This window comes from Coregonus clupeaformis, chromosome 2 (genome assembly GCF_020615455.1).
Source record: "Coregonus clupeaformis isolate EN_2021a chromosome 2, ASM2061545v1, whole genome shotgun sequence".
NCBI lineage: Eukaryota > Metazoa > Chordata > Actinopteri > Salmoniformes > Salmonidae > Coregonus > Coregonus clupeaformis.
In genome coordinates, this window is record NC_059193.1 from 3,846,855 (window position 1) to 4,408,234 (window position 561,380).

The window sequence follows — 561,380 nt, forward strand, 5'->3', positions numbered from 1 at the left end:
TACATGCATAAATCGCATTTGCGGTCACTTTTGAGAATATTGTTTTCCTGCTAATGGAACATTTGCGCTTATAGCCTAGTGCCGTGTGCGCATTGCTGCGCTTATAATGTGAAGAAACAGCCTAATAGTTTATCAGCATTTTAAGCTAAATGTTCTCATCTTTTGCGTCAAGCTCATTGCTTAAAACATGTTTTTTGATGGTAGTGGTTGTATTAATTTGGGATGTATCACATCCCACAATTGACCCAGACTATGTTTGGAATATTTTGTTCGTGCACAGAATAGGTCAACTTTTTTAGCCTACTATGGGGGATAGTAGATTGACATAGGCTAGTGCTTTTGTTGTTCATTAGGCCTATGAAAAGTAAATGAGGACAGTTCTTCCAATATCTTCAATATGCGCCTCGGAATTGGATAAGGACGTGTGCAGTTGCGTCCCCGATGTGTCTGTCTTCACTTGTAGCCTGTGAGAAAGACCCGATCACGTGACAGAGAGCCATGTGAGAGGTACTTCAGCACGCAGCCGGGAGAAGGGAATTATAATTATTATATTCAGCCCAAGAGCACAATGGCCACTGGCCGCAAAAGGCATGGATTTGTTTAGGGGGTATTGCGGCCACACAAAGGGGAAGCAGCCGGGAAATTCCAGGCATTATCAAGTGCTTGTCAAATTGTCAAAAAAAATGTGTACAACCTGCACAAAAAACAAAGCAGAGCTTTGCCTTTCATGCAACATTTTTGAAATCATCATCATTAGAGTCCACCATGCAGCCTTAGAATGTATTAAAAATCTAAACATACAGTGCATTCGGAAGGTATTCAGACCCCTTTACTTTTTCCACTTTGTTAAAAATTGATTAAATTGTTTTTTTTTCCCCCTCATCAATCTACATACAATACCCCATAATGACAAAGCAAAAACAGGTTTTTCGAAACTTTTGCAAATTTATTAAAAATAAAACAACTGAAATATCACATTTACATAAGTATTCAGACCCTTTGCTATGAGACTTGAAATTGAGCTCAGGTGCATCCTGTTTCCATTGATCATCCTTGATCCGAATGCACTGTATAGCCCAACATTTGAATCACAACTTAAGTTACATAAATAACTCTAAATTAAGCACAATCATTGAGAAAATATCCTTTCTACTTTGTTCAGCTATGTTCAATTGTATTCTTCATACTATGAAATAATATAAAATAACTCCACAGAATTCTAAGCAAATCTTGTCTGCTAAATGAACTAGTGTAGCCCACAGCCATATGGTATAGCCAGATCAGGGCCTAACATAAGGACAACTCAGAGTATGCTGTTCTGTTCTTCTGAAATTGTCACGCCCTGGCTCTGGGGACTCTTAAATGTTGAGCCAGGGTGTGGATTTTCATTGTTTAGTTTTCTATGTTTTAGTTCTAGATCGTGTTGATCTATGTTGGCCAGGGTGGTTCCCAATCAGAGACAGCTGTAGCTCGTTGTCTCTGATTGGGGACCATACTTAGGCAGCCTGTTGGCACCAGTTAGTTTGTGGGATCTTGATCCGTAAAGGTTTGGTGTGTGTAACCTCAGGACTTCACGTATCATTGGTTTGTTGTTTTGGTTTTGTTCGTGTGTTAAGTACTAATTAAAGATGTACGCTTATCACGCTGCGCCTTGATCCGTCTCATCTAATAACGATCGTGACAGAAATAGACTACATTTTCTTCATATCATGTTTCTTTAGACCAGTCTAAAATAAATAATGGATTTATTGTGATGTTGTAGGCTATATTAAATGGATTTATTAGACTGCAAATGTAGATGTTCCAAAGGTCTGCATCAGTGGCTTGTAGGCTATGGGTGGAAGCCAGGAGATGCTAAATGTGTTTATGTTAATTAACGGTTAATCACTGGGGCCGAGCTTCCTGCCATCCAGCATCTCTATACCAGGTGGTGTCCGAGGAAGGCCCTAAAAATAGTCAGCCTCCGATGTCATAGACTGTTCTCTATGGAACCAACAGGACCCTGAACAGCTTCTACCTGCAAGCCATAAGACTGTTAAATAGTTAAATAGTTAACCAAATAGCTACCCAGACAATCTGCATTTACCCTTTTTGCACTAACTTTTTGGACTCGTCACATACGCTGCTTCTACTGTTTACCATCTGTCACTTTATTCCTAGTTGTATGTACATATCTAACTAAATTACCTTGTACCCCTGCACATCTACTCGGTACTGGTATATAGCCAAGTTATCGTTACTCATTGTGTATCTATTATTACTTTTATTATTACGCATTTTACTTTTCAATTCTTTCTCTATATTCTTTCTCTTTGCATTGTTGGGAAGGGCCCGTAAGTAAGCTGTTAGTCCACACCTGTTGTTTACAAAGCATGTGACGAATAAGATTTGATTTGACAGTACATCATACAACACATAATTACACCACTACATATCTACAATACAAAATGTATAATAACCACAATATTACAATGTATGTGTGTGTAGAGTGTGTGTTAGCGTGTGTGTGTGTGTATGCGTCTATCTGTGTGTGTCTCTTCACAGTCAGCGTTGTTCCATAAGGTACAGTTTTATCTGTTTTTTAAATCTGATTTTACTGCTTGCTGCTCTGTTCTGGGCCAACTGTAATTTGCCTATGTCCCTGTTTGTGTCACTTGACCATATGACTGGGCAGTAGTCCAGGTGCGATAAAACTAGGGCCTGTAGGAGCAGAGCAGTGCTTTATATGGGACAGACCTTTCCCCATCTTAGCTACTGTTGCATCAATATGCTTTGACCATGAGTTTACAACCCAGGGTTACACCAAGCAGTTTAGTCTCATCAACTTGCTCAATTTCCACATGATTCATTATAAGATTTAGTTCAGGTTTAGGGTTTAGTGAATGATTTGTCCCAAATACAATGCTTTTAGTTTTGAAATATTTACAACTAGCTTATTACTTGCCACCCCATTCTAAAATAGACTGCAGCTCTTTGTTAAGTGTTGCAGTGATTTCACTTGCTGTGGTAGCTGTAGTGTATAATGTTGAGTCATCACATAGACACACAGACTTTACTCTGCCAGGTCATCAGTAAAAAAATAGTACCAGCGCTGTACCAAGCACTTACAGCAAATTGTAATACTGTACCCACAATCATACATACGCTGAACAAAAATATATACGCAACGTGTAAAGTATTGGTTCCATATTTCATGAGATTAAATAAAAGATCCCAGAAATTCCATATGCACAAAAAGGTTCTCCGAGTTTGTTCAAATTTGTTTACATCCCTACTAGTGAGCATTTCTCATTTGCCAAGATAATCCTTCCATCTGAGGTGTGGCATATCAAGAAGCTGATTAAACAGCATGATCATAACACATGTGCACCTTGTGCTGGGGACAATAAAAGGCCACTAAAATATGCAGTTTTGTCACACAACACAATGCCACAGATGTCTCAAGTTGAGGGAGCATGCAAATGGCATGCTGACTGCAGGAATGTCCATCAGAGCTGTTGCCAGAGAATTTAATGTTAATTTCTCTACCATAAGCAGCCTCCAACTTCATTTTAGAAAATTTGGCAGTACGACCAACTGGCCTAAACTCTGCAGACTACGTGTATGGCGTCGTGTGGGCAAGCGGTTTGCTGATGTCAGTGTTGTGAACAGAGTGCCCCATGGTGGCGGTGGGGTTATGGTATGGGCAGGCATAAGCTACGGACAACAAAGACAATTGCATTTTATCAATGGCAATTTGAATGCACAGAGATACCATGATGAGATCCTGAGGCCCATTGTCGTGCTATTTACCTCATGTTTCAGCATGATAATGCACAGCCCCATGTTGCAAGGATCTGTTCACAATTCCTGGAAGCTGAAAATGTCCCAGTTCTTCCATGGCCTGCATTCTCACCAGACATCTCACCAATTCAGCATGTCCAAAAAAATGCCATTGAAGAGGAGTGGGACAACATTCCACAATCAACAGCCTGACCAACTCTATGCGAGGGAGCTGCATGAGGCAAATGGTGGTCACACTGACTGGTTCTGATCCACACCCCTACTTAGTTTTTTTTAAAGGTATCTGTGACCTACAGATGCATATCTGTATTCCCAGTCATGTGATATCCATAGATTAAGGCCTAATGAATTTATTTCAATTGACTGATTTCCTTATATGAACTGTAACTCAGTAAAATCTTTGAAACTGTTGCGTTTATATTTTTGTTCAGTATTTATCAAATGACATGTCTGAAGTTCAAGGCATTAGAAAGATGAAACGCTGAAGTGTTGATAAATAAATTGGTTTACTCCTATTAAAACACATTACTTGGAATGAAAAATGGGACATTGACCCTTTAACTAATCAGCTAACTGAATCAGTGTTGGCATGATGGCCTTGATGTCTCCACACCTGGTAAGCAGATGGTGAACAATTTTGAAAATGTCACGTCTAGTTGTCTACCGTCTTCATCTTCTTCAGATCCAGCGAGTACTTCAAGAGAGCTGAGAGAATGAGGGAGGGCGGCCATGTGTTTGTCTGTCTATCATTGCTGCACAGTCCAGCCCTCCCACAGATGAGACTGAACTCTTGTAGCCACAACAGAGGCCCCATCCACATGTTCTCGCACTCACTACTGGGTCCTCCTCCCACTGACACAACCCTGTAAACTAAACCCTACCACACACGGCAGACAGACAACAGTATGTGTGTGTTCCAACCCATCACTCACCATATCTGCCCCACGCTGACCAGAGAGTGGTAGAGCACCCACAGCATGGCCTGACAGCGCCATCCCCACCAGAGCGATGCCATCCATGTCCATCCAGGAACCACACGATAGAGGGGGTGTAGGCAAAGGCAGACATATCGATTGTAACTACACAGAAGATGGTCTGGGAGCCAGTGCATCATAACTCGCTACATTGCCAGAATTTGTCACACTAACTTACAATAGATGAGCGCAATGGAACTAGAAGCACAACTCGAGTGAGCCAGTAAGTCACGGTTTGCAATGTAACCAATAATCTTCCTCATTTGGGTCGTTCTCTTCGATATTTCTACATATCTTTTTCTCAAAGTGCTTTCAGCACTCTAACTGGGAGTCGCCATGTTGGTTGACGCTTTAAACACTACATGATAGGAGGGCTCGTTCAAGAGCGTTGAGACAGGCAGCGTCGTTGCATTCGGAAAAAATAATACATTCCCAATTGGAAAGGATAGCCTATCGCACATGGCTACTGCTATAGTCCTACCCGTTAAGGGAGAGGATTTTGCAGCACAAATGTACAATAGCTTAGAGACCCCTGCACCGGGGCATCATGCACTCCAAAAATCAAAGGACAAAGTGGATGGCAGGGGTTCCCAGAGGGGGGCTAAGCCCCCTGTGCAAATTATTTCAAACACCTGAAACTGCTTTCTGTAATCTAGAGCCATAATAATTATGCTTTAGTGTCAAATAAATTTATATATTCTTGCATATCTAAATTGTTAATTTTTAGACAATAAATATGCTTCTCTGCAAAAAATCCAGGTGAAAGACAAAGGAATGAGAGTCTTACTCAGTACATTTAGTTATTGCTTGCTTTTCTAGAGTCTACCAACCTTGCCAGCATGTATGCCAGCTAAGATAGTTAGGTTCCCAACCATCTTGTCTATCTGGGCTAGCTAAAGCGAGGTGGCTAGTAGTATTAGAAAAAAAAAAACAAAATTGTTTTTAACACAGGACAAATCTGAAGATGTCAGTCGTATGATTAGTGGGCCTTCTCTTCAATTTCGTAGTTATCACATCGTGCAAAAGTGACAGGTTCATTTGGATCTGGGTTGAGCAGGCAGAGTGAAACATTTTTAATAGGGCATATTGCTCAGGTGTGGCACCTCATTTACATTTAAGTCATTTAGCAGATGCTCTTATCCAGAGCGACTTACAAATTGGTGCATTCAATTTAGGATAGCCAGTGGGACAACCACATCTTGATCACAGTAAGTACACTTCTTCAAACAAGCAGCTGTGAGCAAAGTCAGTGCAATCAGGGACAACGACATCTCGATCACAATAAGTACATTTCTGTAAACAAGTCAGTGCTAGCAGGTGAAATAAGTCTGGTGTTAGTTTAGACAAAAGACAGTGGTAGTAAGGGGGGGAGTAGAAGGATTACTATCATACTATTCCTTAAAGGAGGTAGGGTTTCAAGTGTCTCAGGAAGGTGGTCAGTGACTCCACTGTTCTGGCGTCGTAGGGGAGCTTGTTCCACCATTGGGGTGCCAGAGCAGTGAATAGCTTTGACTGGGCTGAGCGGGAACTGTGCTTCCGTAGAGGTAGGGGAGCTAGCAGGCCAGAGGTGGATGAACGTAGTGCCCTCGTTTGGGTGTAGGGTCAGATCAGAGCCTGAAGGTAAGGAGGTGCCGTTCCCCTCACAGCTCCGTAGACAAACACCATGGTTTTGTAGTAGATGCGATCTTCAACTGGAAGCCAGTGGAGTGTGCGGAGGAGCGGGGTGACGTGAGAGAACTTGGGAAGGTTGAACACCAGACGGGCTGCAGCGTTCTGGATAAGTTGCAGGGGTTTAATGGCACAGGCAGGGAGCCCAGCCAACAGCGAGTTGCAGTAATCCAGACGGGAGATGACAAGTGCCTGGATTAGGACCTGTGTCGCTTTCTGTGTAAGGTAGGGTCGTACTCTGCAAATGTTGTAGAGCATGAACCTGCAGGATCGGGTCACCGCTTTGATGTTAGTGGAGAACGACAGGGTGTTGTCCAGGGTCACGCCAAGGTTCTTTGCACTCTGGGAGGAGGACACAATGTAGTTGTCAACCGTGATCATGGAGCGGGCAGTCCTTCCCCAGGAGGAAGAGCAGCGCCGTCTTGCCGAGGTTCAGCTTGAGGTGGTGATCCGACATCCACACTGATATGTCTGCCAGACATGCAATTCGCCACCTAGTTATCAGAAGGGGGAAAAGAGAAAATGTATTGTGTGTCATCTGCATAGCAATGATAGGAGAGACCATGTGAGGATATGACAGAGCCAAGTGACTTGGTGTATATAGAGAATAGGAGAGGGCCTAGAACTGAGCCCTGGGGGACACCAGTGGTGAGAGCACGTGGTGCAGAGACAGATTCCCACCACGCCAACTGGTAGGACACAATCCAAGAGTGAGCCGCGCCGGAGATGCCCAACTCGGAGAGGGTGGAGAGGAGGATCTGATGGTTCACAGTATCAAAGGCAGCAGATAGGTCTAGAAGGATAAGAGCAGAGGAGAGAGAATTAGCTTTGGCAGTGTGGAGAGCCTCCGTGACACAGAGAAGAGCAGTCTCAGTTGAATGACCAGTCTTGAAACCTGACTGGTTAGGATCAAGAAGGTCATTCTGAGAGAGATAGGAGAGTTGGCATGCTCAAGAGTTGGAGAGAAAAGAAAGGGATACTGGTCTGTAGTTGTTGACATCGGAGGGATCGTGTGTAGGTTTATTTGAGGAGGGGTGCAACTCTCACCCTCTTGAAGACGAAAGGGACATAGCCAGCGGTCAAGGATGAGTTGATGAGCGAGGTGAGGTAAGGGAGAAGGTCTCCGGAAATGGTCTGGAGAAGAGGGGATAGGGTCAAGCGGGCAGGTTGTTGGGCGGCCGGCCGTCACAAGTCGCAAGATTTCATCTGGAGAGAGAGGGGAGAAAGAAGTCAAAGCATAGGGTAGGCCAGTGTGAGCAGGACCAGCGGTGTCATTTGACTTAATGAATGAGGAGCGGATGTCATCAACCTTTTCAAAATGATTGACGAAGTCATCCACAGAGAGGGAGGGGGAGGAGGAGGCGGAGGATTCAGCATGGAGAAGGTGTCAAAGAGCTTCCTAGGGTTAGAGGGAGAGGCTTGTCATTTAGAGTGGTAGAAAGTGGCTTTAGCATCAGAAAAGAGGAAGAAAAAGTAGAGAGGAGGGAGTGAAAAGATGACAGGTCCGCAGGAATGTTCCATTCCAGTTTGCTTTTAGCCAATGCATAGTTTAAAATACCAAATTATACAAACCAAAACGGGCACAGGAAGTTGTGCTGCCCAGGAGGTCATTTTCTTTCAACTATTCATCTTATTACTAACTCCATTTGCACTCACCAAACCACTTGACACATGGTCTCTGCAACCAGGGCTCCACCATGCTTCCCAACTGTATTCACTCCCTGTTGTCCACTGCCTAGAACACAAAAACAGGGGGGTTTAAATACACACATCTGAAATCACATGGTACATCAATTATCCAATAGGAGCTCTTCTTGGGTTAATGAGGCAACTTGTCACACCTGTGACATAGACATGAGTATGGTTACATAAGAAGGTTACTTAAGGCAAAAACAAAAGGAGGGTGTATAACGTGAACGTCTAGTAACCCAAAGGTTGTGTGTTCAAATCTCATCATGGACAACTTAAGCATTTTAGCTAATTAGCAACTTTACAACTACTTACTACATTTTAGCTACTTTGCAACTACTTATCATGTTAGCTAACCTTAACCCTTTTAACCTAAGTCTTAACCTTAACCCTAACCATAAACCTTTAACCTAACTTCTAACCCTAACCTTAACCCCTAACCCCTAGCCTAGCTAACATTATCCACAACAAATTGGAATTCGTAGCATATCATAAGTATTGCAATTTCGTAACATATTGTACGAATTGCAATTCAGAACATATCATATGAATTGCAATTTGTAACATATCATACGAATTGTAATTCGTAAAATATCATACGAAATGGATGATGGACATGAACAAATTCATACATAACATATGACACGTAACAGAATAATATGAAATGCTCTGAGACCAGGTTATGTGATGGTTCTACAGTACCGGTCAAATGTTTTAGGACACCTACTCATTCCAGGGTTTTCTTTATTGTTACTACTTTCTACATTTTAGAATAATAGTGAAGACATCAAAAGTATGAAATAACACATATGGAATCATGTAGTAAGCAAGAAAAGTGTTAAACAAATCAAAATATATGTTATATTTGAGATTCTTCAAACCGCCACCCTTTGCCTTGATGACAGCTTTGCACACGCTTGACATTCTCTCAACCAACTTCACCTGGAATGCTTTTCCAACAGTCTTGAAGGAGTTCCCACATATGCTGAGCACTTGTTGGCTGCTTTTCCTTCACTCTGCGGTCCAACTCATCCCAAACCCTCTCAATTTGGTTGAGGTCAGGGGGATTGTGGAGGCCAGGTCATCTGATGCAGCACTCCATAACTCTCCTTCTTGGTAAAATAGCCCTTACACAGCCTGGAGGTGTGTTGGGTCATTGTCCTGTTGAAAAACAAATGATAGTCCCACTAAGACCAAACCAGATGGGATGGTGTATCACTGCAGTATGCTGTGGTAGCCATGCTGGTTAAGTGTGCTTTGAATTCTAAATAAATCACAGATAGTGTCACCAGCAAAGCACACCCACACCATAACACCTCCTCCTCCATGCTTTACGGTGGGAACCATACATGCGGAGATCATCCGTTTACCCACATCGCATCTCACAAAGACACGGCAGTTGGAACCAAAAATCTCAAATTTGGACTCCAGACCAAAGGAAGGACACATTTCCACCAGTCTAATGTCCATTGCTTGTGTTTCTTGGCCCAAGCAAGTCTCTTCTTCTTATTGGTGTCCTTTAGTAGTGGTTTCTTTGCAGCAAGTCATGAAGGCCTTATTCACACATTCTCCTCTGAACAGTTGATGTTGAGATGTGTCTGTTACTTTAACTCTGTGAAGCATTTATTTGGGATGCAATTTCTGAGGCTGGTAACTCTAATGAACTTATCCTCTGCAGCAGAGGTAGCTCTGGGTCGTCCATTCCTGTGGCGGTCCTCATGAGAGCCAGTTTCATCATAGCGCTTGATGGTTTTTGCGACAGCACTTGAAGAAACGTTCAAAGTTCTTGACATTTTTCATATTGACTGACCTTCATGTCTTAAAGTAATGATGGACTGTCATTTCTCTTTGCTTATTTGAGCTGTTCTTGCCATAATATGGACTTGGTCTTTTACCAAATAGTTTTTTACCCCCCCCCCCCCTAACTTGTCACAACACAACTGATTGGCTCAAACGCATTAAGAAGGAAATAAATTCCACAACTTAACTTTTAAGAAGGCACACCTGTTAATTGAAATGCATTCCAGGTGACTACCTCATGAAGCTGGTTGAGAGAATGCCAAGAGTGTGCAAAGCTGTCATCAAGGCAAAGGGTGGGTATTTGAAGAATCTCAAATATAAAATATATTTTGATTTGTTTAACACTTCTGTGGTTACTACATGATTCCATATGTGTTATTTCATCGTTTTGATGGCTTCACTATTATTCTACAATGTAGAAAATAGTAAAAAATTAAGAAAAACCCTTGAATGAGTAGGTGTTCTAAAACTTTTGACCGGTAGTGTAGAAATGTGTGTGGCAAATGTTCTATGATGAACACAGTCCAATTCATAGCCTAACATCAGAGAAACATTTATTTTGTCTAATTAACAGTTCATTTCTTTCAGCCCTGCAAATAGGCCTAGCCCCATTGGACTAGTCATATTTGGTTTAAAAATCCCTTACAACAGATTGTAAAAAATGTAATGAAAGAAAATGTAAGACACCAAGATAAAATGAATATGAGGTGGTATGAGGTAATTTGGCATGCCATTATGACGCACTCCCCAAAACCTTTAAAAACGTGGGCATGGCCAATTGTCTTCATAAACCAGTCAGACATGGATACCTACTGCATCAACTTGTTTACATCCTTAAGAGTCTATTGATGTACCTGTGCATCAATCTAAGTAACATGATAGAAAATCTGCCTATGTGGCCTTCCGCATCTGCGGTGGAAGGTGGCCGAGCTACAGCAGTGTTTGTCAGACCATGAGACATTCCGAAAATCGGTCTTCCGAACAGTTTAGCCTACAAACTAATATGACCACTCTAAGGAAAGAAGAGACTTATGAACACGAATCAAATAGCTAATTGATCCATGGTATTGCCATCTTAAAACAATTCCATATGTTAACTTAGATTCGGCAGATGATTAAGGACCTGCTGGACTCCCGCGCTAGCACTGCCTCCACTGGCAACCAGGGCACCGGCACAGCCTCAAGGTCCACAGGAAAAAGCTTACTCCAGAGACCCTACTGAAGATTGAGACCCCCGGCGCACGGGCAAACGGCCTGCCGGTGAAGAAACCGGAGATCTAGAGCAGATGACCAGTGGCGATTTTAGCATGTAAATCTTGGTGGGGCAAACAAAACTATATGTTTTTTTATGCATGCCAGCAAACCCACTACACAACACAACACTAAACAATACATTAAGTGCACTATAACGGTGCCCACACAATGTTAGACTTCAGTGCAGCTTTTGACATTATCGATCATAGTCTGCTGCTGGAAAAACGTATGTGTTATGGCTTTACACCCCCTATTATAATGTGTATAAAGAGTTACTTGTCTAACAGAACACAGAGGGTGTTCTTTAATGGAAGCCTCTCAAACATAATCCAGGTAGAATCAGGAATTCCCCAGGGTAGCTGTTTAGGTGTCACACCCTGGCTCTGGGGACTCTATATGTTGAGCCAGGGTGTGTAGATTCATTGTGTGTTTGTTCTATGTGCACAGTGTAGTTTGTATTTCTATGTTGGCCAGAGTGGTTCCCAATCAGAGGCAACGAGTGTCAGCTGTTGCTGGTTGTCTCTGATTGGGAGCCATATTTAGACAGGCTGTGTTCCCACAGGTGTTGTGGGATCTTGTTCCGTTTGGTTTGTTCCGTGTTGGTTGTGTTTAACCTAGGACGTCACGTCATCGTTTATTGTTTTGTCGTATTATCACTAAAGATAATAAAGTATGTTCGCTCATAACGCTGCGCCTTGGTCTACTCCATTCAACGATCGTGACAGAAGATCCCACCATACCAGGACCAAGCAGCGTGTCCAGGAGCAGGCGGCCTGGACTTGGGAGGAAGCGCCGGGAAAGGAGCTGGAGAGGTTGGCGATGGCCCAAGTGGGCCAATTGTGGTCCTGGGAGGACATGCTCGGGGGCAAAGGGCCATGGGCTAAGGTTAAGGCCCTGGCGAGAGAGGAGCAACGGCGTCAACAGTGTCGTCGTCGGACGGACGAGAGGCAACCCCAGAACATTTTTAGGGATGGGCGACTGGGCAGCAGGAGGCTGCCACAGGGCGTATTGGGAGATTAGGAGAGGAGGCCACCGGGTTTGGGGGGCCAGAAGGCAGGTTGGCAGAGCCTGGATGGAGAGCAGAGCCAACTCCCCGTACTCAGGCGTGGCAGCATGAGACTGGGCAGGTTCCGGGGTATGCGGAGCTGCGTACTGTGCCACGAGTGGTCCGGCATAGTCCGGTACGTCCTGTGCGAGCACCCCGCACGTGTCGTGCGAAGGTGGGCATGCAGCCAGGACGGAGTGTGCCGGCTCAGCGCTCGTGGCCTCCAGTGCCTCTCCTCGGTCCCGGATATCCTGTGCCAGTGTCACGTGCTGTTATGCCAGTACGGGTACACAGCCCTGTACGTCCTGTGCTGATGCCTCACACAGAGTGTGTGAAGGTAGGCATTCAGCCAGGACGGGTTGTGGCAGCTCTTCACTCCAGGCCTCCTATCCGTCTCCACAGCCCGGCCCGGCCTGTTCCTGACCTTCGCACCAAGCCTACGGTGCGCGTCGCCAGCCTGGACCGGCCTGTTCCTACCCCTCGCACCAAACCTACGGTGCGCGTCGCCAGCCCGGCCCGGCCGGTTCCAGCCCCTCGCACCAATCCTACGGTGTGCATCGTCAGCCCGGTCCGGCTCGTTGCTGCTCCACGCACCAAGCCAGGGGTGCGCATTGTCAGCCCGGTCCGGCCCGTTGCTGCTCCACGCACCAAGCCAGGGGTGCGCATCGTCAGCCCGGTCCGGCCCCTTCCTGCTCCACGCACCAAGCTAGGGGTGCGCATCGTCAGCCCGGTCCGGCCCGTTGCTGCTCCACGCACCAAGCCAGGGGTGCGCATCGTCAGCCCGGTCCGGCCCGTTCCTGCTCCACGCACCAGCCAGGGGGTGCGAGTCGTCAGCCCGTGCAGGCCCATTCCTGCTCCACGCGCAAGCCAGGGTGCGATCGTCAGCCCGGTACGGCCCGTTCCTGCTCCACGCACCAAGCCAGGGGTGCGCATCGTCAGCCGGTCCGGCCCATTGCTGCTCCACGCACCAAGCCAGGGGTGCGCATCGTCAGCCCGGTCCGGCCCGTTCCTGCTCCACGCGCAAGCCAGGGTGCGCATCGTCAGCCCGGTCCGGCCCGTTCCTGCTCCCACGCACCAAGCTAGGGGGTGCGCATCGTCAGCCCGGTCCGGCCCGTTGCTGCTCCACGCACCAAGCCAGGGGTGCGCATCGTCAGCCCGGTCCGGCCCGATCCTGCTCCACGCACCCAAGCCAGGGGTGCGCGTCGTCAGTCCGGCACAACCCGTGCCTGGGTCACCGGTGCCTGGTCAGGTACCGGTCAGCTGCTCCACACCGGAGCTTAAGCAATCCGCTCATACGATGTCCAGTCCAGCTCCAGCCAGCGGGGCCAGACCGGACCAGGGGCGCTACGGGGGGATTATTGGAGGGTGGTGGGCAAGCCCGGAGCCGGAACCGCCTCCGAGGAGGAATGCCCACCCAGCCCTCCCCTGTTTGGTTTATGTTGAGGCGCGGTCGCAGTCCGCGCTTTTAGGGGGGGGTACTGTCACACCCTGGCTCTGGGGAGTCTATATGTTGAACCAGGGTGTGTAGATTCATTGTGTGTTTGTTCTATGTGCACAGAGTAGTTTGTATTTCTATGTTGGCCAGAGTGGTTCCCAATCAGAGGCAACGAGTGTCAGCTGTTGCTGGTTGTCTCTGATTGGGAGCCATATTTAGACAGGCTGTGTTCCCACAGGTGTTGTGGGATCTTGTTCCGTTTGGTTTGTTCCGTGTTGGTTGTGTTTAACCTAGGACGTCACGTCATCGTTTATTGTTTTGTTCGTATTATCACTAAAGATAATAAAGTATGTTCGCTCATAACGCTGCGCCTTGGTCTACTCCATTCAACGATCGTGACATTAGGCCCATTGCTTTTTTCCATCTTTACCAACGACATGCCACTGGCTTTGAGTAAAGTCAGTGTGTCTATGTATGTGGATGACTCAACACTATACATGTCAGCTACTACAGCAACTGAAATAACTGCAACACTTAACAAAGAGCTGCAGTTAGTTTCGGAATGGGTAGCAAGGAATAAGTTAGTCCTAAATATTTCCTAAACTAAAAGCATTGTATTTGGGACAAATCATTTACTAAACCCTAAACCTCAACTATATCTCGTAATGAATCATGTGGAAATTGAGCAAGTTGAGGTGACTAAACTGCTTGGAGTAGCTAAGATGGGGAGAAGTTTGTCCATAATAGTCCCATGTAGCTCAGTTGGTAGAGCATGGCATTTGCAACGCCAGGGTTGTGGGTTTGATTCCCACGGGTGGCCAGTATGTAAATGTATGCACTCACTAACTGTAAGTCGCTCTGGATAAGAGCGTCTGCTAAATGACAAAAAATGTATACACCTTTTTTTTTTTTTTTTATAAAGCGCTGCTCTGCCTTCTTAACAACACTATCAACAAGGCAGGTCCTACGGGCCCTAGTTTTGTCGCACCTAGACTTCTGTTCAGTAGTGTGGTCAGGTACCACAAAGAGGGACTTGGGAAAATTGCAGTTGGCTCAGAACAGGGCAGCACGGCTGGCCCTTATAAGTACATGGAGAGCTAACATTAATGACATGCATGTCAATCTCTCATGGCTCAAAGTGGAAGAGAGATTGACTTCATCACTACTTGTTTTTGTAAGAGGTGTTGACCAGCTGAATGTAATCGGACACCCATGCATACCCCACAAGACATGCCACCAGAGGTCTCTTCACAGTCCCCAAGTCCAGAACAGACTATGGGAGGTTCACAGTACTACATAGAGCCATGACTACATGGAACTTTATTCCACATCAGGTAACTGATGCAAGCAGTAGAATCAGTTTGAAAAAAACTGTAAAAATACACCTTATGGAACAACGGGGACTGTGAAGAGACACACACAAAGGTACAGACACATGCATACGCACACGTTGTGATATTGTTGTATGGTGGTATTAAACATTTTGTATTGTAGATATGTAGTGGTGTAATAATGTTATGTGATGGACTGTTTTATCTTTTGTTTTATATGTAATGTAAGTGCTTTAATATGTTTGGACCCCAGGAAGAGTTGCTGCTACCTTGGCAGCAGCTAATGGGGATCCCTAATAAATACAAAATACAAATAAAAAGTCCCAACAGCAGTCCCAACACCTTACCACTGCTACACCAGGCTATCAGCAGAGCCTTGTCTAGCAGCGAAACAATTAATTCAGCCTCATTTACTACCTTTTAAAAAAACATAGCTGATATGGCTGACTTGCTTAAACAAGTGTAGTTTCTACTGACAATTGAGATGTACAAACTATGGCATAAGAGGACGACGAGCGGATAAGAGGCAATCCGTAATTTTGATTAAGACATTAATGAGCGAGCTAGGATGGACGCAGTCAATATAACTATTTGTTCAGCACTTTTGAAATGTACAGCAACAGAATTCAGAACATGAGCCGTTCTTACAGTATTCTCCCTGTACACCAAGTCAGAATTGTAGGATAAATAAAGGGGGCACATAAGCAGACAATGAAGGTCTTACAATGTTTAAATGATTACAGTTCTCTAAAACAGGCTACAGGCTACATGTGCACCACCAAGCCAGAACAGTAGGCGAAATTAGGAGGGGAAACGGGACCAAATTATTAGGGTGAGGCGCATGGGCTACCAACAGCTTACTACACAACATACACTTAGTATTACTTTCTTAGCTACAGTAAACATATCTCCCTGGCATATTACATAATTTATACAGCAGCATACAATACATTTTTGGACTCAATTTTTGTGCTATGCTCACTTGAACAGGAAGGTGGTGCGGCGGTCCATCGTGGCCAAATTTTCTCCTCAAACTTTGTGATCAAAGTCTGGCATTCTTTGGATTTATGGTGCTTTCAAGACAACTGGGAACTCTGAAAAAAAACGTTTTATCTATTGTAATTGTAATTTTTTCGTGATATCCAATTGGTAGTTACAGTCTTGTCCCATCGCTGCAACTCCCGTACGGACTCGGGAGAGGCGAAGGTCGACAGCCATGTGTCCTCCGAAACAAGACCCCGCCAAGCCGCACTGCTTCTTGACACACTGCTCACTTAACCGGAAGTCAGCCGCACCATTGTGTTGGAGGAAACACTGTACAGCTGGCGACCGAAGTCAGCGTGCATGCGCCCGGCGGCCACAAGTAGTCGCTAAAGCGCGATGGGACAATGACATCCCGGCCGGCCAAACCCTCCTCTAACCCGGACAACGCTGGGCTAATTGTGCGCTGCCTCATGGGTCTCCCGGTCGCGGTCGGCTGCGACACAGCCCGGGATTGAACCTGGATCTGTAGTAACGCCTCTAGCACTGCGATGCAGTGCCTTAGACCGCTGCACCACTCGGGAAGCCCATCAGGAATTTTTCCCTTCATATGACAAGGATTAAAAAGGATTTGCCAGGAGATTGTCGACTTGATTCATGATGATGACTGCTAGCTTGCTAGCTAAGATTTTGAAAGTATGATGTGGACATGATCAGTCCAATCAAAGCTGCTGTAGATATAACGTGATTTGACTTAATTTTATCTGTGGCCAATGACCTTGAGCCTTCTTGGATGGACACTTCTAATGTAACTCTGTGGCAGCACCCAAGGGGCTTGAATTTTTTAGCTCTACCCTTAGAGGTGATGTAGTGTCCCCATGAGTGATGGTCTCCTTTTTTGCTTTCTTGAGTAAGGAAGCTCCAAAATGCAGGTGTTTCCGCCTAGCTCAGTGCTTTCTGTGGTGGTGGGGCAGCCAGCGGAAAATACGGAGCGTAGGGTTTGGTAATGTTCTCTACTTGCGCCGTGATTGTTTCAGTGTTCTAAGTTTTTATGCGGCTTTATTAACTCAATATATATATGTTTTTTTAAATACATTGTTTGAAAACTGATATGTGACACGTATTAATGCCAAAATAACATGCAAAACAGGCATCCCCTGTTTGTTTGTTTTTTGGGGGGGGGGGGGGGCTAGAAAGGTGGGGCTCAAAACAGGCTCAGCCCCACCTGCCCTGAATGACGGGTCGCCACTGCAGATGAAATACACCTGGACGACCGCTGTCCAGCCCACCTATTGCTGCGGCTGCCCCTGCTACGCTGCTCAGCCAGTATAGCCTACTACTACAACACATGGGTGAGCTACCTATCACCAGTATGGCTATGTGTATTAAGGAGGAGAGGAGAGGAGAGGAGAGGAGAGGAGAGGAGAGGAGAGGAGAGGAGAGGAGAGGAGAGGAGGGAGAGGAGAGGAGAGGAGAGGAGAGGAGAGGAGAAATCTCTGTATTTCTTTTTGATAGCTATGAGGTTGCAGGTCCATAGGGTTCATGCCTTGCACATATGGTTCCACAGTTATTGTACCTGAATATAAAGCTGGAATTCTGACCATGGTAATCCTGTTTAAATGTCTGGATGATATAAGCAATTTTACATCGATTATACAGCAAAACTAATCATTAGAATCTACAGTACCAGTCAAAAGTTTGGACACACCAACTCATTCAAGGCATTTTCTATATTTTATATTTGAGATTCTTCAAATAGCCACCCTTTGCCTTGATGACAGCTTTGCACTCTTTTGGCATTCTCTCAACCAGCTTCACCTGGAATGCTTTTCCAACAGTCTTGAATGAGTTCCCACATATGCTGAACACTTCTTGGCTGCTTTTCCTTCACTCTGCCGTCCGACTCATCCCAAACCTTCTCAAATGGGTTGAGGTCAGGGGATTGTGGAGGCCAGGTCATCTGATGCAGCACTCCATCACTCTCCTTCTTGGTAAAATAGATCTTACACAGCCTGGAGGTGTGTTGGGTCATTGTCCTGTTGAAAAACAAATGATAGTCCCACTAAGCCCAAACCAGATGGGATGGCGTATCACTGCAGAATGCTGTGGTAGTCATGCTGTTTAAGTGTGCCTTGAATTCTAAATAAATCACAGACAGTGTCACCAACTACACATGCAGAGATCATCTGTTCAACCACACCGCGTCTCACAAAGACACAGCGGTTGGAACCAAAAATCTCCAATTTGGACTCCATACCAAAGGACAAATTCCCACCAGTCTAATGTCCATTGCTCGTGTTTCTTGGCCCAAGCAGGTCTCTTCTTATTATTGGTGTCCTTTAGTAGTGGTTTCTTTGCAGCAATTCGACCATGAAGGCCTGATTCACACAGTCCCCTCTGAACAGTTGATGTTGAGATGTGTCTGTGACTTGAACTATGTGAAGCATTTATTTGGGCTGCAATTTCTGAGGCTGGTAACTAATGAACTTATCCTCTGCAGCAGATGTAACTCTGGGTCTTCCATTCCTGTGGCAGTCCTCATGAGAGCCAGTTTCATCATAGCGCTTGATGGTTTTTGCGACTGCACTTGAAGAAACTTTCAAAGTTCTTGAAATGTTCCGTATTGACTGACCTTCATGTCTTAAAGTAATGATGGACTGTCGTTTCTCTTTGCTTATTTGAGCTGTTCTTGCCATAATATGGACTTCGTCTTATACCAAATAGGGCCATCTTCTGTATACCCCCCCTACCTTGTCACAACACAACTGATTGGCTCAAATGCATTAAGAAGGAAAGAAATTCCACAACTTATCTTTTAAGAAGGCACACCTGTTAATTGAAATGCATTCCAGGTGACTACCTCATGAAGCTGGTTGAGAGAATAACAAGAGTGTGCAAAGCTGTCATTAAGGCAAAGGGTGGCTATTTGAAGAATCTCAAATATAACATATATTTTGATTTGTTTAACACTTTTTTGCTTACTACATGATTCCATATGTGTTATTTCATACTTTTGATGTCTTCACTATTATTCTACAATGTAAAAAATAGTAGAAATAAAGAAAGACCCTTGAATGAGTAGGTGTGTCCAAACTTTTGACAGGTAGTGTATATAACACACATTTCAAATCACTGGCTCATATTTCCTACAAATGGGAGGAACCAGTGGAGCTACAGTGTATGTACAAACCAATAAGATATGAGGGGTGGAGTGAGAGGATGAAAAATGTGTCAGTATCAAACTGAGATTTCAGAGTGTGGACATCATAACCAACATGACAAAACTTACAACAGGGTCATAGGTAAGAACTAACATCACGAAGAGCGTTTGGGATTTTACATTTTCATTTTTGGTCACTCAGGGCTCCGTGCGTAAAATGCGCATTTGGTGCAATCAACAGGCAACTAGATAGACCAAAGCCATTTTGCCTGAACATGACTGAGGAGACGAGTAAGTCATTCAACGACCATCCATGTAGTCCAACGGGAACCGTCAGCTCGATGTCGCAGGACGACTCGGATTCAGACGTCCCGTCCTCTCCAACCAGCTCCGATGGACAGGCGCCCAGCGACGGGATAACCCCAAAACTGGACACCAGCGAGGAGGATAAACGGTTTCCCGCGTGCATCCGAGACGCGGTGTCTCAGGTACTGAACGGATACGACTGGTCGCTCGTACCGATGCCTACACGAGGAGAGCGGTCTCTGAAAAACAAACCCCATGTGAAGAGGCCGATGAACGCGTTCATGGTGTGGGCGCAGGCGGCGCGCAAGAAACTAGCTGACCAGTACCCGCATCTCCACAACGCCGAACTCAGCAAGACCTTGGGGAAGCTCTGGCGGTCAGTAGAGATAACCGAATGTATATATTTAATGGGGGATATAACACACATTTGCGTGCCTAATGTGCTGCATAGAACATGGCACAGATGTACTATGGAAATGTTTTTGCACCAAACCCAAAAATCTGCAGTGAAGATTGATGTAGACAATGTTCATTGCTGACAAGTTACAAAACACTTATTATTACTTTATTTTCTAGTATTGTTTCATGAACATTACTGCACAACTTTGCCTTTTCATATTGATTAACCTAATGTTACATGGCATTTTGTTTAGAATGATGATGATAATGTATTCACTGTGACATCCAGCATTGTGCATCTTATAATAGTCCACAACTCAACCCAACCTGTCATCAATTTCCAGCCTGCTCTCTGAAAGCGAGAAGAGGCCATTTATGGAGGAGGCAGAGAGACTGAGGGTGCAACACAAGAAAGATTACCCTGACTACAAATACCAACCTCGGAGAAGGAAGAGCACCAAGCCAGGTCAGAGTGACTCCGACTCCGGGGCTGAGCTGGCCCACCTCCACCCGGGCCAGATGTACAAGGCTGAACCTGGTCTGGTAAGACTGACCTCCCTGGGGGATGGGCATCATCCAGAGCGGACAGGTGAGTGGATTTCCCAGCATATTTGATACATTTGTGCAAGAATGTTAAACAATCCATACTCAATAGCAACACTGAGTTTGTCAGTCACCAGGGCATGGTCTTTTTTTTTTACTGATTGAGATCCTGTATGAACACTTAGCTATCTCTCCTGGGTTCAGGGTTGAGGTGTGCAGGTACGTTCTTTTGTTAGTATGCAGTAGCTAATGTTTAGGCATCTGTCGTGTCTTTTCTGAAGGTCATCCACATGGTCCCCCCACACCCCCCACCACCCCCAAGACAGAGCTGTATCTGGGGGTGAAACATGATGGCCGGCGCCCCCTGGACAGCGGACGGCAGAACATCGACTTCAGCAACGTGGACATCTCTGAGCTTAGCACCGATGTCATCAGCAACATGGAGGCCTTTGACGTCCACGAGTTCGACCAGTACCTGCCAGTCAATGGGCACAGCTCCACTCCTGCGCCTCCGGACCACGGGCACGGGGGGCACGGATCCAACCCCCCCTCTGGCTCCCTCAGCTCCTCCTTCGGCCACTCCCACAGCAATGCCTTGGAGGCGGCGCTCCCCTCTTCCTCCTCGCCTTCTAGTAACAGCGATGGCGTTCACCACAGAACGCAGATCAAAACGGAGCAGTTGAGTCCCAGCCACTACAGCAGCCAGCACTCCCACAGCTCCTCGCCACCCCACCCTGACTACACCCCCATCAGCTCTGGAAGCTGCCCCTCCTCTGCAGCCTCCTCATCTTCATCCTCCTCCTCCCTGCCCAGCCCCCAGTGTGACTATGCAGACCTCCAGAGCCCCAGCTACTACAGTGCCTACTCCAGCTACCCCGCAGGTCTCTATCAGTACCCCTACTTCCACTCCTCTCGCCGCCCCTACAGCAACCCGCTCATCAACAGCGTGGCCATCCCTCCGCTCCACAGCCCCACCACAAACTGGGAGCAGCCAGTCTATACCACACTCTCCAGGCCTTAGATTCGGCACTGACTGCCTATGGTGCCTGACATGGCTTTCACATAGTCTATGGGCTTCTCCTGTTTGTGCTGTGTTAGTGAGGACATGACACAAGGGTCAAGGTTGGACATTATCTAAGACCAAGTGCCTGCTGGTTTTGTCAGAATGGACAGAGAGTCTCTACCCACAATCATGCATGAACCTTCTGTGAGGAAAATGTGGACCACACTTCTGTTTTGACCACATCATGAATTAATACACATCTATATTTACTTTTACTTACTTATGTTCAACCCTTTATCTCAGATTGAATAATTATTATAACGTTCAAATATTATGTTTGTATTTATGTTTTATATTAACATGTTTTATTTTGAATGAACAATCCAGCTAACAAATTCACCAACCTAATAGTAATTCCACTTCTTAGTTACTGTTCATCACTCCAGTGCAGTTCCATTCCTTGTCAGAAAAAGAGCCATAGACTTTCACTCTAGGCAACAGGTGTTCAATTCTGTTTCCTGCAAATCGAGATTACAAGATTTCAGGGTTGAAGGATTTTAGTAAAACGATCTACCATATGCTGTGATTGACTGGACAGCTGGACTGAGGACAGAAACGGCCATACTCACCCTGTAGCATGGACCGCTAAGCCCTGTGCATCTGCTGCACTTGTCAACCTTTGAAGAAGACATATTCATTCCAGCACAGCAGTTCTGTATGGATGAAGGCTGAAATGGCTTGTCTTTCTGAATAGGAAACTCCAAAAAACATGGCGAGACTGCCCAATGGGCAATCCAGGTTTGATTATTTGACTTTTATGCTTGATATGTTGACTGGATTATTTGTGTGCCGGCTCTATGATAACCAGCTAATATATAACTGCTGCTTGTAAATGTTTGATAAACTTAGTGTGTGTGACCACACATTTATGCTGTTTTATGTTTACCTTTACGATTAAATAACAGCATTGCAGAGTGTTTTCACCAACAACGAATTCGGCAGGAGAAGTTCCTCCGCCATCCATTTTCAACAAGGGCACGCAGAGAAATGTGCCTGGGATTGTGGGAAGGTGAGCGGCGAGAACCCTGCTAACGGAGTGGTAGAAAAAGTTAAGCTCTGCTCTACTTTATGCAAATTTCAAGCAGAGTGAAGCGTTGTCAAGAGGAAGCTTCGCCTCTGGTCAAAACTCACTGTACGAACTCATGCAGAGCCGATAAATACGTTGGCCCACACACCTTTTTCTGGTGGTTCTGAATATTTTGGCAAATGACATATAAACTTAACGTTTTTGAGTAGTTGGGCAGTTTCTTGAAGACAAGATGGATGCTTGCCATGCAGTTACTGAGAGTGGGCATACTACCAAGTGTGTGTGTGTGTGTGCATGCATGTGTGAGCATGTGGGTGGGTGTGTGTGCGTGCGTGAGCGTGTACTTGCGTGTGAGCGTGTGACACAGACAAAAAGCAATGAATTTTAATGAGCCATTACTTTGTTGAAAGATCCTTTGTCTCCCTCTATCTGGGGAAAGAGAGGGAAATTAATTGGACCCACAAATAAAAACTGCATCATTACCAAAGGCACCAACAAGCCACAGGGTATGAGAGGAATTAACCACAGGGAAGCTGATCAGAACAGATGGAATGTGGGTGGCTTGTAAGCGGAATACTAATTTTTTTGTAAGAACTCATTTTCATTTATAGCCACCAGTCCACTACCAGCATGCTGTAACTCAGACTGTTCTGCCTATTGTTTGCCAAGACGTTTTAGTAGAAACTCAACTAGAAGAGAGCTAGGGATGAGGATAGAGAATGGAGACAGAGTATTAAGAGTTATTGACAGAATTGATCAGGCTGCATTGCATAAAAACAAGAGTTTGGCTATACAAATTATGCATGAATCACCACCATCACTTGCCGCACTGGATAGTGTTCATCCAGTGAATATGGACACTTTACCTAGACCAACATAGCCATTACACAAACCATTTATTTTGACAGATATACTGTACCTGGCTCATAGGTTGCTATATTTACTCTCAGGCCATGCTAAATGCCCTATGTTTCTGCCCCTGGGTTTCACTACAGATATGATGGCTGATGATTTGGGGTTCCACACACTTTTAATTACTTCCTGAATGGTGAAAATACTGACTGGTGAGTCTGACTGAGTTAGTGTCTACTGGAGTTTGCCTGGTCTGCCGGGGCGCCAACGACAACAAGCTGCCAGACAGAACTAACATTGACTTACCCATGATGCCACAGGGATCTGGAGCCAGGGTGGAGGAAAAGAGGAGTGTGGAGGGAAACATCAGGAGACCTGACTCGCACTGTGATTCGCCACACAAATGGTAATATATACTGTACAGGTGGGAAGGCAGTTCCACATAATTTGGATGGGTAAAAACACACAGAGGCAGTTGAAATTCTGCTAAGACTTTGCATGGGAAAATCTACCCATTTTGGTTACTGTTCTTTCCCCTACAAATCCCAATTGAATCACTGCACACACACCCTCACTTATAATATACACCTTTCAGATAGCAGCTTCATATGTTAATCTAATCCTTTCAAGTCAAGTTCTGTTCATGTTAAGTTCTGTTCAATTAGTCTCCTTAATTATTTTGAAACTTGTTTATAAGGTTACTGATATATTTCTCATTTTCATTACAGCTATTATAAGTTAAAGCAGATAAAAATGTTTCATTCAATTTTAAGCAGAGAAAGGGATCCCTTGTGTGTGTGGGTCTATCCAGGGACCTTTCATTAGATTTGTGCTGTAGCTTCTCCGTAGCCATCCTTTAGGCTTTACCAACACGAAACACCACCTAATTGGGTTAGACTCATCACTAAATTATTACCTCTAACTTGAAACAGACTGGGGCAGCAATGTAATAGATTTACAACAGTCAATTAGACCTAAAACCTCTACTGACGCAAGTGATGAGGTACAAGTTTCTCCCTGCTCTTGCCTATGTGATATTCTCTGTCTCAAAATAACAGGATGCTACTGGCAAGTTGTTCCTGTGCAGTGCAACAATGACAAAAGGGTGAATAACAGTTGTTTGAACTGCAGACCCATTTCTATTGTTCACTCTAAGTAATGGCTTCAATTTTCCACAAATACATAAATAGAAAGACTAAGGAGTTTCCAAGACATTGACGTTCCCACAGATATTGTGCACGTCTCATTTCAACCAAAAATAGTGCCCTCTGACCCTTTGGGGTGTATAAACTATTCTTCAATCCCCCATCGTGTTGGCTGGTTGGACCACTCCAATCCCTATAAAGAGGAGAGCTTTGCCTTGGAGTGGTCTGGAGTGGTCTGTGATGGTTCACAATGCCAGAATTAGAGCGACCGTGAAACCTCACGGTGGTGACTGAGGTCAACCACAGCATGTTGCTTTGGCGCCAGTCCTTGGAAAAGCATCTAGTCCCCATCTCACAGACAGAGGGATGGCCTATCTCTATGCCTGACAAAAAATCTGCCAAGTCACTCAAATGCTATATCCGCTTTATATATTCAGTACATGTACATTTGCAGCATACTATTTCATATGAATAAAATCTAAATGTTTATATAAGAAAACATGCTGTATTACCAATAGATAAAGACAATGTTAATTTACTCAGTCTTGATGGCAGAAGCAGATGTGAACCCTATAGTCAGTGAGATTACAGAAAATTGAGGGAGGGAGAAAAAAGTGTCAGAAAGAGAGAGGGAAAGAAAGAGTGAAGGCAGCATGTGCGAGTGTGTCCCAGCTGTTACTATGACGATTGGGCTGCAGCGCCATGAGCCTGACCCCCTCTGAAGCTCTTAATCCTGACCTCCCAACACACACACACACACACACACACAAACACACACTCACACCCCACCATGAGGAGTATGTGGAACCGAGATGTCAATGTGTTACAATGTACTGGAAGTTCACAGGAAAGGCACGTAGTTCACAGAACAGGCACATACTGTATGTATGGAGACATGATGGGAGCATGTCCTTATAGTTATGCAAACTGTCACGACTTCCGCCAAGGCTGCCTCCCCTCCTTGTTCGGGCAGGTTTCGGCGTTCGTCATCACCGGCTTACTAGCCACTGCCGCTCCATATCTCATCATTCCATTTGTCTTGTCTTGTCAATTACACACACCTGGTTCATATCCCCTCATTAGTCTGTGTATAAGTGTTCCCTCTTCCCTCTTGTCCTTGTGGGTGATTGTTTTATGTGAAGATGAGTGTAGCTCGGTTGAGCTACCCGTACTTTGTATTGCCGGGGTTATTTCTCCCTGTGTGCCTGTATTGTGTTCCAGTGCGCCTGTATTACGCCCTGTGTACTATGGAATAAACTCTGTATTCTGTGATTTACCCTCCTGAGCCTGACTCCTTCAAATCACACTCTCACACAAACAAATAAACAGAGATAATCATATGCCCACGCAGACACACCAATTGACAAGAATCAACGCTCTACCACATCTAATCATTACAATGTTACCATAACTATCTATTACACAATTGAACTGTAATGAACTTTTAATTACACACAGTACCAGGTCTGTGTGCATATGTGTAAGCTGCACAGCCATGATCATGCTCCTTGTGTGGGTGTTTGTGCATACAGTCAGCACACTTCAGCCCATATTGATAATATTGGTCCTCCACACTTCACAACTGCTCAGCCACACTTCCCACCCGCCTCTGAGCGTCCATCCAGCCCAGGCTTAACACTCTCCATGCGTGGAACTCCAACAGCTGTCTGAGCTCTCCAACTGCCACCTCTAGCAACAGCTGTGTGTCTGTCTGTGTCCACTCATCAGTCAGCACAGAGAAGCACACAGCTTTGGAGGATGCCCTATCCATTCTGCACACATGCATACTGCGAGAACACACACACAAACAAACACAGGCACACCAGCACACATTTTGTGAGATGAGATTTTGAACTACTAGAGCATTAGTTTCCAAACCCTGAAATTGAACTGGGGTCAAATTTTATCAAACAAATTAAGAATAGTTTTCTCTTCAAATGGGTATACTGTATAATACAACCTTTTAGTGTCAACTAAGGGCCTTTTACACTATTAAAATGAACTTTCATGTAATTATTATGTGTTGGAACAGCCTGCTGGACCTTAAATTGAGTGAATATGAACACACAGTGTAAAGTGGGGTCCACTGCCTTTTCTAGTGTCAATTTGTGCATTTTTGGGAACCCATGTGCTAGAGAGAGAAGCGATAGAGAAAAGATAACCTTCACAGAGAGAGAGGGAGCCCAGCGGTTGATGAAAACCAATAGCATTATTTAATTATTTATTTGATAATAAGAATCTGAAGTAAAGGAGACAAGGTCAATGGGATTGTTCTCAGCTTGGATCCCTGTCAAGTTTCTTACAGCGGCAGACCAACAGAATGACAATGCACATCATGGGTGATGTATTACAGTGGCCTAGAGCGCCGTCTAGTGTTTTCCAATGATAAACACAAATGGACTTCATCAGTTCAGGGAGATGAAACATATACAGTATGATATTAATATTAAATAAATTACAACCCTGTTGCATGAAGTAAAAAATATTTACATTCACATTTATATTTCAAAATAAATAACAGCCACGAGATGTGCATAACCCTGTCCAGAAGCATAGGTTTAGAACAATCAGAGAAATTGCATAAATCCACTGTCATCAAAACTGTACAATCAATAAATTACAATTACAGTACTGCTCTCAACAAACACAGTGAACATGACTCATTAGTATACAACAAGGGATGAACCACTCACAACACTAAGAGCGGGGGTGCAGTGTGGAAGAGTCTATGTGGAGAGCAGCAGCAGGGGAATTGACATTTCTGTGTTATTTTCTCTCCTCTCAAATCCCCTGACCCCTGACCTCTAACCCCCAGTTTGGGCATCAGGTCAGAAGAGGTGGAGAAGTAAGTCCTTTTATTGTTTTTCTCTCTCCTCTCAGATCTATTTCTTCCATCTCTATCATCTCGTTCCTTCTCTCCAGGTACAGTAGAGCCCCATAGACTTGTGTTATTCTGGGGTCTCTGCAGAGAAATCCTGTCTGTTCTGTTCTTAGTGGGATGTGAGCTGTCCAATAGAGTGACAGCTCTATCTCCAGTCTCAGGGCTTGTGTTTAAAGTGGGCCTCCACTGCATGGTGAAGAGCAGAAAACCAGTTAGTGTTACCACAACATAAAGATACAATCACACAGAGAGGCATATATATACAGTACAGTACATAAACAGGCAATCACTCATTACCCTGCTTTGGACTGCCTCTAAAAACACAACATCAATCTATAATTATAGTGATTAATACCAATGCTGGTGCTAGGGAGTTACCCGGTGTGCAGGTTTTTGTTTTAGCCCTGCAATAAAACATTGGCTTCAACCAAGCAACTGCTTGTGAGACCTTGACTAGTTAAATTGGGGGTTGTACATACCCTGCAAATATTATTGCAAAGATGCAATATCTGCATACATGCATGCTCCTCAAGAGTAGGGCTGTGGCGGTCATGACATTTTGTCAGTCTCACGGTAATTGACCGTTAATTAGCATGAACACGTTTAGCATCTCCTGGCTTCCACGCATTGCCTACAAGCCACTGATGCAGACCTTTGTAACATCTACATTTTAAAAAGTCTAATAAATCCATTTAATATAGCCTACACCATCACAATAAATCCATTATTTATTTTAGACAGGTCTAAAGAAACATGATATGAAGAAAATGTAGTCTATTTCCAGTGGTGTAAAGTAAAAATACTTTAAAGTACTACTTAAGTCGTTTTTTGGGGTATCTGTACTTTACTTTAATATTTATATTTTTGACAACTTTTACTTTTACTTCACTACAATCCTAAAGAAAATAATGTACTTTTTACTCCATACATTTTCCCTGACACCCAAAAGTAACGGTGACTAACCCCAATCCGTACACATTTGCGCAACCGCGGCATTCAAACAAGGCTGCAATGAAAACTAATGGGACTGTAGCGACTGTGTTGGCATCAAAATCTGGGGTGTTAACTACGTTTCTATTCAAGCGTTGATTGATATGGTAATAGCCCATAGTATTGGAGAAAAGTTGAAAAACTGACCCCTGTGACGCTGTACGTTAAATTGTGATGTGTCACGACGTAACGTACGGCACCCATTATGAAACTGATTCTGTGCCTTACAGCCTCTTTCCACCAGGTGTAGCGCTTCTCTCGCAGATTAAAAACAAGAAATGATCAATGGTGAGTGTAATGGTGATCGTAAAGTTAATTACTCTTGAGTTCATCAATAGTTAATTCAATCAATTGTATTTTTTCTTTGCGTAATCACTGCGAGCCAACATGACTCTGAAAGACCGTGACAACCACAGTTTAATTGTGAAGATACATTTAGCGCCGCCCTAAAAACCCTTTTAAAATTCGACACAAACCTTCAAATAGGTATGTAACGAGATAGTGTTTTATTTACATTTTAGAGGTGATAAATTGGACAAATCGGGTGAAGAAAGCAGTTTTCCCACATGACATATCTCCCCCTTTCACTATGACACAGTAGCTTTCGCTTCCCCACCCGCCATTTTTTAAAAGATCCGGCGGAGCTCCATTGCCTTCTTCAATCATGCAGAGACTGGCAGCATGAAGGTCTCGTCATTGATTTTGCTGGAAAGGGGAGAAATTGTGCTTTACAATAGTATTCATATTACAGTTGACCTGGAAGTATTACCCTTTTGGGGCGCTAAAATAAGGTCAAATGTATGGAACAGCGCGATGGACAAAAGTTTGTTAGCTATCGTTACTCGTTACATTTTGAATGCTTAGTAGGACAGAAAATGGTCCAATTCACACACTTATCAAGAGAACATCCCTGGTCATCCCTACTGCCTCTGATCTGGCGGACTCACTAAACACAAATGGTTAGTTTGTAAATGATGTCTGAGTGTTGGAGTGTGCCCCTGGCTATCTGTAAATAAAAAATAACATTTTACTATCTGGTTTGCTTAATATAATGAATTTTCAATTATTCATACTTTTACTTTTACTTTTGATACTTAAGTATATTTTAGCAATTACATTTACTTTTGGTACTTAAGTATATTTCAAACCAAATACTTTTAGACTTTTACTAAGTAGTATTTTACTGGGTGACTTTCATTTTTACTTGAGTCATTTTCTATTAAGGTATATTTACTTTTACTCAAGTATGACAATTGTGTACTTTTTTAAATGTTAGGACTGTCCACATTTAGCCTACTTTTCGTCAGTCAACAAGATGAGTAGGCCTAACGAACTGCAAAAGCACTAGCATATGTCAATCTACTATCCTCCATAGTACAAAAGTTGACCTATTCTATTGGTCAACTTGTCCTTCTGTGCAATAAATAAATATTCAAACATATTCTGGGACAGTTGTGGGATGCGATAGATCCCAAATTAATATGACCACTCGCATCAAAAAACCTTTTAAAAGCAATGAGACTGATCGTTTAGCTATAAGCGCGACTGTTCCAAAATGGAATCAATTAGCAGGAAAACACTGCTCTCGAAAGTGATGGCAAATGAAATTATGTATGTAATGCTTTATTATAAAGGTGCATTTTTATGGTGAAAGTTATCGCCCCCAAACTTGAAACTCACGTACAGCCTATGTATGCCAGTTAGGCTCTACACTGGTTATAAAGCGGATTAATGTGCTTAATTCTAAGAAGTTATTTGGCCACTTTAGTTTAGCTGAGCATCATTCACAAGTGATAATACAACATTCACAAGTGATAGGCTAATATTGCCACCCCATCAGACTATTCTTAATTTAATGTTGTCTTTACATAAAATAAATAATATATGTGTGAAATGAGTTTTGATTTATAATGGACCATTATAACCTGTCTTGGAACAGGGGCACAGGAAAAAAACACATGTCATCTATGCACTTAAATAGCGAATGGAGGACGCCAGCCAGGTAGGCTATGTTCCTGTGTTAAAGCAAATCAATGTGCTTAAAATTAGGAACGTTGATCATTAACATTTTGTAGGCCTAGCCTATAGAAAGCTGATGGGATCCTCCTCTTTTTAATAGAGGCCATCAAAACTCTGTTTTAATGACGCAATTGCATAGCCTATAGAAATGTTGCGCAACATGAGCTCATGGGCACTCATGAGGTGTTTGATTAGATTTTCGATAACATTTGCATTGATGTCAGCGTGATTAGAGGGACAATAGAGTGCTGAGTACCAGGCAGTTAGCAAGTTTGGTAGGCTATTAATGACCATCAGCAGCATCAGAGCATGGAGAAGCCTAATTACTGTGACTAAATGGTCATGTGGCTGCCATCATGACTCGTGACCACCGGTGTGGCAGTAATACGTCACCGTAACAGCCCTACTCAAGAGCACACCTAACGTAGTGCATACTCTTGAGTACACCTGTGTAATTCAGCCTCCTGACTTACCTGCGTACTCCTGTGGTCTCATGGGTCTGTTGATGACCCTCTGGAAGGCAGCGATCCAGTCCTTCTGCTCCGCCTCTGTCTCGCAGGCAAACAGGAACTTCCTGTCTGGTGTTACTATGGTGATGCCATGGTTCCAGTGGTAGCCCTGGGTTGAGGGGGGAAGGCCTGGGAGCACCGTGTAGCTGTTCTCTTTACTGCCAATGAACACCTCTCCCCTTGCATAGGCATCCTGAGAGAGGAGGGGGGAGAGGCGGGGGGAAAGAGAGAGCGAGAGAGATCAGAGAGAGATATCAGAGAATAAAGTATGCGGTATGCAGTATGCCACAGAATAGTAGGGTTCATTCAGAATGGATCAGTTGTTTTAGTGTAGGGTGTGTCTGTCTCCTCACCAGAGGATCTTTGAAGTACATGAGTCTCCTGTCGTCCATGGTGAACCACCTCTTCTTAAAGCCCTCTGTGTGCTTTGGGCCTGTCTTCTCCATGAAGCCCTCCTTCATGAAGCTACGCGTCAGTTTGGGCACCAGCTGAAGGCAAAGACAAGAGAGAAAATAATATATATTGTTCAATTTGGTGTTTAATAATGGTAATACTAATTTCAAAACATGTTGTAGCCTCACCTCCTCATCACTGGCTCCAGGGAAGGCCACCTGAAGGTAATGAAACCTGGCAGCTCTGATAGCGTTGAACCAGTCCACCATTTCCTACCAAAACAAAGACACAAAAGCATCCTAGTCAGAGATAGTCAGATACATGTCTTATTCAGAGTCATCCCTGCATTGAGAAGACAGTAAACCTGCTACAGTATGGAACATTATGAGACATGTATTATATCATGACAAGACAGCTTTACTATTACTGTTCTGTTCAAGCTTGCTATCGTGTCTGTTGACCAGCAGAGGAGGCTGTACACGCTGTGCCTTTCATCCTAACCCACAGAAAAGGGTGACTTGCTACTGAAAGAGATTATCATATGTGTGCTCAGCAGTAAACCCTCAGAAAAAAACTGCCTGCCAGCCAGAAACCCTGTGTGTGACTCTTTAATGAGTCGGACGAGAGGGATTTGCTCCAGACACCCGACAGGGCCCTCATCCCTGTCAGTCTGTAGTCCCCTGTAGCTCAGTTGGTAGAGCATGGCGCTTACAACGCCAGGGTTTTGGGTTCGCTTCGCACGGGGGACCAGTATGAAAAATGTATGCACTCACTAACTGTAAGTCGCTCTGGATAAGAGCGTCTGCTAAATTACTTAAATGTAATTCGCAGTAGAAAGAAAAGGAGATATCGCGGAAGGAGATCGGGGTGCCTAGTAAGGAGTCGGCGACAAGTGGCTAATCTGCCTTTGCCATTGATACTATTGGCCAACTTACAATCGCTTGATAATGAAGTGGACGAACTACAATTATGTATATCCTACCAACGGGACATTAAAAACTGTAATATCTTATGTTTCACCGAGTTGTGGCTGAACAAAGACATGAATAACATACAGCTGGCGGGTTATACACTGTATCGGCAGGATAGAACAGCAGCCTCTGGTAAGACAAGGGGTGGCGGTCTATGTATATTTGTAAACAACAGCTGGTGCACGATATCTAAAGAAGTCTCGAGGTTTTGCTCGCCTGAGGTAGAGTGGTCAGATGAAACAGATGCTAAGCTACAGGACTGTTTTGCTAGCACAGACTGGAATATGTTCTGGGATTGTTTTGATGACACCACATCAGTCACTGGCTTCATCAATAAGTGCATCCATGACGTCGTCCCCACAGTGACTGTACGTACATACCCCAACCAGAAGCCATGGATTACAGGCAAAATCCGCACTGAGCTAAAGGGTAGAGCTGCCGCTTTCAAGGAGCGGGACTCTAACCCGGAAGCTTATAAGAAATCCCGCTATGCCCTCTGACGAACCATCAAACAGGCAAAGCGTCAATACAGGACTAAGATCGAATCGTACTACACCGGCTCCGATGCTCGTCGGATGTGGCAGGGCTTGCAAACTATTACAGACTACAAAGGGAAGCACAGCCGTGAGCTGCCCAGTGACACAAGCCTACCAGACGAGCTAAATTACTTCTATGCTCGCTTCGAGGCAAGTAACACTGAAACAGGCATGACAGCATCAGCTATTCCGGACGACTGTGTGATCACACTCTCCGTAGCCGATGTGAGTAAGACCTTTAAACAGTTCAACATTCACAAGGCCGCAGGGCCAGATGGATTACCAGGACGAGTATGCGCTGACAACTGGCAAGTGTCTTCACTGACATTTTCAACCTCTCCCTGTCTGAGTCTGTAATACCAACATGTTTCAAGCAGACCACCATAGTCCCTGTGCCCAAGAACACTAAGGTAACCTGCCTAAATGACTACCGACCCGTAGCACTCACGTCTGTAGCCATGAAGTGCTTTGAAAGGCTGGTCATGGCTCACATCAACACCATTATCCCAGAAACCCTAGACCCACTCCAATTTGCATACCGCCCCAACAGATCCACAGATGATGAAATCTCTATTGCGCTCCACACTGCCCTTTCACACCTGGACAAAAGGAACACCTATGTGAGAATGCTATTCATTGACTACAGCTCAGCGTTCAACACCATAGTGCCCTCAAAGCTCATCACTAAGCTAAGGACCCTGGGACTAAACACCTCCCCCTGCAACTGCATCCTGGACTTCCTGACGGGCCGCCCCAAGGTGGTAAGGGAAGGTAACAACACGTCCGCCAGGACATTATTCATTCTAATCAGACAGGTTTTTTACATGGATGATACATTGGAGATAATATAAGGCAAGTACTGGAAACAATAGAACACTATGAAAAATCTGGGAAACCAGGCCTGTTATTCATAGCAGGCTTTGAAAAGGCATTTGATAAAGTATGACTGGATTTTATATATAAATGCCTGGAGCATTTACATTTTGGAGAATCTCTTATAAAATGGGTTAAAATCATGTATAGCAGGGTTCTTCAATTCCGGTCCTGGAGGGCCGAAACACTTCTGTTTTTTATTTCTACCTGGTAGTTAATTGCACTCACCTGGTGTCCCAGGTCTGAATTAGCCCCTGATTAGAAGGAGAGGATGAAAAACAGAGGTGTTTCGGCCCTCCAGGACCGGAATTGAAGAACCCTGATGTATAGTAACCCTAGGTGTAAAATAGTAAATAATGTTTTAAAATGTCAAGAGGAGTAAAACAAGGTTGTCCACTATCGGCATATCTATTTATTATGGCCATCAAAATGTTAGCTATTAAAAACAGATCGAACAATAATATCAAGGGATTAGAAATCCAGGGCTTAAAAACAAAGGTGTCATTGTATGCTGATGATTCATGTTTTCTTTTAAATCCACCACTTGAATCCCTCCACATTTTCTAACCTCTCTGGATTACAACCAAATTATGATAAATGTACTATATTACGTATTGGATCACTAAGAAATAAAATTTTTACATTACCATGTAGTTTACCAATAAAATGGTCTGATGGTGATGTGGATATAATTGGAATACATATCCCAAATGAAATAAATTATCTCACTCCAATTCATTTTCATATAAAGTTAGCAAAAATAGATAAGATCTTGCTACAATGGAAAGGTAAATACCTGTCTATTTGTGAAAAAATCACCCTGATTAACTCTTTAGTATTATCCCAGTTTACCTATTTGCTTATGGTCTTGCCTAAGCCTAGCGAACAGCTATTGAAATTATATGAGAAAAAAATATTCCATCTTATTTGGAATGGCAAGCCAGACAAAATTAAACAGGCCTATTTATATAATGAATATGAATTCGGAGGACAGAAATGATTAAATATTAAAGCATTAGATCTATCACTAAAAGCTTCAGTCATACAAAAGTTTTACTTAAATCCGAAATGGTTCTCTAGCAAATTAGTAAGATTGTCTCACCTCATGTTCAAGAATGGCCTTTTTCCCTTTATTCAGATTACAACCTCTCACTTTCAGTTATTTGAAAAGGAAATCATCTCCCAAATATCACTATTTCTAAAACAAGCCATAGAAAGTTTGTTGCAATTTCAATTTCATCCTCCAGAAACTACAGAACAAATAATGCAACAAATATTGTGGTTAAACTCAAATATACTCATTGATAAAAAACATTATAAAAAAATAAAAAAATAAAAAAATAGGTATAATCTTCGTAAATGATATCATAGGTAGGACTGGTGGAGTTATGTCACACATGCAGCTAACAAAAACATATGGAAATGTCTGCTCTACACAAAATTACAACCAAATAATTGCAGCATTACCGCAAAAATGGGAGAGGAAAGTGGAAGGGGGAAAAAGTAAAGAACTTGTCTGTCAGCCCTGCATTAAAGAACATAATTGGTTAAAGAAAATTGTGATTTATAAAAAAGTATACCAGTTTCATTTAAGGACCAAAGGATTGACAGCCATCCCATATAGATTGCAAAATAGTTGGGAAGAGATTTTTGACGTACCGATTCCATGGCATAGTGTTTATGAACTGATACGCAAAACGACGCCGGATTCAAAACTTAGAATTTTTCTATTTAAATTATTATACAAAATTCTTACTACCAATATAATGTTATTTATATGGGGGATACAATCTTCCCAGCTCTGCAGATTTTGCTGCGAAGAGACAGAATCATTAGATCATTTGTTTTGGTACTGTCCATTTGTAGCTTGTTTCTGGTCACAGGTCCAAGAATGGCTAAAGGATTGCAATATTTAGCTGGAGCTAACCCTGCAGATAGCACTACTGGGTGATCTGAAAAGTCATAGTCAATCGATCAATAATATAATAATACTTTTAGGAAAAATGTTTCTTTTCAATTTACAATCTGTAGAAACAATGAGAATAGAAGGGTTCAGAACTTTTGTGAAACATCACAGTACAATATGGATGGTGTTAAGAGATAGATGGGAGGTGTTGAATGGAGCTGAAGGATGGGACTAATAACAACTAACAACAACTAATAACAACATGATAACTAATGTAAAGCATACTGTGTCCATAATAAGTATATAGGTTATAGGTTGAGCACTTTTGTGAAAGAGCACAGTTAGAAAGATATGGTATATAGAAGCAAACCGGATGGACATCATGAAAATGATTGGAGAGGTTGAGTGTAGAGGAAGTTCAGGAGTAAAAACAAACAAAATATAATTATTGTAAGATTGACTGTGTCCATAAAATGTATATAGTATGTATAAGCTGGAAGTAGAGGCCTAAGCGTTGTTGTTCACTAGTTTACTCCAATTAGGGAAGGGGTGGTGGGGTTGGAAAGTAATAAAGGGAAATATATTTAAAAAAATGAAATATATATACAGTGGGGAAAAAAAGTATTTAGTCAGCCACCAATTGTGCAAGTTCTCCCACTTAAAAAGATGAGAGAGGCCTGTAATTTTCATCATATGTACACGTCAACTATGACAGACAAATTGAGGAAAGAAAATCCATAAAATCCCATTGTAGGATTTTTTATGAATTTATTTGCAAATTATGGTGGAAAATAAGTATTTGGTCACCTACAAACAAGCAAGATTTCTGGCTCTCACAGACCTGTAACTTCTTCTTTAAGAGGCTCCTCTGTCCTCCACTCGTTACCTGTATTAATGGCACCTGTTTGAACTTGTTATCAGTATAAATGACACCTGTCCACAACCTCAAACAGTCACACTCCAAACTCCACTATGGCCAAGACCAAAGAGCTGTCAAAGGACACCAGAAACAAAATTGTAGACCTGCACCAGGCTGGGAAGACTGAATCTGCAATAGGTAAGCAGCTTGGTTTGAAGAAATCAACTGTGGGAGCAATTATTAGGAAATGGAAGACATACAAGACCACTGATAATCTCCCTCGATCTGGGGCTCCACGCAAGATCTCACCCCGTGGGGTCAAAATGATCACAAGAATGGTGAGCAAAAATCCCAGAACCACACGGGGGGACCTAGTGAATGACCTGCAGAGAGCTGGGACCAAAGTAACAAAGCTACCATCAGTAACACACTATGCCGCCAGGGACTCAAATCCTGCAGTGCCAGACGTGTCCCCCTGCTTAAGCCAGTCCATGTCCAGGCCTGTCTGAAGTTTGCTAGAGTGCATTTGGATGATCCAGAAGAGGATTGGGAGAATGTCATATGGTCAGATGAAACCAAAATATAACTTTTTGGTAAAAACTCAACTCGTCGTGTTTGGAGGACAAAGAATGCTGAGTTGCATCCAAAGAACACCATACCTACTGTGAAGCATGGGGGTGGAAACATCATGCTTTGGGGCTGTTTTTCTGCAAAGGGACCAGGACGACTGATCCGTGTAAAGGAAAGAATGAATGGGGCCATGTATCGTGAGATTTTGAGTGAAAACCTCCTTCCATCAGCAAGTGCATTGAAGATGAAACGTGGCTGGGTCTTTCAGCATGACAATGATCCCAAACACACCGCCCGGGCAACGAAGGAGTGGCTTCGTAAGAAGCATTTCAAGGTCCTGGAGTGGCCTAGCCAGTCTCCAGATCTCAACCCCATAGAACATTTTTGGAGGGAGTTGAAAGTCCGTGTTGCCCAGCGACAGCCCCAAAACATCACTGCTCTAGAGGAGATCTGCATGGAGGAATGGGCCAAAATACCAGCAACAGTGTGTGAAAACCTTGTGAAGACTTACAGAAAACGTTGTACCTGTGTCATTGCCAACAAAGGGTATATAACAAAACTTTTGTTATTGACCAAATACTTATTTTCCACCATAATTTGCAAATAAATTCATAAAAAATCCTACAATGTGTTTTCTGGATGTTTTTTCTCTCATTTTGTCTGTCATAGTTGACGTGTACCTATGATGAAAATTACAGGCCTCTCTCATCTTTTTAAGTGGGAGAACTTGCACAATTGGTGGCTGACTAAATACTTTTTTTCCCCACTGTATATATGTACAGTATCTCACAAAAGTGAGTACACCCCTCACATTTCTGTAAATATTTGAGTATATCTTTTCATGTGACAACACTGAAGAAATAAAACTTTGCTACAATGTAAAGTAGTGAGTGTACAGCTTGTACAGTATAACAGTGTACATTTGCTGTCTCCTCAAAATAACACAACACACAGCCATTAATGTCTAAACCGCTGGCAACAAAAGTGAGTACCCCCCTAAGTGAAAATGTCCAAATTGGGCCGAAAGTGTCAATATTTTGTGTGGCCACCATCATTTTCCAGCACTGCCTTAACCCTCTTGGGCATGGAGTTCACCAGAGCTTCACAGGTTGCCACTGGAGTCCTCTTCCACTCCTCCATGACGACATCACGGAGCTGGTGGATGTTAGAGACCTTGCACTCCTCCACCTTCCGTTTGAGGATGCCCCACAGATGCTCAATAGGGTTTAGGTCTGGAGACATGCTTGGCTAGTCCATCACCTTTACCCTCAGCTTCTTTAGCAAGGCAGTGGTCGTCTTGGAGGTGTGTTTGGGGTCGTTATCATGTTGGAATACTGCCCTGCGGCCCAGTCTCCGAAGGGAGGGGATCATGCTCTGCTTCAGTATGTCACAGTACATGTTGGCATTCATGGTTCCCTCAATGAACTGTAGCTCCCCAGTGCTGGCAGCACTCATGCAGCCCCAGACCATGACACTCCCACCACCATGCTTGACTGTAGGCAAGACACACTTGTCTTTGTACTCCTCACCTAGTTGCCGCCACACACGCTTGACACCATCTGAACCAAATAGGTTTATCTTGGTCTCATCAGACCACAGGACATGGTTCCAGTAATCCATGTCTTTAGTCTGCTTGTCTTCAGCAAACTGTTTGCGGGCTTTCTTGTGCATCATCTTTAGAAGAGGCTTCCTTCTGGGACGACAGCCATGCAGACCAATTTGATGCAGTGTGCGGCGTATGGTCTGAGCACTGACAGGCTGACCCCCCACCCCTTCAACCTCTGCAGTAATGCTGGCAGCACTCATACGTCTATTTCCCAAAGACAACCTCTGGATATGATGCTGAGCACGTGCACTCAACTTCTTTGGTCGACCATGGCGAGGCCTGTTCTGAGTGGAACCTGTCCTGTTAAACCGTTGTATGGTCTTGGCCACCGTGCTGCAGCTCAGTTTCAGGGTCTTGGCAATCTTCTTATAGCCCAGGCCATCTTTATGTAGAGCAACAATTCTTTTTTTTAGATCCTCAGAGACTTCTTTGCCATGAGGTGCCATGTTGAACTTCCAGTGACCAATATGAGGGAGTGTGAGAGCGATGACACCAAATTTAACACACCTGCTCCACATTCACACCTGAGACCTTGTAACACTAACGAGTCACATGACACCGGGGAGGGAAAATGGCTAATTGCGCCCAATTTGGACATTTTCACTTAGGGGTGTACTCACTTTTGTTGCCAGCGGTTTAGACATTAATGGCTGTGTGTTGAGTTATTTTGAGGGGACAGCAAATGTACACTGTTATACAAGCTGTACACTCACTACTTTACATTGTAGCAAAGTGTCATTTCTTCAATGTTGTCACATGAAAAGATATACTCAAATATTTACAAAAATGTGAGGGGTGTACTCACTTTTGTGAGATACTGTATGTATATGTATTTATATGTATGTATGTGTATATGTAAGTGTATGTATGTATATGTGTATATATATATATTATATATATATATATATATATATGCGAGAGAAAAAAACATATGGGGGATTGGAAGTGATGCAGACAATTATGTTGATGGAAATTACAATCAATATTAAAGCTGATCTACCCCCAAAAAATGAAATAAAATAAAAGATAAAAAAAAAAAAAAATACATCCACCACGCTGATCCTCAACACGGGGGCCCCTCAGGGGTGCATGCTCAGTCCCTTCCTGTACTCCCTGTTCACTCATGACTGCATGGCCAGGCACAACTCCAACATCATCATTAAGTTTGCCGATGACACAGCAGTGGTAGGCCTGATCACCGACAACGATGAGACAGCCTATAGGGAGGAGGTCAGAGACCTGGCCGTGCGGTGCCAGGACAACAACCTCTCCCTCAACGTGATCAAGACAAAGGAGATGATTGTGGATTACAGGAAAAATAAGAGGACCAAGCACACCCCTATTCTCATTGACGGGCTGTAGTGGAGCAGGTTGAGAGCTTCAAGTTCCTTGGTGTCCACATCACCAACAAACTAACATGGTCCAAGCACACCAAGACAGTCGTGAAGAGGGCACGACAAAACCTATTCCCCCTAAGGAGACTGAAAAGACTTGGCAGCTGCACCATCGAGAGCATACTGACTGGTTGCATCACTGCCTGGTATGGCAACTGCTCGGCCTCCGACCGCAAGGCACTACAGAGGGTAGTGTGTACGGCCCAGTACATCACCGGGGCCAAGCTTCCTGCCATCCAAGACCTCTATACCAGGTGGTATAGATTGTCAAAGACTCCAGCCACCCTAGTCATAGACTGTTCTCTCTGCTACCACACGGTAAGTGGTACCGTAGCGCCAAGTCTAGGTCCAAGAGGCTTCTAAACGGCTTCTACCCCCAAGCCATAAGACTCCTGAACATCTAATCAAATGGCTACCCAGACTATTTGCCTTGCCCCCCCTTTTACGCTGTTGCTACTCTCTGTTTATTATCTATGCATAGTCACTTTAATAACTCTACCTACATGTACATAAACTCAGCAAAAAAAGAAACATCCCTTTTTCAGGACCCTGTCTTTCAAAGATAATTCGTAAAAATCCAAATAACTTCACAGATCTTCATTGTAAAGGGTTTAAACACTGTTTTCCATGCTTGTTCAATGAACCATAAACAATTAATGAACATGCACCTGTGGAACGGTCGTTAAGACACCAACAGCATACAGACAGTAGGCAATTAAGGTCACAGTTATGAAAACCTAGGACACTAAAGAGGCCTTCTACTGACTATGAAAAACACCAAAAGAAAGATGCCCAGGGTCCCTGCTCATCTGCGTGAACGTGCCTTAGGCATGTTGCAAGGAGGCATGACGACTGCAGATGTGGCCAGGGCAATAAATTGCAATGTCTGTACTGTGAGTCGCCTAAAACAGCGCTACAGGGAGACAGGACGGACAGCTGATCGTCCTCGCAGTGGCAGAACACGTGTAACAACACCTGCACAGGATTAGTACATCCGAACATCACACCTGCGGGACAGGTACAGGATGGCAACAACAACTGCCCGAGTTACACCAGGAACGCACAATCCCTCCATCAGTGCTCAGACTGTCCGCAATAGGCTGAGAGAAGCTGGACTGAGGGCTTGTAGGCCTGTTGTAAGGCAGGTCCTCACCAGACATCACCGGCAACAACGTCGCCTATGGGCACAAACCCACCGTTGCTGGACAGACAGGACTGGCAAAAAGTGCTCTTCAATGACGGGTTGCGGTTTTGTCTCACCAGGGGTGATGGTTGGATTCGGGTTTATCGTCGAAGGAATGAGCATTACACCGAGGCCAGTACGGGATCAATTTGGAGGTGGAGGGTCCGTCATGGTCTGGGGCGGTGTGTCACAGCATCATCGGACTGAGCTTGTTGTCATTGCAGGCAATCTCAACGCTGTGCGTTACAGGGAAGACATCCTCCTCCCTCATGTGGTACCCTTCCTGCAGGCTCATACTGACATGACCCTCCAGCATGACAATGCCACCAGCCATACTGCTAGTTCTGTGCGTGATTTCCTGCAAGACAGGAATGTCAGTGTTCTGCCATGGCCAGCGAAGAGCCTGGATCACAATCCCATTGAGTATGTCTGGGACCTGTTGGATTGGAGGGTGAGGGCTAGGGCCATTCCCCCCAGAAATGTCTGTGAACTTGCAGGTGCCTTGGTGGAAGAGTGGGGTAACATCTCACAGCAAGAACTGGCAAATCTGGTGCAGTCCATGAGGAGGAGATGCACTGCAGTACTTAATGCAGCTGGTGGCCACACCAGATACTGACTGTTACTTTTGATTTTGATTCCTCCTTTGTTCAGGGACACATTATTCAATTTATGTTAGTCACATGTCTGTGGAACTTGTTCAGTTTATGTCTCAGTTGTTGAATCTTGTTATGTTCATACAAATATTTACACATGTTAAGTTTGCTGAAAATAAACGCAGTTGACAGTGAGAGGAAGTTTCTTTTTTTGCTGAGTTCATTACCTCAATTACCTCGACTAACCGGTGCCCCCGCACATTGACTCGGTACCGGTACCCCCTGTATATAGCTTCGCTATTGTTATTTTTACTGCTGCTCTTTAATGATTTGTTACTTTTATTTCGTATTATTTGATATTGTATTTTTTTGAGTGATTTTATTTGGTATTCTTTCTTAAAACTGCATTGTTGGTTAAGGGCTTGTAAGTAAGCATTTCACTGTAAGGTCTACACCTGTTGTATTCGGCGCATGTGACAAATACAATTTGATTTGATTTGATTTGATTACAACCCCTCCACATTCCTCTAGCCAGCTCCACTGACCAGATTACATGGCAGGATGACGAGTACTGCTGTCACAGTGAAGAACATGTCTACTGCTGAAATAGACATCTAGACAAGTTTATTTCCACTCACTCAGTTATCCAAAACAACCCATATCTATTAGAGACGTACACTCTTAGAAAAAAAGGTGCTATCTAGAACCTAAAAGGGTTCTTCGGCTGTCCCCATAGGAGAACCCTTTGAAGAACCCATTTTGGTTCCATGTAGAACCCTTTTGGTTCCCAGTAGAATCATATTAGGTTCCTTGTAGAATCCTTTCCCCAGAGGGTTTTACATGGAACCCAAAATAGTTCTACCTGGAAGCAAAAAGGGTTCTCCTATGGGGAAAGCCGAATAACCTTTTTGGAACCCCTTTTTCTAAGAGTGTAGAGACTCAAATGGTAGAATCAGATTTAGTTGAACAGACTAAATCAGTGTTCCTTGATATGCGGAACAGCGGCCATATTAGGTGTACCATTGAAATGATGATTCATCATACATCATATCTCTAAGAATTCGGTGCATTTACACATGATACAATAGGAGTTGGCTATACCAGTATAAACAGATCTGGGACCAGGATACAGAGCCACAGAGTCCATTTTGTCACAGTCACCCATAATGCCTCACCTTAGAGTCGTTGTGGTAGACAAAGATGTTCCTGGTGCTGTTGTCTCTCAGGTAGGTGATCTGCAGGCCGTAGGGGTTGCCTATCTTAGCCGGCTGGAACGTGGCATTGAGAGTCTCGATTTTCATCACCGCCTTGGGGTCCCGTGCCTGTGGGAGATACACAAACTGTACGGTACATAAATACAGTATATGTATAAATTGTTACATAGAATAATACATACTGTATGTTTACAGCAAACACAAACAGATAGGTAAGGAGATTAAGTCTGTTGAGGTATTTGTTTTAGTTTCCTTGTGGACACATACAGTCTACATAGCCTGCTATAAAAGTATTCATGATTAACTTGAAAGAGATGATTAACTTGAGATGATTAACTTGAAAGCTAGTAGCATAAGTTAGCTGGAGATTACATTTCTCAGGAACATGCTTGTATTTATGTGTGAGAGCATGTGTATATGTGTAGATGTGAATACGTGTTGACTCCAGCCTTACGTCCTGCTTGTTGAAATACTTGAGCGCCCCCTCTCGTTCTGACAGGATGAATTTCCGGCTGAAGAACTGACCGTTGTCCCGCCCCCGTTTCCATAGAAACCCCTCTCTGTACCCTGGGTAGATAGAAACACACCAGACAAACTGAAATAACTATCTGGTGTAATCAAGAAATACCAAAGCATATGAAGGGAGAGAGAAAGAGAGACAGAAAGAGAGGGATGAAGAGACAGATAGAGGGGCTTTAGGTGAAAGAGAGTACACGAGAGAGGAAGTCAGAGAAAAGATGACAGGAAGACAAAATAACCTCACTGATGGTAAAGTACATCCTTTTACATGTTAAATGACACAACACTCTATTTCTGTCTTCATCAATAAGTCCTTCCAGTCTATTTCTGGACCTCTTACAGACATGAAGTGGATTCATTAAGTGGCAGTGCAGAGCACTGTGTGTAATTCATTACAGGCTACACACTCTCTTCATCTCTCTCTTACTCTCTCAAATTCTCTCTCTCTCTTTCTCCCCTCTACCCCTCAATCTTTCTCTCTTTACTTTACTATTTTCCTTTCTCCTCCCTCCCACAAATCTCTGTTCACTGTATCTATCTATCTATCTATCTATCTATCTATCTATCTATCTATCTATGTCACGATCGTCGTAGAGAGTAGACCAATGCGCAGCGTTAGTTGCAAACATATTATGTATTTAATGAATGCACGAACAAAACAACAAAACGAAAACGTGACGTCCTCGGTATAACACAACCGACACGGCAACAAACCAAAAACGGAACAAGATCCCACAAACACGAATGGAAAACAGACTGTTTAAATATGGTTCCAAATCAGAGACAACCAGCCACAGCTGACACTCGTTGCCTCTGATTGAGAACCACACTGGCCAACATAGAAATAGAACACATAGACCTACAACACAGAACTAGAATACAGTGGGGAAAAAAAGTATTTAGTCAGCCACCAATTGTGCAAGTTCTCCCAATTAAAAACATGAGAGAGGCCTGTAATTTTCATCATAGGTACACGTCAACTATGACAGACAAATTGAGAAAAAAAATCCAGAAAATCACATTGTAGGATTTTTAATGAATTTATTTGCAAATTATGGTGGAAAATAAGTATTTGGTCACCTACAAACAAGCAAATTTCTGGCTCTCACAGACCTGTAACTTCTTCTTTAAGAGGCTCCTGTGTGCTCCACTCGTTACCTGTATTAATGGCACCTGTTTGAACTTGTTATCAGTATAAAAGACACCTGTCCACAACCTCAAACAGTCACACTCCAAACTCCACTATGGCCAAGACCAAAGAGCTGTCAAAGGACACCAGAAACAAAATTGTAGACCTGCACCAGGCTGGGAAGACTGAATCTGCAATAGGTAAGCAGCTTGGTTTGAAGAAATCAACTGTGGGAGCAATTATTAGGAAATGGAAGACATACAAGACCACTGATAATCTCCCTCGATCTGGGGCTCCACGCAAGATCTCACCCCGTGGGGTCAAAATGATCACAAGAACGGTGAGCAAAAATCCCAGAACCACACGGGGGGACCTAGTGAATGACCTGCAGAAAGCTGGGACCAAAGTAACAAAGGCTACCAACAGTAAAACACTACGCCGCCAGGGACTCAAATCCTGCAGTGCAAGACGTGTCCCCCTGCTTAAGCCAGTACATGTCCAGGCCCGTCTGAAGTTTGCTAGAGTGCATTTGGATGATCCAGAAGAGGATTGGGAGAATGTCATATGGTCAGATGAAACCAAAATATAACTTTTTGGTAAAAACTCAACTCGTCATGTTTAGAGGACAAAGAATGCTGAGTTGCATTCAAAGAACACCATACCTACTGTGAAGCATGGGGGTGGAAACATCATGCTTTGGGGCTGTTTTTCTGCAAAGGGACCAGGACGACTGATCCGTGTAAAGGAAAGAATGAATGGGGCCATGTATCGTGAAATTTTGAGTGAAAACCTCCTTCCATCAGCAAGGGCATTGAAGATGAAACGTGGCTGGGTCTTTCAGCATGACAATGATCCCAAACACACCGCCCGGGCAACGAAGGAGTGGCTTTGTAAGAAGCATTTCAAGGTCCTGGAGTGGCCTAGCCAGTCTCCAGATCTCAACCCCATAGAAAATCTTTGGAGGGAGTTGAAAGTCCGTGTTGCCCAGCGACAGCCCCAAAACATCACTGCTCTAGAGGAGATCTGCATGGAGGAATGGGCCAAAATACCAGCAACAGTGTGTGAAAACCTTGTGAAGACTTACAGAAAACGTTTGACCTGTGTCATTGCCAACAAAGGGTATATAACAAAGTATTGAGAAACTTTTGTTATTGACCAAATACTTATTTTCCACCATAATGTGCAAATAAATTCATTAAAAATCCTACAATGTGATTTTCTGGAGAAAAAAAATCTCATTTTGTCTGTCATAGTTGACGTGTACCTATGATGAAAATTACAGGCCTCTCTCATCTTTTTAAGTGGGAGAACTTGCACAATTGGTGGCTGACTAAATACTTTTTTTCCCCACTGTACATAGAATCTACACACCCTGGCTCAACATATAGAGTCCCCAGAGCCAGGGTGTGACAGTACCCCCCCCCAAAGGCGCGGACTGCGACTGCGCCTCAACATAGACAAACCAGGGGAGGGCTGGGTGGGCATTCCTCCTCGGAGGCGGTTCCGGCTCCGGGCTTGACCACCACCCTTCAATACTCCCCCCGTAGCGCCCCTGGTCCGGTCTGGCCCCGCTGGCTGGAGCTGGACTGGACATCGTAGGAGCGGATTGCTTCAGCTCCGGTGTGGAGCAGCTGACCGGTACCTGACCAGGCACCGGTGACCCAGGCACGGGTTGTGCCGAACTGACGATGCACATCCCTGGCTTGGTGCGTGGAGCAGGAACGGGCCGGACCGGACTGACGACACACACCCCTGGCTTGGTGCGTGGAGCAGGAACGGACCGGACCGGACTGACGATGCGCACCCTTGGCTTGGTGCGTGGAGCAGGAACGGGCCGGACCGGGCTGACGATGCGCACCCCTGGTTTGGTGCGTGGAGCAGCAACGGGCCTTACCGGGCTGACGACTCGCACCCCTGGCTTGGTGCGAGTGGCAGGAACAGGCCGGGCCGGGCTGACGACTCGCACCCCTGGCTTGGTGCGAGTGGCAGGAACAGGCCGGGCCGGGCTGGCGACGCGCACCGTAGGCTTGGTGCGAGTGGCAGGAACAGGCCGGGCCGGGCTGGCGACGCGCACCGTAGGCTTGGTGCGAGTGGCAGGAACAGGCCGGGCCGGGCTGGGGACGCGCACCGTAGGCTTGGTGCGAGTGGCAGGAACAGGCCGGGCCGGGCTGGCGACGCGCACCATAGGCTTGGTGCGGGGAGCAGGAACAGGCTGGGCCGGGCTGGGCTGGCGACGCGCACCGTAGGCTTGGTGCGAGTAGCAGGAACAGGCCGGGCCGGGCTGGCGACGCGCACCGTAGGCTTGGTGCGTGGAGCAGGAACAGGCCGGGCCGGGCTGGCGACACGCACCGTAGGCTTGGTGCGAGGGGCAGGAACAGGCCGGGCCGGGCTGTGGACACGGATAGGAGGCCTGGAGTGAAGAGCGGCCACAACCCGTCCTGGCTGAATGCCTACCTTCACACACTCTGTGTGAGGCATCCGCACAGGACGTACAGGGCTGTGTACCCGTACTGGCATAACAGCACGTGACACTGGCGCAGGATATCCGGGACTGAGGAGAGGCACTGGAGACCACGAGCGCTGAGCCGGCACACTCCGTCCTGGCTGCATGCCCACCTTCGCACGACACGTGCGGGGTGCTCGCACAGGACGTACCGGACTATGCCGGACCACTCGTGGCACAGTACGCAGCTCCGCATACCGCGGAACCTGCCCAGTCCCATGCTGCCATGCCTGAGTACGGGGAGTTGGCTCTGCTCTCCATCCAGGCTCCGCCAACCTGCCTTCTGGCCCCCCAAACCCGGTGGCCTCCTCTCCAAATCTCCCCAATCGCCCTGTGGCAGCCTCCTGCTGCCCAGTCGCCCATGCCGTGTGCCCCCTCCCTAAACATTTTTTGCGGTTGCCTCTCGTCCGACCGACGACGACTCTGTTTACGCCGTTGCTCCTCTCTACGTCGCGCCTCTACCGTCTCCCTCCATGGACGGTGATCCATCCCGGCCTGGATTTCCTCCCAGGTCCAGGACCCCTGCCCGTCCAAGATCTGCTCCCACGTCCAGGCTGCCTGCTCCTGGACACGCTGCTTGGTCCTGGTATGGTGGGATCTTCTGTCACGATCGTCGTAGAGAGTAGACCAATGCGCAGCGTTAGTTGCAAACATATTATTTATTTAATGAATGCACGAACAAAACAACAAAACGAAAACATGACGTCCTCGGTATAACACAACCGACACGGCAACAAACCAAAAACGGAACAAGATCCCACAAACACGAATGGAAAACAGACTGTTTAAATATGGTTCCCAATCAGAGACAACCAGCCACAGCTGACACTCGTTGCCTCTGATTGAGAACCACACTGGCCAACATAGAAATAGAACACATAGACCTACAACACAGAACTAGAATACATAGAATCTACACACCCTGGCTCAACATATAGAGTCCCCAGAGCCAGGGTGTGACAATCTATCTATCTATCTATCTATCTATCTATCTATCTATCTATCTATCTATCTATCTATCTATCTCCCCTCCCTGTCTCATACATTTTCACATACAGTGCCTTCGGAAAGTATTCAGACCCCTTAACTTTTTCCACATTTTGTTACGTTACAGCCTTATTCTAAAATGGATTTTTTTTAAACATCCTCAACAATCTACACACAATACCCCATAATGACAAAGCGAAAACATGTTGTTAATTTTTTTTACCCTTTGCTATGAGACTCGAAATTGAGCTCAGGTGCATACTGTTTCCATTGATCATCCTTGAGATGTTTCTACAACTTGATTGGAGTCCACCTGGGGAAAATTCAATTGATTGGACATGATTTGGAAAGGCACACACCTGTCTATATTAAGTCCCACAGTTGACAGTGCATGTCAGAGCAAAAACCAAGGCATGAGGTCGAAGGAATTGTCCGTAGAGCTCCGAGACAGGATTGTGTCGAGGCACAGATCTGGAGAAGGGTACCAAAAAATGTCTAGAGCATTGAAGGTCCCCAAGAACACAATGGCCTCCATCAATCTTAAATGAAAGAAGTTTGGAACCACCAAGACTCTTCTTAGAGCTGGCCGCCCGGCCAAACTGAGCAATCGGGGGAGAAGGTCTTGGTCAGGGAGGTGACAAAGAACCTGATGGTCACTCTGACAGAGCTCTAGATTTCCTCTGTGGAGATGGGAGAACCTTCCAGAAGGACAACCATCTCTGCAGCACTCCACCAATCAGGCCTTTATGGTAGAGTGACCAGACGGAAGCCACTCCTCAGAAAAAGGCACATGACAGCCCGCTTGGAGTTTGCCAAAAGGCACCTAAAGACTCTCAGACCATGAGAAACAAGATTCTCTGGTCTGAAGAAACCAACATTGAACTCTTTGGCCTGAATGCCATGCGTCATGTCTGGAGGAAACCTGACACCATCCCTATGGTGAAGCATGGTGGTGGCAGCATCATGCTGTTGGGATGTTTTTCAGCGGCAGGGACTGGGAGACGAGGCAAAGATGAACGGAGCAAAGTACTGAGAGATCCTTGATGAAAACCTGCTCCAGAGCGCTCAGGACCTCAGACTGGGGCGAAGGTTCACCTTCCAACAGGACAACAACCCTAAGCACACAGCCAAGACATCGCAGGAGTGGCTTCGGGACAAGTCTCTGAATGTCCTTGAGTGGCCGAGCCAGAGCCTGGACTTGAACCCGATCTAACATCTCTGGAGAGACCTGAAAATAGCTGTGCAGCAACGCTCCCCATCCAACCTGACCGAGCTTGAAAGGATCTGCAGAGAAGAATGGGAGAAACTTCCTAAATACAGGTGTGCCAAGCTTGCAGCGTCATACACAAAAATACTTGAGGCTGTAATCGCTGCCAAAGCTGCTTCAACAAAGTACTGAGTAAAGAGTCTGAATACTTATGTAAATGTGATATTTCCGTTTTATTATTTAGCCAAAATTACTAAAAAACAGTTTTTGCTTTGTCATTATGGGGTATTGTGTGTAGATTGATGAGGGGGAAAAAACTATTTAATCAATTTTAGAATAAGTCTGTAACCTAACAAAATATGGAAAAAGTAGAGGGGTCTGAATACTTTCCGAAGGTACTGTTTACTCTATCAATGGATGACATACTACTAATCCCTATTTTCAATCTTCCCATCCAGCACCCCTCAAGTTTCATACCCCCAACGTCTCTCCTTCCTCCTCTGTCCCCTGTTTTCTCCTCCCTCTCATCTCTCCAACCCCTGGTGACAGAGGTTGGCGTCTCTCTTTTTCCCAGTCAGACGTGATTAATTCACCTTGCATTACCTCATCGATCAATAACAACCCCCTCTCCTCCACCTCCTCCCTTTTCTCTGCATACAGAATCAATACCGCCATCGAGCACTGGGGAGGCTAGTTTACCACCACCCTCCCTGCTCTGCAGAAGGATAAAGCTAACAGAACATACAGGGCCCTGAAGAGGGCAGAGAGGCGACATATGTATGGATGAGGGTAGGAACTATGGATCTATTCCTTTTAGCCTTGGGTACAGCTGATGCAAATGTATAGATAATGCAAATATTATGTGATGCAAATAGATATAAACAAATACAAATCTCCTGCCCAATGCAGCCAGACATACAGCTGTGTGTGTGTGTGTGTGTGTGTGTGTGTGTGTGTGTGTGTGTGTGTGTGTGTGTGTGTGTGTGTGTGTGTGTGTGTGTGTGTGTGTGTGTGTGTGTGTGCAATTAAGGTGAAAGGAAAGGAGTATGTGTGTTTTAGATTTTACTATCCTTGTAGAGACCAGAAGTCCTCACAAGGATAGTAAAACAAGTGGGGACATTTCGCCGGTCCACACAAGGAAAAATACTATTTTAGGATCAGGGGTTAGGTTTAGGGTTAGAATTAGAGATAGGGGTAAGGGTTAGCTTTAGTTTTAGGGGTTTGGGGTTAACGGTAGTGTATGTGTATGTATGTACAGTGGGGAGAACAAGTATTTGATACACTGCCGATTTTGCAGGTTTTCCTACTTACAAAGCATGTAGAGGTCTGTAATTTTTATCATAGGTACACTTCAACTGTGAGAGACGGAATGTAAAACAAAAATCCAGAAAATCACATTGTATGATTTTTAAGTTATTAATTTGTATTTTATTGCATGACATACGTATTTGATCACCTACCAACCAGTAAGAATTCCGAATCTCACAGACCTGTTAGTTTTTCTTTAAGAAGCCCTCCTGTTCTCCACTCATTACCTGTATTAACTGCACCTGTTTGAACTTGTTACCTGTATAAAAGACACCTGTCCACACACTCAATCAAACAGACTCCACCCTCTCCACAATGGCCAAGACCAGAGAGCTGTGTAAGGACATCAGGGATAAAATTGTAGACCTGCAGAAGGCTGGGATGGGCTACAGGACATTAGGCAAGCAGCTTGGTGAGAAGGCAACAACTGTTGGCGCAATTATTAGAAAATGGAAGAAGTTCAAGATGACGGTCAATCACCCTCGGTCTGGGGCTCCATGCAAGATCTCACCTCGTGGGGCATCAATGATCATGAGGAAGGTGAGGGATCAGCCCAGAACTACACGGCAGGACCTGGTCAATGACCTGAAGAGAGCTGGGACCACAGTCTCAAAGAAAACCATTAGTAACACACTACGCCGTCATGGATTAAAATCCTGCAGCGCACGCAAGGTCCCCCTGCTCAAGCCAGCGCATGTCCAGGCCCGTCTGAAGTTTGCCAATGACCATCTGGATGATCCAGAGGAGGAATCGGAGAAGGTCATGTGGTCTGATGAGACAAAAATAGAGCTTTTTGGTCTAAACTCCACTCGCCGTGTTTGGAGGAAGAAGAAGGATGAGTACAACCCCAAGAACACCATCCCAACCGTGAAGCATGGAGGTGGAAACATCATTCTTTGGAGATGCTTTTCTGCAAAGGGGACAGGACGACTGCACCGTATTGAGGGGAGGATGGATGGGGCCATGTATCGCGAGATCTTGGCCAACAACCTCCTTCCCTCAGTAAGAGCATTGAAGATGGGTCGTGGCTGGGTCTTCCAGCATGACAACGACCCGAAACACACAGCCAGGGCAACTAAGGAGTGGCTCCGTAAGAAGCATCTCAAGGTCCTGGAGTGGCCTAGCCAGTCTCCAGACCTGAACTCAATAGAAAATCTTTGGAGGGAGCTGAAAGTCCGTATTGCCAAGCGACAGCCCCGAAACCTGAAGGATCTGGAGAAGGTCTGTATGGAGGAGTGGGCCAAAATCCCTGCTGCAGTGTGTGCAAACCTGGTCAAGACCTACAGGAAACTTATGATCTCTGTAATTGCAAACAAAGGTTTCTGTACCAAATATTAAGTTCTGCTTTTCTGATGTATCAAATACTTATGTCATGCAATAAAATGCAAAATTAATTACTTAAAAATCATACAATGTGATTTTCTGGATTCTTGTTTTAGATTCTGTCTCTCACAGTTGAAGTGTACCTATGATAAAAATTACAGACCTCTACATGCTTTGTAAGTAGGAAAACCTGCAAAAGATTTGCGAGAGAAAAAAACATATGGGGGATTGGAAGTGATGCAGACAATTACATTGATGGAAGTTACAATCTATTTGCAATATTAAAGCTGATCTACCCCTTAAAAAAAAAAGATAGTAAAACAAACGTGTGTTTGTGTGTGAGTGTGTGCGTGTGTGTGTGGGACGTGTGTGTGCATGCTTGTGCATGCAGATGCGACACACCTCTGTATTTCACGCAATCTGTCATTGCATTGGTTAGTCCCGTTTGGGATTCATGCTATATTCTGACAATTATCCATTGTATTGCTTAACCAGTAACTGTAGCAGTTATGGTGTATGTTTATTGTGGTGACGTCTGTCTATTTGATTTCCTTTTAGTACCTATAATGATGATCTATCCATGTATCCGGTTTAAGTGCGCATTGGTATGGTTTCGCTCCAATTGGGTGCGCTGGGGTATTGTGGGTATATAAGCCCGTTCTTTACCGTTATCAGGAGGACTGCTATTGTAAATATTCTCCAGCAGTAATTTCACTGGACAGCACTTGTAAATAAAACCTTAATTCTGCACCTTACTTTATTTCTGGTTGTTCTCTGGTGCTTAAACCCTCCTAAGTTAGACTGTCGGATCCCGTGATATCTTAACAGAGTAGCCTAGTAATATTTTGCTGAAACAAAAAACGGCATGTATTTTGTGCGCATACAGTTCAAGCTTACACACTAATGCCAGATAAAAAATGATGAAAGAAAAACCTCAATGTAGCCTATAGATATGAATTGCACAAGAATTCTACATTTGTGGATTTTTATTGCATTGTTTTCTCTTTACCCATCCGCTCTTCTTCCACACACTATTGCATGACCCTAAACCTGCCCACCCTGCGGATATAACCGTAGGGACTGCGGGTTATGAGTCAACCCGCGTATCACTAGTGTGTGTGTGTGCCCAAGGAGGAAGTTGAATCTCATAGTAAACAGATGAGGTCCTCTTTAATCAATGAGAGTCCAGTCTGGCTCCAATAAGAGCGAGTGTGCTTTCATGCAATGAAATAAGAGCATGAGTCATTCACTAACATTAACACTTACAGTGCCTTGCAAAAGTATTCATCCCCTTTGGCATTTTTCCTATTTTGTTGCATTTTTATTTGGATTTCATGTAATGGACATACACAAAATAGTCGAAATTGGTGAAGTTAAATGAAAAAAATAACCCCTTTGCTATGAAGCCCCTAAATAAGATCTGGTGCAACCAATTACCTTCAGAAGTCACATAATTAGTTAAATAAAGTCCACCTGTGTGCAATCTAAGTATCACATGATCTGTCACATGATCTCAGTATATATACACCTGTTCTGAAAGGCCCCAGAGTCTGCAACACCACTAAGCAAGGGGCACCACAACAAACCTGCCAAGAGAGGGTCACCCACCAAAACTCACGGACCAGGCAAGGAGGGCATTAATCAGAGAGGCAACAAAGAGACCAAAGATAACCCTGAAGGAGCTACAAAGCTCCACAGCGGAGATTGAAGTATCTGACCATAGGACCACTTTAAGCCGTACACTCCACAGAGCTGGGCTTTACGGAAGAGTAGACAGAAAAAAGCCATTGCTTAAAGAAAAAAATACGCAAACACGTTTGGTGTTCGCCAAAAGGCATGTGGGAGACTCCCCAAACATATGGAAGAAGGTACTCTGGTCAGATGAGACTAAAATTGAGCTTTTTGGCCATCAAGGAAAACGCTATGTCTGGCGCAAACCCAACACCTCTCATCACCCGAAAACACCATCCCCACAGTGAAGCATGGTGGTGGCAGCATCATGCTGTGGTGATGTTTTTCATCAGCAGGGACTGGGAAACTGGTCAGAATTGAAGGAATGATGTATGGCGCTAAATACAGGGAAATTCTTGAGGGAAACCTGTTTCAGTCTTCCAGAGATTTGAGACTGGGATGGTGGTTCACCTTCCAGCAGGACAATGACCCTAAGCATACAGCTAAAGCAACACTCGAGTGGTTTAAGGGGAAACATTTAAATGTCTTGGAATGGCCTAGTCAAAGCCCAGACCTCAATCCAATTGAGAATCTGTGGTATGACTTAAAGATTGCTGTACACCAGCGGAACCCATCCAACTTGAAGGAGCTGGAGCAGTTTTGCCTTGAAGAATGGGCAAAAATCCCAGTGGCTAGATGTGCCAAGCTTATAGAGACATACCCCAAGAGACTTGCAGCTGTAATTGCTGCAAAAGGTGGATCTACAAAGTTTGACTTTGTTGGGGGGGGGCTCAAGTTTGAGACATACCCCAAGAGACTTGCAGCTGTAATTGCTGCAAAAGGTGGATCTACAAAGTATTGACTTTGTTGGGGGGGGCTCAAGTTTGTTTCACAAAAAAATATATTTTGCATCTTCAAAGTGGTAGGCATGTTGTGTAAATCAAATGATACAAACCCCCCAAAAATCCATTTTAAGTCCAGGTTGTAAGGCAACAAAATAGGAAAAATGCCAAGGGGGGTGAATACTGTCTGTCTCAGCTTAGTAAGAACATAAACAACCACCAAGGAAGATTTCAAGGCCAGACATATTCACTCTGCTTTCATCCTATGTCTCAATCTCATCCTTTCTTGAATTCATAGTTCACAAAAAGCATTTCTGCGGACACTGTTGAGTGCAATGGTTAAAAAAATTATCTGACTTGATGATGCTTGGGAAAGGATTTATTTCGTTTTCAGAGAAGGACTATTTGTTGGTTTGATTTTGCATAGCTCTGCATCCATAGCTTTGCATAGGCAAAGCTTGTGTGTGTGTGTGTGTGTGTGTGTGTGTGTGTGTGTGTGTGTGTGTGTGTGCGGGCAATGAAGGTGAAAGGAAAGGAGTATGTGTGTTTTTGATTTTACTATCCTTGTCAAGACCAGAAGTCATCACAAGGATAGTAAAACAAGGACAATTCTGTGTGGGGGGACATTTTGCTGGTCCCCACAACAAAAAAGGCTATTTTAGGCTCAGGGGTTAGGTTTAGGGTTAGGGTTAGAATTAGGGTTAGGGGTTAGGTTTAGGGTTAGGGTTAGAATTAGGGTTAGGGGTTAGGTTTAGGGTTAGGGTTAGGGTTAGGAGTTAGGGTTAGATTTAATATTTGGGGTTTGGGGTTAAGGTTAGGGTTATGTGTATGTGTGCCAGCTCACCTGCAGAGTACGGCTCCTGTTTCTCGATGAACTCAAACTCGTTCCTCTCGTACCTGGCTCGGATCCACTGCTCCCGCAGCAGCCTGGAGAACAATGAAGCAATGGATGGGTTTCACCTTCTCTCACCTTTCTCTATAGCACAGGTGCCATGCTGTTATGTGAATGGATGATGACCTAACAAGCTGGGAGTTTGGGACACAGGCCACATTTCTACTTATCTCGCTGTGACAGATTCTCCTTTCATCTTCATTGCCCACACACACACACATACATACACACACACACACACACACACACACACACACACACACACACACACACACACACACACACACACACACACACACACACACACACACACACACACACACACACACACACACACACACACACACACACACACACACACACACACACACACACACACACACACACACACACACACTCCTTTACACCTTTAATCCTTTACTCCAGGATAAAGAGATTGATTAGTATGAGTAAACAGATTAATAATAGAAGATCTATTTTTGGTTGTGTGTGTAGAGGCGTGAACATCACCATGACAACAGCCTCTCTCTCCTCGCTCTCTCTCTCTGATAGACCTACATACAGTTTAAAAACATATATTTGAGATGTTCCTATCATTCTTTCATGCCTCTTATAATCATGTCAGTATGGTCAGACAGTATTTAGCAGCTTTTCTGAACCCACAAACATCAGATTAATCAGATTAAAGTAATCCATTCAATTGACACAGAACCAAATCTGCCTCTCAATATTCCCTCTCTCACATGTAATATGCTTATTGGGTCATTATTGGCACCCACAGAGAAGAGTAATGGCACAAACACAAAGACAACACACTGTTTTTCAAGAGGCATAACTCGGTGCTGTCATTGTACTAGTCACACTTCACACTTTTGCTTCATCTCTTTCTCTCTCTGTCTCTCTCTCGCTCGCTCGCTCGCTCTCTCTCTTTTTCTTTCACAGGCAAACGCATGCACATACACACACACTCGCACACACATACACCAACAACCAAACACACAGACACACACACATGCACACACACACACAAACACAAAGGAAGAAGAAGTACTGCAGCGTGTTACATTTCAGTGCTGGTGTGAAACATTAAACGTTTTACAGTAACAGCACTTGACACAGCAGTGATGTCTTTGTATACCACTATCTGTCTACATACTAATCGACCAAACGTTGCTATTACATCATTATAACTCAGTGATGTGGGTGACTTACTTGCAGTCTGTGTGTTTGGGTCTGTAGTAGAATGCTGGAACCTTCTGTTCGTACTTGGCTTTGGCTGCTTCATTACCCATAGCAGCCATTAGCTGAGGACAGATGGAACAATAAAGATTTCTCGGTTTTAATACAAATCAATGAATGCATTGAATGAAACCAATTACGTATATAAACCCTGGATTGCTGATGCTATGTATTGGCCATTGAGAGGCTTTGAAGCCACCGATCGGCCATTTTGGCACTCCCCAGTAGGAGCAGTCTTCCATAAGAATGAATGGAATTCTACAGTATTTCAATTAAATGTTTCAAGGACAAAATTAGATGTATTTAAGTATTTTTTGTTGTAGTGGGGACAGTAATATTAGTAATCTCAAAAAATTATACATTAAGGAAAATGTTTTTATGTATTTTTTTTTAATTTATTTTGCTCACATAGTATAATTTAAAAGTATGCATTAAGGTGTCTGTAATAGAATACATGTGGCAAAAACGAAAGTAGTCATTAATAAATGCATTTCTATAGCTTCCAAAATAATTGGTGGGGGAGTGCCAAGTTGGAGGCACGGTGGCTTCAACACTACGCCCCTCCATCAGTCATATAGCATGTACAGTGAGGGAAAAAAGTATTTGATCCCCTGCTGATTTTGTACGTTTGCCCACTGACAAAGAAATTATCAGTCTATCATTTTAATGGTAGATTTATTTGAACAGTGAGAGACAGAATAACAACAACAAAATTCAGAAAAAAGCATGTAAAAAATGTTAGAAATTGATTTGCATTTTAATGAGGGAAATAAGTATTTGACCCCCTCTCAATCAGAAAGATTTCTGGCTCCCAGGTGTATTTTATACAGGTAACGAGCTGAGATTAGGAGCACACTCTTAAAGGGAGTGCTCCTAATCTCAGTTTGTTACCTGTATAAAAGACACCTGTCCACAGAAGCAATCAATCAATCAGATTCCAAACTCTCCACCATGGCCAAGACCAAAGAGCTCTCCAAGGATGTCAGGGACAAGATTGTAGACCTACACAAGGCTGGAATGGGCTACAAGACCATCGCCAAGCAGCTTGGTGAGAAGGTGACAACAGTTGGTGCGATTATTCGCAAATGGAAGAAACACAAAAGAACTGTCAATCTCCCTCGGCCTGGGGCACCATGCAAGGTCTCACCTCGTGGAGTTGCAATGATCATGAGAACGGTGAGGAATCAGCCCAGAACTACACGGGAGGATGATCTCAAGGCAGCTGGGACCATAGTCACCAAGAAAACAATTGGTAACACACTACAAGGTGAAGAACTGAAATCCTGCAGCGCCCGCAAGGTCCCCCTACTCAAGAAAGCACATATACAGGCCCGTCTGAAGTTTGCCAATGAACATCTGAATGATTCAGAGGAGAACTGGGTGAAAGTGTTGTGGTCAGATGAGACCAAAATCGGGCTCTTTGGCATCAACTCAACTCGCCGTGTTTGGAGGAGGAATGCTGCCTATGACCCCAAGAACACCATCCCCACCGTCAAACATGGAGGTGGAAACATTATGCTTTGGGGGTGTTTTTCTGCTAAGGGGACAGGACAACTTCACCGCATCAAAGGGACGATGGACGGGGCCATGTACCGTCAAATCTTGGGTGAGAACCTCCTTCACTCAGCCAGGGCATTGAAAATGGGTCGTGGATGGGTATTCCAGCATGACAATGACCCAAAACACACGGCCAAGGCAACAAAGGAGTGGCTCAAGAAGAAGCACATTAAGGTCCTGGAGTGGCCTAGCCAGTCTCCAGACCTTAATCCCATAGAAAATCTGTGGAGGGAGCTGAAGGTTCGAGTTGTCAAACGGCAGCCTCGAAACCTTAATGACTTGGAGAAGATCTGCAAAGAGGAGTGGGACAAAATCCCTCCTGAGATGTGTGCAAACCTGGTGGCCAACTGCAAGAAAGGTCTGACCTCTGTGATTGCCAACAAGGGTTTTGCCACCAAGTACTAAGTCATGTTTTGCAGTGGGGTCAAATACTTATTTCCCTCATTGTGACGTCACGAGAGGCTACACAGCTTTCAGCGGGATTGCTCAAGTAGTGCAAGGAGACAAGGTTCAAACAAAACAAGGATTTTATTATAGGTCTTGGGAAATTAACGAAAATATAACAAAATTCTGTTCTCTTGTGGCTCTTTAAGGGTTAACAGTTCAGGGATGTCTCTTCCACATCCAAAATCATAATTCTCACTCGCTCAGATAACTTTTCCCCAGCCTTACTGTAGTCCACGTTGCAGCTAGTGGCCAACCCAGCAAAAAGTCCTTCCAAATGTCTCTCACGTATTTCCACAGGTGCATATATCCAAAGGTGAGTATTTCCCAAAGGTAAGTATCTCCAAATCCTTATATTCCTCATGGAAGTGGACGTGCAGCACTCTTGTCCTCCAGAGAGCCCAGGTTGGAGACTGTGTCTCTTCCCTTCCCAAACCTTCAGCTCATCAGCTCCTCATTTGTTTCAGCTGCGTGGGAAGATTGGCCATAGAGGGGTGGAGTTCCCGACCATACCAGCAGATGGAGCCATAGCTGTCTGGGTTTGCAGCCACCTCAGGGGGATGTAACGTCCCTCCAGGACACAGCCTCTCGTGACATCACACATCCCCCTCCTCGGGACCGACGTCCTCGTCGGGGTAAAGGCAGCGAAGAAGGCATCACGCCGGGAGAGGGCGTCCGCATTGCCGTGGTGCTTGCCAGCCCTGTGGACAACAGAAAAGTTAAACGGTTGCAAGCTCAAAAACCATCTGGTTACTCTACTGTTTGATTCCTTGTTCTTGGCCATCCACTGCAGAGGGGCGTGATCAGATACCACCATGAAACGTCGGCCCAGGAGATAGAACCGAAGGGACTCCAGGGCCCAGACTACAGCCAGACATTCTTTCTCCACCGTTGAATAGTTCTTCTCTCTTGGAAGTAACTTTCTGCTTAGGTAGAGAATGGGATGTTCTTCACCGTCATGTGCCTGGGTGAGGACAGCACCCAGACCCACCTCCGAAGCATCCGCTTGGACAATGAATTCCTTCTTGAAGTCTGGTGCCACCAGGATCGGACTGGAGCAGAGTGCTCGCTTCAGGTTGAGGAAAGCCGCCTCCGCCGCAGGGTTCCACTTCACCATTCGTGAGTGGCGTTTGGTCGTCAGCTCCGTCAACGGTGCAGCTATGGTAGCAAAATCTGCAATAAAGCGTCTATAGTAGCCAGCGAGGCCCAAAAATGACCTTACTTGCTTCTTGGTGATGGGCTGCGGCCAGTCCTGTATGGCCCGCAGTTTGGCTTCCTGTGGTTTGACCAACCCCCCGCCCAATGGTGTACCCCAGGTAGTTTGTCTCACTGAAGGCCAGCTTGCACTTCTTCGGGTTTGCCGTGAGCCCTGCTTCCCTGAGCGAATCCAGCACCGCTTGTACCCGGGGTATGTGGCTGGCCCAATCCGGACTTTGTATAACAACATCATCCAAATAAGCCGCTGCGTGCCTCTTGTGGGGCGCAAGGACTCGATCCATCAGGCGTTGGAACGTGGCAGGTGCCCCGTGGAGACCAAACGGAAGTCGGGTATACTGGTAGAGCCCCTCCCGGGGTGGCAAAGGCTGTCTTCTCCTTAGACGCCGGGGTCAGGGGCACCTGCCAGTAGCCTTTTGTGAGATCAAGAGTGGTTAGGAAACGAGCATGCCCCAAGGAGTCTATTAAATCATCGACACGAGGCATTGGGTATGCATCAAATTCAGACACTTCATTCAACTTTCGATAGTCATTACAAAATCGTACTGAACCGTCTGGCTTGGGAACTAGTACGATGGGACTTGCCCAGGCACTGTGGGACTCTTCGATTACTCCCAACTCCCGCATCTTCCTTACCTCCTTCTGTATAACCACTTTCACGAGCCTCTGGCACGCGGTACGGGCGCTGGTTTACCGTTCGGCCAGGCATGGTGCGGATCTCATGTTGGACCACCTCTGTGTGACCGGGAAGGGAGGAGAAGACATCCTGGTTCTGCTCCACGAGTTCCAGGACCATCTGTCGTTGATGTGGGGACAGATTTGGACCCAGCTGAACCTCTTCTCGCGCCGGTTCCTTGGTCTCTGTGGGGGTAGACAGCTGAACAGCGCCTCTCTGGCGTGCCACTTCTTTAAAAGGTTAACATGATAAATCTGCTCAGTTTTTCTTTTATCTGGTTGCCTCACCTTGTAGTTTACTTCTCCCATGCGTTCAATGACCTCATATGGTCCTTGCCAGGTTGCCAGGAATTTACACTCAACGGTTGGCACCAGGACCAGCACTCTGTCCCCCGGCTTAAACTCCCTGGGTTGAGCAGATCTGTTGTAGGAGGCTTGCTGTTGCCGCTGACTGGCCTCCAGGTGTTCCCGCATCATGGGATAGATGGCCTTCATTCTCTCCCTCATAGCCCCGACATGGTCGATCAGTGTCCGCTGTTGGCATGGCTGCTCCTCCCAGGCCTCCTTGGCGATGTCGAGCAGTCCTCTGGGTCTGTAGGAAAGCAAGAGCTCAAAGGGTGAAAAACCAGTAGAAGACTGAGGTACCTCTCTCACCGCAAATAATATGTAGGGTAACAGCTGATCCCAGTTGCGCCCATCTTCCCCCTACCGCTTTCCGCAGCATGGATTTTAGTGTTTTGTTAAAACGTTCGACTAGGGCCATCTGTCTGGGGGTGGTAGACCGAGGTTCTCAGCTGTTTGATTTTCAGTAAAGCACAGAGTTCTTTCATCACCCTGGACATGAATGGAGTCCCTTGGTCCGTCAATATCTCTTTTGGGATTCCCAGACTAGTTGAGAGACGGAACAGCTCCTTGGCGATTTGTCTGGATGTAGCCTTCCTCAGCGGAATGGCCTCCGGGTACCGGGATGCATAGTCCAGAATGACCAGAATGTATTGATGTCCCCTGGAACTTTTCGGTAAGGGCCCGACTATGTCTAATCCAATCCTCTCAAAAGGAGTTTCGATAATGGGCAAGGGAATGAGCGGGTTTCTATATGTGGGCTTTGGCGCAACCTGCTGACACTCAGGGCAACTACGGCAGTAGTTCTCTATCTCTTTGTGTACTCCTGGCCAAAAGAAACGTTGCATGATTCTTTCCTTAGTCTTCTCTACCCCCAAGTGGGCCCCTAGCGGGTGTGTGTGTGCTAGGTTGAGTACTGTGGCCCGATAGGGCTGTGGCACGAGGAGCTGTTCATGCACTTCATCATTTTTCTTGACTATCTGATATACTAACCCCCGGTTTACTGCGAAATGGGGGTAAGTAGGGTTTGTCTTATCACCTAACACTACACCTTCTAATACCTGCACATTTCTTAAGGCATTTGCAAGAGTAGGATCTTGTAATTGAGCCGTACCATACTGGCCTGTGAGAGGGGAAGCTCTTGGGTGCCTGGGACGTCTTCTTCACTGGAGAACGGAGCACTTTCCTGGGCTGCGTTCTCTTCTCCCGTATCCGGACCAGTCTCGGTGTCGGTCTGGGCACCTGCCATCCCTATCAGAGCCCGGGCGGGAGTGAGTAACTCGGAGGATTGCACCGGAGCCTTCCCAGGATGAGTCTTGCCTCTCCGTTTCCGAGGTACTCGGGTTATCCTCTCCTGAGACTCTCTCCAGAGCGGGTAAAAGGCTGGGCAGTCTCGTCCAATTAGGACAGGAACGGGAGGGAATCAACCACCCCCGCCGTCGTGTGTATGGTTCCCCGTGTGCTGGTCATTGTAAGTTCAGTAATGGGGTATTCTCTGGTGTCCCCATGGACACAGGAAACTGGGAGGACTTTCCCCGGGGTCAGACACGTTGGGCCCACCAAATCCTTACGCACCAGGGTGGCCCGGCTACCAGAATCCAGTAAGGCCTCCACATCATGGTGATTCACAGTTACCGGGCAGGTGGGGGGTCGATCTGGGCCGCCATCTACGACTCCCAAGAGCGAGGCAAAAGCGGTGTGTGGGTGCTGAGCTGGAGGACTCCGCAGTGGGCATAGGTTCATCGGCTGGTTTCCCACACTGCCAGGAGATATGTCCCATCTCCCCACACCGGTAACACTGTCGAGTTTCCCCCCTCCTGGTGTACTCTTCTTGGACCCGTCTGGTTTCTGGCTCCCCCTGGAGCCGGGATAAGTCCTGACGTGGCTGGGTTCGAGACCTTGGGGTCCTTTGGACGGGTTCTTCCCATTTGTGGTGGGGCCGCACTCCTGGGGTCTTTTCGGGAAGCATTCAGCATCTCCGCTGTGGCCTGGTACTTTTCCACAGCTTCCACGGTCAGATCAGCCGTGGTCAAGGCCTGTTGACTGATGAACCGTTTTGCCTCATAAGGCAGGGCGCGTAGGTAACGATCCACCACAACGGCCTCCACCACCGCCGCTGCTGTATTCCTCTGCGGATCCAGCCATTTCCTTGCGATTCGGACAAGTTCATGCATCTGCGCCCGAGGAGGTTGGTCTGGTTGGAAGGTCCAACTGTGAAAGCGCTGGGCCATACCAAACTTTGTGAGTCCATATCTGCTGAGGATCTCAGACTTCAGGGCATCATAGTCAGTAACCTGGTCAGGGCCCAGGTCCCGGACAGCATTCAGCGATTCCCCGGTTAGAAAGGGGGCTAACAGACCAACCCACTGTTGCTTGGGCCAGGCTTCCCTAGTGGCCGTGGCCTCAAATGCATGCAGGTATGCCTCAATGTCATCGGTAGCTCCCATCTTAGATATAAAGTCACTTGCCTTTATTGGGCGGGTATTTTGGACCACCCTCTGTCTCTGCAACTGCAATTCCTCTGCCTTCAGAAGGTTGGCTTTCTTTTGCTCCTCCAAGAGAGCCACGTTTGCTTGCATCTGGGCTTGCTGGCCAGCAACAAGGGCTTTCAATATGTCCTCCATTTCAGTCGGCGGGGAGCCTACGGCCAACTTGGAAAACTGGGTGATCAAACCTTCGGTATCCTCCTCTGACATGCACTATTAACGCTTGAGCGTTCCCGTATTCTCCACCATCTGTGACGTCACGAGAGGCTACACAGCTTTCAGCGGGATTGCTCAAGTAGTGCAAGGAGACAAGGTTCAAACAAAACAAGGATTTTATTATAGGTCTTGGGAAATTAACGAAAATATAACAAAATTCTGTTCTCTTGTGGCTCTTTAAGGGTTAACAGTTCAGGGATGTCTCTTCCACATCCAAAATCATAATTCTCACTCGCTCAGATAACTTTTCCCCAGCCTTACTGTAGTCCACGTTGCAGCTAGTGGCCAACCCAGCAAAAAGTCCTTCCAAATGTCTCTCACGTATTTCCACAGGTGCATATATCCAAAGGTGAGTATTTCCCAAAGGTAAGTATCTCCAAATCCTTATATTCCTCATGGAAGTGGACGTGCAGCACTCTTGTCCTCCAGAGAGCCCAGGTTGGAGACTGTGTCTCTTCCCTTCCCAAACCTTCAGCTCATCAGCTCCTCATTTGTTTCAGCTGCGTGGGAAGATTGGCCATAGAGGGGTGGAGTTCCCGACCATACCAGCAGATGGAGCCATAGCTGTCTGGGTTTGCAGCCACCTCAGGGGGATGTAACGTCCCTCCAGGACACAGCCTCTCGTGACATCACATCATTAAAATGCAAATCAATTTATAATATTTTTAACATGTGTTTTTCTGGATTTTTTTGTTGTTATTCTGTCTCTCACTGTTCAAATAAACCTACCATTAAAATTATAGACTGATCATGTCTTTGTCAGTTGGCAATTGTACAAAATCAGCAGGGGATCAAATACTTTTTTCCCTCACTGTATATACAGAACCAGTCAAAGGTTTGGACACATCTATTCATTCAAGGGTTTTCTACATTGTAGAATAATAGTGAAGACATCAAAACTATGAAATAACACATATGGAATCATGTAGTAACCAAAAAAGTGTTAAACAAATCAAAATATATTAGCCACCCTTTGCCTTGATGACCGCTTTGCACACTCTTGGGGGGGGACTGTGTGAATCAGGCCTTCATGGTCGAATTGCTGCAAAGAAACCACTACTAAAGGACACCAATAATAAGAAGAGACCTGCTTGGGCCAAGAAACACGAGCAATGGGCATTAGACCGGTGGAAATTTGTCCTTTGGTCTGGAGTCCAAATTGGAGATTTTTGGTTCCAACCGCTGTGTCTTTGTGAGACGCGATGTGGATGAACGGATGATCTCCGCATGTGTTTTCCCACCGAAAAGCACGGAGGAGGAGGAGGTGTTATGGTGTGGGTGTGCTTTGCTGGTGACACTGTCTGTGATTTATTTAGAATTCAAGGCACACTTAACCAGCATGGCTACCACAGCATTCTGCAGTGACACGCCATCCCATCTGGTTTGGGCTTAGTGGGACTATCATTTGTTTTTCAACAGGACAATGACCCAACACACCTCCAGGCTGTGTAAGGGCTATTTTACCAAGAAGGAGAGAGATGGAGTGCTGCATCAGATGACCTGGCCTCCACAATCCCCTGACCTCAACCCAATTGAGATGGTTTGGGATGAGTCGGACGGCAGAGTGAAGGAAAAGCAGCCAACAAGTGCTCAGCATACATGGGAACTCCTTCAAGACTGTTGGAAAAGCATTCCAGTTGAAGCTGGTTGAGAGAATGCAAAGAGTGTGAAAAGTTGTCATCAAGGCAAAGGGTGGCTATTTGAAGAATCTCAAATATAAAATACATTTTGATTTGTTTAACACTTTTTTGGTTACTACATGATTCCATATGTGTTATTTCATAGTTTTGATGTCTTCACTATTATTCTACAATGTAAAAAATAGTAAAAATAAAGAAAAACCCTTGAATGAGTAGTTGTGTCCAAACTTTTGACTGGTAGTGTATATACAGCTGTGGAAAAAAATAAGAGACCACTGCAAATATTTCTTAAATCAGCATCTCTACATGTATGACAGCCATTCCATTCCAGTGTCTGTTGAATTCCAACACAGGCACACCTCATTCTACTGAATTAGGTACTGATTAGGTGATCACCTGAACCAAATCTTATTTAACGAGGAAAAGTATAAAAACCACTGCTGTGGTCATCACTATCCTCTTGCAATAGGACCAGCTGGATGGCAGAAACAGTGCTAATAGTACCTCAAAAGTAATATTAATCAAAAAATAACTATTGACCATGCCAAAAGAGTTGAAAAGGAAAGTTTTGAGTGAGGAAAAGAAGGGTTAAATTCTGGCTTTACTGGCAGAGGGATACAGTGAGCGTCAGGTTGCTTCCATCCTTAAAATTTCAAAGACGGCGGTTCATAAGAACAAGGTCAAGCAACAGACATTGGGGACAACAAAGCTACAGACCGGCAGAGGGCGAAAATGACTCTCTACTGACCGGGATGACTGCCAACTAATTCGAATGTCACTCAACAACCGCAGCTGGGGTGAAGTGCACGGCGAGGACGGTTCGAAACAGGCTCCTAGGGGCACGGCTGAAGTCATGCAAAGCTAGAAAGAAGCCCTTCATCAATGAGAAGCAAAGAAGAGCCAGGCTGAGGTTTGCAAAAGACCATAAGGATTGGAGTAAGGTCATCTTCTCTGATGAGTCCAATTTTCAGCTTTGTCCAACACCTGGTTGTCTAATGGTTAGACGGAGACCTGGAGAGGCCTACAAGCCACAGTGTCTCGCACCCACTGTGAAATTTGGTGGAGGATCAGTGATGATCTGGGGGTGCTTCAGCAAGGCTGGGATCGGGCAGATTTGTCTTTGTGAAGGACGCATGAATCAAGCCACGTACAAGGTTGTCCTGGAAGAAAACTTGCTTCCTTTTGCTCTGACATTGTTCCCCAACTCTGAGGATTGGTTTTTCCAGCAGGACAATGCACCATGCCACACAGACAGGTCAATCAAGGTGTGGATGGAGGACCACCAGTTCATGACCCTGTCATGGCCAGCCCAATCTCCAGACCTGAACCCCATTGAAAACTTCTGGAATGTGATCAAGAGGAAGATGGATGGTCACAAGCCATCAAACAAAGCCGAGCTGCTTGAATTTTTGCGCCAGGAGTGGCATAAAGTCACCCAACATCAATGTGAAAGACTGGTGGAGAGCATGCCAAGACGCATGAAAGCTGTGATTGAAAATCAGGGTTATTCCACCAAATATTGATTTCTGAACTCTTCCTAAGTTAAAACATTACTATTGTGTTGTTTAAAAACGAGCATGAACTTATTTTCTTTGCATTATTGTAATTTTCTGCAAATAAATGCTCTAAATGACAATATTTATATTTGGAATTTGGGAGAAATGTTGTCAGTAGTTTATTGAATAAAACAACAAATTTATTTTTACCCAAACACATACCTATAAATAGTAAAACCAGAGAAACTGATAATTTTGCAGTGGTCTCTTACTTTTTTCCAGAGCTGTATATATAAATCATTATTGACAACACCGACAAGGGGCATTTTTTTAAGACTGATACTTAGGGGAAGGAAACTAAGAGTAGTACTAAGTTGCATTCCAAGCATCTTGTTTGCTGTCTTCATGTTTCTCTCAAGGGATTATCAGCAACTCCAATCAACGTGTCTTACTGTAGCTTTACTAGTCTGAGGATCCTCTTTCCCTTCTATCCCCCAGGTGGTGCTATGCCCAGTCAATAACACTCCCTGAAGGCTTTCACTACCCACATCTTATCAGTGTGGTCTCTTGGGGTTAACATTATATTGGATTTAGAAATGATGAACAAGCCCCTGTGGGGATTAGGCTTCCCAGTCTAAAGAAGGCAATGTGTCAGACACTAGTGATGCGCGGGTGGTTGTCTCATAACCCGCAGTCCCGAGGGGTGGGGTTTAAAGTCATGAAATATTGTGTGGATGAAGGGCGGGCGGGCGGGTAAATGGCAGGCGGGTTGAATAAAGAGAAAACAATGCAATACAAATCCATAAATGTATAAATATTGTGCAATTCATATCTATAGGCTACATTGAGTTGTTTTGTTTTTTTCATAATTTTTTAACTGCCATTAGTGCGTAAGCCTAAGCTTTAGGGCCCAATTGGAGCGAAACCATACCAATGCGCACTTAAAGCGGATACATAAATAGACCATCGTTATAGACACTAAAAGGAAATAAAATAGACAGACGTCACCACAATAAACATACACCATAATTGCTACAGTTACTGGTCAACCAATACAATGGATAATTGTCCGAATATGAATTCCAAACGGGACTAACCAACGCAATGACAAATTGCGTGAAATACAGAGCTCTCAAACCAACAGGTATTACAATGAATGAAACTCGTAAAATAAAGCACATTCTTTTATAAACAAATGGAGTAGTCCTTGAGTTTGTGTTACCTGTAATAGCACAGATGAATGGTTTAATGCAACGGCAGTAAAGCAGTTTATAGAAATGAAAAATGTTGTAGGTTACTTGGCGTGCATGGGAATGGAGAACAGTGGTTCGACGTGATGAGAGAGCAGCAGAGAGCTCGCATTGTTATATACTGTTCAATAAGCCTAAATATGCAATTAATGAATTAATTAATGTTGAAGAAAAACGTAATTGTTCAAGAAATTTTCAAGAGAAAAAAGGGAACTGTACAGTGCATTTTCTATATTTGCGGGTTAGGGACGGGTACAGTCCTCAGATTTTCACTTTAACACAAATAGTCAGGTGGTTGCGGACGGGTTATTAGCAATTGCGGGTGGGTGCGGGTGAACAAACAGCTGATCCGCATATCACTATCAGACACACTACTGGAACTTACTGAGGGTCTGTTTTTTGTTCTAACATGAGCAGACTTAATCAGGTTGTGACATGTAATAAATGTACTTGTACCAATGTAATGCAACACAATATAATGTACAGGGTCCCAGTATCTTGCTCTCCTGCTTCCCTTTCTGGCAGGTGTTACTGACCTCGACCTCTGAGGCGTCCCATGTCTCCTGCTGGACAGACTTGACCCTGCTGATGTGGGGGACGCCTCTGTGGAGGAGGGAACAGCCCTGGCACACAAACACACCCAGAGTCACTGACGCCCAGTCTGGCTCTGAGGAGAGAGGGGGGAGGAGGGAGGGGAAGGAGGGGAGGGAGAAGGTGAGGAGGGAGAGAACAGTGGGGATAGAGAGATATGGAGGGAGAGGGGGGAGAGAAGAACCAAAGGGGAGAGATAGCGTCATAAATGCGGCGCAACAGAAGGGATACGAGCTCAAGGTCCAAACTATAAATACTAAAAGTGCTGACAAATACAGTTCTGAAAGGTAATAGGTGCGAAGTAAATGAAGCAAACACAGTATAACTGGATAGAGCTGCGTAGAGAGAGAGGGAGAGAGAGAAAGAGATAGAGAGTGTGTTTGTGTGTGTGTTTGTGTGTGTGTGGACCAAGGACAGCAGAGCTGCAGAATCGTATTTGGGGAAATCATATTTAGGCTTCGCACAGGAAATGAGCTTAGATACTATATTTATTCACTGATCAAAATCCACAGAGAGTATTAGAGCACTGTTCACCAGACCTCCAGGCCATTGCTAGACTCTATCACACACACGCACGCACGTACGCACGCTCCCGCACACACAGTCACACAGCAAATACAAATACAGAGCTATGACAGGCAAACACATGACAGAAAGCACTGTGCTATGGAAGAAATACATTGTATCCGCCACAAACATGAATAGTCCTGCAATTGGCCTTTTTTTGGGACACAGCAAATAACTATTCATGTTTATAAGCATGTGTGTCCTGAAGATATGAGAGATGTTATCTCTCTACTGTACTAACACATGCATTGCACACACACACACTCACCATGCACGCACACACACGCACACACATGCTATAGAGAGAAATTGGCTGACAGAATGACCTTATGCATTGACTATAACGAGAGCATTCATCCAGGAATTGCATTGAGCTTATTGAAAGCTTTTGAACTCTTGACACCGTGAATGTAGCCCAAACAGTTGATACCTCGTATGTGTATACACACATATGCATGCTTTTGTGTGTGTACATAATTTGTGTTTGGACTGAGGGTAAAAACTTTAATATCGTTTTAGCTTGCTTCAGCTCAATGTTTCTACTCAGTCTAATAGGTCCTGAGCCATTGAAACCTCCCATAAAGTGTAGAGGCAGTTTGCACAGCTGGCAGGACCACCGTTTTTGCAGCTAATCTTGCTCTGACACCCAGTTCTAACAAACCACATTCACACACACTGGAAAGCCCCTCCAAACCCAAAGGCACTGCAGTCTTGTGCTCCTCGCACACAAACACACACACTGTTAGAGTGTACAACTCAAGAGAGTCAGATGAGAGCTAAGCGGTAGGGATAGAGTCTATTCTTGCATTTCCATGTACTCTTGGGATGCAGAGAAAGCTCAGATGGAGATACAGCCCCTTTTAAGTGCAGGGGCAAGTACCAAAGAGAGAAACGTGAAATTGGAAGGGGGGAAAAAAAGAAAGAGAGAGAGAGTGAGGTTGGGGGGACATGCTTTGTGTGGACTTTCTCCCCTCTCTCCACTGTATCCTTGAGCTCTGAGTGCCCAGAACATGTAATCAGGGTGTGGCCTCGTGTCCGTAAACAATGACTCCATCTCTATGGAAACAATCCCCATCAGAACTGGCCTCCTTTCTACAGCCTGAGGTGGGGTCACTAGGTGTGTGACTCAAAGAGCGGAGGAAAGCTGGATTCCCCCAGTGTGTGTGTGTGTGTGTGTGTATGTGTGTGTGTGGGTGGGTGGGTGTGGGTGTGTGTGGGTGTGTGTGTGTGGTTGCACATGTTTCTGTGCAAAGCAGAGTCACAGTACAGACAGTAGGGGGAGGGAGGAACACAGGGTGGGGAGTGGGGGGGGTTGTGGACGTGTAGTAAACAAACAAAAAATTGACCAAAAGGGGACATTTTGTTAGTCCCCACAAGGTAAAATGCTATTTATAGGCAGTTTAAGGTTAAGGTTAGAATTAGGTTTAAGGTTAGGAGCTAGGGTTAGGGTTAGGAGCTAAGGTTAGATTTAGATTTAGGGTTAGGGTTAAGGTTAAGTTTCGGGGTTGAGGTTAGGGTTAGGGTTAGGCTTAAGGTTAGGAAAAATAGGATTTTGAATGGGAATGAATTGTGTGTCCCCACAAGGTTAGTTATAAAAGACTGTGTGTGTGTGTGTATGTGTGTGTGTGTGTGTGCGAGTGCGTGTGTGTGTGTCCGCACCCGGGTGTGTGTGTGTGATGGCTTATTCATTCTTATTCTGTGCTCCAATAAATCAGGTAGGTCAGTGACTAGTAAAGCTTAACAGTTTCTCTCTGCCTCAGCATTTAGATGCTGCCCTTCATGGAGGGTACAGACAAATTCCCTTGAGGGAAAAAATCTCAGTAATTCTCTGTGGGCTGTGGCCATTGAAGGGAAGAATCCCGATAAGAGAGTTGAGGTTGTGTGTGGGCCACAGCTTTCCAGCTATACTCCATGCAGCCATAGATAACACTTGCTCCTCTGTAAGCTGATTATGTTATCAGAAATGTTTTAGCTTTCCTAATTACTGATCCTTTCAGGATCCTGCTCATGAATCAGACCCCAAAACAAACATGGCTGCTGTAAGTTTATACTGGATCTACAATACATTCAGAAACACACTGAGGCAGAAGTGGCCCTAACTACATATCTAGAATCCTAATCGTAACTTTAACTACTAGGCTAGGGGATGAAATATCTGTCCTCGCCTTATATCAGTAGGACCACAAAGGGGATTCTGAACATTGGCATAATACTGTATGGCATCATCAATGTGTGGGAGCAAATGGCTATCCCTCAGTGAAATACACTAATTCCTCATTGAACAAAGCACTTGTTTGATCTATGTGGTTGCAAAATATTTCTCTCTCTGATCACACATTGTTACCTGAAAATGAACCCTGTGAGTGAGAAACTGAAATGTTTATCACCACGGCAACACATTAGTCATAAATGAGTGAATGCTACGAGGTGAGACTTACTGTATACACTACCAGTCAATAGTTTGGACACACCCAGTTAATTTGTGGAATTTCTTTCTTTCTTAATGCATTTGAGCCAATCAGCTGTGTTGATAGCCCTATTTGGTAGAATACCAAGTCCATATTATGGCAAGAACAGCTCAAATAAGCAAAGAGAAATGACAGTCCATCATTAGTTTAAGACATGAAGGTCAGTCAATACGGAACATTTCAAGAACTTTGAACGTTTCTTCAAGTGCAGTCGCAAAAACCATCAAGCGCTATGATGAAACTGGCTCTCATGAGGACCGCCACATGAATGGAAGACCCAGAGTTACCTCTGCTGCAGAGGATAAGTTCATTAGAGTTACCAGCCTCAGAAATTGCAGCCCAAATAAATGCTTTTACAGAGTTCAAGTCACAGACACATCTCAACATCAACTGTTCAGAGGGGATTGTGTGAATCAGGCCTTCATGGTCGAATTGCTGCAAAGAAACAACTACTAAAGGACACCAATAAGAAGAAGAGACCTGCATGGGCCAAGAAACACGAGCAATGGACATTAGACCGGTGGAAATTTGTCCACATTTTTGGTTCCAACCACTGTGTCTTTATGAGACGCGGTGTGGGTGAACGGATGATCTCTGCATGTGTATTTCCCACCGAAAAGCATGGAGGAGGAGGTGTTATGGTGTGGGGGTGCTTTGCTGGTGACACTGTCTTGTGATTTATTTAGAATTCAAGGCACACTTAACCAGCATGGCTACCACAGCATTCTGCAGTGATACGCCATCCCATCTGGTTTGGGCTTAGTGGGACTATCATTTGTTTTTCAACAGGACAATGACCCAACACACCTCCAGGCTGTGTAAGGGCTATTTGACCAAGAAGGAGAGTGACGGAGTGCTGCATCAGATGACCTGTCCTCCACAATCCCCTGACCTCAACCCAATTGAGATGGTTTAGGATGAGTCTCAGCATAAGTGGGAACTCCTTCAAGACTGTTGGAAAATCATTCCAGGTGAAGCTGGTTGAGAGAATGTCAAGAGTGTGCAAAGCTGTCATCAAGGCAAAGGGTGGCTATTTGAAGAATCTGAAATATAAAATATATTTTGATTTGTTTAACACTTTTTTGGTTACTATATGATTCCATATGTGTTATTTCATAGTTTTGATGTCTTCACTATTATTCTACAATGTAGAAAATAGTAAAAATAAGGAAAAACCCTGGAATGAGTAGGTGTGTTCAAACATTTGACTCGTACTGTATATACATACAGTGAGGGAAAAAGTATTTGATCCCCTGCTGATTTTGTACGTTTGCCCACTGACAAAGAAATTATCAGTCTATAATTTTAATGGTAGATTTATTTGAAAAGTGAGAGACAGAATAACAACAACAAAATTCAGAAAAAAGCATGTCAAAAATGTTAGAAATTGGGGCTCCATGCAAGATCTCACCTCGTGGAGTTGCAATGATCATGAGAACGGTGAGGAATCAGCCCAGAACTACACGGGAGGATCTTGTCAATGATCTCAAGGCAGCTGGGACCATGGTCACCAAGAAAACAATTGGTAACACACTACGCCGTGAAGGACTGAAATCCTGCAGCGCCTGCAAGGTCCCCCTGCTCAAGAAAGCACATATACAGGCCCGTCAGAAGTTTGCCAATGAACATCTGAATGATTCAGAGGAGAACTGGGTGAAAGTGTTGTGGTCAGATGAGACCAAAATCGAGCTCTTTGGCATCAACTCAACTCGCCGTGTTTGGAGGAGGAGGAATGCTGCCTATGACCCCAAGAACACCATCCACACCGTCAAACATGGAGGTGGAAACATTATGCTTTGGAAACATTATGCTTCACCGCATCAAAGGGACGATGGACGGGGCCACGTACCATCAAATCTTGGTTGAGAACCTCCTTCCCTCAGCCAGGGCATTGAAAATCGGTCGTGGATGGGTATTCCAGCATGACAATGACCCAAAACACACGGCCAAGGCAACAAAGGAGTGGCTCAAGAAGAAGCACACTAAGGTCCTGGAGTGGCCTAGCCAGTCTCCAGACCTTAATCCCATAGAAAATCTGTGGAGGGAGCTGAAGGTTCGAGTTGCCAAACGTCAGCCTCGAAATCTTAATGACTTGGAGAAGATCTGCAAAGAGGAGTGTGACAAAATCCCTCCTGACATGTGTGCAAACCTGGTGGCCAACTACAAGAAACGTCTGACCTCTGTGATTGCCAACAAGGGTTTTGCCACCAAGTACTACGTCATGTTTTGCAGAGGGGTCAAATACTTATTTCCCTCATTAAAATGCAAATCAATTCATAACATTTTTGACATGCGTTTTTATGGATTTTGTTGTTGTTATTCTGTCTCTCACTGTTCAAATAAACCTAGCATTAACATTATAGACTGATCATGTCTTTGTCAGTGGGCAAACATACAAAATCAGCAGGGGATCAAATACTTTTTTCCCTCACTGTAGGCGTTATTTGACATCTGCATCACAAAGTCAAAATGGAGAAATGCAGCACAGACTGCCGGTAGTGAAAGTATGTGTTTATGGTCTCTGTGGTCATTCCTAATGCAACCTATAGACGGGTTGGCATTGCCAACTATAGGTGCCTACTGCCAAGACATCCTGGGTGGGCAGAGCTCCAGCACTGGGCATCAGTCCCATCCTGGAACCTCCCCACTAGCTCACTCTTTTATTACTGTGAGATGAGAAAGGGATGAAAAGGAGAAGGAGAAGAGGGTATGAAGTCCTATAATGCAGAATTGGTGTTGAGGGGCCGGAGAGGCAGGATTCAAATGACCATCCGCAATTTGAAAATGCACCCACAGGAAGTTGTGCATGCAGACAGACAAAGAGTGATTCCTCACGAAACCCAGACAGAACATTTTTCACGAAATGTAATCCATAGAATAGTCCTTTGGAGGAAGGATTGTTGACATATATTTGACATTTGTATCTAAAAGCATAATTGAGAAATAATTGATAAAAGGTGGCATATTTATGATATTTTGGCCTTACCCAGGCCTCCTTTCAGACTGTAAGTGCTACAAAGCAAACATTGGTGCCATATTAAGCTTTACCGCTTGCTCTCTTATGTGAGTATTATTTCGATTTCCCAAACTTGTTTTACATTCATTGATGATTATTGAAAAATATAAACATGAATATTGAAAATATACCATTTCAAATTTGGAAATATACCATTTTATATTTTCAATATATTGTTGAACATAATATACACTTCGGATATACTCTAGGATCTCTGCTACTTTTAGAGTTATGATCCAATACCAAGAGAGTGAACGTGAAAATGGATTCAAAATGTTCTCCCTCTGCGTTGTAGTCGAGCCACTAAACCTTGAGTCCGAGTCACGTCCTAAGTCCCCTGTGCTCGAGTCTGAGTCGAGTCACGAGTCCTTATGGCTTAAGTCTGAGTCGAGTCCGAGTCCAAGTCCGAGACACCAATGGTCAAGTGACAAGTTGAGTCACGAGTCCATCTATTTATTATAGGTCTTATTATGCAATTGTTTCTAGGCCCCACTCCCTCATGAAAAACAAATACGTATTTACTATTCATCACTACCTCACAAGTTCTCCACAGTACATGTTTCACTTCTTACAGTTGACGTCGGAAGTTTACATACACTTAGGTTGGAGTCATTAAAACTTGTTTTTCAATCACTCCACAAATTTCTTGTTAACAAACTATCGTTTTGGCAAGTCGGTTAGGACATCTACTTTGCGCATGACACAAGTAATTTTTCCAACAATTGTTTACAGACAGATTATTTCACTTATAATTCACTTTATCACAATTCCAGTGGGTCAGAAGATTACATACACTAAGTTGACTGTGCCTTTAAACAGCTTGGGAAATTCCAGAAAATTATGTCATTGCTTTAGAAGCTTCTGATAGGCTTATTGACATAATTTGAGTCAATTGGTGGTGTACCTGTGGATGTATTTCAAAGCCTACCTTCAAACTCAGTGCCTCTTTGCTTGACATCATGGGAAAATCAAAGGAAATCAGCCAAGACCTCAGAAGAAAAATAGTCTGGTTCATCCTTGGGAGCAATTTCCAAACGCCTAAAGGTACCATGTTCATCTGTACAAACAATAGTACGCAAGTATAAACACCATGTCACGCTCGTCTAAATAAGCGGACCAAGGCGCAGCGTTGCGAGTGAACATGATGACTTTTAATTAGAAAAGCACGTCAATACAAAAACAAAAGACGAAAGTGAAGTCCAATAGTAACAAAGACTAAACTTGGAACAAAAACCCACAACCCACATGAGAACACAGACAGAATAAATATGGCTCCCAATCAGAGATAACGAGCCGACAGCTGACACTCGTTACCTCCGATTGGGAGTCACACGACACCACAATTAACACACCCAAAACACAACCAACCGAATACACCCTTACAACCAACCCCACAACAAATACCCAACAAAACAAACACACCCTGGTTCATTCACAACGTCCCGGAACCAGAGCGTGACAGTACCCCCCCCTAAAGGTGCGAACCCCGGACGCACCAACATAAAGACTAGGGGAGGGTCTGGGTGGGCGTCTGTCCACGGTGGCGGCTCTGGCCCCGGTCGTGATCCCCACCCCACCACAGTCACAAACTGCTTAATAGGCAGCACCGGACTAAGGGACAGCACCTGACTAAGGGGCAGCACCGGACTAAGTGGCAGCACCGGACTAAGGGGCAGCACCGGGCTAAGGGGCAGCACCTGACTAAGGGGCAGCACCGGACTAAGGGGCAGCACCGGGCTAAGGGACAGTACCTGACTAAGGGGCAGCACCGGACTGAGGGGCAGATCCTGGCTGGCTGGCTCAGGCGGATCCTGGCTGGACGGCTCTGGCGGATCCTGGCTGGCGGAAGGCTCTGGCTGATCCTGTCTGGCAGAAGGCTCTGGCTGATCCTGTCTGGCGGAAGGCTCTGGCTGATCCTGTCTGGCGGAAGGCTCTGGCTGATCCTGTCTGGCGGAAGGCTCTGGCTGATCCTGTCTGGCGGAAGGCTCTGGCTGATCCTGTCTGGCGGAAGGCTCTGGCTGCTCCTGTCTGGCGGAAGGCTCTGGCTGATCCTGTCTGGCGGAAGGCTCTGGCTGCTCCTGTCTGGCGGAGAGCTCTAGCGGCTCCGGTCTGGCGGACGGCTCTGAAGGCTCATGGCAGACGGGCGGCTTTGCAGGCTCAGTACAGACGGGCAGTTCCTGCGGCGCTTGGCAGACGGACAGTTCAGACGGCGTTGGGCAGACGGGCAGTTCAGGCGCCGTTGGGCAGACGGGCAGTTCAGACGGCGTTGGGCAGACGGACAGTTCAGGCCCCGTTGGGCAGACGGCAGACTCTGGCCGTCTGAGGCGCATCGTAGGCCTGGTGCGTGGTGCCGGAACAGGAGGTACCGGGCTGAGGACACGCATCTCAGGGCTAGTGCGGGGAGAAGCAACAGGGCATGCTGGACCCTGGGGACGCACCGTAGGCCTGATGCGTGGTGCCGGAACTGGAGGTACCGGCCTGAGGACACGCATCTCAGGGCTAGTGCGGAAAACAGCAACAGGGCATGCTTGGCCCTGGGGGACGCACCGTAGGCCTGATGCGTGGTGCCGGAACTGGAGGTACCGGGCTGAGGACACGCATCTCAGGGCTAGTGCGGGAAGCAGCAACAGGGCATGCTTGGCCCTGGGGACGCACCGTAGGCCTGATGCGTGGTGCCGGAACTGGAGGTACCGGGCTGAGGACACGCATCGCAGGGCTAGTGCGGGAAGCAGCAACAGGGCATGCTTGGCCCTGGGGACGCACCGTAGGCCTGATGCGTGGTGCCGGAACTGGAGGTACCGGCCTGAGGACACGCATCGCAGGGCTAGTGCGGGAAGCAGCAACAGGACGCACAGGACTCTGGGGACACACAGGAGGCTTGGTGCGTGGTGTAGGCACTGGTGGTACTGGGCTGGAGCGGGGAGGTGGCGCCGGAAATACCGGACCGTGCAGGCGTACTGGCTCCCTTGAGCACTGAGCCTGCCCAACCTTACCTGGTTGTATACTCCCCGTCGCCCGACCAGTACGGGAAGGAGGAATAACCCGCACCGGGCTATGTGGGCGAACCGGGGACACCATGCGTAAGGCAGGTGCCATGTAAGCCGGCCCGAGGAGACGCACTGGTGGCTTGATGCGTAGGACCGGCTTCATGACCTCCGGCTCAATGCTCAACCTAGCCCGGCCGATACGTGGAGCTGGAATGTACCTTACCGGGCTATGCCTGCGTACAGGAGACACCATGCGCTCTACTGCGTAACACGGTGTCTGCCCGTACTCTCGCTCTCCACGGTCAGTCCAGGGAGTAGGCGCAGGTCTCCTACCTGACTTCGCCACACTCCCTTTTAGCCCCCCCCCAAGAAATTTTTGGGTAGTACTCTCGGGCTTCCAGCCTCGCCTCCGTGCTGCCTCCTCATACCACCTCCTCTCTGCTTTAGCTGCCTCCAGCTCTTCACGAGGGCGGTGATATTCCTCCGGTTGTGCCCAAGGACCCTTTCCAGCCCGTATCTCCTCCCATGTCCATGAATCCTTTGGAGGCGTCCATAAATCCTGTGTAGGCAGGTCCTGTTGTCGCTTGTTACGCTGCTTGGTCCTCTTGTGGTGGGTTTTTCTGTCACGATCGCCAATGAAGTATGACCAAAGCGCAGCGTTGGGAGTGAACATGATGATTTTAATCTTGAAACACACGACAAAACAAAACACGATCCGTGAAGTCCTCAGTGACAACTACTGAACAATGAACAAAAACCCACAACCACAAGGTGAACACAGACATTTAAATATGGCTCCCAATCAGAGATAACGAGCCGACAGCTGACACTCGTTACCTCCGATTGGGAGTCACTGACCAAACATAGAACGCGAACACCTAGACACTACCCACAGTACACAACACACGGAAATCTACACACCCTGACTAAACACAAAAAGTCCTAGAACCAGAGTGTGACACACCATGGGACCACGCAGCCGTCATACTGCAAAGGAAGGAGACACATTCTGTCTCCTAGAGATGAACGTACTTTGTGCGAAAAGTGCAAATCAATCCCAGAACAACAGCAAAGGACCTTGTGAAGATGCTGGAGGAAACAAAAGTCTCTATATCCACAGTAAAACCAGTCCTATATCGACATAACCGGAAAGGCCGCTCAGCAAGGAAGAAGCAACTGCACCAAAACCGCCATAAAAAAGCCAGACTACGGTTTGCATCTGCACATGGGGACAAAGATTGTACTTTTTGGAGAAATGTCCTCTGGTCTGATGAAACAAAAATAAGAACTGTTTGGCCATAATGACCATCGTTATGTTTGGAGGAAAAAGGGGAACGCTTGCAAGTCGAAGAACACCATCCCAACCGTGAAGCACGGGGGTGGCAGCATCATGCTGTGGGGGTGCTTTGCTGCTGGAGGGACTGGTGCACTTCACAAAATAGATGGCATCATGAGGAAGGAAAATTATGTGGATATATTGAAGCAACATCTCAAGACATCAGTCAGGAAGTTCAAGCTTGGTCGCAAATGGGTCTTCCAAATGGACAATGACCCCAAGCATACTTCCAAAGTTGTGGCAAAATGGCTTAAGGACAACAAAGTCAAGGTATTGGAGTGGCCATCACAAAGCCCTGACCTCAATCCTATAGAAAATGTGTGGGCAGAACTGAAAAAGTGTGTGTGAGCAAGGAGGCCTACAAACCTGATTCAGTTACACCAGCTCTGTCAGGAGGAATGGGCCAAAATTCACCCAACTTATTGTGGAAGGCTACCCGAAACATTTTACCCAGGTTAAACAATTTAAAGGCAATGCTACCAAATACAAATTGAGTGTATGTAAACTTCTGACCCACTGGGAATGTGATGAAAGAAATAAAAGCTGAAATAAATCATTCTCTCAATTATTATTCTGACATTTCACATTCTTAAAATAAAGTTGTGATCCTAACTGACCTAAGACAGGGAATTTGTACTAGGATTAAATGTCAGGAATTGTGAAAAACTGAGTTTAAATATATTTGGCTAAGGTGTATGTAAACTTCCGACTCCAACTGTATTTACTACATAAATTAATTGTAAGTCAGGGTCTTACTTCCTTTTTTGTAATTTCCCACTGATATTTGTGTAGGTTTTTATTGCAGAGTGAAACCAAATGGGAGCCTTGTCAGAACCTGATTATGGGATGCAGGGGGGAAAGTGGGAGGATAGAGCGAGACAAGAAATGAAAAGACAGCCTACTTTTCTATACTTAAGGGGAGAGAAAGACAAATAGTTAGACTGTTGTTTTACTATTAAACTCAATACTAGTAATTCATTTTTAAACTAGCAGAGATCCCACTCTGGAACTTTGATATGCCCTTAGAGTATGTTATGTTCATCAAAATATAGAAATAGTACATTGTTCATATTCCTGTTTATATTTTTCAAAAATTGATGTAAAAATAATAATATTGAAATCAAAATACTACTCAAATTACAGAGCAAGCGTAACATTTTTGCTTTGCTACAGATGAAACATTACAGAGTCTTAAAGGGTAAGGCCAAAATGCCATAGATATGCCAACTTTGATGAATTATTTCTCAATTATGCTTTTAGATACAAATGTCAAATATACACTGATTGTACAAAACATTAGGAATACCTTCTTAATATTGAGTTGCACCCCCTTTTGCCCTCAGAACAGCGTCATTTCGTTAGGGCATGGACTCTACAAGGTGCCGAAAGCGTTCCACAGGGATGCTGGCCCATGTTGACTCCAATGCTTCCCACAGTTGTGTCAAGTTGGCTGGATGTCCTTGGGTGGTGGACCATTCTTGATACACACAGGAAACTGTTGAGCGTGAAAAACCCAGCAGCGTTGCAGTTCTTGACACACTCAAACCGGTGCGACTGGCACCTACTACCATACCCCATTTAAAGGCACTTCAATATTTTGTCTTGCCCATTCATCCTCTGAATGGCACACATGCACAATCTATGTCTCAATTGTTTCAAGGCGTAACAATCCTTCTTTAACCTCTCTTCCTCCTTCATCTACACTAATTGAAGTGGATTTAACAAGTGGCATCATAGCTTTCACCTGGATTCACGTGGTCAGTCTATGTCATGGAAAGAGCAGGTGTTCCTAATGTTCTGAACACTCAGTGTATGTCAACAATCCTTCCTCCAAAGGACTATTCAATGGAGTACATTTTATGAAAATCCCCAAAATTATGGTATTTTTTTTTCTGGGTTTCGTGAGGAATCACTCCAAACAAGACAGAGAGATACACATTACACACAGCCCAAACACACCCAAACACTAGCACGCACACACACAGAGACACACAGACACACTGAGAAAGACTCTAAATATTGATGAGTCACACAATGACTACTATCCAATACTCCAAACAGAGCAATAACAGGTGACAAACAGGACAGGGATGACTCAACAACACCACGTTTAACCCAGGGGCGTCAGTTGGTTATGTCGGTAGCTAGCTCAAGACCAAACATTTTAAGTAGGCAACATATCGGTGGCTGGCTTTAGGACAATGCGGAGCATCGCTCAGAGAGGATGGGAGGTGGGGGAGCCCTGCTGTTTGGTGACCATTCGAAACCAAAAGCTATTTTATTGCTATTAAAATATAGGTTGTGATAGCTGTATGCCTAATTGATATTTTCATTCATTTGCTCATTAGGCTAATGTCATTTTGCTTTCAGAATGGCGCCTGAGGGGATGGCTGCCGTTTTATGGACTCTTAACCAACCGTGCTATTTTGTGTGTTTTTTCGCATTGTTTGTAACTTATTTTGTACATAATGTTGCTGCTTCCGTCTCTTATAACCGAAAAGAGCTTCTGGACATCAGAACAGCGATTACTCACCTTGTAAGTCGGACGAGAGGGATTTGCTCCAGACACCCGACAGGGCCCTCATCCCCGTCATTCGCAGTAGAAAGAAAATGAGATATCGCGGAAGGAGATCGGGGTGCCTGGTAAGGAGCCGGCGACGAGTGGCTAATCTGCCTTTGCCATCGATACTATTGGCCAACTTACAATCGCTTGATAATAAAGTGGGTGAACTACAAGCACGTATATCCTACCAACAGGATATTAAAAACTGTAATATCTTATGTTTCACAGAGTTATACACTGTATCGGCAGGATAGAACAGCAGCCTCTGGTAAGACAAGGGGTGGCGGTCTATGTATATTTGTAAACAACAGCTGGTGCACGATATCTAAAGAAGTCTCAAGGTTTTGCTCGCCTGAGGTAGAGTATCTCATGATAAGCTGTAGACCACACTATCTACCAAGAGAGTTTTCATCTATATTCTTCGTAGCTGTCTATATACCACCACAAACCGATGCTGGCACTAAGACCGCACTCAATGAACTGTATACGGCTATAAGCAATCAGGAAAACGCTCATCCAGAGGCGGCACTCCAAGTGGCGGGGACTTTAATGCAGGGAAACTTAAATCCGTTTTACCTCATTTCTACCAGCATGTTAAATGTGCAACCAGAGGGAAAAAAACTCTAGAACACCTTTACTCCACACACAGAGACGCGTACAAACACACCCTCGCCCTCCATTTGGCAAATCTGACCATAATTCCATCCTCCTGATTCCTGCATAAAAGCAAAAACTAAAGCAGGAAGCACCAGTGCCTCGGTCAATAAAAAAGTGGTCATATGAAGCAGATGCTAAGCTACAGGACTGTTTTGCTAGCACAGACTGGAATATGTTCCGGGCCTCTTCCGATTGCATCGAGGAGTACACCACATCAGTCACTGGCTTCATCAATAAGTGCATCCATGACGTTGTCCCCACAGTGACTGTACGTACATACCCCTACCAGAAGCCATAGATTACAGGCAACATCCGTAATGAGCTAAATGGTAGAGCTGTCGCTTTCAAGGAGCGGGACTCTAACCCGGAAGCTTAGTAGAAATCCCGCTATGCCCTCTGACGAACCATCAAACAGGCAAAGCGTCAATACAGGACTAAGATCGAATCACACTACACCGGCTCCAACGCTCGTCGGATGTGGCAGGGCTTGCAAACTATTACAGACTACAAAGGGAAGCACAGCCGCGAGCTGCCCAGTGACACGAGCCTACCAGATGAGCTAAATTACTTCTATGCTCATTTCGAGGCAAGTAACACTGAAACATACATGAGAGCATCAGCTGTTCCGGACGACTGTGTGATCACACTCTCCGTAGCCGATGCAAGTAAGACCTTTAAACAGGTCAACATTCACAAGGCCGCAGGGCCAGATGGATTACCAGAATGTGTACTCCGAGCATGCACTGACCAACTGGCAAGTCTCTTCCCTGACATTTTCAACCTCTCCCTGTCTGAGTCTGTAATACCAACATGTTTCAAGCAGACCACCATAGTCCCTGTGCCCAAGAACACTAAGGTAACCTGCCTAAATGACTACCGACCCGTAGCACTTACGTCTGTAGCAATGAAGTGCTTTGAAAGGCTGGTCATGGCTTACATCAACACCATTATCCCAGAAACACTAGACCCACTCCAATTTGCATACCGCCCAAACAGATCCACAGATGATGCAATCTCTATTGCACTCCACACTGCCCTTTCCCACCTGGACAAGAGGAACACCTACGTGAGAATGCTATTCATTGACTACAGCTCAGCATTCAACACCATAGTGCCCTCAAAGCTCAAAGACTAGCTAGTTACTGTCTATTTGAACAGTTTTTGTCAAACTACTTTGTTCCCCCTGACGGTTTATTGATGCTTTTGTGGCAAAGTTGGCAAGACGAATGCCCCTCCTAATTTTACTGCAAATAGGCTATGTTGTTTGTATACAATTTGGCTGATTAAGAGACTTGTGCATATTTACATTAGTGTTTCATTAGCTAGTTAGCTAAGTTACTGACTGACTAAGCTAATTCTTATTCCTGTTTTTGTTCTTTTTGCATTTCAGGTGGAGTGGCATTGCTGACAGGCTAGCATTCTGACAGGCCAGGGCCCATATTTTTTGCCTTCACACTGAGTACAATTACATTGACAAGGGGGAGGTTATCCTAGATCACTATCCCTACGCTGAGACGCTTTGTAAATATGGGCCTTGGAAGAAATCTGTTGCCCAACACCTTGCACAGCAGTCCTTTCACCACAGGCAACACTGTTCTAGGGGTACTGCAGGATTTTGTTTCAACTAGGCACCACACCAGGGGTGCGTTCAGTTCGCTTGAATGTTTTCTACGTTGCGGAACGGTTTGTACTGAAAACCACGTTTTCCCAAAACATTATTATTTATTATTATTCTTGATCAGACTTTGAGATACATTTGCTCCTTGCGGTGGGTGTGCCAGGTGTGGCTTGAATAAATTAGTGAAGTATTGAAAGGGCAGTGGTGCTTTTTGAACCCAGAACCCAACCCATCCCCATTTTTCAACTTTTCGTTCAGAACCGCACCGTTTTCGTTCAATTAAACGTTCTATTACATTTTAATGTACTAAACGCAGCTCTCACCAACTAAGCTACCGTATTTTCCGCACTATAAGGCGCACCGGAGTATAAGCCGCAGCAGCTAAATTGAATGATATTGAATGATGCGTACATATATAAGCCGCACTGGACTATAAGCCGCAGGTGTTTTAATGTTTAATTACCATATGTAAGGGTTCGTGCACAGAGGGGATTGTCGGGAAAGAGACAAACTGTCTCGCTCTCGTAATGTCTGTCTGTCTTGCTCTCGTTCTGTCTCTCGTTCTGTCTCTCGTACCACTCTCGGTTCCACTTTTACTTTTGCGCGCTACCTGTCTCACTCTTTTCCGGCCTCCAGCTTTTCCTGCTGGAGCCCGCCGCTTAAAGGTGGGGGGCGCGGACCGGTCATAGAGCCCATAGAGTTAAAATTGGTGGACTGTAACCTGTAAAATCCATAGATTTAGGAGGTCTTCTAGTGGCCGTTAGCTGTAAAAATCCATAGATTAGCCGCACCGTTATATAAGCCGCAGGGTCGAAAAAAATGGAAAAAAGGCGCAGCGTATAGTCCGAAAATTACGGTAATTGATCAATTCAATGACTGCCTAAATTCAACACACCTGGTCTTCCAGGTCGGTTAAATCAAAAACATGCCCTAGAGGTATTAGTCAATATTTAATATTGTATATGAATTTCCATATATGAATGACACTAACAAAAGGGTTGAATTGTTCAGCAACACGGGCAGTAAATGCAAACATGGCTTTGGTATTTGGTCTTTTATTAGGATCCCCATTAGCTGTTTCAAAAGCAGAAGTTAATCTTCCTGGGGTCCACACAAAACATGAAACATGACATAATACAGAACATTTATAGACAAATGTTCTCTATTATTTTTTAAAGGCACAAGTAGCCTACATATCAATACATACACACAAACTATCTAGGTCAAATAGGGGAGAGGCATTGTGCCGTGAGGTGTTGTTTTATCGTTTTTTTTAAACCAGGTTTGCTGTTGATTTGGAACAGAGTTCCATGCAATAATTGCTATGTATGCTTTCTTGAATTTGTTCTGGATTTGGGGACTGTGAAAAGACCCCTGGTGGCATGTCTGGTGGGGTAAGTGTGTGTCAGAGCTGTGTGTAAGTTGACTATGCAAACAATGTGGGATTTAACACATTGTTTCTTATAAAAAGAAGAAGTCATGCAGTCAGTCTCTCCTCAACTCTTAGCCAAGAGAGACTGGCATGCATAGTATTTATATCAGCCCTCTGATTACAATGAAGAGCAAGACGTGCCACTCTATTCTGGGCCAGCTGCAGCTTAACTAGGTCTTTCCTTGCAGCATTCGACCACATGACTGGACAATAATCAAGATAAGATCAAACTAGAGCCTGCAGACCTTGCTTTTTGGAGTGTGATGTAAAAAAAGCAGAGCATCTCTTTATTACGGACCTTTCCCCATCTTTATAACCATTTAATCTATATGTTTTGACCATGACAGTTTACAATCTAAGGTAACACCAAGTAATTTAGTCTCCTTAACTTGTTCAACAGCCACACCATTCATTACCAGATTCAGCTGAGGTTGAAAGAGATGGGGCAAAAGGAGTGGCTAATAAGTCTTACGGCTGCATATCGGACTGGCTGACTTACTGCAAATTGAGAAATTATGTGACTAAACTCAACAAAAAGAAGAAGAAACTGTATTATGAAGCCAAGATCAATATAAAGAATGATGGAAAAAAACTTTGGAGTACTTTAAATGAAATTATGGGCAGAAAGCCAAATTCAACTCCATCTTTCATCAAATTTGTATTTTATTTAACTAGGCAAGTTAAGAACAAATTCTTATTTACAATGTCGGCCTACCCCGGACGACGCTGGGCCAATTGTGCGCCGCCCTATGGGACTCCCAATCACGGCCGGATTGTGATACAGCCTGGAATCGAACTAGGGTCTGTAGTGACGAAGATGCAGTGCCTTAGACCGCTGCGCCACTCGGGAATCAGATGGCTTATTCTTCACAAAACCATTTGATTATGCCAATTATTTTAATGATTACTTCATTGGCAAAGTGGGCAAACTTAGGCAGGAAATGCCAACAATGAACAGTGAGCCATCATATTCATGCATAAAAAAACAAATAATGAAAGAAAAGCATTGCAATTTTGAATTTTGTAAAGTTGGTGTCGGCGAGGTGGAAAAATTATTGTTATTGATCAATAATGACAAACCTCCTGGCATTGACAACTTAGATGGAAAGCTACTGAGGATGGTAGCTGCCTCTATAGCCACTCCTATCTGTCATATCTTTAATCTGAGCCTAGAGGAAAGTCTTTGTCCTCAGGCCTGGAGGGAAGCCAACATAATTCCGCTATCCAAGAATGGTAAAGCGGCCTTTACTGGTTCTAACAGTAGACCTATAAGCTTGCTGCCAGCTCTTAGCAAACTGTTGGAAAAAATGGTGTTTGACCAAATACAATGCTATTTCTCTGTAAAAAAAAATTAACAACAGACTTTCAACATGATTATAGGGAAGGGCACTCAACATGTACTGCACTGACACAAATGACTGATCATTGGTTGAAAGAAATTGATAATAAGAAGATTGTGGGAGCTGTACAGTTAGATTTCAGTGCAGCCTTTGATATTATTGACCATAGCCTGTTGTTGACAAAACATATGTGTTTTGGCTTTTCAACCTCTGCCATATCGTGGATTCAGAGCTATCTATCTAATAGAACTCAAAGGTTTTTCTTTAATGGAAGCTTCTCTAATGTCAAACATGTAAAGTGCGGTGTACCGCAGGGCAGCTCTCTAGGCCCTCTACTCTTTTCTATTTTTACCAATGATCTGCCACTGGCATTAAACAAAGCGTGTGTGTCCATGTATGCTGATGATTCAAACATATACGCATCAGCAACCACAGCTAATGAAGTCACTGAAACCCTTAACAAAGTGTTGCAGTCTGTAATAAACTGATCCTGAACATCTCTAAAATGAAGAGCATTGTATTTGGTACAAATCATTCCCTACATTCTAGACCTCAGCTGAATCTGATAATAAATGGTGTGGCTGTTGAACAAGTTGAGGAGACTAAATTACTTGGCGTTACCTTAGATTGTAAACCATCATAGTCAAAACATATAGATTAAATGGTTGTAAAGATGGGGAAAGGTCCGTAATTGATATTACGTCTTTTATACAGGGTTAGTTCATGTTTGAAATATTGTGAGCTGCATAAGGATTTGGAGGATGAGGACATTCCATGTATTTATTTCTGTCACTGGTGGGTGCCAGAAGGTATGCGGCCCAAGATAGCTGGGGGGCCACTGGTGCTAATCTTAGAAGGAGTACGTGATGGAATATCCTGACTAGGGTGCAACACGATACCATATAGGGTGATCCTATTCTGGTGAGGAGTGACACTCAATAATGGTTGGCAACTGTTGGATAGAATTAGCTTGCAAACAAGTATATAAGCTAAGAGATTTCCTTTGTTCAGTGAGTTCAGATAGCAAACGGCCCATGAGTGGCGAATTGCTATGTGAACCCGGTACCGCCATATTAAATACTTTGAGTCAACTCTCCATGTACAGTGAGGGAAAAAAGTATTTGATCCCCTGCTGATTTTGTACGTTTGCCCACTGACAAAGAAATGATCAGTCTATAATTTTAATGTTTATATCAAAAATGATATAAATTTATTTGCATTTTAATGAGGGAAATAAGTATTTGACCCCCTCTCAATCAGAAAGATTTCTGGCTCCCAGGTGTCTTTTATACAGGTAACGAGCTGAGATTAGGAGCACACTCTTAAAGGGAGTGCTCCTAATCTCAGCTTGTTACCTGTATAAAAGACACCTGTCCACAGAAGCAATCAATCAATCAGATTCCAAACTCTCCACCATGGCCAAGACCAAAGAGCTCTCCAAGGATGTCAGGGACAAGATTGTAGACCTACACAAGGCTGGAATGGGCTACAAGACCATCGCCAAGCAGCTTTGTGAGAAGGTGACAACATTTGGTGCGATTATTCGCAAATGGAAGAAACACAAAAGAACTGTCAATCTCCCTCGACCTGGGGCTCCATGCAAGATCTCACCTTGTGGAGTTGCAATGATCATGAGAACAGTGAGGAATCAGTCCAGAACTACACGGGAGGATCTTGTCAATGATCTCAAGGCAGCTGGAACCATAGTCACCAAGAAAACAATTGGTAACACACTACAAGGTGAAGGACTGAAATCCTGCAGCGCCCGCAAGGTCCCCCTGCTCAAGAAAGCACATATACAGGGCCGTCTGAAGTTTGCCAATGAACATCTGAATGATTCAGGGGAGAACTGGGTGAAAGTGTTGTGGTCAGATGAGACCAAAATGGAGCTCTTTGGCATCAACTCAACTCGGCGTGTTTGGAGGAGGAGGAATGCTGCCTATGACCCCAAGAACACCATCCCCACCGTCAAACATGGAGGTGGAAACATTATGCTTTGAGGGTGTTTTTCTGCTAAGGGGACAGGACAACTTCACCGCATCAAAGGGACGATGGACGGGGCCACGTACCATCAAATCTTGGGTGAGAACCTCCTTCCTTCAGCCAGGGCATTGAAAATGGGTCGTGGACTGGCCAAGGCAACAAAGGAGTGGCTCAAGAAGAAGCACATTAAGGTCCTGGAGTGGCCCAGCCAGTCTCCAGACCTTATCCCCATACAAAATCTATGGAGGGAGCTGAAGGTTCGAGTTGCCAAACGTCAGCCTCGAAACCTTAATGACTTGGAGAAGATCTGCAAAGAGGAGTGGAACAAAATCCCTCCTGAGATGTGTGCAAACCTGGTGGCCAACTACAAGAAACGTCTGACCTCTGTGATTGCCAACAAGGGTTTTGCCACCATGTACTAAATCATGTTTTGCAGAGGGGTCAAATACTTATTTCCCTCATTAAAATGCAAATCAATTCATAACATGTTTGACATGCGTTTTTCTGTATTTTGTTGTTGTTATTCTGTCTCACTGTTCAAATAAACCTACCATTAAAATTATAGACTGATCATTTCTTTGTCAGTGGGCAAACGTACAAAATCAGCAGGGGATCAAATACTTTTTTCCCTCACTGTAAGTGTTTAAGTATCTTCTTGCATACTGAATGACTTGATGCCAGAGAAACTCCTCATAACAGTAATAAAGAGATGCTCTGCTTTTTTACACCACAATCCAAAAAGAAAGTTCTGCAGGCTCTAGTTTTGTCTAATCTTGATTATTGTCCAGTCATGTGGTCCAGTGCTGCAAGGAGAGACCTAGTTAAGCTGCAGTTGGTCCAAAACAGAGCGGCACGTCTTGCTCTTCATTGTAATGAGAGGGCTGATATAAATACTATACATGCCAGTCTCTCTTGGCTAAGAGTTGAAGAGAGACCGACTGCATCACTTCTTTTTATAAGAAACATTAATATGTTGAAAATCCCAGATTGTTTGCATAGTCAACTTACACACAGCTCTGACACACACACACACACTTACCCCACCAGACATGCCACCAGGGGTCTTTTCATAGTCCCCAAATCCAGAACAAATTCAAGAAAGCGTACAGTATTATATAGAGCCATTATTGCATAGAACTCCGTTCCATCTCATATTGCTCTAATAAACAGCAAACCTGGTTTCAAAAAACAGATAAAGCAACACCTCACGGCACAATGCCTCTCCCCTATTTGACCTAGATAGTCTGTGTGTATGTATTGATATGTAAGCTACGTGTGCCTTTAAAAAAATGTTGATGTAGTTCTGTTCTTGTCTATTAATTTTCTGTATTATTTCATGTTTTGTGTGGACCCCAGGAAGATTTACTGCTGATTTTGCAACAGCTAATAGGGATCCTAATAAAATACCAAATACCAAAACATTGACGGGGCTGTACTGGAGCGGGTCGAGAGTTTCAAGTTCCTTGGTGTCCACATCACCAACAAACTATCATGGTCCAAACACACCAAGACAGTCGTGAAGAGTGCACGACAACACCTTTTCCCCCTCAGGAGACTGAAAATATTTGACATGGGTCCCCAGATCCTCAAAAAGTCCTACAGCTGCACCATCGAGAGCATCCTGACCGGTTGCATCACCGCTTGGTATGGCAACTGCTCGGCATCTGACCGTAAGGCGCTACAGACGGTAGTGCGTACGGCCCAGTACATCATTGGGGCCAAGCTTTCCTGCCATTCAGGACGTATATACTAGGCAGTGTCAGAGGAAAGCCCAAAATATTGTCAAAGACTCCAGTCACCCAAGTCATAGACTGTTCTCTCTGCTACCACATGGCAAGCGGTACCGGAGCGCCAACTCTAGGACCAAAAGGCTCCTTACTAGCTTCTACCCCCAAGCCATAAGACTGCTGAACAATTAATCAAATGGCCACCCGGACTATTTACATTGACCCCCCCAACCCCCCCCCCCTCCATTTGTTTTTACACTGCTGCTACCCACTGTCTATTATCTATGCATAGTCACGTCACCCCTACCTACATGTACAAATTACCTCGACTAACCTGTACCCCCGCACATTGACTCGGTACCGGTACCCCTTGTATATAGCCTCGTTATTGTTATTTTATTGTGGTAGTTTTTATTATTTTTTACTTTACTTTATTTGGTAAATATTTTCTTAACTCTTTCTTGAACTGCATTGTTGGTCAAGGGCTTGTAAGTAAGCATTTCATGGTAAGGTCTACACCTGTTGTATTCGGCGCATGTGACAAATAAAGTTTGAATTTATCTTTTGATTAAGCCTCCTCCATGTATTTCTCACTAGGTCAGGGTTTTTCAGCTTCCATATATCCACTAGTTCTAATGTATCCATGATATTCGTGATCTCCTTAAGCGCTTCAAGGTGATAGTTTATAGTGTGATTTCCTTTACGATCCATTGAGGTACTTAAAACCGTATTATAATCTCCCACCATAATAATAGATTAATTCCTTGCTTGTGAGCTCAATAGACTATTATATATATTTTCGAAGAAGTGTGGATCATCGTTATTTGGCCCATATAGATTAATTAGCCAGATCTGTTTTTGGTCCAATAGCATATTTAAAAGAATCAATCTTCCTTAAGGATCTGTTTGCACAGTTTGCACAGTGGATCAACATTTGCATTAATTAGTATAAATCACCCCTTTTGACTTTCTTTGCCCATGACAAAAATATATTTCTCCCTCCCAGTCCTTTTCCCACCCAACCTCATCTATATTTGTGGAGTGAGTTTCCTGTAAAAATAGATATTATATTCTTTCTCTTTTAGCCAGTTAAAAATGATCTGCTAAGACATTACAATAACTGGCTATACTTATTTCCTCACTTACCATAATGATACCCAAGTTTCAATTATACTTACCACAACCAATGTTTGTAAACTTACCATTAAAAAGCACCATGATGATTAAGTGTCCATATAGCTGTACCATAATATTTGCACTGTTAAGCATACTGTAGCTGCAACTTTGTAAACCTCCAATTGTCCTAATATTCCACCTACTAAAACCTCCCCTCATACAGTGGCTTGCAAAAGTATTCACCACCCTTGGCATTTTTCCTATTTTTTTTACCTTACAACCTGGAATTAAAATGGATTTTTTGGGGGTTTGTATTATTTGATTTACACAACATGCCTACCACCTTGAAGATACAAAATATTTTTTATTGCGAAACAAACAAGAAATAAGACAAAAGAACAGAAAACTTGAGCGTGCATAACTACTACAACTTTGTCCCTGACCTGTTTGGAGAGCTCTTTGGTCTTCATGGTGCCGCTTGCTTGGTGGTGCCCCTTGCTTAGTGGTGTTGCAGACTCTGGGGCCTTTCAGAACAGGTGTATATATACTGAGATCATGTGACAGATCATGTGACACTTAAATAAAGTCCACCAAAATAGGAAAAACGCCAAGGGGGATGAATACTTTTGCAAGGCATTGTATCTAGGACTATTGTCACTAAGACCATCGGACCATCTTCCTGACTCATGACGCATCTTTGCGTCCTAAGGCAAACCCTTGGCCGCAAATTGGCGTAGGCCAGAGGGAAATATGGGCAGTCCCATGATATAACATAATTCAATACTGCCACCCTTCACTAACACATTCAAAGCCCTGTAGGTCTACTGCATATCTATGAGGGTGCTTTTTAAGAGAACTAACCAAATAACATGGAAAATAAATAATAATAACAATAATAGATCATATTAATAGAAATAATAACAGCACAATCTTATAAATGCATGCTCATATTTAGAAAGTCCTAGCAAGGCTATAAGCATGCCAGCCCAGCCTGCTCAGTTCATTGGATCCAATTGTTCAAAACATTTTGAAAAAATGAAGAGAAAACAACCTATATATATCGCAAGACCAGTTCTTTATGTCCATGGCATGCAAGACATATTTCATGTAGTCCTCATTATATCCTGTTCTATTCCGACAAAAAAGGAAGGAAAAAGGAACATAGAATCTAACGGCCGCTAATAACTGCCCGTGAAAATTGCCTAATAGTTATTTCCTCATCTCGCGCACAGCTTCAGGATAGTCCTCGTTGAGGAAGATATACGTTCCTCTCAAGTTCTTGGCTCTTTCCAGAACAGCTACCTTGTCCTTGAACCTCAGGAACTTGACCACTATCGGCCTGGGCCTGTCACCTGGGCCGGTGGTGGGTTTTCTATTCCTGTGGGTGCGCTCCACCTCAATCTTCCTGAGGCCCATCTTCAATTTCTCTGAGATAATTTCCCTCATTTTGTCCTCAGACTCCGTCCAGGTCTCATGTGGAGATTCTGCAATTCCATCCACAACCATGTTGTTCCGCCTTGATTGTCCCTCGAGATTTATCCGTCATTGTTATCATGGATTCACACACAGAACTGATGTCCTCTCTCAATGACTTACAAATTGCTGTCATCTTGTCGTTCTCCTGTTTCAATTCATCGAGCTGACCCTGGGAGAACTGAAAACGGTTCTTCAGGTCCTGGACCTCTCTGTTCAGGTCGTCCATTCTTTTATTAGTTGAATTCTACAGTATTTGGACAAAACACTTGAAGCTATTTTCTTGTTGTTGTAACAACTGCTTGTAGAACTCTTTTTGTTTGTTTAAAAGATCCTTCACGTGTGATAGAGAGAAACTACACTAACGGTCAAAAGTTTTAGAACACCTACTCATTCAAGGGTTTTTCTTTATTTTGATTATTTTCTACATTGTATAATAATAGTGAAGACATCAAAACTATGAAATAACACATATGGAATCATGTAGTAACCAAAAATGTTTTTAACAAATGAAAATATATTTCATATATGAGATTCTTCAAATATCTAGCCTTTGCCTTGATGACAGCTTTGCACACTCTTGGCATTCTCTCAACCAGCTTCACCTGGAATGCTTTTCCAACGGTCTTGAAGGAGTTCCCACATATGCTGAGCACTTGTTGGCTGCTTTTCCTTCACTCTGCGGTCCGACTCATCCCAAACCATCTCAATTTGTTTGAGGTCGGGGGATTGTGGAGGCCAGGTCATCTGATGCAGCACTCCATCACTCTCCTTCTTGGTAAAATAGCCCTTACACAGCCTGGAGGTGTGCTGGGTCATTGTCCTGTTGAAAAACAAATGATGGTCCCACTAAGCCCAAACCAGATGGGATGGCGTATCGCTGCAGAATGCTGTGGTAGCCGTGCTGGTTAAGTGTGCCTTGAATTCTAAATAAATCACTGACAGGGTCACCAGCAAAGCACCCCCACACCATAATACCTCTTCCTCCATGCTTTACAGTGGAAATACACATGCGGAGATCATCCGTTCACCCACACCGCGTCTCACAAAGAGACGGCGGTTGGAACCAAAAATCTCCAATTTGGACTCATCAGACCAAAGGACAAATTTCCACCGGTCTAATGTCCATTGATCGTGTTTCTTGCCCTAAGCAAGTCTCTTCTTCTTATTGGTGTCCTTTAGTAGTGGTTTCTTTGCAGCAATTCGACCATGAAGGCCTGATTCACAGTCTCTGAACAGTTGATGTTGAGATGTGTCTGTTACTTGAACTCTTTGAAGCATATATTTGGGCTGCAATTTCTGAGGCTGGTAACTCAAATGAACTTATCCTCTGCAGCAGAGGTAACTGTGGGTCTTCCATTTCTGTGGCGGTCCTCATAGTTTCATCATAGCGTTTGATGTTTTTTGCGACTGCACTTGAAGAAACTTTCAAAGATCTTGACATTTTCCGTATTGACTGACCTTCATGTCTTAAAGTAATGATGGACTGTCATTTCTCTTTGCTTATTTGAGCTGTTCTTGCCATAATATGGACTTGGTATTTTACCAAATACGGCTATCTTCTGTATTCCCCCCCTACCTTGTCACAACAAAACTGATTGGCTCAAACGCATTAAGAAGGAAAGAAATTCCACAAATTGACTTTTAAGAAGGCACACCTCTTAATTGAAATGCATTCCCAGGTGACTACCTCATGAAGCTGGTTGAGAGAATACCAAGAGTGTGCAAAGCTGTCATCAAGGCATAGGGTGGCTATTTGAAGAATCTCAAATATAAAATATATTAACACTTTTTTGGTTACTACATGATTCCATATGTGTTATTTCAAAGTTTTGATATCATCACTATTATTCTACAATGTAGAAAATAGTCCAAATAAAGAAAAACCCTTGAATGAGTAGGTGTTATAAAACTTTTGACTGGTAGTGTACTGTCCTCAACGGTACTCCCGCCGGCTTTGGTCTTTGTCATGGTAGCTAGCAACGTAGGTTACGCTGTTACTCCTTGCAGTTCCAGACAGGGCAGGTCACAGGGAAGATTGAAAACAACAAACAGCAAGGATCTAGACAGCCACAATCCCGGGACAATCCGCGGTCCCAGCCACAATGGCTAACTTCGTCACGGGCTGCGTTCAAGCCCTCAAGAAAACCCTGCTAGCTTGATAGGCAGCTAGCTAGCAGCTAGGCTAGCTGAATAGCTCCTCAGACCGGGCCTTGGTCGGCAGGATCACTGGACAGAGACTAGCAGTCCCAGCAACTGATGCCAACTGCGTCGTAGGCTCCAAACTAAAAGGTTAGCTAGCTACTGACAAACTTTCCAATACACTTTCAAAACAACAAACCGAGCTCTCCCTCGTTCCGCGTTCATTGTAAAAGTATTGCTTCCGTCCCTCTCCTCGCCCCTACCTGGGCTTGAACCAGGGACCCTCTGCACACATCGACAACAGTCACCCTCGAAGCACCGTTACCTGTCGCTCCACAAAAGCCGCGGCCCTTGCAGAGCAAGGGAAACAACTACTTCAAGGTCTCAGAGCGAGTGACGTCACCGAGTGAAACGCTACTAGTGCGCACCGCTAACTAGCTAGCCATTTCACACCGGTTACATCAACAGGAAGTGACGTACGTGTGCCAGTGAATACTCTCTGGAGGGTTAAACAACAGGTCTGGGACCAGGCTAGAGACAGCGATGGTGATGAGAATAAATGCATTATGTACCTTTCCCTATCAGGCCACTGCATGCTGTGACATGGGCCTGGATGGTGACCAAAAGCCTTACCTGGGAGTACAGCAACAGTCTCTCTCTCTGTCTCACAGCCATTCTGTCAACATCTATTGTATTCTATTGTATTGTATCTATTCAATCTTGTCTGGGATATACAGTATATTTTAGTTGAAACACCTGTGTGATGTCTGATATACATGAATAAAAATGTTTTCACCCTGGACATGAGCCATGCATTCACTTTAGACCTTTTGAATCATATGCTCCAAGTGTTGTCTTTATGTTTAAGTTTCCACTGAAATTTGTAAAAGTTAACGACAAAAATGCTATGAAAAAGTTATTGTTTTGTAATGTAACAAAATGAATGAGTTTATACAAAACTTTATTGCATTTGGTCATCCCCAAAATGTGGCCTTTGAAAGCCTTGATAGTTGTATCCTTCCTCAGGGAACTGTCTGCATATAGCTGACAACAGGGTGGCAGGTTTTTTGATGTGCTGCTCTAGAGTTCCATAGCCCAGCAGACTCACCTGGGGATAGGGGGATGGACACATGTTAGTTTTGATAAAAGTCTGGGAGACTTTTATAGGGAGGCGAGAGCATGAGTTTTGACGTGAGTACAGTAAATCCAATCCAACTAGTGGCTCAGGATAATATGCTATGTCATCACACAGGCAGACTGCCACAGTGAAGGAGGTTTCCATAGTGCGTCACGTATACTATTATGAGTGTAGCTTACTTCTCTGTGCTCTGGCGAGGTCGTTGGTCAGAAGGCCTTGGACCATTCTGTCTCTGTAGGACTTGGAGAGAGATGGATAGAGGTAGTGAGTGCTAGAAAGAGAGAGCCCTCACCCCTGATCTCCCACTGGCCCACGGCCTCCTGCCTAGTATCATGGAATGTAAAGGGAAACAATAATATCATGACTTAGTGCTCAATGTTCCTGCTGGTGGCAAGCCTGGATGCAGAGAAATGTCCTGCCTTGTAGTATGGTTTCATCCATCTCCACCAGGCTCCAAGAAATCAGATGACAAACCTGCAGAGATTAACAAAAGAAAATGGTACCTTTATTTACGATTCATTTATCACTTTGCCCAGGGTCGCAACTTTCACTGGGGACGGGGGGGACATGTCCTCCCCCCACATTCTGAAATTGCATTTTTGTCCCCCACAGTTTTATCATTGGAATGTGATACAAATCGAGGCAACAGTGTGCTGGAGGACCATGCGGATGTCCTCCCACTTCTAAAACCAAAGTTGCGCCCCTGACACATTCATAAATGACAACAATATATCTGATTAAAAGTATGCATGCCATTTTGTGATAACGGCTATGACAAATTACATGGCACACATGTGAATTTATAGCTAGCTAAGATATGATTTATATTTTATGGCACAATGTCTCATCTCACTAACAATTACTAAGGCTAACAGCAAATTCCACTATTGTGGCTAGCTTCACATAGGTGACTTATTCCATCATGACAACCTACTCCTCATTTGACTGTAGTTAGCTAGCTGCTAGCTTATTCATGAAGTATCCACTCTATTGCTTAATAAGTGATCTAGTTAATATGAGCTAGCCAACATGCTTTGCTTCTGACATGACACGATCCTGCTTGCTTTACATCTGACAGATATTTTAGCTACCATAGCTAGATAATAATGGTTTATGATAACTGCCGTTAGTTCATTATCTAGCTAGCTAGCTAAGTGTAAAACTGAGAGTCTGGCGGTAAAACACAGCTAGCTAGCCAACTCGACTTTATCAGTTTTAGCCAAGCTAGCTTGATACTCAGTAACATTAGCTTACCATGCTTTTCTGGCCAACTGGACATTTCCTCTCGCCCATCCCGGTCGATTCCGTTTCGCCTACTCCCGTCTCTTGGTCTACTTCTAGGTTCAAAACTATATGGCTGTAGTCCGTTGCCTTACTGTCCAAAGCAACCCACTCGTAACACATCCACCTGGTGCAGGCAGGCAGTCAATGGCTCAGTGTTCCAAAACTGTTTACCTGTTTCTACGCCAAGCAAGGACAATGTTCCATTTGTTCTTTTTGTGTGTTTTTATGATGCGCGTGCAGCACAGCAGCATATAATATATTTTATTTCCAATTTCCCCCAAAAAAGTGACATATCATATTGATACATAGCTATATGTGCTACACATTATTGTAATGTGAAGCATGGCCTTTAAACTGTCATAATGAACGCAGCCCAGGCAAATACAATAGATCAACGTGCCGTGGTATTGATCAACCAATGGTGTTTTAGATACCACCCATATACATTTGCTTGACACCCCCTCATTGTCATACTGGAGGAAGAAATACAGAAATAAATGAAAAAATAATTTAAATGAATAAAAGGAAAGAAAGAAAGTGGGACTTATTTATCTATTTGTGTTCAATTATTAATCCATGTATTAGTTTTATCTATTTATGTGTGCATTTATTTATTTATTCATTTAATTCTAATTAAGGCAGCTTTGGTCCTCTATAGTAAAGGGGCCTTTGCTCCCTTTAAAAAGGCATGTGTAGAATTTCCTTTCGTATTTCGTGATTTTCGTCATTCTTTGGTGGTTTCCCACTGGGCACAAAAGTCAATTCAACATCTAGTTTTGATTTACATCTGGTTGAGTTGTCAACTAACGTGAATTCAATGTGAAATCAACCCAACATGTCACCCTGTCATTGGATTTAGGCTAAAAGTTGGGTGAAAAAAAATATGAAATTCCATTACATTGATGGCTTTTTGCAAATCACGTCATCACATTGATTTTTTTTTTTTCAAATTATGTAGACACAACGTTGATTCAACCAGTTTTTGCACTGTGGGTTGTTTGTCTTCATGCGTCCTTGTTGATTGTAGACCTAAGTAAGTCCTTCGATGTAGGCCTATGCCTTTTATTTCAATGCATGTGTATGATTTATCTGGCATAGTTTGCATTCGCAGTCAGCTGTTTTATGCACTGGTTACTTTCACCAGTGCATAATGTCGGCATTTGAAGTCGGCCTTGTGACTTGGTAGCGTTTATTATGCATCTATTTCATGTTGCACTGTATGCGCCTTTCCACAAGTAAATTGGTCAATTTATGATGAGGTTGAGCAGTGGCTGGAGGATAATGGCTGGGCTCATTTTTTTGTTATTGTTGCTGTTCTCCAAGTATCATTTTTCAGTTTTGCCATCCCTACATTTAGCTGAAATGACGCCACTGGTTAAACCTGTCTGTCAGAATGAATGTGTGGGTTTGAGTGACAGACAATGGCATACATGATGGAAGGTATTCAGTAGAGTATAGGAATGTTTTATTTTGTATTTCTCAATAGATTTGGCAGTTTTCCCTATAGCCTAGAGCCCTACAAGGTCCATAGTCCAGCAATGCTCCTCAGTAGGCGCCTGCCTCTTAGGCTATAAGGTGTGTCTCAAGATAAATTCATATTATTTCCTATTTCCACACCTATTCGCTTTAAAGTGCACTAGAAATAATGTCATTGAATAAAATAGAGACAGTCATTAGATAGGGACTGCGATTCAACCAAAAATTGTATTTTGACATTCCAGAACAATGTCAAAAGACAATTCTTGGTTGAATCGCAGCTGGGGATAGCACTGACTAACAAGCTGTCACAACGACAATAAAATAAAACAGTATAGGCTATTCCAGGTTTACTGGCAGGTGCATTCTACACTAGGCTATGACACCTCGCGCGTCGCTCACATGCACACGTGAGCACATTCATGTTTAGGAGCCATAAACGATTTGGCGCTCTTCTTTCATCGACCGTTCGTTTCCTACCTGCATTGCCGCAGTCCGCACATACATCGTTTCCAGGTTTGGCCAGGACATCTTGCAAGAGCCGTTTATTCCTCTCCGACTCCGAGGCCATCACGGTTTGATCTCCACCCAATCCGAAAGACTTCCAATACAAAGCACGTTCACTGGGATAAAGCAAAAATACAATTGTGACCTTGTAGGCTACTCGAAATGCGGAAAAAATGATCCTGGTTTTGACCAAAAAAAGCAAATGAATAGCTTATTATAAATCCGCTTGGATGAGATTATTTGAAGGTTTGACAAGTCTCTCTCTCGTAGACTACAGCTCTATTACGAAGTCTTGCTGACTGCATTTTCTCAAGTCTGTCATCCCCTCCTTCTCCCCCAACTCATTCTTCTGCAGTGGCAGTGAGACCTCCAGTGGTATGATAATCATTACTTGTTTTTTACTACCTGTGTAGCCTAATTTTTTCTTACTTTCTAACACTGACAGCGAACATATTTTGAAAGTTTTTGTAAGGACTATTTTATTTTGTACACTTTAGAGAAAATAAACTATGCACTGTCCATACATTTCACTGGCAAAGATTATGTATTTTTAGTTGCCTTTACTTTCGCCTACTGCTGTCCCTTTAAAAGTTAGTAGATTGTCGAAAACATAGATTTAGGTTTTTTTTTATTTTTACCTTTATTTAACTAGGCAAGTCAGTTAAGAACAAATTCTTATTTACAATGACGGCCTACACCGGCCAAACCCGAACGACGCTGGGCCAATTGTGCGCCGCCCTATGGGACTCCCAATCAAGGCCGGTTGTGATACAGCCTGGAATCGAACCAGGGAGTCTGTAGTGACGCCTCAAGCGCTGAGATGCAGTGCCTTAGACCGCTGCGCCACTAGGGAGAATACTAGAAGGTAATTAACCTTCTTATTATGGGATAAAGGTCAGCCATTTTGGTCAGGGAGTTGGTCAACCATGGTTTGCCAGTGCTGTGGTAAGACATTGTGTAAAATAATAATTTTGAAGAATATATCTGCTCATTTGTTTGCTAGCTAGTCAGACAGTTTTAGAGGAATGATTCCATTAATATTTCAAATTAACTGGCAATATGCCAACATTCCATTCAAACAATGTAGTCAATCCACAGCCATACACTGGCTGAAATCAGTTGATGATAGGACTTAGATATGTTGTACATGTGACAAGTACTGATATTGTATCATATAATAATAGCACTCACAGCTTTCCAATGTTTACATATATTTTAGAGGCTATTTATACAGAATATTGGTATAAAACCTGTATAAACTGTATTTATAATTATCTGACATAATTTAAGGTTGTCTCACATGCCTTACTTTATTTTCCTGCATAAATCAAATCAGGATTAGCCTTTACTGCCATTCATTCCAATTAGACTGGTTTGGGGTGCGTTCGTAAATTCACTCTGGCCATCTACTCCGATTTCAGAGCACTCTCGTCAGTGTGCCAGAGTGCAGAATAAATGATGAATTTACAAATGCTCAACACCCGTTGAATATGGTCAGTGTCGGTAAACGTTTGCAAAAAAGTGCGCTCTGAACGCTCCGAGAGCAAAACGCTCTGAATTTACAAACAGACAATCTGACAATGCTCTGAATTTACGAACGCCCAGAGCGCACTCTGGCACTCAAGATTGAATTGACAAACACACCCTTGGATATCTCCCTGACCAATATGGCTGACATTTTCACCCCATTCTGGAACTTTGAGGGTGTATGACGAGCCCCTCTAGTAATTGAATAGGATCTATATGGGCGAAAACGTCATCGATGTTATCTATGGGTTGATTATTCACGTCTAGCGCAGAACGTTTGCCTACGTCACAATTATGCGGCGACTGTGAGTTTGCATGAAATAATCGCGAAGGTCTTATATTTTTATTTTAGATACGTCTCTCACAAAAAGCAATCATGTCGACCGCTATGAACTTTAGCAGTAAGTCTTTTCGGCCCCGTGCTCCAGACAAAGGATCCTTCCCTCTGGATCATTTTGGTAAGAAAAATAAACCACTCCTGGTTGAGTAACTGACTCGTTAGTTCCAGCAATAGCTGTGATGTGCGTAGCTCCACAGTAGCTTCTGTAGTTTCCAGCTGAATAGGAAAGAGATGTTTGACCTCAGATGTATGAGAACTGTGAAATGACAGGCATACTGGAATGAATGACAGTTGAACTGCTTTTACTTTCCCTGTAGTTGTCTAGTGTTTGAAATTCAATGCACCATTGCATCTCTTTGCTGTTTGTCATTGCAGGAGAGTGTAAAGCATTCAAAGAGAAATTCATGAAGTGCTTGAAAGGCAACAGCTATGATAACTCCATGTGTCGACTACAGTCCAAAGACTACCTTGAATGCCGGATGGATAAGTGAGTATTGACTACTGTTCGTTTAGCTACTACTTATTTCCTGACTTATTTCCTGTTGAGAATGAGATGACTAGGTATACACACATCATTGACTAGACATGACTGCTCTGATCACCAATGTGAAACTATTCTCTGTTATTTAAGTCAGCTGATGGCCAAGGAACCTCTGGAGAAGCTAGGGTTCAAAGACCTGATGGACAAACCCAGCCAGGAGAACAAGGAGGCTAAACCCTGAACTTCCCTTCCTACACAGATGGATGCTGTCATGCTTGAGTGATAGTTTCCCTCTTCCTCATCTTGTATATACAATTACAATGTAATATATTGGGGGCAGTGTTTCAAGCTTTGTATATAAATATTTTTGGTAAATGAACCATGCTTTGTTTTGTGTTGGAATTTTGAAAATAAATGATTTGAGGTGGCTTACCGTTCTCACAGAAAGTGGTATGTTTCAAACTTGTGTGCACATGTTACACAAAAGATCTTCCCTCAGTCTAGCTAGCCTGCATGTATGCATTATGAATAAGGAAACATTTTACTACATGCTTTGCTACACTTCATCAAAGTGCCTTACTAACCACTCAATGTACTATGGAATGTTGTATGGTGTGATTAAGTGATGAAAACCAGTCCTAAATTATTCCAAGACTCATGAATTTTATTGTCAATACAAATAAAAATCAGGCAGCACATGTCAAGCTGGCCTCAACAAAAAATATAGTTAATAGTTACATATGAAAACAAAACACTTAATCTATGTACAAAACTATATAAAAGTTCCACAAAAACAAGAATTCTGTAAACACAATGTGTCAACCACAGTTCAGCTCTTTAGGACAAATCACTGGCTTAAGAGAGGGCGGGGGGGTTCATTTCACTCCTCTTGCCTCAGATTGATCCTAGCATCTAACATTATGCTTATAGACCAATAAAAATACACTGGTGAGAGAAAGTCTGTCTCGATACTCATGTTTTTACCTGTAATATCCTGTGAGATCAGTGATCGTAGAGGGAAGGACACAAGGATAGGAAACTGGGTAGGACTTTTGATACAGCCAGACTTTTCCAGTGGAGAAAGGGAAAATGAGGGAGGAGAGGAGCTGTGAGGTCAGGGGTTCCAGGCAGCTCTACCTGGAGGAGTTCGAGCTGGATCGTGAGCGGTGGCGTCTGCGACCGGGGGAGTGCGAGCGAGTTCTGCGGCGAACCGGAGAGCGTCTCCGTGGTGACCGAGATCTTAGAGACACAGAGAGGGGGATGAAAACAAAGGTCAGGAGACTCAGTTACCAGGGGAATGACAAATGGTCTAACCACACCTGAAGGGATGCATGGTCAACTGCTATTAATTCTGTAATCAGGGATGCACAAAAGAGAAAACATTTCAAAAATATATTCATCCAATCTAATTATAGGATACAGATGTTAGACATAAGATTCTGGATTTTCTTACCATAGTAAATCGGGGAAAAAATACATATGTAAATACAGAAATGTACTGTGAAACATGTCATTATTGTGACTGACAGAACTCCACACACACATATTGACATGAACACTGTAGGAGACTGACCTTCTCATGCGGGGTGGGGTGCGTCGCCACATAGGGGGTGGTGGGGGCATCCTGCGAGGGGGGGAGAGCCTGCGAGGGGGCGGGCGTATTACCCTGGGAGCCAGCATGGCAGTTGCTGTGATCTCCTGTCCATCAATCTGACCTGCAGACACCACAGACAAAAAATAAAGTTATGGAGGACACCAGATTGTTTTTGATTATGTTCTAATTGTATGATTCAAGTAAAAACTCTGAGGATAGGTTATGGACAGAGAGTCTAACAGAGTAGTATTACAATGCATTCAAACTAGAGATGCTAACTGCATGTACACCCAGAACCATTGGTCTTCACCAACCTCCATCCATGTGTTTGAGAGCCTTCTCGGCCTCATCGGCCGTCTCAAACTCCACGTAGGCATAGCCTTTCGACAGGTGTGGGAGGAGCCTGTCCACAGGTATGTCAATCATCTTGATCTTGCCATATGTGCCGAAGATCTCCTGGATGTGTTCCTGAAAAGAGCAGAGACTTTAGTCAAAACCCAACCTCATAGAGATATTGCTCCCTACTCCCACAAACCTCCAATGTCTTCAACATACAGTCTGCAGCTTGACACTAAAAATGCATTCAAATAGGCTATATTGAATCCCATTGATGTGCGCAAACACTTTATGCACATACACTTGGAGACCGAGCAGTCATTTTTACTCACCTTGATGACGTTTCTGGTGAGGCGGCCCAGGTACACCTTGGTGGGTCGGGGGCTGGGGCTCCTCCTACGCCTCTCCTTGTCATCCTTTTTCACTGATGACTTGGATCTACAGGACAAATGGAAGAGGTCTTACTCTTTATTCCTCCACTCAAAAAAAAAAGTCACACTTCCAAGCACAACGATTCCTCTCCTTCAGTCTTTGGATTCGTTTTTCGGAGTGATCACCAACCCTGGTCCTGCAGAGTTACGGAGCATGCATGCTTTTTTGTCAGCCCAGCACTAACATACCGAATTCAACTAATGAAGGTCTTGAATGTTAAACCATTAGGTGAATTGAAAGTATTTAGCCTGCACGCACTTTAACTAAGGGCTGGGATTAGAGAGTGGAGACCACTGCTTTACGGGTCACACATACTTGGACCGTGAGCGTTGGCGGTCGTTGTGGCGGCGGCGACTGGGGTTGGGTGACCCTGAGGAGCTGGATGAGCTCAAGGAACGGGAGCTGGAAGACCCGGAGCGGCTGGAGGCAGAGGAGGAACTGGAGCCGCTGGAAGAACTGGAGCCAGAGCTGCTACTGGAGCCGGACCTGAGTGAAGACAGGGAGAGGGGCTTACTTTAGACCTGAGTGAAGACAGGGAGAGGGGCTTACTATAGACCTGAGTGAAGACAGGGAGAGGGGCTTACTTTTTCATTTCTCCAAGATGGCGAAGTAGTGCAGTTGTGTTTTTATCGTCTGTCTGTAAATAGCCTGTAAATACCCTATTTTCGTACATTTTTCGTACATATTTCCCTATCAGACTTTTCATCCTTCTACAAGATATACTTTCCTGCAACCCGCCTCACTCAATGTGGAACGGATTCTATTATTGACTTACCTTTATCTAGAATCTAGAATCTCCAGTTGAAACTAGCTAGCCAGCTAACTAGCTACTTGCTATTTGCTATTAGCCACAGCTAGCGGTGTTTTCACCCAGAACATTGGATTTTTTTCCGCGGGATTAATTTTAATCATTGGACATTGATCACCGGATATTCGGCCAGTCTGCACAGCGCGTTATCGACCCAGAACATATCAGTTTTTCCGGCGGAATCACTGATTCACTGGACCTTTAACTCCGGATTAATCGCTACCAGCTGGCTACAACAAAACGGACGCTGTGGTCTGGCTAATCAACCTGAGCTAGGCCCATCTCCCGGCTATCTACCTCTCTATCAACCGGACGGGACCACATAGTATTGACACGGAGCCCCGCCGATCCTACACGACTGGTCTGCCGGCGAAATCGTCTGATGTGGTTACGGCGTAACCACGAAGATTCCATCCATCTGCTAGCCCTGGCCCGTTAGCACACGCTTACTCACTAAACTGAACTAGCTACTGGACTAGCTACTTGCTATTAGCCACAGCTAGCAGTGTTTCACCCAGAACATTTGATTTTTTTCCGCGGGATTAATTTTAATCACTGGACTTTGATCACCGGATATTCGGCCAGTCAGCACTGCGCGTTATCGACCCAGAACATATCAGTTTTTCCGCCGGAATCACTGGACCTTTAACTCCGGATTCTTCGCTACCAGCTGGCTACAACAAAACGGACGTAGCACACGCTAGCCGTGGCCTCTTACTCACTAGCACTTCACCACCGGACCTTATGATAACTCAGCTATACAGCTGATATCTGCTGGACTGTTCCTTTTTTACGGTACTACATCCTGTTTATGTTTAGCCTCAGCCCAAACATGGTTAGTTTATTGTTGTTTTGGTTATTTCTAATTGTACTATATCACTGTAGACCCCCCAGCCTAGCTAAACCTGCCTTAGTTAGCTCTTTTGTCCCTCCACCCATACACTCAGAGACCGACTCAATTGATGCCTCTAGAGATACTATCTCTTTCAGTGTTACCCAACGCTTAGGTTTACCTCCACTTTACTCATATCCTGCCATATCCTTGTCTGTACATAATGCCCTGAATCTTTTCTATAACACCCGGAAATCTGCCCCCTTTATTCTATGTACCCAACGCACTAGAAGACCAGTTCTTAAAGCCTTTAGCCGTATCCTTATTCTAGTCCTCCTCTGTTCCTCTGGTGATGTAGAGGCTAACCCAGGCCCTGTAGCCCCCAGTATCACTCCTACTCCCCAGGAGCTATCATTTGTTGACTTCTGTAATCGCAAAAGTCTTGGTTTCTTGCACATAAATATCAGAAGTCTACTTCCTAAGTTTGAGTTATTCACTGCGTTAGCACACTCTGCCAACCCTGATGTTCTAGCAGTGTCTGAATCCTGGCTCAGGAAGGCCACCAAAAATTCTGAAATTTCCATCCCCAACTATAACATTTTCCGTCTAGATAGAACTGCCAAAGGGGGTGGAGTTGCAATCTACTGTAGAGATAGCCTGCAGAGCTCTATCATACTATCCAGGTCTGTGCCCAAACAGTTTGAGCTTCTACTTCTAAAAATCCACCTTTCCAGAAATAAGTCTCTCACTGTTGCCGCTTGCTGCAGACCCCCCTCAGCCCCCAGCTGTGCCCTGGACACCATATGTGAATTGATTGCCCCCCATTTATCCTCTGAGTTTGTACTGCTTGGTGACCTAAATTGGGATATGCTTAATACCCCAGCCATCCTACAATCCAAGCTAGATGCCCTCAACCTCACGCAAATTATCAACGAACCTACCAGGTACAGCCCTAAATCCTTAAACATGGGTACCCTCATAGATATCATCCTGACTAACATACCCTCTAAATACACCTCAGCTGTCTTCAACCAGGATCTCAGCGATCACTGCCTTATTGCCTGCGTCCGTAACGGGTCTGCGGTCAAACAACCACCCCTCATCACTGTCAAACGCTCCCTAAAACACTTTAGCGAGGAGGCCTTCCTAATTGACCTGGCCCAGGTATCCTGGATGGATATAGATCTCATTCCGTCAGTAGAGGATGCCTGGTTGTTCCTTAAAAGTAATTTCCTCTCAATCTTAAATAAACATGCCCCATTCAAAAAATACAGAACTAAGAACCGATATAGCCCCTGGTTCTCCTCAGACTTGACTGCCCTTGACCAGCACAAAAACATCCTGTGGCGTACAGCATTAGCATCAAAAAGCCCCCGCGATATGCAACTTTTCAGGGAAGTTAGGAACCAATATACACAAGCAGTCAGGAAAGCAAAGGCTAACTTTTTCAAACAGAAATTTGCATCCTGTAGCACTAACTCCAAAAAGTTTTGGGACACTGTAAAGTCCATGGAGAATAAGAGCACTTCCTCCCAGCTGCCCACTGCACTGAGGCTAGGAAACACTATCTCCAGAATTTCAACAAGCATTTTGCTACAGCTGGCCATGCTTTCCATCTGGCTACCACTAACCCGGCCACCAACTCTGCACCCTCTGCTGCAACTTGCCCATGCCCCCCCCGCTTCTCCTTCACACAAATTCAGACAGCTGATGTTTTGAAAGCGCTGCAAAATCTGGACCCCTACAAATCAGCTGGGCTAGACAATCTGGACCCTTTCTTCCTAAAACTAGCCGCCGAAATTGTCGCAACCCCTATTACTAGTCTGTTCAACCTCTCTTTCATAACGTCTGAGATCCCCAGAGATTGGAAAGCTGCCGCGGTCATCCCCCTCTTCAAAGGGGGTGACACTCTAGATCCAAACTGCTACAGACCTATATCCATCCTGCCCTGCCTTTCGAAAGTATTCGTAAGCCAAGTTAATAAACAGATCATCGACCATTTCGAATACCACCGTACCTTCTCCGCTATGCAATCCGGTTTCCGAGCTGGTCACGGGTGCACTTCAGCCACGCTCAAGGTCCTAAACGATATTATAACCGCGATTGATAATAGACAGTACTGTGCAGCCGTCTTCATCGACCTGGCCAAGGCTTTCGACTCTGTCAACCACCGCATTCTTATTGGCAGACTAAATAGCCTTGGTTTCTCAAATGACTGCCTCGCCTGGTTCACCAACTACTTCTCAGATAGAGTTCAGTGTGTCAAATCGGAGGGCCTGTTGTCTGGACCTATGGCAGTCTCTATGGGGGTGCCACAGGGTTCAATTCTTGGGCCGACACTTTTCTCCGTGTATATCAATGATGTCGCTCTTGCTGCTGGTGACTCTCAGATCCACCTCTACGCAGACGACACCATTTTGTATACATCTGGCCCTTCATTGGACACTGTGTTAACAAACCTCCAAACGAGCTTCAATGCCATACAACAATCCTTCAGTAGCCTTCAACTGCTCTTAAACACTAGTAAAACTAAATGCATGCTTTTCAATCGAACGCTGCTAGCACCCGCCCACCCGACTAGAATCACCACTCTCGACGGGTCTGACCTAGAGTATGTGGACAACTACAAATATCTAGGTGTCTGGTTAGACTGTAAACTCAACTTCCAGACTCACATAAAGAATCTCCAATCCAAAGTTAAATCTAGAATCGGCTTCCTATTTCGCAACAAAGCCTCCTTCACTCATGCTGCCAAACATGCCCTCGTAAAACTGACTATCCTACCGATCCTTGACTTCGGCGATGTCATTTATAAAATAGCCTCCAACACTCTACTCAGCAAATTGGATGTAGTCTATCACAGTGCCATCCGTTTTGTCTCCAAAGCCCCATACACTACCCACCACTGTGACCTGTACGCTCTTGTTGGCTGGTCCTCACTACATGTTCGTCGTCAAACCCACTGGCTCCAGGCCATCTATAAATCACTGCTAGGCAAATCCCCGCCTTATCTTAGCTCATTGGTCACCATAGCAGCACCCACCCGTAGTCTGCGCTCCAGCAGGTATATCTCACTGGTCATTCCCAAAGCCAACACCTCCTTTGGCCGCCATTCCTTCCAGTTCTCTGCTGCCAATGACTGGAACAATTGCAAAAATCTCTGAAGCTGGAGACTCTTATCTCCCTCAATAACTTTAAGCATCAGTTGTCAGAGCACCTTACCGATCACTGCACCTGTACACAGCCCATCTGAAATTAGCCCACCAAACTACCTCATCCCTATATTGTTATTTAATTTGCTCTTTTGCACCCCAGTATCTCTATTTGCACATAATCTCTTGCACATCTAGCATTCCAGTGTTAATACTATTGTAATTATTCTGCACTATAGCCTATTTATTGCCTTACCTCCATAACTTGCTACATTTGCACACACTGTATATATATTTTCTGTTGTATTTCTGACTTTGTTTTTTTTTACCCCATATGTAACTCTGTGTTGTTTTTGTTGCACTACTTTGCTTTGTCTTGGCCAGGTCGCAGTTGTAAATGAGAACCTGTTCTCAACTGGCTTACCTGGTTAAATAAAGGTGAAATAAAAAAATAAAATAAAATAAACTTTAGACCTGAGTGAAGACAGGGAGAGGGGCTTACTATAGACCTGAGTGAAGACAGGGAGAGGGGCTTACTTTAGACCTGAGTGAAGACAGGGAGAGGGGCTTACTATAGACCTGAGTGAAGACAGGGAGAGGGGCTTACTTTAGACCTGAGTGAAGACAGGGAGAGGGGCTTACTTTAGACCTGAGTGAAGACAGGGAGAGGGGCTTACTTTAGACCTGAGTGAAGACAGGGAGAGGGGCTTACTTTAGACCTGAGTGAAGACAGGGAGAGGGGCTTACTTTAGACCTGAGTGAAGACAGGGAGAGGGGCTTACTTTAGACCTGAGTGAAGACAGGGAGAGGGGCTTACTTTAGACCTGAGTGAAGACAGGGAGAGGGGCTTACTGTGGGGACAGATCAGAAAGCAGTGACTGCTGAGATAAGCTGTCTGATTCAGCAGAGATGTGTTGTGGCTGAGAGATGGGAAAGGAGTGGTCACTCAAATTGTGTCTAACCTGCTGCTCCCAGTGGAGCCACGTCCTTTGCATCCCTTCTCCTTCTCCCTGCCCCTGCCAGCTCTTTTCTTGGTGGAACCCGTTTTCTCCTTTACTCGCTCTTTGGCCTTGTCTTCCATATGCTCCTTTCTCCTGACTGGACTTGTCACTAACACTAACCAAGTTTCCATCCAACCTTTTTATGTGAGTGAAGTACATAAAAAACGTCATGACAGGCCTGATGGAAACAGAAGATTTTTCGGTAAACTTTCCAAATGTCGACAAAACAAAATACACTAGACTAGGTGGGCTCTTTTTGTGTTGGTAAAATGAATTATGCGAGAAATGTCAGTGGAAATGCTTTTATGCGCAAATATTGATATAATAACCATAATAACCAAGTCACGCGATGATGTTGTGTTGTCCTCCCACTACGTCTCGTCAGGGAAAGCATGCAGTTTACTAGGCTTCAGATTAAATAAATGCTGATGAACTTCACAGTGTGGTGAAAATGCAAGGTGTTGAGCTTGATGCTCATTTCCAATAAATATCGAGGGTCTTATTCTGGTGACATGATCATCAATGCTTGGCTGCCGTTTGACAAATACAAATTATCTCGCTTTTAACTGGTTGATAAGGTGAAACAGGTGAGTTACAACTGGTGTTGGAGCGAAAACCTACAGGAGGTTAGCTCTCCAGGAACCGGGTTGGAGACCCCTGGCCTACATGATGAGATTATTTGTATTTGTCAACGGCAGCCAAGCATCGATGATCATGTCACCAGAACAAGATCCTCAATATTTATTGGAAAGGAGCATCAAGAACAACTAGAGAAAGTTGGTTATGTAATTTTTACCCCAGAATATTCGTTATTCCAGAGGTGATTCGGACAGGATTCGTTTTTTTCCAAACTACACCCTATAACAATATTTTTGTCCTCAATAAATTGACCTTATGACAGAAGACTGGACGTTTTTATTCTAGGCCTGAAGATATTTCAAGATATGTCCAGGTGATAACAGGCTACACTGATAACTCGAGGTTGGCTCCCAAGTTTTTAAACCAACTTTGGTATAGTGTTGCAATAATATTTGAATTGAGGAAGTGTGATCATAATCATTATTTATGCGATCCGCAGTAGAATAAATCCCAAATGCCCAAGCCTGCAGATGTGACCTAAACAGCACACTTGCCTCTAAAATGACCGGCATGGCAAATTCGGACGGTATTTAAATTACAGATGTGGTTATTTGTGCTCGTGCACATAATAACATAATCCCTATCTCCCCCGCAGAAAAACGAATCCCGTGCGAATAGGGCTATAGTGGGAGGACCACACAACATGTCATCGTCGCGTGACAAGTTTACTTCGATATGATGGTTATAATATCAGTATTTGAGCATAAAAGCGTTTCCACCGACATTTCTCGCATAATTAATTTTACCAACACAAAAAGATCCTATCCTATAATATATATATAATATGCCATTTAGCAGACGCTTTTATCCAAAGCGACTTACAGTCAAGTGTGCATACATTTTTACGTATGGGTGGTCCCGGGGATCGAACCCACTACCCTGGCGTTACAAGCGCCATGCTCTACCAATTGAGCTACAGAGGACCACTATCCTGTCTAGCGTATTTTATTTAGTCGACATTTGGAAAGTTGACCGGCCTATCATTACATTTTTTATTCGACATGTACTTTACTCGCATAAAAAGGTTGGCTGGAAACCTGGTGTGATGAAATATGTTGCAGATATAGTGAAACGTTAGAGAGCTTGCTAGTGAAACGAAGGCATCTCTATTATCCAAATCTATCCTGTTGGCGCGATAACTAAAGGTCGGTCAACCCATAATGCAGGGACACATGACGGGGAAAAACTGCAGACTGAATCGTGTCAACATACTGCACTAGCTAGCTATCTAGCTAATGTACACTAATTTGATGCGTTTATATCGCAAGACGTCTTTTTCATTGCTGACCTGCCCATACAGCTAGCTTTAGCTAGCTACATTCTATTTAGCTAATTCAACGATACATCTGTGAAATATACACTCGAGTCAAACTGAGTTTCCTATAACATACAGTATACATATATAATCGTTAATTAAATGATTAAAGTAGCAACTTCACATCGTTCGTTGTGGTTGCAGAAACAAGTCGCAGAGAGATGACGTTGCAAAGTTGAGGGCATGTGGTATTTCACAAGACGCACAGCTCCCTCTGGTGTCGCTTATTGGAATAGGACATTATTTGGGGAGGTATGGAAATGTCCGTCACATAATTTTATATATTTTTTAACAAAATGTGGGATTAATAGAGATTACAAATGTGTATACTTACAATTGTAGCAACATTCTTTATTCTTTATAAATGTGCGATGTCCTCTTAAAAACAATGGTTTCTTCTATTTCAATTTGATAAAGCTATAAGTAAATGTGTAATGCATAAACTGTAGCTAATACGATGTCTTTCATTTCTGTATACAAGTATGTTTTTTATGGGGGGGGTTCTATCCCCGCAGAGAGAAAGTTTTGACACTTCACATTGGAAGAACCAATGAATTAACAGTTGCTGTTTTCTTACCGGGTAAAATTTGTTGTAACCCAACACGGAAGTGTCGGCTCGCATTCGCAGAAAGCGTTGTTTTGCTTCATCTTCAGCTAAATTTCAGCCAAGAAGACACCTGTTTTACACTCAAACTTCAAAATGTCTTCAGACTTTGAAGCCTACGAACAGGATTTTGGAACCTTGACAGCAGAAATAACAAACAAAATTGGAAGGATTCCCAAATTAGGTGGAGGTAAGCCACTTTAAACTCTATTTACTGGCTTGACTATAGTAGCTAGCTAGCTTTCAAGCTATCATCACATACATAAGGGTTTAGTTATAAATATCTTTGCTATCATGTCAACAAATTAATAATGCAGTTAGCTAGCTTGTTTCAAATGACACGTATTTTACGCAAATTATATTCATCATATTCACTTTGTGTTTTGTGTTAGTGAAATAAGGACGTTACCTATCCAGCTAGCTTGCCAACTATCCTAGTAACTGCCAATCCTAGGAGCAGGACAACCAATGGCCATTGCACCAGGATTCAATCTCCCTTCACCAACATATCTAAACTGTAACATTAAACTACCTTGTACTTATCAGCACAGCATCTGAATGGTCAGGACCTCTGTATGACTCTTTGATAGCTAGCTAGCTAATTAATTAATTGTTTGTTTGTGAAGATGTAGCTTGGCATAGTGGGAATGAATTGTTGAGTGAAGCCACTTATGTGCAGTAGACCTAATCCATCATTTTCTTTTTTCAGTGTTCCACTTCTAAAGTGAGTAATAGGGTATACAGTAGGCCTAAATCTAAGAATCTAGATGAAATTGCCCCTCCCTACACATTGAATTGTGGAATCATATGTAGAATAATGCAATTGGAATCTTAATGTAGCGTAAAAGACACAAACACCCTAATATAAACACTTTCTTGGTCTTATGCAACGTTTCTTCCCACCCAGACCAGAGAGTGATGATTAGAGTTTGGAGTGATGTCTGGGAATTTATAAGCTGCTAAAGAATTCCTCCTCGGTGCAAATTATTTTGGTAGCTACAGTATGTGTGAGAAAGTAGGGAGTCTAGCCTAGTCTAAGCACACAAACAAACACACAGACAAACAAAAAGTGTTGAGAAAATTCAGTGAAGCAAGCAATTGACGTCTGAATTGTAATATGCTCTACTATTAGGTTCATATGCTAGTTCCAAATGCTACACAATGGACTGAATGTTTACTATAAGAGTGATAATTTATTGTCCCATAGCTACCATAAGAAGCAGTTTGTTTCTTCAGAAATGTGTAGCCTAATCTCTTTTGTGCTTTGCCATTCAACAGTCGAACATCAGTTTGATTATGCGGCTACGGCACACCAAAATTAAGCTGCAATAACTGTCCAATTATTGTCGCCCTACCAAGCACTTTACCCAATGGTTTTTGCTGAAATGAGAGGAGAGGATCTTGGGAAATGATTAGCATAAAATCTGTTACAGAGGCAGATTAGTCTACTTGTGGAAAATGTAATGTAAAATGTGATTATTTTAATAATAATTGTATTCAAATAATGAAGATGGTCTCTGGGATGGTCCTAGTGCAAAAGCCTCTTCACCAATGTTTACAGAAACCTTGCACAAAGGTTGGATTCAAATTCAGATAGCTTCCAAGGTACAGGTAGATTTAAAATACAAAAATAAGACCCAGTTCCAAATCAACATTTACATTACACCCCTTGGCCTTTCCTCCACTCATCATTCACCCTCCCCTATATTGTGCATGTTCCTGCAAGCCACTGTCTTTGGTAGTGCTGTCCTGGACTCCGAAATCCAATTCAAGTTTGGGTAAGTGGCTACCAGTGTAGGCTCAAAACCGAGGGCTTGCAAATCATCTGGCGTAGTGAAAAAGTAAGCAACATGCTGGAGCAAGGAACTTAAAAATATTTGTTTAAGCATAGGACATAATGTAGTAATGTACAGCTATGCCTATAGATATAAAGTCGCATACCATAGTTGTAAAGTCTTGAATCTCACATGAAATGTGTGATTGTGCAATTTAATGAATTTAGGCTAGCCTCTATAAAGCTACAGTGGGGAAAAAAAGTATTTAGTCAGCCACCAATTGTGCAAGTTCTCCCACTTAAAAGGATGAGAGAGGCCTGTAATTTTCATCATAGGTACACGTCAACTATGAAAGACAAAATGAGAAAAAATAATCCAGAAAATCACATTGTAGGATTTTTTATGAATTTATTTGCAAATGATGGTGGAAAATAAGTATTTGGTCAATAACAAAAGTTTCTCAATACTTTGTTATATACCCTTTGTTGGCAATGACACAGGTCAAACGTTTTCTGTAAGTCTTCACAAGGTTTTCACACACTGTTGCTGGTATTTTGGCCCATTCCTCCATGCAGATCTCCTCTAGAGCAGTGATGTTTTGGGGCTGTCGCTGGGCAACACGGACTTTCAACTCCCTCCAAAGATTTTCTATGGGGTTGAGATCTGGAGACTGGCTAGGCCACTCCAGGACCTTGAAATGATTCTTACGAAGCCACTCCTTCGTTGCCCGGGCGGTGTGTTTGGGATCATTGTCATGCTGAAAGACCCAGCCACGTTTCATCTTCAATGCCCTTGCTGATGGAAGGAGGTTTTCACTCAAAATCTCACGATACATGGCCCAATTCATTCTTTCCTTTACACGGATCAGTCGTCCTGGTCCCTTTGCAGAAAAACAGCCCCAAAGCATGATGTTTCCACCCCCATGCTTCACAGTAGGTATGGTGTTCTTTGGATGCAACTCAGCATTCTTTGTCCTCCAAACACGACGAGTTGAGTTTTTACCAAAAAGTTATATTTTGGTTTCATCTGACCATATGACATTCTCCCAATCCTCTTCTGGATCATCCAAATGCACTCTAGCAAACTTCAGACGGGCCTGGACATGTACTAGCTTAAGCAGGGGGACACGTCTGGCACTGCAGGATTTGAGTCCCTGGCGGCGTAGTGTGTTACTGATGGTAGGCTTTGTTACTTTGGTCCCAGCTCTCTGCAGGTCATTCACTAGGTCCCCCCGTGTGGTTCTGGGATTTTTGCTCACCGTTCTTGTGATCATTTTGACCCCACAGGGTGAGATCTTGCGTGGAGCCCCAGATCGAGGGAGATTATCAGTGGTCTTGTATGTCTTCCATTTCCTAATAATTGCTCCCACAGTTGATTTCTTCAAACCAAGCTGCTTACCTATTGCAGATTCAGTCTTCCCAGCCTGGTGCAGGTCTACAATTTTGTTTCTGGTGTCCTTTGACAGCTCTTTGGTCTTGGCCATAGTGGAGTTTGGAGTGTGACTGTTTTGAGGTTGTGGACAGGTGTCTTTTATACTGATATCAAGTTCAAATAGGTGCCATTAATACAGGTAACGAGTGGAGGACAGAGGAGCCTCTTAAAGAAGTTGTTACAGGTCTGTGAGAGCCAGAAATCTTGCTTGTTTGTAGGTGACCAAATACTTATTTTCCACCATAATTTGCAAATTAATTCATAAAAAATCCTACAATGTGATTTTCTGGAGAAAAAAAATCTCAATTTGTCTGTCATAGTTGACGTGTACCTATGATGAAAATTACAGGTCTCTCTCATCTTTTTAAGTGGGAGAACTTGCACAATTGGTGGCTGACTAAATACTTTTTTCCCCCACTGTATATGAAGTTGGTCTATTCATACATGTATGCTGTATTCTTTATTTTGAGCACAAATTGATTGTCAATGCTCACTGGAGCTAAACAGATGAAAATGATGTAGGCCTAGCTTAAGTCTCCTTGTGAGTGAATAATTGTCTTACTTCTGTTGCAGATAGCTTATTAGACTATTCTTCAGAGGATGTCTAATTATTCCTAAGGGCCATGTACACCTCGCTAGACTGTTTGTCCTCTGCCAGTGATTGGCACCCCTCCCCACAAGAAAAGCGAGGGTGACTCAAAACTGAGGGAGAGGGGGAATGGGCCTAAGAAGAGGACGTTTGGTATCAATGCTAGGGCTGGCATAATTACCGTATAACCGGGAAACCGATAGTTTGGATGAAGACCGTCGTGAAAATAAAATAACCGTTAAAATGTTTTTCCAAAAAACAGTTGGCTGAAGACAGGACGGCCTGGCATTCGTGCGGTTGAGTCCGTTTCTGCCCTAACATGGACTCTCAAAAACGTGATTCAACTTTGTTGCTCCTTGCTGAAACAAGCAAATGAGTCTTCGGTTGCCTAGGCAACGTTGTCTTGGCTGTGTGCTTAGGGTTGTTGTCCTGTTGGAAGGTGAACCTTTTCCCCAGTCTGAGGTCCTGAGCACTCTGGAGCAGGTTTTCATCAAGGATCTCTCTGTACTTTGCTCCGTTCATCTTTCCCTCGATCCTGACTAGTGTCCCAGTCTCTGCCGCTGAAAAACATCCCCACAGCATGATGCTGCCACCACCATGCTTCACCGTAGGGATGGTGCCAGGTTTCCTCCAGACGTGACGCTTGGCATGCAGGCCATAGAGTTCAATCTTGGTTTCATCAGACCAGATAATCTAGTTTATCATGGTCTGAGAGTCCTTTAGGTGCCTTTTGGCAAACTCCATGCAGGCTGTCATGTGCCTTTTTCTGAGGAGTGGCTTCCGTCTGGCCACTCTACCATAAATTGATTGATTGGTGGAGTGCTGCAGAGAAGGTTGTCCTTCTGGAAGATTCTCCCATCTCCACAGAGGAACTCTAGAGATCTGTCAGAGTGACCATCGGGTTCTTGGTCACCTCCCTGACCAAGGCCCTTCTCCCCCGATTGCTCAGTTTGGCCGGGCGGCCAGCTCTAGGAAGAGTCTTGGTGGTTCCAAACTTCTTCCATTTAAGAATGATGGAGGCCATTGTGTTCTTGTGGACCTTCAATCCTGCAGAAATGTTTTGGTATCCTTCCCCAGATCTATGACTCGACACAATCCTGTCTCGGCGCTCTAGGGACAATTCCTTCGACCTCGTGGCTTGATTTTTGCTCTGACATACACTGTCATCTGTGGGACCTAATATAGACAGGTATGTGCCTTTCCAAATCATGTCCAATTTATTGAATACTTATATAAATAAGGTATTTCCATTTTGTTTAAAAAGAAATTGCAAACATTTCTAAAAATCTGTTTTCGCTTTGTCATTATGGTGTATTGTGTGTAGATTGATGAGTAAAACATTTAATTTAATCAATTTTAGAATAAGGCTGTAATGTAACAAAATGTGGAAAAAGTTAAGGGGTCTGAATACTTTCCGAATGCACTGTAATGTCTCCGCCATCATTTCCTATGACCGAAAAAAGCTTCTGGACATCAGAACAGTGATCACTAACCTCGATTTGGAAGACAATTTCTACTTCAGCGAGTCAGCAGCTCTGGACGTTCTATTTATTCCGGTCCAGACCCTAATCCCAGGACTTGAAAGAGGAAGCGACGGTGCAAGAGAGGCAGACGAGCCGGCATCCTGACGAGACTACGTTGGCGAGCAAACAAACCGCCTGTACCCGCCGTTCTATTGGCGAACATATAGTCACTAAAGAACAAACTGGACGAGCTCCGTTCCAGACTATCCTATCAACGGGACCTGAAGAACTGTTATATTCAATGTTTCGTGGCAGAACAAGGACATGGATAATATACATCTCACTGGTTTTTCCATGCATCGTCAAGACCGTCTCTCTTTGTTAACAACCGCTGGTGCGCGATCTCTAATGTCAAGGAAGTCTTGAGTTTTTGCTTGCCTGAGTTAGAATACCTCATGATAAGCTACAGACTATACTATTTACCAAGAGAGTTTTCATCAAAACAACAGCTTAGAGATTAACAGGTTAACATGGTCCACACACACCAACACAGTCGTGAAGAAGGCACGACAATTCCTCTTACCCCTCAGGAGGCTGAAAAGATTTGGCATGGGCCTTCAGATCCTCAAAAGGTTATACAGCTGCACCATTGAGAGCATCTTGACTGGCTGCATCACCGCTTTGTATGGCAACTGCTTGGCATCCAACCGCAAGGCGCTACAGAGGGTAGTGCGTATGGCCCATTACATCACTGGGGCCGAGTTTGCTGCCATCCAGGACCTCTATACCAGACGGTGTCCGAGGAAGGCCCTAAAAATTGCAAAAGACTCCACCCACCCAAGTCATAGACTATTCTCTCTGTTACCGCACAGCAATCGGTATTGATGCACCAAGTCTGGAACCAACAGGACCCTGAACAGCTTCTACCCTAAAAGCCATAAGACTGCTAAATAGTTAACCGAATAGCTACCTGGACTATCTGCATTGACCCATTTTGCATTAACTCTTATGACTCATTGCACACTGCTGCTACTTTACCACTACCTATATGTACATATCTACCTTAATTAACTCGTACCCCTGCACATCGTCTCGGTACTGGCACCCCAAGTTATCGTTACTCATTGTGTATTTATTCCTTGTTTTATAATTTTCAATTTTTTTCTCTGCATTGTTGGAAAGGGCCTGTAAGTAAGCATTTCACTGTTAGTCTACACCTATTGTTTTCGAAGCATCTGACAAATAAAATTTGCGATCTACTTATTGCTAACTTTTCTGTCTTAGTCCCCATTTTAATTAATTTCACCTTTTAGGAATTCCCTCTAGGCTAACTGAGACCGATAGAGAGGCTCGAGAGCCTAAAATCATGTACCATAACTGTAAATATACCTGTACTGGTCTAATTGTTAAGTGAACACTTTGTTTGCAAACCAAAGGCTGTCTACCTATTCACAGGGCACAGGTTCACCCACTGAACAACGTTTTCCTTTCCTTAGCTCATATTTTCTAGGTCTATTGCTTGTTTATTTTACTATGCAATGGCTCATGGGAATTTACATCTGATTGAATTGTCATGGTTTGAATTGGCTTCTTGGCAGAAACAATGCATCTTTCACAGCGTAATTTCGCCATGTTTCCCACCACCCTATGTGGTGCATGTTAAAATAAGCTCATATGAATATGAACAAAGGCGGAACCCATCATACCCAACAGTAATTGTTCAGTGTCCTCTGCTTCTACCAGAACAGGTTGCACTTGAATTTCAATTCCATTCCTACTCATGAAGACGTTTCTCATTTATTTTTCTCCTCAAGTGCCTGAGTTGTGCCCATTGGCTGACAGCCCTCCATTTCATATGATGACAATAGTTTTGACAAATACCTTTTGTTGCCGTTGTTATGTTGCTGGATGTCACATATGCACAATCACTGATAAAGGCTGTGGCATGCGAAGAAACGTCCTTGACCGTGTCTTGGCCTATCCTTCAGCATTCACGCGAGAATCAAATGGATGATGCGTTTTTGTTTTGCGTCGTTTCCATCTGAAAAACTTGGTATTGAATAAGAATACAATGAATTCAGCTGAGGCTGCCCCTCCTTGCTCAAGCAGGTTTCGGCGTTCGTCGTCACCGGCTTACTAGCCACTACCGCTCCATTTATCATCACTCCATTTGTCTTGGCTTGTCAATCACACACACCTGGTACTCATTCCCTCATTAGTCTGTGTATAAGTGTTCCCTCTGCCCCCTTGTCCTTTGTGAGTGATTGTTCATTGTGAGAGTGAGTAGCTCGGTCGAGCTACTCTTTCCTTGTATGTAGCCAAGGTGGATTTTTCCCTTGTGCTAGTTTCGTTTTGACGCTTGCTGCGCTTTATTCATGTACACTGAATAAACTCTGGATTTCGGTGTTTTAACTCCTGCGCCTGACTCCGTCATTCACACCTCATCACATTCATGGTCGAATTGCTGCAAAGAAACCACTACTAAAGGACACCAATAAGAAGAAGAGACAAGCTTGGGCCAAGAAACACGATCAATGGACATTAGACCGGTGGAAATGTGTCCTTTGTTCTGGAGTCCAAATTGGAGATTTATGGTTCCAACCGCTGTGTCTTTGTGAGACGCGACGTGGGTGAACGGATGATCTCCTCGTGTATTTTCCACCGTAAATCATTGAGGAGGAGATGTTATGGTGTGGGGGTGCTTTGCTGGTGACACTGTCTGTGATTTATTTAGAATTCAAGGCACGCTTAACCAGCATGGCTACCACAGCATTCTGCAGCGATACGCCATCCCATCTGGTTTGGGCTTAGAGGGACTATCATTTGTTTTTCAACAGGACAATGACCCAACACACTTCCAGGCTGTGTAAGGGCTATTTGACCAAGAAGGAGAGTGATGGAGTGCTGCATCAGATGACCTGGCCTCCACATTCCCCCGACCTAAACCAAATTGAGATGGTTTGGGATGAATCAGACCGCAGAGGGAAGGAAAAGCAGCCAACAAGTGCTCAGCATATGTGGGAACTCCTTCAAGACTGTAGGAAAAGCATTCCAGGTGAAGCTGGTTGAGAGAATGCCAAGAGTGTGCAAAGCTGTCATCAAGGCAAAGGGTGGCTATTTGAAGAATCTCAAATATAAAATATATATAGATTTGTTTAACACTTTTTGGTTACTACATGATTCCATATGTGTTATTTCATCATTTTGATGTCTTCACTATCATTCTACAATGTAGAAAATAGTAAAAATAAAGGGACACCCTTGAATGAGTAGGTGTTCTGAAACTTTTGACCGGTAGTGTATATTTCAGGCTCCTTTTGCCAGGGCCTGTGCTGGAGCAGTTTATATCTTTATCTTGTGGAGAATCGCCTCTTGCTGTTTACTTGTGTAGGCTGTGAGGTTGTACATAGGTTTTAAAAATGGATTGGGCAAAACAAATTAGATCTTCACTTGGTTTTCACACTGTTAGTTCCATCACTGATATGCTAGCCTTGTGGATTGCTTTTGAGCTGGGAGTTCTTGGAAGTCTGGGCTCTACATTTCAATTATTGAAAATATGGCCAATTTAGGCCTAGTCTATTTAACAAACTTTGGTCCACAGCAGGCCGGGTCTTCAGAATGATCCTTGACTTCTTAGATGTTGGTTTCAACTCTGGGCCGTCAAAGCATAAGTTTACTTTTGAAAAAGAAAATATGATCTGTCCATAATGGAATGGATAATATTAGGAATATTTAACTGAACTGGTGATGTTGTTGCTACTAGGGATGGGCGCGAGTTCTCGATTCAAGATTTGTATTAGATTGCTGAAAATCAAATACAAGTACTTGAAATTTACAAATACAACTATTGAGCAGGTTAAATGTATAAGCGCTGACCAAATGTGAAACCGTAAGATTTAATGTCAAATGCAGTGAAAATATTTAGTTTTCAGTTTTGTATCAGAACGAGTAATTGGAACACATGCAAGTACTCAACATTATTTTATATAGCCTATACTCGAACACAGACATTATTTCTAATGCCCATCCCTAGTTGCTACACATAACATAATTAGTTCAGCCAGAATTGAGAGATCACACAATAATTTTCAAGGTTCCACATTAAACTCTTGAGTCCAAATTACCTTCAAGTCATGATGTGCAATAGATGCCACCGGGTGAGCATGGAGCAGCATTTTAGTCATTCTTAGTGGGACTAAAAGTTAGAAAAATGTTCAACCTAGTAAAGCTGACATCTCCTTTCCTTTTGAGTTGTCAAGAGGTGTCTCGTTGCTCCTCTATAAAAGCCAACAAAGGCCTTTTACACGTGGATAAACAGGAGACATCTAATGTGGATCGGCGTGTGGAAAGAATGTGTAAATATATCTTCAAATGCATTCTGGTGTGTGTTGTTTTCTCTCCCCCCGTTGCGGGGGTGTTGGGTTGTCATAAAGCACTGCTCCTCTGTCGACTGATCAATATGTTGCTACTGTTTCCCTTTCAGAGGAGAAGACACAGCTGGTTCTAAATGTCGACAAACAGCTTGAAGAAGTCAGAGAGTTGGTACGTCTTTGATCAGTAATTTCCGCTCTTCCCATTTTCTAAATAATGAATTTGGAAAAGGAAACAAGACAATTTCACCGGCGAACGCAGACAATGGCACCTGTGTAATCCTAACGGTGACTTGACACACAAGCACTTCACGTGGCGGATGGCTGCTCAGCGTGATAATGACGTGATCACATTAGAGATAATTTGCTTTTAAGTGACATATCTGTGACACATTTCAAGCAATTATTTGGAGGGAGTCTTCACGTCATGTTTAAAAATGTGAAGGAAGTGAACTAACGTGTAAATTCTAGACGTATTTGTGTTATTATGTCATCTTGATAAGGCTTCTCCAAATCCCCCTCAGAAAGTATTGTCTCCGTGTACCTCTAATGTACTCTATATGACACTGTTGTGCCTCAACATGTCTTTAAAATGAAGGGTCTTCAAATTGATTGTATCTTATTTTCCAAACTGCCTTTCTGTCATAACTTTTTTTAATCATTGATGAATGACACGAAGACGAGCAGTCAACACTGAAACAGATTAAAGTTAACGCTGCTGAAGTAGCTCATGTTAAGAAGTTTTGCTAGCGTTGATTTCAGTTTAATCTTCAGAATCTCTTGATGTTTTTCAAAGACTCTTGTGCTACACCATTTTGGTATAATTTCATTACATCTAGCATGTGTATATATAAATTAATTTCAACACAAACACTTTTCAACACTTTTTCATTTCACTTACAGTGTAGTCACTACATACTAAACAGCTACTTACTCAACAGTATAGTGTGCGATAGGTTGAGTTTAACAACAGTTTTTCATTGTAAATCTGTTTTTACATATTTCTACAATAATTATAGGCTATACAATTATAATTACACAGTTTACACCTACTTTGTTGTAGCCAATTTGGCCAGTATAATGTCAGTTTTAATCATTGAATGGTGAATTAACTGGTTGATTGCTGGATCTAGATGGAGCAGATGGATCTGGAGGTGCGTGAGATCCCCATCCAGAGCAGAGGCATGTACCAGAGCAGACTGAAGAGCTACAAGGGGGAGATGGAGAAGCTGGAGAAAGACTTTGTGAGTACCCCACCATACTGTAACACCTCATTTGTCTCAGTATATAGCTACACACATACTCACGGTATCCATAACGCAAATCCCAACTTCCATTTTTAGTCTTCACTCCACCTGGAGAATAGCGTTAGTGATACACTACATGACCAAAAGTATGTGGACACCTGCTCGTCGAACATCTCATTCCGAAATCATGGGCATTAATATGGAGTTGGTCCCCCCTTTGCTGCTATAACAGCCTCCACTCTTCTGGGAAGGCTTTCCACTAGATTGGGGCAGGTAGCGTTCTCCTGGCATCTGCCAAACCCAGATCCGTCCGTCAGGCTGCCAGATGGTGAAGCGTGATTCATCACTCCAGAGAACGCGTTTCCACTGCTCCAGAGTCCAGTGGCGGCAAGCTTTACACCACTCTAGCCGTCGCTTGTGTGCGGCTGCTCGGCCATGGAAACCCATTTCATGAAGCTCCCGACAAACAGTTCTTGTGCTGACGTTGCTTCCAGAGGCAGTTTGGAACTCGGTAGTGAGTGTTGCAACCGAGGACAGATGATTTTTACGCGGTACGCGCTTCAGCACTCGGCTGTCCCGTTCTGTGAGCTTCTGTGGCCTACCACTTTGCGGCTGAGCCGTTGTTGCTTCTAGACGTTTCCACTTACAGTTGACCGGGACAGCTCTAGCAGGGCAGAAATTTGGCGAACTGACTTGTTGGAAAGGTGGCATCCTATGACTGTGCCATGTTGAAAGTCACTGAGCTCTTCAGTAAGGCCATTCTACTGCCAATGTTTGTCTATGGAGATTGCCTGGCTGTGCACTCAATTTTATACACCTGTCAGCAACGGGTGTGGCTGAAATAGCTAAATCCACTAATTTGAAGGGGTTTTCACATACTTTTGGGGAGAACAAGTATTTGATACACTGCCGATTTTTGCAGGTTTTCCTACTTACAAAGCATGTAGAGGTCTGTTATTTTTAGCATAGGTACACTTCAACTGTGAGAGACGGAATCTAAAACAAGAATCCAGAAAATCACATTGTATGATTTTTAAGTAATTAATTTAGCATTTTATTGCATGACATAAGTATTTGATACATCAGAAAAGCAGAACTTAATATTTGGTACAGAAACCTTTGTTTGCAATTACAGAGATCATACGTTTACTGTAGGTCTTGACCAGGTTTGCACACACTGCAGCAGGGATTTTGGCCCACTCCTCCATACAGACCTTCTCCACATCCTTCAGGTTTCGGGACAGTCGCTGGGCAATACGGACTTTCAGCTCCCTCCAAAGATTTTCTATTGGGTTCAGGTCTGGAGACTGGCTAGGCCACTCCAGGACCTTGAGATGCTTCTTACGGAGCCACTCCTTAGTTGCCCTGGCTGTGTGTTTCGGGACGTTGTCATGCTGGAAGACCCGGCCACGACCCATCTTCAATGCTCTTACTGAGGGAAGGAGGTTGTTGGCCAAGATCTCGCAATACATGGCCCCATCCATCCTCCCCTCAATACGGTGCAGTCGTCCTGTCCCCTTTGCAGAAAAGCATCCCCAAAGAATTATGTTTCCACCTCCATGCTTCACAGTTGGAATGGTGTTCTTGGGGTTGTGCTCATCCTTCTTCTTCCTCCAAAAATTGACCGTCATCTTGAACTTCTTCCATTTTCTAATAATTGCGCCAAAAGTTGTTGCCTTCTCACCAAGCTGCTTGCCTATTGTTCTGTAGCCCATCCCAGCCTTGTGCAGGTCTACAATTGTATCCCTGATGTCCTTACACAGCTCTCTGGTCTTGGCCATTGTGGAGAGGTTGGAGTCTGTTTGATTGAGTGTATGGACAGGTGTCTTTTATACAGGTAACGAGTTCAAACAGGTGCAGTTAATACAGGTAATGAGTGGAGAACAGGAGGGCTTCTTAAATAAAAAACTAACAGGTCTGTGAGAGCCGGAATTCTTACTGGTTGGTAGGTGATCAAATACTTATGTCATGCAATAAAATGCAAATTAATTACTTAAAAATCATACAATGTGATTTTCTGGATTTTTGTTTTAGATTCCATCTCTCACAGTTGAAGTGTACATATGATAAGAATTACAGACCTCTACATGCTTTGTAAGTAGGAAAACCTGCAAAATCGGCAGTGTATCAAATACTTGTTCTCCCCACTGTATAGTGTACCTCTTTTATATTTGTAGCACATCCTCTTATGCATATACTTACACGCACGTACAGTAAGTACTCGTAAAACTTCAATTAATATCCCAGGTTTTTATATGCTTCAATCAATGAACACAACCAGCGTTAATTAGAGAGAGGATTCTATTTAAGCCAGGCGTCTATTTCCTTAATGTACACAGCTAAATATTCTAACGAGCGCAAACAAAATTAAACTAATTGTAAAGACAGGCAATCCAACTCATACATTTTTACAAGGATAGGTAGTTGCTACTGAATGTCACTTTTGGTGAGTTTGGACACTTACAAGCGAAATGTGAATGAGAGACATTGTGCAAATGAACAAAGTTTTGACGCATGCCTGTCTGAAGTAAGAACAGTACTGGCTCCGGAGCAGCATGTGTACACGCTGTGTTTGTGTGGAGTCGCTAGGGCAACGGGCCTGCCAGCTCTGCTCAGAGAATAGGGGGGAGGAGCAGACGGGCCAAAAACGGAGAGGAGAAAAAATAAGCGCAAGAAAATCAAGATAACTCATCCAAAGCGCTTTGACTTCTCAAATACGTCAGAAAGCTATCACTATATAATGCCCTGTCTCCTTATTAATTCAGCCACTTACTTAGCTAACTAGCAAGTTAAACCAAATACACAGCTGGACTCACCAGCTCCCGCTTTCTACCATTGTGCTTTTTACAAACAAACACGTGACTGGCTCAACTGTTCTGGGTAACTACAGTAAGCTTCATAATGTACACTGAACAAAAATATAAACGCAACATGTAAAGTGTAGGTCCCATGTTTCATGAGCTGAAATAAATGATCCCAGAAATGTTCTATATGCACCAAAAGCTTATCTCTCTCAAATGTTGTGCACACATTTGTTTATCACTGTTAGTGAGCATTTCTCCTTTGCCAAGATAATCCATCCACCTGACAGGTGTAGCATATTAAGAAGCTGATTAAACAGCATGATCATGACACAGGTGCACCTGAGGATCTGTACACAATTTCTGGAAACTGAAAATGTCCCAGTTCTTCCATGGCCTGCATACTCACCAGACATGTCACACATTGAGCATGTTTGGGATGCTCTGGATCAACAGCGTGTTCCAGTTCCCGCCAATATCCAGAAACTTTGCACAGCCATTGAAGAGGAGTGGGACAACATGCCAAAGGCCACAATCAACAGCCTGATCTACTCTAGGTGAATGAGATGTCACGCTGCATGAGGCAAATGGTGGTCACACCAGATACTGACTGGTTTACTTATCCTTGCATCTACTTTATCTGTGACCAACAGATGCATATCTGTGTTCCCAGTCATGTGAAATCCATAGATTAGGGCCTAATTTATTTATTTAAATTGACTGATTTCCTTGTAACTCAGTAAAATCTTTGTAATTGTTGCATGTTGTGTTTTATATTGTTGCTCAGTATAAAATTATGTGACCGGTGAAATGAAGAACACAATCTGCTTTATCTCCTAACGTATTGCTCAAGTTGTAGCTACAAATATGACCATTTTATTGAAGAACTTCAAATAAATAGTTTTGACCAAATTGATGGTATTGAAAACCCATCCCGTGGCTTTTTCCAAATACCCCGGTATACGGTATACCGCCCAAGCCTAATTCCCCCCCGGACAAACGTTGAATACTAAAGTGAGACCATGAGATCTTGTTGGTACTTGAGCCGACCATGTCAAACCAAACCGTCTCATCCAAGGCAATGATGTTGCTCTCCTTTACCTTCTTTTGCTCAATCTTTACAGTACTCACTGAAGTTAACTCGTAAACAGTTCATTTAGACCCGTTGTTTATTTGAAACAGGTGTTTATTTGCTGAAATGTGTGGCGATGCCCAGCTATTAAAAGAGGACAGGTTGCTATTTGAGACATTTAATTGAAGTTTTACAGTATGTTTGTTGGTGTGCTTGTGTGTGTACGGTAAGTGAATGCAGGAACTTGCACACTCATTATAAACAGGCAAAGTTGTGAGCATACGTACACCCTCTCACATACGCTCACACTTTCTCAAACAGACACACACTCGTGCACAAACACACACTCGGACTGAAACTGAAGGTCAGTGGCGTGTCCACTGTGGATCATTTTTTAGGGCTGTTTTTGAAATCCCATGTATCATCCGTAGAGAGCAGGCTTGTGTTGATGCTACAGAACATAACCTTGTTTAGTAATTCATAAACCACACCTGACTATCTAGAACCCCCCCATCCTACGCATATCAAACCTTAATGAGATGCCAAGTGTTTTAACTTTAAAGTCACTTGCTCTTAACTCATATTTTTAGGCTCCCTGTTTTACTTTCTAACATTACTCCCATTAGACACAAGCATTGTATTAAGGCGCCCTCTTAGCCCCCTTAATCAAGGTTAAGATCCTCAGGTTTACATTTGGGGATTGTGTTGCTTTGAGTACGGTGCTTCTGAACTCTCTCTCTCTCTCTCTCTCAGCTTCCTTATGGTTTCATTTACCTGTGTAACTTCTGTCTGCATCGTTCCACTTGATACTTGTGAGGATATTTAGCCTTTCATTTTCCAAGAGGTGGATTAAAAGGTAAAACTAAACAGGAGGTGTTTTTGATATCAATTGCTTCATGGTAAAAGCACCTACCAACATGATCCGAAATATTAAACAAACAAGCAAGCTAAACTGAGAAATATCAGGTGCTAGTGATCTGTTGCTCCACTCCTGAAAGTCTGGTAGCTCTCAGATCACAGAGGAGATCTCTAGTCTTTGAGAGTGCTCGCTTTCCTCGCCGTGGGCATTTAATTGGCTGATGATTAATCTTTAGCTTCCTTCTCGACACTTGCCGTGGTTAATTATCTAGCAATTAACACCTGCTGTGTCGAATATTACGGCTTTTGTCTGTGTTACGGTCTTCGGAGCGCATGCTATTAGATGCGAGGAGTCCCTTTTGTCACCTTATAGCCGACATTCTCATACATTAAGAATGAAGGAGAAGAGAGTGGAGAAAGTCTAGGGCAGTGGATTCCAAATGGTTCTTAGTCACATACATTTCTGACAAAAATATAAAGGCCTAGTCACATACCCTTAAGACAAAAATATAAAGGCCTAGTCACATACCCTTAAGACAAAAATATATAGGCCTAGTCACATACCCTTAAGACAAAAATATATAGGTCTAGTCACATACCCTTAAGACAAAAATATATAGGCCTAGTCACATACCCTTAAGACAAAAATATATAGGCCTAGTCACATAGACTTCTGACAAAAAAAGATGTCTGTGCCAGAAACCTGTGTATAATTAACTATACTACACTAAAAGTAAATATTTGTTTGATAGTGGAATCCGATTAAGGGTGGCCTTATACCAAGCGCAACACTGTGTAATTTATGTGCTTTTTAATAATTATGGATAAACTAGATAAAACCAACTTTAGTATTGCTTTTCATCTCGGTTCACTTACGATTGGGGAGCTGTGTCCTCCCCAGCCTGTGTGAAATCCTGTTATGTTGATAGTCTCCTGAGTGGCGCAGTGGTCTAAGGCACTGCATCGCAGTGCTAGCTGTGCCACTAGAGATCCTGGTTCGAATCCAGGCTCTGTCGTAGCCGGCCGTGACCGGGAGACCCATGGGGCGGCGCGCAATTGGCCCAGCGTCGTCCAGGGTAGGGGAGGGAATGGCCGGCAGGGATGTAGCTCAGTTGATAGAGCATGGTGTTTGCAACGCCAGGGTTCGATTCCCACAGGGGGTATGAAAAAAAAATAATGTAAGTCGCTCTGGATAAGAGCGTCTGCTAAATGACGTAAATGTAAAATGTAAATGTTGATAAACAATTTTTTGCTCTAAATGTTGTTTTTTTTAGGGCAAAGGTGATGTGCATTTAAAGCAGGACATCCCACTTTCACTCAGGCTCCATTTCTAGTTCCCGGTAAAGCTGATGAGTTCTCCCAAAGCTGGTGCTTCCACTTCAGATGAGCACAGGACACCCAGCTCTAAAGAGTGCCAGCCTGCGAAAAAGGCCATCATCTCTCTTTTTCATAAAAAACCACAGTCTTTTTTGTGCTTCCCGAGGAAATAAAGGCCTCCTTTCTCCCCCGTTCTGGCTCCCTAGGGTGTCTCCCCCTTAACCCCTTCTATCATCCTCTCATTCACCCGCGGTTTGAAGTGTTCACGCCACCAACTTGCCAGATTGAGCCCCACTATTTTATGACAGACTGGGCCAAGCCTGACCCCAATAACCCGTCCATTTTTCCAGACGGATGCTAAAAAAAGAGTGCACGTTATCAGACCGACATCCCGAAGGTGCTTTTGCGATTTGTTTGCTGGTTGACAGCTTCATTTTGATAATAGAGGGACAAGGGATCTTAAAAGCCAGAGGACCCCTGCAGAGGGGCCTTGCATCAGCCAAAGGGGATGCTGGCGCAACCGAACCCCCCCCCAAATAAAAAAAAACGAGGGGGAAAAAACTGTTTGATAGAGGAGATGCGTTTAAGTCGGGGAAAGCAGAATGCCATGCCTCTTAGCGATGCCTTTGATCAGGCAGAAGAGAGGCCTAATGGAGGCCTAATTTAATGAAACCTATCGGGTAAACAGACCCTCCATCTTCAAAGGTAGCGCCAAAGTTTTTTTCCACCACCGGGAGGCTAGGTCCACAGACATCTGTTGAGTCACTCTAAATGCACTCGACATCTATTTTGGCTGAGTTCAGACTACATGGGCTGTTGGTGACAACTGAGAGATGGTTATAATACATTTATAAACCGTAGATATTTGAGTGTTGAGGATAGTGTTTTCCCTTGAAAAGTGGCTATGATCTAAAATGCCTCAGCGGGTAGCCTATAAGCAGACCAAAAGCTTGACAATGCTTGAGTGCCACATTTTCAATACTTTAGGTTTGTGAATATAATTTGAGAATATAGCTTTTCTACCTTTTGGGATTCCACTGTGCCAAAGTGTCCAACATGAACTTACTAGAGAAGCTGTCTTCCCTCTTTGCTGACACCAGATGGTGATATTGCTCTAGGAATCCAGGCCTCGTTGAGTTATCTGGTAGAGGTGAGATTGATAAGCACACATGCCGATCGGAAGAGTTTCTCCTGGATATATGGAGACCTGCTAAAAGAGCTTCTTATCACTGTGGTTGCCTCTGACCTTGTCTCTTCTGTGAAACTGTGAAACTTGGAGATGGAAGTAGAGAATAGTTTGTTGACTTGCAGGTCCTATACTTAGAAATCCTAAAGACATTGTTTGTGGATGTGTGCCGGTGTATTTCACCCCTTTAATGAAATTGTCAATCCAAACTTTGAAAAATGCTATTTCCTGATCTTGGCCGCAATCATTTTCCTCACTTATTTACTGTTCTTAAAATGTCAGTGCTTTCTATTCCACCTTTTAATTGTACAAAAAAAAGTGTGTATGGTATATTACAGCAGTGAAATGGAAAGATTCTGGTTCAAATGGTAGGTTTAGTAAAAGTCATTCAATCTCTTTGGTTTACAAAATATCCTTTTGTAAAGTTGATCTTGGTTGAACAACCGCTGTTAACAATTGTCAATTATAGAATGAATCACACGTTTTTCTAACTAGAAAATGTAAAATATATTTATTTTAAAGTATGAATACTGATGCATATTTTGCTGGAATTATTAATTAAGCGTCATAATAATATTTCACCTGTTTTGTGAGGAAATTACTTGCTCTCTAATCTTTTGATATTTGTGCTGCTCTGCAGAGTTTGAAGCATCCATAAGTTCAACAGTCCCTTTGCAGTGGATTTTACAGTGAGGAGGCAAGACAACCTAGATCTGTTTTTCTTGCCCAGTTTATGGCACTGGTCGAGCGTGACCAACACCTTTTAGACTGAATGGCTTCAAGTCTCTATCCAGGGAGATAATTAATGCAATTCTGAAGCGTTTACGGAGTCAACCAGCCTTGAAATATTGAACAAAATATGAACCTGATACAGTCAGATGAATAGAATAAAAAGCTTCTGCACTGATCCCATATGTGTAACGTTTTTTTTTCATATTTCATAGTGTCTTAAGTGATTATTAATGACCTTCAAGTGGAAAAATGTATAATTCAATGAAAATGTGTTCTATGTTAGGGCAACTATTGAATTCCGCAGCTTTGCAGTGAGCATCTTGGGCGCTTTAGTATATTCTCTAAAGGGGGAAAATGCCTCCGATCAAATGCAAGACAAAAACTATGGCAACCTGGAAATGATTTGGCCTTGCTTTTAACATGGATGAACAATTTGCAAATGCCTCTCTGTACTGTCCATTGTGTATCAGTTAGCATAGTTCAGATCATCTCGATTGGTGTGTCGACTGAATCAGGTCTGCCTGAAGTTACCCAGGGCTCTACGCTGACATTTTTTACAAGTACATCACTGGGGCCGAACTCCCTGCCATCCAGGACCTCTATACCAGGCGGTGTCAGAGGAAGGCCTTAAAAATGTTCAAAAACTCGAGCCACCCAAGTCATACTGTTCTCTTTGCTACTGCACGACAAGCCAACATGCACCAAGTCTGGAACCAACAGGACCCTGAACAGCTTCTACCCCCAAGCCATAAGACTAAATAGTTAGTCCGAGTAGCAATTGACTATCTGCATTGATCCTTTTTGCACTAACTTTGACTCATCACATGCGCTGCTGCTACTGTTTATTATCTATCCTGTTGCCTAGGCACTTTTCTCCTACCCACAGTGGGCTCCAAAATTACTGGCACCCCTGACTGGCAATGCACAAACAATATTTTAAAAAAATATAAACAATATAATTATAGAGAGAAACTCAAAATACCAGCATGTGAGAAATACTATACTTTAATAATGTTTCAATGGAACCAACCAAAATCATACTATTATTTAATACATAATAAATGTCACCAAAATCAAGGTTTCATCATTATTGGCATTCCTCATTTAGTACTTAGTGCAACCACCTCTGGCAAGGATAACAGCATGGAGTCTTTTCCTGTAATGTTTGACAAGGTTAAGGAACAAATTTGGAGGGATTTTGGACCATTCCTCTATGCAGATCCTTTCAAGATCCTTCATATTCTTGGGTTTGCGCTTATCAACTGCCCTCTTCAACTCAGCCCACAGATTAGATTGGATTGAGGTCCGGCTACTGAGATGGCCATGGCAGAACATTGATTTTGTTGTCACAGAACCATTTCTGTGTGGATCTTGAGGTATGTTTTGGGTCATTGTCTTGTTGGAAATTCCACCTACGGCCAAGCCCCAGCCTTCTGGCAGAGAAAACCAGATTGTCAGTCACAATTGCCTGATACTTGGTGGAATTCATTATGCCATCAATCTTAACCATTGCCCCTGGACCTCTGGAATTAAAACAGCCCAAATCATCACTAACCCACCACCATATTTCACCGTGGGCATGAGGTGCCTCTCCTTGTATGCATCTCTGTTTCGACGCCAAACATGCCGATGCTGTATCTGACCAAAACGTTCAATTTTGGTCTCATCTGACCAGAGCACCTTCTTCCAGTCATAATTTAAATGACGTTTGGTAAACTCCAAGCGCTTGCGTCTGTGTCTTGGGGTCAGAAAGGGCTTTCTTCTGGCAACCCATCCAAAGAGCCTGTGGTTGTAGGGGTGGCATCTGATGGTGCTTTTTGAAACCTGGTGAACCCAAGACGCCACCAATGCCTGCAATTCATCACAGTGATTCTTGGGGATTTTGTTGCTTCTCTCACCATCCTCCTCCCTATCCTGGGGGGCAAAATGCATTTGCGTCCTCTACCCGTGAGGTTTTCAACTGTTCCATATCTTTTTATTTTTTTAATAATTGCCCTGGCAGTGCTCAGTGGTATATTCAATCGTTTGTGGATCTTCTTGTAGCCATTACCAGATTTATGAAGGTCTACGACCATCTGTCTCTTTTGAACTGCCAGTTCTTTTGTTTTCTTCATGGTGTTGGATGAGAAAGGGATATTGTATGCGTGTTACCTCATTTTTATACCCTAGTGAAACAGGAAGTGATGTAATGGCTCAATATAGTTAATTAAGACTTAAACTGAAATAAGTGGAATTTAATTCCTGGTTTAATTTTGGTAGATGTTATTTACAATAATCTTTAAGGATGCCATTAATTGTGAAACCTTGATTTGGAGGACATTGATTTTTAATTAAATCAATAAATTATTTTTGGTGGGTTCCATTGGAACATTAATATAGTACACTATTTCTCACATGTTGGTATTTTCAGATTATCTCTATAATTATATTGTTTGTCTTTTTTTAAGTATTGTTTGTGCATTTCCAGACAGGGGTGCCAGTCATTTTGGAGCCCACTGTATATGTACATACAGTTGAAGTCGGAAGTTTACATACACCTTAGCCAAATACATTTAAACTCAGTTTTTCACAATTCCTGACATTTAATCCAAGTAAAAATTCCCTGTTTTAGGTCAGTTAGGATCACCAATTTATTTTAAGAATGAAATGTCAGAATAACAGTAGAGAGAATGATTTATTTCAGCTTTTATTTCTTTCATCACATTCCCAGTGGGTCAGAAGTTTACATACACTCAATTAGTATTTGGTAGCATTGCCTTTAAATTGTTGAACTTGGGTCAAACGTTTCGGGTAGCCTTCCACAAGCTTCCCACAATAAGTTGGGTGAATTGTAGCCCATTCCTCCTGACAGAGCTGGTGTAACTGACTCAGGTTTGTAGGCCTCCTTGGTTGCACACGCTTTTACAGTTCTGCACACACATTTTCTATAGGATTGAGGTCAGGGCTTTGTGATGGACACTCCAATACCTTGACTTTGTTGTCCTTAAGCCATTTTGCCACAACCTTGGAAGTATGCTTGGGGTCATTGTCCATTTGGAAGACCCATTTGCGACCAAGCTTTAACTTCCTGACTGATGTCTTGAGATGTTGCTTCAATATATCCACATAATTGTCCTTCCTCATGATGCCATCTATTTTGTGAAGTGCACCAGTCCCTCCTGCAGCAAAGCACCCCCACAGCATGATGCTGCTACCCCCGTGCTTCACGGTTGGGATGGTGTTCTTTGGCTTGCAAGCACTCCCTTTTTCCTCCAAACATAACGATGGTCATTATGGCCAAACAGTTCTATTTTTGTTTCATCAGACCAGAGGACATTTCTCCAAAAAGTACGATCTTTGTCCCCATGTGCAGTTGCAAACCGTAGTCTGGCTTTTTTATGGCGGTTTTGGAGCAGTGGCTTCTTCCTTGCTGAGCGGCCTTTCAGGTTATGACGATATAGGACTTGTTTTACTGTGGATATAGATACTTTTGTACCAGTTTCCTCCAGCATCTTCACAAGGTCCTTTGATGTTGTTCTGGGATTGATTTGCACTTTTCGCACCAAAGTATGTTCATCTCTAGGAGAACGCGTCTCCTTCCTGAGCGGTATGACGGCTGCGTGGTCCCATGGTGTTTATACTTGCGTATTATTGTTAGTACAGATGAACGTGGTACCTTCAGGCGTTTGGAAATTGCTCCCAAGGATGAACCAGACTTGTGGAGGTCTACAAAAAATAATTCTGAGGTCTCAGCTGATATCTTTTGATTTTCCCAGGATGTCAAGCAAAGAGCTGAGTTTGAAGGTAGGCCTTGAAATACATCCACGGCCCGGGATAGAACCAGGGTCGCCTCTAGCACTGCGATGAAGTGCCTTAGACCGCTGCACCACTCGGGAGGCCCACCAGTGTAAAATGTTTTATTTGTGAATTTGTCTTCTAATGTAAGTATAAACGTAAAGCTTACTTTCATATAATAATAAAAATGCTTAATGGTAGTATATGGGATATTGTCTTAGTCTGGGGTGGAGAGAATGCAATACATGATCTTGTGTACGGTACAAATCACATTATTTAGTCATTATTGTGGGAGCACCTCCTCTGAGTAGGAATTCGGCTGTTTGATAAGGTTTGAATGCTAAGCAACCAGCATACACGTTGTTTAAATTACAACAGACCAACATACAGTCATGTCCAAAATGATTGGCACCCTCGAGAAAGATGAGCAAAAAATACTATAAATTAAATAATACAAATACAGAGCTAAATTGTATGCGCACATTATTTTTGAAAATTATATTTTATACTAAGACATTTGCTCAGAGAAAAATGATTGGTTTAACAAATAGTACATTTTTTTTTCTCAAAAAAAGGTAGGGGTCAAAATTACTGTCACCCCTTTTTTTTAATACCTTTCAATACCTCACCCTGCAAGGATAATGGCACTGAGCCTTTTCTCAAACGTTTTATGAGATTGGAGAACACATTAGACCGTTCCTCCATACAGAATCTTTCCAGATCCTTGATATCCTTCATATGCGCTTATGGACTGCCCTATTCAATTCAAACCACATGTTTTCAATGGGGTTCATGTCTGGAGACTGAGAATGTTGATTTTGTGGTCAATTAACAATTTATTTGTGAAATGTCAATGTATGCTTGTGGTTGTCTTGCTGGAAGATCCAATGCTGCCGAGTTTCAGCCTCCTGGCAGAGGCAGCTAGGTTTTTGGCAAAAATGTCCTGGTACTGGGTATAGTTCACTTGACCTTAACCATGGCACCAGGACCAGTGGAAGCAAAATAGCCTCAAAAAATTAACGATCCAACACCATATGTTACAATAGGTATGGGGTTATTTTATGCATATGTATAATTGTTTTGACGCAAAACCCACCACTGGTATGTGTAGCCAAAGAGCTCTATTGTCATGTCATCCAACAAATGTAAATGCCTGGTAAACGGCATTGGCACTTGGATTAGAACCGGTGCTATGGTCAGATGACATGAATATATAACTCTTTAGCCAAGCGCACCAGTGGTGGGTTTTGCAACGAAAGAAATATGCAAATGCAAAACAAAAAACAAAACATTTGTTTTATTTGAAAAAAAATGGTGGTTTAGTTGACCCAGGTCAGCCAGTCAGCTGCCTGCCCCTCTCCCAGCCTATAGTTGCTCGATTGATGTTCCGTCAACTTCTGGTGAATCTTTGTTTTAATTTTAAATCTTTGTTTTAATTTTAACTTTCTACCTGTGATGTACTAGACGACTTGCGCAAGATTGATGATTTAAAAAAAATATCCACTGGGGCTGATTTGCTTGATCCTTACTTGCTGCAGCTTTCCACTCTTCTGATTTGCAGAATCTTTAACACACATTTTTTACCTTACAATTATTTCTGGTACTATCCCCAGGGTCTGGAATGCGGCCCATATACTCCCCCTTCACAAAGGTGGAGACCCGTGTGACCAAAATAAATATCGCCCCATTTCCAAATTCTAGAATCCTTGCTAAATACGCAATTTAGATCCTTTTTAACTATGAAATGTATTCTGAATGTACTTCAGTCATGTCAGACCAGGTATTAGCACCATCTCTGCTTCTTCTTTGGTTTTAAATTATGTTCTTAATTATTTGGATAAGAAGAAACACTTCACAGCCCTTGTTTATTGAGCTATCTAAAGCCTTCGACACTGGATCACTCATTACTTATTCAGAGGCTTTCATAAATTGGCCTGGACCAAGCTTGTTGGAAAATTATTTAAAGGACAGAATGCAGTGTGTATTTACTGATGGCGTTAAATCAGGTTTTCGGGACACATCTAAGGGTGTCCCACAGGGATCGATTCTTGGTCCGGTTCTTTTCACTATTTACGTTTTTTTATTTATTCTTTTTTTATTTAACCTTTATTTAACTAGGCAAGTCAGTTAAGAACAAATTCTTATTTACAATGACGGCCTACCCCGGCCAAACCCGGACGACGATGGGCCAATTGTGCGCCGCCCTATGGGACTACCAATCATGGCCGGATTGTGATACAGACTGGAATCGAACCAGGGTCTGTAGTGACGCCTCTAGCACTGGGATGCAGTGCCTTAGAACGCTGCGCCACTCGGGAGTACTTTAGCAATATTGGTTTATCTGTAAAAAATATATATACTTTCACCTGTATGCAGATGACACTGTGGTATATGCTATTGCCCCCACAGCTGACCAAGTTCTGTCAGAGCTTTAATCTGCCTTTATTGCCCTGTAGAAAGGATTTGTTTAACTGAAATTGGTACTTAATGCAGGTAAAAGAAAGTATATGTTATTTTTACATGATTTGGAAAATATATCCGATGATTTATGCATACGTACTTTGGATGGTGCCCTCATTGATCGTGTACCCACTTATAAATATCTGGGCATCTGGAATGACGAAAAGCCCTTGAATGTTTTGGTACACCTACTGGAGAGCTCTTCTTTGTCTACACCCATTCAGCATCGTTCACACCCTCTAAAGCCCCACCCATCTCTTTAAGGATTCACACGTGAGGCTATGTACTAAACAACCAAAGATTTCAAGACTAAAGGCTGGTTTATACTACGGGTGTGTTCGTAAATTTAATCTGGAGTGCCAGAGTTAGCACAGAGCGCGCTCTGGGCATTCGTAAACTCAGAGCGTTGTCAGATTATCTGTTCGTAAATTCAGAGCGTTTCGCTCTCGGAGTGTTCAGAGCGCCCACTGGACGCTCTGGCCGAGGAGTAGGATTAATCAGACTGTTCTGACCTAACAACAGCAGTCAAGCACCCAAGCTAACTGGCTAATGTTGGCTAGCTTGCTAGTTACTTCCAGACACAAATGAGAGAATACCTCACGCTGACCATTTTACTCGCCCAAGCAGAGCTGGTTAGGCTGTTTTTATGTTATCCAGAGCATTGGTGACTGCAACTGCGCTGCTGGCAACAATTTAATTACCCGTTTTTGCCAACGTTTACTGACTCGGCCATATTCAATGGGTGTTGAGCGTTTGTAAATTCGTCAGTTATTCTGCGCTCCGGCACACTCAGACGAGAGTGCTCTGAAATTGGAATAGATAGACAGAGCGAATATACCAGCTACATCTATCGACAGTTGTCGCAGTGACATCATAAACATTCTATTGAAATGGTTACTTGCATAGTGGAGTCTTTTGTTAATACATGTACAGTGGGGGGAAAAAATATTTAGTCAGCCACCAATTGTGCAAGTTCTCCCACTTAAAAAGATGAGAGAGGCCTGTAATTTTCATCAAATTGAGAAGAAAAAAATCCAGAAAATCACATTGTAGGATTTTTAATGAATTTATTTGCAAATGATGGTGGAAAATAAGTATTTGTTCACCTACAAACAAGCAAGATTTCTGGCTCTCACAGACCTGTAACTTCTTCTTTAAGAGGCTCCTCTGTCCTCCACTCATTACCTGTATTAATGGCACCTGTTTGAACTTGTTATCAGTATAAAAGACACCTGTCCACAACCTCAAACAGTCACACTCCAAACTCCACTATGGCCAAGACCAAAGAGCTGTCAAAGAACACCAGAAACAAAATTGTAGACCTGCACCAGGCTGGGAAGACTGAATCTGCATTAGGTAAGCAGCTTGGTTTGAAGAAATCAACTGTGGGAGCAATTATTAGGAAATGGAAGACATACAAGACCACTGATAATCTCCCTCGATCTGGGGCTCCACGCAAGATCTCACCCGTGGGGTCAAAATGATCACAAGAACAGTGAGCAAAAATCCCAGAACCACACAGGGGGACCTAGTGAATGACCTGCAGAGAGCTGGGACCAAAGTAACAAAGCCTACCATCAGTAACACACTACGCCGCCAGGGACTCAAATCCTGCAGTGCCAGACGTGTCCCCCTGCTTAAGCCAGTACATGTCCAGGCCCGTCTGAAGTTTGCTAGAGTGCATTTGGATGATCCAGAAGAGGATTGGGAGAATGTCATATGGTCAGATGAAACCAAAATAGAACTTTTTGGTAAAAACTCAATTTGTCGTGTTTGGAGGACAAAGAATGCTGAGTTGCATCCAAAGAACACCATACCTACTGTGAAGCATGGGGATGGAAACATCATGCTTTGGGGCTGTTTTTCTGCAAAGGGACCAGGACGACTGATCCGTGTAAAGGAAAGAATGAATGGGGCCATGTATCGTGAGATTTTGAGTGAAAACCTCCTTCCATCAGCAAGGGCATTGAAGATGAAACGTGGCTGGGTCTTTCAGCATGACAATGATCCCAAACACACCGCCCGGGCAACGAAGGAGTGGCTTTGTAAGAAGCATTTCAAGGTCCTGGAGTGGCCTAGCCAGTCTCCAGATCTCAACCCCATAGAAAATCGTTGGAGGGAGTTGAAAGTCCGTGTTGCCCAGCGACAGCCCCAAAACATCACTGCTCTAGAGGAGATCTGCATGGAGGAATGGGCCAAAATACCAGCAACAGTGTGTAAAAACCTTGTGAAGACTTACAGAAAACGTTTGACCTGTGTCATTGCCAACAAAGGGTATGTAACAAAGTATTGAGATACTTTTGTTATTGACCAAATACTTATTTTCCACCATAATTTGCAAATAAATTCATTAAAAATCCTACAATGTGATTTTCTGGATTTTCTTTTCTCATTTTGTCTGTCATAGTTGACGTGTACCTATGATGAAAATTACAGGCCTCTCTCATCTTTTTAAGTGGGAGAACTTGCACAATTGGTGGCTGACTAAATACTTTTTTTCCCCACTGTAGGTAGCTAGCTAGCTAAACAATAAACCATAATCCCAACTCCTAACGTTACTACCCTGCATGAATCTGCAGGTAGCTATACAACCAGGTTCAATGTTAGCTAGCTAACATTAGGCTATAATTAGTAATGCAAATGGCTCTGAGATATGAATAATATAACTACACAGATCATACACGTTACATTAGCTAGCGAGCCAGCCAGCTAACGTTAGCTAGCTACCTAACAGTACACTTTAACTTGAAATGAAAACAAATATCTGAAAATGTAGCTAGTTAGACTATCTTACCCTTATACATGGATGGACGCTTCTCCCTCTCTGTCACGGATGCCATGGTTGCCCTTAGTTTGAAGATGTAATCCGGAGACAGGTGTTTTATACAACAGCCTTCTGTGTGTTCTCTTTTCGACTCCGTCTTTATATTTGCAATCAAATGCCAGAATTTTCTCCATCTCCTTAGCTATCATACTTTAATTCCACCGTGCATTCCGCTGATTTCAAAACTCGGTCCTCCAGAAAGTGGAGAGCAACACTTATGCAGTTCTACTACGGGATATCTTTCAAAAAAGCCACGTTAGAAAGGATGACCTACACATACTGACCAGCTCATGTTATAGACAGAAGCGTGCTACATGGCAGACCAGTCTGCACTCATCTCTCGGCATGTTCAGCCCACTCATTATCTCAGCCAATCATGGCTAGTGGGAAGATTGCTGTCTTTTTCTGTGGCTAAACCAACTAGGCTCGAAATGTAACCATTTTATTCGTATTTACAGATGGCATACAAGTTTGTTATTAAGGCACATGAAGGTTCACATGTTCCAGAAGGCATTTCTGCCAAAAAACGCATTTTGACCAAAAATAAGTTTGGAAGGCTCTCCTGTGAAGTAGTGACATACGCCTAATTTCCTGAAACGAGTCACATATAACTCAGTATTTGTATTTTATAGTCTTTTTTGCTCATCTTTATCAAGGGTGCCAATCATTTTGGACCTGACTGTAGCTACTGTAGTAGGTCAAAGATGTGTGCTAGAAGACCTTGGTAGAGCATGGGTGAAGTAGGCCATGGTGCCCATGGGAATTTCCTTTTTCGGCTTCAGACCAACTTCTCACTTAAAACACAATTTTTTAAATTTAATTATATCTATAGCCTGCATAGAACTGGCTCATTCCCTTTTTTCAATATGAAGGATTGAAGAAGAAAAACAAAATGTACCAACTTGTCCATGGTACATTTAATAGTGTATAAATTAGATCTTTGTTCATGGTCAAGTCACGGTCATGGAGACTGTAGAACTTTGGTACTTAGTTCTCCTGAAGTTATCTTGATGGGCTCAGTTAGTAATGTAAGGGAGAAACAGTCACCAAGGGTTTGTAAAGCCACTTTACTGGAAAGTCCTTTCTCAAAATATATCTAGTTTAAGCGTCATCCAGAATTCTTCACTTTGAATCGAAGATGCTTAATAATTAGGGTATTACATATAGGTTTGACGGGATATTGAACGAGCATTGTACTTAGCTGGTCATGGCACAACGTCCTTGTAATCCAGTTTGGAGGTTCTGTGTCATTTGCACCCGATCCTCCATTACAGCGACTGCTACAAACAAAACATGACAGACCAACATTAGTTGGATATTAGACACTATAAATCCCCTTAAATTGGCTCGTCTGCGCTTGTCCTCAATAAAACATTTTAGTCTTCGTTGTGTACCACTAAGGAGTTAATGCAGATTATGATTTATAATCAAAATCAATAGCGCCAAAGTCCAGTCACACATCCAGATTAAAAAGATCAGATTTCTTATGGAAATTGCCCGGATTGAGGGGATTTTTTTCTCTATTTCCTCAGAGCCAGGCGCAGATTTAAGATGTAAACAAATCAATATTTTTCTCTGCTTATGAATTCTGCCTTTCATTTGGAAGCTGTTCTACACAGCAGCTCTTCCCGAGCTTCTTGTGGATTGACTGAGTAAAAAGACTTCTCCTTTTTTAGACACAAAGATGGGGCTTGCAGCCTCTAATGGATCAACCTCTACAGACTCGCTGTTGGGAGAGTGTTTATGGTGTAATGTAATGTAATGTAATGTCATGGTGGTGGTGGAAGGGTGAAGGACTGAGTCACCAGAAAGGGACTCCAACAGTGTTGTGATGGTTCTCTTACCAGGAGACAGAGGAACTGAATCATTAAGTAATTGCAGTACAGTGTTCTCTGGGCTTTGGCTGGGCCACTGGTGGACTTTCACATTCTTGTTCTGAAGCCATACCAGCGTTGCTTTGGCTGTATGCTTGGGGTCATTGTCCTGTTGGAACGTACATTTTCACCCCCAGTCTGTTGTTTGCACTCTGAAGCAGGTTCTCATCAAGTATTTGCCTGTATTTGGCTCCATTCATTGTTCCCTCTATCCTTATCAGTCTCCCAGTCCCTGCCGCTGAAAAGCATCCCCATAGCATGATGCTGCCACCACCATGCTTCATGGTATGGATGGTGTTTGAAAGGTGGTGAACTGCCTAGATTGGTGAAGTGCTTTAGAGACTGTTTTCCTTCTGGCAGGTTCTCCCATCTCAGCCAAGGAACTCTGTAGTTCTGTCAGTGGTTATTGGATTCCTGGTCACCTCCCTGACCAAGGTCCTTCTTGCCCAAGGTCCTTCTTGCCCGGTTATTCCGTTTGGTCAGACGGCCAGCTCTAGGCAGAGTCTGGGTAGTTCCATATTTTTTTCATTTCCCACTGTGCTCTTGGAAACTTTCAACACTCTAGAAATAGTTTTATACCCTTTCCCAAGATATATGCCTCATCACAAATCTCGGAGATCTATGGACAATTCCTTGGACTTCATGGTATAGTCAACTGTGGGACCTTATACAGGTGTGTTTCTTTCTAAATCTTGTCCAAACAATTTAAATTGGCCACAGACTCCAATCAAGTTGTAGTGACATCTCAAGGATGATCAAAGGAAATTGGATGCACCTGAGCTGAATTTGGCGTGTCATAGCAAAGGGGTGCGAATACTTATGTAAATTAGATATTTCTGTATTTCATTTTCAATCAATTTGCTCCAATTTCAAAAAACATGCTTTCAATTTGTCATTATGGGGGTATTGTGTGTAGATTGGGTTAGAGGGAAAAAAAACAATTTAATCCATTTTGAATTCAGGCTGTAACGCAACAAAATGTGGAATACGTCAAGGGTATATGAATACTTTCTGAAGGCACTGTATTACAGATGTAGGATCTTCATTTGATCACCCTGTTGCATTAAAAATATTTAAAAGGGCTTCTGAAGTTTTTAATTTCCACTTTGAAATTTCAGACTTGATTTTCCCTTACGAAAAATTTATCAACCCCTTCAAATATGTCCATTAATTATAATCTACATTATAATTCACATTTCCTGTTGCTGCTAGATTATTTTCCTGCTGTAGCAAACTGGCTCAAATTAAGATCCTACATCTGTATGTGTGTGAATGTGCCTGGTAGTTTATATTATTCAGTGATGCGATCATTTCCTTTCGCTTATCTTGGGGTCCTTTCCAAAGCGGAGAAAGACACCCTCCCACTGACAGTGATCAGTACCGTTAGACATGTGTCTGCCTGGAGTAAGGGCCTCGCAGGTCCTCTCTGTCCTCCGGGCCTATTTGTTTGAGTGACTTGACTGAGAGGGGTCTAAAGATAATAAGGGGGAAACATAAAGACATGGGGATATAATAGCACCCTTCCTCGTCCCCTCATCCACACCCCAATCCTCCCAGTGCTGTCCTCGCCCTTGTTTCAGGGCCCCAAGCCTGTTCCACGCACCAGTGTAAACCAGAAGTGACATGTGACACCAACACGCAAGTGATGCACTGACAAGCGGGCCTAGAATAGGTGACACCGATTTTTTGGGGGGGACTTGCCAGACTGTAAAAAGTCATGAAATTTTAATGAAATGCATTATGAATGCATCTAGTAGGTTTGTGTTTTTTCTCTGGTTTTTTGGGGGGCTTTTGCCTTTAACAAACAAGTCTGGAGAGAGAGTGGGAAAGAGAGGGAGAACTTTGACATCTCCAGTTTTCCCTGACACTCAGTGGGTTTTCCCAGTTAGCGCAATGTGTTTACCCTGGGATGAAATCTGTAAATGGAAACAAAGTTTCCCCCATCAAATTGCATTTCTCTTGCTCTTGCCTAAGTGCTTCTAATGAGGAGCATGCAAAATAAAGAGAAACTGCTTTTGGTCTTTGCGACCGACAATTTTGTCATTTCTCAGCTGGTTTTGAAGCCTGCGGAGAAATCTTGTGGTGGCCTTGATCAAAATTACACTGTAGAGGATGCGTTAAGGATTTGTTCATTTATCCCAGAGGTTGGTCGGCATCAGAGCATCAACTAACACCCACAGTGAAACTAAACACTTTGTTTTATTTGGCTTCTGATGCACTTATTTGTACTTTTTTGTGTTTACATCTTTACACAATTTATTGACATCACATGGTAGGTAAAATTGGAATTGATCACGTGTTGCATTCAAAATGTGATTTAAATCAGAAATCATGGTATCACTTTATTTCACAGTCCTGTTTCAGCTGGTATTTACATGGTAAGAAGTTATTTGAAAATGTATACTTGTTGGTACAATACATTCAACACCCAATACCAAATAGTACAAAGGGGTGTTTGTTTATAATTCCAAAGAAACCAAAATGTGATTATTATGTCATTGTAATTGCTAAGCTAATACCTGGTGAATAGTGGACTGTAAAATAAAGTATAGCCTAATCGGTAAATCACTTCATATCTTGTCAATTGATTTCAGTGGTTTATAGGTTTTAATTCTACTCATAATTAAGCTAGAATGAAATTCTTATTAATGTGAGTAGTTAGCTCTAGGCTTTCAAGATGGTTTCTTATGTGTTCTAATACATGTGGAATAGATGTTGAAGTGAGTATATCCAAATGGAATGACTGCATTGTACACCTACCAACCTGTAGCAGTTACTCAAAACATTAATGATACATTATTGCTTGCACTGTGTTTATAATATGTATATGAATGTGCCCTTAGACTAGCCCTATGCCCTGGTGAACTTAACTGCACATTTACTCTTGGGATGAGTATCTGATGTTGTTGTCTGTGTCCTTTCTATGGCTTGTTGAAATCCATGTGAAAGAGTTGAACAAGACCATCAAACCTCAGTTGGCCATTTCTCATAGTTCGAACAACTTCTCTGAATTCCACCACAAAACCTGTAGACTCCCATCTTGCCGGGTAGTGTGTAGGGAAGTTCACAAGGGCACATGTTGGAATGGCTCTGCTGGAAGGGACCTACGGACCTCATCTGCATTTGAATGCGGTCTGATCAGTGAAATAAGACAGTATACATAGATATATAGCGTTAATGATGTGGCTAAGCCGCTATGCGTGCTGCTGTATTCTTATGGTAATAAGGGAGCCTGGAGGCATTCAGTCCAGACAATGGTCACGTTACTCAGAAGAAAGGCGAGGGACAGAGGAAGTCTTCTGTGCATTTCCATAGACGGACGCAGTTGGGCACGCATGCACACACAAACAATAACAGTCCAACAATATATGGGCCCAGATCTCTTCCTTTGTGTCTAACTTTATACCTTTTTAGGTAACACTCAGAGAATAGACATCAAACAACGATGAATCATAAATTGAGGTCAAAAGAGAACACTCTCCAATTCGTAGAAAGGGTTAAAAGTGAAGGTCTATTTTAAAAAAGAAAAAAAGAAAGACAAATTCAGCCCAAAAAAAAAGTTCTTCTCAGTGGAGGGTTCAGTGAACCATATGTAGGTAGCCACAGGCTAATGGGCCGATTGGTCCCTGGCTCGCCAGGTATCCCGTACCGTGTGCCCCCCTACACAACTCCCACCTCCCCATACGCACACTACTTCCACCCCCCTCCTGCTCCGAAATCCCTCCTCCATTCCCCTCTAATCTCACCTTTTTCTCTGGCGCTGACCCGGGGAGGCCCACTTTATTCCCCACTGCACGCCAGAAGCCAGCGTTGTGATCTGAGCGGGCCCCGCTCTTGTTCCTCTCGCCCGGCTGCCTCCCCGACGGCTCTCCTCTATTGATTTCTGCACTGCTGTCTGTGTGTTTGCACCACCGACGCCCGGGCCCGGCTCTCCTCTCCCTCTTCCCTCATACAACCCAGGATTCATGTACTGGGAGAAGAAGAGAAAGAGAGAGAGAGAAAGAGAGGGGGGGAAAAGAAGCCAGGCTTTTGATTTTTCATTATAACTTCTTCCATATTTTAATATTGGGTTTAATCGGCCCTCATGCCTTAAAGAAATAACCATTGAAAGACGATTCCCCGGCCTTCAAAAAGTATATGTCGTTTCTTCAATCAAAGCGCCTCGAATTTGCTCTTTTGTTTGGAGTTCAGTTGCGATCGTTTTTCCCCTCTCTCGCTCACCCTCTTGCTTTGCTGGTACAGTCGTTAGGCTTATTGACTGATCTCGGCTCTACTTAACAATAGAAACGACTTTGACAGGAAAATCTAGCACACGTATTACAGTGGTGGAAGAATAAAAGACCCCCATCATAACAATATACCGTTAAACAAAGGCTATTCCCTAACATCACATTTTTACAACACAATATGACATATTGTAACATAATATGATATCATGTAATATTATATTATATAAATATTGTATAATGTTGCCTGGTTAAGTACAAATTATTTTCAATTTACATTTACATTTTAGTAATTTAGCAGACGCTCTTATCCAGAGCGACTTACAGTTAGTATTTAATACATTTTTAATACATTTCAACGTTAAAAGTGCAAGTTTGACCCATTTCTTTATATGTTTATTGTATGTACCTAGTATTTATGGACATACACAATATTATTTCCTGCTGAAATGACATGAAGGCCCTTTGAAATGGATTGAGTGCACATTGTAATATGGGACAATTCCTCCACCCTCAGCCCAGTTTAAATGTGTTTATTGTTTTCCTTGATAATTTGAGTTTGTTTGTGTTTTTGTTGTAGCTTTGGTGAGACACATTTAGTATTTTATGGCTGTGAAACACAGTGCCTTGTGTGTGTTAAATCCACAAAAGCACCAACCTGTGAGCTAATGAGAGGCCCCGTGCTGATATCTAAGGCTTGGGTTCCCTACTACTGTTGCAGTCATATTAAGAAAACACACATAGGCCAGTGCACACACACATAGGAACGTGCACACAACTAACGTGCACATGCACACACGTACAGACAATTTCTGAATTTCTCATACGCGCACACACACACCTACATACACATAAGCTTGCAAGGCCCTTTATTCCACATAAACACATACACACAACTACACACTCCCTCTGATGATAGACAAGAGTAGTGGAGTTGATGAAAACAAAACAAAGGCACAGAAAACCCCTCCTGCGACAATCTCAATTGTCGCTGCTTGCCTTTATCTGATAATGTATCAAATGCACAAAAAAGAAGCACTTACTTAATTGAACAACCTCTGCCAATTTGTTTGTCTTAAAAGAGGGGAGGAGACAAAAACAACAATTGTGTGTCTGTGTGTGTGAGAGCTGTTCTTTGTGCTAGTGGAGTGTTAACCCCCTGCCAGGCTGAGATGCATTATTGAAGACGCTGTTGTGATACGTCTGCCCGCTTAAAGATCTCCGCTTCCTTTTAACGCCACGCCACCCTCAGCCACCTCTGCCCCGCTTCTGGGGAACTAGAAAATAACCACTATCACCTGAGAACATATCACAGGGACACAATAATAGGAACTAGGAAGTGATGTCATGTTTCAGTTTTTGTGCGCTTGTGATGTTTGTCTGTTTAGTGGCCATGTTTGACTAAGGTTTTAATAAGATAGTAATGGTATTAATGATAATTGTACAGTCATAATAATTGAGTGTTATTATTGATAAATATTTTTGAGTAAATATTATACTTTTTTATTCTTTGCAACTTCCTCTTCAACAGTATGTGGAGCTGATTAGCAGAAAAGTAAAGGTTAATTGACAATTTGCAGCTGACATCAAGTACTTTTTTGTTGTAAATGGCCAGCCACTCTCCCACTGGTGAGAAAGATGTAATGAAACAAACTTTTGTAAATTCAATGTTGTTAATTACTCTTCACGCCATGCCACCAGCCGTGTGCTCGGGGTGAAAAGATAGTAGAGGAAAAAGCTTCTGCAGAGTAACTTCAGGGCCCCTCATTACACCCTGCCCTTGGGTATTTTTACGCCTTTTATATCCCATCTAATGAACTGTTTCCATTTTTAAGCTTTCCAGGCACCACAATTATTTGCACGCCCTTGTGTCGCTTGTTGTTTGGTATAGAGAGAGGAGGCTAGTTTGGGGCAACCAAAAAAATAACTTGTTTACAATGAAGATCAGTTTATTTGGTTTAAATTATTCTGATTGTTTTAAGAGGAGAACTTTTGAAAACATTTTTAAAGGTGACTAATGTCCATTGGGTCTATAAAGCAAGGGTATTGAAATAATTATTGTCTACTTCAGCCTAATGTTTATTTTTATGTAAGTGAAGTTATGGTTGTAATTTGTTTGTTCAGAATGATTGTTTTACCTTTTATTTAAAAGTAATTATATACATCTACTCATTCATGCAGATATGTAAACAGAAACGGTATAAAAACACATTCATATATTTGTCATAATTGCATGAATATCATTTCCAGCTCTGATATTGTTCTTGATTAGCATATCTTACAGTATGAGTTATTATGCATGCATATATAATTACGTTTGGATGGGTTGAAGAAACTCTTTCTTCTCCCATCGATGTCAACAGAGGTAAGACACGTGTGTGTTTTTGACAGGACACCAAAACCTCCATCTCACATTTGACGAGATGTGTCGAGTTTTAAAGGAAGACGGCCACTTTGCATAAAGTTAAGATGGATCTTTGTACTTTTTTTGTGCTTCCGGGAATAGAAGCAAATTCTCACCCAAGATTAGAAAAAGTGACAAAAGAAAGACCTTTCAAAAGGATAAAAAAAAAATATATATATATTTTCTATGGCAATAAGGTATCTTATGAAAGTGCTCATTCTTTTTAGATTACAAAGCCTTGTCGTCTGGTTTGAAGTTGCTTTAGTCATTTTAATTTTCCCGCTCCATCTTCAACACACAGTAACTAGAATGAGAAACTTTCAACGTTGTCTTTCTGAACAGTTCTTTTGGGGTTTATTTTCTTTTTATTTCAATATCTACTATTTAGACCTTTTTGAGATTTTTGTTATCTTAGTTATTATAGACCCTGATATACCCCAATCAAATATATAGATCTTCCTCAATAACTGATGCTCACTAGTGGGATCTCAAAAGTCACACATGACAAAATATTATCAAATGAAGATAGCCGTTTGAGGTGCACTTATTTGCATAACACCCCAACTGGTAATCAAAGTCTATCAATGGGTGAGGCAGTCAATATTGCACAGCTGCTCTTGTTTTACATCAAATGAAAAGGGAATAATCACTCTAAGGGTTATGTGTTTTTTTCCGGAGGGGGGAATTCAAACCATAAGTAAATGGGTAGGGAGCAGCAGTAGTCTTTGGTTCAGTCGCATTTGCAGTTCTTTTTATTGTCTGTTTTATTTGCGCTGCATTCATTGTGGAAACTGTTGATACTCTTGGCAGTAACAAACAGCTATTTAGAAATACCAAAAAACTGCACAGGGTTTGAAGAAGACGTCAGGCTCTGCATACTCAAATCAAGCCTTCTCCCAGGCTTCTAGTCTCAATTACTGGCAGCCCGTCTTTCCCCTAAGTTACGCTGCAGCTCTTTAAGATGACGCTCCTCTAAAATGAGATATGTGGGTGTTATCCCGGCAAAACATGACTCTACGCTGTCTGCCTATTCCAGATTGATGTTTATTTTCTTTGTACTCACACTGAAAAACATCTGAAATACCCATGCCTTAACTTTGTCATAACCTGTAAATTCGGAAGAAAGACTAATTATACTTCCAGTTAGGAGTAAAATTAATCCTGTCCAAAATCACTTAATGATGTATCTGAATAATTTTGTTTGCAAAAATGGATTGTTCAAAACACATAAGCAGAAAAAAGCATACAGTAGATACTCACAAAAAAGGTATTAACACTTCATATGATGCAAATGTTATCATTTTGATTGTGAAGGCATTCAATTGTATTTGTGCGTATTCTATGGTGGTGCTGTGTTTTTGATTTGGGTCATTGTGAAATTCCCTGCAGTAATTCCTTTGGTGGTTAGCACAGGTCCCCGTGGCTCAGTTGATGCCTGTAAAGTGTATTGTTTGGGTGCTTTTCTTTATCTAATGGTTTTTCACTTGTCGCCCTGGTCAATCAGATTCCCAGACAACTCGGTAATTACTCCTGAAGCTGTGTCCCTCATTGTCACAATAACAACACAAATCACTTCCCTGATGGCTTTCCACTCACTGGTCAAGTTTTTTTTTTAAACACACAAAAAACGGGGTGACACATATATTTATATATTTTTCTCTGCTGTATTTCAATGAATGCTTAGAGATTTGATTCTTATTTCTTCAAAAAATACTGTAGCACTGTTACTACATTTGTTAAACAATGTGATTTTTAGATTTAACTTCTAACTACAAATTCTAAACAGGAAATAGACAAAATAAATGGAAAGATTCTTGTACATGTGGCAAAAGCAGGAGTCTCCAAAGATCTTAGGATAGATGTACCAATATGATATTTTCAGGCCCATATTTCCCAGTGTTTTTGCTCTCCTCACACTGCAGAAATCCTGTCAGGGCAGAAAGAGAAGGAAAGACAAGGAGGCTTAGTAAACAGTTTCTCTTTTTCCGCTGTTGTGTATTTAGTTTGGAGGGCATTTGAAGCGGGCACTTTTTCTGTTGGTGTCTGTAAACAAGCGGTACACAGGGTCTGCTCCTTCAGCATCGGAGGTGGCACACTGAAGAGTGTTTGTCATTTTTTGGACATGGCATTCCCTCTCCCACCCCTTATGAAGGGGAGCGAGAGAGGGAGAGGGATCTCAAATCTGATGGAACGCCAATGGGTGATGAATTATTCCCTGTCTAAGTCCCAGCATCGGCATTATCACAGAGCCTGCCACTGCACTGTGCTGACAGCAGTGACAGCCCCCAGAAAAGATTTAGCGCTGACGAGTGATACTTTCCTAATACATCTCCCGGCCCCTGCCCCTGTGCCAGAGCCCTCCGTAGTTGGTTTTATTCTTCAGATTGTGTTTATTTAAGTGGGAAAGGGGGCATTTCTACAATTTCAGTGGTACTAGATCACCTCGCAAGTGTGCACACACACACAACCGCAGGTGCATGGGCTTTTTTGACAGTCGGGTCCATTAGGGGGCTCTCGTGCTTAAGAAATGCCTGTTATGTTTTTCCAAGACAACTCCACTAAGGCTTATTTCCCCCCCGCTGTTTTCTCTGTCTCCCCTCTTCTGTTCTCTCCTCTTCTGTCTTCTTCATCTTCTTCTCCTTCCTCTTCCTCCTCCCCCTGCAGAAAAGGTCACGTATCGCCTACAGTGATGAGGTGCGGAACGAGCTCCTGGGGGAAGACGCTGGCTCCTCGGAGAGTCAGGTAAGGTGCTAATCAGGCCCCACTGGTCCCCAGTGTGGGTGGCTGGCCCTGGGTGAGAAAGGGTCAGGGCCTCCCGGGGCACCTCCTAGGGCCACCAGGGCCACTGCAGCATTGGCACCAAGTCATGCGGAAGGAACACTGTTTAATGCAAAGCTGCCCAGGGTCTGAATGGGCTCCAGGCCTGGGCCCAGCATCTGGGCAACGCCAGATTGGGGCAACCCCCCCACAGCTGTTCTCCAGCCGTCTGTGTACTTATCCTCCACCAACACACTATCAGACACACACAAACACATAACCAACCACCTCCCCAAAAACGGTGTCTTTCACACTCCTTTAAACACCAGGGGTGGCGAAACACAATGCAGACACTCAGGATAAATAGGATTTCCAGGTTCAATGTTTATAAGCATTACTATCAAAAAGTCGCTGACAGTTTTGATATTTTACTCATTATAGTTTCAAGTGATATTGAAAATCGTAGAATTTTCTATTATAATTCTATGAAATTACAGTTGAAAATATATTCAAATTCATGAAAAGGTGAAATGGTGAATTTTGTAATGAACATTGAAATGTAATTGATGTTTTATTTAAACTGTGATGAAGTTCAATACATTCAATACAATGGATGACAAACAACAGATAAAAAGCAAATTAGCCATATTTCTTCCGTTGTCACAAAATAAGACAATGCAGTAAACATGGGAAATTAACACTGCCTTCAATAACTGTATTGATTCATTCATATTGAATATGAGAAAGGAAAAACAAACATCTTAAATAGTGATCTTAATTGCTCAAAATATGCCACATGTTCTTTAAACTTTGATTGTTTTGAATGATGTCTGAAGTGCTACATCAAAACACCACATCAACAGCTATGCAAACCGTCTTTTTAACACTTGAAGCACTGCCTATCTCTCACCTGCACAGCTGCCACTCACAAACAGACACTCACAACTCTGACCAGCGTCCTTTGACTAATTATATATTATCCTGTCAACTTTGCAATAGTTGCTGTGTGTCTCAGTTACACACAAAGAAACACCCATAAACACAGAGGGATAAATAAGCACATTTGCACATTTAGTCCCTTAGTACTTTGTAAAAGTATAGTGAGATGGTCTGCAGCTGAGCGGAGCTAAATAAAGTTGTCTCGTCTTTTTATTTGATAGCTTCCTTATTACCATTTCAATGATGACCCGTGCACTGCACATCTTGCAAACATATGTATCGCTAGCCGAGATGTGTAATTGATATGCATATTCCCTGCAAATTAGTGAGACACAGAAGTGACTCTGACATTTTATACAGAAGTTGGAAGTGGATTTGCTGCCAGAACTGTCACATTCAAGACGGTGATGGTTTCTATCAAAATCTTGTCAAAGGGAGAAGAAAAAAAGAATATGACCCACATTTCAAATATATATATATATTTCCCTTTCATTGAAAACAATTGATGATGAAACTCATTATTGAAATAATTATTCATAGACCTAAGAATATTTTTCATAGGATAGTAATTTGTTTAAACAATGGAAACACCCTGATGAGCTCATCTAGAAGGACAATTTAAGATGCATGCATTTTAAGATGTTTTTGGTCTGTTATGCTGCTTTGTTTAACAATTATATCATTATTTTAAATCATATCACCTCCCTACTATGATATCTCATATTGAATGTTTCTTGAAATACATTGTAAGATAATGAATTTGTCCAGTATTCAAATAATCAATTTTTTTTGTAGAGAGCTGACATGTCAAGGAATGCTGTTGTAGTTTAATTATAATACAGTTGTCTATGTTTTGTCATTCAGCCATAAAGTCATAATCCTCCATGGTTCGCACAAAACCTTTTCTCGAGTGATTTAATAACCCCCAAGGACAAATGGAACGCAAGGGGAGGCAAATTCTCCACATCTAGTAAGACAAATTTAGTAAACATGTATAAGCAAATGAAAATTGAATACAAAATATAGTAGTTATTCTAAAATAAATGGGGAATTTATAGGTCTAGAACAAACTTATGGCATCTTTAAACCCTTGTATTGCTCAGTAACCATAGACTTGTGGTCTGGTGTATAGCTATTCCTTCAGTAGTTGCTTCAGAATCTTGAATGCTCAAAGCATAACATTTCCACTTTATAAGTTGAGTCAATATCAGAATTGCGATGTTTGTACATTGTAAAACACACACACACACATTCTTCTCTTTACCAGGTGCCATATTTACCTCATTTCCATTTAAAAAACTTCTGGAGATAACACACGACTTGGTCTTGCTGTGAGTGGAGTGCTCAGGAACTTCAGTTTTTTTTTTTTATCGAACGAGACGGGCGCGATAGAGAGGATGGGAAAATATGGGGGAGCTGGGGCAAGTCGGTCAATTTAATTCCTGACGATCTGAAAGAGTTCAGGATCATTTCATATAGCCCTGGCTGAGCGGATCATTACCAGTCACAAATCTGTTCGTTACATGGCAAGGATTTATAGCTAGGTAAATAGGGAGCCGTCATAAGTTCTGAAAATGGTGTGTTGCTCCTGCGATAATGGCTAAAGGACGATTTAATAGAGTTCGGCATTTATTCGTTATCTGTATGCGGACAGAGATTGAAATGGCGCTATCACTCTTTTTTAAATAATGTGGTAGTCTACCGTTGCACATTTTTTCCCTTTCTTTCTCACTCGGCATGCAACTCACACACTCAGACACACACACACACCCTACCACACACGAACACTCTACGGAATAGTTTCGATTTCAGTCACAGCAGAAGGCTTGGCCACAAGAGATTGTGCTGGTTTGAGCCGGCATGGACCAGATTTTACAGGCTACAAAGGAAGCAGATTACCACTTGTATCGAATTCTGTATTGAATAAAAAAAATCTTTGTTTGAAAAATCCGCTGATTATCATAACAGAAAAATTGCAGCAGTGCAATTTTGAATACTGGCTGGCATTACAAAAACACAGGGAAAGGCGCTCATGGAGGCGTAATTATAACATTTACAGTTTTCTGTGTTTAACACTTTATTTATTTCAAGCAAAGCTAGCGTTGTGGGTTACGTTTTAAAAGAATGGTAAAGATAAGTAAAAAAAAAAAAGAAAAAAAAAAAAGAGAGAATGCCAAGCACAAAACCCCTCATATAGTTTTAGCAAATCCTCCACGAAGACTTACAATCGGCCAAGCAGCACAAATAAGATAGAACAAGTTTTGTTGGGTTCTCATTGAATTGGACGACAGGGCTGCAGCGAGTGATCGGCAGCTCTGGCTGGCCTGTTCAAACCCTAAATAGCCATGTCTGTAGTGTAGTTTTAAACTTTGGCCCCCTCAATAATGCATTCAACGCAGGGGGCTGTGACCTTCGAAATAAAGGACAGTTTCCAGTCTGCAAAGTGGCCCTTTTTCTCACCGAAAGAAAAAGGGAAGAAAATCATTTTTGTCGCTGCAGAGTTCTCCAAGGCCAGTGGCTCACTAAAATGCAACTCTCAGCAGACAAACATTAAGCAGTTTTACTTTTGCATATTTTCTTCAACTCCTTTTCTTTCATTTTATCACGCATCTGAGATACTATATGGCTTGATAGCGGGGCTGTAATACATTTATTCTCAGACTCTTTGGACATTTTCTTCAGATTTGCCCTTCCATAGTGTTTTCCTTTTTTATACTCTGTTTACAGAATTACAATAATTAATGATTATATATTTGTTATTGGAAATAATTTCCTAATTCAATTGGGGAAGGCTGAATAAAGTACATAAAAGTATTTAAACATCAATCAGACATTTTACTTTGAATTAGGGTGGTAAGAACTGTGATGTTTTGTATATTTAAAATAAATTGACTTTTTTTAAGGATAGTTGTCTACAACTGTATATAGCCATATATTATCTAATATATATATATATATATTATTGAATAGTGACAATAATGCCGATGGAGCCACTCCAGATATGGCTGATATGTTTATTTTCTCTCACTCTGAAATCCTAATAGACATCCGTCAAGAGTAGAATGTAACATTACAGTTACACCGACATAATAGTGCTTATATTGCTCATACATTTTTGCCGACTGGGTCGCTGCGTCTTTGTTAACTCTTCGGTGTGAACACCTTTCAGAAAACGCTTAAGCGTGGAGGAGCCTAGCCTGTCATTCCTGACGACTGTGGCCACGGCAACCAATAGTTTAACATCAATCCCACGACCAAGCCTCTTCTTTCTTCTCGTCAATCACGTTTATAATTTATGATCCAAGTCCTCCTGCCTCTTTTCTAATAGCAAATTATTTCACACTAAGAAAATTCAAAATGACCACCACATACAAAGTGCGATTAGAGGAGAGTAATGGTGGCCCTGAGCCTCCCTTCAGATCTGCTAACCTTTCATCTCGCCCAAGAAATGGAGATAAAAAAAATTCACCTGCAACGGATGACGAATGAAGAAATCTGTCTTTCCCCTCCTCTACTAAATGATGTTGTGTTCTCCATGTCCTTCCCCACATAAAGAGCAGGTTGTGGCAGAAGCATCCTTTTAATAGTGATTAAGCTTGATTAAGCTCAAATTGAATTGTTGCTCTCCTCCAATGTCTGTCTCTCTATTAAAGATAAGGTAACAACAGTAGGACATGGGAATATTTTATATTTACTCTACTTGAATTTGACACTCTCTTTCATCATGCTAAGATTCATTTTTCATGACTCCCAGGTGTCCTAATAATAAGCACTACCGTTATGTATTTATGTATATGTATACACACAGGCGCCCTCACACGGGTATCCAACATAATCCACACAGCAGGCATCTGTATTGCGATACATAAGGTACATGAAATATTGACAGTATGTCACCAATGATGGACACATTGGCAACAATGGAATGGCTCTACATTTCACAATCTAGAATAAAAAAAGGCATATGTGTATCTTTTTTGCTATTTTGCACAGGGACATATATAAAATAGATATTCCCTCTTTTAAGCTTCTATGCATACTGTACACAAACTGTATTTTCCTACTGTACAGAGTGGGATCTGTTTTTTTTCTCCCTTTTTGACATATCAAGTGTTGTGATGTGACTTCCTTGATGATGCTAGTCGAGCAATCCATTCCCTCTCTTTGTCTAATGTGACAGCGAGAGAACTTGATCTTTGTTTGTTCAAAAAAGTCTGCATGAGTCTCGTGTTTAGCTTCGTTTAATGTGTTTGTCTGTGATTTCTAAATGCTAAACATGCAAACAGATAAATCGTCAAGGTTAATTCGGTACCCAGCCGCATGACTGATCTGCTTCCTGCCATGTCTTTCCTTTTTATCTTTCTCTCACTCCCTCTCTCTATTTCTCTCCCTCTCTCTTTGCTTTCACGTGGCAGTTGATAAAGTTACGTGAAGAGGTAAGTGCCTCTCTGGCTTTCCTGTTTTTAAATTCCTTTCCCCTTTCTGTGCCCTCATCTCTGCAGCCAAAAGGCAAAGGCTATTTGTGAGGTTCTTTTGAGCTTATACGGGGATGAATTCAATGAAAGCCATTTTCTTTAATAATCTGAAAGATATTATTTCTGATAGCACACTCTTTTCAAAACAAACATGGGGGAAAAGGCTGGGATAAAGGACACTCCAGGACAGTGTTGCAGGGGGAAACCCTGGGAAAAACCACCCACTATTTTATCAGAAAACGATCAACATCTTTGTGCTCAGCAATCATGGCTGCTCAATATCATGCCTAATTAGTGGATTCCGTATTTTGCCCTTGTTACTTTCATCTAGAACTAACTGTAAGTCTTGTGTAGTAGTAATGCCATTGTTGTTGTAGTTTGTATTTGTGGTCCTCTGTAGCTCAGCTGGTAGAGCACGGCGCTTGTAACGCCAAGGTAGTGGGTTCGATCCCCGGGACCACCCATACACAAAAATGTATGCACGCATGATTGTAAGTCGCTTTGGATAAAAGCGTCTGCTAAATGGCATATTATTATTATTATTATTATTATTATTATTATTATTATTATTATTATTATTATTATTATTATTATAGCAATAAAGGAGGTGTCGTGGTCAGTGATCAGAAGGGGTGAATGTTATGCGGTCCGGTACGCTGTACCGGTAAAACCCTAGCCTATCACAATTAATACAACATGCCCAAAAAACTATAGGCTATTACACCATTTGTTTATCATTACTGCATGTCAGCCGCATGAAAGATTAGAGAATTGACGGGAAACTGGGTGGTATACACTCCAAATTATGTTGTGGTTTGAGGAGAACGCTTACATTTTGTCAATGCAGAGATGAGTGGCCGAGACCGAGGTGTGCGTGGACAACAGTGGATGCATCAATTCAAGTGTAGGCCAAATGACAATCGCAGAATTTCATTACACTATATGTAGGTGTTTTGTAACTGATGTCTCTTTCATTCATCAAATTGCGGGTGCACAGTGCACTGTTGGGGTTTGGATGCTGAAATTATTTTGTGAGTGAACAAATGTGCGCGGGTAGCCTACAGGAGCGCCTTTGTTAAGGGATTGTTTGACAATCAGTGAAAACATCATGACTGGTTGTGTTTATACCACATTAAAAGGCAAAGGCAGCATGTCCATAAGGCTAGGGGAAGCTTTCCCTAGAGTAAATTGAATTAAATTGCCAAAATTATATAACCTAATTAGCTTACTCCTGTCTATAAATAAATAAAACTCATTCAAAATAGGCTACTACACCAGAAAGCATGATTTGGCCAAAGAGGATCATTAGCTTCTTAAAAAACTAAAGCTGTGGATTGTTTTAAATCGTATAGCCTACAGTCGGAAGGGCCCGCAATTTGAGCAGCGCGCTCTGCAAATACCAAATAAATAGTTGTTAAGTTGTGACTGTCAGTAAAAAGCAGAGAGATCCAGCCAGGCATATCGCAACATTTTAAAATACAATCGCGGGAAAACTGTTTGGAAAGGAAATAGCTATTGCTGTAAAGAGATGACAATGAAAAGACTCTGTCTTTAAGTTCTGTCTTTAAGTTCAATCTGTCTTTAAGTTATCAAAATGTTTAACTTAATTGAGCGAACAGTAGTATAATTAAGATATTAGTTAGATACCTTCTATAGGATATTTCAATGTAATCAATGAATACATTCTGGATTGGTGCTTTTTTCTGGCTTATTTGATCACTTCATCAAAGGAAAGAGATGTTCATATAACAGTACTGCATCTAATGAGACTTTGACGATGAGACGATGATGAAACAGCCTACAGGGAGGAGGTCAAAGACCTGGCAGTGTGGTGCCAGGACAACAACCTCTCCCTCAACGTCAGCAAGACAAAGGAGATGATCGTGGACTACAGGAAATGCAGGGCCGACCACGCCCCCATCCACATCGACAGGGCTGTAGTGGAGCAGGCCGACAGCTTCAAGTTCCTCGGTGTCCACCTCACTAAGGAATTATCATGGTCCACACACAGCAACACAGTTATGAAGAGGGCACGACAATGCTGCTTCCCCCTCAGGAGGCTGAAAAGATTTGGCATCTTTAAAAAGTTCTACAGCTGCTCCATTGAGAGCATCTTGACTGGCTGCGTCACCACTTGGTATGGCAACCGCTTGGCATCCGACTGCAAGGCGCTACAGAGGGTAGTGCGTACAGCCCAGTACATCACTGGGGGCGAGCTCCCTGCCATCCAGGACCTCTATACCAGGCGGTGTCAGAGGAAAGCTCTAAAAATGTTCAAAGACTCCAGCCACCCAAGTCATAGACTGTTCTATCTGCTACCGCACGGCAAGCGGTACCGATGCGCCAAGTCTGGAACCAACACGACCCTGAACAGCTTCTACCCCCAGCCATAAGACTGCTAAATAGTTAGTCCGGGTAGTTATGGGTTAACTATTTAACTATCTTCATTTACCCTTTTTGCACTCTCTTTTGACTCATAACATACGCTGCTGTTACTGTTTATTATCTATCCTGTTGCCTAGTCACTTTATCCCTACCTATATGTACATGTCTACCTCAATTACCTCATACCCCATGCACATCGACTAGTTACTGGTACCCTGTGTATATAGCCAAGTTATCATGCTCTTAAGGAAATCATGAATGTCATGGATACATTAGGACTAGTCGATATATGGAGGCTTAAATATCCTGACCTAGTGAGATATACATGGCGGAGACTCAATCAAGCTAGTCGTCTTGACTTCTTTCTTATGTCATTCTCGTTGGCACCAAAAGTTTTTAAAAGTGTTGATAGGGCACAGAATGCGGTCGGACCACCATATAATTGGCATATACAATACTCTTACTGAATTTCCACGTGGTCGAGGATATTGGAAATTTAATCAAAGCCTATTGGATGATAACTTGTTTTTAACTAGGACAGAGGAATTTATAACAGAATTTTTCCGACATAACATAGGTACAGCAAATCCCCTTATTGTATGGGACACTTTTAAATGTACCTTTTAGAGGCCATGCAATTCAGTACTCATCTCGAAAACAAAAGCAATTTAGGTCAAAAGAGTCCATACTAACAAAGGAAATAGAAGGTCTAACAGAACAGATAGGTAGCAATAAAAGCTGTAGCATAAAGGCTCATAATAAATTAGAGGAAAAACAAAAAGAAATGGAGAAACTTATTCAAGAAAGATCAAGTGTAATATATTCCTGTACCACCTTCCCAAGTTCTCTCACGTCACCCCCCTCCTCCGCACACTCCACTGGCTTCCAGTTGAAGCTCGCATCCGCTACAAGACCATGGTGCTTGCCTATGGAGCAGTGAGGGGAACGGCACCTCTGTACCTTCAGGCTCTGATCAGTCCCTACACCCAAACGAGGGCATTGCGCTCATCCACCTCTGGCCTGCTGGCTCCCCTTCCTCTGCGGAAGCATAGTTCCCGCTCAGCCCAGTCAAAACTGTTCGCTGCTCTGGCACCCCAATGGTGGAACAAGCTCCCTCACGACGCCAGGACAGCGGAGTCACTCACCACCTTCCGGAGACATTTGAAACCCCACCTCTTTAAGGAATACCTGGGATAGGATAAAGGAATCCTTCTACCCCCCAATTGTAAAGTGGTTATCCCACTGGCTATAGGGTGAACGCACCAATTTGTGAGTCGCTCTGGCTAAGAGCGTCTGCTAAATGACGTTAATGTGCCCTTGAGCAAGGCACTTAACCCTAATTGCTCCTGTAAGTCGCTCTGGATAAGAGCGTCTGCTAAATGACTAAAATGTAAATGTAAATGTAAATATATTATAAAAAAATAAAGCAAACTGGATGGAATATGGGGAAAAATGCACCATTTTTTATTTATTTTTTCATCTTCAACATAGAAATGCTACCAAAAATAATTTACTATAACTGGTCACCCATGATTCACCAAATTATATTTTGAAGGAGGAAGCAAAGTACTTTAAGGATCTGTTTTCGTTTCAGTCTTCTACATCTCCTCTAACTGAAGCTAATTGTAGGGATTTTTTTTCTTCTATTGATAATGTAAAATTAGCAGTCATACAGAAAGACTCATGTGAAGGTGAAATTACAGAGGAGGAACTTCTGGATGCAATTAAAGACTTTAAGTCTGGGAAAACTCCAGGGCTGGATGGCATACCAGTTGAGGTATACCAAACCTTTTTTGATATACTCAGAGGACCGTTATTAGCATGTTTTAACCACTCCTATCTAAATGGAAGATTATCAGACATTCAAGAAGGTCTGATTTCATTATTACTGAAACAGGATACAAGTGGGAAATATAAAGATCCAGTCCATAAAAAAAATTGGAGGCCCCTTACACTTTAGTGTTGTGATGCAAAAAAAATTGCAAAATGTATAGCGCATAGAATTAAAAAGGTATTGTCGAACATTATTCAATTTAATCAGACAGGTTTTTTACATGGAAGATACATTGGAGATAATATAAGGCAAGTACTGGAAACAATAGAACACTATGAAAAATCTGGGAAACCAGGCGTGCTATTCATAGCGGACTTTGAAAAGGCATTTGATAACGTACGACTGGAGTTTATATATAAATGCCTGGAGCATTTCAATTTTGGAGAATCTCTTATAAAATGGGAAGTAACCCTAGGTGTAAAATAGTCAATAATGGCTATTTCTCCAAAAGTTTTAAACTGTCAAGAGGAGTAAAACAAGGTTGTCCACTATCGGCATAGCTATTTATTATGGCCATCGAAATGTTAGCTATTAAAATCAGATGCAACAATAATATCAAGGGATTAGAAATCCAGGGCTTGAAACAAAGGTGTCATTGTACGCTGATGATTCATGTTTTCTTTTAAATCCACAACTTTAATCCCTCCACATTTTCTAACCTCTCTGGATTACAACCAAAGTATGATAAATGTACTATATTATTTATTGGATCACTAAAAAATACAATTTCTACATTACCATGTAGTTTACCAATAAAATGGTCTGATGGTGATGTGGATATACTCGGAATACATATCCCAAATGAAAATGATCTCACTCCAATAAATGTTAATAGAAAGTTAGCAAAAATAGATAAGATCTTGCTACCATGGAAAGGTAAATAACTGTCTATTTGTGGAAAAATCACCCTGATTAACTCTTTTAGTATTATCCCAGTTTACCTATTTGCTTATGGTCTTGCCAATGCCTAGCAAACAGTTTTTAAAATTATATGAGAAAAAAATATTCAATTTTATTTGGAACCGCAAGCCAGACAAAATTAAACAGGCCTATTTATATAATTAATATGAATTCGGAGGACGGAAATTATTATCTATTAAAGCATTAGACCTACAGTGGGGAAAAAAGTATTTAGTCAGCCACCAATTGTGCAAGTTCTCCCACTTAAAAAGATGAGAGAGGCCTGTAATTTTCATCATAGGTACACGTCAACTATGACAGACAAAATGAGAATCTTTTTTCCAGAAAATCACATTGTAGGATTTTTTATGAATTTATTTGCAAATTATGGTGGAGAATAAGTATTTGGTCAATAACAAAAGTTTCTCAATACTTTGTCATATACCCTTTGTTGGCAATGACACAGGTCAAACGTTTTCTGTAAGTCTTCACAAGGTTTTCACACACTGTTGCTGGTATTTTGGCCCATTCCTCCATTCAGATCTCCTCTAGAGCAGTGATGTTTTGGGGCTGTCGCTGGGCAACATGGACTTTCAACTCCCTCCAAAGATGTTCTATGGGGTTGAGATCTGGAGACTGGCTAGGCCACTCCAGGACCTTGAAATGCTTCTTACGAAGCCACTCCTTCGTTGCCCGGGCGGTGTGTTTGGGATCATTGTCATGCTGAAAGACCCAGCCACGTTTCATCTTCAATGTCCTTGCTGATGTAAGGAGGTTTTCACTCAAAATCTCACGATACATGGCCTCATTCATTCTTTCCTTTACACGGATCAGTCGTCCTGGTCCCTTTGCAGAAAAACAGCCCCAAAGCATGATGTTTCCTCCCCCATGCTTCACAGTAGGTATGGTGTTCTTTGGATGCAACTCAGCATTTTTTGTCCTCCAAACACGACGAGTTTAGTTTTTACCAAAAAGTTCTATTTTGGTTTCATCTGACCATATGACATTCTCCCAATCCTCTTCTGGATCATCCAAATGCACTCTAGCAAACTTCAGACGGGCCTGGACATGTACTGGCTTAAGCAGGGGGACACGTCTGACACTGCAGGATTTGAGTCCCTGGCGGCGTAGTGTGTTACTGATGGTAGGCTTTGTTACTTTGGTCCCAGCTCTCTGCAGGTTATTCACTAGGTCCCCCCGTGCTCACCGTTCTTGTGATCATTTTGACCCCACGGGGTGAGATCTTGCGTGGAGCCCCAGATCAAGGGAGATTATCAGTGGTCTTGTATGTCTTCCATTTCCTAATAATTGCTCCCACAGTTGATTTCTTCAAACCAAGCTGCTTACCTATTGCAGATTCAGTCTTCCCAGCCCGGTGCAGGTCTACAATTTTGTTTCTGGTGTCTTTTGACAGCTCTTTGGTCTTGCCATAGGGGAGTTTGGAGTGTGACTGTTTGAGGTTGTGGACAGGTGTCTTTTATACTGATAACAAGTTCAAACAGGTGCCATTAATACAGGTAACGAGTGGAGGACAGAGGAGCCTCTTAAAGAAGAAGTTACAGGTCTGTGAGAGCCAGAAATCTTGCTTGTTTGTAGGTGACCAAATACTTATTTTCCACCATAATTTGCAAATAAATTCATTAAAAATCCTACAATGTGAATTTCTGGGGAAAAAATGCTCAATTTGTCTGTCATAGTTGACGTGTACCTATGATGAAAATTACAGGCCTCTCTCATCTTTTTAAGTGGGAGAACTTGCACAATTGGTGGCTGACTAAATACTTTTTTTCCCCCACTGTATCACTAAAAGCTTCAGTCATACAAAAGTTATACTTAAATCCAAACTGGTTCTCTAGCAAATTAGTAAGATTGTCTCACCCCATGTTCAAGAATGGCCTTTTGCCCTTTATTCAGATTACAACCACTCACTTTCAGTTATTAGAAAAGTAAATAATCTCCCAAATATCACTATTTCTAAAACAAGCCATAGAAAGTTGGTTGCAATTTCAGTTTAATCCTCCAGAAACGACAGAACAAATAATATAATATATATACTAAAATATACTAATTGATAAAAATCATTATTCTTTATTAAAAAAAGGTATAATCTTCTTAAATTATATCATAGGTAGGACTGGTGGAGTTATGTCGCACATGCAGCTAACAAAAACATATGGAAATGTCTGCTCTACCCAAAATTACAACCAAATAATTGCAGCATTACCGCAAAAATGGAAGAGGAAAGTGGAAGGGGGGAAAAAGTAAGGAACTTGTCTGTCGGCCCTGCATTAAAGAACATCATTGGTAAAGAATATTGTGATAAATAAAAAAAGTATACCAGTTTCATTTAAGGACCAAAGGATTGACAGCCGTCCCGTATAGATTGCAAAATAATTGGGAAGAGATTTTTGACGTACCAATTCCATGACATAGTGTTTATGAACTGATACGCAAAACGACGGCGGATTCAAAACTTAGAATTTTTCCATTTAAATTATTATACAAAATTCTTGCTACCAATAGAATGTTATTTATATGGGGGATACAATCTTCCCAGCTCTGCAGATTTTGCTGCGAGGAGACAGAATCATTAGATCATTTGTTTTGGTACTGTCCATTTGTAGCTTGTTTTTGGTCACAGGTCCAGGAATGGCTGAAGGATTGCAATATTTACCTGGAGCTAACCCTGCAGATAGCACTACTGGGTGATCTGAAAAGTCATAGTCAATCGATCAATAATATAATGTTTTTTGCACAAAAAAATATTTTCAATTTACAATCTGTAGAAACAATGAGAATAGAAGGGTTCAGAACTTTTGTGAAACATCACAATACAGTTGAAAAATATATGGCAAATAGAAATCCAATATGGATGGTGTTAAGAGATAGATGGGAGGTGTTGAATGGAGCTGAAGGATGGGACTAATAACAACAAGATAACTAATGTAAAGCATACTGTGTCCATAATAAGTATATATGTTACAGGTTGAGAGCTTTTGTGAAAGAGCACAGTTAGAAAGATATGGCATATAGAAGCAAACCGGATGGACATCATGAAAATGATTGGAGAGGTTGAGGGTGGAGGAAGTTCAGAAGTAAAAACAAACAAAATAGAATTATTGTAAAATTGACTGTGTCCATAAAATGTATATAGTATGTATGAGCTGGAAGTAGAAGCCTAAGCGTTGTTGTTCACTAGTTTACTCCAAAGTAATAAAGGGAAATATATTTTTTTAAAGGAAATGTGTGTGTATGTATGTATGTACACTACCGTTCAAAAGTTTGGGGTCACTTAGAAATGTCCTTGTTTTCGAAAGAAAAACTATTTTTTTGTCCATTTAAAATAACATCAAATTGATCAGAAATACAGTGTAGACATTGTTAATGTTGTAAATGGCTATTGTAGCTGGAAACAGCTGATTTAAAAAAATTAATAATGGAATATCTACATAGGCGTACAGAGGCCCATTATCAGCAACCATCAGTCCTGTGTTCCAATGGCACGTTGTTTGTTAATCCAAGTTTATCATTTTAAAAGGCTAATTGATCATTAGAAAACCCTTTTGCAATTATGTTAGCACAGCTGAAAACTGTTGTGCTGATTTAAAGAAGCAATAAAACTGGCCTTCTTGAGACTAGTTGAGTATCTGGAGCATCAGCAATTGTGGGTTCGATTACAGTCTCAAAATGGCCAGAAACAAATAACTTTCTTCTGAAACTCGTCGTTCTATTCTTGTTCTGAGAAATTAAGGCTATTCCATGCGAGAAATTGCCAAGAAACTGAAGATCTCATACAACGCTGTGTACTACTCCCTTCACAGAACAGCACAAACTGGCTCTAACCAGAATAGAAAGAGGAGTGGGAGGCCCCGGTGCACAGCTGAGCAAGAGGACAAATACATTAGAGTGTCTTGTTTGAGAAACAGACGCCTCACAGGTCCTCAACTGGCAGCTTCATTAAATAGTACCTGCAAAACACCAGTCTCAACGTCAACAGTGAAGAGGCGACTCCGGGATGCTGACCTTCTAGGCAGAGTTGCAACGAAAAAGCCATATCTCAGACTGGCCAATAAAAAGAAATGATTAAGATGGGCAAAAGAACACAGATGCTGGACAGAGGAAGATTGTAAAAGAAAAAGTGTTATGGACAGACAAATCAAAGTTTGAGGTGTTCGGATCACAAAGAAGAACATTTGGTGGAGGCAATGTGATGGTCTGGGGGTGCTTTGGTGGTGGTAAAGTGGGAGATTTGTACAGGGTAAAAGGGATCTTGAAGAAGGAAGGATATCACTCCATTTTGCAACGCCATGCCATACCCTGTGGACGGCGCTTGATTGGAGCCAATTTCCTCCTACAACAGGACAATGATCCAAAGCACAGCTCCAAACTATGCAAGAAGTATTTAGGGAAGAAGCAGTCAGCTGGTATTCTGTCTATAATGGAGTGGCCAGCACAGTCACCGGATCTCAGCACTATTGAGCTGTTGTGGGAGCAGCTTGACCGTATGGTACGTAACTGCCCATCAAGCCAATCCAAGTACGTAAGTGCCCATCAAGCCAATCCAACTTGTGGGAGGTGCTTCAGGAAGCATGGGGTGAAATCTCTTCAGATAACCTCAACAAATTGACAACTAGAATGCCAAAGGTCTGCGAGGTTGTAATTGCTGCAAATGGAGGATTCTTTGACGAAAGCAAAGTTTGAAGGACACAATTATTATTTCAATTAAAAATCATTATTTCTAACCTTGTCAATGACTACATTTCCTATTCATTTTGCTATATTTCCAATTCAAACTCATTTCATGTATGTTTTCATGGAAAACAAGGACATTTCTAAGTGACCCCAAACTTTTGAACAGTAGTGTATATTTGCGGGGGAAAAAAACATATGTGGGATTGGAAGTGATGCAGACAATTACATTGATGGAAGTTACAATCTATAAAAAATTTAATAAAAAGTTATCGTTACTCATTGTGTATTTATTCCTCCTGTTATTATTTTTCAATGTTTCTCTCTGTATTGGTGGGAAGTTCCCATAAGTAAGCATTTCACTGTTAGTCTACACCTGTTGTTTTACAAAGCATGTGACAAATACAATTTGGTTTGGTTTGATTTTTGGAAATGTCTTTGAAAGCTCTGAATAATCTTGCCTCAGAGTTTACTATTCTCCAACTTTTGTGTTTATGGTTTTGTGTAACATGTGGCCTGTGGAAGCTTTGTCACTGTAATGTGATCATAGAGAGGATCACCTATCTGCTATCCTCGCTCAACAATCTATCACCATCAGCAGGACCCCTTGATGCAACCCCCACCATTGGTACGCCACCATCCTTTACGTTTCTTATAGGATACCGTTGAATAGGCAGTGCTTGGTTTTATATTATGAGACTGACAATAGAGGGGCTTGAATTGTCCCTTCTGGTTTGAACCCACATAAACACTGGCTGGGCGTGAGCATGGTTGGTGGCCATGGGCTGCTTGAGAGCTGGTGAAAGACCACATGGGCTGACATGAGATGCAATACATAACTTTATTTGGAGTTTGGTACGCTCAAACATTGGATTCACCATTTATATTCAAACAGACCGCAAACGGCGGTTGTTTCTTCTGATGTACGTTTATTAGCGATATACACTGAGTGTATAAAACATTAGGAACACCTTCCTAATATTGAGTTGCACCCCCTTTTGCCCTCAGAACAGCCTCAATTCGGTGGGGCATGGACTCTACAAGGTGTCGAAAGCGTTCCATAGGGATGCTGGCCCATGTTGGCACCAATGCTTTCCACAGTTGTGTCAAGTTGGCTGGATGTCCATTTGGGTGGTGGACCATTCTTGATACACACGTGAAACTGTTGAGCGTGAAAAACCCAGCAGAGTTACAGTTCTTGACACACTCAAACCCGTGCCCCTGGCACCTACTACCATACCCCGTTCAAAGACACAAATATTTTGTCTTGCCCATTCACCGTCTGAATGGCACACATACTGTACACAATCCATGTCTCAATTGTCTCAAGGCTTACAAATCCTTTAACCTGTTTCCTCCCCTTCATCTATACTGATTAAAGTGGATTCTAACAGGTGACATCAATAAGGGATCATCGCTTTCACCAGGATTCACCTGGTCAGTCTGTCATGAAAAGAGTAGGTGTTCTTAATGTATTGTACACTCAGTGTAGGTCTGTATGAACCTGCTAGAGTAAAATCCTCATCACTCATTCTGTTAACTGACCAGATTCCTCTTTTCAATTGTCATTCCGAAACAATAACATGACACATTCCTAATTGTCAACAGGAATATCTATTGCTATCCATTGTTACTTTGAGGTGATTAGATAAACAAAAATATACATTTTAAAGATGAATTGGCCATGCTAAAGCAAAATCTTTTGGAGTATCGCTTTAGGCAACATGATATTTGCATTTCATCTGTCACATCAAATTTATTCGTCACATGCTTCGTAGACTAACAGTGAAATGCTTACTTACTGGACGTTCCCAACAATGCAGAGAGAAAGACAATTTTGAAATAATAGAAAATTAAAAACACATAATAATAAATACACAATGAGTAACGATAACTTGGCTATATACACGGGTTACCAGTACCGAGTCGATGTAAGGTAATTGAGGTAGATATGTACATATAACTAGGAATAAAGTGACTAGGCAACAGGATAGATAATAAACAGTAGCAGCAGTGTATGTGAAGTCAAATGAAGTTAGTGCAAAAAGGGTCTATGCAGATAGTCCGGGTAGCTATTTGGTTAACTATTGAACTAACTATTTAGAAGTCTTATGGATTGGGGGTAAAAGCTCTTCAGGGTCCTGTTGGTTCCAGACTTGGCGCATCGGTACTGCTTGCCATGCGGTTACAGAGAACACTATGACTTGGGTGGCTGGAGTCTTTGACAATCCTTAGGGGCCTTCCTCTGACTCCACCTGGTATAGAGGTCCTGGATGGCAAGGAACTCTGCCCCAGTGATTTACTGGGCCATACGCACTACCAAGCAGTTGCCAAACCAGTTGCCAAACCAAGCGGTGATGCAGCCAGTCAAGATGCTCTCAGTGGTGCAGCTGTATAACCTTTTGAGGATCTGATGGCCCATGCCAAATCTTTTCAGCCTCCTGAAGGAGAAGAGGTATTGTCATGCCCTCTTCACGACTGTGTTGGTGTGTGTGGACCTTAATAGGTCCTTAGTGATATGGACACCGAGGAACCTGAAGCTCTCAACCTGCTCCACTACAGCCCTGTCAATGTGAATTGGGGCGTGCTCTGACCTCCGTTTCCTGTAGTCCACGATCAGCTCCTTTGTCTTGCTATCGTTGAGGGAGAGGTTGTTTTCTGAGCTTGTGTGTGTTTGTAAGGGCATCTGTGAATGTGTATATGCAGGTTTCTTAGCATTTGTGAATGTTTTTGTTGTATTTCCTGGAGCTGAGTAAAACTATTTATATCAAAGCCTCCATTCTCGTCCATTCATAATTTAGAACCCTCACTACTGTTCTCTCCAGACTTATTTTAATTTGCTTTTGTTTCCCCTTCCCTCCACCTTGACAGAGTGCATTTCCCCTTTGCCCCGGGTCAGGAGGCACCTTTCGTTACCTCACCTGTTCTTCCCCTTTGGAACGGAACGCACTGCTATTTAATTTGGTTTGATTCGCGCCCTCTTCACCATCTCAACCCTTCTGTCTACTCCTTTTCCCTCCCATTCTTCCTGCATTAGAATCAAAGGCTGGCACAGCTTATACACACTTAAGCCCCCTTTTAAAAACTATACTTTTTCCTCAGCTGGAAAACATGTTTAAATATTTAGCACCCATATTCACAGCTGTTTGACACTTGTAATTCCTCATCTTACAAGTCCCAAACAAACCGCAGAGAAGATCACACAGTCAGTCTGAATCACAGCTGTCATCAGTATTCACTTCGACTCTGCCCCCTTATTGAAATAATAAGGAATCATCTGAACTTTGGAAAATGGTGATAGTAACCGCTGGTGTTTGATATTTAAAAAAGGCAGCAGAAAACGGAAGGAATAAATTATTTTGAGCTTCAGCTGCATTGTTCTTGGGCTGTGTGTTAATAACTTAGAACTGAAGTGCGGTTCTCCACGGAAGAAAAAAAATCCCCAAAACTAAATCCAATTGTCAGTTAAAAAGGCATAGGGGGAAATGGGGAAGGGGCGCGCACCAATGCACTCGCAGACGCATAATATTTATCATGTATTGTTTTTAAATCATTTGATGTTTAGCTGCATGAGAAGAAGAACAATTATTTAGATAACAGGCCATTATCATTTCTCTAGGAGATACAGGATATGGTAGGTATTTATTATAGGTCAATGTGTATGCGTCTGTGTATATGCATCTCTGTGTGTGTCTGCGCGTATGAGTGCACGTGTTTGTGTGTTTATTCTTATGATGTTTTGGTGACTCGGCTCCTCTGTCAAAGCCACAGGGGTCAAGGCTTGATATTGCCTGTTGGAGCTCACCAGGAGTGGCCAGCAACTTGGCACTTTATTTAAATGTAGGCAGGGAAGATGCTGACACTGACTGGGAGGCTTAGGGAAATGGACCATCACATTTCTGAAGGATGAAATTCTGCCCTTATTCCATCCTCTTGTCCCATTGCATAAATAGAGAGATGGTTGTACAGGTAAGTTGTGTTTTTTAAGGTTGTTGTCGAATTAAGGTATTAGGTTATGAATTTGGGACCTGTTTAGTACTTATACCTACAAATGCGTTTGGTACCTGTTTCGTGTACGAGGACCACTTTAGTTTGCGGCATAGTACGCTATCTATACAAAAGTATGTGGACACCTCTTCAAATTTGTGGATTTGGCTATTTCAGCCACACCCGTTGCTGACAGGTGTATAACATCGAGCACACAGCTATGCAATCTCCATAGACAAACATTGGCATAAGAATGGCCTTACTGAAAAGCTCAGTGACTTTCAACGTGGCACCGTCATAGGATGCCACCTTTCCAACAAGTCAGTTCGTCAAATTTCTGCCCTGCTAGAGCTGCTCCGGTCAACTGCAAGTGCTGTTATTGTGAAGTGGAAAGGTCTAGGAGCAACAACGGCTCAGCCGCGAAGTGGTACGCCACACAATCTCACAGAATGGGACCACCGAGTGCTGAAACGCGTTGTGCGTAAAAATCGTCTGTCCTCGGTTGCAACACTCAATACCGAGTTCCAAACTGCCTCTGGAAGCAATGTCAGCACAAGAGCTGTTCGTCAGGAGATTCATGAAATGGGTTTCCATGGCTGAGCAGCCGCACACAAGCCTAAGATCACCATGTGCAATGCCAAGCGTCGGCTGGAGTGGTGTAAATCTCACCGCCACTACCTGCCCCAATGCATAGTGCCAACTGTAAAGTTTGGTGGAGGAATAATGGTCTGGGGCTGTTTTTCATGTTTCAGGGTAGAACCCTTAGTTCCAGTGAAGGGAAATCTTAACACTACAGCATACAATGACATTCTAGACGATTCTGTGCTTCCAACTTTGTGGCAGCAGTTTGGGGAAGGCCCTTTCCTGTTTCAGCATGACATTGCCCCCGTGCACAAAGCGAGGTCCATACAGAAATGGTTTGTTGGGATCGGTGTGGAAGAACTTGACTGGCCTGCACAGAGCCTTGACCTCAACCTCATCGAACACCTTTGGGATGAATTGGAATGCAGAGCCAGGCCTAATCGCCTAACATCAGTGCCTGACCTCACTAATGCTCTTGTGGCTAAATGGAAGCATGTCCCCGCAGCAATGTTCCAACATCTAGTGCAGGGGTCTCCAACCCTGTTCCCGGAGAGCTACCCTCTTGTAGGATTTTGCTCCAACCCCAGTTGTAACTAACCTGGTTCAGCTTATCAACCAGCTAATTATTAGAATCAGGTGTGCTAGATTAGGGTTGGAGTGAAAACCTACAGGACGGTAGCTCTCCAGGAACAGGGTTGGAGATCCGTGATCTAGTGGAAAGCCTTCCCTTAAGAGTGGAGGCTGTTATAGCAGCGAAGGTGGGACCCACGCCATATTAAATTCCATGATTTTGGAATGAGCTGTTCGACTAGCACGTATCCACATACTTTTGGTCATGTAGTGTATGTTAAGATGTCATCTTTGCATTTTTAGGAATAGCTGAAACGTCCTGAGGTTCATTTTATTCTATTTATGTATGTTTTACATTCTCGTGTTTTCTTTTGGTGTCGTCTCGATTATTTCCTGTTGGTTGGTTATATCTCTGGCTGAAGTCGTTATAAGACCGGTGATGCGGTGTTGTTACTGGATCTGTGCCGGCTGGACTGCACTCTCACCTTTTCCTTCAGGTTCCGTCAGCGTCAAACCTGGCTGGGCGCATTATTCTAATGATCCCCCCCACAACTGCTACCACCAGCACATCCCCGAATAACCCCCCACCGAAAAGTAGACAGAACAAGGGAGAGAGAGAGAGGGAGAGAGAAATTCAGGGAAAGCTTTGAAGTGGCTTTTCACCGCAGCGAGTCTGCTGGCCGTCTCCCCGAGACGTGTCACCTTTGCCGAGAGGGAATAGGAAAATCACGTTTCGAATGGTAATGATAACATACTAATCACTTGAGCTCTTTGAAGAACGGGGGAGTGTGCTACTCTGTCAGTATCCCCGGCTGCCTTGTGCTCCGAGGCACACAGCCATGGTCTAGGTGTATTAGCTTAAGCGTTGCATGTCAATGCGTCCCCTCCATCTCCGCTGATCCATAGGGGCTCATTAAGCCGAGCTGACTCCCTTCTCTCTCCCCAAACGGCGCACATAGGTACACTACCACCACCACCATCACACTGCACACCCAGCCACCCACCACCCGCCAACCTCCTCCTCTCTCTCTCTCCCTCCCTCCCTTCCTCCTTCTCACCACCTCATTCTCTCACACCAACGCCCCTCCGCCCCTCCCTCCCTTGAACTATTAAAAGTATTTCTGCAATTTTAAATGACATCTGTCAACCAGCGAGGAGAAGACGGGTAGAAAAAAGAAATTCTGAGGCATTTTTTTAATTTTTTAAATCTGTTCCCATCCCTCTGATTGTCAAAGTTTGAAAAGTGGGATGTCATTTTATTTGATCTATTTTATGTCCTTGGAGTGATTAGCTGGTACATATTTTGACAGCTTCACTAGAACTAGAGATTCCAGTGCTCCTCTCCCTCCCTTTCAAAATGGGTGTAAACCCCTTTCAGAGAGAGTTACCATTCATCTGAGTGGTGGATCTATGGTACATCTATGGTAGTCTTGTTGGGCTTGCATAACATAACTGATGTTAAAGGGGTTCAAAACGTCACACATGTAGGTTCAGTAAAGACATGACTACTGAAAGACTGGAGAATCCCAAGGCAAATTACCTATATGTAGTCCTAGATGTAATTGAGTTCAGGTTATCATGAAAGATGGTACAACCCTTGACTGTGACTTTTCCGCATAACTATCTGAATGGCATTGTTAGGACCATTTATGATGTAATAATTCAATGACATTGAATTTGGCATTGTGCCAATGATGATTAGCAAATGAACGCAAGACCGTTTTCTTTTTATTAAAGCAGCTGATTTTACAAACATATTTCTTGCTTTGCAAAACACAACAGTGGTTAAATATGTTTTTGTGAATGTGACAACATTTGTGACTCGGATTGATTACATTTGTGACCTGCATTTTACGTATTTGTGACTTTCATTACATTTGTAAGTTGCCCCACATATTTGTGAGTTGCGTTTTACGGTCAGTTTGTGCAGATTAATGATACGGCATCCAGATTTGGACATCCTCAGTTAAAAAATATATAATAATCCTTGCTTTCTTTCCTAATTTCCTTGCTCCCTTTCCTTCCCTAGCACCCTTTCTTCGCCTCCTTTCCTAGTTCCCTTTCCTCCTTTTTTAGCCTCTTTCCTTTCCCCCTTTCCTTCCTTTCCTCCCCTCCTTAGCTTTCCTAGCTCCCCTTCCTTGTTTCCTTTCCTAGCACCATTTCCTTTCCTCTTTTCCTACCTCCCTTTCCTAGAAAAGGAGGAAAGGAAGCTATGAAAGGTGGAAAATAAATGGGGCTAGGAAAGGAAACAAGGAAAGGAAATGGTGGGGAAGCTAGGAAATGATAGGATGAGAGGGAGAGGAGCCGAAGGGAGGAAAGGAAGAAAAGGGAGAAAGGAAAGAGGCTAGAAAAGTAGGAAAATGAACTAGGAAAGAAGGAGAGGAAAGGAAGCTAGGGAAGGAAAGTGAGCAAGGAAATTAGGAAAGGATTCTAAGATGGGAGGAAAGGAAAGAGAGTTAGGAAATGATAGAATGAAAAGAAAGCTAGGAACACGAAGAAGGAGAGGAAAGGAAGGACATGTATCAAGTAAAGGAAACTAGGAAAGATAGGAAAGGAAGCTAGGATACCAAATATATTCATTTCTAAAAGTAAGTAAATCACAAATATACTCAACAAAAATATACATGCATCAATTTCAAAGATTTTACTGAGTTACAGTTCATATATGGAAATCCGTCAATTGAAATAAATAAATTAGGCCCTAATCTATGAATTTCACATGACTGGGAATACAGTCATACCTTAAAAAAAAAAAGGTAGAGGCGTGGATCAGAAAACCAGTCAGTATCTGGTGTGACCACCATTTGCCTCATGCAGCGTGACACATCTCCTTCGCATAGAGTTGATCAGGCTGTTGATTGTGGCCTGTCGAATGTTGTCCCACTCATCTTCAATGGCTGTGCGAAGTTGCTGGATATTGGTGGGAACTGGAACACGCTGTCGTACACATCGATCCAGAGCATTCCAAACATACTCAATGGGTGAAATGTCTGGTGAGTATGCAGGCCATGGAAGAACTGGGACATTTTCAGCTTCCAGAAATTGTGTACAGATCCTTGCAACATGGGGCCGTGCATTATCATGCTGAAACATGAGGTGATGGTGGTGGATGAATGGCACAACAATGAGCCTCAGGATCTAATCACGATCTCTCTGTGCATTCAAATTTCCATCGATTTAAAATGCAATTGTGTTCATTGTCCGTAGTTTATGCCTGCCTGCCCATACCATAACCCCATCGCCACCATGGGGCACTGTGTTCACAACATTGACATCAGCAAACCACTCGCCCACACGACGCCGTACACGTGGTCTGCGGTTGTGAGGCCGGTTAGACGTACTGCCAAATTCTCTAAAACAACGATGGAGACAAAAACAGTGACCATAATGACCATCGTTATGTTTGGAGGACAAAGAGGGACGGCTTGCAAGCCAAAGAACACCATCCCAACCGTGAAACACGGGGGTGGCAGCATCATGCTGTGGGGGTGCTTTACTGCAGGAGGGAGGGACTGGTGCACTTCACAAAATAGATTGCATCATGAGGAAGGAAAATTATGTGGATATATTGAAGCAACATCTCAAGACATCAGTCAGGAAGTTAAAGCTTGGCCGCAAATGGGTCTTCCAAATGGACAATGACCCCAAGCATACTTCCAAAGTTGTGGCAAAATGGCTTAAGGACAACAAAGTCAAGGTATTGGAGTGGCCATCACAAAGCCCTGACCTCAATCCTATAGAAAATGTGTGGGCAGAACTGAAAAAGCATGTGCAAGCAAGGAGGCCTACAAACCTGACTCAGTTACACCAGTATGAAAAATGTATGCTCTCAATAACTGTAAGTTGCTCTGGATAAGAGCGTCTGCTAAATGACTAAAATGTAATGTAAATGTAAAGGCAATGCTACCTAATTGAGTGTATGTAAACCTCTGACCCACTGGGAATGTGATGAAATGAATAAAAGCTGAAATAAATCATTCTCTCTACTATTATTCTGACATTTCACATTCTTAAAATAAAGTGGTGCTCCTAACTGACCTAAGACAGGGAATTTTTACTTGTATGTAAACTTCCGACTTCAACTGTATTTTGATTTGTTTATCACTTTTTGGGTTACTAAGTTATTCCATATGTGTTATTTCATAGTTTTGATGTCTTCACTATTATTCTACAATGTAGAAAATAGTAAAAATAAAGAAAAACCCTTGAATGAGAAGGTGTGTCCAAACTTTTGACTGGTACTGTACATAAAATGCAGGTCATAAATGTAATCCGTTGCCTCCCAAGTGACGCAGCGGTCTAAGGCACTGCATCGTAGTGCTTGAGGCGTCACTACAGACCAAGGTTCGATCCCAGGTTGTGTCACAACCGGCCGTGACCTGGAGTCCCATATGGCGGCGCACAATTGGCCCAGTGTCGTCCGGGTTAGGGGAGGGTATGGCCGGGGGGGGGCTCTAGCGACTCCTTGTGGCAGGCTGGACGCCTGCAAGCTGACGACGGTCGTCAGTTGAACAGTGTTTCCTCCGACACATTGGTGTTGCTGGCTTCCGGGTTATGCGGGCGGGTGTTATGCGGGTCATGTTTCGGAGGACGCATGACTCGACCTTCATCTCTCCCGAGCCCATTGGGGAGTTGCAGCGATGAGACAAGATAGTAATTGGATATCACGAAATTGTGGACCACTGTTTTTTTTTCAGAGCAAGAAACATGTTTCTAAAATGTGCTGTTAATACGAATAATTTATTTGCGAATCATCATTTGTTTTTGTTAATGATGACTCATATGCTTTTGGATCATGACATATGTTTGTGAAACTACACGGGCATATTTACAGACTGTGATTTTTATTTAAAAGTTGCATTCTGTATTTGCAAAATATATATTAAATGTTTTGAGAGAAATCTATCCCCATAATTCAGGTCCAAAAAGTCACTTTACAACCACTTCTAACAGGGGCAAATACAGTACCAGTCAAAAGTTTGGACACATCTACTCATTCAAGGGTTTTTCTTTATTTTCTTATTTTTCTATATCCGTAGCTTAGTGGTTAAGAGTGTTGTGCCAGTAACCGAAAGGTCGCTGGTTCTAATCCCCGAGCCGACTAGGTGAAAAATCTGTCGACGTGCCCTTGAGCAAGGCCCTTGAGCAAGGCACTTAACCCTAAATCGCTCTGGATAAGAGCGTCTGCTAAATGACTAAAATGTAATATTATGGCAAGAACAGCTCAAATAACCAAAGAGAAACGACGGTCCATCATTACTTTAAGACATGATGGTCAGTCAATACGGAACATTTCAAGAAATGTAAAGTTTCTTCAAGTGCAGTCGCAAAAACCATCAAGTGCTATGATGAAGCTGGCTCTCATGAGGACCGCCACAGGAAAGGAAGACCCAGAGTCACCTCTGCTGCAGAGGATAAGTTCATTAGAGTTACCAGCCTCAGAAATTGCAGCCCAAATAAATGCTTCACAGAGTTCAAGTAACAGACACATCTCAACGCAGTCTCCTTTTCAGAGGAGACTGCTTGAATCAGGCCTTCATGGTCGAATTGCTGCAAAGAAACCACTACTAAAGGACACCAATAGGAAGAAGAGACTTGCTTGGGCCAAGAAACACGAGCAATGGACATGAGACCGGTGGAAATCTGTCCTTTGGTATGATGAGTCCAAATTGGAGATTTCTGGTTCCAACCGCCGTGTCTTTGTGAGACGTAGAGTAGTTGAACGGATGATCTCTGCATGTGTGGTTCCCACCATGAAGCATGGAGGAGGTGGTGTGATGGTGTGGGGGTGCTTTGCTGGTGACAGTCTATGATTTATTTAGAATTCAAGGCTAACTTAACCAGCATTGCTACCACAGCATTCTGCAGCGATACGCCATCCCATCTGGTTTGTGCTTACTGGGACTATCATTTGTTTTTCAACAGGAAAATGACCCAAAACACACCTCCAGGCTGTGTAAGGGCTATTTTGCCAAGAAGGAGAGTAATGGAGTGCTGCATCAGATGACCTGACCTCAACCACAATCACCCGACCTCAACCCAATTGAGATTGTTTGGGATGAGTCGGACCGCAGAGTGAAGGAATAGCAGCCAACAAGTGCTCAGCATATATGGGAACTCCTTCAAGACTATTGTAAAAGCATTCCTCATGAAGCTGGTTGAGAGAATGCCAAGAGTGTGCAAAGCTGTCATCAAGGCAAAGGGTGGCTACTTTGAAGAATCAAAAATATATTTGGATTTGTTTAACACTTTTTTGGTTACTACTTGATTTGATATGTGTTATTTCATAGTTTTGATGCCTTCACTATTATTCTACAATGTATAAAATAGTACAAATAAAGAAAAACCCTTGAATGAGTAGGTGTGTCCAAACTTTTGACTGGTAATGTATGTATGGAAAGTTTTGTTTAAATCAAAGGTGTGCGGTGAAAAAAGTGATTGAAATCAAATGGAACAACCTGTCTTAAAGAAAATAATGGCTTGCTATAGATGTTGGCTATGGCATTCACTGATATTGTTGATGCCAAATGTAAAATTCCATTACAACTCCTACTAGTATGTAGATACACAAAACACCTCTCTTTGAAAAATGATCAAATCGCTCACTTGCTTATTTACGAAACACAAAGTACCTTGATACCCCTTTAGAACTACTGTATATCGTTTCAATGGGCAGCCTTGTCAGTTGTTGATAGCTATGAATAAGTCAACATACAATGCACTCTGTGTACAAGGCTTGATATGATGTTGTGAGATGTATTCTGTAACTGGAACTCATGGTTGTAAGGGTTACTGTTAGTCAATACAAGGATAATCTAGGATAGTAAGTGGCCAGTACTAACTGGTCAGCACCGGTATAGGTCTGCTGAACACGTACTGATTGCACATGCCGTGTAAGATTACCTTTATTCCATGATTATCAATGTATCTCAGTGTCCATTTGTTTATGATGTAAATGTCACTGATCCTTGTTTATATGATTGCATGGTACATGTCGCTGGTGTGTATTTTGCTTTATGTTTATTCAGCCTTCAGTAATTATGTTAGGCTAATGTTACGGTTCAGTACTCACTTTTTACGTAATACACTTCCAAATTCATTGGCATGATATGGTCCTATGGTCACCTCTGAGGTGCTCTACTTGGTCTGTCATCATCCATTTGCCACACCAGTAGAACCTTCTAGAAAGCAAATACATTAGGAGAGTAAATGCGTTTTATTTCCACTTTAATTAGGGGTTTCTCCTTAATTCCAGAGCCATCGCGTTGACAGGTTATTTTATTTTACTTGAAAGCTGCAAATGATAATTTATTACATCTCAATTAGCTCTTCCTCCCTCCCTCAACTTTGTCCTCCACGCTAAATGTGAAGTAATGAGTTGCAGTAGACTCTGAACAAGACGAGGAGGGGAAATCTCAATTAAGAAAGAGAATAACCTTCTGGTGATTCTCATTTTAATATTAAATAAGAATAGATACTTTATTGTACTTTTAGTTGTTTTTTTGTGTGTTTTTTTTGCAGTAACAACTGTGCCATATGCCCCCAGCTCAACATGCATGTTACCGATATTTCACCGGCTACACATGGTTGTTAATGACGAAATTGGAACTGGCCAGTGTTATTGCTGTTGTGGTGGTCTGTGTATGGTGACAGTGTTGAGATGTTTCTCTGAAACACTTCCCAGCCCTCTCAATCATTATTTTTCTGTCTCGTTTTTCTCCAATTTGTTTTAGAGAGCACATCTGTTGGACAACACAGAGAAGCTGGAAAGGTCATCTCGGAGGCTGGAAGCTGGCTACCAGATAGCAGTGGAAACCGGTATGCATTCTGTTTGGATGGTGGGGGGTGGGTGAGTGAGCGACAGCAAATTGTCTCGCTCGTACGTGAGGTGGATAGAGAGAAAAAAATAAATACAAAAACTCCTTGACGACTGGTGACATTTTCAGGAGCACATCAAAGGCAAGCAAGGGAGAGAGAGGTATACGGGCGACAGGGCAGGCGCCGCCGCTCCTTGTTCGGCTCCCGGAAAAACACACGCTCTTCTTCTCCCATGCATCTGCGTGGCTGTGTGTGTGAGGTGTTTTTTTATAGCGCCAAAAAGACAGGGGTCTACTGAAATAAACAACATCAGCGTTTTCCTCCACTAGTTCTTAATTTAGAGAACCAAACAAAGCACAATAAACATCACTAAATAAATCGCCCATCTAGAACAGAAAATCATGTGTTTTCCTCATTATCAAGGTTAGTTTTTATCTTTAAATATAGAGAAATTAGCTCATTTGAATTTGAATTAGAGTAAGCCAGTTATCTTTGTTTTTTTCTCCTCCTGACTGTCACAACATTATTGAGTCACAGTGTATTCCTTAGAGAGATATCAAAGCTCATTCTTGAAGTATCAACTGGCTTTCTCTGGCTTCCGCTGTAGTTTTGAAAAAGTTTGTTAATTTACACTATAATGGAGGGGTGGCGCGCTTGTACGACATCGACAGATTTAATAATTTAAGTAGAGAAAGGGGTGCACAGACCACTGCCTTTTGATGTTCAGTAAGTAGAACTCACAAATTCATAAATACAATCTGCATTCTCTGCTTAAAAATGTTGTTTCATATGATTCTCTGATGATCTCCGAGACTTATATTATTCCTGTTTTCACCGTGTCAAACTCTGTGGCAGCCCGTATTTTGATTCCATTCATGTATTTCAGTTGAATGGCTCTTTTTTTATGTTTTGTCACGTTGGTTGGTGTTAAAGAAATGGTCCGTATTCTAACCGTGTTCTGTACCTCCTGGGCCCAGTACTTTCCACAGTAAGGGCTACTCATGCGCCCTCTGAACCCTCATCGCCAGTGGTCGTCTGATCTGCTCTGTGTGTGCGGCTAACTGAGAACAATGGTTGTTTATCCTGGGGTCTGGTCCCACACACACTGCTCACTGCTCAGGTCTACACCAGCAGTGGGTTGCTTGGGGTTTGGTGGGGTGTGAGCCTTTGTCACCTCGTGTTTAATCTGTGACCCCCCTTCACCCTCCTGTCGGCCCCGGCCCTCCGCTCAGATGCACAACCTGAAACAACAAATGCTCAGGGAGAACCAACGCTGCGAGACAACAACTAGGTACCAACAGCCGAGTCACGTTGGGAACACTGTCAGACCACAGACAACAAACAATCTTAGAACTCCAATGTGTTGAGACCCCAGACATACAAGAAATACAGTGCCTTCAGAAAGTATTTACACCCCTTGACTTTTTCAAAATGTTGCTGTGTTACTGCTTGAATTAAACATTTATTAAATTGACATTTTGTGTCACTGGTCTATACACAATACCCCATAATGTCAAAGTGGAATTATGTTTTTAGAAATTAATTTAAAAAATGAAAAGCTGAAATGTCTTGAGTCAATAAGTATTCAACCCCTTTCTTATGGCAAACCTAAATAAGTTCAGGAGCAAAAATGTGCTTAACAAGTTACATAATAAGTTGCATGATTTTTGAAGGACTACCTCATCTCCGTACCCCACACATACAATTATCTGTAAGGTCCCTCAGTCAAGCAGTGAATTTCAAACACAGATTGAACCACAAAGACCAGGGAGGTTTTCCAATGCCTCGCAAAGAAGGGTAGATCGGTAAAAATGCATCCTGTTTGCAACAAAGCACTGAAGTAAAACTGCAAAAAATGTGGCAAAGAAATTAACTTTAAGTCCTGAATAAAAAGCGTTATGCTTGGGGCAAATACAACACAATACATTACTGAGTACCACTATTCATATTTTCAAGCATGGTGGTGGGTGCATCATGTTATGGGTATGCTTGTCATCAGCAAGGACTAAGGAGTTCTTTAGGATAAAAAGTAACTGAATAGAGCAAAGCACAGGCAAAATCCTAGAGGAAATCCTGGTTCAGTCTGCTTTCCAACAGACACTGGCAGACAAATTCACCTTTCAGCAAGACAATAATCTAAAACACCAAGGCCAAATATACAATGGAGTTGTTTACCAAGATGACTTTGAATGTTCCTGAGTGGCCTAGTTACAGTTTTGACTTAAATCGGCTTGTGTAGCGATGATCAATAACCAACTTGACAGAGCTTGAAGAATTTCTTAAAGAATAACGTGCAAATATTGTACAATCCACGTGTGCAAAGCTCTTAGGGACTTACCCAGAAAGACTCACAGATGTAATCGCTGCCAAAGGTGATTCTAACATGTATTGACTCAGGGATGTGAATGCTTATGTAAATGACATATTTCTGTATTTAATTTTCAATACATTTGCTAAAATTCCTAAACCTTATTTTGACTTTGTCATTATGGGGTATTGTGTGTCAATTTAATGAATTTTAAATTCAGGCTGTAACACAACAAAATGTTGAATAAGTCAAGGGGTATGAATACTTTCTGAAGGCAGTGTATATGCACTGAGAACACAAACATTGACTAGTGGTCATTCATCCCAGGTGGTTTGTGAATTGAAGTGGCCAACTGACCACTTTTGTCAAGTTTGCCTGCATCCAGTAGCGTTTTGAACTAATGCATACTGCATATTTACATCGGACAATCACACCACCACAACACATGAAATTCAGTGGAGAAATTCAGATTTTTAATATTTTTGGTTCGTAGTAATTTTGTTTTATGTTTTTCATTGTATTTCAGTGTTGACAAGATTCACTGAAGATTTTTAAAGATGTTATTTTGTGCAAGCGCCCAATTCACTTGTTTGGCCTAGCAAATGCCCCATTCAGTTCTCGCTGTCAAACTAAAAGAGATAATGATACAAGTATTTTATTCATCATTCTGGAGCATAAACATTTCTACATTTTAAGATTGCTTAAAATGGATAAAGGATATGCTTTGAAATGTTGAATGTCGGGGTGTATATTGTCTAAAAAGGGTTAAAGAATAATCATTTGTGCATTGTGTTTGTCCAATTGAAGACTTACTCTGGTAGTAAATACACTTTGTTACAAGAAACATTAACTCTTCTTAAGCGGCTAATAAAAGTGTCCTTAGTGAAGAACAGTTAGTGTAGCTATTTCACAATAATTCAATGTTGCCCTCCAAATCCACACAATATATAATTATGTACTGTAATTGACCAATGGGGAGAACATTTCTATTTAAAGACAGTTTCTCTTTTCTTTGAAAGTGAGAGATCCTGAACAAAGGCAGAAAAAAAGATGGAGCTCCAACTGCTGCTTTCCCCCTTTACTTTGGCATCGATAACATTCCACTTAATGACCACAAATCAAAAAAGCCAGGGTACCATAAGGTCACTTTATAAAAAAAGATGTCCTCTCAGTTCTTTGAAATGGTGAGTCTTCACAGAATATCATTTTAGATCATTTATTTTAGCAGTGTTTTCTATTACTCGCTCTCCAGTGTATTTTGGGAAGCGCAGGCTTGCCAAGAGCACTGAAAGCCCTTTGAGGGATATTGAAAAGGCTCTGTGGACATGCCGAGCTATTTACCACACACACCCTTAAGAACCAGCCTCTGTTTGTCTCATAAATAAAGTATAGGACTTCATTAGTGGAGGGCACAGACTTAAAAGGCGTGCATATGAACATGCAGACGGAGGGCTATCCTGTTAAAGAAAGCCCTAAGTACAGGAGGAGGGCATGTAGTTAGCCAATTTAAACGCATTTGAATCAAGGGTGTCTACAAGCCCAAAATGTGAGGAGGCTAGACTGACTCCAAATCAAAGAGGTCAGATTCTGAGGCACAATTTGACTTTTTGAAGATGTGAGAGGGGTCTGATTGGACATGTTTAGAGATAGATGGCATGTCAGATGATTTTTAGATGTACTGACAAGCTCTCTCCCCTTGATTAGAATCAATTGGGGTAGAGTTAGTTTTGTAACACAATACTGGCTTCCTTTGAAGTGCAAACACTTACAGTATATCTAAACACTAGACACACATGCATACTCAATAGATTATTGACCTAAAATAATAATTTTTGAGAAAATAAAGAGAAATACCCTCACACTGTTTAAACTTAAGATGCTTCAGGGAGTACATTTTTTATAGCGTGTACGTTTGTTAGATGGCACACTTCTTTTGTTTTTAAGTAATATTTTCCCATCTATGATTTGACAGGCATATTATTGTACATGTATTGGATATTAAGGAGCCCTTTTTGGACTTTCATCAGAAAAAACAGAGGCCTCTAATCTTGGCTCCACCAAAATGTCAACCCCCTTTTCCCCTTTTAAAGCTCAGCAGTCGAAACAAAGCAAAGCAACTGAAACAAACAACAAAGTGGCCAAAACAAATAAAAGAGAAACTCAAGGGGCCAGCGATGAGGCCGAGATCGCTCCTCGGTTCGCGGCCCTGGTGTCGGGGCCCTGATCGATGGGGGAAAATGAAAACAGCTCATTAGGGATTGATTTCAGCCCTGTTTAGATAAGCAGAGAGGGTCAGGGCCCGGCCCCTGGTGGCCCCTCGGCAGCCCAAAGTTCACTCTGTGCCAGGTAGAGAGCAGCACCGCAGGCCATCAACTTTATTAGCACTGAGATAAGCTGATTAGACCTTGTCAATCAAAGGTGCCAATGACTCAATCGACATCCCCAGCCTTTCTTTTTCTTCCTTTCTCTTCCTCTCTCTCTCTCCCTCCCACTCTCCCTCAATCTCCCTCGCTTTTTATGATAAATCATTGAAGCGACCAACAAAGCAGTAGGCAGACATCGTGGGCTAAGCTAAGCAGCCCTGCAGTTGTCACCAAGGCAGACGTGCAAGGACCCTGTGATGATGTGACGACTATATTAAAGATTAGATCAATTTGTTTTAGAGCAGTTTGATTTCCAACTGCAGCGGTATTAAAAGCATGGGGAAGAGAGGGAGGGAGAGAGCGTTGATCGTCGTCATCGAACATGACTCCAGCAGCAGAGCACAGGGTGTCGGGACACAGATAACTAAATAGATAAATGATGTGATGGAGAAATAAATAAATATGTTTTGTAAACATAAAAATGTCCTCAGCTCCCGTTTGAAGCAGAGCATGGCTTTGAGCCTTGCTGTGAGTCCATGGGTGCTGGAGTGGCCCAGTAACATGGCTCACGCTTGTCCCCGGCTTGCACTATCTCCCCCCTCCATCTTAGTCCTTTCTTTCTCTGTTTCTCTTCTCACTCTTCATTTCTCCCCGTTCTGTCTTAAGATCAGACTTTATCATTCTTTTGGTGTTTAGCTACCAAAGTGATGCTTGTGCTTCAAATCCTTTTGGCTAAACACTTAGCAAATGACATAACAAGCTATATTTAGCAATACCCAGAAATATTTTTAGGACTGTGTTTTAACATAGAATGTTCTTTTCTTGTTCTCTTCTTATGAGACGAAGCACATTTATAACCCATGTTGACAGGGTTTGTGCTATTTGGTACAGAAGACAAAATCTTACAAAAAAATCTGAAACGATATCTGTCAATGCCATTTAGCATCATTATATAATATCCAGCTACATTGGGTCTTGGGCAAAGAGAAAAGGCAAGGTGAAAAAGGGTAATATTCTGGTAACTGGCCAAAATAGAGGTTTCATTTTTATCTTGATTTCAGAAACAAAAGTATAATTTAAGTTATTTATCAGATAATCTAGTTAGTCACAAAATAGTATACTTAAGTAAAAAATGCTCTATTCTCATAATGTTGATAACAGTGAAAATTTAAGTTATGAATCTGTTGATCTGTTGATTTCAGTTTGAATAGCTTACATTGTGGTGTTGTTTATATGGTTCTCTTTGTCTCTAGCTTTAAACTGTGTGTCATTGTTTGAAGGAAATGTAGTTTATTAGAATTCCCATTAGCTATTGTACATGCAGCAGCTACTATTCCTGTGGTCCACATAAAACATACAAATACATGACAGAGTACAGAACAGTTATAGACAAGAACAACAAAATATATTATTACATAATAATACAAATACAAAGTAATACATTGTCAAGACACCAAGATAAACTATTTACACACTATTCATATATGCATATTCATATATTTCTATATTTATATACATTACATTTATATTACATCTTTATAAAGAGGAGAGGCGCTGTAATACAATGTTTTTTATCTGTTTTTTCTTTTAAAGCTAAATTAACATTAAAGCCAATCACGTTGTAGGGTGGGGTAGTTTTTGTATTTACTAAATGTATTAAGAGCAAATATTTAGGTATCACATCCAAATAATAGATATATGTTTATCCAAGAAGTAGTTAATTGATTAATACAATGTATTTAGATCATTTGCACATACATTGTGCCGTCTATGTCGAGATATACCCATTGTAGATCCCTTTCTTAGGAATGTTGTCTCTATCTCCACTTCTGCTTTAGTTTATTCATTCTGTGGCACAACGTCATTTTAATATTTCAGTATGTTCTTATTCATTTGTCTTTTATAAGGACAGTTTGCTAAAGTGGATTTCCTCGAGGTATAGCATATTAAATAACGTCGTTTTTTGTAGTCTGATAAAATCTGAATGCTGTGGTGTGTTTCAAAAAGAATAGGAAGTTATTTGATAATTGTTTGATTCATGGCGCTGAGAGCTGAGACTTAAATATTTCACAGCTCGAGTTTGCAGTTATGCAGAAAGGAGGCCTTTTATTAAATATATTTTAGGGGGAAATGTATTTGTCTTTTGTCTCAAGGAAAGAATTCAATTCTAAGAAATATAGACGAATATAGCCCGAAGCTGTATTTCCGACATATATAATGGCCTTAACATATAGCCTAACATTTTGCTTTCAGTAAATCTACCCACGGGTGAGCTGTTTATCGGTAAACCCCCCCCGGTGGATGAAAGGCCTCGTAATAATGATTTTTTTCTCTCCTAATCGGGCCTTGTCAGCGAGGCGTCTTATCGTGGCGAGGAAAATGACACCGATCCTATCGAAGAGCCCGAGTCCGAGTCGGAGGCGTGTGTCCCCCCACCCCCCTCCCCCCCAATCATGGCCGGCCGCGGCCTCGCCATATCTAGCGCTGCCACAAACGGCGAGCGCCGCTTTTTTCATGTGGACTTCAAAAACGACGCGAGTCATTAAAATTGCACCCGCATTTGGCTGCGGGTGTCAGCCGCTCCAGAGCGAAAATGCGATGTGGGAAGAGGAGACTCGCTAAATGTGCTAATTCCTTCCTCACATGTTTACGGCTTAATTTTAATCGGTTTGAGGGAGGAGGAGGAGGGGGGAAAACTTTGGGTGGGGAGGGGCAATGAGAGCCTCACATTGCAATAAATCGCCATTATCTTTGACACCCTAGGACTCAGCTGTTCCAAGGATTTAGGGGTCCACTGGCAACAGTGTATATTGTGGCACACAAAAAGTGTTTACGCTTGAACTGTGGTAGCTAAGGTGCAATCGCTGGTTTCAGCCTGCACAGACAAAGGCCCGACTCGACACAATGGCCAGCCAGCATACGGACCCCTCAATGCAAGAGCTCAACCAACAGACTTGAGTGTATGTCGCTCTGGATAAGAGCGTCTGCTAAATGACTAAAATGTAAAATGTATGTGAGGTTCATCTGTGTGTTTGCTTGTCTGTCTGTCTGTGGGTCCGCAGGTGTTTTTTCGCAAGAATCTGACTTGCGATGTTAGCTCAAGTTAAGTGGACTCATTGAGGCGGCCATATCAGAATGAAGCTAGTGAGATGTTTGTGAGAAATGAAAGTGACCAGTTGTCATAGATAGCCTATCCAGAATTCATGAGTGAACAGAATACTTCCTGCTCCAGTTAGTTCCATTATTACTGCTAGCATAGCATTCTGTTAGCAGCCCATTTAGTCTGCACAGTGGATCCTAACAAGGATCATCGATGTTACGAGAAAGCGGTGGATCTACAGTAATTAGACTTTTAGTAGAATGATAAGCTTCAACAAAGAGCATGCTTTCTATCGACATAACTAGAGTCTTAAAGTAATGATTAGCCTATAAAGCTTAGACTGGAAGGAAAGACCTCTGAGCATTTTCTTCTTCTTAGTGCAGCATTGCACTAAGAAGAAGAATGTAGCTCAGTTGGTAGAGCATGGCGTTTGCAACGCTAGGGTTGTGGGTTCGATTCCCACGGGGGACCAGTATGAAAAAAATAAAAATATATAATGTATGCACTCACTAACTGTAAGTCGCTCTGGATAAGAGCGTCTGCTAAATGACTAAAATGTAAATGTAAATGTAATTGCAATAAGGAAGGTTAACCCCTTCAAGTACAGAAGGCAACATTACCAAAAGAAGGATAAAACCCATGGAAGGTCAACAAATCATCCATTGGATTCATGTAAACAGCAATATCATTCATTATTACATTGATATAAATGATACATAAATCCACTTAAACAAAACAAATATTTGATTTTTTAAAAACATTAAGTGCTCATATTACATTTTACAATGAATAATTGTTAGTAAACATGTTGATTTATAGTAATAACTGTTTATAATGTAGCCTTATCTCAAATTATCAAAAACGCACCTTTAAAAGGTATACATTTTATTTCAAACCACAAAGCAGCTTATTTTCTGTTATTTTGAGGTTACAACCACTATAAAGATACCTCCCTGGACGCACAGCAGAAAGTGCAGCACTGACCTCTGAGTGACACAGAGAGAGAGTAAGAGAGAGCGCTTGGAAAACGGATGAGCGGGATTGCGTTAAAATGAACTGTTTCAGAAGGAAATGGGAGACAAAAGCGAGGACTCTGGGCCCCCATGGGCGCTTTAAAGAGCTGCTACATCTGAGGCACTGAAATATAAAAAAAAAAGAGAAGAGGAAAAAAGTGAAATTAAGTATAGGAGAGGCGGAGAGGGAGAAGTGTGCCACCTCGTCAATACTAGTCCTCTGATGACGATACATTGATGACAGACAGTAAATTGATGCCAGTGAAAAAAGTGGGAAATATGTTTTTTTGTTATAACTACGCATGGGGAGTAAGAGATTGGGTAAGGACAGAGAGATGCAATGCGATCAGCATATTCACACGTGTCATTGTTATTTTATGTATTGATTAATTCAATATACACCAATTGGTCCTCTGTAGCTCAGCTGGTAGAGCACGGCGCTTGTAACGCCAAGGTAGTGGGTTCGATCCCCGGGACCACCCATACACACAAAATGTATGCACGCATGACTGTAAGTCGCTTTGGATAAAAGCGTCTGCTAAATGGCATATTATTATTATTATTATTATTATTATTATTATATTATTATCTTGCCCTCCTATATCTTTACTCCTGTGGGTCAGTGGAGAGCATCTTCTATATTATGGAACCAACAAGCTTTGCTTTAATGTAGTAGGTTTGATGTGTGTTTATTGTATGTGAAGGCTAGTGTAGTATGTGGTCAACAAACCCCCAGTCTCGGTGGCTGGGTGTAAGAACAGAGGTCAGGGCTAAACGCTGTTATTAGCCACTTTCCATCTATACCCACACACACCCACACACATACACACACACACCCACACACATACAAATACTTTAAACACATTAACCCTCAGAAACACATGATTAGGCATCGCCGTCTGTCCCCTCTGTTTGCTCTCCTCCTGGTTGCCCTGAGGAGCGGGTCCCCACGCTTCCCCCCTCGGCCCCTCAAAAGAGCTTCCTCCTCGGCCACCCGATGCCCATGGACAGGGCGCCCCGCGCGTTTAGAACGCCCGGGGAAGATGAAACGGCCCAGCCCGGGATGTCAGCTGGTTGCCCCATCTGCCAATCAGTGGGACAGCAAGGCTTTTGTCGGGGGGGTTGGGGTATGGAGACAAGTAGGGTGGGATGGGAGATGGAGGGTGGGTTGACGTTTAAGTGCAAACAGCCACCACAACCGTGTGTTTAGCTGAGATAGGGATAGTAAGATGGGAGCATAGTGCTGGAAACTAGACATACAATATGTTGTTGTTTTGTTTTTGTTGCGACACTGCCATATTCTTGTCATGGAAATGGATTATATTGTCAATATGGCTGTTCGTTTCTGGCTCATATATACTGAATGAAGAACAGAATGTCACCTGCTATAGTTGTGATAAGCACACCAACAAACGTTTTCCAGTTTGGATACTCAGTTCTTTGTCATGTGAATTTGAATGACAATACAGTACAGTTTTTGAGGGACGTAGATGTGTGAAAAAGATTGTCCTACAGAATAGAGTAACTTAATTGGTCTCAATCAAAATATGACATTCCTTTTTTATGTAAATCACAGTTGGCACTCGTCTGATATGAATTTTAAGTTGCAGAACTTCAGTCTGTCCTTTCCTTCCTCCCGTTAAAGAACATAACCTTGGCACTACAAACAGTTTGACTCCCATAGTAATGAACCTGCCTCGTGTGTGTGTGAGTGGATGGATGTGTGAGTGGATGGATGGCTGGTTCTGCACGGGATAATTTTTACATGTGCATTCTGCTGTACGGCAGATAGGCCGCGCCCTTGAGCCACCATAGGAGGTACTGTAAGCCCGGGTTATGGGTTGTTCTCCATCTGCAGAAGGTGACAACGGGGCCTCTACACACACAGGCGTGCAGTATTAAAGTATTTGGACCTAAAATAGTTCCTGAAAATAGTTTTGTTTTTGTTGTCATGCCTTCTGAGAAAATCTGTTTGTTTGTGTGTTTTCTGTTTGCCCTCAGTTAAATTCCATGATTGTTCCAGTGTGTTAGCAGGCTCGTCTTGTAATAATTTTTGTCAAATCAGGATGTCACATAGAAAGAGTGAACAATGAAGTCTTTACTCACATTTCTCAGTCCCGCTATACAACATAAGCCATGTGAACTGTATTCAAACTCCTTCACCTGTTAGGAGAGCTCTGGTTAGCTCTATGTAAAGACTGAAATATCCTAACATAAGCCCCTGATTTCCAAGAACTGTAGAAATTCAGTTTTATATAGCCTAACATTAAGAAATGTAATGTACAGTATAATGGCAGTTGAGCAAGTATTGTTTACAAGTTAGATGTAATACAGCGTTGTTAGGTGTAATACAGCGTTGAGATTTATTTCTCTTCACTTTATATCACCGAGAACGGTTGTAGCATTTCTCAAGTTTTTATTTTATTAACACATCAAACAATATCAGAATATAATGTTGCCCTTAATGCATGAAAGTGTTTTTTTGGGGGGCATTTATGCAACACAATTAAATAATACAAATAAAAGACAATGCCAGTGAATGTTAAGTTAATCAGGTGATACTAAATATTTCAAGACCATTTTCCCTGACCTCTCCCCTCATTAATAGCTTTGGGGAAAACATGTTCGCTTAATTTGAAAACAATATTGAAAGGCTCTACTCGGTAGGAGCGGGTTGACTTGGATTGTTGTCCTTGTGCTTTGTCAGATATTTTCATGGAACTCATTTTAATACAGCCCTTAACCTTTGTCTTTTCAGTCAGACATCCCAGACATCTATCTATCCCAAAACCTGTTGTCATTGTGCAGGGCTAGATTAGACTCTTTTTCTGTTTGGGATCATAGCATTGAACTAATTAATAAAATGTGTTCAATGTTTTTTAACCACAAGACTCTCAGAAGCTGTTGAGGAAGGTCAGTTGATTCAATAGTACAGCTAACAAAGTTGAAACTTCCTGTATAGGATATTCACCCTCTAGTGATTAACATTATATAGGCATCTTTCAATCATTGGTCATCATAGACATTCAGTCATACACAGGATTTATCACATTGACATTGAATACATATTTCTAAGTTTTTTAAGTAAGATTTGGTGTAATTTTTATCAGCTTGCTATATAGACTAATGACTGAAAGAAAGGTGGCATGCTCAATGTAACAGCTTACTTAATGCATACAATAATCGTTAGTGTTTCTGAATTCAGACAAATGGACTTAATGCAAATGTGGTTGATGAGATGGGGGATGTGTGTGTGTTTTTCTTTAGAATAATTATATTCCAGGGTCCCTTCTTTCATGCGGTGGTAAGCTCTTTTGCTGAACACACACACGCATACACACACACACACACACACACACACACAAAGGGACAGGTGATGATGATGATGATGATGATGATTAAGATCTTACACAAATGAAGATGCTGTGTTTTGAACGTATGTCTGCTCTGCAGTCCCAGTGACAGGTTCACCCTCCTCTCCAGGGGACGCCTTCACTTGGAATTTACACAGTGGCACTGAAATGGAGGAGACAACAATGGCTTCACCAACATAACTGTCTATATTGTTAAAGGTAACTTAACATGCTTAGATATAGGAACTTGGTCTGTGATGTGAATTCATTTGAGCGCTTTCAGAATTTCTTCAGTATATTTTTCTGGAGGGGTTCATTCTCCTGGTGATATTGTCGTGATTTTATTCCTTCTCAATTATATGTCATTTTCTACCCAATTTTCTAGAAGAAGAAGAAGAAAATTAACGTTACTCGTCGTTTCATGGTTAGGAATGACATCATTTACTTTGATGGTATCAATTTGACTTATCAGGCGTCCTCTAACTTTGCCAATGGATATTCAATAGGAGTTTAAAAGACCTCAGTAGGTAAGGGCTCTCATCAAGGACATGTTTATATAAACATGACTTATATAAAGACTATAAACATGTGCTCGTTTAGCCTGAACCATAGAAATCTGCTGAGACCCAAATGCTCACATTTACTTGATCAGTAGGGAGGCCTTGTGTGTATGTATCCACATCGGGAAATGGCAACACTGCAGCCTCTACATCTCCCATCTGCAATGGACAGCTTGTTTTAAACTGATTTTAAATGTCAGCGTAAAACACAGCTCAAATGAGCCTGTGCAACCTGTTGGAAGGTGGCCTGTTACAACCAATGCACTATTTAGATCTGGACAACCACATTTCAGTCAAGCCAAGTAAGATGGCATGCATGAGTCTGTTGACCCTTTGTGTGTTTGTGCACATATACACAAAATTACCCAAAGCCTTTCTGCAACTTAGTCTATGGCCGTTTATGTTCTATAGAAGTTCTGCAATACATTGCCGGTTTGATAGAATTCAGCGAAGATGTGCACCCCCTTTAACATCCCTGTAAACCAGCGTTTTGGTTTTTGCCGTAACACTACACAGCTGATTCAAAGCTTGATGATTAGTTGATTATTTGAATCAGCTGAGTAGTGCTAGGGCAAAAACCAAAACGTGTTTGGGAAACCCTGCTGTAAACACTCAAGTGGTGAACGTTCCTTAATGCCCATTGCAATGTTCACCTATCCTGTTTCTTGTATGGGGGGTGATTTTGGGTGAATCTGGGGCAAGGCTGTGTTTTAAAACACAATGACAGAGGGGGTGTGTGTAGAGTGACCCGGCCAGGCGTCCTGGGCCACCTGGATTTATTTGGGCCAAACAAGAGGCCCATGTCCGTCTGAGGCCCCAGTCTCCTGTCCACACATGGCTGCAGATCGACGAACAGAAGGTGTCTCCTCAGAACTCACACCTGAGCTCGCTCCCAGCCTGGGACTGGCCTAACTTTTCCCTCCCTCTATCCAACCATCCATCCCCTCATCCTTCCATCCCTCATCCACTGTCCTCTCTCGGCATATCACCTCTGTCAAGCCCTATCACCCCCCCCTTCTCTCTCTCCATTTCTACCTCCATGCCTCTCTCCCCCTCCCCCTCTCTCTCTCCCTGTATCCCTCTCTCGCTCTCTCTCTCTCCCCCCCTTTCCCTCTCTCTCTCTCTCTCTATGGCCATGACCTAGTCTACTTTTATCTCTCTCTCCAGACCCCTTTGATGTCCGCCACTTTACCCCATCCACAGATCATGTGTACGTTTCACAAACAGCCTCTCACTCAATGCTTATTGTGTTGATGTATATTCATTTCAAACACAGATATTTAGTTAATGGTCACTGGACTCTCTCAGCCCACTGTATGTAACCAGATTGACTATGACTAAGGTTGAGTGTGAATTCTACTGTGGTGTAGGTACTGTATGTCTTATTCGCAGTCAATAATCAATGATAGTTTATTGGTCGCGTACACAGATTTGCTAATGTTATCGCAGGTGCAATGAAATGCTTGTGTTTCTAGCTCCAAACGTGCAGTAATAATACCTAGCAATACAAACAATAAGCACATAATCAAAAAAGTAAAAAGAAAGAAATATCAGAACGAGCAATGTCAGAGTCCGGAATATAAATATACACTCAGTGGCCAGTTTATTAGGTACACCACCCCATTCACGAAAATGAATCGCTCCGACAGAGACAGTAAGTCACGTGGCTGTGGCTTGCTATATGAAGCAGGCAAACAGGCATTGAGGCATTCAGTTACTGTTCGATTGAACGTTAGAATGGGCAAAACTAGTGATCTAAGCGACTTTGAGTATGGTATGATTGTTGGTGTCAGGCGCGCCGGATCCAGTATCTCAGAATCGGCCACCCTCCTGGGCTTTTCATGCACAACTAAGTCTAAGGTTTACCAAGAATGGTGCTACAAACAAAAAACATCCAGTCAGCGGCAGTCCTGTGGGCGAGAACAGCTCATTGATGAGAGAGGTCGAAGAAGAATGGCAAGAATCGTGCAAGCCAACAGTCGGGCCACAAACAGACAAATAATGGCGCAGTACAACAGTGGTGTGCAGAACGGCATCTCGGGAACGCACAATTCGTCGATCCTTCTCACGGATGGGCTATTGCAGCAGACGACCACACCGGGTCCCACTCCTATCAACTAAGAACAAGAAGAAGTGGCTCCAGTGGGCACGCGATCACCAACACTGGACAATTGAGGAGAGGAAAAACATTGCCTGGTGGGGAATGTTTTTCTGGCACACGTTAGGTCCCTTGATATCAATTGAGCAACATTTCCATGCCCTGAACAATTCAGGCTGTTCTGGAGGCTAAGGGGGGTCTGACCCGGTACTACACTGAACAAAAATATAAACGCAACATGCAACAATTTCAAAGATTTTACTGATTAACAGTTCATATAAGGAAATCAGTCAATAATCAGTAAACTCGTTAGGCCCTAATCTATGGACTTCACGTCTGGGAATGCAGATATGCATCTGTTGGTCACAGATACCTTAAAAAAACAAGGTAGGGGCGTGGATCAGAAAACCAGTCAGTATCTGGTGTGACCAACATTTGCCTCATGGAGGCGACACATCTCTTTAGCATAGAGTTGATCAGGCTGTTGATTGTGGCCTGTGGAATGTTGTCCCACTCCTCTTCTATGGCTGTGCGATGTTGCTGGATATTGCCCGGTACAGTTGAAACCGGGATTCATCCGTGAAGAGCACACTTCTCCAGTGGCCATCGAAGGTGAGCATTTGCCCACTGAAGTCGGTTACGATGCCGAACTGCAGTCAGGTCAAGACCCTGGTGAGGACAACGAGCACGCAGATGAGCTTCCCTGAGACGGTTTCTGACAGTTTGTGCAAAAATTATTTCTTTGTGCAAACCCACAGTTTCATCAGCTGTCCAAGTGGCTGGTCTCAGACGATCCCGCAGGTGAAGAAACCGAATAAGGAGGTCCTGGGCTGGCGTGGTTACGCATGGTCTGCGGTTGTGAGGCCGGTTGGGCGGCTTATGGTAGAGAAATGAACAATCAATATTCTGGCAACAGCTCTGGTGGACATTCCTGCAGTAATCATGCCAATTGCACGCTCCCTCAAAACTTGAGACATCTGTGGCATTGTGTTGTCTGACAAAACTGCACATTTTAGTGTGAAATGATCATGCTGTTTAATCAGCTTCTTGATATGCCACACCTGTCAGGTGGATGGATTATCTTGGCAAAGGAGAAATGCTCACTAACAGGGATGTAAACAAATTTGTGCACAACATTTGAGAGAGAAGCTTTTTGTGCTTATGGAACATTTCTGGGATCTTTTATTTCAGCTCATGAAACATGGGACCAACACTTTAAATGTTGCGTTTATATTTTTGTTCAGTATAGATAATAATAAACTGGCTCTGAGTGTATATAATGGTGTGTATAGACAGTATGGACATTATATGAATAGAAAAGCTGTGTATAGCAGTAGTTATATAGGATGAGCCTTGACTAGAATACAGTATATACATATAAAGGGGGTAAAACAGTATGTAAACATTATTAAAGTGACCAATGTTCAATGACTATGTACATGGGACAAAGCAGTCTCTAAGGTGCATCGTAGAGTTCCGAGTGGTAGCCAGCTAGTAACAGTGACTAAGGTTCATGGCATCTCTTGACTTAATTCCTTGAAAAGAAAGTCAGTTTTTTTTTGTTGTTGTGGAAACGTGTGTTTGGCTGTCTGTCGGCATCTTTTTATTTTGTCTTGAAGTGACACGGTGAGAAGCCACGGAAGCAGTATATGTCTTCAACAAGTCAGAAGCTAAGTCAGGTTCTTTGTTTTACTGTGTTGCTCGGCCACAGCAGGGGTTGAGGGGAAACACAACTAGCTGGCTGTGTGCGTGTATGTTGTGTTTTGGATGTGTTTGTCTGAGCTATCACACTTGCTACGTTTACATATTATGTTTGATAGGATTAGATAGCTGATAGACATCTAATTGCAAGTGATTGATAAAGTTGCACTCATCTGTTGTCTTTGTCTGTTGTTTATCCTTTCACAAGACACAGACCAAGCCATTCCTAATAATGCTAAAACTATAACAAGCATTTGCGAGAAAAGAAAATCTGGCTTTAGCTATGCCTGGCACTGTAGCAAGCCATGCTAGCGTTAGCCGTCTTTTGGTTACTGACCTGCCGGCACTGCTTACACCCTGGAGAAAGCCTGCCTACGCTAACTTGCTAATCAGTCCTTCCCACTGCGGCCTGTCTGGACAGAGACAAACGGCTAGCACATCTGCTTCCTACTGACATGTTGAAAGTGACTGTTGCTGATAGCGTCGATGCTAGCTCCTAATTGATCCAAATTGACTAGCGCAGCTTCTCAGGATTTAAAGCCAGGGCGGGCACGAACCAGTGGTGACACCAGTTGCCTGGGTAACCCAACAATTACAGGATGCACTGTATCTGTATTTCCTTTATATCCAATGTGAGGCTAACCATACGGTATAGTAGAGCTGAAGGGAACACATTTCTGCTGAATGTTCTTGTAAGTCGTGAAAGTAATCCCCTACATTATGTAATGGTATGACCAAACTTCAAACATATTTTTAGATATACACATACAGTAATTGTATAGGTACTGTGACTTGCATCTATGACATGTAGGCCTCGACCGCTGCCTTCTTTCACTTGCTATTTTTGACTGTAAAGTTACTATTTTAGCAATTAGCGTTTTCTGTAAAGTAGAATCCTCTGTCAACGTCAACATTATGGTCCATAACTCGAATTGTTCCATTAGTTATAATTAATCCTATCTAATGCAATTCTACCGCTCTTAATATTGGTTTGTGTGTTTCCCCATTCATATTTAATAAATATTATGAACATAGTTATTTCTCTCCCTTTGTCTGTGAAAGCAAAACGGGACAAATCTGCTGATAAGTTTCCAGAAAGCAGTCTTTGCAAGTACGTGTTTTTAAAACTTAAGTCGAAGTGACACTCCGCTCGGTTCATAGGGGAAATAACCATGTGGTTTTTTTCTCATTCAGAGGCCATCAGAGGGGCTGACTAATTTCTCTATCAGGCTAATAGTGTATTAGTCCATTCTCCAAGATGTTTGAAACCGTAATTAGTGGCTTGCTTTGAGTCGGGCGGGCTGGGGCGGAGGGGGTGTGCGGAGGTGCGAGTGAGGGGGATGCAACGGCGAGAGAGAAGAAAAAGGCTGTCCGTTTTATACTCCGATGGAGGTTATATTTTCTGTGACAACTGGACCAGAGTAATCAAAACGTGTTAATAATCCCTTCAAAGGGCTGGCGGCGCATCAGTGGAGCCTGAGTGAACATGAATCCCCTGTTAGCCTCGGCGCTGGCTGCTCCACCCACACTAGCCCTCCCGCTCTCTTTCTCTTTCCATCTCTCCTCTCTCTGTATCGGTCCCTTTCCCTCTCTTTCCATCTGTCTACATCCTCTTTCACTTTCTATCTTCCTCTCTCGTTCTATCGCTCTGTCCCTCTCTCTTTCTCCCTCTTTCTCTTTCTATCTTTCTATCTCTCACTGTAGACTGAACCTCAAGTACACAGCCTTAAGACCAGAGAGGGCCTAAAAAGACCAACACACACAACACAGGCAATACATATGTCAAGTCAAAGACTGTAAAAGATGTTCCAACACTCACAGTATTCTTGTGTTGCTGTCCATATTGAGGGACCAGCCCTGTCTTTGCACTAACCGTCCCCACCGAACTGCAGTACAGCCAGAGCCCAGGAGGGGGCATTGGACAGCACCCAAGGGTCCAAGCTGAAGCTGTTTGATCTCTTGGACAACTCAGGCTCTTTCCAGTGGTGTAGGTTGAAGTTGCCTATAGACACTGATGCGTTTTTTGTCCGTTTTTGGGGACAGAATCGGTAGCAGCATAGTTTCCTCATAATACTGAAACTGAAGTGAATTATAAGAACTATTACTATAAATCAAAGCAAATACTGCCTAGAAACATACTGCCTAGAGACAGAAGTACTTAAAATAGTTTTTTTTTTTTTTTTTTTGTCATTTAGCAGACGCTCTTATCCAGAGCGACTTACAGGAGCAATTAGGGTTAAGTGCCTTGCTCAAGGGCACATCAACAGATTTTTCACCTAGTCGGCTCAGGGATTAGAACCAGCAACCTTTCGGTTACTGGCACAACGCTCTTACCCACTAAGCTACGCTCTTACCCACTAAGCTACCTGCCGCCTATTCTTTGCATTTAAATGTGCAAAGAATAGCTGTAAAGATATTGATACATTTGGAAAATTTTGTTTGGACCTAATCATGGGGGCATACAACATATGTAAAAAGGGCTTTATAAAATAAATGTGATTTATTAAGTGTACAGCTTTTCTTTTCAGTTTCCCTCACAGACACATTCACACAGAGTGACTCATACAAAGGCACTGATGATGAAAATCTTCCTTTGAACCCCAACAAAATAGATATGGTACTACAACAGACTATTTCTTACAGTAAATTACATCAAAAGTGCCCATCACCCTTTAACCCACACATCATTCACATCTCTCCTGCATTTTCACTAAGCTCAAATTGGAATAAAACGTGCTTAAATTAGCAGCACTGCTGCTGTAGCTCTTAAGTTGTAAACTTAAACACACATTCTTAATAAATGTCACTCTCCTTTCCCCCCAAAGCTGTGAACATGTTACTCTGTATCTCACTGCCATTTAACCAGCCCATTAACCCTGAATGCTGGGGTAGACCCACACTGGCCCCGGGGTTAGTAAGCGGTAAAACCTCCACACACACCTCTTCTCTAAAGCTCATCCTCAACCACACATCCAACAGGCCTCTGCCTTAGACAACCTGATGGATAGGTATAAGATACAAGACGCTGGAATAATCAAAAGCATGGTTTTTGATATACTTCATAGTGTATTTTTATTTAATTTGAATTAGCTCTGCACTGATTAGGGCCTAGCACAAGGAGTATTTGTAGTCTTTGCTCGTCTTTTAAAGGTGTGTGTTACCCCTACGAAAACACTCAGCTTAATGTCAAGTGGAGGTGTGACGGGATCAGTTGGAGGCAGTTAAAAATGCATGGGGTCCAGGCAAGGCTCCGGACCCTAAACTGACCTGTGATCAGCCAGTGCTGCTGTCCCAGGGGACCTTCTGTCTGCTCTGTGGACCAGGAGACGGGACATGCTCAATAATGTAGAAGAGGCATGGCATTAAAGACGTGGCCTCTATGCCACTGTCTGTCATGACATACCGTCAATACACGAAACACATGTGTTTGGTGGTGGGTGGTTGGGTGTGTGCGTGAGTGACTGTCTAAATGTTAGTGATTGCTTTAATTTGTGTGTCAGTGTTATTTATGTCTGTATGTCTATGTGAGAAGCTTTTATTGACGGTTGTTGATTATTACTGTAGATTTGTGTGAATATAGACTGTAAAAATGTTCCGTCGTTAGCACTACTATATACAGTGGGGGGGAAACGTATTTAGTCAGCCACCAATTGTGCAAGTTCTCCCACTTAAAAAGATGAGAGAGGCCTGTAATTTTCATCATAGGTACACGTCAACTATGACAGACAAAATGAGAAAAAAAATCCAGAAAATCACATTGTAGGATTTTTAATGAATTTATTTGCAAATTATGGTGGAAAATAAGTATTTGGTCAATAACAAAAGTTTCTCAATACTTTGTTATATACCCTTTGTTGGCAATGACACAGGTCAAACGTTTTCTGTAAGTCTTCACAAGGTTTTCACACACTGTTGCTGGTATTTTGGCCCATTCCTCCATGCAGATCTCCTCTAGAGCAGTGATGTTTTGGGGCTGTAGCTGGGCAACACGGACTTTCAACTCCCTCCAAAGATTTTCTATGGGGTTGAGATCTGGAGACTGGCTAGGCCACTCCAGGACCTTGAAATGCTTCTTACGAAGCCACTCCTTCGTTGCCCGGGCGGTGTGTTTGGGATCATTGTCATGCTGAAAGACCCATCCACGTTTCATCTTCAATGCCCTTGCTGATGGAAGGAGGTTTTCACTCAAAATCTCACGATACATGGCCCCATTCATTCTTTCCTTTACACGGATCAGTCGTCCTGGTCCCTTTGCAGAAAAACAGCCCCAAAGCATGATGTTTCCACCCCCATGCTTCACAGTAGGTATGGTGTTCTTTGGATGCAACTCAGCATTCTTTGTCCTCCAAACACGACGAGTTGAGTTTTTACCAAAAAGTTCTATTTTGGTTTTATCTGACCATATGACATTCTCCCAATCCTCTTCTGGATCATCCAAATGCACTCTAGCAAACTTCAGACGGGCCTGGACATGTACTGGCTTAAGCAGGGGGACATGTCTGGCACTGCAGGATTTGAGTCCCTTGCGGCGTAGTGTGTTACTGATGGTAGGCTTTGTTACTTTGGTCCCAGCTCTCTGCAGGTCATTCACTAGGTCCCCCTGTGTGGTTCTGGGATTTTTGCTCACCGTTCTTGTGATCATTTTGACCCCACGGGGTGAGATCTTGCGTGGAGCCCCAGATCGAGGGAGATTATCAGTGGTCTTGTATGTCTTCCATTTCCTAATAATTGCTCCCACAGTTGATTTCTTCAAACCAAGCTGCTTACCTATTGCAGATTCAGTCTTCCCAGCCTGGTGCAGGTCTACAATTTTGTTTCTGGTGTCCTTTGACAGCTCTTTGGTCTTGGCCATAGTGGAGTTTGGAGTGTGACTGTTTGAGGTTGTGGACAGGTGTCTTTTATACTGATAGCAAGTTCAAACAGGTGCCATTAATACAGGTAACGAGTGGAGGACAGAGGAGCCTCTTAAAGAAGTTGTTACAGGTCTGTGAGAGCCAGAAATCTTGCTTGTTTGTAGGTGACCAAATACTTATTTTCCACCATAATTTGCAAATAAATTCATAAAAAATCCTACAATGTGATTTTCTGGAGAAAGAAAATTCTCAATTTGTCTGTCATAGTTGACGTGTACCTATGATGAAAATTACAGGCCTCTCTCATATTTTTAAGTGGGAGAACTTGCACAATTGGTGGCTGACTAAATACTTTTTTTCCCCACTGTATATTAGCTTGTACAACTTCTACAACTCTCAACCTTAAATATACGGTAAGCATAGGTGTGTTTTTATCCGTGTGTTGTGTGCTTATATATCATGTTTTTATTTCACATATGTATCGGTACTTCTGCATGCATTTGTAAAGTATGTATCAGATACACAAGTGGTGTATATCTGTGTGTACGCTAGGCCCAACTAGCTAGTGCCTGGCCCTGGTCTGGCTCCCTGGGAAAGCTAGCGTAGCTCGGAGCGCTGCAGGACTCATTGACTTTCTAATGATCACTGGTCAGCCCCCTATGCAAGTGCCAGGGGTTTCGCCTAGCCGCTGCACACCGCACCGCACCGCTATCGACTCAACCCCAACCTCTTTTTCCTCTGGCCCGACGGCGCTCTGTCAAAACCTATTAGCAACACCGGTAACGCTGAAACCCCCTTTTATTTTATTTTTTTCTTCCTCTACCTCTTCTTCCTCTTTTTCCCTCCCTTGTTCTTCCCTCTACTCTTCCTCCTCCGCCTGTTTGGAAGAGAGAGAGAGAGACAGAGATGAGGCTAACCTCTGGCAAAGGTTCCTGTAGTTGTAGTGTATAGCATATTGATCCAGATTCGCTTTAGGTACTGTGGAGAAACTCTTCTTGTTCCCTTCTTTTAAGTCCCACACATTTCTGTGGGTAGCTGGGACGTTTGAGATGAGGGTTTGTTGACCTTTTCAGGTTCCATCAATTATATAGATGAGTGTGGTTTTTTTCTTCTGACATGTTAATTTCCACTTGTATGTGGATGCGTGTTTCCTATATGTATTTCGGTACATTGTTAGAACAGCTATAGAGATTTGACCCGACATTCTTTAAATAGTTTAGAATGTCTGACTGGCGCTGTACACCGTAAGTATTCAATTTAGTTTACTTCACTAGTTTACTTTGCATTTCATTTACATTTACTTGTATTAAGAGATATGCTTTGCAATGGGTCACATATAGTACTATGCACAAGTAATGGACAGTGTACTATGAGAATAGAAGCTTTTGGTACATTTAGGAACACACACTGTGGAAAATGGTTCCTTGACACACAGCTCTCTCCTCGCACAATGTTCCTCTTGCTGATTGGCTCAAACTCCCTTGAGAGAACTCTGTCAAATATCATAGTTTGTCCAAATGCTGAGAGGTGGGAAAAAGCCTGATGCCTCCCCATCACTACTCATCAATCCCCTTGTTTGAGCCCATTATTTATTAATATTGGGTGTTATTTGAATAATGTGGGGATCGAGAAGGAAACCAAACAAACAACAAAATGACAACCACACCAAAACCACCCGAGGGCACATGCCAACGCATCACATCAGTGTCATCCTCTCCCCTCCTCTCCCCAAGACACAGCAGCTCTCGACAGGTACAGCACACACACACACACACACACACACACACACACACACACACACACACACGCAGACAGACGTGTATGCAGTCAGACACACATCTGGTAGAAACTCACTCACACACACGCTCATCGCCCACACACTTAGCCTCTTGAGATGGCAGGAGTGGCATGATGGTGATCTCATCTAGCTGTGATATCGGCTTGTCAGACAAGTGCCACATACCAGCCAAACACAATCAAAAACACGGATGGAGCACATGTCGGTTGTAAAGGTCTCATTGGAGCCCACATATCCATCAGTGAGTGAGAGGAGTACCGTTTGACATGAAATGAACCAACCCATATTAAAGGAAGGCTGTCAATGTGTTTGCAGCATGTGTTGTCTGTCAGTGTACACAGCAAATGGAGACTGATGCTTTTTTTATTGATATTTAATTATTTAGCAGATGCTCGTATCCTGATTGGCAGAGTGAGCTGATAGTAATGATGGGTGGAAAATGTATACAGTTACGTATCAGGACTTTCTTTTTGACGATATCACAAGATTATTTTTGCTCTAGTTGGCTGTACTTGCACCAAAACTCCAGTGTTTTTCCTTCATAGCTTGTTCTGTCTTTTTAAATAGGGAGCCAATTTGTTTTCAGCACTTTTATTTCCATGGCTGATCAAAACTAGTTTTCTTGTCACTCTGCAGAAGACATATGGTGAGCAATATGTTTGGAAAATCGAATCGCAATAAAATCAAAGTATCAAATCACAATACATATAGAATCATGAGAATTGCAATACATATCGTATCGGCACCTAAGTATCGTGATAATATGGTATTGTGAGGTCCCTGGTGATTCCCAGCCCTAACTTGATAGTGAGGTGTGATTTGGCATTTGAATTTCCCAAATTATTCTGATAATGATGAACATTGTATGAAATCCAACTGTAAGGGGATCACTGTGGTTAGAGCAGGGGTGTCAAACTCATTTTAGCTCAGGGGCCACATGGAGGAAAATCTATTCCCAAGTGGGCCGGACCGGAAAAATCATGGTATATATAACTTAAAAACAACAACTTCAGATTGTTTTCTTTGTTTTAATACGATCAACATACAACATAAAGCTGGAGCCTGAGGACAGTGTGTCCAAAATAGTACAAGCACAACATCACTATTAATCATAAAACACGTCAAGTTTATTTGAAAATTCTAAAGAAAAAGAACACACAAACACACAATGCCTCAGTGATTAACAGAACTGTTTCACAGATCACAGAACTATATCAGGGTGTCATTTCTCAGGCAGAAATGTAGATACAAATAATGAAATCCTGTTCCCCAAACAAGTGCAAGAACCACAGAGTCAAGAATAGGTTAAATATACAAATAAAATAAAATCAATTAAAAACAATAGCACATCAACATAAAAACATATAAACATAAAGCTGGAGCCTGAGGACAGTGTCCAAAAGCACAACATCACTATTAATCATAAAACACCTGAAGTTATTTGAAAGTTCTGAGGACAAAGAACACACAAACACACAATGCCTCAGTGATTCACAGAAGTATATCACAGATCACAGAACTATATCAGGGTGTCATTTCTCAGGCAGAAATGTAGATAAAAATAATGAAATCCTGTTCCCCAAACAAGTGCAAGAACCACAGAGTCAAGAATAGGTTAAATATACAAATAAAATAAAAACAATTAAAAACAATAGCACATCAACATAAAAACATATAAACATAAATCTGAAAGCGTTGCTCAAACTCCCGTAACAGTCCAGTTATTTTATCTTTGAACCGCTTCATCTCTGCCACATGTTGGGTCGCGCACACATTTTTCAGACAGGGGAAGTGAGCTGCATCACCACCGGCAAGTTGCGTCTCCCACAATGACAGCTTCAACTTGAAAGAACGTATGCTGTCATAATACTGCGTGACAACTTTGTTGCGCCCTTGCAGCTGTTTGTTCAAGTTATTCAGGTGCTCTGTAACATCCACCATAAATGCAAGGTCCGGCATCCATTCTGCGGAATGAAATTCTAACACTGGTTTGCCCTTTTCTTCCATGAACTGTTCAATTTCTTCTCGTAAATCAAAGAAATGCCTCAGCACAGCACCTCGGCTTAACCATCTTACCTCAGTGTGGTATGGCAGGCCATAGATGTGGTCTTTCTCTCTGAGAAGGCTGTCAAACTGACGGTGATTCAGGCTTCTGGATCGGATGAAATTAACAGTTTGGATGACCACCTTCATGACGTTATCCATCTTTAATGACTTGCAACACAAATCCTCCTGGTGCAAAATACAGTGAAAAGTCAAAAAATCACATCCTCCATTTGCAGATTGCACTTTCTCTCTGAACTTTGTCACAACGCCTGCTTTTTTCCCGATCATTGAGGGCGCACCATCTGTAGCCAGGCTGACAGCGCGGGACCAGTCCACTCCGACCCTGTCCAGCGCGCCGACGAGTGCGGTAAAAATATCAGCTGCTGTCGTTGTATCTGTCATCGGCACCAACTCCACGAACTCCTCGGTGACGGTCAATGTGTCATCAACTCCGCGGATGATAAAATTGCCAGTTGTGCAACATCTGTAATGTCCGTGCTTTCATCAATTGCAACCGAAAACGCAATAAATGACTTTACTTTTTGCTTCAACTGGCTGTCCAAATCCACTGAAAGATCGGAAATCCTGTCTGCAACTGTGTTTCTTGTCAGGCTGATATTTGCAAAAAGCCTGCCGCTTTTCAGGGCACACAATCTCCGCTGCCTTCATCATGCATGTTTTTACAAATTCACCCTCACTAAATGGTTTTGAAGCCACTGCGATTTCATTAGCAATGAGGTAGCTAGATTTCACTGCAGCGTCACTGATGTCTCGGCTGTGAGTAAACACAGACTGCTGTTTCTTCAGACCCGCCAACAGTTCATTCACCTTCTCTCATCTCCGCTGTCCTTGAAAGTTGTCAAATTTGTCGGCATGAAGACTCACATAGTGGGGACGAAGGTTATATTCTTTCAGCACTGCAACATGCTCTGAACACACCAAACATACAGCGTTCCCATTCAATTCCGTGATTAAATAGGATGACCATTTTTCTTGGAACACTCTGCACTCTGCGTCCACTTTTCTCTTTTTTGACAGAGACATATTGGGGCAATGAGGGTGCCAAAGCACATAATGTTAAAAGTAGAAGCCGTAATAAATATCGCGGGCAAAACAAAGTAGCTCATTGGCTGCACGTGCTTGACCTACTTGCTCTGCCCCGGTATAAACAGTTTGCTTGCTTAACACAATTGCTATTGCGCCATCCAGTGGACGCAATTGGAACAGCAGTTTATTTTATTGAAAAATTGCAGCGCATTTTTATACAATTTTTTTCCCGAAATCATCTCGCGGGCCGGATTAAACCCGTTTGCGGGCCTGATCCGGCCCGCGGGCCGTACGTTTGACACCCCTGGGTTAGAGAGAGTACTGTGTCAACAGTCAAACTTCACAACAAGCCCAATGTCCCTTTTTTGGTACTCTCTCACGCACACACATAACCCTCCACACACACACTCCCGCCACCCCCAAAAACCAGACATTAACACCAAATCAAAAAAAGCAGAAACCATCTTTTGTTTGTTATTCTCAAAGGTGGATCACGGACCGGGCTGGGTAAGGGATTGTGACAGAGGTGATGTCTAAATTAATCATTCATGTCTCTCTCACATGGGCTACAGTATAGCGCTGAAATATTAATGGCCAGGAATACATTTGATTCTCTTTCCCTCTGATTAGGATCCACCGGCGCACACAAATGTTTATTTATACCCTGGAGATGAGGCACAGGGGTCACTCCCAGGAATTTCTCCTAGCTCGCCACTCACCTCATTGTTTTGGAATATGTACATATTTTCGCATGTGGTGGGTGTACACTATACATCATACATTATAGAGATGTAGCAACAAGGTATAATATCATACAGTATGAATAATGTGCGGATGGGGGATTTTGTTTTGTTATTTTAATTAGGTAAGGGTGTATGTTGGTGGTGGTGGGGTGGGGCTGTAGGATTGTCCCTCCACCTTTTTACTTTTCGCTAAGGCTTGTTATGTTGAAGTGGCTTGACCACTCATTAGGTTTAGTGGACTTGGTGATGGAGATGAGGGAGGCAAGATGTGAGACATCAATGGAAGATGTAGCCCTTTGTTGCGACCTTGTTCACCTTTTTGAATCAGAAGTTATTACAACTCTTCGACATAATTTGCCAGGATCATGGCTTTGGGATGTTGATATCCTCATTCCTTTACTTGTGTGTAGGAAAATAATCAGAACTATGTGGTCAGACAAGTAAAAAACTCTGGGTCCAACTCTATAACAGGGACGGGCTAGAAAACCTCCTGGCTCTATGTTTATCACGGTCTTTCACATCAATGGCCGAGTATGGCTCAGTTGGTAAAGCATGGTGCTTGCAACGTCAGGATTGTGGGTTCAATTCCCGGGGCCACCCATACGTAAAATGTATGCACGCATGACTAGAAGTCGCTTTGGATAAAAGCGTCTGCTAAATGGCATATATTATATTATGTCAGTGACCTCGTCACACATTTCTAGCGTGGCATCTTGCCCCCATAGAACATCTCTGGTGTTGTTTTGACTCCCCAGACACCCATGCTGTGCCGTACTGTACCTGTAGTGACCTAACCCTAACCCTCACACTGATAACCATCAGGTGTTTATGTCTCAACATGTCAGAGGAGGTCCGTGTCGCCCTCCATTCCTTCCTCCGTCTGTCTGTCACACCCTCTCTGTCTAATGATAAACGCAGAACGGTTGGGGAGGTCAGTGTCTCCCTCCCTCCGTCTGTCTGTCACACCCTCTCTGTCTAATGGTAAATGCAGAACGGTCAACAAGGGGAGAAACTGGAGCTGGCCCATGATTCTTTGTGACAACACAGCCGGCATAGCAACATGCCTCTGGGAGTACTACGTTTTTAGCAACGTCCTTCTAAAAGCACCAAGGTTTATGCATTTACTTTTAGTCCTTTCTTGCATTGTTCGTTTTTTTCAATTGGAATGCAAGGCCCTATTAGCTATCAGTCTACTATCAACTATTGTCTGCAGTGTTTCCCCTAGGATTTTGTTTTCAGCAGCGGTGGCTTTCTTAACGTTTTTTTGCAGTCGTGGCCACGATTTAGCAGGGGCGGTGCGCCGCTGCTAATGCATATAGGGGAAACATTGATTGTCTTAATATATATACACCTCTGTGGGTGAAAATGTTGTCTATGACAGATAATCAACCCATTGTCAAACATCTTTTCATAGACAACATTCTGTCCTAGAGAGGTTTCTCTCTGCTGAGGTGTTACGAACCCCGTGGCTTTAAAAGTCTTGGGTGGATGGAAAAGAGACCCGTAACATAACTCATGCGAATTAGAATATTGACAATACACCGACAACCATATGCTACCGTCAAACACAAAATGTTAATTATAAACACACGGTAAACGGTTTGGGGAAAAGGGGCTGAGCTGGACCCAAGGAATGAAACAATGAAGTCAAAAATCCCTGAACTGATCTTGCCTGCCTCAAGAACCGCTAAGCTTACTGCTAACCATACAAAAATACAGTGGGTGGTCCGCTCAGGTCTAACTAGTGTGTTTAGACAAGGTTTTCCTACGGGTAGTGTATGCCCAACGGCAACTTCCTAAACCCCCCTTTTCCCAGGCAGAAACAAACAACATAGGTCCAATATGGACAAGACAGCAAACAAGTGAGTACACAAAAACAAGACACCACAGTATCCATACTCACAAAGAAAAAGAGTCTCTGTCCGAAAACACAACTGACTGGCTTTTAAAACCAGGGGATTTGATATGGTAACGTAAAACCAGAAACAGGTGGTGCAATACGGAGGAATGTCCACTGATTGGTCCACCTCAGCAATCAGCAGACGAACGGATGTCGGACAGGTGGGACACCCCAACGACCACCAATCAGGAAAACAAGGGACACCTGTGATTAGGGCTGAAGGAGAGGATCAACAAAGACACATACAGGATACCATGAGGCTATATTAAAATAACTGACAATGAAAATAATATAAAAAATAACTTAAATAATTGTAATGCTCAGGAAGGCATAATAAATAGTACATGTATACAAGTAATAACCTGCGGTCTGCGGTGTTTTGTGCATCTGTATTCAACTTTCTCAGTCGTTCAGATTGTTTGAGCTTGGTTGTATATGAATATGCACATTGATTTGATTTTGAGCTGAGACCATCTTGTATTGCCTGTTACCGCACTTTTATAGCCTGACTGTGGCAGTGATTTGTAGCCGTAACATTCTGTAAGGTAATTTTAGGATTATCTGTAAACCTAATATTGTTTGGGTCTGCTGGCATCCTATTTTGTTTCCCTGCGATACTCCGCCAGGTTATATTTAGCTGGTCTGTAACTAAACCATGTTCTGTCCAATTATATTTTTTATTTATTTTCATGCCATACTAGTCTGTTATATTTAGTGTGATGGCCATGGTAGGTCTGGTTACTGTGTCTGTCTGTCTGTGTGTGTGTGTACCATCTTTAAGAAGGTATTCATAGGGTGACATGTCTATACGGCCAACAGCTTCATGCTCTGTTTAGAGCCAGACGTTCTGTCATTCCTTCAACACTGGCTCACTTGATTGTCCCCCACGATGAAATCGGGGAGGGGACTATGGATCTGTCTTCGTCCGTCCGTTCGTACGTTAGTCACATGCGATTTCTCAGACAGCACTGGCCCGATTTTGACGAAAGTTGGGTGAATGATGTGTCTTGCGATAGAGATCTGGCATTTACAAAATTACACTGATCGGGCCAAGGCGGGAGCTATAGTAGTTAACTGAAATTTGTTAGTCACACGCGACATCTCAATTGGCCCAAGGGGGGGCGCTGCAACATTTGTGGGGGACGAAATGTTTACTGTTGCCTTGTTTTGTATCTGGAAAGGTACATTTCTGCAAAGACAAACTCACAATTCAAACTCACAAATACTCTTTCAGATATACATGCTCACACCTGCACACGGTCACTCATAGCCTAGTGTGTGTCTGTGTGTGTGTGTGTTTGGTTTTACTATCCTTGTGGGGAACAGAAGTCCTCACAAGGATAGTAAAACAAGGACAATTCGGACAAGTGGGGACATTTCGCCGGTCGCCACAAGGAAAAAGGCTATTTTGGCTGAGGGTTTAGGGTTAGAATTAGGGTTAGGGGTTAAGGTTAGGGATACATTTAGGGTTAGGGTTTAGGGAAAATAGGATTTTGAATGGGAATCAATTGTTTGGTCCGCACAAGGATAGTAAAACAAGTGTGTGTGTGTGAGTGTGAGTGTGTGTGTGTGTGAGTGAAACTAATGACACCTTACTCCGGGGCTGTCAGTGTGGTGCTGGTGACTGTCACACACACAGCGTGTGAGGGAGACCGGTCATTTTTCATTGTCAGGATAGAACATTCACTCTGGCACCAGATTGATCCCACACATGTTTGCATCATTCTCCCTTTGCATATGGCTTCTCCATATAGACCTGTTAGTTAGTGCATGGATCCTTTATGGAGGAACGATATGTACTGTAGCTGTTAGCGAAATTCTAAATGTGATTGACTTAATGTTCTTTAATCTTCATTGGTAACCTAATTAGACCAATAGGTCTGTCAGCTAAACAGCTTTCGTATCGGGGAAAATCTTAGCAACAATCAGTGGGTTTTTGGGAACTAATTGTTGACTAATGGAAAAAAGGTGCAATGTGGGAAAATAATGAAATAATTTATGGTTGTTCATACCGTACCTCTCTTCCCGCTCTCCCTCAGTCTGTTGGCATGGGCCTGTGCCCTGATCCTCACCGCCTGGCACTCTAGCCTCTCTGGTCAGAGTAGTAGACCCATGTCCCGTGTGGCTGGGCCTGGGCCTCAGTAGCTTGGTATTTTAATCTGGGATATTTGTAATAACGGCGCTCCTCCAACATAGAGTAGAGAGGCTCTGACAGGTGCTAATCGCTGACAGGAAAAGTAGCTGAAGATTGTGCCAACCCCCTATCTGTCTTTTTGGCTCATTGCCGCTGCCTGCCACTGTAAGCCCCTTCCCCTCCCTTCCAGTATCAGTCCCCATCTCATCCCAACATGTGGACAGTTGTTGACATTTCCTCGGTGAAAAAGCCTTGTCACGGCTGTCTGTCTGTCCGTCTGTCTGTCTCGTGAGGGGCATGAACAGAAAGGGGTGGGGGGTGCGTTGTCGACAGTGACAGGGACAGGGGTAGATATGGAGGGGGCAAGTCTCATATGAAGGTGGTGGGGGTTGACTGTGTAGTTTATCCATGCAGTCCTCCCTTGGCCCACACCTGGCTTCAGGGGATGAGCCGGTTATTGTGACTGCCTGTACACAGGGGCATATCCAGACACAGTTAGAGTAATGTGATTATAGTAGTAGACAAAACCACAGGAGGAGTTGTAATGGTTGATAGCTCCTGTTAGTAAGATGTAATCTCAATCTTTGATCATTGTTGTGTGTCTAAGTACTGTAGCTGAATCCCTTGTCACTGCTGATCAGGAGGGTAGGGTAATCACTAACAAAAAGTAAATTAATCAACAATATAAACTCCCGGTCAAAAGTTTTAGAAAGCTTACTCTTTCAAAGATTGTTCTTTATTTGTACTATTTTCAACATGTAGAATAATAGTGAAGACATCAAAACTATGGAATCATGTAGTAACCAAAAAGGTGTACAGTGGGGAAAAAAAGTATTTAGTCAGCCACCAATTGTGCAAGTTCTCCCACTTAAAAAGATGAGAGAGGCCTGTAATTTTCATCATAGGTACATGTCAACTATGACAGACAAATTGAGGAAAAAATATGCAGAAAATCACATTGTAGGATTTTTAATGAATTTATTTGCAAATTATGGTGGAAAATAAGTATTTGGTCACCTACAAACAAGCAAGATTTCTGGCTCTCACAGACCTGTAACTTCTTCTTTAAGAGGCTCCTCTGTCCTCCACTCGTTACCTGTATTAATGGCACCTGTTTGAACTTGTTATCAGTATAAAAGACACCTGTCCACAACCTCAAACAGTCACACTCCAAACTTCACTATGGCCAAGACCAAAGAGCTGTCAAAGGACACCAGAAACAAAATTGTAGACCTGCACCAGGCTGGGAAGACTGAATCTGCAATAGGTAAGCAGCTTGGTTTGAAGAAATCAACTGTGGGAGCAATTATTAGGAAATGGAAGACATACAAGACCACTGATAATCTCCCTCGATCTGGGGCTCCACGCAAGATCTCACCCCGTGGGGTCAAAATTATCACAAGAACGGTGAGCAATAATCCCAGAACCACACGGGGAGACCTAGTGAATGACCTGCAGAGAGCTGGGACCAAAGTAACAAAGCCTACCATCAGTAACACACTACGCCGCCAGGGACTCAAATCCTGCAGTGCCAGACGTGTCCCCCTGCTTAAGCCAGTACATGTCCAGGCCCGTCTGAAGTTTGCTATGGATTTGGATGATCCAGAAGAGGCTTGGGAGAATGTCATATGGTCAGATGAAACCAAAATAGAACTTTTAGGTAAAAACTCAACTCGTCGTGTTTGGAGGACAAAGAATGCTGAGTTGCATCCAAAGAACACCATACCTACTGTGAAGCATGGGGGTGGAAACATCATGCTTTGGGGCTGTTTTTCTGCAAAGGGACCAGGACGACTGATCTGTGTAAAGGAAAGAATGAATGGGGCCATGTATCGTGAGATTTTGAGTGAAAACCTCCTTCCATCAGCAAGGGCATTGAAGATCAAACGTGGCTGGGTCTTTCAGCATGATAATGATCCCAAACACACCGCCCGGGCAACGAAGGAGTGGCTTCGTAAGAATCATTTCAAGGTCCTGGAGTGGCCTAGCCAGTCTCCAGATCTCAACCCCATAGAAAATCTTTGGAGGAAGTTGAAAGTCCGTGTTGCCCAGCGACAGCCCCAAAACATCACTGCTATAGAGGAGATCTGCATGGAGGAATGGGCCAAAATGCCAGCAACAGTGTGTGAAAACCTTGTGAAGACTTACAGAAAACGTTTGACCTGTGTCATTGCCAACAAAGGGCATATAACAAAGTATTGAGAAACTTTTGTAATTGACCAAATACTTATTTTCCACCATAATTTGCAAATAAATTCATAAAAAATCCTACAATGTGATTTTCAGGATTTTTTTCCTCATTTTGTCTGTCATAGTTGACGTGTACCTATGATGAAAATTACAGGCCTCTCTCATCTTTTTAAGTGGGAGAACTTGCACAATTGGTGGCTGACTAAATACTTTTTTTTCACCACTGTATATATTTTATATTTGAGATTCTTCAAATAGCCACCCTTTGTCTTGATGACAGCTTTGCATACTCTTGGCATTCTCTCAACCAGCTTCACCTGGAATGCTTTTCCAACAGTTTTGAAGGAGTTCCCACATATGCTGAGCACTTGTTGGCTGCTTTTCCTTCACTCTGCGGTCCGTCGGGGGATTGTGGAGGCCAGATCATATATAATATAATATAATATGCCATTTAGCAGACGCTTTTATCCAAAGCGACTTACAGTCATGCGTGCATACATTATTTATTTTTTGTGTGTATGGGTGGTCCCGGGGATCGAACCCACTACCTTGGCGTTACAAACGCCGTGCTCTACCAGCTGAGCTACAGATGCAGCACTCCATCACTCTCCTTCTTGATAAAATAGCCCTTACACAGCCTGGAGGTGTGTTGGGTCATTGTCCTGTTGAAAAACAAATTATAGTCCCGCTAAGTCCAAACCAGATGGGATGGCGTATCGCTGCAGAATGCTGTGGTAGCCATGCAATTCTAAATAAATCACTCAGTGTCAACAGCAAAGCACCCCCACACCATCACACCTCCTCCTCCATGCTTTACGGTGGGAAATACACATGCGGAGATCATCCGTTCATCCACACCGCGTCTCACAAAGACACAGCAATTGGAACAAAAAATTCCCAATTTGGACTCCAGACCAAAGGACAAATTTCCACCAGTCTAATGTCCATTGCTCGTCTTTTTTGGCCCAAGCAAGTCTCTTCTTCTTATTGGTGTCCTTTAGTAGTGGTTTCTTTGCAGCAATTCGACCATGAAGGCCTGATTCACAGTCTCCTCTGAACAGTTGATGTTGAGATGTGTCTGTTACTTGAACTCTGTGAAGCATTTATTTGGGCTGCAATTTCTGAGGCTGGTAACTCTAATGAACTTATCCTCTGCAGCAGTTAACTCTTGGTCTTCCATTCCTGTGGCGGTCCTCATGACAGCCAGTTTCATCATAGCGCTTGATGGTTTTTGCAACTGCACTTGAAGAAACTTTCAAAGTTCTTGAAATGTTCTGTATTGACTGACCTTCATGTCTTAAAGTAATGATGGACTGTCATTTCTCTTTGCTTATTTGTTCTTGCCATAATATGGACTTGGTCTTTTACCAAATAGGGCTATCTTCTGTATACCCGCCCTACCTTGTCACAACACAACTGATTGGCTCAAACGCATTAAGAAGGAAAGACATTCCACAAATTAACTTTTAACAAGGCACACATGTTAATTGAAATGCATTCCAGGTGACTACCTCATGAAGCTGGTTGAGAGAATGCCAAGAGTGTGCAAAGGTTTCATCAAGGCAAAGGGTGGCTATTTGAAGAATCTCACATATATAATATATTTTGATTTGTTTAACACTATTTTGATTACTACATGATTCCATATGTGTTATTTCATAGTTTTTATGTCTTCACTATTATTCTACAATGTAAAAATAGTTATTTTTTTAAATAAAGAAACACCCTTGAATGAGTAGGTGTTCTAAAACCTTTGACCGGTAGTGTACATTTTTTGCTCAATAAAGACTCAAGGCAATCAATTATTGTTTTACTCAAAACAATAAAAATACTGTTCACACTAAAATGAGTTACTCAATTTAGCCATGTTTTATTGCATTCAGATGAAACAGGTGGACATGATCTACATTTGTACCAACATGTATGTTGCATGCCCTGATTAAAGACACCCAGCCGACAAGGCCAGGAGAGCATGATGATAGTATTCTTCCTCAGACAGGTGAAACTGCAGCAGATCTAATGTCCGTACACCATGACACAGACTCTATTGTGACTGTGGACAGGTTGAAATGGACCTGTTTTAATTATTACAGGCAGCTACGTCTTCATTTTGTAATGTTCTGCATTAAAACTTCTTAAGGATCTGACCCTTTTTTTCAATTTTCGCCTAAAATGACATACCCAAATCTAACTGCCTGTAGCTCAGGACCTGAAGCAAGGATATACATATTCTTGATATCAGTTGAAAGGAAACACTTTGAAGTTTGTGGAAATGTAAAATTAATATAGGAGCATATAACACATTAGATCTGGTAAAAGATAATACAAACAAAAAAACATGTGTTTTCTATATTCTTTTTTGAAATGCAAGAGAAAGGCCAGACAGTGATGTAGGATTATATATGTAATTTAGATGTTGTCCACCAGATGGCAGAAGTGTGTGTGCAAAGTTTCAGACTGATCCAGTGAAGAATTATGTCACTACACAATATTTTGTGTCAAGTCTGCCAGGAGTTTTCCCAAATGTGCCATATTGTTTTTCAAGTATATAGCATTTTTGTATGTTCTCTATTGTTATGGTAATACACAATTTAAGTTTGCACACTCCCAGGAATTTCATAAATGATGGATCATTAGCTTTCTTACAGAAAAGACACTAACCTTCACATACATCTAGATGGCCGGGCAGGGTGGGTGTGGAGTCAGAGGTCAAACTGTAGAACCCAGCTCCTAAATTTCAAAAGAAACTACACTACATTTTATCTCTGGGACCCTCAGGATGACAAATCAGAGCAAGATAAATGAATGTAAGTACATTATTTACCTTCAGAGGTGAATGTACCAAACCAGTTGCCGTGATAAGTTTTTTGTTGTGCACTATCCTCAAACAATAGCATGGCATTTTTAGCTGTAATAGCTACTGTAAGTTGGACACTGCAGTTAGATTAACACGAATTTAAGCTTTCTGCCCATATAAGACATGTCTATGTCCCGGAAAGTTGGCTGTTGTTTACAACACCATTCTAATCACATATCGCATATTTAGCAACAGCCGTCCCGTATAAGGGACACCGATCCCGTAGAGGTTAAAAGGATCTCTTGGCTCTTGCCAGAGCATAAAGATAACATCAGTTCAGGTCTTATGACTGGGTCTTCGCAGAAGGAGAACAGAAATTCAACTACATTTTGTTAATGTAGTCTGAATCCCTTAATGAGTCTGAATCCCTTATAAACATAACCCCTAGGGCGACATTTGCGAGGAAAGAAACCTTAAGCGTTAGAAAAACAAACATGCACACCACTTTGACTTTGTGGAAGCTGCTGAGTCCACAGATACACTATATGATGTAAACTGATTGCTCAAAAAGTGTTGGTAAGTAATAATAAATAATAATAATAATATGCCATTTAGCAGACGCTTTTATCCAAAGCGACTTACAGTCATGCGTGCATACATTTTTTGTGTATGGGTGGTCCCGGGGATCGAACCCACTACCTTGGCGTTACAAGCGCCGTGCTCTTGCAATGCCCTTCTTGGCGTGGACCACCATGCCCACTGCCTTGCGCCCAGGTACCGTGAGTGCCGGTTGCGCCAACTAAGCTGGCACACTGCGGGCATGGCCGCGACCAGTCTTCCTCAAAGCCCCTGTCTCCCTCCTCGTCTCCCTCCTTTCCTCTCAGTCCCCGCTGCTCCGTAGCCCAGGGAGCTCATTAGCCAACACTTCCACTTCATTTAATCAATTTTTTATACCCTAAAAAACAGCCCCTGATCTTAAAAATCCCCGCTAATTTAAGCCCTGGAAGTTGGGTGAGAGGAGGAAAAATGAGTCCATGTACCCATGCGTCCTTGGTGCTTTTTTTTTTCTTCTGAGGTCTGAAATGGGAATAAATGCTACTGCAGTATAGTACAGACGAGCATGTTGTCCAGGGTGGAAGGAAAGCAACCAATGAGATGAGCCTGTCCTCGCTTAAATTCAAGACATCCTTAAGCCTTATGGGAGAATGAGTTAACTTTGGAAACTCTGATAATAACATCCAGTTCTTAGAGTTTTACATCTTGGACTGGGTACTGGGGACCCTGTAGTCTCCCAGTTCTACCTGTTGTGAAACTAAAGTTTCATTTCCAGTGTCAATCCCTGGTGGAGTGACTTTTACTCAGCCGCTCTTACCTTAATTCCATTGCTTTTTGTCCATCTCAGCATACAGTGCCTTCAGAAAGTATTCATACCCCTTGATTTATTCCACATTTTGTTGTGTAACAGTCTGAATTCAAAATTGATTAAATATTTTTAAGAATCACCAATCTACACACAATACCCCATAATGACAAAGTGAAAACATATTTTTTGAAATTTTAGCCAAGTTATTGAAAATTAAATACAGAAATATCTAATTTATGTAAGTATTCACACCCCTGAGTCAATACATGTTAGAATCACCTTTGGCAGCAATGCATCCTGTTGCAATGAGGCACTAATGTAAAACTGCAATAAAATTGACAAATAAATTAACTTTATGTCCTGAATACAAAGCGTTGTGTTGTATTTGCCCCAAACATATCACTGAGTACCACTCTTCATGTTTTCAAGCTTGATAGTGGATGCATCATGTTATGGGTATGCTTGTGATCAGCAATGACTATGGAGATTTGTAGGATAAAAAGAAACGGAATAGAGCTAAGTACAGGCAAAATCCTAGAGGAAAACCTGGTTCAGACTGCTTTCCAACAGACACTGGCAGACAAATTCACCTTTCAGCAGGACAATAACCTAAAACACAAGGCCAAATATAAACTGGAGTTGCTTACCAAGAAGACATTGAATGTTCCTAAGTGGCCTAGTTACAGTTTTGACTTAAATCGGCTTGAAAAGCTATGCCAAGACTTGAATATTTTGTGTAGATCGTTGACAATAAATGACAATTAAATCAATTTTAATCCCACTTTGTAACACAACAAAATGTGGAAAAAGTAAAGGGGTGTGAATACTTTCTGAAGACACTGTATGTGTGGGGTACAGAGATGAGGTAGTCATATTTTTTTAAATGTTAAACACTATTATTGCACACAGTGTGAGTCCATGCAACTTATTATGTGACTTGTTAAGCACATTTTTACTCCTGAATTTATTTAGGCCTGCCATAACAAAGGGGTTGAATACTTAATTACTTATTTCCAAAAAAACTAATTCGACTTTGACATGATGGGGTATTCTGTGTAGGCCAGTGACAAAATAAATCTTAATTTAATCAATTTTAAATTCAGATTGTAACACAACAAAATGTGGAAAAAGTCAAGGGGTGTGAATACCTTCTGAAGGCACTTCATCTCTTCCCTCTCCTTCGCCACCTCTCGTTTGTTAGATCTGTCATAGTCTCATTTTATTTGACGAGACAATTACACAGCTAGTAGTTAAAATGACAGCTATCACCTGTTATGTAATCAACAGAAAGTTGGCCAGTACAAATGCAAATGGTATATCCCTAACTTGTCGAATCCTGTCTCCTTGTCCTTTATCCTTTTCCGTAAGAACGAAGCTCATTTGACTACTTGGGCCGTCATCACAGCCATTATTGTACATCTCAGGTTCCACTGTTGATGAGCAGCGTCTCCTCAGGACCTCAGACACGTAGCTACTGCACCAAAGGTCTCGGAGCGCACAAAGAACATGGAGGAAGGAAAAAGATCTCTCCTCGCCAACGGATGTGGCAGAATTCTTAAGCAGCCTCGTCTGCCCCCTCGTTAGCCTCGCTGACGCCTGCTGACAGGGGTGAGGTGGGGGGTCGGGGAAGGTTGGGTGCCCCCGGGAGTGCTATGCCATGACCATGCCAAAGACGGGACCCCGTGCCACCCTCCTCGTGCCCCCTGTCAGCGTGCCCCTGCCCCAGGCCAGCGCCGGGCTCCGTACAGGGGGCTGTCACACATCAGCCTCAATTACAATCAGATGACAACATGCCACCACCAGCGCTAATGCTAATGCTACAGTATGACTGTACTGTATTTCCCTATCATGGCTGGCTAGCTGGGGAGTTACATAATACTAGCTGTGTTTAACCCCCTCACCCCCACTACTGCTAAGGGAATCTCTTTTTTTTTTTTTCGCTCACTCACTTTGTCACATAGTGGCGAGGTGGTGTTTTGACACATGCATTTTATAGAGGTGTCAAGGACACTCTTAAAGCTTTTCGAACTTTCACAGTGAGTCTACTATACCCAAAGCACTGTGAATGAACTAATGAACATTCGTAGGAACCACAAAAACACACAGTTACTAAAATGTATTGCATATGGGTGTACTTGAAGGAGATACACACACACACACACACACACACACACACACACACACACACAGTGTTATCTGTTGGTTATGCTCATTAATAATAGTGTAGTTTCACTTTGTAATTGTTTTATTTAGCCGACAGAAAGCAGGAAACATTCTTGTCATTCTCAGATACCTGTGTAATTGAAAGAACCCTGCTGCAGTTTAGTGGCAAGTCTGTACAGTATTTCAGAATCAATAGCAAGGAAATAGCTTTTGAAATAAACAAGAAATCAAGTGAGAAGCCGCCGGATGCTAAGTGACAAGTGAAGAGCATTGAGAACCTTGAAAGGATCGCAATTGTTGACTTGAACACTTGAAATCATACCATTCCCCTGGCCGTACACTGCTGTCTACTCTTTTAGTCCTTCTCTATAACATGATGTACCATTCCTGCTTCCTTTGTATTACTCTCAATGCCAGCCACCCACATTTCAATTAGTTAATGTATCTCACATTTGGGAGTCCATTAAATAAGTTACAAATATATAATTAAAAATAGTTATACTGAAATGATGCACATTTTCAATTTAACTTTGTGACCAATGTTACAATTAAGAAATTGGACTTCCTTTATAGAGAGTAGATTATATTATTTCAAAAACATCAATAAAATCAAGTCCAATTGTATTTGTCACATACACCGAATACAACAGGTGTAGACCTTACCGTGAAATGTTTACTTACAAGCCCTTAACCAACAATGCAGTTCAAGAAATAGAGTTAAGAAAATATTTACTAAATAAACTAAAGTAAAAATTAAATAAACGAACACAATAAAATAACAATAACGAGGCTATATACAGGGGGTACCGGTACCGAGTCAATGTGCGGGGGTACAGGTTAGTCGAGGTAATTTGTACATGTAGGTAGAGGTGAAGTGACTATGCATCGATGATAAACAGCGAGTAGTCCGGGTGGCCATTTGATTAACTGTTCAGCAGTTTTATGACAAGCTGTACCCAAGAGCTTATTTTTTTGTTGAATCCTAGAATCTTGGATTCAGATTTTGATTGAATAGTGCCCTCGGGCATCTTGCTCCTGTATGGCTCTGGCCTCAAACACAGGCCTCTTCTTTCAGTGTTGTTGGGCAGCCAGCCTGTGGCCCCTCCACTGAGGCACTCTCTTTTTGTGAGGTGGCTGTCAGTCCATCCAGCACAGTATCGCTAACAGCAGCCCCTCTGTCCTCACCCACCGCACAGCTGTTCTCTCACACTCATTCACTCGTGTATGTGTGTGTACGACTGCGTGTGTGTGACTGCGTGTGTGTGTGTGTGCGTGTGTGTTCTCACTTTGACCCAGGGGGAGGGCATTGTTGAAAGTCCATTTCATGTTTCTAGAGCGTTTGCAATTTCCCAAGAAGCTTGCGACAGTCTATTATTCTTCACTAAAATAATAATGACTTATTACTTTAATTTGTGCACTCATGCATTAGGTGTAATTTGTACTTGGATACTCGGTCATGTAAAATGTTGATATATCTGTTGACTTGACGACAGAGAGATATGAGCCAATTGCTTGGTTGATTTCTTGATAGATTGACTGGTGGTACCACATACTGCTCCAATCCAAAACCCATATTATTACTATGTGCAAGTGTAATCTGCATGTTGAGCTTCTCTCTATGTTAGTTACCTGTGTGTGGAATGGGTAGAGGGTCTTTGCCGTCGGGGCGCCATAGCCCAGTCAGCCACTGCTGTGTCTGTCAGTCATTCCAGGGTCGCATTCCATCATCCTGCCAGGAGAAGAAACAGCAGCGCTACGCCGGCCGACGGGCCGCTGTGTGTAAAATGGAACTCGTCCCACCTCCCGGCGGCCACCACGTCCCCGTGCAGCGCCCGCCGCATCCAAACAACATTGAGACAAGGTGGGCTCGAGCAGATGTCATGTTTTATTCATGAGGGGACAGAAAGGTATCGGGGTTGTGTTATTACCGACGCCGAGCCTCTTCTCCTTTTGTGGAGCTGGCCCCGCCGGCGCACTGCACAAACCCACGGGGAGCCACGCCAATCGCTACCTCCCCTTCCCCACCCGCCACCGACCAACTTCAAAAAGCATATTATTTTGTTCGACGGCGACCATGACAATGTGTACCGCTCAGTTATAGATTAAAAGCTGGGACTCGCAGAAAGAAGAAAAGCGCCTAAGACAAAAGAGGAACAACAGACGGGATATACAATTTTAAAAAAGGACAGCCACTGAGTTGACAATCTAGTTATATCATGTCCTTTATGAATAATGAATTTGATGGCACCGAGGCCCTCAGAAGTTAGATTAAATTAGTTCTGGCATGTCGTAAAAAGTTAGATATGCTTAATTAGTGGGGAAGATGGCAGGGACGTTTTTTTGTCAGTGAGAACTGTTTTAGTTAATTCCCTAGAACAGGAGACATCTTGTCTCTGCTAGTGATATATAGAGAATTTCCTATTTTGAACGAGAGCATTGCTTCCCCTTTTTGATAGTGGTTGTAGACCTATCCGAGTGTTCTGTCAGGATCGGTTATATTTTAAACATTTCAGACATATATTATCCTTTTTCTCATTAGTGCATTATGCATAGCACTTCAGAATCAGAATGTGTAGCCTATGTTTTGTTAGTTAACCAAATAGCTACCCCGACTATCTGCATTGACCCTTTTTGCGCAAACTTTTTTGACTCATCACATACGCTGCTGCTACTGTTTACGATCTGTCACTTTATTCCTGTACATATCTAACTCAATTACCTCGCACCACTGCACATCGACTCGGTACTGGTACCCCTTGTACTGTATATAGCCAAGTTATAGTTACTCATTGTGTATCTATTATTACTTTTATTATTACCTGTTTTACTTTTCTATTTTTTCTATTTTCTTTCTCTCAGCATTGTTGGGAAGGGCCCGTAAGTAAGCAATTCACCTGTTATTTACGAAGCATGTGACGAATAAAATTAGATTTTGTTGGATCCTTGAAGCTGAAGTTTACAGGAAAGGTTGTGAGCATCCATGATCTCATCCACTCCAGTAGTTACAGAGCAAATATACTGAATACAATACATTCAGTTGTTATTCACACCATGGTATATTGTACAACACATTGTAACTTTTCTGTCATGAGCCCTCTCACTCCACCGGGTTACCACCTTAATGTGTTTCCACTATCTTCCACTCTGCTCATCTCTCTCTCTCTACTCAGCCTAACGAGCTCCACCTGTCCCTGCTCTGCTCGGCTCTAATTACTCTGCCAGCTGCGCTGCATTACCCACTAACCTCTCCCAGTATTTAAAGTCCCGTCTCTCAGCTCTCCTTTGTCAGATCGTCTGCAAAGCTCACACCCGGAACCTGTGTGCTCGCGCTTCTGGCTCACCCTTGTTTTGTGACCCCGGACCTGCCTGATTCTTGGATACTCTTCTGCCCCAGGAAAACCAGACCTGCTTTCTGCCATTACGACTCCTGACTACTCTTCGACCCCGGTAACTCTGACCAGCCTTCTGCCTTGCTACAACGTATTTGGATTTCCCTTGAACTGTACTTCTGCCTTGTTTCATCCGCCCCGTTGTGTCTGTGTTTCCTCCCCCAGGACTTCTGGACCACCAACCACCGGCGTCATCGGACGCACCGCTGCCACTGGGGGGCACAGACCCAGCACATTGGACGGGATAACCCCTGGAGCCTTCACTCACTCCCTACTTCCCCTTTTCCCTTAAGTTTTAATAAACTTTCTGGTGTGACGCAATTGTGGTCCTCTTGTCGTCTGTCTGAACCGTGACAGTACGATCTGACCATCATGGACTCAGCGCACACTTCCCCGACATGGAAACCGAAGAACCTGAGCAACCCACCGCCATGCTACGCCTGGAACACACTGAGAGAGAGCTAGGCCGCATGAGCGCGACATCACCTCTCTGCTTCAGGTCGGCCACCAACAGCATCAGCAGTTCCAGCAGCACCAGCAGCAGTCCCAGCAGCAGCAACAACAACTCGCCAGGATCATCCAACTCCTCACCAACCTTACCCCAGCCAGTCTGCCCACCAGCCCTGCCTCCGAGTCACCTGCCCCGGTCATTTCAGCCGCTGCCCCGGAACCCAAGATTGGAAACCCCGAGGCGGTTCAACGGCGATTCTACCCAGGTCCGGCCATTCCTGACTAGCTGCCGACTTCAGTTCTCCTTGCAGCCAAGGACCTTCGCCACGGAGGGGGCTAGGGTCGGGTATGCCATCACTCACCTGACGGGCCGAGCTCGACTCTGGGGAACAGCAGAGTTCGAACGTCAAACCCCCGCATGTGCAACCTTCGACCTGTTTGCTGAGGAGATGCTGAAGGTGTTTGACCTGGATTCACCAACCGCAGAGGCGTCTCGTGAACTGTTCAGTATTCGACAAGGCAGACGTACAGTCGCAGACCATTCCATCGACTTCCGAACCCTGGCAAGACGAAGTTCTTGGAACACACCATCGTTGGTGGACGCGTTCTTCCATAGCTTGGCTGACTATATCAGGGACGAGTTGGTCTCCCATGAACTGCCTTCCACTCTTGATGAAGCCATCGCACTGACTGTCCGGATCGACAGAAGGATACAGACCCGTCGTCGTGAGAGGGGGGCGCCAAGGTCCACCAACTACCGGCATTCGGAGAGATCCGACTGGGCTCCTGTCAGCTACTGCCACTCACCCAAGTCAGCTTGATCAGTCTGAGCCTATGGAGATTGGGCGAGCCTCTCTCACTCCTGCAGAGCGCCAGCGCCGCTTCACCTCAAACCTCTGCCTCTATTGTGGAGGTGATGGACATCGTGTGGTAACCTGCCCTTTAAAAGCCGAAGCTCACCGGGCATAGGGGAGTCCGGTTGAGCTCAATGACCATCCAGTCCTCCGACCGCAAACCCTTGCTGCAAGTTCACCTCCGCCTCTCTGACTCTACTCACACCCTGGCTGCTCTGGTGGATTCTGGCGCCGAAGCCAACATAATGGACATCAAGCTGGCACGCCAACTGGGACTGGAGAACCTCCGTTTGACACCTCCTATTCCTGCCCGGGCACTGGACGGACACTTACTCGGATCGGTCACTCATGTCACGGCCCCGGTCTTGATGGGTCTGTCCGGAAACCATCAAGAAACTATCCAGTTTCACCTGCTCCCCCTCTCCAGGCCAACCCCTCATCCTGGGTTACCCATGGCTCCGCCTGCACAACCCTCAGCTCGACTGGGTGACCGGGGTGATCAGGGAGTGGGGAGAGGACTGCCACCGAACCTGCCTGCTTGCTGCCGCACTACCCCCTCGGCCAGTACCTACTAACTCCGCCCCTGACCTCTCCCATGTCCCAGAATGCTACCATGGTCTCAGAGAAGTGTTTAACAAAGCAAGAGCCACATCTCTGCCCCCTCACCGACCGTACGACTGTGCCATCGACCTCCTCCCTGGAACAGCCCCTCCAAGGGGCCGTCTTTATTCGTTGTCTGCTCCTGAACGAAGGTCCATGGAGGACTACATCAATGACTCTCTGTCCACAGGATTGATCCGTTCATCTTCATCTCCGGCTGGTGCTGGCTTCTTCTTTGTGGGGAAGAGGGACGGATCTCTTCGCCCCTGCATCGACTACAGGGGACTCAACGACATCACAGTGAAAAACCGTTACCCTCTCCCTCTGCTCACCTCTGCTTTTGAGTTGCTCCAGGGAGCCACTGTTTTTACCAAGTTGGATCTCAGAAACGCTTACCACCTAGTGCGGATCCGGGAGGGAGATGAATGGAAGACCGCATTCAATACACCAACAGGCCACTACGAGTATCTGGTTATGCCTTTTGGCCTCACCAATGCTCCTGCTGTGTTCCAGGCTCTAGTGAATGATGTACTGCGGGACATGTTAAACAAGTTTGTCTTCGTTTACCTGGATGACATCTTAATCTACTCCAGAAACCTGTCTGAACACACCCGCCATGTCCAGCAAGTCCTTCATCGTCTTCTGGAGAATTCCCTCTACGCCAAGGCAGAGAAGTGTGAGTTTCACGTCAAGACAGTGGCCTTCCTGGGGTACATAGTGGCAGAGGGAAGTATCCAAATGGATCCTGCCAAAGTATCAGCAGTCACGTCATGGCCAGTTCCGGGGAACAGAAAGAAGCTGCAACAGTTTCTGGGGTTTGCTAACTTCTATAGAAAGTTTATCCGGAACTACAGTACCGTTGCTGCCCCTCTCACTGCTCTAACCAGCACCAAGCAACCCTTCACCTGGACCCCAGCAGCCGACAAGGCCTTCAGTACCCTCAAGGTAAGGTTCACCTCCGCTCCCATCCTCCAGATGCCTGACGTGGACCGGCAATTCATTGTGGAGGTGGACGCCTCGGATGTGGGAGTTGGTGCTGTGATTTCTCAGTGGGCTGCGGAGGATAGGAAGCTCCATCCCTGTGCCTTTTTCTCACGTCGGTTGTCCCCCTCTGAGTGCAATTACGACATAGGGAACCGAGAGCTGCTGGCTGTGAAGCTTGCCTTGGAGGAGTGGCGTCACTGGCTGGAGGGGTCCACCATTCCATTTCTCGTTTGGACCGATCATAAGAACTTGGAGTACATCCGCACGGCCAAACGGTTGAACTCCAGGCAGTCCCGCTGGGCCCTGTTCTTCACCAGGTTTAATTTCACTCTGTCATACCGGCCTGGGTCACGCAACACCAAGCCAGACGCCCTCTCCCGTCAATTCCAGAAGGATGACAACCCCTCCAAGGATCCTGTGTCGATTCTGCCAAGTCCCTGCATCGTAGCAGCTCTGACCTGGGCTGTTGAGGAACAGGTGCTGGAAGCTCTCCGTAACCAGCCCGGTCCCAGCACTTGCCCAGCTGACCGCCTTTTTGTCCCCCGAAAACCTAAGGTCCCAGGTCGTTCAGTGGGGACATGACTCCCCGCCTAGCTTGTCACCCTGGCTCCACCCGCACTTACAACCTGCTCGCCCAGAGGTTCTGGTGGCCCGCTCTGAGAAAGGATGTACGGGAATTCGTCCAAGCCTGCCCCATCTGCAACCAACACAAGTCGTCCTGCCAGCCCCCAGCCGGATTGCTGCAGCCCCTGCCTGTGCCCGGACGTCCCTGGTCTCACATCGCCCTTGACTTTGTCACGGGGCTGCCCCCTTCAAGGGGCAAGACCGTCATTCTCACCATAGTTGACCGATTCAGCAAGATGGCACACTTCATTCCCCTCCCCAAGCTCCCAACCGCCAAGGAGACCGCCCAGGTGGTCCTGGAACACGTCTTCCGGATCCACGGACTGCCAAAGGATGTAGTTTCTGACCGTGGTCCACAATTCTCCTCCGCTTTTTGGAAGGAGTTCTGTCACCTGCTGGGAGCCACAGTCAGTCTGACTTCCGGATTCCATCCCCAATCCAATGGGCAGTCAGAGCGGGCAAATCAGGAGCTCGAGAAGGCACTGCGATGCATGACTTCACGCAACCCCCCACTCCTGGTCGCAGCAATTGACATGGGTGGAGTACGCACACAATTCTCTGACCTGCTCTGCCATCGGTATGTCCCCTTTCCAATGTGTTTATGGATACCAGCCTCCTCTATTTGCCAGTCAGGAAGGGGAGGTTACTTGCCCATCTGCACTTGCGTTTGCCCGTCGATGTCGCCGCACCTGGTCACAGGCCCGAGCCACACTTCTCAGATCCGTTGCCAGCTACACTACCGGGCCAACCGTCGGAGAATCCCTGCTCCCACCTACCATGTTGGTCAAAGGGTGTGGTTGTCGTCAAGGAACCTGCCACTCAGGGTGGAGTCGCAGAAGTTGGCACCTCGGTTCATTGGCCCATTCCCTATCATAAGAGTGATTAGCCCAACTGCTGTCCGGCTCCAACTGCCTAATTCCATGAGGGTGCACCCCACTTTCCATGTGTCTAAGATTAAGCCCATTCATGAGAGTCCGCTGGTCCCTGCTGCGCCTTGTCCTCCTCCTCCACGGCTCGTCGATGGTGGTCTGGTTTACACCGTCCGCCGCCTGCTTCGGTCCAGACGGAGGGGTAGGGGTCTCCAGTACCTCATTGACTGGGAGGGCTATGGACCTGAGGAGAGGACCTGGGTGCCAGCTAGTCGGATTGTGGATAGGACTCTCATCACCGCCTTCCACCAACTGGCATCCTGATCAACCTGCAATCCGTAGGGGCCGCCCCAGAGGGATCCCCTAACCGTCCTGCCCGCTCGGCTTCCTGTCCTGTGCCTGATCCTGTCTCGGGACCTGTCCCATCTCCCCGACCACGGCCCTCCGGCTTCCTCCGAGGATGAGGGCGTTCGCTCGGGACCGTTCGGAGGAGTTCTAGCCCTCCTCCGGCTCCCCTCCTCCCGCCCGGCGTGGTGTTGCTCTTGGGACTTCTGGGGCCGTCCCCTTGGGGGGTTCTGTCATGAGCCCTCTCACTCCACCGGGTTACCACCTTAATGTGTTTCCACTATCTTCCACTCTGCTCATCTCTCTCTCTCTACTCAGCCTAACGAGCTCCACCTGTCCCTGCTCTGCTCGGCTCTAATTACTCTGCCAGCTGCGCTGCATTACCCACTAACCTCTCCCAGTATTTAAAGTCCCGTCTCTCAGCTCTCCTTTGTCAGATCGTCTGCAAAGCTCACACCCGGAACCTGTGTGCTCGCGCTCTGGCTCACCCTTGTTTTGTGACCCCCGGACCTGCCTGATTCTTGGATACTCTTCTGCCCCAGGAAAACCAGACCTGCTTTCTGCCATTACGACTTCTGACTACTCTTCGACCCCGGTAACTCTGACCAGCCTTCTGCCTTGCTACAACGTATTTGGATTTCCCTTGAACTGTACTTCTGCCTTGTTTCATCCGCCCCGTTGTGTCTGTGTTTCCTCCCCCCCCAGGACTTCTGGACCACCAACCACCGGCGTCATCGGACGCACCGCTGCCACTGGGGGGGGGCACAGACCCAGCACATTGGACGGGATAACCCCTGGAGCCTTCACTCACTCCCTACTTCCCTTTTCCCTTAAGTTTTAATAAACTTTCTGGTGTGACGCAATTGTGGTCCTCTTGTCGTCTGTCTGAACCGTGACACTTTTCAATTGTTTTGCTCTGGTTTACCTTGACAATGCACTCTTACCTATCAACTTGTGTGCCGTTTTATTCAGGAGAAAAATAACAGCAATAATGTTCAATGACAATAATTGTCTGTCTCCGTGGCTGTGCTCATTGTTAAATGAGGCGCATGATGCATCTCTCTTTTGCCTCATATCCGTCTTATAATAGCTGTATTATTGGGCTTTCACAAGAGTAGGGAAGTGTGTTAGCCCCAAAGCGAGAGACAAACTTGCTGTTGTGAGCAGCCACAAAGATGTAGTGTTCTGATAAAGTCATAAGCTTTGCTGTTACTTCGTAGAAGAAATAGCTGCGGTCACCTTAAACTGTTATGCAACCTCATGGGCAACTAAGGCCACAAAAAGGTCACTGTCGATCACTTCATGAACGATATAAGCTTAGTAGGTACAATGATAAACAAGCTTAGACTAAAGGAATTTGTAATAGCCACTGACATGGGGGCACACTTTTTTTTATTTAGCTAGTGGTGGTTGATAAAGTTTCACGTTTTAATGTCACATTCACAAGTACAGTGAAATGCCTTTAAACCCAACAATGCAGTAATCAATAACAATGTAATACTAAAAATAACAAGGTAGAACAAAAACACGGGAAAGTAAGTAAGCGTGCTATATACAGGGTGAGTCAGTTCTAGTACCATATTTACAATGTGCAGGGATACTGGAGTGATAGAGGTAGACATGCATAGGGGTAAGGTGACTAGGCATCAGGATATACAACCTTAAATCATCACCATTAAATGCGTGTGTAAGCCTTTAGACCTTCATCACTCTGTTGGGTGAAATGGGTTTCGTGTCTGTCTTGTTTTTTTGGCATTATGTCACCACAACAAATTGTTTTACTCTCAACTTCAGCATTCTCTCTGGGCACCATTTTCCTCTTTTGTAAAATCATAATTCATTTGTATTAATAGGTTTTCAAAGCAATGTTGGAGCATACTCAATACAGGAAACTATTTTCCATTGAACGAAGGCTTTGTTGGCCTTTGCGGTTCTCCCTGTGTCATTTTCCAGCTGACTATGAACTACGTCCAACCAAAACCCTCTCTGTGTTTTGGGAACACACGCTCCACTCCGCTCATGAGTATTAATGAATTCAAAGTTTGAGAAAAGAATCCTTAAGTGTTACTAACTGTCAGCTTCTGACAGCTCTCTGACTCTTATTGTCTTGTGCTTTCCGTTCAGGCTAATGTTTGATGTCTTGCTTTCACGCCCTCCTTTTCCTCTTTAGTTAAATTACCGCCGACAGTCCTACGTCCCTGTAGATTGTTTGTTTGTTTTCCGAGCACACTTGTTTTACATATCGTTGACGTGGCACTGAGTTTATTTAGCGAGCTTTTTAATAAGGGGGAATGGAATATTTTTTGTTGATTGCCTTTCATTTGATTAGAACTGGATTACGAGTCCGGGTGCTTCTTGACATTGCCTGTATGAATGGGATGAGGAACATTGAGGTCGTTCAAAACCTTGAAAGAGTGGGTCCTGGCTTGCCCTAGAGTGTGAAAGACCAATTCCTTCAAAAAGACCAAAGAGCTTCTGGTGTTATCTAAATCACTTTAAGAACAGTCAGTCAGAAACAGCCAGAGAGACAGAGTTTAATCATGTTGATCAGAATAGTCTGAACAGAAACAGTTAACAGCCATCAGGATGGCCACATAGTGGCTAGTTGTTGTGCAACTTAACATATTGTTTGCCTCACTTTTACTCAAACTTTCTGACGATTGGGGAGGGGAAAAGGATTTGAAACAAAGCACAAATTAATGAGTTATTAACAGTATAATCAGTAGGTGTTGAAATTTGCTAAATACTCCCCGTTCGCCGATTGGGGGGGGGGGGGTTGCTTGAATCACGACAGGCCCTGTCAAAACTTGCAAATGAGGGTGACGGCGCGTCCGTTTTGACAAACATAATTAAGGTGTTTCAATTTGGGACGTGCTAATAAAGAGAGGAACATAGGCCTCCCCCAGGTCTTCGCTAATTGTGAAGATTGCTTTAAAGCTCTTCGAAATGGTTGTGCCTGGTGTGTGTGTGTGTGTGGTGTGTTCGTTCCCCCCCCCCCCCTTTTTATTGGATAATGAACTGTTAAGAAGTGTTAGATCTTCCTTAGCCGTCTTTCGCCGAGAGTTTGAGGAGATAGGCAGGGAAGAGCAGCCTGAGGTGTGGTGTTATAAAGATAATTAAAAGGCAAAAAAATTGTGTTGCACGCTTTGATCTGCCTGTCAACTTTCTGATTAGAGACGTAAAAGCCTTTAATCAAGAGTAAAGCGATTATTAATGTTCCTAAACTGTGGACAAAGAAACGGCGGAACGTCAAGTTTCTTCTTCCCCTCATGTATTTTCTTCAAGTCCGTTTCGCTAAACTGACAAACTTCGTTCCTCCGCTGTGTGTTCCGCCCGAGGAGGGTAAATGGGATGCTGCGTGTGATTAGGAGGAATTGAGATGTTTGGGGGTTTAATTGCGAGTATTCCTCCCTCTGCTGCTGCCAAGTTTAGGAGTATTTATCCTTCTTTCATATGTATTCATCTTCTCTATCTTCTCATATGTGTTCTCTTTCGTCATCTTTCCATAGAATTTCCACTTATTTCCTTTCTACGTTGAGACTATTTGTCAGCTGTGAGATGGTAATTGTGTTATGTCAGTAGTTTATACTGTGATAGTCATTTCTATTATCCACTACACAAATGATAAGCTTGAATGTATTCCCCACTACATACTGGAAGTAAAAAGCTGTAAAGCTTATTGTAAAGGCACCTTGTCTTTCATAGGCTATGGCTTTGTCATATCCACACTACCAACAATAGACTGAAAGGAGTCTGATGTGGTTGTTTGTTCTGTTATTTGTGATACTGCTTGTGCATTCGGACCCTGTGACTTTTTCCACATTTTGTTACGTTACAGCCTTATTCTAAAATGGATTCAATTGTTTTTCCCCCCTCATCAATCTACACACAATGCCCTATACTGACAAAGCAAAAACAGGTTTTTATAAATTTTTGCTAATGAATTACAAATAAAAAACGGAAATATCACAAACGGAAGTATTCAGTATTTGGCAGCGATTACAGCCTCGAGTCTTCTTGGGAATGACGCTACAAGCTTGGCACACTTGTATTTGGGGAGTTTCTCCCATTCATCTCCGCAGATCCTCTCAAGCTCTGTCAGGTTGGATGGGGAGAGTTGCTGCACAGCTATTTTCAGGTCTCTACAGAGATGTTCGATCGGGTTCAAGTCCGGGCTCTGGCTGGGCCACTCAAGGACATTCAGAGACTTGTCCCGAAGCCACTCCTGCGTTGTCTTGGCTGTGTGCTTAGGGTCGTTGTTTTGTTGGAAGGTGAACCTTCGCCCCAGTCTGAGGTCCTGAGCGCTCTGGAGCAGGTTTTCATCAAGGATCTATCTGTACTTTGCTCCGTTCATCTTTCCCTCGATCCTGATTAGTCTCCCAGTCCCTGCCACTGAAAAACATCCCCACAGCATGATGCTGCCACCACCATGCTTCACCATAGGGATGGTGCTAGGTTTCCTCCAGACGTGACACTTGGCATTCAGGCCAAAGAGTTCAATCTTGGTTTCATCAGATCAGATAATCTTGTTTCTCATGGTCTGAGAGTCCTTTAGGTGCCTTTGGCAAACTCCAAGCGGGCTGTTATGTGTATTTTACTGAGGAGTGGCTTCCGTCTGGCAACTCTACCATAAATGTCTGATTAGTGGAATGCTGCAGAGATGGTTGTCCTTCTGGAAGGTTTTCCCATCTCCACAGAGGAACTTCGGTTTTGGTCAACTTCCCCAGATCTGTGTCTCTACACAATCCTGTCTCGGAGCTCTACGGACAATTCCTTCGACCTCATGGCTTGGTTTTTGCTCTGACATGCACTGTCAACTGTGGGACCTTTATATGGACAGGTGTGTGCCTTTCCAAATCATGTCCAATCAATTGAATTTACCACAGGTGGACTCCAATCAAGTTGTAGAAACATCTCAAGGATGATCAATGGAAACAGGATGCACCTGAGCTCAATTTTGAGTCTCATAGCAAAGGGTCTGAATACTTATGTAAATAAGGTATTTATATTCTTTATTTTTTATAAATTTGCAAAGATTTCTAAACCTGTTTTCGCTTTGTCATTATGGGGTATTGTGTGTAGATTGATGAGGAAAAAGGGAAGTGGTCTGAATACTTTCCGAATGCACTGAACACTGAACAAAAATATAAACGCAAGATTTTACTGAGTTACAGTTCATATAAGAAAATTAGTCAATTGAAATAAATTCATTAGGCCCTAATCAATGGATTTCACATGACTGGGAATACAGATATGCATCTGTTGGTCACAGATACCTTTAAAAAAAAGTAGTGGTGTGGATCGGAAAACCAGTCAGTATCTGGTGTGACCACCATTTGCCTCTTGCAGCGCAACACATATCCTTCGCATAGAGTTGATCAGGCTGTTGATTGTGGCCTGTGGAATGTTGTCCCCACTCCTCTTCAATGCTGTCGTACACGTTAATCCAGAGCATCCCAAACATGCTCAATGGGTGACAAGTCTGGCGGATATGCAGGCCATAGAAGAACTGTGACATTTTCAGCTTCCAGGAATTGTGTATAGATCCTTGCGACATGGGGCTGCGCGTTATCATGCTGAAACATGAGGTGATGGCGGCGGATAAATGGCACGACAATGGGCCTCAGGATCTCATCACGGTATCTCTGTGCATTCAAATTGCCATCGATAAAATGCAATTGTGTTTGTTGTCCGTAGCTTATACCTGCCCATACCATAACCCCACCGCCACCATGGGGCACTCTGTTCACAACGTTGACATCAGCAAACTGCTCGCCCACACGACGCCATACACGCTGTCTGCCATCTGCCCGGTACAGTTGAAACCGGGATTCATCCGTGAAGACCACACTTCTCCAGCACATGAGTGCCTATCGAAGGTGAGCATTTGCCTACTGAAGTCGGTTAAGATGCTGAACTGCAGTCCGATCAAGACCTTGGTGAGGACGACGAACTTCCCTGAGACGGTTTCTGACAGTTTGTGCAGAAAATATTCGGTTGTGCAAACCCACAGTTTCATCAGCTGTCCGGGTGGCTGGTCTCAGACGATCCTGCAGGTGAAGAAGCCGTATGTGGAGGTCCTGGGCTGGCATGGTTACACGTGGTCTGCAGTTGTGAGGCCGGTTGGACGTACTGCCATATTTTCTAAAACGATGTTGCTCTGGTGGACATTCCTCCAGACAGCATACCAAATGCACACTCCCTCAAAACTTGAGACATCTGTGGCATTGTGTTGTGACAAAACTGCACATTTTAGAGTGGCCTTTTATTTTTTCCAGCACAAGGTGCACCTGTGTAATGATCATGCTGTTTAATCAGCTTATTGATATGCCACACCTGTCAGGTGGACAAAATTTGTGCACAACATTTGAGAGAAATAAGCTTTTTGTGCATATGGAACATTTCTGGGATCTTTTATTTCAGCTCATGGAATATAGGACGGACACTTTACATGTTGCTTTTATATTTTTGTTCAGTGTAAGACGTGAGTACCAGCACTGTTAACAATATTTACACAATTTAATCTTATTTGTAGGTTGCTTTTAATGCCACACTTCATACATTTTCTACGCATTCTGACCACGACCTTAATCAATGCGTGCAAATAATTCCGGGAGCAGTGGAAATGGAATTAATCAGTCAAGTCCATTTGATCCATAGAATTGACCTGCGTGGCTGCGTGGATACAGTAGATGGATGGACTGACCAGCCGTCTGTGGAAATTCCCAATTTTTAATTGAAGACCTTGTAAGGCGTCGTTCCCATGTTACGTCTGTGTGTTGAGGCAATCACAGCGTAGCCCAAAGTCCATTAGTTTTAATTTGGATGGTTCAGTAAGACTGGGTTGATTTAAGTCCAGGCAATTTGCTGACAGCAACCCCCCTCCTCCTTCTCCTCCCCCTGTTACCCACTATTGTGGTTCAGGTTAATTTAGTCAGTATGTTTTTTAATTTAAACAACAGGACTTTACAGCTATTGAGCTACTTTATATATTTGCTCTGTTTTAACTTAGAGTTTGTGATTTTAGAAGTTTTGCCTCAAGTAGCCAATGTGTCTTCAGCACATTGGTGTATTTAAGTTTTTACATTGCAAGTAGTGTATTGGGATACTTAAAGCTGCAATATGTAACGTTTTGGGTGACCCAACCAAATTCGCATACAAATGTGTGTTATAGATATGTCATTCTCTTTGAAAGCATGTCAAAGAAGCAGTAGATCTGTTCTATGTGTGTTATTTCTATGCTTCCCGTCCTTAAGTTTAGTTTTTGCGTCTTTTACTTTCGGTTTTGTACACCAGGTTCAAACAGCTGAAAATACAATATTTTTGGTTATGGAGAATATATTTCACAGTGGTTTAGATGGTACAATGATTCTCTACACTATACTTGCTTGTTTTGTCACATAAACTGAAATTAGGCGAACTATTCTAATATTAGCAACCAGGAAATGACGGCGCGATATCTGCATAGTGCATGTTTAAGCAATAAGGCCCGAGGGGTAGTGGTATATGGCCAATATACCACGGCTAAGGGCTGTTCTTATGCACGACGCGAAACGGAGTGCCTGGATACAGCCCTTATCTGTGCTATATTGGACATATGCCACAAACGCCAGAGATGCCTTATTGCTATTAAAAACTGGTTACCAATGTAAGATAGAATAGTAAACAAGTTTTATACCCATGGTATATTGTTTCATATACAGACACCTGAAATGTTGTTTCAGCCAATCAGCATCCAGGACCCAAACTACCCGGTTTATAATGTATGTTAAAGTTCCCTCACATTTTAATATTGGTTTTTATTTGTAAGCTGGTGCATTGCTTTGTGCCTGAGTAGCTGACTGTGTGTACATGTCTGGTCTGTGGCCATGTCTACATCAGCGTCTGTGTGTGCTTGACTGAGTAATTTCATAAATGTAAAACAAGCGGCCCCGCTTTCGAGCCTCATCTATTCTCATTCACGGCGAGTGAGAGGGACCTCACTGTTAAAAGTCAATACGGGAACAGGAGTGTTTGAACTCGAGGCGGCGAGGGAGGCATGAAGGGGAGTTCAATTGAAGAAAAACAGCCTTCATTTTTCTCCCTGCCCCTTTTCTGCCTGAAACAAATGGTTCTATTACCAGCTGGTCCTCTTAGTCGGCCTGGTCATTTATACCCATTAAACCTGTGTCTTATCACCCATAAGACTCCCTTACATCTCTCCATCCGCCAATTGTCCGTAATCAGCCATTTAAAACAGTGGCGGAACATTTCCTTTGCGTCTTGCTCCGGTCTGACGGACAGGCGAGGGAGGAGGGGGAGCAGGTGAAGGGAAAGGGCGGATGATGAATAGGCTAAGTTGAGTGGCTGACTAATAGAGATCTGTCTTAATCAGAAGTGATTTGTCAGAACAGGAGATCTGCAGGGTCAGGGCGCTGGCGATGAATAAAACACGGCCCTGCAGAGTGAAGAAGAAAGGCCCCAGAAATATGGCCTGACTGGCTGCCTACCACACCGCTGCTCATAGCCTCATATACATGCAGACAAAGGCCCACAGCAGGGCTGGTCAGCCTGCTTGGTGTACACCCCTATCTGCTCACATCTATGGACATTCATGCAAGAAAAGGCCCCTCAGATGGGCTGCCAGCTCAGAATACACCTTATACCTCCACTGCTGTTCAAAGTAAACGCTGACTACACACTATTACTCAGGAGAGGGTCCTCAGCTGGACTCCCCCAGTGTACTGAGGTGAATATAGCTCCTTCTTATTGTTAGTTGTCACAACACTGTATATTCTCCAGATGCTGTATGACCCCCAATGACCTGGTTATTACCTACTTCACTTTGTGAGCCAAGTCAGTCAGTGTGACCAAGACTAGACACATGGCCTGTGGGCTCAGCATTTGAAACATACCTTAGTGTGTACAACTTCAATGAGTGTAAAGAAAATGAGTGTAAAGAAAATATTCCAGACAGTGTATAAAGAAAGATAACTTTGTTCCCCAGGTATTCTAGCCAAAGAATTTAGCGAATGCAGATGCAGACTTTGTCATTTTGTGTGTGTGTGTGTGGGGGGAGTGGGTTGTATTTGTCAGTGAGTCTGTGTGCTTGCATGTGAGACAGTGGCAGACTCTACCTACCCTCACCACTCCCTTGCGTCGTTTTCACTCCTTTGTCTGTGTGGATTGTGTCCGGATAGAAGTGTGTGTGGTAACCTTCAAAAAGTGGTTTCAACCAGCTAATGAAACAGAGCTGTGCTGAGCCTCAGAGTGTTGCCGCTGTCAGGGCTTGTACCCTTTCAGCTCAGGGGAGAGAGGGACCAGAGCAGAGAAAGATAGAAAAGTAGAGAAAGAAAAGGGGGCCCAGACATCTCACAGTGGAACTGCTCTAAAACTGCTCCTGTAAAATTGATGATGTGTCCAATTATATGTGCCTGTGGAGGGAGGAGTGGGAGGGGCCTCTGGAATGGTGACTGGGGTGGGTTGTCTTGGGATGGGATGGACTGGCTGGGAAGTAGACTTCTAACCTTATGGTAATTAACTCTACTGGGCCACTTTGGCCTGGGCTACAATTATCTCTACTGGCCTACACTGGCCTTTCTTTCTCCCATTGCTCCATAGATGTGTGAAGTGGACAACCGTGTGATGAGACCCAATGCATCTCTACCAACACTAGACCAAAGAACCAAAGGGAAGGTGGAAGGATGGATTTGGATACTGTTCAATTGAATTGTCTCAGTATCTGATTGAGGTCAACTCAGTCAGCACAGACCATTGGGTCTTATCTAGTACCTCTCTTTCTACCCTCTACATTGCTCACTTCTGCTAATCTCCTGTTAAGAGGATGAGTTAATGTATAAAGTCCTGCTCTCCAGTGGTGGTGTGATTATAATGTAATTGAGTAATAGGCTTGTTAAATGGACCTTTGGGGATGTGGATCATTAGCGAGCGAGTCTGAGCAAGGCCTTAGCGCTAGGGTCATTTAAATTGTTAATAGCCGTTCAAACGGGAGGGGAATATTTTATATGCTAACGAGCAACAAGTCAGGATCATCAGTAGGAAATGATAATTTCCTCCTTCTTTCCAGTGTTTTGGCCAAGTCTGTTAATTCTCTCTGATACAATCTCTATTTTACAATTCTCACTCTGACAATCTCTTTCACCTTCACGTCTGTCTATGCCAGCTGTTTATGATGGTTTCTTAATGCGCCGTAATCTAGATGTGAATCCACTTTTGATTTTCCGTTGTCATAAACTTTGATGACGGCTCACGTTTTGACACAGCGTGGTCTGTAGTGTAACAAACCATTATGGAACATACGTCTGGTGATGATCTGTCAAGTCAAAATCTCATTAGAGACTGTTAGATATGCAGGTGATTGTATCTAATACAGCAATTTCAACGTGCTCTTCTGTAGATGATGATGAATTGTAACATCAGACAAACTTTAGTGCTGAAGTGAATTTACATATTGATAGTAGCTTAAATACAGGCTGCATCAAAATGGATTTGGGGAGAATCTTTCTGTTTTCAGGAAGGAATGCCATCAGGGGAGGAGACGGTTATTAGAAAAGCCATCTTTCATCCTCCTCCACAGTAGCTTTGTTGGTTTTTCGAAAGCCAAATTCAACATTTAGCTGATACAAGAGCTCCCCTTTCCAGGTAACAGATTTGGCAATTCATCAACATTACCCTAACTCTCTGAAAGTGACTGTAGTCAGGTGAGAGAGTCAGGTACTGTAGATGGAACAATCTCAAAGTGTGTGTGTGTGTGGTGAGAGAGAGACAGAGGAAGAGGGAGATAGAGATGGGTAGAGGGTGAGCCCCTTTACCCCTCTGTGGGAGGCCATGTGTGTACATAGCTAATGGTCCAGTGGGGACGGGGCAGGACGGTGTGTGTCTGTGTGTGTGTAGGGTGAGGTCATTCTTAATGGGAACATCCATTTGTGGTCACACATCTAAGGAAATATTTATCTTGGAGTTTGTGGACCTGGCCGTGGCTGCTGAGAGTCTTTAATGTGTTCTACAGTCTGTCGGCTCTGGGGACACTTCATCATACTGCGATGGATTTTACAGCACACAGGCCCAGCAATTAAATTAATTTACAACTTACCTATGCAGGGGATACACTGTCTACACCATTGTTGGTGCAGTGGTTTTGACCTTCATCAGTAGTGGTTGGAGGATGAGTAGCTGTATTAGCAGTCATTGAAATGATGGCACTTAATCAATTGTGGTGGCTGTGGTACATGTAGCCTAGCTGACCTAGACGTTTAAAGTGGAAGCAATTCATTTTAACCAGTCATGGAAAATTATATACTTTCCAAATGGAGTAATTCATCCTCATTTTGTCATTGTCTGCCTTTGTCAAGAATAAACGCACCGCGAGTGACAAGCTTGAACAACTTCTCTTAAGGTGCACAATGATAGTGCTCTGCATAAGATAGATAGCGCGCTCTCAGAAACGTTAATGCTGCCTCTCTCTCGTAGAGACAGGCACACAGCTCCTCTCAGCAACACTGCCAGTAGAATGGAAAGAAACCTGAATCCACAAGGCCCATTCTTAACCACTGAAGGTGCCTGGGCGGGTTGTCGTTCCCTCCCTTTGTGTGTTTATGCACCTCTGTTAGGCAATACACATTTTATAGAATGTTTAACCGATTTCATTGTTTGAAAAGTGAGGCGAGCGAGCGAATAAAAAAATCTAGATGAAAAAGGAGACTCTCTTGTTAAAATACTATAGCAGCCTTAGTACATCACTGGGGCCGAGGTCCCTGCCATCCAGGACCTCTATACCAGGCAGTGTCAGAGAAAGGCCCCAAAAATTGTCCAAGACTCCAGCCACCCAAGCCATAGACTGGGGGGTAGAAGGATTACTGTTAGACTATTCCAGGTATTCCTTAAAGAGGTAGGGTTTCAAGTGTCTCCGGAAGGTGGTCAGTGACTCCGCTGTCCTGGCGTCGTGGGGGAGCTTGTTCCACCATTGGGGTGCCAGCGCAGCGAATAGCTTTGACTGGGCTGAGCGGGAACTGTGCTTCCGTAGAGGTAGGGGGGCTAGCAGGCCAGAGGTGGATGAATGTAGTGCCCTCGTTTGGGTGTAGGGTCTGATCAGAGCCTGAAGGTAAGGAGGTGCCGTTCCCCTCACAGCTCCGTAGGCAAGCACCATGGTTTTGTAGTAGATGCGAGCTTCAACTGGAAGCCAGTGGTGTGTGCGGAGGAACGGGGTGACATGAGAGAACTTGGGAAGGTTGAACACCAGACGGGCTGCAGCGTTCTGGATAAATTGTAGGGGTTTAATGGCACAGGCAGGGAGCCCAGCCAACAGCGAGTTGCAGTAATCCAGACGGGAGATGACAAGTGCCTGGATTAGGACCTGTGCCGCTTTCTGTGTAAGGTAGGGTCGTACTCTGCAAATGTTGTAAAGCATGAACCTGCAGGATCGGGTCACCGCTTTGATGTTAGCGGAGAACGACAGTGTGTTGTCCAGGGTCACACCAAGGTTCTTTGCACTCTGGGAGGAGGACACAATGGAGTTGTCAACCGTGATGGCGAGATCATGGAGCGGGCAGTCCTTCCCTGGGAGGAAGAGCAGCTCCGTCTTGCCGAGGTTCAGCTTGAGGTGGTGATCCGACATCCACACTGATATGTCTGCCAGACATGCAGAGATTATCAGAAGGGGGAAAGAGAAAATTAATTGTGTGTCGTCTGCATAGCAATGATAGGAGAGACCATGTGAGGATATGACAGAGCCAAGTGACTTGGTGTATAGAGAGAATAGGAGAGGGCCTAGAACTGAGCCCTGGGGGACACCAGTGGTGAGAGCACGTGGTGCGGAGACGGATTATCGCCACGCAACCTGTCAGGTAGGATGCAATCCAAGAGTGAGCAGCGCCGGAGATGCCCAACTCGGAGAGGATGGAGGAGGAGGATCTGATGGCTCACAGTATCAAAGGCAGCAGATAGGTCTAGAAGGATAAGAGCAGAGGAGAGCGAGTTAGCTTTAGCAGTGTGGAGAGCCTCCGTGACACAGAGAAGAGCAGTCTCAGTTGAATGACCAGTCTTGAAACCTGACTGGTTTGGATGAAGAAGGTCATTCTGAGAGAGATAGCAGGAGAGTTGGCTAGAGACGCCACGCTCAAGAGTTTTGGAGAGAAAATAAAGAAGGGATAATGGTCTGTAGTTGTTGACATCGGAGGGATCGAGTGTAGGTTTTTTGAGGAGGGGTGCAACTCTCGCTCTCTTGAAGACGGAAGGGACATAGCCAGCGGTCAAAGATGAGTTGATGAGCGAGGTGAGGTAAGGGAGAAGGTCTCCGGAAATGGTCTGGAGAAGAGAGGAGGGGATAGGGTCAAGCGGGCAGGTTGTTGGGCGGCCGGCCGTCACAAGTCACAAAGATTTCATCTGGGGAGAGAGGGGAGAATGAAGTCAAAGCATAGGGTAGGGCAGTGTGAGCAGGACCAGCGGTGTCATTTGACTTAATAAATGACGATCGGATGTCGTTAACCTTCTTTTCAAAATGGTTGACAAAGTCATCCACAGAGAGGGAGGAGGGAGGGGAGAGAGGAGGAGGATTGAGCAGGGAGGAGAACGTGGCAAAGAGCTTCCTAGGGTTAGAGGCAGAGGCCTGAAATTTAGAGTGGTAGAAAGTGGCTTTAGCAGCAGAAACAGAGGAAGAAAATGTAGAGAGTAGGGAATGAAAAGATGACAGGTCCGCAGGGAGTCTAGTTTTCCTCCATTTCCGCTCGGCTGTACATAGCTACCTCAATTACCTTGTACCCTTGCACATCGATTCGGTACTGGTACTCCCTGTATATAGCCATGTTATTTTTACTTGTTATTGTTATTCACTGTGTATTTATTCCTTGTGTCACAATTTAAATGTTTTATTTTAAACTATGCATTGTTGGAAAAGGACCTGTAAGTAAGCATTTCACTATTAGTCTACACTGGTTGTTTACAAAGCATGTGACAAATACAATTTGATTTGATTTGGTTCAACACCTAGCGGCCCTAATCAAGACGTTTTAGCCTCTTGGGGAGGCTAAAAGAGGCATAGTTCAACCATAATCCGAAAGGAAATTGTGTGTCTGTTTACTGGAAGCTCAAGGATATTATTTGTGCTATAATCCTGCAAATTCTTCAGTACAACTTTTACATTTTTTAGAGAGGGGCATCCGTTAAACATTGAATTAAATGTATATGGCCTTAAATGTAGGCCTGTATCATTCCGAGCGAGTCCCTGTACACTACAAGCAAGGACTTAATGTGAAATCGGCACCACTCCTGCACGGCGTCTTTACAGCAGGATATCATTGGGTCCTATTCTTCTGCAATGATCTCATCCATCTTCTCAGTTGGAGTGTGTGCTTTTCTAATAACGCTCTCTCGGTCTTCCTCCACGCCAAAGACTTGTATAGCACTTGTCACCCTCATTTGTTTTAAGCCCCATCCCGGACAGAGACAGATAGAGGCGCTTAGTTGTCTTTACAGAAGATTTCCTGCCGCACCTCTGTTCCCTGTTTATCCCTTGTTCTTTTGGAGGGGACATGGGGGGGCTTGTATTATTATGGTTATTAATACCTGTATTCAGTCTTTTAATCTGCCCTATTTGTCACATGTGACTGTCTGACTGCACTGTTTAATCTGTGTATCCTTCAATCTGTCACGTCCCTGATTAGAAATTAATGAAGGCAAAAAGAGACACATTGTGCGCCCGTTGAGGGGAATAGAAAGGAGAGGAAAGGGAGAACAAGCATCACTCATTCAACAGCGTACCCCCCCTTTTTCTCTTCCTCCTCTCTTTGCGCTCTCTCCTTCTCTCTTGTTTAGCTGCCAGATGTAGCCCATATTTGCGGCGTTCCCCTAAACAGGCAGCGCAGCACGTGGGCTCTTTGCAGTGCCGCACCTGTGTAGTGTAATCTAGTCAGGAGTGCGTTGTTTACGCCGGATTGTTTGGTGTGTTTGAAAGCCCGTCTTTGATCCATGCAAAGATTCTTCACTCTCAATCTTTTTTTCACCCTAATGCAGTATCTGCTTACAGTTGGTGGCATCTTTTTTGTGGGTTTGTTTGTTGGTGTGTTTTTTTCGTCTAACCCAAGGGACCAGGAAATGACAGTGACCACTGACGAGCTTGTCAGATGCCTTGTTGGCAATGTTTTCTAAGTGTGCGTTAATGTGTTTACATCCACGATAGACGAGCAGCATTTAAAAGAGAGCGGTTTTATGAATATTGCATCTGCTGATTAGACTCCAGTAGCAGGATGTAGTGTGCTGCCTGGGATATTGTTGTGGGAGCTGGAATTAAAGTGATATAAGAGCCCAGCTTAGTTGTGAGACCTTGAACATTTTGTCCATTCACCTGAACATATCCTGATGGAGTCCTTTATCAGAGGCCATTCATGAGTTGAAGATTCAATTAAGCCATTATTAAAGCAATTGTTAGAATTTTTATATCAAAATATTTACCTATGTTACCTATTGATCCATCCTCAGTTATCTCCTATCATAGTCATTAAACTCTGTAACTGTTTTAAAGTCACCATTGGCCTCATGGTGAAATCTCTCTGGCAACTGAGTTAGGAAGGATGCTTGTATCTTTGTAGTGACTGGGTGTATTGTAAAGTGTAATTAATAACTTCACCATGCTCAAGGGGATATTCAATGTCTGTTTTCTTTTATGTTAACCATCTACCAGTAGGTGCCCTTCTTTGCGAGGCATTGGAAAACCTCCCTGGTCTTTGTGTTTGAATCTGTGTTTGAAATTCACTGCTCGACTGAGGGGCCTTACAGATAATTGTATGCGTGGGGTACGGAGATGAGGTAGTTATTAAGAAATATTTTTACTCCTGAACTTATTTAGGCTTGCCATAACAAAGTGGTTTAATACTTATTTACTCAACACATTTCAGCTTTTAATTTGTAATTAATTTCTAAAAATTTTGAAAAACATAATTCCACATTGGCATTTTGGGGTTATTATGTGTAGGCCATTGACAAAAAATCTCAAGGGATGTGAATACTGTCGCTCTGGATAAGAGCGTCTGCTAAATGACGTAAATGTAAATGTAAATGAAGGCACTGTATATACAGTGATGCCTGAGACCAGCATATCCAGTGATTGACTTGGGATGGAAGAAGTGCAGGAGCTGTTCACCGAAATTCACAAATGACATTATGCTATAGAGACCTCCTGATTATTCACTGTTAACGGTTCATACACATTTTCTATGACTTCTAACCCTAATGTTCATGACTATTATTATAGTTTACATGAAAAAGTAAGCATTATTGACACTGGAAAGCTGCTGTGTCTGATTCCATGTAGACCTACCACCTCCTGCCGTTGTGCCCTTGATCAAGGCACTTAGCCCCCCACATAGAACTGCACTGTTAGTCACATGTTGTCAACATGTGGTCAACCCTCCATCTGGAGAGATCCTAGGTGTGCAGACTTTTTCAACATTACAACCAAATACTTTTGTCTTTATAAAATGATACCCTCATTCAATAAATCAGAGATCAAATTGATAAGGTAGGCGACTTCAAAGCAGCATATCTAACTAGACATGTTTATATATAAGGCTCAAATATTCATGTTTCGGGGGAGATCTATGCACAGCAAGTTAATTGTCAACAAGGCTATTCTTAGAATATGTTTAACGTTGTCGCAATTACATGGCTACTGTTTAATAGTAGGGAATCCCAGCTTTCCAACGGTGCAGATGTATTTAGGCTCTACAGTGCCGGTGGAAAGGCAACAATGTTTTGAATTGGCGATCTAGTTAGTCTGTCATTATTTTATACCTGCTGCTGAAATGTCCCGCTCTCTACTCGGGCGTCGGCCCACTCGCACTGGCACACACGCAGAACCACAGACATGCACTGAAGGGTCATTCCGATAATGGCTGATATGTAGTTTATTAATTGATTGATCATATTTAAAAGTGTGCTTTCATGAATTACGTTAACAACAATTATGAAACTAATTTCCATGACGTTTCATGGCCTTACAAACCCTAATTTGACAGCTTGGAGCAGTGCATCATGCCATTCAGGCTGGCACATTTTCAATCTGCGCAATATCAAAGAGCCTACTCACAGATTCACAGACTAGCGGCAAATACACTTGAACAAAGCGGAATCAGGAAATGAATGCCCAATCTCCATCGCTATTCAATGAAGATCGCACCTTCATTCCGCTTTGATCAACCTTTTTTGCCTCGGTTTGTGAATCTGGGCCAGCGATAGGCTACTTTGTTTTTATAGAGGAACACTGAGATTATCGTAAATTGAGACAATATCCTTTCCCCCTCCCCCCAATACAATCTATACTCTACTTTCCCCAAATAACTGTTCTTCTCTATGAAGTAACGATAGAAGTAGCCGATGCCAATGGACTACATGGACACTGAAAATAGCATTCTAAAGGGGAAATATACCATGTCTGTCAATAACTGTTCTGTGTGTGTGTGTGTGTGTGCATAGGGTATATGTTGGGCGGGAATGAGAATGGATGAGTAAGTCGATGGATGGGTGTAAATGCGTCTGCATGCTTCCCAGCCGAATCAGTTTGGTAGAGTTTGTGCATATATTATGACACCATTTTCTGTTTTGGACTTCGGTGAAGGTTTTTTCAGCTGTTCGGGCACACAACATTTTTCCTGGAGGCTAGCCGAAGTTCGGAGCCAAAGTCTACGTCCCTTTGTCGGTGATTGGTCAACAGTAGGGATTCTTCAATAAAGTCTTTGTTGTCATTCAGCGAGTGACAACTCGTTTTCATGCGTATTTCTTTATTGAAAAATACTGCACCAAACATCTTGGTTAGATGTAAAATTGCACAACTAAGATCTCCTCTGCAAAAACGTCAAAATTAATGACAGATTTCTTGAGTTATCTTAGATCAATTCTAACTATTTTGAGGCTATGGCGTCTCAAAAAGGACAAACGGTACTATTGCCACTTTTTTCTTCTTTCTCAAGCGAAGATCTTTTAAGGGAGTATGCAAGGACACTCCACTCGGTTGGGTTTGGCTTGGGAGAGGGAGAGAGAAGGAAGGATTTTTTGTATTTTTGTGATTTGCAAACCTGCTGTAAATTGAATGAGTTCTTTACAGATTAGGAGATGTCGAGTCATTATTATTCCTTGTCTGTCATTATAGCTAAGATTCAATAGTGGTTATTGGTGAGAGTGGAGAGGGGCTCTATCCGAGGGATTGGGACGGGGTGATTGGGAGGGCATCAGAAACTTCTCTGAGGTATGTGTGGGGGCTCCACTCATCTCACTTCAGTCTCTTGGTGGACCCACTCTCCCCAAGTAGACCCCCACCAGCCACTATATTTTAATTTAATTTACAAGGTAATACAAACTGACCACAATACTTTAGTGGCAGTCTTTCTCCAATGTACAGTATGAACAATGAGATATTTCTGTATTTCATTTTCAATAAATGTGCAAAAATTTATAAAACATGTTTTCACTTTGTCATTATGGGGTATTGTGTGTAGGAAAAAAAATGAATTAATGCTGTAACACAACAAAATGTGAAAAAAGTCAAGGGGTGTGAATACTTTCTGAAGGCACTGTATAAAATGGGTCATATCTTCCACTCTGGAAATTTGATGTGTTTGAAGAGTAAAAATAAGCAAAATCAAAAAGGGTATTATTTTTCATGTTGAATAAATTAATATGACATTTTTTATTTAAGAATCTAGACAGTCCATATTTTAGAACACACTATAAGGAGTATAATGACACCAAGATATTGTCTGTATCATGTACGGTTCACGGATCATAGGGTCTTAAAAGAGGCATATGTCTAAAAAGGGCCTGAAATGGCCACTTTCATCATGATTTCCCCCCAAATGGTTTGTGATACAACTGTTAAAGGAATATCAAACAACCTCCTTCCCAATTTAAGTTTCTATGTGAGAATTGCCAGAACAGTATGAGATACCAAAAATATTTCCGGGCCTTCCTGACGTGGAGCCGCCCATATCTATTCTAAGAATATGGCATTAAATGAGGATTCATTGCTAGTGGTGGTGAAGCTGATAGTTCTGTCTGCACAGCTGATCCAGGCTCACTTTAGCCGTGCTAAGTAAGGTTTAACTAGGCCAGACATGGGTTTGGCCCAATGTTCTAAGGTTAGTGGGCTGGTTGAGCTGAAGCTAGCCGTCTGCTACAATAGCTTACACACACACACACACAAACACCTCACACATACTGTGGGTCTTAACGTACACCTCAGTGTCATATCCTCTTTAGCTGTGGACTAGACTATTGGGCAACAGTAGCAGAGTACTTAAGAAATGGACTTAAATCACTTGTTCAAGTTCGGGGCTAGGTGCTGTCATGTCTTTAAGTAAGGCATTTAGCTTGAACTTCTCTCAGAAAATGTTCAGTTAGGAATCAAAGGGAAGACTGGTGCATCCCAGGCACAGCATACCCATGCTAACCTGTACTGTGTTTCTCCTCTCTTTTTCTTTCAGAACAAGTTGGCCAAGAGATCCTGGCTAACCTACACACTGACCGCGAGAAGATCCAGAGATCCAGAGATCGGGTGAGAACACTTGCACACACATGCAGGACACACACGCACACATACACCGGACATGAACCATTACCCTCATGATCTAATGAGTGTGTAAAGGTCTGTGCTAGAAGGACAATGGGATTGAAGAACAAAGGGCTGATGAAAACAAGGCATTGTAGTTGGAGGGATATTCACCACTTACACCGCTATGCTCACCAAAGCATTGTGTGTCCCATGTAAGATGATGTAAGACTGTCTAAGTGAACACACACAAACATATACACACACACACACACGTGGGCACACATGCATGAATGGACCCACACACTGACTGCATTAAGAACTGAGCATTAGACCTTGTGACTCTCTCTACCTCTCTCTCTCTCTCTCTCTCTTTTACTCTATCACTTTCACCTCCTCTCCTCTTATCTCTCTCACACATAGAGCATTAGACTTTGTGCCTCTCTCTCTCTCTCTCTCTCTGTCTGTCTGTCCCTCCCTATGTAGAGTCTTCCTCGCCTCCCTCATGTCCGCCCCCCAGACAGCCAGTCAGACAGACAGGTAGAGCAGAGAGAGCCCCAGCACGGTGAGGGGCCCCGCTCTGACGGCCCCTCTACGGAGAATGCTTTAAGATCACAACAGTGGCAGTGGGCCTCGCAGGCGATTTCAAAGGAAATCAAACATCTCCTTTCAAAAGGTCTGCCTGCCGTCTAAGGAGAATAGTACCTCTCTTTCTCTCCCTCGTTTTCTCTTTCCCATGAGCCTGCACAGGCCCCCTCTTCCTTTTAAAGACAGTTTGTGGGTCTAAAAGAGGGAGGGGGAAAGAGAAGAAAATCATGATGTGAAGACACAGGATGGAAGGGTCGGTAAGCGTCTTTCTTGTATGAAAAAGACAGAGGATGAAGGAGTTTGGGGGGCATTGTTTAAGCATAAATACCGAGACACACACTTGCATTCACAAGCAGTGGTGCACACACACACACACACACACACAGCAGGAGGCATGGCTTTTCCCTTCAGTCAAAGCAGGTGTGAAAGTTTATTCAAATGAGTTTTTCTGGTATTAATGGAGGTCGACAGCAGACACTTGAACTTGGGGGCAAAAGTAGATGTCCTTTTTTAACTTCACTCACTGAGCCCCGTCACCAATCCTCACAGTATATGGATTCCTTAAAGACTTAATTAGAATAGATTGTTTGCCTTATTGCCTCATCAATCTTAGGCTATATCTCATAAATGGGCCCTTTGATATGGCTGAGAGAGAGGGCGAGAGAGAGAATGAGAGAAAGCGAGAGTGTGAGATTGATTCCATAAGTGAGAGAAGGACAGAGTGAAGGAAAGAGTGTGAGATTGATTCAGAGAGAAAGAGAGTAGTATTTTGGGAGAAAGTGGGAAGTCTCTGGGGAGCGATCCATCCATGGTGTCATCAGGCGGCTATAGGGCTGGTGTCAGAGCCAGCAGCCAAACCCGCCCAAACCCACATCTGTCCCTGAGCCTGCTCAGCCTGGCAACCAGCACGGTCCTCAAAACAGCCTGCCAGAACAACCCTCACACGGAGAGAGGGAAAGAAAGAAGGAGAGATGGAGAAGAGAAAGAAAGGGATTGAGACGAGGGAAGGAGGAAGAGTGAGAAAGTGTGAAAATCAAATATGGAGAAGAGGGACAGTGTGTGAAACATAATAAGTAACTTTACTACACACACAGTTTTGTATTGCTATTTGAGGACCAAATCATTTATTCCCATCCAAAATCATATTTTCCCTAACCTTAACCCTAAGCCTAAAACTATACCTAACCCTAACTCCTAACCCTAAACCTAACGGTAACTCCTAACCCTAACCTTAATTCTAACCCTAACCCTAATTGTTAACCCTAACCCTAAACCCTAAGCCTAAAATAGCGTTTCTGCTCGTAGGGGCCGGCAAAATGTCCCCACTTGTCAGAATTGTCCTTGTTTTACTATCCTTGTGAGGACTTCTGGTACCCACAAGGATAGTTACACACACACACAGACAAGTCTTATGTGGAAAGGCTCCTCGTACATAAATCACACACGTACATAAATCACACTTCTAGTGTCACAGACGCTGAAAACCAAAACATAAATGTGACCCCAAAGAGAGAGAATGAAAAAGCGAAATACTAAAGGATATTCATTATTGCGCATTGGACATCATAAGTACTGTTCAGTACAACATAGTACAGACGGCAGTAGTAGAGACATCACTCAATGTTGCTATTTACCTTGACCCCTTAGTTCTTTGTACGAAGCAAGCAGTTGTGAAAGATCTCAACAGGGAAATGTCAAACACAAATTGGGGGAAACAAGAACCAGTCACAGTAATGCAAAGAGTAACACTTTGCAGATGGATCCGATTGTGCCATTAGTGTGTAGATGTGAAAGTAGGAATGCTCCGAAACCACAGCGAACATAAAGGCTACGATACTGCCCAATGTGTTCAGCTACTGGATGTTCTTCTGCCGCACACGTTTCTCTTTCATTTTAAACGCCCCTCTTTCATTCTCTGTTTATGTCTCTCTTTTATTTTATTTTTATTTTTTACTTTCTTACCCTTTTTTCTTCCCAGTTTTGTGATATCCAATTGGTAGTTACAGTCTTGTCTCATCGCTGCAACTCCCGTACGGACTCGGGAGAGGCGAAGGTCGAGAGCCATGCGTCCTCCAAAACACGACCCTGCCAAGCCGCACTGCTTCTTGACACACTGTTCGCTTAACCCGGAAGCCAGATGCACCAATGTGTCAGAGGAAACACCGTCCAACTGGCGACCGTGTCAGTGTGCATGCGCCCGGCCGGCCACAGGAGTCGCTAGAGCGCGATGGGACAAGGACATCCCGGCCGGCCAAACACTCCCCCCTAACCCGGACGACGCTGGGCCAATTGTGTGCCGCCCCATGGGTCTCCCGGTCGCAGCCGGCTGCGACACAGCCCGGGATCGAACCCGGATCTGTAGTGACGCCTCTAGCACTGCGATGCAGTGCCTTAGACCGCTGTGCCACTGAGGAGGCTGTTTATGTCTCTTTCTCAGAATCTCAGTCTCTCATTTTATCCCAGTTTTATTCTCTGCATCTCTTTCTCTCTTTATCGCCCATATTCTTTCACAAAGTTTCTCTCCCAGTCTCACTCACCTCTCAATCACCACTGAGCTGTGTTCTATATGGACTGTATACGTCTTTATGTGTTACATCCGTGCTTTCTCTTTCTCCTCCTTCTAGCTGAGAGAGACCGATGCAAACCTGGGCAAGAGCTCCCGCATCCTAACGGGAATGCTGAGAAGGTAAGAGGCAGGTAGGGACCATGATTCTAATGCACCTCTCTACAGATGTCTTCACCTGTGTGCCTGTGTCATCAACCACATTCACATCCACTCATTTAGACCCAAGTACACTTGAGAAGGGCCTAATTGACAGTCATACAGTATACACAGGTGGCAAATACATGCATTATAAGCACATACGGAAACTCACGCGCACTCAAACCCACAACATCTTATTTATCCCAAATACATACTGTACTGTTGTCATCGGAATCCTAGTGAGTGGGAAAGTATGTCCATGTGTTTGAAGACTGTTGTCTTATGAACATACAGTGGGGAGAACAAGTATTTGATACACTGCCGATTTTGCAGGTTTTCCTACTTACAAAGCATGTAGAGGTCTGTCATTTTTATCATAGGTACACTTCAACTTTATCATAGGTACATTGTATGATTTTTAAGTAATTAATTTGCATTTTATTGCATGACATAAGTATTTGATACATCAGAAAAGCAGAACTTAATAGTTGGTACAGAAACCTTTGTTTGCAATTACAGAGATCATACGTTTCCTGTAGGTCTTGACCAGGTTTGCACACACTGCAGCAGGGATTTTGGCCCACTCCTCCATACAGACCTTCTCCAGATCTTTCAGGTTTCGGGGCTGTCGCTGGGCAATACGGACTTTCAGCTCCCTCCAAAGATTTTCTATTGGGTTCAGGTCTGGAGACTGGCTAGGCCACTCCAGGACCTTGAGATGCTTCTTACGGAGCCACTCCTTAGTTGCCCTGGCTGTGTGTTTCGGGTCGTTATCATGCTGGAAGACCCAGCCACGACCCATCTTCAATGCTCTTACTGAGGGAAGATCTCGCGATACATGGCCCCATCCATCCTCCCCTCAATACGGTGCAGTCGTCCTGTTCCCTTTGCAGAAAAGCATCCCCAAAGAATGATGTTTCCACCTCCATGCTTCACGGTTGGGATGGTGTTCTTGGGGTTGTACTCATCCTTCTTCTTCCTCCAAACACGGCGAGTGGAGTTTAGACCAAAAAGCTCAATTTTTGTCTCATCAGACCACATGACCTTCTCCCATTCCTCCTCTGGATCATCCAGATGGTCATTGGCAAACTTCAGACGGGCCTGGACATGCGCTGGCTTGAGCAGGGGGATCTTGCGTGCGCTGCAGGATTTTAATCCATGACGGCGTAGTGTGTTACTAATGGTTTTCTTTGAGACTGTGGTCCCATCTCTCTTCAGGTCATTGACCAGGTCCTGCCGTGTAGTTCTGGGCTGATCCCTCGCCTTCCTCATGATCATTGATGCCCCACCAGGTGAGATCTTGCATGGAGCCCCAGACCGAGGGTGATTGACCGTCATCTTGAACTTCTTCCATTTTCTAATAATTGCGCCAACAGTTGTTGCCTTCTCACCAAGCTGCTTGCCTATTGTCCTGTAGCCCATCCCAGCCTTGTGCAGGTCTACAATTTTATCCCTGATGTCCTTACACAGCTCTCTGGTCTTGGCCATTGTGGAGAGGTTGGAGTCTGTTTGATTGAGTGTGTGGACAGGTGTCTTTTATACAGGTAACGAGTTCAAACAGGTGCAGTTAATACAGGTAATGAGTGGAGAACAGGAGGGCTTCTTAAAGAAAAACTAACAGGTCTGTGAGAGCCGGAATTCTTACTGGTTGGTAGGTGATCAAATACTTATGTCATGCAATAAAATGCAAATTAATTACTTAAAAATCATACAATGTGATTTTCTGGATTTTTGATTTAGATTCCGTCTCTCACTATGTAGAGGCCTATTACAGACCTCTACATGCTTTGTAAGTAGGAAAACCTGCAAAATCAGCAGTGTATCAAATACTTGTTCTCCCCACTGTATGTGAATGCCCCATACACTGTTTGTAATGTAGATTACTCTTTTCTGCGGTAAACTATGGTATAGTTCCATCAATCTAATACAGAATGGTACTGTATAAAAGCTGTCCAACAACCAATACTGGATGCTTTTCGACGAACAAGAAAAACACAAGCTGTGTACACTCCGGCAATTTTCTAAATTGTCCGTAATTTTCACAAACACACATACCACCACCCCTAGCCAACTCGCTTTCTCTCTCTCTCTCTCTCTCTCTCTCTCTCTCTCTCTCTCCTTCTTTCTTCCTTACTCTTACACACATCCGTTCACTCACAAGCATACCACCCCCCACCCCCCACACTCTCACTCACACACACACACACTCAGCTTAATGTCTTGTCACATCTCCATTTTATAAAGTGCCTCTGCGCCTACCCCTGAGCCGTGACGCCACGGTTTTGTTTATTTTTTATTTTTTTATTTCCCAGTGTGGTTTTTGATTAAGAGTAATATGTAAATGACACCAGCTAAATGTAAAATCCCGGGGCTAGGAAGGAAGTGCCAATTGAAATAGATGCTTCAGTGCCTTTAGACAATCAGGGGAAGGGGCAGGCGGTATGGGAGCGCTTGCAGGGGCCCAGGCAGGGCTGTGACGCCGACTGTAACCAATATTTCTGCATAGGTCTCTGTTTTGTCAAGTCTGATTAGAGGAGGCCTGGGCTCGCCTGGTGTCACCCAGAGCTGTCCAGAAATCATTCATCATCATGCCCCCCCTCCCTTGTCCTCCCCCGCTGCCCCTCCTCCCCCTGCCGCCTCCACCCGGGTGCTAAAGTAAATAACACCCACTTATTTCAATATTATCATATTAATGTTAAAGTTCAGCTGTCACCTAATGGGAAGACTTAATCAAACGTAGCATTTAAGAGCGGTAGCGCCTGCCTAACGCGGCTCAGGCTCGCAGTTTTCTCTGGTTAGCCCCGACTCAAATCAGGATTTATTAGGGTCTTTCTAAAGCTGGGCGGCCCCCAGCCTCTTCCCAACCTCTGCCTTGCTTTCTGCTTCATGGGGCTTCCCATTCTTCTTTTGACACATACCAAGCATTTTTACTCCTCTTTCCTTTAGAGTTTAAATAAAATAAAGTATTTTGGTTGTACAATTTTGTTTACATTTTTCATCCCTGAAAGTCATTTATAACCAGAAAAGGGGACAGAGAAACAAAAGTGTCACAGGGCGTAGTTTTGATATTAAGACTGACTACCCTTTTTGTGAATTTCCCCATTCATTTCATTACTTGCTCCTGTAGGTTTCACGCATTTGATTAATGTTGTATTTTTATTAGTCAAGGAAATTGTTGCGCTGTTTGGGGTGTTTTGTGTTTTAAGCTTGCCAGTAGTTTGCGAAAGAGTTATAGTGTTATATGTAAATGAGGCCAGTAGGTGAACCTCTACTACTCTGCTCTGCAACTTCAGCTGTGCTGCACAAATTGGCTTCTGGTACTCATTTGCTACTCCTCTTTTCAACTCTTCTTTTTTAATACTGAAACTCTCTCTACCTTAACTGTTAGAGGGTGACTGACCTCGTATTGACCCTGTAAAACAACACATTTCACTGCACCTATCCGGTGTATGTGACAATAAAGCATATTGTTTTTATTGACTATTTAACGCTTTGAATGCAATATGTATAATGTAAGTGCTTGGATATTAAAAAGTGAGTGAAAAAGGACAGGATTGCTCAGAGAGAGAGAGAGAGTAAGATAACATTGTATACTGTGTCCATAATAAGTATATAGGTTGTATGTTGGGAGCTTTTGGGAAAGAGCACAGTTAGAAAGATATGGCATATAGAAGCAAACCGGATGGACATCATGAAAATGATCGGAGAGGTTGAGAGTAGAAGAAGTTCAGGAGCAAAAACAAATAAAATAGAATTATTGTAAAATTGACTGTGTCCATAAGGTGTAGATAGTAAGTATAGGCTGGAAGTAGAGGCCTGGGCATTGTTGTTCACTAATTTACCCCAAGTAGGGAAAGGATGGCGGGGTTGAAAAGTAATAAAGGGGAGTATATATATAAAAAACATGGGAGATTGGAAGTGATGCAGACAATTACATTGATGGAAGTTACAATCTATCTGCAATATTAAGCTGATCTACCCCCAAGAATAAAAAAAATAATAATAATAATAAAAAAAAGATAACATCGTATTGGATTTAAGTTGAGACATTGGTCTTGTCACCTCTCCTTCTCTGTTTCTCCTGGTTGAGCCAGAGGAGAGGAGAGCCACTATGAATGCTGGATATCACTCCAGCTGCGCATCAAAGAGAAAGATACTGAGAGAGAAACATCACTTCTCTAAGAAATACTCTAAGATCAACACATCTGAGTTAGTTGTTGGTCTAGTGACACATGAAACAGTATTTCTTTAACAATATAATTTAATGTTAATAATTGGTTGAAATGAAACCCTGATTCTACAGTAGATCCCCAGGACTGGAGTTGAAAAAACCCTGTCCTATGCTAGTCCTCCTCTACAGCACATGCACTGCCATGTCATAGTCCCTCAATTACTTAGCCTAGTGTCGGCTGGTGGAGGGCTTCTTCCTCTGCACATATTTTAAATTATTAATCCAATCATCTGGGGTCCTGAGGGTTTTAATGATATTGTCATGGTCATGGTGATCTCATTAAGTTTTAATGCTAATGCCTGTTAAAGGATTTTTTTTGGGGGGAAGTAATAATATCAATGATGCTCATCGGGAGTTAAGCGGTATGAAATTGATAATGCACAATTAGAACATTCCCTGTTATTAATGGCCACTTGAGCTAGCATGCTGCAGTTCTTTTCAATGACGAGCTGTCAGGGGATCTGCAAATGTTGCATTAAGAGGTATTCAGGAATAGTAATACATGATTGAGTCATCAACCCATATCAATCAAGTCATATCAATAAACTTGCTGAATCATATCAATTCATTAAGAGGAAATTGCACACTGCATATTATCTAAATGACATGTTGTCAGATGGAAGCTAGACCTTCCCATGCTAGACCTTGGGAAGAGGAATGCTGGCAGTAGGATGTAGTGTCTCTGTGTTTTTAAGTCTTTGTTGGTGGTACCACTGTCCTGTGAGGGGTGTAAGGATGTGCTGGTGGTGGAAGCCATGCCTGATTAGTGGAGCCACAGGCCCCAGCTCTCTCCTCAGTTACCTCAGTGCCATGGGGCCCTGACATTACAGCCCTCACACTGCGGTCACAAAATGGCTCCCATGACTTTGCCCAACAGAGGTGGACTGTCTGTGGTGGGAACGGAGCCGACTCCTGCTGCTACTGCAATCATGTCCAGCATCTCCTCCCAGCCACAGCACACAGCAGAAAAGAGCGGTCGCAGAGTTAAGATGCAGCTCCAGACCCAGTTATGACCACTGGGGTTCTGGATGGTTCTGGGAAGGTGAGGGTGGATGGGGGGCAGTGTGAAGGGCAAGGTGAGTTGGGGCAGGGTAGGAGGGGTTGGTCTTCTTCTCGCTGGCGGCTGATCCCGCATGCAGGTGGTCGATTCAGTCACCAAGCAGATCAAAAAGTCAAACCCCTGGGTGGACCTCTCTTTGAAATGGGAATGGGGCTGAGATATCAGACAGAAAACATAAGCAAGCCCCAGCCGCAGAAGGGCTCCATATTCATGGCGGTAGCAGGGCTGGCAGTGGCAGGCAGGGGCCCCAGCCTTCAGAGGAGGGCTCTGATCGCTCTGGACACTGATTAAGAGATCAGCACTTGGCCTGGTGCTAGGACGCTAGACCCAGCATGCTAACTCCCTTCAGCTCCAGAGAACCCACCAATGACCAACGGTGTGCAAGTGCAGCGCACCTTAGCCCATTCTCTAACTTGCTCCATCTTGGCCAATATTCTATACTAGTATTATACTGAATGCTATACTACACTAGTAGCCCTCAACCTGGGCTCACTTGAGCCAGGGCTTATTCACTGCAAACTGCACTACCAGTGCTGCGGTAGAGCTAACAACTCTGTTCAGGCTAACATTAATCCTGACAAGTATAACCTTATGTGCATATGACCATAGAGTACATCCCGTTTGTTTATGCAACGTCCAAACAATTCTTATTATTGCTAGTACATACAATGATAGTTAAAGAAACCCGACCTTATTAGGACATTTTGTCCACACGTTCACGTCTTCACACCCCCTCCCTTCTGGAAAGCAGCGGGAGCCAGGCCTCTCTCCCTTTTGATTCACTGGAAAGTGGAGATGCAACGATGGGCTTTCGAACAGGGAAGAGGAGAAAGAGAAAAGAGCGTGGCTGCGTTCGTTCGTGTTTGCCAGTCCCATTAAAGCGACATTTGCAAACAATGTCAGGAGGGAAGGAGATCAAAGAGCGCCTCCTCAGAAAAGCGCTGGGAGTAGGGGGGCTCTGATGTCCTGAAGATCTCCAAATTTAGACCCTTTCCACCAGTATTGGCTGAGTTTCTCTCTTTCCCAGTGCTGGAATATTAACTATGTGATATGTAGGTCATATAATTAATGGAATTCAGCTCCACCAGTGGGCTGTGGCTGGATGCAAATGGAAGGGAGTCTTGGGGGCCCTCTTGAAGTCTTGTTGTGAAGTCGAACAAAAATATTTGATATAATTTTTAATTGAAGCTGAAAGATAGAACAAATTATAGTTCAGTGTGTGTTTTTCTTTCCCTTCTCATTCCTCCACTTTGGTCCTTTTTTCCTGTTCTTTTATTTATTTGGTTTGCCTTTTTGGAGGAGGAGCAGAGGAAAAGCCTTGTTAGGATGCGAGAGTCAGGGGAGTGAGAGGGAGGCTTGGGTGGAGCAGTGGCGGAGGGGGCAAGGCATCTTCTCCCACTCACGTGCACTCCCACACACACAGGAACTGCACACATAGCCTAATGTACACACACACACACACACACACACAAAATCCCTCACTAGAACTTGCACGATCAGTCTGTTTCATTTTCTGCTGTGTGAAGGTGATAACCTGCTATCGAGTTTTCACCCACTTGTGCACCATATTACCTATGAACAATAATTATTATATTTTGTGAAAGACATATCATTGATTTCCTGTTCCTGTCTCTTAAGCATTCTGATTATACTGTAGCCTGAGCTCTCGCACTGCCTACCCAGGTCCAGCACACCAGGGTAGACTTTACTAGCATCTCTGCATCCCTACCAACTCCTTCCAAAAGCTGCAGGCTGTGGTCTGAGTCACCACACACAAGTTCCTAGCACCAAGAGTAGGTCTGCCATTGGACCTCACTTGTCCGCTACGCATCTGATGATGTGATGTTCACCTCTTCCAACTCTGACTATCTGAATCACGTCAGCTTTGTTTTAGCCAACAAGGATTTTTATTAGCCTGCTCATTAGAAAGAGTCACATCCACATGGTGACCGTTGGTCGAATGTCAAACAAAGTTGATTTTTGATCAGTCGGAATAGGTTTGGTTTGGTTGAGATGGTTTAAAGCAACATGTTTGATAAAAGGTCATGCAAAAATATATTTTCCCTGTTTTATATTGGGTAATATTTCCAGTTGAACTCATTTATGCAAGCCAGAGAGGCTGGAATTAGCCATAGCCTAGCGCATATCGCCTGTCCCGAGAGTGGTGGACCAATCCCAACGGATACCTCTCTGATCTGTTCTCCGTGTTGCGGCGGATAATTTGTACTCCGTTCCCTCTCGTCTCTCAATTTATTCAGCATGGCTGATATCACTTTGGCGTTTGCTTCTCCTCCCTCTGGGTAGGCCTATCTGCTCCCTCTGTGAACTTCTCGTGTTTTCCTCTTCTCTTTTCCTGGCAAATGAGTGAAGTGCCAAAGCGTGAATCGTAGCTGGCTACCTCTTTCGCCCATCTCTGGTGAAGGCAGCTGGCTTTTGTTAGTGTGTGTTTGCGGTACATGAGCGTTCAGTAGGGGATACAGCGGTACAGTAGGGATAGCATTTTAGAGCTCAGTGCCAAGTGTCCAATGCTGAAAGACTTTATGAGAGCAGACCTCTGTGGATTGGAGACCTTTATCTATACTAGATCCGTGTACAGAGGGGCTTCATCACCAATCCACATAAATACGTTGATTGTATAGCTATGGAAGCAATGGCAGACTGGGAGGAGCTCCAGCTAGTGTCAAGCACAGAGATAGTCAGTGCTGCTCAGTACACTTTTTAAAATACTGTAGAAATGGGCAGTATCAGTGTATTCCACCACAGCATTCCTCTTTGAGTTTGTAGAGTTGTAAGTGGACCTACTAGCTGGCAGTAAACTTTTGTTGTGAGAAACAATAGCTTATCCATGTACCTGAAGGCTTTTTTTTTTTTTCTTTTATAGTACATTCAGTCTAGTGAGATAGGTATGTGTGTGTGTGTGTGTGTATTTACGCACACGCATGTGTGTGTCTGGCTGCTGGGACAATTACAGGGTGCGCCTGAGCCTCATTACCAGCCGCTCCGAGCCAAACAAGCAGCACTGCCACCTATCTCTCTCTCTCTCTCTCTCTCTCTCTCTCTCTCTCTCTCTCTCTCTCTCTCTCTCTCTCTCTCTCTCTCTCTCTCTCTCTCTCTCTCTCTCTCTCTCACACTTCCTCCACCTCTCCCATTAAAGAGTGCTGATGGGATGCTTTTGGGGAAAGGAGAGAGACACAAACAAGCCTGGGCTGCAGAGAACGGGGTTGTTTACAAGGGCAAAGATGGGCTCATGTTTTATATAAGGAATGCCTTTGTCTATTGAGGGAAGAGACTGTTTACTGACTAGCTCTGGCTTTCTCTTCTCTCCATTATTATCTGTACCACACCTATAGTTGCAATGCCTCTAGGACTTAATGGAGGTCAGATACTGCTTGTGTTTTTCTAGGTGTTGTTGAGATATTTCACTTACTATATATACAGTGCTAATATGTGATATCAGTCTAATATGTGATATCCGTCTAATATGTGATATGTCATTTCCCTACTTTTGGATTGTCTTGGAAGTTTCCTGTAAGTTGCCGAAGTTTGCAGTCTTGTGCAATACTTAAAATGTATTTCAATTCCAGATAAGGTAAGTGCTGCACATGGCAATGTAACCTTTTAAAGACGATGAGCAGATACTGTCAACATGTGTTGTTGTTTTTATCGCACTGCTTTGCTTTATCTTGGCCAGGTCGCAGTTGTAAATGAGAACTTGTTCTCAACTGGCTTACCTGGTTAAATAAAGGTTAAATAAAAAATATAAAAAAAAAAAAACAATGGAGTATACTGCCATAGCAGCCTATCAATCAACTAGTTTTCCACCCTGGAACAGGGACTTTTACTGTCATCCTTTTCCCAACACCGTGAGGTCAACCCCGTATGACATTGAGGTGATGGTTTATTCGCCCTCTCTGGTTGTGTTCCGGTTGAGGCGCTTTTCCCCCCCGACATCGACAGGCCGTTCCAACGAGCTGACTGGAGATCAGTGGCGCCTCCCCCCTTGAAGTGGCTCCAGGTGTCACTCCAAGGGTACCCACCCTGTTTGATCTGCCGTCGAGCGCCTGTCGGGCTGCGGCACCCTCTGATTCGCCCGTCAGACGTCCAAAAGTTCTGCCACTACTTTTGAGTAATGGCAAGGGAAGCTTGGTGGCAGTGGTATTGATGTGTAGTGGTGACAGTTAGGGGGAACTGGTCTGAATGCTGGTTTGAATACTTAACTCTTGAGAGTAGCCACTGGGGAAAGCCTTCATTCCCATCACTGTATAAGAAGACAGCATGAAGGTGTGACTCCATATGGTTCTCCAGACCCAGACAAAACACAAAACAGCTACAACACCAAAAATAAGACAAAATAAACATACAAAAACAGATTGATGCAGTGATCTTATTCGAAGCCTTGTTTTACGAAGTACAAAAAACACACACTCCTCAAACATCTTAGATGCTGTCCAAAGGAGGTCCCTGCCTTCTGGAGAAATGAAAGAAGTGCTAGTATGCAGAAGAGGAAACGGATCAAACGAAAAGGAGGGAATGTTCTGTGGATATCTGTGCAGACACCGGCATCTGCACTTCATTTCTTTCATTCCCTGTTTCCTTCATTCCTGTCTTTTCCACCTACTGTTTTTGCTGAAATTACAGGTGAGTGCCCAGACTGTGGCGGGCCCTTCCTTTCGTCAGGAGAAAGAAAGAGATAGATAGAGAAAAAAAGAAAAAGAGAGAGACTCTTCTCGTTGTTGTTTGTGGAGCCCACTCTCCCTTTACGTGGCTCGTGATAACTTATTCAGCGCGGCCTATTCATCCAGGGGTTGAGCGCGGGCGTCCGTCAAGAGGTATATAATGAGGCGACACGGAGAAGCTCCTCTCCCTTCGCCTGGGTCTCTCCCCCCTTCCTCTCCTCCTCTACCCTCCCAGCCTACCGTTTTCAACCAATTTAAATAGATAATAGGGGGCCTTCTTCTGGACATTTTGAAGCAATTAGAACCTATCACACTGTTCCTCCCCTGGCTGTCGTCCCTGCCAGCATGCCATTGTGTGTGTGTGTTTACATCTGGGCACTGCGCTCCTCTAAACAGCTGCCTCAGAGAATGCAGAATGCCACTGCAGACGTGGACACTGGTATACATGTGGAAGAGAGAGGCCTGGTTTGTCGCCATGTTTTAGAGCCATACAGACTCTAGCCCACTCGAGCATGTTGGGTTGGGAAGAATACCATGCTTTGGAATGCCAGGACATGCCATCACTGTGCCATGCCAAGCTGTTCTGTGCTGGGGTGTTTTAGCCTGTCTTAGTCCGTAGTGCAATGGCTGCCAGGATGAAACTGCTATAGCCAAATGGCCTAACTTCCTTTCACTCTATCTTTCTAGAACAGTCTTTCATCTACCCCTCCCTCTTACTGTATATGGACACATTGGTTTCTGGTGACTGAAAAGGGGATCAATACTTGACCTTACATTTCTGGTACAGGGAGACTTGGTACCGGAGCTCAGATGTTTTCTTTAGCCCCCAACTTTCCCAATTTGTTTTACTCATTTTACACATTCTCAGTGAGCGTTTATGTACTTTAAATATTCTGCCCTTTGCCGTGTCATTGAATAATGCATTGGATCACCACTACTCTCTAGCCTTTAATGTTGTAGTGCCCTCTTAATGGGAATAAGGCATTGTGTGTTTGATAGTTCAGATTTACTGCATTTACTGATAAAGCTTTCAGTCAAATGAATAGACAAATACAATATCTGTTGACTTATCAGATTATGGAAGACTAGAGTGAATGTCTATCATATCTTTGAGGGGGATCCTTATGTAGTGTTTGTAGACAATTGCATTGATAAAATACATGAAGAAATATCACCTTAGACTATGTTTTTTGACATCTGGTTGGATGGTTAAGCTGAAGCTTTGCTGTTGTTGTTGCATCTCTGATCTGTCTTTGGCTGGGTGTAAAAGCGTGAAATATTTACAAAATAGTGAAATTCATTTCCCCCCCCCTTTATATTCCTTCTCTTCTATCCTTTCAATAACATCTCCCTGTCTTGTCTGTCTGTCTCTGCCTCTCTCCTAACCCACCCTAGCAGACCCCCATCTTGGAGTGTGTTTCGAGAAGGGGGGGTATGAAGAACACAATGCAAGCCTGCTCATTTTGAGATGTTGACACACTCGTGTTGCAGATAGCATAAAAGATTCCCTTTATCACAATGGAAGGAACAATAAAAACAGGACCACATTTTGAAGAAGCTGAAGAGGTTGCAGCGTCACTCCCATCAAAGACTGGGCTTTGTTGGCTGTGGAGAGTTGAGAGGGGCTCCCATTATGACACTTCTCAAGAGTTTCAGTCCCTCGTTTTGGAAAGCTTCCAACCTTGAGAGCTTTTATGATTAACACAGTGATGGCGTATTGGGGACGATCGAGGTCTGAAAAATAGACCGACAGAAGAGAAGACTCCTATCGCTATTCACTGTTCATTTGCTTTGTAGGGACTTGTGTAATCCATATTGTCCATATCCTTATTGTATATACTGTATGTATATTGTAATTCCTCTGTCTATATTCTGTCTGTATATTTTATGTATTGCTGGCAGCACCATTTCACCAAGTCAAATTCCAGGTACTGTATATGCAAATGTACTTTGAATAAAGGTGATTCTGATTATAATTGCAACCAACCGAGGAAAGAAGTTAGCACACGCCAAGAGTTCCACAAGTACTTTGGAGAAAACACTTCCTTTTATAGATGGTTTTTCTTTTTAACACCACAGCAACAAGGTAATGTTGGTCTAATAAGGCTGGAGGATTGTCTTTGTCATTTTTGTATCTAGTGTTAAATCCCACCATTCAGGACCCACTGCTGTGAAAATCCACTACACCTCTAAAAGTGTGATCTGGAAATCCATTAGTGCAGGCCATACAATCGGATGACCAGCTTCACATTTCTCAAAAAATATATGAATTGTGAACAATACAAGGAAAAATATGAGCTGTAGCCTTCCTTTTGGTTTATGACGCTGCAAAACGTATTTTGTAGATACTTTAAGTTGATTTGGGCATTCAATTTATGGGACATTGCACCTCAATAGATGCTAGTCATCCTGCACAGTAAACACTTCTAAGGTAAGATAATGACCAAACAAGAAAATAATTTGTGCGCTTGCTTCAGTGTCAAAAAAATATTTGCATGGTATTGGGAGATGTGTTTAATTTAGAATTCAAGCTGAATATAAGCTAAAGCAGTTCAATATACACTGAACAAAAATATAAACTCGACATGTAAAGTGTTGGTCCAATGTTTCATGAGCTGAAATAAAAAATGACAGAACTATGCCTCTGAAATGCTCACCTCAATTAAACAAATAATTAATCAGTTTAACAGTTAATAACCTTTGTATGGTCCTATCTGTAATTAATTTAATCCCAGCCTTAGTATTAAATTGTTCTTCATCTGTATTGTATGTAAGCCATTGGACCTACATACCTCTTGCCTCTATAGAAATCATACAGTGTGAACGAATCAGTGTAGGCCTCACTCAGGTCCTCCTCAGTAAATCACAGCAAAGTGTCTTGGACTCTTTGACCCACATCAGCGTGGTCAACGACCCTTCAGGAAGTGACTGATGTCCAGGCTGGACAGGGTTCATGACATCATATTCGCTTGATGACACATCTGTGGAAAGCAGCTATTGGGCGATATTTTGTTGTTATTTTATACCCCCAGCACAAAACCTATGGTGTACACAGTGGGGAGAACAAGTATTTGATACACTGCCGATTTTGCAGGTTTTCCTACTTACAAAGCATGTAGAGGTCTGTAATTTTTATCATAGGTACACTTCAACTGTGAGAGACGGAATCCAAAAATCCAGAAAATCACATTGTATGATTTTTAAGTAATTCATTTGCATTTTATTGCATGACATAAGTATTTGATACAGTGAGGAAAAAAAGTATTTGATCCCCTACGTTTGTCCACTGACAAAGAAATGATCAGTCTATATTTTTAATGGTAGGTTTATTTGAACAGTGAGAGACAGAATAACAACCAAAAAATCCAGAAAAACGCATGTCAAAAATGTTATGAATTGATTTGCATTTTAATGAGGGAGGTAGCTTAGTGAGTAAGAGCGTTGTGCCAGTAGCCGAAAGGTCGCTGGTTCTAATCCCCCAGCCGACTAGTTGAAAAATCTGTCGATGTGCCCTTAAGCAAGGCACTTAACCCTAATTGCTCATGTAAGTCGCTCTGGATAAGAGCGTCTGCTAAATGACTGAAATGTAAAAAATGAAATGTAAATAAGTATTTGACCCCCTCTCAATCAGAAAGATTTCTGGCTCCCAGGTGTCTTTTATACAGGTAACGAGCTGAGATTAGGTGCACACTCTTAAAGGGAGTGCTCCTAATCTCAGCGTGTTACCTGTATAAAAGACACCTGTCCACAGAAGCAATCAATCATATAATCATATTCCAAACTCTCCACCATGGCCAAGACCAAAGAGCTCTCCAAGGATGTCAGTGACAAGATTGTAGGCCTACACGAGGCTGGAATGGGCTACAAGAAGGTGACAACAGTTGGTGCGATTATTCGCAAATGGAAGAAACACAAAATAACTGTCAATCTCCCTCGGCCTGGGGCTCCATGCAAGATCTCACCTCGTGGAGTTGCAATGATCATGAGAACGGAGAGGAATCAGCCCAGAACTACACGGGAGGATTTTGTCAATGATCTCAAGGCAGCTGGGACCATAGTCACCAAGAAAACAATTTGTAACACACTACGCCGTGAAGGACTGAAATCCTGCAGTGCCCGCAAGGTGCCCCTGCTCAAGAAAGCACATATACATGCCCATCTGAAGTTTTCCAATGAACATCTGAATGATTCAGAGGAGAACTGGGTGAAAGTGTTGTGGTCAGATGAGACCAAAATGGAGCTCTTTGGCATCAACTCAACTCGCCGTATTTGGAGGAGGAGGAATGCTGCCTATGACCCCAAGAACACCATCCCCACCGTCAAACATGGAGGTGGAATCATTATGCTTTGGGGTTGTTTTTCTGCTAAAGGGACAGGACAACTTCACCGCATCAAAGGGACGATGGACGGGGCCATGTACTGTCAAATCTTGGGTGAGAACCTCCTTCCCTCAGCCAGGGCATTGAAAATGGGTCGTGGATGGGTATTCCAGCATGACAATGACCCAAAACACACGGCCAAGGCAACAAAGGAGTGGCTCAAGAAGAAGCACATTAAGGTCCTGTAGTGGCCTAGCCAGTCTCCAGACCTTAATCCCATAGAAAATCTGTGGAGGGAGCTGAAGGTTCGAGTTGCCAAACGTCAGCCTCGAAACCTTAATGACTTGGAGAAGATCTGCAAAGAAGAGTGGGACAAAATCCCTCCTGAGATGTGTGCAAACCTGGTGGCCAACTACAAGAAACGTCTGACCTCTGTGATTGCCAACATTGGTTTTGCCACCAAGTACTAAGTCATGTTTTGCAGAGGGGTCAAATACTTATTTCCCTCATTAAAATGCAAACACATTTATACAATTTTTGACATGCGTTTTTCTGGATTATTTTGTTGTTATTCTGTCTCTCACTGTTCAAATAAACCTACCATTAAAATTATAGACTGATCATTTCTTTGTCAGTGGGCAAACATACAAAATCAGCAGGGGATCAAATACTTTTTTCCCTCACTGTACATCAGAAAAGCAGAACTTAATATTTGGTACATAAACCTTTGTTTGCAATTGCAGAGATCATACGTTTCCTGTAGGTCTTGACCAGGTTTGCCCACTCCTCCATACAGACCTTCTCCAGATCCTTCAGGTTTCGGGGCTGTCGCTGGGCAATACGGACTTTCAGCTCCCTCCAAAGATTTTCTATTGGGTTCAGGTCTGGAGACTGGCTAGGCCACTCCAGGACCTTGAGATGCTTCTTATGGAGCCACTCCTTAGTTGCCCTGGCTGTGTGTTTCGGGTCGTTGTCATGCTGGAAGACCCAGCCACGACCCACCTTCAATGCTCTTACTGAGGGAAGGAGGTTGTTGGCCAAGATCTCGCGATACATGGCCCCATCCATCCTCCCCTCAATATGGTGCAGTCGTCCTGTCCCCTTTGCAGAAAAGCATCCCCAAAGAATGATGTTTCCACCTCCATGCTTCACGGTTGGGATGGTGTTCTTGGGGTTGTACTCATCCTTCTTCTTCCTCCAAACACGGCGAGTGGAGTTTAGACCAAAAAGCTCTATTTTTGTCTCATCAGACCACATGACCTTCTCCCATTCCTCCTCTGGATCATCCAGATGGTCATTGGCCAACTTCAGACGGGCCTGGACATGCGCTGGCTTGAGCAGGGGGATCTTGCGTGCGCTGCAGGATTTTAATCCATGACGGCATGGTGTGTTACTAATGGTTTTCTTTGAGACTGTGGTCCCAGCTCTCTTCAGGTCATTGACCAGGTCCTGCCGTGTAGTTCTGGGCTGATCCCTCACCTTCCTCATGATCATTGATGCCCCACCAGGTGAGATCTTGCATGGAGCCCCAGACCGAGGGTGATTGACCGTCATCTTGAACTTCTTCCATTTTCTAATAATTGTGCCAACAGTTGTTGCCTTCTCACCAAGCCGCTTGCCTATTGTCCTGTAGCCCTTCCCAGCCTTGTGCAGGTCTACAATTTTATCCCTGATGTCCTTACACAGCGCTCTGGTCTTGGCCATTGTGGAGAGGTTGGAGTCTGTTTGATTGAGTGTGTGGACAGGTGTCTTTTATACAGGTAACGAGTTCAAACAGGTGCAGTTAATACAGTTAATGAGTGGAGAACAGGAGGGCTTCTTAAAGAAAAACTAACAGGTCTGTGAGAGCCGGAATTCTTACTGGTTGGTAGGTGATCAAATACTTATGTCATGCAATAAAATGCAAATTAATTACTTAAAAATCATACAATGTGATTTTCTGGATTTTTGTTTTAGATTCCGTCTCTCACTATGTAGAGGCCTATTACAGACCTCTACATGCTTTGTAAGTAGGAAAACCTGCAAAATCAGCAGTGTATCAAATACTTGTTCTCCCCACTGTATGTGAATGCCCCATACACTGTTTGTAATGTAGATTACTCTTTCCTGCGGTCTCTCACAGTTGAGGTGTACCTATGATAAAAAATACAGACCTCTACATGCTTTGTAAGTAGGAAAACCTGCAAAATCGGCAGTGTATCAAATACTTGTTCTCCCCAGTGTATGTGTGCCTGTGTGTGTGTTTATGCAGTCTGTGAGCTCCTGCACTTTTCCGTGTGTGCAGCTTTGTTTCTGGGACCATGAGAGGAGCGTTTAGTGTTGATTGCAGTGAAATGTGAGGGGAGAGAGGGAGCAGGCCTCACAATACAATCACCCACTCCTTATTGAAGCTCACTGATAAAACTGTGATGTTCTAATTGGTTCATCTTAATCTAGCGCTGTGTGTGTATGAGAGAATGCGCCAAACGGAAGTATCAAGCCAGGCGTCTGTGTGTGTGTGTGTGTGTGTGTGTGTGTGTGTGTGTGTGTGTGTGTGTGTGCGTGTGTGTGCATGCGAACCGCTGGTGACTCAATTTACTAGGTCTCCAAGATAAAGACACACAGCTGCCATTTGTCCTCTCATTTTATTTAAACACATCGCTCTCTTTCTATTTCGCTCAATCTCTTGTGTTTCAATGCCATTCTTTCTCCCTCACACAAGGCAGAAGATTTTATGTCATGTCTTTGTATTTTTTATGTTATTTTCACCCTCCCCCTTCCTTTCTTTTTTTAGTTATCTCATTGTTCCAATTAATTTTGGGTGTTTCATTTAATAACCGACTTGAGAGAGCGTTCAGTGTCACTTTGCTTGCCTGTGAGTTATGAGTTTATGAGGGATGTTTTGCAGTACTTAGTCTTCTGGTCCAGCCTTGAATTGTCTTGTTAGATAGGTAACTCTTTGGCTTACCTAAAAGTTTGGATAAAATACTTTGTTTGAAATAGTTACTTATTGATCAGTTAGCTTCAACTATGTCACGTATGTGATAAGTCATATATAATTTTCTACAGCATGATGTGGCTTATGACATACAGTGCATTAGGAAAGTATTCAGACACTTGATTTTTTCCACATTTTGTTACGTTACAGCCTTATTCTAAAATTGATTAAATTATCCCCCCATCAATCTACACACAATACCCCATAATGACAAAGCAAAAACAGGTTTTTAGAAATGTTTGCAATTTTATAAAAAATATAAAACTTAAATATCAGATTTACATAGTATTCAGACCCTTGACTCAGTACTTTGTTGAAGCACCTTTGGCAGTGATTACAGCCTCGAGTCCTCTTGGGTATGACGCTACAAGCTTGGCACACCTGTTTGGGGAGTTTCTGCAGATCCTCTCAAGCTCTGTCAGATTGGATGGGGAGCGTCGCTGCACAGCTATTTTCAGGTCCCTCCAGAGATTTTCGATCGGGTTCAAGTCCGGGCTCTGGCTGGGCCAGTCAAGGACATTCAGAGACTTGTCCCGAAGCCACTCCTGCATTGTCTTGGCTGTGTGCTTAGGGTCGTTGTCCTGTGAACTGTCACCCCAGTCTGAGGTCCTGAGCGCTCTGGAGCAGGTTTTCATCAAGGATCTCTCTGTACTTTGCTCCGATCATCTTTCGCTCTATCCTGACTAGTCTCCCAGTCCTTGCCGCTGAAAAACATCCCCACAGCATGATGCTGCCACCACCATGCTTCACCGTAGGGATCGTGCCGGGATTCCTCCAGACGTGGAGGCATTCAGGCCAAAGAGTTAAATATTGGTATCATCAGACCAGAGAATCTTGTTTCTCACGGTCTGAGAGTCCTTTAGATGCCTTTTGGCAAGCTCCAAGCAGGATATCTTGTGCCTTTTACTGAGGAGTAGCTTCCATCTGGCCACTCTACCATAAAGGCCTGATTGGTGGAGTGCTGCAGATATGGTTGTCCTTCTGGTAGGTTCTCCCATCTCCACAGAGCAACTCTGGAGCTCTGTCAGAGTGACCATCGGGTTCTTGGTCACCTCCCTGACCAAGGCCCTTCTTCCCCGATTGCTCAGTTTGCCTGGGCGGCCAACTCTAGGAAGAGTCTTGGTGGTTCCAAAATTCTTCCATTTAAGAATGATGGAGGACACTGTGTTCTTGGAGACCTTCAATGCTGCAGAAATGTTTTGATACCCTTCCCCAGATCTGTGCCTTGACATAATCCTGTCTCTGAGCTCTACAGACATTTCCTTCAACCTAATGGCTTGGTTTTTGCTCTGACATGCAGTGTCAACTGTGGGACCTTTATATAGACAGGTGTATGCCTTTCCAAATCATGTCCAATCAATTGCATTTACCACAGGTGGACTCCAATCAAGTTGCAGAAACATCTAAAGGATGATCAATGGAAACAGGATGCACCTGAGCTCAATTTCGAGTCTCATAGCAAAGGGTCTGAATACTTATGTAAGTAAGGTATTTCTTTTTAAAATAAATTTGCACAAAAAAATATAAACTGTTTTTGCTTTGTCATAATGGGGTATTGTGTGTAGATTGATGAGGAAAATGTTTTATTTAATCAATTTTAGAATAAGGCTGTAACGTAACAAAATGTGGAAAAAGTAAAGGGGTCTGAATACTTTCCGAATGCACTGTACATACATCTCAAAATATGTTGACTTCTTTATCCTTTCTCACAAGGGATATTTCATGATAATGTGACCTCTTTAAAGAATAATAAACATAATGCATCTTGGTGAATGGTGTTTGTTTGGCTTTCTGGGAGGTTTTCCCATACTTCAGTGCTGTGCTACCATGGCCCATATTCACAGAGTGGCTCACAGTAGGAGTGCTGATCTAGGATCAGTTTTGCTGTTTAAATCATAATGAATAAGACGTGGACCTGATCCTAGATGAGCACTTCTACTCTGAGACACTTTGTGTACAGGCCAAGAACAGAGAGAACACACGGCGGCCTCGCTTCAGAATACCTTCAATATTGGCATTTCTGCTGCTCCACAAATGACTTGAGCATGACTGCTGAGAAATATGTTGTGAGAAAAGTGGAGATTAGATGGGAAATTTGAATTATGCTGCTTGCACACTAGGCTAATTCTTTATATCTCGAACACTGCCGGCAGTTTGTGACACAGCTCATTTTGTTTGTTTATTTGCATTTTGCCTGGATACGTTTTGTGGAAACTGAATGCTTTGGCAAAAACCTGTGGTTAGACATTTCATAAAATATAATGACCCTCTGGTTGTCTTCTTGCTGTGGAGTGAATTCTAGAATGCCATTTTCATGGCTGTTTCCTCTCTGAGGCCAGCCAAAGTACAATGACAAGGCAGAGTAAGCTTTGGATGTCTGGATAACCCCTAATCAATGCAGAAAATGCCTGAGAGAGCCAATAACCAAGGCTGAACAGAGTCTCATTATAGAGCATCTCATTCACATGCGCTTGTATGTCTGTGACATCGGGCCTAAAAGGCTTTTCACATTACTTTTCCACCTATTTTTATTAGGATGTTATTGATATTAACCCCAGGTCATAAGGTGGTCAACTTCTTGTTATTTTATGGTAAAAAAAGACCCTCTGAAGTAGACAATTATTGGTATATCCTTGCTCTGGGACAGCTCTTGACAAGTTCAGGGCAGCGCAGGGCTGGCCTAGACGAGGCATGCAACTCAGTCAGTAATGACCGGTTCCATGCTGCCGTGGCTTCTGGCCCGCTGGGTTGTTTGTTTGGAGAGTGGTGCTCGACGTTGAAGTGCTGGCCCAGCTGCCACTGCCCTCACCTTCCCCTGGCCGACGGGTTAGGGTTTGGGCCAAGCAGGCAGGCAGGCAGGGTATTTGGCTGGGCACCCCGGTGCTAGCCCAGGCCCCATGCCAACTGAATGGCAGACTCCTCAACTCGACTCAACCCGGGCACCCAGCGTCTCCGTGGCGACAAGGAGGTTGGTTTTACACCTCCAGGGTCAACATCACCCTGTCGCTACCTGTCCCAGTTGTGACGGGCCCTGCCTCGCAGAAACCCGCTAGCCTCTCTGTAAATTACACAGTACGTTTTTACCCCCCCACACACAGCACTTTTTCAAAGCTGTTTACTTATTCATATATATATTTTGTCTTCTTACAAACATCAATCGACAGGGCAGAGAAGTAGTAGAACAACGAAAGAAAGGAAGCTTTTTAAGTGGGGCGAAAATACTGCTTAACCCAATTATCATCCATAATGGTACCAAAATTAGGTGTCTGCTGCCAGTGCGGCCTATTGGCAGGAGTGGCTTGAGGTCAATAAGATACTCTGACCTCTAATTGACCCCTACTTCCAGGAAATAATGACGTGGCCTTGGATCAGGGCACACACAGAATTCAGAGCCTGATTGTTAATAATGATTCCTTGTCAGCCATTCAGACAGCCCTATTTATCCTCACAGTTGTAATAATATAGCAGATGCTTTTATCCCGGGAATCGAACCCGCTATCCTGGCATTACAAGTGCCATGCTCTACCAACTGAGCTACAGAGGACTCAAACATGTATGTACTCAAGCTTGTATTTGTGTTTAGAATGTTCTATATCTATGCACTGTGGTTGTTTGCATATGCAAACACCCCTGCCATACTTCCATGCAAGGAGCACTGAATCGGCCCAGAACCCCCTTCAAATCCACAACCTCTCAAGTTGAGTCACTCGGCCAGTTTGTTTATTTGTCCTAATGTTTTCTGGGTCACTGCGCTGCTTCCTGTCTGCTGGCCTATGGGCCTATGGTCCTAAACCCCCAGTTCCGATGGCGCCAGGCCAACATTGCTAAGACGTTAAGGCGAGGTTGTGATTACATTGGCGTCTCGGCCTAGCAGTCTTGTGTCAGTTACCCAGCATGTTTGCAGAGCCTGTGAATCCCCAACCTCAGCTGACCTGCATAGTGCATACATCCCCCAGCATCACACACATGTGAGGAGCTGGAATATCAGCCAGGACCAGCGTTGCTACAATGTTGCACCACCATTGTGTGAACGTTAGTCCTCTGGCCTGGCAGACACAGAGAAAGCTCTGTCGTTGTACATTTTGCCTGCCTCTTTTTGGGCAGACGCTGTCGATGCACACCAGTCCCATCAAAAAGCTGCTCTGTGGTGGAGCATTTCAGGACAAACTTGACATAAACCATTCTAAACACTGGTTTCCTTTCACAAATCTTTAATTACATCTTTCGGTGTAGTCTGACGCGCAGAGTTTAAGCAAAGCACCCTGCGAGCAAAGCGTATAATAGTGTGGGCTACCACAGGCGAACAGGGGACAGTGGGGAGAGGAGCATGAACACATACAGAGAAGACTTGGATGGGAAATTGAACAAGTTGGTGGTCCTGAAAGGCTGACCAATGTAGCCTCAGAAAGATTCAGTGTTTTTCCATGGCATTATGATCAGGTAAATGAGTTCTTGAGGAGGCCTTCTGAGAAGAGCTTGGTGTCATCCATCTCCGCTGTTATTGAACTATTCGATCTGAGGTTGGATAAACTTCTCTTCATTAGCTATCGCTACAATGGAAGCTTTGTTGTTGTCTCATCCATTGTATTCTGACCCTACTCAATGGGACAAGTGTATCCATCTTTCATTGGCCTAGTTGCCATTCTCTTTTCCCTCTCGCAACACAAGTCGACTCACTAAAACATTGTTCATTGTGTTATTTGTCTCTCATTGCTCTGGGATTTTCTTCAGTAAACAGTCAAATCCATACCAGTCCTCTCCCATGTTGTGAATAGCTTCGTGCCAGTCAGTCATGGTCAATATATTGAAGAAATAAAACATCTTAGAGGCTGCAGTCTCATTGCCTCGTTGCCCAGTGTTTTGGTGTATTATGGTGCCTATGAAGAAAGGCATTGTAGCCCTGGACATTGGACAACCCCTCCTCCAGGCTTTGGTACAATGACAGCAGTGAGGTCGTCTCTAGGCCAGGGCTATGAGAGTGTCAGCTCCAGCAGATAAAGGCCACACAAACAGATGCTGTCGTATAATAGTGTCAGCGGTGGGCTTGTTTAGCATTTTTTGTGTGAGGACTGTTTCTGGTTTATGAATGTTGTGCATTCCCCCCCTCTTTTATTGTGTTGCGTTATTGCTCTACCAAGAGTTTTAAGTGATGTATAGTTTGTGCAAAGTATTGCTTTACTGCATGTGGAGCTCAAACTTTAACGTAAACATTTGAACGGTTAAAGCTGTATCTTATCTGGCCTGAAGTCATATTCTGTGGTGTAGGTGTCGACCAGGGTAGATGTACAGTGGCTTGCGAAAGAATTTCACCCCCTTGGCATTTTTCCTATTTTGTTGCCTTACAACCTGGAATTTAAATGGATTTTTGGGGGGTTTGTATCATTTGATTTACACAACATGCCTACCACTTTGAATATGCAAAATATTTTTTATTGTTAAACAAACAAGAAATAAGACAAAAAAACTGAAGACTTGAGCGTGCGTAACTATTCACCCCCCCAAAGCCAATACTTTGTAGAGCCACCTTTTGCAGCAATTACAGCTGCAAATCTCTTGGGGGTATGTCTCTATAAGCTTGGCACATCTAGCAACTGGGATTTTTGGCCATTCTTCAAGGCAAAACTGCTCCAGTTCCTTCAAGTTGGATAGGTTCCGCTGGTGTACAGCAATCTTTAAGTCATACCACAGATTCTCAATTGGATTGAGGTCTGGGCTTTGACTAGGCCATTCCAAGACATTTAAATGTTTCCCCTTAAACCACTCAGGTGTTGCTTTAGCAGTATGCTTAGGGTCATTGTCCTGCTGGAAGGTGAACCTCTGTCCCAGTCTCAAATCTCTGGAAGACTGAAACAGGTTTCCCTCAAGAATTTCCCTGTATTTAGCGCCATCCATCATTCCTTCAATTCTGACCAGTTTCCCAGTCCCTGCCGATGAAAAACATCCCCATAGCATGATGCTGGGTTTGCGCCAGACATAGCGTTGTCCTTGATGGCCAAAAAGCTACATTTTATTCTCATCTGACCAGAGTACCTTCTTCCATATGTTTGGGGAGTCTCCTACATGGCTTTTGGCGAACACCAAACATGTTTGCTTATTTTTTTCTTTAAGCAATGGCATTTTTCTGGCCACTCTTCTGTAAAGCCCAGCTCTGTGGAGTGTATGGCTTAAAGTGGTCCTATGGACAGATACTCCAATCTCCGCTGTGGAGCTTTGCAGCTCCTTCAGGGTTATCTTTGGTCTCTTTGTAGCCTCTCTGATTAATGCCCTCCTTGCCTGGTCCGTGAGTTTTGGTGGGTGGCCCTCTCTTGGCAGGTTTGTTGTGGTGCCATATTCTTTCAATTTTTTGATAACGGAGTTAATGGTGCTCCGTGGGATGTTCAAAGTTTCGGATAATTGTTTATAACCCAACCCTGATCTGTACTTCTCCACAACTTTGTCCCTGACCTGTTTGGAGAGCTCCTTGGTCTTCATGGTGCTGCTTGCTTGGTGGTGCCCCTTGCTTAGTGGTGTTGCAGACTCTGGGGCCTTTCAGAACAGGTGTATATATACTGAGATCATGTGACAGATCATGTGACACTTAGATTGCACACAGGTGGACTTTATTTAACTAATTATGTGACTTCTGAAGGTAATTGGTTGCACCAGATCTTATTTAGGGGCTTCATAGCAAAGGGGGTGCATACAAATGCACGCACCACTTTTCCGTTATTTATTTTTTAGAATTTTTTGAAATAAGTAATTTTTTTTCATTTTACTTCACCAATTTGGACTATTTTGTGTATGTCCATTACATGAAATCCAAATAAAAATCCATTTAAATTACAGGTTGTAATGCAACAAAATAGGAAAAACGCCAAGGGGGATGAATACTTTTGCAAGGCACTGTACATGCTAGCTTGCCTAAAGCCATAGATACTAGTGTACTGTTAATGGGAGGTAACACTCAAGCCTCTTACTGAGACCTCTATAAAAAGTCCTCTGGACAGTTCAGGCTCATGGTTTTGCTGTTCCACATTTTCACAGAATCCTAAAGAGCCCAGTCCCGCAAATGTTCTCAGTCTAACAGGCTTCGCAATGAATCTGTCACTTTATGGAAACACACCAATGCTCAGGCGCAATGGGCTTACAACAACATCTTAGCGTTTGGGCCATTTAAATTGGAAACCACAGAGTTTGTTTAACTTTCTTTTTCATGTTCAGTCAGTGTTTGAAAATAGATCTGGGTTAGAGAACCGTTAGGCCTCATGACAAGCAGAATTACAGTGCTGCTGTTGGTTACATGGATAGGATACTTTCCCCGTCCAGCCCCAGGGCTCTTCATGGGATCTAGTCCAGGGGACGGATTGGCCTGATGCCCTTTAAACTGAGTGGCCATTATTGAGCCGCTCTATGTCTCTCTCTCTCTCTCTCTCTCTATCTCTCCCTTCTGGGTTTGAGCACTTCCTCTCCATCCGACCCGCTGAATAAAATGATTTTTTCCCCTCTTCCGAATATTGCTTTTTTTAACGGTAAACGTTAAGATCCAGGAGCGGATCAATGGCTCTGGTCCTTTGATGTGCAGAGACGCATTACGACGGCCAACTTCTAATTGGCCAGGAGAGCTGTAGGATCGATGGGGGCTGTAATGGCTTGACACAGGATGGGTGTGAGACTTTATTATCATTAATATTTAGACATGACGTGGGAGGACCCGGCTGGGGTTAAATGTACAGCGGCGGCGCGCGCCTTTGATCTAGGAGATAAGCAGATCGATCGGAGGGCTGGGGAATGAGGTCGCAGGAAGCTCGACAAGCGAACAAACAAATGAGTAGTGACGCTAGATTTCTCTGGGAAGTTTCGATTTGGAAGCTCAGAAAAAGGTTGCTCTCGGCCCTCTCTTTCATTAAATAGCCTGCACCAGAGAAGAGGGAGGATGATTAGTAACCGGGTTGACATTCATGACTCTTCAATGGTAGATGAACATCACAATAACGACGCATAACGTCTGTCTACTGTGCCTTCATAACAACTGCTGATATTTTTTTGATCCTTTTGTATACAAGAGGTGTGAAAGAAGACACAATCACTGCCTCTTTCAGCCTATGACCTGAGCTACGGTTTGTCCTTTTGTTAGGATATATTGTTTTGGAGGTGTCTCTGTAGGAGTGGGGACTCACCGTGCCGAGGGGACTCTCCCCGTCCTCTCCTCGTCCTGTCCCCATCTCATAGCGTCGCCACAGGGCGTGGGACTACCCTTCTCAGAGGTGGGGCGGTGGGAGACTGGACAACCAGAGAGGAAAGAGGTAGAGATTGCGCTCACTCCTAGAAGCTGTCAGTCAAGGTATTTATGTTGCGCTGAGCTGTTCCCAAATTGATACTTTAGTCATTGTACTTAGTGGGACAAAGATCGGTAACAGGCAGGACAATTGCGGGCGTCTCGGTTTTCGCCGTTGTGACCCAGTGCCTGACATGGGACAAAAGGGAAAGGCCCCCAGGATCCAGGCCACTGGGGCTGTTGGTACTGTACTAGAGAGGAGGAGGGGATGAGGTAAAGGGGGAGGATTGTCTGTAGTAGTGTCCAAGACTGTGTCATACAAAGACAACCATACTAACAGATGCTCTTTTACCACATATATTTTCAAATGGTACCTTTAAATCAATGTGTGTTTTGTGTATATTGTGTGTGTGTGTTTGAGTCTCTCACCTTTTCAAGGATTTGCAACCTTTGACTCTTCCATCACAGTCTCTAAATAACATGGGGAGCAAGAAAGGGCGAGGGTCTGTGAGTTAAAGGAGGAATAGAGGAATGAAAGGAAGGAAGAAATATAGGGCAAGAAAGGAAGGAAGAAAAAGGAAATGTGGACATAGCTTTTGGCTGGAGGGCTACCCAGGTGATATTTTATATTTTAAAATACAAATATAAAGGAATGTATAGGAAATATAAAACAAATACAGTACCATAATAAGAGTAAACATTGTCTTTGCATCACACCAGACCAGATGTCATCCACTTTGGATAACATTGACATTTACTTGAACCCTCCATCACAAAGTCCTCTTTATTCTATCATACCCGAGTGTGACTGTGGGAACTTCCGCATAAGTAAGTCAATAACTCTTTACTGAAAGAGCGAGTCTGTAACTGAAAACGGGCATGTTAAAGTATTTTGTGCTAAACCGCGTAGGACAACTGTTCACGGCTAGCTCAGTCTATATGAAATTCTGTAATTATGTACGTCATATCGGTACAATATCAAGAGACCAGCACCGTTGTGAGCAAACTGGTGTTGCACAACAAATGCCCTATTATGTAATTTTCTGATTGTTATGCCGGCTTAGGCAACGTTAACGCACCCTTTGTTTATTGTGTGATCTTTTGTATATACAAAGCGTGCACTGTGTTTTCAGATGAGGATTGTAGTACAGTAGTTCATGCAGAGTTATTAGCTAGCTGGTGTAGTTTTCTAGCGAAACAATATGGAATGTATTACTTCTGTTATATTACTTCACGTAATATAATGTACATGATATTGATTATTGTCACCAATGATGCTCATTAAGTCCAATGTTACAACCAGTGAACTCTGAATAAACTTCGTCAGCTTTTTGTATTTCATCACCAATATTTAGGTTGTTTTGTTTGCAATAAAGATTGCATTTGTATGCCTTCACTTTTCAGTATGTTTTCAGAATATGTGATCTTGTGAAAATGAGTAGTGTAGGTTTGTGGGTGCACAAGTATGTGCGTTCACAGTTTCTTCAGTATGTTTCCACGAGTGCCTGAACATGTCTTCACTGTATTACATGTTTGTCTATGTGTGTACCGTTGTGTTTGGGTGAGGGCATGAACGTGTGTGTGTGTGTGTGTCTCTGTGTGAGTGCGAGATAAGAAAAAGATGAAGCCGTTCTGAGGACTTTTTCAGTCAGAAGCGTCCCCATCTGTTCGCCCAGGCCTAATTGTTCTGGGTGTGAAGACAGGAAAAGGGAGAGGAGTGATTGTACTCATCCTCTTCTCTGAGTTATTTCCGTAACCTTAAAAGAGACTGCCAGAATGCTCCTGATTATTACCATGTAAATAATGGCACTTGGCCCCATTCCCTACTAATGAATGTCATTTATTTTTCCAAACGAGGATTAATTATCGACCAAGGACCCCTCTCTCCTCCCACTGGGAGTCAGTCGCAATTAGCGGCAGGAGATGGCTGCTAATATTTGTGTTTTTTAATATGTGTATATGTATGTATGCGTACATATGTCGCCGTGACACCGGAGAATAACCTTGCAATTCATTATTTGCCTAATTCAATGGATTCAGTGGTAAAACGGAGAGAGTTTGTGTTTTATGAAATAGAGAAATGTGTTGTGTGGGTTGGACTGTGGGGCTCGTTTCAGTCAACTCTCCACAACCTTTTCTTGGTGAGGTTGTTGTTGCAAGTGGAACGTTGGACATTCTTCTTGTTTACGAAGGATAGCAGAGAGACGTTAGAGCTTAGAAGTTCGCCTCGCGCCTCCCCATTGCAAAATAAGGCCAGGAAAACAAAGAACAGACTCAAATTAGATTCCCCAAAACACAACATTCCCTCTCATTTGACACACCACTGCGGCCCGAATCCCGGAATAGAACTTCCAGAGAAATCCGCTCGGATGTGGAACGGCACAGTCATTCCTAGGAGCCATATGTTCGCTACAAATACGGTACCCTAACAAATCCCATCAGTTTTAACCCCAAAATAAGTTTAGCAAATGCTGAACATGCTAAAATATCAATCTTGCTTACTTTTTTATTTTTCTGCCTATGTGCATTTTATGAGACTTCCTGACTAATTTCGACATTCCGCTGTTGATGAGAAGGTTGCATCTGGTATCGCAAACCTTATCCATCTCTTCCCACCTCCCCCTTCTCTCTTTCCCTCCTTCGCTCCCTCGCTCTCTCCATCTATCTCTGGGTGCGTGGGCAGTGTGGAGCGGAGGCACTTAACCCAAATGAAGGTGGAGATGAGGATGAGGGTTATTCCAGTCGACGGTGTTGCCGTTTGAGGTTGCGGACCCCCTTCTGAGAGCAGGAGACTTTGATTTAGCTCCGGAGCTGAAGGGGTTAACTCATAAGCTGTGTAGTGGTTCTGAGGAAGCATAGTAGGAGAGATCTAACATGATAAATACTGTACCTGGATTAACCTAAAACATACACTACCGTTCAAAGGTTTGGGGTCACTTAGAAATGTCCTTGTTTTTTAAAGATTTTTTTTTTCTCATTAAAATAACATCAAATTGATCAGAAATACAGTGTAGACATTATTAATGTTGTAAATGGCTATTGTAGCTGGAAACGGCTGATGTTTAATGGAATATCTACATAGGCGTACAGAGGCCCATTATCAGCAACCATCAGACCTGTGTTCCAATGGCACGTTGTGTTTGCTAATCCAAGTTTATCATTTTAAAAGGCCAATTGATCATTAGAAAACCCTTTTGCAATTATGTTAGCACAGCTGAAAACTGTTGTGCTGATTAAAGAAGCAATAAAATTGTCCTTCTTGAGACTAGTTGAGTATCTGGAGCATCAACAATTGTGGGTTCGATTACACGCTCAAAATGGCCAGAAACAAATAACTTTCTTCTGAAACTCATCAGTCTATTCTTGTTCTGAGAAATTAAGGCTATTCCATGCAACAAATTGCCAAGAAACTGAAGATCTCGTACAACACTGTGTACTACTCCCTTCACAGAACAGCGCAAACTGGCTCTAACCAGAATATAAAGAGGAGTGGGAGGCCCCGGTGCACAACTGAGCAAGAGGACAAATACATTAGAGTGTCTAGTTTGAGAAACAGACGCCTCACAGGTCCTCAACTGGTAGCTTCATTAAATAGTACCCGCAAAACACCAGTCTCAACGTCAACAGTGAAGAGGCGACTCCGGGATGCTGACCTTCTAGGCAGAGTTGCAAAGAAAAAGCCATATCTCAGACTGGCCAATAAAAATAAAAGATTAAGATGGGCAGTCTGAGATATGGCTTTTTCTTTGTGACCCCAAACTTTTGAACGGTAGTGTACATTTCCCTGTTTGTCCATGCATTTGTATTACATGTTTTATTTTAAGGTGCAATATTTCATTCCATGATAGTTTTCAACAAATAGTATGATTTCTACCAGTGGCGGCTGGCCGATAGAGGGCGCTAGGCGACGCCCCTTAAATAAAATTATTTTTTTTTTTAATAAAAAAATAAAAATAATAATAATAATAAAAAACATCAGTATGTCAATATTTGTGTGTTTGAAATATGGAATGCACACAGTAATATGTGTAAGATATGATAGAAAATAATATTCGCAACCTTTCCTCTGCCTGTCAAACGCCTCGTCAGCTCTGGGCGATACAGAAAGTGCCCCGAGGAGGCGGGTCTACGTAGCAGTTAAGCCAATTGCTAATTTAAGATATGAATGTATGACATAAAATGTAGCTAATCAGCGATTTTAATTCGAATCCAAGGAGGGCGATTATTTTATCGCCCCAAGCTCGCCCCTGATAAAATAAGGACCGGGCTCCAGTGGCGCCATTTTTACTAGACGACAATGGCTGAACGCAAACGTTACTCCTCCAAGACCCAACCCTAACTCGGTGAAATCTCTCCTCCAAGATCCGTTTGAGAGGAGAACTTTGTCAGAGAAAGTTCGGGTGAAAGAGCTGGGCCCAGATCAACCTGACCTCTCAATCAGACAGCAGGCTAGCGAGAAAGGGAAGCAGTATATGCGCGGCTTCTCCCGTAGCTGGTACACCAGGAAGGCTTGGCTAGCTGGGTGCACTGATGCTAATGCTTTATTTTGCTTTCCGTGCTTGCTTTTTAAAACGACGGGGTCAGATTCAGCATGGACAGGTACCGGAGTGAGGGATATGAAGCACCTGTCAGAGAAGGTAAAGAAACATGAGAACACCAGGGCACACATGGACAACTCTGTAAAGCTAGCTGTATTAGGAAGGGTGAACATTGCTACGCAGCTGGATGACGGCCACAGGATTGCGGTGAGGAAACACAATGAGGAGGTGGATAAAAACAGGCACATTCTATCCAAAATTATCGATTGTGTGAAGTTCTGTGGGGCTTTTGAGTTGGCCTTGCGTGGGCACGAGGAGACTGACTCCTCGGACAACCCCGGCATTTTCCGGGGCTTAGTGGATTTTGTTGCCTCCCTCGACAGTGTGCTGGAGGAGCACCTGAAGACAGCTACCGTTACACAACACTGTGTACGAGTACAGGGATGACCTCCTAACGTGTTTCCAGACCATCAGAGACTCTGGGAACTTTGATGCCCCGACTGTCAGAGAGGCGGGGGGCTTTGTGAGGATGCTCGAAGACGAGGCTTTCTGTTTTTTCCTGGCACTGTTCCACAAGATCATGCCAAATGTGGACATGCTTTTCAGCCAGCTGCAGAAGAGGAACATCGACCCTGTCTTCATTAAAGCACTTGTCCAGAGGTTCACAGAAAGCATGCTAACAATCAGGTAAATAACTATATATACTATTGGCTGATAAAGATGCTGTTAGAAAGATGAATAGTTCACTTACAACAGTTTAAAAGCCTAAATGTGTCTGGTCATCAAAGTGAGTGATTATCATAGAGCCGTCACAATTATATTTGTTTTTAGTATTTTAAAAGGAAAGAGAAGACATTTACATTACATTTTAGTCATTTAGCAGACGCTCTTATCCAGAGCGACTTACAGTTAAGAGTGCATACATTTTCATACTGGCCCCCCGTGGGAAACGAACCCACAACCCTGGCGTTGCAAGCGCCATGCTCTACCAACTGAGCTACACGGGACCACATTAGTTTTGGCAAGATCTGAAAAAAGAAGTTGGTGGAGTGCAACCCTCAAACATTGAAGAATTACAGCAGTTTGCTGCTGAAGAATGGGCCAAATTGCCAGCAGAAAAGGTGCAGCAAGCTCATTGATGTCTACAATAAGCATATGTTGGCAGCTATCTTGGCCAAAAGCTGTGCAACCAAGTACTAGCTCCAGGGTGCCAATAATTTAGTCCATGACATTTGTCTATATTTTCTAAATTACAATTGTAAACTTAAGTTTACAGAAATATAATTAAAGGTGTGGAGACCCATTTTTTCCTCTCAAATTTCAACTGATTTTAGAAGAAATAGGGAATTATTTAAGAAAAGCCCAAGGGTGCCAATATATTTGGACACAACTGTATGCCTTCAGTCTAATTGGAATGTATGGCAGTAGAGTTGTTTGTATTTCTCCCTAACCAAAATGGCTGCCATTAGGATACCATTCAGGATTTTTTTTCACCTGTGTTACCCACGACAATCACGCCAAATGAGCATTGCATTTGTGTGCTCCTTCAGTGTGAATGCGCAAATTTGATATGGGTCACATGTAAAACTGATACATAATTGATACAGATTTACGGTATGTTGCCTATATATTACTATATACCGGTATTGATGCACAGACCAGTTTGGGTTTTTACTTTACCTTCTATAACGGTATTTCAATGTTTGGTTTGTTAAATGTGGTAATGCCACTCCGCCATGTGTAACGTCCGTTTTTCTAGTTTACTCCGCAATTTGGGTCGTCTCTCTCCCTCTCTCACCAAGTACCACCCCGTCACTCAAGGAGCGCAGTTGTTGTTACTCGACCACGAGAACAAGTGTTTGTCCAAAAAGACACAATCAGACGTTGATAATAATGCAGGAAAGTACTACACAGTTTGTAATAATTATTCAGGTGTCCACCAGGTCAATTTCTAGAAGAGGCCTAGTTGTTATTGAAGATTAACTTTATTGCTAAGTGCACAGCAGAACAAAATTATGTTGCATCCCTCTCACAAATGTAATAGAAAAAGGCTTTAAAACGTAATAACATCAGTTAATTATGTACATCACAGGTTAAAAGCAGTTACTAGACATAGTTTGTGTGTATATACACACTATCTGTCTGTCTGTCTGTCTGTCTATATATATATATATATATATATATATATATATATATATATATATATATATATATATATATATATATATATATATATATATATATATATATATATATATATAAAAGTCACTGGTTGTGTGTTGAGGGGGAATTACAGTGAGCTAAGAAGTCTGATTGCAAGTTATCAAATTAAACTTTATTTTTTGGACCCAGGGCCTCAATTCCCTCTTTGTGTGGGGACAGCGCATCTGACGAGCAGCAACAGCCCATCAAGCGACGGAGGATGCTGGGACCAGGAGAACAACAGAGGTTGGCTATAGAGGTAAGTTGTGATGTAATTGTCAGTGTTTCCCCATAGAACTTTTTTCAGGCCTGGTAGTATGTAGCCAAAACCCTGAACAATCAGCACCTTGGTAATCATATACTTGAGTTGGACATAGGCATGTGTCAGTCAGGATCACTTGCATCAAAATAGCTTAATTGCAAATTAAAGCTGATGATGTATCTTTTACAGGTATGTGATACCATCCTGAGTCATGCCAAAGAGAGGTTCTCCTTCACCCAGCACCTCATCAGCGCAACACTATTGCACGGAGAGTTGTTCCCACAACACAGTGTGAAGTTCCCCGATACAGCGCTTGAAACAACCGTGGAGGCGTACCCCATGTTGAACAAGGCCAAGCTCAAAACCGAACTGTCCCTCATCTATGAGAACAGTGAGTTCAAGGCTTGTAGTGGTGCAGTGCCCCTGTACCAGTTCTTCATGGAGAACAACCTTCAGAGCACTTTCACAGAGACTGCCAGCCTCCTCAAGATCCTCATCACCACACCCATGACAACTGCTGAGTCAGAAAGGTGCTTCTCTACACTGAAAAGGATCAAGACCTTCCTGAGAAACAGCATGACACAGGATCGCCTGAACGCTCTGGCCATGCTCTCCATGGAGAAGAAACTTGTCAGGGACATTCCTGACTTTAATCAAAGGGTCATTGAGAGGTTTGCCACTCAGAAGGACAGACGGGCAAAATTCCTGTACAAATAAGATGACAGACACACACACACAGAGCAGCTCTGGCCGCATGTTTCTTTGTATATAGTTGACCTTAGCATAAAAAATCCAGTTATATATGGTACTCTAGAAAGTCTTAATAGTGTCTTTGCTAATATTACTGTATATATGTTGTTTTGTATCAATTAATTGTTGCAGTTCTGGAGCACATTAACAATTAGTCACATTTAGTATGATCATAAAATACTGTATGCTATTCTTCCAGTCAAAGGTTTGAGTTCATCCACTTGATATCCATTTCTATATTATACATCCTTTTATACAGTGTAAGATTTCCTATAAACTTTATAATAATTTCATGTTATTGTCCACTTTCCACTCTGTTCTGACAGCATGCCTGTTGCGTTGCCTGTTTACTACCAATGGTAAAAAAGTTCACTTTAAATGCAAATGAAAGGCTTGGGTTTGTGTAATATGTTTTTGTGTAAGAATGCCTCAACTTTTTAATATTGGCATTAAATAATTACTGAATGTTTCACTGAGCACTGCTGTCCTGCAGTTTGTGTTAAAATATATCGCGATGGTTACAGGAAAAAAAAAGTATGGCACAGCCCCACCGAGAATATTTTTCACCAGCCGCCACTGATTTCTACTCTATTTTCAACCATGGCTTGCAAAGTTTGTTTATGTCAACAGAGGTTGACCCAAGTGCTTCTGTAATGCAAAAAGCCAACTGCAGGCTTAGCTTACCGTGACAGGCGTGCAGAGAGAGACAGCGATTATGAGAATTGATAACTGTGAGAAAGGCAGAGAGGGGGGAGCCATACTATACCACCCCACCCCATGTTTTACGACTGGATTCTGTTACTCCTCCTCGGCTCGCCCTGTGGTGTGAAATGAGCATGTCCCAACTTTCCTGACTCTCACTCTACAAACAATGGAAGGTGTGTGTGTGTGTGTGTCCATAAGGTTGTGTGTGCATAAGTGTATTTCTGCCCTGTGTGTGTCCATGTCTCCCTCCTCCTGTCTGTTGCTATACTCACAATAGCAGGTAAATTATAGGAAGGGCTGATGTTTGCTCGGTGGAGATTGACACTGCAAGTATGAACACATTTCAGCACCCTTCTCTTTCTGTCTCTCTTTCTGTCTCTCCCTCTCTTTCTCTCATCTCTTTCTTTTGGGGGAGAGAGGGCATGCTGTAGGCTGGTTCAGCTGGTTCTCAGTCAGAGGTATTTGGCTCCCTCGCGCTTTGTTTAAGCTTGACGTTTTTTCGTAGTCGGTTGTACCATTCTGAAGTAAATATCAAGTGTGACAAATAGAAGTATCGTCTTTCCTGTAATTGTTCAATGCGTTTTTGTGAGAACTTCGGGCTCTTTTTGTGTTTGCATGCTTTACATTTACATTTGAGTCATTTAGCAGACGCTCTTATCCAGAGTGACTTACAGGAGCAATTAGGGTTAAGTGCCTTGCTCAAGGGCACATCGACAGATTTTCTGTCTTTGTTTTGTTAGTTTCAGGTTATAGTCCCCTATTACCTTTCAAGATACCCCCACACACACACACACACACACACACACACACACACACACACACAGACACACACACAAAGGAGCTGATCGTGGACTGCAGGAAACGGAGGGGCGAGCTCGCCCCCATCCACATCGATGGGGTCGAGAGCTTCAAGTTCCGTGTCACTATTTCAAGGTTTTTATTTTTTTCAATTATCTTTATCTTTAACTCTGCGTTGGAAATGGACCCGCATTTGACCGTTAGTCTACACCTGTTGTTTAGGAACCATGTGAGAAATAAAATGTGATTTTACAAATGTACGTTAAGCTGCGTGAGCCTAGTTGCTCAGTCCATTCTTTTTCTTACTCTGACTATACATATGGTTTTAGAAAGACTATAGTTACATCATGAGATGATTATACTGTATGTAATGAGACCAGGGACTGTGTCATTACATCACATTGGTGTCCCTACTCTACCATGCCCCTGTTTTACCTGGCAAGGCGCTCACTCAGGCCCTGAAGAATGGATGAGAAAGGAAGAGTGATAAAGAATAAGCAATTCATTAGAGAAATAACCACAGGCCCCCATAGTGCAGTGTCACTTTGGCTGCGTGCCAAACAGGTAATTTTCCCCACGGCATATTTTTGGAAGGCCTAGAGCAAGAGCCTGGCCGCTCCTGTCTGCAGTCAGCCTGTCTGCGCATTCTGCCGCAGATCGCATACCAGGGGCACCATTTTCCACCCGGAGACAGACAAGCTGGAGGATCTGATTGGCCAGCTGCCAGAGCGCACTCACAAAGGCTCCTTTGACAGCAGGTCAGTTGGTTAACCAAGCAGTCGAGAGGCAGGGGGAGAAGAGAAAAAAACCTCTTCGCCAACTCCTCACCCCCTAAAAAAGCAGCCTCTCAACCAAAAAGGAGAAGGGTGTAATTGTGACACGCAATTCGGGGAGTCCCTGCGTGTGGGCATTCCTGCATCTGCAGGAACCCCTCTTTATACTTCTATTGGTACATTTTTTAGTTGGGCTCCGGTACACAGGCGGGAGGCGGGGGCGCTCCAGTACAGTAGGTGGCGGTAATGCACCATAACGTTGGATGGCAACCGCCAATAAACCCCACAGAAGAAGAAGAAGAAGAAGAAGAAGAAGAAGAAGAAGAAGAAGAAGAAGAAGAAGAGGCGGGGGCGACAACGGTAGCTACCTAGCTAGGGCACAGGTAGACAGTGTCCTTCGCCCCCACCTGTCAGGCACTGCTTTCCTGCAGTTCTGTTAACGATGCAGAGGCAGGTATTCAGCAGGCGTGAGGAAAGGACACTGAGTGCTAGCTAGCTAGGACTCCAGTACACAACATGTGGGCGGCGGGATAGGTAGCCAGCTAGCTAGCTAGGAATGCCCACATGCAGGAAAGCCCTGAATTGCGGGCCGCAATCACACACTATTGCCAAAAAGAGGCGGGTTCGTGTTTGTCAAAGCAATCGGAAAGTGTATTTTTAGGTATCTTGGTCATTTGGTATTTTTGGTTTGTTGCGTTATGACTCTAGGCCTTTACTCATGTTTGAAATGTGTCTGCTGCTCGTCAGCAAAGCAAGGATCTGGGCTTTTGTATGGACAGGAGTTCACAGTTCAAGGGTAAACTTGACCGCTGGTGTATGTTGTGGATGTGTGCCTGCATGCTTAGGTATCCTGTGTTGGACCACATGACTAACACAATCCCGTCTTTGCGTGTTAATTCTCCTGTAGTAATCCTATGCTGTAGCTGATACAGTCTCATATCCCATTTTCCCATAGTAATGCTGTTTGGGAGATCAACTGACATAGTTGTGTGTTAAATAGCTTTCTTTCTTTAGGAGGCCCCCACGCTCATTATTTCTCTCTGATAGCTCCCGTGTGGCTCAGTTGGTAGAGCATGGCGCTTGCAACGCCAGGGTTGTGGGTTCGATTCCCATGGGGGACCAGTACGAATACAAGTATGGAAATGTATGCACTCACTACTGTAAGGCGCTCTGGATAAGAGTGCATATGCTAAGTAACTAAAATGTAAATGATAGAGAAGTCCAGGCCAGGCTCTAGCTCTCTGGCTCTGCTCTGCCGCACCTGTGTACCAGCCGCTTTGCATACTACTGATGTTTAAATGCTGCATTGTTAACTGACGTTGGGTAGCCCTGCGCTCTCCCCGGAGGTATTTGTTCGTTTGATCGTGGGGCAGGAGTTTTAATGGATCCAAGCATCATTGTTCCACAGCACCCAGAATGGGATAGACAGAGGATGAAGGCAGGAGCTATGGGGCTCATAAGGGCTGATTTATAAGAATATCTATTAGTCAGGGACGCCATGGTGGGGGTGGGGGGCTGCTGACCCTGCAATTCCTCCTAACTGGGGAGGGTGGTCGTTAGCCATTGAAGGTTAGCAGCAAAGACACGGGTTAATGTCTATTAGTGGGGCGAAGGAGAATCGGCCTTTGTTATTCAAAGAAGATGTACTATAAAATGATTCAATTGGTAATATATGGATTTCTAGATCTATTAGTGTTCCTAAGTATTTTTTTAAAAACATGGCTGCATGTTTATTTGTTTGGCATTGTGTGTGGTTCCTCTTATTTGCTACTATGTAATTTGCATACTCTAAATAGATCTTCACCACACCTGTCTTTCTGTCTTAAAAATAAAACCACACTTTACTTTACTTCATCGCCTCTGTGAGGTTTTACCCACAATTCTCAGCTCTCTGCCTATAGCCAATCATCTGTCTTATCCCAGCCCCCCTTCCCCAGCCTCTAATTGGCTGTGGAGGAATAGGCCAACAAGTTAAGAAAAATCCCTTTGTTAGTATAAACCTACTTCTCCTTCAGCAGTGGCACTGAGGGGACAACCCCAAACAGGGTTGTGTCCTGGTAGAAAACTATCTCTCCTCTCTCTTTCTCTCTCTGTGTGAAGAATCGAAGTCTTCAGTATTAATAATGGATGATCGTTCCCCATTAATTTTCCATGGTGTGCCTCTGGTTCCTTGGTCAGCCTGTGATGTGTTGAATGTATGGGGATGGAAATGGAGAGTATCTGAGAAGGGACTCGACCCCTAGGACAGGGTCAAGCCTTACTGTAGATGACCAAGAGGAGAAACTGTAACATCAACATGGGATGTTTGTCCCAGATGTTTGTGAGGTTTGTAGTGATTTAGTTGGGTAACATTTAAGTGGAAAGGCCTGTATAAAGGATGTTCTGACATATAATGCGTGTCTAAACTGACTGTATATGGAGTGGCATCGACAGAACATTTGGATGCTTCAAGATTGGGGAGAGAAACATGTTACTGAGATTCAGAGAAAGAATTGGGCCTTCTCTACTTCTGTAGCCTACTAGACACCAGATATTTTAAGGTTTATAATACTGCCAAAGATGTCTTTCAACTCTCATAAATTGAGCTCAATATAACCATTACCAATAATCACTGGTTTTGATCAATTGCGCTCGCATTCAAGATGTGCACCTTGTCACTTTTCCGATTTGGAAAGAAATATCATTTTCAATGTCATTTTTATTCATGAATGTACCATCTGAAATGTGACTACGCTATTTTATTTGTTCCAAGTTAGCTCATAGGTTTGAGGGTTTGTTAAGGAGAGAGAAGGGGTAAAGAGTGGGCGGAGCATTATGCTGTGCGAGGTGCGTCTCCACAAGAACGTCACCAGTTAGAACTAACACATAGCAGCCCTGACAACCCCTGACTCTGCATCTCTCACGCTCACTCCACCGCTCCATACATTCAGAGATGGCAAGAAAGAAGGAAAGTGTAGTAAATTAATTTGTGCAGTTGTCAGTGGACTTAGAGAAGTCTTTCTGAACCCCTCTTCTCTCTCCTCTCCTTCTCTCGCTCTTTCCTCCCTGTCGTTCCATCGCAAACCTTCCTATAGATTTTTCCAGAGTTTTCTTCAGCCTGACCCTGTGGCTGCGGGCCTTGATTAGTTTGGAGCGGAGTCTATGGATTCCAGCCTCCAGGGCACAAAGCAAATGGAGCCAGAGCATCAAGCCAATAACACCGGGGAATCATGAGGGAATCAGTGTCACTCAGGGCTTCCTCCCCTCTACCCCTCCTATCCCCTCACCTCTCCTATTTCTCACTTTCTCTTTCTCTCTCCCATCCGCCTCTCTCTCTTGCTGGATAGGTCCCTCTCTCTCTCTTTCCTCTGCCTCATTGTTTCTCTCACTCACTCACCTCTTAGGTCTCTATCTTATCATCCCCACTATCCCCCTCTCACTCTCCACTATCTCTCATCCATACAACCCCCCTCACAGCTAAGACTGGGATTGTACTGGGGAAAGAGAAAGATGTGGGTCTGCAAATTTAATGCAACAGCATGGATTATTTAGACTGACTAAAACCTCCCTTGTAGAGTCAAACGGTAGATGACATTATCCTTTTTTTCCCTCTTACTGGACTGACCGACCAGCTTGAAGATTCCCCCGTTTATCCACTAGGAGACACAAAGTGGAGCTGGTTGGCTTTGAAACACAAGGCCCAAACAAGTGGTTCTCCAACAACCGATGAATCACAAGCCGTGATTCTATTGGGGCTTCTTGTGTAATCCGATGGTTATTTCACACGGACGCGTCAGTTGCACTCCTGTAGTTTTCCACTTTTACACTACGCCCTCTTAATGCGTACACAAACTCTCTCACACACAGACACACACACAGTGGACCTCAGTTGATCTCCTGTGCTCCTGCCTCCTGGCCACACTAGCGTAGTGTGTCCATAACCCCGGAGGTCGCAGGGTTAACTCTAAGACGGGCCTGCTGCCCTGAAGCCTGTGGACTTGACCTCTGACCTCTCCTGCTGGAGCAAATTTTAATCCACACCACTAAACAACCCGGCTCACCTTTAACCAGTAAACAGTCTGTTCAGACTAAAACAAGTAAACTATAGAAATCAAGACATGACAAATCAGAGGCCATTTTTTTTCTTGACAGTTTCCAGTCAGTCACCATCACCCTGTGTTTTGGCCTGTCCATTGAACTGTAGCTGTACTGCTATTATATGACAGACTATTCAAACCAGGTGAATGGCCTGAGGTAGAGGGAAGGAGCTCTTTGTTTTTTCCTAAGTGCTAGTTTTGAAGTGCTAGGCTGCTAACCGTCACAGCCATTGTTTGCATAGGTCGCCAAACGCGTATCGCCCCCCCCCCCCACTCCATGCTACTTGCCTATGGAGCAGCAAGAGGAACTGCCCCTCCCTACCTTAAGGCTATTCTCAAACCCTATACCCCAACCCAAGTACTCAGTTCTGCCACCTCTGGTCTCTCAGCCCAGTCAAAGCTCTTCTCTGGCCTGGCACCCCAATGGTGGAACCAGCTTGCCCCTGAAGCTAGGACAGTAGAGTCCCTGCCAATCTTCCGAAAACATCTGAAACCCTACCTCTTCAAGAAGTATTTTAAATAATCCCACAGCACTCGCCCCTCCCCCCTAATAGCACTGACTTTTCTGATAGATACTTTATTGAGGAACATTTGACTTACTATGACTGAGATAAGTGGTTGTCCCACCCAGCTATCTTAAGATGAATGTACTAACTGTAAGTCCCTCTGGATAAGAGCGTCTGCTAAATGAATGAAATGTAAATGTGAAATGTTGATTCAGTTTTGCCATTTGTTTTCAGTTATTCACTGCCACTTTGTGCAACCATCGCTGCATGTGCACATTTCTCCTTTCATTCTTGCAAATACTTGCCCACTGTCTATATACAGTAGTTTATAGTTCTATAGTATCAACTTGTTTTTCTTTTAGTTTGTTTTTCACTATCAGTTTCTTTGTATACAAACTTAGTCAACACTTCGTTAAAGATCCTGCTTGAGTGTATTTGTGGTAAAGTGTACACAATGGTCAATTGTATAGAGGGCTCATCTGTAAAAGAGACATTGGTCTCTGCATGACTCCCTGTCAAAATAAACGTTAAATGGTCACGTTGTGCTAAATTACTGTACTTTTTTCAAAATAGCATTTGTAAAAAACTTTTGCTGGAACAGCTTTTGCTGAAAATATGTATTTACAGAATAAATACCTTTCTATTCAGAAGAAATGTGTACTTACTCATGCTCTGGGTGAACTATTTGTGTGATAACTGAGTAGGCAATACTCTGTCTTGTGCGCGTGTGGGTGTGTGTATTTTGGGGTTGAGATCAGTATGTCAACATTACCCATATCTGGAGAAACAGGATGCTGAATGAAGCCACAGGGGGTTTTAAGCAAATATTTGGAGACTTTATTCGAAATGGCAAACAAATACAAAAGGAGTCTCCACACTATTTAGTAAAAAGAGGCAGACATAAACACACATTTCCTCATTACTTCTCCTCCATGGAATCCTAGCCCTATTTTACGACATAATTTAGTTTCAAGCATTGTTTGGAGTGGAGACAGTACTCTGGCTGCTTGCTTAAACAAACAATGTCACATGGTACCATACAAGAAGCATGGCAAATACTCTTGGCAATGCTTACATAAACAGAATTTGTTTTAGTCATTTCTGTTTGTTTGTTTTTCCCCCATTTTCTGTAATGCTGCGATCCCAAACAGCTTTTAAAAACTCTTATCTATTCCTGATCCAATGGCTTCAAGTTGCCAAATTCCATGACAAAGGAATCTGTGTCAAATGTCAATCCAGGCTGTATTCCTACTACCATTGTCAGACCCAATACTTCTACACAGAAAAGCAGCACAACAAGCACCTATAAAGCTAACATAATAACTTTCCCTAAAGTCTTTAACAAGACAGCCATGTGAAAGAATCCAATAAAACCCCATCTATCTTTCTCCTTTCACTCTGTCTGTGGCGGGTATTGTGTGACTGAAACGCAGCATGCAGACATCGTAAACCATTGCCCCGGGTCTGCCCTAGAACGCACAGAGCATCCCTGCTCAACTTCTCTTTTTCCCCCCTTCTCCTCCTCCCTTTTCTCCTTTTCTTCCCCTCAGTCTCGGTGAAAGCGAACGGACAGCCCATACGGATGATTTATGTGGCCTAATGAGATTCCAATACTGAACAAACAATAAAAATGTATGTGCATCATAGTTTTGGAAGCCTATGGTTCCATGGCTAATGTCACGCCCTTACAGCAGGCCCCGTTAATCCGATACGCAGCTGGCCCTCCCATGGAATGCAGCGGAGAGGTTTTGTGTTCGGAAATCTTAGCAGGCGAGACGAAATAGTGAGAAAAGTCATTTATCGGGCGCTGTATAAACGCTGTACTATTCACTATCAACCTCCAGGCTGGAGGGATTCCCGTCTCAATGTCCCGCTCTGCCCAGACACCGTCCCAGAATGCATAGCATCAGTCACAACAGCAGTTGGTGGCAGCGGTGGGACCCGTCAGGGGTTAATGCTTGAACAGCAAGTTAGGTCAAGTTTACCCTATTGCTTTGCTAGCCACTTAATTCAACCCCATGTATCCTTGCATACAGTATGCTTTTGTAATAATACATTGTATTGTAAAGATTATGAAAGGTAAATAAGTTATTGTTTTAACATGCAACATCCATGTATGGCCTACATACACAGTCGTGTGTCTGTAATTGTTATCATAGGTACACTTCAACTGTGAGAGACGGAATCTAAAACAAAAATCCAGAAAATCGCATTGTATGATTTTTAAGTAATTCATTTGCATTTTATTGCATGACATAAGTATTTGATCACCTACCAACCAGTAAGAATTCTGGCTCTCACAGACCTGTTAGTTTTTCTTTAAGAAGCCCTCCTGTTCTCCACTCATTACCTGTATTAACTGCACCTGTTTGAACTCGTTACCTGTATAAAAGACACCTGTCCACACACTCAATCAAACAGACTCCAACCTCTCCACAATGGCCAAGACCAGAGAGCTGTGTAAGGACATCAGGGATAAAATTGTAGACCTGCACAAGGCTGGGATGGGCTACAGCAAGCAGCTTGGTGAGAAGGCAACAACTGTTGGCGCAATTATTAGAAAATGGAAGAAGTTCAAGATGACGGTCAATCACCCTCGGTCTGGGGCTCCATGCAAGATCTCACCTCGTGGGGCATCAATGATCATGAGGAAGGTGAGGGATCAGCCCAGAACTACACGGCAGGACCTGGTCAATGACCTGAAGAGAGCTGGGACAACAGTCTCAAAGAAAACCATTAGTAACACACTACGCCGTCATGGATTAAAATCCTGCAGCGCACACAAGGTCCCCCTGCTCAAGCCAGCGCATGTCCAGGCCCGTCTGAAGTTTGCCAATGACCATCTGGATGATCCAGAGGAGGAATGGGAGAAGGTCATGTGGTCTGATGAGACAAAAATAGAGCTTTTTGGTCTAAACTCCACTCGCCGTATTTGGAGGAAGAAGAAGGATGAGTACAACCCCAAGAACACCATCCCAACCGTGAAGCATGGAGGTGGAAACATCATTCTTTGGGGATGCTTTTCTGCAAAGGGGACAGGACAACTGCACCGTATTGAGGGGAGGATGGATGGGGTCGTGGCTGGGTCTTCCAGCATGACAACAACCCCCGAAACACACAGCCAGGGCAACTAAGGAGTGGCTCCGTAAGAAGCATCTCAAGGTCCTGGAGTGGCCTAGCCAGTCTCCAGACCTGAACCCAATAGAAAATCTTTGGAGGGAGCTGAAAGTCCGTATTGCCCAGCGACAGCCCCGAAACCTGAAGGATCTAGAGAAGGTCTGTATGGAGGAGTGGGCCAAAATCCCTGCTGCAGTGTGTGCAAACCTGATCAAGACCTACAGGAAACGTATGATCTCTGTAATTGCAAACAAAGGTTTCTGTACCAAATATTAAGTTCTGCTTTTCTGATGTATCAAATACTTATGTCATGCAATAAAATGCAAATTAATTACTTAAGAATCATACAATGTGATTTTCTGGATTTCTGTTTTAGATTCCGTCTCTCACAGTTGAAGTAATAATATAAATAATAATATGCCATTTAGCAGACGCTTTTATCCAAAGCGACTTACAGTCGTGCGTGCATACATTTCTGTGTATGGGTGGTCCCGGGGATCGAACCCACTACCTTGGCGTTACAAGTGCCGTGCTCTACCAGCTGAGCTACAGAGGACCACAGAAGTGTACCTATGATAAAACATTACAGACCTCTACATGCTTTGTAAGTAGGAAAACCTGCAAAATTGGCAGTGTATCAAATACTTGTTCTCCCCACTGTATATACCGGGAGTAGAAAATAACATGGCTATATACATGGAGTAGAAAATAACATGGCTATATACAGGGAGCACCAGTACCGAGTCGATGTGCAGGGGTACGAGGTAATTGAGGTAGCTATGTACTGTACATACAGGAAGGGGTAAAGTGACTAGGCAACAGGATAGATAGAAAGTAGCAGCAGCGTATGTGCAAAAAAGGGTCAATGCAGATAATCCGGGTAGCCATTTCATTAGCTATTTAGCAGTCTTGTTCAGAAGTCTTATGACTTCGGGGTAGAAGCTGTTCAGGGTCCTGGTGCATTGGAATCACTTGCCGTGCAGTAGCAGAGAGAACAGTCTGTGACTTGGGTCGCTGGAGTCTGACAATTTTTTGGGCCTTCCTCTGACCTTCCTCTGGGATATGCCTAATTAAATGCTACCATATTAGGAGAAAATAGAAGCCCCATTGTGGACATGCTCAAAAAAGTACTCTGTCCTTTCTCCAGCTATTTGTTTGTTCCTAGATGCCTATGGTAGATAAGTGAAGTATGCAGGACACATAATGCACATATTATCCACATATTAAAAGGAGGGAGAGTGTAAAGAGAATAGTGGATGCAAGAAAAGACAAAGGGGGACCGAAAGGCAAGTAGGGAGGGAGAGGCCATGTGAAGGTAAGGAGAAAGTGGTTAAACAAAAAAATAGAGAGTAAGGTAAGTATAATACCGAAAAAGGAGAACATGAAGCAAGGAAAGTGAGAGGGGGATAGGGTGAGGGAGAGGGAGATTGTAGAGAAAGGGAGGTAAGGAGAGAGAGAGCTACTTTTCTGGCAGGCTGCTAGCTAGGGAAGTGGTCTGGTATCTATAAAAATAAGAGAAAGCCTCCTGTACATTTCACCGGGACAGGAGGCTGCAGCTACCTGAAACCACTACAGGCAAAAGTTCTTGAAAATTCCAGAAACAGTTGCAAACAAGGTATTTTCTCTCCCTCTATATTTTTCCCTCAGTCGCTTTCTTTGCCTGGCTCTCTTTTACACACACACACACACACACACACACACACACACACACACACACACTCAGTGCCCAACTCCTCTCTATATATTTCCTCTCTCTTTCATTCCCTCCCTCCCTCTCTCTCCCTCCCTCCATCTCTGCATCTCATTCTCCCTCCTCCCCTCTCTCCACCCTCCAACCCATTTCCAGGAGAGGTCCAAGTCCCAGCCTCCGCTGTTGGCTGGGTTGTTAGCTGCCAAATAAAAAATGGATGAACTTGTAGAGCCCCGGTGCTGCTCTCATGCGTCTGTGCGAAGCTCGTTAAAAAAAAGGTGCTCCGTCATGGTCTCGCTCAGACCACAGACTCCAAACGGAGACAATCAGACTTCCTTCCAACTGTCGCACAGAATGTACAATACAGTAAATAGAGATAAAGATTGAACAAGGTTGTTGGACGTGTGTGGAAGGAAAAGAGAGCCCTCATTGCGTATCAAGTCCTGTGGTGTATATGAGCATTTACTAGTACCCCCAGAAAATCACTCATACTTTCATAAAGAGATCCAGTGGTTAATTGCACAGGAATTTGGCTAATAAGCCCTTGTGAAAATGATGTATTCTAACATTCAGGTTCCTATTGAGATACAGCATCCCGTACTGGCTAGAGTGTGATAGTGTGTGTGTGTGCATAAGTACTGTTTTTCTTTCGGGAATTACATGATGTCGGGGACTTCGTATTTAGCTTGAATACACCCTTGGGGCAATGGGCAGAACATGCATACAGAGGGATCAAATCTCACTACTACAGGTCAGCCTATTATCCAAGCTCTTAACCCAACAGCTCTAATAGTTTTATGTGGGTTGACTGTTTATTTAAAAAAAATTATGTGGGTCTTCGCACACAAGTGATGTCTTTACACATTTATTTTGTATGCTGTTGATGATGATTTGACTCATTTTTTCATTCATTTCATTGAAACATGGCAAGTTCTTTTAGCTCTTTCCATTTAATCGATCAATTCAAACAGAGTACTTTGACATGACTGTGTGTGAGGAGGAGGGTAGTGAAGATGGACAATAGAATACAATATTTATTTGTATTAGTTCACGATCACAAGCAAACGCGTTAGTCAGGGCTCGGCCCCCCAGCTTTCTGCACCATTTCCATTACTCTCACTATTTGTGAACACATTGATTGTTCCGGCACCCCTCCCTCCTCCCTCTTTCCCTCCCTTCTTTTCTCTCCTCTCCTCCACTCCTGTCCCATGCTGCATATTCCCAGGATTTAGAAAGAACCAGAATTGGTCAGACAGACATTGATTTTAGTTTTATTGGCCTAGTAGTGGAAAGGAGGGATAAAGGGTAAAAAAATCTCTGGGTGTTAAGTTTGTTTTCTAAGGTAGTAGTGATGTGTTGTGTCGTCTGTCTGTCTGAATGTGTGTCTGTATGTCCGCAAGTCCACCTCAGAGAGCCAGCAGAGAGGGGGTGTGTGAGGGGCTTTAGGGCACACACACGCACACACACACACTCTCAATCACTCACACACCATAGAGGTGTATCCCTGGCCTCATTAGGACTGGTAATAAGGGTGTGCTGTGAAGAAAATACACTAAGGGAGAGGGAATATATATATAAAAAAAAGAGATTTTAAATTTTAATAACATGGGTAAGATTTTGTAAATCTTTCCTGACAGAAAAGTCCTCATTATTTTCATCTGTCTCTGAGGAGGCTCTCTTCTAGCCTCCTTCTCCGGGTAAACGGACTCTTCTAGGGTTTCTGTTTTCCCCCTCGCGCTCTCTGCTGCTTCTCTCTCGTTTTCATTCTCCATTGCTCCATCCCTCTTTCTTCTCTCAACCCTACGCCCCCCCCACCCCCTCTCTCTCATACTTCTCCCTCCCCTTGCCCCTCTCTCCCGCACTTGCATGCACATACAGCATCACCCAGTAGTACCACAGCTGCTTTGCTCTCTAGTGAACTACTTGGTTGCTTGAGGGAGGGAGGGAGGGAGGGAGAGAGAGGGAGAGCGAGGGAGAGAGAGAGAGGGAGTGTGTGGTGTGGATCACAGTGGAGGGTGTGTCACACCTCTCCACCCCTCCCATTCCTTTCTCCTATGTCAAGTGTCAAACACAGAGGATGGATCCGGTTTGATAAGTTCTGTTCTGTCTGGAGATGTGATGTCTCAGAGCTGGATCTGCCATAAGGTAGAAGAAACCATGTAATTCACACTGAAACTCTCTGGTCCAAGATGTGTTTGGAGAATTTTACGATGGCATTATGTGACTTCATTTTAATAAATAAGGCTTGTAATCGTATATGGCTGGTAGACTGATATGAATCCCTTTGTGTCACATCTCATCTTTGCAGTGTAGATGATATCTATTAGATGGACAACTTTGTAGCAAAAAGTATAATTGCAAATTTGGTCCAGTGGATTATAAAAATGGGGACTGTTACCAGTACTATCGCTGACTGATCTGGTTTTCATCCACTTTATGATGGATTGTAGTGACCAATTTTAAATCAACACATTACACAGATATGTGATCCTTTTATAAATGACTCACATGCCTGTATGACACATGTAGATTACTGAGATCATCATGCCATCAGGCACAATTGGATATACTGTACATTTGAATGCTCTTGTATTTTACAGAGAGACAGTCTGCAACTAGCCAAACCAACTGAATATTCCTCCTTTCACACCTCTAGCTTCTCTCTCTGTCGTAGGGGTTCTGGGGTTCATTTCACTGACTGTCAGAGGGCAGGGCATACACTCTTTTTAAAGTGTCACAGACACTGTTTTGTAAATGGATTTAAACATGGCTTAAGTGAATTATGACTCCATTCTAACCCCTCGCTCCTCTCCTCCGCTCTGGGCTCTCCTCTTCTCCTCCCCGTCTGGCAGCCTGGGCGTGAGGTGGTTGAAGGGGTGGCCTGTGGGCCTATTCCTCCCTCCTCGGAGGGTGTTATCAGAGGCCCCTAACCACCGGTATATTCATCTACATTACTGTAGGCAGGAGAGGGCTCGCCCGTCCCATGCATTTTACACATTCATTCAAATTTTACATTTACATTTACGTCATTTAGCAGACGCTCTTATCCAGAGCGACTTACAAATTGGTGCATTCACCTTATAGCCAGTGGGATAACCACTTTACAATATGTAAAAAAAATTATATATTTTTTTATTATTATTTTTTTTTTGGGGGGGGGTGGGGGTAGAAGGATTACTTTATCCTATCCCAGGTATTCCTTAAAGAGGTGGGGTGACCTGGCTGGCATCAAATGACCTGGCTGGCATCAAAAAGCTTTCCCGGTGTTATTAAGGAGGCATTTTCCATATCCAATGCACTAGACACCCCTAGTTAGGGTTTTCAATATAGGCATGTTGTGTTTTTATGTAAACGCGGATATGAAGTGTAAAATATGACCAGAAATAGGGCTTCAGAGAAATGGACCGAATCTTCCCTAGGCTAAGTGGTAAAGGGATACTGTGAGATTCACACAATCAAGCCGTTTTTCTACTTACCCAGAGTCAGATCAACTTGTAGATACCATTTTTATGTCTCTGCGTGCAGTATGAAAGAAGTTAGTTTCGCAAGCAAATGCTAACTAGCATTGGCATAATGACTGAAAGTCTGCAAGTACGGTAGCTTCTGACATTAAATTATGCTCTCGTTTTTAAGAATAATACTTTTACATTTGTATAGTGTAAAAAGTCACCCTATAGGTTACCCCATTATAAATACTTATAAATGCTTTCTAAATTATAATGAATGCTTATAATTAGTCATTTTATAATGCATACCATGTTAATAAATGGTTATGAATGCTAGAATACTCATTGATCAATAGTATCGGCCGATAGCTACGCTACTTATAAATAGTTTATTAAAGCTTATTAAAATAAAACGTATCCCTCTAACCAAGCTTTCGCCAGCCCAAAACGAACTTCCCCAAAAAACCCTCCTCATTCATCTCAACCCCTCCTCCACAGCTGTAAAATTAACTAGCAGCAGGATCCCCAAACACAGCACATACAGTAACATGCTAGCATCTCTGTTGGGGCATTTGCGGGTAAATAATCATGCTAAATAATGAATGGCAATTAAAGGGAGACATGGGGGAGATGTGGCCTAGCTAAACACGCACTGATTAATGTTTCCTGCTTGTCCCCCAATCGGCTCTGCATTATGCAAATTCTGCAGCGCCAGGTCCCTATCAGGAGAGGCCAGAGCCACAGAGACGAGGCCCATTTATTCAAATCAATCTCTAATAAACATGATGAATGGGTATACTCAGAGCGTCAGGGGGAGTGTTATGTCATAGCTTACTTAACTCTCATTACAAATGTATTTTCTCGCCCTTGCATGCGTTGCATGCACACACACACAAACACAACCAGTATCATGTACTGTACAAACATGTTTGCTCACACTTGCTCATAGGCAGACACTCGTAAAATCACTCACGGTACATGCTCCAACACACTTAAACTCTATACAGACACATACACGCATACAAGCAAAGGCACACGCCAGCACATATGCATGTAGAGACAAGTGTTGTGTTGGTGTGTAGGCTGGGGCTCTCAGGGCTGCTGAGCTGTCTCCAGGCTGATGGCTCAGGCCCCTGGAGACCCTCTCTATGTCAGGCTGGGGCTGGAGCACGGGTAGCATAGGTCCAGGCTGTGGGAGATAGAGTCATAACTGAGAGATGGGGATGGTGAGAGTAGGACAGGGGTAAGTGGATCATTCTAGAGGCTGGGGATGGAGTATAGACAGCAAGGACTGAGTTTAGAGGTTTGGGCTGGAAGGTGGCCAGGGGGTAAAGCGATGCGGACATGGGTTAAAGGGAAGTGGACCGGGTGTAAAGGGAAGTGGACCGGGGGTAAAGGGATGTGGGCAGGGTGTAAAGGGAAGTGGACCGGGGGTAAAGGGAAGTGGACCGGGGGTAAAGGGATGTGGGCAGGGTGTAAAGGGATGTGGACCGGGGGTAAAGGGATGTGGACCGGGGGTAAAGGGATGCTTACAGGCGGTAAAGGGATGTGGACCGACCGGGGGTAAAGGGATGTGGACCGACCGGGGGTAAAGGGATGTGGACCAGGGGTAAAGGGATGTGGACCGGGGGTAAAGGGATGTGGACCGGGGGTAAAGGGAAGCAGACAAAGGGGTGAAGGGAAGTGGACAGGGGGTAAAGGGAAGTGGACAGGGGAAGGTACAAGAGGAGAAGTTGGGGCCATAGAAGAAGGTGTAAGAAGTTGAAACTCAGGCTGGGATAAGTGTCTGACTATAGAAGATCAGTCCAGGACAAAGGCTAGAGGCAAGAGCAGGTCTACGGCTGGAGTTAAGAGCACACTGCCCTTATACTCAGGCCAGGATAGATGCTTGGGCTGGGGAAGGGGTAGGTAGGGGGTGAGTGAGCAGGCCTGAGTTGCAGCTCCACAGCCCCAGTGATGAATGGCTGGAGCATGGGCTATTCATCTCCTGCTTAGAGCAGTGGACACTGGCCCACCTCCCCCTCCATTCCCTTTCCACTCCCCCTCCACATGTCAGCAAATGTGATAATTCTGTCATTTGTCAGGAGTGACGGAGGGTGGGGAAGTGTGTGGGGAGAGGCACTCTGGAGACTACTTCTGGGACTATGGACACACACACACAGAGATACATTCACGCAAAAACACGCACGCACACACAAACTAACACATCAATTTTCTCTCATTCTCCTCCCTCCCTCTCTTTGTATAATTTTCTTGTACCAAGTACTTTTTTTGTCAAGTTTACTTAGGCGACAGTGGGAAAATTTTAATGTGCAAGAGAGTGGGGCATTTTATGGCAAATTCCATCAGTAATTCATTGATTTTATTACCTCCAGGAAACTTGTGAGACACATTTTCCACTTTCTGTCTGCAGTTTTGTGTGTGTGATTGGATGTGTGTTTACGAGTCTGTGTTTGGGAGATGCTGGAACAAACAATTGTGTGCGTGTACACAGGCTTTCGTGTGTGTCTGTGTGTGCGCGTGCGTATTTGTGCGTGCGTCCTTTTACGTGTGTTATCGCTTTTGGATAGCAGTGTTGTCAGTATGAACACTGTGAACAGTAAATACCCTTGTATGAGGCCCTCATGATACCCATTAAACATGATAACCTCTGAGTTAAGGGCCGGTCAATTTGTTGCACATAAATGCATAAAAGTTTGGGCGTGTTTAAGATGTCTCTGTGGATTCAAACAGACCACTGTAACCCCTGGCTAACCCTGTCTTTACCTCTTTTTCCTTCTCTTTCTCTCTCTCTCTCGCTCTCTCTTTCTTTCTTTCTCTCTCTCGGCAGAATCATCCAGAACCGAGTCCTGGTCTTCGTCCTCGGCGCCACCATCCTCCTCACCATCATTCTGGCCATCTATTTCAATGTGCGAGGGCACTGATCTCCCCCAATGCTCACACACACACACACACACACACACACACACACACACACACACACACACTCCATCACACACACACACACACACACACACATGATTAATAGCGACAAAAGCGTTGCTCTGGAGTAATTAGAACAAATGGTTCCCATGAATCACTCTTTCTGGGCCCTGACAGGGGTCTCTCTCTCGCTCTCTTTCTCTCTGAGACAGCCCCCACTGTTTTTTTTTTTTTTGCTATTGATAATATTCATGGTGTTGTTGTCACTGGACTGTGTTTGCATTGGAGATCCATCTTTTCCCTGGTTAGAGAGGAAAAGGCTAGGCGGGTTCAAATATGTAGAACCTACTACTGTTTTATTCGCCACGTCCATTGTCTGACCTAAGGTGATTGCGGTCCCATTTCTATATATATATATGTGTGTGTGTGTGTGTATGTGTGCAAATAAGTGTGTGTGTGTGCATGAGTGTGTGTGAGTGCTTGTATATCTGTTCGTGGAGCTTTTCTTTCCCTCTGTCAGACCAACTTTCAACACAGCTAGTCTATTAAGCTCTAGACTCAACTCTTTGTGTACAAGATTAACATGGGGGCCTACTATACGAATTCACACACACAGCCTCCAGGCCTGTAGCTCCTAGCTATCCTCTTTATGAAACTGAACATACAGCACAGCACAAAGGACAGTGCCTTCAAATAAGAGGTGGTATTCAGAGTCACCTTTTTCAACACGGTTGGGCCCAAATATGAGATATACATTTGTAAATGGAAGATATATTCAACCTATAGAAAATGCATGAAAAGTTTTGCTTGTGTTTTAGCTCAAGGATGGAGACCCAGGATTTGCTAGGAAAGCCCCTTTTTACTCACTCCTATCACTGTTATCTGACTGTAAGGGATCTCAATATTGTCCAGACTCCATGAACACACATGACATTAATAGAGAATTGATAATAGTAGGCAACATACTGTACTAAATGGCAAATGTACATACGTAGAAAAATAGTTTTTTTTTTGTTTTTCAACAGTAATTCTGTTACTATTTATTTATAAAATTGTTTTAGAATTGATGATAATCCCAAAAAACTATCATTAAAGATTATGTGATAGTAAGTGTATATTTTATGAAGTCTATTATAAACGTAAACTGACGCAGACCAATCGTCTTTGGCCGGCGAATCACGACATGTATAGTATGTATAGTCCAGGACCAATTGAAACATGGATTGCTTTGATTGTGTGTGAATTTAGACGTAAGTCATTTTTAATATGAGTGAAATTTCTCTGTTGTCCTGTCTAAATACTTGTATTTCTTCTTTTTTTGTCGAGTTGTAATGATGACAATAATAATGCAGTACTTTTATGTAGAGCCTTTTACCCAAAAGTCTTCAAGCTGACAATGATGTTCCTTGCTCTTTTTACCAACTCACAATACTGTGTGTGTTTTAGTCCAGTCCTTGTTTTGTAGGGGAAAGCCATTCTATTGTTTGTGAACAGGTTCATATTGTTGCATTTTATGTGTATAATTAGAGGCACTGCAAATGTTGGACTGTTGAGGGTGATTCTAGTGTCCAGTCATGAGGGCTGAATTATGCTCTCATTAACCCTGTAGCTCACACATTACACTCACACAGAAATATACTCTCACTAAAACCTACACAGGTACCCCCACGTCCACCTCCTTCAAACACACACAACAGACAGACAGACGACCGGTGGTCTCAGCCTGGCTCAGACCAGACGGCCGCCTGCCTCCGTGTGGTAGAACGCGCACGAGAGCGATGCCATTTGCTATTCCGTTTCAGGCCATGCGGATTGTATTATTTTGGAAGCGGGCTTGGTCGGGGGGCTTTCTCTGCCACCACCTCCCAACCGCCCGGCGGTTTCAAAGGTTCAAATTAATGGGCAACAAAATAGTGCGTCTCCGTCCGTCCCATGTGGGGCCAACCCGTGGAGAGTTATCATTAAGTTGAGGAATAATGGAAGTAAGAGGAGGGGGGGGAGAAATCCCTGACAGTTTGACAAACCTCATTAGATAATCACCTGTGCGATTAGTTTTTCCATCAAAAGGAGAAACTGGTGTGTGTGGAGGTCTGTATGAGAGTCTATGCATGGAGGTTGGTGTATATGAGCAAAATAACATATTATTGTGTGTATGTATCTGCTAGTCACCTATGTGTGTGCCTGCGTGTGCTCGTCCTCTCCCCTGTCCCTTCCCTCCTTTCTCCCTCCCCTCTCCCCCCTCACCCCCTCCCTCTATCTCTCTCTCCCGGCCTGTCAGGATGAGCTGAGTTGTAGCGCTGCTGCAGCCTCCTTTCCACCGTGCAGCGTGGCTGCGGCAGGCAGTGAGCGCGGCTCTATTTGAAGTTGTAATGGTGTCAAAAAGTCAGGGCTGACTGACAGCCGTCAGTCCCACAGGGCCTCATTAAAAACAGACCCACTTGACAAGGAAATAATTGAGCGCCGGCGACAACTCTGCCTGGGCTCCGTTTAGATGTTTTTATTTTCTTTCATTATTATTTCTGGCTATTATGTTCATTAAGAAATTGCATTAAACAACTTTAGATATGGGGGGGCTAACAATTTGTTTTGGGGGGGGGGGGATTATTTAAACAGGAAGCCTGTCGTGATTCCTTGGCTTGGCAGACGCCTGGTATCATCTGCCAGCTTTCTCCTTTTTCTTCTCTCCTTCTTTCTCTCATTCTCCTTTTTCTCTGCCCATCCTAGTCTTTCCTTTTTTTCATCCCTCTAATACAGTATCTCTACATGCCTCCCTCCTCCTCTCCTCATCTCCCACTTCTCTCTATCCATCCCTCTCTCTCCTTCCCTCTCTCTCTTTCTCCTTCCCTCCCTCTCTCTCCTTCCTTCCTTCCCTCTCTCTCCTTCCCTCTCTCTATTTCTCCTTCCCTCCCTCTCTCTCCTTCCTTCCTTCCCTCTCTCTCCTTCCCTCCCTCTCTCCCTCAGAGTAGCGAGTGCCTTTGGAATATGAAATAGATGATTCATTACACCCTTCTCTTCTTTGTGACTGATTTGGTTTTCGACGAGTGTCTTGCCACAGAGAGAAGGATGAAAACTTGTCAAAAATAGGTTATATCTTATTCCAAAGGGCAACAATAGCAGCAGGTACAGACACCTTTTAATATTTCATTAAGCCCAGTGTTAACCCTCCTTGAGTGACTGGAGGTGTGTGAGCTCCATACAGACAGGGAGAGCAGGGGGGGTGAGTGATTAGTCATTTGATGTCTAAAGCGATTTCAAAGCTTTTCCTTATCTCTGATTCGCTAGACAGGCTAGTCTTTGGGTGTCCATGGTTATATGGTCATTGTCTGAGTGGCTGGTGAGTCGTCATGTCCATGTTTTGGAGCTGTATGTTCTTGGCCATGTGCGTCATTGATTATAACACAATACCATAGAGGCGTATGACACATGTAAAATATGTGCCTACCAAGGACCCTCTCAACCACAATGCTGGTTAAGCGTACATCTCCTGGTGTTTGATATATTTAGATTTGCTTCTAAAACCGGTAAAAGGGGCAAATTGTTCCCCAGACAAGCCAACCTCTCAGCGGTGATCCCTTCCAGTACAAAATCCTGGCGTTTGTCAGCCATTTAGGCGGACAGGGATTGTGACAAGGAGCGTTTGAGCCGTTCTTCCTCTGAAGGGTGGGCCTTAAATGGAATAAACAGCTCCAACAGTGGGATCGCGATGGGAGGCAGATGGTTTATCTCCCAGAGAGTTTCTGTGAGTCTCAGTGTCCCGCTACAAGGGACGCCTGCCCACCCGCAGACCACGGAGCAGAAATCCACAATGACACCGTTTGACAATATGGATGAATCTGCCTCTGTTTCGACTGTCCACACATACACACACATCCATCTCCACTGTCACACGTGCTGGACCAACCCCCATCATCCCCCTTTTATTGTATGGCAGTAGAGAGAGAGCTATGTTCCCCCTTTGTACACGCCACCAGTCCAAGTAGAATGGCTTTCTTTCTTTTTTTTACCACCATGAACGCTGTTGTTGATTTTAATGGTGTTTATGCTCACCAGGACACGACAATAACCCTATTCTCTGTGGAAATCACTGGCCTCCACTTGCTTGTGTGTGTACGCACGTGAGTACGTATGTACATGTGTTCATTGATTCATTGAAGAGATGTAGCCGGAATGGTCAGTGCAACGGCGAGAAGTCCTGTTGAGTGCAGTTGTCGGCGTGTGTGTGCATGCTTCTGTCTGTGTCCACAATGTCCATCCATAGTGTAAGTCTTGATGATCAGGTCCATTTAACCCTTAATCCATAGCTGAACTTTACACACTATGCTGCTTTTCATACTTTTTTGGGCTGTTTAGTTTTCCGAGACATTTTGTGATTTCTGTAGATGTGAAGAATGCTTGTGTTGTCATTAAAGCAGTATTGCATTTGAACAACAACGATGCCCTGTCATAAGTTCCGGTCCTCTTCCCTCCTCCACCCTCTCTTTCTGTCGTTCATTCGTCACCGAAAAACAACCTGACACTTCAGGAAGGAGGAAAGACGGAGCCTGCAAGTTTACATTTCACCCACAGCTAAACCGCAGTCAAATCCAAAGTTTGTATTACTGTTCATTTGGCTATTATGTGTGGCGGTGGCACACCTCGACTTGCACAGAGAAAGCCCCAACACAGGTGGACTATTCATACAATATGAACATTGAACACAAAGACCAGGTCAGACTGAAGCAGACTAAACTACTGCACATGTTCTCCTCCCCCTCATTCTCTTTCTCCCTCTATCTCTCTCACCACTTTCCCTGTAGAATACTGACATATCCTTTTGAGCTAAAATTAATGCTTTACCACTACAAAGGAATACAGTTGTAACCAGCGCTGCCATTTGCATGATGATGGCGACTTAATATAATGTACCCAGTAGACACAGTATTAGGCATCTTAAATGTTTGCTTACTTTTAGCCTCGCATTTCGTTAAGCAATGCTTATAATTTCATTAGTGCCCTAATAGCTATTATATGAATATATAATGAAGTGCAGTAAATGTTAAAGATACTTTTGCAACATATTTAAATGTAGTAATTTGTTAAGGTCCATTGATTTAAATATTTGTTCAGTGGTACAGTGAATGTCAGATCCCAGAAGCATGTTGACAAATTGAAATCAGTGGTCAATGGTGGCATTTTTGTCTGTTCACTTTTCAGAGACCAAAATTCTTCTTCTGGTCAACCCTGAGACAGAGTGTAATGTAGAGATGGGTTGCGCTAGAGAGAGACTGATAGAGAGGTAAAAAGAGAGGGAGAGATAGATGGTTGAATCAGACTAGGTTGCTGGAAGCCTGGAAGGCAGGCCCTGACTGTTGAGCTAGTTCCACGCTGTATAGTAATTTACTTTGCATATGGTGTCTTACCAGACAAGATTCTACATTTCCAACTGGGAGGTATCAGTGGAGAAATCACTGTCTTCAAACGACGGCCTGCCATTCATGTTCCCCGTAGCCGGAGATCTGAGCAAACGGTGATAACCCACGACATCTTTCTGGAAAACGGGGAGTCGATCAGCTTTGATGGAGCACATCCTCTATGACAGGCTACTGAAGGGCTCGCTAATGAACTGGGGGGGGGCATCGCTTAGCATGGCAGCATGGCGAAAGAAGGGATGGGGGGGGGGGGCATTAGGGATGCAGGGATGGCGAAGGGGGTAGAATTGTAGCAGTGAGGCATTTCATATGCATGATTGTCCAAACATAAACTCATAAATATACTATGGATGGATGGAGATGAGGAAGATAGAATGGAAGGATGAGGGAAAGGTATTGTTGATGTTACGTGCAACCCTAGAAAAGGGCAATCGAACCCTCCTCTCCCTGTCCTCTATCCCCCTCCATGATACCTCCGCCTTAGATGGGGGGGGGTGATGAAATATTCATGGTGTGTCCAATCAGAGAGCTCGTCTGACGGTCTTTCTACACAGGGCAGGAAGTGGAATTGGATTCTAGCGAGTGGGGCCCCTGCAGTTTGGCATGAGGGGTCAATTGAATGGGGAGTTCAACAGTTACAGAATCTATTTGATGTCCTCTTATGTCCCCAACCACCCTTCCCTCATTCATACAATAGGATACATCTAAGACAGCAAGGAATACCAGCCTGCTTGCTTTTATATGGATATCTTGTTCGTTTATCAGTGTTGTAGAATGCGGGACAATATTTGGTTTCAAACTGTGGGCATTTTTCAGTTATTCAACTCAAACAGACATGATTCAATACCCTATATGCATGATTCAATACACGCACACAGCGGCAACAAAATGCAGAACTTTTGTTCATCTCAAGGATTTTCGGACTGCAAGATGAAAAGAGAGCCCATGTTGATTTTTCTCCTTCCCATGCAGTGACTGTGATTATCCATTTGCTCATTCATTTTTAAAGACAACTTGTGTGATTCTTCCCCTTTTTTCTCATCTCTCTATCACTCCTATTTTCTAAAGAGTGATTGTACCCTCCCCTTCTGTGGCAGAATCCCTCCTTGACCCTGAGAATGAAATTCTTCTATAGATCACTGCTGTTGAATATTAGGCCTTACAAAAGCGGTTAAATAAAATATGTTCAAATCGTCCAATCCCAGAGGCCACGGCAAACATTCTAATCAGGTGAGAGAAAGGGAAAGGAGTCAGTGGGGATTATGAGTAAAGGGAATCGTTGAAATCCTATTGGCCGAGTCTGAGGAAGAGAACGAAAAAGAGAGGACCGAACCTTAATCTCACTCATCAACAACACACCGGAAGGTTCTGCATGACAGTGGGTGGTTGTGGGTTAAAGCTTTTTTATATAAGAATAAGGATATTGAGGGTTTTTCGAAAGAATACGGATATTGAGTGCCTTCAGAAAGTATTCACACCACTTTTTCCACATTTTGTTGTGTTACAAAGTGTGATTAAAAAGGATTGAATTGTAATTTTTTTGTCAACGATCTACACAAAATACTCTATAATGTCAAAGTGGAAGAAAAATTTAAACATTTGTAATAATATAAAAATTTAAACAATAATATATCTTGGTTAAATAAGTATTCAAACCCCTAAATCAATACACGCTAGAATCACCTTTGGCAGCGATTACAGCTGTGAGTCTTTTTGAGAAGGGTGCAATTCCTGCATGTGGCCATTCCTGCATCTGCAGGAACTCCTCTTTATACTTCTATTGGTCCATTTTAAAGTTAGGACAGGCGGGAGGCGGGGACGTTCCAGTACAGTAGGTGGTGTTAATGCACAATAACGTTGGATGCCAGCCGTCGAAAAACCCCACAGAAGAAGGGGCAGGGGCGACAACGGTAGCTAGCTAGCCGTACACGGGTAGACACTGTCCTTTGCCCCCACCTGTCAGGTACTGCTTTCCAGCAGTTCTTTTAGCGATGGCATGTGTCCGGCAGGCAGGAGCGAAGGACACTGGGTGCTAGCTTAGCCAGTTAGTTCTAAGGAGGACTCCGGTACACAGCAGGCGGGAGGTGGTGGCGACACTGTGTGCTAGCTAACTAACAAACTAGTCAGTACACGATGTCGCCATTGCCTCCCGTCTGCTGTACTATCGGGAAGCGGGGATGACCGGTAGACAGTTTCCTTCGCCCCTGCTTGTCGGGCACGGTTTTCTCCGGTACACAGCAGGCGGCAGGCGGGGCACATGGTGTCGCTAACTAACAAGCTAGCTAGTTAGCTAGCACATGGTGTCACCCCAACCTCCCGCCTGCTGTGCCAGCAGGGGCAACCGGTAGACAGTGTCCGTCGCCCCCGCCTGTCTACCACTGTTTTCCCGCAGTTCTGTTAACGACGGTGAGGGCAGGTGTTTGGTAGGCGGGAGCGAAGGACACTGTCTACTTATGTCGCTGACGCTAGCTAGCAAAGGGGACTCTGGTAGGTGGGTGCGAAAAATCTCAGATAATACTTTTATTTCCCTTTTGAACCACATTCAAAAATGTCACACAAGCATGAAGATGTTGTGTTCGGGGGGGGTCTCTCGGGGGGGGTGTTCATACAGGAACCAATGTGATGCTCGATGGTGGGGATGTTCATGAAGGAACAGGAATTCCCACATGCAGGGACGCCCTGAATTGCGGGCTGTAGTTGCACAATATTGGTATTTCTGGGTAACTCTCTAAGAGCTTTGCACTCCTGGATTGTACAATATTTGCATTATTCTTTTTAAAATTATTCAAGCTCTGTCAGGTTGGTTGTTGATCATTGCTAGACAGCCATTTGCAAGTCTTGCCATAGATTTTCAAGTCGATTTCACTCAAACTGTAACTAGGCCATTCAGGAACAGTCAATGTTGTCTTGGTAATCAACTCCAGTGTATATTTGGCCTTGTGTTTTAGGTTATTGTCCTGCTGAAAGTTGAATTTGTCTCCCAGTGTCTGTTGGAAAGCAGACTGAACCAGGTTTTTCTCTAGGATTTTGCCTGTGCTTAGATCTGTTCTGTTTCTTTTTATCCTAAAAAAAACTGTAGTCCTTGCCGAAGCAAGCATACCCATAATAATAATAATATGCCATTTAGCAGACGCTTTTATCCAAAGCGACTTACAGTCATGCCCATAACATGATGCAGCCACCACCATGCTTGAAAATATGAAGAGTGGTTAATTTCTTTGCCACATTTTTTGCAGTTTTACTTTAGTGCCATATTAAAAACAGGAATATTTGTATTCTGTACAGGCTTCCTTCTTTTCATTCTGTCATTTAGGTTAGTATTGTGGAGTAACTACAATGTTGTTGATCCATCCTCAGTTTTCTCCTATCACAGCCATTAAACTCTGTAACTATTTTAAAGTCACCATTGGCCTCATGGTGAAATCCCTGAGCGGTTTCCTTCCTCTCCGGCAACTGAGTTAGGATAGATGTCTGTATCTTTGTAGTGACTATGTGTATTGTAAATGGAAAGGGAAAGGACAGTTGCATAACTGAATGCATTCAATTGAAATGTGTCTTCCGCATTTAACCCAACCCCTCTTGATACAACATCCAAAGTGTAATTAATAACTTCACCATGCTCAAATGGATATTCAATGTCTGCTTTTTTAATTTTACCCATCTACCAATAAGTGCCCTTTGCAAGGCATTGGAAAACCTCCCTGGTCTTTGTGATTGAATCTGTGTTTGAAATACACTGCACATTTTTACTCCTGAACTTATTTAGGCTTGCCATAACAAATGGGTTGAATACTTAGAGACCCAAGACATTTCAGCTTTTTATTTGTAAATCTTTTGTAAAACATTTAAAAACTATTATTCAACTTTGACATTATGTGGTAATGTGTGTAGGCCAGTGACCTAAATGTATTCCATTTTAAATTCAGGCTGTAACACAAAAACATTTGGAAAAGGGGTGTGAATACTTTCTGAAGGCACTGTAAAAAATATTGTTTGATCATAGGCTTGTCCAGTCTCTTTAATGGTTGCATGAGAGTGAAGTGGGGTGGACGATGGTGAGTGTGATTGTGAGCATGTCTGTGTCTATTGGTGTGTAGCTTCAATTCATAGACAGAGCTATGGAAGCAAGAACTGACCATCCCTGGTATTAAAAGTATAGTTTTAACCATGTTTTGAGGCTATACAGTGTTTGTTCACAATTGCGTAGTTTACAAACAAAGGGGTAAAACAAGCTTATATTTTGGGTTCTGATAGGGTAAGACAGTTGAACTAAGCTCATAAGTTATACTCTTCAATAATCAATGGGTACATACAGTATCATGAATTTAAAAGTCCATAAATTGATGTAGCAATCGCAGATCGCCCCTTTAAACACAATGAGAGCTGGATGCATACTCAGACCAAAAAGGCTTTTTACTCATAACCAACATACCAAAAGTGAATGAGGACTCAAGGCTATAGCAGAGTTGTTGAACCACAAACACTGAAGGCTCTAGGCATCCCTAGGCATTTCCATTTCCATTGTTTTTATTAGTACCGTTCAAGAGGGAATTCATTTAGAATGAAAATGTTGTATTCATGATGTGTCCATGCAACTTATTATGTGACTTGTTAAGCAAATTTTTACTCCTGAACTTATTTAGGCTTGCCATAACAAAGGGGTTGAATACTTATTGACTCAAGATATTTCAGCTTAGGTCGCCCGCATAGAATTAGGAATTACAATACTAGAATGGCCATGATCCTTCTTATGATGGGATAAAGGACAGCCATTTTGGTCAGGGTTTGGCAGTGCTGTGATGAGATATTGTGTAAAATAATGAATTTGAAGAATTTATCTGCACTGTATGTTTCTTAGCTAGCCAGCTAGCTAGCCAGCCAGTTTTAGAGGAATGATCCCATTAATTTTTCAAATTAACTGCCAATATGCCAACATCCCATTCAAACAATGTAGTCAATCCACAGCCATACACTGGCTGAAATCAGTAGATGATAGGATTTAAACAAGTGAATGCAACAAGCACTGATATTGTATCATATAATAGCACTCTCAGCTTTCCAAGATGTTATTATTTTGACATTTATGGTCTGTTTACATATATTTTAGAGGCTGTTTATACAGAAAATTGGTATAAAACCGGTATAAATTGTATTTATGATTAAATTACAATATTTTAGGTTGACAATAATTATATTACACCATTTCTGATATATCACATGCCTTTGTTTTATTTTTCTCCACAAGTAAAATCAGGATTATACCTCTACTGCCATTTATTCCAATTAGACTGGTTTGGATTTCTCCCTGACCAACATGGCTGCTATTTTCACCCCATTCTGGAACTTCAAGGGTTTATGACATAGCCCTTCTAGTAATTTAATAGGATCTATATGGTCGCCCCCCTCCCCAGATAGGATATGAACACTTCGCAAGCCATGTCAAAAAAAAATAGAATTACATGAAATTAGCTTTAAAACTGCTAAATGTTCTCTCAGCCTCGTGGCAAAATGTGTAGAATAGCAGGAAATTAGCTTTAAAAATGCACAATTCTCTCAGCCTCATTGCAGAATGTGTAGAATAGTATGAAATTAGCTATAAAACTGCACATTTTCTTCTCTGCCCCAAGGCAATATGTGTAGAATTGCAGGAAATTAGCTTTAAAATAGCAACTTTTTCTCCCAGCCTCATGGCAAAATGTGTAGAATTGTAGGAAGTTAGTGGTCCCCCCCCCAAAAAAAAAAAAAATATATAGATTTAAAAAATAATAATAATGCTTATTGCACAGTTGCGAAGGCTGAGCCCATACAACCAACATATAGAACTGTAGTTGAGCTTGACTGTATGGACTGTCCATAGAGGGTTTCCTAGATCTAGTGGGAGGGCCCCGCAAAACTGTAGTACGCCACTGGCACACACACACACATATATAATCACACACTTATTACCCATGATGATGCTGCCAATATTATGGTCCAATTTAGCTAAAGGTCTTCAAAGGGCCAACACTGTCTTAACCTGCCATGTCAACCAAACACACAGCCAAATAATTGTGTCTCCAGGTATTAAAACATGCACTCATTAATGCTAAACAGGACAAACCTTCTGGCCCCTGGATGCCTTCACTTGACCAGTTTATGTGGGGGTCAGAATGTATTAATTATACCATATTTCAACATGGAAGTTAGAACCATGGCTGGTCCAAAAAACTCTGAGGGCGATTCTGTATTGTTTTATATACATGTGTTTGCATTTCATCGAAAACACATACTTTAACTTATAAAGACACAAAGAAATTTGTGGGAGTTTTACTGGCATTGCTAGGTCTCCACAATTGTCCAGAAGTTGTCCAAAATGTAATGACCCTAGTGTTAATTCTCAATCAAAAGAAGCATTGAGCCCCTCACGGGTGGAAAAAATTAACAAAACAAAAAGTTGGTCACACTGAAAAAAGGTATTTAAGCGTATTGCACAGGTACGAAGGCTGATCCCATACATCTAACATGTAGTTGAGCTCTACTGTATGGACTGTCCATAGAGGGTGATTGATCAGAGATCCATCCCTCAGTGTGTTCAGAAGACTACGAGACGCTCAATTACACTCTGGGATTAAAACGCTGAATTCACAGACTGACTCCCTCTGAGAAATATCAGTGACCTTTAGCCAACCACCAAACTCCAAACAACAGCATCAACTGGAGATTTGCCATCGACAGAAAAACACTTCACCAAGTCGAACACAGGTTCTCGTTACCAAAAGGGCACGAGATATAGAATTTCACAAAATGACAAAATAATATTTAGTTGTTTATTTTTGTGTTAGTTGGAAGGAGATTAATCAATTCATGCCATGTGTGCATCAGATTCTCATGAGCCATTACTACACATTAGAATGATAATAATTGTGTACATAGCAGCTTATGAATCATTAATCCCCATGGTTTCCATCTGGGGGTTTCTATCGGGGGAGAGGGGGGCTTGGGCCCCAGCGGACAAGCCAGCGCGATGAAAGAGGAAGAGAAATATGGATAGTGAGAGAAAGAAACAGGAATACAGCCTACAGTGATGCATTACATTGTGAAACGGTCAATGTATCCTCAATAGCACTCACCTCTGAATATCATGTGCAGTATAACATGTAAAGGATATAGATTTTTTTAGTAAATGGAATATCTATTTCATGAATATTTATTCATCGTTTTCTTTATAACTTGGAATGGAGAACCATTAGCCCTGTTTATACCTGGTGCTAACATGCGTCCTTTGTCCTAATCTTATCCACATTCTGATTGTGTCCACATTTTAAGACAGGTGTTTTAAGATAAGTTGCATGGACTTCCAATAATAGTGTTTAACATGATTTTTGAATGACTACCTCATGTACCCCACACATACAATTATCTGTTAGGTCCCTCAGTCGAGCAGTGAATTTCAAACACAGATTCAACCACAAAGACCAGGGAGGTTTTCCAATGCCTCGCAAAGAAGGGCACTTATTGGTAGATGGGTAAAAATTCTAAAAGCAGACATTGAATATCCCTTTAAGCATAGTGAAGTTATTAATTACACTTTGGATGTTGTATCAAGAGGGGTTGGGTTAAATGCGGAAGACACATTTCAATTGAATGCATTCAGTTATGCAACTGTCCTTTCCCTTTCCATTTACAATACACATAGTCACTACAAAGATACAGACATCTATCCTAACTCAGTTGCCGGAGAGGAAGGAAACCGCTCAGGGATTTCACCATGAGGCCAACGGTGACTTTAACACAGTTGCAGAGTGTAGCCCCTTCCTGCAAACAAATGACCAAATCGCCCTCTAGTGACCTCATGGGTGCAATATTATTCATAATTTCATAATTAATACACTTTTTTTCTTTATTTTTTATCCCCCGGTGTTTCTATGTCATATAAAGTGTAATATTAGGATGGAAACTTAAAATTAAATGAATTTTTTAAACCCATAACCATGTGTGTGAGGTGTATACTTTTGTTTCAAGGTAGATTTCTTTAAGACTACCAAAAAACACTTTGTGTGACCCTGATTTAGACCACTGCAGTATAAAGGCTGTGATAGGAGAAAACTGAGGATGGATCAACAACATTGTAGTTACTCCACAATACTAACCTAATTGACAGAGTGAAATTAAGGAAGCCTGTACAGAATACAAATATTCCAAAACATGCATTCTGTTTGCACAAGGCACTAAAGTAAAACTGCAAAAATGTGGCAAAGCAATTTACTTTTTGTCCTGAATGCAAAGTGTTATGTTTGGGGGCAAATCCAATATAACACATTACTGAGTACCACTCTCCATATTTTCAAGCATAGTGGTGGCTACATCATGTTATGGGTATGCTTGTAACCGTTAAGGACTGGTGAGTTTTTCAGGATAAAAAAAGAAATGGAATGGAGCTAAGCACAGGCAAAATCTTAGAGTTACAGTTTTGACTTAAATCTACTTGGAAATCTATGGTAATACCTGAAAATGGTTGAAAAGAGCTTGAAGAATTTTGAAAAGAATAATGGGTAAGTGTTGCACAATCCAAGTGTGGAAAGCTCTTACAGACTTACCCAGAAAGACTCACAGCTGTAATCGCTGCCCAAGGTGATTCTACAAAGTATTGACTCAGGGGTGTGAATACTTATGTAAATTAGATTTCTGTATTTCATTTTCAATAGATGAGCAAAGAAATCCAAAAACATGTTTTCACTTTGTCATTATGGGGTATTGTGTGTAGATGGGTGAGAAAATATTTAATTCAGGCTGTAACACAACAAAATGTTGAATAAGTCAACGGGTATGAATACTTTCTGAAGGCACAAAAATACAGAAAGGTATTACTAACATGAAATAATATGTATAAAGAACTTATTATTATTAGTGAAGTTGTTTAATTTAAATTTATTTGAAACTGTTTTTTTACAATCAAACCTTGTTCATATCATGAATCATTGCTGCAATAGTCATATCAACAGCATGAAATCACATGTCATCCACACAGTAGGGAACCCTCAGTTACCAAGGTTATCTTTACCAAGGGAAAGATTCTATTTTAAACCAAGTCAGAATAATATGTTCATATTTAGAAATGGGATACAGTAAAAGTATCTGCACACACTGACACACATTGACACTCAGACAGACGAGGAAGTGATGAAACCTTCCTGAGTGCATTGCGTCTCATTAAAAAAAGCCCCTACTTTATCTGTACTGTAGCAGAACCAGAGAATGCTGGGAAGGCGAGGTCAGCGGTTCATCCGTCAAAGAGGCTCCTCGTTGATGGATGGCACACCGAGCACCGCCGTACCCACCGTACCCTAACCGGCAAAAAGGCCTTCGCGGCAACAAAATTAATAAATAAACAGGGCACATCAAAGGGATTTTCAAAAAGAAAAACAAAGCCAGCACACGTTCGTTCGCAAACACACACACACTCACTCTCACTCACTCACTCACACACGTGGAGAAAGAGAGAGGGGGGAAAAACTCAAAGGGCTGAAAACGTACACATAGTTTACTCTCCGATGACACCCAGCTTGAAGAAAATACCAGACAAAACAAAACAGAGTGGCGAGAATTGTGTGTTTGATTCGATATTCGGTTTGAGAGGCGGCTCAAAGCGAGAAATTGGGCCAAAACAGATGGTTGCCATGTTCTCTTTTTCATGAAACGTAAAGGTACTTACAGTCATCTTCATCCCCAATCCTCACGTCTCATATTGATGAGGTCAGTCACTATTTATCTCAGTAGACAGAAAATATCACAACACAGTAGGCTACTGTAATACTGTAGTTCCATGTTGGTTTACTAAATCAAAGCAATCTGCTCAAACACAAACAAACACAACAACACTCGGAATATTGAACTGTTTAATTGCTCTAAACACCTAAAAATATGGACAGTTATCAATGCATACCACGGCCATGGTGTACAATTATACTCAAATTCTGTTGAAGTTGCTATTGAAGTTGTGTGAGCCTGAAGTCTCAGTGGTTGGAGCTAGGGTTAGTGTTTTCGGTGAAAATACAGTCTGTCAGATTGTTGCAAATTGGAGGTAACTGTATTTTTTTTTTCATAGTTGGTTTTGGGATACCATGGAGCCTATGTTCCAGGTTTGTGCTCTTGGTTCAGTTGGCTTTGAGAAGCTCCGTTGGGGCTGTATGAAATATTGAGAGAGCTGTGGACGTGTTTAACTATACTTGTAGGGACCAGAAGTCCCCACAAGAATAGTAAACAAAACAAAAAAGACCAACTGGGATTTTGTTAGTCCCCACAAGGTCAAATACTATTTCTATGGGGTTTAGGGTTAGGGTTAGGAGCTAGGGTTAGTTTTAGGGTTAAGGTTAGGTTTTAGGGTTAAAGTTAGGGTTAGGGATAGGGATAGGGTAAGGGTAAATAGGATTTTGAATGGGACTGAATTTTGTGTCCCCACAAGGTTTGTTGTACAAGACTCTCTCTCTCGTGTGTGTGTGTGTGTGTGTGTGTGTGTGTTTTCCTACATTATCAAGACCCCAATGTCCTAAGAATTCACCTGAATGTCCTGAAAAGGTAGGAAAACTTTTTTCAGGTCCTGAATTTGTTCAAATGCTATTTTAAGCTTAAGGGTTAGGTTTAGGGTTTTGGGGTTAGGGTTAGGTTAGGGGTTAGGGAAAGTAGGATTTTTAATAGTCAAACATTTTTACACTCCAAAAAGTCCGGAAATTTCACGAAAACAAAGCTGTGTGTGTGTGCATGTGTGTGTGCGAGAGCCCATACACGTTATGTGAGGGTGAGGGCAGACTGCTTAGGCCCCAGCACGCTCTTAAGAGTAGAAGAATGGATGTCCATACCTTCCATCACTGTAAACCTATTGATATGGATCAGCATACTCTACTGACTTACTCTCTCTCTTCCTCTCTCTTCCCCCTTTTCTCTTTCTCTCCCTGACACCCTCTCTCATACACGTACATATTTAGCTCCCATAGATTTAATTGACTCTCACATCATATGTATATCCCTCTCTTTATCTCCTCTCTCACCTCCTCTCTCTGTCTATCCCTCGGTCTCTCCCTCGTTCTTAATCTGCTGACAGTGGCCTGCCTATAGTCAATGAGCCTGGCTCAGTTTAGTACAGTTGAAAGAACACATCAGATTTCTCCTACTTTCTCTGAGGGCTAATAATATGGGTTCTCTTACCTGTTAGGAGCTAGTGAGGCGTCCCGCCTCCCTTTAAATGAACTTCAGAGGGGGAGATTGACAGAAACACAGAGAGAGCCAGCCCGTTTGACTGGCGGCCCTGTCAAAGTGCACCCAGAGGCGCTCCCCTAAACTCCCTTCCACACATTTCCACTCGCTGCCTCTCTGAGTTGATTTGGGCGTAATGGTACAGTAATGACCGGACCGACGCAAACAGGCATTGGTCCCCCCCACAAGCACACACACACACACAGTCTTACATACCGTAAAACGTAAATGAAATGCAGTCAAAATGAATTGTTTACCATTTACCATGAATTACCATGAATTGTTTACAAGGTTTAATGTTTGATTTGTTACATTGAATAATTCAGTAATGACTCGAATAAATTATGGCAATCATCCATTTTTATTGCCAGTAAGAAACTGCTAGCCATTGGCTGCTAACAGCTGAGAACTGCTAGCTAACTGGCAAGCACAAAAACAGTCAACAACTTTAGGAGGACAGACCCCCAGAAACCGTCCGATCGCCCTCTAGAGGTGAAAGTAAAAACTGCCAAAAATGCACAGTCAAAGACGGGAATAATTATTCTGTCAAGGAATTGTAAAAAAAAAAAGTATATATATATAGAGGCATACTAACACAAAAGAAACGTGACACAGTATGTAAATGATAACACTAGTGCAGGAAATGAAGACATTTATTAAAATGCTTGAAGTGAGTGCAATTCACTATGCAAATGTGCAAAAGCTATGTGCATTAAATAAATAGATGCCTGGCTCAAATAGAAGCCTGTCTCTAATAAGTGCCTGTTTTGTTCAGTGATTTAAGCAAACAAACACCCGGGCTATTAATTGAAGTTTTACAGTATGTATAGAGACTATAAGCTTGAAAAACAGAAGTGGGGCTGAACTAAACTGAAATGCATATCACTGTAATCTTTTTTAAAGATCTTTCTTTAGTTGTTATTCATCTCTGTCTGTAAGTGTGTGAGATAATACGAGTTAGTTAAAGCACTGAGAGTGTGGCCCAGGTTCCTGACTGATGCAGCATAGTAATAAAGCCAGGGAAGTGTCTCTTTACCACTGAAAGCCCTAATAGCCTGTATGATGACACTTTATCTGTAGTTTGTGCATATAATCACTAAACTAAAGGGTGTGACCTCGGGGGCTCGGGTTCACCGGCTGACATTTGACATCTTTATAATTAACTCGGAAGGTCTAATCTCATCCTTCAAATGACGTGGAGCTATATTCCATTTAATATGCTTATAAGCAGCATGTATTATTCAAACATGCAAATGAGGCACCGTTAGAAAACAGACTTTTTGACACAGGTTTCTCCGATCACGGGGACTCTGGATAATAATGGACAGAGTGAGACGTGGGAGCAACAGCCCTGCTGAAATGTTCATTCTCTGCAAATGACAATGACAAACTTTTTTTCCCCTTCTCCTTCTTTGTCATTTTCTTACTTTACTTCGGGTGTGTTTGAAATGCAAGAGAGTTGAGAGAATTGAAATAAGGCACCTCTAATGATCAATGGTGATTTACAGTTCAATGACACACACCTGTCACCCAAGGGCGTAGGAGCCGGGCAGGACAGGGAGGAAGCAGGTAAAGGGGTCTTTACCTAAAGGGGTCTTCAAAGATGGTGCCGTAATCGATGGCCGCCGTTTTGCGATCTCCGACCCAAATTTGCTATTTTGTGATTCTTTTGGCGTTTATCTTTACTTTATTTTCACAATGTATCCGCTATAATTTCTTATAACCGACAGGAACTTTTGAACATCAGATCAGCAGTTACTTACCCCAATTCCGGCTTCAACTTCAACTTCTGTAATTCCAACCCAATTTTTGGGGTATGCAAGAAGAAACACTGGCATTACAGAGGCAGAAGAGGGGGAGTCCTGGCAAGATTCAGGTGAACGGAAAACCGGCCACCTCTTCCTTCCATTATATTGGCCAATCACTTGATAATATGATGGATGACCTCCGATTGCGGATTTTCTACCAACGGTACTCTCTTAGCTGCAATATTCTCTGCTTTTCTGAAACATGGCTTTCGGACAAATACCCCCCATGGCTATCCAACATGCCTCAGATCAGTTTAAGAATATCTGTCTTGAGTTCAACTTGAGTCAGCTGATAACGAAACCCACTCGGATTAATGCAAAAAAAACTAGCAAACTCCTCATTGATTGACCTTATCCTGACTAACCGTACCCAAAGGATTTGGCTAGTGGTGTTTTTGCAAATGATATCAGCGACCACTGCCCAATTGCTTGCATTAGAGATACCAAATTGAAAAACTCGGACCCTCGTATAATTGTGAAGTGAAATTTACAAAAAGTATTGCCCCAGGCGTTCCTTCATGATCTATATTATTCAGATCTTTTTTCTGCTAGCTGCATACCAGCCCCTGTTTTGGCACTTGAATTTTTCTCATTCATTTTTACCTCTGGTTGATTAACATGCCCCTTTCAAGCAGCTCAGAGTCAAAAACCAAACTGATCCATGATACTCTCCTGTACTCTCAGACCTCTCTCGATAAGAAATCAAGCCTGGGCCCAGGCTAGACAAATTGGCTCGTTACCTGATTGGCAGCTATAGGCAATTGAGAAATGGGTGCACTGCCTCGGTTAAACAGGCCAAATCAAACTACTTCCTTAGCGCTATGGCAGACTCTGTTAGTGATCCCTCTAAATTCTGGAAAACCATTAATTCACTGAAGCGGGGTAATTCCTATACTTCCCTGCCTAAGCAATTCGTTTTAGACTCCTGCATCATTACTGAAAAAGTTACGATTTGTGATGCTTTTAATCAGCATTTTAGCTGGTTTATTATTTGAAAGAAATGGTGGTCCTACTGGTCTTGGCCAGTCAGTTGACTGTTCTTCCCACATACAGCCTCCAGTTGCCTTGATGGATGATCAGTCAAACTGACGTGACTTGTGAAATGGTAGTCAGGGTTTTTCTTTTTGGCAACTCACAGAAACAGAAGATCTTGCTGCCTTATTAGCTATTGACACCAAGAACTCATTAGGAGCTGACAATTTGAACCCGTCTTTGCTTAAGTATGCAGTGGCCCTCATTTTTTATTTAACTTTAGTATCAGGAAATATTCCAAAAGTGTGAAAAGCAGCTTTTGTGCTGCCACTCCATAATGGGGGGTATATATAAGTAATCTCAATAATTATCAACCCATTTCCAGGCTCCCTTGTCTTGCGAAAATCCTAGAATCATTGGGAAACAAACAGCTACGTTATTTTCGATCTGTAAATTGTATTGTTATTGTTAATCAATCAGGTTTCAGACCTCAACATAGTACCACTATGGCTACCATGCTTGTTGTAAATGATATTGCAAATGCCTTTGATGATAGAAAGAATTGTGATGCCATGTTTGTAGACTTGTCAAAAGCTTTTGATACTGTAGACCATGTTATTCTTTTAAATAAGCTGTCCTCGATAGAGTTGGGTACTGATGCTTGCCAATTGTTTCATAATTACAGTATCTCAATGACAGAACTCAGGCCATCAAGGTAGATGGTGTCAAATCTGATTTCCTTGAGTTACATAAAGGGGTGCCCCAAGGTTCAATACTCGGCCTACTACTGTTTAAAATCTATATAAATAACATTGGTAATGCTCTAAAAAAGTGTAATGTTCATTTGTTTGCAGATGATACAGTGTTGTATTCCATTGCTCCATCGGTTGGCCAATCATTTCCAAATTTAAAATCAGATTCTCTAGCACTGCAGAGGTCACTATTGGATCTAAAGTTAGTGCTAAATGCAAACAAAACAAAGTGCATGCTTTTTTCTAGGTCCCATAACCCAGATGAATTTGTAATGACTAGTTTGAACGGTACACAAATTAAGTGAGTTCGTTCCTACAAATATGTTGGTATCTGGCTTGATGACATACTGTCATTTAAAAAAGATGTCACTGAGCTGGTGAAGAAGTTGAAGTTCAAGGTTGGTTTCTTTTACAGAAACAAAGCATGTCTGACTTTTGTTAATAGGAAAGAAATTGTCCAGGCCACTTTCATGTCTATTTTACTTTAGATTATGGGGATATTATCTGTATGCATGCAGCAGCATCTACACTTAAACCACTGGATGCTGTTTTCCATTGTGCCCTTAGGTTTATTACTGGTGATGGTTATAGAACTCCCCATTGTGTTTTGTATCAAAAAGTGGGTTGGGCCTCTTTGTATGTAAGGAGAGAGCAGCATTTTCTTGTGTTTATTTACAAAATACTCATGCAGAAACTTGTATGTATCTATCATCATTAATTCAATCTAGACTTACAAATTATCAAACCAGGTCACAGGATTGGATAACATTGGAGGCCCCTTCGGTCTCCACAGAGTTGGGTAAAGCTGCTTTTAGTTTTTTTGCGGTCTTCTTGTGGAGCAATTTACAGAAATCTCTGAAATTAGATGTTCTGGTCCCCCTATGTCAGTTCAGTGAAATTATCAGAGACCAATATGTTGATAAATGTGTCTGTTTTTCTTAATATGTTTTGTTATATTGTATGTTGTATATACACTGAACAAAAATATAAATGCAACATGTAAAGTGTTGGTCCCATGTTTCATGAGCTGTAATAATAGATCCCAGAAATGTTTCATACTCACAAAAAGCTTATTTTTCTGAAATTGTGTGCACACATTTGTTTACATCCATCCCTGTTAGTGAGAATTTCTCCTTTGCCAATATAATCCATCCACCTGACAGGTGTGGCATATCAAGAAGCTGATTAAACAGCATGATCATTACACTGGTGCCCCTTGTGCTGGGGACAAAAAAGGCCACTCTAAAATGTGCAGTTTTGTCACAGATGTCTAAAGGGAGCGTGCAATTGGCATGCTGAATGCAGGAATGTCCACTAGAGCTGTTGCCAGAGAACTGAATGTTCATCTCTCTACCATAAGCCATCTCCAACGTCATTTTAGAGAATTTGTCAGTACATCCAACCGCCCTCACAACCACAGACCACGTGTATGGCGTTGTGTGAGCAAGTGATTTGCTGATGTCAACATTGTGAACAGAGTGCCCCATAGTGGCGGTGGGATTATGGTATGGGCAGGCATAAACTACGGACAACGATCACAATTGCATTTTATCAATGGCAATTTGAATGCACAGAGATACCGTGATGAGATCCTGAGGCCCATTATTGTGACATTCATCCGCTGCATCACTTCCTGTTTCAGCATGATACTGCACGGCCCCATGTCGCAAGGATCTGTACACATGAAAATGTCCCAGTTCTTCCATGGCCTGCATACTCACCAGACATGTCACCCATTGAGCATGTTTGGGATACTCTGGTTTGACATGTACGACAGCGTGTTCCAGTTCCCGCCAATTTCCAGCAACTTTGCACAGCCATTGAGGAGTGGGACAACATTCCACAGGCCACAATCAACAGCATGATCAACTCTATGCGAAGGAGATGTGTCATGCTGCATGAAGCAAACGGTGGTCACACCAGACACTGACTGGTTTTCTGATCCACGCCCCTGCCTTTTTTTAAAGGAATCTGTGACCAATAGATGCATATCTGTATTCCCAGTCATGTGAAATCCATAGATTAGGGCGTAATTTATTTATTTCAATTGACTGATTTCCTTATATGAACTGTAACTCAGTAAAATCTTCTAAATTGTTGCATGTTGCTTTTTTATTTTTGTTCAGTGTGTGTTTGATGTATTTATGCAGGGCTCATCTGAAAAAGAGACCCTAGTCTCAGTATGACTTCCCTGTCAAATAAAGGTTTAATTTGAAAAAGAATCTATGGATTCTCCATTCACTGAGCGGATAGGACAGTAGAGGTCAACACTCGCAAAGACGCGTGGCCAGATGGTATTCCAGGCACATTCTCAGAGCATGCGCAGATCAGCTTTCAGGCATATTCACGGTAATTTTCAACCTTTACTTATCCCAGTCTGTAATCCCTACATGTCTTAAGATGACTACAATCATTCCTGTTCCCAAGAACTCTAATGCTTCATGCCACAATGACTACCACCCTGTAGCACTCACATATGTAATCATGAAGTGCTTTGAAAGGCTGGTTATGTCACACATCAACTCCATCATCCCAGACAACCTAGATCCACTCCAATTTGCATACAGCCCCAACAGATCCATAGACAATGCAATCTCAAATGCACTCCACACTGCCTTCACCCACCTAGATAAGAGGAATACTTATGTGAGAATGCTGTTCATTGACTATAGATCAGCGTTCAACACCATTGTCCCCTACAAGCTCATCACCAAGCTTAGGACCCTGCAACTGGATCCTGGACTTCCTGTTGGGCCGACCCCAAGTTGTGAGGGTAGGCAACATCACCTCCACACGCTGACCCTCAGAATGGGGGCCCCACAGAGGTGTGTGATTAGTTCCCTTCTGTACTCCATGACTGCGTGGCTACGCAGGACTCCAACACCATCATCAAGTTTGCTGACGACACGACGTTGGTAGGACTGATCACCAGCAACGATGAAACAGCCTACAGTCACCCATTGAGAATATTTGGGATGCTCTGGATTGACATGTATGACAGCGTGTACCAGTTCCCGCCAACATCCAGCAACTTCGCACAGTCATTGAAGAGGAGTGGGACAACGTTCCACAGGCCACAATCAACAACCTGCAACAGATGCATATCTGTATTCCCAGTCATGTGAAATCCATAAATTAGGGCCTAATACATTTATTTCAATTGACTGATTTCCTTATATGAACTGTAACTCAGTACAATCTTTGAAATTGTTGCATGTTGCATTTATATTTTTGTTCAGTGTAGCTTCTTACTCTCTCTTGTTCTTCTTATTTCTTATTTTTATTTATTGTGTTTTTGTTGTACCTTGTGTTATTTTTAGTGATACATTGATATTGATTACTGCATTATTAGGTTTGGAGCTAGCAAGAAAGGCATTTCACTGTACTTGTGCACATGACATTAGAACTTGAAACTTGAAATGGTCCCCCCCAATAAAATGTTTTACATTTACATTTAAAAAATGATATATATTTTTTTTAACGAGTCGCCAGACGCGTTGAGGGAAGTTGTTTTGAAAAGGCCTCCTCTACTGGAACGTCCCTTCCCCCACCCCCACCCCCACTGAGTGCTTCATTCTCACTCTTGGTTGTTACAAGCAGGGTGGCAATGTGTGAGTCAGAGAAGAAGCACTGTGCACCACCACTATCATTACTCATCGTACCGGGGAAAATAATTGTTGGCAACAACAAAGTTTGTTTTGAGCAACTATAGGCTTTCTACTGGCTAGTAGCTACAGTAGTCAGATTTACATTTACAGTTTAGTCATTTTTAGCTGTGTCAGGTTTTATCTAACTAGCTAACGCTGGGTAGTCCCGGCTGTGTGAAAAACTGATAGTGAATGTTACAGAATTACTGTCTTAGTCTTCATCATAGGGTCAGCAATTTAGCAATGGATGTGCCACCAGTCAAGAAGAGCAAAAATAGAGTACATTTGTTTTCAAAGTTGGGTTCTTGGAAACTGCCCCGGGCAAACTAGCTGGCAAATTTGAGCAATTTCAGCTAAGATGTGGTTTTTGTGTGTATTTATTAGGGATCCCCATTACTGGGGTCCAAACACATTAAGGCACTTACATTACACAAAAAACTAAACACCGCTTCCAAGTATACTACTTGCTAATGTTCAGTCTTTGGACAACAAAGTCGACGAGCTCTTGGCAAGGATTTCTTTCCAGAGAGACATCAGGGCCTGTAACATACTTTGTTTCACGGAAACATGGCTCTCTGGGGATATTCTGTCGAAATCGGTCCAGCCAGATGGGTTCTCAGTTCATCGCGCAGACAGAAATAAATATCTCTCCGGGAAGCAGAAGGGCGGAGGCGTGTGTTTCATGATTAACGACTCATGGTGTAATTGTAGTAACATACAGCAACTCAAGTCCTTTTGTTCACCCGACCTAGAATACCTCACAATCAAATGCCGACCGTATTATCTCCCAAGAGAATTGTCTTCGGTTATAGTCACGGCCGTGTATATAGCCCCTCAAGCCGATACCACGATGGCCCTCAAATAACTTCACTGGACTTTATGCAAACTGGAAACCACATATCCTGAGGCTGCATTTCTTGTAGCCGGGGATTTTAATAAAGCAAATTTGAGGACTAGGCTGCCGAAGTTCTATTAACATATCGACTGTTGTACTCAGGCTGCTAAAATCCTTGACCATTGCTATTCAAACTTCCGGGATGGTTATAAGGCCCTCCCCCGCCCTCCTTTCGGCAAATCTGACCACGACTCCATTTTGCTCCTCCCTTCCTATAGGCAGAAACTCAAACAGGAAGTACCCGTGCTAAGGACTATTCAACGCTGGTCTGACCAATCGGAATCAACGCTTCAAGATTGTTTTGATCACGTGGACTGGGATATGTTCTGGGTAGCTTGTGAAAATAATTTAGACGAATACACTGAAACGTTGACTAAGTTTATCAGGAAGTTAATAGGAGATGTTGTGTCCACTGTGACTATTAAAACCTACCCTAACCAGAAACCGTGGATAGATGGCAGCATTCGCACAAAACTGAAAGCGCGAACCACCGCATTTAACCATGGCAAGGTGACTGGGAATATGGCAGAATGCAAACAGTGTAGCTACTCACTCCGCAAGGCAATTAAACTGGCAAAACATCAGTATAGAGACAAAGTGGAGTCGCAATTCAACGGCTCAGATATGAGACGTATGTGGCAGGGACTACAGACAAACACGGACTACAAATGGAAAACCAGCCACGTCACCGACACCGACGTCTCGCTTCCGGACAATCTAAACAACTTCTTCGCCCACTTTGAGGATAACACAGTGCCACCGACGCGGCCCACTACCAAGGACTGTGGGCTCTCCTTCTCCGTGGCCGACGTGAGTAAGACATTTAAGCTTGTTAACCCCTGCAAGGCTGCCGGCCCAGACAGCATCCTTAGCCGCGTCCTCAGAGCATGTGCAGACCAGCTGGCTGGAGTGTTTACGGACATATTCAATCTCTCCCTATTCCAGTCTGCTGTCCCCACATGCTTCGAGATGGCCACCATTGTTCCTGTACCCAAGAAAGCAAAGGTAACTGAACTAAATGACTATCGCCCTGTAGCTCTCACCTCTGTCATCATGAAGTGCTTTGAGAGACTAGTCAAGGATCATATCACCTCTACCTTACCTGTCACCCTAGACCCACTTCAATTTGCTTACCGCCCCAATAGATCCACAGACGATGCAATCACCATCACACTGCACACTGCCCTATCCCATCTGGACAAGAGGAATACCTATGTAAGAATGCTGTTCATTGACTATAGCTCAGCATTCAACACCATAGTACCCTCCAAGCTCATCAATAAGCTCGAGGCCCTGGGTCTGAACCCTGCCCTGTGCAACTGGGTCCTGGACTTCCTGACGGGCTGCCCCCAGGTGGTGAAGGTAGGAAACAACAACTCCACTTCGCTGATTCTCAACACTGGGGCCCCACAAGGGTGCGTGCTCAGCCCCCTCCTGTACTCCCTGTTCACCAATGAATGCGTGGCCAAGCACGCCTCCAACTCAATCATCAAATTTGCAGATGACACAACAGTAGTAGGCTTGATTACCAACAATGACGAGACAGCCTATAGGGAGGAGGTGAGGGCTCTGAGAGTGTGGTGCCAGGAAAATAACCTCTCACTCAACGTCAACAAAACAAAGGAGATGATCGTGGACTTCAGGAAACAGCAGAGGTTGCACCCCACTATCCACATCGACGGGACCGCAGTGGAGAAGGTGGAAAGCTTCAAGTTCCTTGGTGTACACATCACTGACAACTGAAATGGTCCACCCACGCAGACAGTGTGGTGAAGAAGGCGCAACAGAGCCTCTTCAACCTCAGGAGTCTGAAGAAATTTGGCTTGGCACCTAAAACCCTCACAAACTTTTAAAGATGCAAAATTAAGAGCATCCTGTCCATCTGTATCACCGCCTGGTACGGCAACTGCACCGCCTGCAACCGCAGGGCTCTCCAGAGGGTGGTGCGGTCTGCCGAACACATTACCTGGGGCAAACTACCCGCCCTCCAAGACACCTACAGCACCCGATGTCACAGGAAGGCCAAAAAGATCATCAAGGACACCAACCACCCGAGCCACTGCCTTTTCACCCCGCAATCATCCAGAAGGCGAGGTCAGTACAGGTGCATCAAAGCTGGGACTGAGAGAATGAAAAACAGCTTCTATCTCAAGGCCATCAGACTGTTAAATAGCCATCACTAGCACATTAGAGGCTGCTGCTGCCTATTGAAATCACTGGCCACTTTAAGAAATGGAACACTAGTCACTTAAATCATGTTTACATATCTTGCATTACTCATCTCATATGTACAGCTGAAGTCTGAAGTTTACATACACCTTAGCCAAATACATTTAAACTCAGGTTTTCACAATTCCTGACATTTAATCCTAGTAAAAATTCCCTGTCTTAGGTCAGTTAGGCTCACCACTTTATTTTAAGACTGTGAAATGTCAGAATAATAGTAGAGAGAATTATTTCTTTCAACTTGTATTTCTTTCATCACATTCCCAGTGGGTCAGAAGTTTACATACACTCAATTAGCATTTGGTAGCATTGCCTTTAAATTGTTTAACTTCGGTCAAATGTTTCGGGTAGCCTTCCACAAGCTTCCCACAATAAGTTGGGTGAATTTTGGCCGTTCCTCCTGACAGAGCTGGTGTAACTGAGTCAGGTTTGTAGGCCTCCTTGCTCGCACACGCTTTTTCAGTTCTGCCTAAATATTTCTATAGGATTGAGGTCAGGGCTTTGTGATGGCTACTCCATTACCTTGACTTTGTTGTCCTTAAGCCATTTTGCCACAACTTTGGAAGTATGATTGGTGTCATTGTCCATTTGGAAGACCCATTTTCGACCAAGCTTTAACTTCCTGACTGATGTCTTGAGATGTTGCTTCAATATATCCACATAATTTTCCTTCCTCATGATGCCATCTATTTTGTTAAGTGCACCAGTGCCTCCTGCAGCAAAGCACCCCCACAGCATGATGCTGCCACCCCCGTGCTTCACGGATGGGATGGTGTTCTTCGGCTTGCAAGCAACCCCCTTTTTCCTCCAAACATAACAATGGTCATTATGGCCAAACAGTTCTATTTATGTTTCATCAGTCCAGAGGACATTTCTCCAAAAAGCAAGATCTTTGTCCACATGTGCAGTTGCAAACCGTGGTCTGGCTTTTTTATGGCTGTTTGGAGCAGTGGCTTCTTCCTTGCTGAGCGGCCTTTCAGGTGATGTCGATATAGGACTCATTTTACTGTGGATATAGATTATTTTGTACCTGTTTCCTCCAGCATCTTCACAAGGTCCTTTGCTGTTGTTCTGGGATTGATTTGCACTTTTCGCACAATGTTCATCTCTAGGAGACAGAATGTGTCTCCTTCCTGAGCGGTATGATGGCTGTGTGGTCCCATGGTGTTTATACTTGCGTACTATTGTTTGACCAGATGAACGTGGTACCTTCAGGCATTTGCAAATTGCTCCCAAGGATGTACCAGACTTGTGGAGGTACTGTAAGTCGCTCTGGATAAGAGCGTCTGCTAAATGACTAAAATGAGGTCAACAATTTTTGAGGTCTTGATTTTCACATGATGTCAAGCAAAGAGGCACTGAGTTTGAAGGTAGGCCTTGAAATACATCCACAGGTACACCTCTAATTGACTCAAATTATGTCAATTAGACTATCAGAAGCTTCTAAAGCCATTACATCATTTTCTGGAATTTTCCAAGCACAGTCAACTTATGACCCACTGGAATTGTGATACAGTGAATTATAAGTGAAATAATCTGTCTGTAAACAATTGTTGGAAAAATTGCTTGTGTCATGCACAAAGTAGATGTCCTAACCGACTTGCCAAAACTATAGTTTGTTAACAAGACATTTGTGGAGTGGTTGAAAAACGTGTTTTAATGACTCCAACCTAAGTGTATGTAAACTTCCGACTTCAACTGTATATACTGTATTCTATAATATTCTACTGTATCTTAGTCCATGCCGCTCTGTCATTGCTTGTCCATATATGTATATATTCTTAAATTATATTCCTTACTTAGATTTGTGTGTATTGGGTATATGTTGTGAAATTGTTAGATATTACTTGTTAGATATTACTGCACTGTCGGAGCTAGAAGCACAAGCATTTCGCTATATCATCTGCTAAGCACGTGTATGTGACAAATAAAATTTGATTTGATTTGATAAAACAGTACATCATATTTACATTTACATTTTAGTAATTTAGCAGACGCTCTTATCCAGAGCGTCTCACAGTTAGTGAGTGATCATAAAACATTATTACACCACTACATGTCTACAATACAAAATGTATAATTCCACCATACAACAATATTACAATGTACGTGTGTGTGTGCGTATGCGTGTGTCTGTACCTGTGTGTGTATTTCTCTTCACAGTCCCCGCTTCCTGGGGTCCAAGCACATTAAGGCACTTACATTACACAAAAAAATCAAAAAATAGAACAGTACATCATATAACATTATTACACCACTACATGTCTACAATACAAAATGTATAATACCACCATACAACAATATTACAATGTACGTGTGTATGCGTATGTGTGTCTATACCTTTGGGTGTGTCTCTTCACAGTCCCCGCTGTTCCATAAGATGTTTTTGTTATCTGTTTTGTAAATCTGATTCTACTGCTTGCATCAGTTACATGATGTGGAATAGATTTCCATGTAGTCATGGCTCTATGTAGTACTGTGCGCCTCCCATAGTCTGTTCTGGACTTTGGGATTGTGAAGAGACCTCTGGTGGCATGTCTTGTGGGGTATGCATGGGTGTCGAAGCTGTGTGCTAGTAGTTTAAACAGACAGTTGGTGCATTCAGCTTGTCAACACTTCTTACAAAAACAAGTAGTGATGAAAGTCAGTCTCTCCTCCACTTTGAGACATGAGAGATTGACATGCATATCATTCATGTTAGCTCCCCGTGTACATTTAAGGGCCAGCCGTGCTGCCCTGTTCTGAGCCAATTGTAATTTTCCTAAGTCCCTCTTTGTGGCACCTGACCACACGACTGAACAGTAGTCCAGGTGCGACAAAACTAGTGCCTGTAGGACCTGCCTTGTTGATAGTATTGTTAAGAAGGCAGAGTAGCGTTTTATTATGGACAGACTTCTCCCCATTTTCAAATCAAATCAAATCAAATCAAATTTTATTGGTCACATGCGCCGAATACAACAGGTGCAGACATTACAGTGAAATGATTACTTACAGCCCTTAACCAACAGTGCATTTATTTTAAACAAAAAAGTAAGAATAAAACACAACAAAAAAAGTGTTGAGAAAAAAAGAGCAGAAGTAAAATAAAGTGACAGTAGGGAGGCTATATATACAGTAAAATAAAGTGACAGTAGGGAGGCTATATATACAGGGGGGTACCGTTGCAGAGTCAATGTGCGGGGGCACCGGCTAGTTGAGGTAGTTGAGGTAATATGTACATGTGGGTAGAGTTAAAGTGACTATGCATAAATACTTACTTAACAGAGTAGCAGCAGCATAAAAAGGATGGGGTGGGGGGCAGTGCAAATAGTCCGGGTAGCCATGATTAGCTGTTCAGGAGTCTTATGGCTTGGGGGTAGAAGCTGTTGAGAAGTCTTTTGGACCTAGACTTGGCACTCCGGTACCGCTTGCCGTGCGGTAGCAGAGAGAACAGTCTATGACTAGGGTGGCTGGAGTCTTTGACAATTTTGAGGGCCTTCCTCTGACACCGCCTGGTATAGAGGTCCTGGATGGCAGGGAGCTTTGCCCCAGTGATGTACTGGGCCATACGCACTACCCTCTGTAGTGCCTTGCGGTCAGAGGCCAAGCAGTTGCCATACCAGGCGGTGTTGCAACCAGTCAGGATGCTCTCGATGGTGCAGCTGTAGAATTTTTTGAGGATCTGAGGACCCATGCCAAATCTTTTTAGTCTCCTGAGGGGAATAGGCTTTGTCGTGCCCTCTTCACGACTGTCTTGGTGTGTTTGGACCATGATAGTTCGTTGGTGATGTGGACACCAAGGAACTTGAAGCTCTCAACCTGTTCCACTACAGCCCCGTCGATGAGAATGGGGGCGTGCTCAGTCCTCTTTTTTTTCCTGTAGTCCACAATCATCTCCTTTGTCTTGGTCACGTTGAGGGAGAGGTTGTTGTCCTGGCACCACACGGCCAGATCTCTGACCTCCTCCCTATAGGCTGTCTCATCGTTGTCGGTGATCAGGCCTACCACTGTTGTGTCGTCGGCAAACTTAATGATGGTGTTGGAGTCGTGCCTGGCCATGCAGTCATGGGTGAACAGAGAGTACAGGAGGGGACTGAGCACGCACCCCTGAGGGGGCCCCCGTGTTGAGGATCAGTGTGGCAGATGTGTTGTTACCTACCCTTACCACCTGGGGGCGGCCCGTCAGGAAGTCCAGGATCCAGTTGCAGAGGGAGGTGTTTAGTCCCAGGATCCTTAGCTTAGTGATGAGCTTAGAGGGCACTATGGTGTTGAATGCTGAGCTGTAGTCAATGAATAGCATTCTCACGTAGGTGTTCCTCTTGTCCAGGTGGGAAAGGGCAGTGTGGAGTGCGATAGAGATTGCATCATCTGTGGATCTGTTGGGGCGGTATGCAAATTGGAGTGGGTCTAGGGTTTCTGGGATTATGCTGTTGATGTGAGCCATGACCAGTCTTTCAAAGCACTTCATGGCTACAGACGTCAGTGCTACGGGTCGGTAGTCATTTAGGCAGGTTATCTTAGAGTTCTTGGGCACGGGGACTATGGTGGTCTGCTTGAAACATGTTGGTATTACAGACTCAGTCAGGGACATGTTGAAAATGTCAGTGAAGACACTTGCCAGTTGGTCAGCACATGCTCGGAGTACACGTCCTGGTAATCCGTCTGGCCCTGCGGCCTTGTGAATGTTGACCTGCTTAAAAGTCTTACTCACATCGGCTACGGAGAGCGTGATCACATAGTCGTCCCGGAACAGCTGGTGCTCTCATGCATGCTTCAGTGTTGCTTGCCTCGAAGCGAGCATAGAAGTGGTTTAGCTCGTCTGGTAGGCTTGTGTCACTGGGCAGCTCGCGGCTGTGCTTCCCTTTGTAGTCTGTAATAGTTTTCAAGCCCTGCCACATCCGACGAGCGTCAGAGCCAGTGTAGTATGATTCAATCTTAGACCTGTATTGACTCTTTGCCTGTTTGATGGTTCGTCGGAGGTCATAGCGGGATTTCTTATAAGCGTCCGGGTTAGAGTCCCGTTCCTTGAAAGCGGCAGCTCTACCCTTTAGCTCAGTGCGGATGTTTCCTGTAATCCATGGCTTCTGGTTGGGGTATGTACGTACGGTCACTGTGGGGGACGACATCATCAATGCACTTATTGATGAAGCCAGTGACTGATGTGGTGTACTCCTCAATGCTGTCTGAAGAATCCCGGAACATGTTCCAGTCTGTGCTAGCAAAACAGTCCTGTAGCTTAGCATCTGCGTCATCTGACCACTTTTTTATTAACCGAATCACTGGTGCTTCCTGCTTCAGTTTTTGCTTATAAGCAGGAATCAGGAGGATAGAGTTATGGTCAGATTTGCCAAATGGAGGGCGAGGGAGAGCTTTGTATGCGTCTCTGTGTGTGGAGTAAAGGTGGTCTAGAGTTTTTTTCCCTCTGGTTGCACATTTAACATGCTGGTAGAAATTAGGTAGAACGGATTTAAGTTTCCCTGCATTAAAGTCCCCGGCTACTAGGAGCGCTGCATCTGGATGAGCGTTTTCCTGTTGATTAATGGCCTTGTACAACTCATTCAGTGCAATCTTAATGCCAGCATTGGTTTGTGGTGGTAAATAGACAGCTATGAAAAATATAGATGAAAACTCTCTTGGTAAATAGTGTGGTCTACAGCTTATCATAAGATACTCTACCTCAGGCGAGCAAAACCTCGAGACTTTTAGCTACTGTTGTATCAATATGTTTGGACCATGACAGTTTACAATCCAGGGTTACTCCAAGCAGTTTAGGGTTTAGTGAATGATTTGTCCCAAATACAATGCTTTTAGTTTTTGAAATATTTAGGACTAACTTATTCCTTGCCACCCATTCTGAAATGAACTTTACTCAAAGCCAGTGGCATGTCGTTAGTAAAGATTGAAAAAAGTAAGGGGCCTAGACAGCTGCCCTGGGGAATTCCTGATTCTACCTGGATTATGTTGGAGAGGCTTCCATTAAAGAACACCCTCTGTGTTCTGTTAGACAGGTAACTCTTTATCCACAATATAGCAGGGGGTGTAATGCCATAACACATACGTTTTTCCAGCAGCAGACTATGATCGATAATGTCAAAAGCCTCACTGAAGTCTAAATAAACAGCCCCACAATCTTTTTATCATCAATTTAACTGTTTAACTTCATCACAGTGATTATGGGTCGTGAAGGTGTGTTCCATGTGAAACCTCTTAAATGTAATGGCAAAATGTAGATTTCCGCCTAAATAGACACACCCAAAAGTAACTGCTATTCATGTGTAATTACATGATTCTGACATGCAAAAACTTGGTAAATTTGGAAAGAAGACATCTGGGAGATTATGAGAAAATGATTAGAAGATAGATAGGAGTTATTTTTTTTTTTTAAGTCATCTTTCATTGACAAGCTATAAGTGAATTATTGATGACTAGAGCTGGAAACACATCAGATGGCTTCCACAACATGTGAACAATATGGGATTGATAGACCTAACAACTAGAAATGGGCAGATGTTTTCAAGTGTCCCTTAACCTCTCCAAAGTGGCATATGTCTGTAAATTAGATAATTCCAGTGCTATTACATATTTGCAATTCCTAAATGTTATTTGTTCAGTATAAAAACACAATTTCTACCATATCAACCTCACTCAAGCATTGTGGTGGTGTTATGGGGTATCCAGGGTACATTCAAGTTTCCTTTTAACCTCTCCAAAGTATCCGAACGTGGTAATTGCACTGTTTTTGCACACTGGATGTGCCTAAAATGTATTGTTCACTACTAAATTTCTACAACACCAACCTCTCTCAAACATTGTGGGGGTGTCGGGGGACATACAGGGGATATCCAACTCCCGAGTGGCACAGTGGTCTAATGCACTGCATCGCAGTGCTAGCTGTGCCACTAGAGATCCTGGTTTGAATCCAGGCTCTGTCGTAGCCGGCCGCGACCGGGACACCCATGGGGTGGCGCACAATTGGCCCAGCATCGTCCAGGGTAGGGGAGGGAATGGCCGGCAGGGATGTAGCTCAGTTGGTAGAGCATGGCGTTTGCAACGCCAGGGTTGTGGGTTCGTTTCCCACGGGGGGCCAGTATGGAAGAAAAAAAAAGCTCACTAACTGTAAGTCGCTCTGGATAAGAGCGTCTGCTAAATGACTAAAATGTAAATGTAATCCAAGTTGTTTCTTCAACCTAGTCACTCGGTGGACATTCAATGTTGCCATTAAGTCATACATCATCAGATAACATAGGCTAGATTTGTTCTTACCAACCTAAGGATTAATTCGATACCCCCCATGTAGCTATAGCTCAAACACAGACCAAATCGAAGCTTACCTTGTAAGATGTTTGCTGTTTGGTGAAAACCTTGTGTAAAATAAACATTTTGACTCTCGGGGCTGGTGATCAATAACGGTAGGTCACAGGCAGACAAATAAGGTATCCTCATGATCTGTGGAGTCCCGGATTTTGGTGTGTATCAACGTATTCCGTGTTTATTTCATTTATGCTTCACAACGCTAACCGGAATGTAGGTAGCAGCCATCTTGAAATGAGGTCACCGACTCGGCCTGCCCTTATAAATTAGTTTGCCCATCAAAGATTTGAAGTCACCGATCAGTAGCCAAAATACTCAGCTTTCCGCAGACCCCCTGCTTTTGCAGATAGGGGCTACCATTCTCATACCAGACTGAATATAATTTAAAAAATCAAATAGGGTCCCCAAATATGGGGACTTTACATTTAAGAGGTTTTAAGACTTTGTTTGATGCTATCATGGTCATGGCAGGAGAGTGACAGCCATGAACAGACAGATAAGCAGAGAGGGAGAGAGAGGCCACAAACCAACAGGTACGACAGTGAGAAGTGCCTCTCCAAGCTCTTAGAGTTCATAGACGGATGATCTGTCATGGTGTGAATCAATCTGAATGATCATATATGATCTGATCTCTAATGAAATGATAACACCCTTAAGTCTAGAGTGTGTAGTGCATGTGTTAACTTCATGCAGGAGAGAGGCAGCCATGATTTTACTTTTGATAATTGTGTAGTGGAGATTGATTAATTTCAGTTTGACCTTTTATTTTATTAAATCAGTTTTGAACTGTGTATGTTGCTGGTTATTATTACAGTATAATAACTGTATTATAAGTAGAAAATATTACATTATGTTTCAAACCATACAGTATGTAGAGCAGCAGTAGTAACCACCTGGCATAAGGGAAGTGAGAAAAATACTAGGACATGAATCATACAGTAGCAGAGAAAGAGTACAAAATGGTTGTTTAATTGAATATATCCACATTAACAGTCACACTGGTTTCAGTACAGTATGAATGGCCATAGCCCAAGACTGATTGGACTACCAGAGTAAGTGCCCCTCTGCAAGGCCCCCCTTAGCCTTGTACATTTTCTCATTTGTAAGTTAAGATTTGTCTGTATCCTTTTCTCAAAAGTCACTAGAAATGAGCATTTAAAACCTGTTTGAAAAAACATTAGCAACATGCTAACTCAGTAGCAACATGCCCCCCACCCCCATGTCAGAGTCGCTCCTTCGCGCCTGTGTCCCCCTAAGACACATGACTTTGAATATATTTAAACCAACTTAGTCAGACAGGTTTTTCTTAGGAGGTTTTACTGGTTTGGTTTGAGGTGTTTGGAGTAGGCGGCCATCTATAGACCAGTTGACCAGAGGAGCTTTTTATAGATGTGGCCGTCTCTAACAAGGGTGAAAGAAAGGACCTCTTATGTTCACTTTTGGGTTGAGTAACTTTTGAGAGGCTGGTGGTCGCTGGGCTTCACTGAGCCGGTAACCACTACACGAGCCTTCAGTCCTCACATGGGCTGTTTAGGAGCAACTATGGCCCTGTTCAGACCCACTTAGCTCTGAGTTGACTAGAAAAACACACTCTGCTATCCTGAATTGGTTAGAAAAACAGAGCCAAATTGAATGAAATATTTTAATGACAATTATTTACATTTACATTTTTTGTCATTTAGCAGACGCTCTTATCCAGAGCGACTTACAGTTAGTGAGTGCATACATTTGTCATACTTGCCCTTATTTCACTTAAAAATATAAGGTACATCATGAATTTCAAAAACACACTATGATTGTACTTGTATACATTTCATGTCTTAACACAGTGTAATTCCAGTAACACAATATACTTTACTGTAGCAATGTATCTTTTTTTGTCATGTTGCTATACTGTTTATATGTATAGTTATATACTGTACTTAAGCTGTATTAGATTTAGGGCCGTTATTTTAGGCCTGAGAAATGCACCAGGGATCTACCTGGTACCTGAATATGTATCTGGTCAAAAACCCATCTCCTGAACCACTACCCCCACACGACTGTACCTCCTCTGTTTAAACAGCACTATACTCAGGTTCATATTTCCCCTTATAAATACATTTAATATTTGCTCACTTAAAAATACTGATTATTAAAAAATATTGCTCTGTTTATACATCTTGCCTACAGTGTTCAGTGATTCAATTTCAGACCGGTTAATTGTTACATGCATGTTTATGTTTTGTGTTATGGTTTATGTAGCCCATAAAAATATAATGTATTTATGCCTCACATTGCAAGTACACTATAAAGTTGTGTAAAACAATTGCTGTTTATCTTTTTCTATGGATCTGGATACATAAACACTCTTTATATAATTTTCTCCTTTTCCTCTGTTTATAACTTCACGAGACCCTCTGTAAAAAGGAGGCTTGAGTCAAAACAGATGCAAAACAAACAAACCAACCCAACAACCCCTCTGCTGCAGATATCGAACAGCATTGACAAGTCTTTTTCTGTTCCTTAAAGGATGTAAACATTTGTAAATGAATGCTCACGTGTCGAGCGGTATCAGGTTTCTTCCTGTCCGTGGGGGTTTATCGAGTGTGTCTATGGTTGATTTGCTCTCTAAATCCTCCCATGCCCTCTCCCTGCCTGGAGCCAGCCCCCAGCTTCTCTGGGCTCCATGCTGTGCTCTCTCACCATCTACATCTCCCTCTACCTCTTGCCATCTCTTCTAATACCTTTCCGTCTCTCCTCCCATTCCCTTTATTGTCCTCTTTCCATTTAACCTATTCTCGCTCCATCTACCTATCTTTCTATCTTTCTTGCCACCTGTCCATCTCTTCCTTTGACCCTACTCCTCAGTCCATCGCACTGACCTATACCTATTTGTTTATCTCTTAATACTTCTACACCTCTTTTTTGTTTTCTCTCAGTCTCTCTATGTGTCCCTATGTGTCAGCTGGCGAACTGCTGACAGGACAAATGGAAAGAAAAGCTTCCTTTTCTCCACTCAGGGCTCTTTCATGACATTATTTCATTTCTTTCAACATTTTCACTTGCCCTTTCCCCTTTTTGAGAGGGGACTAAATAGCATGCTAATGAGTCCACTATGGTGCCCTAGCCTACGCCACACTCTAATAAAGCACACTTTCGTTGGTCCCTTTTATGTGGAGAGAGGTTGGGATGCCCAGCTGAAGATGTTAGAGGTTAAAAAGCTGCTCCAGTGTTTCAGACGTGTTCCAATAGACATGACTTGTGGCATCCTTGTTTGTTTACAAATCCACCTGATGCTGTGCAGACTGGCTTTGTGAATCTTTGTTTCTACTGAATCTTCTAAGTGAATAAAATCTTCAGAATACATGGCCCAGCAATGGGCATTGCCTGAATCTAAACTCCAAATACATGGCTCTACAATGGGCATTGGTGGTGCCTGTGGTTTGTATTCCTCCTATAGTTACCAGAAAGCTTCACTTTATGGGTTGAGTGACCCAGACAACATGAGTGGTGTGGGCCAGGCATGACAGTGTTAAAAGAGGGACAGACTGTGATGATGTGGGTTGTTGTTTGGAATAAACAAAGTCATGTGTCACAGCAACGCGTAATTCACACAAGCATGGGGACAGTACTGTGAAATATCATTCACCCATAAACAAATAACCCAGAATATTTTTCCTGACACCAGTGCCAGTGTGAGAGCTCAGTCCAGAGTTGGCCTATTTTTTAGCATCCAGATTGCCATTGAAAGGTAGCTGTGTGTGCGCATGTGTGTGTGTACGTCAGAGGGCACTGTGTCACATAAGGTGCCCATGCCATGGAGAGCAGATATAGAGCATTTGAAATACAAATGTATGAAATACCACCTCGTCTCTCCATCTCGCTTTCTCTTCATCCCTCTCCATCCATCCCCCTCTCACCCTCGCTATCTCGCCATTGTGCACTCTTTCTCTTTCCTTTACCCCTTTCTCTCTCCATCCATCTCCCTCTCGCTCTATTTCATCTTATTAAAGCACATGGATTGTCACCGTTATTTACCAAATATAGTCCGACAAAGAAGAAGTGGGAATTTTTACTGATTGAAGATCAAAGTGGCAAAGTCTCCTCCTCTTCTATTAGAACCCCTTAAGAACAGAGGAAAACATCAATTTCTCACACATCAATGGCGGCATCATAATCAATTGAAAAAGACACTTGTATGGGGATGCAAATCTTATCTTTGTCTTATTAAAGCTTTTAGAAGATACATGTCGGGATTTAATGTTATTAAATAAAAGAGGTCGTTTTTTAAATCTAAAGATGCAGAGGCGTTAGTAATGGTCTAAATCAAAGCCCAGGGACTCTCTTAATTACCAGAGGAGCTTGCCTATCCTTATTAATATTGATAAAATATACTGTGATCTGATCTCTAGGCTTATGATGCATTTGGGAGGTTGGTTAATGAACAGAAATAGAACATGGGACTAATTTCTCTGAAGTGAAGAAAAAGCACGGACCCTGATGGAACAAGGGTCTCTGTTTCATTACCGTTATCATTAACTACACTGGCCAAAATATAACGCTATCTGTGCTGTGGTTTATGAGGACTGACTGTAGCTAGTGAGCACTGGGCAAAACATTAACCTGTGGCTTCAATGGCTTTAAAATACATTTGTGTGGGGTATTTTGTCTGTCTCTTTGCTCTTTGTCCTGTTTTGGTTCAGGTAACAAATTGCTATATGCTAAAGTTAATTGCATCAAAGAAAATTCAAGGTTGTTGTCAATTGAAACAATTTTGATAGAGTGCACAACTCGACCCACCCAAATTAGCTTTTGTCGAACCACCCAAATTAGCTGTTGTCCTCTATAGGCTTGAACACACAAAACACACTGATTCATCCACTGACACAATACAGGGAGAATATCACAGATCCCTGAATGCACATTTGAACTGTAAATCGGTGGGGACACGTTCAAATGTGTAAGTAGACAGTAAGCAAACCAGTAATCAAACATACAGCGAAACACAGGAGAAACCTTACTGGCAATTTTTGATATACAGTGAGGGAATTAAGTATTTGATCCCCTGCTGATTTTGTACGTTTGCCCACTGACAAAGAAATGATCCGTCTATAATTTTAATGGTAGGTTTATTTGAACAGTGAGAGACAGAATAACAACAACAAAATCCAGAAAAACGCATGTCAAAAATGTTATAAATTAATTTGCATTTTAATGAGGGAAATAAGTATTTGACCCCCTCTCAATCAGAAAGATTTCTGGCTCCCAGGTGTCTTTTATACAGGTAACGAGCTGAGATTAGGAGCACACTCTTAAAGGGAGTGCTCCTAATCTCAGCTTGTTACCTGTATAAAATACACCTGTCCACAGAAGCAATCAATCAATCAGATTCCAAATTCTCCACCATGGCCAAGACCAAAGAGCTCTCCAAGGATGTCAGGGACAAGATTGTAGACCTACACAAGGCTGGAATGGGCTATAAGACCATCGCCAAGCAGCTTGGTGAGAAGGTGACAACAGTTGGTGCGATTATTCCCAAATGGAAGAAACGCAAAATAACTGTCAATCTCCCTCGGCCCGGGGCTCCATGCAAGATCTCACCTCGTGGAGTTGCAATGATCATGAGAACGGTGAGGAATCAGCCCAGAACTACATGGGAGGATCTTGTCAATGATCTCAAGGCAGCTGGGACCATAGTCACCAAGAAAACAATTGGTAACACACTACGCCGTGAAGGACTGAAATCCTGCAGCGCCCGCAAGGTCCCCCTGCTCAAGAAAGCACATATACAGGCCCGTCTGAAGTTTACCAATGAACATCTGAATGATTCAGAGGAGAACTGGGTGAAAGTGTTGTGGTCAGATGAGACCAAAATCGAGCTCTTTGGCATCAACTCAACTCGCCGTGTTTGGAGGAGGAGGAATGCTGCCTATGACAAACATGGAGGTGGAAACATTATGCTTTGGGGGTGTTTTTCTGCTAAGGGGACAGGACAACTTCACCGCATCAAAGGGACGATGGACGGGGCCATGTACCGTCAAATCTTTTCCTTCAGCCAGGGCATTGAAAATGGGTTGTGGATGGGTATTCCAGCATGACAATGACCCAAAACACACGGCCAAGGCAACAAAGGAGTGGCTCAAGAAGAAGCACATTAAGGTCCTGTAGTGGCCTAGCCAGTCTCCAGACCTTAATCCCATAGAAAATCTGTGGAGGGAGCTGAAGGTTCGAGTTGCCAAACGTCAGCCTCGAAACCTTAATGACTTGGAGAAGATCTGCAAAGAGGAGTGCTGACAACATCCCTCCTGAGATGTGTGTAAACCTGGTGGCCAACTACAAGAAACGTCTGACCTCTGTGATTGCCAACAAGGGTTTTGCCACCAAGTACAAAGTCATGTTTCGCAGAGGGGTCAAATACTTATTTCCCTCATTAAAATGCAAATCAATTTATAACATATTTGACATGCGTTATTCTGGATTTTTTTGTTGTTATTCTGTCTCTCACTGTTCAAATAAACCTACCATTAAAATTATAGACTGATCATATCTTTGTCAGTGGGCAAACGTACAAAATCAGCAGGGGATCAAATACTTTTTTCCCTCACTGTACCTCAATTACCCTGTACACCTGCATATTGACTTGGTACTGGTACCTCGTGTAGCCAAGTTATCGTTACTCGTGTATTTATTCCTCGTGTTATTATTTGTCTATTATTTGTCATTTTTTCTCTGCATTGTTGGGAAGGGCCCATAAGCAAGCATTTCACTGTTAGTCTACACCTGTTGTTTACAAACCATGTGACACATTTGATTTGATTTGAGTCCCGGTCAGGGATACTCCCTGAGTTCGCTACAACATAGTTCCTTGGTTGGTTTCATTGACTCTCCCCTTAAACTGCCCGAAAATGACACATTTATAGCTACAACGTCCGAGTCTGTTGGAGAGGATCAGCTTGAGCGAAATGAGATGTAGAATCACTGATCTACAAATTGGCATTCTCTCAACCAGCTTCATGAGGAATGCTTTTCCAACAGTATTGAAGGAGTTCCCACATATGAGGAGCACTTGTTGGCTGCTTTTCCTTCACTCTGCCGTCCAACTCATCCCAAACCATCTCAACTGGGTTGAGGTCGGATGATTGTGGAGGCCAGGTCATCTGATGCAGCACTCCATCACTCTTCTTATTGGTCAAATAGCCCTTACACAGCCTGGAAGTGTATTTTGGGTCTTTGTCCTGTTGAAAAACAAATTATAGTCCCACTAAGCACAAACCAGGTGGGATGGCGTATCGCTGCAGAATGCTGTGGTAGCCATACTGGTTAAGTGTGCCTTGAATTCTAAATAAATCACTGACAGTGTCACCAGCAAAGCATCCCCACACCATCACACCTCCTCCTCCATGCTTCACGGTGGGAACCACACATACGGAGATCCTCCATTCACCTACTCTGCGTCTCACAAAGACATGGCGTAAATCTCAAATTTGGACTCATCAGACCAAAGGACAGATTTCCATCGGTCTAATGTCCATTGCTCGTGTTTCTTGGCCTAAGCAGGTCTCTTCTTCTTATTGGTGTCCTTTAGTAGTGGTTTCTTTGCAGCAATTCGACCATGAATGTCTGATTCACGTGGTCTCCTCTGAACAGTTGATGTTGAGATGTGTCTGTTACTTGAACTCTGTGAAGCATTTATTTGGGCTGCAATCTGAGGTGCAGTTAACTCTAATGAACTTATCCTCTGCACCAGAGGTAACTCTGGGTCTTCCTTTCCTGTGGCGGTCCTCATGAAAGCCAGTTTCATCATAGCGCTTGATGGTTTTTGCGACTGCACACTTGAAATGTTCCAGATTGACTGACCTTCATGTCTTAAAGTAATGATGGACTGTCGTTTCTCTTTGCTTATTTGAGCTGTTCTTGACATAATATGGACTTGGTCTTTTACCAAATAGGGCTATCTTCTGTATACCACCCCTACCTTGTCACAACACAACTGATTGGCTCAAACGCATTAAGAAGGAAAGAAATTCCAAAAATTAACTTTTAACAAGGCACACCTGTTAATTGAAATGCATTCCATGTGACTACCTCATGAAGCTGGTTGAGAGAATGCCAAGAATGTGCAAAGCTGTCATCCAGGCAAAGGGTGGCTACTTTAAATAATCTCAAATATAAAATACATTTAGATTTGTTTAACACTTTTTTGGTTACTACATGATTCCATATGTGTTATTTCATAGTTTTGATGTCTTCACTATTATTCTACAATAGTAAAAATAAAGAAAAACCCTTGAATGAGTAGGTGTGTCCAAACGTTTGACTGGTACTGTAGGTAGGGATAAAGTGAGTAGGCAACAGGATAGACAATAAACAGTTGCAGCAATGTATGTGATGAGTCAAAAGAGTTAGTGCAAAAAGAGTCAACTCTCACGCAAAACATTGATTGATTGAATGGAGACAGCTTGTGTCAATTACAGAACATTTTCTAGGATTTTCTACCTGCAGCAAACCTAGTGGATAATGCTGAAAATACCAGTCAAAATCAAAATAACTAAATAAAATAAAATAAACAACTGTCGCTATCCATAATATGGTGTTTGTTTTTTCTCGGTACATGCAATGTCCTATACAAAGAGCACCTGTGCGCAATCAACTGTGGAGCTATACACCCTCTACCCATGTGAGCGCACCATTACTGTACATCATATGTTTCTATATATGGGCTCCCGAGTGGCGCAGTGGTCTAAGGCACTGCATCTCAGTGCTTGAGGCATCACTACAGACCCCCTGGTTCGATTCCAGGCTGTATCACAACCAGCCCAGCGTCGTCCGGGTTTGCCCGGTGTAGGCCGTCATTGTAAATAAGAATTTGTTCTTAACTGACTTGCCTAGTTAAATAAAGGTAAAATAAAATACAAATAAATATACAAATATGATTGGAAAGCAATTCCACAAAGTGTGAGAGCGAGACAGAGAGCAAGGGGGAGAATGTAAACACATGATGTGAATAAATATCTGAAATTAGCCCCTCTGTATGGAAATCTCATTATCTGACCCCCCTCCACAATCACTACATACACACTTAATTTATCCACAAACAGGGCAAACTGCTCTCAGTACAGTTGTAATTATGGGCCATTCTTCTGAATGTCATTGAAACATTGTTCCTGGTCTTTCTCCTCCTGGTCTAAGACCTGCTGTTGCTTCCTCAGGAAGATGAACCATAGAGGTAATGTGGTCCAAAACACAAGCCCATTGTTATAAGAGGGATTTCCTTTTTGTCTGAAACATAAAGCAGGGATCAGGATAGCAGTTATTTTCCACATGCCTCTTGTGCATCTATTTTGATGTGGTTGTTTGTGAGATTTGTGAAAAGATTAGAAGAGACAAAAAGGCTGGTTATCCATCCATTTTCTTTGTGGTAATGTCTAGCCCCACACCTGACCTGCTGTCAGTGGAAGCCAAATGCCACAAGCCTTGTCAGCATCTTTATAATGACTGCACGTATTTTTTTATAAGACCAGACAAAAATAACAAACTTAACAATGACAACAAATTTGAGTCACTCTCCCGCAAAGACGATACTCTCATATTCTGACTGCTGACAATAAGACCACCAGAATGTGCTTGTGTGAATCGTCCAATTTAGCACTAACCCATATATAAATCTATGATGTAGGCCTCCATAGTTTTTCACTTCTCATTCAGTAGTATAACAATACAATAACACCCAACACAAACCTTCTGTGTCGTTGGCCTACTATTGACCATTACCTAACGTTTACAAGCCAGAGCTTGGCTCGCCATCCAGCGAGACGATTTCTCTGACAGACAGGAGTACGCTGCTGTGCCTTGGCTGACATATCGGAGGTGACCACAGGGCTTGAGGTCAGCAAACACATGCCCTAACTGTGTACTGTAGCTCCAGGCGCTGCAGCCCTGTCTCAGGTGGGTTCCATGTTTAGAGAGCTCCAGGTCTGCCTCATCCACTGATTAATCACTATCACATTCATTTCTGAAAAAGCCTGCTGTTTGTTTTGGATGAAGGAGGCAGTTCACTTAGTTCCTCTAATATGGTTCCCACGATGCACTGTTTTGTAACGGTGGACGGGTTGGAGACAGGCAGGTGCTGCCAGCAGCCAATACCTACCGAGGTAGAAGTAGAGCTACAAAACCAGAATGTTGCCATTTATCATGTTAGTCTGACCTGTTAGTTGCACAAGACAACTCTTCTTCATGTTGTGCTTTTTACTTAGAAACATTCTAATGCCTACAGTGCCTTGAAAAAGTATTCATCCCCCTTTGCATTTTTCCTATTTTGTTGCATTACAACCTGTAATTTAAATTGATTTTTATTTGGATGTCATGTAATTGACATACACAAAATAGTCCAAATTGGTGAAGTGAAATGAAAAGAAAAGTTCAACTCCATTACCTTGACTTTGTTGTCCTTAAGCCATTTTGCCACAACTTTGGAAGTATGATTGGTGTCATTGTCCATTTGGAAGACCCATTTTCGACCAAGCTTTAACTTCCTGACTGATGTCTTGAGATGTTGCTTCAATATATCCACATAATTTTCCTTCCTCATGATGCCATCTATTTTGTTAAGTGCACCAGTGCCTCCTGCAGCAAAGCACCCCCACAGCATGATGCTGCCACCCCCGTGCTTCACGGATGGGATGGTGTTCTTCGGCTTGCAAGCAACCCCCTTTTTCCTCCAAACATAACAATGGTCATTATGGCCAAACAGTTCTATTTATGTTTCATCAGTCCAGAGGACATTTCTCCAAAAGCAAGATCTTTGTCCACATGTGCAGTTGCAAACCGTGGTCTGGCTTTTTTATGGCTGTTTGGAGCAGTGGCTTCTTCCTTGCTGAGCGGCCTTTCAGGTGATGTCGATATAGGACTCATTTTACTGTGGATATAGATTATTTTGTACCTGTTTCCTCCAGCATCTTCACAAGGTCCTTTGCTGTTGTTCTGGGATTGATTTGCACTTTTCGCACAATGTTCATCTCTAGGAGACAGAATGTGTCTCCTTCCTGAGCGGTATGATGGCTGTGTGGTCCCATGGTGTTTATACTTGCGTACTATTGTTTGACCAGATGAACGTGGTACCTTCAGGCATTTGCAAATTGCTCCCAAGGATGTACCAGACTTGTGGAGGTACTGTAAGTCGCTCTGGATAAGAGCGTCTGCTAAATGACTAAAATGAGGTCAACAATTTTTGAGGTCTTGATTTTCACATGATGTCAAGCAAAGAGGCACTGAGTTTGAAGGTAGGCCTTGAAATACATCCACAGGTACACCTCTAATTGACTCAAATTATGTCAATTAGACTATCAGAAGCTTCTAAAGCCATTACATCATTTTCTGGAATTTTCCAAGCACAGTCAACTTATGACCCACTGGAATTGTGATACAGTGAATTATAAGTGAAATAATCTGTCTGTAAACAATTGTTGGAAAAATTGCTTGTGTCATGCACAAAGTAGATGTCCTAACCGACTTGCCAAAACTATAGTTTGTTAACAAGACATTTGTGGAGTGGTTGAAAAACGTGTTTTAATGACTCCAACCTAAGTGTATGTAAACTTCCGACTTCAACTGTATATACTGTATTCTATAATATTCTACTGTATCTTAGTCCATGCCGCTCTGTCATTGCTTGTCCATATATGTATATATTCTTAAATTATATTCCTTACTTAGATTTGTGTGTATTGGGTATATGTTGTGAAATTGTTAGATATTACTTGTTAGATATTACTGCACTGTCGGAGCTAGAAGCACAAGCATTTCGCTATATCATCTGCTAAGCACGTGTATGTGACAAATAAAATTTGATTTGATTTGATAAAACAGTACATCATATTTACATTTACATTTTAGTAATTTAGCAGACGCTCTTATCCAGAGCGTCTCACAGTTAGTGAGTGATCATAAAACATTATTACACCACTACATGTCTACAATACAAAATGTATAATTCCACCATACAACAATATTACAATGTACGTGTGTGTGTGCGTATGCGTGTGTCTGTACCTGTGTGTGTATTTCTCTTCACAGTCCCCGCTTCCTGGGGTCCAAGCACATTAAGGCACTTACATTACACAAAAAATCAAAAAATAGAACAGTACATCATATAACATTATTACACCACTACATGTCTACAATACAAAATGTATAATACCACCATACAACAATATTACAATGTACGTGTGTATGCGTATGTGTGTCTATACCTTTGGGTGTGTCTCTTCACAGTCCCCGCTGTTCCATAAGATGTTTTTGTTATCTGTTTTGTAAATCTGATTCTACTGCTTGCATCAGTTACATGATGTGGAATAGATTTCCATGTAGTCATGGCTCTATGTAGTACTGTGCGCCTCCCATAGTCTGTTCTGGACTTTGGGATTGTGAAGAGACCTCTGGTGGCATGTCTTGTGGGGTATGCATGGGTGTCGAAGCTGTGTGCTAGTAGTTTAAACAGACAGTTGGTGCATTCAGCTTGTCAACACTTCTTACAAAAACAAGTAGTGATGAAAGTCAGTCTCTCCTCCACTTTGAGACATGAGAGATTGACATGCATATCATTCATGTTAGCTCCCCGTGTACATTTAAGGGCCAGCCGTGCTGCCCTGTTCTGAGCCAATTGTAATTTTCCTAAGTCCCTCTTTGTGGCACCTGACCACACGACTGAACAGTAGTCCAGGTGCGACAAAACTAGTGCCTGTAGGACCTGCCTTGTTGATAGTATTGTTAAGAAGGCAGAGTAGCGTTTTATTATGGACAGACTTCTCCCCATTTTCAAATCAAATCAAATCAAATCAAATTTTATTGGTCACATGCGCGAATACAACAGGTGCAGACATTACAGTGAAATGATTACTTACAGCCCTTAACCAACAGTGCATTTATTTTAAACAAAAAGTAAGAATAAAACACAACAAAAAAAAGTGTTGAGAAAAAAAGAGCAGAAGTAAAATAAAGTGACAGTAGGGAGGCTATATATACAGTAAAATAAAGTGACAGTAGGGAGGCTATATATACAGGGGGGTACCGTTGCAGAGTCAATGTGCGGGGGGCACCGGCTAGTTGAGGTAGTTGAGGTAATATGTACATGTGGGTAGAGTTAAAGTGACTATGCATAAATACTTACTTAACAGAGTAGCAGCAGCATAAAAAGGATGGGGTGGGGGGGGCAGTGCAAATAGTCCGGGTAGCCATGATTAGCTGTTCAGGAGTCTTATGGCTTGGGGGTAGAAGCTGTTGAGAAGTCTTTTGGACCTAGACTTGGCACTCCGGTACCGCTTGCCGTGCGGTAGCAGAGAGAACAGTCTATGACTAGGGTGGCTGGAGTCTTTGACAATTTTGAGGGCCTTCCTCTGACACCGCCTGGTATAGAGGTCCTGGATGGCAGGGAGCTTTGCCCCAGTGATGTACTGGGCCATACGCACTACCCTCTGTAGTGCCTTGCGGTCAGAGGCCAAGCAGTTGCCATACCAGGCGGTGTTGCAACCAGTCAGGATGCTCTCGATGGTGCAGCTGTAGAATTTTTTGAGGATCTGAGGACCCATGCCAAATCTTTTTAGTCTCCTGAGGGGGAATAGGCTTTGTCGTGCCCTCTTCACGACTGTCTTGGTGTGTTTGGACCATGATAGTTCGTTGGTGATGTGGACACCAAGGAACTTGAAGCTCTCAACCTGTTCCACTACAGCCCCGTCGATGAGAATGGGGGCGTGCTCAGTCCTCTTTTTTTTCCTGTAGTCCACAATCATCTCCTTTGTCTTGGTCACGTTGAGGGAGAGGTTGTTGTCCTGGCACCACACGGCCAGATCTCTGACCTCCTCCCTATAGGCTGTCTCATCGTTGTCGGTGATCAGGCCTACCACTGTTGTGTCGTCGGCAAACTTAATGATGGTGTTGGAGTCGTGCCTGGCCATGCAGTCATGGGTGAACAGAGAGTACAGGAGGGGACTGAGCACGCACCCCTGAGGGGCCCCCGTGTTGAGGATCAGTGTGGCAGATGTGTTGTTACCTACCCTTACCACCTGGGGGCGGCCCCGTCAGGAAGTCCAGGATCCAGTTGCAGAGGGAGGTGTTTAGTCCCAGGATCCTTAGCTTAGTGATGAGCTTAGAGGGCACTATGGTGTTGAATGCTGAGCTGTAGTCAATGAATAGCATTCTCACGTAGGTGTTCCTCTTGTCCAGGTGGGAAAGGGCAGTGTGGAGTGCGATAGAGATTGCATCATCTGTGGATCTGTTGAGGGCGGTATGCAAATTGGAGTGGGTCTAGGGTTTCTGGGATTATGCTGTTGATGTGAGCCATGACCAGTCTTTCAAAGCACTTCATGGCTACAGGCGTCAGTGCTACGGGTCGGTAGTCATTTAGGCAGGTTATCTTAGAGTTCTTGGGCACGGGGACTATGGTGGTCTGCTTGAAACATGTTGGTATTACAGACTCAGTCAGGGACATGTTGAAAATGTCAGTGAAGACACTTGCCAGTTGGTCAGCACATGCTCGGAGTACACGTCCTGGTAATCCGTCTGGCCCTGCGGCCTTGTGAATGTTGACCTGCTTAAAGTCTTACTCACATCGGCTACGGAGAGCGTGATCACATAGTCGTCCGGGAACAGCTGGTGCTCTCATGCATGCTTCAGTGTTGCTTGCCTCGAAGCGAGCATAGAAGTGGTTTAGCTCGTCTGGTAGGCTTGTGTCACTGGGCAGCTCGCGGCTGTGCTTCCCTTTGTAGTCTGTAATAGTTTTCAAGCCCTGCCACATCCGACGAGCGTCAGAGCCAGTGTAGTATGATTCAATCTTAGACCTGTATTGACTCTTTGCCTGTTTGATGGTTCGTCGGAGGTCATAGCGGGATTTCTTATAAGCGTCCGGGTTAGAGTCCCGTTCCTTGAAAGCGGCAGCTCTACCCTTTAGCTCAGTGCGGATGTTTCCTGTAATCCATGGCTTCTGGTTGGGGTATGTACGTACGGTCACTGTGGGGACGACATCATCAATGCACTTATTGATGAAGCCAGTGACTGATGTGGTGTACTCCTCAATGCTGTCTGAAGAATCCCGGAACATGTTCCAGTCTGTGCTAGCAAAACAGTCCTGTAGCTTAGCATCTGCGTCATCTGACCACTTTTTTATTAACCGAATCACTGGTGCTTCCTGCTTCAGTTTTTGCTTATAAGCAGGAATCAGGAGGATAGAGTTATGGTCAGATTTGCCAAATGGAGGGCGAGGGAGAGCTTTGTATGCGTCTCTGTGTGTGGAGTAAAGGTGGTCTAGAGTTTTTTTCCCTCTGGTTGCACATTTAACATGCTGGTAGAAATTAGGTAGAACGGATTTAAGTTTCCCTGCATTAAAGTCCCCGGCTACTAGGAGCGCTGCATCTGGATGAGCGTTTTCCTGTTGATTAATGGCCTTGTACAACTCATTCAGTGCAATCTTAATGCCAGCATTGGTTTGTGGTGGTAAATAGACAGCTATGAAAAATATAGATGAAAACTCTCTTGGTAAATAGTGTGGTCTACAGCTTATCATAAGATACTCTACCTCAGGCGAGCAAAACCTCGAGACTTTTAGCTACTGTTGTATCAATATGTTTGGACCATGACAGTTTACAATCCAGGGTTACTCCAAGCAGTTTAGGGTTTAGTGAATGATTTGTCCCAAATACAATGCTTTTAGTTTTTGAAATATTTAGGACTAACTTATTCCTTGCCACCCATTCTGAAATGAACTTTACTCAAAGCCAGTGGCATGTCGTTAGTAAAGATTGAAAAAAGTAAGGGGCCTAGACAGCTGCCCTGGGGAATTCCTGATTCTACCTGGATTATGTTGGAGAGGCTTCCATTAAAGAACACCCTCTGTGTTCTGTTAGACAGGTAACTCTTTATCCACAATATAGCAGGGGGTGTAATGCCATAACACATACGTTTTTCCAGCAGCAGACTATGATCGATAATGTCAAAAGCCTCACTGAAGTCTAAATAAACAGCCCCACAATCTTTTTATCATCAATTTAACTGTTTAACTTCATCACAGTGATTATGGGTCGTGAAGGTGTGTTCCATGTGAAACCTCTTAAATGTAATGGCAAAATGTAGATTTCCGCCTAAATAGACACACCCAAAAGTAACTGCTATTCATGTGTAATTACATGATTCTGACATGCAAAAACTTGGTAAATTTGGAAAGAAGACATCTGGGAGATTATGAGAAAATGATTAGAAGATAGATAGGAGTTATTTTTTTTTTTAAGTCATCTTTCATTGACAAGCTATAAGTGAATTATTGATGACTAGAGCTGGAAACACATCAGATGGCTTCCACAACATGTGAACAATATGGGATTGATAGACCTAACAACTAGAAATGGGCAGATGTTTTCAAGTGTCCCTTAACCTCTCCAAAGTGGCATATGTCTGTAAATTAGATAATTCCAGTGCTATTACATATTTGCAATTCCTAAATGTTATTTGTTCAGTATAAAAACACAATTTCTACCATATCAACCTCACTCAAGCATTGTGGTGGTGTTATGGGGTATCCAGGGTACATTCAAGTTTCCTTTTAACCTCTCCAAAGTATCCGAACGTGGTAATTGCACTGTTTTTGCACACTGGATGTGCCTAAAATGTATTGTTCACTACTAAATTTCTACAACACCAACCTCTCTCAAACATTGTGGGGGTGTCGGGGGACATACAGGGGATATCCAACTCCCGAGTGGCACAGTGGTCTAATGCACTGCATCGCAGTGCTAGCTGTGCCACTAGAGATCCTGGTTTGAATCCAGGCTCTGTCGTAGCCGGCCGCGACCGGGACACCCATGGGGTGGCGCACAATTGGCCCAGCATCGTCCAGGGTAGGGGAGGGAATGGCCGCCAGGGATGTAGCTCAGTTGGTAGAGCATGGCGTTTGCAACGCCAGGGTTGTGGGTTCGTTTCCCACGGGGGGCCAGTATGGAAGAAAAAAAAAGCTCACTAACTGTAAGTCGCTCTGGATAAGAGCGTCTGCTAAATGACTAAAATGTAAATGTAATCCAAGTTGTTTCTTCAACCTAGTCACTCGGTGGACATTCAATGTTGCCATTAAGTCATACATCATCAGATAACATAGGCTAGATTTGTTCTTACCAACCTAAGGATTAATTCGATACCCCCATGTAGCTATAGCTCAAACACAGACCAAATCGAAGCTTACCTTGTAGGATGTTTGCTGTTTGGTGAAAACCTTGTGTAAAATAAACATTTTGACTCTCGGGGCTGGTGATCAATAACGGTAGGTCACAGGCAGACAAATAAGGTATCCTCATGATCTGTGGAGTCCCGGATTTTGGTGTGTATCAACGTATTCCGTGTTTATTTCATTTATGCTTCACAACGCTAACCGGAATGTAGGTAGCAGCCATCTTGAAATGAGGTCACCGACTCGGCCTGCCCTTATAAATTAGTTTGCCCATCAAAGATTTGAAGTCACCGATCAGTAGCCAAAATACTCAGCTTTCCGCAGACCCCCTGCTTTTGCAGATAGGGGCTACCATTCTCATACCAGACTGAATATAATTTAAAAAATCAAATAGGGTCCCCAAATATGGGGACTTTACATTTAAGAGGTTTTAAGACTTTGTTTGATGCTATCATGGTCATGGCAGGAGAGTGACAGCCATGAACAGACAGATAAGCAGAGAGGGAGAGAGAGGCCACAAACCAACAGGTACGACAGTGAGAAGTGCCTCTCCAAGCTCTTAGAGTTCATAGACGGATGATCTGTCATGGTGTGAATCAATCTGAATGATCATATATGATCTGATCTCTAATGAAATGATAACACCCTTAAGTCTAGAGTGTGTAGTGCATGTGTTAACTTCATGCAGGAGAGAGGCAGCCATGATTTTACTTTTGATAATTGTGTAGTGGAGATTGATTAATTTCAGTTTGACCTTTTATTTTATTAAATCAGTTTTGAACTGTGTATGTTGCTGGTTATTATTACAGTATAATAACTGTATTATAAGTAGAAAATATTACATTATGTTTCAAACCATACAGTATGTAGAGCAGCAGTAGTAACCACCTGGCATAAGGGAAGTGAGAAAAATACTAGGACATGAATCATACAGTAGCAGAGAAAGAGTACAAAATGGTTGTTTAATTGAATATATCCACATTAACAGTCACACTGGTTTCAGTACAGTATGAATGGCCATAGCCCAAGACTGATTGGACTACCAGAGTAAGTGCCCCTCTGCAAGGCCCCCCTTAGCCTTGTACATTTTCTCATTTGTAAGTTAAGATTTGTCTGTATCCTTTTCTCAAAAGTCACTAGAAATGAGCATTTAAAACCTGTTTGAAAAAACATTAGCAACATGCTAACTCAGTAGCAACATGCCCCCCACCCCCATGTCAGAGTCGCTCCTTCGCGCCTGTGTCCCCCTAAGACACATGACTTTGAATATATTTAAACCAACTTAGTCAGACAGGTTTTTCTTAGGAGGTTTTACTGGTTTGGTTTGAGGTGTTTGGAGTAGGCGGCCATCTATAGACCAGTTGACCAGAGGAGCTTTTTATAGATGTGGCCGTCTCTAACAAGGGTGAAAGAAAGGACCTCTTATGTTCACTTTTGGGTTGAGTAACTTTTGAGAGGCTGGTGGTCGCTGGGCTTCACTGAGCCGGTAACCACTACACGAGCCTTCAGTCCTCACATGGGCTGTTTAGGAGCAACTATGGCCCTGTTCAGACCCACTTAGCTCTGAGTTGACTAGAAAAACACACTCTGCTATCCTGAATTGGTTAGAAAAACAGAGCCAAATTGAATGAAATATTTTAATGACAATTATTTACATTTACATTTTTTTGTCATTTAGCAGACGCTCTTATCCAGAGCGACTTACAGTTAGTGAGTGCATACATTTGTCATACTTGCCCTTATTTCACTTAAAAATATAAGGTACATCATGAATTTCAAAAACACACTATGATTGTACTTGTATACATTTCATGTCTTAACACAGTGTAATTCCAGTAACACAATATACTTTACTGTAGCAATGTATCTTTTTTTGTCATGTTGCTATACTGTTTATATGTATAGTTATATACTGTACTTAAGCTGTATTAGATTTAGGGCCGTTATTTTAGGCCTGAGAAATGCACCAGGGATCTACCTGGTACCTGAATATGTATCTGGTCAAAACCCATCTCCTGAACCACTACCCCCACACGACTGTACCTCCTCTGTTTAAACAGCACTATACTCAGGTTCATATTTCCCCTTATAAATACATTTAATATTTGCTCACTTAAAAATACTGATTATTAAAAAATATTGCTCTGTTTATACATCTTGCCTACAGTGTTCAGTGATTCAATTTCAGACCGGTTAATTGTTACATGCATGTTTATGTTTTGTGTTATGGTTTATGTAGCCCATAAAAATATAATGTATTTATGCCTCACATTGCAAGTACACTATAAAGTTGTGTAAAACAATTGCTGTTTATCTTTTTCTATGGATCTGGATACATAAACACTCTTTATATCATTTTCTCCTTTTCCTCTGTTTATAACTTCACGAGACCCTCTGTAAAAAGGAGGCTTGAGTCAAAACAGATGCAAAACAAACAAACCAACCCAACAACCCCTCTGCTGCAGATATCGAACAGCATTGACAAGTCTTTTTCTGTTCCTTAAAGGATGTAAACATTTGTAAATGAATGCTCACGTGTCGAGCGGTATCAGGTTTCTTCCTGTCCGTGGGGGTTTATCGAGTGTGTCTATGGTTGATCTGCTCTCTAAATCCTCCCATGCCCTCTCCCTGCCTGGAGCCAGCCCCCAGCTTCTCTGGGCTCCATGCTGTGCTCTCTCACCATCTACATCTCCCTCTACCTCTTGCCATCTCTTCTAATACCTTTCCGTCTCTCCTCCCATTCCCTTTATTGTCCTCTTTCCATTTAACCTATTCTCGCTCCATCTACCTATCTTTCTATCTTTCTTGCCACCTGTCCATCTCTTCCTTTGACCCTACTCCTCAGTCCATCGCACTGACCTATACCTATTTGTTTATCTCTTAATACTTCTACACCTCTTTTTGTTTTCTCTCAGTCTCTCTATGTGTCCCTATGTGTCAGCTGGCGAACTGCTGACAGGACAAATGGAAAGAAAAGCTTCCTTTTCTCCACTCAGGGCTCTTTCATGACATTATTTCATTTCTTTCAACATTTTCACTTGCCCTTTCCCCTTTTTGAGAGGGGACTAAATAGCATGCTAATGAGTCCACTATGGTGCCCTAGCCTACGCCACACTCTAATAAAGCACACTTTCGTTGGTCCCTTTTATGTGGAGAGAGGTTGGGATGCCCAGCTGAAGATGTTAGAGGTTAAAAGCTGCTCCAGTGTTTCAGACGTGTTCCAATAGACATGACTTGTGGCATCCTTGTTTGTTTACAAATCCACCTGATGCTGTGCAGACTGGCTTTGTGAATCTTTGTTTCTACTGAATCTTCTAAGTGAATAAAATCTTCAGAATACATGGCCCAGCAATGGGCATTGCCTGAATCTAAACTCCAAATACATGGCTCTACAATGGGCATTGGTGGTGCCTGTGGTTTGTATTCCTCCTATAGTTACCAGAAAGCTTCACTTTATGGGTTGAGTGACCCAGACAACATGCGTGGTGTGGGCCAGGCATGACAGTGTTAAAAGAGGGACAGACTGTGATGATGTGGGTTGTTGTTTGGAATAAACAAAGTCATGTGTCACAGCAACGCGTAATTCACACAAGCATGGGGACAGTACTGTGAAATATCATTCACCCATAAACAAATAACCCAGAATATTTTTCCTGACACCAGTGCCAGTGTGAGAGCTCAGTCCAGAGTTGGCCTATTTTTTAGCATCCAGATTGCCATTGAAAGGTAGCTGTGTGTGCGCATGTGTGTGTGTACGTCAGAGGGCACTGTGTCACATAAGGTGCCCATGCCATGGAGAGCAGATATAGAGCATTTGAAATACAAATGTATGAAATACCACCTCGTCTCTCCATCTCGCTTTCTCTTCATCCCTCTCCATCCATCCCCCTCTCACCCTCGCCATCTCGCCATTTTGCACTCTCTCTTTCCTTTACCCCTTTCTCTCTCCATCCATCTCCCTCTCGCTCTATTTCATCTTATTAAAGCACATGGATTGTCACCGTTATTTACCAAATATAGTCCGACAAAGAAGAAGTGGGAATTTTTACTGATTGAAGATCAAAGTGGCAAAGTCTCCTCCTCTTCTATTAGAACCCCTTAAGAACAGAGGAAAACATCAATTTCTCACACATCAATGGCGGCATCATAATCAATTGAAAAAGACACTTGTATGGGGATGCAAATCTTATCTTTGTCTTATTAAAGCTTTTAGAAGATACATGTCGGGATTTAATGTTATTAAATAAAAGAGGTCGTTTTTTAAATCTAAAGATGCAGAGGCGTTAGTAATGGTCTAAATCAAAGCCCAGGGACTCTCTTAATTACCAGAGGAGCTTGCCTATCCTTATTAATATTGATAAAATATACTGTGATCTGATCTCTAGGCTTATGATGCATTTGGGAGGTTGGTTAATGAACAGAAATAGAACATGGGACTAATTTCTCTGAAGTGAAGAAAAAGCACGGACCCTGATGGAACAAGGGTCTCTGTTTCATTACCGTTATCATTAACTACACTGGCCAAAATATAACGCTATCTGTGCTGTGGTTTATGAGGACTGACTGTAGCTAGTGAGCACTGGGCAAAACATTAACCTGTGGCTTCAATGGCTTTAAAATACATTTGTGTGGGGTATTTTGTCTGTCTCTTTGCTCTTTGTCCTGTTTTGGTTCAGGTAACAAATTGCTATATGCTAAAGTTAATTGCATCAAAGAAAATTCAAGGTTGTTGTCAATTGAAACAATTTTGATAGAGTGCACAACTCGACCCACCCAAATTAGCTTTTGTCGAACCACCCAAATTAGCTGTTGTCCTCTATAGGCTTGAACACACAAAACACACTGATTCATCCACTGACACAATACAGGGAGAATATCACAGATCCCTGAATGCACATTTGAACTGTAAATCGGGTGGGGACACGTTCAAATGTGTAAGTAGACAGTAAGCAAACCAGTAATCAAACATACAGCGAAACACAGGAGAAACCTTACTGGCAATTTTTGATATACAGTGAGGGAATTAAGTATTTGATCCCCTGCTGATTTTGTACGTTTGCCCACTGACAAAGAAATGATCCGTCTATAATTTTAATGGTAGGTTTATTTGAACAGTGAGAGACAGAATAACAACAACAAAATCCAGAAAAACGCATGTCAAAAATGTTATAAATTAATTTGCATTTTAATGAGGGAAATAAGTATTTGACCCCCTCTCAATCAGAAAGATTTCTGGCTCCCAGGTGTCTTTTATACAGGTAACGAGCTGAGATTAGGAGCACACTCTTAAAGGGAGTGCTCCTAATCTCAGCTTGTTACCTGTATAAAATACACCTGTCCACAGAAGCAATCAATCAATCAGATTCCAAATTCTCCACCATGGCCAAGACCAAAGAGCTCTCCAAGGATGTCAGGGACAAGATTGTAGACCTACACAAGGCTGGAATGGGCTATAAGACCATCGCCAAGCAGCTTGGTGAGAAGGTGACAACAGTTGGTGCGATTATTCCCAAATGGAAGAAACGCAAAATAACTGTCAATCTCCCTCGGCCCGGGGCTCCATGCAAGATCTCACCTCGTGGAGTTGCAATGATCATGAGAACGGTGAGGAATCAGCCCAGAACTACATGGGAGGATCTTGTCAATGATCTCAAGGCAGCTGGGACCATAGTCACCAAGAAAACAATTGGTAACACACTACGCCGTGAAGGACTGAAATCCTGCAGCGCCCGCAAGGTCCCCCTGCTCAAGAAAGCACATATACAGGCCCGTCTGAAGTTTACCAATGAACATCTGAATGATTCAGAGGAGAACTGGGTGAAAGTGTTGTGGTCAGATGAGACCAAAATCGAGCTCTTTGGCATCAACTCAACTCGCCGTGTTTGGAGGAGGAGGAATGCTGCCTATGACAAACATGGAGGTGGAAACATTATGCTTTGGGGGTGTTTTTCTGCTAAGGGGACAGGACAACTTCACCGCATCAAAGGGACGATGGACGGGGCCATGTACCGTCAAATCTTTTCCTTCAGCCAGGGCATTGAAAATGGGTTGTGGATGGGTATTCCAGCATGACAATGACCCAAAACACACGGCCAAGGCAACAAAGGAGTGGCTCAAGAAGAAGCACATTAAGGTCCTGTAGTGGCCTAGCCAGTCTCCAGACCTTAATCCCATAGAAAATCTGTGGAGGGAGCTGAAGGTTCGAGTTGCCCAAACGTCAGCCTCGAAACCTTAATGACTTGGAGAAGATCTGCAAAGAGGAGTGCTGACAACATCCCTCCTGAGATGTGTGTAAACCTGGTGGCCAACTACAAGAAACGTCTGACCTCTGTGATTGCCAACAAGGGTTTTGCCACCAAGTACAAAGTCATGTTTCGCAGAGGGGTCAAATACTTATTTCCCTCATTAAAATGCAAATCAATTTATAACATATTTGACATGCGTTATTCTGGATTTTTTTGTTGTTATTCTGTCTCTCACTGTTCAAATAAACCTACCATTAAAATTATAGACTGATCATATCTTTGTCAGTGGGCAAACGTACAAAATCAGCAGGGGATCAAATACTTAATTCCCTCACTATACTGTAGATAAGTAGTGACCAAAAGAGACTTTATTGAATATATCAATACACCTTACAACATCATGAAGGTGTAGAATTAATTAGGTGTTTATTTAAATGAAATTCATATAAAGATCCTCCAGCTATAGCTTTCAAAACAAAAGAGAGACAGTTTTATCCACCCATGTGAAAAGCATTGATTGGTGTGAGCTTGAAGCCATCATGAATATATTGGACACAAACTTGAGGCCAATTGATTTTCCTGCATTAATTTCTTAATTAGAGTCCTGGTATGGCAACCATGAGGGATGTTGATAACATCACTGGTGGAGTTTAAACACTTGGGAAAGAGGGCATTTGGAGGATAGGGGGAGCAATTCAAAACAGTAAACCAGGATACAATACACAGTCCTGGTTAAAATAGATATACGGCCATTTTGATATGGATAATTTTGATATACTTTCAGGAAAATAACAGATTTTGACCTAGGGCAGAAGCAATCAATATTGCAAATCATCATGCCCTTAAACTAATTCCCATGATAATAATTTACATCCTGCCAGAACTCTCTAAACTCTCTGATTACGTCATATACTCCATCATTTTGAAGAGTTTTGTTCTTTTGTTTACCTGTACTGTATTTGCGCTTCTTTTTAGCTCCCTGACTGTATGCACTGTGAGTCACTCTGGATAGGAGAGCCTGTATAATGACTAAAGACTAAATATACTGTAAATTCAAAGCCGTGGATTTTGTATTTCACGATTTGGATTTAAAAAATACATCACCTCACCCATTGTGAGTGATTCTAATGATCCGATGGTCCCAGGGGGTGAGGGTTACCTCATTTTGCCTATCGGATCCCTATGCCAAACTGTTCCTGTGTAGATAAAGACTAGCTAATGTGTCTGCTGCATTCATCTTGTGGTTTGCCAGGCATCAACCATAACCCTGTGGCCTTAACCTCGAAACCATTCTCTGCCTCCGCCAGTGTATAGGCTCTGATCTTGCATTCATCTGTATCTCTTCACCCACCTGCTGTTTATGAAAACACACACTGAACAAACACAACCCGGTGATAGTCACAAGTAATTGATGAGAAAATGATTTCATTTGCATTGTGAAGCATCTCATTTGACCCAAGGTCGCTATGCCATTGTGGCGGTATTGAATGCCTAGTGAATGTACAGCATAATGCACAATCGTGCCTCCTGCCAAAGCAATTACCAATATTAAAAAACAGAGAGAGAAAAACATGTTTTTTGATGGCTGCAGCCATAACTTTGTAGCATAAAAATATTGTGTTATGGCGATAGAAAGTTTTAGGTTAATTAAAAAGCCTGTATTATCTTGGCATTTCTTTAGCAATAATTGAAATGTAGAGCAACAATCATAATGCCATGGCCTCAGTGCTGAATCATGTTGCTGGTGTTTTAATTATTGCCTCTGCATTTGAATTCATTATATAAAAAGGCCAAGAGAATACAGGCTTATTACTTAACCTTTTTCACGTTCGATCTATACAGTGCCTTGAACATTCTAGGGAACATTCCTGAGTCTATTAAAACATTTTGTGCTACAAAGTAGTATGGAAGCACATTGCCGACACCAATTCTTTTTTTAACATGTTGATACTATCTAAAAATGTTGAGATACATAAGTCAACATTTTGAGATACTGTCAAAATATTTTGAGATTATATTGAAAAAATTTCAGATACTAAGTCGAAATTTTGAGATACTTAAGGGGGGGGGTGAATAGTTATGCACGCTGAGGTTTTCTGTTTTTTAGTCTTATTTCTTGTTTGTTTCACAACAAAAAAAAGTATTTTGCATCTTCAAAGTGGTAGGCATGTTGTGTAAATCAAATGATACAAACCCCCAAAAATCCATTGTAATTCCAGGTTGTAAGGCAACAAAATAGGAAAAATGCCAGGGGGGTGAATACTTTCGCAAGCCACTGTATATTGTCCAATTGCAGTTGTCTAGTTTTTTTAAACAATATGAACTGATTAGAAAAAATCTGGTCCAATCATAGCCCATATAAAACTGTTTTACAGCTGATGTATTTCTATATCATACCCTACAACTAGGGTCTGGAGTTTGCCTGGTTAGGTAGCCTACCAGATCAGGAAAACCTCTGGGCCCCAGGAAAACACTCCTGTGCTGCCACCTATGAAATCACCACACAATGTTACAAATGAAGAAACATATCCTATAAGTTTTGTCTACTATCTAAACATTTTGAGGTAGTATATCGAAATTCTGACTTACATATCTCAGATATTTTACTTAGTATTTCAAAAAAATGTAATAGTATCTCGAAATGTTTACTTACGTATCACCAAATGCTAACTTAGTATCTCCAAGTTTTGAGATAGTAACTAGATTTTTTTTTATAGTATTCCCCCCAGAAAATTTGGGGTGGCGGGAATGGGCTTCCATAGTAATGGACTTCCATTATTATGGGCAGTTGTTTTGTTTTGTTTTTTTATCTGTATTTCCATCGTTATCCACTAGGTTTGCTGCAGGTAGAAAATACTAGGAAATGTTATTTAATTTACACAAGCTGTCTCCAATTAATCACTCAATGTATGGTGTGAGTGAGTGTTTGGTGGGGGGATCGCCTAAGCCAGGGGAAGCGTAGCTCTACAAATCTTAATTGCACAAACCTATTATTTGGCAAGGAATACCATTTGTAGATCAGTGATTCTACATCTCATTTCGCTCAAGCTGATCCTCTCCAACAGACTCGGACGTTGTAGCTATAAATGTGTCATTTTCGGGCAGTTTAAGGGGAGAGTCAATGAAACCAACCAAGGAACTATGTTGTAGCGAACTCAGGGAGTATCCCTGACCGGGACTCAAATCAAATCAAATGTGTCACATGGTTTGTAAACAACAGGTGTAGACTAACAGTGAAATGCTTGCTTATGGGCCCTTCCCAACAATGCAGAGAAAAAATGACAAATAATAGACAAATAATAACACGAGGAATAAATACACGAGTAACGATAACTTGGCTACACGAGGTACCAGTACCAAGTCAATATGCAGGTGTACAGGGTAATTGAGGTACAGTGAGGGAAAAAAGTATTTGATCCCCAGCTGATTTTGTACGTTTGCCCACTGACAAAGAAATGATCAGTCTATAATTTTAATGGTAGGTTTATTTGAACAGTGAGAGACAGAATAACAACAGAAAAATCCAGAAAAATGCATGTCAAAAATGTTATAAATTGATTTGCATTTTAATGAGGGAAATAAGTATTTAACCCCCTCTCAATCAGAGATTTCTGGCTCCCAGGTGTCTTTTATACAGGTAACGAGCTGAGATTAGGAGCACACTCTTAAAGGGAGTGCTCCTAATCTCAGCTTGTTACCTGTATAAAAGACACCTGTCCACAGAAGCAATCAATCAATCAGATTCCAAATTCTCCACCATGGCCAAGACCAAAGAGCTCTCCAAGGATGTCAGGGACAAGATTGTAGACCTACACAAGGCTGGAATGGGCTACAAGACCATCGCCAAGCAGCTTGGTGAGAAGGTGACAACAGTTGGTGCGATTATTCACAAATGGAAGAAACACAAAATAACTGTCAATCTCCCTCGGCCTGGGGCTCCATGCAAGCTCTCACCTCGTGGAGTTGCAATGATCATGAGAACGGTGAGGAATCAGCCCAGAACTACACGGGAGGATCTTGTCAATGATCTCAAGGCAGCTGGGACCATAGTCACCAAGAAAACAATTGGTAACACACTACGCCGTGAAGGACTGAAATCCTGCAGCACCCGCAACGTCCCCCTGCTCAAGAAAGCACATATACAGGCCCATCTGAAGTTTGCCAATGAACATCTGAATGATTCAGAGGAGAACTGGGTGAAAGTGTTGTGGTCAGATGAGACCAAAATCTAGCTCTTTGGCATCAACTCAACTCGCCGTGTTTGGAGGAGGAGAAATGCTGCCTATGACCCCAAGAACACCATCCCCACCGTCAAACATGGAGGTGGAAACATTATGCTTTGGGGGTGTTTTTCTGCTAAGGGGACAGGACAACTTCACTGCATCAAAGGGACGATGGACGGGGCCATGTACCGTCAAATCTTGGGTGAGAACCTCCTTCCCTCAGCCAGGGCATTGGAAATGGGTCGTGGATGGGTATTCCAGCATGACAATGGCCCAAAACACACGGCCAAGGCAACAAAGGAGTGGCTCAAGAAGAAGCACATTAAGGTCCAGGAGTGGCCTAGCCAGTCTCCAGACCTTAATCCCATAGAAAATCTGTGGAGGGAGCTGAAGGTTCGAGTTGCCAAACGTCAGCCTCGAAACCTTAATGACTTGGAGAAGATCTGCAAAGAGGAGTGCTGACAACATCCCTCCTGAGATGTGTGTAAACCTGGTGGCCAACTACAAGAAACGTCTGACCTCTGTGATTGCCAACAAGGGTTTTGCCACCAAGTACAAAGTCATGTTTTGCAGAGGGGTCAAATACTTATTTCCCTCATTAAAATGCAAATCAATTTATAACATATTTGACATGCGTTATTCTGGATTTTTTTGTTGTTATTCTGTCTCTCACTGTTCAAATAAACCTACCATTAAAATTATAGACTGATCATGTCTTTGTCAATGGCCAAACGTACAAGATCAGCAGGGGATCAAATACTTTTTTCCCTCACTGTAGATACACTACATATACAGAATTATGTGGACACCCCTTCAAATTAGTGGATTCAGCTATTTCAGCCACACACGTTGCTGACATGTGTATAAAATCGAGCACACAGCCATGCAATCTCCATAGACAAACATTGGCAGTAGAATGGCCTTACTGAAGAGCTCAGTGCCTTTCAACGTGGCACCGTCATAGGATGCCACCTTTCCAACAAGTTTGTCAAATTTCTGCCCTGCTAGAGCTGCCCCGGTCATCTGTAATTACTGTTATCTGACGGACAAATCTGGGTTTGGCGGATGCCAGGAGAAGGCTACCTGCCCAAATGCATAGTGCCAACTGTAAAGTTTGGTAGAGGAGGAATAATGGTCTAGGGCTGTTTTTCATGGTTCGGGCTAGGCCCCTTAGTTCCAGTGAAGGGAAATCTTAATGCTACAGCATACAATGACATTCTAGACGATTCTGTGCTTCCAACTTTGTGGCAACAGTTTGGGGAAGGCCCTTTCCTGTTTCACCATGACAATGCCCTTGTGCACAAAGCAAGGTCCATACAGAAATGGTTTGTCGAGATTGGTGTAGAAAAACTTGACTGGTCTGAAAAGAGCCCTGACCTCAACCCCATCGGACACCTTTGGGATGAATTGGAACACTGACTGCGGGCCAGGCCTAATCGCCCAACATCAGTGTCCGACCTCACTAATGCTCTTGTGGCTGAATGGAATCAAGTCCCCGCAGCAATGTTCCAACAGCTAGTGGAAAGCCTTCCCAGAAGAGTGAAGGCTGTTAAGGCAGCAAAGGGGGGACCAACTTTTGGAATGAGATGTTCGACGAGCAGGTGTCCAGATACTTTTGGTCATGTAGTGTATGTACATATACAGTACCAGTCCAATGTTTGGACACACCTAATTCAAGGGTTTTTCTTTATTTTTTACTATTTTCTACATTGTAGAATAATAGTGAAGACATCAAAACTATGAAATAACACATTTGGAATCATGAAGTAACCAAAGAAGTGTTAAACGAATCAAAATGTATTTTATATTTGAGATTCTTCAAAGTAGCCACCCTTTGCCTTGATGACAGCTTTGCACACTCTTGGCATTCTCTCAACCAGCTTCATGAGGAATGCTTTTCCAACAGTATTGAAGGAGTTCCCACATATGAGGAGCACTTGTTGGCTGCTTTTCCTTCACTCTGCCGTCCAACTCATCCCAAACCATCTCAACTGGGTTGAGGTCGGATGATTGTGGAGGCCAGGTCATCTGATGCAGCACTCCATCACTCTTCTTATTGGTCAAATAGCCCTTACACAGCCTGGAAGTGTATTTTGGGTCTTTGTCCTGTTGAAAAACAAATTATAGTCCCACTAAGCACAAACCAGGTGGGATGGCGTATCGCTGCAGAATGCTGTGGTAGCCATACTGGTTAAGTGTGCCTTGAATTCTAAATAAATCACTGACAGTGTCACCAGCAAAGCATCCCCACACCATCACACCTCCTCCTCCATGCTTCACGGTGGGAACCACACATACGGAGATCCTCCATTCACCTACTCTGCGTCTCACAAAGACATGGCGTAAATCTCAAATTTGGACTCATCAGACCAAAGGACAGATTTCCATCGGTCTAATGTCCATTGCTCGTGTTTCTTGGCCTAAGCAGGTCTCTTCTTCTTATTGGTGTCCTTTAGTAGTGGTTTCTTTGCAGCAATTCGACCATGAATGTCTGATTCACGTGGTCTCCTCTGAACAGTTGATGTTGAGATGTGTCTGTTACTTGAACTCTGTGAAGCATTTATTTGGGCTGCAATCTGAGGTGCAGTTAACTCTAATGAACTTATCCTCTGCACCAGAGGTAACTCTGGGTCTTCCTTTCCTGTGGCGGTCCTCATGAAAGCCAGTTTCATCATAGCGCTTGATGGTTTTTGCGACTGCACACTTGAAATGTTCCAGATTGACTGACCTTCATGTCTTAAAGTAATGATGGACTGTCGTTTCTCTTTGCTTATTTGAGCTGTTCTTGACATAATATGGACTTGGTCTTTTACCAAATAGGGCTATCTTCTGTATACCACCCCTACCTTGTCACAACACAACTGATTGGCTCAAACGCATTAAGAAGGAAAGAAATTCCAAAAATTAACTTTTAACAAGGCACACCTGTTAATTGAAATGCATTCCATGTGACTACCTCATGAAGCTGGTTGAGAGAATGCCAAGAATGTGCAAAGCTGTCATCCAGGCAAAGGGTGGCTACTTTAAATAATCTCAAATATAAAATACATTTAGATTTGTTTAACACTTTTTTGGTTACTACATGATTCCATATGTGTTATTTCATAGTTTTGATGTCTTCACTATTATTCTACAATAGTAAAAATAAAGAAAAACCCTTGAATGAGTAGGTGTGTCCAAACGTTTGACTGGTACTGTAGGTAGGGATAAAGTGAGTAGGCAACAGGATAGACAATAAACAGTTGCAGCAATGTATGTGATGAGTCAAAAGAGTTAGTGCAAAAAGAGTCAACTCTCACGCAAAACATTGATTGATTGAATGGAGACAGCTTGTGTCAATTACAGAACATTTTCTAGGATTTTCTACCTGCAGCAAACCTAGTGGATAATGCTGAAAATACCAGTCAAAATCAAAATAACTAAATAAAATAAAATAAACAACTGTCGCTATCCATAATATGGTGTTTGTTTTTTCTCGGTACATGCAATGTCCTATACAAAGAGCACCTGTGCGCAATCAACTGTGGAGCTATACACCCTCTACCCATGTGAGCGCACCATTACTGTACATCATATGTTTCTATATATGGGCTCCCGAGTGGCGCAGTGGTCTAAGGCACTGCATCTCAGTGCTTGAGGCATCACTACAGACCCCTGGTTCGATTCCAGGCTGTATCACAACCAGCCCAGCGTCGTCCGGGTTTGCCCGGTGTAGGCCGTCATTGTAAATAAGAATTTGTTCTTAACTGACTTGCCTAGTTAAATAAAGGTAAAATAAAATACAAATAAATATACAAATATGATTGGAAAGCAATTCCACAAAGTGTGAGAGCGAGACAGAGAGCAAGGGGGAGAATGTAAACACATGATGTGAATAAATATCTGAAATTAGCCCCTCTGTATGGAAATCTCATTATCTGACCCCCCTCCACAATCACTACATACACACTTAATTTATCCACAAACAGGGCAAACTGCTCTCAGTACAGTTGTAATTATGGGCCATTCTTCTGAATGTCATTGAAACATTGTTCCTGGTCTTTCTCCTCCTGGTCTAAGACCTGCTGTTGCTTCCTCAGGAAGATGAACCATAGAGGTAATGTGGTCCAAAACACAAGCCCATTGTTATAAGAGGGATTTCATTTTTGTCTGAAACATAAAGCGGGGGTCAGGATAGCAGTTATTTTCCACATGCCTCTTGTGCATCTATTTTGATGTGGTTGTTTGTGAGATTTGTGAAAAGATTAGAAGAGACAAAAAGGCTGGTTATCCATCCATTTTCTTTATGGTAATGTCTAGTCCCACACCTGACCTGCTGTCAGTGGAAGCCAAATGCCACAAGCCTTGTCAGCATCTTTATAATGACTGCACGTATTTTTTTATAAGACCAGACAAAAATAACAAACTTAACAATGACAACAAATTTGAGTCACTCTCCGCAAAGACGATACTCTCATATTCTGACTGCTGACAATAAGACCACCAGAATGTGCTTGTGTGAATCGTCCAATTTAGCACTAACCCATATATAAATCTATGATGTAGGCCTCCATAGTTTTTCACTTCTCATTCAGTAGTATAACAATACAATAACACCCAACACAAACCTTCTGTGTCGTTGGCCTACTATTGACCATTACCTAACGTTTACAAGCCAGAGCTTGGCTCGCCATCCAGCGAGACGATTTCTCTGACAGACAGGAGTACGCTGCTGTGCCTTGGCTGACATATCGGAGGTGACCACAGGGCTTGAGGTCAGCAAACACATGCCCTAACTGTGTACTGTAGCTCCAGGCGCTGCAGCCCTGTCTCAGGTGGGTTCCATGTTTAGAGAGCTCCAGGTCTGCCTCATCCACTGATTAATCACTATCACATTCATTTCTGAAAAGCCTGCTGTTTGTTTTGGATGAAGGAGGCAGTTCACTTAGTTCCTCTAATATGGTTCCCACGATGCACTGTTTTGTAACGGTGGACGGGTTGGAGACAGGCAGGTGCTGCCAGCAGCCAATACCTACCGAGGTAGAAGTAGAGCTACAAAACCAGAATGTTGCCATTTATCATGTTAGTCTGACCTGTTAGTTGCACAAGACAACTCTTCTTCATGTTGTGCTTTTTACTTAGAAACATTCTAATGCCTACAGTGCCTTGAAAAAGTATTCATCCCCCTTTGCATTTTTCCTATTTTGTTGCATTACAACCTGTAATTTAAATTGATTTTTATTTGGATGTCATGTAATTGACATACACAAAATAGTCCAAATTGGTGAAGTGAAATGAAAAGAAAAGTTCAAAAAAATAAATTACGGAAAATTTGTGTGTGCATATGTATTCACCCCCTTTGCTATGAAGACCCTAAATAAGATCTGGTGCAACCAATTACCTTCAGAAGTCACATAATTAGTTAAATAAAGTCCACCTGTGTACAATCTAAGTGTCACATGATCTGTCACATGATCTCAGTATATATACACCTGTTCTGAAAGGCCCTTGAGTCTGCAACACCACTAAGCAAAGGGCACCACCAAGCAAACGGCACCATGAAGACCAAGGAGCACTCCAAACAGGTCAGGGACAAAGTTGTGGAGAAGTGCAGATCAGGGTTGAGTTATAAAAAAATATCCGAAACTTTGAACATCCCACGGAGCACCATTCAATCCATTATTTAAAAATGGAAAGAATATGGCAGCACAACAAACCTGCCAAGAGAGGGCCGCCCACCAAAACTCACGGACCAGGCAAGGAGGGGATTAATCAGACAGGCAACAAAGAGACCAAAGATAACCCTGAAGGAGCTGCAAAGCTCCACAGCGGAGATTGGAGTATCTTTCGCAAGCCACTGTATATAATATTATCCTTTGTACAGAACGAGTATATAGGTTGGGGAATTAATTTATAGTGTTCAATAATCTAATCAAACTACAAATGCTTGGTTAAACAGATTGTTAAAGAAATTGTGGCATGGCGATAGTATTGATTGCATAAGACAAATCTTTGCTCATTTATGCTACTTACTCTCTGACGATATATTTGTTATCTTTTCTGTACTTTTCTGTAGGCCTGCTACTTTTCTGTACTTTTCAGCTTTATGAGTTGTATTGTATGTTTGTACTGTACACTGGCAGGAAACATTAAATAACCACGTTCAAATCACCTCTTGAAACAAGTTTTATTTCTGTGGTCCGATTTGCTTTTACAATAATGATGAATATACATCATAAAAGGACCTTTGCATAATCAAAGAAAATTTGTAATCAATTTCCCCATTATTGTCCTTTACACAATGTGGAGAGCCATTAGAAACACATAATTGTGGTTAACCATGTCATTATTCATATGATATAATTCATCTGAACTGTACTGGAAAAAATCCTAAAATGGTTAGCAGTGCCTCCCCATACAATGGGTGGAATTTGCAATTGACTAAATGCAACAACAAAAAAAGGTTAAATGCCAAGTTCCACTTGTTAAAGACAGACATCTTTATATTGCTAAATTCATCTAGCTCAGTGGGGATCTGGCATGAATCAAGCTGTAGTTACCATTAAACAGGGCTTTAAAATGCACATATTGTTACTATGAAAACAAGTGGTAGACAGACCCTATAATATGCTAGTTGAGACCAGAGCCATTTCAGCCTGCATGGTCGGGAATATAGAGGCATTGTGGGTAATTAACCGTTTGCACACAGAGTTTAGCATGTGTGCAGAACTATCTTGCTCGAGGTTGGCTGTAAGGACCACTAGGACTATAATAGCTATGTTCACTGTAATATCTAGGAAAGAAGAGTGGGTAATCTAATACAGTAGCGTGTATTGCTGTATGAAGTAGTGAAAATGTGAGAGAATTTATAAATTCTATAGATTTGATAACATTCCTCCAAAGTAAAATGATGATAACACTCCACACACCCCAATGAACTCTCAGGCACCTGCTGAGGCAATCCAGGAAGGGGCAAGCTTGGAACTGCACTGCTTTGGTCTGGTCTGTGTGGGCTCCAGGTTTGTAGAGATGGGAGGGGTGGGGTGTCTCTTCTCTGCTGCTACACAGACATACATGATTACCTAAGAAAAGCATCCTTATAATCCCTCCAGCCCCTCAAATGCATCCTTCCTTCCATCCATCCATCCTTGCTAGAGGAACTCAATAATTGGAAAATATTGTGTAGGTTTCCACCATACTGCTTTCAGCTGATCCAGTCATGCCTGATCAGTGATCATATTGCAGAAGGATGCGCTTTTAAAGAAGCCTGTTCTAAGCGAGTCGATATAGGCTACAGGTTCATTATATAGCTCTTATCTCTGTCATGCAGTAGGTCTATGTGAAATAAATGTTTGTCAACACAGTATTTTGACAACTGAGCGGAAGACAGACTCAAAACAAGTATATTATGCCATTTCTTGAAAGACATTGTGTTACTATAGCTGTATATTTGGTTTTTCTGGAAGAAACATTTTATGATTTATTAAACATCACTTTTATGATTGTTAAATAAAATATAGCTTTCCCAGGCTACCTTTTGGAGCCCCAGTGGACAACTGAGCCACACACACACACACACACACACACACACACTTGAGTGGTCTTTCTAGAGCAGCCAAGTGAGAGGTGAGTGTCAGCTATAGCCTATTCAGTAAACTGCTTATATTTTCACAATGCTTTTTTCATAGGCTACCACCGACAGCTTGTTTGGGGGTCATCAAAATAGGAACCCTAGGCTTAAGTAGAGATATACAATTGAATAATTCAATTTCAGAATTAAGAGTAGCCTAAATAATGAAAAAATCCAAAGCACTCATTTTGTTTCTCCCCCTAATTTATTCAAACACTTCATCGCATTAATGATATTCATCTGCTGTTTGATGTCCGCATGACCCTGATTGGAATAGAATATGTGGCCGAAACCCAAAGTGGATGATAGAATAATGACTTGTTTTGAGCTCCAGAGGTTGCTGTTTTTAAACAACATTTGGGAGATGAAGGTGTGAAAACAAGCAGCAATAAGCATTGAGGACTCTAGTCACATATTCAGGTAGGCTATTTTCTATTCAATATAATTGAAGTTTAAAGAAGATTAGATAGACTACTAGCTAGGTAGGCAATTTGTACACTACACCATAGGCCTACTAAGCTACTGTCAATTGACCGTGACCTGGTGTAGGCCTAGAGCTATCAAGGAGTTAAGCAGATTTATCATTTGACAGGCTACATAGTTTTTTACACAAACAGTGGATTTTATCGTGGCATTCATTAAATTGTTCTACTAAAAATGTCTAGCCAAACGTCTAATTAAAACCACTGGATGACCATTATAAATAAACCTGCTCCATAATGTAATGATACAATTTTTTCGAGTGCCGTTAAGAATTTGCATCAATGACTCAAATGAGCTGAAAAGTTTATTGGTGGCATTTTTTATTGTGCTTTAGAAATCTGTCAGATGGAGAAAAGAACCCAGCACAAATACCAAGCCCCTGCCTGTTCTTTTATAATGAATAGGCTACAGGTTAGTCCTAAAACCCGGCCTCATTAGCCCCTCTGGCTGTAGTCTTCCCAACGTTGTGCCGACTGTCAGAGCACGTCTGTACCTCCATCATCGCGTCCTTTATATTTCACACTCCATGCAAATATAGGCCTATCTGAAGTAGAACAACATGTTTTAATGCAAATACATAGCCTATGCATGCAACCTAATTCAGGATATAGTCTAGAATAGAAGATTATGCAACAAGATATGAGAAATGTACAACAAAATCTCTAATATATTTTAAATATATTATAGCTTGGTTTAAATGGGCTAAATAAAAAAGGAAAGGGTTCAAGCTGTCATAGTGATCAAAATGGTATTCATACTACTTCATATCCAACCCGAAGCTAATGTTGAAAGGCTATAGGCTTATTCAAGTTCATTCTGGAAAGCATGCGTGGTAAACTTTTGGCCCCTATGTCTTGGCTTTTCAAAATTGCTACATTGAAACTGGAGAAAATAAGGAAGTGCTCTCAATTCATTTTCAGTGGGAGACCGCCCATATATTTAATCCGCATTTACAAGTAACTCCTGTCTTTCGCCTATTTTGCTATACCAGCACAAAAGCAAACAGGGGCGCTTCACTGTCCCGCGCTCCTCAACCAAACTGCCTTTTCTCACTCGCTTTTCTAACTGCACACTCGTCCGTCGGCTTCCTCCAGCCTTTTTTTCGCTCCCTATTTATGAAAACGTCACTTCAAGTCCCTCCCTTTTTGAATCTCATTAGTTTCTTATGTGTTTCTCCCTGTCAATAATCCTGAATCCAGACTCTCTCTATTTCCATCCCTCTCTATCTGTCAATCAGCGCCGCCTTTGAACTGAAAACCACTCCGACCAACTTCAACTCACTCAATTCGAGCGGCTCAGCTCCATCTCCGGCTTCTTTTTCTGCCAAGGTTCCCCTCTTTTTAGTTTGTACAAACCGCCAGTGCTTGGAAAACGCCAATACAGACTCTAAACTTTAACTCGGATTCTAGATCACCAAGATCAAGGGTTTAAAACGTTGTGTTTTTGCCCCCCAAAATTGCTCGGGAAAATGCCGCAGCTCAACGGCGGTGGAGGGGACGATTTGGGTGCGAACGATGAAATGATTTCCTTCAAAGACGAAGGGGAGCAGGAGGAAAAAATTTCGGAGAACTTATCGGCAGAAAGGGATTTAGCAGATGTCAAATCTTCTCTTGTAAATGAATCAGAAACAAATCAAAACAGCTCGTCAGATTCGGAGGTAAGTGAAATAATCGGAATCGATTGTCCATTCGGTAGTTTGCAAACGTTTACTTATTGTGCGCGAAATGTGCAGTGAAACCACAGTTTACACAACTAATTATTTCCCTATGTGTTTCTTTAATGCAACCCCTGTGTTTCGTTGTTTTTCAAGGCGGAAAGACGGCCTCCGCCTAGGTCTGAAACTTTCAGAGACAAAACAAGAGAAAGTTTAGAGGAGGGTGAGTTTCTGCTTTTCTGTCGCTTAGATTTGTACACAATGGCATATGAGCGTACCGAGTGGGTTTCTTCTGGAATCTCAGATGTATAAAAGTTGTCAAGGCACTTATAAAAGTTTTTCTTCTTTCCCCCCGCCATGTTAGCTGCGAAAAGGCAAGATGGAGGGCTGTTCAAGAGCCCACCGTACCCGGGCTATCCATTTATAATGATCCCCGATCTTACAAGCCCGTACCTTCCGAATGGATCACTTTCTCCAACAGCTCGCACAGTAAGTTCATTTATTTACACCGATGTGCGTACATTAATGGACACACACAATCCACGTAGCCATGAACAAACGCGCATTTACACCCAGCAAAGTGTGTTTAACTGTTAAATGTAGCCAGACGTTTCGCAACTTTTCATGAACTGTACAATGGCATGCATGTCGTTTGCAACAATGTGCCTGCATGTTTCTCTGTAGCCTACAGTAAGAAGCATGCCAGGAATAGGGATACTCAATGCATTTCCATCACCTCAAATAAAAAAATGGTATGCAAGGTCATGCGCCCATGATGAATATTCTATTTATTGTACACCTGTGATCAAATTATAGTACAAAACATAAACATTAATTTGAATAATAACATATCAGTTTATAGTGGACAATTGAACAATATTATTATGCTTCTTCTTGATTTTTTAATTATTATTGTTATTATTATTATTATTATTATTACTGTATTATGTGAGTGTTAGATAGGCTAACTCTGACTTTGATTTCATACCGCCTCCTAATATAAATGTAATATAATGTTGTACTGAGCCTTGGCTACGTTGTTTGCACAACCTCATTGAAAACATTTTTGTATTTTAAGCTTAAAACACATGCCCCATTTAAACCTTTTTATCCCAGGGCAGTATAATAACACCTAACACAAGTTTCTATAAATATATCAACAATACAGGAACCTCAGAAAAGCATTGAGAAAGGACCTTATAAAAACAAAGCCAATGTGTTAATTAGTTTATTTATGTAATTTGCATTTGTCAAACTGCATTGACATTAGCTGAAAGAGGCCTATCATTGACAGTTACTTTGAATATGCAGACATTAATATTTTTACCTCAAACGTTTAAATAAATCTGAAATCATTTATTTATAGGCAGGAAATGATGTTAGATTTTTACATGTTGTAGCCTATGTACTGCATGTATACCACTCTAGCCTGTAATGGGTAAACCATCGCTCTTAAAAGCATGTGCCATGTAAAACGTTATTTATAAATAAATTCATGTTATTTATTAGAGGCAATCAGCTCTGGTATAATTATGCATACTTACTCATTTACTCGCCACCTCCTAGTCCCACTGGGCAATGCTTAGGCGGGATCATTTTCAATTTTTTTTTTTTTTAATGGTTGCAATTACAAGTCATTGCTTTAGGACCTGTCATCTCGTCTTACAAGGTTAAGGCAAAGACCAACCATTAGGAAATATGATCGTACCCCCACATATACCTCTGGGTAATGAAACTGATATTTGTTTCCTCAATTTAGTCCACCACACACACCTTGAAAATAAACACACATGTGATAGACAATGCAATGCACCCCTTTGTGTCTGACACATTTTCACTTGTTAAGAATTTTAAGCATCTTATAACATGTCTACAAAATAATTGCACATATGACACTTTTTTACATCTTACTGAATTATCTTGCTATTTGTATATTTTATGATTTGGTGTTTTTATTAACTGTGTGTCTTGAGCATATTTGAGACCGTTTGCCATTCTTTATCATTATTACGCAGGAGTGTGTCACTCATGTTCACAATACTGGCGGACTAGTCATCCTTTATTCACACGCACCTATGCACAGGCATACACACACACACTGGGTTTAAGCTGGTTATTTGTTTCAATGGGTTAGTTTCTTTTTGCACATGTTCACTATAGTGCCAGGTCCAGTACAAGCTCACATAACTTCCACATTCAAATGTGCTTATATACCAAACTGATCAGAACAAAGTCATGGAATGCCCTTGCAGTGTAAGAAGATGCTGCTGTACATGTCTCTATCTGATATCAGGTCTGTGTACAGTCTACCTCCTTGTGCCCATTAGTTCAGTGGTTGTCAGAGGTAATTCAAATCTGGAAGGTTTTCATAGTAGCCTATTTGATCAGTTTTGTTATACACTGTCTTTCTGTTTCCTCTACCCCACCACCTCCCTGTATCTAAGATAAGATCATCTTCAAAAATACAATTTTAGAAACGCCCAGTGAGCCATGTTTAATTGGTTTACAAAGCAGGGAGACATTGCAAACATGATAGAATTTATTGCACAAATAAAACGGCGCTATAAATGTTCAGTACAGCTTTATTCAAGATCACGTCATACATTTTTAGGCTTATTATGGTTTACCTAGTGTACTAACTCAACCCCCCTCTCATTAGGTCGGTTACATTTGAGCACCATGTGTGTCCACCCATTAGTGTTTTCTTTGTGGCTGTTGTATTCATAAATGTATAGCATCAATAATTCACCTGGGCATTGATTATCTGTCTTCCTCCCTAACTAGTAAAGAAGGCTCCAGAATATAACTGGTACTGTGTCTGTGATTAGAAATGGCTAGCTCGCTCCATTGTTGTATGGTTCTTTCATATAGCAGGCTTTGTCGGTTGCTTTTTCTCCTCAATCCAATTGAACCGTTTGATCAATTTTGGGTCTCATTGATGCAGACGGTTCAATACTATGATTTTGGAATTCATGTTTTGGCATGTGTGTGCAATCGTTTTTTGTAGTTTCTTTACTTTTAGACGTAAAATGGCCCAATTTGATATGATTGTGATGTTAGTGATGTTACAGCCTTGCCACTTGATTTATATTTTTTTGTCAGCTGGCCATGATCTTGACATTTTGGGCATGCCTTTCTATGCTTCCTGTGATTCCGTTACTGCATTTCTTTTTTTGCTTGTGAGTCTGTTTGTGTGTTTGAATGTGTGGAGGTTACTATAATTTGTCTGACCTCAGACAGCTATAACGAGCGAGAGTTTGTTTTTCCAACCACCTACGTCTAAAAAGCTGTACAATTTGGGATAATTTAGCAATTTGACATGACGTTGTGCCCAGGGTGTTAGGCCTCCTGCCCTCTTAACCCCCCTCTTCCCCTCGTCCCTCTATTCCTTCTTCTCCCTCCTTTCTCAACCTCACACAAAGGCCTGCTGGTTCAGTGGGAACAGGTTGAATTGGTGAAGTGGCCTGGCCAGCTAACCCCGGGTGCCATGCTGTTTCTTGCACCTCTCTCTCTCTCTCTCTCTCTCTCTCTCTCTCTCTCTCTCTCTCTCTCTCTCTCTCTCTCTCTCTCTCTCTCTCTCTCTCTCTCTCTCTCTCTCTCTCTCTGCGATTGTGCAGATGCTTAATGCTAACATGGGGCTTTCTGAAAAGGCGACAGGTTAACTCCAGTGCTGCTGGCTAACATCACACCTCAACAGGTATGCAGAGAGGAGAGAGAGAGGGAGCGGGGGCATAGGGCTGCAGGGCCGTAAATCGTCCAGGTTTATTTACTGCTTCTCTGACTTATGAATGTTAAGATATTTGACACCACCCCTGGCCCCATCATTCCTGGGGCCTGCAGAGTTTTGGCTGGGGTTTTGGTTTTTCTGTTTCAACGTCTAATTATGAGTAGTTTAAAAAAAAGAACCAAAAAGAGAGAGGGAGAGAGAACGCAGCACCCAGCATCCACTGTTCTATTTCGAGTAAAAAAATACGCTCCCGAGACCCGTGGCGATTCCACAGGAAGCTTGGCGAGAGGCATTGTATGATTGAAACAATAGCCCTTTCCCTCTTTTCTTTGTTTCATTTGTATTGTTGCACCAGTATCGCTCCTATTGTGGTAGACCCACCTATTTAAAAATTAATGCCACTTGCCTACACAATTTTTACATTTTCGGGACGGAATGGTGGATTTGTGGCAAGATTAACATCAGATCAGCAGTCGTATTTGTACATCGGCCCGAATTTAACACCTAGTGTAATCCTTTGTGTGTATGTAGATGTACTGGTATGGGCAACATTTTATAATTGACACATACAGTATTTTTTAAAACATGTTAGCAGCATATGCATAACAATGGTATATCATATGGATAATGTGTGTTCTGGTACAGCTCTGAATGGCTTGTCCCTGCGAGGTGAGGAAAGATAGCTTAATGCGGATTTAGGGGATAGACCCACACCTTATCAAATTGGCTTTACATGTTAATAGGTCTTAATTGCAATCCGCAGGGGGTTCATGGCACTACGTGTCCACATTTAGTCTCTCCTCGCAAAACATACTCCACATTTTTATTAGAAGGTTGTGCTCCTTTTGTCCTGCAAATGACTTTTGTTTACAAAGTATGGCGGAAGCAGGACACGCTCTCTTTCTCCCGCCCGCCCTCTTTTTCTCTCTATCTTTTCTCTTCTTTCTCACCCCCCCCTTCCACGTCTCTATTTTTCTCATCCCATGCAAGGAAAATAAAAGGTCCTTATTTTTATTGAGCTTGATAAACACCCATAAAAAGTGCAATCTGTTTTGGATTTGAGGGAGTAAAGTTGGGGAGCAAAGTTTGGCACCATTAAACAACAATTGGGGCCTGCTAGACATTAGCGGTGCGCTGCACATTCTCCGAGCTTAATTAGTCCGAACTGTAATTGTTCATGGTCTGCCAATAGGAGTAATGCTCAGGAAAAGTGGAGTTGCACTAAATCGGCCCACAGTTTTTAAAACAATAAATCACTCGCATATTTGTGTCGTGATTCAGATGGAGGCTCGACCTCTCCCATCTCGACATGTGGTAAATTGTAAAGTCAATGAATCGCAGATGTAGAGAGAGAGGGGGGTGAGAGAGGGAGAGTACAGTAAGGTTTTGTTAGCGCCTGGTGAATGAATGGTAAAGATTTGCGCTGTAAATATTTACGTTTAAAAAAAAAATCTTTCACTGGCAGGACTTAATTGTCTTATGCTGATGATGTTGGCATGCTAAGCTGTGTGAAAGCATACAAAAATGGCTCTCTGTCAGTTCGTTTTGAAACGACACACAACAAAATCAGTCAGTCCAACATGTTTATGGGTGTGTTTTTAATTAGGTATTGAAATACTGTGATGGGAGTTGTTCCCTAGTGGTAATGAACAGAGTTTGGGTGTAGTATATGCTCAACTGCACATCCAACCCTGGTTTTGTTTAATTTATTTATCAAACTTATGCAATTGAGCTTTGTGTAATAGAACTACTAATCTGATGTTCAATTTCAAAATGCGTGTTATGCTGAATGCAAATCTTTTATCAAAATAGTGATAGGCCTATTACAATTTAATGGAATCTATAACTGAAATATCTAACTTTTCTTTCTTAATAGAACTGTAGCTGGGAAGGCAAATTGCACAGACTACTGACAAATACACCCCCCCACTGCTGCATGCTATTCTGTCTCAAAAAACAGCATTGGCTTAGCAGCTGTGAACTGGTGCCCCCCTCTTCTCCTTCCCCTCCACTCACCTTCTCTCTCTCCTATGCATTTCCATAAAGCTCAACACAAAGATCTCCCTGTACATCTGGAATGCAACTTTTGTCATCTGTTAAATATAGTCTTGCTGCCGGCCCACAGGGCTTGGGGCTCCCTGAAACATGGAAATCAAATTATATCCTATTTGTGTGTGTTTGCATTTGCATCTATGTACCATATGTGCGCGGCACAGTATGTGCATGCAGTGTGCACTCACATGTTTTATGTTCTATGCACTATGCTCCCTAGATCCGAAGTATGTAAGATGCGTGGATGTTCCTTGAATTTCAAGGGGCATTTCTTAGGATTCTTTGCTCTAGTGTCCTTATATCTGTCAAGTGTTCTGATACAAACACACGTGTTGGGAGTGTTGGTTGCGTTAGTCCTGGACTGCTAGTCGAGATGTCAAGGTTTACCTTGCAGGCAATGACTCCTTAGATGATACTGATAGACAATCTCATCCTTTTATTCTATAATTCTACTGAAGCTCAAAGTTGTTTTCTCTTTCTGTCAATTATGGGATCAATATAGTTTAGAGCAGGTGCTAGCAGGGGTTTGTATTCCTTTACAATAGAGCTGTGCTTTGGCACAGCAACCAGTACAAATATGAGATGTAGGTCTGTAGTATTGATTGCCTGTTTAATGATAATTAGACAAATTACCTTTATAGTGAATAACTGTATCAGTAAGTATGTAGCATTTTTTAAATGCATATGTAAGATATTTTACTGTATGTTTTTTGGGTAAATAATTATTGATACTTTTATACAATTTTAAGACTAGGTATATTTATTTTTCGTTGGAGTGTGCATATTTCTGTAAGCCCATTCATTCGTTATGCCGTGAGTCCCCAGCAGCGAAAGGAGTTTACCAGCGGAGTGGGAGAGAATGTGGGGTTTAAGAAAAGCGGGAAATGCGTCCAGCGGTGTGTGTGTGTGTGTGTGTGTGGGGGGGGGGGTTCACACAGGCCGTCTGAATAGGGCGCATAATTGCTGTTAATGCCAGAGCAATGAGAGCAGCGACAGTTCCTGGTTAGATCTCTAAACAATAGTGCCCCCAGGCCTCACATTTATCTTCCCCCAAAAAAACAGCGGGACTAAGAGAAGGGGGGGGACAAGTTTATTGCCACAGTTGATGTGGATAGGCCATTTGTGTGACTTTTCCTCTTAATGATTCTGGCCAGTTGTCTCCCAATATTTACTTGTTTCCATGCCTCGTCATCAAAATGTCGGCCCCAAAAGCGTAGTCGAGTGAGAGTATTATTTGACGGTGGAGGAATTTGGTGGTGCCGGGCTTGTTTAGATTGGAGTGTGTTTGGGGAGGGTCAAAGTGCAGGGAGGCTGACATGCTTTCTGTTGGAAAAGGAGCTGCCCCTCTAACCCTTTTATGATGAGAGATAGGAGTGCTTGAGGTTTCCATTGGGTGTGTGAGTGTGTAACGTCATCACAGCTCTTAATGATCATGTTGGCTATATAATGACTAGCTATGCCAATGTGCAGGGAACACCTGTACTAGGCCAGCCTTTTATGGATGTGTCAGATTGCTCTAGATTGTAACACTGTGTGGAAATTTCACTCAGGAGAGCTTGGTGTTTTGGGAGAAGTGTTTATGAAGGATCACCTGCAATGTTTGGTGAAAATATGTGAACCAACACCACCCTTCAGCACTTAATCTTCCCTATACCATCTCACCATTGTTATAAACTACAACAAACCTATCTGTCTATTTTTTACTTGAAAGGGAAAATAAATTGCATATATTAGGACATTGTCATTACAATATTAAATCCTGCTTACAAAGATGCAGCAGTCTGACGAGTGTCCTGTTATGGTGATTATCTGCTGTATTAAAGATATTCAAGGATTTCTGTATTTGTAAGCAACATAGATAATTTGGTATCCTGTCTGTCCAGTTTGTGATTGCAAATGTGGATTCTGGAATTTTCTGTTTATTCAAATAATCTAGACAAAAGCTTTCAGATGTGAGGGACCATTTTGTATGTGTTAAAAACATATTGGAGAAGTGAAAGGTGATAACTCAAGAAGTTTAATCTTCTAATTAAACTTTTAATTGCAGGAGGATAAGCTCTGAGGAGTGGATTTTGTGTAGTGTGTGTGTGTGTGTGTGTGTGTGTGTGTGTGTGAGCACACTAATGAGGTGATTGTCTGCTTGTTTGCCGTTAAAGGTGCTGGATTTATAACTGCTTGAAAAGGTGAGGGAGCTTTAGAGCCAGAGCAGAAGAAATGTATCTACTAATCTCCGGATTATTGTAGGATTTAGAACAAAATGTTTCAGAGATTACTGTATGTAAAAATGCACAAGGCTAATGAAATGTAAGCCCTTTGCACACACTGGAATAGTGAGAGATTTTCCGGGTCTGTGCAACAATTTTCAGAAAAAATAATTAAGAGAGTAGATCGAATACCACATCTGACACTGTTGTGGGATATTGTATGTTGTGGTCTGTGTGGGTGAGTGGGTGGGGGGTTGTTTGTATGAAAAGCATAGGTTTAAATGCCCCTAATGCATTCTACTCTCCACTGAGGAATGGTGTCAGCAGTGTTTGGGGTCAATTCCAAACGTGAAGAAATTGACTCCCAGCACTGAGTGAATTGTCAATTGGCTCCCCAAGGGGTCAAAGTGAATTGAGTGTCTGTTTGGACAACTGGCCCGAGGTGGGATGAGTGGCCTTCGCTGTCAGCCAGAGGGGACTGATGCGGAATGAGGACCAAATCAACTGACAAGCAGAAGGAATTTAGCCCTGTTGAAGTAGAAAACAATTGAATTCAGCATCCCAATGTTGAAATAAGGTTTGGGTTGAAATAATGACCTGTTGTGCACAGTGTTAGCAAGTCATATAGTACTAAGATAGATATCTACAGGGAAAAGGATGAAAGTAAAGGATGATTTTCTAGATTAGGCCTAGTACAGTATTATAACAGGTTTGATTGACAGTCAATTGAAAGGATTTATATGTAATAATGATAGAAGACAAATATGAAGATCTTTGAACTGAAGTGATTAATGAAATATTGAAAGTATACTAAGGGGTCTGGATTGTCATCTTGCGGGGGTGGCAGGTGACGATCATGTGACCGGCTCTTGTCACGTCCATCACAGTGCCCTTTAGAACGAGGAGTTTCTTTACCCCCCCATCTTATTTTTTATCTTCCACTTTACTGCCCCTCTATCTTTATGCGTCGAGCCTTGCATTCTTCAAATATCAATAAAGATACATTGCTGGCGTTGTCATAACAGGTGATGTTTAGTGGCAAGATTTCAGGATGGAAAACGTTCCCAGTTTTAACTCTTGATCTTCTGGTTAGCTCATCTGCCTGTGCCCAGCTGACTAGCCTAGCATTTCTGAAGAAATAAAACCCATTCAGACATTACAGTGGAGGTCAAAATAAACATTTTATGGCCATGCTAAGTCTTTATTGTCAATTCAGTCTAGATTCTGTCTGTCTGTACATATGTATTTGTCTTTGGAGGATTACCCTGACGACTTTGACTAAACACTGAGCCTGTCTCTGGTCCGTCCTGCACTGAGGCCTCAGTGGAGAGCAGCTGCTCTGGTAGGGTGGAGGAATTCTCTGCTGTTTAAACAGTGGGTCGTCTCAGTGCAGGCCTGAAGGACCGGAGGGAAGGAAGTTCCTCTGTGTTTACATAGCTGAATTGTCCTGTGGGCCCCAGAGTGTCTAATGCACTACTGTTCAAACACTACACAAGTGTAGAGATGACCCCCACCCACACCAGTGTTCACAGCCATAGCCTCCTCTGTCTGTCTCTGTGTGTTTGCATGGTTGCTTACAGGCCTCATTTACTTCCTAGGTACCACAGCCATAGGTTGCTTCAACCTGGAGGTTTGCATGATTGATATTAAAGAATTGCAAGGCTCTATTTATCTCAGCAAACAGGGGAGGGTTGAGAAAGGGTGTGGTTTAGACTGACAGACAGACATAGAGATAAATGGCCCTTTGCTCCACCAAGGCCTTGCCTACTGGGCAGCCAGACATTGACATAATGGTGGAGTCATCAAACTAATTGTTGTTTGAATTACCTGTTATGATCCGATGACAAATCTCCCCCACTCCCGCCATTGGAGCGGAAAATGTACCCGGGATTTGCATGATGTTAGCAAGTGTGTAAACTGCGCTTCAACAAGATGGATAAATGCAATTATTGGGCAGACCTGGAGAGGGGAAAATCAATTTAAAGTCTGTAACACTAAACAGGGGCTGTGGTTAATTCATTTGGCCAATTTACGGGTGATGTATGAGTGTCGGGGCACATTAGTCAGGGAGGGGAGTTGGGCCTGAGTGTCAGTCTGTGTGTGTGTTCAGGGGGAGGTTGGCGTTGAGATTCACTGCTGTAAAAAAAACACAGTCTCCTTGCAACCAGACCCCCCTTTCTCCTCCCTACCTCCTCCCTCTGCCTGCCATTACAAATGGTCCCTCAGCAGGGAAATGACAAAAAGATACACTGAGTGCAGAAAAGCGGGATTGCTGTGCAAATGAGGCGGGGAAAGGGGCTGTGGTCCGCTGGGCGGTAGAGTGAGCACCGGCAGCATCTACATACCAGGGGCTGCAGCGCTCAATCAGGCTCAGTCCACTGCCCCAGCACCCAGCCTGGCCCCCTGACCTCACATCCCCCCCATTGCTAGTGGTATACTGCTGGGGTAGTTTTCATACAAGCAACAGTGGTGACAAGCACACTATATAGCGTAAATATACTATGGGTAAAGAAGTGCTAGCACTAGTAGTAGTAATAGTAGAATGTTTCAAAGTAGCTACAGTGGTGTCTTTTGTAGGCCTAGCTGTTGTTGGACTGTACAACTCAATTACACCCCCCCCGACCCAGCTTGACTTTGATACTCTCAGTGAACTCAGGGGAGTTTACAATTAAGTTACAATTACAGCATGGATTCCGATGTTTACTCCAGGCACGCAAGGCTCAGGGCATCAGCCACAGGCAGTCTTACTGTCACGATCGTCGGTGAGAGAGGAGGACCAAGGCGCAGCGTTGAAGGCGAACATATTTATTATATTAATGATCACACGATCAAAACAACAAAACGATGACGTGACAGTCAATGGTAAACACAAACCAAATACGAACAAGAAACCACACCAAATGAATGCCTAACGGCTACCTAAGTATGACTCCCAATCAGAGACAACGAGCTACAGCCGTCTCTGATTGGGAGCCACCCTGGCCAACATAGATATACCAATCCAGAAAGTGAAACCTAGAACACACATAGACTATACACACCCTGGCTCAACATATTAGAGTCCCCAGAGCCAGGGCGTGACAGTACCCCCCCCTAAAGGCGCGGACTCCGACCGCGCCCACCAAATACCACAGGGGAGGGACCGGGTGGGCACTCCGCTTAGGCGGCGGATCCGGCTCGGGCCTGATCCCGCTCCCTCTCCAACCCCCCAAAGTACCCCTGGTCCGGTCTGGCCCCGCTGGCCGGAGCTGGACTGCACACTGGTGGAGCGGATTGCTCTAGCTCCGGCGTGAAGCATCTGACCGGTGCCGGACCAGCCACCGGTGGAACAGGCACGGGCCGTGCCGGACTGACGACGCACACCACTGGCTTGGTGCGGGGAGCAGGAGCCCGGGCCAAACCGGGCTGACGCAACGCACCACTGACTTGGTGCGGGGAGCAGAAACGGGCCGAGCCGGGCTGGACGGCGCACCACTGACTTGGTGCGGGGAGCAGGAACGGGCCGAGCCGGACTGACGGCGCACCACTGACTTGGTGCGGGGAGCAGGAACGGCCGAGCCGGGCTGACGAAGCGCACCACTGACTTGGTGCGGGGAGCAGGAACAGGCCGGACCGTACTGGGGACACACACCACTGGTCCTACGCAGGGATCTGGAATGGGCCGGACCGGACTGGTAACACACCCCAGTACCTCTCGCCGTGCCTCTACACCTTCCACCCCCTCTTCGACCAGTGGCCCCCGTAACCTGGCGGCCTCCTCTGCCAACCCGCTGGGCCGCTCTGCCGCGGTCTCCTGCTGGCCCGTCGTCCACGGCGTTAGCCCCCCCCCTAAAAATTTTCTGGGCGTCTCTCCTACCCGTGGACAAGGTCTCCATGTCCCTCGCCAGCCTTTCGCCCTTCTGCCTCAATGTCAAGCCCTTCTCTTCCTCACCCGGCTTGACCCAGTCGAGGAGGCGAAGGAGATCTGCTAGAGATCTCCCTGGCGATGGCTCCTGGACACGCTGCTTGGTCAAGTCTTGGTGGTTTCTTCTGTCACGATCGTCGGTGAGAGAGGAGGACCAAGGCGCAGCGTTGAAGGCGAACATATTTATTATATTAATGATCACACGATCAAAACAACAAAACGATGACGTGACAGTCAATGGTAAACACAAACCAAATACGAACAAGAAACCACACCAAATGAATGCCTAACGGCTACCTAAGTATGACTCCCAATCAGAGACAACGAGCTACAGCCGTCTCTGATTGGGAGCCACCCTGGCCAACATAGATATACCAAACCAGAAAGTGAAACCTAGAACACACATAGACTATACACACCCTGGCTCAACATATTAGAGTCCCCAGAGCCAGGGCGTGACACTTACCTATCTGCTTCTAACTGTTCTCTTAAAGAGCGACTGCCCTTAACCAACTTCTCGTTTTGAATTTGATCTTTGATAATTTTGGTCATAATGGCAGTCTCGTCCAAAACAGAGATTTGCGAGATGATAGGAAAAAATGGTATGTCGCGGAATGAAGGGTACCATAAGAGTTTTCCTTGAGTTGGGTTTATTTCAATCCTGCCCACATGCCCACAGCTGGCAGCACCCAAGTAATCATCAATTCGGAGCTCAGCTTCATGTGACCCGATCGTAATGCCCATGGTCAATTTTGTTTGATATTCAATATCCATATGGGGCTAGTTAGGGACCAGCAGTAAATTACACAATGTACATGGGACATTATTTTATAACATCAATAACTCCAAATGTCAATGACTTAAAAACCTCAAACCAACTATAAATTGTATATTGTATATTGAAAGGATTTAATGAGACAACTAAAAGATGTGCAATATTAACATTTACGTTGTGTAATTTATTGATGGTCCTTATCTAGCCCCAGAGGTAGGCTATCCAATGTCAAACCAACTTTGCCACAGTCGCACACCAGCCGGCTAGGGCTAATTGGCAAAATCAGGAAGTTCCAAGGCCAAATCAGGAAGTTCAGCACCCCTTTAAAGAAGCAACATTACTCAACCCTCATAGAAATGTTTATTTTTATACAGTGGACCGAACATGTTGTCTATCTCACAATCTGTAGCCTATTTAAAGTTGAAAGATTTGGCCTGCTCTGTACACAGTCATTGTTTCCCGGGAGAGAAACCACTCGACACTTACGTAAGTCAAGCGATATGCAAAAACAGTGGTTACAGCGGGGCGGGCGCGAGACTTGGGGAAGCGTTGGTTTACAGCTCCAAGCCACAGATTGAATCAGGGGTTTGATATCTAAGAGACATGAGAGGGTAAGGCCTCTCTAGCCATGGTATTGAGGCTTTGTAAGTGGTCTTGATCACACTTAAGTGCCTCTTGGTTAAGATGTTGCTGTGTGTGTGCCTACTGTGTGTGTGTGTGTGCTGTCAGAGGAGGTGTGGATTAGTGTTTGTCACCTGACTGCCAGGCAGCGAGCTTCAGGAAACCAGAGTCACTGTGTGAATGCTGGCACTTGTTCGAGACAGGTGTCAGAGCTGCCAGCCATGGCGCCCACCCTGCCACACACACAGCAGCTGGGAGGGCAGGGGTCCATGGCTGTGGCGTGGGGTTAGGAGAAGGTATTGGGTGGAATTCTTCACCCTAATCTCAGCGGGGTTCAGTTGGTATGGCACTACAGTGGTCCCATGGCTTAGTGTTGTTAGCAGGCCACTTGATGCTACTACTGTGGACCAATGGCATTTGATTATTTAATCCAAGGATGCGGGTTAGTTTGCAGTGTAGGCCTAGTGATTGGAGCTGTAGACTCCTGTCCTTCCAGCTTGCCAGAGCAGAATCTTCCGTACTCAACATATCTGCTATTCCCCCACCCTTAGCCCCAGAACCATGGCAGAGTTGGAGACTGCAACAGGAAACTCTTATTTTCAAGGCCATGGAGTGGATGTGCATGAGATACTTCCTCTGAGCCTTACGTTTGCCTGGGATGTTGTCTGTATTCTCCTCTGCCCACCACCCCCACTCCTCCTCATCCTGTTACTTGGCCTGCGGGATCGCTTTGCAGACCCCCACATTTTACGAATCCCTCTGGAAGAATCCCTCAATTTCTCAACTTGCCATGTGGTTGGTAATATCCAGCCATCTTCCAGAATCCCCCCTCCTACCCCCTCCTCCCTACTTCCTAGTCGCTCACCACCCTCTTGGGAGAACAACTGCTGGCCGCGCTCTGTAGGCCAACGGAATTCCTCACCCCGACAAAAAAACAACAGCTTGGAAGTTTTCTATATGCTCCGAGGGTCGTTTTACAACATAGGACGTGCCACTCGACGCAACTGTTCTCATTTAGTGGGGAGCTGCCAGTCTTATTAGGGTCGTGAGAGGGACAAAGTTTTTTCACAGCCATTATAATGTATATGGATTCAGACTTGGCCCAGTCAAAATGACTCAACCTGGCGAGTCAGTCTCAGCTTGACCCATATATCCCCCTGGAAATTCCTGTGCTGATTTAGGCTATGGTGCTCCGTTCTAATGGAGGAGAAGAGGTGGGAGTTGCCATAGTGTTCTTGTTGTGAGGGGAAATGTTTGTTGCATTGATGTCCTCCTTGTCCCTCCGATGGTTAGGGTAGATTTATAGCCCTCCTCCGGCCTGTTGGGCTCCACCCCCCACTAGCACGAGGCTCCGAATAAATTTCGTAGAACATGACACACCACGGTGCAACCAATCAGGGCAAGATATATACCCAACGACCAAACGGGCAGCCAATCAGCCTGGAGATTTACAACCAGTCAGATCCAAGCATTTATCTCTCAAGTTCAAGTATTTATGAGTGCAGCAATATTTGTGCTATTAAGTTCTAGCCTAAACTAACCAGGAGGTGTTTTTCTTCATTGGTTTTGGCTTTGGCATTTGTAATAGTATCAATATGGAATCAATATTGGTCGGCATCAGTGTTGGTTTGAAGCACGTCTGAGTAGCCAACACTTCGAAATGATGGGCCAGAGATTGAGATGCTTGGGGAGCTGTGGTCAGAGACGCTGGGAAAGCCGACCTCTAATTGTTCACAGAAGCCATTGGCAGGAAGAGCAAAGCATCTGCAGGGCGGACACTGAGCGGAGCTCGCTCACTGCTGGGTTTTCAGGAAAGGAGCCGAGTCCCGGGATGCTCCCCAAAGACAAACTGCCGGGCCCAGAGAAAACCCATAAACCAAACTCTCTTCCCTCTCTCCTTTTAAGAGACAAACACTTTCCTCACTTTTAAAATTGCCCTTGTTATGTGGTTTACCAAACTAGGCTGTTGGGAGCCTACTTGTTTTGCATAGGCCCTTGTTTTTTTTATTCATGAAAAATAAGGGTCTATTTTCACTGGCACTGATTACAGTATTATCGTTTTTTTTTTAAACTAACACTGTCTTGCGCTTGTATTCTTCATGCCTTCTTGATCTCCGTCACAGATGCTTGGCAAGAGGCACATCTGCTTTCTCCCCCCACCCCACACTTGTAGCACAAATCCTGTTTTGTGGTGTTTTTGTGTGCCATAATTTAGCAAATAACATCAGTAATGATTAAATTGGGCATAAAGTAATTGAGAGGCGGCCTGCTTGCCATCTGTCTCGTAAGATTACTGTTTCTGTGTAATTAAAAGTGTGACCTTGAGGCCGTGGTGGGAGGTGCCAGTGGGCAGTCAGAACCACAGGCCTGGGCTGGGATCTCTTATTTTAGAGGGGGGGGGGGCCAAAAGTGGCAATCTCCTTTACATGGGATGTGTCCTGTATGCACACTAGTAATGTGCGGGTTTACTCATAATTTATAATTGAATAAAGCAAAAACAATACCTTAAAATCATAAATATATAATTCTTGTGCAATTTATATCTATAGGCTACATTGAGGTTTTTCTTTCATTATTTTAGGCTATCTGGCATTAGTGCATAAGCCTGAGCTTTAGGGCCTAATTGTACTAGCGCCAACTAGCCTACACGCCAATCGCCAAATGCTTTTGGGAATGGGCAGAAAAAGTTAATGTTGATCCACCGTGGCAAAAAGGCCAATGTCGGAGTTTAATTAAATAAGAGAAAAACAGTGAAATGGAGAAAAGGGAGTGCCAGAAAAGGAATGTTTGGGAAAGATTTGGTTAAGTGGTAAAAGAGGATGATAGCAGTGCCGGCTATGTTATGTGTGATGATTTTGAGGCGCTATACAAATTCCACAATCACAAGACGTTGGACTTCGAATAGGCCTATGGCACGTCAAGGGAACTGTAGCCTACTGTTCAGATGGGTTAAATGGAAACTGAAATCTGGACACTGACTGTAGGTCTATAACCTCTCACCTAGCCTTAATATTAACTCATGCAGAATGAAGCTGCATTAAAATGATACACCAAATGTAGGAAAAATGTAGAAATATGATTTCTTTCTTTCAGCATCTTGAGAGAATGCAAATGCGCAGTTAGGGACCGTCTGTAGAGGTGCTATCTTTATCAGCATCATAAAAGCTGATAGTAATTCAACCACATAAAATATGCATCCAAGCCGAACTAAACTCTTATCAGAAAGATGTTGGGTCGTTTTTACAGCTTTCTATTTCATTACAACCGGTCAAACTGACTTTGGAAATCCTGCACAGAAAATCTTTCCATTTTTTTTTCTCTGGTCCCTTAACGTCTTTGCTCCACGAAAGTAGCAGAGATCACAGAGAACTTTACTTTAGACCGAAGCATTAATTCTATAAATATAACATTATTCTGGTGAGAAAGGGTTTATTTAGTCTTCTAGGGCAACATATAATGACAGAAGAGAAGCTGCATGTATCTAATTATTGACAAGTTGACTAACAAATAGCCTTCCAAAATGTCTGAAATTATTAGCAGAAACATATTTAAAAAGAAATAATATATATATATATATATATCCTGCACCTCCTGTCAAAATAACGTTCTGCCGTCTCTGACTGTAGCCTACAGCGCATTGTCTATATTAGTGGGTTAGGGTCAGGTGCGGGCCTCAGATTTTCAATTTGTCACATATAGTCTGGTGGTTGCGGATGGCTTATTAGCAATTGCGTGCGGGTGAACAAACAGCTGGCCCGCGCACCACTAATACACACAAGTACTGGTCCGTGTCAAACACCCAAAACCTCCTTCAATTTGGAGGGGTGAGAGGAGCCCCACAAAGTCGTGGTGATCCCTGTGTGCATCCAGTGTAACCACGAGAGGGCGGAGAGATAAGGGAGGTGAGGGGGGCTGAGGTGGGCCGGTTTTAACTCTGATTTCACGTCTGGTTTTGTTTTGACTCCTGAGGTTCAGTTTCCCCTGGACAGTGTCCAGAGACTACAGAGCCTGCTTTTTTTCACCCCTCCTCTGAAATCCCAAAGTGAAGGGTCCTGTAAGGCCTGGAATTGGATTTGAGATTTTATCTTGTTGCATGTACTAAACAGGACAAGGAGATGGGGGTGAACTGTGAGTGAGTGTGAGTGTGTGTGTGTGTGTGTGGTATGCATATTCTCTGCATCCCCATTGTGATAACACACCTAGATCAGAAAAGGAACTGAAGGACTATACCATGATTACACATACAGTGGGGAGAACAAGTATTTGATACACTGCCGATTTTGCAGGTTTTCCTACTTACAAAGCATGTAGAGGTCTGTAATTTTTATCATAGGTACACTTCAACTGTGAGAGACGGAATCTAGAACAAAAATCCAGAAAATCACATTGTATGATTTTTAAGTAATTAATTTGCATTTTATTGCATGACATAAGTATTTCATCACCTACCAACCAGTAAGAATTCCGTCTCTCACAGACCTGTTAGTTTTTCTTTAAGAAGCCCTCCTGTTCTCCACTCATTACCTGTATTAACTGCACCTGTTTGAACTCGTTACCTGTATAAAAGACATCTGTCCACACACTCAATCAAACAGACTCCAACCTCTCCACAATGGCCAAGACCAGAGAGCTGTGTAAGGACATCAGGGATAAAATTGTAGACCTGCACAAGGCTGGGATGGGCTACAGGACAATAGGCAAGCAGCTTGGTGAGAAGGCAACAACTGTTGGCGCAATTATTAGAAAATGGAAGAAGTTCAAGATGATGGTCAATCACCCTCGGTCTGGGGCTCCATGCAAGATCTCACCTCGTGGGGCATCAATGATCATGAGGAAGGTGAGGGATCAGCCCAGAACTACACGGCAGGACCTGGTCAATGACCTGAAGAGAGCTGGGACCACAGTCTCAAAGAAAACCATTAGTAACACACTAAGCCGTCATGGATTAAAATCCTGCAGCGCACGCAAAGTCCCCCTGCTCAAGCCAGCGCATGTCCAGGCCCGTCTGAAGTTTGCCAATGACCATCTGGATGACCCAGAGGAGGAATGGGAGAAGGTCATGTGGTCTGATGAGACAAAAATAGAGCTTTTTGGTCTAAACTCCACTCGCCGTCTTTGGAGGAAGAAGAAGGATGAGTACAACCCCAAGAACACCATCCCAACCGTGAAGCATGGAGGTGGAAACATCATTCTTTGGGGATGCTTTTCTGAAAAGGGGACAGGACGACTGCACCGTATTGAGGGGAGGATGGACGGGGCCATGTATCGCGAGATCTTGGCCAACAACCTCCTTCCCTCAGTAAGAGCATTGAAGATGGGTCGTGGCTGGGTCTTCCAGCATGACAACGACCCGAAACACACAGCCAGGGCAACTAAGGAGTGGCTCCGTAAGAAGCATCTCAAGGTCCTGGAGTGGCCTAGCCAGTCTCCAGACCTGAACCCAATAGAAAATCTTTGGAGGGAGCTGAAAGTCCGTATTGCCCAGCGACAGCCCCGAAACCTGAAGGATCTGGAGAAGGTCTGTATGGAGGAGTGGGCCAAAATCCCTGCTGCAGTGTGTGCAAACCTGGTCAAGACCTACAGGAAACGTATGATCTCTGTAATTGCAAAGCAAAGGTTTCTGTACCAAATATTAAGTTCTGCTTTTCTGATGTATCAAATACTTATGTCATGCAATAAAATGCAAATTAATTACTTAAAAATCATACAATGTGATTTTCTGGATTTTTGAAAATTACAGACCTCTACATGCTTTGTAAGTAGGAAAACATGCAAAATCGGCAGTGTATCAAATACTTGTTCTCCCCACTGTATACACATACATTCACATACAAACACAGGATGCATGGCTGAAAAAAGACATTAGACGATGTTACCAGTGTGGGCTGGATGGCGTCTTGCAATACTTCCGCTGGGAGTGGTGAGGGGACAGAAAAAAAGGCCCAAACAAAAATAACTGTTTTAATTGCTATGGCGCAACCACAGTGTGGCTGGCAAGGCCTGGGTGAGGTGGCACCAGCCATAGGGGACCATGACCGAGACTGGGCGAGGCTCCAGGGAAATTACAGGGTGCTCAGGGCAAGAAATAGAGCCAGCGGCCTCCACTGCCTGCTACCCCTTCAGCAGTCTGCCTGCTCCACTTCAGCTATCATCTCCAAGTGCTACTGTTGCCATCTCTTACCACTTTCCACTCACTGTTTCATATTGCTGCTCCAGAGATAATTGGTATCTTTTCAAAGTTACTGTGTTTCACATAGTCAATGTTTCAGTCAATAGACCTGTGTAGCGGTAGGCCTAGACATTCACGATGTGGAAAAAAAACCTCAGTGTTTTCTAGTGTAGCAATATTTGGGCTGTTTCTCTAGATTTTACGTCCTCATTTTTTTTTCATTTTTCCCCCTTTCAGTGTTTTGCTGTACTCTGTGCCTCTGTATTCCAGCCTCTCAGGCTATCTGTTTCTCTTTCTCTCTGCTTCTCTCTCTCTTCCTCTCTTCTCCCTCTCCCCCTCCTATCTCACACAGTATGTGCTCTGATTACCTTTCGAAACAGGCAATAAGTTGATTGCTTTACAGAGATGATGTAAGCCCATACCCTAGGGTACATCAGGTTGGATTTCTCCTGCTTTATCTTGTAAAGCCTAAATTAACAGCTGGTTTGGTTTGAGTTCTTCTGGATCTGACTAAAGGATTAGGCTTCGTTCTCATGTGAGTCAATCTGGTTTGATTTATTGCAGGTCTATCAAAAAAGATCAATGGGAGTCCTTTTGAAAGTAAATCCTTAATGTCATCATTGTTTTTGTTTTTTTGTCTCACACTCCCTCTTTCTCATTCTCTCCCTCCACCCGCCGTCCTCGTCTATCCTCCTGTCTTTTCTTCCCCCTAACCCGTCGTTGATAGGGAGGGAGCTAACGATCTGCCCTGTCGATGGTATTCTGTTGTATCACCGGATGGATTTTTCTCTCGCTCATTAGCTATCCATCATGGCGAGGCAGACTGAAGCCGAGCTTTAGCAACACAAGCCCTGATCACACCCCAAACGTGTCCCTGCTGCTGTTTTTTCCCCCTTCATTTTTAAAACTTCATCCACCCATTTCTGTCTTTTCTCCACAGTGCAGCCATCACTCAGATTTGCTCTAGTATGGCTACAGAGTCTGAGCACTAGTCTACCTTTTTGTGTGCTTCATTTCTCTTTTGCTATATGCACTATTTCCCAAAGAAATTAAATGACTTAACATATAAACATGTTTTAAATGTCAATGAACAGCCTTAAATGAATGAATAGCGTCAAAGGCCTTATCCTTCAACTACTCATTTTTAATGGGAAGTGCCCCATCTGTTTTGTGTGTACATACAATACCTTAGCACTTGATGTGAGGGAATAATTTGTAGTTCTATCATAACCTATACATTCAGCCACTCACATAGCCAAGGCCTACTCGTACTCAGACACACACAAAGACCTGGAAATGCAAAATGTCCATATTGACCTGGCAGCTGTTGCGAAACAAGATCCAGCCATGTTATATATTCCTCCCTCTCTCTCTCTCTCTCTCTCTCTCTCTCTCTCTCTCTCTCTCTCTCTCTCTCTCTCTCTCTCTCTCTCTCTCTCTCTCTCTCTCTCTCTCTCTCTCTCTCTCTCTCTCTCTCTCTCTCTCTCTCTCTCTCTCTCTCTCTCTCTCTCTCTCTCTCTCTCTCTCTCTCTCTCTCTCTCTCTCTCTCTCTCTCTCTTTCTCTTTCTTTCTTTCTTTCCAGTCTCACTCTCTCTCACGTTCTCCTATTCCTCCAACAACAGGCTCATTATGTTGTACCTCCAGTCTTTTTTCCCCCACTCCCTCTCTCAAGGCCATGACTCTTAAGGAATCTGTAACTTGAAGAATAGGGCTGTGGTGGTGACCCAAGGGTAGTGGACAAACACGACTGACATTGAAATTGGCTGGGCATTTAGATGTGTGTGTTGGGCATAAGACTGCTTGTGTGTTGACGTGTTTGTTTGTATGCTATGCAGTGTGCTAGTTGGTTCATGGATGGCAGGGATGGTAGGTTCTCAGAGTTCTCTCAAGGATGGCTCCTTGTCCTCCCATCAAGGGGGGAAAAATTGATACAGTTACATATCAGGATATTATTTTGGAAGATATATCATTTTGGCAATATCGCAATATAATTTTTGCGCTAGTTGGCTGTACCTGCACAAAAACACTTATTTCCATTACTGATCTAAACTTTTCTCATGGCTCTCTCTTGTCCCTCTGCAGAAGACATATGGTGAGCAATATGTTTCGAATCGCAACAAAATTACAGTATCGAATCGTAATACATATAGAATTGTGAGAATCGTGAGTATCGCAATACATATCATATCGGCACCAAAGTATCATGATAATATTGTATTGTGAGGTCCCTGGCAATTCCCAACCCTGCTCTTCATCCATCCTCAACTGTACACCTCCTTGAGGTGTCCTCTTCCTTTCACCACTCTTTTTATTTGGTCAGATTTTGTGTGTGTGTCTGTGCACGCAAGTGTGTGTGACTGTGTGCAGAAAAAGCTTGGGGCCGATCGATGTCAAGTTCAGGTGTGTCCTCCTCGCAGACTTGGCTAGCTGGCAGACCAGGGGTGGAGGGGCTGTTGGGGGAGATCGACGGGATACGTGGGAAGGAAGGGCTTGCTGTCAGCCAGCCGGACCTCTTAATCCTATAGCCTTGGGGAAAGGGTGTGTGTGTGTGTGTGTGTGTGTGTGTCTAGTAAAGGTTTGACAATTTCAGCACACCTGCTCCAGTATTTGGCCCAGCTGAGGCCACATTTTGTGTGTGTTTGTCCATGTCCTGTATTGTGTGTGTGTGTGTGTGTGTGTGTGTGTGTGTCTGTGCATTTAATCTCCACTGTGTTTACTGTAGTCCTCACTTTAACAGCACACTGTAAATTTACGTAGAGACGACACTGCCTCACACCCTTGATGTTCGAAAGGCGATGGGGGTAGGTTCCGCACGGCTGGTTGGGGGATTGGCGGCAGGGTAACAAACACTGCCAGTACACCCCCCCCAGTATCAAACAAATGCCTATTCTCTGATTCATACACACGTTATTTTCACTTCTCATTGTAGCTAAAACAACATAAGAGAAAGCAGCCAATTGCATCATCTCCCGCCGTTCATTAAAAGCGAAAAATACTATTTAGCCACATTCCTTGCAAGCTTGCTCTCTCTTGCTCTCTCACTCACACCACTCTGTCTCTCCCTCTCTCCCTTTCTCCGTCTCCCTCCCTCTCTCTCTCTCCAACTCTTGCCCTCACTCTCCCGTCTCTCCCTAGCTTGCTCTCTCTCTCTCCTTTTTGGCGTAGACTTTTGCATATATCACAGGCTGGCAGACTAAGAGCCTGGGACTTCCCCACGCCACACTCCAAGCCTTTGATCCTTTGCTTTGGAGGTAACATCAAAAGGAGAGGCATAGAAAGGCAGCTACTACTGTGAAGTTCAATGTTCAACTTGATGGCTTGGCTGAGAGTTTTTTTTCTCTCTCCTCCTCCTCCTGCCGCTGTACTGCATCCCTCAGCTGACAAAAACACACAGTTTGTAGTCAAGTTTTTTTCTAGTCCATGTTAACCTTTATGGAACCCATCTGGAACACAACAAGAACCAAAAAGCACTTCATGAATCTGTATCTACATCTCTATAGGTTTATATATAGGTTTATTCACAAGCCCCGTATTAATGTGTGCAGTATAAACTGTTGCCGGTGCTAGGACCTAGCCTTTCTTTTCTTAATTCAGCTCCCAATATTGCAGTGGGTTGCGTCAATGCTGGGCCTCGTTGGCGGAAGGGTTCAGAAGAGAGGATATTACTCCATATTGTTTGCGACACGCATGTTCAGATGTATTCATCTGCCTGTTTTTTTTTTTTTTTTTTTATCTGAGAGCTGTCAGAATGTGTTAAGGGGAGGAGAACATCCAGCGTTTTAGCTCCCATGTTGACATGGGCGTGTGTGCGAGGCACACTATTGTGTTCACTCACTGGTAAACAACACATAACTGATCTAATGATGAACGCTTAGCTTATTATCAGCATCTGTATCTCAAAAATGATCCCTTCGAGGCAGAAAACAATTTCAGAATTTAGCTTATTCTGGATGTGGCCATGTGAAATACCACAAAACTAGTGAGAATATAGGATATATAGGGGCTAAATGGTACAATGTACAATGAGACTATATGGCACTAAGGTACAATCTTTTTTCCTCTCTCTTTTTTTATCTCTGTCTCATTGCACCAATTAGTAAAGACTTGTGGCCTGCTCTCTCTCCCCTCTCTCTCTCTCTCACACACACACACACACACACACGTTTGGCGTGTCATTAGCCTGCTGGAACGCGGGCGGTTGAGCTGAGCTCTACCTTATCTCCATGTCAATCACAGCGTGTGAACATCAGTGTAATGATCTCCATCCAGCCTGGCTGTCAGTGTGCGTTACGCCCGCTTTGGCTCCGAGCCGCACCTCTACAGCTAATAGATGCTAAATTAAACTGATCAATAGATGGCCTCAGCTCGTTATCGACGTATTATCATGGTGTGGGATTTCTGTCCATTTTTATGGGGCTCGTAGGACAGATATGAAGAAAGGAGTAACAAAGTGTTTTCAGATGGACAGTATATCAGCTCATTGGTGACAAAAATAAATCATGTTTTATTTGTAAGATTATTAATTTATTTTAAAGTATACAGGGCAGAGGTCACAAACAGCAGATAGGCTTTCTCACTCTTTCTTCTGTATCTTTCTCCCTTTCTCCTACTTTTCCCTTGGCTGGGGGAGATAACCCCTAGGAAAACCAAACGGGGACATTCATAGCTAAACCAAACAGGGAGTTGGTAAAATACCATATTAAAGATTCATCAATAATTAGCTTGTGTGCTCATGTTTGTGTGTGTCGGTGGTGAAGGAGAAAGTCTTCAGAGTCAGACAGATCACCCAGTGATTAAGCAAGGCTGTAATTAGCCATGAGGTGTCTCTGTGTGTGTGCACGAGACAGAGAGGGGTGTGTGTGCAAGGGGGGGAGTCATTGGCAGTTGATTTGGAGGTGAGGGGCGGGGGCGCCTGGGTGGGGTACCGAGGGACAGGAGAGGGGAAGGAGAAACACCCACGCAGACACAGCCCGGCCCACGTAGCAGCCTCCCTGACCCTCCCGGGGTCCTATTGTCACGGCAGCGTCCTCCATTTTAATGAGCTCCAATAACCACATCCTTATGACTTATTTATTTATTAAGCCGCGACAGTGAAGAGCTAGTTTCCTACTGCTATATTGTGTGTGTGTGTGTGTGTGTGTGTTTAATGGAAGGAAAATAATTATTCAGCCTATTCCCTGTATCACGGTCAATAAGATCATATGGCCCTCAGGAACAGCAGATTAGTTGATATGTTTAAACTAGGCTTAATCTGACTCGGTCAATGGAGGTATGAGGATGTTTTCTGTAGGATACTGTATAGTACAGAGTATTGCAGCTGCACTAATTCCTCTGACTGCTGTGAGGGTTTCTGCTGTAGTGCAAACTGTCTTCACAGTCTTGGAGGTGTAGGGCTCCATGCCTGTGTCCTGGAACCATTCTGAATTTTGAGCTGGAGCCCTGGTAATGGGGCTCTGGCCTGCACAGGGAATGGGCCTCATGAATATGGAGTGTGAACTGCTCCAAGGTGTGTGTGTGTGTTCATGCGCAAATGTGTAAAACGCATTTCTGTAGGTTGTGTGTAGAAATGGTGTGTGTGTGTGATTCCTTTGTGTTGGTTGAGGGTGTAGATGTGTGATGGTTGAGTGTGTGTGTGTGTGTGTGTGTGTGAAGGTTGAGTGTGTGTGTGTACGCATGTTCTCTATCTGAAGGATTTTATTGCTTCACAAGGTGAGTGTATTTCTTCTAAAGGATCCTGCATTCTTCGCTTTATATTCCAATAGAAGTCTTCTCCAACCCAACGGCCATGGAACTAATTTATATAAATACCTAAATTAACAGGTAACCTTCTTGTTGTGTCAGGGTGCTATCCATCCAACATCACAAAGCCAATCATCAGCATCCTCTTCAAGGAGAGGTTCCAGGGCTCTGGCTCAACCTTCAACTTCTTATTTTATACTTTTAATATTACCACTGCTCCTTAACAAAGGCAAGCATGTACACACAATGTGCACCTATTACCCACACTTTTCCTACCACAGAGCGAGCTCCTTGCATAAGGGGCTCAGACACACCTGCTGTGCTAGCTTGCTGAGCTCACGTAGCCACCAAGTAGGTCAGTGTGTATGAGCATCCACCGGGCAGCAGGACTGGGATCTGACCTGAGCTTCTCATCTCAGCCCTGATCTCACTCTCTCACTGCCCACACTCGCTGTGCTACTGTAGACCAGTGTTGGAACAATAATAGTGCGGTCATCAAGCAGATTCTTTCATCCAAAGCGACTTACAGTTGACAAATTCTGTGTATTTACTATTTGCTGGAATTGAAAGAGTTAGAACCTTGCCCCAACCATCTCAGCCATCTGAACCACAGTAGACCCAAGAGACCCTTAAAGAGCTTTGTTTAAGCATAAACTGAGGAGGATCTGGAAGCACAGTCTTGGGAAGAGGCCCAGGCATAGACATTGAGAGATGGACGGTGGAGAAAGGTGAGAAGTGAACTGGAGACAGAAGCTGAGATCTAAGCAGTACCTGAGAGCAGAGCCTGCCAGGAAGGCCTGATGTTAAAGATGCCTGTGCTGTTCATTAGTGTCCCTGGTCTGTCGGAGGAACAGCATGCCCTGCAGTCCTCAGCCTCCCAGCTATATTTATAGACAGGCCCAGAGATGCCCTTAATGACAGGGAGGCAGAGACGGGACGGGGCGGGGGGGGGGGGGCGGACGGACGGATGGACGGAGGGGAAATCCACCAAGAATTTGGAGTCTGGAATGATGTCATATCCTCGGAGAAGGAGGTGCCCCAGTATGTCTGTGACTGGTCTTTCTTCTTCCAAGTGGGATTGGATTACTTCAGCTACAACAGCCATTGGTTCAGATGCTTTTTGTCTGTCAAATGGAGCATTTTACTGCTGTTATTGATTTTTGTTCACCTTTTTAGGAGAAGTTTAGTTGAATATGTATTGCGCAATCTTTAGAAACTTTCCTGCAAATCAGCTGGTGTTTGAATAGCGCATTTGTCCACACCTATTAAGTAAACAGTGTAGGTGCAAGACTGCACGTATCTCATGAACCCGTGTTTGAGACCAGAGTTAACATCCAGAACAGGACAGATAAGGAAAGGGTTCAGGGCCACATTTTGAGAAAACAGTGAAAATAATATATTCGAAAATAAACCTTTTTTTATGGAAGAGTACAATGTCTCAAAGTCTTTTGAAACCAGCTCGGCTTTGGCCATGTTGTTTTCAGACAGTTTGTAGAATACGTTTAGAGGAGGCGGGACCGGGGGGCAGAATCCCCCCCCCCATAAAAAAAGAAACGTCCATATAAAAGTGTCAGGTTGAGTTTGTCTTGCGCGAGAAGAGGTTGGGTTTGGAGTGGGTCGACGGCCCCATGCTGTCAGGGCCTTGTGGAATCCCCTAGTGGTTCTGGCTTTGGAGTAAATACAGGCCCAGCGGACCCCTTTCCCGCCCCGGGGCACACAAACCCCAGGCCTTCCCACATTCCACTTTTATTTTCCTGCTTGCAAAACGCCTCTGGCTATCAGAGCTGGTGGGACTTTTTTTTGTATTTACTCATAAAATGTGTATTAGAAGAACTAAATCAGTCATGAAGAGCCCTCTCGCGTCAACTAACCTCCTCTCAGTTTTGGTTGGACTTTCTTCCCTCTACTCCCCTCACTTTCTGCCAGCTTACATCACTCTTCTTCCTTCTCAAATTTGTGGTGTATCCTATAGATTGGGAAAAGGTCTCTCTTTTGACCTGGTGGATTTCAAAGGATCTGGATTGCATTATCCCCCTCAATTACAGAAAATTACTGTTCCAGCCCCAACAATTGGGTGTATGTTTAACCCCTGCACCTGTGGCCTAGACAAAGGAACCCACAAATGTCAAGAAGGAAACATATTCGCACCATCATTTTCAAGTATTATTTGAATGTAGCAGCTGTCCTTTTGAAGTTAACTAAACAATACTCTTTCTCAGACCTTTTTAGTCTTAGTCAAGACATGACACTGGGGTAGTGGGATTGACTCTGTTTTGAATGGGTCTCTCACTTGTTTTGGGCACAGCAAACACAAATAAAGCTCTTTATATTTGTTGTTTGATTTGGTGTAATCTGCAAGCTGTCATTCTGATCCCAGGCCCCTGTCCCCAGGGTGTTATTGGACATGATGAACGGTTAGCCACAGTGTCTTCCTGTGTGTGAGCATGTGTTCAGTAATGTGTGTGTGTGTGTGGTGAACATGCGTGTCTCTTTGTGCATGCAAGTAGCTTTATTTTTATCTTTAACTCTGCGTTGTTGGAAAATAACCCATAAGTAAGCATTTCACTGTTAGTCTACACCTGTTGTTTACAAAGCATGAACCATTATTATTTGTTATTGTTTTATTTGAGCGTGTGCGTACATGCATGTGTCACTGTGTGAATGCACATGTGTTGCTCCTTGTAGCCTACATGTCAAAGTGTGTGTGTGGTACACGCCCACTTCTCCTATGTCTGGATGGCGGTAGCTGTGTCATGGCTGCAGCCCTCATGGCCACAGATGGGCCGGGGATCTGCCGAGGTCTCCAGAGCAAGACCCAGGCTCCATATGTTGGCTGTAAAACCGAGCTGCTCGCCCCTCTTTCCCGCTCTCTCTCTCTCTCTTCCGCCGATCTCCCCCTAACATTTGTTTACGTGGCTGGAATGCCTCTGGACCTCGTTTGGCCTGACACCGGGATTCACTTCATCCTCTCTCGGAGGCCTGCTGGGAATATTAGGAGCCCTATTTGTCTGATTGTGGAAAAGCCTCTGCTGTTAATCCAAAACAATATGAACAAGCCGGTTTGTGCTGAGGCTCGGGTTGCATGTAACAAACACATCAGATGGGGTTTCAACAGGAACAGGTTTCACAGCATTGACCACCTCCAAAATTCAGGGTAGCTGACTCAGTGTATATAGTTTATCGCTAATAAAAGTGCATGAGAAGATTTCTATGGATTTGATTTGCTTAGCTTATTTTTAAATAAAATGTGCAAGTGTTTTAGTAGCATTATGCATTAGACTAGTGTTAATGACATGTATCAAAGTATTTCAGGTTAAAATGTTCTAGTAGTCTATTTGTTATATATTTGAAATAAGAGTCCTCTCATATTCCAAATCAAATATTCAGTACTATCACCCACACTGTTGTCTCCCGCTGTGACCTCCTTCTGTATAACGGATGGCACTGGGTTAGCCTCAGCTTGTTTGCATTGTGATGAAAGTTAGTGTGTGTCTGGGTCACATTCAGCAGCTCATACCATGCCAAGCTGAACATTTGCATCAGTCACTCAAATATGGCGAGCAGACAGCCCAGCAGTTGAACCTTGGTAGTGAAATGTGGGGGCTTGGGGCTATTTTTTAAGACCACCCTCTTTCCCTCTATCACTCACTCTCACCCCCTTTCTAACCAGTATGCTTGTCACTATGGGAAATCTCCAGGCGAGAGAGGGAGAGTTCATCCCTCTGTAAGGATTTAGAGGACTCCCTTGTCTTTCACTTCATCAGAGACAATTGAGTCATTCAGCTCCCATTGTGGGGCCCAGCGAGGCAAGGAGGGGCGACGGGTTAGGGGGGCGAGAGGGAGTGGAGGGGGAAGCCCCTGATGCACAGTGTGTACTCTAGGTGGCTCTTAGGGGCGGGAGATGGGGGGAAGGGGGTAAGAGGAGGAAGAAGAGGTGGGGGGGCGAAAGAGTTATCCTGGAACTCCGGAGCAATTTGTCACATTGGAATGGCTCTTGAGTTACCAACAGGGCCCTAATAGTGGGAGAGTTTTTTCTGTGTGGGAGGAGGAGGAGCCGGGCGGCAGAGAGGGGTCAGGGGCCATGGTCTACTCAAGCCCAGGCGACGCGTCCGTCACCAGGCACTGGGGGGAAGAAGGGAGGGAGGAAGGAGGAGGTGGGGTCGGAAAGCTTGGCACTCGCCGGGGCTCCGTTTTCCTTGGCATGCTTGTAAAACCTGCAGGAGGGATTAGCGTGTGAGAACATTTGCAATAGCAGGCTGAAGTGGAGCCGCCTGTCAGGGCATGTGCACTCTGCCTCTCACCGCTCCAGCGCCACACTCTGGAGTGTCACCTTTCACCCCCCCACCCACCACCTCAACGGAAGAGGCTTAAGGGATGTCCCCTCACTGAAGGCCTCCCTGCGGTTGTGTCTGAATATTTGTGTGTATCTGTGTGCTCAACTTGGACAATCATTTGGCTAGTCTAGTCTATGAGAAGACCTTCCCATGACTGGAATCAGAATTCGTAACCTGCCATCCACCAGCCCGTCTGGCACCAGTATAGGCTGTCTTGAGTTACCTCATAGATTACAGTGGTACCCCCCCCGACCCCCCACACACACACTCATGGCAATTAATACCCAATATGGGGGGGTCTGTAAAAACCACAAGACCACAACACTGGAGCTTTACAAGTCGTACTTTCCACCCCTCAACGCACAAACAAACGCAAACAAAGACAGTTGCAGAAAAGCATTGTGGGGGTCATAAATTAGTGGTTGTGGAGCCAGGCAGAGTTTTTTTTTTTTGCAGGGGCTGAGGCAGAGGACGGGAGTCAATAACTCCCTCCAGCACAAGCCACAGCCAGGCACCCTGCGGTGAACCCTCCGCTAATTACCACTGATTTAGCCACGGTCTCAGGAAGGGTCGTGACACACACACAAGCACACACACAAATACACACGCACACACAGTTGCACACAAAAACAAACTCTTGCTGATGTAGTAACAACCACAGACAGACAGATGCACACAGCAACACACAAGTGTACAGATTTCTTCTAGCACAGGCCCATACTTAGAGGACAGAGAGTAGCTCTGATTAGGTAGTTGAGTAGGCTACAAGAAAGGAGCTGTCGTTATCGGACAGCAGGGTAGCAGGAGGGCTATTGTGATTGTTTTATTTAGAGGATAAGGATAGGAACAAAGACGTAGATGGAATGACAACATTCCAATTCTAGCTCTGGCTGAGTTTTTTGGCCAGAATCGTAACTAGCCCAGCGGTTGATGTTCCGATTGCATCAGAGGCCAAGATACAAGGCCAACTTGACTTGTCAGAACTTTCCTTTGGGGGACCCAGTGTGGTATGAGGCGGCATACATTACGGATGCTTCTTTTTAGGTCGAGATTACTCCAAATCCATTTTTCATGCGCCGGCCTTGACACTAGAGAGAGCAGTGCCTGTGGTCCCAAGGTTAAGAAACGAGTCCGTAACCCTCTTGTGTTTCCACTATCCAACTCTAATGACTAGGGCTGTGACGATACCAGTATTGCAATATTTTTTTACATGTCAAAAATGAAAACACAAAGCAGACCAAACTCTTTGGTCCTTTAAAAACCTGCTGTCTGTAAACTATTGTGTGCTATAAATAAATAAATAAACGTGACTCTGGATGACAACATAATAATGTTTGTTTCCAACATTAGGGCTGTTTTTCTTAAGAAGTTAAATCTGCTTGGTGTTTTGTTTCCTTGCCACGATACTAATGATCGTCCCGGCCCTACTAATGACCCCCTATTTCTTTCGCTCTCCTTTTTCTCTTTCCTCTATTCATTTAGTCTTATTGGCTTGGTGTCCGTTTTCCTATCTGACCTTGTTGCGCTCATTTTCTCTTGATCTCCCTGTGCATATTTAGTTGTTGATCATGTTACATGTATATCAACTGTACAGGGTTTTATAGTTCTTTGTGACGGTGTATTTTGCCCTTAATATTTTGACTGCCCTCATTCCCATTAGGAGTGTTTGCACAGCCCCACATGCAAATTCAGGGAACTCCTGTCACTGTTTGACGTATTGGTTTGGATACCTATTTGAATGTACTCTCCTGTAGCAGGCGGTATGGAAAGGTCTTACACAGTGTGCCCTGCCATGATATTTAGTAGTTCTATTTTTCACACTGTACAATAAGTGCCTGTTTCACCCTGTTGACCCCCTGTAACTTAACTAATGTTGGGGGCCCTCTCTGAGCGCAGGCAGGCAGCTGAGGTGACCTCAGTTTGTACCCCCTCTGACTAGGTGGCCTTGACATTCGTAAGGGAGACTGTCACAGCCGATAGCAGGGTCACCCCCTAGGATCACTGGGTCAGAATGGAGTGGGAGCATTAGCTATAGCAAAGGGCAGGCACAGCAAACAGAGGTCTAGAAGGGAAAGCATTCAGCTGTGGGTAGTGGAATGAGCGGGGGAAATGATGCTTGAGTTATTGCATTATATGAGTATCCTTTGGAGAGTATCATTGAATCCTTTGAAAGTACTTTTAGGCAATATGACCTGTTGACAAAGAAGATATTGGTCACAATACTTGAGATGCTAGGCTTCTTCTTTATGAAGGTCTTGCCCTTGTAAAGTTTGTCTTACAATTAGACTTTGCTCTCCCTGATGGCTTAGCTCATAATTCAGATCAACTGTTCTTCCTCCTCCTTCCTTTCTCGTCAGGAAACTAAATATGGTAGACTATGTCACCAAAGCAATTGGCATGTAATCTGATTTAAAGGGCTCTACCCAATTTATGAGAGAATTGTAATGTCTCATGTAAGTCTCTCTCTCTAGCTGTCTAGCTCTCGCGCTCTTGCTCTCTGTGTGTCACTCAGGCCTAATAAAGCCAAGTCAATCATTCACTGGGACAGGCACTAGGTGGATTCAGACCCATAAGAGCGTGCAGTGGCTCCACAGTGCACCGTTTTTATGAGGCTGTCCAATAAATGTCATTCAAGTCACCTGGAATCTCAGAATGGGCACATTTATGGCATCAAGTCATTCTAAACCCATAATCCACGTACACTAGCCTTCTCAGGCATAAAAGCTGTGATTTAGCTTACCTACGATTTGGAACGGTTCTAATTCTTGAATGGATGCCCTATAACACAACTACTGTATCCCGTTCAAACTGCTAGGACATGTAGCTCTCTTTTTTTAATGTTTATGTAACATAGCAGTAAAAAATGGTTTCAATCTACTGTAGTTGTTTTTTTCTGACTAATATGACACAGAAAACACAATGTTATGACTCCTCTCAATCCATATGAAATGTGTGTACTAGTTCCTGAGGTAAAACCCACCACGTGTGTCACCTGCTTTGGGATCCCCGTTTGCTTGCTTTTGAGTTTGTTTTTACTTTCTAAGTCGTGATCACATTTAGAATGTTGATTCCTTTGTTAACATGTGTTTTCTTTCTTTCTTCATTTTGTCTCTTTCTCACCATATAGTACCTACAGATGAAATGGCCCCTGCTAGATGTTAACCACGGAAGTCTTCAAAGTAGACAAGCACTTAAAGATGCCCGGTCCCCGTCACCAGCACACATCGTTGTAAGTAACCCTGCTTTAGTCCTTTACATTTCTCTACCTCTTTTTGCCCCTAAAACAGAAATACAACCCTTCTCCTGTATCCTGTGTTGTATACCCTCTTTTTCCAACACAAAATCTGTTGAATGGATGTCGGTGACTAACTGAAATACCTAGAGAGCAGGGTTGGGCTCAATTCTAATTGAAGGCAGTCAAATCAGGAAGTAAACTAAAATTACAATTCAATAATCGAAAAAATTGCATTTACTTTCAATGACTTCTCAATAAACTGAAAAGTAGAAGCTATTTATTTCAAAAGTTTGAAAATGTCTGGATGTTAAATTCGAATCACTTCCTAAATTGACTGCCTTCAGTTCTAATTGAGCCCAACCCTGCTATAAGCATTATATTGACTGTATTGATTGCGTAAAACCAATTGTAAGGGAAAGCTCACTCTGTGAAAGGGATAAGCTGGCAGCTGTAGTGGAGTTGCCAAAGTGGCAGATGGCCTTTGCTCTTTGGACGGCCACGCCGCTTCCGACGCAGTCTGTGTGGCGACACAAAGCCCAGCCCAAAGCTTACTGTACATTAGAGTTTGCAGCTGGATAATTATATTAACCTAATAGGAAACCTATGGAGATGACCCACAACCTCAGAGCAGGAATGTTTACTCTTCTGACTTTATGAGCACAGTGTAGGAGGAGTTATAGCCACATTGTTAACTAACCCACACTGTTCACTTTCCAAAGAGCATGACCGCCCTGCGCCCGGGCTGGCTACGTGACTGGACAGTGATCGTCTAATAGGGATCATGTCAATATTTAAAACGCTAGAGGTGGTATATAGTGAAGAATATAAAAATGTGTGGAATGAAAGTTGGTGTTAGTAAGGTGACTAAAACTGCCCTGAGCCAGTATTGACATGGTGGGTAGTATTGTTTCTGGAGTTGTAATTAGGATAGTTGAGATAACGCCAACGTTAAAGTTCATACATGGGCTATATGCAATACTATCGGACATACACTTAGTTAAGGCTACACTATAGACCCATTGTGCGTAGTGTTTGATTCATTTAGAGTTAACCACATAGCTGACCCTGTGTTGTCCCATGGAGAGAATATATGTAGTCTACATTTGTTTAGGTCATGAGTTTTACAGAAAGACGTGAATATTTAGTGGCTTAAATGATGTTAAGGCACTGTCTCCACGAGTCACTGTTGGTATTTGATAAGTAGAGCTACTTTTTATGAGCCTCAATAAAAGATACTATCATCAATGGTTTCCAGTTCAACAGTATGAGAAAGTTGTAAACCTCTTGGTCTTTTGCCTATTTTCGCTAAATACAGCTTAAAATAGTCTTTTTTATTTAAAACAGAAACCCTGTCAAAAGTTATGCTTAAGACAAAGAGATGGTGATGACAGCACTCTAACGAACACAACAACCAAACTCAGTAGGACAGGCCCTCCTTTTCCTCAGAGCGACGCCAGTGTTATTTTTATACCGTAAAGTTCAGGATGCCTAACTTGCGTGGTTATTTTAAGAGACACCATTTCCTCTGAAATCATTAAGCTGGTAGGAGGCAGTTAAGCTGCAGGTAAATGCTTCAGGTTTTATTCCTCCATGAGTCATATGGCTTTAAATACTTATCACCTCACGTCTTCCATTGCTCCTTGGTACCGAGGGCTTTAAGAGGAGTTTCGTAAGATGACATCAACATGTCTCCAGCAAACGCGTTTATCTTCATTGTTTATTTGTTTATTTTCATTGATTGGTATGATCTGTGATTTGTTTGATAAAAAACGGGAGTTGGTAAGATCAGAGGTGATCTTAAGCGTACGTGATCAAATTGAATGTGAGATGAAGTTTGTATTGTCTTCTCCCTCCTGCCCTCCTCTCCACTTATCTCCAACTGAGGGGAGTTTTATTAGAAGTTTCCCTGATTTGCATTATACCAACGTTAACAACGTATAGACAGACAGACAGATCAGTTTTGGCGACTCGGGCAAAGTCAGAGATAACAACACTTTGGCCCTTCGTATCTCAATCAAACCCAACCCCCCCCCAACCAACATGGTCTATATCAGTGTTATTCAAAGTCGGGGGACGCAACTCCTAGTGGGGTGACGGGGAAACTGCAGTGTGGTCACCAAAAAATAACATTGGGGGGGAACAAAAAATTAAGAGTAAATATTATTTTATGGGACAATATACAACTTTTTTTGAGAAAGATACATTTGAAAATACAATTTTATTGAGCAAATGTTTTCTTATTATTTGTAGTTTTGGGGGGAACAAATTTTTTTGAATACAGATTATTTCATGGGACAATACACAAATGTTTTTTGAGAAATATACATTTGAAAAATTACATTTTAATGAGTGTTTTCATTACTTTCTTTTAATTTTTATAAGAGATGAAAATGTAATGAATGGAAGGTTATTTGTTGATGTAAAAATATATTTTTTGGTTGTCATTAGATTTGGGTGGGGGTGGGGTGTGGTCGTGAGAAATTCTTGCAAAATAAATTGTGTCCCTAGAAATTCTGGCGGGAAAAAAATGGGGTCCCAGCTGAAAAAATGTGAATGCCACTGGTTTATATATTCCTTTACATCAGCCACCCCCAAGTTACAAAAAAATATATATTATTATTGTTGGACATAAAAGACTGTAAAAACAACAGCAAATCAACTCCAAGTGATTTTTATTGTGGAAATCTGTTCCAAAGTATTCCCACGCGTAATAGAGATACAGGTAACTGATTGAGATCTGTTGACTGAGACTGCCATGGCATATGGTTTACATCGTTTTCATGCTCATCAAACCATTCAGTGACCTCTCGTGCCCTGTGGATGGGGGCATTGTCATCCAATGGGGGCATAGCCATGGTAGCCAAAATAATGGCCAAAATAATAACCTGCCCAGCATTTTTATACATGACCCAAAGCATGATGGGATGATAATTGCTTAATTAACTCAGGAACCACACCTGTGTGGAAGCACCTGCTTTCAATATACAGCACTTTGTAGCCCTCATTTACTCAAGTGTTTCCATTATTTTGGCAGTTACCGTATATGTGATCATTTAAGCAAGGTTTGAAATGATTATGTTTTAGTCAAATATTATATCTGTTTGGGCTTCTTGCGGTCAATTTGCAGTCTACAAATTATTTGTAATTATGTTCCGCCCCCCTGACCATTCTCTCAAGAAAAAATCGACCCGTGGCTGAATCTAGTCGATGATCCCTGCTTTACGTGATCCCCTTATCAAAAAATGTGGCCGTAAACAGTAGTTTATTTTTGCTTTCAAATGGGAAAAAACCTGGGCACCTTGACCGATCTTTGGCTAGAAATGTGCGATCTGCACTGTAGCGATTAAAGCCAGCCGATAGGCACCAGCGATAAGGAGAGAGCGAGCCGAAGTTCAAGTGACCTTCAACAACTTCAGAAAAAGTCAGAGAGAGTGAAATAGTAAATAAGACAAAAATATGAAGTTTGAGACATACATACAAATGCTAAATTGAGCAAAGAGAGATGTAGAAGGACAAAGACTGATGGACAGATGGAGATGGAAAAAGACAAATGGGCAGATACACATAGAATCAAACAAAAACATACTGTCTTGTGTAGAATCTATGGATAGGTCAGTTTCTGGGGTAGAAGTAGGTGGAACTCTTGAGGGTCAGCCATGAAGGGAAAGGAGGAAGTGACCTCACAGGAGCTTGTCGTTACGAGGGCGTGCCCCTCTCCACCACGCCCGCAAAGGGTGCACGCCGGTACCTTTGATGTGTCTGACCGCCCTGCGGGGCAGCCTCCAAACCGCTGCCGCTGAACTTTTAGACCATTGGCTGAAAGTTATTATTTATTTATGTCTATTGATGTGTATTTTTTTCTGAAAGAAACCCAGGGAGAGACATTTTTGTCCTGTGCTTCACATAGTCAACAGTCTGAGAAAATCTTGTATAAAATAGCCCTCAGTTCGTAGAGTCGTGCAGTTCAAGTTCATATGCTACAATATCTTCATGTGACACATTTTCATACACACACAAAGTCAATTCTCAAAACTCAATGAGTTGAGTCATCTATAAAAAACTGAAGGTTATCATTTCTTGTTAAATTATTGGTGCACCATATACAGTAGGCCTACATCAGCTGATGTATTATGTCATTTCCCTAGTTGCTTAGAGGTGCTAGAAATGGGATTTGTTTTGAGCCACGTGACAGATTTTTGATTTGTTACGGGATCTGTTTCGTGTGTGTGTGTGTCCCCACATCACAGCTGCCAACTGCTGCAACTCAAGCAGGACAAAGCTGTGTCCCAGTAGCATAACAGGGTGGTGTTCTGGTCATGCCATGTCTTTACACATTCAAGTTGAGAAAAGTACTTTACATTTCTACTCTGTAAGGCAAGAATTGTGTAAGGGAATATTAGAAAGGGGACGTCACTTGTTGTTGGCTTTAAAATATTGAGTCATCTTCTAACTCAGTCATCTGACAACGTAAATGGCTAAATCCGTTTTTTTGGGGGGCGAGGGTGATTTTTGGGGGGTAAAAAAAAACACTCCAGGCCACTCTTGAAGGTCTAAAACTAGATAGAAAGTCTGTAGAAATTATAATGAACCGATACATTGTCAAATAACTGCCCTTCTTCTGGCCCGCAAATTGCTTTTGACGAACAAATCGGTTCAGAAGAAAAATCTGTGCGGCCCTCCGCTGAATTTTGAAATAAACAATGTGGCCCTTGAGCCAACATTTCTGCCCATCCCTGGGCTAAGTGATGAATAACCTAAATTAGAGGCCACTTTAGAGTTACTATTGTGGTGCAAGTCAAACATTTTTAACAATGTTTCTTAAATTGAAATGCTGGGAACTGGGGCAGAAATATGCATATGTTTGAGAGCGAGAGAGAGTGTGCGCGCGCACACACACAAACGAACACACACATACACACACACACACACACCACCACTCTAGTCCTTTCCTCAGAGTCTGTTCAGGCCGGACAATGTCTCCATTGTTTTCTGGGCTTTCACTGGCAGCAGGGGATGGCTGGAGTGTTAACCATTTTCCAACCAGGCCTCAGTGTAGTGTGTGTGTCCGGGTGTGTGTGTGTGTGTGTGTGTGTGTGTGTGTGTGTGTGTGTGTGTGTGTGTGTGTGTGTGTGTGTGTGTGTGTGTGTGTCAGGAGCAGTGAAGCATGGAACTTGAGGGAGTAAGGGTGAGGTATAGTGTCCTGTTGTGTGCATACTCCAAGTGTATGCTAATGAGCGTTGAGTAAGTGATGGAATCTGACCATTACATCGATGTGTGGCAAGACCTCCCACCTGAACCAATGAACACTTGGCTTTCACGTTTTAGGCCAATTTGTCTCTCCATAGAAAGTGCAATGGAACAAGAGCTACAGAAAAGAGTTGGCTTGAAAAGAAGTCTCCTTCCCAAATTTTTGAAATCGAATAGATTTGTTCAGGAAATGCCCACAATGACTTCTCAGTCCCCCACTGTGGCTAAACAGCTTAGCCGGTCATCCTTAGAAAATACATGGCCAGTGGTCTCTTGTCCACTCCATGTCCATCTTTGTACGTTGAGAAACGTTAAATAAAGACAAGTCTCCTCCCTATGAATTGCAGTGCACCTGGGCTGTACAGACAATAGCTCTGGGGGTTGGAAGCCCTGGTGTGAGAGCCTGGCCTCCTTCACTGGAGACACACTGCCCTCACTGTTTACGAGGGGATACCTCTCTCTCTCCCTCTGTCTTTCTCGATCTCTCTCTCTCTCTCTCTCTCTCTCTCTCTCTCTCTCTCTCTCTCTCTCTCTCTCTCTCTCTCTCTCTCTCTCGCTCTCTCTCTATTCCTCTACCTTGCTCAGATACTCATCCTTTCTTCAGTCTGCAAGCTCTAGGTAGTCTGAGCAAAGTCTGTGGTAGCATTATCACAGATGAATGTAATGCTGTCTGTTGTTATGGCAGTAGTGCTCTAAACCAGAGCCCCTTAGGCTCTTCTGTTGATAGGAGACATGGCCTCACCCTTAGACAGGGGGCTTTGTGCCTCTTCTGGCCACCCAACAGGCCTTAGCCCTGTCCATTGGCTCAAACCAGACGTTGCACTGTCATGCTGACATCACAACCAACTTGGTGGCCAAATGTGAGACCAGCCGAGACGTGTGTCAATCATGGGAACTGTGACAAGAGAGGGTAATAGGGGTTTGCTGTTTCACTCAGTGAAACCCAATCTAGACAAAGTCATTGTTTCTCTACAGCACTGAATGTCCAGTTGTTTACAGACTTCCCAATGACAGTCAGTGTCTGCTGAGCAGCCAACAAAGGAATGACTGAGCAAACAACAGTGGAATTTATAGGGATTTATAGAGGAGAAATACCATCCAGATTCTGACCTGTAATAGTGGGTAGCCTATTTTGTTGTACCTTTTCCTTTATTGCTGACATTTTTTTCCTCAGGAATGCACTCTAGGCCTAGCGCACACCACCATTAGTTGTCATCTGATTGCAGGAAGAAATGTGAATAGCGGCTTTTATAAGCACATGAATAGTTGGGAGTTCATTGTCCTTTTTACCTCTGAGTGGTATTTAGACGTTATGTAGGCTAACCCCTGTAAACTTAGGCCACCCTGCGTAATGGGCAGATCTAGACTGTGTTTGTGTGTTTACAAGCAGTCACACCGATAACCATTGTACATACTGTAAGCCTGTTGAGAAAAATCTGTCTCCCACAGGATCAAGCAGTCATAGGGTCAAAAGCACAAGACTAATTGACCTTTGTGCAGAGTAGGCTAACCTGTACAGTACAGTAACGTTGTGTGAGGTTTCAGGACTGTATATGGTGAAAACACTTTGTCAGAACTAACCTAGGTGGTTCAGTAGTTTTTTGGGGTCTGTGTGTGTGTGTCTGAATGACTGTGCACCTGTTTCTTTTTCCCTTTTCCTCTTTTTTCCCTCCCTCTTTCTTTCCATGCCCTTCATATCCTGATTTTAGAGTGATGTAAAACATTATTTGGCTGTTAGCTGCACACCTACCTAATGCACAGGAATACATCTCCCCATGTTCACCCTAGTACAAGCTGCATTTAGTTAAGAGCCAAAGAAGTCAATGTCTTTGAACCAGCAGCGAGAACAGCTGAGAAACTCCAGTGTATAACAGTATAACAGCCACGTAACCAACCCAAAGCCAACCCATGTTCTCATATTCTCTGTGTAATGTGTGTTTATACGGATAGGCATGGCACCCTGGAGAAAGCTGAGGTAGCCATAAGGAAAGGAAATAGAAGGTTACATAAATGAATAGTCTAGCTAGTGAAAAAAGCATTAGGCCTATATATTGTGAGAAGTGAGAAAACATTGCTTTACATTCATGTTCCTGGTAGGCTAGGATGATGTGTGTGTGTGTGTGAGCTGATATAATTGTGTGACTCGGGAACGTCCGTCTTTGCCTTTCAGGGGCCCTTCTGCTTGGAATTCCCCGGACAGTCAGATCTGAGCCTTCACCAATTTCAGTTGGTGAGAACTTTGAATTCCAAGTATCTTGTTAGCTGGTTGATGATGCCAAAATAACAACTGACAAATTATGATGATGTTGATTTAAAAAAATAAAAAATAATAATAACAACCATAATCCTAATGATAGCCTAATCATGCTATGTTGTTGTGTTTGCTGCTGATTGAGTGCTGCTACTGCTGTGTTGTTGACTTGCTTTGTTGCTCTAAAATGGCAACTGGTGCAGATATGTTGGGGGATACTTTTGACAGCCTAAACCTACTGACCTTTTAACCATGGTTTTCACACTAAATATGTACTCATGTCTTGTGCAACACGTACATTCCTAGTTCTCTGACAACCCTGATTTCCCGAGATTTTTTTAAAAAGACTGTGAACTGTGTTTTGTAAGTAATTGGCTTGTAACGCACTAGTGTTGTGATACTCGGTGTAGCCCAGCTCAGTTTGCTGACTGTGCTTTGTCTCTGGTGTAGCTAACATCAGATGGTTTAGAATGTTGATTCTCAAGGTAGCATTACGGTCTCTATCGATAGGGATTGTACCCTTTGGCTTTACAACAGTGCCAAAGTGTCTATTGATTTAAGTCTCTGCTGTTTGAACATGGTATATAATGATGCTTTCAGATCCATAAAGTTTTCTGTCAAACAGTATAGGGTAAATCCATTTGAATTCAATCACTTCTGACAGCATCCCTTTTGATTTAAACAAAACTTTGCATACCTGTTTGCCCATGGAAGAAGTGGTCAGAAAGTGACTTTTTGGACCTGAATGCCAAAACATTCAGGAGATAAATGTGCTCAAAGTTGACCCATTTTGCATACCCCAACTCAACCGTGATGTCTTCATCACTGGAAAAGATAAACGGTTGAGTTTTATATGATTTAAAAGCCTACAAACAGGGTTATCAAACTATGTAATATTTCTTGAAAAAATACTTTTTTTTATTACAAATTAATACTTTTTTAACCTTTTAAAGTAGATTATCTAAAAGCGCTTAAATTCAACAACAACAAAAATATCACGTCAGGGGTCGGCAACAGGCGCCAAAACCGGCCCGCAAGTGATTTTTTTTTGCCACCCCAAAGTGTCTAGAAAAAATCACCAGGATTTCAGCTAAAAATGAATTTCATTTAGAAAATCTGTTCACCAAGTATTCCCACAAACAAAAAAAGAGACGTGATCGTGTATCAAAGTAATCAAGGTATGAAATGATTGTTATTTTTATATATAATTTCTTTTTGGCCTTAGTTGTGGTCAATTTGCAGTGTACAAAAAATCGACCTGCGGCTGAATCTAGTTGCCTACCCCTGGCATATGTTGTAGCTTAGACCCTACTTTACATAATTGGCTGAGACAAAATGCTCTCGAGGACAGGGTGGGTGTCATTTCAATCACAGAAATAGAATTCATAGAATGGACTTATTTATTTTTTATATTTTTATGCCATTTAGCAGATGCTTTTATCCAAAGCGACTTACAGTCATGCGTGCATACATATTTGTGTATGGGTGGTCCCGGGGATCGAACCCACTACCTTGGTGTTACAAGCGCCGTGCTCTACCAGCTGAGCTACAGAGGACCACATCCCTTCAGACCACTGCAATTTAGCTGGTACACCATTTACATTTAAATTGAATTGACAATTTAGCTTCTAATTACTATCACAAAGATGGCCGCCGGTCCACCCACCATCAAATGCCAACTTAAATGGTAATGTCTATTCTATTATCTATTTTTCTATGATTTCAGTAGGTTTCCTATGGAGGATATAATTTCAAACAACAGATATTCCCATTTAAGTCAACATTCTCTGATGTGTGGACCTCCAACCATCTTTGTGCTACCATTTGAAAGTTGACATTTAAATTGTATTCCCATTTTAGTACATTTATCAGCCAAAACATGACACCTACCCTGCATCCAAGAGCATGTTGTGTCTCAACCGATGGCGGACACATCACAAAAACCTCAGATAATGTAAAATAGGGTCTAAACTACAACATATGCGAATACGCGTTTTTAGATAATTGACGGGAAAAAAAAGAAAAATCCATAATTGAAGAAAAAAAAAGAAGAGAAAAAATGGTTTAACAACCCTGTTTGTAAGCTTTTAAATTATATCAATCTCAAAAGTTTATCTTTTCCAATGTTTTGGCATTCAAGTTCAAAACATCACTTTCTGAGCACTTCTACAATGGGCAAACATGTATGGAAGGTTCCGTTCAAATCAAAAGAGTGCTGTCAAAAAGTGATTGAGTTCAAATGGATTTACCCTATAATGTATTTATTGATCTGAATCTCCATCGGTTCTGAGGTTCTTGGTAAAAATGTGTCATATATTATGTAAATAGTTTTTTTTTTAGTCTTCTGCTGGAGGACTGTACTCTGTATTTGTTTTTGTGTTTGAATTACCATCCTGGAGAGAATTTTTCTGTTCTCTTTTAATCTACTTCTCTTAGCAGCTGTCTTGAAGAGGATTCTCTATATTATCGGCATCTGTGGTTGAATTTGAGCCAGCAAGAAGTTAACTAGGGAGTGCAGTGTGTGTGTGTGTGTGTGTGTGTAGTCTAAGTGAGTGACTGTGTGTGCCTGCCTATGTATTTATGTTGGTGGGTGTGAGGTCAATGTTGAAGACGAGAGACTCGGACGAGACAAGGCTGTCTAGCTTTTCTTAATTGTTCTCCTGTTGTCAGAAGGTGCTTAGAGCCATCCAAGGTCCATGAATGCTTTGTTTCGCATTTTTATATTACTACCCAGTGTCTCATTTAACTATGGTGCCCTCCTTGACGGACCCAAACAGTCAGGGTTTGAATGGATGGGGACATAATGGTTAGCCTTGGTCTGCAGAGCTGACTGCTGCCTGCTGCCAGATCAGTGGGTGTTAGGCTAGATTATAGCTCATGGTTGCACGGTTAGCCTGATGAAGGGAGTGACAGGAACGGCAGGACATGGGTTGTCACTGAGGAGAAAACACATTTCTGTCTCCTTTATATGGACCCCCGGACTCTTGAGTTGCCTGCTTGAATTGCTCCGGCTGATCAATTGCTTGTTGATTTTCCATGCTACATCGGGACCGTGTTGGTAATAAAGTTGTTGCACTTGGAAAAAACACTTTCGGAAACAACAACCTTAAATGTAAAGTGGAGAGAGATATTCCTCCTTCTAGTTTTCCTTCCTTCCCTCCCTCCCTCCCTCCCTCCCCCTCTTCTGTTAAAAGTGTCTGCCAGAACATGTTTGACTAGGTAGGGCAGGAGCTCAGTTGGGTGTGTCTGTGTTTCTGTGTGAGTGCGTCTTAAATATGTGTTTATCTGCACAAGTGCGTCTGCATGTTGTCCGTGTCTCTCTGTCTAATGTGTAGATGTATGTATGCCCAGTCCAATGTAGGTGTATGTTTGTGTGCTAGATAAGCAGTCTCAGTCAGGTCAAGTAAGGTTGTCAAGCACAGTTGTGTGTGTGTGTGTGTGTGTGTGTGTGTGTGTGTTTGGTTTTGTGGGGACCAGCAGTCCTCACAAGGATAGTAAAACAAGGTACATTTAAGGGGAAATTTCACCGGTCCCCACAAGGAAAAAGGCTATTTTAGGCTTAGGGGTTAGGTTTAGGGTTAGGGTTACAATTAGGGTTAAGGTTACGGTTAGATTAAGGGTTAGGGTTAATGTTAGGGTTAAAGTTAGGGTTAGATTAAGGGTTAAGGTTAGGGTTAAGGTTAGGGTTAGATTAAGGGTTAGGGTTAAGGTTAGGGTTAAAGTTAGGGTTAGATTAAGGGTTAAGGTTAGGGTTAAGTTTAGGGTTAGATTAAGGGTTAGGGTTAAGGTTAGGGTTAGATTAAGGGTTAAGGTTAGGGTTAAGGTTAGGGTTAAGGTTAGGGTTAGATTAAGGGTTAGGGTTAGGGTTAAGGTTAAGGTTAGGGTTAGGGTTAAGGTTAGGGTTAGGTTTAGGGTTAGGTTAGGGTTAGATTTAGGGTTAGGGTTAGGTTTAGGGTTAGGTTAGGGTTAGATTAAGGGTTAAGGTTAGGGTTAGATTAAGGGTTAGGGTTAAGGTTGGGGTTAGATTAAGGGTTAGGGTTAAGGTTAGGGTTAAGGTTAGGGTTAGGGTTAAGGTTAGGGTTAGATTAAGGGTTAGGGTTAAGGTTGGGGTTAGATTAAGGGTTAGGGTTTAGGTTAGGGTTAAGGTTAGGGTTAGGGTTAGGTTTAGGGTTAAGGTTAGGGTTAGATTTAGGGTTAGGGTTAGGGTTAGATTAAGGGTTAGGGTTAAGGTTGGGGTTAGATTAAGGGTTAGGGTTAAGGTTAGGGTTAAGGTTAGGGTTAAGGTTAGGGTTAGGGTTAGGGTTAGATTAAGGGTTAGGGTTAAAGTTAGGGTTAGATTAAGGGTTAGGGTTTAGGTTAGGGTTAAGGTTAGGGTTAGGGTTAGGTTTAGGGTTAAGGTTAGGGTTAGATTTAGGGTTAGGGTTAGATTAAGGGTTAGGGTTAGGGTTAAGGTTAGGGTTAGATTAAGGGTTAGGGTTAAGGTTAGGGTTAGATTAAAGGTTAGGGTTAAGTTTAGGGTTAGGTTTAGGGTTAGGTTAGGATTAGATTTAGGGTTAGGGTTAGGTTTAGGGTTAGGTTAGGGTTAGGGTTAGATTTAGGGTTAGGTTAGGTTTAGATTAAGGGTTAAGGTTAGGGTTAGATTAAGGGTTAGGGTTAAGGTTAGGGTTAGGGTTAAGGTTAGGGTTAGATTAAGGGTTAGGGTTAAAGTTAGGGTTAGATTAAGGGTTAAGGTTAGGGTTAAGGTTAGGGTTAGGTTTAGGGTTAAGGTTAGGGTTAGGGTTACATTAAGGGTTAGGGCTCAGATACACCACTAGTGGTTGCTGGCCAAGAGTACTTAGCACCTCTGAATGTAATTTGCGAACCGAGTGCACACTGATTTTACATGTAGAATCGAGTAAAACATTTAGTCAGTCAGATGTCTACAGCGAGGTGGTCCTTAAAAGCAGACGAACGCTAGATCCACATTCAGTGCGATGTGTGTGAGCCTTTAGGGTGAAGGTTAGGGAAAATATGATTTTGAATGGGAATCAATTGTTTGGTCGCCATAAGGATAATAAAACAAATGTGTGTGTGTGTGTGTTCTTGAGAGCAACATAGAAAAGGAAAGAGAGTGATGGTGGCACTGATTTTTTTTAAATAGCAGCTTAGTTTTGCAGTTGGATGCAAAATTGTCTAATCAAAATGTGACCCTAAATCATGGTACAATGTGCAGACAGATACGTTTATTTGTCATATTGGTCTTTAGGAAACTTCAATCAAAATTTAAAGTGAAATATCCCACTACTTATTTTCCAAATAATGATCATTTACTTGTTCTATTTCCCCCTGCTTGACCAATCCTACCTCCTTCCTCCTCTTCCCAAGTCTCACATCTGATTCTGGGGCTGGGCTGTGAGCGTGTACTGTATTAGTACTTGAGGCCGTTTCACAGGGAAACTTGTTTTGACAGATCTCCAGGTGTCTCATTATTGGAACTGCTATGGTTCAACAGATTTACCAATTAGTATTGGGCTGAGGGTATGGTTGGGTGGGAAGGGGGGACCGGGGGCAGAGGGAAGGGTAAGTATGGAAGAATTGAAATGGGGAGGTGGGATGGGATGTTCTGGGTTGGGTAGAGTGATGGAATGAGATGGGGAGAGGAGGAAGAAGAAAGGGGGGTCTTTTGGAGGGTCTTGTGGCTAGAGAGAGAGAGAGGGACGCTGAGCAAGTCGATACGTGACCTCCTTTTCCTAGCGGAGGAATAGAATGACTGATTTCAGCTGAGTGACAAAGAGGAGAAGAAATAGGAGGGCTGGTGTGAAGGAGGCAAATGCAGAGGAGGAGGAAAAGGAGGCTTAGGCTTGAACTTTACAAGTGGCCTATAGTCCAGCCTGATGCCTCCAACAAAGCATGTCATTTATTCTTCTCTTGCTCTGGCAGTTAGGGATTGCTAATGTTACTGCAAAATTGAGACGATTGGATTTACACTAACACAAGTGGGCGTCAGTACACAATGTGTTGACTCAGCAGATAAAATCCCAATCTTTGGAGGGGAGTTTTTACACACATCCGTTCGCCGAACCAATTATTTGTTTTTATTGAAATCCTTGCTTCCTCCTCTGTTCTCACTTTCTTACTAGGCTGAATTGTGTGGGATTATAGACAGTGGTGTAACTTTCTGAAACTCTTTGTTTTTCCTTCAGAACAGCCTGCCTCTTTTCCAGGAAGTTTTTACATGAACTTTGGAAAGTAGGGTGAAGTGATTTAGAGAATATCCCTAGGGTCGCCTGTAGAATTTAGAGCACTGTTTGGCTCCAGAGTACAGTATGTGTTTGTGTGTGCGTCATGACTCTCGTGTTAGCGCTCTATGAAATCACTGCAAGTGCTTACTTGGTCAGAAAGTGAAAGGAAATGCCGTAAATAAAGACAAAAGTGATGATCCCTCTAGAAATAAGGTCGTAAAGATTTCTCATTGAGTACGTTTACATGCACGCTAATAATTAGATATTAAACTGATTATGGCAGTGGGCAGATTATGCAATAGTCATGTTAACACCTTACTCTGTTTATCTTAATTGGCGTAAGGTCAAAATCTAAGTATGGAAACAGTGCCAGGGAAACTAAACCAAAGCATGGATTGCTGTCATACCTTGTCCATAGACTGCTTACAGGGTAAGGAAACCAATACGTCATTTTGTAATTTGGGTGAACTATCCCTTTAAGGACTATTTATCTCTGTATCTGGCTGAAAGATATCCGTAGGTTTGGGTCAAATAGCAGTGGACCCCCTGGCTGTACAACTCTAACGTTCTACTGCAAAAGCCCATCACATAGGCCTACGTATATAGTGCTACAGTCTGCTGTCCTCTTGAATCCCTGTCAGACCCTCAGCACGCTCTCGCCTGCTAATCCACTGTTTGGACTAGCACAGCGCCCCTTGTGTTGGAGCACCCATCCCCTGGCTGGTTGTTTGCCTGACTGCAGTGGCCACACTTTGGGGTGAGAGATTTTTTAGGGTGGATTTTGGAGAGGGGTAGGGCGCACTGGGGGTGCACGGAGAGGCGATGAACCCCACATCCCCAAAGAGCAATTTATTGCTACAGTTGAATGCACAGTGTGGATGTGTGGCAGTTAAAGTTTAACACCTCTTTCTCTGTGTCTGTGTGTGTGTTGGCCGGTGGAATGCTGACTGTTTCCAGGGAGCACTTAAGCTGCCCTGAATTAGGTTTAGTTTCCCTGCTCGTACGGCAGGAGAGCGGGTCAGGGGGATTAGTTAAGAACACTCGGTATCTAATTCCTGAATAGTTTTGCATTGTCCTCTTTCTCATTCCTCAAACCTCTTTTATATTGTTTTCACATGTGTGTCGGCTCAACCTGAGCGAGACTAACCCCCAATTTATTTTATTTTGTTCTTCTCAGCAGTTTCAGTGAAGACATCCCTGAACTTTCTTTATTTGTTTGGCTGTGTTTTTATGTTTTCTTCCACAGTTAGTGTAGACAATGATGCCTGAGAGCCGGGCTCCTCTGAATCCTCAAAAAAAGCTACTAAATTTGACGTGAGACTATTTTTCTTCCAAGTCAGTTTCTCTCTGAGGTGTTTTTTGAATAGTTGTGGAAATTTGGAACAGCTCACACAGAGGCAGGTGATTATATTTGCATGCACTTGCATACCTCTGCAGGTGTGCACATGCTTTTTATTTATTTATTGGTTTTTCCAGCCCTCTAAGAATAATCTCTGATTAAATGGCTTATTAACATACCATTTAAATCATCCAGGGTGAAGGAGAAACATCTTACGTAATAATTGCCATACATGTCAGGGAAACATTGCCCAATTTCATTGAAATATGGGCGTGTTGTTCTGAAAAATCTGTTACATAATATAGTTAGTGGATACAATATTATGTCAGGCAACGTTTCACACAGGTGATGGGCAAACAGATCTGCCATGTGCACCAGGTAATGGTCATACTGTCAATAAAAGCACAAGAGCACAAGAGTTGCTACTTGGAAAATAGAAAAAAATTATGAACCAAGTCTGCAAAGTCCTCAGCATTGGGATAGCTGTCAAAAAGCAAAAAAGCAGCTTACTTTTCATACATTATTAACATTATCTAAACGCATTATTTGTGCATTTATTCATTCATTTGTCTTGTTAACATGCTTTCTGAGTAAAATAAACAGCACGGTGACAGTTGTGTGTGAGATTTGAATAAAAACCTGTGAGGCGTTGTGATTGGAGTAAGACAGGCGTGGTTTTTCGGCCACACGACAGGCTCTTCTTTACAGGCTCATTAAGGGACAGTGAGGCGATGATGTCGAATCTGCGCAAGTTTTACGGGCCTGCCTTCTTCTTTGAACACTGTCACGCTGTTATCTGCTACATGCTCTGTTCCTCCGTAACAAGACGTCGTCCCCCCTCTTCCCCCTCCTCTTCATGCTTATTTATTTTGTGCTCAGCAGAAACCGAGAAGATGCGGCTTGTCCGTAGCATTCGGCAGCTTTTGTTGTGTTTTCCTCGACTTTGTTGGAAAGCCCAGTGTTTGGGCTTCTTCCCTCACACGTCATGGTGAACGGAGATTTTAATTGGAACTTTTGGCACTGTCTCCATCTTGTGTTGAAATGGCAGACAAGTGACTGGCTGGTGGTGTGGCCGGCGGGCGAGCAGATTGGTGTGTAGCGAGGCATGGATAAATCAACTGGCAGCCTGAATGGCTCAGTTGATTCTCACTGGCATTCATTGAGACCATAGCCGTTGTGTAAAAAAAAAAAAAGAAGGGATTCTGTCTTTAGAGAAGAGTCTAAAATAACAGACAAAAGAAAGAACGCTTCTTCTTCTGCAGTGCAATGTACTCAGAACTGATATCCAATTTATGTTTACGCATGCATTAGCTATTTCTGGCTCTATAACTATGATGCAGGTTGTTGATAAGCTGCTAAAAGGGCAGACTCAGAATAAATAATAAGAGACCATTTTGACATGTTAGACTAGACTGCTGCTAAAACGCTGGTTTAGCTCTTTTTGGCTATTTCTCCTTGCTGTAGCTAATGCAGACCACATGCTCCATTGCATCTGCATAAGCACACCTGTTTGAACTACAGATGACCTGCACCGGACAGGAGAGTCAGTCCTGGTAGACATAGAGTACAATACGCTAAAGGCAAAGGAGTTGACAGGGGAGTATCGCAGTATGTAGGGGGCCTGGAGAACAGGATCAGATTGAAGTCATTGTAATCCTCCTAAAAATGATGTGGGTTTGTGTCTGGCTGTGTGTCAGACTGATTCTGCAGGTTGAGGGGAGGTGTGTGTGTGTTCGTGTTCGTGTGTGTGTGTGGGCTATCTATCTGGGCTGGTAGTCAGTGCTGTGTAATTACCTGGAAGGCTGCCACTGAGCCCCACTGGAGCAGAGAGGAGTAAAGCTGTGTCTTATACAACGTGGGGTCACTTACATTAATGCCCATCTGGGCTTGAGTAACTAACATTAAGACAGATAACTCCTATTTTGGATGAGTTGAAGAAAGGGAGATAATGACAGAGATGCAACGGAGAGCAAATTGAGATGGATAGAAGGTTGGAAAAGACGCCATGAAATATGTGTCAAATTCCTTCATCACTTGTACAACGGTCGTTGCTGATCCGTTAGCCGCCATGCCAACGGCTCGCTTGTCTCTCCTCTATCGTGGCCCACCTTCTCCTGAGAGAACGTGCTTAAAGCATGAGCTCTCCTGCTTCTGCACAAGCCTGTGTGCGGTGGTGTGGGCCTGCCTCTCTTGCTGTTTTAATTGTTATATCTCCTCACCCTTGATATGAGCAAAAAGGGAGGCCTCTGCAATGCCTGGGACTTCAAAGGCTACCTCCCCCAGTCTTACAAGTTGCCCGTCTCTTTGGAGGAGTAGGCTCCAGAGAGCGAGGGGGTTTGAGAGGCGGCGCCGAGTCCCGGCTGGAATGAGTTTGATGGGCTAATTGTAGCCCCCAGTGGACACAGTTGCACATCACAGAGAGGACTGGCAGAGTGGGGAGCACTGGATAAGAGTCTACAGCTCTGCTAATCATGGGAATGAATGAAGACTGCAGACTCCCACCATCTCTCTCTCCCTCCCTCCCTCTCTCTAGTCTCTACCTTACCCATGCTGACTTTTTTCTCGGTTTCCCTGGCTCTCTGTATCTTGCTTCATGACGGGGAAATAAATGGACGCTGCAAAGACTTCCTTCGTTCCTCTCGTTCTCCCTCTGCTGTCAAGCTTTCTCTCCATATCTTAACATCTCCTTCTCCCAGCTCCCTGCGCTCATCATTTGTTGAATAGTTGTGCTCTTCTTTTATGCTTTTCCGTGTGTCTGCAGTTTTGTACCATACAGCGAGTGAGTGTATTCACTTTGTCTACCATTAAACTCCATAGGGATAGGCAGCGTAGGTCATGTGCTGGCACATTCTGATGATCTCCTATCAGCGTGTAATTACGCTACTTGCCGTTGGTCACTACATTTAATGAGCCCACTGACCGCATGGAATCTGGGTATGAACTTGGAATCTGGGTATGAACTATACACAACGCAGAACAAAGGAATTCACAGACAGACGCATGTCTCTGTCTACTATAACTACTACCCCTACTACCAAACACCACTACTGTAGCGGTGATCAAAAAAGAATCTCCTCAGCTTTGAACTGTTCTTTCTTTCTTTCTGCCCCCCCGCCCCAATCTGCATCAAACAGAAATCAATAGATGAAACTTTGGAGCGCATGTATCAGTTTTTCTTCTCCTTTCTTCCCCCCTCCTCTCTGGCGGTTTAGTACACTACACCACTTGAGTAAAGCACAGTTAAAAGGAAGAATGGCACTGGAGATGACACCATCAAGGAGGCGCCTCGTGTTGGGAAGGGCCCCGGCTGGGAAAAATCAATGGAAGGGAACACTTCCACACACGGAAACTGCACACAGGGTGGGAGAAAGGATATCTTTTTTTTATTTTTTTACCGAAAATGATGGATTTTTTTCACCCAGAGAGAGAGGAAAGTAGTAAAAACAACTTCAGGATATCAAAATCAGTTATTTGGTGAGGTTGAGTTGTGCGGTTAAGGTTTGTTTTATCCAACTGTGAGGAAGCGTGTGTAGCTAGCTGTCTTTCAGGTCTCTTTTTGTTGGGACACAGAAAGTCTACTCATGGCATGTCCAGGGCACTCAGTGGGCATGGATTCCATAGAGGACGCAGGGGTTTGAGTTGTGAATACACAACAGTAAATGCCTAAGAATGCCGTAAACAGTACAGTACAGACTTTAATTTGATATCGAGTAGTAGTATGAAGTTGTGCTGGCAGGTGAAGGTCATTGTGACTGACACAGAATACTATACCCCAACACTGTGAAGGATGCCTACTGAAGGGGCTGAGAGGGAAGCATTCTCACTTTCCAGTTTTTATTGTTGGACTTCCTGTTTTGAAATCCATTAAGAGCAAATTTCCTCACAGCAAGAGCATCTGAGGTCAGCTCACCTGCTGACCCCGGGCTGGTTAAAGACGAGTCTTGACTGACAGCGAATCGCTTTGAACCTGGTGAACATGAACATTTTTTGCCACTGTTTACATTGGCAGCCGAGTCGTCTAGTCGTCTTTCAGTCGTCAGTTAATTTTTTGCTGAGGTCTGCTGGCATTTGCCCTTCTCCTCAGAGTAATGGCTCTCTTCCCCTCAGCCAGCCTGGCTGTGTGCAGTGCAGTAGATTGGTGCTGCTGTAGCTCCCCCCTGCTCCCTACACTGCCCCCAAGCCTGGCCAGCTTGTACCTCTTAATAAAACCGACAGGCTCTAATTGGACTTAATTGCCCCCTTCGGGTGTCGTCAAATGGAGTGTTGCTAAACAAACTGCAGGATCTGCAGGCAGGCCAGCACTGAAGTCTATGGGAGTGTATCAGGGAATACAGCAGTGGAGGCTGCTGAGGGGAGGACGGCTCATAATTATGTCTGGAATGGAGTATAATGGCTGGAATGGACTGAATGGAATGGTATCAAACATATGAAAACCACTTGTTTGATACCATTCCATTTACTCCATTCTAGTCATTATTATGAGCCATCCTCCTCTCAGCAGCCTCCACTGGAATACAGTACATAGGCCTACATGTATTAGTGTGTGTGTGTGTGTGTGTGTGTCAATATGTGTGTGCCTGACTGTAAGTGTGTTGGTGTGAGTATATGAGTGCATTAATGGGTTTTGTTGATGTACTAGTGTGTATTTGCATGATTGTCAGAGTTGTCTGAGGGTGATTTAATAGTGGGAGTGTATGGATGCAAGGTGTGTCTGTGTGCGTATGTGAGTGTGAGCAATAGGTTGTGTGTGTGTGTGTGTGTGCTGTATTTGTGGCATGCTGAGTTTGGAGGCTGTAGCAACACATTCCTCCCTCACAACAAGCCAACAAAACAAGAGAGCACAAGACTGAGGATCTCCAACATTCAGCCAGGCAGCATCACCTGAATGTGAACCTCTATGTCCTCTTCACCATTAAATAGAGTTTGACAGTAAAACCGAGTGTCTTTTTAAATCCCTGCTAATAGAAAAAGCAAAACAAACCCCCCGCAGTAGGCCCCACATTTCAGGGTAAATACATGAAGCGCCGCTGCCTGGTGCGGCAGCCATTTTGAACTACTCATCCCGGTGGCACCGGATCCTGGTTAATGGAGAGGGGTGGGTTGTACGCCTGGGCTCCCCCCCAGGACGGCGAGACGGTGGTGGGCATTCTCCACAGTGGCCTCTCTGGGGTCACTGAACACAATTGATTAAGAGCTCCTGATTCAATTCAATCATTGAAATGGCAAGGCCAGGCTTGTGTGTGTGGCACCGCTGACCCCGAAACCTGCAGCCAGAAAGGAGATAATCACATTGAGCTGAGCACAGGGCTGCCTGGCTGCTATAGCCGCATGTAAGCTGGGCTTGCTCTTCTGGGCATTTGTTCCTCTTCACCTTCTCCTCAGTTTTATTCTCTTTTATCCCACATTGCAGGCCGAATGGGTTGTTGATTTTCAGATGCCCATGTGTAAGAAGAGATAGGCCTACTGCGGGTCATTAAAAAAGTATGTAGGACCTTGATTATGTTCAAATAAATTATTATTTGAAAGATTTTACAAACAAGCGTCGCTTCATGTGGAGCCATTGGCCTTGAATAGTGTGTGCGCACATGCTTGTTTGAGTGCGACACACTGTTTAGAGAGGCTTTCGGGCCGGCTGGTCGTGAGTTGTGTAATGATGCAGTGGGTATGACAGAGCCCATGAAGTCTAGCATAGCCTCATGACAGACGCCTTCTGCTGCACTGGAATGACTAGGAGACCGTCCGCCACTCCACAAAGAAACGGAGCACATAATTAAGATATACAGCCAGGCTGGGGCTGAATATATAGACTGAAAATATAGAGTACCAACAGACCAGTCTCCCTCAATCAGGGCCTGTGGTTAGTGTTGGACTGCTTTGAACATGAGACGTGTGTGTGTGTGTGTGTGTGTGTGTGTGTGTGTGTGTGTGTGTGTGTGTGTGTGTGTGTGTGTGTGTGGGTGTGGGTGTGGGTGTGGGTGTGGGTGTGGGTGTGGGTGTGGGTGTGCGTGTGTGTGTCTGCTGTCTCTCAGCAGTCTGAGCAGCATGCTGTAAAAGGGTGCCGAGCAGAACCATAGCCTCTCTGTGTGTTGGGGTCACTGGCATCCAAGTGGTGTGTGTATGCTCATATATATATATATATATGTGTGTGTGTGTGTGTACTTTTTATGTATGTTTTTCCAGTATGCATCCTGCTCTCTGACCCAAAAGCATTCGCTCTGTCCCATCTCTCCACACACACCCCTTGGTAATGTATAGAAGGCAATAGTGTGTGTCTGAGAGGACGCATCCTCTTGCACGTTACCCCGGCATTAGGCCCAGCACACACACACACACACACACACACACACACACCCACGCACACACACACACACACACACGCACACACACACACACACACACACACACCCACGCCTCAGTCATTTCAGTGCTTTGTCACCCTCTAATGATAACTATCCATCAACAAGATGGGCGGTGCCGGGGAAATGAAGATGGATTGAATTAGCGATGTTAAGTGAGATGGTTGGTGCGTTGTGGGGAACCCGTAATTACACTGCCAGGAGTACTGAACCCCTTCTACCAGAGGGTAACCTTAACACATTTGCACCAGTGTTAATTACAAGGTATTTTATACAGACAGATTCACCTCATGTAGTTCCTAATAGCAAGTGACTGGTACTGTCGTTTAGGGGGGATTAGCTGGTTGTGTGTGTGTGTGAGGGGGGGTGGGGGGGGTGGTCTCTCTGTGTGTGGTAAGATGGAAAGGTGGGAGAGATGTTATTTTTTTTTCTTCCAAAAAGAAAACAGAATTATAAACCGTAGCTACCAAATTCTAGGAAAAATACTAAATCGACCAACCATATTGGTCACTCATGCCATTTTCTGTACTACCACACTTATGAACCTACGCATGACAGTGGATCATGTTTATTTCCCTATCTGAAAGTACACCATGGGCTATCTATGAAGAACATATGATGGTGTCAGGAATCTTGGGAAGGCGGGGTAAGACCAACCAGAATAAACAAACAAGCAGACACGGTGAGATCAACACATACCTTTTTTCAACTCTGTGGGAAATAGAAATTGGGCTGAAGTGTTTGTAATTAAATAAGTTGTGGAAACTCCAGGAAATGGCTTAATTTCATATTGAGACACATGACATGGGAACTTAGCGAACCAATTAACCCTAGTGCAGCTCATTAAAACGCTGCTTTCATGGCAAGGAGCAGCAACTTATCTGCCAACACGGGACATGAAAGTGCACATTTGTAAATCCCAAACTCTAAAAGTAATTGGAAAGGTAGATACCAAATGTAGTAATCAAGTGACACGGCCAAACTTTAATGGACTGAAAATAGAAGTGATTATAAAAAGTCACGACTCTACGATTGATCGCTAGTTTTGGTCTCAAATAAGCATGGTCTGTGAAGAGTGTTTAACTAAAATAGGCAGTGATTGTTAATAAATGCCAGGATTATATAGACCTAGACCTATGAACACTTAAAAAACGAGAGTCAGGGTTAGTGCTTTGTGTATATTATTTGTTATCCTGACCTGGATGCCATGTATTATAGTCTCTAAAAGGAAAATATTACCACCGTCTCTTGCCCATGTCATTTTCCTTTCATAATGCATCCTTATTTACAAAGCAATTGACATGATGGGAGTGTACTGTATAAGAGACAGTATCACCAATTGCCCCACACAAAAGAAAGCTGAATTGCTTGCTTGTAAAATGCATGGAATTGAATTAATTTAACAGAATGCAGTGTTCCTCTATTATTGCAACATGTTTTAATAATTCCTTAGGCGAATAATAGATGTTAGTATAAAAAGACAGCATTATTTACATTAGGATTACTGACAATGCCTTGCACTGGCGAAGGACAGTCATTGTTTTTAACCTTGTAATTGCTATTTTAAACTGTCGATGTACAGGTAATGGGAAAAATAGGATGGAGATCTCTTCAATAAATAATTTATAAATGCTAGGAACATTTATCTTTGACTTGATAGTGGTTGATAATTATGTTTTGTGAAGAACAACCAATTCTCCCTTACAATTGATGCCGTGGGAGATGTGCGGGTGGCCCTGATTTGCCCATTGAAGCACTGTCTGCTAGCACAGCAAACGCCATGCCGTGGTCGCACAGTTTGTCTGTTTTTCTACCTCATTGAAAGTCTATTTGTGTCACGTCACAAAAACATTACTGTCAGTCATTACTTGACTTGAAGATAGTCATTGTGTGTGCTTGGACCTGCTCTTTCACCTAAAACAGTATTACAAATCTCTTACTATGAGTCCTTTTTGTAGGGTTTTTATTAAAACAATCTAATGGGTTAATGGTATTTAGAGGCACCACTCAGCTTTGTCCATGCAGAGGTCTTTATCTCACTGTCTGTGTGTCTGTGTGTGTGTGTGTACACGTCATCAAGCCTTACACACAGCCGCACAAACAATCTGTCATCTGCATCAAAATAATTACAGGGAGATAAACAGAACCATTTGACAATTTTCACAGTGATCTAATCTGCAACAGGCCTGTGAAAGCCATAGGAAAGATGATCAAATCCCTGCTTAATGGAAATGATCACTTCTGTATGTTCAGCATTCATTTAGCAGAGGTATTACGAAAGCACCTCTACTTATTTAATTCTGCATTTAGCCAGCTTGTTTGTTTTAGCCATATTTACAATGTTGTACATAGAAATTCAGGTAGATGTGTCACCATACATTTAAAGTTGAGTTCTTCCGTATCGGTGTGATTTATAGCCTATAGCTACACCTCGGATGCATCTAACCTCATTAAAGGCCTTCTTTTTGAGGTGCGGACAGATAGTGGACTCTGATGGACTAGGGGAAGTGTATTGGTTACATCCCTCTTGCCCTATGCCACACGTCTCCCCTTGGCTAGAAGGCAAATAACATCCGAAATCTGATTAGCCCCCATTATAAAGAGTGATATTTTCATCCCAATGATTCTCGGCACTGTGTCAGAGCACTCCACTGCTCCAGTGCCGGGAAAAGCCTGCTCTTTCGACAGATAGTAGATATCCCCACCGTCGCTTGTTTGGACAGCCCTGTTTTTTGTGACATGGAAGAAAGACGGGCAAGAAAATAAAAAGCAACTAAATAATGTCAAAAGATCCTAAATCAATGGGCCGGAGGAACATGATCCGCGCATCTCTGTATGTGATCGGCCCTCTCCCCAATCGCATTAAGAGTGTCTTTCCGCAGCCACTAAAGTTGCTTTTGTTCACCCCCTCTGAGATGTAACTCAAGCATAAGGAAGCCCTCTGACGATGTTTGCATATCAGCAGAAAATAGCCTTTTACTTATTTTATTGTTCATCAATGTTGCGAAGGGGGAAAAGTTGAGCAAAGAACGTTTTTTTAAATGCGCAGGTTCATGTTTCGACACACTGTGATGTAATGCGTGATGTAAAAAGCAGGATATGATCAATTGAAATGAGCTGATGTATAGTATTTAATATGGCAATTATTTTTGGGGGGCATTTCAATTATCCAGGATCCAGTAATGGGAAGGAAATATTGCATTTAAAAGCAAGGTTAAACTATGAGGGGGTGTGATACCATGCCACATACATTGCAAGACTACTTCTCAGTACAGTGGATTTTGGATATTGAGGTCTTCAATTATTTAGACTTTAATTTAAGATAGGATTAGGGTAAAAACAAACTAAATAAAACTCAAGAAACATATGTTTCCCTCAGATTTGCCATGTGATATGATATCTGGTGTATTTAGTCACAATTTTAAAATAAAAGTAGATGTTAAATCATTCTACAGTAGGTCTATGTTTTTATTTGACAATAGGTCGGTTAAAGGGTTATTTTTATCTAGGTCTCCATCACAGGAAAATGTTGGATTTCTTTAAAATTGTTATTTTCCGGGTTGGATTTGGCATTACAGGGTTTCAAGTTCTGTGGAGGAAGTTGTAAGCCGTTATAATGAGAGAGGGAAAATGCTGCACCACTATGCTTTGTGTTGCCCGCTGAGGCCGCGAGATAGACACAGGATTAAAAAAACACGCCAAAAAAACAATTTCTGGACATTTCTAGAAGATACGTTTAATTTCTTTGCTATTTGGAGGTCTTCTTTGAAAATGCAATTGTAATGAACACATTCAGAAAGCGGAGAATAGATTTTCCCTCAGCTTCAAATAAGTCTGCGTTATCGGACTCTGTCATTCGCTCCTTCCCATTTTCGAGCTGCTAATTGATGTTTTTGATGTTTGGCGAGAAAATTGAAGAAAATGTCATGTGTGAACCAGCGCGGAAGTTAATAAGATTGACTTCGTTGACTGAATTCACAATGAGCGAAGGAGAGGCGTGTAATGGGGACCACTGCGAATTGGGGGGGGGAATGAAATCGACAACCTGCATACTATAGACCCAAAGTGGTCGATATGGAGAGATGGAGCATTTGGGATGGTCTCCCCCCTAATCTGGATCTTTGTTTTGGGGCTCTTGTTTTTTTGTTTTCCCACTTTGCTCTATAGAGTTGCTGATTCGTGCGCATAAGCAGCTGTTTATCCAGAGGGCTCCTGCCCCGGACCAGGCCCAACAATTCTGTGGAATCGTCTCCCAGGGCTGCCTCCCCCCTGCTCCAAACAATGCTCCTTCTTAATGCTGTTTTGAGTCTGAAAAGCCACAGAGCTTTAAAAAGGTTAGATTAAGATATGGCTAAAAGATGCACCGATATCAGTTAGGGTCATTGCATGTGCTTGGGCGATGTGTAACAGAGCTCAAACCCAAATCCCCTTGAATAAAAGGATAGAAGCACCACCATGGTAGCTCCATCTTGAGCCCTTTATTGAGCGTTGGCTGAAAGCCTAGTGCAGTCCATTGTTCTAGAATTCTCTCTGCATATATCGTTGTTTTATTTTTTCTCTTTATGTTCTGACTTTTTTTCATTCCATTTTATTTCTTTTAAAGTATTTCTTTTTCGATTGGCATTACGGTAAAGTGAATGGGGTTCTGAGTTTTTAATTAGGGTGCGGATTAGCCGAGTTTGGTTCAGTGCCTCTGATTATTTCACTCGCCTTTAGGGGACTGAGCTAAAACCCTAATACGGTCAGTACCCCCAAGCGGTCCTCTTTTTGAAGACGCCAAACAAAAAAAAGTGGCCTCCGCTAGCGTTCGGCCCTCCGAGGATCATGGGTAAGGGACATTATTCTCGGAATAGCCAATTAATTCCGCTGGCAATGATCGGTTAGCACTTCTTTCCCCCACCTCTCCAAAGCCCGCCCTCAACTCGCCATTTGAAATGCTAACACAATGAAATATTTTTCTATTGGTCCGTGTCCCTCGGCTAAGCCACTGCCGCGGGCAGAGAATTTAATCGACTGATGAGACCAGAGGCAGGCCCGATAAAAAGGTTACCTGTATGTGACATGCACTCCAAGTAGATAGCGCTACCTTGAACTCGAAAGTTCTGTAACTTTTATTTGACTTTTTATCGTTAGTGAGGCCACACTTGGTGTTGCCGTGGAGGCTAGAAATGAAGCAATTCTTCTAGTTACTGTTGCCGCAATACTGAAAAACGGAGCAACGTGACTAATTCTTTATTGAACGATTTCCTTTGTTTGATTGTGTCGTTTCTCCAAGAACCGTTTTAAATTATACAAAAATGTTTTAAAATTGGCTAGATTTTCAGTAAATGAGCTTTAATCAAATAAGATGCTTTATAGTAGATACTTTTTTTGCAAACTTAATGCAGCATATCATAGCCTCTTGATTGAGACAATAATTTATAGCTCAATGAAATGGATAGTTACGATTGTTATGAAAGTGGAATATAAAATTGCATCAAAGCAGAAACACATCTATTTATTGTATTTTAATTTCACTCCTATTAACAATGCAATTTTGATTTTTTATTTTTTTACTACTGATAGATTTAAATTGATTTAATGTATTATTATTATTATTATAGAAATAGAAATTAATAATATATTACAATAACAATATTATACATTTTCATTTTTGCAGTCATTGCACTGACACAAGCTTTGTCTGGCTGGACTAGGTGAGATTAAAACAGTACAGGTGCACCTGTCACATTTGAACACTTCAGGGATGGGTAAGGTAGGAAGGAAGAGAGTGGAGGAGGTATTGAGGCCCTTCTCAAATTGTTAGTAAAAGATATACTGGCACAGAATAGGTATATATGGTTGCTGCAATACCCCCCAACCCAATCTCAAATCCACACACACACACACAAACCCACACACACACACACTTTGCTGTCTACGAGGACTGAGGCAGGTGGCTCCCCATGGCTGCGGCTTCATGACAACATGCCATTAGAAATAGCAGGCCTGTTGATCAATCCTGCCGACATGACAGCTTCGCCGCGAGGCCTGGCTCTTTGAGTGCCGGCGCTGCGGCAGCTCCCTCTCCCGTTTCTCCCCACTAATTGGTGAAAGTTCTCTTATATGTGCTCGTGGCACAGGGCTCTTTTTTCCCTCCTCCTCCTGCTCCTCTTCTTCTTTTTCTCCCTCTCCTTTTTATTTTTCTCTCCTGCCTCTCCTTCCCCTATCCACCCTCCAAACATATTTTTTTGACTTTAACATTGTCACAATGGAAATGATAACTTTGAGCTATATATTGCAAGGGGGTTAAGAAAAGGATGCGTGTGCCGCAGGCGTTGTTCGTTCTGCATACTGCGGGTGTAGTGCAGCTCAGATTTGACATTGACTCTTGGCAATATATATCAATGCGAGATAGGAAGCATAAAACAATTGTCAGGTGATCTTACTTGCAAGGAGAATGCGGTCATGAACGTTCTAGCACTATTAATTGCACTTTTATATTGTGAATTCAGTTGATACTGTTTGAAATAGAAAATCGAATTCAAATGTTTTGTCATTGTAGATCCCGTGTAGCGCAGTTGGTAGAGCATGGCGTTTGCAACGCCAGGGTTGTGGGTTCGATTCCCACGGGGGGCCAGTATTAAAAAGTATGAAAATGTATGTACTCACTAACTGTAAGTCGCTCTGGATAAGAGCGTCTGCTAAATGACTAAAATGTAAATGTAAAAATGTCATTCAATGTCATAATATCATCAAATTTGAAACCAATGTAATTGTTGCCTCTAATAACAGCTGCATAGCAGCATAAGTATTTGTATTTATTAAATTCATTGTATAATCCCTCTCTTTTTTATCAAACAGAATTTAGTTGAACAGTAAAAAATGTCAAAACAATTGTCAGGAAATCTCTCTCTGTTGCCTGCTGGCTGTCACGGTAGAGTGGCGGCTACATTTTAATCCGACACCATCTCTCCCATCAGTCTTTAACACCACCCACCCTTGAGTCTCCTCTGAACTAAATAAATTAGTGCGAGAGGGGAGAGATAAACACACATTAAATGTTTAACTGTCTCACATTTGTCATCTGTTTACACCTCTTCATTTAACAGACACAGCTTAGCCCTGGAACTCCGATCGCAGCCACACACACACACACACACACACACACACCCCACACACACACACACACACACACACACACACACACACACACACACACACACACACACACACACACACACACACACACACACCTTTCAAGCACTGGAGCCTAAGCGCAAACACTGTCCTGTCCATCATTTAGCCATTCATATTTATTTTACTCGGCCCATGTGGGTTAGTGGAGGCAGAACCTGAGAACTTGTACCTCTTGTGTTTACAGTGGGGTTTTTGAAATCCATTTTCCAGCCATTCTAGTGGAATGGAGAGAGACAATATAGGATATAGGGCTTCTAGTGAGTGAGTCAGACACTGCTTTTTGTGTTATGTTATTTAAAGTAGGCTCTATAGAGGGTTTGCCCAGAAAAGATGGTGTTCCGTGGGCATGTCTGGATTTGTTTATATCTCCAAATGTAATTGTGATTTAGCATGAACTGAAAACATTAACTACTACCTCCACCCAGTGGCACAAAAGGAGATGGTTGGCATTCTGCAGTGTCTAATGTGGGTGTGAAGATTTTCCTTGGGGGGGATTTCACCACACAATAGCAATGGTATATCTAGCTCTCCAAATTGTTCCTCTTATCCTTACAATATTAAATACTGTAAATTCGGTCAGGAGACTCCCCTCCTTATCAGCAGTGAATTTTAATGGTGACGTCTTTAGAAGCGACACTGTAGCCGACGTGAATGCGTCTTTTTTGATGCATCGTAGCATGCAGTCAAACAGTGTGTGTGTGTGTGTGTGTGTGTGTTTGTTTTCATGTAAGTGTGAATCAGACAGGAGTTCTGCACCACTGTAAAAGCTACTGTATTCTCCATGTTAATCATTCCCTTGAATATGTGCAATTAACAGTGTGTGGTTGTACAGTAGTGCTGTGCCAGTTCTCCAGGCTGCCGGAGAGCGATGGAGAGAAATAGAGAGCCGGTCCTAAAGCCTGGGCCTCGGGTGAGTGGGAGAGAGGAGAGTAGAGGAGAGAGGAGATGAATTGGGGGTTCCTCAGAAGCCCCCTCTCCAGATCCGAGGCAAGGGGGGGGGGGGATCAGAGTGGCTTGTTTTATGTGGCTCGCGCGAGACTTTGAAATCCCCGAGTCACCTACAGCACTCACTTCATCAAGTTCACTAGTGTCTTAATAGCAGATCAATAAGTTTCAAAGTCGGAGAGTTAATTTGATACTAGTGCTGATGTGATCACGCTGGGCCACAGAGCTGCCTGCTCTCCTCTCCTTTCCTCTCTCCTTCTACTCACCTAGATTGGACCTGTTATAGACTCTCAACATGCATTAAGACATGGAGGGGTTCTCTGCTTGCTGTTTACTTTTAAAGACAGGCTCCGGTGAACACCAAATTATTTGGGCTATGTGTCTGTGTTCGTGCAATTGCAATGTGTTATTGTATGCTAAAATTATAATAATAATAATAATAATAATAATAATAATAATTGTTATTACAATGATTATTAATTGTTATTATTATTATTATTATTATTATTATTATTATTATTATTATTATTATTATTATTATTATTATTATTATACCCAATTATGAATGTATGCTCAAGTAGACATATAGACCAGCATTTGTCAATCTCAAATTGACAAATACATTGTGAGGAACACACAATTGTATTTGTAATATTAACCATATCTTAATTTAATATTGCTAAATTGGTTATATTCTCACATTTTACAACTCAATATCCACCCAAGGTAAATGAAAACTCTAAATATAGCATTTGGTCAATTTTCTATTGACCATGATCATACATTTTTAAAGCTTACAATATCAAAATATTATTGTGAGGTCAAATACAATAAAGCGCTTATGAAAATTAAAGGTATATACTGCAAAGTTATCTAAAAATAAAAACACCCGAAAAAATCACACCGATGCCTGCGGCTTTTCGAGGCGCCGTAAAATGTTGATATTGAGCGGTCCTATGCTGCTTTCTTCAGTTCAATAGAAGACACTACCATCTGTATTTTGGGGTGGTAGTGCCGCTGGTCTGTTGGGGTCGGATCAGCACCTTGAGAACAAAAGCCCAATTTTGAATGTTCATCTAAGGGTTGCTAATGGTATTAGGGGTCCGGCGGGTGGTCGACAGGGGCCCGACACTCCAAGGTGTGTCCATAGCTTGACCCCCGACCTGCACCAATTCACCGGGCCGGTGGCATTAATACCCCACATCTGTCATTTTCCGTACACCCCCCTTGACGCCTTTTTACTATATTTCAAAGTGGTATTTTCCATGAAAAGATGGAAAGAAACTCCAAACGTGCCCTAAAAAAAGGTTCCTATTTTGGTCGCCCCCCTGACGGATAACGGGAAAGGAAAAGCAGGGAAAGTGGCGAAAGCACCTCAGAGTGGTGAAAAGAACCGGTATCGCACTGTAGAGTTCATTTTCTGTTTGTTCAAAATCTTAAGCCTCAAGCGTGAGAAGACAAAAAAAAAAGAATTGTGTGTGATGTGATCTGTGCTTTTTTCGCTCTTCAAAAACATGCAAAAGCATTTACAATGGATGTTGGATTAAGAGTAGGACTGAACTAAATGGCATGTTACCTGGCTAATTTCTCACCGAGTCAGGTGCAGGTAAGGATGCTGTTGATTAAGGCACTGCATTAAAAAAAATATATATGTTATTTTGACTTGGCCAGTCTCGATTAGAAAATATGTGATTTTTCACACGTTGTTTGATGTACATCCCGGGTTATAGGTACTGTATTTCAGACTGTTGGGAAAAGGTTCCCTGGTTTGAACTGTAATGGTGTAAGCGGGTGGTTCAGATGGTGTAGGGAAAGGGTTTCCCGGTTTTAGTTGAAATGATGGTAGCGGGTGGTGTTGGTGGAAGGCTGCCTGTGTGGTCCACGGTGAACGGCACTGTGTCGGGCTCCGCGTAGAGTGCTGGAGGTCCAGGTTTCTGATGAATGTTTCATGTCAAATTTGTGCGGGAATTATTTACTACTCCGTCTATATCTTTCATTGCTCTTCATTCCAATTCATGTTAGAAAGCCCCCAGGAAAAGGTATTCCAGAAGGATGGGAGAAATGTTCATTAGATTTCAGATTCTATCAAAAAAATAATAATAGTACTTGAATCATAATTTTTGACTGCTGTCACAGAAAATATTTGTAATTTGTGGTTTCAGTCCTTTCAGTAAAAACTGTTAAAATCGTGAGTCAGAATATTTCTATTGTCCTTTATTTCTGACGTTCCTCCAGCTCACGCACAATGAAATCTTGCTTCATTAAAAGTGTATTAATCTTGTCTCTTGTCTCTAGGGAGGCACCTTAAGATGATGTTTTGTCTTTTTCTTTAAATTGTTGGAGAAAATAAATCTCCCAGATTTGGTCCCTGTCAGTCAGAAATAATTGTGTGCTTAATCTTGTCCCTGATGGATGACTTGGAGTTCAGCAATGGGCCAGCTCCAATGACAAATACAATATTAATATTCATTAACTGCTTTGACAATGCTAATTTTGATGCAGTAGTAAAGGGCCTTCCAAAGTTAGCGGCCAAACCATCAGAGCTGCGCAAGGTGACAAGATAATTTGTGCTGGTTTACTGAGCTGAAGGCTTTTAAAGTCTTAAGGAAGGAAAAAAAGCTAGGTACCACAAACAAAATAAAAGAGAAACGGAAAAAGTTCACACGTATAGGAAACCAGGACTGCGGAAGTAATACGATCAAGAGACGGCTACAAAAATTTGACACCTCCGATGCCTCATCTTTGAGCAAATATATATATTTTTTTAAACAAAAAGTTGCAACCAAAAAAAAGAGTATAACATGGTAAGTCAGCACATTCTTGATTTTGTTTAATCTTTTTGATCTTTTAAATTATCGCCATTTGAAGATCAATAGTCATTTTTTTCTGCTATGGTTAAAAGGCTCACAGCGGTGGTATGGTGGATGGTCGGATCACGGCTTTAAGAGTGGGCTTCCTCTCTTCAAGCCACCAGTTGTCCGGGCTTAATTTCCTATTGCCAGTTCACTAGGAACCACACCGGCTTGTTTCAATTTATTAGTATTTTTGTTATTGTTAACTGCTGTTGTTGGCTTGTCTTCTGGCTTTGTTTGACTTTGGAGTTGGGGCTCCTTTTTCTTCTCGGTTGTCTTTAAAGATTACAGGGAGACACTGGATGTTGCAAAGCTTTAACAGTGCGACTTGCTCTTTTGTTAATAAATGTCTGGTTGGTCTTTTTGGTATCGTTGTATTTTTACGGTGTCCCTTCATCAAAATCTGGGGCTACCGGCAGGCAGGACCGGGGGGCAATTTGGCCATAACACCACACACTCGCTGCCCGATCGGATTACTTTCTTTGGCTTTTTAAAAACATTTCTTTTTTGCACTGTTGTTTTTTTTGATTTTGCGTTTTATTTCGTCCGACTCCTAATGAATGGAGCGTAGCTAGCGTTGAGAATTAATGACATGACGAGGGACACCCCACTGCTTGAGTTTAGCCAAGTTAGGGAAACTCCTATAGAAGACTCGAGTACCTTTATGTCTACCAAGCCGCGGAAGGAAAGCCTCTCTCTCCGTCTCCCTCACTTCTTTCTCTCACTTCTTTTTGTTGTTCTTTCAACTTATCAAAGAAAGTGAGATGGACACAAAGGAGCTTATTAGGGGGGGATATGAAGATGGGCGAGGGGGAGAGAGAGGGACTCCTGGTCAGACGTGGAGGAGAGCAATGTTGCCTGAGAGTGTGTGTGTGTGTGTGTGTGAATGAATGAGGGGGCTGAGTGTGAGAAGCCCGGTTTGGCCGCTCGCTCGCTCTCCTCTGTCGGACCTGGATGGGCTTGCCATCGCTGTCTGGAGCTCCACCGGTCATTTCCCCTCTTCTTTGCGCTGGTGTGTTATCGACTCAGCCGATCAGGCGTTTGGTTTGCGAGGGGCTGCCGTAGATGAGGTGCTGCCCCCCAGTGGATTAGTGGATGACATGGTGATGGGCGTCTTGTTGTAGTCGGTGCGCTACCATGAGCGCCAGCATGCTTGTTTTAACCAGGAACCGAGCAGCATCCCAAATACAGCTCTTTTAAATGGTAAGACATTAACATTATTTATTACCTCCTGTGCTTTATTGTTCAACTAATGTAAGTGGACTTGTCTGTTTTTAAATATTATTTTTTATTGGAGTTCGTTGACATTATTGTATGTCTTCCATTTGGCAATTTATAATAGTTTAGTTGCTAAGTGACAGGTTGAAAGGCAGTGTTTGATTGCTTTGTCTGACAGTCTGACAGTGTTTTATTAATCTAAGGCAACTTTAATTTAAAATGATATTTATTATTTTGTAATAATATATTGATCATAAATCATATCAATTATGATTAAGGTAATGAAAATGGTGAAGTGTGTTGTACTGTTAATAACTAAATCTAATGTATTTTTAATTCAGTTTCTTCTATTAAATTTTTTTTGTATACATTTTGATAGTTATTATTCTCAAATAATTTTGAAATATGTATTTTTAATTGCATTTTAAATCATGAAACTCAATTTGTATTATCAGTAAATAATCTATTAAATCAATTGTCATGGTATGTTATCACAAAACAATGTGCCTAGATTAGGGGAATCTCTTTGAGTGTATGCCAATCATTTTCATTATCGTCTTATATTCCTCAAAGTTAAGTCCAAATTAGCAGGATTTGTAACGGTCGCCATCCATTGTAGTCCATTCCGGTTTCCTCTCTTTCGTTTCTTTTCTTGCACACTTTTTGGTCTAGTGTGAACACCGGAGACAGTGGAGTGGGATAGAGGGTCTTTTATTTCTCTCTTTTTTCAGAGGGGTCGTCTCTCCTGTTGGTCGCACTGTTGCCATTGTGGCCGGCTGATTGGGAGCTGTCCATCATTTGCGGGCGAACTGGCAGTTTACTTAAGAAAGTGCACGTGGGACAAAGGAGGTCGCGGGAGTGTGGCGGCCGAGCTGAATGGAGGGAGGGAAGGCAATTAGCTGCCACGTTGTTGGGGCTCTTTTACTTGTCAAGCTGGAGCCTCGTTGCTTTTGTGGGAGCCATGTAAAGGACCTTCCCAGGGCTTTGTTTTGGCATTAAGGGCCTCAGGACTGCCTGGCGAACGCCAGAGAAGAGCAGGCCAAAAAAGAAGAAGATTGAAATAAAATAGTGTGCTAAAAGCCATGCATTAGGTTTTTGTTGCTTCCGTTGTTGTCATTTTTATACATCTTATTGTTGCTCAGATATAAAAATATGCTGCTCCGCCTTTTCAGTTGCTCCTTTATTGCAAATATGTTTTTGATTCATTGTCACCAGGTAAAATTAGGTGATAATGTATTTGGAATATACAATCGGTCAACTCTACCTACTTTTTTGTCACTAAATAATATTAAAATTATAACCATATAATTATATATTTATTAGAAACCAAAATTGTATATTTCCTTTACATTCAAAATATCTAATTAAACCTTGGTGAAGCAAGTTCTTGTGCAATTAGTTAATTCACCCTGCTTGTTAATTGGTGAACAGTCCTGCGTATGCTTGCACTGGTCTAAGGCCCTGGAAGTGGTAAGAGCCTGGAAAGCGGCAGGGACAGGAGCATGGTTGTGGGGCCCGAACATTCAGAGGAAATGATCTCATGATAATAATGTTTCAGAGGTGGAGGACAGAGAGAGCAGTTGGGGGTATGGAGGCTTTAGGCCTTGCATAGTTGATCTTCTCACACAGGTCAGGAAGAGTTAACAGTGGAAACTGTATTATTGGACAGAAAAAAAAAACAGAAAAGGAAAAACAGAAAGAAGACCCCACGTAGATGTCATGTCCATGTCAAAGTGAAGACAATACATTTCAACCCCCCCCAGTAAGTTGGGTTGGAGAGGGGACTGTCAGTATCACACGGATAAGTGACTGTTCGCTACACTTTGCTGAACCTGCCCTCCCTTTGTGGATGTTGTGTCTTGTTCTTTCTTCTCCCCCTCTCTCTTTGTCTCTTTCCTCTTTCCTTGCTCGCTTTACCTTGTTGTAGCCAAAGCTTTTCAAGCTGCCAGTTCGACTCTGGGCTTCCTGGAGGGACTGCAGAGCCCACACACACATACACACACATATATACGAGTGTGCAATCTTGGAGTTTTGTAATAACAAGATTTTTGTTGTGTATATTGTTGTGTATTTTTTCTCGTTTGTTGCTTGTGGGAAGTCTTCTCTGCCCTGCCGAGAAGCAGTACTTTATATTTTTTTCTCGGTTTGTGTTTTCGCTTTCAATTCTTGTGACCGGCACAAACTTTTCTGAGAGAGGAGGCTGCGAGGGGCTGCTGAGAGTGGTGGAGGAAGCTGGGGGATCCTCAGGCTCTTTTGGGGAAGGTAGGGGGGCAGGCTAGGCTCCAGACCCTGAGCCCCATCCGTGAATCCTCAGACACAAATGTCTGTGGAACTTCCAATCATAAAATCCTGGGAACAATGGGCCACTCGTGTCGCGATGAGGATGCCTCGGTTTGAGGGACACACACATGCCCAGCCGCACACACTTCAGCACTTTGGGAGAAGAAGAAGTGAGGGCTAAGAAAAGACGAAGAAGAAGAAGTGGAGGAGGAAAAATAGTGTGAAGAAGAAAGGAAAGGCCATTGGTTTTGAACGCCGTAGTGAGGAAGGAGAAGTGGGGGGCAGGTGAAAAGTAAGCAGGGGGTCATGTACCCGAGTGAGGGCGTTTTAGCGGGGCCGGAGGAGAGGGGAGTCAAAGGAGGAGTCCTTGCCCCCGGGCTCCCCCTCCTCCAGCAGATCGGCTGCTGGCATCTCAATCTCAGTGGCTGGGTGAGTAAACCATACTCCCCTACCTCCTCTCTCTGTCTCCATCTACCTTTCTCTCAATTCCTGTGCTCCATCACTTTATGTTACCGTTGAACTTTAAGGATCAGATGATGATTGTTGTGATTTAAGGGGGGCCCGGGGGGTATTCCCCCTCCTGTAAGTGCAGGCCGGTGGTCATCTGCTTTAAAGTGGCTTTTTCCTTTCAAATATTCCTTTTTGCCTTTTTTTAAGTGGCTGTGTATGTTTATGTGCGGGGAGGGGGTGTTCTTGATCTTGGCGTGTGTTTGGGAGGTGTGTGTGGGGATATGCAAATTAGCAGTGTACATTTACAGAAACAGGCCAAAGACAGGACGCAGCATTTGAAATAATTGTCCTAATTGCCATTTTGTTTTAAATTGCTATTCAAATCTATAAACAGTTATTTACTAATAAGTTCAGTATAACTTTGTATTATTCCTCAAAAGATCATACCTTGTTATTCAACTGAATAGTATTTCCTAGACAAAGCATTATTTGATCATGCTCATGTCTAACCATGAAATGTAAAATATAATTGAAATAACCCACAAATTAACATATTCCTCTCTTAATTTTGCCGTCTAATTCAAAATTATAATTGCCTCCTCTTTCAACTGAAAATGTGAGGCGCTGATTGCATTTCAAAAGATGATGACAGAACTCAGTGTAGCTCTTGCACTGTAGTATCACTGCTTCGAGACACCACTTCAACTCGGGTAGGACAGCTCAAGAGATGTTTACATTCTAATGAGGAAGCATAAACACACATAGCACATTGCTCTTGTATAAAACTCAATATACAATACATTTTAGACAATTATTTATTAAAATCACATTGACAAAGTCATATGGAAGATATATTGCTAAATGTAAATTTGACAAATGACAGACTTCAATATGTATGAATGAATGAAGAGAGATGGAGAATGAGAGCAAAGGCTTTGGCCCAGATACATTTTTTGTTAGGTCCTGTGATCAGCAGCAAGCATGTCACAGAAGCAAAGTGAATAGATTAACTTTTAAATATACTGACTCGGTCTCTAGAGCAAGATACCCTTGGAGTGGGCTGCTTTTTTTCTCCCTTTCTGGAATAGCAATACTGATCGCCTGGCGCCTTTCCTAAATTCTTACATTTTTTCCCCAACACAGTATTGAGATCCTTTAATGTTACTGAGATAGTATTTTAGTGCAAACACAACAGTGAGGGTTGGTTCCACGTCTAAATATGGAAAATATTGGTGTATTTAATGCTGCAGAAATTGTCCAGTTTTAACTAAAATATGGTGATCTAAGTTCATGTTTGTATTTTTATTCTGACACTGTACACTCTTAGAAACAATTTGTTCTCTAAAAGGGTTCTTCGGTTGTCCCTATAGGATAAACCTTTGAAGAACCCTTTTTGGATCCAGGTAGAACCTGTTTGGGTACCACCTGAAACCAAAAAGGGTTCTACCTGGAACCAAAAAGGGTTCTCTTATGGGTACAGCCAAAGTGTTTATACAGTATGTTGATAGAAGATTACGCTTTAAGATATTGTATTGGTAAAGAAACCAACACAAAATGGTATATAATGTTGTTTCTCTGCTCGTTTGACCCCAAGGTGTTGCATTAATGAAAATGTAGCATTGTTACTAGGATTTGATGTGTAGCCTAGGATCTGTATCTTTGTGAATGTTCAGTTTGATCTCCATCACTGCTAACAGTGAGAGGGAAAATGTAGTTACTGTCAACAGAGATGTGATATGGGCGTCGCTTGAAGATGATAATATTTTGCCTGGAGCGGGCACTCAACGCCTTAGAGGTGAACTTTTTATGAAAATAAATCCTATCACGCCAATAAGACCTGTTGTGATAGTGGACAATAATTTTGTATTGCCATGGTAATGACATCAGTTTGTGTTTAGTTTTTGAGTTTATCAGATAATGTAAAAGTCCACACACACAAGCTCCAATCATTCCCTCCCTCCCTCCCTCCCTCCCTCCCTCCCTCCCTCCCTCCCTCCCTCCCTCCCTCCCTCCCTCCCTCCCTCCCTCCCTCCCTCCCTCCCACTCCTCTTGCACAGTGTGTGTTTTCTGCATCGTGTCCCTGTGTGTGTGCTTGGATGCGGGCCACTGGCACATTTTGGGAGCGGATCAGGGCCCTGGCAGCTTTTTCTGCTAGCTCTGGAATTTGTGCGCCTGCGAGGACCCCTATCCATCACTACGCTGTCAGCCCCCCACCTCTTTCCCCCTCCCTGGTCCCCCACCGCCCCCCTCACTCAACCCCACTACAGCTCATTAGAGCCTGCAAGGCGTTGTGACAACTCATCATATCATGAGATAAAGCATGGAGAGACGTGCGGGCCCCCCCAGGGGCCACTAGGTCACCACCTTCACATTTAGTCTTCAAATTGCCCTGCAAGGTGCCACCAGGCGGAAATGCAAGGCCAACAGCTTTTTCCTGTCCTGCTTTTCTCTCCAGGGTCGCTCTCGCTCTCGCTCTCTCTCACAATCTGTGTCCTCCTCCTCTTTGCTTCTGTCTCTCACATGGCATCCTCTTGCAACTGTCATTCCCACATGCCTGTGGTGAAGCAGCTCAAAGAGTGATTTGTAAGAGTTTTTTAAAATGTTTGATTAGCCTAGTTTCCTCTTATTTATTTTAATAAGTGTATAACTAGACTAATTGATAAGCAATATTGTAAAAACATAGTTATTGACTCAAATGTACCATTGTAATGTGAAATACCACTTGATAAAGGTCAGGCTTTATTTTCGGATCCAAAACCATGGTCAGTTGAACTATAAAGAAAGAGGGTACCTAACCAACTCTGTCAAGTTGTGTCCGCCCTACATTAGCCCCAGTACATGAGTGGCTGATGGGAAAGCCTAGGGGTCAGGGTTCGGACAATGATGCTGAGTGAGTGTGACACGGCCTCTCCGTGGCAACCAGAGAGCCTGCACACAAATACACAGGCCCTCTCTCCATCCACACAGCCCAGACACTAGTGAGGTCACCACCAGGGGTCAAGACCCTGATACTGTGGCTGTCACTCGCACAGAGGGGGTTCAGCGTACGCACACATACACTCATGTGAACACGCACGCTCTCACAGACACACTCACGCGAACTCTTCTCGAGGAAAAACATTTATCTTTCTTGGCAGTGTGAATCTTTTTATATACAGTTGAAGTCGGAAGTTTACATACACTTAGGTTGGAGTCATTAAAACTAGTTTTTTCAACCACTGCACACATTTCTTTTTAACAAACTATAGATTTGGCAAGTCGGTTAAGACATCTACTTTGTGCATGACACAAGTAATTTTTCCAACCATTGTTTACAACAGATTATTTCACTTATAATTCACTGTATCACAATTCCAGTGGGTCAGAAGTTTACATACATTAAGTTGACTGTGCCTTTAAACAGCTTGGAAAATTCCAGAAAATGATGTCATGGCTTTAGAAGCTTCTGATAGGCTAATTGACATAATTTGAGTCAATTGGAGGTGTACCTGTGGATGTATTTCAACTCAGTGCCTCTTTGCTTGACATCATGGGAAAATCAAAAGAAATCAGCCTCCACAAGTCTGGTTCATCCTTGGGAGCAATTTCCAAACGCCTGAAGGTACGACGTTCATCTGTACAAACAATAGTACGCAAGTATAAACACCATGGGACCACGCAGCAGTCATACCGCTCAGGAAGGAGACGCGTTCTGTCTCCTAGAGATGAACATACTTTGGTGCGAAAAGTGCAAATCAATCCCAGAACAACAGCAAAGGACCTTGTGAAGATGCTGGAGGAAACAGGTACAAAAGTATCTATATCCACAGTAAAACGAGTCCTCTATCGACATAACCTGAAAGGCCGCTCAGCAAGGAAGAAGCCACTGCTCCAAAACCGCCATAAAAAAGCCAGACTACGGTTTGCAACTGCACATGGGGACAAAGATTGTACTTTTTGGAGAAATGTCCTCTGGTCTGATGAAACAAAAATAGAACTGTTTGGCCATAATGACCATCGTTATGTTTGGAGGAAAAAGGGGGAGCTTGCAAGCCGAAGAACACCATCCCAACCTTGAGGCACAGGGGGTGGCAGCATCATGCTGTGGGGGTGCTTTGCTGCTGGAGGGACTGGTGCACTTCACAAAATAGATGTTATCATGAGGAAGGACAATTATGTGGATATATTGAAGCAACATCTCAAGACATCAGTCAGGAAGTTAAAGCTTGGTCGCAAATGGGTCTTCCAAATGGACAATGACCCCATGCATACTTCCAAAGTTGTGGCAAAATGGCTTAAGGACAACAAAGTCAAGGTATTGGAGTGGCCATCACAAAGCCCTGACCTCAATCCTATAGAAAATGTGTGGCCAGAACTGAAAAGGCGTGTGCGAGCAAGGAGGCCTACAAACCTGACTCAGTTACACCAGCTCTGTCAGGAGGAATGGGCCAAAATTCACCCAACTTATTGTGGGAAGCTTGTCCCAAGTTAAACAATTTAAAGGCAACGCTACCAAATACTAATTGAGTGTATGTAAACTTCTGACCTACTGGGAATGTGATGAAATAAATAAAAGCTGAAATAAATAATTCTCTCTACTATTATTACCTGAGTTTAAATGTATTTGGCTAAGGTGTATGTAAACTTCCGACTTCAACTGTGTATATATATATGTATTTATAAAGTAGGCTACTGTGTGTGTGTGTATGTGTGTGTGTGTGCGGAGGTGCATGCACATGTCCTAGTACTACAGCTTTTCTGTAAAGGGTTTTGCCATTCAAAAGTTGGGATTGCTGCGGGACACTTTCTTTGAAATGGTTAATCAGGGTCAAGGAACAGTAGTGAATACAAATTCATACAATTGTGTGTTGGTTGTGTACTCGTTTGAGCGCGTGTGTGTGTACGCACATTCTTGAACAGCTCTCATGATTGGTCTCCTAGTATATTTCTGTCGATTGTAATGCTGAAAGTAGTGGGAGTGATGGCAACAGGGCCAGGAAGTCGGCTTTGCTCCTTCCTTTGTAGAGAAACAGAAAATACTCCCACGTAGTTCCTTTGTTTAGCATGTGTGCTTTGCATAATGCTCCACTTGTTTGAGGAGCTGTGTTGTGATTCCATCAGCGCCTGTTGTCCGAGGGTGTTAAAAGCAGGTGCTGCACCGAGGCCTAATTTACACTGGGGCGGCAAGGCTTCATTTTAATGGAAGTTGTGTGTGTGTGTGTGTCACAGGAGGTTGGTGGCACCTTAATTGGGGAGGAAGGGCTCATGGTAGTGGCTGGAGCGGAATAAGTGGAATGGTATCAAATACATCAAACACATGGTTTCCATGTGTAGGCTATATATATTTTCTGGAAGCTAAAATGTATTGTTGATTGAATAGATATGGTGTGAACCTAGCCTGTGTTTTCTGCAAAGGCCTGAACTTCAGGTGTGATTGGGCTCATATCGGTAAAACAAAAAATCATCCCGCTTCTCTCCATGGCTGTTTCAATTAAGCTCTGTAAATGTGTTACAGTCCATATGGGCTCTGCACTGTAGGTGTTGGAATCTGGGATGGCTCACCTGTTCTCTCTGTGAGAGTGCAAAAGCTTAACTCATAGGCTTGTCAGGGAAGTCTGGACTACAGGGCATGTAGAGGTGTGTGAGTCAACTTGACCAAAATGGAAGCTGCAGAGAGTCTTTCACTCTCACACCCTTCTCACTGCATGTAAGCATAGAATTGAGGCATTCTCCAGAGTTGTTTTAGAATAATTGCACTGAAAAACAATCATTAAAAATAATAAGGAATTCTTTAGACTCGATACAGACCAGCCTTCTCTGTAAGGCAGCAAACCTCCATTGCTTAAGAATTTTTCTCTCTATGGGTGACATTACACCTCCCTCTTTCCTCCTCCCTTCATGGGGTGGTTCTAATCCTCCCCTCAGTGACACAGAGAGAGGCTGGCCGCCACAGTAGCCAAACAGCAGTAGTGTCTGTATGGCCCAGAAGCCATATAAACTGGAGCGCTTGTGTTGTCTATTATTTGCCTGGCTCGGCTCGACTTGGGGCTTCTGAAATGGAGGCCTGATAGCCCCAAAGTGTCTGTGATGTAAATCTCTTTCAATATCTCACTCACTCACTCACTCACTCACTCACCACTCCTCACTCACTCACTCACTCACTCACTCACTCACTCACTCACTCACACACACACACACACACACACACACACACACACACACACACACACACACACACACACACACACACACACACACACACACACACACACACACACACACACACACACAGTTTCTCTCTCACAGCTCTCTCTCTATTATGCTCAAACAGTCCTTCTCTCTCGCCCTCCCTCTCTCTCTCCATTCCTCACCCTCTCTCTTCTCTCTCTCTCTCAATGCAGACTCAGTGGATGGGCATTTTAAACTGTCTCTCAATGGAGACAAAATAACTAATTTAAATGACCTCTAAAGCCTTTCAGCACAGGGAGAATTGACAGCACAGCTCAGGAGTGAAGGCCGTTTGGGGCAGCCAGTGCATTTCGCTCAATGGCTACCTTGTCAGCTGTGTTTGGCAGCTGTCATCTCCCCAATCTTTTTTTGTATCCCTCCATTCAAGATTTTTAGATTAGATATGGGGACTGTGGGGAAGAAACATGTTGATTTGTGTCTTGTATTCATTTTAACGAGTCGTGTACCACAACCAACCACAACCAACCCCCCCTCCCTTCTTCTCTCACTCTCTCTCCTCCCTCTCTCCTCTCTCTCTCCAGTCTTTTGAGCTCAGGGCTGTGAATGAGTCCCCAGAGTCTCTCCATGTTTCCCAGTAGTTCTACTGGGTTCATTAATCTTTCATTGGGACCATGGCGGTGTGGAATGCCACCCCACTCCCTCCCTCCCTTTCTTCCTCCCTCCCCTTGCGCTACCCCTCCCCTCCCCTTCTCCTCTCCTCTACTCTCTACCCCTCTCACAGCTCCACTGGAGGGGGGTGGGGGGGCTGGAAGGGTACTTTACCCACTCCAGCCTGGTACAGTTCAGTCCAGACCAATCTGGTAGTCAGTTACACAGAAATGTATCTCATACATTGGTCACAGTAGGTTCAGCCTATGGAGATGATGGATTTTCAGCATGAAGTGCTGCTTACATGTGTCTTGCCTAGGGCCCTCAGCTTTGCATTTGTATAGTTAAATGAGCATAGAGTCCATGCATTATCCCTCCCTCCCTCTTACCACTTTAATGCCTTTAAAAGTCTATTGGAAAATTGCCACCGCCAGGTTTTGGGTTGGTGCCACGCCATGGTTAGGGCTGCTAATGAGTGTGTTTGGACTGTAAGAGTACAAATTGAACTTGTGAAGGGAACATTACCCACACCCCCATTGCCCCTACTCCTTCCCTCTCTACACACACACACACACACACACACACACACAGACACACACACACACAGACACACACCAGCTAGCTCACTCTCCTTTTCCCCAGCACACATCAGCCATGTTACCACAAGCCTGATTAGTGATGCCTCTTTGACTGCCGAGGGACAGAATATGAGTTGAAGAGCAAGACCAGCTCACCGCCAGTGGTTTAAACCAGAACACTAATCTGGTTACTGTGTGTGTGTGTGTGTGTGTGAGTGCGTGCGCGCGCGTGCCTGGAGAAGTGGGCTGAGCTCTGGTTAACATGAGGCCCATGACGGAGCACCCCTCAGCTTAACTGTAATCTTTGGGTAATTGAAAAAGGGGCCTGCGCCACTTAGGAGCACAAAGAGTAGATTACATAGCTAAAATTAATTTGGCAAAAATGTAGAAATGGATTTTCTCCCCTCTTTTATTACAATGCCCCGCTATCCTCTTTACCTCCCCTCCTCCTCTACCCCCTCCTAAAACAGACCCTGGGGGGACAGAGAGGGGAGGGGTAGGGAGGTACATAGCAGAGGGAGGAGAGGGAATCAGTAGGGTAAAGCACTAAGTGAGGGGTTGGATGGTAGAGGATTGCTGACTGTTGTTATAATGGGTGTGGATTTTACACATTTGGTGGTTTGCACATGATCGATCTACCCCCCAGTAAGAGGCCCCCTTGTCATGCAGCCCCAGTCCAAAACTAAAGTGACAGCCGTGCGTCTGAGATAGTATTACTGAGTCGCAGAGTGTCGCCGCAGAAGTGTTCTTAATTACCAAGCACACTATTTTCACTCTGCTCTGGCGGTTTGGGGCTCCGAGGGGGTCGATCATTTGATAGCTCTCGTTTTTCAAGAGCTTTCTGAGCGATGTTGTAACTCTACTGCCGGCGCCTGCAATCTCTAGCCCTAACTCTTCTTTTGTTTTATTTTCTCCCCCTCTCTCCTCCTCCTCTCTCTCCCTCTCTTTATAGTCTAATAAGGTCCCAGTGGTACAGCACCCTCACCACGTGCACCCGCTCACGCCTCTGATCACCTACAGCAATGAGCACTTCACACCGGGCAACCCCCCTCCGCACCTACAGGGAGACGTGGACCCCAAAACAGGTAAGACAGAGAACATGCACACTACACTACACTACGCTACACTGTTGCCCCGTTGGGAAACATGGTTGGGAAATGGTTAACACTCCAGCCACTGTTCCAAAGAAACACGGTCCTCAAATCCAAATAGTGATAGTCCAGCGATTAACATACAATAGCCACGAGATCTTCTCCCAAGGTCAGAACACAGAATAATTCTTATTGTTGTCGACATACAAAGGCTACCACTGCTGCCTATGCAACCACACACACACACACACACACACACACACACACACTCACACACATCTGCCTGATCAAATATCGTTTTATTTAAGGAAGATATAGCCCTTACAAAGCACAACATTGCAGGGCCTGCTTTCTCTGACCAGGTGTGAGGTATTTTAGGGCAGACAACAGTCACAGCTACTCAGACAGAAAGCTTCTCTCTCCTTATGGGCTCCCGAGTGGTGCAGCGGTCTAAGGCACTGCATCTCAGCGCTTGAGGCGTCACTACAGACCCCCTGGTTCGAATCCAGGCTGTATCACAACCGGCCGTGATTGGGAGTCCCATAGGGCGGCGCACAATTGGCCCAGCGTCGTCCGGGTTTTGCCGGTGTAGGCCGTCATTGTAAAGAAGAATTTGTTCTTAACTGACTTGCCTAGTTAAATAAAGGTAAAAAAAAAAAATGGTATGGCTGTGCTATTGTGTCTTGCAGAAGTAATCCTGTTGATTTTGCTCTGGCAGGGAAGGGAGGGCCACTATTTCATCTCTCCTCTGCCACTACAGGGGGAGGTGTGTGTGACACACACACACACACACACACACACACACACACACACACACACACACACCACACACCACACACCACACACACACACACCACAGCATGCGACCCATCCATCTGACTGAATTTAAATGTAGCATTCCTTCATTTTAAATGTCCACCTGCAATAAACATTTTGACCTAGTAGGTCAACTCACTTTCAATATGTGTACATAATATTGAGTTAATATTGAATAGCTTTGAAGGGTCTCTGGTTGTTTTGTTCGGGTTTTGTACTCACAAAGGGGTGATAACGACCCAGCTGCTGTTTAATGTGCCAGTTAATGGTGCTGCTTAATTGAGTGTAGTGTTTAATTAATTAACAAGCTATATTAAGACTTCAGCACTGGATGGCAATGCAGAGCAACGTTAGAAACAATTTCCTCTGAAGAGTGTGTCAGTCAGTGCCATTATGTCTATAGAACTAGGGCTTACAACATTTTTGAAACCCTCCTCAGCTACAAATGTGTAATTAATGATCCATAACATTTTTCTCAATTAGTTCGGCATCAGTTTTGAGAGACAAACCCCAGTGAGGGTGTGTCTGCTTCTTGGATGCACACAATGTTCCTTAGACACCTGTCACTGAACAATGTCTATGGAAACCTTCCCATGGGGCTGATTTTCACATACCTGGCTCGGCCTTGTGGCTTTGGGTGTAACACACACCAGCAACACACCGGCTGTGGACAGATTCATGGGGCCAGGGTTAGTTCTGCAGTCCTCTTCATCTGGGTCCACTGTGGCCATATCGGCACCAGCCAGAACAAAAACTGCTCCACAGCTGCACCGATATGCAGGCCAGGCAGGACTACTGTGAAAGAATGCACCAGAGCAAATAAAAGTCCCTCCGCTGCGCTGTTAGCCAGTGGAACTCAAACACTTCCTTGTCACGTTTTAACGCTCAACACTAGAAAAATGGAAAAGCCATCATTTCTTTGCTTTCACCATTTCTCCTTTTTTTTATGACAGACCTTTGGAGGCTTAATGTTTTGGGTGGCTGGTCTGCATGTTTTATTTGCCTGTCAGCTGCCACAGTAAGTGATTGCGACATTGGCAAATGTGTGATTGTTTTGCAGTGCCCTCTGTAGGACATCTCTGTCGCTGTGCATCAGATGGGAAAACTACATAATTTCTGTCTCTTTGTTAAAAACATTAGGATGAATAGTGGAACATGAAACCAATTCTGGTTAAAAAAAATCTGGAAACCAAGGGCCCCTATTTATAAGAGCTACTTTACAATGTCATAAGCATGTCATAATAGATGTTATAGAAAGTTATAAATCAAATCAAATGTTATTGGTCACATACACATATTTAGCAGATGTTATTGCGGGTGTAGCGAAATGTTTGTAAGAGCCTATGTCAGTTGAAGACAGCTAGGCTAATACAACACTGTCATGTCACCCAGTATATTGGGTAAGCCGACTAGCTATGAAACAAGCTGGTCATTAATAACTTGCAGTGACTGTTTATAACATCACTTCATTCATGCTTATGACAGTAAGAGAACTTGTTGGGTTTATATGAAGTCAAACCCCCCCCTCTCTCTTTCTCTCTGTCTCTCAACACGTTATGACACCTTACCGCCAGACTCAAACAGCTTTGATCAGGACGTGTGATTTAGCACTGTGTACATGTGAGCGCATCCGCTCTTCCTCCTCCTCCTCTCTACCCTCCCAGCTTCCTGTGATGTCGACTCTGTTCATTATGAAACTCACAAAGGATGAGTTTAACCCTGACTGATATTTCGGTGTCCATCCCTCTCTCCCTCTTTATTTGTCCCTCTACCCTTTCTATCTTTCTCTCCAGGAATTCCAAGGCCTCCACAACACCCAGACATATCTCCCTATTACCCTCTCTCGCCTGGCTCTGTAGGCCAGCTCCCCCATCCGCTAGGATGGTTAGTACCACAGTAAGCAACATTTTATGACCTTCTTTCTCCACTGTCATCAAGCATGTTTTATTGCTCCAAGCATGTGCTGGTTACAATGTTTATAACTATGTCTAGATGTAGATCTATTTAGTGGTTTGGAGCATTAAGTTCTGTATATAAAATCAGCATCCCTAATGTAGATTATATAATGTCAAATAGTTCTCCATCAGAGGCAATGTCTTCTGGTTTTGTTGTGGGAGGAGAACTTGATTTCTGTATTTTCCTGTCTGGTAACATCATAAGCAGAGCACAGGGAAAGCTCTATATCCACTTATCTCAAACTGGGCCCTCTCAGTTTGGATCAAGCACTGATTTGACTCCTGGCTGACCACAGTGCAGAGAGGAGGGCTAAGTCTCCCTCTCCACTGGAGTCTCCAGTTTATACATTCAGGCAATGGACTGACTCCTGGGCCACAGAAGCACACTGCGGTTTCCTAACCCCCCCCCAACACCAACTTGCTTCTTTGTGGCGAATGCTATTTTGCATTTCTCTGTATTGTCCAATTAGATTAATGAACCGTGATTGCCCGTATTTTACCCACAATTCCACACGGGGGCTCTCCCCTGGTAACTCTTGTCAACACTTGTTAATTTGACAACAGGCTACAAATTAAGCTCTGTTAATTTAATGTTTTCTCACCGCGATCTAAATACCGGAAAAGGCCCCGAGCGCAGCCACGGCACCCTTTGATTTGCTGCACTTTATTTTGGTATAAATTTACATTAATTATTGTTTGTCTTTGGATGTGTAGACCTCAATTAGCGTGATGGCTCCATTAAAGAGTCCCGCGCTTCGTCTTTAATTATCACAACAAAACACCTAGTTCCAGCTCGGGGAGGAAGTGGCTCCCTCTCCGTCGACACCGAGCGAAGGGTTATGAAATTTAATTAGCCATTCCTAACAGATTTGTGGCATTCAAATTGTTCGGAGTTTGCCTCTCCTTTGATCCGCACTCTGCAATCCCCTAGATTTTAGTCCTGATCAAATGAGAATAAAGAGACCTGCGATCGGGGAGAGAGGGAGAGGGCTTTACCTCCTCTCCTTCCATCAACCCTGTTTCTTTACCTCCCTCTCTTCTCTTTGTTCCTTTTCCTTCTCCTAGGCAAGGTCAACCTGTTTACCCAATCACGACGGGGGGTTTTAGACATCCCTACCCGACTGCACTCACTGTCAACGCATCCATGCAAAGGTGAGTTGAGCCTTGGGAGATAAACACACACACACACACACACACACAGACACAGGAGGAGGCCACGACGCGGGTGCATACCCAGGCGTCACACACAGTACTGTGTAAACTTCTCCCTTAAGGAGAGTGCACACACTCGTCTCTGTGCTCAAAAGGCCGATCCTCCAGTGTCCCCCACTATGTGTTGAAAATTAATTATATTTATCACTATCTAATGAGGCCCCTGAAGAACATTTACCCTAGCTGCATGTCAGCCTCATCTGTAATGGACGGGGCATGTCCTAGTTTTTAGCAACCAGACACATTGATAAATAAACATGTAGACACTTAAAAGGAGAGTATGATGTAGACTGGGGCTTGACACTTGGCTAATGCTTTGTTGGGCCCATTAGAGTCCAGCTCAAGAGGAGAGCTAAGGACACAAGTGGACCCGGAGGGGCATATATGTTTGTTGTTGTTGTGTTATGTGTTTTTAACTGGGCATGGCTTCCCCGGGGGCTGTGCTATAATACTCTGTATTGTGTGGGAAGTGGGAAGAGTTAACTGTGGATGACAAGTACCCCATGATTTGTAGGTTCGGAGTCTTTTCGAAAAACGACAACAACAACAAAAAGAAACAATTCCATATGGCCGCCCCTCCCTTTTCCCCTGTCCGCCTCCCCGAGCCTAGAGCAGTATTCACAGGCGTTTCAGTGCAGGCAGCTGGAGAGTTTGGAACGGGGATGGTTTATAGATTGGAGGGGAGGGGGTGAGAGGCAGAGGCCTAGGGAGCCTGGGGAACAGGCCAAGCTTCAGTTTAATTACATGCTGATTGGAAAAGCAGCTCTTGAGAGTAGACTGTTCAGACCTCTGTGACGTTGATGGATAAGTGTGAGCGAAGGAGGAAAGGAGAGAGAATGCAAAGGTAGGGAAGAAGAGAGAGGGAGGCCTCGAATGGGGTATGGAAAGGTTCATGTTGTGAAATAGTACCTCACACCCTTAGCACTTTGGCATTGAACACGTGTGCACTCGGGTTCCTTATTCCACCCCTCTCTCTCTCTCTCTCACACATACACGCACACTCTGACATGGCCTCTTGAACACTCCTTTTAATTACAAGCAGAAAAGCACATTCACTTCACACTTTCTGTTAAAAAGAGAGGCTATGTGAGCCATCAGCTCTTTGTTTGTCCTTTTTTCTTGGTTAGCCTTACATTCACATGTATTCTTAATTAATACACATTACCTACATACTTAGGTTGATAGTTTCTATCATTGTTGGCCACACCTTGATCCAGACTCCCTCATGGCTTTAGGAACAGACCCAACCACCTTCACAGTTCGCTGTAGCACAGCCTTGCTTTCCATATGTGGGTGTCATCTGTATAACAGGGTTAAGATGGTGCTCATTTCTCATCTCTATCCCTATTGGGTCCCTCTTCCACTCCTAGTGACCCCCGTAAAGCAGACCTTGCCCCCCCCTCTCCCCATCCTAGCCCAGCCCTGGTTGCCCTGCTCTCGGGTACAGCTGGTAGAGCGCAGGCAGCCAGACTAACCAGGACCTGGCAGCATCTAGTGGACCTGTGTTTTAAGTGACAGCTAATTCACCCCTAATGACGGCCTCTACATTGTGATCATCTTATTTCCAGCAAGGCTAATTGAATCTGCTGGATGGGGGCTAGGGGGATTGGCTGGGCTGTGGGGCTGGGGAGAGCTAATGCGTTCTGATGAGCCCTAATTGAATTAGATATAGCTGTTTAGGTGGAGGTCTCCATCTCTCTGGAGAAAGGGGCTTTAGCATGTCCTTGTTAAAACTGCCACTGGAGATTTGACCCCAAAAAAAGATGTCCGATTGGGGTGTCGACGGCGTAGAGAAATGGCACAGAGTGGAAAGGTTTGGATAATCGTGTATATGACAGGGTTTCGGAAGCAAAAAATGAAAACAAGATTTGAGAATTGTCTCTTGGCTTTAAAAAGGCTTTTCTTGCTTAAATATGCCACAAGACATCCAGTAGTTATAAAGTCCAGTCCATGTCTAATAACCACATTGAGATGTCCTGATCCTGTATTTCACTGGCTAGCCAGATCTTAACAAGAGATCTAGTGCTTCAGTACTAGCCCCTAGTGCCACATACCGGCCCAATTAGGATGCAGAGAGCAAGTCTGGCTCTCATACCTTGCACCCACTCAATGAGCACCTTATACCTAGGTCCTGTTAAAAAATACATTCTCTGGAAGGGAAAAAAGGCAGGCGAGAGAGAAAAGAGTCAGTCGACGGAGCAAATGAGAGACATTATTTTGATAATGGGGTTGGAACCGTACAGGTCCATTATCTCTGGCGGGCCTGTGTGTGACAGGTGGGAAGAAGTGTAAACCCCTCGCCCCCTGCCTAACCCCTGCGCTTTGATATGTTCCCCCCTCATCCCGCTCTCTCCCTTCCTCCCTCGCTACCCCTCTCTTTTTCCTGCGGAAGGGAAAGTACGCTGGCCGAGTCAATATACTGTACATTAACCAGGCATAGGGGTACTTCCTCACATTGGCAATTAAATGGCACTGGCTGACACTGGGCCTGCATTGCAGCCAATGACCCACCCCCATCCTTGCCTTTCAGATTGAGACGTAGGAGCCTGGGGGTTGTTCTGTTCTGTGCTGATGAGGCAAGATGATGATGCCCCGCACATCAAAGGGATGGCCATCATGTTTAAACCATAACCTGGGCCGCGCGGTGGCAGCTGGGGGGAGGAAGGGGAGGGAAGGCGAGGGAGGGGGAGTGTGGAGGTGGTGAGGGGACAGGGAGCAGGAGGAGGAGGAGTGTAGAGGAGGAAGAAGAGAAAAAAATGGGATGCTGGAACAGAGGAAACTTAACAAGAGCACCGAGAGAGAGAGGGAAGGAAGGAAAGAGGGAGAGGAAGAGACAGAGTAGAGGAAGTGTGGCGGCCTAATGATGGGTGATCTGCAGCCACTGCCGCGGTCCCCTCAGCAGATGACATGGCGCAAACACAAACATGTCAATGATGAAGGGAAGAGAGAAAAGCAGTGGAGGAGAGCGAGGGAGGAGGGAGAGAACCCACACACTCCCCAGAGATCGCCTGCAACAAAAACGAGTTGTTCCTGGCGACTTTATGCTCATCATTATATTCTGGCTCCGAGCCATGCAGCCAGACATAGCCAGATAATGAGCTGTTTAAAAAAAGAAGGAATGATTCCTCCTTTTTTCCCCTCCTTCATCCTCCCCTCTTTTTCTATGATTTGTGAACGGTCATGCATAGCTGAGATATATATATATATATACTGTACACACACAGACACAGACACACTCATACAAATAATCTTACACACACATTTATTCTCTCTCTCTCTCTCACACACACACACACACACACACTGCTCTGTGAAGTGAATCCATAGATGCGGGTTATTGCCCTCAATCAGTGTAGCTGTGGGAGATGATGAAATGATTCTACCAGTGTTATGAAGATGTTGAGGGGGAGATAAAGGATGATAACCCCATGAATAATCTGATCTAGCATGAGGCTAGATAGAATAGGCCTAGGCCTAACACAGTGATGCACAGAAAAAGGTGCCTTGCCAATGGTTAAAGCTACTGGGAAATAAAGATGTTTTAACATTACCTCAGTATTGACATCAGCTAACACAACGGATTGGCACGAGACTCCATAGACCTGTAGTTGGTCACATTGTAAAGGGGGCAAGACATCCTGGGACCTGTATTTGTCATCCACAGTCCAGAGAGAGGGGTGGCAGTAATAAACACTGAATTGGAGCCAAGTCACTATTTTGTCTCCGTTATAGAAGCAAGTGAGGACTTTTTAGAACTCATTACAAGGACACATGTAGCTGAAGTGTCTGTATGGACCATTTTGGCTTCTCAAAGATTAACCTTCAGTGCAATGGGAGCCCTGTCTTTCCATTTAACTCTCTTCCCACTCAAACACAAAACGGCTCTCTTTTTTAAAATGAATATACTATATGAAATATGACTCATTATGATGTGTTTACTGTGTAACTGTTTCTATGTGATTGTGAGATCTAAATTCTGTGATACTTATGGGCCGAATCCTTTCTTGATATACGTGTGCGAAACTCAAGCTTTTGTGTAAGTCATGCATTGGATGTCAATGAGAGATTTGCGTGGAAATCTGACTTTCATGCTCGGACCTCAAGGTAGGATTCGGCCCTATATATGCACGTCTGTATGAATGTCGATTGAGCATATTCTGTCTATGTGTCCATCTTCCATTTCACACGTGTCCACTCTGACGATTTACACAGTTTTCTGTCCTCCAGGTTCCCTCACCACATGGTCCCGCCTCACCACAGTTTGCACCAGACCGGCATCCCCCACCCCGCCATCGTCACGCCCAACGTCAAGCAGGAGTCCTCCCACAGCGACATAGGCCTCAACAGCTCGTGAGTACACACACCTGCACACACACACCTGCTTGTTTTCACCATTGTAAACGAAACAGCAGTATAGTCAAAATTGGCACTGGTATTGTTGTTCTAAATTCGACCATTACAATAAGCTGTTTAATACCAATTCTGGGTATTTGCCAACCATACAGTACTATACTGTACACACTCCACAGGAAACACCAGGACTCCAAAAAGGAAGAGGAGAAGAAGAAGCAGCCCCACATCAAGAAGCCGCTGAACGCATTCATGCTCTACATGAAGGAGATGAGGGCCAAGGTCGTGGCCGAGTGCACGTTGAAAGAGAGCGCCGCCATCAACCAGATCCTGGGACGAAGGGTGAGAGAGAGACAGCACTGCTGTAGACACAGAGGCTCACTCACGATACAGATACAGCTACAGCTTGGTAACTCCCTGTACAAGGGACTATGAATGGGGAAGGTATCCATCACACAGATATCCACCGCACACACACAATGTGTGGTTTAGTTGACTATAGGCCTGCTACTGGGTCTGGGAGACAAAGGCAACCTGTCTTATTTTGTCTCTACCTCTCACTGCTCTTGGCTGAAGACGGTCATATTTACTGTTGACAATTATAGTCTTCTCGCCTTGCACTCATCTCTTTGTATTATGTCCTGTCCCCCTCTCATCCCCTCCCTCTCTCTTTTTCTGTGTGTCTGTCTGTAGTGGCACGCCCTAACACGAGAGGAGCAGGCGAAATACTACGAGCTGGCCAGGAAAGAGCGACAGCTTCACATGCAGCTCTACCCCGGCTGGTCAGCACGAGATAACTATGTAAGTTTTTAAGTTTTCAACACGTACATCCTGTACTTCTCCCCTCACAAGGACATGTGCCTGGGATGAGTGCTCTTACTGTTCTGTCTGAGCTGAGAGCTCACCTCACTAGCCAATGCCTGCTGACTGTTGCCCTAAACACCTTAGTCGATGGAATCTCCTATATACTTAAAAGCCCTGAAATGCTGATGCTGCAGGAAGTTTCTCTCCCAGCGTTGGTGTGTGTCCAGCAGTGCAGGGCTCATCATACACCCCTGCAAGGGTCAGGTTGACCAGTGAAACTCTGACCCCTCTCAGCCTACCCAAAGCATTGTGCACAAATCTGACTCCCTCACTAGAAACCAACAAAGCCTCTACATAAAATACAACAAAAGAAAAGAGAAAAAAAAAAAGTACAAAAAGGGAGAAGGGAAAATTCTGTTATGGCCTGCAGTGGCAGTTAAAACCGGCGGGCAGAGAAAGAGAGAATGAATGAATAAATAAACAGAGAGATGGGCCCCGTTTCTATTTCATGTCTCGGGTCTTCTGCAATATAATAACTAAGGTTCCTGTCTATTTCTCTTCTTTTGGCGGGTAACCAACAGGGCAAGAAGAAGAAGAGAAAAAGGGATAAGCAGCCAGGAGAGGGCAATGGTAAGTGAGCAGCAATTATCTCCTATTAGAGGAGCCCCATCATGTGTCAGGACTGTGTGACATCTCACAAGATAAAAGCCTGTTTTTTTCCTCTACTGCTTTTTTTCTTTTTGTGTTGTTGTGCCTGGCTCGTTTTTTTTTTTGGTAGACTTGCTTGTTCGCTCCCTCCTTCCATTTCCCATCCCCTCCCCTAGCCTTCCCCAGCTAATAACGTTGAATATGCATGACACCCCCCTCCCCAGCCTCACCCCTCCCCCCTCTCCTCCCTCCCTCCCCACCAACATCTCCCCTCTCCACCTTGCCCCCCAGCATTTATGATACTGTGATATGTGTTTTGAGAATGTGAAATTTAAGCGTTGTGAGAGCCATTAACTTTGCCAGTGTTGTGTGTGTCTGTGTGTTATAATGCCTGTGCCCTCTGGATAGACTGTGTGTGTGTGTGTGTGTGTGTGTCTGTAACTTGGGCTGCCCCTGCTTGTCTGCATGCATGCTTTTAATCGCACACAAACAAACAAAATCACCCACATCTTAAAATTAAGGAGGTTTGCTAATTCTATTATTTATTCATTTTATATTCTTATTCTTCATATTCTTCTGATAATCCATATTGTGAGTTGAGAAGGAGAAATGCGGCATATTAAACTGTATTTTACGCTCGTTTACGTCACGGATCCCCTCTTGAAGGCCTCTCTATCTGTTCTTTTTTTCAGAACACAGAGAATATTTTCCAAACCCTTGCCTTTCACTCCCTCCGATTACAGGTGCTAATGTCATTTTGAGTCTTAAATTACTAACTTGTTTTTTTTTTCTCGTTTTGGTTTATCATGTATTTATTGATCTATGTATATTATATTTCAAATTAATTTTACTAAGCTAAATGCAATCTTTTTAAGGATGTTATGTGCTTTGTTTGCTGCTTTCTTTCTTAAAAATGTGCTTATGTTTATTTATTTTACCATTTTATTTGTTATACTAGCAAAAGTATGTTTTATTTGATATACTTACACATTTATTTAATGATGCTTCTATGTTAAAGTCATTCATTCTAGAACAATCTTCCCCATTTGGCCAAATCAATATGTAGTATATATTTCTAGCGGTGACTGTTAAAGTTAGAGAATCTTAATGTTGAGTTATGACCCAGAGATTTGATGTCAGTCAGGGTAAACCTCCTTAATCTATTTGCTTCAGTAGCTGCGTGTGTTCCTTTCCCTGGGCCAGCATGAGTTGGGCCTATTCCCCTTCTATGCTGTCTAAGGCCTGGATTCAAACCACTCACCATAGGATTCCTCCTTTGACCCAAGTGTAATTTTGCTCTACATTTGATTATTAAGCCATTATGGCTGCGTTTACACAGGTGGCCCAATTCTGATAATCTTTCCACTAATTGGTCTTTTGACCACATCAGATCTTTTCACATCAGATCTTTTTCAGAGCTGATCTGATTGGTCAAAAGACCAATTAGTGTGGGGGGGGGGAATCTGAATTGGGCTGTCTGTGTAGAGCCTATGGTAGAGTTCTCGAAGATGACAAAACAAATTGGAAAGGAAAGCTTTGTGTCAGGTGATTGAATTCAGGTCCAAGTAGAAGTGCCCTTGCTGCATTCACTAGGGTTCAACCCTTTAATGCTTTCCCTGGCTGGGACTAACCCGAACCTTCCCTTATCTTAACAGTCTGATACTGCTGCCTCTTCCTACCTACCACCTATACCCGCTCCTTTTCAAATATGCTATTAAAAAAGATAACTATGAATGGCACTTAGCAGAAATGTAATTAAGTCTGCATTATTTTCCCCATCATATTCTCCTCAAACAAATACGTATTATCTTTTTATTAGCTTTAGCCTTTAGCTTTTTTTTCGACTTAATCCTTGCACATTTATGCATTTGTTTACTTTTTGCTTGTGGTTTGATTTTACTTAAACTGTGTCTTCTGACAGTCCTTTTCTGTAAAGGCATACTGCACAATTACTTGCATCTTTTTAATTAGAGGGGGGGGGGTGAATAAGCTAAATATTCCACGTTTTCGAGCCTCACTGGTTTACGGTTTTTCTCCTTTATTTCTCTCCTCTTTCTCTTCCCCCCTTTTTGGGTTTTCTTCCTCCTCTCTGCTGGCTTTCCTCCCTGTTGTGGCATCAGACCTGAGTGCTCCTAAGAAGTGTCGAGCGCGCTTTGGGCTCGATCAGCAGAATAACTGGTGTGGCCCGTGCAGGTGTGTATGCTGTGTGTGGCATGAACGCCGGGGCCAGGTGACGGCTGTTCTCTGAGCTGGGACTTCCTCCTTCCCTCCCCGACTCCCTCTCTCCTTCCTTCGCCAGGCTTTCGCCATCTCCCAATTCTTCCTCCTACCCAGCCCTGCCAGTTTGGCCTGCCTCTATCCTGTAGTTTTATTGGTGTTTGGGAACAGGGTTAACAGGGTATACGTTAATGTGTGTGCGGGTGTTTGTGTGAATGGTGTTTGTACATAAGTCTAGATTCGAAACATATAGATGTGGGGTTGGGTGGGTCCTATAGGTGGTATTCTCTTTAGGAATTAGCCATAATGAGGGGCAGGACTCATCAGATGGCAGACTGGGTCTGAGAGGAGTTGGAGACGCGATGGCCTGGTCTGTGTGGAGGAAGTCCCAGTGTTGACAGCCCAAACCTAAGCCCTGCCTACATGTGTTGTCTGTCCAATGACGTGTCCATTTTCTGTGTTTTTGTATTGTTTGTGTGTCTACCTCTTTGGCTAACAGATGCAAATACCCCAAAGAAGTGTCGTGCCTTGTTCGGGCTTGACCAGCTGGGTTTATGGTGCAAACCATGCAGGTATACCCCTGTAGTATCTATGGGAGGACAACCATATAGACAACCACTTCCTTCTCTTATACCTTCTCAAGACATCCCTCTAAAATATATGTATTATGTTTTCTTCAATGTGTTAATTGATGGCCTTCTTTTATCTGTTCCTTTTCCTGATTGTGGAATTCTTTGCAATAGCTTCTCATAGCAAGTCATTTTACTTATTTTCTTTGAAAACTAGAAGCCCAGTGGCAGAAAATGGATTTACTAGCATTGTTATTTGTATACTACCTTGGCAATAACATTGTAAAGATTGTAAACAATCAAATTTAGGAGACCTTTGGGTATTGTTGCTGTAATGTAATTAAAAAAAAAACACATTTATGGTTTATGATACTATTCTTGTTGAAAGGTTGAAATCCATTTTCTATCCAGGCTGTATGTAAGTGCCTGACATCCTAACTGTCTAAAGTGTCTGTCTGAATTGGCCCTCTTGATAACCGTGTTATGCTAAGACTTGGCCCTGCTTCTCAGAGGGCACCAGAGTGACTTTCTTCTATGCCCTCTTCCTCCTCCTCCTCTTCTTCCTCCAAACTCCTCTCTGATAACCCTTACTTAGTCCCTACATGTTGTCTTTCTGTTCTGACACAAGCAGTCTTTGAATTGGGAATATTTTCATGGTAGGTATTTGTTTCTGCTAAGTAATATCCCTCTCTGTGTCTGGCTTGCACTGTGTCCCCACCTCTACCCTGACCATTGTGACATGACGTTTGGTACTATGTATCACTGGTCAACCCAAGGCATGCGATCAATACATTTCATTTTTCTTATTTTGTTTTCAATATTGATCTGTAGTTATTACTCCAGAAAGATTTCTGGGATTTTGTCATTGCCTCAAAGAAAACAGCTCATAAGATATTGAGTGATCTTACCAAGTCACTTTTCCCCTCACATTTTATGAGCGGTTATAAACGTTGAATTCATATGGCATCCAATTGAAGTCAACATCCAATTAAAGTAATCCACAAAGCCGTTCAAACAGCTGAACTCTCTTAGAAATGCTCCACACTCAGTTTCAACAGTAACAAGTACTGTTACAGTAGATTTAAATTAAGACATACACAGTTGATCACATTGATAAAGAGATTCTATTCTCACAGTATTTCCTGATCTAGTCCATGAACGTTCTGGGTAGATGATGAGGGAGGCAGCAGCGGGTTGCCTGAGGACCAGGTTTGGGAATAGCCAGGGATAATTCCTGCTTCGTTTAAGGAGCCGAGAGGTTAACAGACCTCACTGGGCCCCATTTCCTGAAAGATGCATCTGGCGTAATTCCCCTGGAGACGGGGAAATCAATATGTTACACAGGCACATACTATCAATCGATATGTCTGTTTAAAAAATGGATATTAGCTCATTTGTAGTGGTTTGACAGGCAGTTATCAGTTTAGCCCTGACAGAGGAAGAGACACAGCCTAGCACTGGCAGAATAATAGCATTTTACACTGGTAGCTAACACTCAATACCACACAATACTCATACAGGGTCTTTGACAGCCAAGCAGACAACTCAACCCAACTCCCTTTCCTTGCTTTTCAGTTTACATTTCCCTGTGGTTTACTCTTTCTTGTGTGTCCATGTTGTGTGCTTGTCCTCTTTGTGTAGTTGTTCAATCACAGAAGTGCTTGCCGTTTTGTTCAGCATGCTATCAGTGTAAGGTATATGTGGCTGTCCAAATGTCTGCTTTTCTTTCCCCACTCTCCCTTTCTCTTCATTCCTCTGTCTTATGAGTTCTCACTGATCAATCTCCCTCTCTTTTTTCCATCTCTTTCTCTCTCACACACTATTTGTGTGAACCTGTTACCTGCAGAAGTACAGGCAGGGTATGACTTGACAAACAGGCCATACCTTGATTGAACATAGAACAGAGATGCTGATATTTCTCAAAGGCTAGCTGAACCAAAGCATCATTTCTATCAGTCACTTCTGCCCTTCTCCCTCCCTCCCCACCTCCGAATTCTGTTCTTTCTCCTTCTTGCTCATTGTCCCTGTGAGCTAGCAACACAGTCTGAACCGCAGTGTATTTGCCTTTCAGGCAAGCACAGACCTTGTGATAAGGAGTTGTTGTAGAGGTCATGGTAAGACGAGGTGGGCAGAGGCTCCCCCTCCCTCCATCCTTCCCTCCCCCCACACCAACTGAACATAGCACACACACAGCCATCTCAGAGACAAACACACACACACACACGCTGCAGGCGTGCCAGACGGGAGGGTCCAAACCCGAGCAGAAATGCAAACATGACGCCGTGACCCTTCATACACACACATATGTCTTAGGGGCAGGTGCAGCGTAGTGTGGAATCCCCTGAACTCTTACCTCTGCATCCAAACTCTCCCCCCTAAGGAAAGGAGAGAGAGAGAGAGAGAGGTCAGGATAGTGCAGGGAAGTGAGGAGGGAGGAGAGAGGGAGGGAGGACTAGTATTTCAGAAGAGCAGGGTGATCCCTGGCGGTAGCTCTTCACCAGGGCCAGCTCTTTGTTTCAGTCAAGATCAGAAGTCTGTGAGGAAACGTTTGAGAAAAAATAAGAAACCCACACACTGCTCTTTAATAAGCTTTACGTATTGGCCTCGGCCTTCGTCAGAGCTTTTGTGAGATTTAAAATACGTTTTAAAAGATGAGAAAAATAACAACAGAAAAGGGAGCTGTTATAGATTTGCCATGAAAACCAGTCTTCATCCTTCTTTATTCTTCATCCATTTCATCCATCATTTTCATCATCCTGCTGCTTCTCCTATTTCATTATCCTGTCTGTCTGTTTGGTGTACTGTATTGTACTGTATATGTCCTGGGAATCTGAGAAGGCCACCTGTAGCCTTAATCCTCAGCCGGGCTGTAGTGGTGGCAACCACTTAAATGCACCAGAAAACAACAATAATTTAAGGCCCAGAAATAGGTTTTAGATTGTATCTTTAAGACACTGATGGTATGCATAATGCAAATGAAACAAGATGGTGCATTTAAGTTGACTGCTAAGGCTCAGCTATTGCCCAGCAGATTGTTGTCAGTTCTGGGATGTCATGCTAAAAAGCGGATTTCTCTGTCCCCCATCTCCAGGAGAAAAAAAAAGTGCATTCGCTACATCCAAGGTGAAGGCAGCTGTGCCAGTCCTCCCTCTTCGGACGGAAGCTTACTAGACTCCCTCCCACCCTCCCCCTCCTCGGTGGCCCCCTCCCCCTCCTCGAAAGAGTCCAAACCTCAGACTGAACAAATGCAACCTCTCTCGCTGACTATGAAACCGGCCCACCAGCCTCTCCACCACCCGCACCTCCTGGCTGGGCATCCTCCTCCGCCATCTTTGGTTCTGCTGGAAAACTCTGCTGCTGCAGCAGGTAAAATGCCTGGCGCAGCCCACAACGGAGCCCATGACCACGGCAATGTCTCGTCCTCGCGGCAACCAGGCTCCTCAGGCGCCTCGCTGTCCCTGGCCAGGCCCTCGGCAGCATCGCTATGTCATTCCCACTCGCTACACCCCAACTCCACGGCCCCTCAGCCTCTGTCGCTCGTGACCAAGTCTATAGAGTAGCCTCCCTCCTTATTCACTCCTGTCCTTCCTTCCTATATTTCTAGCTCTGCACACCTCTATTCGGGCCCTCTTTCTTTTTATCCTTTTTTCTATTTTTGTGCCATAAGGCTTTGAAAATTTGTTCTTGTTTTATCAAAGTTCATTGGTCAATATTTGACCCATCATTATCGAAAAAAACAAACATATAATTATTATAATGAATTAATAATGCAATGAGCTGTAGACTATAGCTTTGGGAATCTGCCAACATTTTCTCAACTTTTTTCTTTGTTTTTATTTTGTAGTGTTAAACAGTGCAACAGAATATTGTTATGTAGTTCCACTTAAACATGTTTAAATGACAGATATAAAAAGGTAGGTTAGATTATTATTCAATGAGCCCTTTTCTTGAAAGAGTTGGTTCTCCTTCATTATTTGTATTAAATACGAGCTTGCGAACCAATCATTTGACACCCGTTCAATCCCTGGAGGGCATGAGGATCGTGGAGACACCTCTCTTACTGAGGAACAACTTTAATTGTGATGTTACTTGTTCTTCTTTAAATGTACAGAAATATTGGGGGGGTTATTGTGTTAATGTGCATTGTTCCATTACGTTGTCTTTTTTGTTGTTGTTTACCTTTGGGGGTGGAGTCAGGTGGGGTGGTTGGACTTGGAGGGGAGACAGGGGGAGGGCTATTGGGGTGGGTGGTGGGTTGCGGTATTCAATACAAAATGTCACAACGCTAGGACCAGTAGTATTTATTGCTTTAGAGATTGCTTGTTGTATCTTGTATGTTGTCCCTTTTTAAATATTTTCTTTTTCTTAATACATTGTATAAATATTTTTTCTTAACGTAAGCAACTTATATATAAAATGATCCATTTTTACAAGGAGGTTTTAAAGGTAAATCTTTTTGTTGTTGACAACCTGGATTCCACCCAATGTACTGTGTAGATTTCACGAACAGAGGTATGCACAACTTCATTTCAAGAAATGCGTCTATAAGCCATTTTACAAAAGAAGAAAATAAACTTGAAACAAGGGACAGTGGGTACCGTGTCTTCAGTAGTTTGGGAAAGTGTCAAAGCCCTTCTTTTTTATTGCACAGTCTCATCTCTCCCAGACTAGATTTGTGTACAGATTTTCCGTGCCAAATTTTGTGATAATTTTCTCTCCCCCCTCTAACCACGCTGTAGGGTTTTTCTGTTGTTGATTGTTTTTTGTTTTTTTAAACCATACTTTGCTGTGACGTTACATAGATTGCTATGTATGTAGTATAAATGTTGCTATAACAAATGTGTTTGGTAGCAGATTGTCAAATATTACAATTTAAACTGAATAAAAAGACGGACATCATACTGTATAAACCCACAAGGGCCAAATTATGTATAATAGGAGGTTCATAAAAAACTATGAAATAACTACAAAAAAATACACAAACTGCCACTTTTAAGTACACTACTACATATAGGTAGATAGAAAAAATAGGCATGTTGATGTTGCAAGAGGCTGTAAAAAAAGCTACAAGAGAATCATCCACTTGGTACCATTGTAGTTGACATGACGCGACTGTAACCTGTCGATTTCTTCTCTGGTTTATTAAGATGCTAATGATGAATAGTTTGAATGTTTCCTTAACGGCTGTGATGTTCCTCTTCTATTTTATGCTCTTATATTTTGTTTAATTTTTAGTTTTTTTCCCTGTTATTTTAAATGGTTCCAAAACCATGTTTTTGTAATGAATAAATGTTTATGCTGTACAGTCTCTGTAGCATGCAGTTCTGTATTAATAAAAGCGACTTAGTATGTGCAGATCAATCTGTGTCTAACTTTTGTGATAGAATATGTGAGTGCAGCAACTCAATGAGCGTTCGCAGTAGTGTAAAGGCGTAGCCGTTGGAAGTAGGGGTGCTGACGGTGCTGCAGCACCCCCTGAAAAATCAGAATAAAACAAATGTTAATAAAAGCAACATTATTGTTTGAAAAAAAACAATGTTTCACTAAAGTTGTGCACTGTGCCTTTAATTGTATTAGTGGACCGATGGAGACGTCTTTAGCGCTGGCAAAAAAATGTTTTGTTGCATGTCCACTTTGGCAAAAAAAGGTAGTTGTATAATTAAGAACAGTATCTTGCAGGATTCAATAGTTGGAATTGTAAGAGTTGTTGCCCTGTCCCTTTCTCTGCCATTGTCATTTTAATGGAATCCAGAAAGAACAAAACCCTGTCTACAAACTTTTACATCAAAAGGTGCAAAGTTATGGGCAAAGACACAAAACATCCACATCAAATTAAATATTTTTCTTGATCAAATAACATGGAAAACAACCATTTTTTGTGCAGTATTAAACCATGCTTTGCTGTGACATTACATAGATTGCTGTGTATGTAGTATAAATGTTGCTATAACAAATGTTTGGTAGCAGATTGTCAAATATTACAATATTACAAATATTACTGAACAAAGTGTAAAATAACCACTTTGTTCATTATTAAAAAAAAATATATATATGAAAATGTATGCACTCACTACTGTAAATTGCTCTGGATTAGAGTGTCTACTAAAATGGAAAGTAAATGAATAGACCATTTCAGTTTTCACGTAGAAATAAGTTGCATTTGCAAAGTATTTCAAGAAACTGGAAAGTTATATCAAGCAAGTATTTTTGTATCCCACAAGTATTATCAGATTAACTGTTTTGTACAGATAATTATAAGATTCAAGTTACAAATGCTGGTAAACACTCAAATACATTTAGTTTTAAAAATGTTCAGCGGGGGCAAAACAAAAAATCTGCGTCCCCCCGTCTGCAAAAAATTTGCAGCACTCCCACCCTCAAAATACACTGAACAAAAATATATAAACGCAACATGTAAAGTGTTGGTCGCATGTTTCAAGAGCTGAACAAAAAAAATCCCTGACATTTTCCATGTGCACAAAAAGCTTATTTCTCTCAAATTTTGTGCATACATTTGTTTACATCCCTGTTAGTGAGCATTTCTGTTTTGCCAAGATAATCCATCCACCTTACAGGTGTGGCATATTAAGAGCTGATTAAACAGCATGATCATTACACAGGTGCACCTTATGCTGGGGACAATAAAAGGCCACTTTTAAAATGTGCAGTTTTGTCACACAACACAATGCCACAGATGTCTGAAGTTTTGAGGGAGCATGCAATTGGCATGCTGACTGCAGGAATGTCTACCAGAGCTTTTGCCAGAGAATTGAATGTTAATTTGTCTACCATAAGCTGCCTCCAAAGTTGTTTTAGAGAATTTGGCAGCACGTCCTACCGGCCTCAGAACCGCAGACCATGTTTAACCACGCCAGCCAAGGACCTCCACATCCGGCCTCTTCACCTGCGGGATCGTCTGAAGGGGGTTGCGTTTATATTTTGGTTCAGTATACCTTTACATATGTGTAAAGGTACTGAGGGCCTGTTTCCCAAGCACAGATTAAGCCTAGTCCTGGACTGAAAAGTATGGTCAAATTCAATGGAGAATCTAGTCCAGGACTCAACTTAATCTGTCTGGGAAACCACAGTTAAGGGTATGCATGTTTATCAGGGAAGCTGCCACCACCATGCTTCAACATAGGCATGGTTCTAGGTTTCCTCCAGACGTGACGCTTGGCATTCAGGCCAAAGAGTTCAATCTTGGTTTCATCAGACTAGAGAATATTGTTTCTCATGGTCTGAGAATCTTTAGGTGCGTTTTGGCAAACTCCATGCGGGCTGTCATGAGCCTTTTACTGAGGAGTGGCTTCCGTCTGGCCACTCTACCATAAAGGCCTGATTGGTGGAGTGCTGCAGAGATTGTTGTCCTTTTGGAAAGTTCTCCCATCTCCACAGAGGAACTCTGGAGCTCTGTCAGAGTGACCATTGGGTTCTTGGTCACCTCCCTGACCAAGGCCCTTCTCCCACAATAGCTCAGTTTGGCCAGGTGGCCAGCTCTAGGAAGAGTCTTAGAAAGAGTCTTGGTGATTCCAAACTTCTTCCATTTAAGAATGATGGAGGCCACTGTGTTCTTGGGGACCTTCAATGCTGCATAATTTTTTTTCGTACCCTTCCCCAAATCTGTGCCTCAACACAATCCTGTCTCTGAGCTCTACGGACAATTCCTTGTACCTCATAGCTTGGTTTTTGCGCTGACATGCACTGTCAACTGTGGGACCTTACAGTGCCTTCGGAAAGTATTCAGACCCCTTGACGTTTTCCACATTTTGTTAGGTTACAGCCTAATTCTAAAATGGATTAAATTGTTTTTTCCCCCTCATCAATCTACACACAAAACCCCATAATGAGAAAGCAAAAACTGTTTTTTAGAAATGTTTGCAAATGTATTAAAAATAAAAAACAGATATCTTATTTACATAAGTATTCAGACCCTTTGCTATGAGACTTGAAATTGAGCTCAGGTGCATCCTGTTTACATTGATCATCCTTGAGATGTTTCTACAACTTGGAGTCCACCTGTGGTAAATTCAATTGATTGGGCATGATTTGGAAGTGCACACACCTGTCTATATAAGGTCTGAGACAGGATTGTGTCGAGGCACAGATCTGGGGAAGGGTACCAAAACATTTCTGCAGCATTGAAGCTCCCCAACAACACAGTGGCCTCCATCATTCTTAAATGGAAGAAGTTTGGAACCACCAAGACTCTTCCTAGAGCTGGCCGCCTGGTCAAACGGAGCAGTCGGGGGAGAAGGGCCTTGGTCAGGAAGGTGACCAAGAACCCAATGGTCACTCTGACAGAGCTCCAGAGTTCCTCTGTGGAGATGGGAGAACCTTCCACAACCAACCATCTCTGCAGCGCTCTACCAATCAGGCCTTTATGGTAGAGTGGCCAGACGGAAGCCACTCCTTAGTAAAAGGTACATGACAGCCCGCTTGAAGTTTGCCAAAAGGCACCTAAAGACTCAGACCATGAGAAACAAGATTCTCTGGTCTGATGAAACCAAGATTGAACTCTTTGGCCTGAAAGCCAAGCGTCACGTCTGGAGGAAACCTGGCACCATCCCTTCGGTGAAGCATGGTGGTGGCAGCATCGTGCTGTGGAGATCCTTGATGAAAACCTGCTCTAGAGCGCTCAGGACCTCAGACTGGGGCGAAAGTTCACCTTCCAACAGGACAATGACCTTAAGCACACAGCCAAGACAATGCAGGAAAGGCTTCGGGACAAGTCTCTGAATGTTCCTGAGTGGCCCAGCCAGAGCCCGGACTTGAACCCGATCGAATATCTCTGAAGAGACCTAAAAATAGCTGTGCAGCGACGCTCCCCATCCAACCTGACAGAGCTTGAGAGGATTTGCAGAGAAGAATGGGAGAAACTCCCCAAAAACAGGTGTGCCAAGCTTGTAGTGTCATACCCAAGAAGATTTGAGGCTGTAATCGCTGCCAAAGGGGCTTCAACAAAGTACTGAGTAAAGGGTCTGAATACTTATGTAAATGTCATATTTCCGTTTGTCCAAAAACCTGTTTTTGCTTTGTCATTATGGGGTATTGTGTGTAGATTGATGAGTGGGAAAAAAAAACAATTTAATCCATTTTAGAATTAGGCTGTAACTTAACAAAATGTGGAAAAAGTCAAGGGGTCTGAATACTTTCTGAAGGCACTGTATATAGACAGGTGTGCGCCTTTCCAAATCATGTCCAATCAATTAAATGTACCACAGATGGACTCCAATCAAGTTGTATAAACATCTCAAGGTATGATCAATGGAAACAGGACGCACCTGGGCTCAATTTCGAGTCTCACAGCAAAGGGTCTGAATACTTATATAAATAAGGTATTTCTGTTTTTTGTTTTGAATACATTTGCAAAAAATTCCAAAACCTGTTTTTGCTTTGTCATTATGGAGTATTGTTTGTAGATTGATGAGGATTTTTAAAAATTGTATACATTTTAGAATAAGGCTGTAACGTAAGAACATTTGGAAAAGTGAAGGGGTCTGAATACTTTCCGAATGCACTGTACTATTTAATTTCTAATTAGGTACGATGAAAATGATATGCTCCCTTTACATTTCTATTAATCAAACAATAAGCAGGTGCAATAGAAATGGATAATATAAACTGTGTACAAAACATTAAGAGCGGACAGATATCCCTGTACTTGGGCAAAAACACCATTTTTCTAAAAACATTTCATTAAATAACTAAACAAGTGTAAACTGTAGCCACTTATTTCCCTTCATAATTTGTTTGCCTAAGCATGACCATCATCCACGTACCACATTTTTTACCAAATCTAGCATTTTTGTGTCAGCAATTGGACTTTGTTCTTAGGGGAGGCGTGTTACCTCACATTACCCTACTCACAAAGAGGTGTTGTCTGAGGTGCAAATAAGTGTTGTTTACACAAGTTTTGTAAGTTTTGGCATTATCTCAACCAGCTTCACCTGGAATGCTTTTCCAACAGTCTTGAAGGAGTTCCCACATATGCTGAGCACTTGTTGGCTGCTTTTCCTTCACTCTGCCGTCCGAGTCATCCCAAACCATCTCAATTGGGTTGAGGTCGGGGGATTGTGGAGGCCAGGTCATCTGATGCAGCACTCCATCACTCTCCTTCTTGGTCAAATAGCCCTTACACAGCCTGGAGGTGTGTTGGGTCATTGTCCTGTTGAAAAACAAATGATAGTCCCACTAAGCCCAAACCAGACGGGATGGTGTATCGCTGCAGAATGCTGTGGTAGCCATGCTGGTTAAGTGTGCCTTGAATTCTAAATCAATCACAGACAGTGTCACCAGCAAAGCACCCCCACACCATAACACCTCTTCCTCCATGCTTTACGGTGGGAATTACACATGCGGAGATCATTCGTTCACCCACACCGCGTCTCACAAAGACATGGCGGTTTGAACCAAAAATCTCAAATTTGGACTCCAGACCAAAGGACAAATTTCCACCGGTCTAATGTCCACTGCTTGTGTTTCTTGACCCAAGCAGGTCTCTTCTTCTTATTGCTGTCCTTTAGTAGTGGTTTCTTAGCAGCAATTCGACCATGAAGGCCTGATTCACACAGTCCCGTCTGAACAGTTGATGTTGAGATGTGTCAGTTACTTGAACTCTGTGAAGCATTAATTTGGGTTGCAATTTCTGAGGCTGGTAACTCTAATGAACTTATCCTCTGCAGCAGAGGTAACTCTGGGTCTTCCATTCCTGTGGCGGTCCTCATGAGAGCCAGTTTCATCATACCGCTTGATGGTTTTTGCGACTGCACTTGAAGAAACTTTAAAAGTTCTTGACATTTTCAGTGTACACTGACCTTCATGTCTTAAAGTAATGATGGAATGTCATTTCTCTTTGCTTATTTCAGCTGTTCTTGCCATAATATGGACTTAGTCTTTTACCAAATAGGGCTATCTTCTGTATAACCCCTTGTCCTTACCTTGTCTTGTCACAACACAACTGATTGGCTCAAATGCATTAAGATGGAAAGAAATTCCACAAATTAACTTTTAAGAAGGCACACCTGTTAATTGAAATGCATTCCAGGTGACTACCTCATGAAGCTGGTTGAGAGAATGCCAAGAGTGTGCAAAGCTGTCATCAAGGCAAAGGGTGGCTATTTGATGAATCTAAAATATAACATGTATTTTGATTTGTTTAACACTTTGTTGGTAACTACATGATTCCATATGTGTTATTTCATAGTTTTGATGTCTTCACTATTATTCTACAATGTAGAAAATAGTAAAAATGAAGAAAAACCCTTGAATGAGTAGGTGTGTCCAAACTTTTGACTGGTACTATATAAATATATATATATATATATTGTGACGTCACGAGAGGCTACACAGCTTTCAGCGGGATTGCTCAAGTAGTGCAAGGAGACAAGGTTCAAACAAAACAAGGATTTTATTATAGGTCTTGGGAAATTAACGAAAATATAACAAAATTCTGTTCTCTTGTGGCTCTTTAAGGGTTAACAGTTCAGGGATGTCTCTTCCACATCCAGAATCATAATTCTCACTCGCTCAGATAACTTTTCCCCAGCCTTACTGTAGTCCACGTTGCAGCTAGTGGCCAACCCAGCAAAAAGTCCTTCCAAATGTCTCTCACGTATTTCCACAGGTGCATATATCCCAAGGTGAGTATTTCCCAAAGGTAAGTATCTCCAAATCCTTATATTCCTCATGGAAGTGGACGTGCAGCACTCTTGTCCTCCAGAGAGCCCAGGTTGGAGACTGTGTCTCTTCCCTTCCCAAACCTTCAGCTCATCAGCTCCTCATTTGTTTCAGCTGCGTGGGGAAGATTGGCCATAGAGGGGTGGAGATCCCGACCATACCAGCAGATGGAGCCATAGCTGTCTGGGTTGCAGCCACCTCAGGGGGATGTAACGTCCCTCCAGGACACAGCCTCTCGTGACATCACAATATATATATATATATATATATATATATATATATATATATATATACAGTGAGGGAAAAAAGTATTTGATCCCCTGCTGATTTTGTACGTTTGCCCACTGACAAAGAAATGATCAGTCTATGATTTTAATGGTAGGTTTATTTGAACAGTGAGAGACAGAATAACAACAAAATAATCCAGAAAAACGCATGTCAAAAATGTTATAAATTGATTTGCATTTTAATGAGGGAAATAAGTATTTGACCCCCTCTCAATCAGAAAGATTTCTGGCTCCCAGATGTCTTTTATACAGGTAACGAGCTGAGATTAGGAGCACACTCTTAAAGGGAGTGCTCCTAATCTCAGTTTGTTACCTGTATAAAAGACACCTTTCCACAGAAGCAATCAATCAATCAGAATCCAAACTCTCCACCATGGCCAAGACCAAAGAGCTCTCCAAGGATGTCAGGGACAAGATTGTAGACCTACACAAGGCTGGAATGGGCTATAAGACCATCGCCAAGCAGCTTGGTGAGAAGGTGACAACAGTTGGTGCGATTATTCGCAAATGGAAGAAACACAAAATAACTGTCAATCTCCCTCGGCATGGGGCTCCATGCAAGATCTCACCTCGTGGAGTTGCAATGATCATGAGAACGGTGAGGAATCAGCCCAGAACTACACGGGAGGATATTGTCAATGATCTCAAGGCAGCTGGGACCATAGTCACCAAGAAAACAATTGGGAACACACTACGTCATGAAGGACTGAAATCCTGCAGCGCCCGCAAGGTCCCTCTGCTCAAGAAAGCACATATACATGCCCGTCTGAAGTTTGCCAACGAACATCTGAATGATTCAGAGGAGAACTGGGTGAAAGTGTTGTGGTCAGATGAGACCAAAATGGAGCTCTTTGGCATCAACTCAACTCGCCGTGTTTGGAGTAGGAGGAATGCTGCCTATGACCCCAAGAACACCATCCCCACCGTCAAACATGGAGGTGGAAACATTATGCTTTGGGGGTGTTTTTCTGCTAAGGGGACAGGACAACTTCACCGCATCAAAGGGACGATGGACGGGGCCATGTACCGTCAAATCTTGGGTGAGAACCTCCTTCCCTCAGCCAGGGCATTGAAAATGGGTCGTGGATGGGTATTCCAGCATGACAATGACCCAAAACACATGGCCAAGGCAACAAAGGAGTGGCTCAAGAAGAGGCACATTAAGGTCCAGGAGTGGTCTAGCCAGTCTCCAGACCTTAATCCCATAGAAAATCTGTGGAGGGAGCTGAAGGTTCGAGTTGCAAAATGTCAGCCTCGAAACCTTAATGACTTGGAGAAGATCTGCAAAGAGGAGTGGGACAAAATCCCTCCTGAGATGTGTGCAAACCTGGTGGCCAACTACAAGAAACGTCTGACCTCTGTGATTGCCAACAAGGGTTTTGCCACCATGTATTAAGTCATGTTTTGCAAATACGGGTCAAATACGTATTTCCCTCATTAAAATGCAAATCGATTTATAACATTTTTGACATGCATTTTTCTGGATTTTTTTGTTGTTATTCTGTCTCTCACTGTTAAACCTACCATTAAAATTATAGACTGATCATTTCTTTGTCAGTGGGCAAACGTACAAAATCAGCAGGGGATCAAATACTTTTTTCCCTCACTGTAAATTTCTAATGCTTTTAAGAAGATTGTGGGGATTTTTTTTTTCAATACATCAAGGCATCTTAAAGAGATACAGATGCATCGTGAATTAAATGAAACCGCCTAAAATGTCACAATGCCTGCCTTCCCTTACCGTGACACCTTTGGTCAAGGACGATAACTCCTTCAGTTCAGTTTGAAATGACAAGAAAGAAGTAGCTCAGTTTGATTAAAGAACATTTTCACCGGAGATAGTATTCTCTCCTCCAAGTCTCGGGAAGTGTTTTTTTTCAATGATATCTACAAAGACGTGAGCAAAGACACAACAAACAAAGCCAAGTTTGAACTGTAACTCCTATGGCCCATTTTTTATGTGTGCATATTTGTTAGGTACCCATACACAACAATATCCCAAACCATGTACCAATAATAATTATACATCACACCATGTCAGGAAGTGTATATTGTTATGTTTCTCTTATTTGTCTGTTTAGCCTGAGGTACATTTTCATTAAACTCTTCCTCTATACCTTCCACTTCCTTTCAGTACCAAAACCACTTGTAACACTTAGTTATGTGTAGTCCTACATTAATGAAGATATCATAGTACTGTATTCCCCATTCATTGAATATCTGGCTCTATATACACTTCCCTATGTATTTATTTGGACAGTGAAGCTAAAAGTTATCATTTGGCTTTTTGTCACTGTATTTTGAAATATCTACAAATTAATAAAAAATGAATAGCTGAAATGTCTTGAGTCAATAAATATTCAACCCCTTTATTATGGCAAGCCTAAATAAGTTCAGTTGTAAAAATGTGCTTAACAAGTGACATAAGTTGCATGGACTCCGTGTGCAATATAGTGTTTAACATGATTTTTGAGTGACTACTTCATCTCTGTACCCCACACATACAATTATCTGTAAGGTCCCTCAGTCGAGCAGAGATCACAGATTCAACCACAAAGACCAGGAATGTTTTCCAATGCCTCGCAAAGAAGGGCACCTATTAGTAAATGGGTAAAAAAAAGTTATTAATTACACTTTGGATGGTGTATCAATACACCCAGTCACTACAAAGATACAGGCGTCTTTCCCAGTGGCAATTTTAGCATGTAAATCTTGGTGGGGCAAACTCTATTTTTTTTCTTTATGCATGCCAGCAAAGCCATTACCCAACACTAAACAATACATTAATTGCACTATAACGGTGACAAACGGTGCCTACATAAAGCTGTCCAAACAGTAGAGCTTTCTATTCAGCACCATGGAGTGAATCCTTACCACCGCTACCATCTGGCTATCAGCGGAGCCTTGTCTGGCAGCGAAACACTTCAGTTAGAGCCATTTACTGCCTTAAAAAAAAAACCATCGCTGATATGGCTGACTTGCTTAAACAAATGTGGTTTCTACAGCCAATTGAGATGTACAAACTATGGCATAAGGGAAGGATGAGCGGATAAGAGGCAATCTGTAATTTCGATTAAGACATTCATGAGCGATCGAAGATGGACGTAGTCAATATAACTATTTGTTCAGTGCTTTTGAAATGTACAGCGACAGAATTCAGAACATGGGCCGTTCTTACAGTGTTCTCCCTTTACACCAAGTCAGAACCGTAGGATAAATAAAGGGGGCATATAAGCAGACAATGAAAGCTCTAACAATATTCGATGATGACATTTCTCTAAAACAGGCTATATGTGCACCACCAAGTCAGAACAGTAGCCTTAGTTATGAGGGGGAAAGGGACCAAATTATTAGGGTGAGGGACATGGGCTACTAACAGCTCACTACACAACATACACTTAGCTACAGTGTACATATCTCCCTGGCATATTACATCATTTATGCAGCAGCATACAATACATTTTTGGACAGGAAGGTGATGTGGCGGTCTTTCTTGTGGGAAAATTTTGTCATGAAACTTTGTTATCAAGGTCTGTCATTCTCTGGATTTATGCTGCTTTCAAGACATCTGGGAACTCGGAAAAAAACAAGGTCGAATCATGACGTCAGTGATCTTCAGGTCGGAGCTCTAGAAAGAGGCCAGAGTTCCCGACTTGGAATTCCGAGTTGGATGACCATTCATAACGTATTTTCCCAGTCGGAGCTCGTTTTTTCCAGAGTTCCCAGTTGTCTTGAACTCATTGAAATCGGAGATTTCCGAGTTTCCAGTTGTTTTGAACGTGGCAGAAGTCATGTTGGATTGACATCACGGCCAATGTATTCAACCTTTTCTGTCCCATGGTGTTGCATGTGAATGTTTCTCCTTTTAAGTTTGGAAAAGAGACCCTTAAATCCAGACCCCACACCCTCTCCATCGAATAGCAGGGGAAGCAAAATAGTGATTGCTTTGCAACGCTTGCAGTTAGCCACTGATTCTTTCTAAACCACTCATTGTTGAATTTGCGATTTCCAACATGTTGTGTAATATTTATGAGCACCGATACATTTTATCTATAATTTATCTTCATATGACAAGGATTGAAAAGGATTTGGCAGAAGATTGTCGACGTGATTCAAATGTTTTTATTTAATCCATTTTAGAATAAGGCTGTAACGTAACAAAATGTGGAAAAAGTTAAGGGGTCTGAATAATTTCAGAATGCACTGTATAAGTGAATTTGTCCAAATGCTTATGACACCTTCAAATGTGGGGACTAGATACATAAAGTGCTTTTAATTTCTAAATGGTAAAACAGATATGTATGAAAATACCCTCAAATAAAAGGTGACATTCTGTACTGTCGCCTGATATGAAACAGTTGATCTCAAATCCAAAATCCAGTATAGAGCCAAATTAATTTTAGCTTCACTGTCCAAATAAATACGTAGGGGAGTGTATCTTATCAGTAAGTAGAGACTCAGAGGAGTGTGGTCTGTTTGCCGGTTAACAAAGCCCCTTCGTCCATGGCCACTTAACATAACCACTGTCCTTCTATCATTGCAATAAACATTCCTATTTCAAGGCTGCATGGGATGGGGTGGGGGGGGTGGTAAGTAGGAACCGGGATTCATCAGACCAGGCAATGTTTTTCCAATTCTCCAGTGTCCAGTGTTTTCATTCCTTAGCCCACTGCAACCACAGTTTCTTGTTTTTTGCTGAAAGAAGTGGAACTCTGTAAGGTCATCTGCTGCCGAGTTGTGCATTATATTATGGTCTTTGGGCACGAATGTTGTACTGTACTGTCAGTTGACTAACTGTAGCCCGTCTGTTGCTCTGCCGAATTCGTGTCAGCCTCTTTTGTTCTCTTTCATCAATGACCCGTTTTCGACCTCTGGCCTGCTGTTGGCTAGATGTCCTTTGGGTGGTGGACCATTCTTGATACACACTGGAAACTGTTGAGCTTGAAAAACCCAGCAGCATTGCAGTTCTTGACACACACAAACCGGTGCACCTGGCACCTACTACCATACCCCGTTCAAAGGCACTTAAATATTTTCTTTCCCATTAACCCTTTGAATGGCACACACACAATCCATGTCTCAATTGTCTCAAGGCTTAAAAATCATTTTTTAACCTGTCTCCTCTCCTTCATCTACACTGATTGAAGTGGATTCAACCGGTGACATCAATAAGGGATCATAGCTTTCGCCTGGATTTACCTGGTCAGTCCATGTCATGGAAAGAGCAGGTGTTCCTAATGTTTTGTACACTCAGTGTATATTATTCACATTCCATTCAGAAATTCTCTTGACTGAGACTCACTCTTGACCTTGAGGAGACCATCGATTCGACCTTTGATTTCATTATTATTATTTAATCCAATTCCTTTCATTGGTATTTTGCCTTATTTGAAGCATTACAGTTCTCGTGTCTTGGTATTGCTGTAAACAAACTGTATTTTAAGTTCATGCTTTTGTCCTGCTTTGGTATATGAATAGCAATCTAACTTCAGTGGATCAAGACGATTACAGTTGCACTCAAATATGTTGGCACCCTTGCACATTTTATAAAATAATTCACTATTTCTCAATTAATTCGATGAAAAAACATTGGTGTTCACATATGTATTTGTTTGATTTACAACTGCACAGGACCAATAAAAAAATGTCTGCAGTGAAAATTGTTAATTTCAGTTAAAGTCAAATGGCCTGGACTAAATTATTCCGAAGAATTCAAATTGTTTTGGTGATTCTCGTTTACTGTGTAATTGATCTCGGCTGTGGTAAATTGCAGGTGCCTACTTAGTAGTTAACTACAAACAACCACAGGACAGAATTCAGTTTTTTGTTGAAACGCATTACTGTACAGATCTGCATAGACGTTTACATAGATTTCCAGGAAATAAAACTTGATGTCCCTGAGTAATGAAAATGGTATCATTTAAAGTAAGCATGGTGTGGAGGGGACTGCCCGATGTTGTAGGGAAGGCCCATGCTGCAGGCAAATATACAAATAGCCTGCCTAAATCTAACTAAAATATGTCCCCTGACCTACAGGGACTGAGTAATGTATTGTTGTCTATCCTGAGTTATTAAAACGAGCTGAATAGGGTCTTCTGTGACCCCTATTCAAGTGGGACGGCGAAGCTTTTAGACATGCATATTTCTATGGCTGCAACATGAGAAATGGATCACACTTCACATACCACCACAGATCGTCTCAAATATTGATATTCATGCTAACTAATTGGACCCCCTGACAATGCAGAATAATTTCAACAAAACACTGTATTCTGTCCTGTGGTTCTTTGTCATTTACGTTTTAGTAGACGCTCTTATCCAGAGCGACTTACAGTTAGTGAGTGCATACATTATTTGTATTTTATATACTGGCCCCCTGTGGGAATCGAACCCACAACCCTGGCGTTGCAAACACTATGCTCTACCAACTGAGCTACATCCCTGCCGGCCATTCCCTCCCCTACCCTGGACGAATTGTGCGCCGCCCCATGGGTCTCCCGGTCGCGGCTGGCTACGACAGAGCCTGGATTTGAACCAGGATCTCTAGTGGCACAGCTAGCACTGCGATGCAGTGCCTTAGACCACTGCGCCACTCGGGAGGTATATTCATTAACTGTTGTGGCTTGTTGTTACATTGCTACAACCGTTAATGAATTCAAAAGTTACAGTGGAACAGAGGTTGACTGACTCTTGGAAGAGACAGTGGTGTGTTTTTGTGGCCGAGTAAAGAGAAGGTGAACTTTTTCACCTAGTCTGCACCCACTTAGCTTTCCTGGTGGACAGGTGACTGAGGTGACACCTTAGTCCATATCAATGACAACTGGATCAGGAAGAGGGAGCAGAAATGAAGAAGATGAGAAATGAAGGGGAAGGAAAAGGAAAAGGCAGATGGTACAGTGACTATATGGTACAGTATGATCATGGCTGCTTCCTACTTTGTGTGTGTGTGTGTGTGTGTGTGTGTGTGTGTGTGTGTGTGTGTGTGTGTGTGTGTGTGTGTGTGTGTGTGTGTGTGTGTGTGTGTGTGTGTGTGTGTGTGTGTGTGTGTGTGTGTGTGTGTGTGTGTGTGTGTGTGTGTGTGTGTGTGTGTGAGAGAGAGAGAGAGAAAGAAAGAGTGAATGTGAATCTCAAGAGGGTGGAATAGAGTGAGGAAGAGACTAGGTAGAAATCCCATGGAGATGCTGTGTAGCTTTCTAATGATTTGAGCAATGCCTTCGCTGGTAGCCCAAGAGTCCTAGATGACATGACGACTTGACTTTGATTGGAGACAACTGCTGTGCCATTGAGGAATCGTGTGACAGCTGTAGAACGCTTCGCTAGTGGAGTGTGTGTGGTGGGGTGAAGGTTTGGTAGTGAGGGCTTTAGAATGTACAAACATTAGAAGTGCCTGTCCCATTTTAATTCCATATATTTCATCTATAATAATTTCTGGAGATTTTAATATGTGAATTTCTCTCACTACTTTTCTTTTGCCTGACCTGTACATTTGCACTCAAATACTGTATGTTGCCACCTTTGCACGCATTTTATTTTTATAATTCACTATTTCTTCTCAACTTTAGTGTTCGCATATTTGTTTGCATTACAACTGCACAGTACCACAAAACAATGTTTCACTTTAAAGATGAAAAAGAATTGCCTGAATATTGCCTGGACTCAAATATGAATTTGGTTGGAGGCAGGTGATTCTTGTTTACTGTGTAATTTATCTGACCTGTGGTAAATTGCAGGTGCTTACATGGTAGAAATAGCCACTCAAACAGTTTTGAAAAGTGAAAACAACGTTCTACTCCATTGTAAAGTGCAAGGGTGCCAAAACATTTGAGCGCAACTGTTACTGAAGAGAATCATTGGAACAGTTATTGGAATTGAAAGGTTACTGGAGTGTTTTGTGTTCTCTTATGTTAGATTGGATGCAAATGTAATCTGTTTTCATTCATGTATCTACACTGTTCTGGCTCTTGCTATGTGGATGTGTGGAGGTGTCTGTATGTTTTCTGAAGATTTCTCTCTCACAAAGATACTTCTCTGCAGATGAGGGAAATCATTCCATGGTCTTTTTTGAGGCAACTGTCTTACAACTTTAGGAAACACAATATTAATATGGTAGAACGTTTTTACATTTTGAAAGACTCTTTTTCAATCTAGAAAATACTGACCACCCAATACAATAGAAGATTTGGAACAATATAGTACACAATGCTTGCACAGAGTATCCCACAGTCTGCCTTTTAAAAGGACACATTCACACGCACAACAATGACGTTTTATTTGATAAGTATTCAACTGGCAAAAAGACACACAAACACGCACACATGCACCTGCATACACAACATATACACAAACAGAATGGGTGCGCTTGCATGTTGTATTAGTGTCTGTGTGTGTGCGCATGCGACTGTGTGTGTGTGTGCGCATGCGACTGTGTGTGTGTGTGTGTCACCTTCCTCTCCCTACCACAGTCCCTAATGATGGCGGTGTGTAGCCTACAGTTAGCTAACTACCCTCACAGTGGAGCGAGCCCCCAGGCTAGTGCCACATCTCTCCGTCAAGGCCTTCCTTCATCCTGTGTTACACCGGCCCACTCAAAAGACACCAACACATACACTCTCAATGACAAATAATTCATAGCTGCCTGAAAGTTTGCCACACTACCTCATTAAGCAGGTATTGGAACTCGGTGACATTCTGAGACGGTATAATACGATCCTTGGCTGGGTGGTTTTGAATGGCCATCTCAAAAAATTAAAATAAATAAAATGGATATGGTGTTTGTCACCTTCAGAATTCTCAAGGTAAATCCAACTTTAACAAATAAATAAATAGTGCATCTCTATAGAATGCCTTGAAGGAAAAGGTCCAGATATAAAACCTTGAATCACTCCCAATTTATTTTCTTCACATTTTGTTATATATGCTACATACAGTAGTTTGCAAATGTTTCGTTTACACTTCACCAATGACCACTCTTTGACTTGTACTAAATATGTTAAGTAGTCTAAGGCCACAATGATAAATGTATGAGGGTGGGGGTTATGATAATCACATGACATCATCACTTCTAGCGATGTCCTGCAGATGTGGATGATGCAATGATGACACGGTGAACCATTATGTAATGTCAGGTGTTTCAAACTATAATCAACTCAGCCATTCCCCACAAAAAATGTGCCACGTGTCCAAGAACACAATGTAGCCTGGAATGAATAGAGATGGCTTCTTGTTATTGTAAATTGCAGTCTAGACACATCACAGAGTAACCTGCACAAATAAAGCCTGAACAACCCCCGTTCAAATACACTACCGGTCAAAGGTTTTAGAACATCTACTCATTCAAGGGTTTTTCTTTATTTTTTACTATTTTCTACATTGTAGAATATTAGTGAAGACATCAAAACTATGAAATAACACATATGGAATGATCTAGTAACCAAAAAAGTGTTAAACCAATCAAAATACATTTTATATTTCAGATTCTTTAAATAGCCACCCTTTGCCTTGATGACAGCTTTGCACACTCTTGGCATTCTCTCAACCAGCTTCACCTGGAATGCATTTCAATTAGCAGGTGTGCCTTCTTAAAAGTTAATTTGTGGAATTTATTTTCTTAATGCGTTTGAGCCAATCAGTTGTGTTGTGACAACAGAAGATATACAGAAGATAGCCCTATTTGGTAAAAGACCAAGTCCATATTATGGCAAGAACAGCTCAAATAAGCAAAGACAAACAACAGTCCATCATTACTTTAAGACATGAAGGTCAGTCAATACGGAACATTTCAAGAACTTTTAAAGTTTCTTCAAGTGCAGTCGCAAAAACCATAAAGTGTTATGATGAAACTGGCTCTCATGAGAACCACCACAGGAATGGAAGACCCAGAGTTACCTCTGCTGCAGAGGATAAGTTCATTAGAGTTACCAGCCTCAGAAATTGCAGCCCAAATAAATGCTTCACAGAGTTCAAGTAACAGACACATCTCAACATCAACTGTTCAGAGGGGACTGTGTGAATCAGGCCTTCATGGTCGAATTGCTGCAAAGAAACCACTACTAAAGGACACCAATAAGAAGAAGAGACTTGGACATTAGACCAGTGGAAATTTGTGCTTTGGTCTAGAGTCCAAATTGGATATTTTTGGTTCCAACCGCCGTGTCTTTGTGAGACGCGGTGTGGGTGAACGGATGGACTCTGCATGTGTAGTTCCCACCGTAAAGCATGGAGGAGGAGGTGTTATTGTGTGGGGGTGCTTTGCTGGTGACACTGTCTGTGATTTATTTAGAATTCAAGGCATACTTAGCCATCATGGCTACCACAGCATTCTGCAGCAATAAGCCATCCCATCTGGTTTGGGCTTAGTGGGACTATCATTTGTTTTCAACAGGACAATGACCCAACACACCTCCAGGCTGTGTAAGGGCTATTTTACCAAGAAGGAGTGTGATGGAGTGCTGCATCAGATGACCTGGCCTCCACAATCCCCCGACCTCAACCAAATTGAGATGGTTTGGGATGAGTCCGACCGCAGAGTGAAGGAAAAGCAGCCAACAAGTGCTCAGCATATGTGAGAACTCCTTCAAGACTGTTGGAAAAGCATTCCAGGTGAAGCTGGTTGAGAGAATGCCAAGCGTGTGCAAAGCTGTCATCAAGGCAAAGGGTGGCTATTTGAAGAATCTCAAATATAAAATATGAGTTGGTGTTCTAAAACTTTTGACCGGTAGTGTACATACAGATTTATTTGGTTGTAATGAAGACGCTGTCGCCCAATCCAAACGTACATATTGAGTTTGATCTCTCACTTTGGGACGCATTGATTTTCCCCTTAGACACACGGTCCAGTGCACCGCTTCAGTCGTACAGGCGAAAATGTGTATTTTTGATTTCATCTGTAAAACTTAAGACGAGTGAGCCAGGGGGGTGTGGATGAGGGCATATGGGGAAGATGGTAGGGGTGGGCGTGGGGGGGTGTATCGGGGTGATTACGATGATCTGAGTACTTTCCCGACCCTTCACCAAATGCGAACACATTTAGGGCCGTCTGATTGGGCCAGAAACTGATGGGTTGGGCCAGAGCCTGAACACACGTGTAAAGCAGCGGTTTGAAAATTCATCATTGGCTTTGATACTCTGATTGTTTAGAGACGATCCAATCACTGATGGCTTTGTTTTGTACAACGCCCCTTGTGCCCTTCGTCACCACAAATGACTTCAATGATGGCAGTCTCAGACTAAAGTATGTAGTGAATGACAGAGCAGCGGAATAATTTAGTGTGAGTCATCAGGCTAATCATTTCAAGCATACTCAATTTAGGAAATGTCACATATAATAATAATATGCCATTTAGCAGACACTTTTATCCAAAGCGACTTACAGTCATGCGTGCATACATTTTTGTGTATGGGTGGTCCCGGGGATCGAACCCACTACCTTGGCGTTACAAGCGCCGTGCTCTACCAGCTGAGCTATTTTCGCATACCCAAATGGCCTACTATTGAGGACGCAAGTACGGGTATCTGGACACAGCCAGTCTGTCTCCCACCCACCCCCCAAAGATAATAGGGGAGCTAAAGGAGCACATTCCAGTGTGATATAATAGAGTCCAGATGTATTGAGACAGTACTGCTCCTCATCATCTGATCTGTGAGCTTGAGACACCTCAGCCATGGCTCCTCTCCTATCTGTAACAACTGCTCTGGGAACTAAGCAACAAAAGTTCCCCATTTTAGGGATTGTGAGTAGACATTTCCAAGGGTTTTCCAGAGTTTCGGTCTTCTTTAAATCTTAGAAGATACTAGTGGATTACAAAATTGAGTTCTCTACTCCCACCAACCCCCTTACTCTGTCATACAGGAGGTTGTACTATTCCACTGACTTTGACCTATCCGTTGTAACAACAAATTAAAGTCACTGTCACCTCGGAACATCTGTTCTGGCTTTAACATGCACCGTACAGTACATTGTACAATACAGCAAGGGCCTGAGAAGATTACAAAGCAAGATTTAGACAAAGTAAAAAATATCATATATGCCTATTGGTAAGAGCGAGCCGAAAGGAGACGATCAAAAATCGAATATATTCGGAATCAAAAATGGAAATAAAGATGACAGACATAAAAATTGTTCGATTCTGGTTTTACTCATGGAGTTTGTTTGTATGTGGGCTGGATTTGCAGGAATATAGTTTTGGTTCACATCAAAACCAATACTTCACATAAGTGTCATTAAATAAGCAGAGGCAGTATGAATCTGTTCTTACACAATTATTGCACAGTTATTACATAATTACACAGTTATTACCCTGTTATTACGTCATCTACCAACATCAGTTATATTACTAGTTCCACTTTCACTCCGCTCAGGTCACTTTAGCCAAGAGCCATATCACATATTATCGTCACTTACAAACCACAAGTTTCTTTCAACTTTGTTGCTCTCCTCTTTTGTTTAGAGCGGTAGCTTTGCTGTAACTTCACTGAGGCGTAGCATGAATCTATGATGGCAACAGAAAGTATACCAGAGAGGAGATAATTAGAGAGAGACAGTGTTCACGCTACCGTGAGTGTTGGAGCAGACAAGAGAGACATTTTAAAGGAGATTAGTGCTGACATTTCCCGTGTCTCTTTGTGCGAGCGATCACACCGACACCACCGTGTGTGGGGGGCCCTTTGTCACTTGTATGACTCAAAGAGGGAGAGGGAACAAGAGCTGCGATGACACCCAACCACTTGAAACAGATCAAAACCCAAACTAATAAGCCAGGATGCTCAAATTAACAATGCAGCTTCTTGTTCAACTCTGCTTCCTGACTTCCTCCCGGTGCCTCTGCATTACACAATTTAAACAGACACATTCATATCTATATCATGCGTAGAATAAATCTAATGTAATTAGTGTCCTCTGAATAAGGATGTAGCTAGGTGAAAACAAATAGCAACTTACGAAATTTCCTTTCAACAACACCACAGTAAGTCAGTTGTAAGTAATACAAAATATCACCGGCCCAAATATTATGCTTCAATATGAGAGCTATCGCTAGAGAGAACCCTTCCATTCACGGGAAAAGCACACAGAGATGAGAAAGCGTTATCTGTAGAGGAGGGCCTGGGGTTAACAATGCGAGGGCCCCTTACAACCATTATCCAGGGCTATTGTCAAGTTGTAGAGTGCTGTTGAAAATTAATTTGGGCTGTTCAACACTCAATAACATATTCCCTGGGGGCCTGCGGTTTTCCACTGCGCTCCTCAGTCATGTTAAAGCCTGCACTCCCCCACTGCTACTCAGCTAGTGACGGACTAAGCGTTATTGACTACTTACAGAGCTTATTGTCCCCCCCCCCCCGGGCTATTCCTCCTCCTGCTTTATCTGTGTCCTCCATGTTGTGATGGTGCGATGGATGGGACCCTGTTTAAATTAGAAATGAAGGAAAGGACGGCTTGACAACCTTACAGTCTGACAGTGACATTACAGGGATAGGAGCGGGAGCTTGTTGTTGCTGATAGTAAAATAGCAGTCTGTTGGTTAAAAATCTACCTTCCCTTTCAAATCATTCACATGTAGGACTGATGCTTGCTTAGTACTGGCTTGTAAAGGGTTTAAGCATACACTGTTGCAATTCAGTAATAACTTGATGTCATATCTATGGTCATCAAATGTAAATGTTCATCAGTACCTGAGTTAGGAGGCAGAAATACAATGATATGCCATTCTTTGCCACTTCTATGACTGTAGACACTGGGGCTGGCCATTGTTGAGCTCCATAGAATCACAAGATAGTTATGGCCAATTCCATGGAAACAGAATGATGCGGAGACTATGCTTTTTCACTTTAAACCATTGACTGCAAATTTAAACAAACCATTCAACTGTATATGCACAAGGACTACCTTTAGTAGTTGGTAGAGCACGGCGCTTGTAACGCCAAGGTAGTGGGTTCGATCCCCGGGACCACCCATACACAAAAATGTATGCACGCATGACTGTAAGTCGCTTTGGATAAAAGCGTCTGCTAAATGGCATATTATTATTATTATTATTATTTAACAATTTCTACTGAACATTTTACAAAAACAATTGTACTCGAAGAACAGTGCAGATGTAAAGTTTGGTAACAGAATGAGGGTAAAATATCCCTGCGTTTTTTATGTGTCCATGTTTTCCCAAAAGGTCTGTTAAATATAAACTCTGAACTAAGATTCAAAGATGTCTGCAGAAAGAATGGTGTTTGACACCTTGAGTTTGAAAAAAATCTATTTTGGTTATTGAACTACAGTAAGTGAAGTGGATTAACACCCAGTAACAGAGTGGTGGTAACATAATGACATCATGGGTCCCTGATCTGTACTATACAGAAATGCATAATGATGAATGTCATTCTCTTCCATGGTGATGTATCCTGAATAAGTACACAAAGGTAGAAAAATGCAATATCCTCTTTTGCTTGTTTGGGTATTATTCTACATATTGGCTACTATTCTCATAAGTACAGTACAGTATAGTTCAGTAAAGTACAGTACAATACAGTAAATTATACTGTACTCTACTCTAGTGTGCTCTACTGTACTGTACTAAACTCTACTCTACTGTACAGTACAATACAGTACTGACCTATACTCTACTTTTCTTTACTGTACTGTACTGTGCTCTACTGTACTGTACTGTATTGTACTGTGCTTTCCAAACATGTGAAACAGATGTCTATGTTTGGTTGAGATTTGGACTGACCAAATTTCAACTACAGTACTTTTAAATGTCTATGGTGATGGTAGGTTCTCAGTGGGTGAGAGTAGGGCTGGATTAATGCAGGGGCTTACTGGGGCTGAAGAGGCAGCAAAAAAAGTATAAATAAATAAATATTAAGGAAATATATACTGTATATTTTATATATATACATTATATATTATATACAGTACCAGTCAAATGTTTGGACACACCTACTCATTCCATGGTTTTTATTTATTTATACTATTTTCTACATTGTAGAATATTAGTGAAGGCATCAAAACTATGAAATAACACATATGGAATCATGTAGTAATCAAAAAAGTGTTAAACAAATCACAATATATTCTTCAAAGTAGCCACCGTTTGCCTTGATGACAGCTTTGCAAATTCTTGGCATTCTCTCAACCAGCTTCATGAGGTAGTCACCTGGAATGCATTCCAATTAACAGGTGTGCCTTGTTAAAAGTTAATTTTTGGAATTTCATTCCTTCTTAATGCGTTTGAGCCAATCAGTTGTGTTGTGACAAGGTATGGGTGGTATACAGAAGTTTGCCCTATTGGGTAAAAGACCAAGTCCATATTATGGTAAGAACAGGTCAAATAACCAAAGAGAAACGACAGTCCATCATTACTTTAAGACATGAAGGTCAGTCAATCCAGAACATTTCAAGAACTTTTAAAGATTCTTCAAGTGCAGTCGCAAAAACCATGAAGTGCTATGATGAAACTGGCTCTCATGAGGACCGCCACAGGAAAGAAAGACCTCTGCTGATGAGGATAAATTCATTAGCGTTAACTGCACCTCAGATTGCAGCCCAAATAAATGCTTCACAGAGTTCAAGTAACAGACACATCTCAACATCAACTGTTCAGAGGAGATTGCGTGAATCAGGCCTTCATGGTCGAATTGCTGCAAAGAAACCACTACTAAAGGACACCAATAATAAGAAGAGACTTGCTTGGGCCAAGAAACACATGCAATGGACATTAGACCAGTGGAAATCTGCCCTTTGGTCTGATGAGTCCATATTTGAGATTTTTGGTTCCAACCGCTGTGTCTTTGTGAGACGCAGAGTAGGTGAACGGATGATCTCTGCATGTGTGATTCCCACCATGAAGCATGGAGGAGGAGGTGTGATGGTGTGGGGGTGCTTTGCTTGTGACACTGTCTGTGATTTATTTAGAATTCAAGGCACACTTAACCAGCATGGCTACCACAGCATTCTGCAGCAATACGCCCTCCCATCTGTTTTGGGCTTAGTGGGACTATCATTTGTTTTCAACAGGACAATGACCCAACACACCTCCAGGCTGTGTAAGGGCTATTTGACCAAGAAGGAGAGTGATGGAGTGCTGCATCAGATGACCTGGCCTCCACAATCCCCCGACCTCAACCCAATTTAAATTGTTTGGGATGAGTCGGACCGCAGAGCGAAGGAAAAGCAGCCAACAAGTGTTCAGCATATGTGGGAACTCCTTCAAGACTTTTGGAAAAGCATTCCAGGTGAAGTTGGTTGAGAGAATGCCAAGCGTGTGCAAAGCTGTCATCAAGGCAAAGGGTGGCTATTTGAAGAATCTCAAATATAAAATATATTTTGATTTGTTTAACACTTTTTTGGTTACAACATGATTCCATATGTGTTATTTCATAGTTTTGATGTCTTCACTATTATTCTACAATGTAGGAAATAGTAAAAATATAGAAATACCCTTGAATGAAACTTTTGACTGGTGCTGTATAAAAAAACGGTCCCTTGAGAATTGAAAATACAGTCAACAAGAAAAATACAGTGTTCAATACCGGTATGTTAATTCATGTAAGACTACACAATACTCATCATAACATTAGGTATAGGCTAGCTACTATACACTGTATACAATAAATGCACTGCTCTAAGAGGCACTGTTATATGGTAAGACACCACTACCACTACCATTATCATCAATTACAAATCAGCCTCAGTAAAATCCAGTTTGTGTGATTGTACTTCCACTATATTCCCTATCCCCCCCAGGGTCACCAACAAACACACAGTCACTTCCTTGTGACAGAGTGAGGCAACAGCCAGCAATAGCCACAAAATTCCCTTGAACAAACTTGACTAAATTGCTCAGTTTTTCACTGCCAATTATTTTCCAAAGTGAAAACAAAACTGTTCCCTGATGGCACTCCCCTAACAGCATTGTTAACTCTAATAGCAGATTACAGAGTTAATTGCTTGGATCATTATAGAATTAGTCAGATTTATGTGGATAAAGTATATGGGGGCGTAAATCAACATTTGTTTATGTAGCGCAGCCTTGGAAACGAAACATTCATACATTGTGTCGCACAACTGTATTCTCTTGGAGGAGAGACCACATAAGCATGATGGAGAATTTGCTTTGTACCACTTTCACATAATCAAGGCTACTGGTTTGAGGGTGCAGAGAGTGAGGGGTTTACTGTACTGTATATCTAAGATGATATGTGTGGTATTGTTGGTAGCAGTCAGGGGAATGAATTCAGTGACTTTGTTCCTAGACTTCAATATACTACCAAACCTGTTTATCTGATATTGGGGGGACCAGGAACAGAGATGGACAAAGCCAGAAGTCAAACCATTTCAAGCTGCTGAAAGTAAATATTTGTAGCTACTAGCGCACAATTTACTGATGCCAACGCTTAAAAATTAGCCTTCTTGTTCTTCAACGTATCATCTCAAATACAAAAAAATATTTTCTGTGTTGATTTGACTCTTTACCACCACCAGGAACATCTATTAATAGTGAAAACTATCAAGTCTCCTCCACTGAAAAAAATATGCTTTGGGAAGGTAATGGCGCCACTCAAACAGGTTGCGGTGCACAATATTTCCCATATTTTGTTGGTGCGAGCGGTAGAGATTTATGGTGAGTTAAGACACTGGAGGAGAGTGAGAGGGGCTTGCACAGAGAGATTGGGGTTCAACCCCCCCACTTCAAAGCTTTGCCCACTGGCGGTGTCTTGTGATATTTATTTATTGAGATGATTTTGCCAGAAACCCACTGGTCTCCCCATGCCCTTCCACTCTTTGATATGCTGCTTCATTCTTAGCTCAGTGTCCTCCGAGAAAGAGGGGTCAGGGGTCGCCAAAGAGTGGAGTAAAACATGGCTCACACACTTGCACACAGAGATACACACACACACACACACACACACAGACACACCCCGGATGATGCACCGGGAGAGAGCAGGATGAGGGTAAATTAGGAATTGATTGTTGTTAAAGGACCAATGATCTGTTTCCTCCACCATGTTGAGGCCTGCACCTCACATCTTAATAAACACCAGATTAGCACCTTGAAATCATTACTATGCAACCTCTATTACATCAGCACTGTGTGTGTCATACTGGAACTAGCTTAGTGCTACAACCCCTAGTCTCTGGATGGGGCCTATCCCACAGTGAAACTCAGTTTAACTTTGTGTGGCTAGGGGGACAAAAACACCCCGAGGCCTGATTCCACTCATTTAAAAACCTCCATAAAACAGATTGACACCAAAGTAATGAGGTGTCATGACACATACATATGCACACACACACACACACACACACACACACACACACACACACACACACACACACACACACACACACACACACAAGTAAATCAAAGACGATGGCTGTGCGCTGATCATATCACCAAGCCCCACCCAGCACCTGAGCTAATCATCACCAAAGTGCTGACATGACACAAACAGATGAGCTCGCTATATGACAATATCCCCACATCCCACCCCAGTCGACCCCAACCGCCGTGCCCATGTGTGACAAATCATCTGAGAGGGGCTGGGGGAGAGCAGCGTCATAGGTCCTTCTGGTTTCCATTAGGTAACACCATTACTTTACTAGGGGGTTCAGTGTAACACAGCCAGTCTAGGCCCGGGATGGACCAGGGGTGTTGTGTTTATAGGCCCAATAACGTCCCAGTGACGGTCTCAGTGTACCAACCTTTCTGCAGAAACCACAAGACGCAGAGTAGGGGCTTTTAAACCATGTCTATCCTGGCAACTATTTCTGTCTGCTATATTACAGTGACGTGTGGTCAGGGTAAGCAGGGTAGGGACTAGGCAGTGCCTAACCTGTGATAATCATATTAAAATAGCTGTTATGAAAAGCCAAATACAAAATAAAATGATATATACATTTTCCATTCTTTTCTCTATTGGTTTTTCTCAATGATTCTGGTGTTTTTTATGCTCAAAATCCCCACATTTGCTAAAACTACATCAAAAGCTCAGGAGTCGCCAGGGTATGCATTGTCAATCTGTGCCTACTTTCCCGTGCACATTCCTGGCTTCTGTCACTGTTAATGGACAGGAGAGGCACAGGGCTTCGGTGCATACTCTTAAGGATGCTAGTTTCATTCATTTCATTGAGCGGAATCCATATTTTGCGTATGCCTACAGGCTTTATAATGTTGTGGGAGAGGCACACAGTGCCCATGCCTATTTGGGAGTGACTACAACGTTTGGAACTTGCATTCCTTGCTTGTGAATTAAACTAGCTAGCTAGCAACATGGACATAATGCACCATGAGGATAGACAAATGTACTTAATTTTCAAGTAAAGGTAGGCTTAAATGCATTTTTACTTTGCAATTAGTGGTTCACTGTTGGATGAACATGAGAATAACTGGTTTATTACAAACGTGTAAAACATATGTGACTTTTTGACTTGGCATGGACCCTGACATTCATTTTGAGCTCTACATAGCCTTCAGAACAATATTGAGCTTGTGTATCAACTCTCACAATTGAGTGCAGCAGAGCTAGATACAAGAGAGGTATCACTGATCAGCTGTGTAGAGAAAATCACCCCCGAAGTTGCACGTCGCAACCAAGTGCCACTGAAGAAGACATTATATGTCTGTTATTTGGCAAAATTGTAGCTTTCTAGCTACTAATTTAACAGTTTAACAAGATAATGTACTTGCTAGCTTGTTAATTTGTTTAACATTTTACTGCAGTGGGCTAAATCAGGGTCACACAGAGTGATTCTTGGTTGTCTTAAACAAATCTACTTTGAAACAAAAGTATACACCTCACACACATGGTTATGGGCTTTAAAAAATGAAGACACCTGTCAGATATAGAGTTGAAATGTATTCAATTTTGAGTTTTCATCCCAGTATTACACTTTATATACATCACAGAAGAATGAAATATAACAAAACTGTTTGACATTGAAACACAGGATTTTCGTCGGGTGTTTTGAAATAATCTTGATTAATTAGGAAAATTATGAAAAATATTAGTAACATTCCACCCATGAGGGCAAAGAGGGCGCTTTTAGTCATTGACTGCAGGAAAGGGCCACAATGGGTTCGTGATCAGATTGAGTGTGCTAGCAAGCTAAACAACTAGCTTGTCTGTTTGACTGTAATCTCGTCCACCAGCGAGGTTAGTTTAGTTAAGATAGTTACAAATATGTCCATAATTGGTCTTTAGTGCCACCTATCGGTTGTAACTGTGGATGGCTACATCGGTCTATGGCTGTGGTTGAGCTGTGTGTTATTTTGTTAGATTATATGAAATATGCGTCCATCAGAGGCTATGTACTCTACTATATTCTACTGTACTATATTCTACTACTGTACTGTACTCTACTGTACTCTAGTGTACTGTGTTCTATTGTACTGTACTGTACTGTACTGTACTGTACTTGAGTTTACTTTACTTGAGTTTCTAACAATTGACGAAAGGGCCCATGGACTCTTGATCTAGTGGTCTTGGTCTTTTACTTGGTCTTACTCGCTGATCATTGGCTGATCACTCCCAGCCCATAGGAATCCCCACCCAGTTGACTGCTTTTAAATGGTGGAAGCGCTCAATGGCAATGTCTATACTAAAATGAGTTATTTCCATCTAGAGTCCTCTATTTACTGTATCTCTATGATTGACACTTTACACTGAAATGCCTGTTATTTTGTCAAAATATAACCGGCATATAACAGGCAAAAAAGATAGGTAAAGTGATAATTTAAACATCTAAGAACATCATTAATTATATGCATAAGTAATTCAATCAATCAACAAGTTTCAGGTTTATACAATCAACATTGAACATTTTACAGAGAACAATAGAGATTATATTTCTCTAAATTAAATTGAAAGGTTTAGAAAATCAGGTTAAAAAGAATGTTTTTACTATTTTGTTAATTTGGTACGCAAATGAAAATTAATCTGCAATAGAAGGTTAATCAAAATGATCACTACTGTGCAAAGGATTGACATGACTGTGATGATTGCGCCGGAGGGGATGGCTGCCGTTTTATGGACTCTTAACCGTCCGTGCTATTTTGTTTGTTTTTTCGCATTGTTTGTAACTTATTTCCGATGAAAAACATCGGATGGTGTTCTCGGGGTGATGATAGGTGTTGGGTTAGCGCCAGACATAGTGTTTTCCTTGATGGCCAAAAAGCTCAATTTTAGTCTCATCTGACCATAGTACCTTCTTCCATATGTTTGGGGAGTCTCCCACATGTCTTTTGGCAAACACCAAACGTGTTTGCTTATTTTTTTCTTTAAGCAATGGCTTTTTTCTGGCCACTCTTCCGTAAAGCCCAGCTCTGTGGAGTGTACAGCTTAAAGTGGTCCTATGGACAGATACTCCAATCTCCGCTGTGGAGCTTTGCAGCTCCTTCAGGGTTATCTTTGGTCTCTTTGTTGCCTCTCTGATTAATGCCCTCCTTGCCTGGTCCGTGAGTTTTGGTGGGCGGCCCTCTCATGGCAGGTTTGTTGTGGTGCCATATTCTTTCCATTTTTTAATAATGGATTTAATGGTGCTCCATGGGATGTTCAAAGTTTCTGATATTTTTTTATAACCCAACCCTGATCTGTACTTCACAACTTTGTCCCTGACCTGTTTGGAGAGCTCCTTGGTCTTCATGGTGCCGCTTGCTTGGTGGTGCCCCTTGCTTAGTGGTGTTGCAGACTCAAGGGCCTTTCAGAACAGCTGTATATATACTGAGATCATGTGACAGATCATATGACATTTAGATTGCACACAGGTGGACTTTATTGAACTAATTATGTGACTTCTGAAGGTAATTGGTTGCACCAGATCTTATTTAGGGGCTTCATAGCATAGGGGGTGAATACATATGCCCGCACCACTTTTCCGTTATTTCTTTATTTGAATTTTTTGAAACAAGTTATTTTTTTCATTTCACTTCACCAATTTGGACTATTTTGTGGATGTCCATTACATGAAATCCAAATAAAAATCAATTTAAATTACAGGTTGTAATGCAACCAAATAGGAAAAATGCCAAGGGGGATGATTACTTTTGCAAGGCACTGTACCTGACATATTTTCAAAGTTTGGGAGAAATAGGATACAAATGTGATATTTTTTCAGCCCCAAATTTACACCACTGCTGTAGAGCGACCCATCTACATCAGTGTTTACATGTGGTGAACATTTTTTCTTAATTTCGGTTAATAGCATATGTCACTCTGGTTGTTGGAGCTATCTGTTGTTATCTGTTAAGTATTCAACCCCTTTGTTATTGCAAGCCTAAATAAGTTCATGAGTAAAAATGTGCTTAACAAGTCACATAATAAGTTGCATGGACTCACTCTATGTGCAATAATAGTGTTTAACATGACTATTGAATGACAACCTCATCTCTGTACCCCACACATACAATTATATGTAAGATCCCTCAGTCGTGCAGTGAATTTCAAACACAGATTCAACCAGAAAGACCACAGAGGTTTTCCAATGCCTCACAAAGGGCACCTATTGGTAGACGAGTACAAATAAAAAAAGCAGACATTGAATATCCCTTTGAGCATTGTGAAGTTATTAATCACACTTTGGATGGTGTATCAATACACCCAGTAAATACAAAGATACAGGCATCCTTCCTAACTCAGTTGCCGGAGATGAAGGAAACCGCTCAGGGATTTCACAATGAGGTGACTTTAAAACAGTTACCGAGTTTAATGGCTGTGATAGGAGAAAACTGAGGATGGATCAACAACATTGTAGTTTCTCCACAATACTAACCTAATTGACAGAGTGAAAAGAAGGAAGCCAATACAGAATAACAATATTCCAAAACTTGCATCCTGTTTGCAACAAGGCACTAAAGTTAAACTGCAAAAAATGTGGCAAAGAAATTCACTTTATGTCCTGAATACAAAGCCTTATGTTTAGAGGCAAATCCAACATAACACATCACTGAGTACCACTTCATATTTTCAAGCATGGTGGTGGCTGCATCATGTTATGGGTATACTTGTCATCGGCAAGGACTAGGACGATTTTTTAAGGATAAAAATAAACGTAATAGAGCTAACCACAAAATAGGCAAAATCCTAGAGGAAAACCTGGTTCAGTCTGCTTTCCAACAGACACTGGGAGACAAGTTCACCTTTCAGCAAACAATAACTTAAACCACAAGGTCAAATATACAATGGAGTTGCTTAACAAGACAACGTTGAATGTTCCTGAGTGGCCTAATTATAGTTTGACTTACATCAGCTTGAAAAACTACGGCAACGATGAACAACCAACTTGACAGAGCTTGAAGAATTTTCAAAAGAATAATGGGCAAATATTGTACAATCCAGGTGTGCAAAGCTCTTAGAGACTTAACCAGAAAGACTCACAGCTGCAATCGCTGCCCAAGGTGATTCTAGCATGTATTGACTGAGAGGTGTGAATACTTATGTAAATGAGATATTTCTGTATTTCATTTTCAATACATTTGCAAAAAATACTAGAAACATGTTTTCACTTTGTCATTATGGGATATTGTGTGTAAATGGTTGAAATCAATTTAATCCATTTAGAATTCAGGATGTAACACTACAAAATGTGGAATAAGTCAAGGGGTACGAATACTTTCTGACTTTCTGTATATTATGCATAGCTGCACTTGCGCGTGTTATATTGTACATGATCATGTAAGATGAAACGTTGTATCGTCTATGATTCAGACATAGCATCCCCTTCTTACCTAGTTACAAAATAAAAATGGTATGCATAATTTTCAATATTTACCTCACGCTTTTTTTCTCTCACATAAAGTAATTTTTTACAATTACATTTCAATACATTTGACATTTGCAGGCTATGTGAGTTGTTCTGTATTGTAGCTCTGTGCTAATTGGGGGACATTTCAGTTCATTCTCATTAAAGATGCGTTATAAAGGTTTTGTATAATTTCAGCCAGCAGTTTTGAAAGTAGCGCTCACAAGCCAAACGTGTCCCCAAAACTTGTGCACAATTATGTACAATGTCATCCATTTCATATATGTTACGTCCTGCAAAAAAAAAAGATATGTTACAAATTCCAATTCGTACAATATGTTACGAATTTGTAAGTGCTTAAGGTCCCTTTCAATCTCTTTAATGAGAGCTAATAAGCTGCCTCATATCCTAAAACAAACCCCTACAGCGGTTTAAAGCTGCAATAGGTAACTTTTTGGGCTACCCGACCAAATTCACATAAATATGTGTTTCTTGGCCAAGCAGGTCTCTTCTTCTTATTGGTATCCTTTAGTAGTGGTTTCTTTGCAGCAATTCGACCATGAAGGCCTGATTCACACAGTCCCGTCTGAACAGTTGATGTTGAGATGTGTCAGTTACTTGAACTCTGTGAAGCATTTATTTGGGCTGCAATTTCTGAGGCTGGTAACTCTAATGAACATATCCTCTGCAGCAGAGGTAACTCTGGGTCTTCCATTCCTGTGGCGGTCCTCATGAGAGCCAGTTTCATCATAGCGCTTGATGGTTTTTGCGACTGCACTTGAAGAAACTTTAAAAGTTCTTGACATTTTCAGTGTAGACTGAACTTCATGTCTTAAAGTAATGATGGAATGTAATTTCTCTTTGCTTATTTCAGCTGTTCTTGCCATAATATGGACTTAGTCTTTTACCAAATAGGGCTATCTTCTGTATACCCCCCTACCTTGTCACAACACAACTGATTGGCTCAAACGCATTAAGAAGGAAAGACATTCCACAAATTAACTTTTAAGAAGGCACACCTGTTAATTGAAATGCATTCCAGGTGACTACTTCATGAAGCTGGTTGAGAGAATGCCAAGAGTGTGCAAAGCTGTCATCATGGCAAAGGGTGGCTATTTGATGAATCTCAAATATAAAATATATTTTGATTTGTTTAACACTTTTTTGGTTACTACATGATTCCATATGTTATTTCATAGTTTTGATGCCTTCACTATTATTCTAAAAAAATTAGTAAAAATGAAGAAAAACCCTTGAATGAGTAGGTGTGTCCAAACTTTTGACTGGTACTGTATATATATTGAAATCCATGCATGCTGATAAAATGTCCATTTTGGCAGTTGCTAACCCTGAGAAAGTGGGGGTGGCCCCTATCAATGGGACCCATGTCGGAATAGTCCACAGAGGATTGGAAACGCAGGGGTTGGAAAAGAGGTGTTACTCACTGCACCACCGACCATAATTTGAGCCACAGGGGACGCCTCACTCATCTTTTTTGTGTGACAGATCTCCAACATAATGCATTGTCAAATAATTATTAATATGGCGAGTGTGACTCGACGGACGCACTCTCAATATTTAGATTTTTTCTCTGCCTCTGGTACTGTATATATATTGAAATCCATGCATGCTGATAAAATGTCCATTTTGGCAGTTGCTAACCCTGAGAAAGTGGGGGTGGCCCCTATCAATGGGACCCATGTCGGAATAGTCCACAGAGGATTGGAAACGCAGGGGTTGGAAAAGAGGTGTTACTCACTGCACCACCGACCATAATTTGAGCCACAGGGGACGCCTCACTCATCTTTTTTGTGTGACAGATCTCCAACATAATGCATTGTCAAATAATTATTAATATGGCGAGTGTGACTCGACGGACGCACTCTCAATATTTAGATTTTCTCTGCCTCATAAACCCGCACGGCGCTCGCCCATCAATCAACTCGTCTCCCCCCTCCTCACCTGTCAACCCATCTGAATATAAGGTGGCGCTTCGATGGCTTCCGCAAATAAAGCCGGAGGGAGAATGAGGTCTTGCAAACCAGTTACATGTGTTAGGGGCTGTCATTTTGATTGAGGAATACTGTATGCATACCTCCTGCCCCAAAGTATGGGACAGCTTTTTCTCTCCCCTTAAAGGGCCAATGCAACCATTTTTATCTCAATATCAAGTAATTTCTGGGTAACAATTAAGTACCTTACTATGATTTAAACAAAAATAAACAAAAATAGCTTTTTTAGCAAATAGCAATATCTCAAGCAAGAATTTAGGGAGTGGTCTGAGTGGGGAGGGGAAAATTAGCTGTTATTGGCTCTTTCTTATTGGTATATTACCTAATTTACCGCATGGTGATGTCACCATGGAAGGCCAAAACTCCATCCCGCCAAAACAGGCTGAAATTTCAGCCGGTCTTTTCCAACAGCTCTTACAGCTCTTTCATCCTTAAGAGTAGATTGAAGCACCCTCATTAACATAATACACAATGGCTTAGACGTTTAGGGGTTTTTAAAAGGGCATTATCATAATTCTCACAATTTCACAGTATTATTCCAACATCATAGTGTGGAAATATACACTGAGTATACAAAACATTACGAACACCTGCTCTTTCCTTGACATAGAGTGACCAGGTGAATCTAGGTGAAAGCTATGATCCCTTATTGGTGTCACTTTTTAAATCCACTTCAATCAGTGTAGATGAAGGGGAGGAGACAGGTTAAAGAATGATTTTTAAGCCTTGAGCCAATTGAGACATGGATTGTGTATGTGTGCCATTCTGAGGTTGAATGTGCAAGACAAAATTTTTAAGTGCCTTTGAAAAGGGGTATGGTAGTAGGTGCCAGGCGCACCGGAACGGCAACACTGCTGGGTTTTTCATGCTCAACCGTTTCCCGTGTGTGTCAAGAATGGTCCACCACCCAAAGGACATCCAACTGTGGGAAGCATTGGAGTCAACATGGGCCAGCATCCCCGTGGAACACTTTTGACACCCCCACGAATTGAGGCTGTTCTGAGGGCAACTCAATATGTTTGGTATACTCAGTGTATATAAAACACAGGAAAATCACGTTTTTGACTGCACTGGGCATTTAACCAGAACTCTTATTCAGAGTGACTCGCAATTTCTATAGCATACTGCTACCACATCATATATTTCTATCAAGAAGTGAGATGTATTTAGGAAGTTTTTGTGAAATATTTTTTTTTTTCTCAGGTTTGAAGACATCTGTTACATTTGTTGTGTGTGTCCTTGTAAAAATGTCTGTGTGAAGAAAAGTTTGAGAGCCTCTGCTACTTGAGAGACATTTCCAAATAAATGTCTAGGGACATCAAACACCACTCATAAGCACTTTGTTATCTGTGCTTCTGTATTAAATCAGCTCTCTTAGTAAAAGCTATAAACTATACCGCAAACGATAATCAATCTATAACAGAGTAGAATACCAATTTAACAGACACCGCAAGTCTTGTGTCTAAAAGCGAATGTAAGCAAACTAACGGCCTGCCACTGTTTGTCTGTCACGGCCAGCAACCCCCAGATAAGGATGGATAGTGCGGACCGCGGCTGAAAGCCAGAGATGGGCAGAAGAGAGCCCTGTCATGTAGTCTTCCTCATGCATTTAATTCAAAGGAGACGGGTGCACACAAAAACAAACTCCCACTGATCAATTGTAAGCAAAAAGGAGGGAGGGAGGGAGGGAGGGAGGGAGGGAGGGAGGGAGGGAGGGAAGAGCACCAGGGTCTGTTTGTCATACGTGATAAGCACATTGGCCAAATGATGTCATCCATCAGAACGGACACTGCAATTTGCCCGCTATTTCCTCATCAATCATACTTGAGGGTTTGTATGGAGGGGAGGGGTGGGTGTGTGTGAGAGGAAACGGGAGAGAGACAAAGATGGACGGAGCGACACCAGCAATCTCCAGACTTCTGAACATTAGGTTGGCCTCAGCAACAAAGTGCAGCAATGCGCTCAGCTAGAAAGGAGGCTTGTATACCTTGGGCTTATGGGTGAGTTTGGTACCTAGTAGCCTCATCTATAGCTCTCTGAAGGACACTTTGTACTGTACTATACATACCATCTGTACTGCTACTGACAAAACAAACCCCTACTCTCTCCCTCATCGGTCCTGACCTTTACATTGCTGTGATAATGTGGGAAACGGGGAAAGTAAGTCAGGTCAGGACTGGAGAAGATCTCCCTCACTTCATTATTAACTCTCCTCTCCTCTCCTCTCCTCTCCTCTCCTCTCCTCTCCTCTCCTCTCCTCTCCTCTCCTCTCCTCTCCTCTCCTCTCCTCTCCTCCTCCAGCCTCACCCACCCAGCAGCAACATGTGCTTCTCATTGTGGGGCTCATTCATTGCGAGCTTCTTTAAACCCCCAACTGTTTTAGAACGGGGGGATGCAGAGTTTGATTTACTAAACTCAGAAATTGGCCCCCGGTGATTTGGATGCAGAGTCTGAACTACGACTCAGCGTTGGTACTGTAGATTAATGAGTGTTTGGGTACATATTTGGATTATTTGAGTTTTTTTGTTGAATGATTTTTATTTTTTGTCATTTAGCAGACACTCTTATCCAGAGCGACTTACAATTAGTGCATTCATCTTAAGATAGCTAGGTGAGACACATTTTCCCTCAATAAAGTAGTTATCAGCAAACTCAGTGTAAAGTCAGTGCTACTATGTTTTACATAGAAAAAAGCTGATTGCAAAGTATACATAATCTTTCACATTAGCATATGGTTTTGCCAGGTCGTATTGTCAAATAGAATGTGTTCTTAACTAAATTACGAATGTGAAATCCTTTGGAGATTTAAGTTGTTTATTGCTGTTTAGAACAACTAAGTACAGGCTATTATACTCATTTTGTAGTCTGAGGGTGCTCTGCATCTGTTTGCATAGTGGTTGATGTATAACCATTCATACTTGTCTATGAGTGAGTGGGTGTGCAAACCCATCAGTATGATTTGTCTGTATATTTGATGAGGATTTCAGGGGGTTGTGGGTTAACACACAACTCACTTGTCTTCTCCAAAGATGTCCCACTGAGGATTTACACATCAATCATCTTTATACAAAAAATACAAACAAATGTAATGTATTGTTAAAGGACAGTCATAAAGAGCTGCTTTTTATTGTACTGCTTTTCTCATAATGCTTCTTTTGGCAGTATTTGAGGGGCTAAATTTGGACACAGTACTTGTTTGTTTTTTTTTACAGTTGAGCGTGCCTTATTTTCATACAGAGTGTATTTGACATTTATGAAGAATAAAAGAGGAGAAAGAGATAGCAGAAGTGAAGGGAGTCAAACAGGATGGGAGGATTAGAGAGTGTGATAAGGGAAGCATGTGAAACACAAAAAGTAGAGTGAAATAAAGGGTGAAGGGAGTAATGAGAGGCGCGTACACACACACACACACACACACACACACACACACACACACACACACGCTGTCATTCAACCTCAGTGCTGGCATCCATTCTGGCTGGGAACGGTTTTGAGACAGGTTCTGTGTACCAGTTCTACCACAGTAATACCCCAGTGGGTCTATGTTAAATCTCCCATCTGCTTCCCTGCTCATAATCTAGCTCCGAGGCAGCCACCTTCCCCAACATGACACACACAGAGAAACACAGTTAAATCTTTGTGCTGATGACGCATTTTAGACTTGTGTGAAGCACACACACACTGTGCTTTTTATCTTTACCTTCCTTTTTTGACAGATCGAGAAGAGGGAAGAGAAGTGCCGTCCTCTGGAGAGAGAGAGGACTTAAACTTCCTCTGAGTGTGTGATGATCGCTCCTCTCCCAGGATGTTAAATCAGGGGTACAGTACAACTCTGAATATAACCAACCAACTTAGCATGTAGGTTTGGGGCAAATGTAGCTTTTTTCTATAGGTAATTACATGATATTGGCAAGGGTTAAGACTTATGAAAGTAGTTAACAATCAAAATCTGCCCCGAGTTTTTCAATGGAAGGAAATAACGTATAATAATTTACTTTGAATATATGTAAAAGTGATATCCATCCTTTCTAAGTGTTTCGAGTAAGTGTTTAAACATGTAGATCCTTCTCAACGGTCAAAGGATCGTCAACACTGAAAAAGAGGCATACAAACAGCAAGAAAAAAAAGAAGGGGCACATAGATACCACTTCTCTCCTGTCAAAGAGCAGATGCAGTGATGAAACCCTGCTATGCTCTCTGCCACAGCCTCCCGGTGGCACAAAAAGAGTCAATTGAGCTGTCTGCTCCGGGAGGTCAGAGGTCAAACTCATCCTGTCAGGATGACACAGGCGGCGAGCGGCGGGGTGTGGTCAAGGGGCGAGACCTGTTGATTCTTCACGGTATGATGGAGTGTGACGCTCGGGAGCACGGCTCCATTCAGCTATGAGGGAAATCAGCGGCGACACAAGGAGACTCGGGGTGGTCGCGTAATTCTGTCACCAGCTGACAACCTGACAGATAGTGGAAGTAGGTACGAGACAATAGAGCAAGGTGGTGGGAGGATGAGAGAGTGAATAGCTGAGAGGCGTGTGGCCAAAAAGAGTCTCGCTCTATCCAAGGATTCAAGACGCTGAGAATGTTTGTGATTTCCTACCGTTGTGTGTTTATACGAGTGTTTGTGGAATTATGAGCTTGAGGACTTCTTGGCCTTGAGAATTATATCTGGAAACCTTCATAGAAGCTTTCATGATAAATCAATATAAAATTGTTGACATATAGGCCTATGATATTTTTCCATCCTAATCCTCGTAATGACAGTGTATCACATAGCTATGGATCATTCATTTTCAATTCTGATTATAAATATTATCCAGTTCCCCAAATCCTAAATGGTAAATATTAGTAGTAGTAGTAAATATTATTTTTTTATATCAGGGACACAACCACTGTCCCTGAGATGTTAATTTATACTACAACACAGGTACAGATAAAAGCACAGAACCATCACAGCCAAGCAATACAGTCAAACACATTTTTATTCATGAAGAGAAATGACCTTACACGGTTTTCATGTGTTTTCTTTCTATAACCATATAAACCTCACCCAAGCCCATTTCCATGGCCAACAAACATGGTGTGTGTGTGTGTGTCTGCTTCCTCTCCCTAGTTACTTTGTTTGCTTATCTTTGCGTTTACTTATTCATAACTTGGTTTTGGCCGCTCTTTTTGCCTCTTGATATTTGTCAATATGGGCTTGACCTCAACGGGCGAACCCTCCTCTCTGATGTTAAACCGGCAATAGCCTTGAAAACAAACCTTTAAATGAAATGAGGGCGAACACAGATTGTTGTATAATTCATCTGCCCCCCCCGCAGAGAATCCTCTGTGCCGTTGTGTTACTGTCTAGATTCGAATGTCCTTTTGTTGCCTGTGTTTGTATAATACACAATGTGGGTCCTGCCAGGGCCTAGTAAATTACCTCTTTAAACATTCATTTGCCTTAACAAATAAGAGAGGAAGGAGAGAGGAAAAAAACCTATTGATTTTATAAAGAATGAATAAGTTAATAAAATGTTTTTTACCATGCACACATTTTTCTCCCATTTTCTCTATATATTCTCATCATTCTGAAAATCTAAACAATTTGAGAGAGAAGGCAATAGGGGGACAGAACTACACAGAGTGACTAAGAGAATGTATACGTGTGCAGAAGTACAACAACAACAACAAAGGGAGAGGAGTGGAACGAATTGGAGGGGGGGAGAGGGAGAGGGAGAGGGAGAGGGAGAGGGAGAGAGAAAGAGAAAGAGAGAGATGAGCTCTTGGAATGATGCATCTCATAGGCCTCGCTCGTGCCTCCCAAAATATCCAGTGCTGAAAATGTGAAAGCCAGGCGCGCGACGGACGCCATTCCCCAGAGAGGCTCCGCTGGTATCATTAGCGAGGGAAACGGCGGGCTCAAGTGGCGTACAAACTTCAGCAAAACGTCAAGAGAGAGAAACGCACATGCAGAGCAGCTTTCCCCCCCCCCTCCATCTCCATCTCTTTTATTCTTCTTGGTGTGTTCAGATGCGGCGCACTCTCAACCAAATTAATATTTCTGAAAATAAAAGCCAGGACAACTTTAAACCAGTGGAAAGAGGGAAGAGAAGAAAGGGAAAGTGAGGGAAGGAGAGCGCGATTGGGTTGGGTTTGTGTCGTTGCTGTGAAGTTGAGTCCGTCTCTTCCTGCTCCTTTTGAGGTCTGTGGTTTCGTCGTCTATACCTGTCTATCTGACTCAACTCCACCTTATGGATAGGCCTAGTAATGAAAGCAAAACAGATTGGCCAACTCATCATCAGGACAACTCATGAAAATGAGGGAAATTAGGAAATGTGTACGGCAGCAGTTGTAGCCGGTATTTACACACAGTTTGTCTCATAAGCAAAATCCTGATCAACCTTCATCTATGGGGTATGGATTGATTGTACGATGACTTTACAGTTGAAGTCGGATATATTTAAATTCAGTTTTTCACAATTCCTGACATTTAATTTCGCCCATTCCTCCTGACAGAGCTGGTGTAACTGAATCTGCCCACAAATGTTCTATAGGATTGAGGTCAGGGCTTTGTGATGGCCACTCCAATACCTTGACTTTGTTGTCCTTAAGCCATTTTGCCTCAACTTTGGAAGTATGCTTGGGGTCATTGTCCATTTGGAAGGCCCATTGGGCTCCCGAGTGGCACAGCGGTCTAAGGCACTGCATCTCAGTGCTAGAGGCGTCACTACAGACCCTGGTTCGATTCCAGGCTGATTCACAACCGGCCGTGATTGGGAGTCCTATAGGGCGGCGCACAATTGGCCCAGGTTTGGCCGGGGTAGGCCGTCATTGTAAATAAGAATTTGTTCTTAACTTACTTGCCTAGTTAAATAAAGGTTAAATAAAACATTTGCGACCAAGCTTTAACTTCCTGACTGATGTCTTGAGATGTTGCTTCAATATATCCACATCATTTTCCTCATGATGCCATCTATTTTGTGAAGTGACCAGTCCCTCCTGCAGCAAAGCACCCCCACAGCATGATACTGCCACCCCCGTGCTTCACGGTTGGGATGGTGTTCTTCGGCTTGCAAGCTACCCCCTTTTTCCTCCAAACATAACGATGGTCATTATGGCCAAACAGTTCTATTTTTGTTTCATCAGACCAGAGGACATTTCTCCAAAAAGTACAGCGTTGTGCGAGATCTTCAGTTTCTTGGCAATTTCTCGCATGGAATAGCCTTCATTTCTCAGAACAAAAATAGACTGACGAGTTTCAGAAGAAAGTTCTTTGTTTCTGGCCATTTTGAACCTGTAATCGAACCCACAATTGCTGATGCTTCAGATACTCAACTAGTCTCAAGAAGGCCAGTTTTATTGCTTCTTTAATCAGTACAACAGTTTTCAGCTGTGCTAACATAATTGCAAAAGGGTTTTCTAATGATCAATTAGCCTTTTAAAATGATAAACTTGGATTAGCAAACACAACGTGCCATTGTAACACAGGACTGATGGTTGCTGATAATGGGCCTCTGTACGCCTATGTAGATATTCCATTAAAAACCAGCCGTTTCCAGCTACAATAGCCATTTACAACATGAACAATGTCTACACTGTATTTCTGATCAATTTGATGTTATTTTAATGGACAAAAAAAAGTATTTTCTTTCGAAAACAAGGACATTTCTAAGTGACCCCAAACTTGCACACACACACACACACACACACACACACACACACACACACACACACACACACACACACACACACACACGACACACAGACACACATACACAAAAATACACACACACACAAAGACACAATTATAGTATCTCATAACACTGAAAGTTTAGACATTCTACACTACATTACCAGAATTATGTAGACACCTGCTCGTCAAACATCTCATTCCAAAATCATGGGCATTAATATGGAGTTGGTCCCCCCTTTGCTTCTATAATAGCCTCCACTCTTCTGGGAAGGCTTTCCACTAGATGTTGGAACATTGCTGCGGGGACTTGCTTCCATTCAGCCACAAGAGCATTTGTGAGACACTGGTGTTGGGCGATTAGGCCTGGCTCGCAGTCGGCGTTCCAATTCATCCCAAAGGTGTTCGATGAGGTTGAGGTCAGGGCTCTGTACAGGCCAGTCAAGTTCTTCCACACCGATCTCAACAAACAATTTCTGCATTAACCTTGCTTTGTGCATGGGGGCATTGTCATGCTGAAACGGGAAAGGTTCTTCCCCAAACTGTTGCCACAAAGTTGGAAGCACAGAATTGTCTAGAATGTCATTGTATGCCGTAGCGTTATGATTTGCCTTCACTGGAACTAACGGGCCTAGCCCGAACCATTATTGCTCCTCCACCAAACTTTACAGTTGGCACTATGCATTGGCGCAGGTAGTGTTCTCCTGGCATCCGCCAAACCCAGATTTGTCCGTCGGACTGCCAGAGGTTGAAGCGTGGTTCATCACTCCAGAGAACGCGTTTCCACTGCTCCAGTGTCCAATGGCGGGGAGCTTTACACCACTCCAGCCAACGCTTGGCATTGCGCATGGTGATCTTAGGCTTGTGTGCGGCTGCTCTGCCATGGAAACCCATTTCATGAAGCTCCCTGCGAACAGTTATTGTGCTGATGTTGCTTCCGGAGGAAGTTTGGAACTCGGTAGTGAGTGTTGCAACTGAGGACAGATGATTTTTACTCGCTACACGCTTCAGCACTCGGCGGTCCCGTTCTGTGAGCTTCGCGGCTGAGCCGTTGTTGCTCCTAGACATTTCCACTTCACAATAACAGCCCTTACAGTTGACCGGGGCAGCTCTAGCAGGGCAGAAATTTTACGAACTGACTTGTTGAAAGGGTGGCATCCTATGACGGTGCCACGTTGAAAGTCACTGAGCTCTTCAGTAAGGGCATTCTACTGCCAATGTTTGTCTATGGAGATTGCATGGCTGTGTGCTTGATTTTATACACCTGTCAGCAACGGGTGTGGCTGAAATAGCCGAATCCACTCATTTGAAGGGGTGTCCACATACTTTTGTGTATATAGTGTACAATTCATCAATAAAGTCCGGTGCCATGTTGGATGCATAACTGAAACAGGGTCCATACCATCACAAAAATCTGCTGCGTCACAACTTGACCCTGTTACATGGCAGGGATGGGTTAAAAACACAACTTGACCCTGTTACATGGCAGGGTTAAACAATGAAGTGCAATCAAGAGCAATTGAGCACAGCCTCAGAGGATTGGTTTCAAACCAACGTGGTCTCAGAGCATTTCGTATTATTCTGTACGTAAATCTGACATTTAGTGTGATAAGTTACGTTTCGTATGGTACAGTATATGTTAATTTGTGGATGTCCATCATCCATTTTGTATGATATGTTACGAATTACAAATCATATGATATGTTACGAATTGCAATTTGTACAATATGTTAAAAATTGCAATTTGTACAATATATTATGGATTTGCTAAACATGTAATATGTTACGAATTTGCAAAATGTATGATATGTTACGAATTTGTTGTGGCTAACGTTAGTTAGGTGGCTAGCTTGCTAATGTTAGCTCTAGGGGTTAGGGTAAGGGGTTAAGGTTAGGGTTAAGGTTAGAAGTTAGCTAGAAGGGTTAAGGCTAGGGTTAGGTGAAGGGTTAGCTAACATGCTAAGTAGTTGCAAAGTAGCTAAAAAATAGTAAGTAGTTGCAAACAAATGCTAATGTTGTCCGTGATGAGATTCAAACACGCAACCTTTGTGTTGCTAGACAATTGCATTAGACACCTACCTGTTCAAACTCGAGCCAGATATGGGCTTTCTCCGTGGTACATTCTGTCAGAGCCATAATTACAAGTTAGAGTTAAATAAACAAACTGCTGTAGTCCGACCGCCCCCTTCAGGAGCTATTTGGTTTGTGCTGTCTGAGGATTCTGCTGCCCGCTGCCACAGCTCTGGAGGGAATATGAGCACAAACATACTGTAAACACATTCGCTCTGCTCACATCCATTCACACTTACAGTGCCTTCAGAAAGTATTCATACCCTTTGACTTATTCCACATTTTGTTGTGTTACAGCCTGAATTCAAAATTGATTAAATATATGTTTTTTTCTCACCCATGTACACACAATACCCCATAATGACAAAGTGAAAACATGTTTTTAGAAATTTTAGCAAATTTATTGAACATGAAATACAGAAATATCAAGTTTCCATACGGATTCACACCTCTGAGTCAATACTTTGTAGAAGCACCTTTGGCGGCGATTACAGCTTTGAGTTGTCTTGGGTACGTCTGTATCAGCTTTGCACATCTGGATTTTGGGATTTTCTCCCATTCTTCCTTGCAGATTTTCTCAAGCTCTGCTAAGGTAGATGGGGAGCGAAGGTGAAAAGCAATCTTCAAGTATCTCCACAGATTTTCAATGGGATTCAAGTCTGGGCTTTTGCTGGGCCACTCAAGGACTTTCACATTCTTGTTCTGAAGCCATTCCTCCGTTGCTTTGGCTGTATGCTTGGGTCTTTGTCCTTTTGGAACGGAAATCTCCACCCCAATCTAAGGTCGTTTGCACTCTGAAGCAGATTCTCATTAATGATTTGCCTGTATTTTGATCCATTCATTGTTCCCTCTGTCCTTACCAGTCTCCCAGTCCCTTCTGCTGAAAAGCTTCCCCATAGTATGATGCTGCCACCACCATGCTTCACGGTAGGGATGGTGTTAGACGGGTGATGAGCTGTGCCTGGTTTTCTCCAGACATGGCGCTTTGCATTCAGGCCAAAGAGTTAAATGTTTGTCTCATCAGACCACATAATTTTTGCTTTATGATGTCAGAGTCTTTCACATGCCTTTTTACAAACTCCAGGTGTGCTGTTATGTGCCTTTTTCTCAGGAGTGGCTTCCGTCTGGCCACTCTCCCATAAAGCCCAGATTGGTGAAGTGCTGTAGAGCCTGTTGTCCTTCTGGCAGGTTCTCATCTCAGCCAAGGAACTCTGTAGTTCTGTCAGAGTGGTCATTGGGTTCTTGGTCACCTACCTGACCAAGGTCCTTCTTGCCCGGTTGCTTAGTTTGGTCGGATGGCCAGTCCGGGTAGTTCCATTTTTTTCCTATGCTCTTTCTGACCACTGTGCTCTTGGAAACTTTCAACACTCTAGAAATGGTTTTATGCCCTTCCCCAGATATATGCTTCATCACAATCTCAGAGATCTACGGACAGTTTTTTGGACTTCATGGTATAGTTTCTGCTCTGACATGCACTGTCAACTGTGGGACCTTATATAGACAGGTGTGTTTCTTTCTAAATCATGTCCAAACAATTGAATTGGTCACGGGGGGACTCCTATCAAGCTGTAGTGCCATCTCAAGGATGATCAAAGGAAATTGGATGCACCTGAGCTCAATTTGGAGTGTAATAGCAAAGGGGTATGAATTCTTATGTAAATTAGATATTTCTGTATTTCATTTTCAATACATTTGCAAACATTTCTAAAAACATGTTTTCACTTTGTCATTATGGAGTATTGTGTGTAGAATGGTGAGAGAAAAAAATATATGTCATCCATTTTGAATTCAGGCTGTAACACAACATGAGGAATAAATCAAGGGGTATGAATACTTTCTGAAGGCACTGTACATGTATAGTATAGCTATTACCATACGTACTAATTATATATCTCATAAAAATATAAATATAAACATACAAACGCATAGACTCAGACAAACTGTATTACATATAATTTCAGTAGTATGGAAACATTCTACAGACCTGAAAGACATGGCTATTTTGGTTGGGCCCTGTTTCTAAAAAGGGCGGAAATGTTGAAATAAATACACAATCTGTCAACCCAACTAACAATTTTCCCTTCTTTTTTTTATCGGGCACTTCAAAACATAGTCAATGAGCCTCTAGGCTGACCAATGGTACTGAGTGGTCCTAAACTTGGAGTGTGTCAGGTTTTGTCCCACTCCTGTTTTAGAACAGAGGGAACAAGAGAAGGGAGAAAGAGAGGAGTGCTCTATGATCAGGGAATTCAGCAGAGTCCAATAGAGCATTGTTGCCACTTCAACAAAAACATGTTTGTGTCCAAATCACTAAGTATTAAAATGGTCCACACACACACACAGTTTTGAAGAAAGTGTGACAACGCCTCATCCCCCTCAGGAGGTTGAAAGGATTTGGCATGGCACTTCAAATCCTCAAAAAGTTCTACACTGTAAAATAATTCTAGTTGTTTCAACAAATTATTATTGAGTAACGGTTCCACAGCATTTTTTATTTTACTCAACTTTTCGTTCAAAGTGTTACCTGAAGCCAGATGTGGAGGTCCTGGGCTGGCATGATTACACGTGATCTGTGGTTGTGAGGCCGGTTGGACGTACCTCCAAATTCTCTAAAACGACGTTGGACGTGACGTGGCTTATAGTAGAGAAATTAACATTAAATTATTTGGCAACAGCTCTGTGAACATTCCTGCAGTCAGCATGCCAATTGCACTCTCCCTCAAAACTTGAGACATCTGTGGCATTGTGTTGTGTGACAAAACTGCACATTTTAGAGTGGCCTTTTATTGTCCCCAGCACAAGGTGCACCTGTGTAATGATCATGCTGTTTAATCAGCTTCTTGATATGTCACACCTGTCAGGTGGATGGATTATCTTGGCAAAGGAGAAATGCTCACTAACAGAGATTTAAACAAATTTGTGCACTACATTTGAGAGAAATACGCTTTTTGTGCGTATGGAACATTTCTGGGATCTTTTACTTCAGCTCATGAAACATGGGACCAACACTTTACACGTTGCGTTTATATTTTTGTTCAGTGTAGTTGAATGAACATATGACTGAATTTTTGCCAATGTTTTCTCAAGTTGGAGCTAAGTTTGGGCCAACTAAACGTTGACTGAAAAGTTGAGTAAACTTAAAAAGGCTGTGGAACCAGTTACTTAATAATAATTAGTTGAAACAACTATAATTTTTTCTACAGTGTACAGATGCACCACTGAGAGCATCTTGACTGGCTATATCACTACTTAGTATGGCAACTGCACCGCCCTCGATTGCACGGCTCTACAGAGGGTGGTGCGGACAGCCTAGTACATCACTGGGGCCGAGCTCTCTGCCATCCAGGACCTCTATATCAGGCGGTGTAAAAGGAAAGCCTGGAAAATTGTTAAAGACCCCTGCTTCCTCTAGGCAAGCTGTACCGAAGCAACAAGTCTGACACTAACAGGCTCCTGAACAACTTCTATCCCTAAGCCATAAGACTGCTAAATAGCTAACAAAATGGATACACGGACTATCTGCATTGACCCTTTTTTATTACAATTTTTGCCCTGAAGCTATGCACACTCACAGGATTCTACACAGTCACACTCACACTCCAACACACACACTTCATTGGCTCACACACACATAACATGCACACACATTCATACTGACTCTACACACACGCACACACTCTCACATGCAATCATCATACACGCTGCTGCTACTCCGTATCATACAGTGGGGAGAACAAGTATTTGATACACTGCCGATTTTGCAGGTTTTCCTACTTACAAAGCATGTAGAGGTCTGTAATTTTTATCATAGGTACACTTCAACTATGAGAGATGGAATCTAAAACAAAAATCCAGAAAATCACATTGTATGATTTTTAAGTAATTAATTTGCATTTTATTGCATGACATAAGTAGTTGATCACCTACCAACCAGTAAGAATTCCGGCTCTCACAGACCTGTTAGTTTTCCTTTAAGAAGCCCTCCTGTTCTCCACTCATTACCTGTATTAACTGCACCTGTTTGAACTCGTTACCTGTATAAAAGACACCTGTCCACACACTCAATCAAACAGACTCCAACCTCTCCACAATGGCCAAGACCAGAGAGCTGTGTAAGGACATCAGGGATACAATTGTAGACCTGCACAAGGCTGGGATGGGCTACAGGACAATAGGCAAGCAGCTTGGTGAGAAGGCAACAACTGTTGGCGCAATTATTAGAAAATGGAAGAAGTTCAAGATGACGGTCAATCACCCTCGGTCTGGGGCTCCATGCAAGATCTCACCTCGTGGGGCATTAATGATCATGAGGAAGGTGAGGGATCAGCCCAGAACTACACGGCAGGACCTGGTCAATGACCTGAAGAGAGCTGGGACCACAGTCTCAAAGAAAACCATAAGTAACACACTACGCCGTCATGGATTAAAATCCTGCAGCGCACGCAAGGTCCCCCTGCTCAAGCCAGCGCATGTCCAGGCCCGTCTGGACTTGTCAAATCTTGGGTGAGAACCTCCTTCCCTCAGCCAGGGCATTGAAAATGGGTCGTGAATGGGTATTCCAGCATGACAATGACCCATAACACACGGCCAAGGCAACAAAGGAGTGGCTCAAGAAGAAGCACATTAAGGTCCTGGAGTGGCCTAGCCAGTCTCCAGACCTTAATCCCATAGAAAATCTGTGGAGGGAGCTGAAGATTTGAGTTGCCAAACGTCAGCCTCGAAACCTTAATGACTTGGAGAAGATCTGCAAAGAGGAGTGGGACAAAATCCCTCCTGAGAGGGTGCAAAACTGGTGGCCAACTACAAGAAACGTCTGACCTCTGTGATTGCCAACAAGGGTTTTGCCACCAAGTACTAAGTAATGTTTTGCAGAGGGGTCAATTACTTATTTCCCTCATTCAAATGCAAATCCATTTATAATATTTTTGACATGCATTTTTCTGGATTTTTTTGTTTGTTATTCTGTCTCTCACTGTTCAAATAAACCTACCATGAAAATTATAGACTGATCATTTATTTGTCAGTGGGCAAACGTACAAAATCAGCAGGGGATCAAATACTTTTTTCCCTCACTGTAGTAAATAATAATAATAATATACCATTTAGCAGACGCTTTTATCCAAAGCGACTTACAATCATGCGTGCATAAATTTTTTGTGTATGGGTGGTCCCGGGGATCGAACCCACTACCTTGGCGTTACAAGCACCGTGCTCTACCAGCTGAGCTACAGAGGACCACATAGTACTACGGATATTGATTACTGCATTGTTGGGAAAGAGTTTGCAAGAAAGGCATTTCACTGTACTTGTGCACGTGACAATAAAAACTTGAACTTGAAACTTGAACACTGTCTCCCTCTCTGAAAATTACAGAGGGAGAATAATTCAGTTTGTATGTTGTGGACTTTTCAACGCTTTTGTGGCTAGCGAGTTTAACTAACTGAATAGTTCAAAACCATTGCATGAACAAAAGGAGTAAGAATTAGGCTGCATGAGGCCATGGGGGCTATATTTAAGCATGTTACCAAATTATCATATTACATAGGCCTACATGGTATACTGTTTGTCTTCAATTAATAAATTGTTGGTAACCACTTGAAATCTATTTAGAAGTTACAATGGCTATATTTACACTGTCCAATCCCAACCCTACAACCATAGGAACAACTGTAAGGCCCAATGGGCATCACTCAAAAGGTCAAAGGTCACAACTCACTATTAGATTGGTGTCATTCAACCGGCTTTATTAGTTAATGCGCTGATCACATTAACTTAGTCATATTAATGGTTTGTGCTTTAAAAAGGCACTAGAATATAGTGTGGGAAGCCAATCCATTAGATAAACCCCACAGTAATAGGTATCGGGTATCAAAGGGAACAGTTAAACTGTGGCTGCTTGGATATGTTCTCTGCTGTTTATTGTTTAAAGTGGGGCTTTATGCACAGGAGGTGATACCAACACACTAACAAATCCCTTTCAACACAAGTGGGGCCACATGACATAAAATGTGTCTATTAACTAACCTCTCCAAGAGCCAAGGTGATTCATCTTCAGTGCTATGTTTGAGTGTGTGCTTATGTGGGTTTCAGATAGTGTTTTTATGTAGTCTAAGAACAAAACTGAAGTGAATAAGTCCTCACTATTTTTAACTCAGTGCTCCTTAGATGTGATATTTTCCCAGTGACTTTTCTCCCTTACCTGAATTTGTATTAAATGTTGTATTCAAATGTTCTCTCTCCTTTTTCTAAAACTAGAGGCTACAAAAGATAAAGACAATTATATTCCTAAATAAAATACCACACACATCAAAGCGTCATGTTTGAAAAAGGCAATGTTGTGCCTACTCAAGAACTGGTCAGGTAGGCAGGCCTCCACGACTGAAAGGGATTTTTGATGTGGGTTAAAACTTTCCAATTGCATGACGACATCTACCCATAGATTCCTGAAGACTAGCAGCTGAACCTTTTGGCATCCTAAAAACAGAAAGACCGAAATCAAAGTCCCCTTGAACTCAATCACTATCGCTGCGGCTCACAAACACTAATAATCACTTTCCTCTGCTTTTTTCTCCTCGTGTGAAAGATCTGATTTTCTTTGATTGTGCTGTTCAAATTATTAGCACACCACCTCTGCAGAGACGGCGAGCGATGGCGCGAGGAGTGAGGAGAGAAGAGAGAGCACGTTTCCCGCTGCATAAACCGAGCCGCGCAGAATGCATGAGCTCTGGCCCTGTCACTTCAGAGATGGATCGCGATAAACACACATCAACTCTAGGGAGGAAGAATCTCGTCCCTCCCTCCTTCCCTCCCTCTCTCAACTTTACTGTACACCTTACCTATCTTTGCCTCTGTCCCCTTACCTTAATTTGGGCAACTAATTTTTTCGTTAACATGAGTAGGCCTAGTAGCAGTAGGCCTACAGACTCCATGGAGACAAAATCCCGCATCCCATGCAGAGCTCATTGGGAAACGAGGGGTTGCAGAAACTGATTTGATGCAGCCTACACTGAACAATGGAAATAAGCCAACTTTAGAATGTTTCAATGTTAAGATTAAACTTAAAAACGGCATAGCCTGACTTCAGTGGTAGGCCCTACCTGCATTCCATTCAGCAACATCCAATTAGCCTACACAAAGCATGACAATTATTAGGCTATGGAAGGAAGTTATTATGTGTTTTGAGATATTGCATGATCACAAAACAAGATGTGGGCAATTATTTAGGCCTATATTAATCATGTTTGCATTGCTCTGTCGTGGGCACACCCTGATACTAATGCATTGAATTAAATGTGCCTAAATTCTATCTCCAACATTAAGTTAAATAATTATACTCTGACGCAGTCATTTCTCTATTACTGATCTGTCCTTATTGCCTTCACTGCAAATATCGGCCTACACTTCCATATTTGAATCCTAAATAAGAGCTAGGCTATTTCACCTGTAGCGAGCATCAATAAGAGCGCAAAATGATATTATATAGGGAGAAGAACCATGAAGAGGCACATAAGACACACAACAAAGTGTATTCTCTGAACAATGTTAATAGTTACAACACAAAATACTCTATAACACACACACAGAGGTTAAAACAATATAATAACTATTCATTTAGGAAATAGCCTACAGACAGCCGTTTCAGGAGTGTCGGGATTAGGCAAATTCCGTGAAAAATACACAGACTGGCTATCCTATTTATATGCTCTCAAAATTCACTAATGATTTAAATAAAATGAAATAATAAAACCAATATAGGTTACCGAAAACCACAATAGCCTGATAATAAGCCCATAACAATAATAACAGTAATATTTACAATTATAATATTGCACTACCACCATAAAAATATTATCTTAAATCACATCAGCCTACTTTGAAAATGTAACAATGAATCGCTGTGCCTGTTGGCATAGTTTTTATAAATGCCACAGGCAAACAAAGTAATAAATTGTCTCTTACGATGGAGCGCTGGTGCTGATGCTGTTTCAAAGCGTGCGTGTTCCTTGTGCTCTACCGCCACCTGGTGGTCACAAGGGAGAAACAGTTTATTCTCCAAATAGCTCAAATCTGTTGTTACATAGCCTGGTAACAGCAGAAAAGCGTCAATCTGGTACGTTTTTTCTACCTCAAGGAACATGATACTTATTTAAATACACTGCATTCAGTGGGTGGAAGATTGGTATCACAATATTGAAGCCTAGAGATAGGCATCATAGACATGACACCTAAGTTAATACATTGCATTCAATGGGGGGAAGATAAGTTTCACAATATTGATGTCTAGAGATTAGGATCAGAGACATGACGCCTAAGTGAATACATTGCATTCAATTAGATTAACTCATAGATATGCATCAAGTAGTTGACACAAGTCAATTGCATTCATGTCTGTCGGTTTTCTCTCTCTCTCTCTACATCCTCTTTACCCCGCTTCCTTCTCCTCTCCCTCCCTCCCACTTCTTTCAGCCCCTCCACTCTCTCCCTACCTCTCTCTCTCTCTCTCTCTCTCTCTCTCTCTCTCTCTCTCTCTCTCTCTCTCTCTCTCTCTCTCTCTCTCTCTCTCTCTCTCTCTCTCTCTGTCTCTGTCTCTGTCTCTGTCTCTGTCTCTTCTCTCTTTCCTTATTCTCTCCCACCTCCACCTCTCTCTCCTATCTCCCACCTCCACAGACTGGATATTGATGCATACAAGTCAATGGATTGCGTTCAATGCAAAAATATATGCTTCAATTGATTTGACGCGTAAGTCAACACATTGCATTTGAGGCAAAAAAGTTGGTGATAAAGCGGAAATGGGTAAATTGGAGAAAGACTTAGACAGACAGGCATACTCACAGACATACATAGATACATGCATTTATAGACAGACAGAGACAGATACCCTCTAGTACTGCAAGACCATTGTGTCCAATTGAGGTTAAAAAAATCATTTTGGGTCGAATGGCTTTAAATTTCACATGTCGGGTCATAACAGTCCCCTGGTCACAAATATGTACAATTTGGGAAGATTTGACTTTTTTAACTCTTCAAAACAGCCCCTATGATCCCCATTTAAGTCACTTCCTGTAATCGCAATGTACTGCCTCCTGGGGACACTCCTTAACAATGTCCTGAGTTTCAAGTCTTTACGTTAAGAAGCGAGAGAGGGAGGAGAGGGTGGAGGGGGTGAAAGAAGGGGGCGGGAGAGAGAAGATAAGGAGAGGGGATAAAGAGGAGGTTAAGAGAGAGACAGAGGGAGGCAAAGAGAGGGAAAGAAAAGGAGGGAGGGAGGGGATTAGAGAATAGAGAGTGAGAGCGAGAGAAAACCGACAGACATGAATGCAATTGACTTATGTATCAACTACTTTATGAATATCTGTGCGTCAAACTCATTGAATGCAACGTATTCACTTAGGCATCATGTCTCTGATGCTTATCTCTAGGCATCTATATTGTGACACTAATCTTCCCCCCATTGAATGCAATGTATTCACTTAGGCTTCAGATTTCTGATGCTTATCTCTAGGCATCAAAATTGTGATACTAATCTTTCCTCCATTGAATGCAATGTATTCACATAGTCATCATGTCTCTGACAGTTATCTCTAGGCTTCAATATTGTGACATTAATCTTCCCCGCATTGAATGCAATGTATTCACATATGCTTCATGTTTCTTGAGGGCTATATTTTTGCACAAACATACCAGATTGACGCTTTTCAATTATATAATGTTGCACAGCACACATGAGAGGTTGGCAAGTTTAGTTCTTATCCTTCATCAAATGTGATGATTGCATTTTAGAGACTCATCCCATCAGCCCAGAAGGCAAAAATAAACTTTTCTCCCTCTTGTTTGTGTCTTCACATTCTTCTGTCTCCCTTTCTCCTTTTGTCAGTTGCATGACAGTAAAACCTATTTTTAATGACTAAGATAATTAACTTTCTTACAAGTAGGAAATAAGGCTATGGAGAAAAAGAAAGAATCCTGAAGAAAAGTAACGGCATGTCTGTTTACGCACCACGTCATCATTAAAGTGAAGGCGATGGGAGCCCAATGGGATAATCTGCATAATGAAATAGAGCAAGAGAGTTATGCTGATCACTAAAGCCGCGGTTTTTCTGCCTGTGGACTCCTGAGAGTCCAGTCTTCTCTCTGTTCTAACGTTATCATTAGACCCCCTCTCGCCTGCACTATACACAAAGTAAGCTCATTACTGACCAAAAAATGGCACAAATTATTCCATTTAAATTGTACGAAAAAAATAAAAACATCAGGAGGTAAAAAGAAGAAGAAGAACAGATACAGGGACATGGCCACAGTGTGTACGGCTATAGACATTTCAAAATGGAAGAATGAAAGGGCTTTCTTCCTGCCAACATCTGTCACAGGAAATGCTCTGTGCGAGCGTGCGTCTGTGTGTGTTACGGCATATGTGTTTGTGTGTGTATGCATATTCGTGTTGTACTCGTGTGTGTTCATGTGTATGTGTGTTTTCATCATGTGTACTGCTCAGCCTCCTCATTTCCTGCTCTTTAATCCAGGCCATTGTGATTAGTGATGACAGGTGTAGCCTCTTCACCCCACATCGCTCATATCAGCGTATAAACCTGCATCCTGTCTGTCAGAGGGCTTTTGGCCCCTCACCACCACCATGAATCACGCTGTGCAGTGCATGTCGGAGACATAGGCAGACACATAAATATCTGTGCAGTGGGATGGTCTTTTCTGTTGTTCAGTTGACTCTCCCTTGGTATACCCTGAGGACTAAGCCCATTGTTTCATGAGGAGAGAGAGAACATCTTGCCTCCCTCATCTCTGGCAAACCCTCAAAGACAGGTAGAGCACAGTGGAAATAAACAAACCACAATAACCTAGAGAGGGAAAGTAGAAAGAGGAATAACACAGAGGGAGATAGACTTAGACAACACGATAGAAACCCTGAGAGGAGGAGGAGAGATTGGAAAATGTGTTTTTATCTCCATCCATACAGTGTGCATTTGACTCATCAGACTTCGTCAAGCCCTGGTGCCGCATTACAGCATGGACCGTGAAAAAGACAAGGTCAATAAAAAAAATCAGGGACTACTCAAACATCCGGAAAAGTCATTTCCCGGAAATGAAAAATAAATTGCAAAAATTCCTTCAACCAAAAGACATATGGAAATGACAATTACAGAGAGAGAGAGGACAGAGGGATAACGTCATACATTTGACGGTTGTAAATTTCAAGCCTTATGCATTTTCCAAATTCTATCAAAAACCAAGAAGCAAAAAGTTCTCCTTGAAAAGTAATACCGGATCAGCAGAACACTGTGAGACTCTTATGGTGCAAGCAAGCTACCCAAAGGCATAGACTGGATTGGGTGTGTTGGTGCTTAAATTGAAAGACACATCTTGTCCTATAGACAAGGGTTCTTCGGCTGTCTCCATAGGATAACCCATTTTGGTTCCAGGTAGAACCCTTTTGGTTCCAGGTAAAATCCTCTTGGGTTCCATGTGAAATCCTTTCCAAAGGGATTCTACCTGAAACCAAAAATAGTTATCCTATGGGGACAGCCGAAGAACCCTTTTGGAACACTTTTTTCTAAGAGTGTACCCTATTTTACATGCTGTAGGCTGAACAGCCTATTCTCATTTCAATATGCTTATGATTTTGATCTATGGTGCCTCCTCACTAAACAGCTACAGCCAAACCATATAGGCTATAGCCTGCTGGCTTCTACCTGCTCTATCAACATCTATTTACTATGTATATCCCCCTTAAATCAATACCTTCCACCTGCTAACACTCTTTAATCCGCATGATGTTCTTTGAAGACATCTAAAGCCAGACTTGGTCTACAGAACTATCACCTCTAGCCCCTCTCAAAACAAGTTCCGGTCTATGTGCTCTCCAAATCCTCTAAATACCAGACCTGGTCTAGCCCCTCTCGTCCCATACCAGACTAGGTCGGCTGGCTCTGCCTCCCTCTCTATACATCTCCCCGGTAGAAAGTTTCTGTGTTGCTGGTCTGATTAGTCGACTGGCTCAGCTCAGTGCAAAGAGATAGGATCTTTCTATTTGGCCAGCGGCAGGCCTGCTCTCTATCCCTGGTACCTCTGGAGGGGTTTTATCTGGCCTGCTGATAAGAATGTTTTCCCTGCCTGACTCCGTCAGTTATTATTAATAATGGGAGTCAAGGCTGCGTGCCTCTTCACCGGCAGTCTGGCAAGACCAACGCTACTCTCATAAACAAGATTGGGTTGTTGGCTTTTACGTTTCCTCTGTGTGTGTATGTGTGTGTGAGCGTGCGTGTGTGTCTGTGACTTACACAGTACCTTCCATCTCCAATATCACAGACAAAAAAGCCAAATATTCTCAATCATCTACCTAAATTCCTTTTTGTGTAAACACACAAAAAAGTGCTTTATGATGTGTCTCCATAATTCCCCTTGGCCCTCAACAGAGTTTAGCAGCCACGTTGCCAGTGACTGACGTCCATCTAAGCCTGCAGGACGGTGGGTGCATTCCTAGCATTTTCCAATGCACACAAAGCTCAAGATGCCATTGTCACCTGCAATAGCATGATTCTGTTACAGGGCCATGTGGTGTAAGCTTTCTCCCCCTCTGTTGCATCGCTGCCAACACATCTGCTGTTGGACAGCTGCCAGCTAAACATTATACTTTAAAACTTTGTGCATAAAAATATGCAATAAGTCTATAGAAGCAGCACTAAATTGTGTATCTGACAGACAACACTCTGATGCTGATGCTGGGGGTAGTACAGAAAAGTGTATGCAGCTATAAGTCATAGATCACAGTCAGAATTTGGCCAGGGGAGAACTTTCTACATGCTTTTTCATTCATAGCGTAGTGGGAAAAGGCTCACACTCTCTGCATGGCTGAAACATCTGTAAGCTGTTGCAGAGAGGGGAGCCCAGAGGAAAACATTTACCTAACAGAATACTAATTCTTTCAGGCCCTCGTGTCAGCACTTCATAAATAAGCAGGCACATATGGTATTGTTTTCTCAAGGCAGGTCTGGGAGAGCCATTTTGCGGTGGCAATCTGCTGTATCGACACATGGTCTTTTTGAGTGACATTCGGACACTCTGTCTCCCTTTTTCTGCCTCCCTCTCTAACCTCGCCAACTCTTTCCTCCCACTCACTGGCCTTAATCACTTGCTCTCTCTCCCTCCAGTGTCCCATCTCCTCTTGTCTCCCTCATGTCTTTATATCAACACTGTTCAATTCCAGCCCTCTGCCCTCCTTCAAGCATCTGTTCCTGTGTCTGTCCCTCAGTATCGTACCCCTTTTCTCCACATTATTTTTCTTCACAGTGTTTTACCAGTGCTAAATGGCCACCCTTGCTACAAAACTGCTAGCATTATCGTGAAGACAAGCCTGATGTGATCATTTAAAACAATAATATGACCAGACTAGATGCTGGTACAGTTTGACATAGGGGAAAGTGGGGTAAGTTGAGCCATTTTTTACATTTAGCATCACTACGTCAAGGGAAATATAGTACTCTTTCTAACAAAGAAATCTACATATATTTCATGATGTTGCGTATCCCGTGGAATAATCAGAATTCAAATGAACATAACAGTTTTGAAAACTTAGCTTGGCCCAAAAAAGTGGTCTCCCGGGTATGGGGTATGTTGACCATAAGGACAGGGTAAGTTGAGCCGCCTTGGGGTAAGTGGCCGATGGTGTCCTGTGACAGTGGATGATGGCGCTGGTAGGTCAAAGTTTAATTCATGGAATGGGGGTATGTTATATTATATACAGTATCTTAAATGTATGCCTACATTCAGATATAGATCTCTCTGTTCAATATCACTTGCCTATAAAGTCAACAATATCCACCTGAGCTACACTTTACAAGCATTAAGGAGCACAAGAAGTCTTTAGTGGCTAAGAACCTCGGACCACTGATAGTGCAGCATCTCCATCTCCCTCTTTAGCACACTAAAAAGGGCTTTTATGATTCTGCGATGAGTATAGTGCACCCCTCTTTGGGATGGTTGTCCTAGATTTAAGAGCTTGTCAGACACCACTAGCCCTCTATTTCTCCTGAAACCCAGGCTTTTTATTTAACATCTTGCATTGGGGAATTCTTCTCGCTGAAATGCTGAGGTGTATAATACAATAACGGTCCACAACTGGGAGTTGGTGCGGAATGTGCCTTCATCTCATCTTTGTTGAAGCATCTTTTATATTGTGATGCTTTTTTTGTGGTGGCTGATGGAGTCCAAAAGGCATTACAATAAACTGAAATTAACCAGAGGATTTCCCTCAAATCACAGGTGACTAGAGAAATTGTCTTAATTCATCCACATTTAATTCATGCCAAAAGAAAACTGACATACAGTAGACCGTGGTTGATATTCCTTAAAATAAAGTGATCATCCTGAAAATACACAGTGGCATCTACTGTGAGGCAAAAACGCAATACCCAAGCTGCCTACTTCTACTATGCCGTGACAAGAGCCCAATGAGGTCATGTGTTTATTAAGAATGAAAATGGAGATATGCAGTGATATGTGGAATATTGTGACTCTGACAGGCAGAGGATGCATAATTCAGTGGTTTTAACTGGACCAGTCTCGTGAACGGAGAAAGGCGTTGTGCCGTTTCTTTAGTAACTCTGTCTCTTCCTCACTTCTGGAGGCTGACATCTCTTTCACAGCAGTGTGATGGAGAGAAAGAGAAAGCAGTGCCGTGCATACAGGTGAACCCACCAAGAGGAAGGCAGCCCTCTCATGAATAAATGATTGTGACACACAGCAATAATTTGCATCTGTGTAAAAAGTGACGCATCAGCACTTTGTCTACCAAGATCTGGGGGTGTTTTTGTTTTACATTGTTATTTTATTATTTAATTTAAAAATGGCTTTCATTAACAGTGGCACTCCAAAAGTTGTCGACTGCGATGCTCTGACTTGTCAAGCCAATCCTAGTCTGTTCTCTGCTCGTTTATTTATTGGGTCTATACAGCATGCATCATAACAAATGCTGAAACAGGTTTGTCCTTGCCTAATCTGGGCTACTAATTTTTGAGGTTATTATGCAAATCAATACTGTTTACAAACATGAAAGCCGCCATGCCGTTTTTGATCAGCAGCAGAAATAGCATTGATTATCGATAGCTAAAGCCTGGCTCGGCAGGTGTCATGTCAATAACAACCCGATCGATATGCGCTAGTCTGAGGGGGATTGGAACAGCAGGACTTGTGTAGGCTTTTTTTGTATAAAGATTCTGAGGTGCCACGCATTCAAAGCCAAATCACATCATTAACTGGGCTTTGCAGATGGACTACGCCACTGAAATGTCACTCACATACCACCGGCTCAGCAAAGGCAATTTATTCTAGCTTTATATTGCTTCAAGATTATGTCATTATGTTCCGAGAAAAGTTCTAGCTAGGCCCTTTACCAAGAGTGATGAACAGAAACAGTCACAGAGAAGAAATTAAGCACAGGTTTTCTCTGTGCTTTCTCATCCTCAACTTAAAAACTGTGTGTTTCTCGTGCCTGGGGCATGTTACTATGAGAATCAAAGTATCTCAAATTTTCATGAAAACACCGGAAGAGGCATTTTACACATCATATTTAAATGTGTAATTTATTCCTTTTTCCTTTACTACAACGCAATCTCTGGTTTTCCCTGATGACTTCTGTTTAGCTGTTAATTTTCCTATTTATTTATTCATCCGTTTATTTGAAAATTATTTCTCCGGCTCTCTGGCACCTGACCCTTGCTCCATCAGCCTTCTCTCCTTACAGAAATAGAGGATGACCACTCCCTCAAGAGTAAAGGATTGTGGGTCAGAGACAGAGTTTGCAGAGGGCATCGTGGAAACGCTTGGGGGGTGACTTGAACAACGCAGAAGTGTTCACCAGGCAATCACACTGCGATAGCGCTTGTTTCTGGGATCATGCATGCTTATGAATGTTAAGGAGGGTTGTTACAAAGGGCTCCAAAATTACCCTTGAAATCAAACATTGACCTTGTTGTGGTACTGGATCGTATTGACGAGATTATCACTGTCTGCGTTGAGTGCTGCTTGACTTTTTTAACCAGTGTTCTACCAATGTTAACCAGTGTTAACCAGGGTTCTACCAATGTTAACCAGTGTTCTACCAATGTAGTTACTCTACATATTCACTTACTTTTGATATAGAAAACTATATCACCATACAGACAGTGTACATGTACTCCTGCTAGGGCCGGCATGTACTTCCAAGAAAGGTCTAAATAAAAATGTACAAGCAACTGAAAAAATACCTATTTGGCCTATTCGGCACCTCCAATCACTCATGTCCCAAGGATCCCAGATAGCACTAACCTTACTGCCACACACAGGTGTCAACAACAGCTCAATACATTGGAGGTGCCGAAGAGGCATTTTTTTGGTTGCTTGTATATTTTTTTAAATGAAGATAGTTGCTCAGTGAAACCCCATATTTGGTGAGTAATTAACGTATTTTGACATTATAACGCTTGCAGAGTTGTCTGATGGGAGTTTGAATCAGAGCTTCCTGGGCGTTAGAGAGGAGACACGTCATACTCATCGTCAACATCTCTAAAGCACAGATACTGGGGCAGGTGCTGCTCATAATCAGAAAGTGAGTTAATGACATAGAACTGTAACAGAAGGTGAGTTTACACTGATCTATTCCACGTCTTGTCTACTCTAAGGCCAATGTGCTCAATAGCTCTATATATTCCTTACCAAGTGGCTGAAGGGATCAAAACAAAGGAGTTGAGGGACAAAAACAAAGGAGTTGAGGGACAAAAACAAAGGAGTTGGCCCAGCTTTAAAATCTACTTGAGAAGGTCGGCTTCTTTTCCGACAATATCAACACCCCTTCAGCTACTGTTGTACTACTGAGGCTTGAAAGTTGAGAAAACACAAGAAGACTTTGGCAAAAAGACTACAACTTTTCTGTTAACTCAACCAAACAGATCCAAGTAGTTCAGCTCCTTATCAGAGTGTGGGATAATTGTTGAAACAGGTCTGTGTTCTGGTCCCTAAAATCAACCTCCGCCTCTGTCTCCTTCTCACAAGTCTTTCAGACAACCTTGGTGTGATTTTTTGACAAAGTACGCTGCCTCTCAAGGTGCACTCGTGTGCTCTACATATAAAAGGACAAAGACAGAGCCAGCGAAAAGATGGGAGAAGAAATAGATTTCTCCTCTAATTATGCGCTAAAAAGTGACTTTGTGGAAGATAAAGTTGGGTGACATAAGGGTAACATTGAGGGACACAGTCACTTTAGGAGGGTTTTCAAAGTGGGAAGCACAAATTGATGTTTGTGCAAAGTTATTGCCGCTAATTGGTACAAACTTAATGAATGCAGGGTGTTGTGTGGAGACAGATGCTTTGTGCAATGTGGCAGATTTCAGTGGCTGCGCGTCTCTCTCCTTCCTCGACACATCAAGAAGGCGAGAACATTTGGCAGGTCACAGAATTATGCGAGGAGAAGGGGAAGCCCTAGAAGAATAAAAAAAATGAAAAGTTATGTGTGTTTATTTGTGTGTTAATTTATGTGTGGATGAATGTGTTTATGCATATGGGTGTGTGTGTGTGTCTGTTAACTCTTGAGCGCTTGTCTGTTTGTTTGAGCCATCCTCTTTTGTTTGGGCTTTCTTGCCTTGCCCGCTCTGTGGCTCGCAATTAGTGTGCAGGCCTCAGGGACCTAATTAACCAGTTCAATTAATAAATAATTTTCATAAAAATCCCATACAAGTCACCCTGACATTTGTCAGCCAGTCATGAGGTGTGTGTGTATGTGTGTGTTTGCGTGGAGAGAAAGATGATTAGCTTGTTTGCTTATCCCCCAGGTGGCTGAGGCAGAGGCAGAGGCAGGGACTGGGGGGGACAATGGTGTGTGTGTGTGTGTGTACGTGTGTGTGTGTGTGTGTGTGTGTGTGTGTGTGTGTGTGTGTGTGTGTGTGTGTGTGTGTGTGTGTGTGTGTGTGTGGAGGAGCGTATAGAGAGAGAGAGAGAGGGCTTACTCCCAGAGCTGGACCCCACAGCAGAGGAAGGCTCCCGTGACCTTTTTATCGAGCGGCAGATCGATAACGCGTGAGTGGCCATCCCTTTGAGTCGGAGCCTAGGCCTGGGCTTAGAAGGCCAGTGGCCAGCAGTAACAAGGGCTGGGGGGGCAAGGAGTCCTGGGGGGGCAGGGAGGGGCATTTAACTGCCTCATGTCATTGACTCATAATGATGTCTTCCTTTGATTTATGAGGGGGAGGCTGTGGGGAATCATTGGTGGCCCCCCACTGGCCACCACAAAACGAGACCCCTCTTTCCTTTGTCTGTCTGTGAAAGCATCGTCTTTAGTCTGTCATCACACTCGATGTTGAAGGAGCAAAACAGACTCTGACTGTTTTCACATTAGAATCCCATTTAGTTAGAACATACTAAATCTATCTGGTCCTATACTGGATGGAGATTTATTTTTTCACGGTCTGGCTGTAACATATATTCCCTTGTGGGCATGATAGGACAGAAGTGCTTGTTTAATTTGTAGCATAAGCTCTAAACGGTGACATTACAGCATCTCCTTGTCACTGCAAAGTGCCACACTGTTGGATCTGACTGTGTACCAGTGTTCATTAAACACACAACAAACATCCTTCAAACCGACTCCATTAGAGGCTGTTCTCTTTTCTACAGTAGAGGACGCACACCATTTCTTACTATCAAATGCTTTTTATGCATATGTGTGGGGCTTGAAAAGTGTTTTCTTTCTGAAATGCCAGTTAGGAGTCAATCACTGGATATCAAAGCGCCCGGGTACAGTACAAGAAAACCCAACGATACAACATCATGGGCTGTGTATTCAGACTGCCTTTCATATTGGCCATCGTGGACTGATTCTACACCAAGAGCAAACACTGTGTGTTAAGCGAGTTACCATCTGTCTGTACATATTACATTGAGAAATATGATAACAGTTGGGGTCAAATTAGGATGAATTTGCTATCATAAATGTGTAGTTTCGAGAACCAGAGAACCAGAGCCAAGCAGCCCACAGTGCTGTATGTATGGCTCAGTCATACTTTACTGGACGTTAAGAAGTTATCTTTAAAAATTTCATTTCGCAACACTCTGATTTTCTTAGAAAACCCACGCAAGTTGATGCTTTCTCAAATGCAGCATAATACAGCATAATTCATGTTGACGGACCAAAAAAATGAATAGCCTAATATACATTTCAAGATTGTGTGGGTTAAAATATCTAATACTAGGTCTGATGCATTTCTCACTAGACTTGGTCCAAAGATACCACAGTGGATCGATAAGATGAAGTATGGGGAGTAAGTGAGAATGACTCAATGACTGATACAAAGACGGACGGACAGACGGATAGAGAAGGAGAGGAAGAAGAAGAAGAAGAAGAAGAAGAAGAAGGACCATGTTTGTAGTTCCCAGTCAGGTTTGACCGAGTCCTGGCCTTTTCTAGGGTGACTCTACACTACCAGCCTTACAAGCCCCTCTGAGAAAACTCAGCAAAACTCAACTGCCTCCGCTTTGAAGCAAAAAGGGGTTATTGTGTAAATATTTTGCGCAAGTGTTTGTGCGTCTTAATCTTCCGTTGGGTGATCTTTGGAGAGGAGGAAAGCCGGATGCCGATGTTCAGAAGAGCTCCCAGTTGGAGAGAGAGAGAGAGAGAGAGAGAGAAAGAGGGAGAGAGAGAGGGTCTCTGTACTTGCGAGAGCGCTGGGAGCTAGAGTTCACCATGGGGGCGTAAGTGTGTCAAGAAGAACGCTTTTCCCCCCCATCCGCAAGCCCGGGGCCTTCTCCACAACATTAAAAAGCATAAACAGTCAATACTGAATGTAACTCAGAGAGAGAGAGAGAGAGAGAGAGAGAGAGAGAGAGAGAGAGAGAGAGAAAGAGGGATAGAGAGAGAGAGAGAGAGAATGAGGAACGCAAAGGTTTTTCAAGTGTTACACAACACAATGAGATCAGAGAGGTAGAAGCTTGGCTGTAGTGTATGGTTGGTTGTGATGTGGGGGGAGTGGGGTCTTCCAAGTGAATCATTCATTGCGGGTGGTGGGGTGGGGATCAGGGGAGGTAAGAGAGGGATCAAGGAAATCTACACCTGGTGCAAGACGGGTCAGAGCAACCTCATACAAGGGAAAGAAAGAAAAGGAGAGGAAGTTATTCAGCATTCTTCCGTTTAGAAAGAGGCAATCTCTCAATTATCCAGTGCACTCATCCAAACAAGAGCACATTAAGTATGTAAGCACATATGGTGGTAGGCTGTCTATAGTAGAGGAGCGCACTGAAAGCCGCCTTTCATGCCGATAAGAGCAAAAACACTCCCGATGATAAAATATCAAATGTACAGTACACATTTGAGACTTCCCGTTTGAGACGGTTTGTTTATCTGTAGCGCAATGTTCTTACTCATAACCGTTCTATCTGGGAGGGATAAGCGTCTTTCACTCACTCAGTCGCCCTTTTCCACTCCCTTTCTCTCACGATTTCTCACAAACACTTGACACCTGGCTGACTTCAGTCTGTGATAAGTGGAAGTTGGCATGTCTCTCTCTCTGTCTTTTTTAATCAAATCTTCAGTCACACCTCACATGATGTGCAAGCCAGCATTCAGACGAGCTCTCTCTATTGTCAGGGTAGATAGAAAGACTTACAGATAGTGTGGAATTGTCAGTGTCAGTGTCAATTTCTGTGTCTGTGTCTGTGTCTGTATCTGTATCCGTGTCTGTGTCAGATCTGGGTTCAAATACATGAGTATTTGAGTATTCAAATACACAGCCCAAAACAAGTACTTTTATTTGAGTATTTGAATGGTTATTTGTAGAAACCAAAGAGTCGACCAAATTGTATTTGAAAGTATTTTCAAATACTTATTTTAAATACTATTTTTAAATACCTGTGTTAAATACATGAGAGTGTATTTGAGTCAGTGTATTTGAGTATTTTCAAATACTTTCCAAGTGTATTTCCAAATACATTCCAATATTCAACTACTTGTTTTTTTAAATGAAGGTTATCTGAATACTTGTTTAGAAATGTATTGAAAAGTAATTTAAATACCTGAAATAGTATTTGAACCCAGGTCTGGTGTGTGTGCGTGTGTGCGTGTGCGTGTGCGTGTGCGTGTGTGTGTGCGTGTGTGTGTGTGTGTGTGTATAGAGTACAATTGTTTGCACAGGGTAACGTGGAGTAACAATGTCCAATTACTGATACAAAAAAAGCAAAGTTTGGTAAAATGTTGGTATGTGGATGATGGTCATGCTTAGGCGAACAAACTATGAAGGGAAATAAGTGGCACACTTTTTTAGTTATTTAATGAAATATTTTTCCCAAGTAACGGGGGGTGGTGGGGGCAAGTTGCCACATTGGAGGGGGGGCAGTTACCCCCAACACACTCACCTTAAATTTTACTGCTTTATTAAAAACTGATTAAATTTTTTATCTCTTAACAACTGGATTATGTATCTACAGTATGTATCTGTAGGCTCCCCTAATAGTTTATCTATAAAAAGTTAATAGATCTAATTTAATTAGATTATATACATAACGTTTTCAAAATGATGACATTTAGATCAACTTACCTCAGAATTGTTTTGTTAGAGTGAATTAAACAATTTAGATGAGACAGATAAACTTTTTAGTTGAGCAACGGTAGTGTCAGCCAGGGAAAGTTTTGGAGAAACAAAATTGGTGACATACAATTGAAGTCGGAAGTTTACATACACTTAGGTTGGAGTCATTAAAACTTGTTTTTCAATCACTCCACAAATTTCTTGTTAACAAACTATAGTTTTGGCAAGTCAGTAAGGACATCTACTTTGTGCATGACACAAGTAATTTTTCAATTTTCCAACAATTGTTTACAGACAGATTATTTCACTGTATCACAATTCCAGTGGGTCAGAAGTTTACATACACTAAGTTAACTGTGCCTTTAAACAGCTTGGAAAATTCCAGAAAATGATGTCATGGCTCTAGAAGCTTCTGATAGGCTAAATGACATCATTTGAGTCAATTGGAGGGTGTACCTGTGGATGTATTTCAAGGCCTATCTTCAAACTCAGTGCCTCTTTGCTTGACATCATGGGAAAATCTAAAGAAATCAGCCAAGACCTCAGAAAAAAAATTGTAGACCTCCACAAGTCTGATTCATCCTTGGGAGCAATTTCCAAATGCCTGAAGGTACCACATTCAACTGTACAAACAATAGTACGCAAGTATAAACACCATGGGACCACGCAGCCGTCATACCGCTCAGGAAGGAGACGCATTCTGCCTCCTAGAGATGAACGTACTTTGGTGCGAAAAGTGCAAATCAATCCCAGAACAACAGCAAAGGACCTTGTGAAGATGCTGGAGGAAACAGGTACAAAAGTATCTATATCCACAGTAAAACAAGTCCTATATCGACATAACCTGAAAGGCCGCTCAGCAAGGAAGAAGCCACTGCTCCAAAACAGCCATAAAAAAGCCAGACTATGGTTTGCAACTGCACATGGGGACAAAGATCGTACTTTTTGGAGAAATGTCCTCTGGTCTGATGAAACAGTTTGGCCATACTGACCATCGTTATGTTTGGAGGAAAAAGGGGGATGCTTGCAAGCCGAAGAACACCATCCCAAACGTGAAGCACGGAGGTGGCAGCATCATGTTGTGGGGGTGCTTTGCTGCAGGAGGGACTAGTGCACTTCACAAAAAGATGGCATCATGAGCAAGGACAATTATTTGGATATATTGAAGCAACATCTCAAGACATCAGTCAGGAAGTTAAAGCTTGGTTGCAAATGGGTCTTCCAAATGAACAATGACCCCAAGCATACTTCCAAAGTTGTGGCAAAAGGGCTTAAGGACAACAAAGTCAAGGTATTGGAGTGGCCATCACAAAGCCCTGACCTCAATCCTATAGAAAATATGTGGGCAGAACTGAAAAAGCGTGTGCGAGCAAGGAGGCCTACAAACCTGACTCAGTTACACCAGCTCTGTCAGGAGGAATGGGCCAAAATTCTTATTGTGGGAAGCTTGTGGAAGGCTATCCGAAAAGTTTGACCCAAGTTAAACAATTTAAAGCCAATGCTACCAAATACTAATTGAGTGTATGTAAACTTCTGACCAACTGCGAATGTGATGAAAGAAATAAAAGCTGAAATAAATCATTCTCTACTATTATTATTCTGACGTTTCACATTCTTAAAATAAAGTGGTGATCCTAACTGACCTAAGACAGGGAATTTTTACTAGGATTAAATGTCAGGAATTGTGAAAAACTGAGTTTAAATGTATTTGGTTAAGGTGTATGTAAACTTCCGACTTAAACTGTAAAGTGGTTTCTGTGAGAATTTACCCTGCCAATAAACATTTGATTCAGTTCACTTCAATTAGGTTAGATACAAATGTGGCTTAAAAAAAAAACAGTCAGTGTATATTACTACCACCCAATATTGCTCATATTGAGGTTGCACCTGAGTGTATCAGAGCAACTTTTCTCAAATAATTGCGCCGGTTGTTTACAATGCTAGGCAACAACATATAAACAAGTACACCCTGCTACCTCCAGAGTTAAGGTTCCCAATCCTTTATCAAGTTTAATAAGCAATCATAAACTCATGTTTTCTTCAACAAACAATGCTTTGACTACATGGAACTCTATTCCACATAAAGTAACTAATGCAAGCAGTAAAATTAGATTAAAAATACAGATAAAAATACACTTTATGGAACTGTGGGGACTGTGAAGCAACACATACACAGGCACAGACACATGCATGCACACACACGATAACATACGCACTATACACACACGTATACATGGATTTTCTATTGTAGATATGTGGTAGTGGTGGAGTGGGGGGCTGAGGGCGCACAGTGTGTTGTGAAATCTGTGAATTTATTGTCATTTATTTTAAATTGTATAACTGCCTTAATTTTGCTGGACCCCAGGAAGAGCAGCTGCTGCAGCTAATGGGGATCCATAATAAATACAAATACAAATGCTTTCTAAGACCAAGGACGCACTGACTGCATACTGTTTTCCTTGAGAGAATATCTTCCTGTCTTTCTGGGCAAACAAAAGTTGCTCCCATACAATGAATGTCAGCCATTTTGCTGCCAGTACAGGCTCAGACTCATTTGGAGGAGGCAACAATATCAGTGAAAGTGTGAATTTGATTTCCACTCCCCGGAATAGGCAGTTTCCTTTTGTTGTCAAACAGAATGACTAAACATGCTCATTCACATGCTCCCATGGTAGAGCGTTATTAATTTATTACTTTGGAGTTATCTGTGCTTTCACACACACGCCTGCCTAGATGAATGACAATGTTACATTTTGTTTGAATATGGCTGATATGAATTATGTAACCATAGAGACTGACAGCTTTGTTGCGTCCCCGTAGCCCTCGCTCTCCTACGAGATAATAGGCTATACAGTAAATAATGCACAGTAGGTCTTATTGTATGACTATATAGAAAAGACATGGGGAAAATTATCCTCTGAGAATAAAAGCAGTAAGCTCCAATATGGAATAGTTTAGTTGAATCGTGAGGCCTCTGGTGAAAACTACGTCACTGTAACATTCTGGCAACACTGGGAGAAGGTTAGGGCGGTGAGAGTCATCTGCCACCATTTGACACTGGAAAGTGGGGCACTTCATTCCGTCAGGGTTCCGCTCTGATGTTAGTGAGGAGGCCTCAGAAGACTGGGTTAAGAGAAAAAATGAAATAAATAAAAATAAAAGAAGTCCAAAAACAGTGATGGCGGTGGTGGTATCAGATGTTGATCGTCGTGGCGAAGGGCTGCCTTTGATAGGCTTGAGAAAAGTGACAGGACAGTTTTTCCAAAGTGCTACTCCTCGAGACGGGTAGCATAAAAAAAAAAACTGTCAGCGCTGACTGATTGGTCTGAAAAGACTGTCAAATGTCAAGGAGTTATCAAATGGCAGACGTGTTCTTTAAGAAAGATGCCTGGAGAAGGAAAAGTGTAACCTTTCAGTGAGGGAGTGGAAGTCACTCTTCCTCCATCATGTGCAGTCCTCTAGAATAGATGGGAAAAAAAACCTTCCTTTTTAACATGCTTACACTTTCACCTCTAAATGAAATCTAAGGCTGTTGACGTGAGCTATTGAGATGATTCAGTTGAGATGATTAAATCCATGTGGACATAAATCCACATCATGGAATGCTTCCAAATTATAAAGACTCTTAACTGGTTGGATACACTGCCTGGCAAAAAATTGCCAAGTAAGAGTAAGTTCTTACGGAATACGTTCTCAGGAAGTTCTCAGACTATTCTTAATGTAACAACAACAGTCTATGTGTATGTAAAATATATGAATAATGTACAGTACCAATCAAAAGTTTGGACACACCTACTCATTCAAGGGTTTTTCTTTACTTTTACTATTTTCTACATTGTAGAATACTAGTGAAGACATCAAAACTATGAAATAATACATATGGAATTATGTAGTGACCAAAAAAGTGTTAAACAAATCAAAATATACTTTATATTTTTTTATATTGATTCTTCAAAGTAGCCACCCTTTGCCTTGATGACAGCTTTGCACACTCTTGGCATTCTCTCAACCAGCTTCACCTGGAATGCTTTTCCAATAGTCTTGAAGGAGTTCCCACATATGCTAAGGAGTTGTTGGCTGCTTTTCCTTCACTCTGCGGTCCAACTCATCCCAAACCATCTCAATTGGGTTGAGGTCGGGTGATTGTGGAAGCCAGGTCATCTGATGCAGCACTCCATCACTCTCCTTCTTGGTCAAATAGCCCTTACACAGCCTGGAGGTGTGTTTTGGGTCATTGTCCTGTTGAAAAACAAATGATAGTCCCACTAAGCGCAAACCAGATGGGATGGGGTATCGCTGCAGAATGCTGTGGTAGCCATGCTTGTTAAGTGTGCCTTGAATTCTAAATATATCACAGACAGTGTCACCAGCAAAGCACCCCCACACCATCACACCTCCTCCTCCATGCTTCACGGTGGGACCCACACATGCGGAGATCATCCGTTCACCTGCTCTGCGTCTCACAAAGACATGGCGGTTGGAACCAAAAATCTCAAATTTGGACTCATCAGACCAAAGGACAGATTTCCACCGGTCTAATGTCCAATGCTCGTGTTTCTTGGCCCAAGCAAGTCTCTTCTTCTTATTGGTGTCCTTTAGTAGTGGTTTCTTTGCAGCAATTCGACCATGAAGGCCTGATTCACGCAGTCTCCTCTGAACAGTTGATGTTGAGATGTGTCTGTTACTTGAACTCTGTGAAGCATTTATTCATTTGGGCTGCAATTTCTGAGGCTGATAACTCTAATGAACTTGTCCTCTGCAGCAGAGGTAACTCTGGGTCTTCCTTTCCTGTGGCGGTCCTCATGAGAGCCAGTTTCATCATAGCGCTTGATGGTTTTTGCGACTGCAAAAAAATAAATAAACGTATTACCCGTAATACTCCGTATTGACTGACCTTCATGTCTTAAAGTAATGATGGACTGTCGTTTCTTAACATCATATGAAGTTGGTCTTTTACCAAATAGGGCTATCTTCTGTAGAGTCCCGTGTAGCTCAGTTTGTAGAGCATGGCGTTTGCAACGCCAGGGTTGTGGGTTCGTTTCCCACGGGGGACCAGTATGAAAAATAAAATAATGTATGCACTCACTAACTGTAAGTTGCTCTGGATAAGAGTGTCTGCTAAATGACTTAAAATGTAAATGTAATACCAACCCTACCTTGTCACAACTAATTGGCTCAAACGCATTAAGAAGGAAAGAAATTCCACAAATTAACTTTTAACAAGGCACACCTGTTAATTGAAATGCATTCCAGGTGACTACCTCATGAAGCTGGTTGAGAGAATGCCAAGAGTGTGCAAAGCTGTCATCAAGGCAAAGGGTGGCTTCTTTGAAGAATCTCAAATATAAAATATATTTTGATTTGTTTAACACTTTTTTGGTTACTACATGATTCAATATGTGTTATTTCATATTTTTGATGTCTTCACTGTTATTCTACAATGTAGAAAATAGTAAAAAAATATATATAAAAAAAAATTGAATGAGTAGGTTTGTCCAAACTTTTGACTGGTACTGAATATGTAATAGAATACCTGTCAAAACTGAAACAGCAGTCTAAATTCTGTACATTGTACCATTGGCAATGAGGGGTCCTAGTTATGCCGTCCCTGCCCCACCTCCTCTCCTCTCGTCACAGGGTTCTCCTCAGCACTGATGGGGCTCAAGGCCCACATTATGCTTACATGTACATCACCCCATCTGCCTGGAGTGGCTGACAGGAACAACTTGTTCACCACTAAATCCCCAGCAAACGCCTGGTCTAATTCTCAGGGCTGATGTTGCTTGGACTCCCCTCACACAGAACACTTGTAAAGCGTGGAGAGATGGGATGATGTGGCTCAGCTTGAGAAGATCAGCAGCACTGACAAGACTTGAAACAGCAGCAATCATGACACAGTCCTTAGCTACCATGGGGTGATTCCATACCAGTGTGGGCCGAAAAGGTCTTTGCTATCTCAGATTGTTCAGTCAATTCTCACATAGAAACTTAATTGGGAGCAAGTATGTTTGAAATTCTTTTAACATTTGTATGACCTTTTTTTTTTGATGATGAAAGTGGCCATTTCAGGTCCTTTTTAGACCAATACATGCCTCCTATATGACCCTATTATCCGTGAACAGTACATAATTCAGACAACATCTTGGTGTCATTATACTTCTTCTACAGTAGTGTCCTCTAAAATATGGAGTATGTCTAAATGAATTTTTCATATGAATTTATACAAGATAAAAAAATATTAGTATTCATATCTCAAAAGTACCCTTTTTGATTTTGTTCAATTGAAGACATTGTTTTACACAATATACTCTACAAGTACATCACATTTCCAGAGTGGGCTCTCTGCTACTTTTGAAGTTATGATACATTTTATGTGCACCACCAACAGTGAATAGAGGGCTTGCAGCTGACGTGCGATGCCTCCATGTTGGAAGACCACTACATTAATTATTCTGACAACAACAGCCAAGTGGCTACCCCAAACTGCATGATAACAGTGTCTAAAACTAGTTGATTCATCACCATGGTCATTTTCTGTAGAGCATTTGGCTGCTCTTACAAGGCAGGAAATACAACGGGAAAAAAAGATGTTTCTCCGCAATCATGAAACACCATTGGTGACACCAAGATAAGACGCAAGAACTGTCAGAAAAGCAAATAAACATTTTTGCCCGTCAAGACCTGAACACAGACAGCTGTCAGTAACGGGTCTGCTACGATCACTTCATCACTGGTAAGTCAAGTCTGATCGATTTCAAGTTTAGTTTAGCTGTTATGCTAACCAGGTGTTAACAACAACACTAAGTTAGCCAAAATTAGCTAGCTAGATAGCTTGTAGTCTAGCAACTAGCATGTGTCGTGTGAGTTTAAAGTTTTGGGGAAGCTATTTTTCACCATAAAAATTCACAAAGGATTGCGTGCCTCTGTCATCGCATTTGCAGACAAATTAAAGCCTACTATTCCTAATGTTATGAGTAGATTGAATAGTGATAATTTAGGCTATTAATAAAAAAATATTTTAAAGGGAACTCCCACTGCTGGTGAAATGCTGAATATGATATCCTAAAGGAGGGCTATGATTGGTTAATGATCTATAATGTCAATTTATATGTATAAAATGTACCTTCAAATGTACCAGAGAGCCCACTCTAGAAATGTGATGTGTTTGAAGAGTATATTGTTACAAACGATATATCATAAAAATAAGCTAAATCAAAAAGGGTACTTTTGAGATATTCATATTATTATGATGAATGTTTAATAAATTAATTAGACAATTTTAATTTTCAGAATCTAGACATACTCCATATTTGAGAGCACACTATAAGGAGTATAATGACACCAATATGTTTTTTGTATCATATACAGTTCACGGATCATACAATACATGACGAAAAGTATATGGACACCTGCTCTTCGAACATCTCATTCCAAAATCATGGGCATGAATATGGAGTTGGTCCCCCCTTTGCTGCTATAACAGCCTCCACTCTTCTGGGAAAGCTTTCCACTACATGTTGGAACATTGCTGCGGGGACTTGAGTCCATTCAGCCACAAGAGCATTAGTGAGGTCGGGCACTGATGTTGGGCGATAAGGCCTGGCGCGCAGTTGGCGTTCCAGTTCATCCCAAAGGTGTTCAATGGGTGCAGGTCAGTCAGGTTCTTCCACACCGATCTCGACAAACCGTTTCTGTATGGACCTCGCTTTGTGCACGGGGGCATTGTCATGCTGAAACAGGAAAGGGCCTTCCCCAAACTGTTGCCACAAAGTTGGAAGTACAGAGTCATCTAGAATGTCATTGTATGCTGTAACGTTAAGATTTCCCTTCACTGGAACTAAGGGGCCTAGCCCGAACCATGAAAAACAGCCCCAGACCATTATTCCTCCTCCACCAAACTTTACAGTTTGCACTATGCATTGGGGCAGGTAGCATTCTGCTGGTATACGCCAAACCCAGATTCATCTGTCGGACTGCCAGATGGTGAAGCGTGATTCATCACTCCAGAGAACGCGTTTTCACTGCGCCAGAGTTCAATGGCGGCGAGCTTTACACCACTCCTGCCGAAGCTTGGCATTGCGCATGGCGATCTTAGCCTTGTGTGCGGTTGCTCGGCCATGGAATCCCATTTGAAAGGTGGCATCCTATGATGGTGCCACGTTGAAAGTCACTGAGCTCTTCATTTAAGGCCATTCTACTGCCAATGTTTGTCTATGGAGATTGTGTGGCTGTGTGCTCGATTTTATACACCTGTCAGCAAAGGGTGTGGCTGAAATAGCCGAATCCACTAATTTGAAGGGGTGTCCACATACTTGTGTATTTATAGTGTAGGGTCTTACAGGAGGCAAGTAGACCTAAAAGTGCCACTTTCGTCATGATAAAAAAATTAAATAGGCCTACAAATGTAAAAAGTAAGTAAAACACCTTTATTTTCAGATCACACTGCTGTGGAATCACTCCATTATTCATTCCATACAACCTCCCCACTCCACTATTCAATTCAACCAACGATATCCCCAACCAATACACATTTTGTGATGAAGTGTAGGCTATTTATGCCCACTGGTCACGAACGTGCACACTATCTAATCTGCCACAATAGCCCATTCTATTAAGCATTTAGCCATTTATGTATATTCTTTAGCTCCTTTGTTAGCAGTAAGATATAGTTGATAGTTAATGCCCAATCCGCAATGAAATGTTTGTTTGGAAAGGTATTTGAAAGTGTACATGGATGTGATCACGTCTGGTTTAGATGGAATATTATGTAATGCGCTGATTATGAGAATGCCAGGTACATTTGTATAATTTGCCAGTTTTGGTGTTACATGTTGCAATGTCTATTGGTATCTTCCAGGGAGTGTCCTTGGGTATGAGCCTGTTTTAGGTGACAATTCAGTTCTGGTTTAGAATTCAAGTGGGGATCGAGCCAGGTACACACCCAACCTGTAATACCTATGGAACTTACAGGGTACGCCTGCTTGAGGCTCAGTTAGTTTTGTTGTTTTGTATTGAAGGCAAGTAAGTATTTTGTCTGTGTATTCCGTCTTTATCACCTGCTGTACTTTAGCATTTTAAATAAATATGGACCTGAACCTTCTGCCTCCTGCTGAATCTCTGCCCTTGCAACATTACAATGCATGGCTGGCTGTCTTTGGATGACTTTCTCTATCTTATTGTATATAGGCTATTGAGCAATCATGTTACGCTTGCTGTTGTGGCCCTCAATTCAATAAACTCTTTGACCGTTGATTATTTCTTAGTAGGCCGATGGGTAAAGTGTGTGTCATCATGTTCCTAGGACCTAGTCTTATATTTCTGTTTCCTGGTAACAGCTTTACATCCACAGCCCTTGTCAAAGTATTAAGCAGTCTTTCATTCAGAACAAGGCCCTTCTGAGGCTTTAGCTCATATCTACAAAACGAGGTGAGTGTAGGCTGAACTGAAATCATTCAAGTAAATCAACATAGCACATTCCTTATGACGAACAAAGTAAATATCTACCTTTCCTTTAAGCAACTCTTTCTGAGCTCCGTTTTTGTCCTGGTGAGAGAGCTTCTGAACAGTAGGCCTACCATCAAAACAATACTAGAGGAACAAAGGGGGGAAAATATCAAGTCTATTCCTCAGCCTGCCTGACGACTGCCTGCCTTAAATTTAATCTAATTTGGTCTTTATTGAGAAATGAGTAAGAGCTTTTATTCAGGCCTATGTGTGTTTTTTCCTCCTATGCTCCTTCCTTTGTTGCTTTTCCTCAGCTGCCTCTGACAAAAGACAGCCAGCCTGCCAAGCCCGGTGCTGCTCTGGGACGAACCTGTCAATCACTCCTGACGGCACCCTGACAACATGTACGTTAAAAATTCAAACGCGACTCAAAGCCAGTGCGTGACAGCCGAGCCTTTGAAAGTGGCTGCAGCGCTCTGCGACTGCCAGAGGAATACGAGTGGAAAACAAACTAAGAAAACAACACTGCGGAGGGAAAAAGAGAGCGAGAGAGAGAGAGAGAGAGAGAGAGAGAGAGAGAGAGAGAGAGAGAGAGAGAGAGAGAGAGAGAGAGAGAGAGAGAGAGAGAGAGAGAGAGAGAGAGAGAGAGAGAGAGAGAGAGAGAGAGAGAGAGAGAGAGAGAAAAAAGTTAAAAGCACAAGAAGAGGAATGTGGGTCTTGATGGTGGGAATAGGCATTGGATTCTCCCTCGTCGTCCCAATGCTTTTTTAATTTGTTTGAAAGTCCCTAGTGAGTGACTAGAGTAGTGGGTCTTCCAGGGATTGTGTTGAGGATCTCTATCTGCTGTAGTCCAGGGATGGGGAGTGCTACTCTTAACTCATCTGAGACCTCTCTCTCGCATATAGTCAGGCATCCTACGCATCTACATATCCACAGACACAAAGCAACTGCACACACTAATGTTAATGACAACTGCTTTATTCCATCTAACCATCTTAAGGCACTAGCCTACAATTGATTCCCACCGGCAAACACATGCAACCACCAATTTAATGTGCCTTTTTGTTACAGAAAATAATATACAAGAGAGTATGTGAGTTTTCAATAAATCAAATCAATCAAATCAAATCTTTATTTGTCACATGCTTCGTAGACAACAGGTGTAGACAGTCAAATGCTTACTTACAGGTCCTTTTCCAACAATGCAGGGAACATCATGAGGGAACATGGATGACTTAATTCAGATTCATCATGCGGTCCTCAATGAAGTACGGCAAGAGTATTCTTGCTAGCCAGCTATTCCATATCCAGAATTTTGACTGAACGCATATGGCACACAGTACATATGGCATGCTATGAGCACAGATAAACTGGCTTGTGGACATACTTTTGAATGATGAATTGGCCACAATGGTGCTTTTGCACATGTGAGAAAACAAAGCTAAATGAATGGAGTGAACGGTCAACCGCACAAAAGTCCTGGATAGAGCCCCTCTCCATGGGAGAACTGCCATCTCTGCAGTCCTGCAGGTTTTCCACAGATCTCTCAATCAGCTTCTACATCCACAGATCAAAAACACACTGAGCTGAATACTGGTACAAAGCCAACTGCCCATTGTTGTAGGGGTGTGTGTGTGTGTGTGTGTGTGTGTGTGTGTGTGTGTGTGTGTGTGTGTGTGTGTGTGTGTGTGTGTGTGTGTGTGTGTGTGTGTGTGTGTGTGTGTGTGTGTGTGTGTGTGTGTGTGTGTGTGCGTGCGTGCGTGCGCGCAAGTGTATGTCACCTCCAAAATTACTGGCACCCTTAATAAAGATGAGAAACAAAATACTGTAAAAAATAAATGACAGAAATACTGAGCTACAGTGAGCTCCAAAAGTATTGGGACAGTGACAAATGTTTTGTTGTTTTGGCTCTCTACTCCATCACTTTGGATTTTAGCTTTAGTTTGAGGGTATTTTTTATCCATATTGGGTGAACCGTTTAGAACACTTTTTGTACATAGTCCCTTCATTTTAGGGGACCAAAAGTATTGGGGCAAATTCACTTATATGTGTATTATAGTAGTCAAAAGTTTAGTATTTGGTCCCATATTCCTAGCACACAATGAATACATCAAGCTTGTGACTCTACAAACTTGTTGGATGCATTTGCTATTTGTTTTGGTTGTGTTGCAGATTATTTTGTGCCTAATAGAAATGAATGGTAAATAATGTATTGTAATGGTGAGAGGTTAGCATGTCTTGGGGGTATGATATTTGTGTGTCTGTAACTTTCTCACTCATCATTATTCACGATTCATTCAGGACTATCCGTGATCAAGGTAGCATCCACATTAATGTAGAAGTGTTTAGTAAGTCTTATTTACAATAAAAGTGAATCCAAAATGACACAATACATTATTTACCATTTATTTCTCTATGGGGCACAAAATAATCTGAAACACAACCAAAAACAAACCACAAATGCATCCAACAAGTTTATAGAGTCACAAGCTTGATGTAATCATTGCGTGCTAGGAATATGGGACCAAATACTAAACTTTTGACTACTTTAATACACATATAAGTGAATTTGTCTCAATACTTTTTGCCCCCTAAAATGGGGGGACTATGTACAAAATATGGGTGAAAATATCCTCAAATTAAAGCTGACAGTCTGCACTGTAACCTCAGTCAATGTATCATTTCAAATCCAAAGTGCTGTAGTACAGAGCCAAAACTAACAAAACAAAAATTGGAGCTCATTGTATATTGTATGCTTAATAACATTGGGAAATTATATTATTTTATACTAATACAATTGCCCAGAGAAAAATATTTTGTTTATCAAGAAATATATATTTTTTCTCAAAAAGATACGTGTCAAAATTATTGGCACCCCTGTTTTCAATACCTTGTGCACCCTCCTCTTGAGAGGGCAACAGCGCTGAGCCCTTTTCTATATTGTTTTATGAGATTGGAGAACACATTGAGAGGGATCTTAGACCATTCCTCCATACAGAATCTTTCCAGATCCTTGATATCCTTCAGTCTGCGCTTATAGACTGCCCTCTTTAATTCAAACCGCATGTTTTAAATGGGGTTCAAGTCTGGAGACTGAGATGGTCATTGCAAAATTTGTGGTCAGATAACAATTTCTTTGTGGATTTTGATGTGTCTTGGGGTAATTGTAAAATATCCACTTGCAGCTAAGTTTCAGCCTGCTGGCAGAGGCAACTAGATTTTTGGCTAAAATGTCCTGGCACATGGTAGAGTTCATGATGCTGTTGACCAGTGCAGTCAAAAACGTGTTTTTCCTGTGTTTTATGTATATTTCCATACATTAAGGTTGGAATAATACTGTGAAATTGTGAAAATTATGATAATGCCCTTTTAGTGTAAGAGCTGTTTGAAAAGGCAGCCAGAAATTTCTGCCTGTTTTAGTGGGATGACATCACCAGGCGTTAAATGAGTTAATAGACCGATGCCAATAACAGCTAGTTTTCAGTTTTCCCCTCCCCTCTCAGACCACTCCCAGACAGCCCTAGCAAAATTCTTGCTTGAGAAATTGCTCTTTGCCAAGAAGCTATTTTGTACTTTAAAAAATAACATCTCAGTATGGTACTTAATGTTTACTAAGATATTGAGATAAAAACTACTGCATTGGACCTTTAACAAGCAAAACAGCCCCATAACATTAAAGATCCACCACCATATTGTACACTGCCGGTCAAAAGTTTTAGAACACCTACTCATTCAAGGGTTTTTCTTTATTTTTACTATTTTCTACATTGTAGAATAATAGTGAAGACATCAAAACTATGAAATAACACATATGGAATCATGTAGTAACCAAAAAAGTGTTAAACTAATCAAAATATATTTTATATTTGAGCTTCTTCAAATAGCCACCCTTTGCACACTCTTGAGCCAGACCATGACAGCTTTGCACACTCTTGGCATTCTCTCAACTAGCTTCATGAGGTAGTCACCTGGAATGCATTTCAATTAACAGGTGTGCCTTGTTAAAAGTTAATTTGTGTTTGAGCCAATCAGCTGTGTTGTGACAAGGTAGGGGGGTATACAGAAGATAGCCCTATTTGGTAAAATGCAAAGTCCATATTATGGCAAGAACAGCTCAAATAAGCAAAGAGAAATGACAGTCCATATTTACTTTAAGACATGAAGGTCAGTCAATACGGAACATTTCAAGAACTTTGAAAGTTTCTTCAAGTGCAGTCGCAAAAAACCATCAAGCACTATGATGAAACTGGCTCTCATGAGGACCGCCACTGGAATGGAAGACCCAGAGTTACCTCTGCTGCAGAGGATAAGTTCATTTTACCAAGAAGGAGAGTGATGGAGTGCTGCATCAGATGACCTGGCCTCCACAATCCCCCGACCTCAACCAAATTGAGATGGTTTGGGAAGAGTTGGACCGCAGAGTGAAGGAAAAGCAGCCAACAAGTGCTCAGCATATGTGGGAACTCCTTCAAGACTGTTGGAAAAGCATTCCAGGTGAAGCTGGTTGATAGAATGCCAAGGGAATGCAAAGCTGTCATCAAGGCAAAGGGTGGCTATTTGAAGAATCTCAAATATAAAATATATTTTGATTTGTTTAACACTTTTTGGGTTACTATATGATTCCATATGTGTTATTTCATAGTTTTGATGTCTTCACTATTATTCTACAATGTAAAAAATAAAGAAAAACCCTTGAATGAGTAGGTGTTCTAAAACTTTTGACCGGTAGTGTACAGTAGGTATGGTATTCTTTTCTGCATATGCATCCTTTCAACTCCAAACCCACCACTAGTTTGCGTGGCCAAAGACCTCTATTTTGGTCTCATCTGACCATAGAGCCCGGGTTCAATCAAAGTGCCAATGCAGTTTAGCAAACTCCAGGCGTTTACATTTGTTGGTTTCTCTCACTAAAGGCTTTTTTTCATAGCAACCCTTCATAAGAGCCTATTGACATGGAGTTGGCGTCTAATTGTAGATTTAGAGACTTGTTGACCCCAAGATTTGTAATTCTTCAACTGTGGCCCCTGGATTTTTCTTTGCCTCCAGAATGATCTTCCTCATTGTGCGTGGGGACAAGATACACTTGCTTCCTCTAACAGGCAAGTTTACCACAGTGGTTTTAAACTTCGTAATTATTGCCCTAATAGTGGTAAGTGGTATATTTATTTTTTAGGCTATAGCTATTTTTTGTACCCATTGCCTGATTTATGAAGGTCAACCGCCATTTGTCTCTTTTCGTTTGTGAGTTCTTTGCCTTTCCCCATGTTGATGGATGACAAATTATTTTACAAGTGTTACCTAATTTTTATACCCCAGTGAAACAGGAAGCAATGGAAGGCCCCAATACAGTTCCTTAAACTGAGATAAACTTAACAAAGTAGAATTTTAACTTAAGGCAGATTACATTTTGTTTGATTCTATTGATAAGACTCTATCTTTATTATTTATTTTATTTTGTATTCATTCGTAAAGAAAATCTCTTTATATGTGCATTTTAATGAGTATAAAATAACAACATTTTCCAACATTTTTGAGCATACAATATAGCTCAGTATTTGTCATATTTATTTTATACAGTATTTTTTGCTAATCTTTATCAAGGGTGCCAAGGATTTAGTGTAAAGAGAAGGACTACAGAGCAAGTAAACACAGATCTGTGCTGTGTGTCCCTACATCTCCCCCGGAGAACACACATCTATGTACTCCATGTCTACCTCAGCAAATACACATCTGTGACTGAAAGTCTCACACTCTCTCCATAAACTGCCTCAGAGACTGGGCTGCTCAGGTATAAAGGCAGGAGACAGATTATCTGAGAAAGGCCTATGTTTTGGGTTCTAGTGCCCTCTAATGGTAAATAATGCTCTTCTAACAAGTTGGAACCATACATTTACAACACAGCATTGGAGTCTTGATGACACATTGATCCCAAATGGATTATGTAATTGAATTCTACAATGAGCAATAAAAAGTTGACCAATGTACTTTTTTTTGTTCAATACAGATGCAGTTGGGAGTGTTTTACTGAGTGCTGAGTACTGAGTGAAACACATGGTCTGGCTCATCTGTCATGTTCACAAAAAATATAAACCCCTAAAAACAATATTATTACATTATTCACCCCTCCACATAAAGTGTTTCTGCTCGACAAATGAGAGGACAAACAACACAATGAGAGGAAAGTGATGCCACATCACATAGACTTTGAATTAATTAATTGGAGACTATTCACTCTCTTAAACAAAGAGATTGAATAGCTCACAGTAATGGGAGGTCAGCAGCAAGGTACGATAACCATGATTATGAAATTCACCTCTATTTAAAATAGATTGATTGTAGCCTAGCCTACATATTCCATCTTCCTCTTAATATAAGACAAAAAACATTCTATACTTTTATGGTGCTTTAAGAAGAAAGGCATTGATCCAAATATACCTTTTTAGTATCAAAACATGTGCCATAACCCGTGCAATCAGTCAATATTAGGCTACATTACTGAATCATAAATCTCCTATTTTGACATGGCCTATGAAACATATTTCCCAATAAATTATAGTAAATTAGCCTATTTGCATAAAATAATAAATAGTTAATTAAAAACAAACTGATTTTTAATCATGCAAGCAAAAAGGAAGACCATTTACAATGTTGTTAAGTTTGTACCTCTTATCAAAGCATGACACCTAGTAAGCCTATAATTTTGACTACTATGGCTTAGACAGGCAGCCCAATTCTGATTTTTTTTCTCACTAATTCGTCTTTTGACCAATCAGATCAGCTCTGAAAAATATATGTTGTGAAAAAATCTGATGTGATTGGTCAAAATACCGATTAGTGAAAAAAAGATCAGAATTGAGCTTCTGATCTTTTTTTTACTAATCAGTATTTTGACCAATCACATCAGATCTTTTCACAACAGATATTTTAGGCTTATAATGTAGGCAGACTACATTTACAATACTAATATTACATATAATACAATACAACAAAATGCTATACAATAGTGTATCCATGCTACCTGCACTCAAAGCAGTGCTTGCAAAAAAGTTAAAACATTTGTCTCTCTTGGGTTCTGATTATTAAAAACGGTTCTGAAATAATGGCCTAACTGTAATTTGGAAATTGAGAGATAAAAGATTCGTCATGCGAGTAAAACTGGTGTGGTATTTCATCCTTTTGTTTTTGACGGGTTCCTATGGGGAAGAGATCTGAGACCCCTATCGTTTTCAGCACATGCTCGTAAGCACCGGAGTGCGTCCGGATGCAGAATATGCGCACCGTTAATATGCTATCTGTCGTGTATTATTAATGCGGTACACAGGACAAGTTTTCAAACACACTTTCTAAAATAACGTATCAAGCTGCCATGCATATGTAGCCTACTACAAAGAAAACACTATGCTCCCTCGAAAATGGAACTTGTTTTCCACTCAAATGTGTTTACCCCCATTAAATTATGTAACCTATTCCAAGAATTCAGTTGTGAATAACTTTGCTTCAATAGAAAGCATTTTCCTTTCATTTCTAATATCCAATAATCTTTTTTCTTGTGACATTGAAGATTTTTTCCCCTATTTTCTTAACTGCAGGTTATGAAATTCAACTGCTTTGTAACGGACAGACTATAATTTATCAGGCCAGGTGTACTGTATTCAAAGTAAACAGTGAGACACCTTAAAGACATGATTATCCTGAGTGGCTTGGTTCAGTATTGTTACCTGCTGGGACAGTGGCACAGGCTCTCTAAATAAATTGCAAGTAGCCTTGGGTAATAAGAAGGGCCCTTCTTTGTTCTGCAGCCCTTGTGAATTAGGAAAATGTGCAGGCAGTCAATCAAACTCATAAGCCTTCACACAACAATGGGGCTGACCTTTGTCTATATTTTTTTAGTTTTTATTAATGTATTTCATTATCTCAAGAAGTCTGCTGGCTGGTCGCCCCTGATCAGCCAGCAGACTTCTTGAGATAATTAAATACTATAATAATTGATAGCAAGTGTAACCGCTGATTTCCCGCCTCTCCGTTGGCGCGCTTTTTAACCGACTGTTGTCAGAACACATTTGCTTTGACGACAAGTTTGAGGAAGAAAGAAATGTCATCACATGTGATAATACGTTTAATGATTGGTGAAAGGTAGGGAGGTGAGGTGTATTATAAGAGGAGAGATAAAGAGAATTTGAACTTTTTGGTCATGTGTCAGACAGTAGGCTAGGCCTAAAAAACGTGAATTGTTTGAATGGTGCATGGATCACAGGGTGAAAAGTTGTTCTTTATAGGCTACTGAAGGCTTTGGGGCATGGGAGACATGTCACATCAAAACTATAGAGTTTAGAGATGGGGAAACACTTTCAGAGACCAAGATCCATTTAGGATCTACTCTTACTGGTCATCCCCAAAGCCAACACCTCCTTTGGCTGCCATTCCTTCCAGTTCTCTGCTGCTAATGACTGGAACGAACTGCAAAAATCTCTGAAGCTGGAGACTCTTACCTCCCTCACTAACTTTAAGCATCAGTTGTCAGAGCAGCTTACCGATCACTGCAGCTGTACACAGCCCATCTGTAATTAGACCACCCAAGTATCTCTTTTTGCACATCATCTTCTGCACATCTATCACTCCAGTGTTGATACTAAATTGTAATTATTTTGCACTGTGGCCTATTTATTGCCTTACCTCCATAACTTACTACATTTGCACACACTGTATATAGATTTTCAATTGTGTTATTGACTGTACGTTTTGTTTATCCCATGTGTAACTCTGTGTTGTTGTTGTTTTTATCCCATTGCTTTGCTTTATCTTGGCCAGGTCACAGTTGTAAATGAGAACTTGTTCTCAACCTGCCTACCTGGTTAAATAAAGGTTAAATAAAAAATAAATAAAAATATTTGATGTGAATGTTTGGATAGGAAGTAGTTTGTTTACTATTCAGTTAGCCTAGTTTATGGTGCAAGGTTCAGGCTATGTGTTTGGATTGTAGACTAGGCCTTTCCAAGTAGGCGAATTCCATGGTTATTTCATAAAAATGGCATTGTAGGCCTATAATAAAGCTTAGGCCTAAGCTTATCTTCCCCCCAAAAAACACATTGACTAAAATGTCCACATATGTGTTGTTTTGGACAAAATCCTCAGGTGAGAAAAGTTTTAAGCAAAGTCACAATGAGGGAAAACAACAACATGTGAACTACTTCAAATAAATGACAGCTGCATACATTTGCTCAGCCCCCTCTCCATCTCCTCCTCTGTTCTGTTCTTCCAGTACCATTTCCTCTTTTAATTATCCCCAAGCAAAAAGATGGAGCACATCAGACGCATCGGTAAATCCCGGCTCTGGCACGAGCTCATAGCAGTTCCTGCGTCTGCGTCTGGCAATTCCGATAGAGAGTGCGCGCTGGCAGTGACAGAGAGAGAGGCCGCCTGGAGATTTTTAAACGGAAGAATGGGGAGGATGATCTCTCAGCAAAACAGGTCTTCGCTCTCTTTCCGACGTGGGAGGCTTTGGCTAACACTGTCTGATCACGCTGCGTTTTCAACACCAGATTAGCGAATTCTGAAGAGAAGCCTCCATCGAATTCATACAGACCCCTTGTTTACACCTCAGCAGAGTCAGCACGGTAGTGTTTTTGAAATTACTGCTTAGAAAGGGCCACATTGGAGGCCTACTTAAGTGGTCCTATCTCTGCCTACAATATTTTGTGGATAGGCTATTGTGATGATTTCTGACAGGGAGTTAAAGACATCATGGTTTGTAATTTGAAGCCAAGTTCAGTTTTAGTCCAATTCAATGTCTCTTTGTTTTTACTCATCTGTTTTGCAGGATGTTATATGTTAGGTATCAACTATGTGGTATGGCTCTTTCTTTCCCAAGCCTGTAAGATTTTTTAAAATTAAGAGTTAACCAGCATTAGGCTGATGTCTGTCAACATTTTGATTTCTCAGAATCCATATCCAAGCCCCCTTTCTGACTGTCATTCAATGGGCTAATAGTGTTGTCATCTCCTATGTGATTATACATATTGCACTATATGTGATCCTTGGATAAGATAGAGATGCAGATCAACCTTTCCCCCCCTTTCCTCAATGGATAGCTTTCAAATGTTATATTATTGGCTATGTACAGTGTTGTAACAATGTGCAAATAGTTGAACAACAAAAGGGAAAATAAATAAACAGATAAAGATAGGTTGTATATACAATGGTGTTTGTGCTTTACTGGTTGCCCTTTTCTTGTGGCAACAGGTAACACATGTTGCTGCTGTGATGGCACACTGGTATTTAACCTAATAGATATGGGAGTTTATCAAAATTGGATTTGTTTTTGAATTCTTTGTGGAACTGTGTAATTGGAGGGAAATATGTGTCTTTAATATGGTCAAATATTTGGCAGGAGGTTAGGAAGTGCAGCTCAGTTTCCTCCTCATTTTGCAGGCATTGGGCACATAGTCTGTCTTCTCTCGAGAGCCAAGTCTGCCTGTGGCTGCCTATGGTGGCCTCTCCCAATAGCAAGGCTATGCTCACTGAGTCTGTACATAGTCAAAGCTTTCTTTAATTTTGGGTCAGTCACAGTGGTCAGGTATTCTGCCACTGTGTCTCTCTGTTTAGGGCCAAATAGCATTCCAGTTTGCTCAGTTTTTTGTGTGAAGTAATTCTCTTTTAGTTTTCTCATGATTTGGGTCTAATTGTGTTGCTGTCCTGGGCACGGTGGGGTCTGTTTGTGAACATAGCCCCAGAACCAGCTTGCTGAGGGGACTCTTCTCTAGGTTCATCTCTCTATAGGTGATGGCTTTGTTATGGAAGGTTTGGGAATCGCTTCCCTTTAGGTGGTTGTAGAATTTAACGGCTCTTTTCTGGATTTTGATAATTAGCAGGTATCTTCCCAATTCTGCTCTTTGTGCATTATTTGGTGTTTTACGTTGTACACGGAGGATGTTTTTGCAGAATTCTGCATGTAGTCTCAATTTGGTGTTTGTCCCATTTTGTGAATTCTTGGTTGCTGAGCGGACCCCAGACCTCACAACCATAGAGGGCAATGGATTCTATAATTGATTCAAGTCTTTTTTTCCAGATCCCAATTTTATGTTCCTATTGATGGCGTAGAAGGCCCTTCTTGTCTTGTCTCTCAGATCATTCACAGCTTTGTGGAAGTTAGCTGTGGTGCTGATGTTTAGGCCGAGGTAGGTATCGTTTTTTTGTGTGCTCTAGGGCAATGGTGTCTAGAAGGAATTTGTATTTGTGGTCCTGGCAACTGGACCTGTTTTTGGAACACCATTATTTTTGTCTTACTGAGATTCACTGTCAGGGGCTAGGTCTGACAGAATCTGTGCAGACGATCTAAGTGCTGCTGTTGGCCCTCCTTGAATGGGGACAGAAGCACCAGATCTTCAGCAAACAGTAGTAATTTTACTTCAGATTCTAGTAGGGTGAGGCTGGGTGCTGCAGACGATTCTAGTGCCCTCGCCAATTCGTTGATATATATCTTGAAGAGGGTCTGGCTCAAGCTACATCCCTGTCTCACCCCATGGCCCTGAGGAAAGAAATCTGTGTTTTTGCAGGTTTTGACCGTACATGGATTTAATGTCGTATTCCCCGCTCCCCCCCCCAACACCTCTTTCCATCAATTTATTTAGCAGACCCTCATGCCAATTTGAGTCAAAAGCTTTTTTGAAATCAACAAAGCATGAGAAGACTTTGCTTTTGTTTTGTTTGTTTGTCAGTTAGGGTGTGCAGGGTGAATAAGTGGTCTGTCATATGGTAATTTGGTAAAAAGCCAATTTGACTTTTGCTCAGAATATTGTTTTCACTGAGGAAATGAAGGAGCTTGCTGTAAATGATAAGGCAGAGGATTTCCCTGAGGTTGCTGTTGACGCATATTCCACAGTAGTTATTGGGGTCGAATTTTTCTTCACTTTCTGGATTAGGGTGATCAGTCCTTGGTTCCAAATATTGGGGAAGATGCAAGAGCTGAGGATGATGTTAAAGAGTTTAACTATAGCCAATTTGTGGTCTGTAAATTGTATCATTTCATTTAGGATCCCATCAACACCACAGGCCTTTTTGGGTTGGAGGGTTTGTATTTTGTCCTGTAGTTCATTCAGTGTAATTGAATAATCCAGTGGGTTCTGGTAGTCTTTAATAGATGATTCTAAGATTTGTAATTCATAATTTATATGTTTTGCTGTTTATTCTTTGTTAGAGGGCCAACAAGGTTGGAGAAGTGGTTTATCCATACATCTCTATTTTGGATAGATAGCTCTTTGTCACGCCCTGACTCTGGGGACTCTTATTTGTTGAGTCAGGGTGTGTATTTTCTATGTGGTCTAGATCTATGTTGGCCGGTGTGGTTCCCAATCAGAGGCAGCTGTCGCTCGTTGTCTCTGATTGGGGACCATACTTAAGCAGCCTTTTGGCACTAGTGGGTTGTGGGATCTTGTTCCGTGTGAGGTTTGTTGTGTGTACCTTAGGACGTCACGTATCGTTGGTTTATTGTTTTGTCGTTGTGTTTATTCGTTAAATAAACATGTTTGCATATCACGCTGCGCCTTGGTCCGTCCCGTTTATGAACGATCGTGACACTCTTTGTGTTGTTGTTTATGTAATGTGTTCCAATTTTCCCAGAAGTGATTAGATTCTATCGATTCTTCAAGTAAATTGAGCTGGTTTCTGATGTGCTGTTGCTTCTTTTTTCTTAGTGTATTTCTGTACTGTCTTAATGTTTCACCATAGTGAAGGCCCAGGTTTTCTGGGTCTCTGTGTTTTTGGTTGGATAAATTTCCCAATTTCTTTATTAGGTTTTTCATTCTTCATCAAACCATTTGTCATTGTTGTAAATGTTCTTAGGTTGTCTGCTTGACTTAATTTTTTGATAGGGAAGCTGAAAGGTCAAATATACTGTTTAGGCTTTCTACTGCCAAGATTACACCTTCACTATTGCAGTGAAACGTTTTGTTCAGGAAGTTGTCTAAAAGGGATTGAATTTGTTGTTTCCCAATTGTTTTTTGGTAGGTTTCTTCAATACTTTCCTTCCATCTATAGCATTTCTTAATAGTATGCGGTTTGTTCTGCTTTGATGTCTCATGATTGAGTATTGCTCTGTTCAAGTAGACTGCGATTTTGCTGTGATCTGACAGGGGTGTCAGTGGGCTGACTGTGACTCTGAGAGATCTACAGTACTAATGCCAAGGGATGAGTTGTAGGTGTACTGACCGTAGGAGTTTATGTACAGACCCAGCTTACGACAAAGCTGCTGGAGTTGTGACCAATTTTTGTTGGTTGTTTTGTTGTAGTTGTGTCTAGGGGGGAATATTGGGGAGGGAATGCTGTCACCTCCAGGTAGGTGTTTGTCCCCCTGTGTGTTGAGAGTGTCAGGTTCTTGTCCAAGTCTGGCATTTCAAATCAAATCAAATTTTATTGGTCGTGTACACAGTTTAGTAGGTGTTATGGTGGGTGCAGCTAAATGCTTATGTTCCTAGTTCCTATCAATCAATGCACTAAATGTCAACAAGCACACAATAACAATTATCCTAAATGTTCTACAGCAGTAGATATATAAATAGTATGTAAACATTATTAAAGTGACCAGTGCACCTGTACTGTCTCTGCCTTCGCAACTGGTTTTGCCTCGGGTCCCAAATTGAACCAGGTTGTCTCAGTCGTGACCCAATATTCGTGTTGCAAAAAAGAATCGCCAAAATACAATCTGGAAAACAATTTTTAATGCTATATTGATAGTAAATGTAGCAATTATATGACAAGGGCACAACTTTCCCACCTCTTTCATTGTCAATAATACCATTTTGCCCATATTCTTGATGAAGAATGTTAATAAACTCACTGGTTTGAGACCAAAAAATCTACCAAAATAGCGCTGCTAATAGCTCTATATTGAAAGTAGTGTAATTGAAGAAAAACATTTCAGAGATTAAATTATAATAAAATGTAAGTTCATTATCATTATCACACTTTCTACCTGGTTTAAGTTTAAGTTCAGACTGGAGTATTTTTTCATTACTCAGACACCCACCAGTTGAGAATCGCTGTTCTAGATGGTAGTGGGGTGAACAGGCCGTGGCTCGGGTGGCTGAGGTCCTTAATGATCTTGTTGGCCTTCCTGTGACACCGGGTGCTGTAGATGTCCTGGAGGGCAGGCAGTGTGCTGACCGCACCACCCTCTGGAGAGCCCTGTGGTTGCGGACGGTGCAATTGCCGTACCAGGCGATGATACAGCCTGACAGGGTGCTCTCAATGGTGCATCTGTAGAAGTTTGTGAGGGACTTAGGAGCCAAGTAAAATTTGTTCAGCCTCCTGAGGTTGAAGAGGCGCTGTTATGTTAAGGGACCATTTCAGGTCCTCAGTGATGTGCACAAGTTTTTGACCCTCTCCACTGCGGCCCCATCGATCAGCTCCTTCGTTTTGTTTGACGTTGAGGGAGAGGTTATTTTCCTAGCACCACTCTGACAAGGCACTCACCTCCTACCTGTAGGCTGTCTCATTGTTGGTAATCAGCCCTAACACTGTTGTGTCGTCAGCAAACTGATGATTTAGTTGGAGAAATGCGTGGCCACACAGTCATGGGTGAACAGGGAGTACAAGAGGGGGCTGAGCACACACCCCTGTGGGGCCCCCGTGTTGAGGATCAGCATGGCAGAGGTGTTGTTGCCTACCTTCACCACCTGGAGTCGGCCCTTCAGGAAGTCCAGGATCCAGTTGCACAGGGAGGGGTTCAGACCCAGGGCCCAGAGCTTAATGATGAGCTTGGAGGGCACTATGGTGTTGAAGGCTGAGCTGTAGTCGATGAACAGCATTTTTACATAGGTATTCCTCTTGTCCAGGTAGGATAGGGCAGTGTGCAGTGCAATGGCGATTGCGTCGTCCGTGGATCTTTTGGTGCGATGTGCAAATTTTAGTGGGTCTAGGTTGTCAGGTTAATGGAGGTGATATGGTCCTTAACTAGCCTCTCAAAGAACTTCATGATTACAGAAGTGAGTGCTACGGGGCAATAGTAATTTAGTTCAGTTACCTTCGCTTTCTTGGGTACTGGAACGATGGGTATAGGAACGATGGTGGATTTAGGTTGCCACAGACTTGTACATGTCCCTGATCCTGGAAGTGGTTGATCTCTCCCTCTACGATGGAGAAGCTGTCATCGTTCAAATATGGGGATTCTATTGGGGGGATACAGTTAACACACATGAGGAAACGTTTCTCTGTTGAGATAATTTCCTTATTTATTTATATATTTTTTTCAATATCAGGTTTTATGAAGTTTTCTTGTTTTAGTGTCATCAAACAAAACACAATCCACATTCACAGATGTGGCAGACATAAATAATATAATTAAAATAATTGCATCAGCCCTCTCAGTTAGATATTTCCAGCTTTAGCTGAGACAATGAGCACATAATTAGTTTTACAGCACCTTACACATAATGTACAGTGCATTTGGAAAGTATTCAGACCCATTCACTTTTTCCACATTTTGTTACGTTACAGCCTTATTCTATAATGGATGAAATATTTTTTTCCCCTCATCAATCTACACACAATACCCCATAATGACAAAGCGAAAACTGTTTTTTAGAAATTGTAGCAAATTTATAAAAAAATAAAAACAGAAATACCTACGTATTCAGACCCTTTGCTACGAGACTCGAAATTGAGCTCAGGTGCATCCTGTTTCCATTGATCATCCTTGTATGCAAACTTGTATGCCATCTGTAAATATGAATACAATTGTTAAATGACGAGCCTAGTTGGTTAAGCCACAGAAAAAGACAGCAACCTTCCCACTAGCCATTATTGGCTGAAATAATGAGTGGGCTGGACATGCCGAGAGAGGAGTTCGGATTGGTCTGCCATATAGCATGCTTCTGTCTATTTGAGCTGGTCAGTATGTGTAGGTAATCCTGTCTAACGCGTAAAAAAAAAATGTTTTGTGTAGTGGAGCTGCTTAAGTGTTGCTCTCCACTTTCTGGAGGATCGAGTTTTGAAATCAGTGGAATTAGAGTATGATAGCTAAAGAGATGGAGAAAACACCTGTCTCCGGATTACATCTTCAAACTAAGGGCAACCATGGCATCTGTGAGAGGGAGACGTGTCCATCATGCTGATGTATACGGGTAAGATAGATACATTTTCAGATATTACACATTTCTTATTTTGACAGAAAGTGGTTTCATTTCAAGTTAAAGTGTACTGTTAGCTAGCTAACGTTACATGTATGATCTTATTATTCGTATCTCAGAGCCATTTGCTTGCTAACATTGAACCTGGTTGGTTAGCTACCTGCAGATTCATGCAGGGTAGTAAAGTCATAAATTGGGATTATGGTTCATTGTTTAGCTAGCTAGCTACATGTCTTAACAAAAGACTCCACTATGCAAGTAACCATTTCGGGTGCGTTCGTAAATTCAGTCTGAGTATGCCAGAGCGCAGAATAACTGATGAATTTGCAAACGCACAACACCCTTTGAATGTGGCCGGTGTCAGTAAATGTAGGCAAAAAGGCGTAGTTAAATTGTTGCCAGCAGCACAGTTACAGTCACCAACGCTCTGGATAACATGAAAACAGCCTGTTTTCATGTTATCCAGCGGTAAACAATTAACCATAATCCCAGTTTTGTGTCTGGAAGTAGCTAGCAAGCTAGCCAATATTAGCCAGTTTGGGTAATTGACTGCCGTTGTGAGGTCAGAACGCTCGGATCAACCCTACTCATTGGCCAGAGCATCAAGTGTGAGCTCTGAACGCTCCGAGAGCGAAATGAGATGGGTGGGGCTAAAGTTTAAGAGTGTGTGAACGATGCTGAAAGGGTGTAGACAAAAAAGAGCTCTTCAGTAGGTACCAAAACATTGAAAGGCCATTTTCTCAAAAGTGAGCTTACAAGTTTATCAACTTTCAAAGCAGAATTACTTTGCCATTGTTCCCTTAAATGCAGTGTATGATATACCATTTTGTAGCTCTGTGTCATTGCTTTTATCCAATGTAAAAAACACAATTTCACATTTTGCTACATAAGACCGAATCAAGGCGGTCGGTCACATTTGGAAAGGCACACACCTGTCTATATAAAGTCCCACAGTTGACAGTGCATGCCAGAGCAAAAACCAAGCCATGAGGTCGAAGGAATCGTCCATAGAGCTCCAAGACAGGATTGTGTCGAGGCACAGATCTGGGGAAGGGTACCAAAACATTTCTGCAGCATTGAAGGTCCCCAAGAACACAGTGGCCTCCATCATCTTAAATGGAAGATGTTTGGAACCACCAAGACTCTTCCTAGAGCTGGCCACCCGGCCAAACTGAGCAATCGGGGGAGAAGGGCCTTGGTCAGGGAGGTGACCAAGAACCCGATGGTCACTCTGACAGAGCTCCAGAGTTCCTCTACGGAGATGGGTGAACCTTCCAGAAGGACAACCATCTCTGCAGCACTCCACCAATCAGGCCTTTATGGTAGAGTGGCCAGAAGAAAGCCACTCCTCAGTAAAAGGCACATGACAACTCACTTGGAGTTTGCCAAAAGGCACCTAAAGGACTCTCAGACCATGAGAAACAAGATTCTCTGGTCTGATGAAACCAAGATTGAACTCTTTGGCCTGAATGCCAAGCGTCATGTCTGGAGGAATCCTGGCACCATCTCTACGGTGAAGCATGGTCATGTCAGCATTATGCTGTGTGGATGTTTTTCAGTGGCAGGGAAATGAGAGACTAGTCAGGATCGAGGGAAAGATGAAGGGAGCAAAGTACAGAGAGATCCTTGATGAAAACATGCTCCAGAGCGCTCAGGACCTCAGACTGGGGCGAAGGTTCACCTTCCAACAGGACAACGACCCTAAGCACACAGCCAAGACAATGCAGGAGTGGCTTCGGGACAAGTCTCTGAATGTCCTTGAGTGGCCCAGCCAGAGCCCGAACTTGAACCTGATCTAACATCTCTGGAGAGACCTGAAAGTAGCTGTGCAGCGACGCTCCCAATCCAACCTGACAGAGCTTGAGAGGATCTGCAGAGAAGAATGGGAGAAACTCCCCAAATACAGGTGTGTCAAGCTTGCAGCATCATACCCAAGAAAACCCGAGGCTGTAATCGCTGCCAAAGGTGCTTCAAGAAAGTAAAGAGTCTGAATACTTATGTAAATGTAATATTTCATTTTTATTAATTTTTTATACATTTGCAAAAATTGTGTGTAGATTGATGAGGGAAAAAACTATTTTATCAATTTTAGAATAAGGTTGTAACATAACAATATGTGGAAAAAGTGAAGGGGTCTGAATACACATTTCCTTAATCACCCAATTCGCTATGTCCAGTTTGAAACATAGTTGAGTAGTGGAGACCAGAGCCTATCGAACCTGGGCATTCCAGGTGAAGCTGGTTGAGAGAATGCCAAGAGTGTGCAAAGCTGTCATCAAGGCAAAGGGTGGCTATTTGAAGAATCTCAAATATAAAATATATTTTGATTTTTTTAACACTTTTTTGGTTACTACATGATTCCATATGTGTTATTTTATAGTTTTGATGTCTTCACTATTATTCTACAATGTAAAAATAGTAAAAATAAAGAAAAACCCTTGAATGAGTAGGTGTGTCCAAACTTTTGACTGGTACTGTATATACACTACCGTTCAAAAGTTTGGGGTCACTTTGAAATTTTCTTGTTTTCGAAAGAAAAGCAATTTTTTTGTCCATTAAAATAACATACAGTTGATCAGAAATACAGTGTAGACATTGGTAATGTTGTAAATGGCTATTGTAGCTCACAGGTCCTCAACTGGCAGCTTCATTAAATTGTACCCGCAAAACACCAGTCTCAACGTCAACAGTGAAGAGGCGACTCCGGGATGATGAGCTTCTAGGCAGAGTTGCAAAGAAAAAGCCATATCTCAGACTGGCCAATAAAAATAAAAGATTAAGATGGGCTGTCTGAGATATGGCTTTTTCTTTGCAACTTTGCCTAGAAGGTCAGCATCCCGGAGTCGCCTCTTCACTGTTGACGTTGAGACTGGTGTTTTGTGGGTACTATTTAATGAAGCTGCCAGTTGAGGACCTGTGAGGCGCCTGTTTCTCAAACTAGACACTCTAATGTATTTGTCCTCTTGCTCAGTTGTGCACCGGGGCCTCCCACTCCTCTTTCTATTCTGGTTAGAGACAGTTTGCGCTGTTCAGTGAATGGAGTAGTACACAGCGTTGTATGAGATCTTCAGTTTCTTGGCAATTTCTCGCATGGAATAGCCTTCATTTCTCAGAACAAGAATAGAATAGAAGAAAGTTTTTTGTTTCTGGCCATTTTGAGCCTGTAATCGAACCCACAATTGCTGATGCTCCAGATACTCAACTAGTCCCAAGATGGCCAGTTTTATTGCTTCTTTAATCAGCACAACAGTTTTCAGCTGTGCTAACTAATTACAAAAGGGTTTTCTAATGATCAATTAGCCTTTTAAAATGATAAACTTGGATTAGTAAACACAACGTGCCATTGGAACACAGGACTGGTGGTTGCTGATAATGGACCTCTGTACGCCTATTTAGATATTTCATTAAAAATCAGCCGTTTCCAGCTACAATAGCCATTTACAACATTAATAATGTCTACACTGTATTTCTGATCAATTTGATGTTATTTTAATGGACAAAAAAATTACTTTTCTTTTGAAAACAAGGACATTTCTAAGTGACCCCAAACTTTTG

General features: G+C 42.8%; 6 protein-coding genes and 1 pseudogene across 44 annotated transcripts; 4 read left to right on the forward strand and 3 right to left on the reverse strand.

Moving 5' to 3' along the window:
* The window catches only part of LOC121585598, a 68,202-nt pseudogene extending 63,351 nt beyond the window's left edge, over positions 1 to 4,851 (reverse strand).
* A 14,355-nt stretch (positions 4,852 to 19,206) lies between these two features.
* LOC121586482 (transcription factor Sox-8-like) lies at positions 19,207 to 22,750 on the forward strand. The gene is made up of 3 exons (XM_041903196.2): positions 19,207 to 19,802; positions 20,170 to 20,414; positions 20,650 to 22,750. The coding sequence occupies exons 1-3, from the start codon at positions 19,396 to 19,398 to the stop codon at positions 21,387 to 21,389; spliced, it is 1,392 nt and encodes a 463-aa protein (XP_041759130.2). The 5' UTR covers positions 19,207 to 19,395; the 3' UTR covers positions 21,390 to 22,750.
* Positions 22,751 to 26,874: 4,124 nt separating this feature from the next.
* On the reverse strand, positions 26,875 to 99,684 carry LOC121586432 (arf-GAP with dual PH domain-containing protein 1). 4 transcript variants are annotated; one of them, XM_041903134.2, is made up of 10 exons: positions 99,288 to 99,684; positions 68,430 to 68,560; positions 56,546 to 56,637; positions 55,286 to 55,368; positions 43,407 to 43,519; positions 42,914 to 43,060; positions 31,436 to 31,519; positions 31,208 to 31,342; positions 30,819 to 31,047; positions 26,875 to 27,522 (listed from the first exon to the last, which is right to left on the reverse strand). In XM_041903134.2, the coding sequence occupies exons 1-10, from the start codon at positions 99,376 to 99,378 to the stop codon at positions 27,494 to 27,496; spliced, it is 1,134 nt and encodes a 377-aa protein (XP_041759068.2). In that variant the 5' UTR covers positions 99,379 to 99,684; the 3' UTR covers positions 26,875 to 27,493. The 4 variants fall into 4 exon arrangements, with proteins under 4 accessions (XP_041759068.2, XP_041759060.2, XP_041759051.2 ...); XM_041903126.2 differs by having other exon boundaries at positions 42,914 to 43,078; XM_041903117.2 differs by lacking the exon at positions 26,875 to 27,522 and adding an exon at positions 28,229 to 29,031.
* A 1,421-nt stretch (positions 99,685 to 101,105) lies between these two features.
* Positions 101,106 to 102,094, forward strand: LOC121586472 (cytochrome c oxidase assembly protein COX19). The gene is made up of 3 exons (XM_041903183.2): positions 101,106 to 101,299; positions 101,557 to 101,668; positions 101,813 to 102,094. Exons 1-3 carry the CDS (start codon positions 101,218 to 101,220, stop codon positions 101,901 to 101,903), a joined length of 285 nt encoding a protein of 94 aa, XP_041759117.1. The 5' UTR covers positions 101,106 to 101,217; the 3' UTR covers positions 101,904 to 102,094.
* Positions 102,095 to 102,531: 437 nt separating this feature from the next.
* On the reverse strand, positions 102,532 to 111,954 carry LOC121586453 (RNA-binding protein with serine-rich domain 1). 5 transcript variants are annotated; one of them, XM_041903155.2, is made up of 7 exons: positions 111,896 to 111,954; positions 109,779 to 109,953; positions 104,340 to 104,510; positions 103,925 to 104,030; positions 103,571 to 103,724; positions 103,236 to 103,377; positions 102,532 to 102,901 (listed from the first exon to the last, which is right to left on the reverse strand). In XM_041903155.2, exons 2-7 carry the CDS (start codon positions 109,946 to 109,948, stop codon positions 102,796 to 102,798), a joined length of 849 nt encoding a protein of 282 aa, XP_041759089.1. In that variant the 5' UTR covers positions 109,949 to 109,953; positions 111,896 to 111,954; the 3' UTR covers positions 102,532 to 102,795. The 5 variants fall into 5 exon arrangements, with proteins under 5 accessions (XP_041759089.1, XP_041759082.1, XP_041759108.1 ...); XM_041903148.2 differs by having other exon boundaries at positions 109,779 to 109,995; positions 111,896 to 111,946; XM_041903174.2 differs by lacking the exon at positions 109,779 to 109,953 and having other exon boundaries at positions 111,896 to 111,926.
* A 433-nt stretch (positions 111,955 to 112,387) lies between these two features.
* On the forward strand, positions 112,388 to 304,316 carry LOC121586414 (vesicle transport through interaction with t-SNAREs homolog 1A). Of its 4 annotated transcripts, none has more exons than XM_041903071.2 (9): positions 112,388 to 112,565; positions 122,117 to 122,175; positions 123,137 to 123,247; positions 151,443 to 151,520; positions 156,890 to 156,910; positions 179,630 to 179,714; positions 246,826 to 246,896; positions 250,103 to 250,164; positions 301,393 to 304,316. In XM_041903071.2, exons 1-9 carry the CDS (start codon positions 112,472 to 112,474, stop codon positions 301,484 to 301,486), a joined length of 675 nt encoding a protein of 224 aa, XP_041759005.1. In that variant the 5' UTR covers positions 112,388 to 112,471; the 3' UTR covers positions 301,487 to 304,316. The 4 variants fall into 4 exon arrangements, with proteins under 4 accessions (XP_041759005.1, XP_041759022.1, XP_041759014.1 ...); XM_041903088.1 differs by having other exon boundaries at positions 250,103 to 250,175; positions 301,393 to 301,474; XM_041903080.2 differs by lacking the exon at positions 156,890 to 156,910.
* A 68,162-nt stretch (positions 304,317 to 372,478) lies between these two features.
* On the forward strand, positions 372,479 to 467,383 carry LOC121586406 (transcription factor 7-like 2). 29 transcript variants are annotated; one of them, XM_045225925.1, is made up of 16 exons: positions 372,479 to 373,113; positions 373,267 to 373,333; positions 373,475 to 373,599; positions 405,763 to 405,864; positions 413,288 to 413,347; positions 450,555 to 450,687; positions 453,303 to 453,405; positions 454,530 to 454,616; positions 458,889 to 459,026; positions 459,182 to 459,368; positions 459,720 to 459,827; positions 460,397 to 460,460; positions 461,171 to 461,221; positions 462,599 to 462,671; positions 463,860 to 463,920; positions 466,356 to 466,443. In XM_045225925.1, exons 1-15 carry the CDS (start codon positions 372,925 to 372,927, stop codon positions 463,900 to 463,902), a joined length of 1,530 nt encoding a protein of 509 aa, XP_045081860.1. In that variant the 5' UTR covers positions 372,479 to 372,924; the 3' UTR covers positions 463,903 to 463,920; positions 466,356 to 466,443. The 29 variants fall into 29 exon arrangements, with proteins under 29 accessions (XP_045081860.1, XP_045081862.1, XP_045081834.1 ...); XM_045225927.1 differs by lacking the exon at positions 463,860 to 463,920 and adding an exon at positions 463,195 to 463,267 and having other exon boundaries at positions 466,356 to 466,441; XM_045225929.1 differs by having other exon boundaries at positions 372,480 to 373,113; positions 463,896 to 463,920.
* The last annotated feature ends 93,997 nt before the right edge of the window (positions 467,384 to 561,380 follow it).

What these genes read in the sequence shown, in the direction of transcription:
- LOC121586472 (XM_041903183.2), top strand. Translation starts at nt 101,218, where the DNA reads ATGTCGACCGCTATGAACTTTAGCAGTAAGTCTTTTCGGCCCCGTGCT. An exon ending in CTTCCCTCTGGATCATTTTG is followed by an intron (nt 101,300 to 101,556) that starts GTAAGAAAAATA and finishes TTGTCATTGCAG; the next exon opens with GAGAGTGTAAAGCATTCAAA. An exon ending in CTTGAATGCCGGATGGATAA is followed by an intron (nt 101,669 to 101,812) that starts GTGAGTATTGAC and finishes CTGTTATTTAAG; the next exon opens with TCAGCTGATGGCCAAGGAAC.
- LOC121586406 (XM_045225899.1), top strand. Translation starts at nt 372,925, where the DNA reads ATGCCGCAGCTCAACGGCGGTGGAGGGGACGATTTGGGTGCGAACGAT. An exon ending in CTAGGATGGTTAGTACCACA is followed by an intron (nt 453,406 to 454,529) that starts GTAAGCAACATT and finishes TCCTTCTCCTAG; the next exon opens with GCAAGGTCAACCTGTTTACC. An exon ending in ACCAGATCCTGGGACGAAGG is followed by an intron (nt 459,369 to 459,719) that starts GTGAGAGAGAGA and finishes GTCTGTCTGTAG; the next exon opens with TGGCACGCCCTAACACGAGA.
- LOC121586414 (XM_041903071.2), top strand. Translation starts at nt 112,472, where the DNA reads ATGTCTTCAGACTTTGAAGCCTACGAACAGGATTTTGGAACCTTGACA. An exon ending in CTGGCTCCTCGGAGAGTCAG is followed by an intron (nt 151,521 to 156,889) that starts GTAAGGTGCTAA and finishes TTCACGTGGCAG; the next exon opens with TTGATAAAGTTACGTGAAGA. An exon ending in TCCAGAGATCCAGAGATCGG is followed by an intron (nt 246,897 to 250,102) that starts GTGAGAACACTT and finishes TCCTCCTTCTAG; the next exon opens with CTGAGAGAGACCGATGCAAA.
- LOC121586482 (XM_041903196.2), top strand. Translation starts at nt 19,396, where the DNA reads ATGACTGAGGAGACGAGTAAGTCATTCAACGACCATCCATGTAGTCCA. An exon ending in ACCTTGGGGAAGCTCTGGCG is followed by an intron (nt 19,803 to 20,169) that starts GTCAGTAGAGAT and finishes ATCAATTTCCAG; the next exon opens with CCTGCTCTCTGAAAGCGAGA. An exon ending in GCATCATCCAGAGCGGACAG is followed by an intron (nt 20,415 to 20,649) that starts GTGAGTGGATTT and finishes TCTTTTCTGAAG; the next exon opens with GTCATCCACATGGTCCCCCC.
- LOC121586453 (XM_041903155.2), bottom strand. Translation starts at nt 109,948, where the DNA reads ATGGAAACTTGGTTAGTGTTAGTGACAAGTCCAGTCAGGAGAAAGGAG. An exon ending in TCACCAGAAACGTCATCAAG is followed by an intron (nt 103,725 to 103,924) that starts GTGAGTAAAAAT and finishes TGCTCTTTTCAG; the next exon opens with GAACACATCCAGGAGATCTT. An exon ending in ACCCCACCCCGCATGAGAAG is followed by an intron (nt 102,902 to 103,235) that starts GTCAGTCTCCTA and finishes TGTGTCTCTAAG; the next exon opens with ATCTCGGTCACCACGGAGAC.
- LOC121586432 (XM_041903109.2), bottom strand. Translation starts at nt 99,378, where the DNA reads ATGGCCTCGGAGTCGGAGAGGAATAAACGGCTCTTGCAAGATGTCCTG. An exon ending in CTGGAGCCAGTGATGAGGAG is followed by an intron (nt 31,343 to 31,435) that starts GTGAGGCTACAA and finishes CTTTGCCTTCAG; the next exon opens with CTGGTGCCCAAACTGACGCG. An exon ending in TGTACTTCAAAGATCCTCTG is followed by an intron (nt 31,048 to 31,207) that starts GTGAGGAGACAG and finishes CTCCTCTCTCAG; the next exon opens with GATGCCTATGCAAGGGGAGA.